The sequence below is a fragment of the Squalius cephalus genome, assembly GCF_949319135.1.
Source record: "Squalius cephalus genome assembly, chromosome: 5".
Classification (NCBI taxonomy): Eukaryota; Metazoa; Chordata; class Actinopteri; order Cypriniformes; family Leuciscidae; genus Squalius; species Squalius cephalus.
Genome location: NC_137126.1, coordinates 33,708,545 through 34,279,640, shown reverse-complemented (window position 1 = coordinate 34,279,640; position 571,096 = coordinate 33,708,545). Strand labels below are relative to the sequence as shown.

General features: G+C 37.5%; 24 protein-coding genes and 1 long non-coding RNA gene across 41 annotated transcripts; 7 read left to right on the top strand and 18 right to left on the bottom strand.

The window, feature by feature from the left end:
• Positions 1-33,758: 33,758 nt before the first annotated feature.
• npdc1b (neural proliferation, differentiation and control, 1b) lies at positions 33,759-55,842 on the bottom strand. 2 transcript variants are annotated; one of them, XM_079873038.1, is made up of 9 exons: positions 55,345-55,842; positions 44,642-44,788; positions 38,828-38,920; positions 37,630-37,839; positions 37,452-37,518; positions 36,768-36,852; positions 36,592-36,668; positions 35,859-35,958; positions 33,759-35,332 (listed from the first exon to the last, which is right to left on the bottom strand). In XM_079873038.1, exons 1-9 carry the CDS (start codon positions 55,427-55,429, stop codon positions 35,255-35,257), a joined length of 942 nt encoding a protein of 313 aa, XP_079729164.1. In that variant the 5' UTR covers positions 55,430-55,842; the 3' UTR covers positions 33,759-35,254. The 2 variants fall into 2 exon arrangements, with proteins under 2 accessions (XP_079729164.1, XP_079729163.1); XM_079873037.1 differs by having other exon boundaries at positions 38,828-38,923; positions 55,345-55,666.
• A 743-nt stretch (positions 55,843-56,585) lies between these two features.
• Positions 56,586-88,486, bottom strand: niban2b (niban apoptosis regulator 2b). Its single transcript, XM_079870394.1, has 14 exons — positions 87,891-88,486; positions 78,702-78,832; positions 78,098-78,226; positions 77,575-77,680; positions 76,860-77,027; positions 66,265-66,380; positions 64,529-64,633; positions 63,876-64,038; positions 62,759-62,946; positions 61,524-61,679; positions 60,553-60,666; positions 60,329-60,436; positions 60,134-60,245; positions 56,586-58,912 (listed from the first exon to the last, which is right to left on the bottom strand). The coding sequence occupies exons 1-14, from the start codon at positions 87,943-87,945 to the stop codon at positions 57,981-57,983; spliced, it is 2,583 nt and encodes an 860-aa protein (XP_079726520.1). The 5' UTR covers positions 87,946-88,486; the 3' UTR covers positions 56,586-57,980.
• A 1,358-nt stretch (positions 88,487-89,844) lies between these two features.
• stxbp1b (syntaxin binding protein 1b) lies at positions 89,845-103,088 on the top strand. The gene is made up of 20 exons (XM_079870395.1): positions 89,845-90,215; positions 93,321-93,370; positions 93,778-93,859; positions 93,941-94,017; positions 94,751-94,829; positions 94,937-95,040; positions 96,547-96,695; positions 97,137-97,221; positions 97,389-97,519; positions 97,715-97,822; positions 98,613-98,673; positions 98,771-98,836; positions 98,928-99,008; positions 99,090-99,228; positions 99,475-99,584; positions 100,548-100,652; positions 100,736-100,824; positions 100,910-101,064; positions 101,931-102,057; positions 102,216-103,088. Exons 1-19 carry the CDS (start codon positions 89,867-89,869, stop codon positions 102,035-102,037), a joined length of 2,127 nt encoding a protein of 708 aa, XP_079726521.1. The 5' UTR covers positions 89,845-89,866; the 3' UTR covers positions 102,038-102,057; positions 102,216-103,088.
• A 1,966-nt stretch (positions 103,089-105,054) lies between these two features.
• Positions 105,055-165,301, bottom strand: whrnb (whirlin b). The gene is made up of 12 exons (XM_079870393.1): positions 164,036-165,301; positions 146,288-146,506; positions 143,409-143,534; positions 131,617-131,825; positions 129,883-129,922; positions 120,306-120,509; positions 119,925-120,134; positions 117,490-117,558; positions 113,877-114,474; positions 110,297-110,478; positions 109,911-110,027; positions 105,055-105,614 (listed from the first exon to the last, which is right to left on the bottom strand). The coding sequence occupies exons 1-12, from the start codon at positions 164,762-164,764 to the stop codon at positions 105,432-105,434; spliced, it is 2,886 nt and encodes a 961-aa protein (XP_079726519.1). The 5' UTR covers positions 164,765-165,301; the 3' UTR covers positions 105,055-105,431.
• A 4,563-nt stretch (positions 165,302-169,864) lies between these two features.
• Positions 169,865-180,481, bottom strand: noxa1 (NADPH oxidase activator 1). The gene is made up of 16 exons (XM_079871730.1): positions 180,325-180,481; positions 179,907-180,086; positions 179,146-179,228; positions 178,812-178,920; positions 176,252-176,386; positions 175,932-176,039; positions 175,755-175,814; positions 175,624-175,661; positions 175,395-175,533; positions 174,808-174,876; positions 174,277-174,355; positions 173,861-173,940; positions 172,875-173,029; positions 172,621-172,726; positions 172,112-172,235; positions 169,865-171,986 (listed from the first exon to the last, which is right to left on the bottom strand). The coding sequence occupies exons 2-16, from the start codon at positions 180,078-180,080 to the stop codon at positions 171,880-171,882; spliced, it is 1,566 nt and encodes a 521-aa protein (XP_079727856.1). The 5' UTR covers positions 180,081-180,086; positions 180,325-180,481; the 3' UTR covers positions 169,865-171,879.
• A 2,036-nt stretch (positions 180,482-182,517) lies between these two features.
• dpp7 (dipeptidyl-peptidase 7) lies at positions 182,518-190,043 on the top strand. Its single transcript, XM_079870407.1, has 13 exons — positions 182,518-182,842; positions 183,001-183,142; positions 183,229-183,368; positions 184,258-184,421; positions 184,655-184,790; positions 184,919-185,000; positions 185,083-185,249; positions 185,520-185,580; positions 185,679-185,797; positions 186,709-186,865; positions 187,039-187,103; positions 187,303-187,373; positions 188,022-190,043. The coding sequence occupies exons 1-13, from the start codon at positions 182,768-182,770 to the stop codon at positions 188,131-188,133; spliced, it is 1,491 nt and encodes a 496-aa protein (XP_079726533.1). The 5' UTR covers positions 182,518-182,767; the 3' UTR covers positions 188,134-190,043.
• On the bottom strand, positions 189,321-200,590 carry man1b1b (mannosidase, alpha, class 1B, member 1b). Its single transcript, XM_079870406.1, has 14 exons — positions 200,284-200,590; positions 199,216-199,362; positions 198,954-199,062; positions 198,318-198,415; positions 198,026-198,174; positions 197,807-197,898; positions 197,444-197,623; positions 194,875-195,023; positions 194,579-194,767; positions 194,284-194,474; positions 192,563-192,683; positions 192,285-192,479; positions 192,043-192,174; positions 189,321-190,727 (listed from the first exon to the last, which is right to left on the bottom strand). Exons 2-14 carry the CDS (start codon positions 199,312-199,314, stop codon positions 190,521-190,523), a joined length of 1,911 nt encoding a protein of 636 aa, XP_079726532.1. The 5' UTR covers positions 199,315-199,362; positions 200,284-200,590; the 3' UTR covers positions 189,321-190,520.
• Positions 200,591-201,172: 582 nt separating this feature from the next.
• LOC307159137 (uncharacterized protein) lies at positions 201,173-253,621 on the bottom strand (the record flags this gene model as incomplete). Its single annotated transcript, XM_079872349.1, has 68 exons — positions 201,173-202,094; positions 202,177-202,359; positions 202,441-202,518; positions 203,341-203,447; positions 203,545-203,710; positions 203,878-203,940; positions 204,040-204,093; positions 204,211-204,228; positions 204,966-205,019; positions 205,099-205,152; positions 205,304-205,357; positions 205,445-205,498; positions 205,590-205,643; positions 205,752-205,805; positions 205,892-205,945; positions 206,100-206,153; positions 206,257-206,310; positions 207,437-207,490; positions 207,576-207,683; positions 207,762-207,815; positions 208,025-208,078; positions 208,189-208,242; positions 208,398-208,451; positions 208,562-208,669; positions 208,787-208,840; positions 213,921-214,028; positions 214,149-214,202; positions 214,488-214,541; positions 214,623-214,676; positions 214,787-214,894; positions 215,278-215,322; positions 215,429-215,473; positions 215,576-215,629; positions 215,722-215,775; positions 215,877-215,930; positions 216,019-216,072; positions 216,851-216,904; positions 217,532-217,576; positions 217,720-217,773; positions 217,854-217,898; positions 218,145-218,198; positions 218,399-218,452; positions 218,628-218,735; positions 218,842-218,895; positions 219,006-219,050; positions 220,605-220,658; positions 220,797-220,841; positions 220,953-221,006; positions 221,108-221,152; positions 221,305-221,358; positions 221,577-221,621; positions 222,544-222,597; positions 222,691-222,735; positions 223,000-223,053; positions 223,168-223,221; positions 223,409-223,516; positions 224,011-224,064; positions 224,256-224,309; positions 224,405-224,443; positions 227,693-227,812; positions 227,895-227,939; positions 229,701-230,333; positions 237,350-237,484; positions 238,310-238,438; positions 238,937-239,129; positions 239,272-239,430; positions 240,005-240,185; positions 253,537-253,621. 68 exons carry the CDS (start codon positions 253,619-253,621, stop codon positions 201,939-201,941), a joined length of 5,487 nt encoding a protein of 1,828 aa, XP_079728475.1. The 3' UTR covers positions 201,173-201,938.
• Positions 253,622-255,018: 1,397 nt separating this feature from the next.
• On the bottom strand, positions 255,019-361,086 carry cacna1ba (calcium channel, voltage-dependent, N type, alpha 1B subunit, a). The gene is made up of 49 exons (XM_079871639.1): positions 360,678-361,086; positions 358,659-358,754; positions 357,679-357,818; positions 336,416-336,507; positions 336,077-336,229; positions 335,758-335,945; positions 321,634-321,737; positions 312,143-312,258; positions 309,563-309,646; positions 309,030-309,113; positions 308,467-308,685; positions 305,383-305,495; positions 304,935-305,047; positions 303,729-303,860; positions 301,543-301,615; positions 301,342-301,459; positions 300,431-300,498; positions 299,924-300,030; positions 298,420-298,482; positions 296,289-296,324; positions 292,627-293,409; positions 291,612-291,796; positions 290,816-290,936; positions 289,430-289,559; positions 289,235-289,294; positions 287,489-287,595; positions 281,894-281,990; positions 279,882-280,042; positions 278,781-278,918; positions 277,699-277,900; positions 276,220-276,384; positions 275,214-275,324; positions 274,880-274,963; positions 273,374-273,490; positions 273,229-273,294; positions 272,987-273,078; positions 271,866-272,016; positions 270,669-270,796; positions 270,249-270,345; positions 266,312-266,417; positions 265,547-265,654; positions 265,186-265,313; positions 264,753-264,892; positions 264,511-264,637; positions 264,309-264,419; positions 262,326-262,364; positions 261,543-261,753; positions 259,115-259,317; positions 255,019-257,519 (listed from the first exon to the last, which is right to left on the bottom strand). The coding sequence occupies exons 1-49, from the start codon at positions 360,951-360,953 to the stop codon at positions 257,022-257,024; spliced, it is 7,041 nt and encodes a 2,346-aa protein (XP_079727765.1). The 5' UTR covers positions 360,954-361,086; the 3' UTR covers positions 255,019-257,021.
• Positions 361,087-364,312: 3,226 nt separating this feature from the next.
• Positions 364,313-377,583, bottom strand: ehmt1a (euchromatic histone-lysine N-methyltransferase 1a). 4 transcript variants are annotated; one of them, XM_079872998.1, is made up of 24 exons: positions 377,451-377,583; positions 376,711-376,777; positions 376,111-376,511; positions 375,486-375,585; positions 375,281-375,387; positions 374,944-375,181; positions 374,383-374,528; positions 373,973-374,116; positions 372,180-372,388; positions 371,949-372,041; positions 371,720-371,802; positions 371,484-371,590; positions 370,615-370,737; positions 370,371-370,472; positions 370,046-370,150; positions 369,544-369,698; positions 367,437-367,604; positions 366,869-367,013; positions 366,686-366,763; positions 366,337-366,452; positions 366,143-366,229; positions 365,526-365,604; positions 365,154-365,329; positions 364,313-365,060 (listed from the first exon to the last, which is right to left on the bottom strand). In XM_079872998.1, exons 2-24 carry the CDS (start codon positions 376,727-376,729, stop codon positions 364,859-364,861), a joined length of 3,183 nt encoding a protein of 1,060 aa, XP_079729124.1. In that variant the 5' UTR covers positions 376,730-376,777; positions 377,451-377,583; the 3' UTR covers positions 364,313-364,858. The 4 variants fall into 4 exon arrangements, with proteins under 4 accessions (XP_079729124.1, XP_079729125.1, XP_079729126.1 ...); XM_079872999.1 differs by having other exon boundaries at positions 371,949-372,038; XM_079873000.1 differs by lacking the exons at positions 375,281-375,387; positions 375,486-375,585.
• Positions 377,584-378,959: 1,376 nt separating this feature from the next.
• Positions 378,960-389,845, bottom strand: arrdc1a (arrestin domain containing 1a). Its single transcript, XM_079871295.1, has 8 exons — positions 389,637-389,845; positions 384,500-384,610; positions 384,361-384,411; positions 382,949-383,103; positions 382,656-382,838; positions 381,069-381,245; positions 380,335-380,842; positions 378,960-380,111 (listed from the first exon to the last, which is right to left on the bottom strand). The coding sequence occupies exons 1-8, from the start codon at positions 389,752-389,754 to the stop codon at positions 380,074-380,076; spliced, it is 1,341 nt and encodes a 446-aa protein (XP_079727421.1). The 5' UTR covers positions 389,755-389,845; the 3' UTR covers positions 378,960-380,073.
• Positions 389,846-390,668: 823 nt separating this feature from the next.
• On the bottom strand, positions 390,669-399,077 carry LOC307159102 (lysophosphatidic acid receptor 6). The gene is made up of 2 exons (XM_079872305.1): positions 399,061-399,077; positions 390,669-392,154 (listed from the first exon to the last, which is right to left on the bottom strand). The coding sequence occupies exons 1-2, from the start codon at positions 399,064-399,066 to the stop codon at positions 391,132-391,134; spliced, it is 1,029 nt and encodes a 342-aa protein (XP_079728431.1). The 5' UTR covers positions 399,067-399,077; the 3' UTR covers positions 390,669-391,131.
• LOC307159103 (P2Y purinoceptor 2) lies at positions 392,557-396,474 on the bottom strand. Its single transcript, XM_079872306.1, has 2 exons — positions 396,406-396,474; positions 392,557-393,900 (listed from the first exon to the last, which is right to left on the bottom strand). The coding sequence occupies exons 1-2, from the start codon at positions 396,415-396,417 to the stop codon at positions 392,920-392,922; spliced, it is 993 nt and encodes a 330-aa protein (XP_079728432.1). The 5' UTR covers positions 396,418-396,474; the 3' UTR covers positions 392,557-392,919.
• Positions 398,485-405,949, bottom strand: nelfb (negative elongation factor complex member B). The gene is made up of 13 exons (XM_079872303.1): positions 405,685-405,949; positions 404,191-404,351; positions 404,008-404,107; positions 403,549-403,779; positions 402,815-403,000; positions 402,538-402,650; positions 402,345-402,447; positions 401,293-401,388; positions 400,521-400,663; positions 400,321-400,427; positions 400,089-400,230; positions 399,840-399,948; positions 398,485-399,269 (listed from the first exon to the last, which is right to left on the bottom strand). The coding sequence occupies exons 1-13, from the start codon at positions 405,784-405,786 to the stop codon at positions 399,111-399,113; spliced, it is 1,752 nt and encodes a 583-aa protein (XP_079728429.1). The 5' UTR covers positions 405,787-405,949; the 3' UTR covers positions 398,485-399,110.
• Positions 405,950-406,116: 167 nt separating this feature from the next.
• Positions 406,117-417,814, bottom strand: LOC307159321 (ectonucleoside triphosphate diphosphohydrolase 2-like). The gene is made up of 9 exons (XM_079872616.1): positions 417,583-417,814; positions 416,835-416,952; positions 415,164-415,314; positions 414,348-414,507; positions 413,999-414,226; positions 413,625-413,888; positions 407,636-407,755; positions 407,208-407,342; positions 406,117-407,115 (listed from the first exon to the last, which is right to left on the bottom strand). Exons 1-9 carry the CDS (start codon positions 417,688-417,690, stop codon positions 406,906-406,908), a joined length of 1,494 nt encoding a protein of 497 aa, XP_079728742.1. The 5' UTR covers positions 417,691-417,814; the 3' UTR covers positions 406,117-406,905.
• Positions 417,815-419,248: 1,434 nt separating this feature from the next.
• entpd2a.1 (ectonucleoside triphosphate diphosphohydrolase 2a, tandem duplicate 1) lies at positions 419,249-429,158 on the bottom strand. The gene is made up of 9 exons (XM_079872243.1): positions 428,886-429,158; positions 425,829-425,946; positions 424,448-424,598; positions 422,955-423,114; positions 422,642-422,869; positions 422,268-422,531; positions 421,838-421,957; positions 421,100-421,234; positions 419,249-420,778 (listed from the first exon to the last, which is right to left on the bottom strand). Exons 1-9 carry the CDS (start codon positions 429,012-429,014, stop codon positions 420,575-420,577), a joined length of 1,509 nt encoding a protein of 502 aa, XP_079728369.1. The 5' UTR covers positions 429,015-429,158; the 3' UTR covers positions 419,249-420,574.
• A 5,314-nt stretch (positions 429,159-434,472) lies between these two features.
• Positions 434,473-459,228, bottom strand: grin1b (glutamate receptor, ionotropic, N-methyl D-aspartate 1b). 4 transcript variants are annotated; one of them, XM_079872238.1, is made up of 21 exons: positions 458,536-459,228; positions 455,524-455,658; positions 454,849-455,025; positions 453,088-453,150; positions 452,250-452,347; positions 451,163-451,284; positions 450,262-450,436; positions 449,583-449,727; positions 448,763-448,849; positions 448,537-448,672; positions 448,323-448,450; positions 447,970-448,134; positions 447,236-447,354; positions 446,655-446,767; positions 446,369-446,517; positions 445,591-445,748; positions 443,158-443,319; positions 442,881-442,990; positions 442,380-442,525; positions 439,086-439,196; positions 434,473-436,611 (listed from the first exon to the last, which is right to left on the bottom strand). In XM_079872238.1, exons 1-21 carry the CDS (start codon positions 458,782-458,784, stop codon positions 436,546-436,548), a joined length of 2,814 nt encoding a protein of 937 aa, XP_079728364.1. In that variant the 5' UTR covers positions 458,785-459,228; the 3' UTR covers positions 434,473-436,545. The 4 variants fall into 4 exon arrangements, with proteins under 4 accessions (XP_079728364.1, XP_079728366.1, XP_079728365.1 ...); XM_079872240.1 differs by lacking the exon at positions 439,086-439,196; XM_079872239.1 differs by lacking the exon at positions 453,088-453,150.
• Positions 459,229-465,342: 6,114 nt separating this feature from the next.
• Positions 465,343-485,236, top strand: tsc1a (TSC complex subunit 1a). Of its 6 annotated transcripts, XM_079872233.1 has the most exons (23): positions 465,360-465,468; positions 465,961-466,045; positions 468,164-468,361; positions 468,619-468,722; positions 468,862-469,014; positions 471,252-471,396; positions 471,531-471,682; positions 471,782-471,855; positions 471,936-472,096; positions 473,650-473,762; positions 475,956-476,118; positions 476,223-476,335; positions 476,437-476,494; positions 476,583-476,666; positions 476,777-477,260; positions 477,351-477,421; positions 479,012-479,184; positions 479,550-479,732; positions 479,897-480,007; positions 480,155-480,277; positions 480,536-480,723; positions 482,646-482,810; positions 482,970-485,236. In XM_079872233.1, exons 3-23 carry the CDS (start codon positions 468,253-468,255, stop codon positions 483,463-483,465), a joined length of 3,423 nt encoding a protein of 1,140 aa, XP_079728359.1. In that variant the 5' UTR covers positions 465,360-465,468; positions 465,961-466,045; positions 468,164-468,252; the 3' UTR covers positions 483,466-485,236. The 6 variants fall into 6 exon arrangements, with proteins under 6 accessions (XP_079728362.1, XP_079728358.1, XP_079728359.1 ...); XM_079872236.1 differs by lacking the exon at positions 465,961-466,045 and having other exon boundaries at positions 465,343-465,468; positions 477,351-477,394; XM_079872232.1 differs by lacking the exon at positions 465,961-466,045 and having other exon boundaries at positions 465,347-465,468.
• Position 485,237: 1 nt separating this feature from the next.
• Positions 485,238-489,808, bottom strand: spaca9 (sperm acrosome associated 9). Its single transcript, XM_079872242.1, has 5 exons — positions 489,740-489,808; positions 489,342-489,504; positions 488,154-488,356; positions 487,610-487,933; positions 485,238-485,286 (listed from the first exon to the last, which is right to left on the bottom strand). The coding sequence occupies exons 2-4, from the start codon at positions 489,483-489,485 to the stop codon at positions 487,648-487,650; spliced, it is 633 nt and encodes a 210-aa protein (XP_079728368.1). The 5' UTR covers positions 489,486-489,504; positions 489,740-489,808; the 3' UTR covers positions 485,238-485,286; positions 487,610-487,647.
• A 43-nt stretch (positions 489,809-489,851) lies between these two features.
• ak8 (adenylate kinase 8) lies at positions 489,852-517,596 on the top strand. 4 transcript variants are annotated; one of them, XM_079872650.1, is made up of 14 exons: positions 489,852-489,950; positions 490,645-490,778; positions 490,860-490,944; positions 491,284-491,333; positions 491,775-491,882; positions 493,017-493,082; positions 496,773-496,854; positions 497,020-497,091; positions 497,525-497,728; positions 500,331-500,462; positions 500,945-501,034; positions 504,384-504,525; positions 516,562-516,642; positions 516,755-517,596. In XM_079872650.1, exons 2-14 carry the CDS (start codon positions 490,695-490,697, stop codon positions 517,011-517,013), a joined length of 1,455 nt encoding a protein of 484 aa, XP_079728776.1. In that variant the 5' UTR covers positions 489,852-489,950; positions 490,645-490,694; the 3' UTR covers positions 517,014-517,596. The 4 variants fall into 4 exon arrangements, with proteins under 4 accessions (XP_079728776.1, XP_079728774.1, XP_079728775.1 ...); XM_079872648.1 differs by having other exon boundaries at positions 489,861-489,950; positions 493,014-493,082; XM_079872649.1 differs by having other exon boundaries at positions 489,878-489,950; positions 490,693-490,778; positions 493,014-493,082.
• Positions 517,597-519,897: 2,301 nt separating this feature from the next.
• Positions 519,898-540,789, top strand: ddx31 (DEAD (Asp-Glu-Ala-Asp) box polypeptide 31). Its single transcript, XM_079873271.1, has 20 exons — positions 519,898-520,255; positions 520,376-520,692; positions 520,780-520,855; positions 520,957-521,000; positions 521,082-521,152; positions 521,432-521,496; positions 523,240-523,284; positions 523,434-523,475; positions 523,575-523,639; positions 524,240-524,359; positions 524,633-524,739; positions 525,098-525,312; positions 526,211-526,375; positions 528,004-528,063; positions 529,074-529,124; positions 529,331-529,470; positions 529,939-530,023; positions 530,542-530,653; positions 531,637-531,832; positions 540,278-540,789. The coding sequence occupies exons 1-20, from the start codon at positions 520,154-520,156 to the stop codon at positions 540,417-540,419; spliced, it is 2,220 nt and encodes a 739-aa protein (XP_079729397.1). The 5' UTR covers positions 519,898-520,153; the 3' UTR covers positions 540,420-540,789.
• A 66-nt stretch (positions 540,790-540,855) lies between these two features.
• barhl1a (BarH-like homeobox 1a) lies at positions 540,856-546,090 on the bottom strand. Of its 2 annotated transcripts, XR_013821435.1 has the most exons (4): positions 545,088-546,090; positions 544,008-544,230; positions 541,215-542,565; positions 540,856-541,071 (listed from the first exon to the last, which is right to left on the bottom strand). XR_013821435.1 is itself a non-coding variant. In XM_079873272.1 (3 exons), exons 1-3 carry the CDS (start codon positions 545,482-545,484, stop codon positions 542,289-542,291), a joined length of 897 nt encoding a protein of 298 aa, XP_079729398.1. In that variant the 5' UTR covers positions 545,485-546,090; the 3' UTR covers positions 540,856-542,288. The 2 variants fall into 2 exon arrangements, 1 of the variants encoding a protein (XP_079729398.1); XM_079873272.1 differs by having other exon boundaries at positions 540,856-542,565.
• A 442-nt stretch (positions 546,091-546,532) lies between these two features.
• cfap77 (cilia and flagella associated protein 77) lies at positions 546,533-562,141 on the bottom strand. The gene is made up of 7 exons (XM_079873273.1): positions 561,964-562,141; positions 561,704-561,784; positions 554,455-554,554; positions 552,714-552,942; positions 549,544-549,649; positions 549,334-549,435; positions 546,533-546,714 (listed from the first exon to the last, which is right to left on the bottom strand). The coding sequence occupies exons 2-7, from the start codon at positions 561,764-561,766 to the stop codon at positions 546,592-546,594; spliced, it is 723 nt and encodes a 240-aa protein (XP_079729399.1). The 5' UTR covers positions 561,767-561,784; positions 561,964-562,141; the 3' UTR covers positions 546,533-546,591.
• On the top strand, positions 546,729-556,594 carry LOC307159727. The gene is made up of 5 exons (XR_013821436.1): positions 546,729-546,767; positions 547,437-547,613; positions 547,722-547,762; positions 549,318-549,429; positions 556,463-556,594. It is a non-coding gene; the product is annotated as an uncharacterized lncRNA (long non-coding RNA).
• A 363-nt stretch (positions 562,142-562,504) lies between the features above and the next one.
• Positions 562,505-570,834, top strand: LOC307159472 (uncharacterized protein). The gene is made up of 4 exons (XM_079872876.1): positions 562,505-564,446; positions 564,867-564,952; positions 568,288-568,707; positions 568,945-570,834. The coding sequence occupies exons 2-4, from the start codon at positions 564,913-564,915 to the stop codon at positions 569,049-569,051; spliced, it is 567 nt and encodes a 188-aa protein (XP_079729002.1). The 5' UTR covers positions 562,505-564,446; positions 564,867-564,912; the 3' UTR covers positions 569,052-570,834.
• The last annotated feature ends 262 nt before the right edge of the window (positions 570,835-571,096 follow it).

The window sequence follows — 571,096 nt, the reverse complement described above, 5'->3', positions numbered from 1 at the left end:
TGTTCCCCCTATGTTTCTTACACAATGAGGTTCTAATATTTATCACATTGCAGCTGCTTGCAAACCCCAATGGCCAAGTGGTCAGTGCCCTCACAATATTTCTTTTTTATCTTTGGGCGACCCGAGTTCAAGTCCCGTTTCGTCAAACTTTCTTGATAATATACTGTCCTATCATAATAAAAGGCAAACAAATATATTCTTTAAACTGATTCAAGTTAAGCTCCATCCACAAACAAAAATAAAATCAGCAATTTTAAGCCATTACATCAACATCTCTCATAATGGGAGTGGGGGAATGGATTTCGACAGCTGAAATTTTTGCCGTCGGATTTTGTTCCCCCTATGTTTATTACACAATAAGGTTCTAAAATTGATCAAATTAAAGTAAATAAGTATCCTCAATGGCCTAGTGGTCAGTGCCCGGGCAATAGTTTTTTTTTTAGCTTTGGGCGACCAGAGTTCAAGTCCCGTTTCGTCAAACTTTCTTGATACTATACTGTCCTATCATAATAAAAGGCAAACAAATATATTCTTTAAACTGATGCAAGTTAAGCTCCATCCACAAACAAAAATAAAATCAGCATTTTTAAGCCATTACATCAACATCTCTCATAATGGGAGTGGGGGAACGGATTTCGACAGCTGAACTTTGTGCCGTCGGATTCTGTTCCCCCATGTTTATTACACAATAAGGTTCTAAGATTTATCAAATAAAAGTAAATAATTATCCTCAATAGCCTAGTAGTCAGTGCCCGGGCAATATATTTTTTATTAGCTTTGGGCGACCAGAGTTCAAGTCCCGGTTCGTCAAACTTTCTTGATACTATACTATCCTATCATAATAAAAGGCAAAAAAATATATTCTTTAAACTGATGCAAGTTAACCTCCATCCACACACAAAAATAAAATCAGCATTTTTTAAGCCATTACATCAACACCTCTCATAATGGGAGTGGGGGAATGGATTTCGACAGCTGAACTATTTGCCGTCGGATTCTGTTCCCCCTATGTTTATTACACAATAAGGTTCTAAGATTTCTCAAATTGATGCTGTTGAAGCTCCATCCACACACATAATAGAATAAGCATATTTTAAGCCGATACATCAACACATCTCATTATTGGGGTGGGGGAACGGATTTCGACAGCTGTTTTTTTATGCTGTCGGATTCTGTTCCCCCCATATTTCTGACACACTGAGATTCTAGGCTAATATTTATCAAACTGAAGCTGTTTAAGCTCCATCCACACACAGAATAGAATAAGCATATTTTAAGCTGATACATCAGCATCTCTCATCATTAGGGTGGGGGAACGGATTTCGACAGCTGAACTATTTGCCGTCGGATTCTGTTCCCCCTATGTTTCTTACACAAATAGGTTGTAATATTTATCACATTGCAGTTACCTACATAACCCAATAGCCTAGTGGTCAGTTCACTCTGCACTGGTATTCATTGTCTTTCAGCTTATTACGACACGAGTTCAAGTCTAGGTTCGTCAAACTTTCTCTCTACTATCCTATCATAATAAAAAGCAAAGATATATATTCTTTAAACTGATGCAAGTTAAGCTCCATCCACACACAAAAATAAAATCAGCATTTTTTAAGCCATTTCATCAACACCTCACATAATGGGAGTGGGGGAACGGATTCCGACAGCTGTTTTTTTTTGCCGTCGGATTCTGTTCCCCCCCATATTTCTGACACACTGAGGTTCTAATATTTATCAAATTGATGCTGTTTAAGCTCTATCCACACACAGAATAAATTAAGCATATTTTAAGCCATTACATCAACATCTCTCATAATGGGAGTGGGGGAACGGATTTCGACAGCTGAACTTTTTGCCGTCGGATTCTGTTCCCCCTATGTTTATTACACAATAAGGTTCTAAGATTTATCAAATTGTAGCAAATAGCTATCCTCAACAGCCTAGTGGTCAGTGCCTTGACAATGTTTTTTTTTTAGCTTTGGGCGACCAGAGTTCAAGTCCCGTTTCGTCAAACTTTCTTGATACTATACTGTCCTATCATAATAAAAGGCAAACAAATATATTCTTTAAACTGATGCAAGTTAAGCTCCATCCACAAACAAAAATAAAATCAGCATTTTTAAGCCATTACATCAACATCTCTCATAATGGGAGTGGGGGAACGGATTTCGACAGCTGAACTTTGTGCCGTCGGATTCTGTTCCCCCATGTTTATTACACAATAAGGTTCTAAGATTTATCAAAGTGATGCTGTTTAATCTCCATCCACACACAGAATAGAATAAGCATATTTTAAGCCGATACATCAACACCTCTCATAATGGGAGTGGGGGAACGGATTCTGACAGCTGTTTTTTTATGCTGTCGGATTCTGTTCCCCCCATATTTCTGACACACTGAGATTCTAGGCTAATATTTATCAAACTGAAGCTGTTTAAGCTCCATTCACACACAGAATAGAATAAGCATATTTTAAGCTGATACATCAGCATCTCTCATCATTAGGGTGGGGGAACGGATTTCGACAGCTGAACTATTTGCCGTCGGATTCTGTTCCCCCTATGTTTCTTACACAATGAGGTTGTAATATTTATCACATTGCAGTTAATTACATAACCCAATAGCCTAGTGGTCAGTACACTCTGCACTGGTATTCATTGTCTTTCAGCTTATTACGACATGAGTTCAAGTCTAGGTTCGTCAAACTTTCTCTATACTATCCTATCATAATAAAAAGCAAAGATATATATTCTTTAAACTGATGCAAGTTAAGCTCCATCCACACACAAAAATAAAATCAGCATTTTTTAAGCCATTTCATCAACACCTCTCATAATGGGAGTGGGGGAACGGATTCCGACAGCTGTTTTTTTTTTTGCCGTCGGATTCTGTTCCCCCTATGTTTATAACACAATGAGGTTCTAATATTTATCAAATTGATGCTGTTTAAGCTCCATCCACACACAGAATAGAATAAGCATATTTTAAGCTGATACATCAACATCTCTCATCATTGGGGTGGGGGAACGGATTTCGACAGCTAAACTATTTGCCGTCGGATTCTGTTCCCCCTATGTTTCTTACACAATGAGGTTCTAATATTTATCACATTGCCGCTGCTTGCAAAGCCCAATGGCCAAGTGGTCAGTGCCCTCACAATATATTTTTTTTTTATCTTTGGGCGACCCGAGTTCAAGTCCCGTTTCGTCAAACTTTCTTGATACTATACTGTCCTATCATAATAAAAGGCAAACAAATATATTCTTTAAACTGATTCAAGTTAAGCTCCATCCACAAACAAAAATAAAATCAGCAATTTTAAGCCATTACATCAACATCTCTCATAATGGGAGTGGGGGAACGGATTTCGACAGCTGAAATTTTTGCCGTCGGATTCTGTTCCCCCTATGTTTATTACACAATAAGGTTCTAAGATTTATCAAATTGTAGCAAATAGCTATCCTCAACAGCCTAGTGGTCAGTGCCTTGACAATGTTTTTTTTTTAGCTTTGGGCGACCAGAGTTCAAGTCCCGGTTCGTCAAACTTTCTTGATACTATACTGTCCTATTATGATAAAAGGCAAACAAATATATTCTTTAAACTGATGCAAGTTAAGCTCCATACACACACAAAAATAAAATCAGCATTTTTTAAGCCATTTCATCAACACCTCTCATAATGGGAGTGGGGGAACGGATTCCGACAGCTGGTTTTTTTTGCCGTCGGATTCTGTTCCCCCCTATATTTCTGACACACTGAGGTTCTAATATTTATCAAATTGATGCTGTTTAAGCTCCATCCACACACAGAATAGAATAAGCATATTTTAAGCCATTACATCACCATCTCTCATAATGGGAGTGGGGGAACGGATTTCGACAGCTGAACTTTTTGCCGTCGGATTCTGTTCCCCCTATGTTTATTACACAATAAGGTTCTAAGATTTATCAAATTGTAGCAAATAGCTATCCTCAACAGCCTAGTGGTCAGTGCCTTGACAATGTTTTTTTTTAGCTTTGGGCGACCAGAGTTCAAGTCCCGTTTCGTCAAACTTTCTTGATACTATACTGTCCTATCATAATAAAAGGCAAACAAATATATTCTTTAAACTGATGCAAGTTAAGCTCCATCCACAAACAAAAATAAAATCAGCATTTTTAAGCCGTTACATCAACATCTCTCATAATGGGAGTGGGGGAACGGATTTCGACAGCTGAACTTTGTGCCGTCGGATTCTGTTCCCCCATGTTTATTACACAATAAGGTTCTAAGATTTATCAAAGTGATGCTGTTTAATCTCCATCCACACACAGAATAGAATAAGCATATTTTAAGCCGATACATCAACACCTCTCATAATGGGAGTGGGGGAACGGATTTCAACAGCTGAACTTTTTGCCGTCGGATTCTGTTCCCCCTATGTTTATTACACAATAAGGTTCTAAGATTTATCAAATAAAAGTAAATAATCATCCTCAATAGCCTAGTAGTCAGTGCCCGGGCAATATATTTTTTTTTAGCTTTGGGCGACCAGAGTTCAAGTCCCGGTTCGTCAAACTTTCTTGATACTATACTATCCTATCATAATAAAAGGCAAAAAAATATATTCTTTAAACTGATGCAAGTTAAGCTCCATGCACACACAAAAATAAAATCAGCATTTTTTAAGCCATTACATCAACACCTCTTATAATGGGAGTGGGGGAACGGATTTCGACAGCTGAACTATTTGCCGTCGGATTCTGTTCCCCCTATGTTTATTACACAATAAGGTTCTAAGATTTCTCAAATTGATGCTGTTTAAGCTCCATCCACACACAGAATAGAATAAGCCTATTTTAAGCTGATTCATCAACATCTCTCATCATTGGGGTGGGGGAACGGATTTCGACAGCTAAACTATTTGCCGTCGGATTCTGTTCCCCCTATGTTTCTTACACAATGAGGTTCTAATATTTATCACATTGCAGCTGCTTGCAAACCCCAATGGCCAAGTGGTCAGTGCCCTCACAATATTTCTTTTTTATCTTTGGGCGACCCGAGTTCAAGTCCCGTTTCGTCAAACTTTTTTGATAATATACTGTCCTATCATAATAAAAGGCAAACAAATATATTATTTAAACTGATTCAAGTTAAGCTCCATCCACAAACAAAAATAAAATCAGCAATTTTAAGCCATTACATCAACATCTCTCATAATGGGAGTGGGGGAACGGATTTCGACAGCTGAAATTGTTGCCGTCGGATGTTGTTCCCCTATCTTTATTACACACTGAGGTTCTAATATTTATCAAATTGATGCTGTTTAAGCTCCATCCACACACAGAATAAAATAAGCATATTTTAAGCCATTACATCAACATCTCTCATAATGGGAGTGGGGGAATGGATTTCGACAGCTGAACTTTTTGCCGTCGGATTCTGTTCCCCCTATGTTTATTACACAATAAGGTTCTAAGATTTATCAAATTGTAGCAAATAGCTATCCTCAACAGCCTAGTGGTCAGTGCCTTGACAATATTTTTTTTTTAGCTTTGGGCGACCAGAGTTCAAGTCCCGTTTCGTCAAACTTTCTTGATACTATACTGTCCTATCATAATAAAAGGCAAACAAATATATTCTTTAAACTGATGCAAGTTAAGCTCCATCCACAAACAAAAATAAAATCAGCATTTTTAAGCCATTACATCAACATCTCTCATAATGGGAGTGGGGGAACGGATTTCGACAGCTGAACTTTGTGCCGTCGGATTCTGTTCCCCCTATGTTTATTACACAATAAGGTTCTAAGATTTATCAAAGTGATGCTGTTTAATCTCCATCCACACACAGAATAGAATAAGCATATTTTAAGCCGATACATCAACACCTCTCATAATGGGAGTGGGGGAACGGATTCCGACAGCTGTTTTTTTATGCTGTCGGATTCTGTTCCCCCCATATTTCTGACACACTGAGATTCTAGGCTAATATTTATCAAACTGAAGCTGTTTAAGCTCCATCCACACACAGAATAGAATAAGCATATTTTAAGCTGATACATCAGCATCTCTCATCATTAGGGTGGGGGAACGGATTTCGACAGCTGAACTATTTGCCGTCGGATTCTGTTCCCCCTATGTTTCTTACACAATGAGGTTGTAATATTTATCACATTGCAGTTAATTACATAACCCAATAGCCTAGTGGTCAGTACACTCTGCACTGGTATTCATTGTCTTTCAGCTTATTACGACATGAGTTCAAGTCTAGGTTCGTCAAACTTTCTCTATACTATCCTATCATAATAAAAAGCAAAGCTATATATTCTTTAAACTGATGCAAGTTAAGCTCCATCCACACACAAAAATAAAATCAGCATTTTTTAAGCCATTTCATCAACACCTCTCATAATGGGAGTGGGGGAACGGATTCCGACAGCTGGTTTTTTTTGCCGTCGGATTCTGTTCCCCCTATGTTTATTACACACTGAGGTTCTAATATTTATCAAATTGATGCTGTTTAAGCTCCATCCACACACAGAATAGAATAAGCATATTTTAAGCTGATACATCAACATCTCTCATCATTGGGGTGGGGGAACGGAATTCGACAGCTAAACTATTTGCCGTCGGATTCTGTTCCCCCTATGTTTCTTACACAATGAGGTTCTAATATTTATCACATTGCAGCTGCTTGGAAAGCCCAATGGCCAAGTGGTCAGTGCCCTCACAATATTTTTTTTTTTATCTTTGGGCGACCCGAGTTCAAGTCCCGTTTCGTCAAACTTTCTTGATACTATACTGTCCTATCATAATAAAAGGCAAACAAATATATTCTTTAAACTGATTCAAGTTAAGCTCCATCCACAAACAAAAATAAAATCAGCAATATTAAGCCATTACATCAACATCTCTCATAATGGGAGTGGGGGAACGGATTTCGACAGCTGAAATTTTTGCCGTCGGATTTTGTTCCCCCTATGTTTATTACACAATAAGGTTCTAAAATTGATCAAATTAAAGTAAATAAGTATCCTCAATGGCCTAGTGGTCAGTGCCCGGGCAATAGTTTTTTTTTTAGCATTGGGCGACCCGAGTTCAAGTCCCGGTTCGTCAAACTTTCTTGATACTATACTATCCTATCATAATAAAAGGCAAAAAAATATATTCTTTAAACTGATGCAAGTTAAGCTCCATCCACACACAAAAATAAAATCAGCATTTTTTAAGCCATTACATCAACACCTCTCATAATAGGAGTGGGGGAACGGATTCCGACAGCTGTTTTTTTTTGCCGTCGGATTCTGTTCCCCCCCATATTTCTGACACACTGAGGTTCTAATATTTATCAAATTGATGCTGTTTAAGCTCCATCCACACACAGAATAGAATAAGCATATTTTAAGCCATTACATCAGCATCTCTCATCATTAGGGTGGGGGAACGGATTTCGACAGCTGAACTATTTGCCGTCGGATTCTGTTCCCCCTATGTTTCTTACACAATGAGGTTGTAATATTTATCACATTGCAGTTAGTTACATAACCCAATAGCCTAGTGGTCAGTACACTCTGCACTGGTACTCATTGTCTTTCAGCTTATTACGACATGAGTTCAAGTCTAGGTTCGTCAAACTTTCTCTATACTATCCTATCATAATAAAAAGCAAAGATATATATTCTTTAAACTGATGCAAGTTAAGCTCCATTCACACACAGAATAGAATAAGCATATTTTAAGCTGATACATCAGCATCTCTCATCATTAGGGTGGGGGAACGGATTCCGACAGCTGAACTATTTGCCGTCGGATTCTGTTCCCCCTATGTTTATTACACACTGAGGTTCTAATATTTATCAAATTGATGCTGTTTAAGCTCCATCCACACACAGAATAGAATAAGCATATTTTAAGCTGATACATCAACATCTCTCATCATTGGGGTGGGGGAACGGATTTCGACAGCTAAACTATTTGCCGTCGGATTCTGTTCCCCCTATGTTTCTTACACAATGAGGTTCTAATATTTATCACATTGCTGCTTTGCTGCTTGCAAAGCCCAATGGCCAAGTGGTCAGTGCCCTCACAATATTTTTTTTTTTATCTTTGGGCGACCCGAGTTCAAGTCCCGTTTCGTCAAACTTTCTTGATACTATACTGTCCTATCATAATAAAAGGCAAACAAATATATTCTTTAAACTGATTCAAGTTAAGCTCCATCCACAAACAAAAATAAAATCAGCAATTTTAAGCCATTACATCAACATCTCTCATAATGGGAGTGGGGGAACGGATTTCGACAGCTGAAATTTTTGCCGTCGGATTCTGTTCCCCCTATGTTTATTACACAATAAGGTTCTAAAATTGATCAAATTAAAGTAAATAAGTCTCCTCAATGGCCTAGTGGTCAGTGCCCGGGCAATATTTTTTTTTTTAGCATTGGGCGACCCGAGTTCAAGTCCCGGTTCGTCAAACTTTCTTGATACTATACTATCCTATCATAATAAAAGGCAAAAAAATATATTCTTTAAACTGATGCAAGTTAAGCTCCATCCACACACAAAAATAAAATCAGCATTTTTTAAGCCATTACATCAACACCTCTCATAATGGGAGTGGGGGAACGGATTCCGACAGCTGTTTTTTTTTGCCGTCGGATTCTGTTCCCCCCCATATTTCTGACACACTGAGGTTCTAATATTTATCAAATTGATGCTGTTTAAGCTCCATCCACACACAGAATAGAATAAGCATATTTTAAGCCATTACATCAGCATCTCTCATCATTAGGGTGGGGGAACGGATTTCGACAGCTGAACTATTTGCCGTCGGATTCTGTTCCCCCTATGTTTCTTACACAATGAGGTTGTAATATGTATCACATTGCAGTTAATTACATAACCCAATAGCCTAGTGGTCAGTACACTCTGCACTGGTATTCATTGTCTTTCAGCTTATTACGACATGAGTTCAAGTCTAGGTTCGTCAAACTTTCTCTATACTATCCTATCATAATAAAAAGCAAAGATATATATTCTTTAAACTGATGCAAGTTAAGCTCCATCCACACACAAAAATAAAATCAGCATTTTTTAAGCCATTTCATCAACACCTCTCATAATGGGAGTGGGGGAACGGATTCCGACAGCTGGTTTTTTTTGCCGTCGGATTCTGTTCCCCCCATATTTATGACACACTGAGTTTCTAATATTTATCAAATTGATGCTGTTTAAGCTCCATCCACACACAGAATAGAATAAGCATATTTTAAGCTGATACATCAACATCTCTCATCATTGGGGTGGGGGAACGGATTTCGACAGCTAAACTATTTGCCGTCGGATTCTGTTCCCCCTATGTTTCTTACACAATGAGGTTCTAATATTTATCACATTGCCGCTGCTTGCAAAGCCCAATGGCCAAGTGGTCAGTGCCCTCACAATATTTTTTTTTTATCTTTGGGCGACCCGAGTTCAAGTCCCGTTTCGTCAAACTTTCTTGATACTATACTGTCCTATCATAATAAAAAGCAAAGATATATATTCTTTAAACTGATGCAAGTTAAGCTCCATCCACACACAAAAATAAAATCAGCATTTTTTAAGCCATTTCATCAACACCTCTCATAATGGGAGTGGGGGAACGGATTCCGACAGCTGGTTTTTTTTGCCGTCGGATTCTGTTCCCCCTATGTTTATTACACACTGAGGTTCTAATATTTATCAAATTGATGCTGTTTAAGCTCCATCCACACACAGAATAGAATAAGCATATTTTAAGCTGATACATCAACATCTCTCATCATTGGGGTGGGGGAACGGATTTCGACAGCTAAACTATTTGCCGTCGGATTCTGTTCCCCCTATGTTTCTTACACAATGAGGTTCTAATATTTATCACATTGCCGTTGCTTGCAAAGCCCAATGGCCAAGTGGTCAGTGCCCTCACAATATTTTTTTTTTATCTTTGGGCGACCCGAGTTCAAGTCCCGTTTTGTCAAACTTTCTTGATACTATACTGTCCTATCATAATAAAAGGCAAACAAATATATTCTTTAAACTGATTCAAGTTAAGCTCCATCCACAAACAAAAATAAAATCAGCAATTTTAAGCCATTACATCAACATCTCTCATAATGGGAGTGGGGGAACGGATTTCGACAGCTGAAATTTTTGCCGTCGGATTCTGTTCCCCCTATGTTTATTACACAATAAGGTTCTAAAATTGATCAAATTAAAGTAAATAAGTCTCCTCAATGGCCTAGTGGTCAGTGCCCGGGCAATATTTTTTTTTTTAGCATTGGGCGACCCGAGTTCAAGTCCCGGTTCGTCAAACTTTCTTGATACTATACTATCCTATCATAATAAAAGGCAAAAAAATATATTCTTTAAACTGATGCAAGTTAAGCTCCATCCACACACACAAATAAAATCAGCATTTTTTAAACCATTACATCAACACCTCTCATAATGGGAGTGGGGGAACGGATTCCGACAGCTGTTTTTTTTGCCGTCGGATTCTGTTCCCCCCCCATATTTCTGACACACTGAGGTTCTAATATTTATCAAATTGATGCTGTTTAAGCTCCATCCACACACAGAATAGAATAAGCATATTTTAAGCCATTACATTAACATCTCTCATAATGGGAGTGGGGGAACGGATTTCGACAGCTGAACTTTTTGCCGTCGGATTCTGTTCCCCCTATGTTTATTACACAATAAGGTTCTAAGATTTATCAAATTGTAGCAAATAGCTATCCTCAACAGCCTAGTGGTCAGTGCCTTGACAATGTTTTTTTTTAGCTTTGGGCGACCAGAGTTCAAGTCCCGTTTCGTCAAACTTTCTTGATACTATACTGTCCTATCATAATAAAAGGCAAACAAATATATTCTTTAAACTGATGCAAGTTAAGCTCCATCCACAAACAAAAATAAAATCAGCATTTTTAAGCCATTACATCAACATCTCTCATAATGGGAGTGGGGGAACGGATTTCGACAGCTGAACTTTGTGCCGTCGGATTCTGTTCCCCCATGTTTATTACACAATAAGGTTCTAAGATTTATCAAATAAAAGTAAATAATTATCCTCAATAGCCTAGTAGTCAGTGCCCGGGCAATATATTTTTTATTAGCTTTGGGCGACCAGAGTTCAAGTCCCGGTTCGTCAAACTTTCTTGATACTATACTATCCTATCATAATAAAAGGCAAAAAAATATATTCTTTAAACTGATGCAAGTTAACCTCCATCCACACACAAAAATAAAATCAGCATTTTTTAAGCCATTACATCAACACCTCTCATAATGGGAGTGGGGGAATGGATTTCGACAGCTGAACTATTTGCCGTCGGATTCTGTTCCCCCTATGTTTATTACACAATAAGGTTCTAAGATTTCTCAAATTGATGCTGTTGAAGCTCCATCCACACACATAATAGAATAAGCATATTTTAAGCCGATACATCAACACATCTCATTATTGGGGTGGGGGAACGGATTTCGACAGCTGTTTTTTTTTGCCGTCGGATTCTGTTCCCCCCCATATTTCTGACACACTGAGGTTGTAATATTTATCACATTGCAGTTAATTACATAACCCAATAGCCTAGTGGTCAGTACACTCTGCACTGGTATTCATTGTCTTTCAGCTTATTACGACATGAGTTCAAGTCTAGGTTCGTCAAACTTTCTCTATACTATCCTATCATAATAAAAAGCAAAGATATATATTCTTTAAACTGATGCAAGTTAAGCTCCATCCACACACAAAAATAAAATCAGCATTTTTTAAGCCATTTCATCAACACCTCTCATAATGGGAGTGGGGGAACGGATTCCGACAGCTGTTTTTTTTTTGCCGTCGGATTCTGTTCCCCCTATGTTTATTACACACTGAGGTTCTAATATTTATCAAATTGATGCTGTTTAAGCTCCATCCACACACAGAATAGAATAAGCATATTTTAAGCTGATACATCAACATCTCTCATCATTGGGGTGGGGGAACGGATTTCGACAGCTAAACTATTTGCCGTCGGATTCTGTTCCCCCTATGTTTCTTACACAATGAGGTTCTAATATTTATCACATTGCCGCTGCTTGCAAAGCCCAATGGCCAAGTGGTCAGTGCCCTCACAATATTTTTTTTTTATCTTTGGGCGACCCGAGTTCAAGTCCCGTTTCGTCAAACTTTCTTGATACTATACTGTCCTATCATAATAAAAAGCAAAGATATATATTCTTTAAACTGATGCAAGTTAAGCTCCATCCACACACAAAAATAAAATCAGCATTTTTTAAGCCATTTCATCAACACCTCTCATAATGGGAGTGGGGGAACGGATTCCGACAGCTGAACTATTTGCCGTCGGATTCTGTTCCCCCTATGTTTATTACACACTGAGGTTCTAATATTTATCAAATTGATGCTGTTTAAGCTCCATCCACACACAGAATAGAATAAGCATATTTTAAGCTGATACATCAACATCTCTCATCATTGGGGTGGGGGAACGGATTTCGACAGCTAAACTATTTGCCGTCGGATTCTGTTCCCCCTATGTTTCTTACACAATGAGGTTCTAATATTTATCACATTGCCGCTGCTTGCAAAGCCCAATGGCCAAGTGGTCAGTGCCCTCACAATATTTTTTTTTTATCTTTGGGCGACCCGAGTTCAAGTCCCGTTTCGTCAAACTTTCTTGATACTATACTGTCCTATCATAATAAAAGGCAAACAAATATATTCTTTAAACTGATTCAAGTTAAGCTCCATCCACAAACAAAAATAAAATCAGCAATTTTAAGCCATTACATCAACATCTCTCATAATGGGAGTGGGGGAACGGATTTCGACAGCTGAAATTTTTGCCGTCGGATTCTGTTCCCCCTATGTTTATTACACAATAAGGTTCTAAATTTGATCAAATTAAAGTAAATAAGTCTCCTCAATGGCCTAGTGGTCAGTGCCCGGGCAATATTTTTTTTTTTAGCATTGGGCGACCCGAGTTCAAGTCCCGGTTCGTCAAACTTTCTTGATACTATACTATCCTATCATAATAAAAGGCAAAAAAATATATTCTTTAAACTGATGCAAGTTAAGCTCCATCCACACACAAAAATAAAATCAGCATTTTTTAAGCCATTACATCAACACCTCTCATAATGGGAGTGGGGGAACGGATTCCGACAGCTGTTTTTTTTGCCGTCGGATTCTGTTCCCCCCCCATATTTCTGACACACTGAGGTTCTAATATTTATCAAATTGATGCTGTTTAAGCTCCATCCACACACAGAATAGAATAAGCATATTTTAAGCCATTACATCAACATCTCTCATAATGGGAGTGGGGGAACGGATTTCGACAGCTGAACTTCTCGCCGTCGGATTCTGTTCCCCCTATGTTTATTACACAATAAGGTTCTAAGATTTATCAAATTGTAGCAAATAGCTATCCTCAACAGCCTAGTGGTCAGTGCCTTGACAATGTTTTTTTTTAGCTTTGGGCGACCAGAGTTCAAGTCCCGTTTCGTCAAACTTTCTTGATACTATACTGTCCTATCATAATAAAAGGCAAACAAATATATTCTTTAAACTGATGCAAGTTAAGCTCCATCCACAAACAAAAATAAAATCAGCATTTTTAAGCCATTACATCAACATCTCTCATAATGGGAGTGGGGGAACGGATTTCGACAGCTGAACTTTGTGCCGTCGGATTCTGTTCCCCCATGTTTATTACACAATAAGGTTCTAAGATTTATCAAATAAAAGTAAATAATTATCCTCAATAGCCTAGTAGTCAGTGCCCGGGCAATATATTTTTTATTAGCTTTGGGCGACCAGAGTTCAAGTCCCGGTTCGTCAAACTTTCTTGATACTATACTATCCTATCATAATAAAAGGCAAAAAAATATATTCTTTAAACTGATGCAAGTTAACCTCCATCCACACACAAAAATAAAATCAGCATTTTTTAAGCCATTACATCAACACCTCTCATAATGGGAGTGGGGGAATGGATTTCGACAGCTGAACTATTTGCCGTCGGATTCTGTTCCCCCTATGTTTATTACACAATAAGGTTCTAAGATTTCTCAAATTGATGCTGTTGAAGCTCCATCCACACACATAATAGAATAAGCATATTTTAAGCCGATACATCAACACATCTCATTATTGGGGTGGGGGAACGGATTTCGACAGCTGTTTTTTTATGCTGTCGGATTCTGTTCCCCCCATATTTCTGACACACTGAGATTCTAGGCTAATATTTATCAAACTGAAGCTGTTTAAGCTCCATCCACACACAGAATAGAATAAGCATATTTTAAGCTGATACATCAGCATCTCTCATCATTAGGGTGGGGGAACGGATTTCGACAGCTGAACTATTTGCCGTCGGATTCTGTTCCCCCTATGTTTCTTACACAAATAGGTTGTAATATTTATCACATTGCAGTTACCTACATAACCCAATAGCCTAGTGGTCAGTTCACTCTGCACTGGTATTCATTGTCTTTCAGCTTATTACGACACAAGTTCAAGTCTAGGTTCGTCAAAATTTCTCTCTACTATCCTATCATAATAAAAAGCAAAGATATATATTCTTTAAACTGATGCAAGTTAAGCTCCATCCACACACAAAAATAAAATCAGCATTTTTTAAGCCATTTCATCAACACCTCTCATAATGGGAGTGGGGGAACGGATTCCGACAGCTGGTTTTTTTTGCCGTCGGATTCTGTTCCCCCCCATATTTCTGACACACTGAGGTTCTAATATTTATCAAATTGATGCTGTTTAAGCTCCATCCACACACAGAATAAATTAAGCATATTTTAAGCCATTACATCAACATCTCTCATAATGGGAGTGGGGGAACGGATTTCGACAGCTGAACTTTTTGCCGTCGGATTCTGTTCCCCCTATGTTTATTACACAATAAGGTTCTAAGATTTATCAAATTGTAGCAAATAGCTATCCTCAACAGCCTAGTGGTCAGTGCCTTGACAATGTTTTTTTTTTAGCTTTGGGCGACCAGAGTTCAAGTCCCGGTTCGTCAAACTTTCTTGATACTATACTGTCCTATTATGATAAAAGGCAAACAAATATATTCTTTAAACTGATGCAAGTTAAGCTCCATACACACACAAAAATAAAATCAGCATTTTTTAAGCCATTTCATCAACACCTCTCATAATGGGAGTGGGGGAACGGATTCCGACAGCTGGTTTTTTTTGCCGTCGGATTCTGTTCCCCCCTATATTTCTGACACACTGAGGTTCTAATATTTATCAAATTGATGCTGTTTAAGCTCCATCCACACACAGAATAGAATAAGCATATTTTAAGCCATTACATCACCATCTCTCATAATGGGAGTGGGGGAACGGATTTCGACAGCTGAACTTTTTGCCGTCGGATTCTGTTCCCCCTATGTTTATTACACAATAAGGTTCTAAGATTTATCAAATTGTAGCAAATAGCTATCCTCAACAGCCTAGTGGTCAGTGCCTTAACAATGTTTTTTTTTTAGCTTTGGGCGACCAGAGTTCAAGTCCCGTTTCGTCAAACTTTCTTGATACTATACTGTCCTATCATAATAAAAGGCAAACAAATATATTCTTTAAACTGATGCAAGTTAAGCTCCATCCACAAACAAAAATAAAATCAGCATTTTTAAGCCGTTACATCAACATCTCTCATAATGGGAGTGGGGGAACGGATTTCGACAGCTGAACTTTGTGCCGTCGGATTCTGTTCCCCCATGTTTATTACACAATAAGGTTCTAAGATTTATCAAAGTGATGCTGTTTAATCTCCATCCACACACAGAATAGAATAAGCATATTTTAAGCCGATACATCAACACCTCTCATAATGGGAGTGGGGGAACGGATTTCAACAGCTGAACTTTTTGCCGTCGGATTCTGTTCCCCCTATGTTTATTACACAATAAGGTTCTAAGATTTATCAAATAAAAGTAAATAATTATCCTCAATAGCCTAGTAGTCAGTGCCCGGGCAATATTTTTTTTTTTAGCTTTGGGCGACCAGAGTTCAAGTCCCGGTTCGTCAAACTTTCTTGATACTATACTATCCTATCATAATAAAAGGCAAAAAAATATATTCTTTAAACTGATGCAAGTTAACCTCCATGCACACACAAAAATAAAATCAGCATTTTTTAAGCCATTACATCAACACCTCTCATAATGGGAGTGGGGGAACGGATTTCGACAGCTGAACTATTTGCCATCGGATTCTGTTCCCCCTATGTTTATTACACAATAAGGTTCTAAGATTTCTCAAATTGATGCTGTTTAAGCTCCATCCACACACAGAATAGAATAAGCATATTTTAAGCCGATACATCAACACATCTCATTATTGGGGTGGGGGAACGGATTTCGACAGCTGGTTTTTTATGCTGTCGGATTCTGTTCCCCCCATATTTCTGACACACTGAGATTCTAGGCTAATATTTATCAAAATGAAGCTGTTTAAGCTCCATCCACACACAGAATAGAATAAGCATATTTTAAGCTGATACTGTACATCAGCATCTCTCATCATTAGGGTGGGGGAACGGATTTCGACAGCTGAACTATTTGCCTTCGGATTCTGTTCCCCCTATGTTTCTTACACAAATAGGTTGTAATATTTATCACATTGCAGTTACCTACATAACCCAATAGCCTAGTGGTCAGTTCACTCTGCACTGGTATTCATTGTCTTTCAGCTTATTACGACACGAGTTCAAGTCTAGGTTCGTCAAACTTTCTCTATACTATCCTATCATAATAAAAAGCAAAGATATATATTCTTTAAACTGATGCAAGTTAAGCTCCATCCACACACAAAAATAAAATCAGCATTTTTTAAGCCACTTCATCAACACCTCTCATAATGGGAGTGGGGGAATGGATTCCGACAGCTGGGTTTTTTTGCCGTCGGATTCTGTTCCCCCTATGTTTATTACACACTGAGGTTCTAATATTTATCAAATTGATGCTGTTTAAGCTCCATCCACACACAGAATAGAATAAGCATATTTTAAGCTGATACATCAACATCTCTCATCATTGGGGTGGGGGAACGGATTTCGACAGCTAAACTATTTGCCGTCGGATTCTGTTCCCCCTATGTTTCTTACACAATGAGGTTCTAATATTTATCACATTGCAGCTGCTTGCACAGCCCAATGGCCAAGTGGTCAGTGCCCTCACAATATTTTTTTTTTATCTTTGGGCGACCCGAGTTCAAGTCCCGTTTCGTCAAACTTTCTTGATACTATACTGTCCTATTATAATAAAAGGCAAACAAATATATTCTTTAAACTGATGCAAGTTAAGCTCCATCCACAAACAAAACTAAAATCAGCATATTTTAAGCCGATACATCAACACCTCTCACGCGGGGGAACGGATTCCGACAGCTGTTTTTTTTTTGCCGTCGGATTCTGTTCCCCCTATGTTTCTTACACAATGAGGTTCTAATATTTATCACATTGCCGTTGCTTGCAAAGCCCAATGGCCAAGTGGTCAGTGCCCGGGCAATATTTTTTTTTTTAGCATTGGGCGACCCGAGTTCAAGTCCCGGTTCGTCAAACTTTCTTGATACTATACTATCCTATCATAATAAAAGGCAAAAAAATATATTCTTTAAACTGATGCAAGTTAAGCTCCATCCACACACAAAAATAAAATCAGCAATTTTAAGCCATTACATCAACATCTCTCATAATGGGAGTGGGGGAACGGATTTCGACAGCTGAAATTTTTGCCGTCGGATTCTGTTCCCCCTATGTTTATTACACAATAAGGTTCTAAATTTGATCAAATTAAAGTAAATAAGTCTCCTCAATGGCCTAGTGGTCAGTGCCCGGGCAATATTTTTTTTTTTTAGCATTGGGCGACCCGAGTTCAAGTCCCGGTTCGTCAAACTTTCTTGATACTATACTATCCTATCATAATAAAAGGCAAAAAAATATATTCTTTAAACTGATGCAAGTTAAGCTCCATCCACACACAAAAATAAAATCAGCATTTTTTAAGCCATTACATCAACACCTCTCATAATGGGAGTGGGGGAACGGATTCCGACAGCTGTTTTTTTTGCCGTCGGATTCTGTTCCCCCCCCATATTTCTGACACACTGAGGTTCTAATATTTATCAAATTGATGCTGTTTAAGCTCCATCCACACACAGAATAGAATAAGCATATTTTAAGCCATTACATCAACATCTCTCATAATGGGAGTGGGGGAACGGATTTCGACAGCTGAACTTCTCGCCGTCGGATTCTGTTCCCCCTATGTTTATTACACAATAAGGTTCTAAGATTTATCAAATTGTAGCAAATAGCTATCCTCAACAGCCTAGTGGTCAGTGCCTTGACAATGTTTTTTTTTAGCTTTGGGCGACCAGAGTTCAAGTCCCGTTTCGTCAAACTTTCTTGATACTATACTGTCCTATCATAATAAAAGGCAAACAAATATATTCTTTAAACTGATGCAAGTTAAGCTCCATCCACAAACAAAAATAAAATCAGCATTTTTAAGCCATTACATCAACATCTCTCATAATGGGAGTGGGGGAACGGATTTCGACAGCTGAACTTTGTGCCGTCGGATTCTGTTCCCCCATGTTTATTACACAATAAGGTTCTAAGATTTATCAAATAAAAGTAAATAATTATCCTCAATAGCCTAGTAGTCAGTGCCCGGGCAATATATTTTTTATTAGCTTTGGGCGACCAGAGTTCAAGTCCCGGTTCGTCAAACTTTCTTGATACTATACTATCCTATCATAATAAAAGGCAAAAAAATATATTCTTTAAACTGATGCAAGTTAACCTCCATCCACACACAAAAATAAAATCAGCATTTTTTAAGCCATTACATCAACACCTCTCATAATGGGAGTGGGGGAATGGATTTCGACAGCTGAACTATTTGCCGTCGGATTCTGTTCCCCCTATGTTTATTACACAATAAGGTTCTAAGATTTCTCAAATTGATGCTGTTGAAGCTCCATCCACACACATAATAGAATAAGCATATTTTAAGCCGATACATCAACACATCTCATTATTGGGGTGGGGGAACGGATTTCGACAGCTGTTTTTTTTTGCCGTCGGATTCTGTTCCCCCCCATATTTCTGACACACTGAGGTTGTAATATTTATCACATTGCAGTTAATTACATAACCCAATAGCCTAGTGGTCAGTACACTCTGCACTGGTATTCATTGTCTTTCAGCTTATTACGACATGAGTTCAAGTCTAGGTTCGTCAAACTTTCTCTATACTATCCTATCATAATAAAAAGCAAAGATATATATTCTTTAAACTGATGCAAGTTAAGCTCCATCCACACACAAAAATAAAATCAGCATTTTTTAAGCCATTTCATCAACACCTCTCATAATGGGAGTGGGGGAACGGATTCCGACAGCTGTTTTTTTTTTGCCGTCGGATTCTGTTCCCCCTATGTTTATTACACACTGAGGTTCTAATATTTATCAAATTGATGCTGTTTAAGCTCCATCCACACACAGAATAGAATAAGCATATTTTAAGCTGATACATCAACATCTCTCATCATTGGGGTGGGGGAACGGATTTCGACAGCTAAACTATTTGCCGTCGGATTCTGTTCCCCCTATGTTTCTTACACAATGAGGTTCTAATATTTATCACATTGCCGCTGCTTGCAAAGCCCAATGGCCAAGTGGTCAGTGCCCTCACAATATTTTTTTTTATCTTTGGGCGACCCGAGTTCAAGTCCCGTTTCGTCAAACTTTCTTGATACTATACTGTCCTATCATAATAAAAAGCAAAGATATATATTCTTTAAACTGATGCAAGTTAAGCTCCATCCACACACAAAAATAAAATCAGCATTTTTTAAGCCATTTCATCAACACCTCTCATAATGGGAGTGGGGGAACGGATTCCGACAGCTGAACTATTTGCCGTCGGATTCTGTTCCCCCTATGTTTATTACACACTGAGGTTCTAATATTTATCAAATTGATGCTGTTTAAGCTCCATCCACACACAGAATAGAATAAGCATATTTTAAGCTGATACATCAACATCTCTCATCATTGGGGTGGGGGAACGGATTTCGACAGCTAAACTATTTGCCGTCGGATTCTGTTCCCCCTATGTTTCTTACACAATGAGGTTCTAATATTTATCACATTGCCGCTGCTTGCAAAGCCCAATGGCCAAGTGGTCAGTGCCCTCACAATGTTTTTTTTTTATCTTTGGGCGACCCGAGTTCAAGTCCCGTTTCGTCAAACTTTCTTGATACTATACTGTCCTATCATAATAAAAGGCAAACAAATATATTCTTTAAACTGATTCAAGTTAAGCTCCATCCACAAACAAAAATAAAATCAGCAATTTTAAGCCATTACATCAACATCTCTCATAATGGGAGTGGGGGAACGGATTTCGACAGCTGAAATTTTTGCCGTCGGATTCTGTTCCCCCTATGTTTATTACACAATAAGGTTCTAAATTTGATCAAATTAAAGTAAATAAGTCTCCTCAATGGCCTAGTGGTCAGTGCCCGGGCAATATTTTTTTTTTTAGCATTGGGCGACCCGAGTTCAAGTCCCGGTTCGTCAAACTTTCTTGATACTATACTATCCTATCATAATAAAAGGCAAAAAAATATATTCTTTAAACTGATGCAAGTTAAGCTCCATCCACACACAAAAATAAAATCAGCATTTTTTAAGCCATTACATCAACACCTCTCATAATGGGAGTGGGGGAACGGATTCCGACAGCTGTTTTTTTTGCCGTCGGATTCTGTTCCCCCCCCATATTTCTGACACACTGAGGTTCTAATATTTATCAAATTGATGCTGTTTAAGCTCCATCCACACACAGAATAGAATAAGCATATTTTAAGCCATTACATCAACATCTCTCATAATGGGAGTGGGGGAACGGATTTCGACAGCTGAACTTCTCGCCGTCGGATTCTGTTCCCCCTATGTTTATTACACAATAAGGTTCTAAGATTTATCAAATTGTAGCAAATAGCTATCCTCAACAGCCTAGTGGTCAGTGCCTTGACAATGTTTTTTTTTAGCTTTGGGCGACCAGAGTTCAAGTCCCGTTTCGTCAAACTTTCTTGATACTATACTGTCCTATCATAATAAAAGGCAAACAAATATATTCTTTAAACTGATGCAAGTTAAGCTCCATCCACAAACAAAAATAAAATCAGCATTTTTAAGCCATTACATCAACATCTCTCATAATGGGAGTGGGGGAATGGATTTCGACAGCTGAACTTTGTGCCGTCGGATTCTGTTCCCCCATGTTTATTACACAATAAGGTTCTAAGATTTATCAAATAAAAGTAAATAATTATCCTCAATAGCCTAGTAGTCAGTGCCCGGGCAATATATTTTTTATTAGCTTTGGGCGACCAGAGTTCAAGTCCCGGTTCGTCAAACTTTCTTGATACTATACTATCCTATCATAATAAAAGGCAAAAAAATATATTCTTTAAACTGATGCAAGTTAACCTCCATCCACACACAAAAATAAAATCAGCATTTTTTAAGCCATTACATCAACACCTCTCATAATGGGAGTGGGGGAATGGATTTCGACAGCTGAACTATTTGCCGTCGGATTCTGTTCCCCCTATGTTTATTACACAATAAGGTTCTAAGATTTCTCAAATTGATGCTGTTGAAGCTCCATCCACACACATAATAGAATAAGCATATTTTAAGCCGATACATCAACACATCTCATTATTGGGGTGGGGGAACGGATTTCGACAGCTGTTTTTTTATGCTGTCGGATTCTGTTCCCCCCATATTTCTGACACACTGAGATTCTAGGCTAATATTTATCAAACTGAAGCTGTTTAAGCTCCATCCACACACAGAATAGAATAAGCATATTTTAAGCTGATACATCAGCATCTCTCATCATTAGGGTGGGGGAACGGATTTCGACAGCTGAACTATTTGCCGTCGGATTCTGTTCCCCCTATGTTTCTTACACAAATAGGTTGTAATATTTATCACATTGCAGTTACCTACATAACCCAATAGCCTAGTGGTCATTTCACTCTGCACTGGTATTCATTGTCTTTCAGCTTATTACGACACAAGTTCAAGTCTAGGTTCGTCAAAATTTCTCTCTACTATCCTATCATAATAAAAAGCAAAGATATATATTCTTTAAACTGATGCAAGTTAAGCTCCATCCACACACAAAAATAAAATCAGCATTTTTTAAGCCATTTCATCAACACCTCTCATAATGGGAGTGGGGGAACGGATTCCGACAGCTGGTTTTTTTTGCCGTCGGATTCTGTTCCCCCCCATATTTCTGACACACTGAGGTTCTAATATTTATCAAATTGATGCTGTTTAAGCTCCATCCACACACAGAATAAATTAAGCATATTTTAAGCCATTACATCAACATCTCTCATAATGGGAGTGGGGGAACGGATTTCGACAGCTGAACTTTTTGCCGTCGGATTCTGTTCCCCCTATGTTTATTACACAATAAGGTTCTAAGATTTATCAAATTGTAGCAAATAGCTATCCTCAACAGCCTAGTGGTCAGTGCCTTGACAATGTTTTTTTTTTAGCTTTGGGCGACCAGAGTTCAAGTCCCGGTTCGTCAAACTTTCTTGATACTATACTGTCCTATTATGATAAAAGGCAAACAAATATATTCTTTAAACTGATGCAAGTTAAGCTCCATACACACACAAAAATAAAATCAGCATTTTTTAAGCCATTTCATCAACACCTCTCATAATGGGAGTGGGGGAACGGATTCCGACAGCTGGTTTTTTTTGCCGTCGGATTCTGTTCCCCCCTATATTTCTGACACACTGAGGTTCTAATATTTATCAAATTGATGCTGTTTAAGCTCCATCCACACACAGAATAGAATAAGCATATTTTAAGCCATTACATCACCATCTCTCATAATGGGAGTGGGGGAACGGATTTCGACAGCTGAACTTTTTGCCGTCGGATTCTGTTCCCCCTATGTTTATTACACAATAAGGTTCTAAGATTTATCAAATTGTAGCAAATAGCTATCCTCAACAGCCTAGTGGTCAGTGCCTTAACAATGTTTTTTTTTTAGCTTTGGGCGACCAGAGTTCAAGTCCCGTTTCGTCAAACTTTCTTGATACTATACTGTCCTATCATAATAAAAGGCAAACAAATATATTCTTTAAACTGATGCAAGTTAAGCTCCATCCACAAACAAAAATAAAATCAGCATTTTTAAGCCGTTACATCAACATCTCTCATAATGGGAGTGGGGGAACGGATTTCGACAGCTGAACTTTGTGCCGTCGGATTCTGTTCCCCCATGTTTATTACACAATAAGGTTCTAAGATTTATCAAAGTGATGCTGTTTAATCTCCATCCACACACAGAATAGAATAAGCATATTTTAAGCCGATACATCAACACCTCTCATAATGGGAGTGGGGGAACGGATTTCAACAGCTGATCTTTTTGCCGTCGGATTCTGTTCCCCCTATGTTTATTACACAATAAGGTTCTAAGATTTATCAAATAAAAGTAAATAATTATCCTCAATAGCCTAGTAGTCAGTGCCCGGGCAATATATTTTTTTTTAGCTTTGGGCGACCAGAGTTCAAGTCCCGGTTCGTCAAACTTTCTTGATACTATACTATCCTATCATAATAAAAGGCAAAAAAATATATTCTTTAAACTGATGCAAGTTAACCTCCATGCACACACAAAAATAAAATCAGCATTTTTTAAGCCATTACATCAACACCTCTCATAATGGGAGTGGGGGAACGGATTTCGACAGCTGAACTATTTGCCATCGGATTCTGTTCCCCCTATGTTTATTACACAATAAGGTTCTAAGATTTCTCAAATTGATGCTGTTTAAGCTCCATCCACACACAGAATAGAATAAGCATATTTTAAGCCGATACATCAACACATCTCATTATTGGGGTGGGGGAACGGATTTCGACAGCTGGTTTTTTATGCTGTCGGATTCTGTTCCCCCCATATTTCTGACACACTGAGATTCTAGGCTAATATTTATCAAACTGAAGCTGTTTAAGCTCCATCCACACACAGAATAGAATAAGCATATTTTAAGCTGATACTGTACATCAGCATCTCTCATCATTAGGGTGGGGGAACGGATTTCGACAGCTGAACTATTTGCCTTCGGATTCTGTTCCCCCTATGTTTCTTACACAAATAGGTTGTAATATTTATCACATTGCAGTTACCTACATAACCCAATAGCCTAGTGGTCAGTTCACTCTGCACTGGTATTCATTGTCTTTCAGCTTATTACGACACGAGTTCAAGTCTAGGTTCGTCAAACTTTCTCTATACTATCCTATCATAATAAAAAGCAAAGATATATATTCTTTAAACTGATGCAAGTTAAGCTCCATCCACACACAAAAATAAAATCAGCATTTTTTAAGCCATTTCATCAACACCTCTCATAATGGGAGTGGGGGAATGGATTCCGACAGCTGGGTTTTTTTGCCGTCGGATTCTGTTCCCCCTATGTTTATTACACACTGAGGTTCTAATATTTATCAAATTGATGCTGTTTAAGCTCCATCCACACACAGAATAGAATAAGCATATTTTAAGCTGATACATCAACATCTCTCATCATTGGGGTGGGGGAACGGATTTCGACAGCTAAACTATTTGCCGTCGGATTCTGTTCCCCCTATGTTTCTTACACAATGAGGTTCTAATATTTATCACATTGCAGCTGCTTGCAAAGCCCAATGGCCAAGTGGTCAGTGCCCTCACAATATTTTTTTTTTATCTTTGGGCGACCCGAGTTCAAGTCCCGTTTCGTCAAACTTTCTTGATACTATACTGTCCTATTATAATAAAAGGCAAACAAATATATTCTTTAAACTGATGCAAGTTAAGCTCCATCCACAAACAAAACTAAAATCAGCATATTTTAAGCCGATACATCAACACCTCTCACGCGGGGGAACGGATTCCGACAGCTGTTTTTTTTTTGCCGTCGGATTCTGTTCCCCCCATATTTATGACACACTGAGGTTCTAATATTTATCAAATTGATTCTGTTTAAGCTCCATCCACACACAGAATAGAATAAGCATATTTTAAGCCGATACATCAACACCTCTCATAATGGGAGTGGGGGAACGGATTCCGACAGCTGTTTTTTTTTGCCGTCTGATTCTGTTCCCCCTATGTTTCTTACACAATAAGGTTCTAAGATTTATCAAATTGGAGCAAATAACTATCCTCAAAAGCCTAGTGGTCAGTGCCTTGACAATTTTTTTTTTAGCTTTGGGCGACCAGAGTTCAAGTCCCGTTTCGTCAAACTTTCTTGATACTATACTGTCCTATCATAATAAAAAGCAAAAAAATATATTCTTTAAACTGATGCAAGTTAAGCTCCATCCACACACAAAAATAATATCAGCATTTTTTAAGCCGTTACATCAACACCTCTCATAATGGGACTGGGGGAACGGATTCCGGCAGCTGTTTTTTTATGCTGTCGGATTCTGTTCCCCCTATATTTCTGACACACTGAGATTCTAGGCTAATATTTATCAAACTGAAGCTGTTTAAGCTCCATCCACACACAGAATAGAATAAGCATATTTTAAGCTGATACATCAGCATCTCTCATCATTAGGGTGGGGGAACGGATTTCGACAGCTGAACTATTTGTTTATTTGAATATTTCATTCTTACACAATGAGGTTGTAATATTTATCACATGCAGTACACTCTGCACTGGTATTAATTGTCTTTCAGCTTATTACGACACGAGTTCAATCTAGGTTCGTCAAACTTTCTCTATACTGTCCTATCATAATAAAAGCAAAAATATATATTCTTTAAACTTATACAATTTAAGCTCCATCCACACACAAAAATAAAAGCAGCATTTTTTAAGCCATTTCATCAACACCTCTCATAATGGGAGTGGGGGAACGGATTCCGACAGCTGTTTTTTTTTTTCGTCAGATCCTATGTTTCTTACACAATGAGGTTCTAATATTTATCACATTGCAGCTACTTGCAAAGCCCAATGGCCAAGTGGTCAGTGCCCTGACAATATTTTTTTTTTAGCTTTGGGCAACCCGAGTTCAAGTCCCGTTTCGTCAAACTTTCTTGATACTATACTGTCCTATCATAATAAAAGGCAAAAAAAATATATTCTTTAAACTGATGCAAGTTAAGCTCCATCCACACACAAAAATAAAATCAGCATTTTTTAAGCCGATACATCAACACCTCTCACGCGGGGGAACGGATTCCGACAGCTGTTTTTTTTTTTGCCGTCGGATTCTGTTCCTCCCATATTTATGACACACTGAGGTTCTAATATTTATCAAATTGATTCTGTTTAAGCTCCATCCACACACAGAATAGAATAAGCATATTTTAAGCCGATACATCAACACCTCTCATAATGGGAGTGGGGGAACGGATTCCGACAGCTGTTTTTTTGCCGTCGGATTCTGTTCCCCCTATGTTTATTACACAATGAGGTTCTAATATTTATCACTTTACAGCTAATTACAAAGCCCAATAGCCAAGTGGTCAGTGCCCTGACAATATGTTTTCTTTTAGCTTTGGGCGACCCGAGTTCAAGTCCCGGTTCGACAAACTTTCTTGATACTATACTGTCCTATCATAATAAAAGGCAAACAAATATATTCTTTAAACTGATGCAAGTTAAGCTCCATCCACAAACAAAAATAAAATCAGCATTTTTAAGCCATTACATCAACATCTCTCATAATGGAAGTGGGGGAACGGATTCCGACAGCTGTTTTTTGCCGTCGGATTGTGTTCCCCCTATGTTTATTACACAATAAGGTTCGAATATTTATCAAATTGATGCTGTTTAATCTCCATCCACACACAGAATAGAATAAGCACATTTTAAGCCGATACAGCAACACCTCTCATCATTGGGGTGGGGGAACCGATTTCAACAGCTGAACTATTTGCCGTCGGATTCTGTTCCCCCTATGTTTCTTGAACAATTAGGTCCTAATATTTATCAAATTGCAGTCATTTACTAAACCCAAATAGCCTATTGGTCAGTACACTCTGCACTAGCATTCATTGCTTTTCAGCTTATTACAACCCGAGTTCAAGTCCCGGTTCGTCAAACTTTCTTGATACTGTACTGTCCTATCATAATAAAAGGTAAAAAAATATATTCTCTAAACTGATGCAAGTTAAGCTCCATCCTCACACAAAAATATAATCTGCATTTTTTTAAGCCATTACATCAACAACTCTCATAATGGGAGTGGGGGAACGGATTTCGACAGCTGAACTATTTGCCGTCGGATTTTGTTCCCCCTATGTTTATTACACAATAAGGTTCTAAGATTTCTCAAATTGATGCTGTTTAATCTCCATCCACACACAGAATAGAATAAGCATATTTTAAGCCGATACATCAACACCTCTCATCATTGGGGTGGGGGAACGGATTTCGACAGCTGAACTATTTGCCGTCGGATTCTGTTCCCCCTATGTTTATTACACAATTAGGTTCTAATATTTCTCAAATTGCCATTAATTTGTACCCTCAGTAGCCAAGTGGTCAGTTCCCTGATGATATATTTTCTTTTAACTTTGGGCGACCCGAGTTCAAGTCCCGGTTCATCAAACTTTCTTGATACTATACTGTTCTATCATAATAAAAGGCAAAAAAATATATTCTCTAAACTGATGCAATTTAAGCTCCATCCTCACACAAAAATAAAATCAGCATTTTTTAAGCCATTACATCAACAACTCTCATAATGGGAGTGGGGGAACGGATTCCGACAGCTGTTTTTTGCCGTCGGATTCTGTTCCCCCTATGTTTATTACACAATAAGGTTCGAATATTTATCAAATTGATGCTGTTTAATCTCCATCCACACACAGAATAGAATAAGCATATTTTAAGCCGATACATCAACACCTCTCATCATTGGAGTGGGGGAACGGATTTCGAAAGCTGAACTATATGCCGTCGGATTCTGTTCCCCCTATGTTTATTACACAATAAGGTTCTAAAATTCCTCAAATTGCCTTTAATTACTACCCTCAGTAGCCAAGTGGTCAGTTCCCTGACGATATTTTTTTTTAACTTTGGGCGACCCGAGTTCAAATCCCTGTTCATCAAACTTTCTTGATACTATACTGTTCTATCATAATAAAAGGCAAAAAAATATATTCTCTAAACTGATGCAAGTTAAGCTCCATCCTCACACAAAAATAAAATCAGCATTTTTTAAGCCATTACATCAACAACTCTCATAATGGGAGTGGGGGAACGGATTCCGACAGCTGTTTTTTGCCGTCGGATTCTGTTCCCCCTATGTTTATTACACAATAAGGTTTGAATATTTATCAAATTGATGCTGTTTAATCTCCATCCACACACAGAATAGAATAAGCATATTTTAAGCTGATACAGCAACACCTCTCATCATTGGGGTGGGGGAACGGATTTCGACAGCTGAACTATTTGCCGTCGGATTCTGTTCCCCCTATGTTTCTTGAACAATTAGGTCCTAATATGTATCAAATTGCAGCTATCTGCTAAACCCAAATAGCCTAGTGGTCAGAACACTCTGCACAAGCATTCATTTTTTTTCAGCTTATTACGACCCGAGTTCAAGTCCCGGTTCGTCAAACTTTCTTGATACTATACTGTCCTAGGCAAAATAATAGGCAAAAAAATATATTCTCTAAACTGATGCAAGTTAAGCTCCATCCACAAACAAAAATAAAATCAGCATTTTTAAGCCATTACATCAACATCTCTCATAATGGGAGTGGGGGAACGGATTCCGACAGCTGTTTTTTTATGCTGTCGGATTATGTTCCCCCCATATTTCTGACACACTGAGATTCTAGGCTAATATTTATCAAATTGAAGCTGTTTAAGCTCCATCCACACACAGAATAGAATAAGCATATTTTAAGCTGATACATCAGCATCTCTCATCATTAGGGTGGGGGAACGGATTTCGACAGCTGAACTATTTGCCGTCGGATTCTGTTCCCCCTATGTTTCTTACACAATGAGGTTGTAATATTTATCACATTGCACTTAACTACATAACCCAATAGCCTAGTGGTCAGTACACTCTGCACTGGTATTCATTGTCTTTCAGCTTATTACGACACGAGTTCAAGTCTAGGTTCGTCAAACTTTCTCTATACTATCCTATCATAATAAAAAGCAAAAATATATATTCTTTAAACTGATGCAAGTTAAGCTCCATCCGCACACAAACATAAAATCAGCATTTTTTAAGCCATTACATCAACACCTCTCATAATGGGAGTGGAGGAACGGATTCCGACAGCTGTTTTTTTTGCCGTCGGATTCTGTTCCCCCTATGTTTATTACACACTGAGGTTCTAATATTTATCAAATTGATGCTGTTTAAGCTCCATCCACACACAGAATAGAATAAGCATATTTTAAGCCGATACATCAACATCTCTCATCATTGGGGTGGGGGAACGGATTTCGACAGCTAAACTATTTGCCGTCGGATTCTGTTCCCCCTATGTTTCTTACACAATGAGGTTCTAATATTTATCACATTGTAGCTACTTGCAAAGCCCAATGGCCAAGTGGTCAGTGCCCTGACAATATTTTTTTTTAGCTTTGGGCGACCCGAGTTCAAGTCCCGTTTCGTCAAACTTTCTTGATGCTATACTGTCCTATCATAATAAAAGGCAAACAAATATATTCTTTAAACTGATGCAAGTTAAGCTCCATCCACAAACAAAAATAAAATCAGCAATTTTAAGCCATTACATCAACATCTCTCATAATGGGAGTGGGGGAACGGATTTCGACAGCTGAAATTTTTGCCGTCGGATTCTGTTCCCCCTATGTTTATTACACAATAAGGTTCTAAAATTGATCAAATTAAAATGAATAAGTATCCTCAGTGGCCTAGTGGTCAGTGCCCGGGCAATTTTTTTTTTTTTTGCATTGGGCGACACGAGTTCAAGTACCGGTTCGTCAAACTTTCTTGATACTATACTATCCTATCATAATAAAAGGCAAAAAAAAAAATTCTTTAAACTGATGCAAGTTAAGCTCCATCCACACACAAAAATAAAATCAGCATTTTTTAAAGGTCCCGTTCTTCGTGATCCCATGTTTCAAACTTTAGTTAGTGTGTAATGTTGCTGTTAGAGCATAAATAATATCTGTAAAATAATAAAGCTCAAAGTTCAATGCCAAGCGAGATATTTTATTTAACAGAAGTCGACTACAGTGAACGGCTCGTTTGGACTACATCCCTCTACTTCCTTCTTTAGTGATGTCACTAGAACCGTTTTTTGACTAACCTCCGCCCACAGGAATGCTCCCTCAACTCTACTGGCTACTTGCGCACTTCTTATAACTTACTGTTTACTCAGCTCTTACGGTGATTTTCTGAAGTAAAACTGACGCTTCATATTTTGTGTGATGTACAATAAACTTTATTAAACTCATCAGTATATGTTTGATCATCATTCAGACAGCAGACTTGTAGGCTATTAATAAATAATGGATACATAGCCTACAAGCAGATGACAAATACGTTATAATAACCGTAATTAAACTACTAAACTATACCTGTTTCATCTCTATACAGCACTCTGACTCTGTAGGCATTATTGTCCGACTCGAAATGAACGCCGTTACTGAGAGTTTCTGATATTATTCATCATTCCGTGAGATGAAATTGTCCTGACAGACTGAGCGCGAGCTCGTGAAGCTCCGCCCCCTGCGTCGTCCAGCAGCAGCTCATTTGCATTTAAAGGGCACACACTAAAACAGTGCGTTTTTCTGTGCCCCAAAAAATGACAATTTAAACATGCTGTAAAAAATGATCTGTTGGGTATTTTGAGCTGAAACTTCACATACACACTCTGGGGACATCAGAGACTTATTTTACATCTTGTGATAAGGGGCATAATACGGGACCTTTAAGCCATTACATCAACACCTCTCATAATGGGAGTGGGGGGACGGATTCCGACAGCTGTTTTTTTTGCCGTCGGATTCTGTTCCCCCCCATATTTCTGACACACTGAGGTTCTAATATTTATCAAATTGATGCTGTTTAAGCTCCATCCACACACAGAATAGAATAAGCATATTTTAAGCCATTACATTAACATCTCTCATAATGGGAGTGGGGGAACGGATTTCAACAGCTGAACTTTTTGCCGTCGGATTCTGTTCCCCCTATGTTTATTACACAATAAGGTTCTAAGATTTATCAAATTGTAGCAAATAACTCTCCTCAACAGCTTAGTGGTCAGTGCCTTGACAATTTTTTTTTTTTTTAGCTTTGGCCGACCAGAGTTCAAGTCCCGGTTCGTCAAACTTTCTTGATACTATACTGTCCTATTATAATAAAAGGCAAACAAATACTGATGCAAGTTAAGCTCCATCCACACACAAAAATAAAATCAGCATATTTTAAGCCGATACATCAACTCCTCTCATAATGGGAGTGGGGGAACGGATTCCGACAGCTGTTTTTTTGCCGTCGGATTCTGTTTCCCCTATGTTTCTTACACAATGAGGTTCTAATACTTATCACTTTACAGCTAATTTCAAAGCCCAGTAGCCAAGTGGTCAGTTCCCTGACAATAGTTTTTCTTTTAGCTTTGGGCGACCCAAGTTCAAGTCCCTGTTCGTCAAACTTTCTTGATACTATACTGTCCTATCATAATAAAAGGCAAACAAATATATTCTTTAAACTGATGCAAGTTAAGCTCCATCCACAAACAAAAATAAAATCAGCATTTTTAAGCCATTACATCAACATCTCTCATAATGGGAGTGGGGGAACGGATTTCAACAGCTGAACTTTTTGCCGTCGGATTCTGTTCCCCCTATGTTTATTACACAATAAGGTTCTAAGATTTATCAAATAAAAGTAACTAATTATCCTCAATAGCCTAGTGGTTAGTGCCAGGGCAATATTTTTTTTTTTTAGCTTTGGGCGACCCGAGTTCAAGTCCCGGTTCATCAAACTTTCTTGATACTATACTATCCTATCATAATAAAAGGCAAAAAAATATATTCTTTAAACTGATGCAAGTTAAGCTCCATCCACACACAAAAATAAAATCAGCATTTTTTAAGCCATTACATCAACACCTCTCATAATGGGAGTGGGGGAACGGATTTCGACAGCTGAACTATTTGCCGTCGGATTCTGTTCCCCCTATGTTTATTACACAATAAGGTTCTAAGATTTCTCAAATTGATGCTGTTTAAGCTCCATCCACACACAGAATAGAATAAGCATATTTTAAGCCGATACATCAACACCTCTCATCATTGGAAAAAATAATATGTAGGCCTATGTGGAAGCAATGCGTCACCGTACGATTGAAAGCAGTATCAATAATGTCAAAAATATGATGTGCAGTCAAGTTCGGGTGTGTGCTGTAAAATGAGTGTTCTCACCGATACGCTTGTGATTCGCGGAGTTTTGACGAGTTGTATTTTGACGACTAGTTATTTCTTATTCAAAAGTGCAAAAAAAAAAAAGAAAAAAAGGCAGGCTTCTTTGGAAATTCTTTCAACCCTGCAGAAAAACAGTGATGAGATTCAAGATGTCATAACAACATTTGCCAGCAGGTGGCCATGATTTAACAACTGTTGCGCCATTATTTTGCTGACTTGATGACAACATTTTATACTATTGTTTGTTCATAATTTATGTTTGTTCACAATCTCTCAGGTATTTTCTGATAAGATCAGACAACAAGGCTCAGCTCGAGGGCAGGCATTGTGAGTGCAAGTAAGTGATTTCTTATTTTGTTCTCATGTAACTGTAATGTGTTTTCAATATAATAAATGAAATAATTTTTTTCACTTTAAGAATTTGCTACAATTTGAAAACTATAATTTGAACAGCAGCTTCTCAGGAGCTTCGGCCATCTTCAACACTGAAGAAGTGCAAAATAGGCTACCTTCAAAAAGAAGGGTGGACATGGAGGTGTATGTAAGCGACAAATCAAAACAAAACCACTTCCTGAGTTCTTTGAGAGGATGGAGCAGCTGAAAGTTGCAGTTGAAAAAAGTGAATTTGTAAATTTAATGTTAAATTCATAGAGCCTATTTTTAAATACATTCACTTTTATTTGAAATACGTTTGATGTAGATGAGGAAGGAATAGAAAGGCTAGACTTTGGAATAGATTTCTCCCGCAGTAAACTACCAGACTGTAAACTTTACAGATTCGATCGTCCATTCATTATCTTTATTGTCGACCCGGTAAATTACAACGTCCTTTTCATGGGAAAAATTGTCACCCCAGTGGAAAAGCAATGACATGACATTCAAAATATCACAAGTGACATGATAACCATTATTTATCAAATTGTTTTGCTGACCTTCTGGAGTTTGTACAAATGATGTACCGGGTATTTTAATAGCTCAGCTATTGCTTAAAAGTTAATGTTAGCATATTACTGTCTACATAAAGTCAGAATATGTAAACACTGTAAATCATTTAATAAAGACTTATGTATACAGGTTGAATTGCCTTATACTGAAATGCCCTTTGAAAAAGGCACATAAAATAAACTCATTTTTATGTTTCAAGTGTCTCATGTTGTTTGTCTGTAAATGTTTTTACATGTACACAAAACATCTGGAAGGTTTGATATCAGTGAAGACGGGACACTATTTGAGCTGATATAAATATTTATTTCCTCTTTATATATTCAATCTTTACATGCATGTCAGGCATCTCAGTAGCTGAAAAAGTTTCAGTAGACCAATGTTTTTTTTGTGTGTGGAAAATTGTAGGTCATGTCAAAGTTAGCATCCCCACAATTACTGTCTCATAGAACAGACAGTTGTTAGAGCAGGTACTAGACCTAAAGCATTTCTAATTTTAAGTGGCTTCGCTTTGCTTCAATGCAACATTGATAGACTGACGACACTGCCGCAGTTTTTGACTAGAAGATTCAAAGGTACAAGATATAGAGGAACCTGAAGGGATCCCCTGCAGAAATGACAGGAAATTCTGTACAGAAACTGGCTACTGTTGGCAGGTTTCCTGAGAAACAACAGCGAGCGACACGCTCTAGAATCAAACTATATCACGTCACCGTTAGTGATTTAGATCAGAGAATCCTGGCCTGTACACAATAGCAGCTATATACAGTGTGTTACGCTGCAAATCAGGTCTTTTTTGGCTGGGTTTGATTTAAAAAATCCAATTACATAAGTGTTTTTGTTCCATAAATGAACCAGAACTACACACTGACTTTCTTCATTTTTACACAGCTTCAAATCATGCATAGTAGGACCATTCTGATTATACAGAGGCTACATAATATCATTTAGGGTTAATCTTGTGAGCACAATTATAAAAAAATAGTAAAATCACCATTGGTATTTTAAAAAATACAGTCACAGACAAATTTGGTAGAAGAAAACATAAAATATGCTAATTGTATCATTTACGTTGCTCCTCAAGGGGCTTCATCTTCCACGTCCATTCTAAATATGACTAGTGTTTGCAGGCAAGATATGTTCAAACAGGTAATTCTATAAACAAGATTCCTTTCCATTGCACAGTATTCACAATATACTACAGAAGACGTCATAACAGAACTCAGCAATGACCTGATATTAAATGAGTCTTGAGCTGGTATCAAGAACACGTTCAAGCTTTTTGAGAGCACAGAGGACGCCCAGTCCCTTGTATTTATAGCGGACATTACTATCAAACAGGTCTAGAAGACTTAAGGAAAGAGACACGAACTGTGCATGATTATATAGGATGGGTGTAACTCTTCGTCAGAAATCCCATGCAATGTTTTACACATCTGCCATTACACTGAAAGGTACTAGAGCGCAGTGTCCTGGTCCGAAGGGGCTGGTCTTTAGAAAGGATGCTTGTGTACGTGTGAATCAATTTAACAAAGCAAATTATTTCTGACAGTGTTTCAATGCATTCTGTTTCAGCTCGCTCACGGATAGAGGCTGCCATCTTGTATTTGACAGCACAAAAAAAAATAAAAACTGCCCTCAAATGTCCATACGAACCACGATGCAAGAGCAAATGGCCTTTGTGACCTTGCCTGAATGGATCAGATGAGGAAAGCACACAATTGTGAATTCATGCGTGTTGTTTTTTTTGTGCGTGACGCGATGCGTCCTCTGAGTTCTCGCGTTTAGTTGTAACTCTTCTGCAGGTGAAGATGAAAGGTGGAGTCATCGAACAGTGGATTCTTCACTTCCATTTCCCCGGTCTGGAAAGAAAAAGAAACGTTCAAACACCACGTCACTATGGGAGACCTCATACTGCAGCACTGTGGGTGACATATAATACCATCCATTACACCTGCAGGAGGCATGATTTATGATCTCTCTCATACGCAAACACAACAAACATAAGCCGCTTTTACACCGTCTGGCCAAACCGTACTCTGCTTAACCGTTCCATTCCGTGCCGATCCGGCCCAGCCGGTATGGATAACGGCCGATCTTTGGAATGTAATTTTGCGTCAAGTGTAATTTTGTGTGTTTACAGACAATATGAGATGTCAATAGCGACTGTTATGGAGGATGATCAGATATTTCTTTTAGTTTCATCATTCATTCAACTACAGAGAAACTGGTAGCCAGGCAACAGACAAGTGACCAAGTTGCGACGTCACTATACGCATTCTACCAGCACGGTGGAAATACAAATGGAACCGTTCGGCCTGAAGGTTGAAAAGCGGCTATAGATGCAATCTGTCACACTTTAAGAATAATTTAGTATTGCTCTCTTACTGGGGCAAGTCCAGGGCACTCATACACAGTGAAGTCTCCATCTTCATTTTCCTCATCCGAAGTGGCTCCCGACTCTGGAATCTTGGAATCACTCCGTTGTCTGCATGAGGATAACAAGACACAGAAGCCATGCCACTAAGTTGTGAATAATATTGTAAATAATACCATTTATTTTATTTTATTTCACCTATTCAGTCCAATCTATTTTTAAAATATACACATAAAATAACTTTGAAAATTGTAAAATACAAAATACGAAAATGTTTGTATTGGTGCTTACATGTTTTTTTATTATTTGTTAAATTATATATATATATTTATTTATTTATTTTTTCCCCATTTTATTTCTCTAAAAGAAAGTTGGGCATGTATTATTTATAATATTACAATGGTTTATAAGCCTACATGTGTTAAATGATTGTGGTATAAGAAGTATTGTTTTCTGCTTTCATATTTAGATGGAGTAGATGAAGAATAACAATTTCTATTTTAAATATATTTTTAATTTTAATTTATTCTTGTGATGGCAAGGATGAATTTTCAGCAGGCATTACTCCAGTCTTCAGTGTCACATGATCATTCAGACATCATTCTTATATGTTGTATTTGGTGCTTAAGTAACATTTCTTATTAACTTTATTATCATCACTGAGTATTGGTGGGAAATGTTGCATCCATGATAGGCAGTTAATGAGAGACAGAAGTTTATTAATGCTATTTGCTGACTACTCACTTGAGTGACATCATTTGCTGCTTCTGAAGCTGAAAGTGGTACATCTGGGCACTCTGGGCAAGTGTTTTATCTCCAGTCTAATATTAGAATAATAGAAGAGCGTGTGAACATAAAAACAATAAGACACATGCCTGGATGTCACTTTGTTTTTGTATGTGTACATATGCTCTACTCACCATGCCACTATCATAAGAATTTGGACCTATCAACCCAAAAGCAGGATAATCGACCTTCTGGGCCAGACGATTGCCTCTCTGCATCCTGAGAAGAAAGATGACAGTGTCAGTTGTTCTTTGAGTTCATCAACTCAACCATTCAAAAGCTTGGGGTCATTTTGTGTTGTTAAAAGACGTGTCTTATATTCACCAAGGCTGCAATTATTTGATTTAAAATACTGTAAACTGTTTGAGATTCACACACTTAACTGTATCTGTTTTCTATTTTAATATATCCTGAATTTGTCTTTTTTCCCCCTTTTTTCCAATGTCACGTGATCCTTCAGAAATAATTTTAATATGCTGATTTAGAGCTCAAGAAACATTTCTTCTTATTATCAAAGTTGAAAACAGTCAAACTGCTTATTTTGTGGATACGTAATACATTGTGGAAGCCGTGAGCATTTATTAGGAATAGAAAACTTTATTAACATTATAAATGTCTTTACTGTAATTTCTGATCAATTTATTGCATCCTTGCTGAATAAAAAAAAAAAAAAAAAAAATTGAACAGTAGTGTATAGGCTAATGTACTAAAATATACATTAGAGCTGTACATTCTTTCTCTTACAGGTTTTTTAAGTTCATTACAGAGAAAGTCCAAAATATAAGTCAGACTGGCATGTAAATCATGCAAAATCTCACCTGACCCAACACACTCCTGTCAAGACCATAGCTACTGAGCCCACCATGAGAAACACACCCAAAAATACTAAAGGAGAAAAAACAAAAAGGAGTATGTCATGAAAAAGGTATAGAAGGAAAAGGAAGGTCCACAAACTCTAATATCTTTATAAACGTCAACAAACAAGATCTAACTCACTGATGAAGGAGTGGTCCTCAGAGGGGTACGGGATGATAAAGGGGGCGCTGTGCACAGGAGTGTGTGAGGCTGGGCTGGTGGTGGAGGAGGCAGTGGTCAGGACACTTGTCAGAGGCTGTTCTGATGTAGCAGAGGTAGAAGATGCTTCTGCTCTGTGATGACTGCTCGGCCAGGAATCTTCAGGGACTTTGGGAGCAGCTGGAGAGGGGGCTGAAGAACATAAGGAAAATACAAAAAAAAAAAAAAACTGTCAAGTCCGAATGGAAAGTACTGAATTAACAATGTTCAAGAAAGTATGGAAGCCTTGTTTCCGCAATAGAAAAATTAAAAAGGTAATTATAATCACGACTTTTTGGCGGAAACAACCGTCCATAAGAAAGACCTAAAATTTAGATAAGTGGGTGTCAAATTATGGCAGCACTCCTTTAAAGGGACAGTTTACCAAAAAAATTCATTTTGTTATTTTCTCACCGTAATTTTGTTGTAAACGGCATGATATTATTTTTCTGTGAGACACAAAAGGTGACATTTTATGTACCTTTTTTCCCATACAAAAGTGACCGCAGCTGTCAAGCTCCAAAATAGAGAATAATAAAGACCATACATGTAGACATGTATATAAATATTGTCTTTTGAAGCCATAAAATACATTTTTGTGAGGAATAAAGCAAAAATGAAGTAATTATTCACTGATAATCTTCACCAAATATTTCTTTTTATTTTATTTATTTATTTGGGACAGTGCACATTAATGAACAATCTTACACTTCTGTACAGACTGTAAATGAGCCAGATTATAGCATAGATGCTAATTTTCATCTGTAGTCCCGAGGATTTAAGATGATTCATGGCAGACCTGACATCATCAGCACCAAACACCATTACTTCTCGTGTGTGTGACGTGAACTGCAGTGTGTCAGTTTGAATATAAAGACTGAAATTTGTTCCTCACAGAAAGCTTTTGTATGGATTCAGAAAATCTGGAATATAGTGCATAGTAATATGGTAATATGGACCTGACAGTCATGTTCACTGTCTGAGCTTGTATGTACTTTGTCCTTATATGTTTCACAGAAGAAAGTAAGTCATACAGGTTTGGAACGGCATGAGGGTGAGTAAATGATAACAGAATTTTCATTTTTGGGTGAACTATCCCACGGATGGATCCCCCTTGAATAGTGGGATCCGCATGTCTTACCTAAGTGCTTCATCTCTGATTCTCTGTGTCTGCTGATGATGGAGGACAGAATGTCTATCTCTTCATCCAGCTCTGGGAGATGGTTGACCTTGGCTGCTTGGGAAAGAAAGAGTGAAAGAGAAACATGAGAGTCACAAAGGGAGAGAGAGGGAGGATGAAGAGAAAGAATAATGGAAAATTTGCAGTACTTACACTAGCATTCAAAAGTTTGGGTCTGTAATCTTCTAATGTTTTTGAAAGAAGTCTCTTATGCTCTCCAAGGCTGTATTTATTTGATCAACAGTGAAAACATTACAATTTTACGGTTTTAAAATATAATATATTTCAGTGAATGCAAAACTCATTCTAATATGTTGATTTACTGCTATCAATGTTGAAAACAGTTGTGCTGATTAATATTTTTATGGAAGGATTTTTTTGTGAAATAGAAATCTTTTGTAACATTAAAAATGTCTTTACTGTCACTTTTTTTCAATTGAATGCAACCTTACTGAATAATAATAAATAAATAAAAATTACAGACCCCAAACTTTCGAACGCCCATTGAACAGTGTCCATATAGCCTACTTCCAAGTTATGTTAGAGTTAAAGCTGTTGCTCTGAGCTAGAAAACAGTAACAGGTCAGTTACAGAACTAACTAAAGTGGCAACTTCTGATAATGTAAGTTTAATAATAATGAATATGACCAAGGAATATGACATATTGGCATAGTTTAAATTCCATTGGGTGGAATGTGTATGCTGTACTCATAGCACACATATTTATGTGCATTTAAAAATGATTCATCGTGACACGAACCAAAAATGTGTGTGCTTAAGTGTTTATGAGCTTGTGTAATATTGTGTTAGCTGCGTGTGAATGTGTGCGAGTGTGTGTGTATACTGCAGTGTGTGTAGGTGGATTTGGTCAGTTGGTTTGTTGTGTGGTGCTGCTATGCGTATGTGGGCAGAAGGGCGTACAGGCAGGGGCAAGGAGAGATAGGGGGAGGGGACTCCACAGATTCATGAATGAAATCCGTCACCACAGCAACCACTGGGGAAGTGCCAAGAGCAAAAACTTCACAAGCAGGATAAGAGAACTGACAGATTGAGTGTTTGAGAGAGAGAGTATGTGTTTGTGTATGTGAGAGAGAAAAAGATGCTTAAGCCAACCATGAATGTTCTATTTTTACCAGAGCGAGATAAATTTACTTAATAGTGTCAGATTATATATTTTCCACTCCAAATAACATGGAAAAAAAACAGCTTTAGTTTGACGTGGACTACACATTTAAGGGATGCATTTTTGTCTAGTGACCTTGAAATTTCATTAATAAGCCTATACAGACTAGATAATCTGCATTTCAAATAGAAAGCTCCAAAAGTGTATACTTGCATAATTAAATGCATTAACAAGCACATAAATTAAAAACCTACACTAATAAAACTGAAATCAGCCACTTGCTTTTTACAGAAAAGCCTCTAAACTGAACTCGATGTTCTATAAATAGTGAATCATACAATTATTTATCGAATGCAACATAACTGAAGAACTATGTGCAATTATTAGCTGGGTTTCCATCCAAACGTAAAGCAAATCTTTTCAAAGTTTGCAAAAACTATATGTAAAAAAAAGGTATTAGTGCATTTCCATCAAGTTGTTCGAGTGGATGACGGTGGTATTGGTAACCTAGTAACCAACAGTAAATAAAACACCATCACCGGAAACAGATGATTAGTCACGTGGGTTTAACCCTCTATTGCATAGCGTTGCCATATGGCAACAATTAATTTATCTTAATTTTTTTTTAAAGCTGTGATATAAAATCTATGTTTTTACAGTTAGTTGTGAAAAGGGGGCTTTAACTTTTAAGAAAATACAATTTATGAGGTCACATGACCAGGATATCCTGTTTGCCAGTCCTTTTTGCTCATGGACATTGACATGCAAACATCACTGTCTGGGGCTCCTGAAGATAGCCTTTTATTCAGAATTTTGGAAAATTTTCATCAAATAAAAAAATTTAATCAGTATCTGGGGTAAGTAAACTTTAATTTTTTAACATTAAATTCAGTTTTGATTTTATAAGTTTTTTGTAATATGCTAAAATACATTTGTTGCCATATGGCAACTATATGCAAATATGGAAACGTCCTGGTGCATTCAACCTAATGGAGTCCCATTGACTTACATAGCATGAAACTACTCTGAGACTATGTTTACAACTTTTGCTTATATTTTAAAGGTAAAAACATTAGACCTTCACAAGCTGTTGTGGTGGGGAAAAATAAAAGAGGGCCCCAAAGCTTTGTCCCGCCAGATCCTGTCCGCAGAGACCGCACAGACCACTGGCCCTTGCATGCATCTGAGAAGGGCAGATGCAAAATGCCAGGATGCAAGGGCATTGTAAGAAGCAAGTGCTCCAAGTGTTTAGTTTTCCTCTGCTTCACTGACTTTCACAAGTCATGAAGAGAATTAAATGAAATGAAACGGCAAAAAAAATGACTAAATGAAATGAAACGAATGAATAGTGTATTTCAGTGAGACAGGTTCCAGGTTCCTGGTTATTATTACCAGACATTTCAGATAACTGTTGAAATTATATAATGTTTTTACTGTATAAATGTTTGTTTAAACATTTCACTAAGTATGAGATGGATTTGTTGAGTCTTGTTTTAAATAAAATTAGTTTTTTTATTTTTATTTTTATTTTATGGTACTTTCCACGATTGCATATTGTTGCCATATGGCAACAATTTACCAACGACCCCCCTTTAAACTTTTTTTTAGATTTTTTTTATATATATCTGTTATTTAGCTCATGTTAAGTAATAAAAACATGCAAAACATTTTTTACAATGTCTAATTAATAATGCGTGCAATAGAGGGTTAATGTTCACTATGTCAGAATTTATTCAGTAAATGCATTTCCATCTCCCATTATTCACATTTACCCTTTTTCGCACAAGTCAAAAACCACCTCAAGCGAGCGTAAAAACTTTTTTGTTAATTAAGCGTTCTAAAGCATTCTAAATTTGGCGTTTCCATACCTCGTTTCTGATGTGACACTTCAAAATGTGCATTAAAACAGGGTGATGGAAACATTGCTATTGGGTCTCATATCTAGCTGTCACCATTATGTTCAGTTTAGCTTTGGTTTCATTTTTATGGACTTTTAGTTTGTCATTTATTGTTACCTCTTTCCTTTGTTCTAGTCTGAGTCTCCCGCCATTTATCAGTTGTCATGGACTTACATTTAATGAGCACATCTGTCTGCATTTGGTTCATCATCACTGTGTATTTAAGTTCCTCATTAGTTCTCAGGCTTTGTCCGCATTTTGTTGTGTTTTACACACTAAGATGACCATTCTCTTCTGTGGATTACTTGTTTCTGTTTTATTTAATAAATACTTTGTTATTGAACTTTTTCGGATCTGTCTTCCTCATCGTTGGACTGTGACACTAGCCATGTGTACTCCTTTATGGCTGTATTTGTATGGAAACCTGTGTGTGGACGTATTGACACAGGAATCATGATTAATCAATAATTGCATATTTATGAGAGTCCTAATTCACTAACTGCGTAAAAGTATTCTCACTTATTTGAAAAGGTTTTTATGTCCCTCATTGTAATGTCAATGACTATTCTGTGAAGGATCACTAACCAGCAGTTAGTAAATTGCATATCACACGCTCTAGTCATCACCAGATAAGGGTTTCCCGCACAACCTCTCTTGTACAGCCATTCGCCACTCACTTCCTAAGATCAAATGTGGCAAAATCTTTGAGTAAGATCAAGTGTGTGAATCTCAAAGCCAGCTGAAACAAAAAAACACTTAACCTTAAATGAGCCTTTAGTGCACCTATCCCAGATCAAGATACAATAGACATCATTTTTGTTATTCTAAACTAAGAATAATTACTTATTTGATTTGTAATAATAATAATAATATTTTTAAAAAAACACATAAATAAAAAAATTTAAAATGTTTAATACATTTAAAATTAACTCTTTCTCTGCCATCGGTTTGTAAAAAAAGTGTTTTTGGCCATTTTCACAAACATTTCATGGCCTCCAGAATATTTTGTTGTATGAATATCTGAACATGCGATATATCACAAGAAAGACCCTCTGCTTTAGATCAGTTTTATTCTTGTTTAATGCATTCTTTTTTTTCAACACTGGAATGTGGGTACGTTTTATATATAAAAAAAAGGCAACATTGAGAATTGAGAAAATCCCGTTTTTGTCAAAGACTGCGTCTGGATTTGGTTCAGTATGATGATCAAAACATAGATGGAGTAGATCGAGTCCATAAACACCGCCAAAGCTTGCACAGTCCTAATAGCACTTCCTGGGTCGGCATTCCTTTTGAGTAACATAAGGCCATTTTGATTTATATGCTGTTTATTGTTAGATCGCTAGTTTTTGCTGCTTTTTTGCCTATGTTTTGATCTGGAGATATTGTACTCGTTCAGGAGATGCATAATAGCGCCCCCTACACCATATAACAGTGATTACAAGGAAAGCAGTAAAAACGTGTCATTGGCTGGGAAGCGTTTTCTCATAAATGACGAGTTAACCTGTCAATGACAGGGAAAGAGTTACGATGCAAACTTATAGATCAATCATCAATTGATGTGAAACCATGCACACAAGTTTTGAAATAATCAAAATGTCTGTGCATAAAACACAATTAGAAAAGGAGACCCAAAGGCTTTGGCATAAGCCAAAGAGCAACACAATAGTAGGAGGGTCTGTGAAAAATATGTGATGCCTCTAAGGTCTTCTGAATAAACTTTAAAAAAGAAAGAGAGTGTTAAAAGAGGGAGAAGGAAAGGGTGCTGTTCATGCTCCTGCCTGTTGAGTGCTATCGATTAGGTGTCAACTGCACTGCCCTCCTACGGCAACACTGGAAAATTACTGATCGATAATCCTCAAGGCTGTAGTCAAAATTAACTTTTTTTTTGCTACAAACTGGAAGCTGAAAACGAAAATGAAACACTTGGTGATATTTACATCTAAAGGCTGCTTGTTGGTATGGTTAAAGCTAAGTGGGTTTACACAAGCATTTGTTAATTCCTACCACTGCAGTGTAGAAAGACACCGGCTGAATTATTTCACTAGCCCCCCTCCTCCCTGTTGCATTCTGCAGCAATGTGTGGGTGGAAAAGGGGGAGAGGGAAGCCAGACTGGAAGGTTGCAAGGAGTGAGAGGTCTTCCACTGCAGTTCAATGCATATGCATATGCAAAAGCTATTGATGAGGAAGCCTAAAAATGCTTCCTTACATTTTGAACCACTACGTATCAGATCAGCACTGTAGCAGTCTTGAAAACAACTTGAGTTTTTTTTTTCAGTCAAAGATATTTTCCAACACAAACTGTAAACCCTGTGCAGTAATACTGTGTACAATGACGAAAGACTGTATAAATACCAATATGGCGGCATAAGTCTCACCTTCTAAAGAAAAAAGCCAATCGCAAATTGGTAAAGTCACTGCATTAGAAGTTCTGGTTTGCATAGAAACCATCAGTGTGCTTAAACATTGTGCTTGGGAATGCACATGCACACGGGCCAACCTGAAGTATACGCATTTTTAACGCTATTTGAACTACATTCACGGGACAGTTAATGTCAGATTTGGTTGCTGATTTGTAATGTTATCTAAATGTGACTTAGGCAAGCAGTTTTTTTCAGATTTCTGTCTTTCCCTATCCATAAAAGTTGGTCTTGCATGCTTCCCGGAGCTGTTGAAAATACGGCTGCCAAGTGAACTGACTTTACTTGAAAGAGACTTTTTGTACGACTCAGTCTGATGTTGACAGTACTCACCAGAGTGATTTCTTCTCCTGACCACACACTTCCCTCGTTTGTTCTCCACGAATGGGTCTAGGCATGGGCCGCAGTGTGAAGAGCCAGGCTGGCAGAAGTGCCGTCGCTCCCGGGCACAGTCCAGACTCCGAGGACAATGTCCCACAACTAAGACAGAAAAGACAAAGACCCATGAATGACCCACTCCGCTTTCCGTTGAGGTTCTGATGACCTTGTATGGTTTTTTTTTTTGGTTTTTTTTATATATTTTGTGATAATTGCCTAACATGAATGACCAATATTTTTCCACTGACCACAGTGACCTGACTGCTGCTTAAATATAAAGTTTATTGAGACATTTATTTATGCGACTTATCCGAGGCAGCAGGAATCTATGACTGCAAAAAAAATAAAAATAAAAAATAATAATAATAATAATTGTAAAAAATATATATATATATATTTTTTTATTATTATTATTATTATTGGTTTTTTGCTTTACTTCATCTTAAAATTATATAATAAAGATGCCAGTGGATGAACAAAATTCTCTTGACTCTCTCAGTTAGTATGTCTATTTTCGCGATACCCCAAAGCAATCCAGCTGCAGCTTAAGTGATCCTCAAATATTAGACACAACATTGTTTGGCATCCACTGATACAACAAGAACATGTCAAGGCTCTTCGTCACACAGAATAATTGGATGAACAACTAACAGTAATCAGCCTGCTCATGTTAGTATATCTTTCTTTGAGCTAGTGTATTGTGTCTTGTTAATGTTATGAAGGAGAGCTTAAGAATAAAACAGCAGTGCTATGTGGGCACTGCAGCTGAGGGCAGAACTGGGGCAGCAGGTTAAAGTGCTGAACACCCACAAGTATCAAATTATGTCAGAGAACAACAAAGTAGTCGTGTCGTGTGTCTCCCACTGTTTGTCAGCAGGGATCCATACTGAACAAATGTTCATTATAACACCACAAGTGTTTTATCATTCTAACAAACAATGTTGGTGGAGCTTGTAATGGTACACACAACTCAGCTGTTCATTCTTTTGTTGGTATTCAGCAGGGAGATATGAATAATAAATAATCATTATATTCATCCTTCATCAAATATTAACAGCAAATCTTTTATTTAAAGTTTCTCATCCACATTTACTGTAGTTCTGACACTGAATTCTGAATGCTTGAGCTGTGTTCAAACCCAAACATGTTCAATGTGAATTGTGAACAGCCCCCAAAACAGGTCTCAAGCGAAAGGGGAAACTGGTCGAAAATATAAACAGATGCGTAAACTTAAACAGATGCAATAACACAAACTGACATTTAAAAACAGCAGCAAGTGTGCAGCACATTTTGATATTTAATCATGTTGAATGTAAACATGGACGGATGGCGATATCTACGGATGTATGATGAGATACACATAGAGAAATGCGACTGCTCCTCAAACTCCCTGAAGTCTATGGGAAGCATAATGCATTTAACTTTAAATGTAGTTGAAAGTTCCATTGACATTTGGATTTCCTAATTGTGAACTGACATAACATAAATCAAATAATAAAAAAAAACAAATGAAACATTTAATTTTCCAGTAAAAATGCATTTTATTGGCAGTTTAAAAATGTTTCCTGATTTCAAACAAATTGCATGCATGCATTTTTGCCCTATTATTTACACAGATAGTGAGAGCCTGACACAATACATCAAGCACAGATGAATTTATATCAAAATCAGCTTGAGAATAGCCCATTATGTTCTGTTTTATGCACGTCAAGGTGTGAAGATACATATTTGAAAAATAAATTTTAAAGATAATTTTTTGCTGTTTTTGCCTTTATTGTGATAGGACAGTGAGTAGACAGGAAGCAGAGAGAGAGAGAGAGAGAGAGAGAGAGAGAGAGGGGGGGGGGGGGGGGCAGGATCGGGAAAGGTCCAAGAGCCGGGACTCAAACTAGGTCACCCAAAGTGCAACAGCAACAGTCTGTGCTCTGCCCACGAGGCTATCGGCGCCAAACAATATTGTAAACATATATTTTTAGGAACCGATTCTGATTTACCAGGCAAACAAATGGAACACATTTTTTTAATCAGCTTTAGCATTTTTGCCATTGTCAGATGAAGACGGACACTTCAGTTATTTTGCTATCCTAACTATTCCTGTTCTTCTTACCATTATATGCAATAAAAGCAATTTACAGATGTGTTACAGTGATTTTAACATTGCATGCATTGCATTGCATGTTGTGCCTATTAGAACACTTTATATCTGTATAGTAAAATCATTGTAATGCACAGCCTCAAGTGGCTTATTTCTTTATTGAGTTCTAATTCTGAAAGCCTTTGCCACTGAAACCTTGGCTGCTGTTTCCATAACAACTGCTATGGCAACAGAGTAAGTGTGACATAATCAGGTGTGAGTCACTGCCAATGCAGTAGCTGAAAAGGGGGCGGAGACAAACTCTTCTGAACCAGAGTGAGTCAGGGGAGAGATTCAAGAAAACTGACCACAACAATTGAGAACATGTTATAAAAATAGTATTATTTAAAAAATAATAATGAAGCTCAAAAGAGTGCAATATTAAAGAACTGTGCATCATGCCTAGATGATATTTATTGACTGTCTCATTAATAGTCATTAATAATAAAAGCATTACTGACCACATCGTTTCCAGACTCATCTACAAATCTGTCTCACATTATTAAACGCTATTGATTACAAATTCTCAAAACAACAGTCATTGCCTTGCAATTTGCTTTTTACTGGAACTGCACATTAAGTGCGTAAATGTGAAGAAGTGACTCATTAAACCTATAAAGCATCAGCAGTGATGGTTTTTACCAGAATCCCACATTGTCACTGTGCTGGAGGTGATGCAGAGATGGACATGAGGGTTTAAAGCCGAGCTTAGTTTGTCAGATCTTAATCTCATTAACAGAGGGGCATCAGGTTTTTTATTCGACAGCCTCTCAATCACACATACAGACACATTTATCTACACTGTTGCACAAACACATTTTACTGCTCTTTATCACTCTTGAACACAACAATCCATTTGTCTAAAAATCCCTAGCTATCAATTAAACATGATAAGAAATCATCACTTCCTCGCATGAGATGGAGATGACTATCAAACATGCATCTGCATGTTACCATCTTAATCAAACCATGTGACTGAAGGATACTATAGATACAAACAAAACTGTCTTGAGTGGTGCAAGTTGCGCTTCAAAAATAAACATGACTTTAAACCAGACTAATTATACAGGGCTTTCATAATACAGATGAGCTAATTAGTCAATTTCAGACAACCAACTGACTAGTTAATATTTAAAATATGTAGATACTAAGTCCAAATAAGAAGTTCTGTTGCAGTTTTGTAAGAATGTGATTAGAAGCGAAGCGAAATAGATCCACAGTAATCTGTGTTGCAAGCAAATCTAATACCTACTTCCAAGCACACACACACACACACACACATCACTGCTATGGAGCACCACTATCATCTCTCACTCTGCTCCTGCCAACAAAGGCCAAAGCGGCTCCGCTGAGGGTGGAAAGTGTCAGCGTCTGGCCATGGTTCAGACATGCCTCAAGGTGACCCAGTCATGCTGGTTTTGCTGTGCAGATTAAAGATTTAACTCATCCAGGACAGACTGAAACAGACCTCAAAATATCTCTGACAGAAGGACAATATGAGGCCGAGCTGTTTGTGGCATACTGATTTTAACACCACATGTACTCTATATTTCCGCTGTATCTTCGCACTGAAGGCTCAAAAGACATAAAACTTCAGCATGACTCTGCAGGGTTGAGACTTTGAGACATTGAAAAGTCATGTGATCGCGGTTGGTGTCCACAGTCGCTTTTCCAATGACGTACGACTCGCATTGACAGTCCGCATCCGATCTGTCCGCTTATATGACAGACGCAAATGCACGTATCCAATTCATATCAGATTTATTTCCACATGTAAATGCTTTTTTTTATCTGCTTACACGCTCGTGGGTCATATCTGATCTGTGCTGCTACATCATGGGAGGAAAAAATTGGGTCACCTGAACCATTTAATGTAAATGTGGCCAAAGAGGTACATCTGGTTTGAGAATGAAGGTAAAGATCTGTCAAGAAAGAATATAACCATATAACCACATGATAAATATTACAATATGTCAAATTAAAATGAAATAAAATGAATGATAGCAGAGTGTTTTTGTGAGCTTCAGCGTGTCACTTGCTATTTATACAGAACTCATTCTCTATGGGTCCTCAGAATAAGTGGACAAACTGAATGAAGTTGCTATCCATCAGTGAACAATAAATAGAGTCCTATGATGCATTGATGCTGCACATTTACATTTCTACTAGTTGCTTGTCATATATGTCTTACTACTTGGCCTGTGGTGTTTTAAAGATACCTTATGCATGTTTGTCTATTTAGGGTGGTCCGACAAATCCATGAATGCTTCATACAGCTGCAACACGTCTACATACATCTCTTTTATATTGCCGCTATTTTTCCAGTGAACTTCAGCTGACATTCTTGTGAATTATCATTCGCCTAGCAACACCATTCAGTAAACAGTGAACACAACAGAAAAAGGAATGATGTTTTTATTCACGCCAGACTAAGCAAGTCTTTCAAAACTCCCTGTACACTTGCTTCTCAATGCGTTTGAAAAACATGGCAAACTATGTTGAGGTACAGTGGACTGCATGCTGTCACTCTCAAGAACTTTGTGTTTTATGTGACATGACAGGCTGACTGAGGAGGGCACAGAGAGAAGAATACAGCTGCGGGGTAGAGTTTCTCTTTTTTGGAAGTGTTGAGCGCCTTGAATTCTCTCAATGTGAAATGTCCCAAAAATAAACTTATTTTTGAAATGTTAAAAATAATATGACAGCGAGTAAATAAACAGTCCGATTTAAAGATGACTCATAAGAGCACTGGGCAAATCTAATCCAGTCACTTCTCATCATTTATGTATTTTCCCTGTTTCCACTTGATGTTTTATGCTAATGTTAATCCTTTTCCCTGCAAACTGTTAAAGAATTTAAATCACATACTGAGGGAATGGATAAAGTACTGTACAGAAAAGTGAAGAAAAAAAACACATGTATAGAGAAAAAAGGATGGGATGCTACACATTACAATTACAAAGGTGGATGGTAAGATGTTTTAATGTTTTTGAAAGATGTTCATCAAGGCAGCATTTATTTGATCAAAAATTAACTGTTTTCTATTTTAAAACATTTTAAAAGGTAATTTATTCCTGTGATGGCAAAGCTGAATTATCAGCATCATTACGCCTGTCTTCAGGTTCACATGATCCTTCAGAAATCATTCTAATATGCTGATTGGTTCTCAAGTAACATTTCTTCTTGAACTGTGGTGCTGCTTAATATATTTGTGGAAACCACAATTTTTGTTGTTGTTGTTGTTCAGGATTCTTTGAATAGAAGGTTCAAAAGAACAAAAAACAGAAATCTTTTGTAACATTATGTCTTTACTGACACTTTTGATCAATTGAATGCATCCTTGCTGAATAAAAAAGTAATTATATTTCTTAAAAAAAAAACTTATGTTTAAATTCCTTATGATATGAAAAGTTGAACTTGAATGTTGCCTGAGCATCAAACATATTTCAAAAATAAGTACTGATTCAAATAAATTTCAAACACTTTTCATGTCATTGGTTGAGCCTGCCCCCTCAGATTGTTCGTACAAAAATAGCATTCTTTCATCAGCTCCTGTCGCAATGAACTGTGAATAACATAAAAAATTTAAATGAAATCTTCCTTTTTAGCCACCTCACATTTTTACATCACCATCTGCTTCCTGACCTCAGATTGGTGCTCATGTATGAATACATTTATCTTGTTCAGGGCAGAATTTAGGTGGCCAGTCTTGTCTCTAAATTAGTAATGAGATGAAATCCATTGTGTCAATTAGAGGGGAAATTAAATTATCCAATGAATCAATAATGTTCATTAAAACATGACATTTGCATCATTGCATGTATTATTGACTCAATAAGAGAGCACCAATATGAGATTAAAGAAAAAAGTGAATTTATGAACAATGCAAAATAACTATCTCTCTCTCTGTCCTTGACTAAGCTTAATATAGAATATGTTCACAAGAAAATATGGACTGCAGAGACCGCTAGGCCACCATGGATCAAACCAGGAGACAGTGTATTCTCAGGTGAGCGTGACCTTACACGACACATGTGCAGCACTTCAGCCTCTCTACAGACACTGTATTGATCCTTCAAAAAGGAGCCAGACAGATTTCACACATGCACTGCACTGTATCAGATCATTTATTTTAAGGGTGTCGGTCGACTGAGAACAGATAGAAAGATGTTTAATAAAATTATAACAATTTTATTCAATGGTGTCAATAGTCAATGACCATGTTTGTGACTTGTGGCATGCTAGGAGAAACCAATTGTAAATATTTTCCTGCCAAGCATGCTTCTTATGGTACGTTTCAGAGCTGCTGTTAACCCATATTTAGCGAAGAATAGGTATTTTTTAAAATACTTAAACGTGTAGCAATTTGGCAAATGGCAATTTTGCTGCATTGGGTCTCTGAAAGTTAAAAGAGTGAGAAAACAGAAAAAGACAAGCAAAAACAAACAATACAGAAAGCAGAGCGCAAAGAAATTTAGGAGTGCAAGAGAGGAGAGAACAGAGAATAATAACATCTGAGATAATAACATCTGAGAGCGAAAGAAAGCAGCGTAAGACGAGATACAGCTTGAAAATATTCATGATTTCTATGTGCAACTCGAGTGGCAGCTGTAACCTTTGTGTTTCAATAACACATCTCTCTATTGTGCCCCTTCATTACATCGAAAGAATGCAGCGAGGGTGACAGAACTACTGAATTATTATGCCAGACATCACTCCTGTTGTTAAAATATACACAAAGATTATAGAGAATGAGAGAAAGACGCTGAACTTGATGACATATCTCCTAACTCTCACAGTTTTGTGGAGTAAATTTTAGGTTTTAGGCATCTGCTTTTAAGTGAGATTAAAATGACAGAACAATCTGAAGTCTCACACGCAAGCACACGAGGATTACAGTCAAGCCGATGCGCTGCTTAAAACATCTCACCCTGTTTCACGGCAGCTTAGGTCTGACGTGACTGTGCTCTGCGGGCATTAAATCAGAGTATTTTGCACAGGAGGCAACATCAACAAAAACCATCAGGAAGACAGACTCAGATAGAAAGAACTGAATTTAATGTCTTAAATAAAGGCCTTGAGTCACGTGTCAATTCTAAAATGCATTTCATACACTGTAAAATTGTGTATGATAGACACATAGTACAGATAAAATGAACCCTAGAACAAAATTAGCCCTTATGCAAATGATTTAGCATGTGACCCTGGATCAAAACCAGTCACAAGTCACACGGGTATATTTGTGGCAATAGCCAACAATACATTGTATGGGTCAAAATTCAAAATGCCAAAAATCATTAGGATATTAAGTAAAGATCATGTTCCATGAAGATATTTTGTAAATTTCCTACCGTAATATATAAAACATTTATTTTTGTGAGTGAATGCAGCAGAATCGCGAACATAAATGTCAACTCTAAAGGCAATTTTCTCAATGTTTCGATTTTTTTGCACCCTCAGATTCCAGATTTTCAAATAGTTATATCTCAGCCAAATATTGCTCTAACAAACCATACATCAATGGAATGTATCAAATTGAATAAAAATCAAATGTATAAAATCTCACATTTCAAAAAAATTGACCCATGTGACTGGTTTTGTGGTCCAGGGTCACATATTAATAATAAAACCTTTTTTTTATATAATTTAGTGAGGTTTACGCGTAAAACAAGAAAAACTATGGGGTAGGAAAATTTAATGTAATGAATTTTCTACAATGGAATTTTGCTTCTCAAGTATATTAATCTTGTTTAAAATATGTTTAGTTTAAATATTTATACTGTGAAAATAGTCAGATATTCTAGCCCTTAAAATCCTTATCTAGAACTGGCAGTCACCTATATATATATATATATATATTCTTTTCATCCCTATCTCTTGCAATAGCAACATCTATACCCTTTCTCTCTGCATACGAACGATCTATATTATCGCTCTGTGGTTGGATAACAGCCTCTATACAAGTTCTCTGAAAGAAGAACCATTTGCAGTGCTCATTTTTGAAGGTTACTTAAACATTCTCATTAGATGGTCAATTATCGACTTCACAGCTCCTATACAGTGAGCAAAGCCCTGGCAACCTCCAAAAGCCTTCATAAAATGGCCTTGCTTCTGGTTAAATATCATCCACCATGGTCAAAATCACTTTATCCAGCTTAAGCTCTCAGCTCTCTTCTTTCATCTTTTTTTGACAGATTATTTTCTGGTGATGTGTTGACTAAGCCTAAATAATGCAACACAAAAAAGATAGTGTCTCCTACTACAGGTTTACATGTATCAGGTAAAAAAAAAAAAAAAAAAAAACTTTAATTTTCTCATAATATGCATTTAATATCACCTAATTTCTCAAAAATTCTCAAATGATTTGTTTGAAGCAATTCTAAGATTCAGTCCCTAACCCCTCCTACTATGCTCTGATTGGTCAGATGGCCTAGTCTGTTGTGATTGGTCTACCGGATAAAAACGTTAGCCAAGCACAAACATTTATCATTACTCCAAGTAAGAAAGACAGACAATCTGCATTATTTGACACAATTGTAGATAATAGTGTCCCACAGCTGATTACTATTTGAGTAAGAGAGTAATACTGTGAGTTAGCCGGTTAGCTGAAGACCTAGCTGCACTGGGTTTACACAACGTAACACACAAAACGTATTTTAAACACTCAATAGAAAATATAAAAATCAATTATTAATCATACTTACAGGTTGTGATTCTGAGAAGCAAGTTGGTTCAAATAAACTTATATGTACAAATAAATCTTTCATGGACAAGCGTTTTGCGAATCCTGCTTTGAACTCAGCGAGATTTACAAAGCAGTCGTCAGTGAAATGACGGGAACAAAACAAAAGGTTGGGATTATAGTGCTGTGGTATCACTGTAAAAATGTATTCTAACCACTGATTATTCACATCCTCATCCTTTGGAAGTGAAAATACATATTTGCTGTCACAGCTCAGAACACAGCATCTTCTCGACACCAGCTACAGTGTTTGAAGGGAGGGTCAAAGTAGACGTTGTTTCGTGGACAGACAATGAAGACCATAGGTGGTATTATGCAAATGTTTTACCACGTTACATATGCAGGCAACGGAAGTAAGACTAGAACTCCTGACGACTCGTTTAGGTGGTTCAGAGTCGATTCTTACTTTTGAGAGACGATAACTTTATTTATCGTGCACTTTTGACTTTACAACTTTGCAGACCGTTTACATTCCCAGATAGCTATATTACACACTGCATGAAAGATAATATTCGAAAAAGAAATGGGGCACTTTAAAAACAAAACACTAAAACCAATCGTTTTATAAGCTACAAGTGAATTTTGGCATCACAACATTGTAATGTACAGATTGAAAAACGGATTCATTTTGAGATTAGCTAGAGATTACCTATACCAATGTTATTAAACTATTAGTTTTGACAATCAATATAAGGGGAAATGAGCATGCACAATTAAACGTATTCAATTGAAATATTCAATATCAACTGATACTAATAAGAAAACAAAACTATTATCAGATGAAAACCAATATATTACATTTATATATTCCTAATAGTACTATGTTACTGCTGAATGATTATTTTATACCATGGTACTCCAATTTTCCGCAAAGAATATCACTGTATTAGTTCAAAACAACATGTAATACAATGGTACTTTTTTGGTGGTGTATTCTGCTGCAAAAAAATAAACATAAAAAAAATACACAAGAATTAAATATGTACAAGTTAATGGTCTTGCAGAGTGAACAAAATACTTTTGTTGTTCAGTTTTTCCTTGAGTTGAAAGTGACTGTCTTTGGCCCAATGGGTTTGGGGGACTCTAGTGACCGTCATGTTCTACATTCTTATTGTTCTTATTTATAGCCCAGACCTGAGTGGCAGAAGAGGTGTCTGGAGTTCCTAACTGCTGATTGCCAGTTTCCATTACACAACAACGAAGTGTTACAGAAGAGCCCCTGGGGTGAGCAGTATGACGCTATCGGGACATTAACACAAAATCTTTGATTGGGACACAAAGAGACACGTCTCAAACTGGAGAGGAAAGACTGTCATTTAGCCAATAGGCATGACATCAAAACTAAAGAGTGCACCCATTTCCCAAAATGGACACAAATGTGGATGACAGGGGGTCCATATCTCTCCCACTTGCGTCAGAGAGCAGATCTGTTGTTCTTTCATCCTGCATCATTAACATTTATTACATTATTGAGTTTTGATTATGTTTTCAAACAGCAGGATATTTTATTCAAATCAAAGACAGATTCAAACAGAATCTAAGTCTGAACTAATTTAAAAGGGTCCTTTAGTCACTGAATGTGAGCGAACACATTCTTGTATAGTCCAATTATGACTTTAACAAACAGTTGCAGTGCACATGTGTACAGAGGAAGCAAAATATACAACATACATCCTCTCTATGTGGCTGTTTTAAGCTATATGAATACCCAGTGACCGTTAACCCAAGACACCGGTCTGGCATCACGACGCACGTCAAAGGCGCGAATGAAACGTGTCTTACCTGCCATTGCAGCGCTGACGGCGACTGTTGTGATGAGGAAAGCCTCGGTGAGTAGCGAGGCCCACGGTCGGCTCAGTGATCGCATCCTTACGAACAGTACAACGGCCCGGGGGATCCGGGGTTTATCATTCCCCCGTCCCACAGTTTTGGGAAACTTGTGCCTGTAATTTCTGTGCAATGACACTCAAAAATGTAGTGGTCAGGAATCAGGATATATTTACGGTGCGCGGGATCATCCAGTGCTGCGCATCCACCGCTGATGCTGATGCTGGTGCCCGCCCGTGCGCTGCGTGACGGTGAAATGATGATGAGATCTCTCTCTGAACGAGCGAGCGAGCGAGCGGGGAAAATACCCGAGCTTGAGCGCTCAGCCTACGCAGAACAATGTCGTCATCACGTCTGGATATTTTTCGGTTCCATCAAAAATAAAGAATCGTCATTAAAACAGGCGCATGTTGGGGATAATAACATTGTGGGGGGATAACGCCAAACAAAGGCGAGAGTTGACGTTCATTTGTGTTAAATAATTAAGGCGAAATGTTAAAACGTTACAGCATTGTCAGGTTATATCAAGCAGCTGATCATTTTCAATATAAAATGTATTTACAAATGTGTGTGTGTGTGTGTGTGTATTAAATGTTTTGGAAAGTTTGGAAACATTACTATTTTTAACTTTTTTGAAAAAAAGTCTCTTATGCTCATCAAGCCTGCATTTATTTGATCAAAAATACAGAAAAAAAGAGCAATATTGTGAAATTTTATTAAAATTTTAAATAATGGTCTTCTATTTGAATATACTTCAAAATATAAGCTCAATGTTCATCAGCCATAGTCTTCATTGTCACATGATCCTTCAGAAATCATCTAATATGCTAATTTGATACTCGGTTATTATTATCAATGGTGGAAACAGTTGTGCTGCTTAATATTTTTTTGGATCCAGTGATACTTTTTCAGGATTCATGAACGAATCGTTTTTTTTTTTGTTTTTTTTTTGAAGTGAATAGTTCTCGTGACATTTTGCGTTCACTCGTTCTCCCTTTGAAGTTGATTGATTCAAATGTATCACTGTTACGTTCATCCCTACGCGCTCAGGTAACAAAACAAGCGCTTGCACTGCCGCCTGCTGGTGTGACACATAGCTACATCATGCCACATCGTATGTTTTATTCATTCTTCTACAAATGTTGCTATATTCAATACTATTCACTTTCAGCAAACAACAACAACAAACATAAACTGTCAGTGATTATGTAATTATTGTTTATTTTCCAAAAGATAACAATGAAACAAACACACACACAAAAAAAGGATTTGTGCAGGATACAAAAAAAGGTTAAGATACAGTATAGTACCACGTGCTGTAACTAATAAATAAAAATATCCAATTGCGTTCATTAAAATTTAAAGCAGTTGACATTTCATAGATAAAACTGTACTTTAAAAACAGCAAGAAAGAAAATAGGAAGCTGTTGTGGCCAGATATATAGAAAACACATTTTGCACATCAATAATTTGCTTGTCATTTCAATTTGAAATACAAATACTTAACATAACTTTCTGGTTCCCTAACAGTGGCGTTGTACTGATGTGAATATGAATTGGATGGTTCTCATTTCCTGGATTCCCCTTTTCAAAAGTGACCTGTACAGAAATATCTCCACTAGGACCCACAACCTTTACGCAGTATCCTCTGCATTATCTAAAAATACTACAGTGCATGTGCGATTCAGAAGATACTGACATGCAATTACCAAAGAAAAAACAAAAATCAGATTGAAAAAAAATAAAAAAATAATAATAATTAAGGAAAAGCACCATAAGGAAATGGCTTATATGGTCAGTTGTACTAGTTTGAACTGGTAAAGAAAAAAAAAAAAGAAAAAAAAAAGAAAAAAAATCAATGCTGCCACTTCTGTAAATAACAACAAATGACAGCAGTGTTTAAGAAAATAATGCTTACTGTACCAGCTGCACCAATGTAAGCAACACTTAAACTAGAAGCAGCTTGTTTGGCATTCCAGCAAGTAGTTGTTCACAAGGTAAAAATCAGACTTCCTTGTGTCATTTTTAACAACAAAAAAAATCTAACTAATTAAGCATAAAACAGACCTCTGCATCAAAATGATGAAGAAAAAAATAAAAATCAGTTTCTTTATAGTTTGAATTCTGGCAAGGCAGGTACTGTATCACAAGCAATAAGCATCAGATGTGACAAATTTAAATAAGGCACCAATGAGGCATCAAAAGCATCATGCTTCTGTAGTCTGTTATTCTGCACCACACAAAAATGAAAAGCTACTAAAATAGCAACTGATATTTCTAATCAAAGTGGATATCATATTTATGAACAGAAAGATGAAGACATTTTGACCAAAGGTGTGTTTATATAACCGAGCCCAGCTCTGAGAGTGACATTTTTTTAAGTGCAAAAACTGTGACAGTGCACACGTAAAAAGACAAGGACGTTAAAATAGACAATAAATGTCTATACAGTCAAGAGTAGTGGGACGTAAGTGTTTACAGACAAAAAAAGCTCCCGTCACTCATTCAAAAGTCTTTTAAGAGCAGTGGGTGATACATTTACTCACTGGTTACAGGCACAAACACAATAATGAATAGAGTTATGAGATATTTCACTGGTCATCCATATGTGCACTTTCTTCCTTCCCAGTGTCCTCAGCCGTTTCGGAGTCACTGCACTCCTCCTTTGCCGTCTGATGCTCCTCCCCTTCTGCTTCATTAGCGGGCAACTGGAATCCGCCGTCATCCTGCTGTGATGAAGCGATGGATTTTTCCATGTGGCAGTCTTGAGTGCTTGCCGTAATGTGATTTTCCTGTTGTTCCGATGCCGACATGACTTCCACTTCCCTTATTGGTGAATCCAAAGGCTTCTGATCTGTGCTTGAAGGTGTATCTTTGTTTGTGTCTGCTTGGTTTAGTCGTGCCCCTTCTTGGCAATTATGGGCGGAATCTACCTCCTCAGCTGCAGATTCCTCTTTTGAGGATGATGACTCTGCAGCTTTCTGTGTCCTGAGCTCATGTTCCTCTTCCTGTACTGCGTTCTTGATTTCCTGAATGGCACAGTCTATGGCTGACTTGCTCTCTGTGTCCAGCAGTGACTTTTCTGTTGTGCTTTCTTCCTCTTTTAGTGTACTTCTGTTTGTTGGTGGTTTCTCCTCAACCGCATTTCTGTTCACATCCTCTTTGGTTCCGTTGGGCACTTGCCCCTCTGACTTTTGGGATAATGAGGCATCTGAACGTACCTCCGTCACCTCCTCTGGAATATTCTCCACGGCGGGCACTTCCAGGCACGACTCATTGGGCAGCATTGAGGGGGTGCCTTCCAACTGGATCATGGAGACCACCTGCTTCATTCTGCGCCTCTTCTGAGCCTCATGATCTCCTGCGCTCTCTCCATCCACCTCCTCTTGGCCTCCTCCGTACTCCTCAGCCCAGTCGATAGGAGGGTTCTCCCCCAGCAGGAGAAGGTTAGGGTCGCTGTTGGTCAAAACGATGCTGTCTCGGTACAGGTTGTGTCTCCTCTGGACGGCTGCTTCCTTCACAGCTGGAAACATAGAAGAAATGTTGATAAGACCACACACACGTTTGCATAAAGGTACTATGTGATAGTTTGTGAGATCTTAGGTAGGAGGATATGATTTGATTCCTTTTATGCATCTTTGATTTGATTATGATTTTTTCTAAATGGATTTTATTGATCTTATTGTGAATGATTCATCTGTGCACATTTTATTTCTTTTTATTAAAATGTCAGAATCGTTCGATGGTGACGTTACAGTATGCTGGACTTTTCCAGAAGGCCTCTAAATTATCACCATGATCAAAACTTTTCTGAAAAACCTGATGTACATCATCTTCTACATGCCTTCTGCACTCAAGTAAAAGCCCTTTTAGTGTAATTCCTTCATGGTACGCGTGTCTTTTTGCTGTGAAATCTCTAAAGATTTTTATGAATTAAACGGAACTTTATAATATAAAATATTTCATTGGTAATATTTCAAGATAAATGTTTACTTGACTGAAGTAACTTAGGTTTACTTGATTATCATATTTTTTAACGATTTGGGGAAATCATGTTAAAATGTAAACATCAAATATGATCCATCAGGTTTATGAGGAACGTTTATTGTATTGCAATGAAAACAACAGAGCTTTGATCATAAAACTAAGCATTTAAATATTAAATATCAAAAAACATCTTACCAAGATATTACAGGGAGTTATAGAGTGACAACTGATATTTATGACTTTATGCAAGCAGTCTGCTATACTTTTCTCATTAATTTACATTATAAGCTATCAGAATTTAATCTTATCTACTGGCCATATAAATAACAACTGCACCAAATTGCACATTTTTGCTCAGTTTGGGTCTGACTAAAATTGAGGTGTTTTTTTCCTTGAGTGTGAGCTCCTTATTCTCACTATGTGTTACAATATTATATAAAACACATTCAAAATATTAAAAAAAATTGTCTAAAGGTTCAATAAACTGTCATTCATCATTTCAAATTTCAGGCTTTACAGGGTTAGTCCCCATCCTTTCTAATAATCGACCGCAAGCTCCCATTAAGATCTTCCTCCATCCAATCAAAAACCAATGGATGGAACCCAGTCCCCGTTTACTTTTTCAATAATCTTACTAGTTTTGCTTGGATGTACGTCACAATATGGAATAAAACATTTGCTGCTACTTCCTTTCCATTGTGACTTTAAACGTTTTAATAGTTTGGGTTGTACGGTCACATTCTTTGAAAAGTCTTACCCATCATTATATCTTTCATTACTGTGTGCAGCACCACTTCCTCAAAGATGTTCTCCACCAGAATGAAACGAGAGAAATCCTCAAAAATTAGCTCCTGGAAACGAGGGAGTTCCTGCGAAAACAACACAATAACTTGTATTATTATGAGTAGTTGTATATTATAAGAATTATTGCATTAACAGAGACAGGACTTACAGCAGAGCATGATGGGGAGAGCTGTTTCAGCATGTAGGGGATGAATATCTGCAGAAGAGCCTCTCTGAAGAACTTCTTACGAACCGTGCTGCTGTCATAGTCATATTTCTAGGGATCGCATTTAAAAAATAAAAATGGTACACATTTATTAATATCAAATAAGGACCTGCTGGTTCAAAAAGATATGATTGTGCAGATCTGTAGATGGACTGTTTCTGTTTCACCTTGATGACACGATCCTGACAGCGCTGGATAGTTTTGCAGAGATCCTCCCCTTCCTGGCCTTCCAAACTCTGGTGCAGGAGCTGCTCAAATGTGTACACCGCATCATCCATTTGCTGCATAAAAAAGATGGACATATGCCTAAGTCTGGGATTCACTACACACATTTTGCCCAGATTTTCCCCCCATATCATTTTCATGCATCTCCTAGAAATTAGGCAATTGTTTTGGAGTCGTTCTTTTCTCAGGTCAGCAAGTGCATGATTTCAAGTCCATGGATTCATGGAAATAAATGGTCATAGACAAATTACTTTTCAAAAAAGACAACAGGGATTTCATAAGCGACTAACATCTGTTAATCCATATTGCCACAAGGGGGCACATTTCACCACACAGAAAGGGTGGATCAACATTATTTTGATAATTCACAATTCAAGTTTAGTCTTGTTTCTCCACTCCCTGTGCTCTGATATTATGCGTCTCTGTAGCAAAACTGTATTTTATATAAAGTGCTAATGAATGGTGTTCTTGTGCTCACAATCAGCAGTCATATGCTAGTCTTTAAAACTGTAACTATGTAATTTAGTGACCAAAATGAGGTTTAACATCTCTACCACAACAGCACATACCTCCTCGGTTTCATACACAACAAAACCGCAAACCAAACTCACGAAGCAGCACATAGACACACACAAACCGCTTGTTTTACCTACAAAAGCACAAAGCCCCCCCCCACCCCCCTTACAGAGACATTTGTATACTTCTTCAAAACTGCTGCAATATAACAAACCATCCTGATTGCATAAATGCATGCAAATAACTAAGATGTGCAGTACTAGCAACAAAGTACAAACATGTACCACACATCTGAGTTATTTGCATGTTTTACAGTATTTGCCAGTATTAGTGTTGGTAGTTTATAGAAGGAAATTCTTCTGAGTTTGCTGCTGTTCTTGGTTCAAAGATGACTGACCTCTCGCATTAGGATTTGAGCTCTCTGGACAAACACGGAGGGGCTGGAAACGTCAAAGCGCTGCTGCAGTCCCTCTAAACTCAGAGTCTCCATTTTCTCATAGCAGCTTTGCATCTTTACAGGATGGAAGGCTAGCATGGAGATCTTCTCCATGTGCTGGACACCAAAGACAAAAGAGTTTTAAGTGATGTTAAAAGTTTTTCATGACTCATGCAACCTATTGGCACTGATAGTACAACCTAGGGCTGTCACCTTTTATTCGATATTCGAATATGCATTCGAACATGACGTGAAGTATCCGTAATCGAATTATAAATAAACTATTCGGTTTTTAAAGTGCAATGTGTGGCGCATTTTTTACAGTCTATGATTAGACCGTTTGTTTTTTATTTTATTGTTTGCCGAATTTGCAAAAAACGGTTTACTTACGCATCCTCGATCCAATCTTCGCGCTCACCTGTCAAGTTACCATCCATTCGTAGATATTCGAATATATTCGAATACATTGCTTGATATTTGATACCCGTTCAAATTAGATTTTTCTCAAAAGTGACAGCCCTAGTACAACCTATGGAAGCTCATTTCCGCCACTAAATAAAAAGTTATTGCGACTTTTTACCTCACAATTCTGCCTTTTTTTGCTGCAATTGCGAGTTTATATCCCGCAATTCTGACTTCTTTTTTTAGAATTGAAATATAAACTCGCAATTGCGAGTTATAAAGTCCAATTCTGAGGGGGAAAAAAGATTTTGACTTTATAACGCGCAATTACGACTTTATATCTTGCAATTCTGACTTTATAACTCGCTATTGCGAGTTTATATCACGCAATTCTGAAAAAAAGGTCAGAATTGCGAGACGTAAACTCGCAATTGCAACAAAAAAAAAAAAGGCAGAATTGTGAGGTAAAAAGTCGCAATTACTTTTTATTTAGTGGCGGAAACGAGCTTCCATAGGTTGTCCTATCAATGCCAATAGGTTGCATGAGTCATGAAAAACTTTTCATGACAAAAGTTTTTTTTTTCAGAACAAAAGTCAGAACAAAAAATTTCTGACTATGTAACTAGCAATTGTGAGTTTATATCTTGTGAGAGAAAAAAGCCAGAATTGTGCGGGAAAAAAAGTCGCAATTATCTTTTAAATTGTTTTATTCCGTGGCGGAAACGAGATTCCATAACAGTGTCAGGAGGGGACAAAAAAATAATAACAATCCAGTTAAACTTTTCATGCGTTACCTCCCCGAGTTTTTCCTTATTGCCATCATTGATGAGGTTCTTGCTCATGTCCACCAGCTCTCTGAAGAACAAGTCTCGCACCTCGAAGAAGCCTCTGCTGGTGGGCTCCATCAGTGCTTCCAGGATTGAGCTGATGTACGGCTGGATGCTCACCTTCAGAAGCTTCTCTGCCTTGGGCAGCACAAGACCTACAGACAAACAGAAAAAAAAAGAAAAAAAAAAATCATTCAATTGCATAATGATTAAAGGTTAGGGATGCACTGATATGCAAAATCTGGCCAATACAATAAGCCGATAATTATTTTCATGTTATGGATGATATTATAAATACTATAACATTAAAGCTACTAAAAAGAGAGAGAGAATAAACAACCAAGTAAAAAAACAATGTAGCGATCCTCTCTCCAAAAAAAAAAAGAAAAAAAAAGAAAAAAGTACAAAAGCTGTACCCTTTCAAAACGGTACAGATTTGTAACTTATTTATCCCGAAATTTTGCATATTAGTATTAAATGTACATATAAGTAAACTTTTCCTTTTTCTGAGAGGAAGAAGTAAAAAGGTTAAAGTGACTTTAGGTATCACAACATTATAGTGTGTAGTTAAATACAGTATAAATATGATTATATTACTTAAAGAAATCTGCTATCCTTTAAGGTGCACAAAAACTAACCTCAAGGCATTGTGTTTTTAAAGGGTTAAATCTTTGCCATAATCTATCGCTATCCCTCTACGTTAGTGCTAGATTATCAAAATATTAAAATAAACAGAAAAAATAAATATACAATATTTATATTGATAAAAAAAAAAAAAAAAAAAAAAAAAAGTAGAAAGGATAAGCAGAAAAAGATGCGTCAGTGATTTCAGAGGAACACTATCATGATGAACGTCATCTTCATTTATCAATAAGCTGTAAAAATGTCAGTTATCGTCTGCCTTCTTTCACAACCCCTTTTAAATAAATTTCCTTGAAAGTGAATCACCAGAAACCTGATATGATCTGATGTCAGTTTTCCTCGGATAAACATCTGTGAGTTTTATTTCCGGGTAAGTCACAAGTGTCCTATTTGTGTCACTTGATAAAGATAAATAAAGGAATAAATCACCAATTAAAGCTACCTCTTATTTTGCTGGTCACATGTTCTTTGGAAGTGATGATCTGGTCCATGTCCGTGCGGATGGTGGTTTCCAGTGGGGGGCGTCCTGCTTCACAGCTCTGCACTACTGCTTCATATTGCGCCTGAGCCTGGCTCTGAACCAGCCCGTACACTGCATCTGATATCTGACCACAAATCAAACATAAGCCATTGTAATACATCCAGGTTGTTGTAGAATAGAAAGTCCAGGGGCCAGTTGCACAAACAGTCTCTATGTTAACCAAGGGGTAACGGTCTTACTTTCGGATTTAAATTAGACCAATCTATCTTTTATGCAACCAGTCTTGAAGAAAAAAATAGATGATTAACTTGTAAGACTAGTCTAAGCAGTTTATGCAACCGGCCATATATCCTCCTAAAAAGACCTTACAGTGCTTCTGGGATACTGCCACAGAGGTACAGTAAAGACCCACATATAATTCTCTATAATGAAATAAAGTTGCATCCCATGCAAAGTCTCCCTATTAGCATTAATAAGTAGTAGAGTAAATAAGTAGAGGTAAATCCTACAGTTATTTTACAGTATCACACTGTAAAATAACATTTATTTACTTGTTTATTAATGAAATATATATATATAAAAAAATTAAAAAAAATCTCAAACGAATGACGTACCAACATCCAATTCCTCTGTCTCTCATGCATCTTGCCCTTCAGTTTGGGGGTGATGAGGTCTCTCATCTCAGCGAGGAGGGTCTCCATGACTAAGTTGGCGAGGATCTGAGAATATGATCGGAAAACAACAGAATGGGTATGAAACACTTTAACGTGCATTTCTTGAAAACCAGCATAAAAATAATTCCTGAAAATTGATAAAGTCAACAGTATGTGTTTGAGTGACAGATCTGGATCATATAGGCCTGGAGGCTACATTAACTCATTGCCATTATATTCTTGTCTGAAGCACAATACAAATTTACTACTGCCAGACTGGTCTGGAGCCTGATCATATACCATTAAACCTTTTATTGTGACTTCCCCCGAAAACCTAGAGGACTTTTGTTACTGCCTTACAAGAAAAATAAACCTGTGTAGGCTTAATCTCTATTATTCAGATAGAAATACTGTGAACATGGCTAATCTGTTCCCTACAAATCTAGAGTCAAGTTACTTGAGGTCACACTCCTGCGTCTTTCACATGATATATCTCTGTTTTTTTTCCTTTCTTTCTTTCTTTCTTTTTTTTTACTTGCTCAAAAGAGAAAACAATGCCGTTTCACAACTCAAGAAAAGAAAAAAAAACAATACTGCTGTGATGCTGCCAGGAGGATCACATGCTAAACAATGACATGCTACATTTTTAGCTTTATACTTTCAATATATTTCTTTATCAGATTATATGATGGAGCTGGCTAATTAGCCAGAGTATAAATAATTAAATTCATGTTACAGAGTTCCAATTCACAATGACAAAAGATCTCCCTGCCAAGCAAGGTCAGATTCCTTTAACACTGTTTATATTCTATTTCTTCACTCATTCGGTCAGTGTTGTCTGTATAAATGTCAATGCAGAATAATTTACTTTTTTTCTTCTTTTAATATGAGTATCTATTTTCAGTATTTATCACATCAATTTCAATATTTTATATATAATAAAGCTGATAGATACTTATAAAGCCCACCCTGCCATCCTCTTTCTCTGATGCTACACAAAAAGTTTTCTACAGGGACACCACGATTTGAAATGGTTCACGTCCTGTGAATCAATTTAGCTCTGACATTCATGCTATTCTATTATGGCCCAAACAATAACTGTGACACATTTTCCACCAACCTAAATGTCTTTTTTCACTCAAAAAAAAAAGAAGAGAAATTTACGGTACTACTGTTCCCAACCTTGATGTAAGATCACTAGATAACTGGATTGATTGTTTTGTTTTTTTAGCACATTGTTTAAAGGAACAAGCCGACTTTTTGGGACTTTAGCTTATTCACCGTATCCCCCAGAGTTCACACATACCCTTCTCATCTCCTTGCGTGCCGTAACTCTGTCTGACACACCCACTGCTAGCCTAGCTTAGCACAAAGACTGGAGGTAAACAGCTCCAGCTAGCATACTGCTCCCAATAAGTGACAAAATAACGCCAACATTTTCCTATTTACATGTTGTGATTTGTATAGTCACAGCGTGTACAAATAACAAGGTCACATGAGACACAGCCATCTTCTAACCGTATACATGATACTGGGAACTATATTCTCAGAAGGCTAAGCACTGCTACTTGGGTGGAGTGACATGTAAAATAAATAAATTCAAATATCTCCAAAGAAAATAGGTTGAGAACTCCTGTTCAAGAACACAAGGGATCTTGCAAGAGCTGTACATACATACAAGCACAAGTGTGTTTTACCTGTGGAGGCGTCCCACACATCATGTCCCAGGTTCCATAATGACCATGGGCCTGCCGATAAAGTCGCACTGCGTCTGTGAATGCCGGGGTCTGAACTTTACATTCTTCAGGCAGTCCTGAGAAGAGAACATCATCATCATCATCAATATATCCCAGAAAATAACAAAAAAAACTTTAACAAATCAAGAATCAAACACCATAAACAATTTCTGAATAGAATGACATAATAGCATAAGCATGGTACAGTTCCTCTCAATTTAGAGAAGTGAAAAGAAGAGGTGACACACAATGAAAGAAGGGTCATATTTATATACACATCTCACAATCAGATTTTCCCATCAAACCACAGACTTCAATCTGCTTTGGTCACCGTGGTCAACAGGAAGCATTGCCTCATCAGTTACCATGGTAGTTCCCTAAACAATGCTATAGTTGCCACAGTAAACTGAAGAGTCATAGGGGACTCATCCAGCTGAAGTATGAATCTGACATGGTTTTTGAGACAGTTTGACAAGCTGCTGCTCAAATCTATAGCCTATGTCAGTTATGATGACACTCTAAAAGTCCACATATGGCAAAAGCCTCCTGTACATACGATGTGTGTGCGAGTGCCTGAACCCTTACAAAGACAGGAAGTTCAAGCAGGCTGGGTGTGGGGGGCTGTGGAGGAGAACAGACAGGAAGTACAGCACTCCACATCAGCACAGCTTGATGCCTTTGTGAGTACATGCACACATGAGCAAGCGTATTTATGAACACGTGGGAAGAGCCGGAGAATTTTTATGAAAAAACGAGAGAATAACAGTTTATTTAGAAGTAATAAAAAGAATATAAGAAAAAACAAAAATGCACACATATTCAAGAATATTTTTGAACGTGGAGAGAGAGTTGTTATGCAAAAATAAAAAGAAAAGCATTACAAGCTGTTTTTTCAAGCAATATATATAATAAAACCTATATAATAATAAAAAAAAAAAAATAGTCCACACATGGGCCAGCATATTTATGAACATGTGGGGAGAACCTGAGAGGTGTTATGAAAAAACAAGAGAACAAGCGTTACGGGTCGCTTATTCTGGCGTGGTCGCCACGAAAACAACTGATCTCAAGTCCAAAAACACCAGATGATCAAAGTACAATGAGAGAAAAATGAGGATCTTTGGTGAAAATAAATTCCTCTTTACGCACCATGGCCTAATGACACCAATGAGCTGGTAAATACCTTACACAACAGGAGACTTGGTTCAGATAACACCAAGTTCAAACTATGAGGTTTCACATTTTTATCCCTTTCAGTCATCAAGTAACTGTGTAAATACTCGTGTTTAAGTGTTCAGAAATTCAAATTATTCTGACTATTTCTTCATATTGGTGTAGTTTCTTTCAGGTTGTCACTAAGGCCTTTACGGTGACATTTAATAGTATTTCAAAGAGCAACTTTGTGTCTGGACACTGGAGAGGTTTTAAACCACCTGGACTCAATTCATTAACATGCCTGTAAACCTGTTAGGTTGGCCAATAAAACCTTTCCAAGATTGACACGTACCATATACAGTGGTGGAAATGGCCGAGATGAACTGAGGGTACCCTAGTTGGGAAACATATTTTTTAAACCATAGATGAAGAAAATCCCATTCTTTAATATGTAAAATTTGCATAGTTTTATAACCCCCACCCCACCCCACCCCCCCTTAAAGCTAAAAGTGGGATGTGAGTCACAGTCTAGCTACTTCATGTAGGCCACCTCATGACCATAAATAACACAATTTACAGCAAAGTATGATTTGTGACCTGCCCAGAGGCTGAATTGCTCCTTTTTAGACATTAAAGCCTCCCTCGCCCAAGCCAAAAATCACACAGGGAAGATCAGAAGAACAAAAAGGACAGAATGGTTCAATTAATTGCTGTCGCATACCAGACTTTACTGGCTCGCCAGTCCAAACAGATTGCTCATGACAGCACAGGCTCACAGAAGTCAACCAGCCAGTATACTTGCAGCAACGTCTAGGGTTGGGTACCGAAACCGTACCTATATAACCGGTATGTACCCGGACCGAATCAGAACGCAGATTTCGGTGCCAGTTTAAATGCCTGAGCTGTCGATTGAAATATTCAGTGCATCAGATCACACGATCAACTGCTAAATACAAACGTGCTTTCGTGCTTTGGCTGGCGCTGAGTCAGAGATGGACGTGCTAAGTCAGCACTTTTCACATATCACAACGATTCAGTGTTTTCAACCACATAATGTTTATTTTAGGTTTCAGGCATTTAAATGCACAGAAGTACTAGCAAAAAAATACATTTATAGTTTGTTAAACACACATTGATGTATGGAAGCGTGAAATAATACTTTCAATTATAATTTGACTGTTTTATTCATATCAGAGACACATTTTATAGTTAACTATATAGTTTAATCTATTGTGATGAATTGATGTGTTGTAAATGCAACAAATTCAATTTTCTGAACTGCGGTGCAAACTAACATGGCGGCGCCCATCGCGCATTATTACTATTGGCTGTGGTGTGTCACGTGAGAAGCATGACCCGTCACCATGGAAATAACAAGGTGATGCGTTCTAAAATAACGGTCACCTTGTGCAGGACATGCAATAAGTCAGGAGAGGTGTTATATTTTGCCAGAGACGGCAATTTTGGTCATATTTCTGCAAAAGAATTGCTGAAACTTGAACTGGTTTATAGCATACCAAGAATACCGACTACTTTGCTGTTATTATTTAGTACTGTAACTTATTTAAGTTAAATTATTGTAGTTGGGTTAGGTGGGTTAGGTGGGTTAGGTTATTGGCTATTATGTGGCTACAATAGTGGCTATTGTGAATTTGTTATATAAATTTGTTTTTAATTATATTAATATATTTAAGTATACTTTAACTTTTTTTATTATTATTGTAATAATTATTACTATTAATATTAGTATTAATAATTAATGTCATTCACCATCGTTTTGTGGTTCTTTTTTTTGGAAGTATCGGTTCAGGCACTGGTACCATTTTAAAAATATCGATTTGCCACCTGTATCGTTTAAAAAACCCAAACGATACCCAACCCTAACGTCTAGTAAAGTACGGTAGAAGGATGGATTGCTTTGACAGCTTTAGGATTAAGCAGTCTAAATGATGCACTTCCAAAAACAAGCTAAGACTTGTCAGGATCCAGCCCTGATCTAACTCTGTTCATGCACGCTTGGGTTTACTCCTCTGGGCATTCATTCACAGAATAACACTGTCCTGTTGGAGCACTGCATGTTCCTGGATCCTAGAGTCCTGCCACCTTTTGGGACACAGATTAGCTGTTACAAGCAACTTAATATATTGAGTTACACATAACATCTAGCTCTTAATAGAGAGCTAATGAAGTGCAATTTGAACCAACACCGATCCAACACAATGCTTACCACGACCATATCGAAGGCATGTGCCTGGCTCCTGTTTTCTGTTTAGATGCTTTAATCCTCAGCAGAAGTTGTGCCAAATAAACTTGCATTACTCAACACACACACAAAAAAAAATCTGTTAGAGCCATCTAATTTCAAATAAATAAAGAGACATTAGTCTACTTAACTACATTTTATTGACTATGTATAATATTTATAGTCAGGGCTTGACATTAACACCCGCCAAATGCGGGTGGATTTCAGCAGTGGCGTGTAGCGCAGTCACTCCTACTGCCACTTTGACGGGTTTAATTTTATATATAATATATACATTTTTCAATTGTAGTCTTTTAAAAAGGCACCTGAAATAATAAACTAAGCGCAATAGTGTTGTCAAAAATATAGATTTTGATACATACTGTATCTACACGGAAATATCTGAAACGCTTCCAATACTCAAGGAGAGATACACAATACCAGCTGCGCTTTCTCGTTCTCTCATCCCTCTGACGGAGTTGACACAAAAACCCGCCTCACCTCACTCACTCATTTCATTTTCTCCGGATGAATATTGTTGCTGTTACAAGGCTTGAATTATGACGTGGGATTGCGCATATTGCCCATAATTTTACTAATTCCCAGCAGATTTTGTGCAGCCTCTCAGTACTAATTGTGTTATTCTTCGCTGCTTATTGTGCTTAAACATTCAAATACACACAAAACACTATAATGTCAAAACGCTGGTCTTGGCGAGTATTCACATTAATACAGTCAGTTATGTTTTAAGTGAACATAAACAGTATTATAGGTCTGTGCTTTAGGTCTTAAAGTGACAGCAGCCCTGCTGCCAAATTATGAGATAATATTAAAAATATCTATATGGCAGTTTTTCCCCATGGTACTGATGTCAAAATTGTGGCCAGTGAAAATGCTGAGTGGCTAGTAACTAGCCACAACCACTAAAAACACTAGCCACAGTGGCTGGTAAGCAAAAAAGTTAATGTAAGCCCTGTTTATAGTCAATGCACAAAAAAAAAAAAAAATTAAAGCAACCTGTGTTTTGATTAATAACCCAAATATTTTAATTTAATGAACAATATATTAATTAAAATATTATTTATTTAAAAAAAAAACGTCTGATCCAAATGCATCTATTAAATCATGGTCATGGTTAATCAGTCAGCAATGATAATGATTTAAGCTTTAACATTTTTGAGAAGGCTACTCAAAGCTTGCTTTGCTTCAAGACAGACATCACTGAAAGTAATAATAATCTACAGTTCAGTGAGTTCATTTAATGAAGGATTTGTCAGACTGATTTAAACTTGATTCAAAGTAACTCATGAGTTTCTGAGTGTTTGTGAATTTAGAGTCATTTGAGTCATGTCTGTGAATCGGACAACACTGTATGCTGTATGTTTTGAATTTATTACAAATAACTGGCTTATACAAGTCATTTTATTGTGAATCAGACCATTTAGAAAGATGATTCTTTCCATCATTTCAAGGTACTGTCTTTTTTATCTCTTAACATTAAATTTGGACTGCAAACTCACATTGGCAACTCAGGTCAACTTAACTGATTACTTTTGCTGTAGCAAAGTAGATTTGAAAAAAGCTGCCACTCACAACAAGCTCACAAAATAATGACTGTACCAGGACAGTACTTAACATAATTACAGTACTTACATAATGAACGTGTGATTTTGACAGGTAAAAGGGAAGGGCAATTACATCAGTGGTCAAATTATGAATTGCAGCCCATTACGTGATTCAAACCTACACTCCTTCTGCAGAGTTTGCCTTAAACTGCAGGGGCCAGGTACATACAAAGAACATTTGTTCTGCAATCAATACTGCTTAAACAGTTCAGTATCTGTGTTTAGATAAATTCCAGAAATTAAGCACAACGGGGTTTATGCATCATCAAAAGCCAAAAAAGAAAACCACTTATCCACTCCTATTAGTATCTGTGATAGAGACAGAGAGAGAGCGCCTGAGAGAAAGAGCGAGAGAGAGAGGAGATTCCTCTTTATTATGTGATGTCAAAATGGTCAATGTCACCACTCTAGAAGCGCAGTCTCTGCTAACATCTAACCTTCTTACCAAACAGTGAGAATAGAACATTACAGAGTCTAACACAATTTAAATATATCAGAGAGCATCAAAAACTGGCTAATGAATAGCAAAGAACTTAACCAGAACTGAACCAGCCCTTATTTGGGAAAAATGGGGCTCTGCAGATGTGCTTGCATTCAGAACATACTACACGCAGCAGGGATTTGGCTAACTCTAACGCACACACACGCACTTTTAGATGGCCGCCTTAATAGCCCAGGGGACATTACTGCCCTCGCCGCAAGTGTGCATTCCCCTCTCGGCAGCCTCCCATCCAAACTGAATTATGGGTTGACAGCCCCAGCTGTGACCACTCTGGAATCTGGACTACAGCAGAGAGAAAACAGCTCTAGTAGACGTAGAAGCTATCATGAGTCGTCTATGAGACACAGAGAACCTCACGACCAAACATTTACAATACAATACATACAACAAGACTGAATTTTCAATGACATCAATTAGTGTCAACACTGTCAGACCCCTTTCCCCCAGGCCCAATGAGTAGGTTATACTATAAGCGGGGCACAGCACCCTATGAAAACTACTATGTATGTATATGTATATGTATATGTATATGTGTATATATATATATATATATATATATATATATATATATATATATATATATATATATATATATTAGTGGTGGGCCGTTATCGGCGTTAACGCGCTGCGTTAACGCGAGACTCTTATCGCGCGATAAAAAAAATATCGCCGTTAATCTATTCCCCAAATTGGGTTGGGAGATGATGACGCAATCTACCCGCGGCCGCGAGGTAAACCTCGCATACGCATATTCGTCGTCATCTTAAGTAAACACGGCTGAAAGTGAAAGCTGCAACATCCATTATTTGGACTTGGTTCGGATTTAAGCCGTCCGACAAACAGCAGCAAACTATAGACAGAGTGTGTGGGGTAACGGTTCGGTAAGTTAACACACGACTAATCCGTTCTACCACCTCAAATTCAAAACGAAACATGATATCACTGAATACCAGCGCGCGCGTATTATTCTCATTCCAATATATCTTAGTGGTGTAACGTTAACACATAATCTCTGTCTATGCCCGATTTTAAGATTCGTTGTTGTGTTTCTTTTTAACTGAAAAGACATCAGTTAGACAATATTATCACTTTAAATTTGGGGTTTCATAAGCTCAAAGCTATAATAAACATTAGACCTACTTAAGTCTCTGCAGCTAGTGTACTTAAATTTTATTTATCTGCAAAATTATGTTGTATACTTACAGTTTTGCACAATATATGTTCTCAAAACTACATACACCCTTTAAAAAAAATACATTTAGCAGTTGTTTAGCAGGGTCTGTGTAACCTGTTCTGAAATGGTTTTATTATAATATACTGTATATCGTTATCGCAAGAGGCTGCAATGTATATCACAGTATAGATTTTAGGCCATATCGCCCATCCCTAATTGATAGCCTATAGTAGTTGATAATAACATAGGCCTACCTAATGTTGCCTACGGACGGTAACAGTACAGTAGTAACCTTTTACAGTCTATGAGTAGAACAGCTTTATCAAGCAGTTTGTGATGCATTTTGGAAACAGGAGATGAGCCCCTGGTCTAATGCGCCACCTGGCTTGAGAAACCCGTTCTCAAAGACTTACTTTTATAGTCATTATTTGGGTAGCACACGTATTCTGAATGCCTTCGGCAGAATTCAAATGAGCCATTTTAATCTAGATTAATCTAGATTAATTTCAAAATTAATCTAGATTAATCTAGATTAAAAAAAATAATCTATGCCCACCTCTAATATATATATATATTAGTGGTGGGCCGTTATCGGCGTTAACGTGCTGCGTTAACGCGAGACTCTTATCGCACGATAAAAAAAATATCGCCGTTAATCTATTCTGAAAATTGGGTTGGGAGCTGCCTCTATACGATGACGCAATCTACCCGCGGCCGCAAGGTAAACCCGGTCGTCATCTTAAGTAAACTGCTGAAAGTGAAAGCTTTGGTTTTGAAAGTGAAAGAAAGGTTTGGATTTAAGCCGTCCAACGAGCAGCAGCAAACTATATAGACAGAGTGTGTGGGGTCACAGTTCGGTAAGTTAACACACGACTAATCCGTTCTACCACCTCAAATTCAAAACGAAACATATCACTGAATACCAGCGTGCGCGTATTATTCCCAATATATCTTAGTGGTGTAGCACATAATCTCTGTCTGCGCCCGATTTTAAGAATCGTTGTTGTGTTTCTTTTTAACTGAAAAGACATCAGTTAGACAATATTCTAATTTTAAATGTGGGGTTTCATAAGCTCCAAGCCATAATAAACATTAGACCTACTTAAGTCTCTGCAGCTAGTGTACTTAAATTTTATTTATCTGCAAAATTATGTTGTATACTTACAGTTTTGCGCAATATATGTTCTCAAAACTACATACACCCTTTAAAAAAAAAAATAATAATACATTTAGCAGTTGTTTAGCAGGGTCTGTGTAACCTGTTCTGAAATGGTTTTATTATCATCACAAGATCACAATATAGGGATCATACATAAACATTTTAAAATTCTATGATTTAGTGGATTACAAGGTTACATTGACAATGTATAAAGCATATTATAAAATGCTGCCTGATAAAATTTTGAGTATGTTAGAGAAACGTTATTGTAAGTATGAGTTAAAAGGAACATGTTTGTTTAAAAAACTGAAGGTACGAACAAATATTAGATGCAGAACTATCTCTGTAAAAGGAGTGAATTTATGGAATTGTTTGCATATAGACCTTAAATTGACACAAACAATAAGTGGATTTAAAAGGCTCCTAAGAAACAAGATGATACTTTCATATAGATAAGTTTCGGGTAATCAATTTCTATGACTTTGTTGTTTCAAATGTTTGCAAGAAGAGAATTGAGCACTGTTTGACTGTTTGTGAAAATTGAGAGGGATAGGCGTTAATAAGCCTTGAGCTTCAGCCTATACCCTTTGGTTTAATCAAAAGTTATGTATATGATGAGTTGAATATTTGTTATTGTATATTTGTTAGTGATAAACCAAATAAACGAAATGAAATGAAAAATTATAATATCGTTATCACAAGAGGCTGCAATGTATATCACAATATGGATTTTAGGCCATATCGCCCATCGCCCAGAAACCCGTTCTCAAAGACTTACTTTTATAGTCATTATTTGGGTAGCACACATATTCTGAATGCCTTCGGCAGAATTCAAATGAGCCATTTTAATCTAGATTAATCTAGATTAATTTCAAAATTAATCTAGATTAAAAAAATTTATCTATGCCCACCTCTATATATATATATTAGGGCTGTCAAACGATTAATCGCGATTAATCGCATCCAAAATAAAAGTTTGTGTTTACATAATATATATGTGTGTATGGAGTATAATTATTTTCTATATATAAATACACACACATGCATATATATTTAAGAAAAATGTGTTATTTATATATAAAATATTTATATATAATATAAATTATATATAATATAAATATATATACACAGTATATACATGCAAATATTTCTTAAATATATACATGCGTGTGTGTATTTATATATAGAAAATAATTATACACCGTACACACACACATATATTATGTAAAAACAAACTTTTATTTTGGATGCGATTAATCGCGATTAATCGTTTGACAGCCCTAATATATATATATTATATTATAATATATTATATTATAAATACACACAGTATGGTGAAATGTGGAAATCACATTACATGTACTTTTACTGCAAAATACTGTTACATTTGTGGATTGTGGAAGTAAAAACTATGAATTACAATACAAAGTGTGTGTGTGTGTGTGTGACATCACATATGATTATATTTTCAATAAATAATTTAGTTTCTTATTTTTGTCATCAGTAATATGTATATGGCATGTTGAGTTTGAGTTCCATTTTCTGCTATTTTAATTCATCATTACTTTAGTGTCATGTGTTTTCCCTGATGGTGGCCAATGTAAACATATTGGTCATGTTTTATGAAAAGACCATTTCCGATGAACTCGTCATCATGTGGCTTTGTACCACCTGTATTATTATGGTGGTTACATTCGAAGATGAAAAGCTGATTTTTGTAGTTCAAGCAGCTTGGTAAATTAACATTATATCAGTAAATTAAATGTATGGCTATAAATGGTAAATTTACAGGCCCAAATATGCCATCCAACAATAACTGAAACGTTGTCATAGAATTTTTAACATTGAATTTAACAGGATATTTTTTATCAGTGCAAAACCATAAGGGCCCACCAACCAGTTGACATAACCTCGATAAGTTTAACAAACAAGTATACACTTGTTTTTAGTGGCTTAACAAACAGGTTATCAAGTAATCTGACAGTGACATCACTGTGAAAGGGAAACTCTCACAGTAACAATGAACCTTCTAGTAGCCTTTAGGCATGGTGTAACTAGATTTACACAAGCAAATTCTTGAGAAAGATTTGTAAACTTAAATGCAAGCATATCGTCTAGAAATATAACCGAAATGTTTGTTTGGGAATTGACTTTGACTAGAATTATACAACAAATAAATGGTCTTTTCAAATCACATTTCATTTAATTGGCATAAACAAAACACAGAAAGAGACAATTTACGATAAAATACTATAGTTTCTGTTAATTATATAAAGTTACATAAGCTCTACAGAATAAACAGTCATAGAGCTCTCACACACAGGGAATGAATGATGGCAGCACATCTCCAGCTTTCCCTATGATCTCATCGGACTCTTTTTACAGCCTTGAGCAGTTAAATTCTTTCTATTATCAAACAGGCCAAATGACTACAGTCAACCGTGCCAAACGTTCCGCTCGAGTTTCCTTTTTGATAAAAGGATGTCTAAAAGAGGTGATTAATGAAATAACACATCAGTTAATCTAGCAAGTTTGAATGCAGCTTATTCTAACAAACAAAAGAATAGCAATAACCCTAATGAAAGAGCCATGCCTTGAATATGTGTCCGGGTGTTAAAGTGACAGAGGGGATGTGGAAACTTGGATGTCTCAAACTTGAAATTAGTATGATCCTTTTTAACAACAGGGTTAAGACTCACCATTGTTGGTGTGTCGGACGCAGTCTTGAAAGACGGCGTTCCACTTCTGCTGCTCCTTCTCGGTCACCACGCAGAAATAGTAGTGGCGAGCATAAGGGTGCCAGAGGATGAGGGGAAACTGCGTCGCACATTTCAGGAATGGAGAACTGCCAACTTTAGCTTTTACACCTGGAAAACGCATGTTGCATGATTCAATAATATTCTATTAAATATGGCCCGATGAGAAGATCTCTACAGCCATCATGATCACAGCTGTACAACATACAAAGATCACAGTGCATTTCTTCACACTCCATTTCATCACTTCTAATCTGGACTCTGGCTCAACATTACTCTCCATTTATTTAAAATACAGGCTGCAGGTTCAATACAATAAATATATATATACTTACAGTGCAAGTACACAGGGCTGGGTAATAAACACATATGGTTTTAAATGTCAGAGCCACATGACTTAAACATTATACGTGTTTACAAGAGTCTTGTGTGACAGAATCGCTTACAGACCTTGTCTATGTAAAGTTATCTAATCTTTCAACTTTATTGTCATGACAATGTGACCCAAGTAAAACCAGTAAGCCAGTGACTTTCGCACAGTTTTACAGAGCTTTCTTTATAGAACTTTCCATTAGGAACATTCCTTTAAGAACTCTCATTCCTCCCTGAGGTTTTCCCATCTTCCTTTCTCATTTTCCACTCTCTCCTTTTGACTGACCTGGTAGGCTGGTGTTAAGGAGCTCGAGATATTCCTCCATAGAGGTCAAGACCCTGTAGCCAGCACAGTTGATGGTGCCTTTAGGATGCAGCCCTCTGTCATGGGCCTAAATCAACCGAAACAGATAAAGTATATAGGACATTTCAGCAGTTTAATTCATTTAAACAAACAAATTAATGAATAATTGTTGTTACTTGACAAAATAAATTAATAATATATGACTTATATAACTCATATATTATTCCTTTTATTTTGTCATTCATTAATCTTATTAAATAAAAACTATTTATTTAATTAGTAAAACTTCTGGAATCATCAAACATGTACTTAACACAAAAATATATTATTTTTATATATATTTATATATTAAAAAAAACGTTAAATGCATGATTATCAGCAAAGGCCTTTTTTAATTATTTGGCCAAAAAGTTGCTTAGGTGACCTGGCAGATAATATTAATCAATTACTACTAAAATGTAGTTAATTTTGTTGAATTTTGTTGAGTTTTCATTAAACTCATTACCTGTTTGTTATCATAATAGTTGATGTTATAGGAGTCAGGAATAAAGAGAAAACGATTCCTCCATTTTTTGTTCTCTTCTAGATACTGAAACAAAGCCCCCGAAAAGATGGACTTATTCTTAAGAGGCACCTATGAAGGAAACACAAGAATTGAAGTGCGGTTCAAACAAGTTGTTTAAGCAGAGAGAGAGAGAATGAGAGATGTCCCTCTATTTTCAGTGAGGACCCAGTACCTAATTATACATTATGTAGAGAGATGTTAAGACTGGAAGTACTTAATTTATGTTTACTTTGCCCACCCAATGTCTCGGTCTACAGACATACACGCACACACACGACACCCCGATTGACGAATAAAAAGCGTGCAAACTGCACATCTTTACAGGATCATACTGTGATAATACTACACTTTTCATTCTGCATTTGTTCAAACAGAGTAATTATCCCCAATTCCACTTTGCTATTTGCCATTACAGACCATCAGTTCTGGGAGAAATTACCCTGATTTAAATAGTTTCACTTGCTCCTCAAAAAAAAAAAAAAAAAAAGAGAAAAAAAAGACAAATACAGCTAAAAAAGAGGAATAGAAAAAGGCAGAGCTTTACCTTCCTGTGCAGGAGCTGAGGCTGAGGGCCTCCTCCACCCTCTACGTCATAGCGCATCTGGTTAAAGAGAGCGACTGCATACTGCTGTTCATATAGCCGACCAAAATCTCCCATCAGCTCCCCTGTCCGTGCTAAAAAAAAAAAGATACACACACACACACAAAAAATGAACATACCCAACAATAACGGACTCACAAATAAACTGGTATATATGCAACTATCAACAAAACAGTTGTAAATATACAACATAATTGCTTAACCAACACTGTTTCTCTACAAAGGCATATCGACATGAAATTTTGTGTCACGAGTAGCTAAAAGTAAACCCTGTTACTTTTTTTTTATAGGAAGGATGCCGGATATGGAGAAGGAACCTTGGAGTGAAGTGACATCAAAAACTTAGAATAAAATGATTGAAAACTTTGTTTTATAAACCGTTTTTGTTCTACTGGTTGAAACTCTCTTCACATCCTAATAGCAATCAATAATAGAAGTGGTCTAAATATTAAACCATGTACATATATCTTCTGTAGAAGTCTCAGAACTAAAAAAAATGTTCGCCCAATCACTGCATTCAGTCCGACCTGTCTGTCTCAACATATGTTTTTCCATACCTCCGCGCATTTCATGAGGCTAGTATGCAGAGTTGTAGACAGACAGTCACCAAGCGCCAAAAACAAACAGCAGCCATCTTTTACAGTTCCTCCTGAACCAAAACAACGAGCTAATGCTGCGTTTACACCATGTCACAATTATGTTGAACTATGAACTATGAATTACGAGATGGCAACCCGTGACGTTCTACCCAGAGCTGTTCACGGCCTCGGATTTATGCGTTTCTATGTCAAAACTATTAACACCGAAATGAACCTTCAACAGTCAGGTGGTACAAGTAAGAGCTCTGTAAGTTGTTTACATTCATTATTATTGTAATTAGGGCTGCCCCCTCATATTCAACTAATCCTTAGTAAAAAAAAAAAAAAAAAGCAGTCCGTGAGGGACAGATTGTTAAAAGTGGGTCCTTGTGGTAATTACAGTATGTTAGGCTGGAAATCCAACTAGCTGGAAATTAGGTCTGGAGAAATACTTGGCCACTCCATCACCTTCAGCTTCAGCTTCTTCAGCAAGGCAGTTGTCATCTTGGCGGTGGGTTTGGGGTCGGTATCATGCCGTTCGGCCCAGTTTCTGAAGGGAGGCCATCATGCAGTTCGCCGGTACCAGCAGCACTCATGAAGCCCCAGACCATGATGCTACCACCACCATGCTTGACTGTAGGCAAGACACAATTTTCTTGGTACTCCTCACCAGGGCATCGGCACACATACCTGACACCATCTGAGCCAAACAAGTTTATCTTAGTCTCATCAGACCACAGGACATGGTTCCAGTAATTCATGCTCTTGGACAGGTTGCTTTCAGCAAACTTTTTGCGGGCTTTCTTGTGAGCCAGCTTCAGAAGGGCTTCCTTCTGGAACGACGGCCATGCAAAGCAACTTGTTGCAGTGTGCGGTGTATGGTCTGACACTGACAAGCTGACCTTCCGCTTCTGCAACCTCTAAAGCAATGCTGGCTGCACTCAAGCGTCTGTTTTTTGAAGCCAGCTTCTGCACCTGACACACAGCACGAGGACTCGACTTCTTTGATTGACCCTTGCAAGGCCTGTTCCGAGTGGAACCCGTCTTGGAAAACCTCTGTATGACCCTGGCCTGTACTGTAGCTCAGTTTCAGGGTGTTACCAATCTTCTTATAGCCTAGGCTATCTTTGTGGAGAGCAAGAATTCTAATTCTCAAATCCTCAGAGAGTTCTTTGCCATGAGGTGCCATGTTTAACATCCAGTGGTCAGTATGAGAGAATTGTACTCAAAGCACAAATTGTAACTGATCTAATACAAGATACACACATTTGTATGGTCCTGTCAAGCAGACAAAAACATGAATATGAAGAATAGGAGATGTGGCTTTGCATGGTTAAACGACGTACAGCTATTATCACTTAGGGTGTACTCACTTTTGTTGGCAGCTATTTTGACAATAATGGCTGTATGTTGAGTTATTTTCAGAGGACAGTAAATATATACTGCTATACAAGCAGCACATTGACTACTCCAAAATATATCCAAGTTTAATTTCTATATTATTATCCCTTGAGAAGATATACTAAAATGTTTGCTGAAATGTTATGGGTGTACTCACTTTTGTGAGATACTGTTTATGGCTTATTAATATACGTGCGATTAGTCCACTTATCGCTTAAATGAACGACTACTAATCGACTAGAAAAACCTTTAAATCGAGGGCAGCCCTAATTGTGTTTTGAAGGAGGCATATATTTGGAGACACTCTGAAGAGGAATCTCATGCTTTTAAAGTTAGCTTGCTATTGTTAGCCTCTCCGAAATTGCCTACCCTACCTTTAATGCGAGGCATTTGACAAAAATACAAACACAGCATTTCTGATTTTAAACACTGTTTTATACTGCATATCTGGTAGTTTTCCATAGAAAGCAATTTACTAAAGCCAAATACGTTGATTCAAATAGTATCAAATGAAAATAAATGTAAAAAACATTTTATAATAATATTAAATAAAACTAAACAATAAACAGAGCAATTCCAAGAGGGTCATCGCACCATTGGTGCTCGGGCCCTAATTTAACAATGATAAAATGTGATGCAATAACAAATCACGTGAAAGACAGTTATATTAAGATTTTAGACGTACTGTAAGCAGCTGCTGCTGTACAACAGACAGTTGTGGTACAATAAGTCAATGGCCATTAAAACATTAACAGCAGTTCACACTGAGCTCCGTGTATCTGATCAGAAGCGGAGATTACAATGTTTGAGCTTTACTGCATTGTCCTTCACATGCATGTAAAAGCAGATAAACACTGCAGTTGGCACAGGAACAAAGGCAACTCCATTATTGACTGCTTTCTGGCGGGATGTTTTCCAAATGACTATGTAGGGCTTGTTGTAAAACTTTGGAGGCATTCAGTCTCTTGGAAAGATTTGAGGAAAGAGAACAGAAAAAACAACAACATTCCTGTCCGTTCGCTTACAATGTAACGATGCCATTAAAGTAGAGAGAGGCATAAAAATAAAGCACTTAGTGATGGTCAAAGAGAAGAGAATAAAGGTAAAACTTAGTTATCTAATGCATATTGAGGTTAGACTTAAGTCAGAGAGATCACCTGCACATTAAAAATAACTCCAGTTCTTAAAATAAAGATGACAATTGGAAATAACAGTAAGACATTTCAATGTTATATTTAATTTGTATGACTCATAATACAAATTATGTTTCATACAGGGAGAGACTGCAACAAATCAGATCCATACAGCTTAACGCTCAAGTTCTGCAGGATCATTAACATCAAAAGTTCCCATCAAAGCAAATTATAAACAGACCTGACGTTTAGCATTTACATACTTCAGTCTGCCAAGTCAAATGCACACAGAAACACCCTAAAATGTTCCCTCTCTGAATGTATATGGTCTACTACACTACACAACACTGCAGAAATGAAAAGTCTCTGGCGCTGAGCTCTGCTTATGATTTCTCCCAACCAACTCTCAATCCATCATATTTGCCCCATAAGCCAGAGAATATAATTAAATGAACTGCTAAAGCCATTAGGCAGTTGTGCAGGCAGTACTTAACAGAGAGGAATGTGAAAAAGGAGACAAGGAGGCTAAGAATAAGGTCACCCTGACCATCTGCATTGTTTTAAAAAGTACAATATTAGAGGCGAAGGGAAATACGTGATGATCTTACATGCCAAGAAAGCTATGAAATATGAATTGTACCTAATGCAGTGTTGTTATAACTGATGAAGACTAAAATTTATTAATTGAAATAAAGCTGAAATTAAATAAAAACTTTATTTTGAAGCAAAAACTTTGGCACAATTCGCGTTTCTACAGTAACAGTGTCTTCTTTGATGGGCAGATTATTAAAGGCACTGAGTGTTTCAGGATTATGGGTAGTGTAGTTCAGCTATTATACAAGTGATGGTGGGAACAGAGCTGACTGTAAAGGCTGGGCAATTTGCGCACTGATCAGTCATCAATCTTAAACAAACATCCTGGGGCAGATCCCCAAATGCTCCGCTGCCATGCCAAATGCACACTCACACAATATTTCACAATCCACGTCTCAACACAAATCCAACAAATGAAGCACGCTTTCCTCAGGCACAGATTTCGACACCAAAACAAACATCTCAGTAATGTGCATGAGTCTGATGGTGGGAATAAAATCTTGCCAAGCTCTGCTTTGGTAATGTGGAGGTTTGGAGACGGACACTTAAAGAGCAGTTCCACTAGTGGAAGATAATTACAATACCATCACGCCGACCACACAGGGGGCAGTTGGTCTTCAGGGGGGTGGGGGGAAAAGGAAAAGGAAGTTTCTTTGGAATGTGTCCATGTCAGAGCAGACAGAGTGAAAGCTCTTCTGAGGGAAATCTGGGAGCTCAGATCCTGGTACTGACTATAGCTATACTATAGACAATGTTGCGAATTTAACATTGAATATGCTGCATTAAACAATTGCGAATAAAGAATTGTTTCCCATCCCACGTGTTCAAGAGAACATCTGTAATAAAAATGGAAGTTGCTGCAATCAGGGAAGCCACTGTGGCTCTTTTTTGTACATCATAAAAGACGTACAGACAAAACGCAATAAACGCTGCCAAGTTATCTTGCGTTCGGATGCCTGATGTTTGGGAATGCGATTGTGTGAGATAGTTCTTCTGGGAGGTCATTACAGCAAATCATTTCGATTACAGACTTTGACCCAGGCATTTCAGAATGACTTAACATTGAAGACGGTGTGCAATGAGATTGGATAACTGCACTAACCAGCGAACCAATCACATCTGTTGAGGCAAATTATTATTTATATTTCTTTCTTTTTTTTGCGCATCAAGGGATTTATTCAGTAAATGTGTTTCCATCATCTTCTGACAAGATAAAGAATTTATGCCCATCTTGGCTTAATCATCCTGTGTTTTTTACGCACTTAAAAATGTGCATAAAAACAGGTGGATGAAAACATAGCTAATGAGAATATGCTCTGAAAGTACTGGGAAGAGGAAAGGTAACATGGAAATAGAAAAGATAAAAACATCTCTTTGGAATCCAGTACCAAGTGTTCCCACATTTTCTGACCAATGAATCTTCCCATTCTCAGCTGTCCATGACCATGGGGAACTTGTAGAACATTCTCTGCTATATGATGTGTGAAAGAATTCACAAATATATGATTTAGAATTAAAAAAGGGTGCTAACAGAGCACATTACTTTGAGAGGTTTAATGAGAGTAACCCAGGGCCCGGGTCTGGAAGAAACCACAAGACAAGGGCATGTGTATGTTCATGTGAATGTCTAAGACTGAGACCTTTTGTGAGTGTGTGTTTGTGTGTGCTGCTTGTTTATGAGTCATTCACTGAATGAGTCTCATGTGATACTTGGTGCCACTCCTTGTTCCTTTTTTAATTTCATTACAAGCTCGAAAGCAAATCAAATTAGCGTTACCGTATAGCAGCCACTTCAAAGAGAAACTCTGAAGCCTCACACTGAAGATGTTGTGCTTGCATTTCATTACCCAATGAAACAAACTATATCACAGAGCAACTCAATTACACTTATATAGTGCAATAAGAAATCTCATTTCAATGATTAATTCTTAACTTTCTTTACGTGTTACAATCATACAAGCTCAGCATAACCTGTCTGGTTTCATTTTCATGCTCTTCTTTTATATATATATATATATATATATATATATATATATATATATATATATATATATATATATATAAAAGAAGAGCATGATAATGAAACCAGAAACATTCAGAAATCATCCTGATATTTGATATTTTTATATATTCTGTGATACACTCTTTCAGGAATCTTTGATGTATAGAAGGTTCAAAATAGAAGTGTTTATTTGAAACAGAAATGTTTGTAACAATGTACTTTTTTACCATCACTTTTGATCAATTTAACGCATCCTTATTGGATAAAAGGATTCATTTCTTTCCAAACTTCTGAAAGGTATTGTGTATACAATATTTTTCATTCAGCATTACATTTTCTTTGGTATATATGTGGACCGCAGAAGCTGAATTATTGAAAATTGAATGCACAGCCTTCTTCGTGTCATGGCCACATTACCATCTCAGATGCATTAAATGTTCAATAATTCAATAGCTTGTCATCAAATACTGCACATATTCAACATAATGTGCTCCTCGTCTAGTTTATAAAACATTCCATCAACATTTTCTAACATATGGGTTTTGCATTTGACAGCTCAAACACTTGAGATAAATGATATTGTTTGATTATACAGTACAAGCAAGGAGTGAGCTTTTTGCATTCATGGAATTTATGGGAAAACTGGGATTAAGTACAGCTGATATAAAATCTGACAAGGGGGAATTTAGCAACTGATACATGCCTTGCTTGAGGACACAGCAGCAAGGCCATAACTATAATAAATAAACTAAAATAAATTACAGCATAATGCACTTTAAAGTTTTATGAGAGTAGATAAAGCAATATGCTGTTTTTCTTTTAGCACAATACACTTGAATTTAGCATGATGAAAAAGATTACAATGGTATACTTTGATCAAATTGCAGTGTTATTCGAGGATCTGTTGCTACAGTAAGTGAAGCATGCTGGGATGTGATTTATAAACATGCTGTGCTCAACATATGTTTTAATTGTCGTGAGAGCCTCATTGGTGCTGAGTCCAACACTAAGCAAGCCTGATGTTCATCATGGAAAATTCCCATTTAAACCTACATTGGCTAATGATGGAGTCACATAAACCCTTGAGCAAAAATCGAATTCTGAGGAATAAGCATACGATACGCCTTAATTCGATTTCAAAATCTATGCTTCTTGTTTCCCACAGTGAAACTGACATTCCAGCTAGATGATTTTTCAGGTCAACTCTGGACTAGCTTCCATTTTTGACTAAATTCCAGGCAGTTCTGTGGATGACATTCTGTGGAGCATTAGCAATATGAGAGGACTAACAGACAAACACACACACTAGGAAGTAAGTGTGGGGTGGATTGTGCACTATGACCTCTCTACAAAGCTCTATTACAAACATGCTCTGTTTAGAAGAATCCCGCTATTAATGTTCCACGACTTCCCCTTCCACGGACATTCCATTAAAGCATTTCCTGCAAGATCCCCCTCATCCCCCCAACTACTCAAAACAGTGTGATTTGCTTCCCAAAATGGCTCCAACGTCACAATCACCTCAAGATGGAATATTTGACCCCAAAACAAGCTTCAACAAACAAAACAATATCATAAGCCTTATGAGATACAATGTAAAATAAACATGTGCAGCACATAAAGCTGTCAGTCATTGTAAACTCAAAGATAAGCAGATTGCTAAAAAAAAAAAAAATTGAGACAGGAAGTGCTGAGGTCATTCTATTCCCAATCCTCACCCACTATTTTGAGAAGATGACTTTATCCATTCTGTAGACTACAGGAAGATGACGTAAGGAAAAAAACGATGTAGGACTTTGCCCTCACCTTTTCCTTGTCAGTAAAGAGGGAGTCATCCAATTGTGAAAAGGGTCTAAAGAAACCACAAACCAGCCTACGGTAGACGTATTATTGTCTGACAGCATCCTCTATGAATTAGCTTCTGAATATTTCATACACTTTAAAAAAAAAATGTAAGCATACATGACCTCCTGAACAAAGGTTATCCAAATGTTGAGCATGACAGATCATCCAGACAGCCTCCTTACTGCTGTTAGGCTCCCCATGCATTCCTGAGATTCCATATCTGATATGTGCTTTCTCTTAAAATGTGCAAAAGCAGGGAAGATGGAAAGTTAACAGTTCTCTCTTGCCCTTCCCAAAGGCGATTTCATCAAATGATATTGAAAGGGATAATCAATAAGTAAAACTTTATTTAAATTATTCTTACATTGTTTAAAAAAAAAATTAAAAAACAAATGATGTGCTTCTGATTTTCCACAGTAAGTGACATTGACATTTCAGTCAGACGATTTTTTTTAACTAAATTAGTAAGTAAAACATTATTTAACTTATTCTTATTATTTTTTTATGAACATTTCTTACAAAAAAAATAATAATAAATGACATTTAAAATGTCCACTTAGTGCATTCCTCTGATTTTTAACATTTTATATAGGCTATTTTATAATATTTGATTTATAGGCCTGGATTCTAGTCTAGGTATGGATTATTTGGGTTCAGTGCCTCTTTAGACAGCACAGTGACCTGTAGCTCTCAAATACCTGTATTTACTGTCCTAGAAAGTATTGCTAATATGAAATGTTTTTTTATTGAAAACAACAGCCAAAAAAAAAACATTAAAAAAAAATCAATCAGCACTGAAAAACATTTCCAACAACACATGAAACTTCACGAATCTCATCTAGGCTGACCATATTGCATTATGTACAACTACATTAGAATTTGATGCAATGTGACTAGTTAATAGTCTTAATTGTCCATGTTGATCTTTTTTTAAATCATTTTTTGTGCATAAATGTAGTACAGTATATACCTTGTTTTATAAGGTTAGAACAAAACTGCACTTTAAAATCAATATGCCCCTAACTTCTGCCACTCCTAGGGAATCAACTAATAATCCACAGTCAGCATTTATTTAAACCTGTTCCACCCTAACCACACCTGACCAGAGAGCTCTGAAGAGATTCAGGCCACCTTTCCACCCATACAAATTCATAAGAGTTCACTTCATTTTATATTTCATGATTTATGAGAGAATAGTTAGGTTGCGCAGCTCACATTCATCTTGTAGATTCTAATAGCAAAGCGATGATTTGAATCCTCTTTTTTTTTTGTTTACACAGTGAAATCACTGTTATTATCTTACTGATTATTTATGCAATATATAATTCAAAACTTGTAAAAAAGTAACAGGAAATGTTGTGCCACGTCGCAGCAAAGTGCATTGAGGGAACAGCACAAAGTTTATTATCCCACAAGTTTTCTTTTTGGGGCGGAATGTAAACCCCTTTCACCCAAAACCCTGGCACTGGCCTTAACTGAAATTACATTGCAACAACACTTTCGCAACACCATATTTTACATGCCGTCACTGATTCTCTCACGTCTTGCGGTTAGCAGACACGTCCATTAGAGCGCTTACCTGTTATAACCTCCCGTTTGCCTTCATCCAGGTGGGTTGAGATCAAATCTCCCATCGCGCCGCTGTTATAAGGCAAATTGGTCTGGATCGAAGAACTTAATTCGCCTCAGAGGAGCAGCTGTGCAGTAGCAGCAGTTGGGCGCTGGTTTCTTATGATAAGATATAAACTGGAGTTGATTCAAGCGGCTCCTCCCTTTTTTACTCGAGTAGTTTGAACGCAGTAAGAGGTGGTTGGAGTTGCATATAGAGTTGACAGGTACCGTGCTGGATTCCTGAAGGCTCAGTTTTCCAAAACTCTTGATTTAAGGCTTCTTTAGTCCCGCGTGAAGCACAGACCCCGTGCTCGGTTTCAGCGTCAAAACACACTTGTCTTTGGGAGACACATGAGCGTGCTGAAGGCGGGGTTACATAAATCTGGACTCTACGTTAATTCTAAGAACGATTTTTGTATTTATTTTTTTATATTTATTATTTATTTTTTTAGAGCAAAGTGAACGAATCGTTCCCATCAACGTCTATGCACTGGTTTAATTTCTTTCTTTTTTTTCACTTTTGGAAGCGCGTGCTTTCAAAGACTGACGAGCAAAACTGAACAAACACGCCCCCGCCACTGATGATATTTCGCAAGTCAACGAACTGAATAAACGAGGAATCTCGTCGTGAATGTGTATGGATAACACATTCATGACACAAAACAATTAAATAATTCTTAATTATTACGTTTATTGTTGTTGTCTTTTTTCAATAGCTTAACTGAAGTCAAGCACTAAGGAGGTGAAAATAGCCTATACTGATCAGATTCAAAATTGCCTAATCGAATCACTGGGATGATCCATAAGAGTCTAATGCAGGTGCCGACAAAATAGACAGGACATAACAAAAATAAAATCTAAAAAAAAACACATGTATAAAGGCATTACAAATGTGTGCAAATCATCCAATATTATTTAACTCATTCTAACAATATGACTATTATTAACCCATTTTTTTACTAATAGAGGAAAGATAAATGAAAACCCCTATTTCTGTTCCTTTCATGTGTAGAATAATAGGCTGTCGTTTTGTAGAGAGTTTTAAAGACATTTTCATTAAAATTGTTTAAAGGGATAGTTCACTTTGAAATTAAATTTTGGTATGTTTTAGCTTACCTCAAGGGCATCCAAGATGTAGGTGTCTTTGTTTCCGCAGTAGTTGCAATTTTGATATTTTTAGGTCAAACCGTTCTTGTCTGTCAGTCATATAATGCAGGTCTATGGTCACTGTCTCAAAGAGCATGCACAGAGAAGTCCAAATTAAACAATTCCCCATCGTCCAAATTAAACAATTCCCCATCGTAAGTACACATTGATGGCCTAAGACACGAAACGAGCGGTTTGTGTGAGAAAACGAACAGTATTTATATAGTTTTTACCTCTTGTACACAACCACGTCCAAGTGATCTGAGGGCGCGCGCGCATCCTGCTGTGTGACGTGTGCGCGCGTTCTGGCTTAGTCTGCGCAAGCACCGGAAAGTGTACAAGAGGTAAAAACGATACTGTTCGTTTTCTCACACAAACCGCTCGTTTCGTGTCTTAGGCCATCAATGTGTACTTACGATGGGGAATTGTTTAATTTGGACTCTGTGCATGATCTTTCAGATAGTAACCATAGACCTGCATTATACGACTGACAGACAAGAACGGTTTGACCTAAAAATATCACAGTTGAAACTACTGCGGAAACAAAGACACCTACGTCTTGGATGCCCTTGAGGTAAGCTAAAACATACCAAAATTTCATTTCAAAGTGAACTATCCCTTTAAATGAGTGAAGCATCTCTGAAACAGCTACTTGTGTTAGGTAGAATAAAACAAGACGAAGTCGCCCTCTAGTGGATACTAGTGGTCTTTTTCTGTAAATATTTCCTTTAGTTCTTAGCCCGACTATAAATACATTGTAAAAATCATTCTCGTGCACATTATTCATGTTAATATTTCATGACGTTAAATTCATATTTTGCTTTCATATTGATTCATAACTATATGCAATACCCCAAAACATTAATAGCTCGAGGCTCACAAAAACAGTCATGGCTTCGTCAAAACATGATAGAAGCTGCTGGAAGGCTAAGCTTAATATGCACACATGCACATGTCAATAGAGAAGCTGCGGAGGCGTGTAGTGGGATTAGGCATCGACGCAAGCAACACATCCCATTTACACCAACTGTAGCTCTGAGCGCGCGCACACTGAGTCCAGACTCCAGACTCCAGACTCCAGTCCAGCAGCAGAGGATAGCAGGACGCACGATGACATCTCTGGGACTCAAAGCGATTGTCGGAGAAAGTAAGAAATGTTTTGCTGAAGTTGTTTTAGGGCAAAAATCACTGACGTTTTTGAATGTAATGTTTCAGATATTTTCTAATTTGTGGAATTATTGACATTTCCATAGAAATGTGTGTGTGTTGAAATGCTTTATTATTATTACAATAGGCTATTCACTAACAGTCTAAACCTCCAACAATAACACTGCTCTTCTTAAATCCTTATTCTTCGAAATTAACACATGCTTTTCTATTATTATTATAAGATTATATCAATCAGTGTCATTTTTTTGTTGCAGTATGCAAATGAATGATTGTAATGTTGCTAAAAGCACACAAGCATTGGAGATACACACTAATCTGTGTAGTCCTGTGGGATTAAGGATCTAGAGGGGCGGTTTGCGTGGAAGCACAAAGAGTGGGAAAAATAGGCCTGAATTATACAAACAATACAGACAAGCAATTGTTCTTTGAAAAGCTATTAAACATGGCTTTGGTGTTAGATGTTAATGTTGAATTTGTTATATGTAGGCTACATCTAAAGGTGTTGCACTATTTTTTTATCTATCTATCTATCTATCTATCTATCTATCTATCTATCTATCCAGCATGATATCCTGAATGCAACTCCTTTGTGATTCCCTACCATATATTATTGACCTGTTGTTTTATCTGTAGGCTCAGTGGATGTTAGGTTTTCCTTACTCCATCTCTTAAAGCTACTTTCTGAAATGCCAGTGTCAGAAATGTACTTTTTCCCAGCCCTGGTTAATTCCTGGTCCTAAATGCAACCATGATGATTAATGAGATTTTCAGATGTTCATAATTCACTCTCATTCTTCTTCTTTTTTTTTTAAATCACCCCCTGTCTTCACTGCTTGTCATGTGTCATTCATTGATGTTGTTTCTGTTGCCATATGCAGTGCTGCTGTTGATTAAATCTTAGAGATTCTGAGAAAAACATCACCAATTATCAGGTGTGAGTGTTTGTTACTTTGGCACATGTGAAGATCAAGCAATGCATGACTGAAGCAATTTATCAGAAATTCTGCTGGAGGGTGTTTTCTAGTCATGTTTTCGGACATATTGGTTTGAACTATCGATATCTGATTCTTAATCTATCAGAAGGTTAAGTTTTCAATCTGTACCTAAAGCTTTCAATCCAGTTCCCACCCTTGAAATATTAATCACACATCTCACCAGCAATGTTTTTTATAGACAGTTATTTTGTCAGACTGGATTCTGGTTTGTTGTTCGACAATTTCAGTAATAGGGTGTGAGATTCATCACAAGTTTATTTAAATGCAACAACACCTCTGGGTGTCAGAACTGACAGATCCAGCGTCAATAGCTGTGAAATGTGTTATATGACTGCTGGAAGCTGTTGCGTTTGGGATCTTGCTATTCAATGGAGATTTTTAGGGGGGCAGTAAAAATGATTAAGGTCCACCGTGCTCACATCCAGTGGAAGAGATGCAAAGAGAGACTGAGTGAGAATAAAAACAGTGACAAAGAGCAAGAGAAAGAGACAGAGGAAGAACAAAAATAGAGAGGATGGTGCTATAAGAGGATTGGGAAGAGATTAGGCCTGTGATTGCTGGGTCTCTCTCACCACTGAATATATATCATTTAAACTAACAAATAAAGTTGATCATTTTCTTTTCTGCTGCCATAAAAGACATGGATAGTAGATTTGATTTTTTCATACAACTTTTTTAAAATCCAAGAAGCTATTTAATTTGGGCAATAAAACAAAGAAACAATAATAACACTCAATATGGGAAAGTAGTCATGAAAATAAATAAGACAATACGCTATTGATAAATAGAAATTAACGAATATGTGTCACGCACAGATGAAGCAAGAGGTGAAAAGCACTGGATCCAAATGCAGGCAGTTGATTTTATTTACAAAACTCAAAAGGTAAAAAAAAAAAAAAAAACTCTGGCAAAACATGACCAGAACAACCAGTACACACAAACAGGATCAGACAATAAACAGAAAAAAACACAGGGATTATATACAAAAGCAAACAAATCAAAGAAACGAGACACAAAGGTGATACAACTCAATCAATCTATGAGAAACCATGGCAACAAGCTAAAGAACCCAGACAAAGGAATCTGATCTAAAAACGAACTAAATGCCTCAAAATCAAAAACAGAACAAACAAGACATAACCCCCCATAAGTATTTATTAATCTTTGTTAATATTAGTTAATAAAAATACAACTGTTCATTGTTAAGTTCATGTTAGTGCAGGTCCATTAAATACTATTAACAGATACAACGTTTGATTTTAATAATGTACTAAATGTTGAAATTAAAATGAACTTGATAATAATTATAATAATTTTGGTAACACTTTATAATAAGGTTCTGTTTGTTAACATTAGTTTATATTATGAAACCTGAATCAAGAATGAAAAAATATGTTATATGTATATATATCCTTCACGAAGGTGATGCTATGCAGTAAACCTTAATATGAATGTACCGTTATAAAATATAATAAATTCAGCCCAGAGCCGTGTTTTTTAGACTCTGCAGAGAGAATAGACGATGTTTAACTGTATAGACGAAAGAAGATTTAGACTTAACAACACCTCTACCTGACACTTCTGGCAAACTCTGCAGTTAGTGGACTGTGTGTGACAACATCTGTTAGAGTCTATGATTATGCACTGCTTTGGCACACACCTTTCAGATATATTTAGATTATGACAGACATCATCACACACCTGTACCAACTATATCGCTTGCTCTTCCAGATTTTAAATGAGCATTTATGATCTGGAGTCTCAATCTGAAAATATCTTTGTTTGGATCTGTCTCAGTCAATGGTATCACTATTTGAGATGAATATCTTGCAGCATTATACAGTTACTTTGGTAAGAACCTAAGCTAGAAAACTTGAGACTTTGTTTTACAGTCTTTATTTATAAGTTCTTCCTTTAATGAAGCCTTTTCTTGCCTTTTTGTGATGCTGAAAGCAAACTTTTGGGAAGGTTCCTGTGAGCTTGGCTTTCTTGCTAAATGTATTTGCTATTCTCCCTGTTCTTTGTCTATTCTGCTATCTCCATTTTGCAGAAATGAATTTAGTTTTTCTTTGTTTTTTGTCTTACAGAGATTATGAATGATGTCATTAAGAAGGTGAAGAAGAAGGGAGAGTGGAAGGTACACATGAATATCACCCTCATTTCTGCTGAAGAACATTAAACATTGTGAACATTATGAAAGATTGATTGATGACAGTTTTTGTAGTCATATACAGCATTTGTTTGTGAAGTCAAAACAATCTTCATTTAGTCTGTGCAGTATAATAATAAAAAATAATCTTGAAATAAACTTCAATTAGATTCAATTAAAAGATGTCAAATTAGACCTTCTTCGCTTAAAAGACCATCTTAAACTAGGATTAAATTGGCACAACAGCATTCCATGTCGGCAACCAACATTCAAAACACAACACGCTGTGTTACACTGGTCTTTAAAGCCTGGTTGTTGTAATGGTAAAAATGATTTGTTGCGTGATCACATGTATGCTGTTCATGGATTATGTACAGTGTGCTGTTCTCCCTCAGGTTTTGGTGGTGGACAAGCTCAGCATGAGAATGATCTCATCATGCTGTAAAATGACAGACATTATGTCTGAGGGAATCACAAGTGAGTTTTATTCCTGTAGAACAAATTCACGTTGCAAGCTCAAATGTACTTTCTTCCATAACCTTTTGTTTTTTTCTCCAGTTGTTGAGGACATAACCAAGCGCCGTGAGCCTCTTCCTACCATGGAAGCCATATATCTCATCACTCCATCTGATGAGGTAACCAGTTGTCTCATTCAGTCTTATATTAAAACAGAGCTTATACAGGAGGTCATATCATCATATTCATCACAATTTTCTTAACCTGCAGAACTGTTTTCAACTTTAATAATAATAATAATAATAATAATAATTGTTTCTTGAGTACCAAATCAGCATTTTAGAATGATTTCTGAAGGATCATGTGACACTGAAGACTGGAGTTATGAGTCCTGAAAATTCAGCTTTGCCATCACAAGAATAAATTACATTTTAAAATATATTAAAATAGAATTTTTTATTATTGTAATAAAATTTCACAATATTACAGTTTTTACAGCCTTGTTGAACATAAAAGACTTCTTTCAAAAATATGAACAAATCTTACGTACCCCAAACATTTGAATGGGAGTGCATATAGGCTTTTTTTTTTTTTATATAAATATAAATAATATAACAACTTAACAAGTCAAGTCATCTTTATTTATATAAGCAGCTTAAAAGTGAAAACAGGAGAATAATGCAACAAAGTTTGTTTCTAGAAGAAAATAGTGTCAGAGTCCAGCTTAAGTAAGTTCAATGATGGTTAATTTTTGTTGTAAAAATGTTAATAATTCAGTTCATTTATATATATAGCCACTCTGGAGAAAACTGTGATGTCATCGTCCAGCTTAGTTTAGTTCTCATATAATGGTGTCAATGCAGGCAGATCAATAATATCAATCAATAATATATATTTGTCTGTTTTCAACAGTCAGTTGAGGGACTCATCAATGACTTCAGAGATCCCCGGAATCCCGTATACAGAGGGGCACACGTGTTCTTCTCAGACAGTGAGTGTTTTTTGGACTGCAGCAACTGTTTTCTACCACGTCTACTAGATATTTATCTAGAATATGTATCTCACTCAGTCTCTGTTTTTATTTTTTTTATTATTCAGCAATCCCAGACACTATGTTCAACTTGATAAGTAAATCCCGTGCCTCTAAATCCATAAAGACACTGACTGAGATTAACATCGCCTTCCTGCCCTATGAATCACAGGTGAGAGCATTTACATGCGACCCTGGGACCTCCTAGGACCTGAGAGAGAACGGATGATGCTTATGAGGAAGTATGGAGGTGTGGGGGAAGGGTGGTAAACTCATGTATCATGCCAGAACATTCAAGAGCAGCTTTAGTCAGGCCGTCCCTGTGCCTCCAATCCTCTGTTGTTGCCATTTATAATTAATCCTGACGAGTGGCTGAATCAGCCCTCCCTATACCAACCCTAATCCCGCTCCCCATTGGCTAACGCCCCATCAATGAGTCACTGGGCAGCCAATGACAGAGAGCGTGGATTTGGAATTTGATTGGATGTCAATGGGGTTATGTTCATGTGACAGATGGGGTAGTATGTTGAGGCTAGTGTGTTAGGATAAGGAGAGAGATACAACGCTGATATGGATTATAGGTCAATCTGAGGGAAGGAAAGAGGATAGTCTACTTTTTATGTGGCTGTAGATAAGTCGGACTACCATGTTTCTGTTCAAACATGCAGAGTGTACAGGACACAGCACATACATACAGGGAAAGGTGAAGCAGGTGACATATCAATGAGTTATTGTTGTGAAAGAGGATTATGGGACAGTAACAGCCATTTACAATGTGTTACTTACTGGCAATATTAACATTCATTCCTGCTTCACTTTTGGCTTAAGTTCTCATGGACAAACATACAGCAGCGAGATGGAGGTTGCCATAGCACATAAAGTACTCCAAAAAAGTGACATGTGGCACTTGAATAAATGGCAAACGGCACAATCCCTCAAAACTGCTGGAAACCGCCACTACTTTTAATAATAATATCACATGGCTGACAACATCCTGTGAAGAGTTGTTTATAAGGACCTTTGAATTTTTATGTATTTATTTATTCCAATTAATTTAATGCAGGGGTTCTCCTCCAGGGGGTCGGGACCCACTAGGGGGCCTCAGCACACTACCAAGAGATATCTGTAAGATATCTTAAATATATTATTATTGATTAATATTTATTTAATTATTTAAACCATGACAAAGTAAGCATTAAAACCAGCTAAAACAGCTAAAAATCACGTTACCCCAACACTGTTAGCAAACATACTGTATATTTGTAACCATGTTTTTTTAGAGAAAGACCCTCCCTGCATCCGGATATGCATACTTCCCTTTTATATATTATGTGACAAGCAGTATGTGAGATGAGTAGTATGTCTGAATTCATAGTATTCATAAAACAGTAGGAGGAATGGCCTACTTATGATGAGATTCTGAAGTGGGCATCTGATGAACACTTTACATCTAATTATTGGTTGTATCATATAGAACATACTTTTTAATAGCCATGAAGTAGGCCTAAGTTTCAAACAAATTATAGTACCTACTAGACAGTATTCGATGCAGCTCCTGAGTCCAGTTGCACCATTAACCATGCATTTGAATCACATTGAACATCTGAGACATTATGAATAAAACTATAAATCTGTATGTTATAGAGGCATTTATCTATTGTTGGTATGTTGTCCTCAGGTGTTCTCAGTGGACAACTCAGAAGCCTTCCAGGATTTCTACAGTCCATTTAAAGCTGATGTAAAGAACCAGGTGTTGGAGCGTTTAGCCGAGCAAATAGCCACCCTGTGCTCCACACTGAAGGAGTACCCAGCTGTTAGATACAGAGTGTGAGAGAGGAAGAGAAAACACACACATAAACATCGCACTGTCAAACTTACTTTCTCATAAACACTATTTGCTTCCACATATCTGTAATGTGACTCCAAACATTATTAGCCTTCTGAAAAGACAGTAATAAACACATGCAAACTGTTATTTAAAAAATCAGATATAACAGATTAGAAAATGTCCTGTGAATAGATTTCATCTACACTGATTATTATTTTTTTTTTTATGTAGGATAAATTATAAATTGCTAGAAAAGGCAAGTAACACATTGAAATTAAATTAATTTTGAAGTAGAAAGACTGAAATAGTATTTTCTTGTAAAACATGCTTCAATAATCTTTTTTATTTACAACTTTAAAAAACAATTTACAATGTACAGTGAGCGTTAATTGCCAGTAGCAGGTAGCATCATGATTGAGTATGTGTTGCTGTGTTTTCAGAGAGTACAAAGACAATGCAGTTCTGGCCCAGATGCTTCAGGATAAACTGGACGGTTTTAAAGCAGATGACCCCACTTTGGGAGAGGTGAGTCTGATAGCTTGTAGCACAATATTTTGTCTCGAATTATAAAAATAAACTGCTTCTGTCTTGCACCAGTGACCTTAATTTCTCACTGTCCAACTTCAATCATTTGCCTTACTGTTTTGTGCTCTGTCTTTGTCTTTTTTTTTTTTTCTCTCTCTCTTTCACAGGGACCTGATAAAGCACGTTCCCAGCTATTGATTCTGGATCGAGGTTTTGACCCTGTCTCACCAATTCTACACGAGCTCACATTTCAGGCCATGGCCTATGACCTCCTGCCCATTGAGAATGATGTCTACAAGTAATATCTCATCTCCAGCTGTTTGTAAATGATCTATATACTGCTCTAAGGTCGCTCAGATCATTTAAACTGACCCTCGGTCAAGTTCAAGTGTTTCACCTTTGATGATGTTAATAACTCCTTCCATCATCACACTGTACATGTGTATGGTAGACAGTTACTGACGTCGATGGTGCATGTTTGTGTGTCTGTCAGGTACGAGACCAGTGGAATGGGTGACACTCGTATGAAAGAGGTGCTGTTGGATGAAGATGACGACCTGTGGATGACTCTGAGACATAAACACATAGCAGAGGTGTCAACGTAAGTCTAATTTTCTGATTTGCTGTTCAAAAAACATTTTTATTATTATCAATGTTGAAAACTAATAGAAATCTTTTGTAACATTATTCTCCGGTTTCACAGAAAAGGCTTAAGTGTAGTCCCAGACTAAAATGCATGTTTGAGCTGTTTTAACTGAAAGCGACTTGCACTGATATATCTTAAAATATGTCTGTGCCTTTGTTTTGTCTCAAGATGCACACCAGTAATGTTGTTTTTTTGTAAGGCACTTTTATAAAAGCAACTTAAATGCACTAATTGAACTAAGCCCTGTCTGTGAAACCGGGCCTTTGAATGTCTTTACTGTTACTTTAGATCAATTTAAAAAAAAAAAAAATCATACTGATCTGAATTATATATATTCCAAACTTAAAATTGGAGTTAATAATTTTGTAAATAATTATGAGAGAGCGGAAGTCATTAAAAGTTGATTTTTTAGTTGAATTTGGGGAAAACACTTGTTATGTTGAGCTATTTCAATTGCTTTGTTTCAAATGTACATTGCAAACAGCTGAAAGTCTGTACATTTTGCCAATAAACCTGATTTTCAATGGGGGTTGAATAATTTTGATTATAAATGTGTATATAAGCTAAAAAATAGAAACAGCATAAAACTAGGTTGATTTTCAAAGAAAGAAATAATTATGAACCAATCAAAATGACAGTATCTGAAAATCAAAATTACAGTAAATGAAAATAATATTTAGTGACATTTTCAAAACTGTATCGCATAACTATAAAATACATTAGTTGATCTGTTTCTCTCTTTTAGGGCTGTGACTAAATCACTTAAGGACTTCTCTGCCAGCAAAAAGATGAACACAGGAGAGAAGGTGTGTTATTTACCAGTGATCAAACCTTAACAGCAGTTTCTTGATTATTGCCAATAACTTTAACAATAACTAACAACCTTTTTTTTTTCTCTTACAGACCACCATGAAAGAGCTCTCCCAAATGCTTAAAAAGATGCCACAGTACCAGAAAGAGTTGAGCAAGGTACTGCAATAATTTACACATTTTATAGGAACTGAATGATAATCAAGCCAATATTGCTCATCTTTCTTATGGTGGCTGTGTAATCTTGCAGTATTCAACTCACCTGCACTTAGCAGAAGACTGTATGAAGCATTACCAGGGCTCAGTGGACAAACTGTGCCGTGTTGAGCAGGTAACGCTTTTCTTTGATCGATCTGTCTGCTTAATTCAACATATTAATGAATGTTAATAGTGTTTATGTGCTCTGTCCTAGGATCTAGCTTTGGGCACAGATGCGGAGGGTGAGAAGATCAAAGACCCCATGAGAGCCATTGTACCCATCCTACTGGATGCCAACGTCACCATCACGGACAAAATCCGTATCATCCTGCTCTACATCTTCCTCAAGAACGGTGAGGGAACCTAAAAACGGCCAATGTTTTGGATTCTCTCTCTGTTTTGTTTTGTTGTGTGTGGGTGAGATGGGGGTGGTACGTTTGACATGTACAGTTTGCACACAGTCATTACAAATATCACACAACAGTGAGCAAAACTGTTATAATGCTGGGCTTCACGGATCTAGAACCAGTTCAAACTCTATAATTGTGTGTATAATTATGTATAATAATTATTCCTGGCTGACTGTGTGTGTCTCATAGGTGTGTCAGAGGAGAATCTGTGTAAGCTCCTCCAGCATGCTCAGATTCCTCCAGAGGACAGTGACGTCATCTCTAATATGGCCCATATGGGGATTCCCATCATTTCAGAGGTCAGCTGATCTACACGAACTGTTCTTTATTCATATGAACTCTCAGTATAGACAGACACCATGGGTGCAGCCAAAGGGGCATTCAGCCCAAAAAAAATAAAAAAATTCAGTCATCATTTACTCACCCTCATGTCGCTTAAACTCAGCATGATTTGTTTTTTACAAACACAAAAGGAACACAAAGGAGGGTTTTTTTTGCAGAATATCTAAGCTTATTTGTTTCCCATACAAATTAAAAATGAAGGTGATTTATACTGATAAGCTCCAAAATCTATGACACTATTAACTGAAAATCCCCCCCTCTGCCATATAGTTTCTATTTGAATATATTTTATAATGTAATGTATTTTTGTGATAGCAAAGCTGAATTTTCAGTAGCCATTACTCCAGTCTTCAGTGTCACATGATCCTTCAGAAATCATTCAAATATGCTGATGGTGCTCAAGAAACATTTCTTATTATTATTAATTTTGAAAACAGTTGTGCTGTTTTCTTTTTTCTTTGATGAATAGAACAGCATTTATTTGGAATAGAAATCATTTGTAACCTTATAAATGTCTTAACTGTCACTTTTAATCGATTTAATGCAACTTTGCTGAATGATAATATTAATTTAGTCAAAAAAAAGGAAAAAATGACAGACCCTTAAAACTTTTAGTATTGCAGTATTGGACATTTAATTGTGGACACTCATTTCCTCCTATTTTTTTTATTTTATTCATATAACACTTTGTACTCTCTTAATCTTTAATAACACTAGTCATTTAATTACACTGTTTCTGTTACATCTTTTCACATAGAAAATTCACTTGTAGACTTCACTTGTTCAACTTCTATTCTGTTTGTAGACAGAATTGAATATATCAGCCATGCAGTTATTGACTTATTCATCCACACTTCGGTGCATCACTAATCATAATGTCTGAGGTCAAAATGCATAATGTTTTAAATATGAATCCAAAGCAAACAACCACACGCAAGGGGAAGAAATCTGACCGCAAGGAAAGAATCAGTGAGCAAACGTACCAGCTCTCCCGATGGACTCCGCTGGTTAAAGACATCATGGAGGTGAGCTAAACCAACAGTACTTGCCTCACTTTGGATATGTCAACATTATTTTAATTTCATTTCTCCTACTTACATTATGATAGGATGCCATTGAAGACAAACTCGACCCAAAACTGTATCCTTACATCTCCACCCGCACAGCATCCTCAAAAACAGCATCCACAGCTTCTAGGTAGGATTAGCTGCACAAACATATGGATTCATATGCAACATCTACTGAAATATCCTGTGATAATACTACTGTTGTACATTTTCAGTGCTCGTTATGGGAACTGGCATAAGAACAAGAGCCCAGGAGAGATACGCAACGGCCCACGCATCATCGTCTTCATCGTTGGGGGTGTGACCTACAGCGAGATGCGCTGCGTCTATGAGGTCACGCAGGCCAACGGCAAATGGGAAGCTCTTATCGGTGGGTTGCAGTGCTAAAGGGTCATTTCACACCTCAAAATTGCCAATGACTCACCATTTCAGAGACAACTATTAGAGCAGACAGCATTACACAATCCTGCTCCTCTTTTTATGGCTGTGTGATTGTGACTTTTAAAATTCCAGGGGATATATTAACTTAATTCACTTCTATCATTCAAAAGTTTGGTGTCAGTGAGTTTTTTTGTTTTTTTTTCAAGAAATTAATATTTCTATTATTTAGCAAGGATGCATTAAAATGACTAAACATGACATTAAAGGCTTTTACATTTTTATAAGATTCTATTTCAAATAATTGCCATTCTTTTGGATTTTTTATTCATAAAAGAATGCAGCAAAAAAAAAAAAAAAACATGTATCATGGTTTCCACAAAATCAGCATATCAGACTGATTTCTGAGGGATCATGTGACACTGAAAACTAGAGTAATGACTGCTGAAAATTCAGCTTTGCCATCACAGGAATAAATAACAATATTACTGTTTTTACTGTATTTTTGTATTTTTCAATAAATGCTGCCTTGGTCAGCATAAGAGAGTTTTTTCAAAAACAATTAAAAACTGTTGTCCATATTTTTTCCTGACCTTAAATATGAATTATTGAGCACTGAAAGCATTCCGCTGTGGGACACATGGGTCATGCCTTGAAATCAATATACAGTGCAGTGAGTGACAGAAAAGATAAAGGTTTACTGATCAGAGTCATCTGTGATGATTAGTAAACTGCATTTAACCACCCCCACAATGTGAGTTAATGGTTTTAATTGTGGTAGTTTAATGATTCAGTCTTTTTTTGTTTGTTTTTTTGTCACAATAAAAGCCCTGATCATGTTTATGACCTCTCACACAGGCTCCACCCACACCATCACTCCCATTAAATACCTAAAGCATCTGCAGCACCCAGACTTCCTAGACCCCAACGCGGCCCCTGAGGACCAGATTCCCGCAGAAGATTAGTGACAAAGACAAGAAACAAGGTCAGATATTTTACTATCTATTAAAAATAACCGTTGACATCTTAAGCATTTCATTTAACACTTTTAATTACGTAGATATCTTTTCATTCACTGTAACATTGACACCTCATATATTTTCATTCACCGCAACAACTCGTTTTCTCTTTCTCTCCTTTTAGAATGTGATGACATTATCGCCCTCCCTCACTATTCTGACATCCTCAGTGACATGATCCAACTAAAACGGAATCTTCCTTAACTCACACACCTATACATTGTTTCTACACTCCGGATAGTTTCAGGCAGTCTGTCTTGTCAGCAATAGGCTATAGTGAAGTATATTATTACATATAAGTAAGTAGCCTCTGTACCATTCATAATCACCTAAATATGAGCCAAAGTATCAAAGTTTGTTAACTAACTGAAATATATAAAGGGAACATGCACAGTCAGTCTGTCATTATCAACAAAAAATGTAGGTGTCATTATGCATTGTTGGTAACATGGGACCAGTCGACTTGAGTGTCACTAAAACAAAAATGCTAGATTATTTAAATACTCTGAATGTTCAGCCACACAAATTGAGTTTGAGAAGTAGTTTGGCCTGCTATGCAGTGGTCTGGTGTGTCTGCCAAGCATGATTGTGTCTGTTGTGTAATGATCATGTTAATGTCGGATGTCCCTTTGTAATTATATCAAACGCTTTTAATCTTGTGGTTAGGAAATTATAGTTACTAGTTTTATATATATATCGAGTTTTTTCATATAGTAAAGCCTCCCTCTTTGATATTCTGTTCTTTTAGACATTGTTTTACATCTTCAGTAAGCACAACATGACTGTTCCTTGTGCAGTAATGTAGTATGATTGCTTTTTATGTTGTAATCCGTTATTTATTTACTCTAAGATTACAAATTCATGCAGTGTAAATATACAATATGTATCCCATATTTAAATTATTTAACATGTTTTACACATCAGAGGTTATGAAGTGCAAAACACTGTCTTGTGCATATAATAAAATAAACTGGCTTCTATTAAACATTTGATTAGCATATTTGAGAGTTTTTATGCCATGCAATCACACATTAGGGTATTTCTCATAATGTTATTGAAAATATACATTATAATATTAAATTCAAATATATTAAATTCAATTATAATATTGATATCATCAATCATTGCTGTTGGTGACCTTCAATGCCAAACAAAATATTCAAGTTAATAGACAGTTTCAAACTTAAATGTTACGTTTCCTAAAAAAAAAAGGGTACATTTAAAATATATAAATAATTAAAATGATATGCAAGACTTTAATGGTGTCAAATTAACTGCAAAAAGTTCACTTAATTAAATCAATGAAAAATATAAGCAGTTAATGTACTGTAGTACTGCCTTGCAATTACTTCAAACCTTAATTTGAACACATGAGGGCACCAACACAACTTCACCAGAGAAGAGAGTCAAATGAACAGACATCAACACTTTTTAAGTAATAAGTAATAACAACATGATTTAACCAAGTAATGAAAATGTGAATAAACTAGAAATATAATTCAGTCTTTAAATATTTATTTAAGTCTCTTTTCCAGTTTGGCATAAATCATAAATATTTCAGGCATAATATTGATACCCTCGGACCGTGTACTGTCTCTATAAGGTATTGCTCTGTAATCAGCCTACGATATTACAGTTCCTGTAAAGTTACAATATTATTTTTTTCACATTGCAATACAACAAATGACAAGCGACAAACAAACAAAAAGAAGATCTTTATAAACTTAAAGACAGACTATCTGCATAACGGTGGTGTGTGAATAAAACAACTGAAGGAAAGACAACATCCTTTGGGGTTGAAAAACTTATATGCTTATATGTTTCTATACTATGTGATGTTTTGGTTTCATACTTAAGGGTTTTTATGTTTTTGATGTAGTCATTGAAAACATTATATCAACAGTATGTGCAAAAAATATATATTACATAAATAAAATATATACAGCTTTACATTATTTTACCTATGTACAATAACTCTCTGTATGTTGCATAATCAGGAGCCATGCATTTACATATAATTGAAACACTGAACATCTGATCTCTTCAAAAAATATTGCTATACACATCTTGATTATACCTCTCTATAACCCATCTCTGAAGTAAGCACACTGACATAAGAGAGGACTAAAAAATCAGTGTGTGTGTGTGTGTGAGAGAGAGAGCGAGAGAGAGAGAGAGAGAGAAAAAGAGGGAAAAAAGCCAAGAATAATTCTGATCGTCCAGTCAGATATGATAGTAGTAGTATATTAATATCACTCCGTAGTGTATATCATTCCGTTTCAGTACTACACTACTAAATTCAGGTCCTCTCATAATAAAATATACGAAAAACCTTCAGAATCAAGAAAGAGTAACAAAGCACCTCCAAAACAATGACTATGCCAATTTATAATATTATCAAAGTGATACGTAATCTTCTTTTGAAAGAAAACCCATTTTTATTATAAAGGAGGGCTGTGTGTGTATATATATATATATATATATACACACACACATGTATAAGAAAACTTAATTATTTAATAGCAATTATGATAGTATTATCAACAATACATATGAATTGGAATTGATGAGTGACTTTGATGATACACACAATTCTATTCAAAAGTTTGGGGTCAGAATTTATTATTTTTTAATTTATATCTGTATTTTCAAAAATATTAAGGAGCACAACATTTTTCAACATCGATTATAATAAGAAATGTTTCTTGAGGACCAAATAAAAAAACAATAAAAACATATTAAAATGATTTCTGAATGATCGATCATGTGACACTGAAGACTGGAGTAATGATTCTGAAAATTCAGACTGATCAGAGGAATAAATTAATTAAAGGAATAAATTACAGGAATAAAATAATTTGATTTTAAAATATATTAAAATATAAAAGTTATTTTAAATTGTAATAATTTCTCACAATATTATGTTTTTTACAGTATTTTTGATCCAATAAATGCATCCTTGGTAAACATTAGAGACTTCTGATGACATCAAAAAATCTTTCTGACCCCAAACTTTAACGGTAGTGTGTGTATAAACTTCATTGAACAGACCACAAGGTGCCACAGATTTGACAGACTTGACATAACCCTGATTTTGTCCTGTCAAACATTTCACCAGATCATCCACTGGAACATACCTTGTTAATACAGTAAATGTGTGATGGCTGGTCGCTGTTGTAGCGAGAACACAGACGTAAGGCGGGTGTGTTGAAGCTTTTGAACTCTAAGCTAATTGTGACTCAGATATGACAAGCATGACTCATTCGGCCCCTCTGTGCGGATGTGACGTAAAGTGCCAGGTCTTTGCAGTGCTGTCGAGTGAAACTCAAAGGGACGACTTCTACAGAGCAGAGTTGAAATCGGCAATCAAAAAGTCGACATGGTCTTTGTCTTTGGTCTTAAAAGCCTCCGCAATGACTCGAGTCGCATCCCGGTGCTCCATTCCTTTAAGTGACACGCCATTCACCTCCAGAATCACCTGACCCACCCGTAACTGCCCACAGATATGCACAGAGCCCCCCTTCTGGAAGACAGAAAGAGAAAGAAAAAGAGAGAGAAATAAGCAAAGAAAGTCGCAAACTTTACGAAAGAGAGAGAACATCTATCAAAAGTGTGAGAGAAAAGACAAGTGGGAAATGGGGGAGAAAATGAGCGCTTGTTCTCTCCGATATGGCACTTTATATTGAGAGGTCATTAGCTGACCTCCTGTCAGTCATAGTATAAAGATAAAGTGCCCAAGGACAGGTAGAAAGAGATAACCAAGATGAGCGTTCTGGTTGTCATCTTTTGTTCAGCTGGAGGGAGACTGGTCTAATAGCCCTGCTACATTTGGGCCAACAATCTCCAGTCCACAATCAGGCATTATAATGGTCACACCATGAAAGCGCTGCTACAGTCATATAATTCTGCTGGGATCTGATTTAATTGAATTTATTTTAATTTTTTATTTAATTTTTTTGACATTTATTAGTATTACAATAACTCAACATGACACATGAGCTGTTAATGTCTATTTAAAGATTGAATAGTGATTGCTCTCATAATGAACATTTGATAAGAATCAAAGTGGATCTTAAGGAGTCCGGAAGAGCGGTAGCCATGGTTACACCAATGACATCGGTTCATTGCGCCATGTGTACTTTCCAGTTGGATTCAGTACATAACAGTGTCAGACAGCATCTGAGATCTCACTCTCACTCTAACATGCTTTAAAAATGCTGCTTTGAAAAACCACAATGAATAGAATTCATGCCTGTTTTGTCTTTGAAATAATCAACAGCACTTTTTCCCCCCAAAACTCTGAATATGTCATGTCACATCAAGATATATTAGCATTACCCTGGTATAGGGTATCAAGGAAAATCAAGGGCTAATCTATTATCAGGATTCTGTCACCTTGTGAGCGTGCGGTTCTGAGTTCGCTAGGGTCGTACGCTCTTCCATGTGAGTTGTGTTGTGTGCGGAGCGTTTGTATCCTGGCACTTCGGTCTAGTTTGGAGTTGGTTCTGTGTCGTGGTTCGGACATTCATGCTCTGTGTGTTTATCTTCTGTTGTGAGTACATGGGATCAGCATTTGCTCATTCCCTGTGCGCTCTGTCTTGTTTTTTGTGAGTGCTTTCGCTCGGGCTGCACACTCTTCTATCCGCATGTGTGTTGTGTTCGCTGTAGCGCGCGGCTCGTGTTGTCATGTTCTTTGTGGACGCAGTCGGTGAGATTGTGTTCACTGGCCATGTGTTGTTTGAGGTGAGCACATGGCTTTTCATGTTTGTTTCTATGTGCCATGTGATCTCCTGTAGATTGTCTAACCTCGCCCATCTTGTTATCTGATTATTGGTTCATTTGCCCCACCTGTCCTCCTTGTGACCTGCTTTGTTTGCTCTCCCTATTTATTCTCCTTGTGTTTTCCTTCCTGTGCCAGTTCGTCGTTTTATGTATACCGTTCCTGCCCTGCCGATCCGATCCGATCCGATCCGATCCAATCCAATCCAATCCGATCACCATAACCAGGACTGCTTTGTCCAGATGCTGGTCTTGTTTCCCCCATGGGAAAGTTTTTATTTTATTTAATGAGTCCTCACCTCATTCCTTCACCCAACCCTGACACCTATTTACTATTCATTAATTCAAAATCAAAGCTATTTCTCTTTCCTTTGAAGGTCAGCCATTTCAAGACAATAAAATCAGCAGAGGAATATTCTGATTGTATCAAACAGCACTTTAAAACAGCACTTTCCCTTCACAGTTGCTGGTAACACTATTTCGATAGTCCATTTTTTATATTCTACAATAGTAGTACATCAAACTACCAGTGATTAGAGTATTAATAAACTGTCTGCTTAAAATCTGCTAACACTTTTCCCCCAACAGACATTCTACTGACTACAATTAACTTTTGCAAGTACATGGCAACTTATTCTACTAACCCTAAAGGCCCTGATATACTCGCTGTGAAGTTCTTTTTCGTTAAAACGAAGTTCGAAATAGGTTAGCAGCGATATACTGTTATCGAACACCTGACGCTGCCCACACAGTTGAGAGTGGCGTTTATATGAATATGTAAATATGTGCTTTCCTCTCAATAACAAAATAAACACACAACAAAACAAAAAAAAAGCAATAAAGGCATCTGATCATAGCAAAGTGGTTATGTTTGCACGAGCTCTACGGCACTCAAGTCACGTTTATTTCTATATCACTTTGTACAATACAAAGCTTAAAATCAATCAGCTTTACCGTATTAAACATGAAAAACTGTGTCAGTGTCTCGTTTCATCATAAATACAATTTAATTTTCTACTATAAAGCATCTCTCCAGTGTGGTCATGTTTTCACTCGCGGACATCTGACCTCGACCGACTTTCCACGGGAAAGAAGGCGGAGCCTCCGCGCACACCTACCTATTACGTGATCACCACGGACCAATATTAGTACAAAGGGGTTTATCAGCCGGAGCGAACCTTTCCAGAAAGTTCGCTTTGTCAAGCTGTTTCTCCCAAAAAGAACTCCAAACGAACTTTGCTTCAGCCTGATTTTGTTCGAAGAGTGAGTTGACAAGTAGTTGCAAATTAATAAGAGTTAGTTAACATGTAGTTGCAAAGTTACTTAGAGTTAGTAGAATGTACAGGTATACAGTTATACTCTCTAAAAGTATAACGCAGTTGCTGTTTCTGCTAGACTAGCCAACAAATTAGGGAGTGTTGTATAGTGTCTTATCGGCTAAAAAAAAGTAGGCTGCTCCCCAAACTCTTAGGGCTGTCAAAAAAAAAAAACCAGGTGTGATGTCTCAGGACATTTTCTGGAGAAAAAATATTCCACATTTTTAATTATGGAACATGTCCAGATGGGTCTGTGACAGGATGTGCTCTTCTGTGACATTTCCAATGGTGAGATTTACACATGCTGGTTATGTAAACTGACATTCTATGCAAATTTCAAGGATACTCCAGCAATCAACAAAGAATAATAATACAGCAACACCGCTAAAGCACTTTGTCCTCATTTATGTATTTGGACATCTCTATAAACGCTATTAGACACAAGTTATGTTAATTTAATCTTTTTTCATCCCCAAAAGCTATAGCAATATCACAAGATGCTTGATCCCCATCAGGTTTAAATATGCAAGCAAACATATTTCTGTGCAAAGCCATTTTGCGCTAAAGGGGAAATCTCTCACCTTCATGTCGAGTGAACACAGCACTGATAGAAGTAAGCACACAGACACATGCACATAAACGTGTCCTGAATATGCTAATGCACTAACAGTTGCTGGAATAAAGGTCATAAAAGAAATGAGAGGAAAACAAACCGGCTCCTTTATATATAAAACTTCCAGTAACGTTATGACTAAAGACTAATCTAGCATCTTAACACTGCTAAATGCACAGGGGTCTATCTGATAGGGAAATATTAACAGTGCCATGAGTAATTTCTAATATGAAAATTGGAGTTGTTTTGTCATGCCGTGCTATTTTAGTCATATGATGAATAAGCAGGTTTTACTGAATGCTTTTCATGTGAAAGAACAGCTTTTAAAAGCTTTCTGAAAACACATTATATAAGTTATAACTGTACATTGCACCTTGATGGGTGTAATATCAGACCTTCACAGTACATTAGCTACCCTTTCCGTTAGTGGAACAAAAGGTACTTTCTGGGAATAGTAATTCTAGTACTTTGTGATACTTTTATGTTAACATTTCATATTTGTTACAGCACACAATTTCTATGTGGCTGAGTTTAAACACTACAGAATGTTTAATCATCATACTTTATAGCTCTGCACCAAAACTTACAGCAGCAAGCTAGCTTTCTAGACTATTAGCTACAGTACATAAGAAGAAAAAAATTTTTTTTTTAATGGAAGCTCATAAGTTACTGATTTGGAATGTTATAGGAAACAAAGCAGATTAGACTCGTACTTGATTTCAACAGAGTATCGTGTTGCTAAGCTAACAATATGATATTCTAATTACATAGCATAACATTCATGCATTTGTAGTAAAATATTTCATTTTTAATTAGAATGAACTATTTTTAATTATACATTTTGATGTATAATACACTACCGTTCAAAAGATTTATATGATATTTTCAATGATCTTGTGTGCTATGCATTCTGGGATTGCCTTCGCCACAATGGATACTGCCTTAGATTTAGGCAAAAAACAATAATTAACTATGCTTCCTTCCTTGTGGAACAGCCATCATGTAATGATGCCACAACATGCTAATTAGACAGCTCATTAAGGTTTGGAACACAGCTATTATTTTCAGCTTTCTTAGCCGTCGTTTTGAACTTTAACCCGTTCTGACCCACCTGTATGGTCGCAATGCGTGGCAGAGGCTGTCTGGTGTTGGCACCCCCTTCAACAGCAATACCCAGTGTACTGGCACATTTGGGCACCCGTACAAATATAGGCTCCATTATTCCCATCTAAAACAATGAACAAAATGGATGCTACTTTAGACATCACACTCAAGAAGACAAAAAAGACAGAGATTTCAAGGAATGTGGAGGAGGAAAACAAGAGAGTTTAACATGAATGAAGAAAAATCAGAGATAAACCAAAACTCTCCTTAAACAGCAGCAGGACAAATGAGACTAAATCCCTACAACGTGACATTAGGACATATACAAATCTGTTTAACAGTTGCTTATATAATATATGATATCAACAACAGAACTTGTCGCTGCTCTCTCACCTGTTTTGCGGAGGCCTGTGCGAGTCCTTCCGCTCTGCGTGTGTCACCTATGACCTGCAGGAAGGGAGGTTTGCCTGGTCGCGGGCTGCTGTCCTTACTCAACCCTCCAGCCTCTGCGATATCCACTCCACTGTCCTCGCTCAGAGTCTGTCCGCTGTCTGACAGCTGGGACAGGGTGGCTCCTGGGAATATAGACAAATGAGCACACAAAGCCATAAATAACCACACAATTTAGCTTTCAGAGATTAGAGGTCTGCATTCAGAATTTATGTGAACCTCACACATTAGCTGAATCCAAAAAGAGTTATACAGCTGGATGAATTCCCTAAGTGCTGAACTTCATCAAAGTTTAGATGTACCTACTATGGCTGTCAATTTAGCATGTTAAATTAGTGTGACTAATTATTTCAAATGAATGAGATGCCACCTGACCCCTATGTGCATTCTGTAATAAGGTATCCTGCCATTTGATAAATTAAAGCCTAGATACCTTCTTTTATCTTTATATTGACATCTAAAGCCATTTTTTGTAATGTGTATTCAACAGGGCTGGGTATCGATAGAGATTCCCTGATTCAGTTCGATTGTGATTAATTTTGGTATATTTCCATTATAATGTACATTTTGCTTGTGTATGAAAGACATTCTCACTCTAACTAATTATGTACATTATACAGGAAAAACTCTAAAATTTTAAAGTTTCAAAAATATTAATCTTAAAATTTAACAGCAGGACCTAAACTGTGCAGTTCATTTTTTCTATTTATTATATAACAGATACAGTAAAATAAGCATCACAACCAAAAATGCTCTGTGGATACCAACCGAACTTTAAATTACATTTCTTGTGAAAAATCTATAATTATAATAATGTGTAAAATTATTGTCATGATTCCTGTCTTGTGTTTCCCTGTCTTGTGTTTAAGGACTTTTAAGTTGAAGTGTTTTCTGTTCCTATTGTTTGTGTTCTCTTCCTGTTTTTAGTTCATGTTTGCTTTGTACCTTGTTTTTTTCCATAGTTACTCTCATTTGTTTCCATTAATCACCTTCACCTGTCCCATGTTAGCCCCTTTTTATCTTGTGTATTTAAACCCTGGTGTTTTCCCATGTTATTTGTCTGGTGTTGTTACAACATGGATCTTATGTTTGGCGTACTCATTCTGTTCCTGGTTCTCTGGTCTTTGTGTTTGATTTGTTTATTTTTGGATCCAGCTCTCTTTTGCTTTTGAACAGCACAACATTACATTACAATGCATTACAATTATTGTAAAATTATAACCTCAGTAAAAAAAAGTTCATAAGAATTTATATATATATATATATATATATATATATATATATATATATATATATATACTCAAGAAGACAAAAAAGATTGGATTTGGATTGGATCTGCCCAGAGTCACTCTGGATCTGCCATAACCAATCGCTAACCTTTGGTCGTGACGTAACCCTACAACTCAAACTAGCGCACGACCTCAACGTCATCATTTTCAGCCACTCCCTCTGTTCGCTGATTGGACCGCCAAAAAAATGATCAGAGAAAACCAATCCCAGACGTAGTACTGAAGGGAAATAAAATTGAGCGGAAGTACGTAGGAGGGCGGAGCCAGGCTAGAGTTTAACATGAATGAAGAAAAATCAGAGATAAACCAAAACTTTCCTTAAACGGCAGCAGGACAAACACATAAAAAACATAAACATACCAACTTGAATAAATCTAACTAAAAGGAATAGTTAGTGAAAATTCTGTCATCATTTACTCACCCTCATGTCATTCCAAACCTGTATGACTGACTGACTTCTGTGGAACATAAAAGAAGATATTTTGTTTATTTAAAGGTGCAGTGTGTGATTTTTAGCGGCATCTAGTGGTGAGGTTACGAATTGCAACCAACAGAAGTAACGGTGGCCGACAGGAAAAGATGTCGTCGTCTGAGACAGCAGAGAGTAGCCAGTTAAGCAATGAGGTTTATTTGGACCCGCAGTGTATGTAGATAGAAATGGCTCATTCTAAGGTAATAAAAACATAACGGTTCATTAAGTAAGGTCTTTATACACCACTGAAAACATAGTTATGTATATTATATTGCATTTCTGTCTACAGATCCTCCTAAATATTACACAATGCACATTTAATGAAAGTTAACCAAAACTGTTTGTTGGCCAACCTTCTTCAAAATGTCTGCTTTTGTGTTCCACAGAAAAAAGTGATTACAGGTTTGAAATGCATTACATGCACACTCATATACTCATAAAATGCTATTATAATGGGTTTTTGGCAATATTGTGATTAAACTTTACCTCATGTAAACACAATACTCCTATTAATAATGGCGGTAAAAATAATCACACTTCTTAGCATGATCAGAATAATGAAATTTGCATGTAAATGGGAGTAAAGAGGTTTGCTCTGTCATGGAAACATCTTACTACGATTAAAGGAGAAGTTCACTTTTAAAATGAAAATTCTGTCATCATATACTCACCCTCATGTTGTTTCAAAGCTGTATGAATTTCTTTCTTATGCTGAACAGAAAGGAAGATATTTAGAAGAATATCAGTAACCAGACAGTTTTTGGGTCCCAATGACTTCCATAGTATATTTTTTTCCTACTATGGAAGTCATTGGGACCCAAAAACTGTCTGGTTACTGATATTCTTCTAAATATCTTCCTTTCTGTTCAGCATAAGAAAGAAATTCATACAGCTTTGAAACAACATGAGGGTGAGTATATGATGACAGAATTTTCATTTTAAAAGTGAACTTCTCCTTTAAGTCCTTACTCTGATAACTGGGAAAAAAAAAATCGCAGTATTGGTGCACATGTAAACGTAGTCAATGATGACAGAATTTTCATTTTTGGGTAAACTATCCCTTTAAGATATAGTGCAATATCATATACTTGGTACAATGTGGCGCCAGGCGCAACTCAAGTGCTTTTTTCTAGTTTCAGCCCGACGCAGTTATAATTTTCACGTCCTGCGCCACGTTGTTTAAATAGCAAATACATTTGTGCCCATTTGTGCGCCCATGGGCGTGCTGGTCTGAAAACGAAGTGTGTTCGGGCGCATTGCTATATTGAGACTACTGAAATAGACTGCGCCATTGCCCAACAAAAACCTGGTCTAAAGTCATAAGTCATTATTATTTTTTCAAAGAGCGCATTAGTAATGTGAGCCTATAGGCGGGTCCACCACGCACGTAAACTTTGTCTCGTAGATGGTCAGCTCGTGTGCTTAAATCTCACGCACAAGCAGATCCGTTTCCTCGCTATAGAAGCGTTCAGCTTTTCCACTTTCCGAATCCGCCATGGCGCGAGCGCAACTGGATTTTAAAGGGAATTGAGAAGAGACTCTGATTGGTTTATTGCACGTTACGCCCAAAACACACCCATTACTCATTAAGAGAATAGGGACAACCCTTTTAGACCATGCACCGGGTGCGCCAAACATTTTTCTCGTTGTTAAACTAGCAAAAAAGTGGATTCAGACACGGCCTAAGTGCACTTGCGCTGTGCGCTGTAGACCATGAGCTTAGATCGTTAAAATAGGGCCAATAATTTCAGAGTGCCTTCACCTCGTAGCTGGGGCTGGAGCCTTTCCTCTGCCGTCTCCGGCTCAGGGTGTAGTGGGCTGTTCTGGGTGGCACCGCAGCTGTGAGATGGGGAGCCCTCGAGCTTCTCTGGGCTACAGGGAGGCGGTGCAGGCATTCGCAGTGAAGGCGAAAGGGACGGAGAGGAGCGGGGAGAGATCATTGGGGTGCCCTCTCGAGAACGATTTGGAGACTCTGGGTGTGGGGAGAGCCCCGCCGCATGCCTGCTCATCAGAAACTGAACCAGATCTCTACACGGCGGTCCGGAGGAAGGGCTAGCGTGATAGGATGATGGCCGTGGAGAGCTGTGATGGTGAGAGCAGGGTGCAGGAGTGTGATGGACAGAGCAGGTGGAAGTGGTGTGGTGGATGGTACACGGGGAGTTGTGAGTAGAGCAGGGCGAGTGCGAGTGATTGTGGGTGTGGTTTTCTTGGTGCCGCCTACAGGGGGCAGTAAAGAGCAGGTTGGTCTGGGACAGCTTAGATGAAGGTCGTTTGGTTTGATTTTTTGGGCTGGCGTGTCGAATAGGTGGAGGGGGAGGCTTGAACGAGGGGGGTGACTCAGATGACGGCTGCACCTTATCCTGAAATAAAACATAAACGTATTGTCCATATTTATCTCCTCACAGTCGCTTGCAAATACTAAGACAGGCAATTAAAGGATCCATTATCATTGAGGGAGGTAATGATAATGCTGAGAGGAAAAAAAACACATTCTGACATTTTAAAGCTTTTAAAGGTGACATTTCCTTCCCAAAAGTCAGCACATTATGAAATTAACAGATAATAGAGTTGTCAATGTACATCAATTTAGCACAAGCAAATGTTTATAACAAGACGGTCAATTATGGATTCATCCAAGATAATCGTTTATGATTACTAGAGTTAATGTTGAGCTACTGATGCTTAATCAAATAAGAACAAGAAAATGTGGAATAAAAAAATCTATTGAACTTGACAAATTCAAACTTGACTTTAGATAAAAGATATCTATCACATGCAAGGGCGAAATTGTCAATCACACATTGGGGGGGACAGCTGTGGGACTTTTTGTGTTGGCGCATGCACACAATTTTTTTTATCAAAATAAAATAAAAGTCAGAGTCCGAACACTTAACAGCATACAACAGTAATGCTGTTAAGTGTACTTGGTACCTCTAGGGGGGTCCGGGGGCATGCTCCCCCGGAAGAAAATTTTGTACATTTTAAAGGTAAATTCATTAATCTGGTGCACTTTGAGTCACCCGAATCCACTGTTAAAAATAAATAATCCACCCGCAAACCGCCCGAACCTATGATATTCTCTGATTTAGATCTGCATCTGATCATCACATTACAATTATTCAAATTCTTAGTGTTAAGCATGATAATATGGTAACATATCACACTGACATAGGCTGATTTAAAATGAACATTTATTTAAAATAAAAGTTCTTCTTTTGGCAAAATTATATTTCCTTAATAGCCTAAACAGAGGCTTTACTCCCTTCAAACTTAAAATTGTCCATTTTTCATTACATCACTGTTTGAAAACATTCAGAATAGTTTTTGTACCTTTATTAAGGGCATTTCCCCCCTAATTTTATTAACTGTATGCTCCATCTTTCATTTCAAATTCTTAAATTTGATAAATATATCCAATTAAAATAATAAGACACTAGGCTGTTACCAATCAAATTAAATAATTTACATTGAAAAATTATAACTGTATTAAATTAGATTATTTTAAATATTTTTATAACCGCAACAGAACCATCACGGTGGGAAAAGTGTATCTGACCATGTGACTGTCTGTCCGAGTTTTGTCGAGAGCCGGAGGCGGCACGAAATTTGACGGAGGCAGCCGCCTCATTATTCTCTATGCAGGAAAAACTCTGGCAATACCCATAAATGGAAACATAAATTTACAACTGTACTTCGGTTTCTTTGGGAGGACACCGCCGTCACCTGCCATATGAGATTTCACCATGTGAGACGACACCGCCGTCACCTGCTCTGTCAGATTTCGCGCTCCTAACTCTTCTTCTGTTTGGTTTTTCCTAACTCACTGACGGTGCACGAGCTACTAAAGGGATAGGGAAAACATGACATGGATTTCAGGAGAAATAGGTTTTGTTAATGTATAGTGTAAGGCCAGTCGAATGGATTTGGCAAATGGACCGGCCGGGATTTTATATTTTCGGAGCTGGAAAGAAAGACGTATTTGCAATCACATCGATATTGCCCGCATAATCATACAGTATGATCAAATATTGGGGGGGACAAATTGTCCTTCTTTGAATATTGGGGGGGACGTGTCCCCCTGTCCCCCCATAGAATTACGCCTATGATCACATGGGTGTGTTCTGATTTAAAAACCTAATGGCACATTTTATGATGTCACCATGCATTTTCTGCTAAATCAAAGTAATTGACATTAATGGTGCAACAAGCTCTTTTGACTAGTAAATGATACCCCATATTTTAGGGCAGTGTAAAATTACATTGAATACAATGTAAAGGTTTGCAATGTTGGGTCAACTACTGAAAGTGAAAGCATATATATATATATATATATATATATATATATATATATATATATATTTTTTTTTTTTTTTTTTTTTTTTTTTTTGTATATTAAATTAATCACACTACCGTTCAAAAGTTTGGGATCAGTCTTTTTTTAAAAAAGAAAAAGAAGAAATGAATACTTTTATTCAGAAAGGATGCAGTAAATGAACCAAAAGTGACACTAAAGACTTTTGTATTGTTACAAAAAATATATATATTTCAATGCTATTCTTTTACATTTCTATTCATCAAAGAATCCCTAAAATTGTATCAGTTTCCACAAATATATTAAAACAGAATAATAGTTCTAAACATTGATAATAAGAAATGTTTCTTTAGCACCAAATCAGCATATTAGAATGATTTCTGAATGATCATGTGACAGTGAAGACTGGAGTAATGATGCTGAAAATTCCGTTTTACATGGGATTTACAGGGATAAATTGCATTGTAAAATATTTTCAAATAGAAAACAGTATTTTAATTGTATTATTTGTTTACTGTATTTTGACTACTTTCACAACCTTTCAAAATCTTACCAAACCCTAACTTTTGAACAGTAGTGTATATGTTGTTTTTAGTATTATTTCTTTGAGTTTTGTGCCTTTTTCAATTTTATTTTTTGGATTAACTCTAATGGGTCGATATGTGCCACATATTCTGCATATGCTGTATATTCTTAATTTACAAAGAGGTCAAGTAGAGGCATACTGTACAGTATATATACACAACCTCTACTAAATTACAAACTATGAGACTGATATATTGATCTTTGAGATAAAAAAAAAATGTTAGATATGTTATATGTTATCCGTATGAGTTAGAAACATTCAAATACATTTTTTGCAATTTTGTTTGTTTTATATGATGTGACAGTCTTTGTATTGCAGGGATAAATGTTTTGTTTTCCTAGCCCTAAATCTTCCTTGTTACACACAAATATAAAATACAAAAACCATTATAACGTTGGCTTATTTTACTCCACAAAACGTTTGTTTAATCCAATCTAACAGCATGTAGACACACAACAAAAAATATAATCAACTCACCAGAGCAACATCAGGAAGAGAATTTAGACTCTCAAGTGGCATCAAACTCCCATCCAACCTGCACTCACTCTAAAAAAGCAAAGCAAAAAGCATAAACAATCACTGAAATGACTTGGTTGTACACAGCAACAATCACTCCAGAACGAAATACAATCAAAAATATGTTTAAGACATTCACGCTCCACTTGAGAGGCAGCTCTTCATTTCTAAGCCTTTCTCATCAGTTCAGCTCAATTGCCAGCTTGCGTCAAGTGAGATTTACAATTCATAATAATGGTTGGAATCAAATCATGAAATTACCAAGACACAACAGATCAGACCATTAAATGCAGGCACAGTAGAAAACAGTCTGAACAAAGTTAGCTCTTGCTTCAAATAGGCATTATGAGCATGAGCATTGAACGCAAATACATGAATGTTATATTATATTACTATAGTTTTTATGCATCACTACTTTTGATGTATTTTGTATTGTACTTTGGCTCTTTCAAAAACATGTAATATCTTACTGATATCTTTAAGATGTATTCATATTCCTGAGAAGAATGTTCTTAAAATTCCTCGTAAATAACTTAAAGTTAGGTTAACCTCCAACCTGTCTTATGAAATTATTGGGTTGTTTCAAATATTAAGCATTACAACATAACACTAGCTACATACACTCACCTAAAGGATTATTAGGAACACCATACAAATACTGTGTTTGACCCCCTTTCGCCTTCAAAACTGCCCTAATTCTACGTGGCATTGATTCAACAAGGTGCTGAAAGCATTCTTTAGAAATGTTGGCCCATATTGATAGGATAGCATCTTGCAGTTGATGGAGATTTGTGGGATGCACATCCAGGGCACGAAGCTCCCGTTCCACCACATCCCAAAGATGCTCTATTGGGTTGAGATCTGGTGACTGTGGGGGCCATTTTAGTACAGTGAACTCAATGTCATGTTCAAGAAACCAATTTGAAATGATTCGAGCTTTGTGACATGGTGCATTATCCTGCTGGAAGTAGCCATCAGAGGATGGGTACACGGTGGTCATAAAGGGATGGACATGGTCAGAAACAATGCTCAGGTAGGCCGTGGCATTTAAAAGATGCCCAATTGGCACTAAGGGGCCTAAAGCGTGCCAAGAAAACATCCCCCACACCATTACACCACCAGCCTGCACAGTGGTAACAAGGCATGATGGATCCATGTTCTCATTCTGTTTACACCAAATTCTGACTCTACCATCTGAATGTCTCAACAGAAATCGAGACTCATCAGACCAGGCAACATTTTTCCAGTCTTCAACTGTCCAATTTTGGTGAGCTCGTGCAAATTGTAGCCTGTTTTTCCTATTTGTAGTGGAGATGAGTGGTACCCGGTGGGGTCTTCTGCTGTTGTAGCCCATCCGCCTCAAGGTTGTGCGTGTTGTGGCATCACAAATGCTTTGCTGCATACCTCGGTTGTAACGAGTGGTTATTTCAGTCAAAGTTGCTCTTCTATCAGCTTGAATCAGTCGGCCCATTCTCCTCTGACCTCTAGCATCAACAAGGCATTTTCGCCCACAGGACTGCCGCATACTGGATGTTTTTCCCTTTTCACACCATTCTTTGTAAACCCTAGAAATGGTTGTGCGTGAAAATCCCAGTAACTGAGCAGATTGTGAAATACTCAGACCGGCCCATCTGGCACCAACAACCATGCCACGCTCAAAATTGCTTAAATCACCTTTCTTTCCCATTCTGACATTCAGTTTGGAGTTCAGGAGATTGTCTTGACCAGGACCACACCCCTAAATGCATTGAAACAACTGCCATGTGATTGGTTGATTAGATAATTGCATTAATGAGAAATTTAACAGGTGTTCCTAATAATCCTTTAGGTGAGTGTATAACACAATACTGCCATGATTATCTGGATGAGTACTCTGACATGACACCAGTCGATCATTTGCACGTACACTTGATGCGTTCACTCTAGCTACAACTAGCGAGGCAGCACACAGATACAGGACACATTCACTTTAGAGAGAGCGTAAGACAGACAGAGCACAAATGAATGGGAAAGACCACTGCATCTTGAGACAGGCTCTTTTAAAACAACTATTTTAACTTGACACGGTGCATTAAAAACATGATACTGAGTGATTAAGTCTAGTCTTACGAAAATAGTCTGCGCACTCATTATGGTACCTACGGTAATCTGCAGGCAGTGCAAAAAGACGGGCTTTGAGGTGTTTCATTTGGAGCAATACCCGCCTTTCAATCAAATAACACAAAGGCCTTTCATTTTCTTCTTAAGAAAAAAATTAAGATGTTCTTAAGAAAATATTTGAGAACTTCACATTCATATAAACTTCAAGATTGTCATAAATCCAGCCCTTGTACTTTAATTTCGTCCACCAGTGCATGCTAATATGCCCAGCACTGCACAAAACCACATCCACGTGCCTTGTTGTAGCCGGAGACTGCAGGGGTCAGCTGGCAAACAGAAGGAACGTGGCCCTCTGGATGGGTGACGGAGATAGAATCAGGGTGCAGCAGGCCCGGGCCGGCGTGCCGAGCTCTCCACGCCTCCATCTCACGATGTAACACCTGCCCGTCGAATCGCTCCAGGTCCTGCGCAGCGATCAGAGTCCGCACCTCAGCCAGCAAGGACAGCTGGGAAGCAGGAACAGCCAAGAGATCATTAAATGAAAAACCTGAAATCATCCAAAATATGATGCATTTTTCATTTGAATACAGTGCTAGCTATCAAACTAAGAGTTTTTTTTAAGCTGGCATAGACAACGGAACTATGGTTTGTTAGCAATTCTTTGCTGTCAGCCTAACCTTGGCATGTGTGTTGAACAGTTCAAACAAGGCCATGGCCAGAGGCTCTACCCCGATGTGTGCGCGCTGGTACTCCTGAATGTAGTAGCCCATGGTCTGTCTCTCTGTCTCTGTTAGAAGCATGTACGCCTGTTCCTCCAGCGAGCTCCACGCTCCTGCGCGTACCACTCCGACCGCTGGCATAACGCCTTTACAACAGACTGACTGCAAATGAGAGAAGATAAAACAGTAGAGGGTGTGTCTACATGAACTGTAATGTTGTACAGGAGTGTGAAACCTCTTATTCAAGTCAAATGTTTGCATCTACAAAGATGCCTTCATTTGTTTGAATTTTTTATCATATCCTTTCAACTGCATCCTTCACTGCATCTCAGAGAAACACACAGTGGTATTTCATTATTAAGTGAATCTGTGTTTATGAAGAAATCATTTGAGCGATTGATTCAACAACATAAAGACAGCCACTTGCTTCATTTCTAAATAAGCCATGTTATTTTAGTATTATTGATATGCTATTATAGTTTTAGTACATCAAGTTAAAAGAATTGACAATGAGAAATGTTGCTCGGTGAAATAAACTAAGATTAAGGACTTTATATGTTATTTTAATTCAGTTAATGTTTATTTTATTTCAAGTAAGAAAAATCTGCACTGTATTTTTTTTAGTTTAAAGGTAGGGTAAGCAATTTGTTTTATAAAAACTTTTTGGTATACTGGTTGAAACTCTCTTCAGATCCTGATAGCAATCAATAATAGAAGTGGTCTAAATATTAAAACATGTACATATATCTTCTGTGGAAGTCTCAGGACTGATATCCTGCCTGTCAACATATGTATTTCCATACCTCAGTGCACCCTGCTCACACAGACATCACACATCATCAGCACGGTTAATACAGTTCCTCCTGAACTAAAACAACGAGCTTATGCTGCGTTCACGGCATGTCGTAACCGTAATTACGAGATGGTGGTAACCCATGACGTTCAGAGCTGTTCACCTACTCAGACTCATGTTGTTGTTGACATGTGTTTCTATGTCAACAACACTGTAAACGCCGAAATTAATCTGCAGCAGTCAGGTGGTACAACTAGAGCTCTGTAAGTTTTTTACGTTCAGTATTATTATGTTATCTGCTTTGAGACGTGACGATTTGCAGGCGCTGCGAGCGTTCATGTTCAATATAAAGAAAGGGTGGGATCTCAAGCTTTTAAAGCTAGCTTGCTATTGCTGGTTGCTACGAAATTGCCTACTCTGTAAGTTTTAGGTAACTATAACAACCCTGTCTAATGACCCACAAATTGTTTCAATGGATGATTCAATGGCTCATTCATTAAAACACGGACTTGCCACCACTTACTGGCAGTTTTAGTTTTATATATATATATTTTTTTATATTTCATATTTCAATATTCAAAATAGTGTTGTTTATAGCATGTCTAACATGTCTAAGCCGATTAAACAGTCTGTGTAAATTCATCTAAATGCCACTTCCTATAGTGTCTTATTATGTAAGGAATAATTGACGACAGGCCGTTGAATTATTAGAAAAATAATGCACACCCGAGGTGGTAATGCGGTCACGACGCGAAGCGGAGTGGCCGTTCACCTCGGGTGTGCATTATTTTTCTAATAATTCAACGGCCTGAAGTCAATTATTCCGCTTATACTACAGTTACCACACCTCGAAACATTGTTCAGATTATGTATTTCAAGACGTTTGTAAAGTTTTTGTCATTAAAACGCTCTTGTATGTAGGTCTAATTTCTTACGCATCTAAACCAATGCCTCCGTTGCTAATTCCAAAACGTCATTTTAGAGTTAGTAACGGAGGTTTGAGCCACTGATAGCAGAATAATGCTGGGACACACGCCTAGCTGACACATTCTCTGACTGTTTTCATCGACTGCAGCAGATTTTAAACACCGACTTTGAACACAGACTGAACGCACTGAACACGCGTTTGGTCATGATCAGTCATAAGTATCAAATTACATTCATAACCGGCCTTAAAGTGTGTCCCCAGCTTTATGCAGTTATTAATGCAGTTATTATAGAGAGATGTTGCAATAATGAGACAGAAAAGCATGTGCGTCAATATTATTATTTATTTATTAATTCAATTCGTTATAATTAATTTGTTCATTCTTTTTTCTATTATTGACAGATGACAGTAGACTAGCCAAATAAATGAAACACAAAGCCCCTTTAACAAGTAGACCTATCAATAATTATTTATTTGTTATATATAAAAATCCGTGCTGCAGGACTATCCATTTATTTAGCCTATTTTCAGTTTAATTTTCTATTGATTATAGATAGCCTAGGACTATATACTTTATTTATTAAAATTAAACTGCATGTTTCCATTGATTGTGAAGCTAGACATTGAAAATTCCAGATCAAGCGCATGGGGCTGCATGTTATTTCTTGTTATGAATTGTATCCTATTTTCCGTTATTACCGTTAACTACGCGAAGTGATATGGAACTGTAATGCGGTCAAGACCCGCCTGGAACTACTTTAGCTGTGCGTTTCCCTGAAAATAATGCACACCTTAGAACGTTCTTCAACCAATCAGATTCAAGCATTCAACAGCCCTGTAGTATAATCTAATTTAATTTATTGATTAAATGCAAGAATTTGACATGATGCATTCATGCATGCATGAAAAAGTGTACATTTACAAATATCCTTTTTTTCAAGTTAACCGATTTCTATTGACAAATTAGCATTGCAGTCACTAAATGTTTGCTCGTTAAGCTCATGATTTTTTTTTATATAATTTGCATGATTTTATGGTGCCTCAGAAGCCTGTCTGAACCCCTTAGGAGGTATCTTATATTAAAACACTGCCTTTGACGTCTGGGAAGGCAGCTGGCTTCTGTTTTGAATACAGCCAAGGTTATTAATTTATTTTCACAACTGAAAACAAGCAAATAGTGACATGTAGTGCTACAGTGATATTAAATAGTTGTGCAATCATTAGTCACTCCATGTAGTTGATATGAACTGATGTAATGTGCATGTTCAGGTCAGGTCAGGTCAGTGTGTGGGTGGCAGGCACTCACGGGAAAGAGAATAGCAGCTGCAGGACTGCATCTCCGAGACCTCACCAGTCAGCCATGTCTAATATGTAATGCTACATCCCCTGGGGTAACAAACTTGCTCTCTATCTGTCTCTCTCTCTCTCTCTCTCTCTCTCTCTTATTGAACTAGTCATGCACCTTTTCTTTGAAAACATGCCTCTCCTCTGATTTCTACTTTTAGACGTTCTCCTTAATCAGACCTACAATCACAGTAACTCCAGTATCTGTCAACCAGCTTCATCTCTCTCACTCTCCCTGCCTCTATATCTGCAGGTGCTATAAAAAAAACAACAAACATTGAAATACCATGCATAGTATATCTATGCCCCCAGGTATCTAGCTAATGACGTACTGTGAGAAAAAAGAATCTTCAGAAAAGAAATATTTTTAAAGACATTCGATACACAAACCTTCAATATAGGTCAGTGTGAGAGAAAATAGGGACACATACGTTCAACAACGCAGCGGAGTGGCTCTCAACTGGTGGGTCGTAATATAAAAAAGGGTCTGATAGACTCAGACAGCAGGAAAAAAACAATACTTATGTGTAAGAGAATATGTGAATACAATATAAATACACTCTATCGTTCAAAGGTTAGATTTTGTTTTTAAAGAAGAAATTAATACTTTTATTCAGTAAGGATGTAAACTGATATAAACACATTTACATTGTTATAAAACAATCATATTTCATATAAATGCTGTTCTCTTTAATTTTCTATAAATCAGAGAATCCCCTTAAATTAAATTACATTTTTAAATATTTTAAATAGAAATGTTATTTTATATTGTAATAATATTTCAAAATGTTACTGTTTTTACTGTACTATATTTGTGATCAAATACATGTAGCCTTGGTGAGCATAAGAAACTTCTTTCAAAAACACGCTAAACCTTTGGAAAGGTAGTGTATGTGGTATTAAAGTGACATCAAATGGGAAAGAAAGAGAAAGATCAGGGAAAGAGAATGAGAATGAGACAGACAGAGAAGAGACAGGTTTGCTCTGACAAGCACTGTGCTTTGCTTGCGAAATCAATATTTTTTGTATTTAGTTGCATCTGTCCTTGAGTGCTTTCATTTGAAGAAAAATAGGAATGTCTTTCCCTTTCTCAAGGATTTCCTATTCTCTTTCTCTACTCACACATGATCAGTGGTACAAACTTCTTCAGACCAATTCATGATCAGACTCAAAATACTCAGTATGAAATATGTATGTCTGTAACACAGACAGCTTAATTATTGAATTATCACGTCTTTTGCCTCTGTTCAGTGTTCTACAAAGTGCTAATTTTCATCCTGCTGCCATCAGAAAGTACATGTCAAACTTTACATTACAAAGTTACTAACCAATGTGATTGCTGTATAGATAACAGAGAAAAGCTGGTTATTAGTTGCAATGTAGAGTGCTTATGCTAACAGTGTATTAAAGCAGCTGACACCTGAGCCCTCAATTTATAAAATGTATGTGCGATCACATTTGAAACCAAATTCAATGGTTTTAATCATACATTTAAGTGAAAAAACAAATCTAAATTTATAAAGAAAAAAACTGGCATGAAAATATGTTAAAGCATGCCAAGTATGTAAACTGAAAAGCATGCAAGCAAATGTTTTTGAAGAAGAGAAGTGGGAAAACATGCTCGTGTATTCAGAACTGATATGTATATAGAAATATTTCAATAGATATATGGAGCCAAAAAGAAAAAAAAAACTGCGCAACCATTTCAACTAATAATAATAATAACCATAAATGTTTCTTAAACACCAATTTGTCATGGGTGGATGCTATAAGTAATCGCACAACAAAGATTTGGTAAATCATCAAACAATCACATTTAGGGGGATTTATGCACATCTTATATATTATGAGGCCGAGTGTCCAGAAATCCAGTTTGAATTGCACTCAAGGGAAATTATATAATTTGCAAAAACCTTATAGCTTGTAGAAATAAATTTTCAAAACCCACATTTTAAACATTCATATTAACCAACAACAGCAAAATTTCATCTTATATGAAGGTTATATTTGGCAAGCTGCTTTGCACTTTATCTCAGAGAGCCTAGACTGATGATGCCAGGAGTCCCATCCATCCCTCATTCCTGCCCTCATTCCTGGATATTGCTGATCCACAGTCCTGATCACTAAAACTGTCCCTTGGCATTCCACTGTGCCTTAATCAATAACTCAGGATAAGATTGCCTCGGCTAAATTACCTCTGTAGTTTCAATGCACATCCATGTACATAAGCACCCTATGACCGACTCATCCCCCACAACAAACACACATTACCAGTCTCAGTTCCACCAAGGACTATTGCTGAACTGAGAAATATCTAGCTATTCTTTAAGCATGAATAGAGATTTACAGGAATTGTACATTGCGATAGCGATGACTATGGATGACTTTGTTGATTAAAATGAGTTATGACTCAGAGCTGGATGCAGGACTAAGGAAGTTGCGTCAAGAACAGGAAAATGATGCAGATACTTTCTGTCATGATAATGTGAAGAATTATGTTAGACAATCAAACAATCTTTAAAAATATGTGGGAGTGACACAAAGAAAGAAAGATATGCTGTAAAACACTGTATTAATTCCTAAAGAAACAGTTCACTCAAATATGTTTGTTACTCACACACACTCACACTGCAGGTCAGTATGATCTTTTTACATTTAAAACAATATTTTGTTTATACTGTATGCTCACCAAGGCACCATTTATTTTGATCAAAACAGTAATATTGTGAAATATGTTATGGACTGTTTTCTATTTTAATGTATTTTAAAAGGTAATTTATTCCTGTGGTGGCAAAGCTGAATTTTCAGCATCATTATTATTATTATCTTAATATTATCAATGTTGAAAACAGTTTTGCTGCTTAATATTTGTTTTGGAAACCACAATATTCTTTTGGATTCTATGATTAATAGAAACATTTATTTGAAATCTTTTGTAACATTATAAAAGTCTTTACTGTCACATTTGATCAATTGCAATTTAAAACAAATCTCACTGACCATTTTAAACAGTAATTTGTTTCCTTTAGTGAAACAAAAGGTACATTTTTGAAGAATATCCATATCTATCTATCTATCTATCTATCTATCTATCTATCTATCTATCTATCTATCTATCTATCTATCTATCTATCTATCTATCTATCTATCTATCTATCTATCTATCTATCTATCTATCGGTTTGTTTTTGAATACTTTTTCTTGTGTTGTAATTTGCAGGATTAGATTAACATGCTCCTCTCCAACACTTTGAATATTGAATAAAGTGGCAAGGATATTCTTTAAAAATTAACCTCTTGTAATCCACTAAAGACAATAAAGTCATTCAGGCTCATATAAACTAGTCATTTTAATTTTAGAGCAAATTCTCTGAAATTTAACACTACACACTGTGCTCTGTGTAGGCTATAGATTTGCTAAAATATAACAAAAGGCAACTCCAATAAATCAATAAATCGTCTTTTTTTCCATAATATGTACATCATAAAAAAAGTAGTCAACAGTAAACCTACTAACGCAGACAAGGAGCCCCACTGGCACGCCGGGTACACAATAGTGTTCAACCAGGTGTATTATGAGTGACCTACTTAAGTCCTATTCGAAGTGGTTTGCTCAGGCTTGTTGAAGCTCTGATTCTTCAGGCTACACATGATGGACAGCTTGTATTGTATCTGTTCCGTGAAGCCTTCAAGAAGGACACGGCCCTCTCGCTTGCCCGCTGAATGATGGAAGACTCGGGTTCATTCCAACAAAATAAAAGCATGCCAGGCCTGAGGCACAGGAGACAGGAGGGGAGGGCAGCGGGCAGCCCAGCCTAAAGCAGTTTGTTTGGGACTGAGAGGGGTTATTTACGTGCGACCAAACAAGCTAAACAAACTGCTTGAGGTTACTGAGTCAAAATACAATTTGAATCCAGAAAACATAGAAAAGATCTGATTGTCTCAGAACCAATCTTTCCTCTTTAGTCCTTTAAGTTAAGTTTTTATGCTCTTGGAAAGGATGTAATGTCACTTCCCTAACTCTACACTTTGAATACAACGAAGGATGACTATGTTGCCTTTTTAGCACAAGGATTAACAACAAATTAGCAAATAAATTATCGCTTAATTTATGTTTCAGCATTGATCGATGCATCTATTTTCCTGTCCTCATTCAAATGTAACTGTGTAAGCCTAAATCAGTTCTGACTGTAATTGTCTGAGTTACAATGAATGCCTCTCCAATCCACAATGATGATCTAGCTAATTACTGTGAGAGGAAACATAGTGGCTGCTCTGAATAAATCAATGGCTTCATTTGAAAAAAAGCTTTAAATCTACATTTATCTGCAAAACACCATGTTATGGTGTACATGTACAAAACACCATGTACAAAACACTATGTAAAACATAGTTATAAGTGTGTATACGATTCAGAGTTGTGGCTCAAGCCTCGTTCAGACTGTCAGTTCAAATTCGATTTTTGCGCCTATTCGATTGGAATCCAATCATATTAAGCAACTGTGAATGGCAAAAAAAATCACATGAAACGCGCTTTTTACAAATCAGTTTTGAGCTACATTTATATGTGGTTTGAAATCCTATTAAATCCTATCAGCATTTCTGGAAATCCGCTTCAGTCTGACCGTTCTAATCGGATTTTGCGTGGTTTATGTCACCTTATCACGCCACGTAAAATGTAAACATGTGAGACGTTTTGTAGGAAACATGCTGAAAGTCACTGCAGAAACAAGGTTGTGTGGTTGAGTCAGTTGAGCAGAAAATTACAATACAATGGAGACATGTTTTGAGACCGGCGGGGATGATACCAAGGAAAAAAGCAGCGCATACCAGCTTCCTAAGTTTCTGCCGCTGTGTCAGAAGACGTAGTAGTCCAGTGTGGCGGTTACTATTGTCATGATGTAAATAAGACAATATCTGAATATCTTCAAACTCCTCCAAGTTGCTGTTGTTGTAAGTGCAGGTGCTCGGGATTAGACTTCTGATCTGGTTTGGTTGGTAATGAACAGTGTCCCCATAACCAAGGTATTTTCATGAGGATTATAAAAAAAATCACTGCACAAACCACAAATTCTAGCCAATTAAATAATTTACATCTGAGCACAGATTGAACAATTCTCTATTTTCCTTGATTTCTTCCAACATTTTATTAATTGATTTAATTTACTTATCGTATTAATTTATTAATAACTTTACATTTATTAAGAAAGCCTGTAGCCTAGTAATGCTAGTTTAAGATTTCCCTGATATTTCAGGCTTTCCATGACCATGGGATCCCCAAAAAAGACAACAAAGTTTGAGAAATCACTTTCCTCCACAGCATAAATATACAAATATAAGCTTAATATGACTGTGAAAAAACTATTTCTTTGTTTATCACTGTTAAACTGTGTGAGTGGGGCTGTATTTCGAGGTCTCTTGACTGACACTTCTATTTCTCTGCTACTGATAATGGCTCAATCCTCTATATATTTATAATACTACTTCAGTGAAGATCCTTCTCAATCCTGTAGGTCACCTTGCACATAAATGGATCTCAGAATTCCTGCACTTGTGCCAAAGTCCACTGACAGGACTTGGAATGTGCGGAATGGGAAATAGAATTGAAAAGTGTTACAAGAGAAGGTAAGGACACACAAGCTCCTGCCATCAACCTCCATAATCATTTCCAGTAAAGGAAGACATTCACTTCAAAAGCTCATTTTTGGGATGGAAGGTTGAACTAAATAAGTGACAATCATTCAAAAAATGGCAGATGCTGTAATTTCCCTGTCGCCTTCTCTTCCACGGGGTCCTCTAACCATTCTTTAGTCACCCTATATGTAAAATATTCCATGTAGATAAACATCACGCCTGCTCCACAGCTCAGGGAAGGCCACTCAAACCCTAAGAGAGCTTTGCCCAGCAGGATGCAAGTGTTCCTCCCTGTCTTCAGCAGATGAGACAGGTCCTTCACACAATGAGAGCAGTCTGATGTCTCCCAGCTCAGAGCTGTCCTTTGCACTCAGTAATGGAGTGATGTGTATGCGTTAGACAGAGATCGCAGCCTTCCAGCTGTGCAAAGACAATCCATTAACAACCATCAGATAAAATCTCAAAAAGACAATAAACCATGTGTTGTGATGGGACACACTGTTAGCATAGACACAAAGTACACATACTTTTTTTGCTATAGTGTGTTTGCTCTGAGATAGCAGTGTTTATTCAATTTTCACACTAAAAATGCTTGATTGCTCTGATCTCTGGATAGACTGCAAAAGAATATGATGTCAAGCCAATACATTCATATTTTCAATATCACACTGACCTTAATATTAGATTTTTGTATTCCTATTTCTTAGACTCATTACTTGGAAATAAAACCATAAAATGGCATGCGGTTAGACATATTAAAGAGAAAATTAACCCTGGACGTTCAAATGAAATCTAAACAGTTAGAATTAAAAAATGTTAGTGCATTTTGTACCTCACCTTTCCTGAACTTCCTGCTCCGACATCAACAGATAGAACACTGTGAGAAGAGAGAGATTTTGAGTATGGAATGAATACATTTGAAAGTGCATAAACAGACATATTTTGTTATTTCAAAGCTTTCTGCAATACTTGATTCTAATTAGGAAATCTCATTGAGTAATTAAGTAGTCAAAATGTAACTGTTGTCCATTGCACCACCATTTCATATCTCTCGTATCACTCCATGATTTCTCTTTTCTTAATTGGAACCATATTGTGAATCAACAAGATTAGTGAGCAGAAAAAAAGTAACTTGGATTGCAGATTAATAATTAATATTGTAATATTGCTACATTGTCATCTTGTTGCTAAGCAGGTTGCTTTTCTATTATAATGAACTATTTGTATTAGCTTTATGACCAGTAAGATAATAAAATCATTTCAAATCAATATTTAATGTAAAAGAATTTACATTTATTTGGCAAGTATCGTAAAACAAGTGGGATACTTCACATTAAGGTACTGATCACCATGAATGGGTTTATTTTGTGATGACCGACGGGCTATACATTGTAATATTTGAGTTTCATATCATGCAGTGCCCTTATCATGAGCAGACACGAAGGAAAATCCGGACACCAGTGATCAAAATGCAGTTTTACTCAGATTTTAGAAGACAAGACTAATGAAGCGTGGAACTAAAAGGCACCTTGCCAGATTTCCAGGGGAGCACTTTAGAAATGAGCACACCCTCCAGAGATCCCAATCAGCCCATTTCCATTTGGGCCATTGAGAGAGCAAGAGAGACGAGATCCCTGCTGTGAGTCATAGTGCTACTGTCATCCCACTAGCATACATACACTTCAACCATCACTGCCTAGGGCACGTCATCTAACAATAGCATCTATATCTAGCTTTAAAATCATCTTACTGCTATATTTAGATTCCCTCTTTCAATCCAACAATCTGTATGACTGGACTCACTGACCTGAGTATAATTTAGTAAAGGAGCGAGATCACATGCCGAATTTCAGAGGAAAGCTGAATATTGCATAAAGTGGAGCTATTACAGTAATGGAAAGAAATTAAATAATTTCCACATAATTGTCTAAATTAGGTAAAAGATCATTAAGTGGTGTTAGCTCAAATAATTGTATTTAATAGTCTCCATCCTAGTTAGACTCCATCCAAGTCATGGGAGGAAATGGGTACAATCCCGAGAAAACTCTAGTAATCTCTAATGTGTTTCTTCAAGAGTTTCAGAAGATCTTTCAACAATCTCTGTACACTCTTACAGAGACTTTATTTTAGACTGAATCAAACATTTCTATTAAAATTCCTCCAAAACTGCATTACAGTGTCTGGTCTATGCCATCTATGGCATCCAATTTTATAGCTGTATACTCTCACTGTAGGTCAACAATTGTCTCATTTATGTCTCTTGAGGAATCTTGGGAGACACATCTGAGGCAAAGTTTATACTATAAGTAAGCGAGTGGCTCTGTGGCTCTATCAAAGCACTGCACTTTTTTTTCAGCCCAAACAGCCCGACACAGCAACACTAGCCAATGGTTTGAGTTAGCAATTCCATTTGATGATACAATTCCATTTTGGTGGCATATTAAATGATGTACTTCAGCTTTAAATGAATCAAAAATAAACCTCAATTAAGTCTCTTAAGCTCCAAAGATGAGCTATGGAAGAGAAAAACATTTTTTTTTCCCTATTGGAAAAAATAAAATGAAGCTTCACCTCTGGGTGTTGCTATTGGCCGAGCTCTCAGCAATCTGTGCACTAGGGATCCATTTGGTCTCATCCACCACAGTGCGTGCATGAGGCAGCCGTCCCACGTCCTTTATGGTCATCAGCATGTGGCTGGAATTCTTCAAAATCTGCACGGCCTCATCATGACAAATGCTCCGGAAACTACGTCCATTGACCTCCAGAATCTGATCCCCTACCTACAAAGGTGGAAAAAGAGAGAGACTTCAGAGATCTAACACTCCAGATGAGACAAAATGAAATGAATGCAACAATGCCTGGCACACCAGTGCAGAGCCCACGCACCACAGGAACCATAAGAGCTGACAGCAAAATCACACATAGAAATTTCAATTAAGCCTTATAAATGATAAACAAGCCATCCTTTCAGCATGATTTGTACATGAAATAATTTAATCTGTATCGCCATAGCAATTGTTGTTGTAAAATGTGGCAGGTAGACAGTCATTTATGAATATCCTCTGTCTCTTTGCCAAATTCCCTCAGTAACAGACTGACAGAGGAAGTGAGGCAGTGGACAATGGAGATAAAGAGAAGACGCATTGACTGGAAATTATTCAGTTACAAGCCACAGATAAGAGCTCAATATGCTCTCATTAAACCTACTTGGCCATAGCAGAATATTAGTGATGTTCTGCAAATCAATGTAATGAACATCATTCATGAAAAACTCTCTGAGCAGTTCAGCACAGTGGGACAACAATCAATGACTATACACTATTGTTTTACTGTGCTGGCATAACTCTAGATACCTTCCTTGCTCTAAATCTTTTCACATTACAATGCCTCACTTCATAAATTCATTAGTTTACCAAAAAGTTGAAATTCTTTCTTGAAATTATTTACTCTCCATCATATCTTTCCAAACCTATTTGCTGTTATTTTTGTAGTTTTTTGGAGATTGACAGATATGGTCAATAAATGATTGCTGTATGGGGGGGGGGGGGGGGGAAGCTCAATAAACATTCTTGAAAAATAAATCATGTAAATAATGATAACATAGGTGAACTATTTCTTATAGCGTGACAGACTTCTGCACTGATATACTGTACAGGAGAGGCTGGAATACATTGGGTGTATGTAGGCTAGAATATATACACCTCCACCCTCTGCAACATTACACCACTCTGCTGTCCTTGCATCCCATTTCAGGGATAAAACAAGCAATAAACAGTAATTTTGTAACCATTTAGTGAAAATTTTGTTTTTCTGGAGTCTGTTGATTTGTGCTGCATACTCTACTAAACTTAGACTTTTACTTTTTTCATGAGGCGTATGTAAAAAAAAAAGAGAGAGAGAGAGAGAGAGAGAGAGAGAGAGAGAGAGAGAGAGAGAGAGAGAGAGAGAGAGAGAGAAAGAGAGAGAGAACAGAAAAATCCAGGATATTTCCAGTTTCTGGAATGCAAACCAGTGTTTAAACTGGGGAGTAGGTTGTCTTCTTCTGACATTTTAGGTACACTCCATAAGAAGAAAAAATGACCTTGGAGAGTCTTGTTCCTTTTACTGTAAAAATAATAATAATTCTAATTATTGACTAACATGATTTTTGTTTGCCCAACATGTCTTCAATAACTGGTCCAAACCACTTAATTTCCTCCTTTTGTTCTCCTCAGCAAAGGAGAAATAATAAAGAGAAATTAGTTATCGATGTGTGTCTGTTTCTTCCTCTCGGTGCAAACGTTCTTCATGCAGTGGAGTCAGCAGCTAGAACGCACCATAACTCACTGGAGTAGAAAGAGAGAGAGAGTGTGTGTGTGTGTGTGTGTGTGTGTGTGAGAGAGAGAGAGAGAGAGAGAGAGAGAGAGAGAGAGAGAGAGAGAGAGAGAATGGGGGGGGCTCCAGGAACTCAAGGATCATTCATTTATTCCCAGAAGGGAAACCACTGGCATTCTTCTACCAACCTTTCTTTCCCTTTATCACAATCTCCAACGCTCCACTGCACCCTGCATCCCTCTATTCTACTCCTCCACCCTCTGCACCATTACACCACTTTCTCTGCCACTCTGCTGTCCCTCCATCCCACTCTCCTCTAATAGCCCTCTACTGCTCTACATAACTACTGTATATACTTTATTAATCCTTTGGGGACAATCACTAACATCAAACATGTAGCACACAAATGTGCAAAAGCATATGCTGTATGGTTAAACAGCTGACAGGGCAAAACATTAAAATAACACAATGAGACATGCATTACATGTTCATATGCATTACCAGAATGAACCTAGACACTTAAGCAGCTTAAGTGCAGCTTAAGCTCTGTTCTGGGTACTTTCAACTTTTTTAGAGACTGAATCAATAATCAAATAATAAAAGTGGCATTTATTTAAAACATTTTTTTAAAAACTGCACAAAAATACCAGGTCCGCTCACGTATCATTGACATTCACCTGCTGAGATGTGTGTTTCTTCCCGTATCAACTCACGTAGACTTGAGGGATGATGCTGTTTTTACACGGCGGGGATTTTATACGTTCCCCAAAATGTCAGCTATCCCGCAGTGTCGAGAAACCAACTCGAAAGGGAACGTATCGGGTTACTTGACGTAACCTTGGTGCCCTGAGAGGAGGAAATGAGACACTGTGTAGATCGCCGTGTAAAAACATGAAAGTCAGTGACTGTAGTTGTTTAGTCAAAATATTCTGAGATTTCACGGCGCTAGGCACAGTCACTGCTTACATAGCGGTTGAGTCGGCCCACTGTGCCAGCATTCAAGTGACATTGGCTAGTGCAATAGCGCGATTCAATCAGGCTTCAGGATTTCGAAGAAAATTTTTTTCCCCAAACCGTGAGCTATCACTTTCCCTCCTCTCAGGGAACCAAGGTTACATCAAGTAATCCGAGACGTTCTCCGACAAATATGATTAAATGGTGGATAACATCATATCTATAAGAAAAATTTAAAAAAAAAAACATTCTGAAACATCCTGTTAAATCCGTGCTTGCAAATTCTGTGCATGAAATCTATAATGCACGATCCTCTTGTTTGTTAACATTGTCAGGGTCTGAATCAGGCTTGAATTGGTTTGTAATTAACGCCAAAAAACGCGTTTTTGAGACTGTCTTTGGTTCACTGCAGTTTTAAGGAGAAAATAATCAGCAATGGTGCTGTTGTGTTGACTTTTGAATTTGCACATGGTTTATCTTAAAGCATATTAAAAACACCAAATAGACATATAAACAACATTAAAAGCTTGATTTCCGTCAGGACCACTATCGTCAAATATGATTGACAATTAGCATATAGTTTGGATTGGCGATATGGTTCTGTTCAGGGCAAGAACTCCCTGTGCATCCATGCAGCCTAGCATGATAAGAGCAGGGAGAGCAGCAATAAACCCCTTAGGGTAAACAGAACAGAACAGAACCAACATGAATGTATTGCAGATATCATTAATTCAATATTTTGATGTACAACATAATTCGAGAATTTAGTCTGATTCAAAGGGGAATCAGAATGACAAATCCTGACTGATGAGAGGAGGAGCTGGGGATGGAGGAGGGTAATTAGCTCCTGAGTAATGCGATTGCTGTTGAAATAGTGAAGGAGCTTATATATGGATGCTGCGATAGACGTCATATTCCTATAGGTAGACTTGGATCAGCTGAGAGTCTGCTGATGCAAGCTTGACTAACGTGACCTGCCAGAACTAATGCTACGCTTGATTTTCAAGATTTCTCTCTGTTCCTTAGTAAAAGTTGGTCTCAGCAGCTTTGTGAATAGGTTTTAAGTGGAAACTCTTACCTAAGAACTTTTACTGCTATTTAGGAGAACTCTTAGTGGTAAGATAAAATGTTTTGTACAGCCCCTGACATTTTGGGGCCAGTATATGTGTTATTTAAAGCAAATGTGTCCATGCAGAGAAAGCAAGCTTAATCTTGCCTCATTCTACTTTATGAACACTTTAACACATTAAGGAGCAATAACTGTGCAAAACTATAGACATGTCTGATATAAGTTCTTGTGAGGCTTCTCACTAGGCAATTTTTTAAGCTTTTTTTCCATCATCGGTTGCCTCTGGCAGTTTTCTCCTGGTGGATCTAAATGAAACAACCATAAAAGACTAAAAACAAAGCTATTATACAGGCTTTAGAGTCCCTTTAGAGCTCCTCCTCAAATATAAAAACACATTGTGCGGGCCTCACACATCCATCTGTCAGCTACAGATGCACTGGGCACCATCAGCAGTGAGGTATAGATAAATGTGTCTGACGAACGTCCGCCACAGATCCAGGTGAGCCCAGCTCATCTCCAAGGGGAACGGACATTAATTAGGCCCAGTGTTGAGCTACACTGTAAAAAGTAATACCTAGATCTAACTTATAAAAAGTGAGGCAAGCGGCTGCATTGGATGTTTTATGTTGATTCAACTTGCAGCCTTTTTTAAGTATATTGAACACATTAACATTACTTAATACAAACACAACAAAATCGAGTTGAGTTAACTAATAGTACTAGTATTACTCAGTTGGATAAACCTACTTTTATTGGTACAGGTAACTTATTTATGGGTTGCTACAAGTAACCTGTACTCATTTTAATTAGGTTTTATGAACTTTATTTTATTAGTAAAATTAACTTAATCATATGTGAATAAACATTTTAATTGAGTCCTGGCTATAACCTCAGAAAATAAATCTAAATGTCTATATCCTGCACTACAGTTATTAACTTTACATAAACAGACTTTGTCAATAACAATTACAAATTCAGTTGAAGAAGAAAAAGATGAGAAGGTAGATTGAAGACAATCATTTATTCAATATATTCAATGTCAAGTGTCAACCAGTGTCACTTTTACCAGTGATTACAAAACAGCAAATAAATGTGCCCGCACATGTACACTCTAATATAAAACAAACACTGTAGAAGTGTATTTTCAACCTGTTCTGAACAGTACATTGAAATATCCAAACTGCCCAAGTCATAACATCACATTGTATCATACTTTAACTGCAATGTCAAAAATTACATGATGATGGCTTAGGATGCACGGGGTCCAATCCCACAAAAAGCCTCTGATATATCTCAAGTATACACCAGTTATGAAGGGTACTTGCGGTCGAGAGCATAGTTAAGTCCAAACAGGTTGCAGCATGCTTTCGACAGGTTTGGCACACCTCTGACCACGGGCTGTCCTTCTATGATAATCCCAATCGTTTCGGGATGATGGCACATGTAAATTTTCAGTGGGCAACTCGTGTTTCAGCCCGACTCTATTGGTGGAGACAAAAAAGAATCAAGAGTTTGGTCAGACAAATAGGAAATAAGATGAATATAACTCACAAATTCAAAATTGTACTTTTGTTGCTAAAGGTGGTGGATACAACACGGATACGTGACTAGAACATGTGACCAGAGTGAAGTCTACCATGACAATGCCATATAGAGTGTGGGTACTAAACTATCATGATCTACTCTAGCATGAGTGTTGTCTTTTTCTAAAGGATGCATTACAATAAAACAAATGCAATTGTCCTTGCCTGTACCTGATTGGTCATCACATTACTGTTAATTAAGCTACAGTTTAAATATCTTTCAAGAGCAAACATAATCACCCCATATCATCACGATATTAATACACCCACTAAGCAAAATTATGTCCAAAAGACGTCATTTCAACGTCTTTGTCACAAAGACGTACGTTGAAAAGACGTCCACTGATGAGCCAGAATGAAGGTTTTTACGTCTTTTTTTGAGGTGTTCTGTAATGAACGTTCATGGAACCTCCATACAAGGTTGAAAACTAGTTCAGATGTGGACATACTTTCAATGTCATTTAAGGTCTCATTTGGACAATTTATACTTATTCTAGACCAAATAAACACTCAGGATATATTAAATTAAAACTCACATATATTTCAATGTAATTTCTATGTGTAATTGCAAAGCAATTCACAGACAGTGAAGTTTCTTTTCATGATTTTTGGACAAACACACACTGACACCTTTAGACAGCTTAGCATCTGTAATTCACACATATTTGGATCGTGAGAGAAATCAGATTCGAACCAGGGACTTTAAGCTGCCTGAAGTAGACAGTAAAGATTTCATGATTTTTGGACAAACACACGCTGTCTGGGAGTTGCTTTGTAATTAGAAATTACGTTGAAATAAACATGAGTTTAATTTAATGCATCCTGAAAGTGTTTATTTGGTCCAGAAACAGTTTAAATTGTCTAAAAGAGACATTAAATTACATAAAATATGTCCACATCTGAACTGGTTTTTAACCTTGTATGGAGGTTCCATGAACGTCTATATTGGACTTACAGAACATGTCAAAAAAGACGTCATAACATTCATTCTGGCTCCTCAGTGGACGTCTCTTCAACATACGACTTTTTTTGACAAAGATGTTGAAAAGACGTCTTTTGGACATACCTGTGCTCAATGGGACAGACATAAAAATAGACAAGTAGCTTTAAGCCCAATACATACGTGGTGGACACTGATGAGGTCTTCCTGTCTCTTCCCCTTGTACTCAATCAGGCATCTCAGGACCACTTCTCTCCTTTTCTCCACAGAGGCAGATGAATCCTGTCAAAAAGTATAATCTGATCAAATTGTAATTTAATTATTATCATATTTTATATTGAATTGAATTTTAATTATATTCTGAAGTTTTTCCTACCTGGATGTGAAGCTCGAATACCCCAGGCAACAAAAGTGCTTGGGTATCTAAAGACCAGGAAAATGCATGTTAGAAATAAGATTAAAAATCAGTTGTAAATGTAACTTCTTTAGGTAATAGGTTAGAAATAGTTTAAGGGTTTTTTCAACCAAACATCTATCATTAATTGACTATGCAGCATTAAAATAGCGTGGATCAAATCTCTAAAATCAGACAGACTACTAAGAATACATCTCGAACTTACAGTCTAATCTGTGCATCTGCTTTAGTAATGCAAAAGTATACTAAAATAATCTCTGAGTCCTGTCAAAGACACACAACACACAAAACAAAGTGTTGTCCATAAAACACCATGATCTTACTTTCCCTTATTTGCCCGCACAACTATTGCCTGAAGGCTCGAAATTGCGACCGTTTCGATCGCATATGATCCCGAAATTTAATCTGTGCAATATGTAAGGGATAATGTATAGAGAGGCGGTTGTTATAGCGAATAACAAGCCCGACAGGCTGAAGGGCTTGTTATTCGCTATAACGACCGCCTCTCTATACATTATCCCGCTTATTACATGGCTACCTACAAAATAAATAAATAATTTGACACGAATTATTGATTTAAAAAGGAGTTTATTGATTTAAAAACGATTGTATTGCTTCCGCCAAAGAAAATAGTCCGTTCCGCGTCCATAGCAACGCGCTGTTTTTCATGGCAACGGTCTGTTATACTCCGCAGCGGTCTGTTATAAAGAAATAACAGACCGCATTCTACATTGGAATTCAGCCAAGCCATGTAATAAAAAAATATAACTGAGGGCATTTGTGCAACTAATTATTACCTACGTAACGTTATAACTTCTATGTGTTTTTAAACACTGATAACACGAGCACCCCACGGACAGCTGCATCCCCCACCGTGTTGTTAAAATTAATTTAAGTGATATACTCATGCCTACTTTGTGTTTTAAGGATACTTTGACTTTAATTGTACCAATAATATCACTTTTATCCTTAACTTAAACTAATATTTGACATTAAACGGTAAGCTAAAAGTCCTAAGTTAGATAAAACACGTTAACTAGTACTATGCTAGTTTAAGTTTACGCTAACTAACGATTAAAAGTTATATTATTGGCAAAATTCAAACCCAAGCCTTAAAACACATAGTAGGCATGACTAGAGCACTAATTTCATATTAACAGCACGGTCTCAACCGCTGTTGTCTGCCAATCGACCACACTGTGCAGCCATCTTAGCTTATAGCTAAGTTAGCAGTAATTTGCAAACCTAACCTCAGCTCCCTAGTGGAGAGTAAACGATTTCGCGTGACTTTACGTCACCAGTCATTCGGCTAAATTTGCTCAACTTACCGTGTTAATCAGACCCTGAAATTCAGATCCGCTGCAGCGACCAAACAGTTGAAGTGCCGAGGAAGATACTGCATCTGCCTGGAAGGTCCCCGCCAGTGAAAAAGGGATAATGCCAACTTATAAAATTTAAAATATTTACGTTTGATGAACACACCTGCCACATCGACAGCTGCTCAAATAAATTGTGCATTGCCAACTCACTTTTATAGCATTTGTTGTACACAATGACCACAAACAAATAACTACCCAAATAAATTGCATGGGTTTTATTTAAAATATATTGTTATATAAAAACTGATATATTTTAAGTAAAGATGAAGTATTTTGATAATTTTTTGTATAAAACCAATAAAATAAACTAGATTACAAATATTTAAAATATATAAAACATACTTTGTGGGTGTAGCACTTTTTACAGTGTATGCAGATGGGACAGATGCCGAGCCATCAGTCAGTTTTACCTCCAGCGCAGCTGAAGTTTAATCTACGTGGCTCTGAGTTAAACTGACAGAGAAAAGGCTTTTGGGGTGAGGGTGGCTGCTTGAAGTGAAATGCGGTTCGAAAAGCAGTTATGGAATGAGTTCAAAGGCCATAGTTTTGCCAGAAGCCCTATCTGAAAAAATAAATAATAATAATTAGCAGGAGGATCCAAAATTTTGTGGAAAATGTCTATGTAACAACGTTCGTTGTTATGGGAAGAAGGAGGCAGGAACTGACGAACATTCAAACAAACTTTAATAAATAAGTAAACCAATACAAAATGAAGACAGCAGCTCCTCACACAAATCCAGGCCTGGCCTCTCTCGTTCTTCACTGTCGTCGCTCCTCCTTTTATGCTTCCACTCCTCCGTGAGAGATCCGAGACCGGTGCGTCGCGCAGGTGTCGCTCATCACATCAGTAATCACGCCACCGGCCTCGCGCCGTTCTCTCACGGCCCTCGGCCTCGTCCTGCTCGCCACAGTCTACATTGAGGCAGACTGTTTTGTACTATATTACATACACATTATCTTTCAGAAATGGGGTCAGTACGAAAAAAAAAAGAAATACTTTAATTGAATAAATGTATCAATAATAATAAATAAATAAATACATATATATATAAATACACATATAATAAATATATTCTATTTCAAATAAATGCTTTTGAATTCATCATAGAAGCATGAAAAATATGTACCATGATTTCTACAAAAAAAGCAACACAATTGTTTTTCAACATTGATAACAAAAATAAATCAGCATATTAGAATGATTTCTGAAGGATCATGTGACACTGAAGACTGGAGTAATGATGCTGAAAACGCTGTTTTGCCATCAGAAAATACATTAAAATATAGAACAGATATTTTCAAAATGAAATTGAACATTTTATTCTTACTTGTGCAATAAATATTTTGATTAAGACACAACAAAACCTTTACCTCTGATTCTCACAGCTCTTTAAACTTTAATCAAGCACTTCATTCATGGTAAGTGTGTCTAGATTCCTTTCATCTCCGGGCTTATTTAGCTCTGCTTCTAACAGCTATTAGAAGGAGAGTTTTTTTTAGTTATTTCTTATTGAAGAGGAGACTGGGGTTTAGAGGGGTTCATTGTGGAGTAGAACCTCTGGTCCACTGATGAGAGGTACAAATGAAGAAGCACACTTTCACTAAAACCCAAACAATTATAGAGAAAGCAAAATGAAAAGCCTCTCCAAAAAATAAGCAGTCAATCTTTCATCTCCTGATCTCAACCACCACTTTCCATTAGAGCAGTACATCAACAGTTGCGCACCACACAGAACACTGTTGAGCCCAGTGGGAGATTTATGTGTTCATGCAATACAAAAAGGTCCAAATCCACCTCAAGGAAAAACTCATAATTATTGGGGCCGATAATTGCATTATGCAATTAAATAAAAAAAATCTCCCACCTTCTGGGATCTTCTGGGAAAGCTGCTGTACGGAGGTAGACATTTCGGTGACATTCATAGCATGTGCTATAAGTGATATATCAAAATATCAGCAGACAAAAATGGTTTTCACCTTTCATAATTTAATAGTCATATAATAGTAATTATATATTTAATAGTCATAATATAATAGTTACCACGTGTGCTCAGGATGCAGATCTGAATAAACTCACAAAAAAATGTATGTAACAATATGTAATCAATGGTCCAGATCACTAGTAGTTCCTGCAGAGTGACAAGACAACACTTGAGTATCTAGTGATGCATTTTATGACTATATTCAGGGTAAAAAGGATGACTGATTATGTCTCAGACACACAATAATGTTGTGATCAGTAATTAATTGGTAATAGATAGTTATTAATTAGGCCAATTCAATAATTATTGATTACCTAATATTGAACTATCTCAGTCCTAAATTTGATATTACTTACTGATTAGTAAAGTTTTTTTCCATATTATTTATTCATAGTAGCTGAAGTGTTAGTGTAATACTACTAATTTTTCCTGCATTAGTTCCTGCATACTATTAATGACGAACCATTATTCTAAAGTGTTACCAACAGCCATGCTAACACAACATTGACACTGTTGGTTTATATATGTTCTAGTTTTACCTAGGCTAACCACCTGTCATACCTGTCTAAAATCTTCACATTTACATCTTCAGACTAGTGATCCTCGTCATTTCCGTTCACTATATCACCATTCTGATGTTGAATAAATTCAACAAGACAGTCTTAATGTTATGTTGTCTCACTATCCTGCCAAATTATAAGAAATGTGTAACTCATTATCACCAGCAAAAGTAAACACCAGCCCTGACATGAGACGATTACAAATAAACCCTTCTGTTAATATTTTTGCCATGAAACAAAGCAGCGAGAATACAAATGAACGGTTGTGGACATGCAGACTCACAGAGCTGCATTATCAATGTAAAATATTTATCTGTCTCTGAGGCAGCGGTAGTTGCTGAAGCCCAATCACTGAATAACTCAAGCACATAAGGATACAAAGAGAGACAAAGATTTATGCAAGAAGTCTGGACTAAAAAAAAAATAAAAAATAAAAAAACACAACATTATGAGCAAAACAATTCATCTCAACAGATTAAAGCTAAACTGATGCTATGATGAAGACTCAGGCATTTCATATTTTCCAAAAAGCCTGGCCGGCCCATTCTCCAGCTGACTGGAGAAAGAAGAAGCATCTTTCATCTTTCTGTCCATGTACTGGTGCCAAAATGTTAAGAGCCCGCTCAATCTTTTATGAGGCCAGCTTTGGATTTAGTGCCGCTTTGTTTCCACATTTTCCAGTTTGGCACGGGCCGCCTCAACCAATATACTCACACCACAGATTGAATTAGACACAGTAAATGCGGACATGCCGAACCCCAGCAACACTTTTGGCTGGTAGCAGCCTTTCAAAAAACTAAAAATCAGATGTCAACATGTCTGAAACAATGTGTTCGTTTTAAGCAAGTAGGTGAAGAATATTTCCAGTCAAAACACAATGACTTGCAGTTTCAAACATTAACTTTCCTGTCAGATGTCAGGTGGCTTGTAAATTTTGCACTCAGTAAATGAGTTGTTTTCCACTTTATTCCCTCGCAACCTTAGTAACAAATCACTGCACACTGCTCCCACCCAAAAGAGAAGCTATGCTGTGATTTAGAGTGAAAAAAAGGACTCAGCTCACGTCCGAGTCAAGGGACAAAGGATTGCGATAAAGCCAAAGTGGGCTCTAAAATAGTCTAAGATTTGCAAAGCCAAGTTCTCAAATTGTGACTCGGGACATTTTACCTTTAGTCCACTGTACTCTGCAGCAGACCCTCGGTCCACTCCAGTGATATAGATGCCCAGAGAATACTCAGCACCCCCACGGATCATCAGACCCAAAGATCGCCCGTCATCCAGTGAGATGTTCACCTGGGGAGCACACACACACACACACACACACACATATATTATTTTGTTCATTTCACTTGTTTATGCATACACTAACAAGTCCTCACAATTGCAAAGCTCCTAAAGCAACCTAACATGTCCAATTCATTCTCAACAGGAGCTGAGCACTATGGCTCCCACGGGATATTGCGAAATTTACAGCGGAGAAAGGGTTGAGAGTGTCAAAAAGTTCAACTTTATACAAATGAGGTGAAAAACAGCAGTGATGTCTGTCATAAACATTTCAAAACTTACAGATAATGCTAGAGTTTCTGTTGGATTCAATGCTTAAATCACAGCTACAAATTGTTATTTCTAAATAAACAGATTTATTTCAGATTCCAAACTCCGATTTGCACACTTTCATTGTGGCTATACTGTGGCTGCATTAACAAAACTGTATTATATTTATTCTGTATGTATGTATATATTTTTTTCCCATCTGTAATCTACTGTAATTGGACACAAATATGGGTGTTTCTTTAACTTTGGGCACTTTTTTTCACTAACAATATCCAACAGTGAATATAGATGCATCACTGAAAATAGTGATTTATTTATTTATTTACTTATTTACTATTCTGAAGGTAATGAAAATAGCCACAGTTTCCCAATCCCAAATGAGGCATTGTGCTTAAAAGAATTATTTGGTCAAAATGACAGTGATGAACATTTTATTTTCATTATTTATGAAATAAAACAGCCAACTCATTTTATAGTTGGCACCTTAATAAATAGATACAATTAAATCAGATTTTCACACATTTGAAGTTATAGAAGCTTAATGTGACCTTCATAAAACAAAAAGAAAAGTTCAAATCTGGAACATGAAGTGCCTAAAATGAAGAAACACCCATACAGTGACTATATTGCACATGTATTGAAAGAAATGAAAGACCACACTGAAATTAGCCCCAAGCAGCAGGTATCTAGCGCTTGAAACAGACACATAGGACACAGTGGATTATTAAGTTAGTGGGTGGGATATTTACCCTTGAGTTGAGAATGTGACTGCATTATGGATGCCCCAATGTGACTTCATTATGGATGCCCCATTACTAAAGGTAAATGCTGAGGCAATGAAGAGGACTATAAACTGACTCACCCACCCATCAGAATTCTAGTGATGTTCGAGCTGAATGAAATACCAATAAGATTCAAGTCTGGGATTCAGCACAACCAACCACTGCGGCATCCAAACCCCAATGAACAATTATCAACAAATCAAATAAAGCTTTGTTTATTACCCCTCTGTGAACTTGACTGCAGGTTTAATCTTTGTGGTGATTATGTTTTATTAGTTCTCATTTGTCTTGCATCGTTTAGTGCTAAAACAATCAACAGATTCCCAAAATCCAGATATAATTGTCCTCAGCTTTATTCAGACTAACTATGCGGGTAGATTCTTTGTGAATCTGTAGCAAAATGAAAAGTTTCAGATGAAGCAGCCAGTTTCTGACCTTTTCTGCCTTTATATATGTGTCTGATGTAGCCTAATGGACTGCTTACTGGAAGGTTCTAGTTTGAATTCATAGTGTCTCTCATGACATTAAAGGTCAGCTCTGCAGACAGTGCTACATATATTATTAAACATACAGTACATATATTATAAACGGGATTAGATTAGGAAACAAACATCCTTATTTATACCTCATGCATTAAACGTAGTGTGATAAATGGGTAATGGATTTGGCTAGTTCATCTGAACCCATGATAATTCAGATGGGTCATATCAATCACACTGACATAAAGATCATTTCAGGTGAGTCTGGCCTAAAATATTCCCGAAATACTCTTATCAGCAGCCTCAAAGCCAAGTCACAACAGCACCGACTCCCGCTAAAGAATCACTGCAGCTAACATGCTCCACTGCCTCCATCCAAAACATATAGATCACTGTCAGTGCTTGTAATTAGGGCTCGAATCTCGAATCATCCATAATTAAATCTCAAGAAACAAACAGTTTTTGTTGTTGAATTAACCATTGTCTGGAGTTTAGACAGTTATTATGAGTGAAAATCTCTGTGTATAAGTTTATGGCTTTATAGGTTTTGCAGTTTTATAGGCTGTTAAGGTACAAAATTAACTTTGCCACATCTGCCAGCTATTTTTATCTTGTTTCTTTACAGAGACAGTACAAAAATCTGGCACATATTTGTGATTTTTCTATGCATACTTTTATTAGAATATAGTATTTCACATATATAATGCCACATGGTCAAAAAACATTTAGGATTATGAGGGGAAAAACTATTAGATATGCAATAAAAACCTCTGATACATTTTTCACTAGGATAAAAGTTGTTAGTCACTTGAGTCATGACAGACTTGTGTTTCGTACTGTAACTTGCATCTGGTGGCAACGATTTTGGACCTTGTCGGCAGTGTTGTGATGGGTGACTGCTGTCCTTTGGGTGTTTTTAGCTGAAGAGGCAGAATTTGGGATGAAGGTGTGAGAGGGCTTAGTGAGCAAAGTTGATGAATGTGTGTGTGTGTTAATGCACCTATAGAGAAAAAACCTGCAGAGCTGGTTTGCAGTTAGCAGAGAGGAATCACTGAAGCATTACACTCATTTCTACACTTGTTAGAGCTGTCATTTCTAATATGAATAAACTGAGTAGAATAGAACGTAGAGGGAAAAGCCGCAGATGTTTAACACTTACAACTTCGCTCTTGAATTTTAAATTGCCTTAAGTTCCAATTAATCTGTCATCATGAACTCTCTTTAAACTCACCTTCTTCTCAGCATCCTCGTGGCGTATGTGTGAGTGTCCAAGTTGCTGGATGTCCGAGTGTCTTCCTCCTGAGCCACACTGGTCCACCAGGTCTGGGGGCGGGGACACACTGCGGCCCTGAGGGTCCACCCATGTGTACACGTGATTGGTAACATAACCACCTGGGATCCGTCCCATAGAACAGACTGACATGGAGAGCTTCTTAGAACCTTTCAACACCTGTGAACAGAAAACCGATAGATGAGGACAATAAATGAAGCGACAAAAAGAGGACTGAAGAGGATATGAATAAATAAATAGTTAGTCCTGCCTCCAAATTAGTCATTAATAGGAATGCACAATATTAGAGATTTTTAATTCATTTAAAAAAAAAAAAATAGATTACCTTTGCTGTCATCTAACAATCACTTAAAGCTCATCTTTAAAAACAATAATAATGTAATAACATTGTATAGGTTATCCATTTTACATAGCATTTTATTTTTTATTTATTTAGATAAAATAGTATAGAATTTTAACAGAATTTTTGCCATTATTGTCTGCATTTTCAGTATCTGTCACATGTAGATGAACATGCACAAATCAGAATGAACTCCAAAAGTCTTTTTAAAAACACAAAACAATAGAGAACACCGAACTGAGAAAACCAAGGGTTAATAAATGCAATAATCAATGTAACAGTGAACAGGTGTGGAACTCAAATCAGCAACCAAGGTAACTACAGTAATAATGACAGGGAACGCTGACAATCAGGAATAGAATGAAAACGAAACCAAAACAGAACAAAATAGATAAATACGATTTTTAATTAATAATTTGAAATATAATAAAATAAAAATATAAATACACAAATAACTATAATAAAACTAAAATATAAAAGTCATTCATAGATTGGGTTCATTGAATACTGTGAACACTTTACCAATATTCAGTCATAGTGGCCGATCAATGAAAATGAAATGACCCATTGATAAACGCTTACATTACGAGCCGAAATTACACACTGCAGCTTTAAAACAAAAGCTGGGTTATATCTCAGCAGTAATATTCTTCTCCTAAAGACTCCATAGTGATTTGACCTGCTGGAGAGTTAATTCTCCATTCATGGCATGTACGAGCCAAACAAGTCCAAAAAAAGATCTCACTGACTCTAGTGCAGGTCTCTTGTGGGTTGGCTCCAGCCATGTAAATCAGTCCCACCACCTCCCTGAACTGCTCTCATCTCTGAAAATGTCCACAGACATCCATCTCTGACATTTAATATGCTTTATAGGGACAGAGCTGGATGTCTCATTGGGGTAGGGAGGTAAAAAAATTCAGTGCGACTGCAGATACAGATACCACTTTGTTTTTGTGCTTTCTCAAAGCAGAAAGAGAAGAAAAAGGAGAATAAAGAGAAATACAGGCATTGAGAGGCAGGCTTGCTGGAGTCAGTGCACAGAACATGAACAATAGCAACTGATTCTCTTTGGAGTTTGTTCCTCAAGCTTGGTGACACTGACATCAAATGATCCAGACAAAGAAGAAGTATAACATCTGTATAAAAACTACAAAGATTACAAGTAAGGACATTTATAGCAAATACAGACATCTGCAGAACATTTCGATCTACAGAAGGCTTCTCAAAATCTAGACAAAAAGCATTCATTGGCATAAATTTATGAGCAGACAGAGCCATGCTAGTGAATGAAATCCCTCTGGCTCGCTCACAGAGAAGCACCTGGATCTACATAGATTAACATAAATGTTTAATTGGAGCGGAACAACACATTCAGTGTTGCTTTTTCTAACCGCTGCTGCATGAATTATGAACAATGGCATGTGTGCCCTGGTTTAAAACCGCTCACACAAACACTTTTGAGCAAAACACGTATTTTTAGCAGGGGGCTAAAAATACAAGCACCAAACCTGTAAAGCCGTGTGGAGCGTTTCATCTGCAGCCTCTGAATGGAGCACTTGACCAAATGTGGTCAGCTACATAACAACACCTCAGTGTGCTAAAACAACAACACGGACAGCTACCAGAGCTACCGAGCAGATCTTTTACGTAACAGGCAGAATGTGGGGAGTTTAGAGCCATTGAGTGAGAGAGGCAGAATAAGAGAGAGACTCAGTGCTGTGTGGATGTACAGTACAGCGGATGAGTCACATTATTCTATCTTGAGAAAGAGTAAGAGGGTTCAAAATGTATTTTCTAAAATAACAGGTTTTTCAGATGTCCCACAGATTTATCATTTCATCAAACTTCAAACAAGTTAACCATACCAGAAACATTATACAGGGAGGATACTTGGTAGCACTAAAAATGGCAGCTATTCCCGACTTAGAGCTTAAAAGAGCAAAACACAGCTCGATATAGCGACTATAGGAATGGAATTCCCTCAGCTAAAAGAGCCAATCACCTGTTTGTTTACTCTAGAACCAACCTGATTTTTTGAGTGATTTGAGCTAAAGCAGCACACTATACAATACCAAGTTGTGTCTGATTTTATTCCTGATTTAAAACATGTTATTGGAATGTGATCTTAACAAACAATTGTGAAAATGTTAGTATTACCCATTCAAGTAGATTAGAGCTGTATTGGCATGACTGCATATAATTATCAAGATGACTGCATAATGAATATTTTTGAACTTTCTGTTCATAAAAGAATCCTGAAAAAAAACCCACACAATTCAACAACTCCTTTTTACCCCTAAGCAAGTGTATATTGGGGCCTACAGCCTCCCAGAGCCAATATACCAGTCTGAGCTAATTCTTCAAACTTCAGCAAGAGAGTAACAAACACAAAAGGTGAGAAACAGAGAGATGTAGGCAGATAGGAGAGGGAGAGTGAGAACGAAAATGTCTGACAGGGCTTTAGTGAATAAACCAAAAGCCAGTGTCTCTTTATCACAAAGGTAGAGGACACATCTGACATTTCTGTGCTGAGCCTCAGCAGACGCAGCCTTCTTCTGATAAGAATGTATAACAATCCTATTCCACGCTCCTTTCCAGCCACCTGAACAGACACCAACTGAGACCTGTGGTGGCCTGGATATAATGAGTGGTGACACAGCCGGCGATGATTAGACAATGACCTCACCGCTTTTAACATAGACAGGTCTGCTTCCTCATTATAAGCAATGCAAATCTGCTTCCACGGTCGCAAACATTAAAAACTGACAGTAAAAGGATTTTTAAAATTATGGTGATAAGTTTACAACCAAAATGGACAAGGTTTGGCAAGTTAGCATATGTTTGCCCCTCCTGGTAGATGCTGTATATAGGGTTGCCAACTTCAGAAAAGAAAAAAAGGGGACAATTGTGGTTCTTTACAGGAAAATAAGGGACACTCAAAATTTGTGTACTGTATCACACAGTATATGTCATTTCAGGGTCACCTGATGGAGTTTTAGGTCACCGTCAGGTCACTTGATGGAGTTTTTCGGTTCCTTGCCACTGTTGCCTTTGGCTTGCTCAGTTGGGGATATTTTGGGAATATTAATTTATTTTTATCAATCAATAAATTCCACTAGAAACAAACCTTGTTGTATTATTTTAATTTAATACTGTGAAGCTGCTTTGATACAATTTGTATTGTGAAAAGCGCTATACAAATATACTTGACTTGACTTGACGTATGTGTTTAAAAGGTTCTCAGACATAAACACATTCGTTTTGCTTAACCTATTTATGAACAATTTAATTCTAAAACGAATTTTAAGGTCATACAAAAAAAGTCACATTACACACAAACCATAGTTCAAAACAATAGCATTTATCTGAATAAGCTTTTGTAACATTATACACTACAATTGAAAGAAATGAAAGAAAGTAATAGCCTACTTTTATTCAGCAAGGATGCATTAAATGAATCAAAAGTGACAGTAAAGACATTTATAATGTTACAAAAGCTTTTTTTTTCAGATAAATCTCCTTTGAACTTCCTATTCATCAAAGAATCCTGACTTTTTTTTTAAACATTAATAATAATCAGAAATGTTTCTTGAGCAGCAAATCACATCAGCATATTATTCCCACAGGTAGATTTCATGTTTTCTTGTGTGGCTGGATGGATGTTGGACTCATGAACAATAATCACGTTGTTTGAATTCGCCAAAACTGATTTGCCGAAATCAAAACGCGGACAGTGAAAGGGATTTGTCGTTGGCGTGAGTCCGGATCGAACCGGAAGCGACCAGACAGCAGAGGATTCTCTTCGCAAATCAAACAATGATTTGTCCCAAAAGAATGATTCATTCTCAATTTAGAGTTTGTTATTCGTATGGTCTGATGCGCGTGAGTGTGGGCTGTGATTGGATGATGACCGGTGTCGTGATCGTTCTCAAGTGTCGTGTTGCTGTTGTATCAGCCAGTGGTTAGATCAGCGTAGCAGTCAATAAACGGGACAAGGGAGGTCACATACGGGACAAATAAATTAGGCCCAATATACGGGACGTCCCGGCTAATACGGGACAGTTGGCAACCCTAGCTGTATATACACCATCATGGAAGCAAAAGGTATTTTTCTCCATGGACGTTCATTCACAATTTGGTGTATTCTGATGAAACACAATTTATTGCAAGCAATGGCATGGTTTCACAGACAGGGCTTAGTTTAAGCCAGGATTAGACCTTAGTTCAATTAGGACATTTAAGTAGCTTTTATAAACGTGCTTTAGAAAAACAAAACAATGTCAGTGACATATTTTAAGATATGTCAGTGCAAGTTGCTTTCAGTTAAATAAGCTCAGACATGCCGCTTTTTTAGTCTGTAAAAAGGCTTAAGCCTTGTTTGTGAAACCGGGGGTAAATGTAATACTGACATGAATTGCATTTATATTTTTCTCGGTCTGCCACCTTTGATTCACAGTTCAGGATAGTCACTAGTAAAAGGTTTGGGACTGTGCAGGTCTTGGGCATATGTTATTACGACATGTCACTGAAGTCGGAAACATAACTTTGGAAAAAGCCTTAAAAAAAGAATATGTACATTCTGAACAATAAATCCAAATATCTACATACGAATTCAAAATCATACATTTTTATAACTTATTTGGCTACATGGTATTAAAACTAAATATTTATGTAACATAGAGCAAACCGTGAAAGTCAAGTCAAGTCACCTTTATTTATATAGCGCTTTTTACATTATAGATTGTTTCAAAGCAGCTTCACAGTGATAAAAGGAAATTAATGCACCAAAGATTGTTTTAGCTGTACGGCAGATCTAGAAGAAAGTCATTGTCCAGTTTAAGTAAGTTCAGAATTGATTAATTTCCGTTGTAAAAATCATTGGTTATTAATTTATGGGCGTTTACACAACACCGGTTTCATCTGAAACCAGAAAACTTTTTGTTCTTTCTGGACAGTCATTTACACAACAAAGGCGTTTTGGTTGCCGTAGAAACACAAACTTTGAAATAAGTTTTTGAAAACGGGTTTTGAAACGATTAGCCAACAATTATCATCTCCGTGCAAACTTCAAAACCGTGAACCTGTGAAAACGGTTACGCATGCACATGGGCAAAGACGAGTGATTACATTAACAGCTGTCATTTATCAGTTATACATCACACTTTTAAATAATTGAAATATACAGCATGTACATTTAAAATAAGTTGCAAAATATGATTCACTAATAAAATGTAATTGCTTTCTGTTCAGTGATCTCTGTATAGAGATTATATTTATTATAGTGATTATGATATCATCTACATTACAGATCAGTGTTTAATGTTTAGGGTTAATGTTTAAATAACCTTCCAACTTCACAACTTGGCAACTCTGCATAATTCAGTTTTCCACTTGTAAATATGATTTCGCTCAGCCATTCATGTGATCAGAACTCGTAATTACAATATTTCCAACCTTACATGAAGGGCACTATTAGTCACATGCAGTTTATGGTTCAGAAGACTGGCTCAAAATGTCCAGCCAAAAATGGCAGTTTTCATGTCGTTATGTGTGGGGAGCAGGATAAAGCAGGCAGAGTCGAGGACCTAAAAAAAACTTATCAAAGTAAACAAATAACAATGAACGCAAGGACCAAAGGAACATAACCATGAGAAGAATGGCAACCATTACATTCAACAACTGACAAAGCAACAGGAGAAACACAAGGGCTATTATACTGTATACACAGGGCTAAACAAGCTTAACAAGATAATGAGTTAACAAAACAGGCCTGGGGAAGACAATCAAGTGAAAAAAACTACAAAATGACTACAAAAAGGCACATGGGACGGAAAAAAGGAAGTAAAACAAAAGTCCACAAACACAGAGGACATATTTATATGAAGGGAGGAAGGTTTTTTTTTTTTTTTTACACAATCCCTGAAGGTTGCATACATTTAAAGAAAATCATGATGATATTAAGCTACTGCAGGGGTATTCAATTAAAGTTTCAAGAGGTCCGGTCTATTTCCTTCGCAGCGGAGGATCGTGACAGAAAAGATGTATGGGGGTTCAGGGTTTTCCTTTTGAAGTCTGGATTTTTATATTTTTCTTAAAATAAGCATCTACTAAAAACAAAAAACAAAAATGTACATAATAATCAAAACGCCCTCATCATGAAAACAAAGTTAACTAGTAATTTCAGTTAAATTTTAGTTATCTTTCCTTGCCATCTATAAATAATTTCCCCCATAATAACATTGTTTATTATGAAATGCTCTTAACATGCTTGATGTAGATGAAAACATTTCTTGCCAAAAAAAATTGTTTATTTGTACAGTCTGAGTCATATGTGTATGACATAAAAATAAAACAATTGTATTTTTTTCTGCAATGTTTTAGCAAAAATATCAATCTATTTTGCTGCTCACTGTGTTTCTGCTACTGGAGCGCTTGAGCGGGAAAGAGAAGCAATGCGCACAGAACGGAAAGTGCTTGAACGAAGCACGTTTGGCGCTTAGATATATTAGAAGATATATGTGACCCTGGACTACAAAACCAGTCACATGGGTCAATTTTTGGACATTGAGATTTATACATAATCTGAAAGCTGAATAAATAAGATTTCCATTGATGTATGGTTTGTTAGGATAGGACAATATTTGGCCGAGATACAACTATTGAAAATCTGGAATCTGAGGGTGCAAAAAATCGACATATTGAGAAAATTGCCTTTAAAGTTGTCCATTTATGTTCGCGATTGTGCTGCATTCACTCACAAAAACACTGTACACTTGTGGTGTACAACTCTGTTGTTCTGACACGCTGCTCACTTTAATCTGTAGAAACCATAAAATGGTGTTACCGTTGCCATTACGCCTCGCGGTCCGGTTGGAACCAAGCCAGGGTATAAACAGCACTGTAATTCAGTTTTACAGGGGATTAATAATTAATCACAATATTTTCTATCGCAGTTTCAGTGTCCTAAACCACAGGGATCCGTGGACAGTTTCAGAACAGTCCGTGAAAGCTTTGCAATATGTGCACTACCCCCTGAAGACATCAGACCTAGAAACACCATTAAACAGTAAAAAACTAGGTCTGAAGCACAACATTGAAAAATGTCAAGAAAAGACAACCTTCACTCTTTAACATGTGGAACTTTTTGAACATACTTTTCAGCCATTCTTCTGTCAGATTAGTTTATCACTAAAACGCTCTGATGGAACTAAATGTCTTATATAAAGATATTTAGGGACATTGAAGCACTAAACCTGCCATTAAAAGAGCAATTCTTTCCTCTCAGTTTAATTTCTGTTCTCATTTGCCAAGCACTCACTACTTCATATGTCATTCATTCTCTGTAAATCTGGTTGGTGAGCTATTATTGTGTTGAAGGAAAGGCAGAGAACTTTTCAAATTTCAAGACCCAGAATGTAAAAGGTCAAGAGAAGACCGTATGCCTCCAAGGAGGCACAAAAATATCTCACTTGAAAAGTATGAAGGCAGCAAAGGTTGGTGAGATAAATATAAACATGTTATGTTCACAGGGAAGGCATACCACATACTGTATGTTCAATTTTAGCAGCTGAAAAAACATGACAAACCTCCCCAACAGGAGCTAATAACACAAAGGTTATTCACTATGAAGCCTGAAGAACAAGAGAGATTTATTTATTTCCAACTCTCCTCATACTTTAAAAGAGGAGATTTGAGAATCACAGAGCGTATTTGAGTCACCTAGGTTGCCAATATTTTAATTTGCTTGTTTATTGTTTCATTAACTGTGGCAACGCAGTGAGAAGACAAGCAAATAAAAGGTGCACACTCCATTAAAACACTGATAGCAGCTATTACCATCAGTATAAATTATGATTATGGATGTGTTCAGTAGACCATCACTCAACAGCACTGGAGAAATATGGTATGGCCTCAAAAAAAATAATAGAAAAAAAAAACAGTAGATGACTTTTTCCTAGATGAAAAGTTCATCACTCTTCACTGCTTTCTTCAGGGCTTTCTCCCTTTAGCTGCTAAAATATAAACTTTATACATATGTGTGTGTGTGTGTGTGTGTGTGTGTGTGTGTGTGTGTGTGTGTGTGTGTGTGTGTGTGTGTGTGTGTGTGTGTGTGTGTGTGTGTGTGTGTGTGTGTGTGTATGTGTGTAATCATAAACCCCTGGTAATAAAATAATTTTACCATTTACCACACTTTGTTATTCTATTGTATATTATGTTAGCAAAAAGCATAATTCCCAATTGACAGCCATCAACCAGCCTTCAAACCATATATTCTGACATAATTTTCCAAAACAATTGCCACTGAGACAAATGGAAATGCTAATGCATAACTCCCTCTCCCTCTCCTTTGTAAGACCTCCTTGGTTAGAAAGAAATAAAAACTGTTCTATATTCATTCAGGTAGATGCCTGAGAGCTTTTTCTGCTCTAAAAAGTATTGGGTTAAAAGTTAGATTAAAGGGCCCCTATTATGGATTTTTGAAAATGACCTTTCATGTAGTGTGTAACATAGCTCTAAGTGAATGAAAACATCCTGCAAAGTTTTAAATCTGAAAGTGCACCGTAAATAAATTATTGTCTTTCAAAAGTAAGAGTCAACTCTGAGTCAATGAAATGAATGAGTCATAAGCCGTTTCGTTGTGACGTCAAGACGAAACATTAGCATATTGCGCGCACAGACACCAGGGAAAACTTGAACCAACAGCTGATTCCTGTGGATACTGGATAGCATCATGTCGAGAAGACACTGTGCTCTACAACTTGAAGGTAAAGCCAGTTTTTTTCACTGCCCAAGGACAAGCATGTGAAGAATCAGTGGTTAAAATTCATCTTTACCACAATATCACAGCAGTATCATCCTAAACTTTTGCTGTGTTCCCTTTATTTCACTGATGACTGCTTCTCAAATCTCATAGGCTAGTTCAATACAGGATTCACAAATTGCTTGCTCTTTAAAGATGGTGTTCAAAATACTTAGTTTTTAGTTTTATATTGTGTAACTTAGGTCTCCTGCTAACTGGCTAACTCACGTTAGTCACACTGTCTTACTGAAATACTTCTGCTAATCAGTTGTGGGACACGATTACCTATAACTGTCTATTAATGCAGATCGTCTATAGTTCTCACTACTTTGAGGAAATATTTGTTTTACCAACGTTTATGTTACATCAGATCATTCACTCTAGAGCTCGGCTAATGTACTGTATATTGTATACATGCACTGTTATTTTTACAGTTTCCACATGTTCACTGCAATATATTAGAAAAATACTCTGTAAATAAATGAGTACAAGTAAAATAATCAGTTTGTTGATGGACATGCACTTGTTAATGCTGATGGTGAGGAATTACAGTTGCAACATCTCATATAATGTACCTCAAACTGAGTAGTGTATCACTGAGAAACACTGAGTCCTGCTCTCGAGTCGTCCTTGCGATGGAGGTTCGGGTTGAATAACTAGTTCTTCCAATGTTTCATCATCGGACTCGCTCGTATTGATATGGTAAAATCAACGTCATTGTTCATTACTGTGTTTAGTTTACAGTGTAGGAAGCCTCAGGACAAGCAGTGCTGATGTTGTTATGGCAATGGGCGGTTTTGTTTTCGACGCGCTGTACACGGTAGGCCTATCACAACAGACTGAGCTGTCTGGCCAATCAGAGCAGAGTATACGTGGAAAGACGGGATTTAGAGAGATTGATTCATTTGACGAGCCGTTCGTGATTATTGACAATGTGATGATGTGCAAATGTATATTATGAGGAAATTAAACAGTTTTTTTACCTTTGATGCATGTAAACATGTTGTAGGAGACTCCACAACAACATTAGGAAACTTTAAAATAACAGAATAGGGGCCCTTTAAAAAAAACTAGTTTAGCACATAGAACTGGCTAGGTAATATGGTAAATAAGAGACCAGATAAATTTGCTGTCACCTTCAATATGCATGGAGAATTACCTTTGTCCACCATTTGCAATTGCTCTTGGTCACTCTTATGGGTTCTTGGCTTAAAATCTGTCTTTTCAATTCAATTTCAATAAAAACAGGGCTACTGTGTATCCTCGCAAGCAAACCGTCATCGCATAAAGAAATGTGCTCTACTGTTGATTCACTGACATGATTCAGTGCAGCAAATGCAGCATATACAGCATATGCACAGACAGGCACTTAGTACAGATGGAGTATATGTCATCTCCAAGGGCAGCAGTGAGACACGTTCTGATACCTTGAATCAGACGTCTGCATGCTGCGAGATTGATCTAATATCTGTCAAGGCCAGCGGGTAGCAACAATAGTAGACAACTTTACCAACTCATCAGTACGAAACTGCTGTCCTCACTGTGGTAATTGCTGTTTTTGGGGCTTGAATAGAGAGAGATCAAAGTGAAGCAAACATAAACAGAAAGAAATTTAAACGGGCAGCAAGTGTCACGACAGAGGTCGAATGGTATAGCTGGTTGCAGTGCTTCATTTCAGACAATGAAAAATTGTTCTGTTAGATAGAGCTTTAGAAAAAACAGCTCATCAGTGAGGCTACAGATGAGTAATGCCTCTCAGTCTGTTATTATAAAACTCCCACAGTTTTAATTATACAACTTTGGACAGCAATAATTAAATAAACTACATTTACACTACCAGACAAAAGTTTGGACACACCTTTTCATTTTGCATTATAACTAGTTTCCACTAATTGCACAAATTGTAGTTTGGGAATTATGTAGCGACTAAAATTATTAAACAAGATCAAAATGATATTTTCTATAGTAGATGTCAGCTTAAACCCCTGAAACACTCCTGTCTCATTCATGCTAAATTAATTAATTCAATGAATTAAAACAATGTTTTTTTAATAAGCATATGCACTATAGAAAATAGAAAAAGCCACCGCTCATCCGTCAATAAAGTCTTGTAGTGAGGTGCTGCTAAACTAAATCATCATTGAAAATTGTACAAATACAGCAGCCGCACACTCAAAAACTGTGCAAAATCAATTTTTTAGCAAGCTTTCGGTTTTGCGACCTTCTTCAGGCCTGTGCGGCTGCTGTATTTGTACAATTTTCAATAAGCATATGCACTAAAACTATTTCAGAGCAGATTGGGAAAAAGATTATCAGTGAATAAAAGCTTACATTTTGGCCTGCTTGTCACACAAAGCTATAGAAACACTGGTCACTGTATGATTTCATTTATTCATAAAAACATGAGCAGAACAAATATTTTGTGTAAATTTATAAATGGTTTTATAAATTAGGCCCATTGTATGGAAAAGAGCGGCTCAGAGATTTTGGAAAATGTCTTATATTAATATTTTTTGTTCTAATAGATAAATAGATAATAAAGAAAATAATTCTCAATTACATAAAGGTGAGTAAATGATGACAGAATTTTGACTTTTGGGTGACTATGTCTTCAAGGTTAGTAGTGTTACAGCAAGGTTTTAACAGCAGTTCTACCAATATTCTCTATCGCACAAATAGTTCCTAAGGACATTTGTAACTCCATAAGTTTGTAACAGCAAAGCGCAATATTAGCCAAATTCATTAACAAGTGAACAGTGGAATTTGTATTCTAAATGAGTGCAGAGTGAGATGGGGTGAGATGTAGTCATTCTCCAGGGATAACAAGAGGCAGAAGGAGAAACAGGGCATACACAAGCGTGCAAACAAGAAAGAAAGACAGAGCGATGATCAACTATTTAATCCAAACCCAGCAGGAAGGCCGAAGGTGCATACACAGGCAATCTATGACTACAAACTCCAAACGTTCATGCTCCACAAGAAGGTAATTGTAACAAACAAGTTAAATTCCCATGGTGCAGACTCACTGTGATTTCAACATGGTTCCAATCCTAACCAAAAGTCTTTGACATTCCCATTGCCCCATGAGATGTGCTTGTGGTGGTGAATAATGTAGAATTACCACATTGTCAAGCTTTAACGTTCATACAAGTTCTCGATTTAGAAATAAGTTATTTATTCATGCTTACAGTCTACTCTATACAAGTCTCCTTCTTGAAGCCTCTCAGCTAAAACTGAGGGAGGAAGAAGTCTCTAATTGACTCTACATCTATCGGCCCTCCGGCATCCGTTTGGCCTTTTAAAATCTCCATGACAGTGCAGCAGATGGACTGTGTAAAACTCCATTCCCATCACCATCTGCCCCTCCCCTCTCAATATCTCTCACTCTCCCTCTCTTCCTTGAAGCTATGACAAAAAAAACAAAAAAACATCTCTCTTGCCTAGATAAATTGAACCATCTTATCTTTCACCGACCCATTCACCACTTCTGTCTTTGATGATCCTCAGTGGTTGGTAAAGCAAATCAGCTTTTCATTATTCTGACATTTACATAACCACAAACTCTCTCTCATTGCATTATCTCTGACTTTCCCTCTTATAAAATGCCCAATGTGCAACAGTGCAGTTGAGTATTTGTTCCAGAGCCTTCAGATATGAAGTGCACATTGTTCTGGGCTCATGTACTATGTGTTAGAAGTGGGATGAGGGGTTGTTAGCTATTCACAAGACACGGAAAGTCTCAGTGCTTACTGGTAATTCTATTGACAGAGATCGAGAGAAAGAGATAAATAAAGGCAATCAAGATAAGGCTTGATATACAGAGGACTACAAGCAGCTGTGTCGCCATTATTTGCATTGCCGGCACAATTTGTCATTGAGAATAATTGCTTAAGACTGGCAGGTCAATAGGGGTGAGACTCCAACAGAGAGAGCAGACAATGTGACTTTGCCAGCTGTAGGCTACTTCTTTGTCAAATCCTGTTATTCAGAAGATCACTTTAAAACAAATGATCAATCTCTAGTTATTCAGATTTGAATGCTAGGCTGTGATCCTTCTACTGAGTCTAAGCGTAATCATACTAAACTGGAGTATAGGCTATGGAAAGTCAATTCAAGCAGCGATTAAATGAAATAAACTAATCCCTGGAGCCGATTTAATCCTTTGATTTATTGTTTCCCACCCATTGACGCACCTCACCACATGCCAAACTCTCTGTCAGAACTAATCAAGGCTCACAGATGAGGCAGCTATGAGTGTGTTCTCCAGCTTAAACACTGTCTGTTTAATTAAACGATTTTATGAATTATTCAGCTCCTAATGGGAAGCAAAATGGATCCAATTAATAAATGAGAGCAGGTATCCCAACAGGATTGGCTCTGAACACCCCTATTAGCTTGGCACGAAAACCGGAACTACGGCAATTAGCGTGGAAAGATGGCACTGGAAGAACTGCTGGAATTCAGGCACAACATCAACATTTACTATTTAGAAAAGTGTAATCAGTCTTGTTTCCAGAGTTATGTTCATAAAATCATAATTTATTACTTTTGGACCAATGGATGAGCACATTTGCAACTAAACCAACTAACTATCGCTTTAAAAATTATAATTATTTTGAAAAGCTAGGGCTGCACGATTAACCAAAATAAAATAAATGTTAAATGGTTCTCCGCAAGATCTCAATCTCTGGAGTTAATAGCTTGATGGTTCAACATTTAAAAATGAAGACATTAAGTCAGCCATAAATATTATTGTATGGAGCCCCTAAACGGACATTTGCAAATATAAAAAAACACAGACTTTCACATGAGCACAAGAAACATTTTGCGTGCTCAGAAAAACTATTGTCTATGGTGCTGCTTGCAAAAAGAACTGTTAATTTAGAATTGAATGAAAAAATTCAGCATTTCTCAGACACCTGTGAGGATGTGTTAAACCCAAAAAGGTGGTTTAATAAAGGGTGTATTGATCTTTTATATGGGATAATATAAATATACTGCCCTAAAGAAAGTCAAATCTGAGCACTCTTTGCTGGATCTAGGCATGGGAAGGGGTGAGCCCACTCAAATGTCTGCCTTGCCCACCCAATCCTAATTTAGACACAGATCTGTTTTTCTATGATTTAGGAATTGATTAAAAACAATCTGAGGCAGACTGTGAGTTGAGATGTTTGATGAAGGGCTGTGGAATACCCAAACAATCAAAAAAAATAACACCATAAAATTACAGTATTTTTCTTTTATTAGCTGAAAGTAACAGCGCATCGCATTATACACTCACGAGATGGCTTTCAGTCTGTAGCAGAAAAGCAGAGGCTGATGATCACACAAGCGAAAATAGGCAGCTTATCAAGGTGTGAATAATGGGGAGTTTAATGTATCTTCATGAATATGTGTCTTCTTATTTATTTGTAAATATAATTTTTTTTATCTGACTGACTTTAAGTCTAATTTGCCCACCATTAAAATGGGTCATACCATGAGCAGTTGAAATACGCTGCTCATTTAAGAACGTGTACTTATTGCATCGACGGAGCAAAAACATAATGTGAGTGAATAAAATGCATATGCATAGTTCAGTTGAAATGTTGCCCTCTTTGGCTTGCTGTTAAACTGAATGTACGATGCAAACTGTCAACAGTGAAATAAGAATGGTTCTCTTTCGATCAGTTATGGGCCATTCACACAGAATGTGTTTTGTGGTTAAAAACGTGAGGCGCATGTCAGTGTTTTTTAAAAGTTTTCTTAGAAAGTTTTAAAAGTTGAACTTATTTTGACTTAAGCACCACATTTTTAGAACCCTATGGCATGCACGAGACGCTGCAAACACCAGACGTGTACTCGGGCTCAGTTGCTACATCTTGTGCTGGCTCACAGGATGGTTTCAGGCTGGACTCTGAGTCGGGAGAGGGGATGGTGTCCTCCTCTGGGTCGACAGTGAAATCCAGTCCATTCATCACCAGCACCCACTCCACGTATGCGGCGAAATCCCCCGGGGACCATTCGCTGGCAGATGTGCCTTTACCAGTGTGGTAAAATACGCTGAGCGAGTCATCTGTATAGTGCGTCAGGCACACCAGGTCGAGGAAATCCTGGGTGTGATCCATAAGCGAACGGTTCCTCTGCTCCAGGCATAACAGTTTGACCGCTGGCAGATCCAAGGGGGAAAAGAAACCCCCCAAAAAATTAAAAAAAATACACACCAAAAAGACCCCTGCAGCTTCTTTTGGTCCGGTCTTCTGTCACCAACGGTTACATTACTCAACTTAATCTATTAATCATATAGAATATTCATTAGTTGCTGATGCAGTAATCATTAATAAATGGTTTAGTTCTTCATGAGTCATGAATTACATTAACACGTGATTATCTGTGCATTATTTAAGCATGAATTAATCCATATTAATGCACCCATATTGTAAAATGTTACCAATGTTATTATTATTGTTGTTTTTTCTTAAATCCAATGTTTGTATTTTATTTGTATAATAATAATTGTAGTACAATTTTTGTATAATTTATTGTTTTCTTAAATGCATTTTTTTAACTGTATATGTATGTGTATTATATAACAATTATTGTGTTAACACATATTTTTGTATTTACATGGCTCATATTGTGACAATCCATCTGGTTGGTCAGTTAACATGTTGGTCAGACCAATTAGTGGTTCTTGCCCAGAATAAGAGCAATGTGGGCAAGCTTGCCTTAAAGCCGAAGGCCATGTTATCTTCCATAAGATATTATGTTAACAACTCTGATAATGTCAAATCAACTCAATTCACACCTCAGCCTTACGGTAAACTATACAGCCAATGCGATTAATTTCTTTCAGGCTGACACTTTGAGTAAACATGGTCAATCACTTTTAATCCATCCATATGGAACTGGCAATCAAGACAGACTGACTCACAAAATAAAGCTTCACAAACAGGCGTCAGGCCCTTAGCTTCCATACAACTAGCCTATTTGACTCACATTGTTTTTTTGCTGTGTGCTTTTTTTAGCTTGTGGATTCAATTCTGACAGGCAAACAAGATTGCGACAGGCAGTACAACAAAGCAAGGATGATACAAAAGAACGCCACACTTCCCTCAGCAGTCTAACGTGAATGCTCAAAAGATTACAAAAAAAACATAGAATGAGCTGCCCACACAAATAGTCAAAAAGAGAGAGAGAATGAGCGAGCAAAGAGGAGAGGAAAGTAAGTGTGAGTTGGCTGCCTGTCATTGCTCTTCATCTGTACAAGCATCAATTGTTATGTAACCTATGATTTAACTCTCAAATCTAGAACTAAAATTAGAGATGATAAGAGATTCAACCACAGGCAAATTTCAGCATATGTCTAACTGAACATTACAGTTGTTCGAACACCAATACCTCCAATTATTTTCACAAAGCCTGAGACCAGCACCAGTGTTTTGAGTCAGTTATCCAATGTTCCGATATTACACGTGGACACATGGGGAATGAGAGCAAATGTGTTAAAAGAAAAGGTCAAGATTAAGACCATGTGAAGAGAAGAGAGCAAATGAAATTTAGTCACATTGCGAGTGGCCAGTTTGGGGTTGAGGCCAAAAGTTAGTGCTCAGCTCTGTGTAATTAAGTGGGCAAAATAAAATAAAAATTGATTTTAGTCCTGCTAAAGCCAGTGACTCTGACTGGGACTGCGGCCAAAGATTTTTCTGCAGGGCTATGACACTGGTTAAGGACTTTACAGGATGAGGTAAGGGGAAGCAAATTGGACTGTTTGGTACAAAAAAGGATACTTATAACATACTTGAAGCACCAACTGAGGTTCCACAGACTGCCGATCCCTCTAGAGCAGTGATTACCAACCAGGGGTATGCATACACAGGGATATATTTTGCATTGTTAAACTGAAATTATAATTTCTTTAATAATTTCAATAGGATTATGTCAGGGTTGTTAAACCATCTGTACACAATGTATTAGTCACTGTCATTTTTGCATACCTGCTCATATTGCTCTTTTACTTTATTTTCTTTTATGTCCTTTTTTTTATTACTGAGAGTGACTCTTTTTAATTGTGTACACATCTTTATTTAATATGCAGGGTTTTTTTGTAGATCAGTATTCTGTTTTAAATGTTGGTACTCTATCTATCTATATATCTATATATCTATAGATAGATAGATAGATAGATAGATATATTCATGGTTTTCATTGAGAATCTTTCTCCATGATTACCAGAAGTTGAAACCTGTGAATGACCAAAAATCTCAAGTGCAAGTGCATTAAAAACCCTTCCCTTATAATGGGTTTACTGGAGGAATCATTGACAGTTTTTAGAGTTTTTGCAGTAACTTATCAGAGAACTGCCCTTTTTGAAAAGGTTCCTATAAGTTTTCTAGAAGTTTCCAGTAGTGTGGCAGTCTGATAAACACAAAATGGTGCATCAAGTGTCTTTTTATTTTTACAGTGAAAGAATTTCCGACAACAGATCCACGTAAGATGTAAGTTATGGGAAATGTTTAAATACAGTGCCCAATCAAACACACACAAAAACATAGAGAACACACATCACCTTGACTGCCTCTCCGTGAGTGACTCGGTCAAACACCATGTTATTGACTTTCATGATCTGGTCTCCAACTCTCAGCCCCTCTCTCTCAGCGGATGATCCCGGCTCCACCAAAGATACATAGATGCCAACTCCATGCTCTGACCCACCCCGTATGCTGAATCCCAGGCCTTCGTGGCTCTTGCTCCTTTTCAGCGTAACTTGGCGGATTTCATCAGGCGCTTCCTGCATCAGCGCCGGCGCTGTCCCCTCAACTGTGGAGCTGAAAACAGGAGCCGCGCGCACAGATCCATGACTGGGACCGGCCTGCTCGTACTCGCGCAGAAAGTGCACCGGGGATGCTCCTGCATGCGCGTTTGTGCTGCTGATGTCTTCCGAGCACTCGTGCTTGATACTGCCTGTCAGCAGATCCGTTTTCAGATAAAGCCCTTCCGACGTGTACTGGTCGAACAGCAGCTGGTCCGACCGGGGTATGACCAGGCGCAGCATGGGTAAAAGTTGGCGCTTGTTGGATGTGTTGAGAATGACTTTGAGAGTCTGCACGAGATCGAATACATTGCGCTTGGCGTGGTAAATGTTGAGGCAGTGGATGAACTGCTCCCTTTCGAAGTCGTTGAGCAGCACGTTGAGCGCGTTGTGCAACTTCTTGACGTTAACGGAGAGCGCGCGGCCACCGGAGCCCAGCGAGTTCGCGCCCGACTTGAGAGAAGCGCGCTCCAGATCCGTGCTCATTCTCAGACACCTCAAAACCACAGGGAGATTTCACATCAGGCATTAGGAACGGAGCACGGTCAGTGTCTCTTGTTAAAAACAGAAATGCAGCGCGATTCGTGCGTTAAACCTGTGGAGAGACGTGTCATGCTGAGTTAAGTCCTCGTTTGAGAGCGCGCGCTCACAAAATAACAACGATACAGTAAAATGGCAGAATAATTAGTGCAATACAGTTTCGAAACTTTTGATCATGAATGAAATTTGTTTAATGGGCACTTTAAATGCTATAGTGGAAAAAGTCCACTGTTCTTCCAGAGAAAAACAACAAACCCTAATTAAGTCCCGCGAGGATTTGACGTCCGTAATAGTGACTTTAATCCTTTTGGTAACACATTATGCGAAAAGAAACTGGCGGTGAGACGTCCTGCAACGAGAAAGAAAAGAAAAAACAGCACGAACGTTTCAAGTTTGGCAGCCGCGCTAAAAAGAGGAGCGCGCGTGTTCAGTGTGGCTCGCTCGGATTTCTTGTCGCTACTACTCTGTCCGTTGTGAGATACCGACACAGGCGCTCCGGAGGAAATGACGCAAGCGCGATGCGCCTCTGTTGCTTAGGAACAAACAACTAGGAACGCATTTGGACAAACAAAACCACATCTTTCCTGCGCGTGAGCTATTTTTAATGTTCAAGGTCCGCCGGGCTATTGACGTTTATCAATTGAAAAGTCGTTTCCAAAGAGCATTGCGCACTTAGGGCCATAACGTAAAGGTTCGTAATGGCAAGTGTTTCTTACAAGGGAAACAGTCGAACTTGATCTTAACTTTACAGATAGATATGTGCTATAGGCAGATCATAAATAACTAAATAAATAAAGCATGCTGATTTCAGCTGTGATGAATCCATTATCTTGTAGATTAGCCTTGAGTTTCTGCTCAGAAAGATAGTCCTTTGCTACGCAACAAGTAATACAATTTAATATGCATTACATATTATTAATGTATGCATTATAATCAATCTGCAATTAAACCTGAAAGTTGTGCCAGTATGCTAAGAGCAATGGTGGAACATCCCATTTAGAGATCAGAAATATATTCCGCAATCAAAATAAATCAGAATCAAGTATTTCAGAGAGCCATTAAATCAAGAAAAACATATTGACCTAAATACATTTTTCAGTAGTAATCAGTGAAAATAAATTTGATTCTGATTGACGTTTTCCTTTGGAACGCTTAAAAAAACACATCTCAGATCAGACGAAATTTTAAAGCCCCTTACATTTCAATCTTTCAGTTGATGTCTTATCTCAAGTTAAGAGGAGCTGTTTTGAACAGATTTACAAAACGAGGGCATGTGTTTGGATATGTGTGTGCTTAATTTGGGATTGCTCCATTTATACAAGGTCTCTAATCCTTTGTGTCTGCTGAGAGTAATATCACATCTTAAATTGCAGCTCTGCTCGGTGTTGTGAATACCCAACTCTCACAGATGCTGTGTCAGATAATGCATCTGCTGAGAAAAGCTGCATAATCCATACTGTACATTCATGGCAGTCCATGAATTGTTTTGTATAAACAATAACAATTATCCTCATTATATTGGTTCAGTCTATGCTGTCTGATGTGCTAAAAAGGCAACCAGCAAGGTTTTAGGCCAGACTTTGGATTTCAGCTGCTGTGGAAGCTCAGTTCAAACACACGTGTCATCCTCTAAGCTCATAAAGAGGAATTAGAAAGGCCTGTCAGCAGACATCCACTACCTTCAGTACACAAACCAGAGCTGTTAATAATCTTATATGGACAAACTGTTGCTCCCTTTAAAGCTTTATTTAACCTCATCCTTTTCAAGTCTATGTCTGCATTGACCCAATTCATTTTCAATGTAACTAAGTAAAGCTTCATTTATATAGCACCTTTTAAAAACAGTGTTTTATGGAAGTAAAATAATGTCAAATGTTTTTGAAACAAAAAGCCTGTTGAATTGCACTACTTGAAAAAAAATAGGCATTGCATTAACCATGCTTGCATTTTAATGCATTGTATTTTAGGGCTTGCATTTTTATGGGCTGAAATTCAACATGGTTGAATATTTAAGCTGTGAATATTTCAATTAAAAACATTTCAAACACATTTTTATTATTAAAAATTCAATAATCCATATTCACCTTTCATATTTCACTTCCAAAATATTCAAACTGTTTAAAAATACAACCTATAATATTCAACAGGCAATTTTCGGTCCATTTTATTTCACTTTGAAAATTCGCTTCCACAAATTCGGTGGTTCAAATTCGACAGAAAATATTACGTTGACATCCATGAACTGCAGGAAGAGCAGTAGATTACCGAGATACTCCTCATCTGCTGTTACTCGACCTCACCAGCAGGTGGTGCAAAAGCGCGTGTTGTTGACGAAGACCAGCAACAGTTAGAGCAAGCCATTCATTCATAAAATGAAAATGATTATCTGTGTCAGTATATATGCGGAAAAGATGATAAAGACACAAAAGCTGTGTTTATGTTTCATTCAATAACTTCATTGTCACTTTCCCTGTGTAGCCTACATGTCATCAGCTTTCTCAACCTATGAACAGGATTATAATCGGTTTCCCTCAATACCTCACACTCGAGGATTCCCCTTCTGTCGGGACAAAACGCTTAACGTAGTTTATGGACTAATACAGTGATATAAAAGACCAAACTCGCACCTTATTGGGGATGTAGGCTGTAGGCTACTATATAGGCTCGATGGACTAAGAATATGAACGTAACGCGCAAAGTTTCATGCAGAGCGTTTCGTGATACTGGCATAAAATCAACACTTTCTCTCTTCTCTTCTCTTCTCTTCTCTTCTCTTCTCTTCTCTTCTCTTCTCTTCTCTTCTCTTCTCTTCTCTCTCTACAGTAGGCTATAGTATAGTATAGTAGGCTATGCCTACGTGTATTGCATTAGCTTAAACTGGGAAGAGATAGCACTTGCATATTGTTGTCCTCCTATTGTTAGTTTAACTGTAAATCGCTTTGGATAAAAGCGTCTGCTAAATAAATGACTAAATGTAGCCTAATAAATGTAAAATTGGCTTGACATTGGACATTCGCACATTTAGGGACCGTCTCAAAAGTTGCATAAAACACTGGCATACACGTTTCTAACTTCAATAGCAAACTTTAATTGAATAAATATAAAAAATCCAAAGGGTGCGCATTATGCCTGACACTACATGAACACTTTATAGTTGGTTTTTGACTGTAAGTCGTTCTATTCAAATGCTATTGAAGTTAGAAACGTGTAAAGTCGTATACACTTTAGAGACGGTCCCTAAATGTGCGAATGTCCAACGTCAAGCCAACTTTATGCCAGTCGATCACTGGGAAACGCTCAGCATTAAACGAGTTTGGTCTTTTATATCACTGTAATTAGTCCATTAAGCTATACGTTAAGCGTTTTATATGTCCAGCTGGTGAATCCTTAAGTATTGAGGGAAACCCTAATAGCTTGCATGCAGCACATCGCCACAATATAAAGTTAAGGCAACTAAACAACCAAGAGAAATATATGTCAACCTCAAAAATGTAATATTGGATCTGTATCCGCATCGGGGAATAACATTATAATCTTGTTCACGGTAGAGAAAGATGCTTGTAGGCTACACAGGGAAAGTAACTGTGAAGACACTGAATTTAACATAAAACCGCCGTCATAATAATCACAAATACACTTGCATTGCTGTTAAATGAGTTTTATGAATGAATGGCTTGCTCTAACTGTTGCTCTGTCTTCGTCAACAACACGAGCTTTTGCACCCCCTGCTGGTGAGGTTGACTAACAGCAGATGGAGAGTACGCTCGGTAATCTACTGCTCTTCCTGCAGTTCATGGATGTCAACGTAATATTTTCTGTCGAATTTGAACCACCGAATTTGTGGAAGCGAATTTTCAAAGCGAAATAAAATGGACCGAAAATTGCCTGTTGAATATTATAGGTTGTATTTTTAAACAGTTTGAATAATTTGGAAGTGAAATATGAAAGGTGAATATAGATTATTGAATTTTTAATAATGAAAATGTGTTTGAAATGTTTTTAATTGAAATATTCACAGCTTAAATATTCAACCATGTTGAATTTCAGCCCATAAAAATGCAAGCCCTAAAAATACAATGCATTAAAATGCAAGCATGGTTAATGCAATGCCTATTTTTTTTCAAGTAGTGCAATTCAACAGGCTTTTTGTTTCAAAAACATTTGACATTATTTTACTTCCATAGTGTTTACTTGAGATACTTTTAAAAAGTGCATAGCGAGTCGATTTACTGGCACAACAGCAACAAAGTGTATTAGTTTTGGCAAAGTATTTACAACATGGCTGTACATTAAAATTAGCATGAAACGGAAGTCGCAATCATCTTTTTTTCCCCTATTGTTACATATATCCAAGTGAAACGCTTCTGGAACAAGAAAAAAATGTAGGGCGGGACTTGAAGGGAATTGATTGGACGGTTGTGGTTTGCTATTACTGTGATCTCATGTGAGTGACAGGTTGTCCCGCCCTCGCGTCGGTAAACACGTCATCAGAAAAGAGAACAGATTTCTTTACAAGGGCACGTTCATTTTTTTTCATATAATGACACACATGATATTCCATAAAAAGAGAACTGACCATTTTGATTTCATGTTGACTTTAATAAATAAAACAAGAATTCAAATGAAACAAAGAGTGCAGCATAATAAAATTAGAGAATAAGAACTAATAATTAAAATAAAATAAATTAGTGATTTAAAAAGGTACATTTAAGATCGAAATGAGACTAAACACATTTATAAACTCTCAACTAAACTTTCTTCATCATTCTGGATCTCCAGCCCACTAATTTACAGCCATTTACGATGATGGCATTGGAGCAAAGGAGTCAAATTCATTGTTAATTTGCAATTACAGCTCTTGGCATCAGAGCATGGTGGCAGAAATTAATGAGCAATTAATGGGCCTAAATGAGACAATAGAGATGCTCACTGATCTTTATGCATTGCAGAAGAGAGTGTATTACACCTCAGCTGTAAATCACACATAATCCAGACTCACCAACCAAACATACATGCTCAAAAGTAATCCAATTAGGTGCTGAAATACTAAATATCTTTCCCTTTCCTTTCTTTCTCTCGACATGTACACACGTTTGAGAGAGTGATCTAATAAAACTGTGTGGTTAGGATGGTTTAACCTAATTTCAGTAATTCCTGTACTCTTGACTTAAATCCGAGAATCCAGATTTCTCCATGCACCACCATAGTTGGTCGGTTTATGCTCTCCACTTTCTGGATAAAGAGTCCCACATAATCTTTTGAGTACCGAGCGAGCGATGCACTGAATAAACAAGTAACTTTTACGACAGGTTATGCTGTCAAGTCCATTAAGTTACCGCCGTTGGCTGCACTACATAAAGACCAAAATACAGTTCACATACATCCCCTATAAAAAACAGACAGACAAACGACCGTCACACTGAAACATGTTAAACTTAACAACTCCCTGACACTTATTCAATGTCTTTTATAACAGCTCATAAATGCAACACAAATTTTCACTCTTCAAAAAATATAAACCAGGTACAGAAGGTAGAAGGGGAATAACTGATCGGTTAACGTTGAGTCAGAATGCGGTACGGCTTTGATTAATAGCAGAATGTTTAATGGGAATTGAGGGAAATGTGCGTCACGCTGGGCTCTGCCAAACCCATAATTACAGCAATATAAAAGAGCAGAGGGATCGTGTGCTGCAGTGTCATGCCTCAGTGCCCAGTCTGACAGAGCACACCACGCCATTAAACACTGCATTACGGATACCTTGCTGAGGTGTATTCAGCTCTCACTACAGGACAGGGGGATTTAAGAGCCACTTTATGACATATGACCAAGTTTGAACAGCAGTGTATATTGTATAGGTGTGATGCAAGTTAAATCCTTCTGCTGCATTGCTGTTCAGTTTGTATATAGATACCGTTTCAGCTGCAGGTTAAATTTATTTCACCGCTGGAAAGATGTGTATTTACAAATTGGGTCATTTATGTAGTAGAAATGTGAAATTATTTTAGAAGTTGGTGCCTTCTAGACTGAGAAAAGCCAGAAAATGTATTTTTGGCTCATGTGGATGAAAGACAACAACTCCCAGAATGCACTTGCTTCACTGCCCTACGAGGACACTCCCAAGCCACGCCTACCGGTTACAGAGGGCAGTATCGGAAGAAATGATACAACTAGGCTACTAGTTGACTCGAAACTGAAAAGACGCCGTTTTATCATGAGATTCCACCCCCTATGGGCGGGTTGAAAACATGCGGAACTAGCTCCTACTACTGGCTATAGTCTCTAGCCAGAAAAGGCCTCCGATGAAGCAAAATGACGATTTTTGTGTCATCTGAGGTTTTTTTCCAGACACACAATACAGAAATCTCTCGTCTCAGGGGGACATGAGGGAGGGAAGCACGGTCATTCGAAAATACTACCAGGTTTCTACTGATACAAAGTTGAATGCTAATCGGTGAAGTAAGAGGTGGGTGCTAATGATGTAAACTGAAACTGACACCCTATGGACCACTGTTTTAAACTCTGGATTTGGCCTCTAGCCACCCTGTTTTGTGATCTTAAAAAGTACCAGAAATTCTCTCTTTTCTATTAATATTAAATGAACTCACTCTGTAAAGAAAGCCAAGAGTTTCCAGTTTGGCGTCAAATTCACACAGGCGTTCCAGTACCAATATACATATATTTTAAACAGCTTAAATTCCCAAATGACATTATTTTCCTGTTAAAAGCACGCTGTAATTTCATTAAGTAAATGGAAAAATAAATCATGGAAAATGTTCTAATGGAAAATTCTTTTTTAAATACCTTTAGATCATAAACAATTATGCAGAGGATAAATTAATTTGATATCATCTTTCAAAATCTATGCTCAAAAGTTATTATGATCATGTTCATAGAAACAGCAGTAAAGAGAAGGCACAATTTGGTATAAAGAAAACAAAACTTCTGATAAATACTGTCATTAATTTTGGCAGATGGATGCCTATATACTGTCGCTGCACATAAGAAAGTTCTTAATGATTGAACGCTAATATGGCCACTGTAGATGTTTAGAGGCTGTTTCAATCTGTTGATGCCCCACTGATGCTCTCTGTATCCCGATGAGCAAAACTTCTAGGGAAGATGCCGATTTTTCCAGCAATGTGCCCTTCTAGCCACTCCTCATTCACTGCAAAATGGAGAGAGAGAAAAAGAAAAATACTTTTAATACCCCAACACTGGTGTGCAAAACACACCACATATAAACATAAAATTCTCTAATAATAAAGAAAAGACACCCCTGTGTTTACATACCTTCACTGAGGATGTCAATTGTGTCGCCTTCACTGAATTCCAAATCCTCTGGGCCTTGTGAATTGTAGTCATATAGTGCCACCATCTGATAAAGAATGGTCCTGTTGGCCAGAGGGTCCTCATTCTTGGGACGAAATGGGGAAAAAAAAAAGAAAGTTGCAAAATATTAAAATTTCATTTGTAATAGAACAAATTTTAAGGTAATGGAATGGTGAGGAAATGAATTCCTAATAAACAATGATACCATTCATAGGCTGATTTCCTAAAATAGTGCAAATACTATTTGGTGCTATCAAAATCTGCTCTGTTTAAACATACAGACACTAGCTCAACCATTTGTGTGAATTTGGGTGACACAATATGACCAATTGCAGACAGCGGTGAGCATGGGGAACCTTTTAGAAAACAATTCCATTTGGTGACAGTAGTAGTAGTAGTGCACACAATTAATATCCTTTAACAGGCTGTATTGAGAGCTGTCAATCAAAAATGGTAATTTGTAAGGTTACCTGACACCAGATTTGGGCACGTCCTGATTCAGCCACGCCCTCTAAGCTATCCAGTCCATCGTCACCATTTAGTGGTGTTAGTACTCTGGTGCCATGCCTTCTGTGTCTGTGAGAGGAAGTATAATATTATGTGTTAAGGATGGTGTGGGGGTTTTTCAATGAAAAAAATGTGACCAGAGTTCTAACATACTTAAATGCTGGGAATTTATGGCAACTAAAAGCAGATCAGCCAGACTGCAGGTTTGCAATATTACCTGAGGCGAATGTTCGTCACAGGCTGTCCTAATTTCTGTGCGATTTTCTCTTGCAGATCCCGGAAAGGAGTTTCTAAAGGGACTCTCAGAGCGATGGTGCACGTATAGTGCACCTTGACTACGACTGATCCAGAGTCCTGGGGTGAAGTTTGGGCCTGAAAAATGGGGGTCACATCTGAGGTTACAGAGATACATCAGATTTTTGCTTTTAACCGATCAGAAGTATAAGCCAAGCGATTAAAGTTATAATACAAGACCATGAAAATGATAGAAAAAGGAAAGTTTTTCTTTCCTCCCCCACCTCCCAGAGTTCCCTTTTTCCATTACAAGATTCGATCATGTGCACAAGGTATTGGGAAATTCAAAGTTTTGTCGCAAGGTAATTGGGTTTCTCTAGCAGGCAGTGGCCTTAAATAGTCTCCTCTTCAAATTTCCAGCGTTCTTTTGCTCCCTTGGGTGTATTTCTGACTGAATCAGGCCAAATCAAAGGCCTGCTGCCGCAACACTCCACTCCACTTCTTGTCTGAGTCACAAAACTCATTCAAAAGATCTCATCTCACACAAAAGATCAACTATGACGGCCACTGCATTAATCATGCTCTGCTTCTATTTCCATCTACAGTACATGATACTGTCAGAAATGTTGGCTTTCAGGCTTGACAAATTGGACAGGGAGATAAAATGAATTTTCAGAAGTACTGTATATAAGATATATAAGCACTAAGAATCAAGTATTCAAGATTAGGGGGCACCAAATGTTAAAGTATGGAAAACCCATGTTTATAGACCACAAATCTGTTCATTTTTAATGAATGCAAATCATTTAAATTAGCTTCTAATTATCGGTGGAAAATTAGAAAGATAATTCCTGGCAAAAACTTTTTTGTGGTTGAAATAAGTTACTATATTTACTAAAGGGATCGCTGATTTGTCCTGCTAAAAGGTGAGCATTCTTTCATCTTTTTCAAGTGTGTTTTCTTACTCACCTGCTGCGTAGGGACGTGGGTGGAGTTGCTGGTCGTTGGAGGAGATGTGTGGGAAGCACAGGCACAGGAGGGCTGCAACTCTACAGAAGAGAGGATGAAACTTGCATTCTTCAGAATACTGGTACAATCATTTTATTTATTTTTAGGACAGTTGAAGGAGAGACAGGAAATGGTAACTGCATCACGCAACATTACACAGCATTTTTTTATTAGAACATTTTTATTATATTTTATTATTTTATCACAACCTTTTTCTAGATATTGAAAAAGATAAAGTTTGGAAAATTATATTTTCTTTATTTTGTATAATGATATACATTTTATAATAATTCTATAATAATAAAAACAACTTTAGTTATTAACTAACAGTTTCAGTTTCAATGTGTTTGCTTTATCTGAAAACATATTTTCTGTACCTAGTGAACGTTGAGATGGAAATTGGGGTCGATTTGGGGGTTTTAGGGCTGGTGGATGTGGGATGCCACTGGCGAGTTCCTTCCAAGTAATATGCAGAGAAAAGCACTCAGTATGTTACTGCCTATAACAACTTTGATTCAGATATTGTACATCAGAGCCTGAAGAACAAGGTCACTGCTCCTACAGCATGCAAAACAAGGGAATGTAGATCCCTTGCACAATTAAACATCACATCTCTGGAAGAAGAGGCTATAAACTTTTAAATCATTTTTATTTTCATGAATGCTATTTTCCTTTAGAACGATACTGAAAGTAACAAAGAGTGATGAGGCAAAGCAAAGTGTGTAAACACATTTTTAACTAGAATTAAACAGCTGCCTGCATTCATAAAGTTCAGCATTTTACCACCAAGCTCAACACCTCTATGAGAAAGGCTGGATGAGCCTCGGCAAATAACAGAACCCTATTAAAACCCATAAAGCACAAACTGAGAGAAATGAAAGAGGGGGTTAAAAAAGTAGGACACTTACAATTCGCTTGAATTTACCCTTGTTTTTCTTGCCCATCGGTTCAAGCAGGAAATTAGGAACCAGACCTCTCTGACATTTAAAAGTAAAAAAAAGAAGAAGAAATAGCCCAGGTGTTATTCTATATTTTGTTATCAGTTTTAAATCACACATTGATGTTGCCACTTTGTGAATGTCAGAAACATAGTTAGAAAGCAAGAATATCCGCTTGATAAGTCTGATCCGTTTTCAGGTGACCATGTGCTGTAATACTACTGAAAAAAATGATCCTAACCTTTACTTCTAAACAGAAATCTCTGATGATTCATCTTTTATAAATCGTTAAAATATACGTGTCCAGGACGTCGTGAGCCCGGAGATTGTAGTGTACACCATTTTAAACAGTTTTAAAACGCTTTTCTTAAATATGATATGAATAAATAGTGATTATAAATGGGTGTTGAGATAAGATTCCCAACTTAAACAAGTAAGCTTGGACCTGGAAACAGTTATCCTTATGTCATAATAGAGGACAAACATTCAATGTGCCTCCATATCAATACAAATCCTCAGTAATCAATCTTCACGTCTAGAATGAAAGAGTATCCCACCTTTCCATCATAAATGACTACCGCCAGCCCGTCCTTGTCGTCATCACTGTACACAAACACTTCTGCTCCAGCAGGCACTGTTAGCTCCCCTGCCCCTTTTGCCACATAAGCACTCTTCATTACCATGTAACGAGAGTCCCTTTGCAGGAATTACACATCGTATATTATCTCAGTGGATTAAGCCGGTCATGTAACAGTCTTTAATATGTTCTGAATATTGAATACTTACTGGCCGTCGACTACCTTTGGCTCATAGTACCCTGGTTTCTGCAGGAACATGCATAATCAGTGGAGTTTAGTTTAGAAACAAAAAGACAGGACAAAATGTTGAGGTTGTAGCATCACAGGCGGTAACTTTACCTGTGGTCTGAGAGGATCAAAGCCCCTGAAGTCATCGTTTGGAATCAAAGAAGTGATGACCTGAGAGAAGAAGAGTTTAGTTTCAGTGAACATTTGTCACATTTATTGTATATGTAATGTATAGTTAATTTGCAAGCAGCTATTAAAGCAGCAGTACAGCGTGAAGATGTGAGTTACCTTTGCTTCACCCAAGAAGTTCCTCGGTTTAAGCTGATCTACCTCCTGTTTCCTGGGACGGAACACTTCACCCTCGGGCACCAGGATAGGCTCTAAAACCTCTCTCCTCTGAGAATAAATTGGACAGAAACATTACATTACATTTAGTGGAGGGTTGTTCTCTGAAAACAGACTTCAGAGATCGTTACAAACCACTGTGTCCAGTGATAAATTATCAGTAAAAGGGCAATAAAAATGTAGTGGTGGATGTCATGCACTATGAAAATGCTTTTCAGCCTTCTCTTTGGATTTTCTTATTATAAGTATCACATAGATCTTACAGAAATGGCCTCTAGAGCTGTGTCTATTAGGTTGCTTCGGCCCGCTCCTCTCTCCTGTGAGGCCGCCTGTAAAATGTCCCTGGCTTTGTCCCATTGTTGCAGTCTGGAGTGAATGGCTGCTGCATTATAAAGGACCTATAAGTGAACAAACCCACACAAGTTGTACACACTCTGCATTATATCATATCAGCAGGACAACAAAAGAATATACACTACTGTTCAAAATTTGGGGTCAGTAAGGCTATTTTTAAACAGTTTTATTCAGCAAGGATGCATTAAATTAATTCGTCAAAAGACACTAAAGACATTTCTAATGTTACAAAAAAAAATTATTTCAAATATATGCTGAACTTTCTATTTAGCAAAGAATCCTACAAAAAATATATCATGGTTTCCAAAAAAAACAAAAAATGAAGTAGCTCAACCGTTTTTAACTGTGATAATGAGAAATGTTTCTTGAGCACCAGGTCATCATATTAGAATGATTTCTGAAGGATCATGTGACACTAAAGACTGGAGTAATGCCATCACTGGAATAAAATTCATTTGAAAATATATTAAAATAGAAGTTATTTTAAATTGTAATAATGTTTCAAAATATTGCTGATTTTATTTTGTTTTTATATACACTACCAGTCAAAAGTTTTGGATCGGTAATTTTTTTTGTTTTTAAAAGAAGTCTCTTATGTTCACCAATACTGCATTTATTTGATTAAAAATAAAGTAATATTGTTAAAGATTATGAAAATTTTAAATAACTGTTTTCTATTTAAATATATTTGAAAATGTAATTTATTCCTGTGATCAAAGCTGAATTTTCAGCATCATTACTCCAGTCTGTTTCTTTAGAAATCATTATAATATGCAGATTTGCTGCTCAAAAAAACATTCATTATTATTATCAATGTTGAAAACAGTTGTGTACATTTTTTTTTTCTTTGATGAATGGAAAGTTCAAAAGAACAGCATTTATTTGAAACAGAATCTTTTGTAACATTATAAATGTCTTTACTGTAACTTTTGATCAATTTAATTCATCCTTGATGAATAAAAGTATTGATTTATTCTATTTCTTTCCCCCAAAAAATAAAATAAACATTCTTACTGACCCCAAACTTTTGAACGGTAGCGTTTAATGTTACAAAAGCTTTCCATTTCAGATAAATGCTGTTCTTTTGAACTTTCTATTCATCAAAGAATCCTGAAATAAAAATGTACACAACTGTTTTCAACATTGATAATAATAATGAATGTTTTTTGAGCATCAAATCATCATATTAGAATGATTTCTGAAGGATCATGTGACACTGAAGACTGGAGTAATGATGCTAAAAATTCAGCTTTGATCACAGGAATAAATTACACTTATACTATATTCACATAAAAAAAGCTGTTTTAATAATATTTCACAATATTACTGTTTTAGTCAATATTACTGTATTTTTTTTATTATTTTTTTAATGCCACAGATAAATGCAGCCTTGGTGAGCAGAAGAATCTTCTTTTAAAAACATAAAAAATGTACTGATCCAAAACTTTTGACTGGCAGTGTAGTTTGTATAATACATATATATCCATAAAATAAGGTCTTTTATGTTACTACACTCAAAAAAATGTAAGCCTTTTTTCAAGATTTACGCATTTCAATTAAAAGTAAAAAAATCATTACATATTATTCATATTATGAATTAAGTAAAAAAAATTTAAATAAATAGTGCTTAAAACATCTTGTATAAATCTTAAATTTAAATATAGTTTCATTTTTTAAAATTTATGAATATGAATCACATAAACTAAATGGTTCATTCCCTTGATCCATTAAGACTGTTTCCATAAAAAATTATTTATTAAGCTCTAGTTTTCTTACTCTTAGTAAATAAAAAATAAAAAAACTTCATTCATAATATGAATATTATTTAAAGGTTATTCAGTTCAATTTGATGGAATTTTAAATCTTGAAAAAAGGCTTAAAAATATTTTTGAGTGTACCCTCTTAAGAATCTGTAAAATTAATCATTTCTTTGAGCAGGACCTTCCATTCCATCACCAAGTGAATAATGAGGCGTTATTTCTATTATTCTGCTATTAAATCGCATAAACCATAACTATAATACATAAGATGTGCACTTATGCCTAAAGACGGACAACTGGTAAACATTTTGCATGTGGTGGTGGTCATACATAGCCTCTATGAAACTCTTCTGTTTTTCAACCAATATGCATTTGAGGAACAGAAAGGTTGCTTCATCTGTTCAGGCTAACCTGAGGAATGCTGAATGTCTTATCATTTTTCAGCCTGGCATTTGACATTGCATAATATGGAGCTTTTTCACTCAGCCCTCAAAGAGGCCTTGTGATAGCTATCTGTGCAGGTGAACTCCACCAAAGTTCATGTTTAATGGCAGAGTTGACATAAGGCAAGACAGAAAATGTCAACAATTTCCCGAATTGAAACGCTACCAAATAAAACATGCACACTAAACACAGACAATCATACTTTTATAGATTTTATGTCTTACTTCCCCCCCACAATCAGACAGAAATATGCTTATGTTCTGACCTGCCAGCTGTACAGTTTAAAGCGAAGACCCAGCTGTTTGTAGTCAATAACAGGGTTTTCCCTCATGTATTTCTGAGCCCATATACAATCGGACAATGCCTCCTCCAGTCTGGCGTTAGAAAAGGTGACATAGATAAAGAAAAATGAGAGAAAGACAATGAGAAATGGAGAGAGCAAGAGAACAAAGAGGCAGTGTTAGATGAAAGTGCATCAACTGTCCAGAACATCAACTTTAAACAGTCAGTGTTTGTGTTGCATCACGCTGTGGATTTCCAGACAGACCAGTCAGACAGATTCATAGAGATCTACAATATGAAAACAAAATATTTCTCACCTGTTTGCCATCATATGAACAGCAGACCTCTGAAAAAATCCCACAGCAAGACAGCAATCCTTTGCGATTGCCTGATCGAGAGCCTAAAAGGTATCATATGACATTGGATAAGACATCTCAAAATGTCCACCTTTTTATCTAACTAAAACATCATAATCACTCCCTTTACCGTTCATATTTCCTCATTATATCTTTTTGCGAACTTGAAAAGACCCAATTTATTAACTAATGTGTTTTTAAACAGGGGTCTGAGGACCCCCAGGGGGCGCAAGCAAGTACTAGGGGAAAAGGAGCTGAAGAAAACTGTGAATTTTAAAAAAAATAAATAAATAATAAAAAATAAAATGTAACTAAATAATTAAATAAATAAATTTGATTAAAATAAATAAAAAGTAATAAATACTGTACTATTTTTATACTGTACTATAGTGAGTAGAACAAAAAAGTAATACAAACTAAATATTTTCCAAATAATATTTTACACATTTATATTATTGATTTTCACAGTATCAACTGGGTCTTTATAAGACATAGTAATACATAGTTTTTATACAGTACATCCTTAATATATTTTAGGATGAGGGTCCCTTGCACAAGGATAATTATATTTGGGGATCAGTGGCATCTAAAAGAATGAAAACCCCTGAACTAAAGCTATAGCAAATGCTATTTAACAACTTAAGACAACTGTAATGGAGTATACCGATATCCTGCATTTCTATCATTTCTTATATGTTTAAGTACCAAGACTGTGGTTGTACCTTGATGGCCAAATCCACTTGACCCAGGGCGATGTGTGTCGAAGCGACCACAAACATAGTGCGACAGTTGTGTTCTGTGATCTGGTTGAGTTTAGTGAGAGCGCCCAGCCAGTCCCGGCTGTCTATTGCCTGTACGGCCTCATCCCACAGCCTGATCAACTCTATGTACAGCATGGCCCTCTAGAACAAAACAAATAGGATCAAATGTTATTTTTTATAATCGCTATATTAATTAAAATAGAGATTAATGGATTAATACCAAGTTGTACTGAGAAAACAGCCAATCTTGATCACTAATAGCTTGGAACAAAAAGAATCTGACAGCTGCCTACAAGTACAGGTGAGACTTAACAGGTTGTTTTAAGGCAATACAATCATAAAAGCAAAACCTAATAATAGTACAATGGCCGATACTTACCACTGTAAAGAAACCAACAAGAGATAAGTCTGGAACTTGAATTGTTTTCTAGAAGTGAATAACTGTGCTGCTCCTGAACAGGTGTAAGCCAGAACTCATAGTTGACTCACAAGGAAGTGATATTTGTAGTGTGACACACAGTTGTGGTTCCGCCCTCTTTCCATGCCATCAGGAAGTCCTGCATTCCCAAGAGAGAGAGAGAGAGAGACTTGTTGAGCAGCAGGTAGGGCACGTACACAATGGTTCAATTAAACAATAAGCTGTTGAGTAAGTCAAGGAAATAGAAGACACTTACACTAAAATTTGCACCCTGTTGACTTAAATGGGGCAAGTTTTAAACCTGCTTTTAGCCTCTTAACATCCTTGATGTGTCATTACAAGTGCCCAGCCATGTTGAGTGATTCCTTCAGAGTTAACACGGGTGAATCTGACTGCAGTAGATGTGAAAGATATGAATAAAAGTGATGTTAATTCAGCCAGCGCACATACCTGTATTTACTTCCTGTTTTCGGTCGAAGTCCACAGTAGTCGATTGTTGAGTTCACGCGCGTGATCTCAGACTGTCAGCTGTCACTCAGGTGCAAATTTTAAAAACCGATTTTTGTCGTTGTTCTCTGTACTGACAGCACTCCAAATTTACCAAAAAAATGAGCTCAATGTTAAAATTGACCGGAGTTCTCCTTTAAGGTTATAATTACATTTAATTACGCAGTATCTTCAGAAATAAATAAAATAAAATAAACATTTGCTTTCTACAAAATGGAGACACATTACGTGGATTAATTGGGGACACATTATGTGGTTTTGAGTTTATTATTTCCACATATAAATTTAAGATAGCCTATATGTAACACCATAAAAAGTATTATCTGAGATACAAGTGAAATATCTAGGAATGTGCAAATCTACTTTCATTTAACCTCCAGTGTTATATTATTTACAGTAAATATAATACTTTTACTTTACGCTATAATACTTTTGTAAATAATCCATCAAGGGCTCCTCCAACGCTCTGTATTTAAAACAACATCTGTTGTCAGACTTGTTACAGACTTGTAACCCGAAGGTTGCCGGTTCGATTCTCAATACCGGCAGGGAAAATGTAGAGAATGAACTGCGTTCTCTTCCACCCTCAATACCACCCTCAATTCCCATGACTGAGGTGCCCTTGAGCAAAGCTCCTAACCCCCAAATCTCTACCCAGGTGCCGCACTGCCCACGGTTTGCAGTGTGTGTGTCTTTACTACTCACTGCTCCTAGGCCTATGTGATGCAGAGGACAAATTCCGAGTCACTGTCACTATTGAGCTGTTCAGTTTGTAGTCCTAAAACCCAGAAGACAATTACTTGTACATATGTCTAAAAAGTTACTTTTTACAATACTTTTTACATGTGCATTATCCTGTGTTTTAGGCTACTACATGAATTGCATGTAGGCCTAATTAGAACTACAGTAGAATTACATATTTCTTCCTGTTCTTGTTTATGGCTTAGGAGTGAGTGTGAGTGTTAGAAAAGTTGGTAAGGTTAGTGAACGATTTGGGGTTTGTGAACGAATCCTTTTTATTTTAAATGCTAATTTGAATGATTCAAAAACTCACTCATAAAATATAATAGACACGTGTTTCCACCTACTGGCGTAGCGATGTAAACTGCAGAAAATGCTCACTGAACAAACCTAATCCCAGTGAACTGATTCAAAATAATTAAATCACTTGGATGAATCAAAGTCCCCACATACAACCACGAACAGCCTTCAGGTTTGGACTAACTGATGTAATGATTGAGCTGTTTGTTCCACAATGGGCCACATTTGCAATTTACAGTTTTTCTGCTCATATACTGTATATTATTGTGAATTAGGGCTGTAACAGTTAGCAATAAGTTTGGTATTTTTTTGGATAACATGATTTAGAGGTTGTTATTAATATATTGCTGTTATTTGGATTTTTTTATACATTAGTGCACATCCTCTTGTGTAACCATTGAAACATTAAAGGCAAGAAAGCCATTATGTATTCCACAAGATGTATTTATTTATGTATCCTTCTATATAGGTCCCGTTTTTACGCATTTTATAATACAAATAATAATAATATTATTAATAATAGGCTAATCCGCTCATTTTGACCGTCACTTATTTAAATGCATGAAGACTTTTACTTTGAAATGGTTCCTGACTTTTACTCTGACTGAAACTATTATTGTGTCAATTATTGTTAAACTGCGAAATTGCTCGGTTTATTGCTAAGACAACCTTTAACTTGAAAACGGTGTAAATCATGTACTTTTAATCCAACAGAGATAAGCGAGTGTCAGCGTTTATTTAGATGACACAAAAGTCACATGACAGTTGTGTGATCACATGATAATCAATACAAGGCTGTAAAGAGTTCTTTAAACTCCACTGGATTTCTGACTTGGTCTATGGGGTCTTTGTGAGAATGGCTGCACGGTTACTTTTCCTTGGATTCATGTTGCTGATCCTCGGTGGAAAGGCTGAGACACGTTTATCCGTGGTAAGTTCTGATCTGCAGTGAGTTGTACTGTATGTATTTTGAAGTTGTATTGTTAATGATAGGCTGTTCCAGTTGTTTCCATACAGTTTCTACCATTCTTTGCTTTGTTATTCCTTACTGTTCTTTGGATTTTTCTTTATTTCTTTCTTTCTTTTAAGGAAAAGCTCAATAATGAGGTCATCCCATCTCACAGAGACCTTGCTGCTGATTTCAAGGAAATGTATTTTAAACAGATTTTAGACCACTTCAATTACAACAGCCTTGGCAATGGCACATATGATCAGCGTTACCTTATTACAGGTAATCTGCCACACTGTCATACTCTTAGTCTCAATTTTATCTTTTTCAATTATTTTCATACTGAGTGCAATATGTGTTTATTCTAGATCAGTACTGGAAGAAAGGCTATGGACCCATTTTTTTCTACACTGGCAATGAGGGGGACATATGGGAGTTTGCACGGAATTCAGGCTTCATCACGGAGCTGGCAGCAGTGCAGGGAGCCCTGGTGATATTTGCTGAGCACGTAAGATTTCATGTTCAATCATATGACCATGGAGGAAGTTAGACATTAGAAAAGCATAGATGTCCACTTTATGCAGTAAAACAATCTACACTACTGGTCAGAAGTTTGAAATAATTCAGATTAAGATGTTTTTGAAAGAAGTCCCTTATGCTCAAAGAGACTGCATTTATTTGATAAAAAAAAAAAAAAACATTTATTGTGAAATATTATTACAATTTCAAATTATAAGTTTTATATTTGAATATATTTTAAAATGTAATTTATTCTACTGATGGCATAGGTGAATTTTTCAGCCGCCATGACTTCATTATGTCATTGTCACATGATCCTTCAGAAATCATTGCTGATTTGGTGCTTAATTATTGGCAATTATTATCTGTGCTCAATTTTGTGGTAACCATGATAAAAAGAAATTCAGGATTCTTTGATGAAAAGAAAGTTCAATGAACAGCATTTATTTGAAACATGAATCTTTTGTAAAATTATAAATGTCTTTACTGTCACTTTTGATCAAAATAATGTGTCCTAGCTCTATTCATTTAAGTAAAAAATTATTTACCACAAACCTTTGAATGGGAGTGTATCATGGTTTCCACAAAAAAAAAAAAAAAAAAAAAAAAACCACAACTGTTTTCAACTAATAATAATAATAGTTTCTTAAGGACCTTATCAGCATACTAAAAGGATTTCTGAAGGATCATGTGACACTGAAGACTGGAGTAATGATGCTTAAAAGTAACGTTCAGCTTTGCTATCACAGGAATAAATTAAAGTATAAAATGTATGCAGTTATTTAAAATTGTAATATTTTTTACACAACATTGCTGTTTTCACTGTGTTTTTGAGTGTATACATGTCCATTAATGTTTACCTTTTATTTAAACACTAGAGATATTATGGAGAATCTCTTCCGTTTGGGAAGGATTCTTTTAATATCCCTGAGGTGGGGCTGTTGACAGTGGAGCAGGCCCTGGCTGACTATGCGGTCATGATCACAGAGCTAAAGAAGGAACTGGGAGCTCAGACATGTCCTGTCATCGTCTTTGGTGGAAGGTAGGGGGTCTCAGTCAGCTTTATATTTACCCATCATCCCCTGACACACACACACACACACACACACACACACACACACACACACACACACACACACGTATACATATAAATATCCATATCCCAACTGGCTACATAATATGAATTTTTTTTATATAATGCAAAAATAATTGCTAATAAAAACATTTAGATATTATTTGCTATATTATTATTATTATGTCTGTTTTTTATGTCAGCTATGGAGGAATGTTGAGCGTTTACATGAGAATCAGGTACCCGAATATTGTTGCTGGTGCGTTAGCCGCTAGCGCTCCCATCCTGTCCACCGCAGGTCTTGGAGACTCTGCACAGTTTTTCCGGGATGTCACTGCTGTAAGTTCATATTAAATTCCTTTCAGACACTTTAGCTTTAAAACATGCCTTTAAAACTATAAAACAATTTCTAAATAAAAGAAGATTTTGTATGGAGTAATATTGATGTGTTCTGTTTGCTTGTTCAGGATTTCCAGAAGATTAACCCTGCCTGCAGTGATGCAGTGAAAGGAGCTTTCCAGAAGCTAAAGGCTTTGGCACAGCAGAAAGGTATCCGTAGCCATTCGCTCAGGATGCTTAACCATTACACAGCGTTTGCTTCATTCTCATGCTCTTTGTTCATAATCCATAGACTACAGCCGCATCCAGTCTGCTTTCTCGCTGTGTAAAACTCCCTCCACCCCAAAGGACATTCATCAGCTGAACGGACTCTTACGCAACGCCTTCACCATGTTGGCCATGTTGGATTATCCCTACAGCACTCATTTCATGGGCAGCATGCCAGCCTTCCCTGTGAAGGTACTGGACTTATCACTAGCGTGAATTTTGAAAACTCCGTCACCAAATGGGAAGGGGATAGCTTGAAAAATGAAAGCTTGCCACTGAAAGGCTTTAATGCAGAAAGCAAAACCTAATGGTGTTAAACAAATGTTTCCCTGATGCTTATAGCAAATGAAACCATTCCACCCCATCTGGTTCCATTTAAAATGGCTTACTAGTGCAGTTCCTGCAGTTGGACACACTGATGTGTGTCTTAAAGATAAAGTTCAGTACTTTTTACTTTGACAGATGGCGTGTGAAATCATGCTGAATGGCACTGATCTTATGTTGGCACTCAGAGATACTGTTGGTAAATGACCGCATCTTTGCACAGATTTCGATTTCATTTTCTTTTTCTTTTTGTTGTAATCCTGACAAGGCATTAATTTTGTTCTTACCCCCTCACAGGCATTGTGTATAATTCCACTGGACAGCTCACATGTTATGACCTGTACAGTCTCTATGTGGAGTGTGCCGACCCCACCGGCTGTGGCCTTGGCTTTAACAGCGACGCGTGGGATTACCAGGTACCTAGATTAGTTCTCACTAAACCCTGAATACTAGTTTTTGGTTATTGCTGAAGGTTCACTGTAATATTAGAGCCTTGATTAATGATTAGAGAATATCATAAACGTAATTTCAGTTTATGCTAATAATTATAATAGTTTATGCTAATAAAAATTTATGCTAATAATTTAATCACACAAGTCATAAGGAAAACATTTATTTTGAGGCTATAGAGTGCCTGCAGGTATGACATAATTTTGTAGGCCAACATAGAAGTTAGCATCATCACCCTGGTTTCCTTGCTAAAAAGCCAATAGGATTTTTTTTTCTTCTGCATAACACAAACAAGTTTGATTCTTACATGTTTTGTTCATCAAGATAACCTTCACAAATTAACATAACTTTTAATGAATTTTGAAGTTTAAACAAAGTTCGACCATAAACAAATGTCACATGACTTTGTCAACACCACTAAGCTATCGGCAGTGCTTTCAATCTTTATTTAAATGCTGCGATGACGTTTAATGCTCCACACAACACGTTTTCCTTTAGTTCTTTTCAAGACATTTAAAACCACAAAAATATCACGAGTGGTGGGTATTATTGATATATTTTGTCGTAGAATAAAACATGAAAATATATTGTGTTAATAACCACAGACCTCATTTCCGGCATTTAAACGCATTCAAAAAACCCATTGACTTCAGGACAATGGAACTGGAAGTTCAAAATGCTAACTCATTTCCAGATTTTAGGACTCATTTTTGCAGCACTCTATTCAGTCCAAATACTCGACTGTGACTTTTAAAAAACTTTTTAAAGAACTTTAAAAAAAAAAGAAGTTTGCAGTTCTCTCTGATGTATTAGGTTTCATTGGAATATTCAATTGTAATTGTATATAACAATGTCTTTATATAAAAATCTTTTTTAGGCCTGCACTGAGATCGAGATGTGCTATGAGAGTAACAATGTGACAGACATGTTCCCAGCGATGACATTCACCGAGCAGCAGAGGGAACAGTACTGCTCAAAGAGATGGGGGGTGCTGCCACGGCCAGGGTGGCTCAAGACCCAGTTCTGGGGACAAGGTAAGCTAGAACTACCAAACTGTGGATAAGTTTGTGTTTTTCTTTAAAAAAAAAAAAAACAACTCATGATTATGCATCAGGATCCACTTGTCTTTGCTATCCTTTTAATATTCATTGATGTTTGCAGTGAACTGGGAGCTAAATGTTGCATCCATTTGAATTATCTCTTCTAGATCTCTCCACTGCAAGCAATATCATATTTTCCAATGGGGATCTTGATCCTTGGGCAAATGGAGGGGTAAGTTTCACTTTTAAAACTTTGTAAATGTATTATTTAAATATAAAGGTGCACTGTTTTTTTCCCTACTATTAAAAATGATCAGAATACAGAATACTACACTGAGTGCACTTTTTTAATTCTTTGTTCTGTTTACAAGTAAAGGGTATTTTGTTGCTCTTCTCTGTAAAACATTTAATGGAATTATTTTCGCCTGTAGATCAGGAAGACACTCAGCCCATCATTGATTGCTATCAACATACCAGAGGGAGCTCATCATCTGGATTTAAGGTGCGAGTTAAACTGAAGCTATTTTCAGACTGCAGGCAAATTGGAATTTTTTTTTTTTTTTTTTTTCTCAAATCAGATCTTTTCAGGCAGAATGTCTGCACTGTTAATTGCAAGCAATCAACTGATATTTGTGTGTCCAGACATAACCAACCTATCTGAATAGTTATACAACCTATAGTTGCTTTGGTAATGACGTAGGCGTACACACGTATGGAGGTGCATCATCTCGCCCTATTTAGTCACAGTGCAGAACCCAAAGATTTCGGCCATGACTATAGCACGGAACATCACAATATATACCAGTCTCCTCCCTCGCACATGAAAAAAATCAGCGACAGAGAAGAATGGTATATAATGTACCGGCCAAAATCTTTGGACATACCGTTTGAATACTTCCGGCATTTCCGTCACCGGTTTTGACGTTATCATAAGAGTGATGCAAAAGACCATTTGAAATCTGATTTGAGCAGCCAGAGCATCCCGACACATCTGTTGAAAATCGCAATTAACCACCTCCAAATGTGGTCTGAATTTTTTCAGATCTGAATATGCAAAAAAAAAAAAAAAAAAATCAGATTTATGCTACTATTGAAATGTTAGATTTGGCTATGTCACCTGACCATGCTTCCTACTTTTTTTTTCCCCCAGGGAGTCCAACCCTGCTGATCCCGAGTCTGTGATTGTGGCTCGTAAGGAGGAGTCTGAAATCATTGCTCAATGGGTGAAGGCAGCAAGGAAGGAGCCATCATGTGTTATTTAATGTACAATTTATTTCAACATTTGTGAACTTGTAAAATATGGAATAAATCCATTTATTTTCCACAGAAATGGACATTAAAAAGATATATTCCAGAAATATTAATTTGTCAATAAAAAGAAAACAAAAACATTTTCATTATGTACAAGCTCGCTCTTGTGTCTAAAATCATCATTTACAAATAGCCAGATTGAGTTGTGGTAATTCAAAGGAATATGTACAGCTGTACCACATTATTATTGCCCCCGTTTTAGAATATTCTTTGAAATTCATGGCATGTCTTTGGTGAATGAATGATTCAGAACTATGTTGATTTGTCAATATGCATGAGGCAGATGATAATTTAAGACATTTGCACAACAATTGAGAGTGAGGCATGAAAAGCCCTTCATTTTAATCTGAGATACACAAGCAAGCTTTCTTCAATTTCTCACACAATGAGAGAGAAAAAATACCCAGAAATGGCATACAGATAGCAAGTTAATTTATCGCTTACACACTGTTTTATAAATAATCACAAGTATTTATTCACAAGAAAAAAGAATCATAAATAGCTTCACAACAGGAATGAGATGATTAAAATAGATTGATTTCTCATAAAAACTTGATTCTCAGGACTGAAAATAGTCATTTGTCATCATTGCTCTGTATGTAAAGGCACACGCGGAACAGAACACCAGTCAATGCTCAGCCCTTGATGAACAGCTGTAATGTATAATATTAATATTACTGTAAGATTCTGCACAGTGAGACCAGCTTTTTGAATACAATGACATGATACATTTGTGATCGGTGTAAACAGCAGGTCTATTCTTTGATGGTCAAAACGTTGGTAGCCCTGCATGTTATCAGTAACCTTAAGACATCCTGTACATTCTATTCTATTTAAACTTAGGCCACAAACTGATCTGCAATCAGCAGAGAAGAATGAATAACTTAAACATTCCATTTGTCTTCCTGCATAACAACATTTGGAATTTTGAAGATTCTACAAAAAACAACCCCAAAAAACTAAATCCAATTGTTCACATTTCACAAAATATTCTACCAATACCGTATGTTAAAAGTTCATCATACACGTGAAAATAATACAGACACATTCTCATCTGATGTAGGTCCCGCGAAAGAGTGAGATAACTACATGTGCCATAATATATTATAGACCCTTTTTTTTTTTTTTGGGGGAAAAAAACAACAACATTGTGCTTGATTAATGCTCCATTAAAAGACTTATAATCCTGCAACCACAAACAAATGGGACGAAACGGAATAAAAATCTAATGACAATAATAATGGTTCATATGACCGTCACCTGCTAGTGAGTTTTAACATCAAAAGGAGATTTTTAATATATAAAATAATAATCCCTCTAACTAACACCAAACTCAACACAAACATGTACATTTCTCCTATTCACAGGAATGGCAATAACATCCTTCACAGCAAGAATGGGGTTTTAGGCTCAAAACAAAAGAGAAATATTCAAATTAATTAATTAATAACACAAATTTTAAGAAAATTATACAATGCTGTCTGATAACTCTATACTTTACAATAAGGTTTCATTTGTTAACATTAGTTAACTACATTAGTAAGCCAGAACTAACAATGTACAATACTTCTAAAGCATTTACTGATCTTAATGTTAATCTTAACATACATTTTTTAAGATCGAAAGTTGTATCTATTAATATATTAGTTAATGCACAGTGAACTAACATGAACATGTACATTTTTATGAACTAACTAACAAAAGTTAATAAATGCTGCAAGAATGTATTTTTCATTGTTAGTTCATGTTTATGCTTTAACTAATGTTAACAAATGAGACCTTATTGTAAAGTGTAACCACATATTCCAAATGCTCTGGAAAACAAATTAAACCATGGAAATAATTATGATGCAAAGAAAAACTAATTTACAAAGCTAAATAGACTCCCTAAGAAAGACTCCCCACAACAAAAACAGCAGTGGTTCTTTCATTAAAAGAAAATACACACACACTAAAACCCCAAAAACACACCATAAAGTGCTTGCAGTCCCCATAAGGTTTCACAGTATGAACGTTTTTTTTGTTTGTCTGTGTGCTTGGGCTGAGAGACTGCACATACTGATTCAGTGGGCTAACTTAGCAGCCCAGCTGATCAAAGTATCATAGAAGCATAAATAGAGAAACTCTATTAATAGAAACATACAGATCACTAGTACACTCAGAAACTACGCACCTACAAACAGATTGTTGTCATGGCTCTAATTATTTCACCAGAAAGTGACTTTCAATTACAAAAAAAAGAGTTCCTAGTGTAGAAAAAGACGGCAGTTTGGATATCAAATGTGTTCACGGCCCTGAGAGAGGTGTGTTTGGTTACGCACGTGTGCTTGTGGGTCCATCACTCTGCTTGTGGCCATATGGGCAGAGGATGGGCCTCAGTGTTGAAGACGTACTTGTCTAAGCTGATAAGGTCGGGGTCCTCGGAAAACAGCAGGTAGAAGTATTTGAGCGTCTCACCCAGGAAGAAGCTCTCCATCTTGTCTCGAGGGCTGGGATAGGACGGGTCACAGACGTTGTTTATGGATGTATAACCTCCAGTGGGAACCTGTGGGGAGAGGGACACATGAGTCAGAACAGAGTTGTTTGCTAACACCCTTGTAAACTGTTGTAACTGAATGCTGAATGTGAAGTTCAGAAATGCAGAGAGAGAAAGTGTAAGTGCATTTGGAAAAGGAGCAAGGCAATGTTTGTATAAACCAAGCCAAATATGAGAAGCCAAGTAACAATATATCTGACATATGAAAGTCAGAACTGAACCAATAATATCACACTTTCATTCTGACAGAGCACCAAGGTTTGGCTTTGAGCCAGTATGAAAATAATCTTAAGGCATTTTCTAACCAATAACTTTCCATGGTTTTTCAAGACGAATGGATAAGGATGTTTAAGTAAATTTTCTATGACCTTTTGAGATTTTATTTAAATGAATTTTCCTGAAAGAAAACAAAAACAAAAAAAAGAACACTTGTAAAATTCCCTGATATTTTTTCTACAGTTCTGTTACTCACTAGAATTATGCACTTTTCTGATAACGTGCATACTAAGTACAGGGACAAATCATAAAACTGCATCTTTATACTAAAAACCCCTGTTGCGTTTGCATATACACTACACTTTAAAAGTATAGCGTTGGTACGTTTAAAAAAAAAAAAAAAACATTTTTTTTTTTTCCAAACAAGTCTTTTATTCACACCAAGGCTGCACGTATTTATTATTGCAATTAAAAAAATAACACAAAATGATGGCAGCCATTACTTAAGTCTTCAGTGTCACTCGATCCTTCAGAAATCATTCTAATATGCTGATCTGCTGTTTAAGAAACATTTCTTATTATCAATGTTGAAAACAGTCGTGCTGCTCAATATTTTTGTGGAAACAGTTTTTTTCATGATTCTATGACCAGCAATTTGTTTTTTAATATTATAAAATGTTTTTACTGTAACTTTTGATCAATTTAATGCATCCTTGCTGAATAAAAGTATTCATTTCTTTTTAAAAAACAACTTGACTTTTGAACAGTAAACAATTAACATGTAACTACTTTTATTAACATTTACATTAAAAAACCTGCTGTAATAGTTGAAAAACTTCAACTGAGCGATGGGTTGTGGGCAATATTATCTGAAAAGAATTCACAGAGGCACACACTTCAAAAATCCAACAGAAACAGTACACCGTCTGGACACCTTTGGCAAACTATTTTCTATGAATTCATTTACATTATTTTTGAATCTTGCATACTATTTTGAATCTCGCATACTATTTAGATTGGAAAATGTAAATTTGGTCGCATCTTCCTTCCACTATTTTGCATGTTCTAAAAACACCTCAAGGTAACAGTTTCTCACTCTCTCACATACCCTTGTGTACTTATTGAAGTTCTGTAGGATCTCCCAGCCCCACTGCTGGTACTTCTTATCCTGGGTGAATCTGTACAAGTAGAAGAGGCTTTCCACGGTCTCTGGCCGCAGAAGGTTGTGCCGGTCAGCCATCTGCAAGATATTACAAAATCATAAAGACAGTTTCATTTCACATACTCAAACAAACATATGTTTCACAACTGCTGAGAGTAGTGAAAACTTAAAGCTCTTCGTCAGCTCACCTTTACATTTACATCCTTTGTGCTCTCCTCATGCATGTTGAAATGAACTATCTCCGGGCTCAGACCCGTCTCCATCTGGGCATACATCTGGTAGCAGGTCTCCATCAGCTGTTTTGCCAGCTCCATATGATCAGCAGGAAGGCCGTAATGTGCCCCCAGTGCCAGAGTGCCAGGCAAGAAACATACCAAATGGTCCTAAAAGAAAGGAGAAAAAAGGGGCTAGATGAGCTATTTGACTCTTCTGAACCTGAAGGTCTTGTTATTCTTCGAGAACATACCATTTTGGGACTGAAGTGTCCATGGGACAACTCTCCCACAAATGTAAGGCCTTTAGGAATAGACTTGTTCAGCAGGTTCTTTTTCACCCCTTCCACAGCCAGCAGGTAGTCATCTAACAATCTGAACACATGGGAACCCCAAATAATTTTAATAAATAAAAAAGCTACAGCGATACATACATACATATATATATAAAAATATATAGCCATATATATATATATATATATATATATATATATATATATATATATATATATATATATATATATATATATATATATATATAGCCAAAGGATGACAGAAAAAACAGATGCTGCGTTAAATATTTTTTACGCGTTAAACTGGAAAAAATTAATTGCATGCGATAAAGCATATATATATATATACACTCACCTAAAGGATTATTAGGAACACCTGTTCAATTTCTCATTAATGCAATTATCTAATCAACCAATCACATGGCAGTTGCTTCAATGCTTTTATGGGTGTGGTCCTGGTCAAGACAATCTCCTGAACTCCAAACTGAATGTCAGAATGGGAAAGAAAGGTGATTTAAGCAATTTTGAGCGTGGCATGGTTGTTGGTGCCAGAAGGGCCGGTTTTCACGCACAACCATTTCTAGGGTTTACAAAGAATGGTGTGAAAAGGGAAAAACATCCAGTATGCGGCAGTCCTGTGGGCGAAAATGCCTTGTTGATGCTAGAGGTCAGAGGAGAATGGGCCGACTGATTCAAGCTGATAGAAGAGCAACTTTGACTGAAATAACCACTCGTTACAACCGAGGTATGCAGCAAAGGATTTGTGAAGCCACAACATGCACAACCTTGAGGCGGATGGGCTACAACAGCAGAAGACCCCACCGGGTACCACTCATCTCCACTACAAATAGGAAAAAGAGGCTACGAGCTCACCAAAGAGGCACGAGCTCACCAAAATTGGACAGTTGAAGACTGGAAAAATGTTGCCTGGTCTGATGAGTCTCGATTTCTGTTGAGACATTCAGATGGTAGAGTCAGAATTTGGCGTAAACAGAATGAGAACATGGATCCATCATGCCTTGTTACCACTGTGCAGGCTGGTGGTGGTGGTGTAATGGTGTGGGGGATGTTTTCTTGGCACACTTTAGGCCCCTTAGTGCCAATTGGGCATCGTTTAAATGCCACAGCCTACCTGAGCATTGTTTCTGACCATGTCCATCCCTTTATGACCACCATGTACCCATCCTCTGATGGCTACTTCCAGCAGGATAATGCACCATGTCACAAAGCTCGAATCATTTCAAATTGGTTTCTTGAACATGACAATGAGTTCACTGTACTGTACTGGAACGGGAGCTTCGTGCCCTGGATGTGCATCCCACAAATCTCCATCAACTGCAAGATGCTATCCTATCAATATGGGCCAACATTTCTAAAGAATGCTTTCAGCATCTTGTTGACTCAATGCCACGTAGAATTAAGGCAGTTCTGAAGGCGAAAGGGGGTCAAACACAGTATTAGTATGGTGTTCCTAATAATCCTTTAGGTGAGTGTATATATATATATATATATATATATATATATATATATATATATATATATATATATATATATATATATTATATGTGTGTGTGTGTGTTAATAACACAGGCTGTCATCATTCCAAAGCCAAAATTCTGGTATTGACCCAACCCCATGAGGAATAAACTATAACGTCCAAACACACATGATCCTCGACTCACTCGTTCTCTGTCTTGCCTCCCTGTATCCACTGCTTCAGCAGATACTCATAGTAGCTGTCAGCCCTGGCGCCCAGCGTGTAAATGCCCTGATGGGTGAACAGCCCGTTGTTGGTATTTATAAACATCGGCACCAGCCCATCTTTCTTTCCGTCCAGTTTATGCACCTGCTGCATCACCTCCATCACAGCAAGCTACAGAAAGAAAGCCATGGATGATAAGAAACCACTTGTTCTAATGAGAACAGAATTGTTTAAATTAGTGTTTGGGCCTTAATTGTGAAAGATTATCCATCCACCTTGTATTTGGTGTCTCCAGTGAGTCGGCTGAGCTCTCTGAACTCCAGCTGAATGCTAGTGACCTCAGCTACGGTGCTGTCTGAAGTCCATCGCGGAGGATGAGCCGTTCCCTTCCCAATATTCACATCAGAATAGGGGATTTTAGAGGCAGTGTTGAAGGCGGGCATCAGCCTGGAGCCAATATCTTTCTGAAAAATTATTAACGAGATAAAAATAGCATCCAATCACCAGGACATAGTAACAGGGAGAAGAGATGTTTTGAGCTACCGGGGGTGGGGGTTTACTTCTTACTCACAGCTTTATCCAGGAACATGAGGTCTCCGGTCAGATGGTAAGTACTTAGAAGGCCCCCCAGGATACGAATGGTGCTCTCGAAAAGATTAACATCCACATTTTTATCGAAGGAGAGCTCTTTGGCCACCCACTCCCTGGCCTCTGCAAACTCTGTCAAAAACATTTATGTAAATTAAGTAAGCCACATCACATACACAGTAAACAACTTCAGGTTACATCATAAAATGAGTAGGTGAAGTTGAAGTGTATTTTTTTTCCGATGTATGTCAATGTCTTCATTTTAAGATGGGATAAGAAAAAAAATGCATTCACATATAGCTATTATTAAAGCTAAAATATGTAATTGTTTTCACCGCTAGGGGGTCGCTAACCTCTTAAAATAACAAAGGCGTAGATTGATGACGCAGTGATAAGTGGAATCATGGAACTACTTGTGATGCCGAAGGATCTAATAATGTTTATGGATGAGTGAAAACATTCATGTTTTTTAACATGACTGTGGTATGAATCTGGGCGCAACTGCTAATGAGAGACAGATATCATCGCCACACACGATTCTACCGAACTAGCCACAAGTGCTGAATTACAACTCACAAAGGTCAGTTTATTTGACGAATTAAACTTGTGAGGTAACGCAGCGCTGATTCACTTGGTCTAACGTTACACTATCATACTAAACTGCACTTGAGTGTGTTGAAAGTTATGTTATTCTATGTGTCAGTTTGTTGGCTATATGAGACTTGCAGTAAGCTAGATCAACATTAGAATAACATACTGATCATTTCATCATGTTGAGCTATATAACATTGATTCGTTTTATGTACATTTGCTCACCTGTCTAATAAAGTACATGCAAGAGAGGCGTCTCTCTGTCAAGTCGTGAAGCTCTGTCCAAGTTTGTTGCGGAGCTCTCGGCTTTGCGAAAATGCCACGCCGATATTGATCCTTGTTTTATTTCTACTTCTGTCCCAAAGTCTGCTTGCCATGGTCCATAATGTTTGAACGAAACAACAACAGCGTGAGCGTGCCGCTAGACGTAACGCAGTTGTCCACGTCTGTCGCCATGGTTACTATGGCAGTACAAGCGGAAACCAGGGATAACGCGGATATTACGTCAGTGACAGGAGACAAGTGACAAGGGACGGGCACTATTTAAAATTGTAAATTTCTCTGAATTTACTAATTCTTGGAAACATTTAGGATAATGTAAGTACACAATTGAAAGTACATTACATATTGTACCTTTAAGTCAGTTGGTTGATTTCCCCAAAAAAGTGTAAAAACTGTGACTCTGTTACACTATCAGAGAATCACTTTACATATTATCACTTTCACATTACAGACATACATGTACAGTGCAAGAGCTTGTTTATATTTTAGACAAGTCAATACCAAACAGGACCACATGGAGATGCCCCCCAAAAAAACCAAACACCTTGACCTGACTGCATATATTACCTACTACAGAACACGGATCCATTCATAATTAATAAACACATCAACATACACATGACATGATGACAAATCAAAGCATTATCCTGAATGTGTGTGGAAACAACATTAATGTACTGAAATGTGTCTGTGCATAAATACATTGTGCTATCAGCGCATCAAGAGTGCACATGCACGGTTTGTCTGCGCATAAATATAACGGACTCACGTCACGAGTACTTACTGTACGACTCCTGTATGTCACTGCAATCCTCATCCATCAAAACGTTACTAGCGAGACGCTGGTTTGCTTTATCCAATCGAGAAACGTAGTTTACGCATCATCTGGCCATACAGCAGTGGGATATTTTGACGTTCCGTCTGTATTTCACACAGCGCGATGTGTGAGGGCTCGCGCTCTTTAGAAACAATCACAGAATTTGACAGAGCTCATGTTTTAAAGTGAAACAACCTGGAATGAATAATTCACTGAAAACGCAAAGTGAGTCTCTATTCCAGGGTTCACCAATCTCGGTCCTGGAGGGCCGCTGTCCTGCAGAGTTTAGCTCCAATTAAACACACCTGAACCAGCTAATCAAGGTCTCACTAGGCATACTAGAAACTTTCAAACAGGTGTGTTGGAGCTGGTTGGAGCTAAACTCTGCAGGACAGCGGCCCTCCAGGACCGAGATTGGTGAACCCTGCTCTATTCTATCTGCCATCTCTGATGTATTCAGCCTGGTTTTCTTTACATTAGCGCTGTTTTGGACTGATTGTTTTTTGAATGAATTCGCTTACTGGATTACTCTGATAAACTCCTGACTTCTAAGATCATCATCTAACCGTGTGACGTAAATTACGTTAATGATGCAATTTCACGTGCTTAAGTAATTTATTTGCCTTAAATTATTTTAAAACATTAAGAAATATTAAATTAATCGCATAAGTTAACGCGTTAGGGCTGACAGTCCTAATATATACTGTATAAGATTTATTTATTTATTTAATGCCTTTTGACTCGGACTGGATTTTTCAAGTCCATGCCACAAGGCATTTTGGATCTTGAGAAAAGGAGACAGAAAAAAAAAATTGTTCTGTGTAGGCTTCTGTAATGTATTTTCTCTAGCAAGCTAAATTACCCTCTTTGAGACCCAAGATCCACATGGTGTCCAGAGCATCAATTAGGGTCAGACCAAGTCCAAACCACTCTCCATATGATTTAGAGATTGGTTTGAGCTCATCATGACCCCAAGCAAAGTCTTTGTAGCCCTTCCAGGCATGTCTAAAAGCTTCTCTCACAGCCTCCAGCCTGCTCTCAGCTAAAAGCAACAAAAACACAGGAAACAGCTGCTTCAGTGCAATCCAGAAAAAGAAACAAATTCATTCAGGCAGATCAGCTACATAAAATGTGTTTATATTTAGAAAGTATTAATAGATTTAGCAACTGACTCTTTTCCTGTTCAATATCAAAGGAAAAAAATGTAGTTGGCAAAATAACAAACCACGTGCTAATGATGCTGGGCCATCTTGGTTTTCTGTGTCTTTGGTGTCAGTATCAGAGGCCTGCTCTTCTTCTATCACTGCTCCACGCCAACTACAATCATGTAAGAAATAAATAATAATGATAATAATAAACAAACCACAGGAATATCTAGTCCTCTATACTCAGACAAAATGCACATGCTGTTGTGTTTCAGCACAGATGACATTTGAAATCAAACCTAATGATCGGCTTTCCTCCCTCCGATCCTTTATCTGCATTCTTAAGGTCCGGTCCATGATTTTCTTCTCCCAACAGACCTGAAACATTCGTTTTCAATTGCAAACGGTTCTGCAAGATAGGAGGTCCACGTCTACGGTAGTCCTTTCTCTGTGTTTCAGGAGGAAAACATAGGTTACTGCCACAAACTGCAAAAAGCAGCACAAAGCACAGCCTGTAACCTTGAGTTATCAGGTTACTCATAAAACGAGGGCATCCAAAAAGCAAGCAAGAAACAAATGGGTCACACTAACCTCAGAGGGCGGCTCAGGAAGAACGGACTTGTACTCATTTTTCAGGTCAACAACAAATTGCAGTTTCCCATCGTTCCTGTTCCCTCCAACTTTATCACCTGAGAAACATGAACACAGATGAGGTATAATAAGCTTCTCAATCAAACCTTAATAGAGATATTAGGTTAAAGTTGCCATTTTGCAAATGCATGTTATAGATCTTATTGTGAACGATTCATCCATGCATGTTTATGTCAAATGTCAAAACTGGATCTGGCTTCTCTCTGGTGAAATATTCCGGTTTCCTCCAATCATTTAGTTCACTTAAGCCCCATCCCTTTCTTACTGCAAAGCTTTCTTACTGCAAAGCATCCCTTTCTTACTGCAAAGCTTGCATTCAGATTGGCCTCCATTCAATCAACAACTGATGGATAGAAAAAAATCCCTGCCCTAAATCTTTTTTCTTTCCCATAATCTGTTGTTTTGCTTGGATGTACATCACAATATGAAAGAAAAGATCGGTCTCTACTTCTATTACATTGCAAATTTAAAGGGTTCATAGCATATTTTTTTTGTGCATTATTCAAAAAAAATTTCAAAAAGACAATTTTTCAGTTTCGATAGGTTTTTTTTGGGTGGGGTGGTATAGTGGCTCACCTCTCCAGTGTTCTATGAGAGTGGGAGATGTGGCGATTCCACAAACCAGCAACAGCATCAATGTAAACAGAATCAGGCTGCGCTGCAATCTGGACAGCTGTTTCCATTTCTGTACAAAAAAAACGAGGTGATCGTAGAATCATCAGATCTTTGCAATCAAATGCTACTAAGCAAAGACATTACACTACACACATGGACCTCAAAGCTACTAATAGATAAAACCATCATGTAAATAAATAAATGACTTGAATGTTGAACTCACCCTCCAGCAGGACTGCCGGCGCCACTGCTTGCTGTTGGTGTAGCTGCCGCTTTCACTGAGAGTCAGAGATACAAAATCCCTTCTTGATGGTGAAAGCATGATTCCCTGTCTCTCTCCAGACTGTTCATAAACTCAGTGACCAGGTCTCTGTGTACAGATAGAGAAAACAAGCTTTCTCAAACCCAAGAAAGCTGCCTACCTGTACAATATCTCTGGGTTGACTATAACGTTTAAAAGTGCTGTCTACATAGGCAGTTCACTAGGTGTTGAGACACAGTCCGTGCTGACAGTAGCTGCGTGGGCAGCAGACTGGCACATACAGTACTGATGACACAGAAAAACGTGTATAACGTTTACATTTGACACTTTACAGACGTCGATGGCATAAATAAATTATATAGTATTTTAATTAACATAAAATATTTATATTTCATTTACGGAGCAAGTCTAAAACTGCTTCAATATACCATCAGCTGATGAGACCCTGTTAATAATTGACATCAAAAGACACATATTGTTGTCCAACCAATCTAATTATCTAACTACACATTATAATACAAATATCTAACTATATTATAATAAAAATACAAAACAAACAGAAACGGGTAGCATAACGTTATTTCAATCGTTGACTGATTGATTCTATTCAGCAACCACTTCGAGAATGTTTGATTCGTTCAAAAGAACCGAGTTAAAAGAGTCATTCGTTCTCATATCATTGTCGAGCGAATAAATAGTTCAGAAAACAAAGTCAGAGTAACTTATTTCAGTACGGTATTCCACCACAGAGACAGAATATCATAAATATAAATTAGTTTGAATCGAGGAACTGTTATTTAGAACCGGTTCTCGGCAGCCAGATGAGCCAACTGTCAGACAACGCTTTCTCACTGACTAAAACCTGACTTAAAATTATGTCTGGTCTAAATAACCCTTAAAACTATTTATATTTTATGTAGAACAAAAACAGTCCAGTTTCTTGATTTAGTGACACAATAAATCTCACACTTGGCTACATTTCTCTGACTTATGTGGGCTTAAGCGCAGACATCAGACAAACTCGTTCACCTCTCTTCCTGAAGTATGTCGAGGCTCCAGCTGTGTGGAGCGGAGCTCTGGTCGGCTCAGGATCTCACGACGGTCCGAGGCATCACTGAAGGGCCTAGAGCTCACCGGCGATCAGTCACACTCACAAAAACCTGTGGCGAATACCATGCGACTTTCGAAAGACACGTTTGAAAACCGTGAAGGATTAACTGGATCATATTGCAGCCATTTTCTTAGCTGATGTTTCAAGTGATTTCCTGGAGACGAATACACATCCAGCTGTAAGGAGGCGTGTTGAACTGTACACTACACTTACACTAGTAGCAGCAACTTGTGGCTTTTCCAAATAATCCTCCAGAGGGCGACAAACAGAAACCTAAAAACTCATTTTGGGATTATTTATTATTTACCACACAAGCCTACAGGTTTACACTACACTGAAATGGTCACTGGAGTTTAGGTGAATGAACATAAATTGATGTATTTTGATCAAATAAATGCAGCCTTGCATTTAAAAAAATCTTAAAGATAACAAAAAATAATAATTTAATTGGTAGTGTATAATAATTAACTCATATTTTTATATTTAGCCGTCTATATATTTATGTTTTTATCTTAGTTTTAATTACTAAAGTTGTATTTGCAAAACATTTTACATTAGCAGTCTAATTCAGTAAATGCATGTACAAATCAGTACATTTGAATGAGCCAGACCAGTCCTGCAGAAATTGATATGCACTTCCCTTCTGTATATGTTCAAAAATACAGTTATTATAATTCAAGCTGAATGCACCCTAAATTCATAAAGTAATCCGGAGAAAAAATCCTCCAGGACGTGTTTATCCTTTTTTTTTTTTTTTTTTTTTGGCATAGGCTACTCAACAATAATAATAAAAAAACACACTCATTTGAATAAAATCAGTTTGTTATTAAAACAGATTGCAATGTGTTACTTTACAATGACCTAAATTGTCATTTTTAATGGGACTGTTTTTGTATTTTGCACACAAAAACAACTGACACTTATTTAATAATGGTCATCATAATTTGTTGATTGAGATATAACAAATTCCACCATAAACAATGGGCTCACAGCAACTGTCTGACAGCTTTGTAAGTAATTCATGTTATTAGACTTCACAAGCAGTGCCTGATATACGTTTGAGGCGCATTGTTTAAATAGTACCAGATTTGGGTGCCACATACACCACATGACCAATAGTGACAACACAGCTTGGCGTTAAAAGTGTCAAACAAACTTTTGGCCATGCAGTGTATATCACAGTGATCTTTGTCATAAGGTGCAACAAAACCTGAATTAAAGTTTTTTTTTAAGAAATCATGGTTTGTGGAAGTGAATGTGACAAGAGTAACATCAAGACATCATATAAATAATCAGTTATTTAAAAGAAAAAAAAAACATTGCAAACAATATACAACAATATTTTACAACTCCTCATGAGAAGCTGTGCACCAGATTACTGTTGCCAACAGACAACAAACCAGTTCATTGTACTGAAGGTACACTGTAAACTGAAGGTGAAAACTTCATTAGGAACCTCCATTCCCACAGCAGATGGAGAACAGTAGAGTAAAGAACGTCCTGATTTCCTCAGCAGAGAGCTACTCAGTAAGAGCTCTGCAGAACAGCCCTCAAATGAGAGATTGTTTATGTTTTAGCTGAAGCAGACGTGTCCTACAGTAAACTGAAACTCTTCTGTTGTGTCGCTCTGGCCAAATAAAGCCACATCTCTAATTGGTAAAAGCTCCAGGTCTTCGGTCTCAAACTGGAACACAGACTCCCGAGGGCCTGTATCCAGCGCCTCTGTATGCTAAACACAGACAGAAAGGGGACATAATAAATTTAAGTGACCAGCAATGCAATCCATTATAACTTAGTTACAGTTGTCTTACTTCACAATCCAGTAATGTTCCCAAGAAGCTCTGTCTTCTTGAGTCGGCAAGGAACTTAATCTCTCTTTCATTGGAGCCCTGGTGGGTGTTTGGCTGGCATGAAAATGTGATGTTCTGCTTGGCAAACTTGCTGTTCAGTCGTAGGAATCTCATTTGTACCGCACCGGTTTCAGTGTAATCAAACTATAAAGTAAAGATTTACTCAGGGGCGGGACATGATGGCAGGAGGATATTCTGGTTATTGGTTCTGATCAAATAACATACCTGAAAGCCGCCATCTATAGTGCTCAACCAAGTAAATGAGTCTGACATGGCATCTTTGAGCCAGGATCTCATGGGTATCTAAAGCAGAGAGGTGTCTCATTATCAGCCAGATATGAATTAAACTAAATTAAACTGGTCATATAAGATTAAATGGTAGGGTAGGCAACCCCAAAATTAATACATTTTGTTATACTGGTTGAAACTCTCTTCACATCCTGATAGCAATCAATAATACATATACATATACTGTAGCTTCTGAAGAAGTCACAGGACCATGATATGATGTCCTACCAGCCTGTCAACATATGTATTTCAATACCTCGCAGACATCACACGTCACTAGTGCGTTCCGCAAGGCTATGCAGAGTTGTAGACACAGAGCGCCACAAACAAACAGCAGCCACCTTTTACAGTTCCTCCTGAGCCAAAACAACGAACTTATGCTGCGTTCACACCATGTCGTAACCATAATTACGAGATGGACTCGGATTTATGCGTTTCTATGTCAACGCTGAAATGAATCTGCAGCAGTCAGGTGGTACAAGTAAGAGCTCTGTTTACGTTCATTATTATTGTAATGTTATGTGCTTTGAGACATGAGGTAATTTAACACCGTCTCTCGTCTCATGCAATCTGCAGGCGCTGTGTTCATGTGTTTTGAAGGAGGAGAGGCTTTGGAGAGCGATCTTAAGTGAGGGTGGGATCTTATGCTTTGAAGGCTAGCTTGCTATTGCTAGCCTGTCCGAAATTGCCTACCCTACCTTTAATGTGGGATCAGTAAGATTTAAAAAAAAATAAAAAAAATAATAATAGTTTTAATCAGCAAGGATGCATTAAATTGATCAAAAGTGACAAGACATTTTATATTCATCAAAATGCTGATGAAAATTTGAACTTTACCTGTGGCTGCAGGGGTGACAAACATGTTTGTCCACCTGCACTGAAGTTACAATATACCAGCAAAGCATCAGCAGAACTGCCCTGATTTGGGTCGATATAATACATTCCTGAGACAAGAACAGTCAAATAAAAATCATTAACAATAAGTACCATAAGTATCCATGTCTACAGACTAGCAATAACATTCGTGAGAATGACCCTGACCACTTGTTAAGTTAGGATGACTGAGCATCAGCTCCAAGCAGGTGGTGGCCGGATGTTGCTTAGTGCCGTCCGGAGGATCTATGAAGAATCGCAGGTCTTGCTGAAGGGAGTCCAGCAAGGTCCTAATAAGTGGATAGTTGTGCTTGTCGGAGAGGTACATGAGGTCCTGATTTGTGAGAACCAAAAAATATTGTCACATTACAATTAAGTTTAAACCTGTGTAATTATGTTAAATGTTAATTATGTTAGGTTTAAATACATGTGATATGATGAATGGATCCTGAAAAAAAAACAATAATAATTAAAATGTAAAATCAATCATCAGCTACTTACTTTTATCTGAGTCAGTGTAAGGTTTAGAGATAAGCCCGGTGGACCTGGAGGACCTGGTGGGCCCTAAAATAAAGAGTATACAGTAGTTACTACATCACAGGCATTAATGAAATGTTTTACATATATCGCTCAGGTAATGTAAATGAGTACTGTCAAACTCACAGGAGTTCCTTTCTCTCCTTTTGGACCAGTAAGTCCTAGATATCCTTTTAAACCCTGAATAAGTTGAACAAAACACATTTCATCATCAACAAATATTAATTGCAAAAGTGAACTAGATAAGAGAACAATTTGTATTAAATGAATGTCTGTATTTAAATGTTTGTTCCAAACCTTTACTCCAAACAGGCCCTGTAGAGGGAGCAAATGGACATAGTGAAATCTTAGTGCATGAAATGCACTTTTTTGAATTTTTTTTGTCATTTTTCAAATATTTACTTTGTTCTAAATGTACACTACCGTTCAAAAGCTTGGGATTAGTAAGATTTTTTTATATACATTTATTTGGTAAGGACACATTAAATTGATTTTGATTCTTGACATTTACATTCTTACAAAAACTTTTCATTTCAAATAAATGTTTTTCTTTTGAACTTTATATTCATCAAAGAATTCTGAAAAAATGTTTCCTGTTGTAACAAAAATATTAAGCAGCACAACTGTTTTCAACATTTATAAAAATAATAATAAAAAAAACTAAAAAAAAAAAACTTTTCTTGATCAGCAAATCAACATATTAGAATGTTTTCTGAAAGATCATGTGACACTAAAGACTGGAATAATGGCAACTGAAAATTCAGCTTTGCCATTACAGGAATATATTACAATTTAAAATAGAAAACAATTATGTTAATATTTCACAATGTTACCGCTTTTACTGATTTTTTGATCTTGTGAGCATTAGATACTTTTTTTCAAAAACATTAAAAAAACCTTACTCCAAACTTTTGAACAGTAAAAAATATGATATTTTAAAAGACCAATGCAATATTTTGGAATTTAGCCAATTATTTGAGAATAATATTTTGTGCAAACCTGTGCAGCATTTAAAAAATCTAAATCAAAACCTGAAAGAGATGATAACTTACAGGCAGCCCTGGTAGACCTGGGGTTCCTCGTTGACCTGTTGGGCCAATATCCCCCTAAAAGTGACACAGATTACTCTATTTTCTACATGCCAACAGTCTCATTGTATGATTACATGCTTATCTAAAATGTCACCTGCTCTCCCTTTGGCCCATGTCTCCCTTTCTCCCCATGCAGGCCCTGCTCCCCCTGAAATAAATTAACAGACATTCAGCCACTGCAAACAAGGAACATTTACAGTATGTACACAAAATACTATTAGGTGCCTTGAGTCTGTTTCCCCTCCCTTCTGAAATGATTTAAATTTCTTCTAGTGTTTGATTGAGAATAATGAAGGTACCTTCAGCCCATCTCCCCCTGGAGGACCAAGTGGTCCAATTTCCCCCTTCTCTCCCTTTGAACAGAAAGAAGAGTAAGCCTCAAGGTTCTCAGTTTTGACTCTCTACCAGTTCTAATATGACATTTCCATTAATGCCCAAACCTCAAAGCCCTTTTCACCACTCTCTCCTTTCTCGCCTCGAATTCCAGGTAAACCCTGAAACAATACATGTAGACCACTAATAATTATTCACATTATCTTTATGAATTTATAAAACCCGATGAGGGAAATTTGTGTATTCATTTACATATTGTCCTGGTCTGCCAGGAGGTCCAGTCTTTCCCAGTGCTCCCTTATGACCCTGTTACACATAAAACAAAAGCTGGTAAAACGTATTATAAATTGTGGCAAGCATTATGCCTTTACAGGTTACATAACATCTAAAAATGAGCAATGAATAAATAAGTACCTTCTCGCCTATAGGTCCTCTGAGACCCCTCTGACCAGCTTTTCCTTTTTTCCCCTGAGAGTGAAAGAATGACTCAAATTGTACTTTAAATCCTGAAAATGTTTCCTTCAAACCCTAACAAACCTTTTCACTGTACTTACGCTTTTCCCAGCATGTCCAATCTTTCCAGGAGGTCCATCTTGACCATTATTTCCCTGAAAAATTAGAAAAGTATATAAGACTTTAGAAATTAATAGAGCACCTGAAGAATTAATAGAGCAGCTGAAAAAAAAACAGAGTGAATGTAATGGTATTAGATTACAAATTCAATCATAACATATGGTGAAAATAGATTTAGACTACACTGACCTTCTGACCTTTTGGTCCCTCCCTTCCTTGAGGCCCAGATTTGCCCTTTGGACCCTAAAGCATTTAAACATAAATAATGCATAATACCTGATCTTCAGGCAGTGAAAGAATATTACCATTTAGTTACTGATAGAGATATTTTCACACAAATACTAACTTGTGGTCCAGCTGGGCCAACAGGGCCATCAACACCCATTTCTCCTGGAAGTCCCTGAAATTAACAGTGAAAAGCTTTTAAATGCAAAAAAAAAAAAAAAAAAAAAACACATTAAATAAATACTATACACATACATACATACATATACATTTAGTGTATTGCTGAATTGTGATAATATGCAAAAATAAATAAATACTGATATATTTTATATTTAACATAATATTAAACTAACTTAATTAACTTAAAGTTACCTGGTTTCCTTAACATTTTTGAGTTCATTGAAATAAAAAAATTGAGTTAATACAATGAAGGAGATTGGCTCAATAAATATAAAGTCAAAATATTATGTTATCTGAACCACACTAATTGTCTAAGTTGAAGATAAAAAGTTGTGATAACAAATCATTAAAAAAACTTTTTTACAGTGTGAGAAACACTGTTAAAAATTTTAATAAACGCCTAAACAAACAATTTTGTGAATATTTGCTAGATGTCTGTTCTGTGTGTGAGTGCTGAAAAAAATGTTTTGTGTTTGTACATAGTCTTGGCTGTGTAAACAGGAGAAAAAACAGTGGATCTCCAATCCATGGAGCACCAAAAACACTCTTGTAGCCCATCAGCAGTAGGGGGCGTATATACTCATGATGGGGGCGGAGAGAGAGTGAGAAAGCAGGAAATTTGTAGAAAGTCTGTAGAAAGAGAGATGGCTGAGATATTGCCAAAGAGGAAAAGGTCAGAGGAATATATTTGGAAGAAGAAGGGTTACGATCAGGCAAGAGCTATAACCTGTGTTAATATTGGAAAAGCTTTTTAGCGCTGGAGAGACATTAGAGAGCAGGAAGACCTGAAAACCGAAGTCACGGTTTCTGCTCGATACGTGAGTATGAGTGACATTGTTATTTTGCTGTTGCACAGAACCAAGATATGCTGTTGTATGCTGCTGTTGTTGCTGTTGAATCACAGCTGATTCTTTCATATTGTGCGAGCTGTCTGATACAGCAGCTTTATGTGGTTGCCCGTGTTGCAGAGCGTGTTTGTTATTTTGGGGGGCGGAGCAATGATGGGAGAGGTGTGTTTGTTTGAGTGTGCATTTCAAATGGCTCACTGCACCTTTAATATAACTACAGGCCAGTTTCTGTATTTAAATAACAATTTGGACCATTTTATTTAGAAATTCTACCTCCTTTCCTGGTGATGCAGAGGGTCCTTTAGTACCAGGGAGACCCGGTGGTCCCTGTACAAAAGAGAGAGTCATCAGTTGACACCAAACATAATTCAGTCACTCATTATAAAAGTTTTCATTTAATTCAGAGCCTCACCATCTGCCCGGGAGGTCCTTGTCTTCCTGGTTCACCTTTAGGTCCTACTTGTCCCGGCGTACCCTTTGGACCCAATAAGCCTACGGGGCCTTTGGGACCCATGGTTCCCTGCAATTAGAGTATTATTTATCCCCTGAAAAAAGCAATGTAACCGGAATTTACCTTGAAACGGTTAGCTGTACTAACCTGAGGTCCTGTCTTTCCCATAACCCCTTGTAAGCCTTTCTGCCCAGCCATCCCCTGTAGATGAAAAATAAAACGTAATGACTTTAATTTAACATTGGGGGTTGCCCTCAGTCCCTGTAATCTTGGATAGCAGCTAATATGTATGCAAAAAGGGGCATTGAAACTATTGTGGTGTATCTGGCGTTCACAGTTCACTTGTATATGCATTTGAGAGGTTATTTGACCCAAATGGTTTTAATATGGAAAACAGCCATTGATTTTACCCGGCTGCCTTGATCTCCTGTATAGCCAGTTGGCCCAGGTGATCCAGTTTCTCCCTTTTGAAACAAAGAGCAAGTCTGTTACATTAGGAAATGTATAAGGGTAATACTGATCTATTACAAGGAACATTGATGAAAGAAACTTAAGGAAGAATAGGAAGTAATACCTTTAGGCCTGGTGAACCATTTGCTCCTGGTGGTCCCCGAAGACCCATCAAACCCTGCATTTAAAGACAACTTATAGACTCAATCATCCAACAGCACACATCAAAATTTAAAAAAATCACGTCCATCAAAAACTGCAATCACATTGTTTTTTTGCAATCACACAACCCAAGTTGAATTAGGTTGTATGCATCTTAAATAAAATGCATACCTCTAGACCCATCAAACCAGACGGACCAGACTTTCCCATCAAACCATTCTGACCCTGGTGAAGAGATGATTATTATTCAAAAGGACTTTACACTATGAATTACAACTAATACATATTAGCAGTGTGTAATAGCTAGGCAGACGAAGGGTTACTAAATTACTAACTAGTGGTCCAATGTAGCCTTTATTCCCCTTCACTCCTCTCTCTCCTCTATCCCCCAAAAATCCAGGTGGGCCTTGTTGTCCAGAGAATCCTCGATGTCCAGGGTCACCCTGAGTGAATAAAAATGTAGCTACTTTACTTTTTGTAGAAACTGGTCAGTATACAGACCTCTACAGTACATTTAATGACATTTTACTTAAAATAACCATATACTGAAATTATTTTACCTTTTTTCCTTTAGGTCCCGGGTCTCCAATATCACCTGGATGTCCGATACCTCCCTGGATATGAAATATCATACTCATAATTTATTGCAATGCATTTTAAATTAATGAGGACTTTTATGATACACACACTACCGTTAAGAATTTGGGGTCGATACGATTTTTTGAAAAGAAGTTTTTTTATGTTCACCAAAACGTCCTGGTTGCGTATGCAACCCACCGTTCCCTGAAGGAGGGAACGGAGGACGTAGTCGACGTCGACTGAATGGGATCACGCTAGGGAGCCAATTGTCTTCGAGCATGCGAGCACGAGCAAATGAAATTTTGCGTGCGTGATTGGCATCACACACTCCGCCCCGCGGAGCGGGTATAAATACGGAAGTGGATGCACGCACTAGTTGCTTTACTAGTTGACTATGTCCTCCGTTACCTCCTTCAGGGAATTTCGCATACGCAACCAGGACGTTCCCTTTCAGTCGAGAACGTCCGACGTAGGCGACGTCGACTGAATGGGATCTTCAACCCTGGAAAACTCCACCTTCCAGGCCAGGGAAGTCGACTGCTGTTCCACAGGACCACTGGGAAAGCGTACCCTTACAAGGAAGGAATTAAACTAGAACCAGACCTGGAACTTTCCAAGGTCTAGACGCGGATGCCATCATGCCCCATCCTTGAGAATGTGCTCAGAGGAAGGTGTCAGGAAGGCTGTCAAGAGGAGGTTGGTTGGCCAATGAGGAGCAACTTAACAAAACCTGTTCCATCTCTTCCTGATTTTAGCACCATAGTGCAAGAAGGCTCACTGGGGAACGCATTTCTGCGGGCCCAGGGCCAGCTGTGGCCAGAGTCTTTGTCGAGGGATACTCAGACAAGAGAAGAAACAACTGGCGTAGGACGAGTCCGGAGGGGCAACAGACGTGGCTGTGCGGCCCCGAAGTGGTCCGAAACAGCTGGCCAGCTGGGGATGGAGTCTCCACTGTATCTGGACTGGAGGCTGTCATAAGGCTTGTGAGTGGCACGATTGAGCAGGCCAGAAAAAAATAGGTGGAATGAAGCAATCTTAGAATCTAGCTTCTGACTCCAAGGAGGAGGTGGCGGGCGAGTTGCAACATGCAAGGGGAGCGCAGCTCGACGTTCGCAATGTTGTCAGAACAGTACAAGCTCGTTGAGCAGCGGTGTCTCGAAGTGAGGGACTGTAAGCAACTCGAGGCAACGAATGCCAATGCAGTCAGAGGGCGCCCAGAGCTCTGTTACTGAATGCCATTTATACATGGCCCCTCAGCCAACATTTGGAAGACACTTGTGCCAGGAGCCACTAGCCCGGTGAAACAAAGGTCTGCTTATGGGCTGCAACTGGGGTGTTTGTTTTCCTACACGGAGCGCGTCGCTCTGCCACAGCCACCTCGGGACTCGGTCATCAAGCCAGTGCTGAAGTGGTCTCCATATGGAGGAAGCCGTGTGGCTGCGTCTGCCATATGCCCCAGGAGCCTCTGAAAGTTTCAGTGGAACCCTTTCTCACTTCTGAATAGCACTGAGCTGGCACACCTCACTTGAGAGATGCGCTAGACTGAGACCACCTCCATACTAGAAAAGAGATACTCGGCATTTGGGCGAGATTACTCTTTCCCAGTTGACCTGAAGACCCAACTGGCTATGGAGCACTCGAAGGGTAGGACCATGTACTGATACTTCGTATCTTCGAACGCAAGAACACAGTAAGCCTATGGAGCGGAAGGATAGAGATCTGAAGTACACGTCTTTCAGGTCGAACGCTGCAGACCAAGCTTGGGGACGGGGCATTGAAAAATGCAAGTCTGTGTTTACAAGTGAACAGAGGCTTTCGAAAAAGGGCCCATATCAGTTGGCACAGAACCAAGATGGTCGTAACCCACCACATAATAAGGGTACAATGAAGTACGGACTCTGAAGCCAAACTCCATACCGGCTGGAGGGAATGGCTAGCACGCGTCCTTCACCAGTAGGACTGCGGCGCACACACACAGGACAGGAGCTCTCCTCAACACCTAGGTGTGATGGTACTCACTAAAAAATTATTTTAGGAGCATTTCTGCTCAACACCTAGGTATGATGAATATCACTGAGCCTGGCGGAAGCCGAGCGAAATGAATCGCAAGCCGGGTCTGAAGGTACCGAATTGGGCCAGGCTGGGCATCGGTTGGAAGCGTGTTAGACTTCGAGAAAACCGGACCAGGGGCCAGGGAACCACAGACGTACACAAGGTGGGGCAGCAAGGTGGAGGACAGGATCCGGCTCGAGAGGCCCAAAGGCGGCCCGAAGTGGGATCTGAGTGTGCATTGCAACACTTACCTGACTCCACTGGGTGGCAGGGGATGCGTGAGAAGGCGTGAGAAGGCGGATGACCGGGTCCTCGAATGCACCTAGCTGCCGGCTGGCGAACAAGAGGGGGCTGAAGGGTGTAAGGCTTTACAGGGTCACACCGTCAGACTAGCCCTCTTGGGGCCCAGGAATAGAGAAATTGCTCTTTCTTTGAATATGTGGGTACCGCTGGCTCCACTTTTTTGGGAGCCAGCGGCGGAACAGACACACACATAAAACAAAAAAAGCTTCACCAGGCCCTCCACCAGATGAAGGGAGTGGATCGGTGACCATCTCCCAGAGCAACCCTCCATCCCTGGGTGGTCCGCTCAGGTCAGCGTTTTCTGTGGTGGTCCAGCGGGAGCGGAGGCGGCTGCAGACGGACGCCCTCGGGCGAAGAGCAGGCAGAGGAACTGCCTCCGACGACCGGGTGGAGGCAGCAGCAGGCCGTCGGGGCAGGATGTGCCAGATGGCCTCCGTCTGCTTTTGGGCGGCAGAGAACTGCTGGGTAAAGCTCTCTACCGTGTCACTGAACAACCCAACCTGCAAAATGGGAGAGTCCAGGAACCGAACCTTGTCCGCTTCTCTCATGTCCGCCAGGTTGAGCCAGAGATGGCGCTCCTGGACAACAAGGGTGGACATCGCCAGACCGGCCGCGTGAGCTGCAACCTTCGTACCCCGGAGGGCAAGATCGCTAGCAGTGCGGAGCTCACCCATGAGTTCACGGTCTGGACTACCCTCGTGCATATTCATGAGCGCCTGGGCCTGATGGACCTGCAGAAGTGCCATGGCATGCAGAGAAGAAGCAGCTTGCCCACAGGCTTTGTAAGCCTTGCCCGTCAGAGCGGACGAGAACTTACAGGCCTTAGAGGGGAGACGAGGATTCCCCCTCCAAGAGGCAGCGGTCGCCGGACACAGCTGCATCGCGACTGACCGCTCCACCGGAGGATCACCTCATATCCCTTAGCCGCTCCTCCTTCAATGGTAGTGAGGGGGGAGGAGCTACTCAGACGGTTTCTGGCAGAGAAAGGTGCCATCCATGCCTTCGTCAACTCCTCATGCACTTAAGGAAAGAATGGCACTGGAGCGGAGGGCTGAGAACCAGACCGGCCCGCTCCGATGAACCAATCATCCAACCAAGACAGCTCGGGACACGGTGGTTCGTTCCACACGAGCCCTACCACCTCGGCGGCCTTTTTCAGCATAGCTGACATCTCTGGATCCGGCTCGGGCAATGCTGGTCTCCCAGAGGGAGGCAGCGCAGTCGAGTCGTCATCTCCAGAGCCCAGCTCCCCTTCCAATGCTGCGACAGACATCCTGTCCTCTGGAGGGGCACCGAAAGAGACGGCTGGTCGGTCCACTACAGAGGGACCAGCACACTCATCTGAGGCCTCCACCGGCTGGAATTATCCATGAATCATCCACAAAAGCTGCCTCAGCGTGCTGTAAGCCCAGACACATGATGCAGCTTTCATGACCGTCAGAGGGGGACAGAGCCTTACCGCACCCAGAAACGCACGGATGGAATGGCATCTTGAAAAAGACGCTCTCACACCCATGTTGCTCTTTCAGAAAATGGGACCCGTCACCAGTGCCGGAGCATACAGGGAATGAACTGAAACAGTGAAGCACTCACTTTTTCGCCCTCAACCACCAACAACCCAAACAAACAATGACTTTGTTGCTGTTAGAACAGCAGTTGAGAGCTCAAAGCTCGCAACCACCGCTGCACCGCGCTGTAGAAACCACCAGCACTGGGAGACTCTTTTCCAGAAGAACACCAACACGCTCGTTGAAACACTCAACACACTCTTCAGACACCATCGAACGGCTCCGAAGCAAAAACCAACTAGTGCGTGCATCCACTTCCGTATTTATACTCGCTCCGCGGGGTGGAGTGTGTGATGCAAATCACACACACAAAATTTAATTTGCTCGTGCTCGCATGCTCGAAGACAATTGGCTCCCTAGCGTGATCCCATTCAGTCGACGTCGACTACGTCTGACGTTCTCGACTGAAAGGGAACTGCATTTATTTGATAAAAAAAAAATTACAGTAATACTGTGAAAAGTTATTACAATTTAAAATCACAATTTCTATTTGAATATGTTTTAAAGTGTAATTAATTAATGTAATGGCAAAGCTATATTTCCATCGGTCTTTATTTCAGTCCTCAGTGTCACATGATCCTTTAGAAATCATTCTAGTATGCTGATTTGGTGCTCAAGAAACATTTCTTATCATCAATGTTGAAAACGGTTGAGCTGCTTATTATATTGGTAACACTTTGTTCTGCTTTAGAGTATTAGTAGATTGTCTGTTTAATATCTGCTAACCCTTTATTTTGATGGTTCCCCAACAGACATTCTACTGACTATGAGTAACCATGCAAGTACGTCAACTTATTCTACTAACCTGAACCCTAAAACTACAGCCTGTTACAGTCTACTAATACTCTAATGTCAGTTAGTTGACATGTAGTTGCAAAGTTACTTATAGGTAGTAGAATGTCTAAAGTGGACTATCAAAATAAAGTGTAACCATTATTTTTGTGGAAAGTGTGATACATTTGTACAAAATTCTTTGATGAATAGAACATTAAAAAAATAGCATTTATTTGAAATAGAAATCTTTAATAATCTTATACATGTCTTTACTCTCACTTTTGAATAAACACGTTGCATTCTTTTTAAATAAAATTATTAATTTCTGTTAAAAATAAACAAAATAAACAACTTTTCAATGGTAGTGTAGCTTACTAACAGGACTTGAAGCCTCAGGTAATCAATGTATGACACTGACCTCTTTGCCACGTGGTCCTGGTGCACCCTGCACCCCCTGAGAGCCCTGAGGCCCGTGTTCTCCCGGAGATCCATTTGGACCAGGCTTTCCAATGGCTCCAGGTGATCCCTTAAATCAAATACCCTAGTAAAATCATCTGACTTGAAAAAGCTTGGAGAGGAAGCTGATAGACTCCATAATAAAGTTTTGTTGGATGTAAATGAACCAGCATCAATATTTGGCACTTACACATCCCCCCTTTGGCCCTGATGAACCCTCAAAACCAACTGGACCAGGATGTCCCTATGAAGATAGAAGTGTGTTAAAACTTTAATTCATTATGAATTTTACTAAAACAAGAAGGGGTACAGTGTAGCTGATGTATAGCATTTCAACAAAGATCTCCAGCACTTATGCTATGTAAATGTTCCCTATATCAAAACATTCCCCTATCTTTGTTAAAAACATACTGAACCAGAGATCAAGTTGCTTGCATTTTTGGAAATCTGCCCAAGAAGTTGATACAGGGAACACAAACAAGACATCTCATATCAGCAGATAATCCTGCATATATTGAAATGAACTGACCTGTGGTCCATCTAATCCAAAAGATCCAGGGTCACCAGGAGGTCCTGGTAATCCCTAAAGGAGAGCATTATAAAGTAAATGCTTAATCATATGTGTTATGCAACTTGTTTTTAGAAACTGAAATGCTTACAATACCTGCTCTCCTTTTTCTCCTACTCGACCAACCATTCCACTTGTTCCCGGTGAGCCCTGAAGAATAGCAGAATGTGATCAGAATCTCAGATACAAGCTCAGAATTGCTACATCCTTTTTTAAAACCTAGCCTAAAAATGCAATCAAAATGAGAGGTACCCACTCACTGGTAATCCAATTGGTCCTTGTTTTCCCTGTGGCCCTTGAGGCCCCTGGTTCCCTGGGGGGCCTTGCTTTCCAGTTACACCTTCAGGCCCAGGCAGTCCTGAGTGTCCCTGAATTGGCAAATATATACACACATTAATTAATGTACAACATTATATATAAAAACAGAAATATTGTGAAATATTACAATTGTACCAAACTGTATTCTATTTTAATGTATTTATATATTTTATTCCTGTAATGGCAATGCTAAATTATCAATTTTAATGTATTTATATATTTTAAAATGTAATTTATTCCTGTGATGGCAATGCTGAATTTTCATTAGTCCGGTCTTCACTTTCACATAATCCTTCAGAAATCATTCTAATATGCTGATTTGGGGCTTATAAAACATATATACATTTTATTTACTGTTTTTTTTTTTTTTTTTTTTTTTTACTTCTGCTTCTTAAAAAAACTAAATGTATGCTTCAAACTGAGGGCTACATACAGGCAAGCCTTGCAAACCAGCAGGTCCTGTTTCTCCTTGGCGACCCTAAAAAAAATGTTGGAAACATTAAGGAAAACCTCTCTGAATATAAAAACAGTGCTATTAAAGTTTCAAAATACATCTAGTCTCTGTGATGGGGAAGTCACTTTACCAGTGGTCCACGTGGGCCCCTCTCACCAGGCGGGCCTGGTAAACCCTTAGAAGGTTAACATTGTAACAATTGTTTTAGAGAAGAAGAGAAGAAGTGACCAAGATGTCGTAACATTAATGATATAAGTTGACATAAAATTTTACTTACAGATGGCCCTCTCTGCCCTGGTGGACCAAGAGGTCCCCTGATGCCAGGTTCACCCTGCAGTTGCACATTCACACAATACATGATACAACATCCAGAATGATCAGAGAAATATTCATTGTAAAATATTTACAGCGGAGAGTTCTAACCCTCTCTCCTATGTGACCTGGCCGCCCACGAAGGCCGATGGCTCCCGGATAACCCTGAGAGCAAGAAGAGCATATCATCAAATCCATGCCTCAACTAACAGATCATGATTTTTTATGTCAGTCCAGACTGGTTTATGCGGGATAGTGCCACTTACATACATGCCTACAGACCCCTGAGCACCTGCAATGCCAGGTTTTCCAGTGAAGCCCTGATAACAAACACACACAGTAATGATACATGTGTATTATTTACATTATTAATGTTCTGACAGCAATATAAAGCTCTGTGAGGCTTACCTTCTCCCCGGGTGGGCCTTGGATGCCATCTTGGCCTGGTCGTCCAGGTGGACCCTAATGAGAGGAGAAACCTTGAGCTACTGCAGTAATGAAAAGCATAACTTGTGTTTTCAGCAGTGATGTGTTTAAGAATAAAAATAGTTCTGAATTTCAAATTATGTGATGGTAAGGAATATGAAACATGAACAATATTTTACATTCCATTTTAAGAGTTTGTCTACTATGGAAGCTTGTTTCCTCAACAGAATAAAACATTTGAAAAGATAATTGCGACTTTTTTATCTCACAATAGTGAGTTTTATTTCTAAGAATTATGAGATATAAAGTCAGAATTGCATGATATAAAGTCTCAATTGCGTGTTATAAAGTCAGTATTACGAGATATAAACTCACAATTGAAAGAAATAAACTCGCAATCCGGACTTTTTCTCGCAATTACAAGTGTATATCTCGCAATTCTGACTTTATAACATGCAATTGTGAGTTTATATCTTGCAATTCTGACTTTATAACATGCAATTGCGACTTTATATGATACAATTGTGAATTTATATCTCCCAGTTGCGTGTTATAAAGTCAGAATTGCGAGATATAAACATGCAATTCTGAGAAAAAAAGCAATTCTGACTTTATAACACGCAATTGAGACTTTATATCACGCAATTTTGACTATAAATCGCAACTGTGAGAAAAAAAAAAAGAGTCAGAATTCTGAGATAAAAAGTTGCAATTACCTTTTTTATTTTTTATTCTGTGGCGGAAACAAACTTCCATAGTCTACTTGCAATAACCTTTTTAAAATTTGATCAGTTTGTACTGTTGTTATGCTTACCTGTGAGCCTGGAGGGCCTTGTTTTCCTGGCTCTCCAATCATGCCCCTCAGGCCCTTCAGATGACAAAGATTACAGAAAATATCATGTATGACATTAAATAAAAAGATTTTGTGAAACAGTCCACAGTGAATATCGTTTGATGTAAAATTGATATTTAGGATTCTGCACTATTTCTAGGTTACTAATCAAATTTGTGACATTGACCCTGTTTCTTCTTCTTTGGATCATTCTAAAATCATGCAGGATCACATGATCATCACATTTTACACAAAGTTGTAGAGTTCATGCAGCTTAAGAGAGATTAAATTAATGCTGAAATTCACGCAACTTATTCAATTAAACTTTTCACTTAAATTGTTATGCAGATTATATAATTTGTAATAATATATAAAATTTAAGTCTGACGTATACCAGTTTAACACTATATCTGACTACAAACTCTGTTTCCAACGCTTGCTGTCATGCTGAAACAAAGATCAACCCAACAGACTTGTTAACGACCTTTTTAAGTTTAATAGTCTATGATCTTCTAACCTTTTTCAGGCCAGTCTGATCTTGACATGCCTGTATCAACCATCTGCTATTATTATTAACCAGGTTTTACAAGCTTTTATTATAGCAGCAGTTTTCTATATTGTCTAAAATTCATAGAATATTTTAGTTGATGCTAAGAAACATACATCAGGTCCTTTATCACCTGGGTCTCCAACAGAACCAGAAACACCCTGCAAGGCACATAAAGAAAATCAGCACAGAACAAAAAAACATTTATAACTCAAAAATGTGATGTCTTACTTTGCAGTAATGGTAAAGCACTATAACTGATATATATAAAAAAAACTTGATATTAAATGTATGAAATGGGAACCTGTGTACCAGGCTTTCCTTCTGGCCCCTCAGCTCCAACTTGACCTTGTAAACCCTGCAAAAATAGCAAAAGTATATATGATATATATTTAAAAGTATAAATCTTGACTGCTTTTACTCATTCAATTCTCTTACCACTATTCCAGGTATACCAGGGGGACCATGTTGGCCAGCTCGACCCTGAAAATAATAAAATAGGTGAATGTGATCAAATGACACAGAAATCAAATTTAGCTTATTCATAATACACGGTGTTTAATATCTAACTTAACCATAAAATAAAACATATGAATAAATCAGAGACCAAAACTGTACATTTATTTAATAAAATAAAAATATATATATATATTTACATTTTAATTATTCAAATTCAAAAAAAAAATTACAATTTGATGCATCTTTATATGAAACAAATAGTAAATTTACTCTGGATCCTATGGGTCCTGTTCTTCCAATACCACCATGTTCACCCCTACTGCCCTATGTTTAAAAAAGTAAGGAAGAAAGAAAGAAGAATAGTTATTGAATTAGGTGCATGTTTTAATAGGACACAATGAAAGGACCTTTGGTCAAGATTGTTTTTTAAGAGTAGCTCTCATTTTGAAAGTGATGTAAAAGAGTGAGCTATAAGAATGTTTTTGGTGCGATATCTCCACCTGAAAGTCATAAACCACTCTGACCTTTTGACCCTCTTTTCCAAGCATTCCCTGAGGACCCACTTCACCATCTATACCCTTTAGGGGAAAAGTGTGAGAGAAAAACGATGTAATTTGCCATGAAATCTTCTTTTGAACCTCAATTGTCAAATACTATGCCTGTAATGCTTTAGTTCTGCCTAGGAGTCTATCTGCTTGTTTCACCATTGCATGAAGTAAGGCATGTTATAGGGAAGTCTCTCTGCCATTGTACCTGGATACCTGGAGCACCTGGCTGACCTCTGACACCAGGTAAGCCAAGAAGGCCTGATTGGCCCCTCACTCCCTGAGGACCCATGATCCCTGGTGCTCCTTGTGGTCCCTAAAGACATACAGTACAATCCTAAATTGAACATTTTATGAATCCTTCAAGTATGCATTTAAATCTTCATAACTTTTGAATGTATTGTGTTGCTGCCAGAGATTACTTTTTTCCCCTTGGGTCCTCCGTCACCCTTCTCTCCATACGGGCCCTGATAGCCCTGAATCAGAGGCACTAATTAGTGAGGTAATACATGATAAATAACATATTTTACTAAATTGACTCTAATGTCAAAGAAACATACAGTGAGATTTGAATCAGATATCTTACTGTGACACCTGGAAAGCCTTTTGGACCTGGATGTCCAGTCATACCCTAAAAAAAAAAGAAAATTAATAAAAAAAATTAGGAACATGACAAATGAATAAAAATGAATGAATAGATAGATAGTAATCATTGACTCCTAACTGAAAGATTTTTTTTTCTTTGCATTCTAGGCTATTTTTCGAAATATAATCAGTAGCATAATTGCCTAAGTCATTTTTTGTTTCTTCTTGTTTTCCAAAGACATTGAAATATGACTTAGGCAATTATGCTATGAGGCTAACATTATGTATTCCCAAAAAAATGGTTTCAGTTTTTCTTTTTCAAGGCATCTGTATAGAAAGCATGTTTCTAGCCAGCCAGAGAACAACACAGCAGCTAGGATTGCAATATGGCTGTGTGAAATTTAATTCCGTTTTAAAGGGGTTCTATTATGCCCCTTTTTACAAGATGTAATATAAGTGTCTTGTGTCCCCAGAATGTGTCTGTGATGTTTTAGCCACAAATTTCCCACAGATCATTTATTATAGCATGGCTAGTTTGCTCTTATTGAGTGTGAGCAAAAATACGCTGTTTCCTTGTGTGTACCTTTAAATGGAAATGAGCTGCTGCTCCCCGCCCCCTTTCTAGAAGAGGGTGGAGCCTTTACAGTTCGTGCTTCAGATAATCCAGCAACTCACACAGCCAAAATGTTCGGCCTTGTATGTTCAAACCAGAGTCGGACACAGATGGAGAGACTCGGGAAGAAGTTACAAATTTTAGAATGCAACAGGATGTTTCTGAATGGTTAGTTGAGGAATTTATGTAGTTGATGTGGAGTTAACTTTAATCAACTTATTGATTAGCATGTTCCATTATCACCATCTATAAATTGTTGTACAGGTGCTCATGTGGGAACTATAGTAGGATGTTGGTATCGACCCATCTTTCAGAATCAACTTTTGTGCAAATCCAGCACTGAACTGACCCTCATTTGTGATGCAGTCTGATGACTAATGATTTGCACAGACATATAAGACTTTACCTAATTTCTTCAGCACATTTCCTTCATAAATAAAATAAATCTACGGTGTCCTTAGTGGCTCAGATGCCGGGAATCTATGGAGACGCTTATGTTCATTGGTACATCCAAAAACAGAACATTTGTTATGTTTATGTGGCGCAGACATTATATCAATAGGTGCCACAGGCGAGGACATAAACATGGCGGAATATGGGCAGGATCTATGCTAATAGGACAGATCGTCACTATTCACGGGAGGGCTTGTCTCGACTGTGAGGTCACAGTAGGGGGAAATCTGGAACAGCGGATTTTCAGACACTGCTTCTGATTTGTGGGAGGATTTTTACCATTATAGGCTGGTTGTTTACACACACTGTGGAGACAAGTCAGTGTTCAAACACCATATAAAAGTTAATTTTGCATAATAGACCCCTTTTAAAGACAAAGTGACTTGAATCAATGTACATCTCTAGCATGTGTTATAATGTATACAATACATATACAGTGCATAAAATGTGTTATATTGGTTGCTGAAGGTCTGCCGTATGAGTTTATAAATGTTCTCCTATAGATTACATTCAGTATATGAGAAACGGACTCACCATGGGCCCTTCAATGCCTTGTAGCCCTCTGATACCCACTGGACCAACTGGTCCCTGTCCACAAACAAAAACCATCTCTAGAGCATCCATTTCATAAACACAACATGTTACTGTACATGAAAGATTATGTTAATGACAGATAATGAGTTCCCATTTTGTACATGCACACATGTACATGGTTTCATAACTTACTTGGTCACCTTTGAGACCCTGTGGACCACCCTGACCTAGAAGTCCCTGTGAAAAAATAAGCAAACACCCATGAACAATGTTAAATGTCACAAAAGACCCCTATTTGTATGTTTTTTCTACTTTAATAGCATTGCTAGTCTACATGGTGAAATTGACCTGTGACCCTGGATGACCAGGTGGACCTCTATTTCCCTCGATCCCTCTAGGCCCCTAAGAGGAACGGTCAGAACAGGTTTCATATTATTTCAGCCTCTGATCATTCTGTAAGAACAGGCTTCAAGAAGCCATGACACAGTAAAATGTCAGTATACCTGAGGGCCCTTCCGCCCCACAGGGCCAGCAGGTCCAACGTCCCCCTGTAACAGCAAAAGTGTTTTGGTTAATCAACAGCTTCCAATCAGATTTCAATATTTGTAGGTGACATAGTCAGATAATATTGCCATACTTTAATGGTTTGTACAAGATTTCACTACAAATTCAGCAAGCAAGTCTCATCTCAATCACTTACTTCTGAGCCATTGACACCTTGAGCGCCAACGAATCCTGTAGCACCTGGTGCTCCCTGGCAAGACACATAAATGCATAACTGAGCATTCTTAAGTAGTATCCATAAATAGCTGAATAAGGGGGATTCCTCTGTTAAAGCACTTTTGACTATTTGAAATCTCGAAAAATGTAATTTCTTTGAATCATGTTTCATTTGGGAGCAGTTATTCTTTCTTATTAAAGTTGAACAGATTACTTATGTCTAAATAGATAAACAGATTATTTGTGACTCACCACTGTCCCTGGAGGACCACGTTTTCCATCATTTCCTGGATCACCCTAAGAAAATAAAATGGTTTATACTGTCAATATCAATATAAAAATAAATTGTGAGTTATTATTGTTATTATTATTCAATATTCATTTTAAAGGAGAACTCCGGTCAATTTTAACATTGAGCTAATTTTTTTGTACATTTGGAGTGCTGTCAATACAGAGAACAACGACAAAAATCGGTGTTGCCTACACCGTGTTATCCTCTTTTTAAAATTTGCACCCTGTTGACTTCAATGGGGCAAGTTTTAAACCTGCTTTTAGCCTCTTAACATCCTTGATGTGTCATTACAAGTGCACAGGTCATGTGAGTGATTCCTTCAGAGTGAACACGGGTCAATCTGACTGCAGTAGATGTGAAAGATATGAATAAAAATGATATTTATTTAGCCAGCGCTCATACCTGTATTTACATACCTGTATCCTGTTTTCGGTCAAAGTCCATTGTAATCAATTGTCGAGTTCACGCGCATTGGTTTAGTACCTATGATCATGCGCGTGAACTCGACAATCGATTACTATGGACTTCGACCGAAAACAGGATGTAAATACAGGTATGTGCGCTGGCTGAAATAACATAATTTTTATTCATATCTTTTACATCTACTGCAGTCAGATTGACCCGCGTTCACTCTGAAGGAATCACTCACATGACCTGTGCACTTGTAATGACACATCAAGGATGTTAAGAGGCTAAAAGCAGGTTTAGTACTTGCCCCATTGAAGTCAACAGGGTGCAAATTTTAAAAAGAGGATAACACGGTGTAGGCAACACCGATTTTTGTCGTTGTTCTCTGTATTGACAGCACTCCAAATGTACAAAAAAATTAGCTCAATGTTAAAATTGACCGGAGTTCTCCTTTAATAAATGATTTATTGAAGCATGATGACATGATGATTATTACAAAAGATAATTCAATTAACTCACCTTTGGACCAGGTGGTCCAGGGATCCCCTCAACACCTTGTAAACCAACAGATCCCTAAACAAACAAAAAAAACAACAACAAAAAAATTAGCAGTACAAGAATAATGTATGTGTGTGGGGTGGTGGTGGGGGTGTATAATTTACTTACTGGAGGACCAGAAAATCCAGTAAACCCAATTTCTCCTTTTGAGCCCTTTAAAAATAATAATAATAAAAAATCAACACCCAAAAATGAAAATAACAAAAGCGTAACCATTCTCACATTTGTCAATAACAAGACATGTCTTTTAGTGGTAGTTTCCCGTCCTGATCCACTAGGGGGCAGAATGTGTGTTGAATTTGTACACACACACACACACACACACACACACACACACACACACACACACACACACACACACACAGAAACACACAAATTAAAAATATTATAAATACTTCAGGCGCAGGCTTTTCTTACCTTTTGGCCAGCCTGTCCTTTGTCTCCTCTGGGGCCAGGAGCACCAGGAAAACCCTACTCATGAAGGGAGGAAAACTGCTTTATGTACTTATGTATATTAAAAAAATATCTGTATGAGACAGTTACAGGGGAGTGTATTTCAGAATATTATGCATTCTCATGTTGTACCTCATCTCCTTTGTCACCAGGGGGCGCTGTGTCACCTTTGTAACCACGAGGACCCTTGAACCACAACCAGAAATATACTGCATATGGTTTTCCGCAATTTAAGGTCATATGTTACACAGCCACAATTTATAGCTTTACAGAATCTATCCAAAAGCACTAACATACCCACACTTGTGTCCCAACTCAAACTTTTACAACTACAAAAGCTATACTATTGACATCCCATGCACTCAAGTCTCACCTGTAGGCCAGGAACCCCTGGAGATCCAGCCACCCCATCCGGCCCGTTCTTTCCATCTTTTCCTTGAGTCCCTGCTCGGCCTCGAACACCCTTTGGTCCCATGTCACCCTGTTAGAAAGTGCTTGCTTGTAACTCAACTCTGTAGACGCTTTGCATAAATCTACACTAATGTTCAATAGTTTCTTTTTTTTTTTTTTAAGAAATTACATCACTATTCATCAAAGAAGATTGTTACAAACAAATTATATTTCAAATAAATGCTGTTCTTTTGAACTTTCTATTTATAAAATCATTTTGAAAAAACAAAATTTTTGAAGACTGCTGAAAATTCAGCTTTGCCATCACAGGATTAATTACATTTTTTAAAATATTTAAATAAAAAACTGTCATCTTAAATTGCAATAACATTTCACAATATTACTTTTTTTTTTACTGTATTTTTGCCTTAGAGATTTCTTTCAAAAACTTTTGAACAGTAGTGTGCCTCAGTAACATTTAACTGCTGTTGAAGATACCATAGAACTCTCATTGCTATTCTGAACATATACATTCATACATACACGCACACAAGCGAAGATATTGTACTAGTTAGGAATAATTACCATATCGCCTCTACGTCCTGGTGGTCCTATCTGGCCTGGGTCTCCGGGTAATCCCTTCAGAAATACAACAATTAACCACAGAACTCGATATTCCAACATGTAATATTCTTACCATAGTCAAAGATGCACAATGACCCTCAATATAGTTGGTGGTCATTGTAATATCCTTTCATACTCTGTAATGTGTACTGTAACAGTTCAGTCTTCATTAACTGTGTTCTGTGTGTTTGATTATGTTTACTCACAGGTAAACCAGGTCTCCCTGTCTCACCCATTGGTCCAGGGTGTCCCCTCTCTCTCTGCGGGACATCCGAAGGAAACAGTTTAGTAAGAGAGACCATGTGCCTATTATATAATTATGTTTTACTAATTGATTCCAATTTAAAATACTTACAGGCCATCCAGCTGCTAGCAACTGATAATAAGATGTTCGCTAAAAAACAAACAGATGAATGAATGTCACATACTTTATCAGAGCTTCGGTTGACAGGCAGTTTGAACAGTCAAATAATATATACACTACCAGTCAAAAGTTTTGGATCGGTAAGATTTTTAATGTTTTTAAAAGAAGTCTCTTCTGCTTACCATGACTGCATTTATTTGATTAAAAATATGAAAAAACAGTAATATTGTGAAATATTATTACAATTTTAAAAAGCTGTTTTCTATTAGCCTGGGAAAACCCAGACAACTTCCGGCAAATTCAGATTTGCTCGAGAAGTAGTCTGGCAAAGAGCTCATTCAAGCCCATTTCCATGGCCTAGAAATCACGGCACCAATCAGAAACGTTGAGGCGGGCTTTATACACAATGACGATCGCTCTGATTGGTTTTAGGTCTATCCAATTGCGCCCAGAGGCATTTGAGCGACGTCCGTTCAACTTTTAAATGCATTATTATATTCAAATTGCAAACACATGAGGACAGTCTCCATGAAAGACCCACTGGCAGATGAACGTGCCACTACATTTCTCTCCGAAACGGTAGGAAATTAAATTAGATTTAATAGAGGATTTTAACTGTGATACGATGATTGACAAGGGCAGTTTAAGTGACAGGATGCACGCGACAGATCTGTCCGATAAAGATGATGAAGTAGTATGTCCCAAAGCTTGCCTACTTTTTTGCTACACATTCAAAAGTAAATACCTTTTCTTCACAAAAAGAGTACATACTTTTATGGCGTAGTGTAACTTAGGCGAATTGGGACGCAGCTTTACACGATGACGATCGCTCTTGACGAGGCATTTGAGCGACGTCCGTTGGCGACGCCCCTTTGGAAATGATTTGTCTATGGAGCTTTGCCAGACCATAACTCAGTTACTACTGAGAATGGTCTGGTTTTAACCAGGCTAGTTTTCAATGTGAATATAGAGTAAAGTGTCATTTATTCCTGTGATGGCAAAGCTGAATTTTCAGCATCATTACTCCAGTCTTCAATAAGTTATAAGTTCCTAAAAGTTCTTTTGAACTTTCTATTCATCAAAGAATCCTGAAAAAAAGTTGTACACAACTGTTTTCAACATTTATAATAATAATGAATGTTTTTTGAGCATCAAATCCGCATTTCAATTCTGAAATGCTTTTCGGATCATGTGACACTGAAGACTGGAGTAATGATGCAGAAAATTCAGGTTGAGGATCACAGGAATAAATGTCATTTTAAAATATATTAAAATAGAAAACAGCTATTTTAAATTGTCATAATATTTAACAATATTACTGTTTTTTTGTATTTTTAATCAAATAAATACAGCCATGGTAAGCAGAAGAGACTTCTTTTTAAAACATTAAAAATCTTACCGATCCAAAACTTTTGACTGGTAGTGTATTATATATGTGACCCTGGACCACAAAACATTTAAACATTATGTTGTTATTGTTAAATAGTAAAGTAAAAGTAAAACTATAAAATTGTTTTAGTTCATTTTAAATAAAGATTAAACAAAATAAAAACTGAAATAAAGATAAATTAAAGCTAATAAAATTATAAAGGCACATAAAAAATACTAAAATTAAAATGAACACTGAAAAACCAAACAAATATAATGTTTCAAATATAATTTATTTTATTTTATTTGACTCTATTTGACTGTTTAAGCTGTCTCAATTCACTCATTTTGGCATTCACTATGTAGTAAATATTAAATGAGCAAACAGTTTTGGACCCAGCCTCTGCACGAATGCATAAATACAATTCAGACTGCATTCGCAAGGTGATGAGGAACACTGTACCTGACTAGTATTAAGAGGGAGAAAACTCTTCTAAACAACAAATCTTTAATCTGAGCTCTAATAACACTTAATGCCTGTATGTTTCAATTCATCTCAATAAGAAAACAAACCAGGGAGTGTTGAAAGGCATCTCTCCTGTTCAAATAGAGGAGAAGAACTGAAGGACAGTGTACGCTGTCTCTACAGTGTGGGCTGGAAAAGCAAAGGCCTCGAACCCACATAGACACACAGTCTCTGTCACACTGTTATTAAATCACCCTGGCCGCCTTTATACAACATTTGTCTTGGCACATGCTCAATTGGCACCAGGGCAGGGGTTCGGCTCACTCCTGGTCCAGAGAAGGTGAGTTTAAGAGAAGCTGGGGAATCGGACCTCCCAGTGCACTTGCCTAGATGACCATCAAAAACCTTAGTGTACACTGAACATTTAGACATTGTAATAAATGTAATGATCTAAACTAACTAACTAAATAATCTTTAAATATGTTTTGGCCTTTTTCCAAAGAATTTTTATCACTGATCATGGTGACAAAAATCTGAGGAAAAAAGGCAACAAAATATTTAAACATTATTTATTTATTTATTAAACCATGACAATGTAGTGAAGATTTATATGGAAAATTGGGCCAATATTTTCTGCCAAAAATACGTACAAAAGAAATTGACATCATTTTCCGAAACAATAGCCAAATTATACATTACACCATAGGAAATGATCATCCATATTGAAGCACTTATATAACTTCCACAATTATCTAAGCTAAAAGAAATTCACATACAGTAAATATTTTTTCATTTAAATAATTAAATTGAATGTAAAAATATTTTTTTTTATTAAAAATAAAACACCCCAAATCACAAATCAAAAAAGATGGTCTAAAGCATCTTAGAATGTACATAAAGTCTCACTCTTTCAGAAAGGTACAACTCCCTCTCCTACCATCCATGGCTCAATTTATACACACGACTCCTCTTTGGAGGACTAAGCTCATCAATCATAATCCAGGATTGTGCCAAATGACGAGGAACAACATTTGGACATGCTCCACAAAAAAAAAAAAAAAAAACATTACATAATGCCAAGTTGCCGCTGCACAATCACAAGCAGATATTCACAACTGTTTCGAGTTATGAGAATCTACAGGGAGGTCAAACCTGTGGTTTTACAATTACATTTAATTATATGCTCAAAAATAGAGAGTCACAAATAGATAGAATACAAGGTCTGGCAGGAACACAGAAAGACTGGGTCTTCCAACAGCTTTGAAAGACACAGGGCGGTGGCTCACTGGACCATGTTCAACTCTGGTAAGGATGGGCAGTATAATCGACTAATACCTAGACTCATCTAATTTATGCTAATTCATCTTCAATCTTTTTGTACCAGGCATTTAAACTGTGGTACATATAATTTTTGTTATAAGGCTAGTCAGACTGTTGAGGCCTACCCTGAATGCAGCCCAATCCTCCTCTGTGTTCCTCCAAAGGTAGAGGGCTGGGAGTCCCGGTGGACCTGGGGGTCCTGGTATGCCTCTCGACCCATCTGCTCCTCTGAGTCCTGGAGAACCCTGTCGAGACATACAGGTCAAATCAGTGTCATCTTCACAGAACACTGCAATATGTAGTATTTAAAAACGTGTTTTTCCTCACCTGATCGCCTTTGTATCCAATAAAGCCGCTTTTACCTGTACACCCCTGTGCAAACAAAAACAGCAATCTTAGAGTCCTAAATATGAAGCAGAGTTAACTTCATGGGACTTTGGCATTTATCAAAGCGTTTCACCACAGAAAAGTGTGAGGTTACTGTCATCAACCATCATGCTAAGTTTATAGAGGATTGCTTTTCATTTTCAAACATAAGCATGGAAATCACGAAACAGCAGAAGCAAAAGACTTTGTGAAACCATAAGACTCATGAGTTAATTAATATTTATAGGTCCATGCCCTTTTTAATCTTATGTATATTACGTAATGTGACACTCTTAGACATGCCAATTCGTAGTTCTGCCAGACCTCAAACCTTAAGCAAAGAGCAGCTTTAGAACTGAAAGAACTACAGGCCTGATATTTTGGTTTCATGCAAGGTTACAATTCAGAAAAGGGCAGCTGTAGTAATGTAATGTTACTGATGTGAAGGATGATCAAATGAATGTTCCGTTAAACTCCATTAAGAGAGGGAATGATTATATAACATTCAGCTTTCGGCAATGAAGTATTTCAAAATAGTTCCTAGCTCAAACAACAAAGCTATTGTAAATTCCAAAATATACTTTTTGTTAACTTTTTTGTAATACACACTAAAGGCCCTTGCACACTGAGTGCGAAATTCGCGTCCGAAATTTTCGCACGTTAAAAAATAAATACAACCTCACGTTATGTCAATCACACTTGCACACTGCCTCCGAAACTTTCGTCCGTCAAAAAAAAAAATGGATCGGGTTCGATTTTCTGCGTTTTTCGCATCCGTAACAAGCATTTGAATGGTGTTTTGACAGTTTAGAGCCACAGAATGACGGATTCGAAAAAACGCATGCGAAAATTTCGGATTCAGTGTGCAAGGACCTTAAGGCCCGGTTTCACAGACAGGGCTTAGATTAAGCCAGGATTAGGCCTTAGTTTAATTAAGGCATTTAAGTAGCTTTTATAAACGTGGATTAAAAAAAAACATTACTGGTGTGAATCTTGAGACAAAACAATGACATATTTGATGAGTTCATGCATTTTAGTCTAGGCTTAACCCTTTTCTGTGAAACTGGGTGAATATGTCTTAGCAACTACTTATTTTAGCCGACATTTTACTGGCAATACTATTGTCCATACTGAAATACTTGATTCTGATTGGTCAATCACAGCAAGGTACAATCATATTTAGTGCAGAAATCGTAATCCAGTCATTTCAATAGGAATCGGCACAATCGGGAATTTCACGCAGGGGTGAAACATTTCGCCACGCAGATTGACGCAAATGGTGCCATCTTCTGTCTCATTTATCAATTATAGTGAAAATGATCTCAGAGGACTTCAGTATTGATATTAGTGTACTGTATTTGTGTTGCAGTGTTTATCTTATATTGCTCAACCAATTGTTTTGTACATTCTAATGGACTATTTTCAAGATTATACTTGTAAAATTATTAAATAATTTCAACTCTTAAATTAACTCATCTAATTAATTTAAACTTGATTGTTTCTATATATTATCCCTTTAATATTTACATCTGAAAAGAGATTCACCAATATAATAAACATAAGATTGTTTCTGTTACATAAATACAAATGATACTCTTCATATAAACAAGTTTAATCTATTTAGTCACCATGAGGGGGACGTTTTTTTGGATTCAGATTTTCAATTTGGCACATTTTACAGAAAGAATATCACTTAAGTATTATCAGCTGCCCTGAGAGCATGTGATTTCACCTCATTTCATCAGGATTTTAGCTGTGGTAACTCACTCTTTTCCCTGGTGGTCCAACAGGCCCTGGAGGTCCACTGAGAAGCCTGTATCTCCTTCCATCCATGCCTAATATAACATCACCATGTTTAAGTGCAACTTGTTTCTTGCCTGTGTGCTTGTAGTCAGCTTGTCCACTGCCTACTAGCATTTTATTCCCTTTTTTTGAGTGAACATCAACCAAAGGCTGTTTAACTACTTTACGGGAGTACCCAGAGAAGCTCTTTGAAGGAAGTAAGAAACCTTCTTCAGTCAGCTGGTTTAACTCAGGATGGACTGTCGGCCTGACAAGATCCTTTTGACTGGCTGATGTCTTCACATTCAAAACAGACTCCAGGTCAGCTGTGTCCCCAGAGGGCTTCAAAGGGAGCCGCTCCAGACGGCCTTCTCCCAAATCTGTTTTCATTTTTTGAGAGGTGAAGTTCTCATCTGATGATTTGAAGGTGGTGGACTGAATCTTTTTGTCAATAGTGTCCTTATACCTGCTATGTGTGCTGATGGTGGGAGACTTGAGTCGGTCAGACTCATCCACCACTACAAAGCCACGAACTGAATGCTTTGAAGTTTTGTTCGGATAAGACGAAATGTCCCATTTACTATGAAGATCTTCATTCTGGGAAGAGACGCTGGAGTTCTGGAAGAGAACAAAATAATACAAGAGATAGACTGTGAGGACATTTTTGCATGGCATACAAGATACATTAGCAAAACACTAAGGGGCTATTCCATTAAACATTTCAGCACAAAAACCCATTGTCCTCATTAATCATCTGCAATCTAGTTTAACCGGGTACAATGTTGCACTGTGGGTATTTAAATAAATTCATTATCATTCCTTTCAGCACAAAGACGCTTGCACCTTATTCACTAAAGTCAGAGCTACTTAGCTGTTGCAAATAATGATTGCTATATTACTGTCAAGATAAAAGCAGAAGGAAAACCAAATTCCATTTAAAAGAGATATCTGTGTACCTTTTCAATTAATTATGGCAGCAGTTATTCATCAAATTATGGAGAACAGCATTTTAACTGGGCATACAACCAGACACGGTCCAGTTGAGCATCCTTTCTGTATTTTCTTTTCAAACCAGGACACAAGCGCCAGATGATCACTAAATGAGGTACCATGAAAATTAAGTGAATAATGCACTGAATGAAAAGATTATCAATTACGATAAGGGAAATGGCCTACATGTGATTCTGAGCTCAGAGACCCAGAGGCTCCATCCCACTGTCCTCCTCTCTTCCTCTAACAATAAGCTACAGAGAAAGAGCAGTCAGGCACTTAACACTGTAAGGCGGCTGCCTCAGATGAGAGGGACACTTGATCCTCTCAAGGGTGACACAGCTCCCCAAATAATTGTTTTACCCTCCTCAGTGCTACAGGTTACATCTTTGGCTGGAACTGTACCGAACACTGGAACAACTCCTGTGAGAGAAGCTGGAGCAGAACCACAAGCTACAAGACACAATTACACTTTGTTCAGAAGATACGCCAGTGGGATGTTTGAGAGGAAGTGAGCTACTAGATATTTCAAATGGTAACGGAGGAGCATATTACATGTTAAAGATTTTCATTAGTTTCTAGAATAACACACCAAAAGGTGCTACCCCCTTCTAAAACTTTCCATTCTTCAAAGAATCAGAGTTTTCACAAAAATATATAGCAGCACAAGTGTTTTCAACATTGATAATAATAACTTAAGAAATGTTTCTTGAGCAGCAAATTTGCATTTACATAACAAAATATCAACCCAAGGGACATTTATTTTAATATTTATACACACACACACACACACAATATAGTAAAAACTCACTTTCCAAGCAAAACATTTGAATGCTTGTAAAAAAAAAAAAAAAAAGATGCATTGTTTAAAATTAAGATAAAAGTTATTTTGGTTATCAAACTAAGCAATGAAATATACCATTGGACAGGTATAAACCAGGACACCTGTGTAAACTTGAGGGGAACTTTTTCTGCGGTACAATGACCATTTGCACTACTCTATCATTTGTACTTTACCATAATTTATTTATATGCTATCTAACTATGACACTTCTGGTTATATGTGATTTCATTGACTCTGTACAGTACTTGACAATGACCGTTAAACTGAATCAAACCAATAGTCTATGGTGCAAAAGACCTAAATCTGAAGTGAAGTCATAACTACTAATTCATTCTGGAGGTTTGCAGAGACTGGAAAATGATGATATACAATGTCAGAGCTTGGAACCCAAGGCCCCGAGCAGGATATTATCAGTGTTCACCACGGTTGACCCAACAGTGAATGAGAAGAGATGCCATAAATCAAAAGTTAAGACACAGGTATGAGGGAAATCCTTGCAAGTCATGTGTTGAAGGACCCAGCTGGTCTAACCAGACACTCCCATCAAGAAAATCAATCAGAACGTTATTGTGGATCATCAGAAAGGAAATCATGGTGGAATTGGTAAAGAAGAAAACAACTCTAGAGTATACAGTTTAGTTGGCTACCAATGACCTCAGCACCTCAGGTCAATCAAATTATCTGGACAAAAACAATAAACACTCACTTAACAAGTTGTTGACCTCCAATTTTATTGGTCTCTTACAATCTCCTTAAATTTCCACTCAACGTGTAGTTTCCAGCCCATTTACCCTCTTAGTTTACCTCTGTTCAGCAAGTGAACATGTTCATGGGAAAGTCTCCATTGTTGATTCATGTAGCAACTGGGCAAAGAGATCTAAATCCAATCTTACAAAAGTTATGTGTAGATACATCAGCTCATAAGAGCCATACAAGCTCAAACAATACAGTCTGATTTATACATTTGCACTTTCTGTCTTTAGAATTAAAGAAGACAGATGTATAATTAGATAAAAACAGTTCAGAAAAAATTGTTAACACTTTATTTAAAGTCTTTATATATAATGCATTATAAAAGTATTTTTAATATTTTAATTATGCCTTGCAATGCACCACATAATGCATTGTATGGTCACATGAATAATTGTAACCAGTTATAATACATTATAATACTTATGTTACACCTTTAGAAAGTAAAATGCATTCAAACACACACATAAAAAAAAAACAATTTCAGATGTAACAAGGAATCTGCAAATATTATAATGCATTTTAACTTTGGTTACAATTATTTATGAAAAAATATAATTTGTTATAATGTACATTATGAATACCTTTATAATGCATATACATAAAAACTTTAAGTAAACTGCTTCCAAAAACATCATGTTGGTTTAGGTGATACTTGCACTAAAATATCCAAATAAAATCTGACCATCTAATAATGAATAATGAAATGAAGCACAATTCAAAAGGAAAGACATGTATTTGTTTCATACCATGGCTTTCCATTTGCCCTCCACATGCAATTCCACATGCAATCCAAGCAGAAGGAGATCTAGTACAAGGTAACATCCCATACAGGCACAGCACACCATGATTGCTGGAGATACACACTGCACCACAGTCGCTGTATCCCTGCTAAAGCTCCCAGACAGTGCAGGCTTTCTCCAAGTGCCCTCCCAGAGAGAGAACCTCCCAGACACAGGAGCTGTGCCCACGCTTCACACACTCAAGCCAACTAAACCTTCAGGCAGCCATTAAGATGAACAGCACCCCAAATAAAATGTACAATAGCCACTTGTAGTGTCCTATTTGAATTATGTGTGCAAAAGAAAATGGGCTATTAGGTCGTTTTGAAGGAGATTGAGGACATTTGTCCAATTGTTTGGGGTTATTAAGATTTTTAAAATGCTTTTGAAAGTCTTTTTTTTTTTTTGGATTCTTTGATAAATAGAATGTTAAATCAATTTAATGCATCCTTGCTGAAAAAAATAATTTCTTTTTTAAAAATCCCGCTGGCTTTTTAACGGTAGTCTACGTTCTTTGCAATATTGGCTTAAATTAATAGAAATTGGGATAAAACTGATGGCTTTTAAGGAGGGAGTGCTCAAAGATGACTTAAAGTGAAAGAAACTTTCTTAAAATTTTCATTCAAGAATGAAAATTCTATAATTCATGTCTTTTCTTATGACTTGTTTCTTCCATGGAACACAAAAGAAGATATTTAGCAGAATGTTTGCTAGTCAAAAATGACAGAAACACACCATAAAAGTATTATAAAATTGCTCCATATGACCCATGTGCAATATAAGTCTTCTGTTACTAACAGAAAGCTAAAATTCCCTCCGCTGTAGCTGTCAAATCTAAGTTAACCAATTTTAAATACACAAATTGGTTATAAGACACAAGAACCAATGCCGTTTGGCATTAGCCTATTGAGGTCAAGCCTTTGACATGCCATATTGTGAACATGAATGACATTTGAGAGCTATGTTGGAGAAGATTACCAAATACCAATGGACAAATTTCAGTGTTTTTCCTCAAACAAAGACTTGGAATATGAGCATATGAGTCAAATATGGCACTACATTCATGGCACTCTTTGTCATTTTTATAGCTTGATAGATAAGAAAGGCAAAGAGGACATGCATGGAAACTTCAGATCAGACAAAGCCAGTTTTAGAACCAAATTAGAAGCTACTTTAGATTTTCCATAAACACAAATGATTTCTCCATCACTGCTGAACAGTGACAAATAAAAAACACATTCAGACAACTGAGAAAGCAGCAGAGAAGAGACAGATTTATGAAAGCACTGATGAACCATCCATCAGAAATGACAATTTGTTCCAGAAATACACTTGATGGGGTTAGTTTGATTCAAAGCAAGTTTTTAAGCAGACCTCCAGCTCTCAGAATCAAAGAAGTGGGATGCTGCGTGACCACAAGGTCATTAAAACAGAGATGATTAGTGGTAATGGCTGCCATGGTTACAGAGGTAACTCAAGGAGATCAATCACAGATGAAAACTCTGTTGCCTGACTTTCCTGTGGGACCCTGACTCTGAGGTTTTCACAATTTCACTGGTAGTGGGTGTTGGAAGCCATGATTCCACATAGCCTAATTAATCAAGCAGCAGTAACCACAAGAAATGATGGGAGATGGTCTCTTCACCAAACATATTCAGTGTGCACGTATATATTGTGGTTCACACTAGTGAAAAAGCTTTTTAGCATTTATTTCTTATCAATTACAAATTACATTACTTTATTTGAAATTGTATATTATTTGATTGACAATTAAGGATGTGAGGAAATATTCTTTTATAACTAAATCCAACGGGCACAAGAAAACTCAGGAGAAAAGATTATGCAACCAATAATAACACAAACAATACCAGACAATGAACTGAAGAAACTAAGGGCTTAAAGTCCCTCTGTAGTCAATAATTGTATCCCTTAAAACTAAGGGATAGTTTTTGATCACCAAAATGACATTTTTTCTTTTATTAAGAATTTTTTTATTTTTTTATTAGGATAGGACAGTAGCTAGACAGGAAGTGAGGTGGGAGAGAGAGAGGTGGGACGGGATTGGTAAAGGTTCACAAGCCGGGACTTGAACTCAGGTCACCCGAAGCACAACGGCGCTACATGTCGGCACACTTGCCCACGAGGCTATTGGCGCCAACCAAAATTACATATTTAAATTCTTCATGCCTTAAAATAGCTTGAATGCAACTCTACACCCTTGCTTCATTTAGTATATGCAGATCAATGAATATGCTAATTAGCCCCACCTCCACTCACGCTAGCTCACAGATTCACTCGGCCAACCTACTGAGGTAACGCAATGGTATCACTCTTTACAACGTCGGACACATAACAGTAATTAATATTAGTCTTTTGCTTGACTATGTTATCAAACAGCTAATAATGTGTTGCTAATGTTACACAAAATTGTTCCCGTTCGCCATCTCAGCCTTCTAACAATCATCAGAAACGCTTTGAACAACTCAGAACGTCAGGCATATAAAAGGAGAAAGGCATATAGTTCATCATAAGATTGTAATATACATCATACACCCACTATATTGCGAAATCTACCCGATTTTTCATATCAACAAAAAAATATACCGGGATAACCTGGCATTTCTCGAGACTCCCTTGCTAGTTCGCTGTTAATGATATGCTAAAGCCCAGTGGCATGTTGATGTGATTGGTTACAAGGTAGTTTGTGTCGTCAGAAACACCAGCGATTTCAAACCGCGTTTTTGACACTGTCTTTTTTTTAGTGCAATTTTAAGGAGAAAATACTCAGCAATGGTGCTGTATTGTGAATTTGCACATGGTTTGTCTTAAAGCACATTAAAAACACCACATAGTCAACATATAAACAACATTAAAAACTTGATTTTTACCACAGGGGGGACTTTAAATACACAGACAGGGTAATGAAGGTCAAACAGAACAGGTAAAGAGCTAATTAATAACTAAATAATAAGGAAACTAACTAGGGAACAGAACTCAGGAAAAGCAGATCAGGGAACATAACAAAAAAACAATTAAACTAAACAGACAAGAACTGCATGTTACAATATGAATCTATCTGATCATCTTATTTTTAGGTTTATTTATATTATGGATCTCAGAATTTACTGTGAACTTTTGGACCTCACTGTATACGTGTTTATGTCATTTTTTGAATGAAACCATGAGAATATCTCAGGCTGTATATTAAAAAATAAACTTAGAAAAAGTGTGAAGTTTTATCTACTTTATGACTTATTTTAGCTTCAGAAGGGTGCACTAAATTACAGTGCAGATATAGTAATAATATGTCTAACATTTATGAGGCCAGAATAAATGGATGACAGACAAACATTTCCAGGAACATTTCCATGCTGTGCTGATGGACATGTGCAGAACAGAACTCCCACAGTTCCTCTGTCTCATCTATAATTACTCCATACAGGAATGATCAAGTAAAAAAAAAAAAGATCTAGGATTATATCGACCACAATACAGCACATTGCCTGGTGTTTAGGGGAGGTATTTTGTCAAGTGTGGCAGTATTGTCCTCCAGTACTGTATTAAACTCTATTCAGCTGATAACAGACAACATTATGTAAACTAAGTGGCCGCACACCCACAGCCAGTTAATATGCAGGCAGTGTCTAGCAAAATACTGTAGGTTGAATATTAAACATAAGCTTTTGAGGTGCAGACTGCAGTCTTTAACAATCAAATCATAATGTACAGTATGTGAAACATAAGCCTGGTAAACTTCTAAAAGGATGTCCAGCAGTGCACAGTGCAAAAGCAAATAAGGTGTCTAATGACTTTCCAGACGCTTTGCAAGCTTTGGAGCTGTTCCTGAAGTACACTAGCGATCTCACAGGCTACCCGGTCTTACTCTCCCAGACGGGGCGTTTATCAAAAATGTCCCACCATCTCAGCACAGCTCCTCTCTGTTACAGCACCGTGCTGAAAAAAAGACCGTTCCCATGATGATAATTCATCATCACCCTCACCGTGTAGGAAAATACAGCAACAGCTTTATGAGGACAAATGAGAAGTCAGAGTGATCCTTTCTTTCTCATTTATTCAATTTATTGACCTTTAAAGTCATCCATCTCCTCCAGCTGAGGTTCATTCTTCCCATATTGTACTCAGGCTTTGTCTATTCATAGCTGCACACTGTGGCTGTGTTTATCTGATGTTTTATGCTATAATTCATACACATATTGCTTGTAAACTGACTATTTGGAATCTCTAATTAACATGGAGATGTCTCTTACCAAGCCATGTGATTCTCTGGGATCAGGCCTGAACCCTAGAACGGAACGAATATTGGCAGTATTGTCAGTGCCAGTGGAGGGATCTGATGAGAAGGTTCTGTCTACTGTTGAGCCAGCTGAGGACGACAAAGGGCTCTGTAGGTAAACAGAGGAAAACAAGATGTCACTAAAACACATTACTTTCAGTGGTCAAGATTTTACCAGAATTAAAGGTGAAGCGAGTAATTACTGTTCCAACAGCATCATCAAATTCAATCCCAAAAAAGAAGCCTTCCCAAACACTCCCCCCATTTGCCATTGGTCAGCAAACACAGATTGTCCTGCCCCAAACTCCAGAGCAATGAAAGCCCAACAGAGCATCAGTTCACACATTTTTCAGGCAAAGTTGTGTATTTCCAGTTATATTTGGATAGGAGCAGTTTTTTCCCCATTTTAGTCATATATTTTGTCTTTAGACAAAAATATCCTTTAAATTTAGTATATATATATATATATATATATATATATATATATATATATATATATATATATATATATATATATATATATATAGTCATGTCAAGTTCAATATTTTTGTCATCTTAGAATGCATTTTAGAAAAGAACTGACTAGTTTTTTTTGCAATTATGCTAAGGGCAAAATTAAACCAAAGGTTCAAACATTTTACATCTATTTCTAACATTGCTGACTATGACTGACCATTTTAAATGATCAAAATCTTTCTAGATTTTTCTCCTTAACACATTGTTAGTGCATTGTTAATATCTTGGTGCTGTTTTTTTCTTGTCGTATTTTAGTTAACAGTATGTTTTAATAACAATTGTTTAATTGTCTATGACGCATTGTAGTAATTTCATTGACAAGATTAGCACTTTAAAGAAAAAAGACATCAACTTAAAGAACATTACAAAAATCCAGTTCATGTAACTGCTTTCAAGTACAGCAAGTCCACAACTCTACCTCAGTGCTACTTTCTGTCTTAAGAAAGCTGCGTCCTTTCAAAGGTTCACACATATACTGATGAAGAGCACAATGGTCCTTGGCAGCATTAGCATCTCCCATTATGAAGGTCATTTGTCTCAGCTCTCCCTGTGAAGACAGACACAGACTTCACAGACAAATCTGGGCTATGACATCATCCACATAACAACCCATTAGCTGAGCATTGATTTCACAAGAGTGTTGGTCAAACGTTCACTCACATGCCTCATTGATTTAGGATGAATTGTGAACTTGATTCCACAGTCACCATGATAAAAAACTCCTGGCATGCTGTTTGACCATTCATTTTTAAGTTAAAGCCATTGAGATGATGGTTTTCACAGCTGTGAAGCAAAGTGGTGTGGCAGGCAGACATGTTTCCCATGACGCATTGCTAGTCCTACATTAGCAGGATAGCTCTAGTTTCTTTAATAAACATTCTTCTAAACCACTGTGTTGTAGTACGACATATTTAGAGTCTTTAATCAATGACATTAGGAAAGGCTGGTTGCCCAAGCATGATGGATTCTTGACATTGACATACAGTTATGTGTACCTGTCTATCCTCTTTCCATACTCTTCTTGCATATGCCAAATGAACAATACCTCAAAGGGTGTCTCAAACCCCTCCAGGATGCCGCCCACCATCAGCAGGCCATCTGTAGTGATGCCCATGTAAGGGTACATCCAGCTCACTTTCTCCACCAGCACACAGTCCACATACACAGCCAGCCATTCAAATGCAACCCCAACTGAGATCCAGTGCCACTGCGAGTCAGACAGTCCTGACACTGAAAACCTGATGCCAGAGGAAAACACCTGATGTTCAAAAGACAGCTGACAACATAATGGGGTTTCAAGTACACCATTATAAGATCAATGTTATTTCAGTAGTGGGGAAAGCTTAGTGATTAGCGCCATGTGTTAAATGGTGTTTGTACTCATAGTCACGCTGCTGGGTGGTGATGAAGGTGATGCTGTGTGGGCCTGTACGGATCTGGAGTAAAATGTGATTATAGAAGTTCAGCAAAGTCAACACACTTCGGTCCACATCCTGAGAGCTCCGCATTTGAATCAGCACGCTGAATTCATCTGCAAAGCTATGAAAACACATGGACACTTTAAGTATCAAGACAAAAACGATTTCATTATAATTGAGAGAACTTAAAAACCATAGACTTCTGTTAAAACGTTTGGGATCGGTACGATTGTTTAAAGTTTTTGTCTTATGCTCACCAAGGCTGCATTTATTTGATCAAAAATACAGTAAAAACAGTAATATTGTGAAATATTACTACAATTTAAAATAACTGTTTTCTATTTTAATATATTTTAAAATGAAATGTATTCCAAGAGATTTCAGCAGCCATTACTCCAGTCTTCAGTCACATGATCCTTCAGCAATCGTTCTAATATTCTGATTTGGTGCTCAAGAAACATGTAGTATTATTATTATTATCACAGTTTTTTCACATCATTGCTGAAAGTATTGATTTCTAACAAAATAAATAAATAAATAAAAAATACTGACAATTGAACAGAAGTGTAAATGTATTTAAGATCATTTAATTGAACCTTTTAATCTAATTTAAATGAAAAATTGTCATGAAAATTGACAATTCATTTTTAAATAAATACATTTTAAACAAATAAACAAACAAATAAATGTCAAACCTTGATCCAAATGCTTTCTGGGTGGGCATAGTGAGTGTGGAATATAGGCCAATGTCCAGCACTGGACATCCCTGTTCCTCCTCATAAAGGGTCACGTTCCTGCTGGCTGGTACTAGGCCTGAGAACTGCTCAAGTAAATCCACCCTTTGTGTAAAGAGACTCAGGTGTGTGTTGACCCCCCCTGCAAAAACACAAGAAACAACATGGATACGTTTTTCTGTTCTTGAAACAGAAAAGGAAAAAGGCCTTTAAAGACATTTTAATAAATTCAGCAAGTGACCTGCACAGAAACAAATTACTTAAATCAAGTGGCACACTTCATTCATGTTCGTGATACTGCATTTATTAGTGAAAAACAATGACAGAACATTGGGACAAATGTTGCATCATCGCTTTATTCACATTCTAGCTGACTTGTTTTAGCCTATTATGGGAAAAAGGGCAAGTCTCAAACTGTCCAAATCTCTAGGGCTTACGTAAAGTGACTTTCCGCTTCGAAACTCTATCCACAAATGACCCTACTACACCATAGTGCACAAACGCAGTCAGGGCCATTGCTGATGGATGATTCTGGGGTGAAGCATTCCCGTGGAGGGCTGCATTTTCCCCACCTGATCCCCATAGGACATCGAGGGTGAAGAGAGCAAGTCCTTGATTAACTTTCCATACCTCGCCTGCACAACATGTTCAAGGAAACCCTAAAGAGTCTTCATTTTCCCTTCCACCTTAAGTACATCTAACAATGGAAGGTCATCCTTCCAAACCAAATAATAAAAGGTCTTGGATAGACAAAATACACATCAACTATAAAAGCAAGAGGTTCATTTTATGACGCAATGTTTCTGTTTTCATTGGAAATCAGACTCAAAGTTGTTCCCGCTATTCAAAGAGACAAAAAAAAAATCTATTTAAAAAAAATGACGGCTCATTTCCATGAATGTTGAAAAGAATTCAGAAATAACTCACTGTATATTTAACCTCTACATAAAAACAAATCTCAATAGCCATATATGGCAAAGCACTGTATGATTTGTTCTTCACAAGACAGATTTCAAGACATGATACATTGACCTTACAACCGGATTAGAGATTTCCGTTAAGAGTATTTCCTCTTTAGCTGTGGCCGACTTCTCTTGTTTCATTCATGGTGAAAAGGGCTTTTTAACGCTCACTGCATTCAGGCTTCAGTCATCACTCATAGTCCTGCAAGCAGCGTGACCATAAGTAGCAGACTCCACTCACACATGAGCTGATAACCTGATGAAAGCTGCACATGCCACCATTCTCTACATACCACAAGCACACTAAACCAGAATACACGTCTTGCCACTCACACCACAAGAGTCACGCAACTTATTTTATTTTACACTGCAAAGGTGTTTCAGAAGCTACATCTAATGTGGCCTATGCACAGTGACCCTGAAAGTATTTAAACAGTTTGTAGGATCTAAGGATTACATTATCAATAACTGATATTATTGAATTCAATAACAACATGTGTGTGTTACTCTAGTAACGCATACATCCGTGCTGTGTTTTATTTTTTATATGATTTCATTTTATAATCATTAGTCATTTATTATTTAATCCTTTATTCATATTTTTATTTGATTCACCATTTAAACATTTTATCATTTATTTTTGTCATTTTATGTTTTTTTTATTACTAATTTTATTTATTTCCTGGCTCTTGCAATGCTATCGTTGTTTAATCTTATGATTGGGTGGTCTGAGGAGGTGTTTGTCTTCATGAGTAAGAGATTAGAGAATGTCATACATTTAAAGTAAAAAAGTTTTTTGAAAATGTAATGATGCAAAAAGCTTTCTGTGATCGGTAGGGGATAGAATATACAGTTTATACACTATAAAACATTACACCTCTGGAAAGTCCCCATAAAACATGAAAACCCAACAAGTGCGTGCGTGTGTGTGTGTGTGGAGGTTGGTTTTGAGGTCCAAAATATCCTCACTATTAAAAAAATTACGTTGAAATTGAAATTACGAAACCTGTTGACCACCAACTAGTTAGCCGGACCTAACTAGTTAAAAATAAACCAATGTTTAGGTTAGATTTATGTTTAGGGGTAGGGGGTCAGGTTAGGTGACCTTACATACTGAAAAAACAATGGAAGTCTATGAGTGAGATGTCCTCACTAATATAGTCAAACAAATGTTTGTGTTACTCGTATCATAACATTTTTGCATTTTATTGAGTAAAATATGAATTGATTGTACTGATATAATGGAAAAAGATACTTAAAAAGTTGAGTTTAGGATTATGCAAACATTGATTAACGTTTTTTTTTTTTTTTCAGTGACAGTTTTGCAGGACTTCAAAGAGATACGTGCAACACCCCATAACATACAGACCACATGGCTTTAACACAAGACTTTAAACAGCTCAATATGATTTCTGTGGGGTTAGATCAGAAGAGTGCATCACTTTCAAAGAAAATGGAGTGACTTGAGCAGGTTAAAGGAGAGAAATCATCTAACATCTTGAGACCATGTGCAAAACTGACATTCTCTTTCCCACCTTGGCTTGTGGTAATTGTGTTTTTCAGGTATTCATTGTCGACATATGCTGATCTATGACTAACTCACCCCAAACCATGTCTCTAATGTTTAGAAAAGCCACAAAATGGTCTAAGATGAAGTCTGTAAAGGGTCAGTGCCTCATCCTAGAGCACAGCTGAACAAGCATTCATCAGACACAGTCATTAATATCATGTACATATCAGTGTTCTGTTTTGCTTACACAAAGGATGAAATGTGACATCCGTGGGAGATTTCATCCAGGCATTTTTGTAAAAAAAAAAAAAATTAAATTCGGAAGTATTTACAATTGTTTGTACAATCATTGCATTAGTGAGAATTCTAATAAGAATAATGAGAATTATTTTAAAAATCTGGACAGTAATGAGAATTGTCACAGGGCAAATTACGCTTGACTGTCATAACATCAAAAATTTAAATATCTTAAAGATTATAATCTCAATATCAAATATTTGACCTCTTTGTAAAATTATATATTGTTTGTTATATAGTCATGAAACATACGAAATGTTTCATTTCACTTGTGTGCAATGTTCAACAAGTTAAAAGTCTCTTAAAAATCCCATAAAACAATTGAATGCAACATAGATCGATTTTTATATCAAATATACTATTTAATTCCACTAACATATTTTATTATTATATTATATATTTTATTATGATTTCACTTATGACATTGACATTAGTCAACAAAAAGATGCAAAGATTTCTTTGAGACAAAACTGGAAAATCTTTACTAATGTCTGAAGATTTAAAGTTGCTGGTAAATGCCACAAACACCCCTCAAAATAATTAGCTTTTAAAAGTTGCACATACACACATACAATAAGATATGTTTACATTGTATGACAACAAAAACACATTTACTGTACGAGTCAGCAAAACATCACTTGGCTTACTGAAACTAACTGTAGTTGCATTAGTGTTCAAAAAATATATGAAACACTTAAAAATAAGAAACACTATTTTAAACTTTTTCCCCTTCCTTCTCAAATTACCTCTCTGTTGTTTCTACAGGAACTGGATGTTGAATGTCAATCTGTAATTTCCAAAAGACCATTCATAGTGTGCACCCAGATTCAGGTCTGTTGTTTGGCTACATTTATTTCCCATTTATGTCCAATTAGCCCCCCTTGTGCGGGTTTGTGTTTCATTTACATGGACGGTTCGCTTAACAAAAGTCTTGCGGTAGCAATTATGGAATAAAGAGGGATGAGACTCCATTTCCTAAGCGGTTTCCTTTCTTCCAATTGTACTGTGAAGTAATCAGACTTCACAGTACAATCAGAAGTGTAATCAGAGAAGGACTGAGAGTTTTTATCCCATTCATTACGAGGTTGAAGATGGGACACCGCCTGACACCCAAACTGAGGGAAAAGAATTAAAAAAAGAAGTAAACGATTTACTATAGTGGTGATTTCTTAGAAAATGGCCTCTGCATTACCGAATCCACATGACTAACTTAAACCCATTGCGAAATCTGTGAGGGGAAATCTTTCACCCTTATGCGAAATTCCAGATCATGTGGATTCCTATTGAAATAACTGGATTTCGCCTATGAAAGCTCACCGAACAATGGTAAATGTAACAGCATCCTAACCCACATTGGCATCTTCAGGACATTCTGTCTCCTTCACCTAAAACTAACCTCTTAAAGCACTTTTCATTTCCATCTCGAAGGTGGAAAAATATTTTAATATTGCAGGGTGACCCTGGGTAATCAAAATCTTACATGAAGAGCAACCATATAAGTACCAGTAATTACTTAATATTCCAATATGTCAACCAAATTTATCAGAAAGACTGCAGTTCGCTCAACACCAAAACAGCAAAAACCAGTCTGGGCCAGCAGAAAAATTATTTCAGCAGGGATAATGGCTAAACCCATACATAAAAGAAATATATTTTTGGAATATATGCAAATATTCGAAATTGGCCCAATAAATATATTTTAGTTAAATATATGTAGGCTAAATATATATATATATATATATTTTAGTTAAATATGTGAATATATTTATATGTCAATATATTTACTAACAACATATATGTTCATATATGTTTTAACTTTTGCAAATTGTTTCATTTGAAATATATTTTGAAATTTAAAAATGTATATATTGTATATAAATGTACAAAAAATTTATATATTGTATATGAAATACTATTATTTGAATTATTTTACAGAACTGAATACAGTTATTTAATAGTGTGTATGCAGTGTTAGACACTGAGTTCTATATATTGTTTAAGTGTACTTCACTGTTGGAGTGTCACTGTTATACTTGCATCATAAATATTGTGCATATTTTCAATATTTAAATGACTTCAGGAAAGATGTCAATAAAACACAACAATAAATCTAATAATTCCACTTAGTATTAGGTACGTGCCACCTAATATGGCCTAGTCCTAGGAAAGCAACTATCTGTCATTTTACATTGCAGTCATTTAAATTAGTACAGTATTTATTATATCTGTGTGTCATAATACAGTAATGAAATATGGTAGCCTACTGTTGTGTATAGGGGAAAAGGTAGAGGAATTACTATGATCAAAATACATTTTCGACCCTTCTTTAGCAAGCTAAACATTTTATGACCATATATTTTGTCATATATTTTACATTACATGTTATAAATGTAAATATATTTCACACTTAACATCATATATTTTTGTTAGATTTCAGAATATATTTCAAAATGATAAATATAAGTGAACAACAATGCAAATATTCAGTGTATATGCCACATATATATTTGACACTTTAAAATATATTTCAAAAAAAATTTTTTCAGTATGGGAATGTTCTTGTTAATCAGAAATGCTGTTTGTCATGTGCACACTTCTGAATGAGTGAAGATTGGCAAATCACCAGCATGAACTTCTAAAAACATGAACTGGCCTGCATAATATTAAATGGGGTCTGGCTGGACAGAGAGTGAGGAAGGCTCATTAAAGCCTGTGAAGCATTGTTCCGTAAACACACTTAAGCTCTATCCTGTTAAGGCAATTAGGAAACACATTAAGGAATTAGGAATGGCTCCATGATCAAGATTCACAGAGTTTCAGGATGTTTTGAAAGGCATTCAATCTTTCCTTTTTCCATGCTGGTCTGTGCTGATAACATGATGTTCCTCTGGGGCGCCTAAATCAGAGAAATGTCTTTGCCTCAGTTTTTCACTCAGTTCGTCTGTGGCTGTTTCTTCAACAATGGGAACTTTGGTATTGTGGACTTTATAGAAATGTCAGTTCAATATATATTGTGTTTAATAGCATTATGTGGTGGAAATGATGCTACATGAAACTTAGGCTACATGTTCCTGGGAATCTCAATGTCAGATTTGTAATGACAGTTTGAGTCTGAATTAAGAAAATAATAGGAGCAATTATGGTCATGTCTGAGCTCTGAGGGTTCGAATGAGTATTTTCACAGGTGGCATTACACACAGATTGTTTCCCTTTTCATATTTCAGTTTTTCCAAACAATCATTTATTTCTGAATTATTAATTAATCAAGTTGTCACAAACGTCTTGATATCAGCCTACTTTAATAGCAGCTCCGAGTTCATGTTAAACTGTGAAAATGTTGGTCAAACATAAAATAGTGAGACTCTGCATAAGTCACTGGAGCCATGAAATAGCCTACACATTATATATTTTAGACACAAGCCAAACAACCTGGTTATAGCAATGGTTGAAAAATCAAGGTGATAAATTGTTTACTCTAGTCTCTTTCCCAAACTCCTCAGGGATTCATGTCAGAACACACAGAATGGAAGAGAATTCAAGATGTTGCACGGCAGGAAGCCGAGGTGAAAATACTTACTGACATCAGGCAGTAAATTCACAATTCATTATCACTCTTACACAGTATTTACCTTGTCTCCTAGTATTTCTCCAGATTTCTATGCATTCCATTGTCAAGGAAAGTTCAAATCTGTCCTCATCCACACAACCTCATTGCATTCCCATATGATTTTCTCTTATTTCACAGAAATATCAGAATACTAAGGCTCCTCTTTTTCCATACAACTAACAGGAGTAGGAACTTGGACTGTCAAGCTTTGCAAAGGACAAAACAACAACAACAAACACCATAAACCATACACATTTGCTATATTTCATTTTCTTGAAACCAAAGTGGGATCAAAAGACCAAAGATGTTCCAGCAAAACTTTTAAATCATCTTATTTCACAAAAAGAGGGCGGGATCACAAACATTTCAAAAAGACAAAAGGGTTAGTGAATGATGACAGAACTTTTATTATTTTGGTAAACTATCCCTAACATTTTGTGTCATTTGATTCATTTCTCCACACAGACAACGCACTCATTACAGAAAACACTGATGGCTATAAAAAAAAGAAGTACTACTGGATGATATTGAAATAAGGAAATAGTGTCCTTTCATACATGGTTCCCCTTGACCAGTAACCCCAGAGCTCTGCTGCGCTGCAGTGGTGACAGCTCTGGCTGTAGGTTAGTCTGGGCACATTCTGTGATGAAGGACAAGGTATCAGCTCTCTATAGGATGTGGTACAGTTACAGTAAGGTACACATTCCAGCTCCTAATGAACACACAGGATGCATACAGGCTGATAGAAGTTTATCAAAGAGACTCCTGGCCACTTGCCCAACATCAATCCCAAACCCCTTTTGGATTGGTATCTTGTTGGATTCAATTCAACAATGCATCGACCCTGACGATGAATAAAAGAGCAAAGGATAGAAGTGAAGAACTGAAGGGGTTTTCATAAATGTCTCATAGTACAGGACATCGTACGGTACGTTACACATATCATCATCTGGCCTAATTTACAAGAACAGAATTACAATGGAAAAGCAGATTTTAAGAAAATGTAATGTGCATTCATTTGAAAAATGGCTAAACTTCACAGAATAATCTTTAAAATATACAATAAATCATAATTATTTAAAAAGCATAAAATGCTAACTAAATATGTATTGCCCGGTTTGACAGACCAGGCATAAAATATTCCCAGACAGCTGTTTTAACTGAAAGCAACGTGTACTGATATACGTTAAAAAATGTCAGTGCTATTGTTTTTTGTCAAGATTCATACCAGTAATATTTTTAAAGGCACATTTATAAAAGTAACTTAAATGTCCTAATTTAACTAAAGCCTATAATCCTGGCTTAATCTAAGGTCCGTCTGTGAAACCAGGCCTTTATGTTCACCATGGCAATATTAAACACAAAGAGACATTTTAAAATCATCTGTTTTATTCATTTGTTAACTGAAGCTTCGCATCATACTGTATCTGGACCCAATATCTTGATAATATTGATAAATAGTTCCTCTTAGCGCCTTTCGGACAAAAATGTCTGCATTGAAACCCATTATAACTGCAATTTTTAATCCCAGGGCCATTTAACTATAAAATTACTTGCTCCTGTTTTTTGCTTTGGCATATTATAGAGCCAATTGGATAAATTATGCAACGATAATTGTGTGGGTGTGTTGGTATGGATGTCAGAGTGTGGCTTGTATGTGAAAAAAAATGTGTGTGTGTGCGTGTTTGTAATATTTGAGAGAGAAAAACTCAACTGCAAATAACAAATCCAACCACTGTGTGCACCAGTGGAGTTTTGCTGGTCTCTAACGGGGAAAATCTGTTACTGCGCCCAAACAAAATCTTACCGAAAGATATCAACCTCAAATTTGGAACACAACATGTTTAGATTTAAGGCTTTGATTTTCTGGCCGTTTTAGAGTTCAACATGTTTCATAAAATATACATTTTATATAAAATAATGTTCATAAATCATTTTCATAAACTTAAACCTATATAACTTTTTTTTGGTTTTACTTAAAAAAATTGCCACGGGTCTTCTTTAAAATGAGACAAAAGTCTGTGCTCCCAAGCTTAAAATGTTTATGACAGTTTTTTTAACACAGAATTTTTTTTTTGTCCACTATGGACCTAACTTTTTTTAATTGATGCACAAGGGTCAAAATGATCCAGGATGTTATATGAGAAAAGATTTCACAATACTTACAGGTGCTGCAAGAGATTGCAAGCATTTTGCTGCCAAATGTAATGTCTCTGATGTGTCACATAGTGGGATATTTTAAGTAAATAAATAAATTGCTTACAGCATCTTTAACACCTGTTGCCCTAAGCCCTTCTATGAATCTCTCATTCTCGCTGTTCTCAAAACAAACGCAATAACTCTCCAACTGCCAGACAAGTCATGACAAAACAACTGGAATTGATGGAAAAAGCTCAAAATGTCATTCTTTTAAGGTGAGAGCATTTGCTTTCCGTCAACTATCGCACCATCTCAAAATGTTCCAAGACAAGATCTTTAGTCGACTTGAAGCAGGTATCAGAGAAATGGATTGTCCAGAATACAAATCTACAGTAACTAACCTATCTCAAACTGTGATATACACAGACTACAAAAATGTTACATCACATGAAACAGACTTGACTTAACTTGACAGGTCTGATAGGCATATGTCTCAATGGATTCATGTAATAGAGAAATCTCAAAGCAGCATGGAAGACAGGACTTCAAGGCTTCCCTGAAGGAAAGACAGTGCCAAGAAACCCCAAAGAGCGTCATTATCCACTCTGACTTTCCTTACAGAGTTAACAGGCCTGTTCCTGTCCACCAGCCACAAATCAACCGCACACTGAAATTCTGCCAAATGTTGCTTTAAGAGTGAATTTCTCACTAATCAAATCAGTGTTTTGAGAGCCGAATGACTGGCGTCAGAAACGTCCAGGGGCGCCCACAGGATTCCGATCCATGGTAAGTGGAAGGAAAAAAATAAGCGGGACCCACACAATTTTGACATTTACATTAATAGGGATGTTGGCAACATATCGCAACACTTACCGTAACATATCAAATGATCTTAGTGAAATGTGACATCATCGCTATACAGACCTGTGAGCCATCAAAGCACCGCTGAGGCTACAGAAGTTGGTATGAAATGAAATTAATTCATTTTCTGTTATAGATCTTATTGTGAACAATTCATCCATGTATGTTTTTTATTTTAAATTCTTAATTTTGAATCAAAATGTCATATCTTCCAGTGAAAATGCCAGACTTCTCTCTGGTGAGGTAAGCAGGATTTCTCCAATCATTTAGTCAGCTTAAAGCTCATGTTCATCTGTCTCCATTTTTGAATGCAATCTCAAAATCCAATCAACAACCAATGCATAGAAGCAACCAAGGCCACGTCCTACATTTTTTCCTTTTTTGATAATACCCTACACTTAGATATACAATTTAAATCGATAGATCACTTCTTCAGTTTCATCGCGACTTTATTCGTCAAAGATGATTGACAATTAGCATACAGTTTGGATTGGCGATATGGTTCTGTTTTGGGCAAAAACTTTTTTAGAAAAAGTCCTTATTCTGTATCTTTATTCATTAAATCACAAACAACAGGAAAAGTCATGGGACCCTCAAATACTGTTGTGGGCAACTGGGGGCTTTGGAGTAAAAAAGTTTGACCTAGACCCTAGTACTGCAACAGCAACAAACATTTTCTCCATTGAGAGATTGATTTTTTAGCAATAACGTATAGTCCTTCCAGAACAAACATACTATAAACTCTGTTAAATGATGGTAGAGTACATGATTCTGCATAAGACATCATGGTCAATTTCATTTATTTTATTTTTAATCGTATTTAATTTCCAAATTACTAGACAAGCACTACACTACCCACAATCCTGGAGAACTGGAGAAGTCACTGTTTCCATGGGAAAGGAAATAGCAAAGGTTACTGCACACTCCCACATACTCAATGTCTTTGCAATCCCGTGCTTTCACCATGAGAGAGAGAGTTCAAGGCTCTTTATTTAAGATTTGTTCATGCCTCTGAAGGAAATTAATAGAAACAAAATACTTCCTAATGATTTTAGAAACAAATATTTAGCGAAATACTGGTGTGGATAACGTAACAGTTGTGGGTCAGAGCACATAATGTTAGCTGTCTTTAATGTAGATATTTCATATAAAGCAGGTTAAAATTCTGAGAGGAAAGATCTTAAAATCACACTGTTTTGTGTAGAAAGAAAGAAAGAAAGAAAGAAAGAAAGAAAGAAAGAAAGAAAGAAAGAAAGAAAGAAAGAAAGAAAGAAAGAAAGAAAGAAAGAAAGAAAGAAAGAAAGAAAGAAAGAAAGAAAAAGAAAGAAAGAAAGAAAGAAAGAAAGAAAGAAAGAAAGAAAGAAAGAAAGAAAGAAAGAAAGAAAGAAAGAAAGAAAAAGAAAGAAAGAAAGAAACTTAATATGAGCAACTCAGAGTGCTGCAAATCTATACAAATCCGAACCTCTAATTCCATATAATGGAATCTTTTCTTAGCTTTTACAGTGATAAAATCCAGAAATCTCTCATAGTTTAAAACCATAGCTAAGTGAAATCATGTGCTATTTTACTAAGGCACAGATTCAGCTCTCTACTTCTTGGCTACTGATGTGATGTGATAAGAGTAACACTTGTCCAGATTAGGTCTAGTCTGCATGGCTGCAGCCCAGACTGCCAGCCTGCAATGTCCTTACTGTACAGTAACGCTACGGCCTGGTTTAGGCGGCTTGTTTCAGCCTGGCTACTCACCAAAAGCCTTGGTTATCAATCAGGGACAACATTAATTATATATGCCACTATGGCTCCCTGCCTGAAGCCACCTCACAGAGACAGACGTACCAGAGCTTTGATTTACAGTCAAAATGAAAAGAAAGAAAGCACTGTGTTCAGAGCAAACAGACCATAACCTCGCATTTGACAGGCAATCCGTCTATTAACACTGTGACATCATGCACACAGCTGATGTTCTCACTGTAATGATGGAGTAGGGACATGCTTGGATAATACTGGCTGAGAGATATTAGAATACAGTAAAATATGTTACACGTGTTTGAGGAAAAATATGTTTAGAACAATATTATGACCTTTTTCTTTACCCTGCGGTTCTTTGTCTAATCATTTTCAATGGGAGTATAACCTACCATCCAACATTTGGGGTCAGACAGATTTTTTTTAAAAAGAAATGTATACTTTTATTCAGCAAGAATTAGTTAAATTGATTAACTAGTGGCAGTAAATACATTACATACATTACATAATGTTACATTCAAAAAAGTATATTCTTGAACATTCTATTTAAAGAATCCTGAAAAAAAAAAAAAAAAAAAAAATCACATTTTCCACAAAAATATTAAGCAGCACAACCGTTTTCAACATTGATAATAACAAGAAATGTTTCTTGAGCTCCAAAATCAGGATTATAATGATTTCTAAGGATCATGTGACTGAAGACTGGCGTAATGAAAATTCAGCTTTGCCATAACAGGATTACATTTTAAAATCTATTAAAATAGAACATAGTTATTTTAAATTGTAATAATATTTCACAATATTACTATTTCTAACTGTATAGGCTATTTGATTAAATAAATGCAGCCTTGGTGAGCAGAAGAGACTTAAACATTAAACATTTTTATTTTAACATGAGAGGGAATTAAATATTTATCTGAACTTATTCAGCTTTGGTAGAAGTTCAACATATTGTACAAATTGAACATATAGTATTTTTTTTACTTTTCAATTTTCATTGTTTGAGATCAAACAGTAATTGACCTCCTGTTGAAGATCCTTGCCAAAAAGTCATAAAATGTCAAGATAAATGATTCTGCCTATAGACAAGACAGTTCTGCGATCAGATGGGGCTTTTAAAAAGACATCTGCACATTCTGAAAGTTAGACATGATCAAAGTGGTACACATGACCAAATAAAAGCAAAATGTGTTCCAAATTTCAAGTAAAACTAAAACATGTCCCAAAAACAATAATACAGAGCCCTGACCATTCTCAATCATCTCTGAACTCTTCAATTATGTAACGCAGGGCTTAAAAAACAAAAGCATCTCCTGTCTCTGTATGAATCTAATGCATCTCTCTGCATTTTAAAATGTTGCAGGTGTTGATGGTGATAGAGCTGACTACATTTTTTTGATGAGACCTAGTGATTGAAAAGCAACCAATTCATTATATAAACACAGTATACACAGACTAATGAATGGCACATCTCATTGAATGTTGTAAAACATGTTACGGGGCACTGATCACATAATAGATTGTGCAGACCCGCTCTAATAATCCCCAGATTATCTGTAACGTTCTCCCACCATTGAGAAGACAGGTGGCTGAAATAGGGCCCATGAGAAACAGTTGTAACACAAGTTAATTTGGAAAAACCAAATCAGATTCCTTTCACATATGGACGTTTTTAAGCACAAATTGTGACATAGGACTGTGGAACGGATTTCTGGAAAAATTTAAAGAACTTGTGGTTCTTTGAAATGTGAAATTATAGAAATGTGGTTATGGCTTTCACTAAGAAATATGTTCAACAGCTGTTGACAGGACAATCGTGCCTTGAGCTTTACCAACAACAGAGTGTACAAACTGCAAAAATATTATTTTTGTTTGAAATAGTCTAGTGTGTAATAGTTTTTATCTTTTAATACCAAGTGATTTAGCTTCAACACGACAATAAAAAAGTTAATGTACAATTATAGAGAATAGCAACATTTATAAGCGTTACTACATCGCCCCCTCGGGATAATGTGGATAGTACTACACGACAAAACTGCACTGGAGAATGCAAACAGTTAAAATGTTATATTGAAATTATCAAAAATGTCCATAAACTATGCAAAGACCAATTGTGCATAGAGCATCTTTTGCATTATGAGCGAATTTCAGACCTAAATCACCACGATTTAACAGAAGTCTGGTTCTTCATCACCTGTATGTTCAAGTTTGTCAGTTAGTTAATAAAAAGTAAAGTGTGTCAGTTAGTAAGGTGAATGCCCCTTAATTTAATTTTAAATTACATTAAAACACCGTCAACTAATTATGAGAATGCTAAATGTTTTGTTTACACTACGCAACGGCAGGTGAAGTGTTTCCGTTCTGTTCTTACCTGAGTCCGGAACACCAGATCCTGTTTCAGAGAAGTCTGCATGTAGAGCTTTAACCAGAGCAAAAATTGATAAAATGAACCACATCTTTGAAAACCAGTGTTCTTCCAATGCAGTTAACTCTCAAATAGCAGTAAGATGTTGAAAATACTGAGGGGGAAAAAAAACATTAAATAAATGATAGCCTAAAATCTTATGTGTAAGGTGTTGTAAAGTTTACAGAAGTACTGAGCGTGATATCTGTTATCAGTCTACTTCTAGAAGTCTTGCTCTCGCTCAAGTGCACTCTTCCCAATCATCCTATTAAACTCCGCCCACATTACACGAACCAGTCAATCAGATCCCAGAAATCCTGCAGACAGGTGGAACCCTGATTCACCTTGCCTCTCCTGTAGTTTCATGCTTTGATCAAGACTGTAACATCATCAGTCAAAAGGAAAACACATATGCTACTGTAGATATCATCATCTTTAAGGAGATTGTTGATATGTGTGTAGTCAAAACGTAACATGCTGATTTCCTGGACAATCGAAATATCTAATAAACCACAAATCTGTATCATTTGAGTTCATTTTTTATTTAAGGACTTAAACTCATACAAAATGTTATAGTAGAAACGACTGCAGATTTCAAAGTCTGGCCATGGAACAGAAATCAGGCAACAAACTAGTCAACAGCGAAATTCAAATCAAGGATGTCCAAGCTCTTATGCATGGATGGAGCTGTCAACATAGTTCAATACTGTTTCCTTTATTTATAAATGTTTCAACAATTATTATTTTTTTTATTTCAACAAATCCCCTACTTTCATATCAAAGGTCATTTAAAAAATCAAACCAAAAATGAATACATTGTATCAAAAAGTACGAAGATAAACCTTGGGTATTTCAACATGCACATACATTTTAAGACCATGCAAACATTAACCTTTCTGGAAACAGCCATATTTAAGCTTGGTTGATGTACAGGGGAAAATAGCATTTCAGATTTTGGCAATACACTATGAAAGGTTTGGTAGATGGTACATGTATGATGTTTTTCCAAATCATAGAGAAGCTGAAGAACTGTTGAAGCACAGTCTGGATCCACTCTGGCAACATGCCGAAGGACATCAATGGAGTGCAAAGATTTGTTCAATAGTTACACATGAACAATGCAACAACTCATAACAATATCAGCAAAATATCAGCACATCCTTTAACCCTTTAGTCTCACAGAGTATGTAGAAAAATAGCAGTTGTTTAGATTGTAGATTTGAAACAACATTTTTCTTGTTTCCCCTGACAAACTGGACATCTCTGATGCATGCACATACTGATTTTTTTGTTTCTATATATATATATATATATATATATATATATATATAATTTTCTTTAATCTTTAATTTTCTTTAATCATTGTGCCTTTATGCATTCTAAAATATACTTTTTCATACATTTTTGCTGTTTATTTTTATAAAAAAAAAAAAAAAAAAAGGAGGAAGATTTGGTCACTATCATGCTAAAGCCTGAATCTGGATTTCCCAGCAGGTAAAGCTACAAAATGAATGAAGTATATTTTTCAAAGTGTCATCTCGTTGCATAGCCCTACGTAAAGAAAATATATGTTTAAAAAAATGAATAAGGAAAGAACATTCACTGTCAGCAAAAGTCCCGACACATCGGTGGCCAAGAATCACCTGATTAGTCAAACAATTCTCCAAGCATCTAATGTACTCATGTGTGTTAATGTGGAACACATTAAATGATCCTAGACAGTATAGTGTCCCAATACAGAGTTGTGGTTTTTTTTTTTTCTGTTCTTTTAGACTGCCACACCCTCGGCATTCAGGTGGCTAAATATTCCTCTCATGTTACCAGCGTGATAAAAGGAGTCGGCCATATTTCTATAGAGCAAGCAGCTGGGGAACGGCGGCAGAATGAAAGCTGTGAGTGTGTATGTGTGTCTGGGGGTGCTTGGAGGAGTGCCATGAGGGGGAAAGTTTAAACTTAACACAGATCAGACTACTGTACCGGTGCCAGGACCCCGACTCAACGCAACACAACACGCGCTCACATCGGGAAATCTGCTACATGAGCAAAGCTCACTCTTTTGTGACAGTTCATTGGTTCTCAGTCCTCGCATTTAACCGTAAAAGACCAAACAGAGAAGGCAAATAGCAATGCAGTCTGAGCATCTTCATCAGGACAGGAAATATACACCGTAAATATTAAAATATATTGGTTTCGTAACCATGATCAATCAAGAATTGAACTTTTTTTTTTTTAACATGCAATTTTATAACTGTGGTTATAAAGTCCCTGTCAGGACAAATACACAACTACTGCGGTTTTTTAATAGTTACTCCATACTAATATATGCGTTTGGTAATGGAATTTTCAATATTCCATTTAGTACTAAAATTATACAAAAAAAGGAGACAACAATAAAAACAAACAACCAATCATACTGTAATTTCCATTCAAAAACCTATTGTGAATTCAAAGGTATGTGTCTTTGCTTCTGAATTAAGGCCTGCGATCGTAACACCTTGTAGTTCCTTTTAACCCTTAGAGCTTGTTCAGTTCACTCTATCAAGTGTTGATGCATTAAAAAAGCTGAGGTTGCATCACTACTACAATATATTCAAAAGGTTAGGCACTTTGTAAATAACATCTGGAGCAGTCAAGAAGAATCAGTAGACCTGACAGTATGGTGAAGCCGTAAGCGATTTAAGTAAAACCGTTCGTCTTTACAATACAAAAAGCACATAATGTACAGATAAAATATGTACAACAATTTGATATAAAACAAAGTACATTATGGTTGTCAAAGGTTTCACATATGTGCAAGGAATGGTCATCAGCAGCCTAACGAACAATCTGCTTTTTGCAACAGTGTGAAATGACATGTAATTCTCTTAAATGGCGATAGGGGGCACTGCTATTGTGCGTTTTGTAAAGGAAGAAAAAAATAATTGTTGCTTGCATTTCCAGCCACTTCTGTAAAGGTTTCGCTCCATAAAAGTTACACCTATAACGGCAAGGTAACATTTTCATGGGGATATTTGCATTTAGAGTGTGTCTCAGAGGCTTGCTTTGAAGAAAACTGGCTAGAGGCCCATTGTGGTCTACATTCGTAGCAGTGGGTCACTCTTTTCCCAAGTTACACAAGCACGTTTTGGCATCTGTTGCCCTTAGAAAGGCAAAGATTAAGAAAAAGACCATGTGTTTTCACATCAACTGTCAATCTCATGTGTTTGTAAAGAGACCACACCCACAAACTAGTTAGCCTGACTAGAATACATCAAAGTCGGTTGGGTTGGCGCCTTTTTATCTAACATCTGCTGCTTTGTAAGCGTACATGTATGTTTTATCCCCTGGATATTGAAAAACAAATACATGTATTACTGCATTTAACACCACCCGCAAAACAAGAGATGATAAAACTCATCTTGGATCGAAAAACAAAAACATCATCTGTATGTGTTGTGTAAATAAAAGCCATGCTAGCACCAGTCGTCCACCTCTGCCATTGGGTAGTACTGCCGTGCCCGTGCTCTGCTGGCTCCGGGGCCCGTGGTGAAGTGGTATCCGTTGGGAACCCCGCGGAACTGCTGTTGGGGCGGTGGGGGAATCGCCACGATCCGGGCAGAAAGGCCCGTCTGAGGGCTCGGATCCTCTTGGAAGACAGCGTAGGCAGGGTGGTCCGGGGGGCCCAAGAAGGGTTCTGAGTTAATGCGACTGACGGGGGCCGGCGAGCTGGAGATGGAGCCGCTGTATAATAGGGCGTTGTGCTCGGACAGACCGCGGCTCAGCCTGCCGGGACTAGGGGGAAGCAAGCCGGCCTGCGTGCCCAGAAAGTGCACAGGGGAAGAGTTGGCAGTCCTGTAGGCCACGGAGGGACGAGGAGTAAGGGGGACCTGGGGCAGCTGTCTGCGCCCACGGCTTGGAGTGCTCGCCCCTGAGGTCAACAACACCGGGCTCCCCTTAGCCCACCCACTGCCCTAGATGAAAATTAAACAGGCAAAATCAAAACAATAAAATAATGAGGGGGAAAATGCCCAAAAGGTTAGACAGGGACCAGGAGCCAAAGAAAGAAGGAAGGGAAGGAAGGAAAAGTAATATGTTGGACAAGACAGCAGAGAAAGATGGAAGATGAATTGGACAAAAATGAAAGACAAAAACAAAGGAGGAAGTGAAGATGACAGTCAAGACAAAGAAAGAAAAGACAGACAAATGCACAGAGAAATGGTGTGAAGGAAAAGTGGAAAGAGAAGTGAAAGCCTATGAGTGGTTGCACTACAGCCGAAGAGAAGAGAAATTTTTCATTTATGAGGTTTATATCACAAATTGTAAAACTTTATAAGTAAATAATATCTTGTTATCTTCATGGCTTGAGTAGGAATGGTTAGTGTTTCACAGAAGCTCTTCTAAAAACAATGCAAAGTTGTTTTTTTTTCAATTAAAAAGGTATAAAAGCTAATTCACCTATGTAACTGACTAGCTGATGTATCAGTCCAATTCTCACTATCCACCTTATTTTTAATAAGAGTGGGCGTGGCTATGTGTGAGTCTTCTGGTGTCAGCCATTTCCAGTTATTTTAGCTGCACAAAAACAGCATGTTCTCCTGCTTGATGTTGCAGACTGGTATTTGTTATCAAATCATTTAGAATTATTATCATAATCATAAACACACTGGTTTGTGGTGCAAACAGTTTCACAGCTTACGGCACTTTGTTGCTCTTCTAGCTATGGCAGCTAATAAATTGGTTAGGTTCAATATAAGGTTCAAATACAAGTTGAGCTCTACTTCTACAGACAATAATTAAACTGGTCCCTCAGTCTGTAAAACAATGAACACTTTCACATTAATGCAATTGAAAGGCATGATAAAAGTTTACTATAATTAATAATATACTATATTATTCTATAATATAATTAGTTGAGATCAACCATAATTAACATGTCAAAAAGAGTTTGCTACTACCACGTTTGAGAGAATCCTAAACTGGAAACTCACGTACTGTAACACTGATATTTTAGCGGAAATACATAGTAGTTGTAGAGAAAAAAATGAACGGATCTTCTACTTTAAAAGTTATGTCACCTTCTTTTCTGGTCTCCTTGCACACATCATGTGAAAAATACCAGGTTATAAGGTCATAACACCAGTTACAGACACGTTTGGTTAGCCAGTTCATCATATTAGTTCCATGTTATTGTGTACAAGTTTTACAAATGTGTTTCAAAACAGTGTTATTTTAAAAATCTCTTGCTCATTGGCTTCCATTGTAAGTGTACAGCTGTACAATTGTTTTTTGTTTGTTGAGGGACACAGACGCTATCCATAGAGCTTAACTTGTGTTTGAATTGGTACATTATCTTCATTACTTTCTAATGCATCTCGGCACTTACCACAGATTTCAGCCTTCATCATTATTTATTTTGTACCTTGTCTCAAATCCTAAGATGTCTTTAATCTGATCGCACTCATCAGATACTTTCATTACGTCCTGATCATTCTCCAGTCTCTAACCCCTGACCCAACCTTTCCTTTTAACACATGTCCCTGTCCTGTCTCGACACACCCCGTCCCACCTGCTTGTTGAGATTGCCCTCCTCGGCCTCACTGGGCGAGGTGGCACAGCTTGCCACGGCACACTTGCTGGGACAGTGTTCCCGACTGCCATAGCGATCACATGAGTAATACCGCTGCTTTTCTGCCGAAGACGAATGGTGCTTCCTCTCGTGGGAACGACCCCGGTCATGTGCCCTCTCCTCTACGGGGTCAGCTCTTGTGTCTGAGAACCAAACAAAAATATGAGGGAAAGAAAGGCAATCCATTAAAACTTGCACTGCAACAAAATTTTTTTTTTAATCAGTACTTTTATCTAAACAATAGAAATTTAGGCAAAAGTGTGTAGGATTTTTTTTAAAAACATTTAATTAGTATTTATTTTTTGTTTTTACTATAAAATTCACTATAAAATAGTATTTACCAAATTAAGTTAGAAAAACAAAATTAATTCAAACATATATTCTCTGGAAAAAAGTGTTAATACCATAATTTTGCTTTTCCTGTTAGATATTTTTATATATTTTTACTGGGGGAAAAAAGTCAAAATAATTATTCATCATCATCATCATTGGTCGGGTCCCCTGGTATGGAGCTCGACAATATGTTTCCACAATTCTCTATTCTTGGCGATGCTGATGATCACTTTTGTTTCCTCTTCCCTTTCGACATGGGTGAGTGACTGACTGCTATTCGCTGCGGGGAGAGCTATTTGATTCCGGGCTTTTTGGTTTTTGTTGTACTCGTCAATGTATTGTAGCTCCGGATTTTGTGTCTGAAGGTTAGGCGAGGTGCTCCTCGCTTGTTCTTATCACTGACTTCTGAGTGATAGATGGCGTAGATGTGGGCTGGTTCGTTTTCTTCCATGTGAAGACAGTGGCCCACGAACTCTAGCTGTCGCTTGCGGATGGTCGTGCTGACTGGTCGTTGATTGGTCAGTCTGTAGAGTTCCTCGTTTGTCATATGGGCGTCTGTTTGTCTAATTCCCAGCATGGTTCGGTAGCACTTTCTCGCAATCACATCCAGTTCTTCCTCTTGAGCTTTCGTTAGAACCCATGTCTCGCAGCCATAAAGCAACACAGATAGACAAGTTACATTACAGAGCCGAGTCCTGAATTCTATATTTGGCTTGGGTGGTGGAGCGGTGAGCAGCTTCTTTAACTTAGTAAAGGCCACCCATGCAAGAGAGATATGATTTTTGACATCTCTCTCCATCGATATGATGTAGGATCCAAGAAACTTGAATTCGTCTACGATTTCAACGTCCTTTCCGTTAATTAGTAGATGCTGTTCACTGTCACTGGAAGCATTCATTTGGACTTAGACGGTCTTCTCCGCGTTTAATTCTAGTCCGACGGCACCAGCTTTTTGTTGTAGTTGGGTGAGCTGTTGTTGTGCCCTGGTGAGATCATTTGAAATATCGTCTGCAAATGCTAAATCGTTAAGCTTGCGTTCAGCTCTAGATTCTTTGGCTAAAATAATTATTAAAATCTTAATATCTTACACAATTTAGCTTTGGGGGTAAATTCCTCTTCTTTTGAAGTTTTTTTAGATAGAGTAAAAATACTGTTTAAAAAAAATGCAATAAAATTTTCTAAATCAGTATTTTAATCTAAACATATATATATATATATATATTGCTTTTATTTAAACCATCAAATTCACTAACATTTATGCTTAAATATTGTTTTTGCCAAGTGAGGTAAGAAAAACATTTCTTTCTCTGAAAATGTGTTTTAATATCATCATTTTGCTTCTCAGGCTAGATATTTAGATATATTTAACAAATCAAATCAAAATAATAATTAATAAAATGTTTTGTGTGGAAAGCAGAACACACTGCAATATCTGCTAAAAATACTTCTTTTTTTAACAACTGAGAAAAAGGTGCTCTTATTTTCAATTCAAGTAGAAATATCATCGCTGAACTTAAAAGATCAGGATTTTTGACCCCTGCTGATTTTTTTTAAAGAAAATTAAAGGAAAAAATTAAACAAAACAACAGGATTTCTTGAACTATTGAGCCCTGCTGTGGCAGATCCATCTCTCACAGTCTCCCCTCTCCTCTGGATTTCACATTCTTGCAACAGACTCTGGTCAAAAACCTGTCTCCGAATTTTTCTTCCCTGTTCTCGATTGGCCTGCTGAGAGGTAACCATAAATTAGCAGGTCATGGGCCTGCACGTCTGTCAGCCCCTTTTATCTGGCTAATAGAGGCCAGCTGCGGCCGACGCTCTCACACCAGGCTCTGCTTCTGCACTTAATCGATCCTCAACACAACCGAGTCCCGTCTGGATTCAGGATCAACTGAACCAACGCAACAAAAAATCTCCAGAGAGATCTGTAGATGAACATATTGTGCAGCTTTGCTTCATGCAGCTAGTTTTTATTTTTTTACTACTACTACTACTACTAGTACTTTTTATCTAATGGCAATGAAAGTGTATTTACCTGTAGCTTTGTGCTGGCCTGTAGGCGACCTGTCGAGAGATCTCTGTTTCTTGTCTCTTTCCCTGCGATGATGGCACCGATGATGATGGTGATGGTGATGATGTCGTTCTTGAACAGGTTTCTCCAAAGTGTAGTCATTCAGATTCACCTCCTGAGGGCGCTGCGGTGCAAAAGTGGATGCAGAGCGTCTCATTGGGGAATCGGGAATGGGCTGAGAAAGAAAACAAGGTGGTGGTTGGATGAAGTGAGATGAATGCTTTTGGACATTGTCATCTTGGAATATTACAAGGAATGCTGTACTGAAATTGCCTATAATAACATTGTCTTGTACGCTAAACCTCCATTTTTATCTCAGATGCATCAAAACAAGGATGAACTCCAAACCGCAGCATGGATCTAAGGGATCATTATGGTATCAACGTATCAGAGGCAGTGTAACATCTGTAGCAGCTGAGCTAATACCATTTGAGGAAACACTCATTTTGGGATTATACCCTGAATTTATGCTCCCATCCATCCACAGGTGCGTTTTTACCCTGTGCCTCTTAATCTGTCTGAAATGATCAAAGGTCACTGACTCTTGAGCCAGTACTAGGCTTCCTTTGATTTCATGTTTTGCAGTACAATAGGCTGCTAATCTTCATATTCCTACTGACACTGAGGACAAACAGACATGTGACTTTACTAAAACATTACAAAGTTCACCTTGGATTCTTATCTCAAAACTTGCTCAAGTCAAGAATATATTCCTATGAAACCGAATATTTTAAAAGTTGATCATACTTCCAGTAAAGTCCCAGGAGAATGACGGGAATGACTCCTCTGATGAAGCACGTCAGAGGACAAAATGAAGCCCGATGGCAGAGAAGACATGAAAAAAAGATAATAGAAAATAGATTGTAAAGAAACACAATAAGTCAAGCCCATTTTCTTAGTTCTATTCTAATGAGTCACTTAAAGGTGAAGTGTGTCATTTTTGCACCAGTAGCGGAATTGCATGTAAACATATTTATGTTTGGAAATAATCCATATTTGTGCAATACTTAGTGACACTAGTAGCACATCATTTTTAAGGCCGACCCAGAAGTTGGTATCTTCCAACAAAAAAACATTAGGATTTTTCTATTAGCTTTTGGATTATTGCAGAAAATGAGCTCTGAAACCAACAAAAGTTTAAGATTCTTCCATGTTTTTTTAATCTTAACAAATGAACACAGCTTGAATTTGAAGTCTAAATACAATTGTCAGAAGTCAAAAGTTAGGCTATAAACAAACTACAACATTCTGAATTCAGCGTCACCACCACTAAGCAACTGTCTATTTCAAGACACGTAAAAGCTTTAAAAAAATCAATAGTGAGGTATTACTGATGTATTTTATGTTGTAGAATAAAACATGAAAATACCTTGAGCTCAAAAAACCCATTGACTTTGCAACACTGTAAACTGAAGTGCAAAAATGCTAACTCATTTGAGAGTTTTAGATCTCTGTTACACACTTCACCTTTAACGCTTTGAATAAAACAACACTGAAAACCCACATTTGTAAATGGACAGTCAAAATATTGTTCTAAATGCTTAAAAAATGGTTTGTGTTATTTTGATGCACTGATTTATTTGATTTGAAGCAACCTAAGCTTAACTTCCCTTTGGAAGACAAAGGGAACACACTTGTCAATCATAAAGTCTTTGCAGATCTTACACACATCATAGTTTTGCAGAGTTTCTGGGTTGTGGTCTAAATGAATCTGTGTTTGAGGCTGTTATTTTGTCTCTTTACATCGGTCGAGCAGAAGGACTGGACATGGCCAGGTGCCAGTGGAGAAGGGATTTCCTCCACAGAAATCAGAGGGATTTGGCCATATTAGCAGGTGCTGAAACATTACATTCAGCATCTAATGTCTTTTATCGGTTAGTCCAGCACTTTAAAGAGATTTGGTTCTGGATAGGAATCAAATTTGGAAGTGAAACAGAGGCACTCAGTGAGCCTGAGCAGCCCATTAGCACTGGAGAGGTGTGGGATAGGTGTGATTTGATAGCAGGAATATCCTAATGAGTCTTAATGGATGGATTGTCTTTTTCAGTCCAAATGGAATGTGAATTTCATACTTGGATGATTTTAGATTTATTTTTCCAATGATGCTGTTGTTCTGACATACTATAACATTAAGCAAACTGAATGTTGAGATCTTAAAACAACACAATCCATTAGTAAAACCAATAAGCCTTTTATCCAGTTCTGTGCAAATTACATTTCAAATAAAAACAAAGAAATGCCATCCAGTGTTCAAATCAAGATGGATTTTTAAATCCATCTCAAAGTAGCCAAAAAGTCATCTCAACCTCTTTCTTGAGAGTATACTTATACTTATTCTGACAGTTCACTTCCTCTTAGCCAGAACAAGCCAAAAAACAAAATGATCCAGGGCGCAGATCTGGCAACCAATCAATGACTAATTGTATTGTTTTACTTCCTCGGAGCCCTGAAATAGGACAAATGTCGAATTTTCATTAGACTTGGGATGAAACAATATATCAACATGTGTTTGTTCTAAAAAACAGGAGTAAGATTATGTATTAAACTATAAGAGGAGTAAAGGATGTGTATACGTATATGTATAATTCTTGCGGCATGAGTTTCTCTAAACCATATACAAGAACCATATTCCATTTAATGACACATTATTAAACAATTATTTGCATATGTACAGGATTTTAAGCAAGTCAGGGAGAGGTTTGACTACAAAACCTTCACCTAATAGAATACCTGCATCTCTGCATTGAGTTTTGGCATGGATACCGCACGTCCTTGGCCCTCAAGGCCGCCAGAGGTCGCAGTGGTGGCACTGTTCTCCATCTTCCTCATTTCTACTGACTCCTATTACATGCACACACACAATAAGGGATTGAATATGCATCAAAGAAAGACACTCTGTGTCAGAGAGAGTCAATGTTGTTATTTACGGCACCTGGGCAGTGTTTGCATTTGAGGCTTCCTCTGATTGACCTCTGGACATTGGTCGTCGTTTAGACCGTTGGACCTCTTTGGACTTCTCTGAGGCCCAGGATGAAGATCCTTTAATAGGGTTGTCATGACTGGGCATGGAATTTGACAGAGGAAAGAACATATTAGAGTAGAAACACTTGTCATGGCAAACAGGCTAATCCAAGTGTGTACTGTATGTGTATGCAGGAGGGATGGTATGCTCACTGTGTGCGTCCGTTATTGAGCGTGGTGGAGCTGGGTCTGGTCTGAGCTTGAAACTCTGAGACCAAATCTACACTGTTTGTGGCCTGATCTTGAATGTGAGTTAGTGGGAGAATGGGCTCTAAGAGAGCACTGACTTTATTCTTCAAACAGAGAGAATAAAAAAAAACATTGTTATAAATACAAAGAGCTTATTTTTGTAACTGATAATAAACTCACTACCAGTTGAAAGATTAGACAGTCTTGAATTTATGTTTCTCAGGATCTTTAAAAAAAAAAGTTTGATGTAAAGGCTTACGCTTGGAATTTTAGACACTATATGATCGAGATAAACACTATATTACTTTCAATATAATGTTTTTTATTATAGTTTTATGACTTTAATATTGTTTTAAAATGTACAAAACCTTTGATTAGTAGTGTAAATATGTTTCACCTGAGATCCATGACCTGCCTGTTCCTTCTGCTGCTGTTGCTGCATCTGAAGTCTTTTGGCTCTGTTCTGCTTGTAATAGTCAAAGATCATAAGAGCCGCATACACCTTCCCCACTGTAAGCTCATTGGCTGCAAAAGAGACAAATGCATCTTTTAGAAGTTCTACTGGTGACCACTAGAGGTCCCTGTGTATTACTGGTGTTTGGAGATGTGTGCAGAATTACTGTGCCTGCGTTCATTCATAACAAGTGTGTGCCTGTACTTCAGAGTTAGTCTTGTGATATGTGGATACAAATGTGAAGAGCATTTTCATTGTAAAAGTAAGAAAGAATCTCCTGGGTGATGATTCATAATGTGTTTACGTTTGTGTGGAGTGACCAGCAGGTCCATAGTCTTCTGAGACAGGTTTGGCCAGACTGTAGAGAGCTCCTTCTTCAGTTCAGCGTCTGACAGACGTTGGGCCACCATGCCTGTGGAGAGATTCATGAACACAAGAGGCTAATAAGACTACATATCCATTACGCTACTCTGTTCTGTCTAATTATTGTGGTGTTGACCATTGTTTTCAAAAATATTCTCTTCACCCCTCAACATTTTTTTCTCCTGTAATATTATCATAATTATGATTAATCATTCATTAAGTTCAGTTAATTTAGAGCAATGCTTTGAGTTGCTTTGGGAGAATTTTACCCCTTCTAGAATTTAGTGTAGCTAGAAAAACTCTTTTCATCTCATGTAGGAAGAAGAAGAAGGAATTATTTAAGTTCAGTGAATTTAGATCAATGTACTGTAAGACAAAACAGCTTTGCTGAGGAGTTGCTTTGAAAGAATGTAGTGAAGCATCCCATCCAGTGCCAAACATTCAAAGAGACACAACAGATGCTACACACACCATCCCACACACATTGCTCTGATAAGTGGAAATGGCACTAGCAGAAGCAATGGAACAGATCACACTGAAGAAGTGAGTACATTTCTCCATCAGGCACTAAATCACATTTGTAGTTATATGGAAAAGAGAAAGACAGACTCTTTCAAAGGAGAAGGAAGGTGGAACAGTTATCTGGATACTAATTTCTACAATAATTACACAATTATTTAGACAATAAGATGGGTACCAGACTGACCTGATGCCAGTTTGATCTCCAGAGCAGTGCGGATCAGAGCCATCAGGGTAGAGGTGAAGTGCACACTGTTGTCATCTGCAATGGGCATGTTCATTTTCACCAGCCGCTACGAGGAGCCATGAGGTTCATTAGTGGGGTAAAACACTTCTCAAAATCAGCATCCCAACACCCCAACAACTCCAACAAAACAGTTTGTGTGTGTCTGAGATTAGACTCTTCATATTTCATATCCTTTTTTTTTTTTAATTCAGTTCATATATTCTATGAATCGAGCAACAAATATACTGGATCCTTTTCTAATCTTAGCATTTCAAGCACACAAACAGTTTTGTTCACAAAGAGAATAAGAACGTACAGAATCGAACATTCACATTCACTGCTATAGGCTACAATCTGCAACCAAAGTGCACTGGTGATAAACCGACACCAACTCGAGAGTGAAGAAAAGCATGTACACATAACCATGAGGGGTTTCAGAGGACATGGGAGCTCGACTCTGGGAGTTACTAATCAATAAAAGTTCAGCAAATAGTTGCTTTTCAGCTGTGGCTTTTTGGAGTTTAAATAATGCTAAACACACCAGCAACTTTCAACTGGATCATTCTGACAATACCCTTTTGGTTTAGTGCCTTTAGTTTAGAGTCTCAAAAAAATACACACTTTATCTTTAAAGGTGCACTCAATTGTTTGCTTATATTGCACAGGAAAATGTGGCAGTTTTCTTGGACTTATTGTATACTGACACCTAGAGGTGTGGATGAAGCATCACTAAAATTTGTATTTGTAGAAATGCTTTATTAGCACTCAGTCTTTAATCATTTATTCTGTGAGCAAAAGTATCCAATAATTGGGGATTTATAAAGATAAAATAAGTAGTATTTGGCTGATCATCTGACTCAAAATGGCCGACCTCGAGGCAACTCCTCCCATGTAAACTAAAACAGCTTTTTATAAGAGTGAGTGCACATGGTTTTAAACATAATTTTCAAAAGTACCATTACTTTCTGTATGCTTAACTTTTTAAAGAGGAAAATATCTGAGTGCACCTTTAAACATGACATCTCTTTTGTATCATGGGATGTAAGTGTACAATATGGTTTAGAGTGATTCATTGTGAAGAGTTGAGCTCCCCTGAGCAAATAGAACATACATCTACTAGCAGTAGCAGTGCAAAAAGAAAAAGATCAGAATGAAAAAAAAAGATGGACAGTCTCACACACAGACATACATTCTCACATACTGCAGAGAAAGAAAAAAGAGAGAAGGCTATAAGAGAAAGAAAAGAGAGAGAGGAAATGGTCAAGTGGATGAGACATAGACAGCACAAGCAAGACAGGGAGAATATAAGTGAACGACCGCCAAGAGAAAAAGAAAGAGGTCAAGTGCATAGTTCTCATGACTGAAAGCAACTTAGGTTCCACACACACTGCTCCATGAAAACAAGGGTGAGAGGGGGGTCCTTTCCTATTCTAACACAACATAAGGGCTCTAAAAGAGTTTTTTCAGCTAAATTTGGGGCCCTTAAGTGAATCCCAAAGACACAGAAACCCGCAAAAAGAGCAATTGGCCACATAGTTTTTATGTAAATTGAGTTTACATAAAATAATTTGCATTTATAATGCATTTGATTATTACAGAAAATATTTTTTTGTAATGTCGTGCACAAACCCTTACACAATGCAACTTTTGGGGTAAATGTTATACATATGAAGTATGACCATAGATAAAATTGAGATTTAAGTTTCTCTTATTATTATTATAATTAAACAACCTAGGCTGATTGGAAATACGTGCCTCTACCAACATTTTTGCAAAATTCAAAACATGCAATTACACAGCAGTTTCCAGCTGAAATGACCACTATAGGCAGTAAAACATCATCAAATTTGATTCCTTTTCACATAGATTATGATTATGGTGCAGATTGTTGATTAATAAAGAATTTTTTTTTTCATTTTTTCATGAGGTTCCTTGCACAATACTGTTATGACCTCAAAACACTTTTATCATAGCACATGATTTGTATAATAATACATTTTGACATGTATCAAATAACCAGCTCTTGTATGGCTTTTTTGACACAGTAAACTTGCTCGGTAGGTCACCTGGTGGTACAGCATTGAACTTGCAGGTTTAGTGTAGGTGGTGCATTATTTTCAAAAGCGACAGAGCATTAACCTTTTAGCGCCACTCATCAGACTTTTAATCCCCTAACTGCTGCGATACGTACAGCAAGCAATGCAATAAAACGTTTCCATATCCATGTTCATTTGTTAAAAACTGAATGTACTTTTAGTGGCACTACTGGATATTCCACTTTAAAAGTGTCGCGGAACATGCAAGAAGTGCAGAAATGGACACGTATTTCCAATGAGCCTGGGTTGTAATTAAACATTATTGACCCTGGATCACAAAACCAGTCACAAGTAGCAAGAGTATATTTGTGGCAGTAGCCAAAAATACATTGTACGGGTCAAAATTATCGATTTTTCTTTTATGCCACAAATCAATAGGATATTAAGTACAGATCATGTTCCATGAAGATATTTTGTAGACTTCCTACCGTAAATATATAAAACATTTATTTTTGTGAGTGAATGCAGCAGAATCGTGAGCATAAATGGACAAATTTAAAGGCGATTTTCTCAATGTTTAGATTTTTTTGGACCCTCAGATTCCAGATTTTCAAATAGTTGCATCTCGGCCAAATATTGCCATATCCTAACAAACCATACATCAATGGAAAGCTTATTTATTCAGCATTCAGATGATGTATAAATCTCAATTTCAGAAAATTTACCCATGTGACTGGTTTCCAGGGTCACAAATGGACTAAAGTTCTGCAGTCATACTCATAATTAGTCTGTGACCATCCCTAAATCACACAGGAAGTGGAGGGGAACTCTTGAATAAATAGAGAGAGGGGGAGGGAGGAACTACACCAAAAAGATTAGAGCGTGGGGAGAAAAAATAAACAGTTAAACAAAAAACGAGGGGAAACACTGCAAGAGCACAGAGATTGGCTGAAGAATAAGCCAATGGGAAGACAGTACGAGCAGGGGGGAGTGGGGGGGCATGTGAAGTTGAGCTACCTTGTAGGCGATTCGTGGAGGGCATTGCTTTCCCAAACCTAAAGGTGGGGACATGTGGAGCAGCATCTCATACATATCGAGGTACTTGATACGGCCACTTCACAGTGCAGACAACGGGGGAAAAAAACAAAAATAAAGAAAAGAATGGGGAGTTAGAGAGACGGGAAGAGAAACAAGAGGGGCAGAAAGTAAACCAAACAAGACAAAATGAAAAAAGACAAAACAAACAACAGAGGACAAAAAAACAGAAATCTTTTGTTAATTAGATTTCCAAGAGTGTCATGGACAGGGATGCCATCCTGGCCTGGCAGGGTCAGAGATGGATCCCAAAGGTTAGAGGTCAGAGGTGAGAGAGTTGATCCCTGATAAGGAGAGATGGAAGAGGTGAGTGAGATGACACGAGGAGTGGATGGTGACAGAATGGCTGCATTGTTTGTAAGATGTCTGCATCTGCATGCTGAGACATCAGGGGGAGTTTCCACTTTCAGTGCACAGAAACAAAGGTTTCAACGCCAGTTTCTTTTCTGTTCTAGTTCATTTGAATGATTAAGATAGAAATGTAAAAATTTAAATGGCTTGATATTGTAACATTAGTTTAGTGACAAAACCTTGAATTGCCAATATGAAAACTACTCAATTATACCCAATTAAAGGAGGTGTCCAATTTATACGTGACCTTGAAATCTTTGTTTCCCATCCAGCATCATTAACCAAAGCCAGTCAAATCTGGTGGGGCAAGTGCTTGTGTGTAGGCAAGTCATCTGAGCACAGCCATTCAAGTTTGGGTCTCTGGGCGTTTGCACACAGAGGCCACACGAGTGGAAGAAGTTGCTTGGGTTGCAAACCTTGTATGCTACCCTATTAGGGCAGTTCTTCCCTAAGCCAAGGGGGGGCGAGATAATTCGCAACAAATTGTACATATCCTTATAGGAAATCCGTCCGCTGCGGAAAGAACAAGCAAAACATGACACATACATGAAGAAAGCTTGGAGAGCATATTTGTGTTGTGGACAAGATGCGGATAGGAGTACAAGATCCCATTCACATCCAGAGCACAATTCTTATAGGCATTGCGTGGGAGGTCTTCAATCACACATAAAGAATAAGGGGGAACATTCTCTCTTTTATTTATGTGGTCTAACCTGAGAAGGCCTTTGAGCCCTAACAGAATGATTCTCCTTCTCTCAACTGTTGCCAAACTCAGTTACTATATTTATCACAAGAGTAGGTCTCCATCTGGCGGGGGAGTGCAGGCTGAAACATACCATGCGGCTGGGTCATACTCCGCCCATACTCGAATAAACTCATCCAGGTGGTGAGGGCCCAGGATGGAGGAGTCACGTGTCAAATATTCAAAGTTGTCCATAATGACAGCCACAAACAGGTTCAGCATCTGGAGAAAGTGTCAGGAGAAAAGACTCTGAAGGTCACGGAGCAGGAAAAACAATCTGAAAATATCTGGGAGTATGAGGTTAATTGTAAATTAGGGCTGGGTAAAAACATTGATTTTCCGATTAATCATAGTCTGAAAAATAGACCCTGGCTGCTATGTCTTCAGTGCCATGACAAAATAACAAATTACAATCAATAAAATATTTTTACCTTTGCTGTGAATGTGAGTTTTTAGTCTGCATTCAAAAACAACATACAACATGACCAGTGCAGTCCGATTCACAAAAAAATTACTCTCATGAACTTTTATGTTTTTAAAAATATGCAGTAGAGCACATATCATGACATTTTGCATGCTCAAAATCTAGTGTGACCACCACATAACTCTAAACTATTAAATAAAAAAACAATTTAAGGACTATTGGGCTACAATGGTCACTTTCTATGTTGTTGATTCACTAAAAAAGAACACTAAAATTTGACATATAAACAAACAATAATAAATCCAAAATGTAAAAATATACAATCTGTAACGAACCTGCAGCTTCAAAGTTTGTTCTTTTAATTCAGCTAAGAGGCCACACTGTATCAACGTATCAATCTTATATTGGCCCACGAATGAATATATGAATTCGCAGGTCAAAGTTCAGCATACTTGAAATGCAAAGTTCAGCATACTGAAATGCAAAACTTCATATGAGATGTTTCCGATCTGAATGGAATGTGAATGGAAGTAAATGGAGCGAAGAGTGTAGTGTGACTGGTTTGAATCAGTATGAAACATTACTCTGATCATTTACACCACTAAAAATACCCAAATAGATCACAATTGAATTAAAGCATATTGAAATCAGAGTAAAATCGAGAGCTTGTAAATCAGAATCAAATCAAATCAGGAAATCAGCATCGATTCCCAGCCCTATTCTAAACACAGTGGAATATTTCAGTCATGTTCAAAGGCTTTTCTTCTTTTTTTTTAGATAAACAATCAAGCTTTGTGGCAGTAGGATGTGATGACATGCTACAATAATGATGAGCCTGTTTTGGCTGGTACGACTCTGAGCACTGACCAGGAAGGAGCAGAGGAAAATAAAGGAGACAAAGTAGAAGTAGGCAAAGTCACTCCCGCACTCCTTTCCAAGTGTGCCCGAAAATTTGTCACAGGTGCGCTCACTCAGACAGGACAGCATGATCTCGTGCCAGGCTTCGCCAGTGGCACTCCTGCAAGAGACACGATGAAGAGCTGATTGAATAAATGCTGCATCCTCTATTAAACCCAGGAATGTCTGTCAGAGAATATGACACAGACTGCAGATGATGGGAGAAGTGCTGATATTTAAATTACAGTTGAGACAGATTTCATGTTTTCACAGTGTTATTGTCAGACTGATGTGCTGTCTGCTCTTGGCTCTCAGCTCAGAGGAAGCGTCAAGGTAATGAACATAAGGGAAAGATGGAAATTTATTTATGAATTTCATTAGGATATGTTGTTTTTCTAGCATTATGGCTGATACTCCAGATGATACTTTAAAATTCAATCTGATCAAAAGGGGAGACCAGAGAGAGAAAAAGCATGACAGCAAGATGTAAACACAGTGATACAAAGTACTATATCTATCTATCTATCTGAGGATGGATGGATGGATGGGCAGACAGACAGGCAGATGGATCCTTTGATTCTTTATGGTAACACTCAGACATGTAAAAGGATCAAAATATGGTGTGCAAAAAGAAAATTGCCCTAAATAGATCTCAGAGTTCTCAGATGATACATGAAATGAAATCTCTTTTTAATATAAAGGTAATCTTACAAAACACAGCAGAGATCTTTAGCAGATCTATAACTTGAGATCAGACTAGGTTGGCTGTAGTTAGGCCTTTATTTTAGTAATTTATACATGAATATTTTCTGAGTATGAAAGACCTTGATCAATTATAAATACAGCTCTCCACAAAATTCCTAATTGCATTAGACAAATGCGCGCTATTAATGTTGATATCAATCAAAGGTTAAATATAGTGTTCAGAAGCAGGACAGTAGAAACATTCTAAATCTATAATTCTATCTGAACTTTGTTGGAATTTGTCAGACCTTGATTCTGTTATACAGCCCCAGAAGCCTCTCTAAGATTTCCTGCATTCTCAGGTGGATTTGATTGCAGTAGGTAAAGAATGACAGGTGTGTGCAGACCTGAACAACAGCATAAGTGCTTGGAGGAAAGTGCGGAAGTTGTTGTGACGATTGATGGCAGTATCGTCATTCAATTCAATGTTCCCAAACACCTGCAATCACAATGTTACCTTAAATGAATTTATGTTTTGAAACAGTTACATTGAGCATCCTTCAGACTCAATACAGTTTCTATATTTTAATTAATAAATGACCTTTTTAATTACAAACACTGAAGCACTGAAATAATTTTAGATAGCTACCTGCATTCCAATGATGGCGTAGATGAAAAACAGCATGGCGATTAGAAGGCATACATAAGGCAGTGCCTGGAAACAAAAATGAAGAAATTGGTACTTTTAAAAAAGTCTCCACCAATGAATGTCAAATCAGTTTATTTCGAGTTACCTTAAATGATTGGACGAATGTCCAGAGCAGGATGCGAATGGTGTATCCCTGCCGGAGGAGCTTGATTAGTCTGGCTGCTCTGAAGAGTCTCAGGAAACTGAAATTCAGCAGACGGTCCTGTGGGAATGCAGGGTTTGTCAATTTGAAAATTCATTTCACCTAATTTTCTGAAGTCAGAGAAGGTCAGGTTTGGAATGACATGAGGGTGAGTAAATGATGACAGAATTTTCATTTTTTGTTGGACTATCCTTTGATCTAAAAGTTCTCAAATCTCTTCACACTGAACCTGATTTTAATCTGAGATTGAGTTGAATTTTTTATTGTTCGAATGCCATAAATTAAGTCATGGTTTCTCAAACTGTGGTTTGCAAACCCCTGGGGGTTCATAAGGGAAGAGTTTGAGAGTTGATGAATACTACTGTAGCTAATAATTAAATCATACAATTTGTAAAAATATGGAATATTTTATTTATTTATCTGTGAACACTAACCAACCATGAATATGTGAATATATTATACATTTATTCAAATTTTAATTTAAAATCTCAGGAGGTTCTTCAAGTAAATATTTTAGATCAATAGGGGTTCTAGCAAACAAAAAAGTCTGGAAATCCCTGCATTAACGCATCCAGACCTTTTCAGAAAATTGACTCTGGATTCAGTGTATTGCGGATTCCTGGGTAATATTTTAGTGATTTTGTCAAGTATGGTGTGTTCTTGGATCAATAACTTTTGTTGGTCCTAAAACAACAATGCTGACAATCCAGACAAAAATATATTGGACCACCATGGATGTCGATCCACGGTAAGCAGTAGTGAACCCTGATGACTTCAAATAAGACCTATTTACTACATGTTCAACTGACAACCATGGGGTGATGATGTTGCATTATCTTCAGTAAATGTGAACCTTTAATAAGGGAGAACCTTATGATGTGCCATATATGTCTGCAATAGGAAGTTTTTTCATTCCATGCAGGAAGGAATAGACCTAAGATCAAAGACAAGAGAGCAACTCACCGTTGTCTATACATGAAGATGTTAAATCGTGGCAGGAGCAAGCCAAGATTTGAGTGAAGACATTTAAGGAACACAGGAGAACAAGAACAGCCATCACGCACAAATATAGTTACAGAACAAACACAATTACCATCAGTAGCAGCTTTTGACAATGACAAGGACGTCAAGACATAAAGCATAATACAACATAAAACTTCATAACATCATAAAACACAAATCAAAGCCACAAACTAGCGATTTGGTCAAAGTGAGCATTACCAAATGGATTTAGTTACTCTATTACTGTCATTTTATCTGGAAAATAACAACACAGAGCTGAGCTCTCTCTCCCTTCTGTTCCTGAGCTGTGATGTTATCCAGCTCATCATCATCTATGTTTGGGCATTTCTTCTCAGCCTATCTCTGCTGTCTGGTATTTCACATGGTCTAGCTCTGAGACCTTTCTCTAACAGAGCTCAAACACAGAGCTCAGTGCCGCCCACTTGCCTTAATCTCAGAGACTAAGATGTCAGTGATGCTGCCCAGCACAGTCACAAAGTCAAACACATTCCAGGCGTCTTTCAGGTAATTCTGTGAGGAAGAGAATTAGAGAGATAATTCAGGGACAGGTTGGAGAGGCTTACAATTTCACACTCTAGCATAGGAACGTTTTACACTGAATTAAAGGATTAGTTCACCATGATTCACCCAGCTACCATGATATTCAGTTCCTCAAAAGCTATCAAATGGCTTTGACAGAAGTTTTGTATTTGCTTTTAGGTTCAGCTCTTTTTGGACCAAGGTGCATAATGTTGTTGAGGGTATCAGTGATGATACTTACCAAGGGTCCGAAAGCAATAATCTTGAGAACACACTCCATTGAAAAGAGAGCAGTGAAGACAATGTTGAGATACTTGAGCATTGCTTCGTAAGACTCATTCGCCCCATGGAACTGCAGGTATAAGAAGACAAAGGGAAATCTTTTATTTATTTTAGTATTATTTTGTTAAAACAAAAAGTTAGCAGCAAAACCAACGGTGATAAACAGGTTAGATTTTGTCCATAAAGTTGTGTTAAATGTATTGATAAAAGTATTGGGGAGAATCTGTGCTCATTTGATCAAGTGAGTTTAGTAAAGAACACTGAAAAAGTAGGAAATTACCCACAAAAGTGCCCACAATTTTACCCACCATTTAAACCATAATTTACCTAGATTGTTTTACTTTTGAGTTTTTTGTAATTTTTATTCTCAATGGTGTTTATCTATAGATTTGCCTTACTGTGATGCAGACATTTCTTTTCTACTGTAATATGTTACAGTAGAAAAGATTATTTAAATGAATACAAAAACATGATGTATAGTACCACTGTTCAAAAGTCTAAGGTCAGTAAAAAAATTATGCTCTTATGCTCACCAAGGCTGCATTTATTTTATCAAATGGAGTAAAAAGAGTAATAATGACATATTACAAATTAAAATTTTCAGCAGCCATTACTCCAGTGTTCAGTGTCGCTGATTTGGTGCTCAAGAAATATTTCTTACTATTATCAATGTTTTAAAAACAGCTGTGCTGCTTACTGTTTTTGTGGAAACAGTGATTTTTTCAGGATTCTTTGGTGAATAGAATGTTTAAAAGAATGCCTTGCAAAAAAAAGATATATTCCATTCAATATTAATGATAATAACAATCTTACTGATCTCAAACTTCTGACTGGTACTGTAAATACTTTTTATGAATCACCAAATGGTTAGAAAAAGGAAATGTGCAAAATTAATGAAAATTTCATAGCTGTCAAGTAACTCTCCAAGGACTCTAGTGTTACTGAAAGAAAAATGACCAAATGACCTTCATCATGAGCACCACAGTGTTGAGAGCAATCATGATCATGATGGAGTACTCAAATGGTGGAGAGACCACGAACTTCCACAAGCGGTACTGAAAGGAGTGCTGGTTCTGTGGCATATAACGGGTCAGCGGTTTGGCATTGATAGCAAAGTCGATGCAGGCTCTCTGAGAAGAGAAACAGCAACAAAGGAATTAATTTGCAATACAGACACACAGACAACTACTGTTTTCCATCTTAATCTTTCAGAAACAGGCTAAAGTCACATTTTCCTTCTCATAATCACAACTAATCAGAAATGCCATAAAAAGAGCAGCGACAACAACTGTGGTAGATATACAGTAGTCTGACCTGTTGAAGAACAAGAAAATAGACTCGTAATTGAGCTGATATTTTCTGGCTGCGCTGCTGTGAACGTTGATGATAAATGACTTCTCTTGAGGTCTGGGTTTTTACCACAGTTTGTGAGTCATGTTAGGCTGGCATATGGAGAGGGAGAGAGTGAAACAGCACAGGCTCTGCAGACGACTGGGCCCGTCTAATGGGGCCTCAGAGGAAATGGGGCAGGAACATCTTGCTGACTGCTCTTCCATGGGGCTGGCTGTCTCTGTGTGTGTCTTTAGACACTGTGCGTCACTGTATGAATGTATACCTGTTTCTGAACATGTGTTTAGGTGTGTGTGTGTGGTCCGCCGCAGGCACATGCATTAATTCTGTCAAAATTCCCTACCTGGCCATCTGCAAATGTTTCCATGGCTGGCTTGACTGTAGGTACCGTATCACATCATTAAACACTATAAAACTCCTCCAGTGTTTGTAAGAGGAAAATTAATGTTTGTCTTAATTTTTTTGTCTTACGTCAGCCTAAAAGCAACTTTCTTTATGGTGATAAATTGTTCAAATCTAAACTAAAACTAATTTTTTTTTTACTTTCCAAAAAACATTATTTTCTATAATAAGTTAATTGTACTAATAATAATTAATTAATAAAAAACACACATTTTATAAATAATATATTTTCAGTAAAATTATATTATATTATATTATATTAAAATATAATTTGTCCTTATTACAATTTTATTTTTTATTAGGTATAACTGCAAAATAGTAATATTGTCCATCATATTTTTAATGATGTCAAATACCAAATGCATACATATTTTTATGATGCCAAATAACAAATACAAATAATTTTACCACACCTGCCAATTGCAAGTGAAATTAGGAAATATTATATTATATTATATTATATTATATTATATTATATTATATTATATTATATTATATTATATTATATTATATTATATTGCATGATATTATAGAAAAATAGTATTTGTCCTAATTAAAAAAAAAAAAATCTCTTTTTGGATTTTGTACCAGTTCATAGCTATATTTTGTCTACAGGGTAGGATTTCAAGACTGAGTTGGTTACATAAAGTGGATTTGTGGGGCGACCATGTCTGAACGTTATTCAGTCATACCTCATTCTTCTCCAGACTGCACTCTGACAAGGCCTTATCACCCTGTTCCTGGAATGTGATGATTATCAAGGCCACAAAAATGTTGACGAAGAAGAAGGGGAAGACTACAAAGTAGACCACATAGAAAATGGACATCTCAATGCGGTAGCCTGGACTGGGACCCAGGTCCTCAAAAGTGGCGTCTACAGAGTGCTTCAAAACCCTGTGCGAAGGCAAAATGACATCATTACACCCTAACGTTTAAGATGATAAAGTGCCTTGTGGAAGACAGACATACATAGTTTTACTCTACCCTCAAATTGTAGATCTAAGACAATAAAATCACAGCATAATCACACAGATAACAGTTTTAACTGGTTAGGTTTGATTCATTTAACAGATTTTTTTTTCATTAGCAGTGCGGCCAAAGTAATAAACGTAAAAAAAAAAATAATAAAAAAAAAAAATTTTAAGCAAGCGAGTTCCTCCAGATTGTAACAATGGGTCTTAACCTGAGGCATTTTTACAAATCATGCATCATTAAATTACTAATACACTGACATGATCTAATTAAACGATTAAAACCTGAGAGGGCAGGGAAGAAAACAGACTTGCACACCAGGGGAAGAAGAACACTGACCCCAACAAGCTTGTGAACAACTCAATAAATCACAGTCAATTACAATGGCTTGTCCAGCACATTCATGAGTTTGGCAGTGAGTTTGGGCTGATGCTGATTCATGAACGGCTGCCTACTCGCCCTCCTGAGAGCTGTGCTCTACCAGTATCACAGAGCCTCAAAGAGCACTTCAAACTGATTATGGCCTTTAAAGTGAGAGAATAAAAGGCCACTGAGGGGGTCAGAGGACACAAGGGAAGTGTTTGAAGAGGACAGAAGCTTTTATGGGTTTCTAATCCCAGCAAAACATACTGAATAGCAAATGGTTGTACTATATATACCAATACCAATATACCAAAATATACCATCAAATCAGTGATATGAACAGATATGAGTGATATGAGTAGTTAGGGACCGTGACATGTCTGACCGTGACATGCTGTGATATGAGTAGTTAGGGACCGTGACATGTCTGCTGACTTACGTGGGCCACCCCTCTCCAGTAGAAACGGTGAAAAGAGTGAGAAACGCCCACAGCACATTGTCGTAGTGGAACTCATATTTCTTCCACTCCCTAGGCTGGGCCGCCACGTCATCCTTATCATAATCCAGAAACACCCCTCTAATAAGCACAAAGACAATAACAACAGAGACAGAATATAAAAAGAAATATCTATTTGTCAATTTTCAAAGCACTGCTTAATTGAACATAGTGCTATCAGCACACTTGGAAGATGGATTAAAATGTTTATTTGTTAAAGATTTTAAAGAATATTTTTATATAAATTATTCACAAAATGCAAATGGGGAAGTATTTTAGAGCTGAACATAATTAGAGAAATGTACAATCACTACAGAAATGTCCATGATTTTATTTTACAGGGCTTGTTTTAAAAATTCCTTGATAGTTTTGAAAACATCAAAACTATTTCCAAAGGTTCCATAGTTGTGGGACCCAACACATTTACTCCACTCACTTCTGCATGGGTTTGGACAGTACTGCTGTATGCCTGCAGGGAGAGCTGCAGGTGTGAGATCTGCTCCTGTATACGATCACACAGATCCGCGAAAAATGACTAAAAACGATGTATTATGCATGCCAGGCCAGTAGTTGGCAATGTCACTTTATAAAGAAATACTACCAGCCTATAGATTAAACACGATAAACGTTTGCACAAATTCGCGTTTTTTAGTTTACACAGAGAGACGGTAACGGTATCGTTTCAAAAACTTGCACTTTCCCGAATCCCGTTTTCAAAAGTTAGCATTTTCAGGCCCCCAAAACACTGTTGTGTAAATGAAGGACCAAAACGCATATAAAGTTTTCTGATTTTAGTTGAAAATGGTGTTGTGGTCGGCGCCAATAGCCTCGTGGTTAGCACGCCGACATATAGCGCAACTGCGCCTCTAGCGACCCGAGTTCGATTCCCAGCTCGAGGTCCTTTGCCGATCCTCTCTCTCTACTCCACGCTTTCCTGTCAAAATCTCTACTGTCCTATCTGATAAAGGCACAAAAAGGCAAAAAAAAAAAAGAAAAAAGAAAAGAAGATGGTGTAGTGCAAGCGGCCCCTCAATCCCACTCTACCTGCAGTCTTTCTCCAGGACCTTGGACTCGTCTGTGCAGTAGAAAAACTTGCCCTTGAAGAGCTGCACAGCAATGACAGCGAAGATGAACATGAACAGGATGTAGACAATGAGGATATTCAACACGTTCTTCAGGGAGTTCACCACACAGTCGAACACGGCCTGAGAGAGAGCAGACACATAAAAATACACTCTTGTTCATCACCATTCAACTCAGGTCATAAAGCTGAATGCAGACTCATGAGAATCTGGCTGTGTCCGAAATCACCCTCTATACCCTTAAATAGGGCACTAGTGGTGTAGTGGTGTCCGAAACCATAGTGGACACTATCGAGTGCACTCATTCAATCACAATGCACCGCAATAACGAGTGTACATCTGATGTATGCTCAACAACTATAGAATACCCATAATGCCCTGTGAGAGTCGCATGATGAATGAATTCCCGCGTCTCGCCAGAAGATGGCGCACGCAGCTGAATCTTCCATCCATTCATTTTCCAAACCGCTGGTCCAATGTGGCTACAGCGTAATATCATACAGGAATAAAAAAATATTTTTTACTTGATTATTAATAGTTTAATAAGGGTTTATACATGCTAGTTTCCATGACAGAGTTCAAGATAAATTCATTACTACTGAAACTGCCAGTTTTCTAAGTTTCTGAATGTTGTGTTCATAATCTGATTTAATCTGCTTGCCTGTACAAAAGTATGCTTTATTAATAAGGTATACAGATATATAGTCTTGCCGAGTTTGGTCTTTTAATGTTAGTCTACTGTCTTGATGCATTTTGTTAAGCGTTTTCTTTATAACGAGGAAACATTCAATGTGAAACTTTGCGTGTTTTGAGTTCATATTTTTCTGCTTGTCTGTAAAAGGTAAGGCTATGTTTTATTAATAAATTGTGTACTAAATGTGGTGCTTCAATATCACTTTCTTAAGCCACATTAAGCATCTTGGGGAAGAACGCTTGATTACGGTGCCGTTGTCTGTTTTAGCAGGCTACTGCCATCTAGTGGTAGCAGGTTTTCTTAGACTTGATTGACTCAGAAATTAATGTGCGCATGTTCCCTGATCCACAAATGTACATCTAACTTGTTACATGCACAAAATCTGACCTACATTAATAAAAAAATCAAAGTTTTGTATTTACAACTATGTCTCTATTTGTACATAATGCTGCACATTCATGTATTTCAGGATTTTGCACACACAAGCTGTAAAGTATTAGCTTAAATGTAGTAACACACATTTGTGAATTTGTCAAATAGATGGGTAGTTGTGCACACGTTAATAATTAGCACAAGGCCTATTCATTTGTAGTTTTTTGTGAGTGGGTTGTGAAATGCTTGAAAACCATGAAAAGAAAGTCTCAAAATCCAAATGATCCAAATCTACTCAGAAAAGACGTCAATGAATGCATGCGTCACCTGATCCACATATGCACTTCTTTGTTGCATGCGTAAATTATGATACACTAATACAAAAGTAAACATATGTATTTACAAAAATGTCTCTATTTGTACAAATTGCAACACATTCTGAATTTTGCACATGTAAGTTCAAAGGCATTTTGTTGTGGATAGTAAAACATATCTGCAACATTTATCAAGTTCATGGATAACTGTGTATGCATGTGGTAATCATTTTGAGACTAAATTCATCCCATACAGAACTGTAGTCAACATTGATAATAATAAGAAATGTTACTTGAGAACCAAATCAGCATTAGAATGATTTCTGAAGGATCATGTGACACTGAAGCCTGAAGTAATGGCTGCTGAAAATTCTGAAAATTTGTCATCACAGGAATAAATTACATTTTAAACTATATTCAAATAGAATACAGTCATTTAAATTGTAATTTTTACAGTTTTTATTGTATTTTAAATCAAATCAAATACAGCCTATAGCACATAAGATACTTCTTTAAAAAAATTATTTAAAGAAAAATGTATAGATATTCATGTTAGGATTGATCTTCCCTTGACAGTGACAACAAAATATGTACCTTCAGTTTTGGTAGACGTTTAATGGTCTTCAGAGGTCGCAAGACTCGCAACACCCTCAGGGACTTGATCGTGTTGATGTCTTTGCCCTTGGTTCCTCTACACGAGTCAAAACAAGCAAAGGCTCAGTAAACTCAGGATCAAACACAACACATGCTGTAGTCAAACTTCAAGGCATTCATACATATCCAGACAAAACACATGAGAATGCGAATAAACATGATGTAAATGTTTCCTTCGGTTAAAATATCAATAATGCAGCATTAGCTGACACTAGACTAAACATACTCACCTTCCTATCCTGACAAACACAACAGCGGAATCTCTAACAAATGAGCATCTTTTAGAGTCATAGCTTTAGATCACTCCACTAATGGATTGGTGTTATTTCACAAAAGCACATGCTTTGGTGACAGAGTATGAAATACATTGCATGCACGTAAAATAGTTAATATTTGCATTAAATGCCCTCTATAAGAAATGTTAGCCTGTTATTGAATGATACCTTCCTATTAGCACTATTCATGCATAAAATAAGAAAGGCAACATGGATTCAATCCAAATGCTGCTGTGCATCAGATTCTAACACAACAACACACCACCAATGATAACAAAGAAACCGCACCCTGAAAAAAAGGGCATTGTTTCTTTTCAGGAACCAATGCTGTTTTGAGGTTATATCAAGCTGACATGCTTCAAATGTGTCAACTTGATAAACTGACTGCATAGATTTGAATACAGTGTACGTATTCAATCAAATGGAGCTTACAGCAAGAAAAGAAAGCAGAAGGCTAAATAAAATGTAATTCAAGTTATTTCACCCTTAATGAAAAGAGCAGTCATGCTTTAGCTCCTAAATACTCAAATCATAACCGCCAAGCTTACAATGTCATTTAATGAAGTAACTGCAAGGACAAGCATAGTCGATAACTGAATCATGAGGAAATACTCAATGGTCATATGAAATAACTGAAGCCCTTCGCATTATATCGAATGCAGGCAAAGAGCACTCTGAATCATATATTATTTGTGAGACATCACATTCATTCAAATAACCTTTACTAAGCCCCTATTTTGATGCAGGGCATGTGTTTTGTTGGATGTCTGACAAAAATAAACTGCAGATAAATTACTATTTCTGTACCGATTCATTTTCCCAATTATCTTAATTTACAATACAACTAATTATTACACGGCTCTCTGTATTACTTGATATGTATTACTTGGTTAATTGTGACATTCTGCAGCCAGATATTTCCTACCGTCGCTCATGGCAACGCTGTATATCAATCCGCTCAAACTGACACAACTTTCATGTCTCTTGTATCCCACCACAGACTCGCTGTCTCTACAAATGCAACTGGCAGCATCTTGCGTCTAAGTTATTGACTGAAGTGAAAATTACATTGGACTTTTAATATTGGTAAAGTGTTTGTATTTTTTCGTGGCTGATTGTTTTGGACTATTTTTTTTTTTTTAGCCAACATTTTAAATTGATAAAATACAGGCAAAATAAAATAATTTTTAACTCAAATAAATACTTAATATCCACACATTTATTTATTTGATGAGTAGCCGTGTAATAAGAAATATAATGTACAGTAAGTCGTCATTATAATTTGTATTAGTTTGCAGGTACCGTTTAGTTCTTCCAGTGCAGCAATGGAAGAGAGAACAACAGAATATCTGAGAGGTCATATCGCATCTCATTTATTCACGGTCTCTTACTTCGATAAAGCGTTGATATAAGCAAGGCTTTGGCAGGTGTATGATTGGTGCTGACAGATGAATCAGCAGAAAATAACTTCAAGAAATTATTGTGAAAATGCTTACAATAGAAAAATCCCCAAGCAGTGATTCCCCTTCATAGCACAAAGACATATCTCAAAACAAATGATCTTCAACTACAACAGACCGTTCCATGTGCAAGAGCAAGTGGTAGTACATTTGCAGATTTCTAGCATTTACAATAATGAACAGTTACATCTTCACCCTTAGAAAGTGCCAAGGTCTACTCACACATGCACAGTTCTTACATTCTTCTAAAAGTCCAGTGAACACCAATCTAACAGCCAATCAGCAGAGACCTTACAGCATGGTCACCAATCAGCATGGTGAAGTTACTCCTTTGGCCCAATCAGGGCTCAGCAAGGTCATGCAACTCCACCCATGCTCCCTGATGCATATTAGTCTAGCATGCAATTACTGTACAGGGCCTGATGTTTATCCCCAAAACCCACTACAAACTATAAAGAGCCTCAATAACGTCCCACTGGACACCCTGGTAACTTTCACAGGACCCCAGATAACAATTATGGAGAAGAAATGCTGTTTCACATCAATACATAATTCCCTACGAGGTTCTGATGAAAGCTATCAGTGTTATTGTAGAGGCTCCAACCCTGTACAGACACTCTCGCTCTACTAATATGTAGTGACAGTAAAGAACATTATCCCAGTCAGCCCCGGGACAATGAAGAATAGAGGAGATGTATCAAGGAGAAAAGAGAATATTGGGGGTTCCCCACCTGTTAACGCTTTGATGTGATCTAATAAATGAGAAGAACACAAAGCAAAAGGCAAAACATTATGACATACTGAGAACAGTAAGTACCTCTGCACTAACAGTAAACCACATCATCCTTTCAGAACATTGCCCATGATATTTCAATGAGAATGAAAGAGACTATCATGAGCGCCATCACATTCCTTTGTGAGACTAAAATATGAGGCATAATGGCTGTATGCTGGAGAAACATTTGTGGCAGTGTTTCTAGGCAAATGTTTTGGAAACTGGCAAAAAGGAGGAAGAGGCTTTGTATGGTGGGAGAAACAAGACACTTCCAACTGCCGTTCATTTCTTTTAAGGATGTAACAGAATGACAGCTTCTTTTGCTGGAGTCTGCAGAGACAGTTGTAGGAGAGATGAAGGGGACACTTGACACAGAGGGAACATCTGAGGGTGGATCTGAAAACCAACACAAACAAGATCTTGTGCGAATACCAAGACATGCCCGACTATAAGAAATGGTGGAGCCATAGATCTGATTCATATCACGCTCATGAATCCTGAGCATGGTTGAAAGATGCCAGCAAATGGTTATAAACCTAAAATGTATAGCATTATTGTTATACTTTATTGTACAACTGCTAGTTTTGGTCAGTTGGCACATGGGCAAAATGTTATATCTAGGGATGCATGATATCTTGGTATCATATCGTTTACAGGCTTGTAATATTTGAGATTTTTAATTTATCAGTTGATATTGGAAATTTAATTGTTAATGCTTTTTTCCCCCATTTTAACATTTGGATCACGTTTTCTGTCCGTCATCTAACACTGACAAAGTTGATTCTTAAAAACACAAGTTATTTAATAACACAGTTTTATTCCATTTTAAGCTAAATTGAGCTTTTCAAAATGAATAACCATTATACCTAAAAAAACTAAAACAATTTCATACATTATAGTGTTGTATTTTAGTGTTTTAATTTAACATGTATTTAGTCAAAGCAGTATTGACTTGTAATCAGTGCATCCCTAGTTATAACTTCACGCTTTAACTGTTAAAGATCTGGCCAGTCACAGCAGCCACATTTGCAGTACCACATCTGAAAACATGCAGAAAGATGAGCATGAAAATGTTTGTATTCTCATGCCCGCCAATTCAATGGAGTTCCGATGTGATGTTTGAAGTGAACGATGTTTCAATCGTTGGCCTAAAAAGCCAGACCTGCCCTGATATACCACTTCAACACAAGTGAACAGGTCTTCTTTGATATGATATGACACATGCACTGATCATCCTGTCTGAGGTCACTGTGGGTATCGTCCAGGATGCTCCATATTCAGTAAGTACTGTAGACCTACTGAAAATGGTAGGAATCTTTAACAGTAACATATCAGTAGTGTCTGCCCTCAATGACAACGGAGGATTAAATGACATGGAGAAGAATCAAGCTCGTTTGCTGAGAATGGGCGAGTGATGCTAAATTATGGATTATGGAGAGGCTGAAACACTTCCCATGCTTCAACACTTGCCTATGGGGTAAGTATTATTTGACTCATACAATGACAGGCAAGAAGACGAACAGTGAAAAGGAGAGACAGAGACAGAAACAGAGACACAGAGAGAGTTAAGGCGTTACCCCATGAAGCTCCTTCAAGCGATTCCAGGCAGAGAGAAACAGAGGAAGAGAGGAAAGTCAGTGACAGCACATCAATTCACTCACATTTAACACGCCTTTGACATGACAACACAGCAACAAACATAAAAACGAACAGGAAGAAGGACAGATTAGTCAGTACAGCTCTGAGACCCCTTTATTCTGAAGCAATATTCTAGGTATTGCACCCAATCTTTTCTCCGGTTGTCTTACTCATTGAAAATAAACTGACGTGGCGGGAAACAATTTCTGAGCTCTGAGCTCTGATCTCACTCTCACGCTGACCAAGAAAGTCTTGCTGGTTCAATTAGTTAATAAGCTTGGTGGGGACACCACCAAACCAGTATCCCATTCAAATCACAAAGTCTTGCTGATTCAATTAGTTAATAAGCTTGGTGGGGACACCACCAAACCAGTATCCCATTCCAATCACAAAGTCTTGCTGGTTAAATTAGTTAAGAAGCTTGGTGGGGACACCACCAAACTAGTATCCCATACCAATAAATGAAATGCACCCAGATCTAAATAAATACACGAATATGATACAAATAAAGTAAGAAGTACATTCCTTGAGACCTTTTATCACAGAGCTGATTGATATCATCAACCATTTCTAGTCTTTATAACTAAATTAGGTGTCACAGGCAGTGGAGGGGTTTGGGCATCATGTGAAGTCAAACACCCACTGATTTCATAAAACAATACAGCACCAGCAAATCATAACATTACAGCTCTTTTCTATTTCTGTTGAACTGGTAAGTTTCTTATAGCAGCTAATAGCATTTCCTTAAAACTAATGAACTAACATTTCATTGGCCCTTCCATAACTGTACAGGACATGAGCGAACAGATGATCGTATTAGACAACTCCTTTATTAGCTCCCTCACACACTCACACACACACACACACACACACACACACACACACACACACACACACACACACACACACACACACACACACACACACACACACACACACACACACACACACACACACACACACACACACACACACACACACACACACATTCTTTTTGAGACTGCATTCTCAAAAATGCAATAAAATGATGTCAACTGACCCACACCTCTGAGAGAAAAACAGGAAGGTCAGTGGATCAGTGGGAGTTGGCAAACACCTTAATCAAAGCTTAGTTTTCTTGAGGAATAATGAATGAGAGGAATTTAACACATAATAAATGTCCAATACAAAGATAGGCAAAGACACTCTTGTCACGCTGTGGGAATAAGTGTAGAGTAAAACCTTTAAAACAAAGAGAAAATAGTATTCTAATAGGTGACTCAAATTACAAAGTATTTTAGTCAAGATCAATTATAAAAATTCAAACATGCTTAAGTAAAGTTTTTAGTTAAAAGTGCTCTAACTTATAGGGATTTGTGTAGGTTTTTGTAAATAAAAGGCAACTTACGAGAATGTGAATGCCACCAGTGCACCACTGACCACAATAAAGTCCAGAATATTCCACAGATCTCTGAAGTAGGAACCAGGATGCAGCAATAAACCCAAATCCACCATCTTTTCAAAGGAGAAGCATAAATATAAAAGATTATTGAGGGTAAAACCTCGACACCATCACTACAGCCATCAAAGCACTATTTCTGTAACAAATTGCCTATAACAATACATTTCAAGACAATTACTGACAGACTTCATATTGCTCGCCGTGAGCAACGTTCCCATTATTATACAGAGTCCTAGTAAGTCTTTTATTGTCAAGAATATGACTGTTTGGTACAAAAAAATGTTATAGATATTTGACCGATTTATTTGTTAAAAGTCTGTAAGTTACTAGCCAAGAAATCTAGACGCACCCTAGCGGCAGCAAAATGTATTTTGCAGCCAGGGTAGTCTAGCAACTCTCCGTTGACTTTCGGAGCTGTAAAAACCTAAATTGGGTCAGGCCAATCACATCGCGTATAGAGTAGGCGGGGCGGGCTTAACATAATGACGACAGAGTTGCGACGGTTCCCTGCTACTTGAAAACAAAGAAGAGTTGCTGCTTCTGGCGAACAGTCTTTCAAATCGGCTTTGGCCGCGACTCTGGAGGACTTGGAGTTAAGTTTTTCTTTGAGAAAAGAGCAAAGAACGGCACTTAAGTCATTCTTAAAAAAGGAAGAAATTTTGCCGGCCAGATTCAAAAGTTGAACCTATCAACTAACGTAAGCTCCGCTGTTGGGAAAACGCTCTGGTTGGTTGAAGGGCTGTCCTATTGCGTGCAGAGGGAATTTGAAAGACAGCGGTTTATCCCGCCCCTCGGATTGAGCTGTGTCTATGGTGAGTTGCCAGACCTAACATCTTGATGTAGGTCTGGCTTGCCAGGCTAGTAAGTTACTGTACTAAAGAGCGAAAAAATAACTTTTCAAACTTTGTCTGAAATACAAGTTATTTGATATTAACTTCTTGTTTATGTCTTGCGCCATTAGTGTTGCATTTTTTAAATATGTAAGTTCAGCTTTTAAAAATGTGTCTCAAGATGCATCTCAAGAGCCCTGTTGCACTCCATCTAACTGTTTATGAACACAAGAACATGTCCTATGTGAACTATGTGTAATTAGACCAACTAGTTGACCAGTCGATCAGGCAAACCACTGACTAATAATTTATGAAAATATAGAGTTTGCCACATGCCTGATATAAAAATGGGTCAATGTGCTTCACAATGTGCTTGCTTAGTTGGGGACACTTAAAATTCAACAATATTATTGATCTGCCTGCATTGACACCATTATATAAGAACTGAACTGAGCTGGATGATGACATCACTGTTTTCTCCAGAGTGGCTATATATATATATATATATATATATATATATATATATATATATATATATATATATATATAAATGAACTCAATTAATAACTTTTTTACAACAAAAATTAACCATCACTGACTGAACTTACTTAAGATGGACTCTGGCACTATTTTCTTTTAGATCTGCTGTACAGCAGCAACAAACTTTGTTTCATTATTTTCCTGTTATCACTGTAAAGCTGCTTTGAAACAATTTGTATTGTAAAAAGCGCTATATAAATAAAGGTGTCTTGACTTGACTTGACATAGAGAGACTGGCAACAAATATCCACATCTCAGGTCATAAAAGGACTTTTGGATCACGTGATATCCAATTAAACACTGTAATGTACCATAAAATTACCTTAATGACCATCTCAAATGTGAAAACACCAGTGAAGACATAGTCCAAATACTTTAGGACCTATGAAGCGAAGAGTAAAATGATCATCAGATTATCATCAGTCATTTGGGACATTTAGGAAAATGAGGTCAAACACTGATAAAATCTGACTTTAAACAGCAAGGCCAGCACAGACGAAACATATGAGCAACTCACATTATTCCGAGGAGCATTGGCTAGGACTGGGTCTTCCGCAGCCAGGGCTATACTGCTCATGGCAATGACCACCAGGATACACATCTCAAAGTAGCGCAGACTCACAATATAATGGCACAGACGCCTCACCCTGCACAAAAAAAACACACACAATGAGAGTGAGGCTGAAGGCAATTACATAATGAAGTCTGACACCTAAACATTACTTTAAATCTACAGACAGATACATTTAATTAACCACCGATAATTAATATTTTCATGCAGGCCAAGGCAATGTCTGAGATTTCAATGATTAATTCAGTAATAATAATAGTAGACACGGTCAGATCAACACTCTTGTGGCATTAATATATAGTAAAATAAATCTAATCCCATATTGTTACACCAACAGGGCCATGGCAGACAGCTGCATTTGGCAATTGCCCATTAAAAACACAGATTTACGTGGAGGTTTATGGGGTTGGATGCCTTTTAGACTCAAAAGATCTTAAATAGTTCATCTTAAACTCACACAATCAAACTTTACAATCATTCTTAGGGATGTTCAAGACAAGTAATAAGCAAAAACGTTTGCAGATATAAATCTATTAGTGGTTTGCCAGATGCCATCAACAAACGCTGTATGTGAAAGTTTAAGAATCCACTCACCAGTGTTAAGGAAGCTAATTTGCTACTCATAATTTACAGTAGGAGCAACAATCAATGTCGGCATGAAATGAAAAGTCACTGTATTTTCTGTTTTCAATATATTTTCTAAATGCATGTTATTTATCTTATTGTGAATGACTTATCCATACATGTTTCATTTTTTTTTTATCTAATAACTTTTAACCAAAATACTATAATTTAATCTTAATGAAACTACATACTTCTCTCTGGTGACGTATGCTGGACTTCTCCAATCATTTAGCCTGCTGAAACCCCGCCCCTTTCTTACAATTGACTATAAGATCTGCTTCCATCCAATCATCAACAGATGGATAGAAATCCCAGCCTCATATATTTTTCTTTTTTGAAGTATTCTGTTTCACAATATGGAAAATGTCTGTTGCTACTTCCATTTCATTGTGACTTTAAAATAAGCTACAAATCTGAGGCTACTGTTTGATGTCTGAACATTACTTGAAGGCAAGCATATTATCTGAGTGTGTACTTGATATCCTCACTGACTGCTGCTTGTTGAAAAAAAATAGCTTGTTGTTACTAGAAAGCCTTTTTTGAATGTAAGCTACTGTCAAGCAACCAAAAAAAAATTGTTGAAGGGATATTTCTGGTTCAATGCTCTAACAACAGTATTTGTGACATTGCACTGGAATAAATGTTTAAATACACATGGTTTTGAAAGTTTATTCAGACATGTTCCCTAGAACTACCACACAGACTCACGGATTGTTTGGGCTGAAGATGAACATGGAGCTGAAAGGGAGGATGGGGCGAGTGCTGCTCTGGTTAAGATCCTCCAGATTCTTCTCAGTCATGGGCATCGTCTCGCTGTCTATACTGTTCACTGAGAAGACAAGCAAATGTCACTTTTGTTAGACCAACATTGGCTTCCAATGTTAAAGGGTTAGTTCACCCAAAAATGAAAATTCTGTCATTAATTACTCACCCTCATGTCGTTCCTCACCCGCGCGTTCACGAGAGCACCACGACACATGCGTGACCTCGCGTGCGTCTTCCTCTGCTTGTAAACACAGCCCTGCGTTTATGGGTCATATGTCAGAACGCCTGCTCCTGGTCATCACCACAAGCATGCGTCATGGTGCTCTTGTGAACGTGCGTCGGAGACTGATACGGAAGAGAAAAGTTTGTTGAATAAAGTCGTTATTTTGTTTTTTTTGGTGCACAAAAATTATTCTCGTCGCTTCATAAAATCAAGGTTGAACCACTGTAGTCACATGGACTATTTTAATGATGTCTTTCCTACCTTTCTGGGCCTTCAAAGTGTTAATTAAATAGCTGTCAATGGAGCCCCCCCTGAGCCATCGGATTTCATCAAAAATATCTTAATTTGTGCTACGAAGATGAACGAAGGTCTTACGGGTTACGACATGAGGGTGAGTAATTAATGACAGAATTTTCATTTATGGCTGAAACTTGAAAAAGTGGCACACAAATGTGAGTGAAAAATGAGTTAAAATTAGCCATCATGACCTGATATGACTAAATGAGAAATACTAACTGGGAATAAGGGTCGTTTCTCCTGGGGGAGATGTGATGGTCACAGGTATATGTGTGCCCATTCCTCCAGTCTGACCAATATTTCGCTTGTTGTCCGAGTCTTCTGGTTTCTCAAGACACCATCGGTTCCCACCTGAAGGCTGATGGGGATTTATAGCCAATGAATCTCCTCCCATGTCCATGTGCCTGGAGCAGGGAGTCAAACCAAATTTACACTTTGATTTTTGGTCATGAAAGACTCTGAACTGAAAAGACTGTTCAGTATTTCTGAACTAATCTTTTAAGTGAATAAATCATTCTCATTCAAATACATTCATTGACTTGTATTTCAGAGTATATTATTGGTTGGACAAACTCAATACATAGAACTTTCAATGAATGAGTTGGTGTTTTCAGTGTGGATTGGCTCAGTGAGGCATCAAACTAATTGGGATTTATAAACAAACTAAATGCACAAATCATCTCATGTGAATGAGGATGTGCTGACTGACAAATCACTTACCATGATTATGAAACACTCTTCTTTGAATCTTAGATATATACAAAAGCACATTTTTAGAAACAATAAGATTTGTTTCTGGCTCAAAATATTTCTGAACTAATCTGTTTATTACATGAATTTGCTTATAGTCCACAAAATGTCACTCACTGGTCAACAAAAAGAAAGTCACTGAAAGAATCAATGAACAAATATGAATGAATCTTTTTGCTAAAAGAAATTTAAAAGAGTCATTGGAATGAATCAAAATCCCCACCACTAGAGGCATTATTTCTCATATACGAATAAGATCACTGGTTCAGCTCATGGTTCAGTTTTCTTTGTACAACTTGGGAACAAATGTGCTGTTCAAGCTAAGAAATAATTTAAAAATATACGAATATGTTCACTAGTGTCGTAGCTAATGGTACATGGTTCAGTTTTCTTTGAAAACTTTAGAACAAATGTGCTAATCAAACTAAGAGATAATAAAAACAAATGTACATCTTTTAAAAACTATTTGAGAAGAAAGTTTTACCTGTGACTGGCAGACTTGCCCTCCTCCTTCTCTCCATTCTCTTGTTGCTCCTCTCCTTCCAGCGTGGACTGAGCTTTACTGGTTCGCGGCCTGTGCCGCCTCCGCCCTCCATTACCTCCGTTTTCCCCCCTGGAGCACCTCTCTCCCTCTCTTGTTCCTGATCGTGAGCCTTCCTTCTGCCTGGACCGCCGTTCGCTCTTCCCCCCAGCACTGACCACCCCATTGCCCTCCCTGTTATGCCTGTGGGAGTGATGGTGACGGTGTTCTCTCTCCCCACCTCCCACTCCCTCGTCCACTGAGCTCTGGTGGTGATGTCTGCGGCCCCCCTCGCCCTTCCCCTCCTTACAGCGTGTCCCATCATGCTCCTTACTGCGGCTGTGATGGACGTGATGCCGGACTTCTTTGCCATGCCCGGTGTCACCGTTTTCATTGGTCTCATTGGAGGGACGCTCCCTGTGACGGTGGTGCTTGCGCGGTGCATGCGACTGCAGGGGCTCCATCCCAGGGGGGACTCGTTCCTCCGGCATGCCACCCTCCCCTTGCAAATTCTGGGGTTTGTCCCAGCTTCTGTTAGGGCTAATGCGGCCGTCACAGTTAGGTTCCACCACCAGAGGCCGGTCGAGGTGGGTTTTGATGTCAGGGCGGAGGTGGAGGTTGGAAGTCAGCCTGGGGTTGAGCTCCTCTTGGTACAATGCCTCGCTGCTGGCCAGCATGTGCTTCCGAATCTGGGTGGTGCGCTGCTCCCACACGGACATCATCTTTAGAGAACGTTGCTGTTCTTTACTAGTGAAGATTTAAGGAAACAAATCTATTAGCCTCAGACAGACAAATTTAAATAAAACAATTAGGCATGGTGTTGACGTTAGTCCCCATCCATATCGAGACCCCCTTTCATGGTGGTGATTTTGTGTTTGCTTTCACTTAAAAATCCTAATTGATTTGAAAATTGGGCTTAATTTTGGATGGCTGCAACTTACACAAGCTAACAGTGTTGTAGTCGAGACAAGTTCAAGCTCCCGAGTCCATGAAAAGACCAAGACCATGAAAATATGGTCTTGGACTAAGACTTGAGGACCAAGACCATTAAAATATGGTCCCCGAGTCCATGACAAGAACATGAAAATATAGTCTTGGATTTAGACATGAGGACGAGGACCAAGACCATGAAAATACGGGAGCATGTGCATTCTGTCTTGACTCTGACTGGTACCTTTTCTGGGTCTTGACTCAAACTCAAATGAGCTGGTTTCAGCTACGACAGAAATGCGGAGTGATACAAATAGTGAAAAGTTCCAGTGCTGCTGGACTAAATATTAGTGTTCTTGGAACAGTGTTTGTCCAAGCAGATTCTAAGCAGGATAAATACTGTTGAATAAATAAAAAGAAGGTCTTTATGGATGCCAGATTACAAAGATTAGTCATGGTCATGCTTTACTCATCCTGCAAATGTTTGTGAACAATGATTTGGGTAATGAAGTTTAATCATGCATTCTACACCTGTGTTACACAACAAGTGTAGAATATTTAGAGGGGTTTGCCAGGTTTAATGACCTAATATCTATCCCTTCCTTATGAGGAATAGTTTACCCTCAAAATAACTTTTGCCATTGTTTAATCATCCCCATCTCATTCCAAATCTGTTCTTCCATGGAATACCAATGGAGAAATAAAAAAAAAAGGAAATTCACTGAGATTCGACTTAAAAGAATGATTCACTCATGAATCTGACTTCTTTTCTTTTTTTCTCTCTAATGAACTTGCCAAAAATATACTAAGGTTTAAAAGTTTGGGGTCAGTACTTTTTTTTTTTTATTAATACTTTTCTTCTACAATGACACATTAAATTGATCAAAAGTGACAGTAAATACATTTATAATGTTACAAAACATTTCTTTTTCAAATTGTTCAAATGAAAAATAAATCTATTCATTAAAGAATCCTGAAAAAAGCAACACGGTTTCCACAAAAACATTAAGCAGCACAGCTGTTTATAACATTGATAATAAGGAGAAATATTACTTGATCACCAAATCAGCATATTAGAATATAGAATGTTACTGTTACAATATTATTATAATATTTTATATTATAATATTTCACAGTATTTTTGATCAAACAAATGCAGCCTTGGTGAGTAACAACATTCAGTTCAAAAACATTTTAAAATCTTGCCAACCCCAAACTTTTGAACTGTGTGTGTATGTGTGTGTGTGTGTGTGTGTTTGATCCTGGTATTCACTACATTATGGGGACCAAATCTCACCACAAGTATAGTAATACAAGTAAATTTTGACCTTGTGGGGACATTTTTTTTTTTTTTGGTCCACATGAGGAAACAAGCTTATAAATTATACAGAATGATCTTTTAAAAAAATCTAAAATAGCAGAAAGTTTTCTGTGATGGATATGTTTAGGGGTACGGTTAGTGTAGGGGATAGATTATACAGTTTGCACAGTATAAAAATCATTACGCCTATGGAATGTCACCATAAAACAAGTGTGTGTGTGTGTGTGTGTGTGTGTGTGTGTGTGTGTGTGTGTGTGTGTGTGTGTGTGTGTGTGTGTGTGTGTGTGTGTGCGCATTTTTTCCTTGGAACAAAGCCAGTCATGTGGATTTGAAACGACGTGAGAGAGAACAAATGATGACAGAAGTCTTCTATATTTCATCTTATTTCTTATCCAGTTAGTTAGCATGAAAAAATATGAATCAAGACAAGTAAAGAAAAGTAAAGGAAAAGATTGAGCTGGGGAAAAGTAACACATCTACAATTCTCTCTTCTCCACATCACTTTATTCTGAGCACACCTCTAGCAGGCAGGCCGTGTACCAGGGATCAGGCGTGAGGAGTGAACTACAGCAATGTGTAGACAGGTGATGGGAAACAGAAAGCTCTCTGAGGCTGGGAGAGAGTGGAGAGACTGATTATCAGACATTATTCACTGCTTAAGTGCTAACAGGGCTTTGCAGTGTGAATCAGTCCTGAGGTCAGACTGTACCTCTTGTGGACTAGCTCATGGTGTGATAATCATTTCCCTTTTCTTTTTATTTTACTTTTGGCCATGTTATTTATAATAGGTAGCAGAGAGACTAAAAAACAAAACAAAAAAATGTCTCTAAGGCTCATGTGTCAGAGCATGTGAACTACTCACTACACCACAGTTCTGATATTTCCCCTTTTCTATCAAATATTAACATACTTAGCAAAAATAAGGACTGAGATGTTCTCAACGTGCAACAACATAGTACTTTAAAGCTGCTGTAAACAATGTTAGCTATCTTGCTAACTTCTGGCTAATCGCTCTAGCTTTGCTAACTCGCCAAGTCTCTGGCTAATAAAAACCATTCACAGCTTCATCAAACTCTGAATTTTAAGTGTGGTATTGACTAAAAATGCTTACAACAGCTTTAAAGTGCAAAGAGTGAAATGTTATCGATGAATGATTTTTTACGGCTATCCAAGGGTTAAAAATGAAATCATAGGTTAACACTGACATACTGAATATGTATGAATGTGGGGCAAGATTCTGGAATGTCCCATATAGTCCACATTGCCAAACACTATGAGATGCGTTGTGAATGAGTATTAGTCTTTTGTCATACAGATGATCAAAATATGTCCATTCATGTACTGTAGAAGTAATCATGCCCTGCTGTACCATTACCTCAAGTAGTGATGTGCAGGGGAGCAGACATAACTCCTAAAACACATACAGCACACATTGAAATACACAGATACACACAGACACGCTAAGAGTCCCCACAGTGCCACAGAAAACACGTCAGAAGACAAACATTTGACAAGAAAATCAGAAAGGAATAAAGATGTATCAAAGACAGACAGTAGTAAACGAATGGTGGAAAAATTAAAGAATGTACGAAACAGTGGAGAGAAGTGAGATGATGGCAGACTTTTCCAGACTCTACAACGCTAAAATCTTCAGTACTGCTCAAACTGAACCATTACTGGAATAGCTAAAAAAAACAAATCTGTCATCATTCACTCACCCTCATTTAGTTACAAAGCCATAGGACTTTTTATTCGGTGGAACACAAATGTTTAATGTTCTAGTCACTCTTTTAAATATAATGAAAATCAACGAGGACTGGGGCTGACAAGTCCCAAAATGAACCATAAAAGCATAATAATGGTATTTCAAATTACTTTTGTGCTATATTTCAAATCATCTGAAGCCATACGGCAGCTTTTGTGCCCGAAACAGACAGACTTTGAATTGTTACTGACATAAATCTTGACATTATAAGTTTGAGTACATCAGAGAAGTATTAATGTCCAATTCATGAATGAATCATTCAGACCTGTTTTGTGAACTAGATCAATCGATTCATTGAAAAGAATGATTCATTCATGGGCATGATGGCTGAATCTGAAATCGCCCCCTAAACCCTCATTCACTTTTGCCTACGTTAGTCCACTAATACTGTTCACTTGAAGGAGTGAATGATTCGGACAGCCGTTGAGTATACATCGGTTTTACACTCGTTGTTGCAGTGCAATGTGGGATTGAATAAGTGCACTCAATAACGTCCACTATGACACCACTACAAATGGCTGTCCCCTCAAATAACGCCCTTTTTGAGGGTATAGGGGCTGATTTCGTATTCAGCCGATGACTGATCGGTTCTCAGAATCAACTCACTGAATCAATGATTTTGCAGTAAACAATCCACTGGAGGGGAAATGTATCCCCTCCAGTGAATAATCATGATAATTCATGATAAAATCATGAAACACACCTTAATTTGTCTGTGTCTCACATAAAGTTAGTGTTATAACTTTAATTATATTTCTGTCTTGTAACAGCGACAGTCCTCATCCACTTTTATTATGTGAAAAAAATCACTTTTTTTGCTCCATGGAAGAACATAAGTCATACAGGTTCGGAATGATATGAGGGTCAGTAAATGATGAACGACTTTTCATTTTAGGGTAAACTGTTCCTTTAAAGCATCAAAGACTAATTAAATAAACTAATTAATCTATCACTAGCTTGAACACGAATATCTTTAAAATTTTAGCTTCTTAAAAGATTGATGAGCCAACTTCTGTGATTCTAATTCCAAATATTCTATTTAATTGTATGTGTAACGTGTGTGTGCGTGTGTGTGTGTGTCTGTGTGTGCGTGTGTGTGTGTGCACACACACACACACACAAAGATATTCGTGTGTGTGTGTGTATGCTCTCACAGTAGGTTTGTCTGACAGGAGTGCTGACTCATTAGGCACTAGCAGTAGCAGAAGCTCTAGTAGTGATGCTCACTGGGAAACAGACGGCCACTTCTCAGAACAGGGCTCAATGCCAACAGCAGCCAATGAACCCAGCGAACAGTTAATCTAGTATCCAGAAACTTGTCTGACCCGCTAGCTAAAGAAATACGGCAAACATAACGTTACAAAAGAAAGTAATTAATCCACTGATGAAGTTGCAGTAAACTTAAGCAGATTAACACTGATAGTTTACTTAAAGTTCACACTTGTACTTTTTTAGAGCAACACTTTACAATAGCTTTCATTAACAAGACATTTTATCATTTAAAATGGTTTTCAGTAAAGAAAGAAAAGAAAGCCATTTTAAATGTTACCCTTCATTCATTGTATTCTTAATGACTTCTTATGACCCATACACAATATTTCCTCAGTCATCTGTTAAACTATGAGCTACACTGTAAACGACTCTGGTCAACGAGACTAGTTCGGCTGTCTGGCATCAAATAAGAGCAGTGTGCTGGGACAGAGGAGGAGAGGAGATTTGAACAGAGAGTAAATGAACTCACGGTGAATGAGAGCTGGAGTTGGAGGAGCTGCATGAAACAGCACCGGGAATTGGCCTTATAAAACTGCATATGCCAAAAACAAAAACCATCAGAGGGGAAAGAAATAGTTTGGTGGGGTAGGAGTCAGTGTACAGGGACTACAGCTGTCAATCACTCTGACTCTAACTCCACCCAACTCAATGGGAAGTACATATCAACAATAGTGTGACTTCAAAACAGAATGAAAAACAAAACAGGCGAGAAGGCATTACAGTATTAAGAAAGACATTCAAATTCCAGGTGCATTAAAACTGATTAAATTAATTCATTATATTACATTCAATTAATTAATTATTATATTACTCTATTCAATAATATAATAAATTTACTTTTTAACACCGGAAAAAAAAATGTCTTTCATAATTAAGATATAATATATAAATGTTAACTAAAACAAAATATTACAAAAATCAGTAAGAATTTCTACAAGATCCTGAAAAAATCATATTCAGGGCCATAACTTCAATTGATATTGGAAATGATATATGTGACCCTGGACCACAAAACTAGACACATGGGTAAAAAAATGTAAATTGAGTAAATGTAAATGTAAATGTAGAGTAAAAATGAATAAATAAGCTTTCCATTGATGTATGTTAGGATAGGACAATATTTGTCCGAGAAAATCTGGAATCTGAGGGTGCAAAAAAATCGAAACATTGAGAAAGTCGCCTTTAAAATTGTCCAATTTTGTTTGCGATTCTGCTGCATTCACTCACAAAAATGAATGTTTTATATATTTACGGTAGGAAATTTATAAAATATCTTCATGGACCATGATCTTTACTTAATATCCTAATGATTTTTGGCATAAAAGAAAAATCGATCATTTTGACCCATACAATGTATTTTTGGCTATTGCCACAAATATACCCGTACTACTTGTGACTGGTTTTGTGATCCAGGATCACATATGTTACCCCAATATTCCGAATTGTGGTTGATCAAAGTTTTTAACACTTAATTTACATCGGATTGCCAGTACGATCTTTAGCAACAGTGAAACAACCAATTTAGGTTAAATTGCAAAGAACTAAATCAGATTTTGATGGCATGATTAATTTGAGCTAAATATATTTTTCACTGTACATTAATTGGTGTCTAACAACAAGTCTAATCAAACACAGTTAGTAAGGGAACATCAAAAAAAATCTTTAGATTTCCACACAGGCTGGTTGAATCAAGTTATACGTGCCATTTCTGTCTAAAGACAACCCACTATGGGTGCAGGACCAACTGCACAGAGAACATGGAGTCCTACAGAGACATAAATAAAAGTGACAACAGAAAAATAACAAAAATAACTAACACTCAGAAATCTGCTTATACACAGACAAACAGGATTCTTGGGACACATAAAAAAAAGCAATGAGAGGACATGATGGGGTGATGAACAGGTTTTACAAAGGGTTAGTGAAAGGGGAGGGCAGTACCCTCACTTCAGGTTTAATGCCCTCTGACTTACGCTGTGATGGAAATGTTAGCGGCCGAAATGGGGCTGACCTCCTTTACCTCCTTGGCTTTCTGCAGAGCCAGTTTCTTATTGATGGCCTCCTCCTGCTCCTCCTCATCCTGAGAGAGGAGTAAGACAGAGAAACACAGAATGACAGACGAGTATAAATTTGCATCCCATGTCAAAGCACCGTGTAGGTCCCAGGAGCCTTACGACCCTATACTGTAGATGCCATCTTTAGTTGAGGCTGTAAATCCCATAATGGGCTGAAAGCTTCATTACCTTGAGTTATTGACCAGGGCAAACATCAGTCAGATCAATAGAGACCCTTACAGAGTCTTATGAAACTAATAAAACTATCAGTCCATAGCGATAGGATCACACACTCTGTGTACACAACATGTGAGACTCATGTGGTGGGTGTGGAGGTACGGATGTGTGTGTGACAGTGCCAGAAGTTAAGTATTGCCATTGTATGTACATATGCTCATATGCAGGACCTAAATATGCAAAACCAACCTTGGTGAGTTCTTGTGCATTGGCAAGGTTATCAACAGCAATGGCCAAAAATACATTTAGGAGAGTGTCTGATCAAATGTGCTTTAAGGAATTGGGGTGAAAGTGGGCATCTAATAAAATAGTAAAACATTCAGGTTGTCCTTATACTATCGTTCAAAAGTTTGGGGTGAGTATGATTTTTATTTTTATTTTTGAGAAATTAATGCTTTTATTCAGCAAGGATTACTTAATATGATAACATTTAGAATGTATAAAAAGTATTAAAGGAATTATTATATTTAAACAGTTATTTTAAATTATTATAATATTTTACATTATAACTGATATTACTGTATTTGATCAAATAAATGCATGCAGCCTTGGTGAGTATAAGAAACTTCTTTCAAAAACATTAAAAAATCTCACCAACCCCAAACTTTTAAATTCAATCTGACATTACAAGTGCTTCATTCTGTTCTGTGATTTATAAAATACTAAATACACACATAAAATGTATATAGCTGTATGTAGCACCCATTTAACAGTAAATGGAGAAACACTTTCATATGAAAATATTATTTACAAATCAGTAGCAAAAACAACTCTACACACATAATTTCAATCCTGAATATGGGCGAAGTTATTTATTACTTATTTACTTACTTATTTAATTAATTAATTTAATGTAATAACTTTGCATTCTAAAATAAACAGAGTAATATAGTTTTTTTGGGACATTAATAAAGAGCACTGTTGCAGAAATCTACCTCTGTATGGTGTCTTTAGTTTATACATACAATACGAAGGGCTTTATATTTTACGATGAGTGTCATTTGTACATATTAAGTAGTTTCCTTTACTCAATAAAATTAGGCCATTAAAAAGTATTCAATTCAATGACAGTCCTATGTTGTACAGTATATAAAGGATACAGTTTCCAAACAGTGTGAGCACAATGAAGTACACAGAGCAGAACATTCCCCGGTGCACTCCTCCCTGGGATTCGATACCATGATACATCACTGCATTCCAGTCCTCTCCTGTCAGAATCTGACAAGATAAAATACATTATGGAAATACAAATATCAAACGAGAGCCTTCAGACACATATCACCAGACGAGACGGTCAATACCTGAAACACTGTCAGGATAGCAGCTGGGAATGTGTCAAAGTTGGTCGTCGGGGTCTCATCTTCAAAATTAAACCTAGAAGAGAGATGATGAGCTGTGAATCATTTTCTTGGATGAGTCTCATGTGGATGCTTACAGTAAGAGCCAGTTTTGCTCTTATTTCAAAATCTTTCATTTTTTTTCAATTTGTTTGCTCTCAAAGACAGCAAAAAACGGGATTGATATGTTCCAATAATAATGTTTCATCTGCATATAAAAGCTGAGCTGAGTTCTCCTCTCTGTATCTCTGGAGTTAATAACAAAAACATAATAAATATGCTTTCTTCTTCACCATTCTCTTCCATGTACACTCTCAGGGGCTCTGCAGGGGCCTCATTACTACAGAATGTAGAGAAATGCATAAAAAGAGAGAAGAAACATTTCAAAACCAAGGGCTTGTTTATGTTATTTTGGAAAATAAAAGTTATTTCTTTTTGTTTCTTTCTCTTCTTTTTTCTTTTTTGCCCAACCACCGTTCCTAATTTTATTGCAATAAAATAGTACAATAACAATATAATGAAGCAAACAGAAGTTAATAATGATTATAAACAAGTGATTTCTATATTCAGTGACATATCAATGGTATACTGTCATGTCTAAACTTATCATGATTTCATATAACTTTCATACTCCATTTGTTTGTATAACTTTCATAATGGTGATAAAAGCGATCTTTTGGTTTTATTTATGCTGTGATGTGCTAGAAAGCCTCGCACACATTGAAATCTCATCGGTTCAAAATCCTCATAGCTGCATATTAATTATCAAATGTGTTTTGGTTGGCTGTGATAGTGTCATTGCTCAGCATTTTCACCTTAAGTGAGGACGAAAACATTACTTTTTACGTAGGGTTCAACCTGGTTAGCAAACAGTGTTTCTTCGTCTAACTTTAGTATTCAAGTTACGGTAATTTAGTATTCATATATATACAGTATATATATTAAACATTCTAAAAGTGAGAATATTTTATCTGGTCTCATTGTTTTCAGCAGCTCTGCTCTCTGATGTGTTTCACAACTGAACATATGACACTGTCTATTTCATCCAGACCAGATAATGACTTCATGGATCAGACAGTCAGTTTATCATGTCCAGCTACAGTCTTAAATATTAATGCTCTATGGAGCTGAAATTGAGTATCAGAGAGGCACAAAAGCAATTTCTCATTTCACTAAGCACAGATCTGGAAAGACTTCACATCTTCGCCATCAGGGGGAATAGTCTCTCCTGCAGCTATCCTCACATTGTTATGTTTCAATAACATTTTCTCATTCCGCACCACCCATTTGTTTATCTAGCACTCTTCTCATTGAAGTAGATCACATGACAGCATGTTTGCGCATCTAAGCTGATATTTACCTCATGGGAAGCGTGCGTAGAGGCAATTCCTCTGCTGTAGCATACGATTAATAATTCATGGAACAGAGAAATGAAAACTTGCGCCGTCTGGATCAACTCAGTCATGTTTGTTAACATGTGGCTGAGGGGTAAATGAAACGGCAGGGCTTGGATGAGTCACAGATGCTTATGCAGAGAGGAACGTAAACAATGGGCAGTTTTTTTCCACGTCAATGGATGATTTATCAATTTTGGTGAAAAGTACATCACACAAGTGCTCTGAAAATTAAAGGGCCTAGATCAGCTGTTCTCAACTGGTGGGTCGCAACCCAAAAGTGGGGCACGTCACAGGTCTGTTCTGATTTCAGAGAGGCGGGAAAAAAAAAAACATAATAAAATGCAACTAACCATATAATTGTGTATAATAAAGACAACCAATTAAATAGGAATATTTAAGGAGGAGAAATACTTCCATATCTTTTGTTGACAGTATTTTGGCACAAATTCCTCTGTCTCTCGGTAGATTCTAGTCTGTCAATAGCCATTAAACACATATTCACGTACAACCATGGTTTGTGCCATCCACAATTTGTTTGTGCAGTAAATTATTGGCTGCTGAGAGCATGAAATCAATTAGAATTAGAAACTAACCACTAAAACTTTCAAATACAAGCCCCTGTTATCCAAACTTTTTGTTTACTTTTGCATGATAAGCTATTCTGGGACTGTGTTGGCTTGTAAAAGTTGGCAGTGTAAAACCTAAAGCAAAAACAAAAGCGAGAACATGGACTAGATGATCTGCAGTACTCACTGTCCTCCAAAGAGCTGCATCCCCAACAAAGCAAACACCACGATGAAGAGGAACAGCAGGAACAGGAGACTGATGATGGACTTCATTGAGTTGAGTAGAGACACCACCAGATTACGCAACGAGTTCCAATACCTACAGAAACATTCCATAATAACTACAGCATTAATACAGCCACATAAGGAATTGGAAGGCTTGTTACTCCCCAGGTATATTAATTATGCTTTTTCCACCCTAATTCAGAGACAGTTATTCCACTTTAATCAGAAAATTTTATCCAGTTTCCTTGACTAGTGTCTTTCGAAACTTAAAGGATTAGTTAACTTTAAAATGAAAATTAGCCCATGATTTACTCGCCTTCAAGCCATCCTAAGTGTATATGACTTTCTTCTTTTAGATGAGCACAATCAGAGTTATATAAAAAAATATCTTGGCACTTCCAAGTTTTATAATGGCAGTGGATTGCAACCAACAGATTGAAGCTCAAAAACGTGCATTCATCCATCATAAACGAACTCCAAACAGCTCCTGTGGGTTAATAAAGGCCCCCGGAAGCAAAACGATGAGTTTGTGTAGGTAAAATATTAATATTTAAAACTTTATAAAGTAAAATAACTAGCTTCTGGCCAAACAAACATACGGATTCCACTTAAGTCTAAAGCGCAACTTATGCCATGACGCACTACGCTACTTCCGACGTCATAAATTTCGTATGTTGCGCATTAGGGGCAAGTAGACTGTGTATGGCCACTTGGCCGAAAGCTAGAATTTTACTTTGTAACGTGTTAAATATGAATATTTTCTCATGAATATACTGTATGAATATAAACTCATCGTTTTGCTTCAGGGGGCCTTTATTAACCCCCCGGAGCCGTTTGGAGTTTGTTACGATGGATGGATGCACGTTTTTGAGCTTCGATCAGTTGGTTGCAATACACTGCCATTATAAAACTTGGAAGAGCCCAAGTATTTTTTTAATATAACTCTGATTGCATTTGTCTGAGAGAAGAAAGTCATATACACCTAGGATGGCTTGAGGGTGAGTAAATCATGGGCTAATTTTCATTTTAAAGTGAACTAATCCTTTAATTTGAAACTGTGAACCAATCAGAATCAAGCATTCAACCATGTCTTGGTTTAAATATGATCAATTTAGGCCATTGATCTGCAGAGCACCACAGATTAACACAGGGAATTATGATCTCTTACTTGGTAACCTTGAATATCCTCAGCAAACGCAGTGCTCGCAACACACTAATGCCAAAAGAGGCTCCTGGTTTTACGGCTGCCCAGATCACCTCGAAAATGCTACCCACAATCACCTAAAAAAATAACAAAGACAGCATTTAAAGCATTTAAGCAATACTATCCATTTATCCATCCATTCTCCAAACCGCTTGTCCTATTTAGGGTCATGTGGATGCTGGAGCCTATGCCAGAATAACGCACTGTAGGCAGAGACCCAGGCCGGATGGCCAGTAGAAATAATTTGATTAATTATAATTATAAATGTGATCATATATATATCATATTTAATCAGCATTTGTTTTATCCTACAAAAAAAACACAAGAATTGTCTTGGTGCCAGAACCCCTGGCACTGACTGAACATGTAGTTGGTCCCACATATCATTTGTATTTGATGGCACGTTACTCACCCCAAAGTCAAAGCAGTTAAATGAGGAGTGAAAGTAGGTCCTGGGCCCAAGGCCATACATCTTCAGACTCATCTCTATTAGAAACAGACCAAGGAACACAAACTCCGCCAAATCTATATAAACAAAGAAAACATTTAACAAAGGACTTTGTCAGTCACATCACTTATCATTCATATAAGATCATTAAGGGGCCGTTCACACAGAACGCGTCTTTGCGTCTAAAATGCTAAGACGCAGCACTCAGAAATATATCTTTTTAAAAGCACAGCGCATAAGTCAGGGGTCTCGAGACGTGCTTTTGAGATGTGATGCTCTGGCTGAAATAACCAAACAGCAGAATAGATAGCTACAATTTTTGACATGGAAAAAAAAAAGAAAAGAATCTCACTGGCTAGATAGGCGCAATGCAATGGAGGCAAGCGCATTTGGAGGAGAAGTGAGAGCAATGGTCATACACATCCTTCTAGTGTGTGTTTGCATAGAAAACAATGGAAAAGAAGCGCATTGTAATGGAAAAACACGTTCTGTGTGAGCAGCCCCTAAGTCATGCCAATAGTGAAAGATGCAATAACCTACTGACACTTTTTTACCTCATACTTTGTTGCTTCTATAACAGGTTTCAAAGTAACATAATCTGAAGAATAATCATCCCGGCCATCATAGTGGTCTGACAATGATAAGTCACAATAGTGTGGCCTCATGGGTAAAGAACTGGGCATGTAAATGTAAGGTTGCACATTTAAACCTTAAAAGGGGCCAATCATAAACTCCATCACATAGTGACCCTTAAATCTCTTGGGGGAGCTGTCACTGCAATAACTTTACTGTTTGTGGCCTTGGATTAAAGCATCAGCTAAATGCCAATTAATGATAAGTAGCAGCTGGCATGCAAGCAGAGGTAAATGTAGGAGGTGGGGCAATGCTCTTTTGTCATTTTTGGCACCAATCTGGCACAGGGGACTCTATGCTGTGTGGACTAGAAACTAATGAATTGAACTTGTGAGAACAGATTGCACCCCTGATGTGGATCCCAACAAGCCGACACACACTTTTTTGTTTTAATTATTTAGGGCTGTTTTAACAAGAAAAATACCATGATACCAATATACTTATACTTATTTTCTATTGTAACAATGAGCTAAATAAGCAATCCAACAGATGATGCATGACACAGAATGAATAATCAGGAATAACTTTAATAAACACAGAAAATGACACAACTACCATAACTTTACCATTCACTTTACCGTGAGGCCATGAGCTGAGGAAAACTGTGGGCTTAGATATATTAGGAAAGATTACAGGAAACAGTGACAGGGAAAACGAAACAGAACATAATTGTGACTTCTATATACACTACTGTTCTAAATTTTGTTGTTGTTGTTTGTTTGTTTGTTTTAGAAGGAAGTCTCTTATGCTCACCAAGGCTTCATTTATTTGATCAAAAACACAGTAAAATGGTAATATTGTTTAAATATTATTACAATTTAAAATAATTGTTTTTAATTTTAACATATTTTAAAATACAATTTATTCTTGTGATGGCAAAGCTGAATTTTCAGCAGTCTTCAGTGTCACATGATCCTTCAGAAATCATTCTAATAAGTTGACAGTTGAAAACTGTTGTGCTGCTTTATATATTTGTAAAAACTGTGATTTTCATTCAGGATTCTCCAATGAAAATAAAAATCACAAGAACAACATTTATTTGAAATATCATTTTTGTTTGTCCAATTTCCAAAAAGTCTGTCACTTTTGATCAGTTTAATACAGCCTTGATTATATGAAATTTAATTAATTACATTTTTAATGGAATGAATCTTCTTTTTAACTTAAAGGGATAGTTCACCCAAAAATGAAAATTAGCCCATGATTTACTCACCCTGAAGCCATCCTAGGTGTATATGACATTCTTCCTTCAGACGAATACAATCTGAGTTATATTAAAAAAATGTCCTGGCTCTTCCAAGCTAAATAATGGGAGTGAATGGGCACTATTTTTTGAAGTCCATACAAGTGCATCATATCCATCATAAAATTGTCTCAAATGGCTCCGAGGGGTTAATGAAGTGAAGCGATGCGTTAATGTAAGAAAAAAATCTGCATTTAATACTTTATCGACTAAAATAACTAGCTTCTGGTAGACGGCCGTACACATTGATATACGGCAAAAGAGTAACCCTTGAACTTGACGCACAACGTAATGACGAACGCGGTTGCCCAGCCCTGTTTGTTTGAACCCCCAGAGGTGTCACCTACATCCTACGTCATACATCGTCAAGTGTAAAGTGTTACTCTTTAGTCTATAAAGTTTTAAATATGGATATTTTTCTTACACCAACGCATCGCTTCGCTACAGAAGGCCTTCATTAACCCCTCGGAGCCATTTGGGACACTATTATTATCATGGATATGATGCACTTGTATGGAGTTCAAAAATAATGCCCATTCACTCCCATTACAAAGCTTGGAAGAGCCAGGACATTTTAATATAACTCCGATTGTATTCGTCTGAAAAGAAGAATGTCATATACACCAAGCATGGTGTATCAGGGTGAATAAATCATGGGCTAATTTAAAATTTCTGGGTGAACTTTCCCTTTAAAGTCCCCATGAATTCAAAATTGAAGTTGCGGCAAATGCGGCTTTACCGAGTTCAATGGCTGAGCTGTGATATAAACGAAACGCTATTGGATATTTTAAAAAGGGGAGGAGCTGCTTGATATGTTTGCCTGTTTCAGTGTAAATTAAATCAGCATATTGATAACGCTGCATGTTTCAAGGCTTCAACTTCACTTCAGTTGTGCTTTAAGAAACATAGCTCAGTCACAACAACAGGGTCAGTTTTATGTCAAATTCAAAGGCTAAAAACGAAAGCTAATTTGAGTCAAATCGTAAAATAAGTTGAACAATTAATAATGCAAAGACAAGTAGCATAGTACTTAAAAGCCCCTGTTTTGCATTGATTTTTCAAGGTTTTTTAAATCGCTCCCAATGCGCCTAAGCCATGTTCAAATATTGTTCACATAAACCTGTGATTCTCCAGAGAGCTGCAGTGATGTTTAAAAGATGCGGTTCACTTACACAGTGCATATGTGAGCCATTCGGGCTGGTCGTAGTGGACTATAGCCACACACAGTGTGTTCAGTCCCACTATACACAGAACGGTCCAGTAGAAGCTCTGGGCCTTCACCATACGTCGGATGAAGAAGCGAAACCTCTTCTCTTTTCTGCGAAAGTACGAAGAGCTCTCGTTCTTGCTGCTCTTCACACTTGTACGGGTGAATGGAGAGCCTTGGGGAGCTGCGGAGAGAGGGATAGAGGGATATGTAGAGAGAGAGAGAGAGAGAGAGAGAGAGAGAGAGAGAGAGACTGTTTTAGATGTTCACAACAGCTCACAGATGATGGAGAGGAGAGGGTTTCTATCTATCTATCTATCTATCTATCTATCCATCCATCCATCCATCCATCCATCCACTATCCCTTCATTATCCCCTCTCTTTTTTATGAAAACATCACTGATATGAGATTTACGATACATTGATTTGAATCTGTTGAATCTGCTTTTTTTCCCCATTTTCTGCGCTGATTTTGGGAGAACGTCCACCGAGAGTTCAAAGGACACAGGCATCGGGCCTGGAACTTACCAACCGATGAGATGTCAGTGAAGTGGTCTTCTCCTTCTTCTGCATTAATGAGGTCATTTTTGCTCTTCTTGGCTCTTTTCAATACTAAAAAATGTTGGAAAGCAAGTGAATAAACAGTAGTAGTATAAATTATAATCATATATTTAGACATTCTACTAACTATATGTAATTTTGCAACTGCATGTCAAGTACCAGTCATTAGAGTATTAGTAGACTGCCTGCTTACTATCTGCTAAGACTTTATTTTAATGGTTCCCCAACAGATATTCGACTGACTATAAGTAAATTTGCAAGTATATGTCAATTTATTCTGACCCTAATCTTAATCCAAACAGTCAACTAATACTCTATTAATAATTAATTGACATGTAAGTTACTTATACTACTTATACTTATTCTAGATAATATCTAGAGTGGACTATAGAAATAAAGTGTAACCATATTGTTAATTATTATTTATTAGTAGTATTTAAAACTTAAGCTATTCTGCTCATGTAATTTATATATATATATAATTCATTTTCAATGATTACCTGGGTTGTTGCATTTCCTCTTGTACCAGGCACCATCCTCCTTCTCCTCTGCATTTTTATCTTCTTCAGCAAGCATGACTTCCTCTGAGACAAAGAATATATTTTACTACTCTCACACACTATACTTTAAGTGGTTGTTGCTGTTCTGTGTTGTGGTTGGTTTACAGGTGGATAAACAGGATAAAAGGTAGACAAAAGCGACCACTAAAAGACTTTTTGTAACCTGGTGCCACACACAGTAATCACTGCTGTCACTGCAGATCTAACTAACATCCAGCAGGAGGCAGGGACAGCAGTGAGCACTGTATCGCCCAACACATTAACGTTTTAAACAATGCAGTGAAGATCTAACTGACTATAATGGCTGTAGATAGATACACGACGAAGTCAAAGCACATGCAAGCAGTTAATTCCATTATGATTTTATGGTGTTAAAACATTACAGCCAGGGCCACCATGGAGGAGTTTGGGAAATCACCTCTCTAAATCAATGAAATCCCCAAGGAAGAGCTCTAGTGGGCTTCTGGGAAACAAAAGGGAGGATACCACATGCTGTGACAGAGCTTATTAACTCCTGAGCTGGTGGAAGATCAGAAGTTTAACAAGAAACTGTGCCATCCTAAACTAGGAACTACAGTATTAGATAATGGATGAGGCAGAACTATATAAGACCAACAACATCAACATTTACAGAGCTAAAACTTTCTAAACTTGAGAAAAATCCTGTCATCCATTTTTTTCTGATTCATTTTTGTTATGATCATTTGTCGTAATGCCACATGCTGAGGCCTGTTTCACACATCCTGCATGTGCATCTACATGGAAACAGAGTGTTCACTCTCACATCATTCCTATTGAAACAGACACATAATGCCCATAAAACAGACTTCTCTCCATTAATTCATAGACAAACCTTTCTACAGTATGAATGAACATGCATTTCCCCAGGACATACTGTTTTATGCATGCCTTAACTAGATAATGTAACCTTATCATGTTTCATGTCAAAATGATCCTCGTTTAACTCTCTACACATCGGTGTATATCACCTCCTCATAACATTCATTGTATGCTTTTTATATTAATCAGAGTAACAATTAATCAGAGACAAAAATACTGCCAATCCACAATGATCATGTAGATGAGTCAGCTTCCAAACAAAGGAACTTTTCCCACTTGAACTTACAACCTTTTCATTGGTCAAGCCAAACTTGAGAGGTGTGACCTCTGCAGAAGCTAAAAGGGCATTCTGTAAGGACCACTAACGTCAAAGATGATTGACAATTAGCATAAAGTTTGGATTGGCGGTATGGTTCTGTTCTGGGCAAGAACTTCCTGCCCATCCATGTAGCCTAGCATGATAAGAGCAGGGAGAGCAGATAAACCTCCTTTAGGGTAAACAGAACCAACATGAATGTATTGCAGATATATTTAATGTTCAATAATTTAATGTACAACATAATTCGAGAAAAATTAGGAATATCAGAAGGCCAAGTCCTGACTGGACGAGAGGAGGAGCTGGGGATGGAGGAGGGTAATTAGCTCCTGAGTAACACGATAAATCTGCTTATTATACTGAATGGACCTTATATATAGGGATGCTGTGATTGCCGTTGTATTCCTATAGGTAGACGTGAACCAGATGAAAGTCAGCTGATGCGAGCTTGACTGATATAACCTGCCAGAACTAACTAGCCTTAATTTATCTCAGTGACCCGGTCTCTTCTTGTTGCTGGTCATATGGAAAAGACTAGAGACATCCGGTCTGACCGCGACGTTGCAGGACCTCCCCATGCCGGCAGGGCCTCACAGTTACAACAAACCATGTTGTAACTTTCCACCTGGGTGAGAGGACTCTCCAACCACAACCGAGTCAGAACGAAGTTCGTCATTCTTCACTCAACCCGGAAGAACCTGTTTGCAATTTCACCACCATTGAACTATTGAACTATTGGCCCATCAAGATATAGATACATTTATACAGCAAATGTATTTTCTGCTGATTTCAGCAAGAGAGACCCAATAAAACTCTACTGCAGTTTCAGGGATGCAGCATCACGCAGTAAAAATTGTGAAATTGTGTACTCAGAATGTGTGAAACACGTTAAAATCCTATGATGAGTAGAACTTGAGAAGACCATTACTAAACTGGCCCCAGATCAGTGTAAATCTACAGACAAAGAAATCTCCGAGACATTGACTGTTGAGGTGAAGCAGCTGATGAAAGAGCTGTTACATGCAGTCATGGGAAGACTGAGGGGATGAACCAGCTGGTGAAGTGAGAGGAAGGCTATTTGGTTGCCATGGAGAGAGGAAGTGATGAGCAATAGACAGGCACAGATACATCAGCTCCCATTGCGGCTGAACAGAGATCCGGGAAGTGAGTGAGATAAACAGTCAAGGGAGGAAAAACACAAGGGAACAAAATGCTCTCTAGGGAACTGACCGAGGCCTTCTGGTGATTGCGATGTACTGTAGAACATTCTCAGGTTCAGGTCTTGAAAAACGCATGAATGTCTTTGGTCCTGTGGCGATTACTATAAGTGTTAATGGAGATATTGTTAATTTTTAGAGACTGACCTGCCTTGCAGATCCACTCCAAGTAACCGGTCAGTTCCCTCTCTATCTGCTGTTGTCTGCGGAGCTTCAGGAACTCCTGCCTTTTCTCCACACGCTCTCGCTCCTTTGCAAACTCCCTGTGGGGAAAAATGCACATACTGTACATACACATCCATGAACACACTGTACTGCACAGAGGTATCAGGGGAGCCCTGCTCTACGGCACAGGTTATGTGGGTAAGAGTATGAGTGTGTGTGCTTATTAAAGTGTGAAGTCTCATAGTGATTTATCCACATAAACAAAAGACCCTATTGATCTTCATAAGGCTCATGGTTGAGAAATACACCAAAATGAAACATTACAAACATTTGCAAGAACAAATGTGAAGTTAAAATTCTTTCTCTTATGCCAACTTAATATACAAAGTCAGATGAGTAAGCCATTTTTATAATAATTGTCAAAATACAATTTCAGGGAAATTAATTAAATAAGCTACCTATTGATGTCTACAAATCTAGATCAATAGGTTTGTAGACTTCAATAGATCTACTTAAAAAAAACGTATTACACGGCTTTGTGGAATACTTGATTCTGATTGGTCAATCGCGCCATTCAGCGGTATATTATTCCTCGATAACAACCGCTGAAAACTTGCTAGGAACGTTTTTTCTTCGTGCTCTCTCTTGTTTCATACAAATGCAGCTGCTGCCATTTTGTGACTATTGTTTTGTACACTGTTGGATTAAAAGATACAAACTGGTACGATTTTAAAACAGTTTAATCTGAAATCAATATCTCTTATCTCCATAATTATGGATGTGGCGAAATGCTGTGTAACAAGTGGTATGACTGTATACTGTATCTCTTAAATGTCCCTCTAACGTTAGTTTGAACTTGCCATGCTTGTAACTGCTCTCTCTGCGGAAGCTTTGTGTTTAAAGACCTAATAAAATATTTCAACTCAGATCAATATTTCGTGTCTAATTATTTACTTATGTGGCAAGTAGCCGTGTAATAAGCGGGATAATGTACATACAGCCGGTTGTTCTCTCAGAATAAACCCTCTTCAGGCTGATGGAAGTCCTCATCACCCTAAATAAAACCCTAAGTAATAAAAGTATACATTTTTTTCACCCAAAAAAACCTTATTGACCTCAAACTTTGAGCAGTACTGCAATTATATACATAACTTTAAATAAATAATTATTTATATAAATTAATATAAAATCATCATCACCAGTTAAAACCAGGTGTTCAAACTAATCGAAAATTCATTATTTTTGCATTTCTAATTAATGATGGCTGCACTTCATCCTTAAGGAAACAGAGGTCAATCATTTTTTCTCTGTAATGCACCTACATGCCTAGACAGTTTTTCTCATCTCTCTGTCTATTCTCTAACTTTCATTCCACAGTATGACAAAACTGTGTAGTGATAACTTTTTAACATTAGATATAGCTCACAAAAAGTGGTATTTACTGTACTGAGAAATGCCCATGCATTGCCAGTGAGAGGCATAATTTACCATGACTTGGTTATTAAACGAGTCCTATTTCATTTTCAGAAACATTATAGCTTTCTCTGCAACATGATTATGGAGAAGCACTAAGGGATAAAAAAAAAACTGTTTGTGCCCCCTCACAACCTTCCATCTGTTATCATGATAATTAGAGGAGGGTGGCGATGATGGACCACCATTACTCTTTAACAGGTGTTAACAGTGTACAGAGAGAGGAGGTTAAAAAGCTATACATGCAAAGAAAAAAGAAAAAAAGAAAACAAACGTAGGGTGGACCGAATGTGAGGGATTTGATGCTTCTGGGATCAAGATTTTACTTCATGCTCGAGAATGTGATCGGAACACGGAATGTGAATGTGAAAGAAAAAAAAACGAAGGGAGAAAATAAAATAGGAAATCTGTGAAAATCTGTGAATCAAGAAAGAAAGAGAAGAAATATTATATACAACAATCATATAATGTGATAGGGACCACAAGGAGAATCACAGCAAGTAAAAACGGGGCGATGTTAGCATCCAAAAATATGTTTAATACAAGCAGATGTGCAAAAATGTGCAAACAAATATGGTTAAGAGAAATAAAACAGGTTATAAATAAAACATTTTAAAAACTTCATCTATTGAGGCCAGAGTTTCAGTGCGCTCAAGCAGCGCTACAATAACCTTGTTCAAATTCCCTCAAAAAACATGATCCATCCTCCAATCCTCCCTTCCTCTATTGATTTAAAACACACTGGTGTCTTTCTCCAGTAGAAATGAAAGCACATTGGCTTAAATACACACATATGCCTCACCATATGATTAATAAATAGATACACAAGATGATTAGGAACAAGAGTTAAAACAAGTTAATAAATAGGATGGATAAAACCTACACCTACATTTGCACAACATTTAGTTAAAATGAGTGCTCCCATCCAGTTCTCACTCTCTTTAAGGCAATCCCCACTTAGCCAAAGCAGGAAATATAAAACAGCGAACCCCACGTAAATATTATAAAATGCATAGGAACAGTAAGAACACTGTACTGTAAAAACAGTAATAGAAGACAACTTCAAGGTCTCTCCATCACAGATAATAGCAGAAAATAATAATTGTTTTGCCCTGAACTTTCATACTGGCAAATGCTGTTTTTAGTGGATAAGTGGATTAGCATAACCATACACCAAAACTTGCTGGTAAAAGTGGCTGACTACGACTAGTATGGTCTATCTGACGCAGCTGGCTGACCAAGTAAATCTCACTGGTTAAAGGAACAGTTCACCCAAAACTATGAAACACAAAAGAGGATATTTTGAAAAATGTTTCACTGTTCAATTCAATTTTACTTCATGAAAGTCAATGGGGTCCAAAAACAACATCCCATTTTATAAAAAAAGACAAATATATATATTTTTCTAAATATCTTTTTTTGTGTTTCATACAGGTTTTAAGCAACATTAAGTGGATGAGTACATTTTTTGAGGGGAGGGGACCTATCCCTTTAAGAACCTGATGCTGGTCACTAGCACACTAGCACTAGCACATTTATTAACAGTACGTTTTTAGTAGGATTCCCATACTACAATGTGGAGATATTCTTTTCTTCTCCCCTCCCTGCATTGCAGTGGCTGTGTGACGTGACAGTGAGTGTGTGTGTGTGTGTGTGTATTTGTTTGTGAGTGTGTGACAGACAAGGGGGAATACTAACCCTGCAGCAACATCTACAGTATATCGCTCTCTCTTTCTCTTTGACACACTCACACAAATGCTAATACTCACACGAGTCCATAATGCATAAACAGACTCCAATCCATTGTACTTCTGTTTCGACAGGAAAGCAACATCTTCCTCGTGGAAGAAACTCGACTAGTTTGAACACACACGCAAATAATAAGGACACACAAAGTGGCAGATGCACAGAAATGGCTAGCGATGCTACTGTACATCTTAGCATGTGTTTATTTGGTTAGAAATACTAATTTAAAAGTGTTACACAACTAATCTCCACAAAAGATTCTCTAAAGAAGCTTTTAAACATATCCTGCACTGATAACAATGATTATGTGGTGAGAAACACTAACAAATATAATGTCTACATTGAATAAGTTAGTTAAGGCAAGAATAAAAAAAAGTAATTTCTATATTAGTACCCAATTCAAGCTTGTAGAAATTAAAGCATGAACTTATAAGTATATTTTACTTGGAATTGTTTATGTTTTCAATAATGTTTTCCATCATGCACCCCATGGGGTATGAGTAATTAATAAGGTTGCATTGTTTCACTGTTCTCCAGTTGTATTTACACTGTTTATCGTTGCTTTTGATGTTATGTTTAGTAACTTGCTGTTTTGTGACATCTGGAGTTAATTTTTTACTCAAAATGACCCATTCATACTCAAAAACTATCCACTGATTGTTAGCGTTATTGTGTATTGTGTACCCAGCATTGAGGTCTCTGAATGCCGGGTACACAATACACAAAGTAGAAATTACTCAACAAACTCTAACTGGCCAAGTTTAATTGACTTATTCTCTTTGTTAACTTAGTTAAGTACATTTTACTTAATTCCATACATGTGAAATTTACGTAAAAATCTGTGAGCAAAAACTTGCAAAAGAAAAAAAAATGGAATGGTGGATGGTGCTTTTCAAATGAGTGGATAAACAGATCTCAGGTCTAATTCATTATTTTGGTGTATAATAGATGAATGATATCTCCGTACCATAATATACGTTTTTTTTTTTTTATCAATATTGATCAATATTTCATATTTAATTTTGCATCGTCACTTCTCTCATTTTTACATTTAGATTACCTTTGCTGTCATCTCACACTCACTTAAAATTAATCTTTAAAAACAAAATTATAATCTTTATACATTTTTCATGCTGTAAATTATAAATCGGTGATGCCTAATTTCACTTGTTGCATTTAAAATCAGGCAAAAAATAATTTTAATATCAACAATTTATCGGTAAGCTACAGGTGAAGCTGTACTTTCACTGGTACTTACAATCTGCTCAAAGAGTTAAGATCAAAAAGCCATTGTGAGGTGAAAGAGATCTAGATGAAATGGCTATGAATTGGTTTCTTGCAGGATCCCTGTGGCCCAACTACCCACTGAGAAGATGACCCAGCTGCCCACCTCTCCTTAAACTACCACCCCAGGGCAGTCCTCTCATCTCTCCATGAGGCCTCAGAACGGCCTTTTGCTTTGAAAGCAGCGCGGTCAGACAGGTGAACTGACCTCCCGGGCCTCGCACACATACACACAACCTTGAGAGACACAGTATGCACCATGGCAACCAGAGCATCAAATGAGGACTTACACTGCCCCAACAAACACCAATATTTCAAACACACTAAACGTTTGGGGTCAGTTAGATTTGATTGTTTTTTTTTTTTTATTCAGCAAGAGTGCGTTAAATTGATCAAAAGTGACAGTATAGAGACATGTAAAGATTTCTATTTAAAATAAATGCTGTTCTTTTAAACTTCCAAATTCATTAAACAACCCTTTCCACAAAAATATTAACCAGTACACCTGTTTTCAGCATTGTTAATAACAAGAAATGTGTCTTGAGCACCAAATCAGCATCTTAGAATGATTTCTGAAGGTGACACTGAAGACTGGAGTAATGATGCTGACAATTCAGCTTTAACATCACAGGAATAAATTACAATTTTAAATAGATTAAAATGAAAAACTATTGTTTTAAATGTAATAATATTTTATAATATTACTGTTTTACCATATTTTTGATCAAATAAATGCAGCCTTGGACAGCGTGAAATACCTATATCAAAAAACATTAAAGGGGTCCTATTATGCCCTTTTATGAAGTCTTGATTTTGTTTTTGGGGTGTACTAGAATGCTTTCAAGCTTGATTGTTCAAAAAACACATTATTTTTCACATAATTTACATCATTAAAGCACCTCTCTCCCAAGTCTGTCTCGAACGCATTTAGAGTTCATGTTTCGATGAAGCCCCCCCTTCCGAAATATGCTGTGATTGGTTAGCTGGCCCAGTGTGTTGTGATTGGCAAACAGGCCTCGCACCTTTTTTGCATATTCCGTGGGCGGGGATAATTTAAACGAGTATCATTGTGACTTCACAAGATCCGCAAAACACTTGTAGTCCAAACAAGTCGTTCGTTGTAGGTGGATTCTGTTAAATAAAATATCTCCCTTTGGAGTGGACTTTGAGCTTTGTAACCTTGCAGATCTTTTTTATGCTCAAATACCAACATTACACACTAACTAAAGTTGAAAAAGTGAAAAAGCATAATATGACCCCTTAAAAATCTTATCAACTCCAAACTTTAAATGATAGTGTATTTTATACTTATTATGAATGCAGGCAGCTTTATGATCTCCTATTAAAGAGTACATGCAATATTTGTCATTTAAAATGTAATTTTAATTTTTTTCACACTACAGCAACTAATAAAGGCAAAAATGGAGGAGTTAATGGTAAAAAAGCAAACAAACTGACCAACTTTCCATAATATAATATAATATAATATAATATAATATAATATAATATAATATAATATAATAGACAACTAGACTTATATATTATTTACACAACTTCACATAATAACTGCTGCAAAGTCTTCTGGGTCAATCCAGCAATGTGAAAAAATTCCCAAAAATCTTAAACATCTCCTCTAATACCTTCATTTTGAAAGCACAAGGAGAATGACGTAGCTAGAGAATCCTTTATGTAACGCTTTATTTTAGCCTAATTAAATCTGCTCCCATCATCCTTTGCGGCCGGTGGTGCGTAGACATTTTACACTTCAGAAGGAGTTTGTAGAAAGCCTTTGGAAGTGTGATAATTTGGGGGCTGCACAGCACTCTTGAACGCACTGGATTACCATGAGGACAAATACACCATTAGAGAGCTCTCACTACACAAAAGCAAAAACTGCATAAATATTCGGTCACTTCCATACACACAGACATGCACGTCCTTGAATGTGCTGTGCACAGGAACATTTTCTGGCAGTGGTAACTATAAAAACTTGAGCAAATCCTCTCAAGAATGTGTGTCTTTGGGGGTCTGTTTCACCTTTAAAGCTAAAAACAGCTTTAAATGAATAAATTTCACACTGAGAGTGGTGACTGATAAGATTACTTGAAGGACATGAGAGAAAATTAAGAGAGGGAGAAAGACAAAGAGAGAGAGGATGTGGGGAGTGAATGAGCATTGAGGGAAACAGTGGCAAGTTCATCAGCTCTATAACCACTAAAGGTGATGATACACAGGGCAACTTTTTGAGCAATGTTGCTGGGCAATGTTGCCGTCAACGGGCAACCAGATGAGACACAGGGCCCACGACCCATCTAAATTATCCAGATAGAAATTGAATGCCCATTTTCAATGGAAAAGTGCCCAAGCAACAATCAAGCTGTACAAGCTGTACAAGCTGTACAAACAAATATAAAACAGGTTTTTTTTTTCAATCTCATATGTGTCTCCTCAAGAATTTCAGAAGAGATCTGAATAATGTCTCAAACTATGGTCAGATACAAAAGTCTGCAATTAAATTTGTCATAATTTCATACTAAAATCTTACTGTGTGTAAACGCTTGATACATACAGTACTGTACACTACCATCAAAAGTCGGTAAGATTTTGTAATGTTTTTTTTTTTGGTGCTTAATAAACATTTCTTATCATTGTCAATGTTGAAAATCGTTGTGCTGCATAACAATTGTTTAAGAATAATTCTTTGATGAATAAAAAAGAACAACATTTAGTTGGAATATAAATATCTTATAAATATAAATATCTTTTGTAACATTATAAATGTCTTTACTGTCACTAATAAATTGAATGCATTATGGCATGGTAGTATATGTACAGTTTTTGTACATCCAAAACTGTTATCCACTAAAGTTATCCACTAAAGCCATTGTAAGTTCAGGAGTGACTCCTATATTCTGTACACACATGGAACAAAAACAGGAGATTCACGCAAAAAGAGAGAGAGAGAGAGAGAGAGAGAGAGAGAGAGAGAGAGAGAGAGAGAGGCAGCATCACCACATGAGAATGAATCTGTCAACTAAGGGTATGTTTACACAACAACGATATGCTTAAAGCGGAGACATTTTTCCTTTGAGTTTTCCGGGTACAGGCGACACCATTGTCAAAATGATCCCCATTCACACAGATCCGCGTAACGACTAAAACGCTGTATTCTGCAGGCCACTAGATGCAATGAAACACTATAGACTGACCATACGCATGTGCACGACGTCATCGTTTTCAGGGATATGCGTTTTTGTGTTTTTAAACAGCCCCTAAAGCCTAAAAAACATGAGCAACACAGACATGAAGAGCCATTCAGTGAAATACAGTAAACATTAGATTGAGGATTTGCAGGAAATCATCAATTCTAATCCCACCAGCAGCTACAGTTCACCACACAAAGCATTCATCCAAAGACCTTCCATTAAAACAATGGGTTTAAGTGTGTGAGTGAGAGAGAAAGAGGCAAAAAGAAAGTGAGAGAGAGAGCAAGAGAGGTAAAGCATGAGGGGAAAATAAAGATGCTTAAGTGTGAGCATGTGTTATTTGTTTTATAGAGAGTGTATGTGGCTTTTGGCTCGATCACAATTGATGGAGGAAAAACCTAATTGTGACCAACATTACATTGGCAAAATAGAGCTGCCTAATCAAATAAGAAGCAGGGCTCTACTGCACTTAACATTGCATCTACTCTGTACATGCATAAGCTATAGGTGAATAGATTCCAAACTGTAGGACAGATATTATTTTATGGGGCTTTCAATGGTTTAGGAAAGCCCATTTATTTCAAAAGAACAATAAGCCCACCAAATATCTATAACAGGCATCCCTTTAAGAGGGCATCATTTTTAAGGAACACCGTTTGTTTGCTTCCAATATAAAGGTTTAAATGGTTACTGCATACTTTGTATTTGTAAAATTTTAGATGTATGTTTGCAGCCAATCAAGAGAATGCATTCTGATAGCAGATGATTAGTTAAGCAGGTTATGTGAAGTTTGCATCCCTCTCCATTGAGACAAGTGTCGAACGGATAATCATATAATAAAACCGCAAGCCGGGGTCCTTTCAACTCATGAACTGAAATCTGAATTGAATTGAAGTGCAAATGGAAAAAGACTTTAATAACTGCCATTCAAAGAAATTCAACACAACAGAAGAATTTCACTAGTTGAATACAGGTCTTGTGATTTATTTTAAAGTAATTCATTCTGATTCTGATTATTTTAAAATAGCTATGCTGTACCACCTAGGGCCCTATCATACACCCGTTGCAATGCAACGCGACGCAAGTGTTTTTTGCTAGTTTCAGCCCGACACGGTTATCATTTCCATGTCCTGCGCCACACTGTTTAAAAATTAATGATTAATTTGCGGCCATTTGTGCGCCATGAAAACGAGGTATGTTCGGGCGCATTGTTGGTGCGTTGCTATTTTGAGGCAGCTGAAATAAACTGAAATAGAATTTTTTTTTGCTATTTAAAGAGCGCGTAAGTAATGTGAGCCTATAGGCGGGTCCACAACGCACGTACACTTTGTCCCGTAGATGGGCAGCTCGCACGCTTTAGACCATGATCGGTAAAATAGGGCCCATTAGATCGGTAAAATAGGGCCCATCAGGAAATAACCCATATGTTGTATAATATGTTTATGGGCAGTTCATGCTGGAAAATAAAATACATATTATTACAAACTTAAAAAACCACTTACAGCAGTTGAATTCCTTTGAAATTCAATTAATTCAATTTGAACTAAATTCAAATTAGAATTTTGTGAATAATTCTACAAATTAAGTTACTGAATTTAAGATAGATAGATAGACTATAATATCATCTTTATAGCAACCTCAGGCAAGGCATTTATTTTCAAGTAACACTGAATATTTAAAGATGCTTTTTAAGAATCCCGAATGAGGTTAAATTCCAGGGAATTCCCACGCAGTTTGGACTAATGACTCTGATTTCAGACTCACCCTGACAGCACCCCCAGAACCAAGTTGAGCATGAAGAAAGAGCCAATGATGATGAGTGGGATGAAGTAGAGCCAGTTCCAGAGGTTCCCTGAAGCATCGTTGGCCTGCAATGAGACAGAAGTAATGAAAGTAGAAACTGAGAAGAAGCACAGGTACAGAGAGAATAAAACATCAGTGCGAGAACTCAGAAGAACCTGCAGGAGTTCTCACGGCCTCTAAATCCTTCACTAACAACCCCTGTAATAATCTCTTCAACAAATTTCACGATAGCACATCCATATCTATACAGCTGTAATCCTTTTTATTGTCCAGATAATTGGTTTTTTGGTGAGATCCCATAGTCTTTTTCAGTGTAAAAAAAGGAAATGAAAAGCAATCTACTCTACTGGTCATCGCTCTGTGAAGAAAATCCTTCTAGACTAGTGAGTGACACTGACAGAGTTTCACTATGCAGCAATGGGCTGTTCACAAAGCGTTTATGAGGCATGCAAAGACAAGATTTCTCCTAGTGGTCATTTATTTGCAAATTGCTCTCACATATTGTCTTGTAATTGTTAGGGGATCAAGGAGAATGCTGATTCAGCACACACATACTGTACAGATCCTTAAACCCCCTCTACTCACTTACACAGCTGTTTCTACGGCAACCAGCTCATAGTGCCTACCTCTGTCCCTTTATCTCTCTTGCTTTAGCTTTAAAATTGCATTTTTGGCAAGAGCAGTAAAGCATTCGGGGCCAAATTTCACTGCTGCATCTCCACTCCTCGGAGTATTGAATTTATTACAGCGCTGTAGGGAATTTGTCTGACCTACTTTTTCATAATTATAATTTATTTATTACTGCTAAAAAGTCTGTATCGGTTACTGTTGCATGCATCTGAATGAAAGATGACAGCACAAAAGTATCTCTTTAAAGTAGTAGCTGTACTGGAAGCACTGCATAATTGGTGCAGGTTAAATTGCTTAACCGTTATACTGTCTCTCATGTCTGGTTATCAGATGCTCTTGTCATTACTGTGGTAATCTGGTGAAGTCTGTATTCAGCATTTCTCCGCTATTACCCGAGGGAACACATACCTGTGATCCAATGCCTACAGAAAACATCTAACCCTCCAAACCACTGAGACAATGTCAAGCATTTCTGCTATACATCCATTTAGTATGTCAAAACGGTTTTCAGGCTGTAAAGGAAGTGTAGGCGATTCAACATTGTTCCATGCACCCTCAGAATGAGATGAAATAGTTTCAGTGGGATCTCCACCCCCCCCCCCCCACCCCCCCCCCCCCCGTTTTTAAAAAAAACGCTACCAAACCACAAGGATGGCAATATTTGGCCACTTACCCTGCTCTGGACTTGGTTTAGAGTCAGTTCATTTAAAAAAACTTTTGCATTCCCCCAAGAAACTTTGCGATCCCTCGCAAAGATATTTGCGTTCCCGCACAAAACTTTTGCGTTCACCTGTTGTGAGCTCGGACAGACACCTCCTGTTGAATATCCCCTGACCGCATTTCTTTATATTTGAGTCCAACTTCAAACACTATGAAACGCTCCATTAACTTACAGAGCTGTTTGAAAACTGCCACTGCCAGCTGGACATTAAACAGGAGGTGTCTGTCCGAGCTCACAACAGGTTTTGCATGGGAACGTAAATATCTTTGCAAGGGAACGCAAAAGTTTTGTGTGGGAACGCAAATAACTTTGCGAGGGAACGCAAAGTTTCTCGGGGAACGCAAAAGTTTTGCGAGGGAACGCAAAAGATTTGAAAAAAATAAAGAATTCTCCCATCCCAATTTTTTTTCACCACCACGTCCCTTTAGGGGCTCCATAGTAAGGCAACCAGGTTACTTACTTTTTTATGTAAATAAAGCAACTATTTTTTACAGCAAGAAGTTGAGAGAATGCCAAGAGTATTAGAGACTACAGCTGTAGTCCATAAATAAATATATAAGCCAAAAATGTAACAATATATTTATTTTTAAATATAAAACAAATAGTTTTAAATGAGAAAGCACTAAAAATAAGCACACTGTACATGCGTAGATGAATAATGCCCATGATTTCTTTCTTAATTTTTTTTTTTTACTAATCGGCCCTGTTATGAGACAGTTTTTTTGTTGTTGTTCATTTGTTAGTTTATTTACCTTTTAAAAAAATATATATATCTATTTTAAAATATTTTATACAAATATTCCATGTAGTTTCTCAATTAACATTTTAGATGGAATATAAATTTCATGTTACTGTACGTTCACACCGCCGCCGACTTGAGCTGCAAAGAAGCTCTGGCCGCCCAGTCAAGGACGCTTGTCAAAAAGTACGGGGAAGCTTGTTGACACTTTGGCCGCTCTGACGTAGCAGCATTCTGTGTTCGATCATGGGAGAAGAGAAGTGTCACACCATGAAATGTAAACAGAAAAAACAAGCAATACATTCGGCAATTTAGGATATCGCACAAGATTTGTCAACACAGAAAACATTTCATCCCTGGAGAGTTTTTTTTTTTCGACACCATCGTATCAATTGATTTTGATTAATATGCGCGAGGGAGAGAGAGAGCAAGAGTCTTGCATTCAAGACAGCGCTCTGGTGAGTGCGCGCGCGCGGCCGGGGCTCTCTCTCTCTCTCTGCTCGTTCTTATGCCCTGTCAAGCTGACAGGACTTAAAAACACATGCAAATGATACACTTTCACTCTATGATGGTTAAACTCTGCAATTAATATTTTTTTCTCGGAACTAATGTTTTGGTAGGAACGAAAGTTTATATCGTATGTTTCACCGGAATCAGCCATCAGCCAAGGACGTCTATATAGAGCTGGTAAGTCCCGCCCCTTCCGCTAATCCCCCTGGACCTCTAGGTTGAAAAATCGTCAATGCAAGTGAATGGGAGAAAATAATTATTTTCTAGTCCCGTTTCAATTTTGCCATGAATGTAAACATATGTTGTCTGTGAATTTTTTATATAACTTTTCGTGTAAAGAATGCTACAATTTAGCGGGTAGAAGTTTGATACGGTTAGACTTTGTGTGATAGCACTTTGTGGACTACAACTCCTCGCTGCTTCGACGTGTTTGAAACGTCACCACCACTCGCACACGGACACTAGCTCACGGATCCCGCTAAACATGGCTGTGTCTTTGGTGCACTTCACCGCCTTCTTTCAGGGAGAGGACAAAATCGTTGAGGTTGGCGAAAACCACGGGTAAGTCAACTTTATGGGGTGACGTCACATAGGCGACATGTAGTCTTTCTCGTTATGTCTTTTCCACAACTGCTAGCCGAAGAATCATACCATATACTGTCAAACTTGTAACATGAAAAGTTATATAAAAAATGTACAGACAACATATGTTCACATTCATGGCACAATTCAAACGGGACCAGAAAATAATTATTTTCTCCCATTCACTTGCATTGACGATTTTTCAACCTTGAGGTCCAGCGGGGTTTTACGGAGGGGGCGGGACTTACCAGCTCTATTCCGATTGGTTGCTGGCGTTTGCCGCTGCTTGCGGTCTATGGTGAAATACCCCTCAAAATCCACTTTTCTCAGGATAAATTTTTTGTCTAGTAATTTGAATGTTGTATTCGAAAGGAGATGCAAAGAAATTACACATTGCTGGGTGTTAGATTTTTTAGAGTCACTTATTTTCTTTAAAAAGTCTTTTAAAATGTCAATGACGTCAGAATGCTGACGTCATTAGCAGAATGCTAGCGTGTTATGGGCAACAACAACTCAACCTGTAAGAAATCGAAAAGAAATAAGTACTCGTTCATTCAACTTTCGACCTATAACCCATGTTGAACTTGCAAAACCTACAATAAAATCTGAGATTTCTCAACGGCAATCAGGTGAAAGAGACACATTTAGCCGTCTAGCCCCATAGACTCCCATTCAGTCTGCACTCGCCCGCGATCACCTCCAGTGGAATTCTAATGGAACTGCAACCAAGATCGATACAATGGGGCTAATAGGAAGTGCCAAGGCTCTCCATAGACGGGCTCTGATAAAGTTGAGCTACTTTCAACTTTCTGATTGACGCTCAAAACGCCCAAAACGCGACGCCGATGGATTTGACGCTCCTTGCAGCTGAGAGAAGCCAGCTTCCATTGAAAATGAATGACTTCCGGTAACTTTGGAAGCTCAAGTCGGCGGCGGTGTGAACGTACAGTTAGCAACTCACATACTATGTGCATAAATATTTATTTATTGCAACTGATAATAATGGGGGCAGAACAAATGTATTGTGTGCAGTCTGAGGAAATCAGGCACTGTAATGTTTGGGGGAAAAATACATACTAAAAATACATACTAAAAATACATTTGAATAGGCATTGCCAATAAACTAAAATCTCACACAAAAAAGTTGTGTGTGTGTCTTTTTTGTATGTCTGTGAGCATTTCTAAACAAGATGTGTAAACTGTGAATAATAATAGTGTGATAAATATGGTAATCGAGCAATGCACTGCTGGGGCATGAATAAATAAAGCTGTGTTACTATTTTTGTTTTGCTGCTAGCATTTATGCTGTTGTTCTTGTGTTTGTTGACATCTTCAACTATTTGTCATGTGGTGAGATCACAATACTCTTTTTTTCTCAGTTCACTTATGAAACACATCTGCAAAACGGCTAGTAGCTATACTGTGACTCCTCTATCCTTTAGACACTTATTATTTATATGTAAATGAAACAAAAATGAATGAGAATGGCCTGAAATAAATTCAGAGACACCATACAGTATGAACATAGAGGCTGTAATCAAACTCCCACAAAAGAGAGTTGGAGATTTGATTCATTTCCTATTGCACTGTCATTAATGAGACATAACAGACTCTAAAGGGACATATATTCTCTTAGCTGAGGATAACTGTGCTTAATTATTAATATTTAAGTGGGATTATTATTGTTTCTATTAATGCCTTTTCCTTACCATTAACATTGATTAGTGAGACTAGATTGGGTAACTACTGGAATGACCAGGTGACTGACTAGAACTGAAAAAAAAGGTGCAGCTACATTTAGTGTTACTCTGCAAATTTTCACAAGGGAATCCAGTAATTTCGAAAGGAATCCATGCAATCAGGAATTACCTTCAACATTCTTGAAACCATAGTGCAGTGTTTAACACATATTCATAATGTGTTGCATTAAGCCCAACCCTCTGTAATTTCTCAATTCTAATTCCATTTCACAATTCCAATTACATGACCCCGTTTGTCATCCAATATTTTCCTGTTGTTATCCACTGTGTTATTCAGTAAAAAGCCAACTAAAGAAATGAGAAAATAAAGACTGTACATTGTTAAGAAAATCTTTTGAAAATCTTTTGGAAATGCTCCCAAGAAAAAGTGTCTGAAACACTAGAAAAATGTTTTTCGGGGGTGAAAAATGTTTTTACAAATTGGGTGAACGTAAAACATTACTGCTCTGTTCCAAACCTATTGAGCTTAAGACATCATAAGCTAACATGAAAGTAAGAAACTAAACTAAAAAAATAAATTCAAGCAAATGAAACAACAAAAATGTCATAAACATAAATTTACATAAAAACATAAGTTTTTGAAAGTCTCTTGTGCACAACACGGCTGCATTTATTTGATCTAAAATACAGTAAAAGCAATAATTTTGTGAAATATTATTATAATTTCAAATATTTTTTTCTATGGTAATACAGTATATTTAAAATAAGAAAAGTATACAGTTCTTTAAAAGAAAATCTTCCTGACCCCAAAATTTAAACGATATAGGGCCCTATTTTAACGATCTGAAACGCAATTATCAAACGCGAAACGCAAGTAACTGTGGGCGGATCTCGGGCGGTGTTGCTATCATACCGGCGGGATAAATAACTCTTGCGCCCGACGCAAATTTAAAATGGGTTGGTCTGAAGTAGCTACATTACTCATAGGTGTGGTTTGGCCGTAACGTGCAATAAACCAATCAGAGCATCATCTCACATTCCCTTTAAGAGCAGCCGCGTTTGTTCCATAGCAGATTGCTATAATAACGGCGGATTTGCCAGGCGCACGCCAGGAGCGGATCACAGCCGAGGAGACCGACGTTCTCAGAAGTTCTCAGACAGAAAATTTACATTGTATGGGGATGGGAGAAACCCACCCAAATTAGCTTCAGTTAAACAGGCGTATAATAATTTTGGTAAATGTGTAAGCTAGATTTATGCCTATTTTTTCACATCTTCATGGACACCACAATGATTTCCCTCATGTGGAATATTTTTCCTTGGCAACTGCTGCGTCTGTGTGTAGATGAGAGAAGCAAAGTGTATGCGCGTTGTGCACACGCTACATTATGGCCAAGCATGCGCCCTTAAAATAGCATCTGAACGCACCACTGAAATGGCGCCACTGACTTTAGACTAGGTTTTTCCTGGTCTGAAGTGGAATTGTTTTCTGGAACTGCAAAATAGCACCAGGGAACGTTTCCGCCAGAACACGCCTCCTCTTTTCGCTGAACCGCCCCCGGGAGTGCAAGTTCATTCCCTAATTTACAGACGTGCGTCTGTCGAGGGAAAAGTCCGCTGTGCGTCGGGTGCAAAATAGGAATGATACTGTACATGCGTCGGTGTACAAAGTAAATTGCGCTGGGTGCAAGATAGAGCCCATAGTGTATATGTCATTCAACACTGAAAAGAATCAATAAGTACAATAGTTCAGAGTATGTCAATATGGATCATTTTACCCAATAATTGAGCATACTATGCTTTTTTTATGCGTCTTAGAGTAATCACATCATGAAAACTCCATTGAAATCAATTGAAAATCAATTCTCCAGCATGGAGTGAAATTGGTGGGGTGCACTTACTTCAGCCTACAGTATGTAGATTGTTTTAAATCAGTCATTTATGAGGTTGAGTATTTAGGATGCTCCTTTAGAAGCATGTAGGCAGTAGGAAGTAAGGCAGATCACCAGGTTTTGGAACAAAGCTGCTTATGTGTCTACAGATAATTGGAGAACACAGAGGATGAGGAAAAACGGATACCAGCTTCTAATTTTCCACTGATGTAAAGTTCTAGTGTCCGGGATAATCAGATTATCTCTATGAGAGCCAAGGTCTGGATGCTAAGATCTAGGAACATTCATCTGTCATTAAACCTCTCATCAAGGACCCCAGAGGACCGAAAGGCTAGTTTGCAGAAGGACACTTAAGGAGGAGAGAAACAGAGAAACAGTGTGCTATTGCTCAAGAGTGCAGTCATCCAGCGGTCACTCCACTCATAATTGCAGCGGACTGTAAAAACAATCTGCACCCTGTCTGATGTCAACTACAAACTACCAAAGAAAATGTTTATTTTCCAAACTTGTGTCTTATTAAATCATGTCATCCACAAAGGACACCCGCAAAGAACAAAAAAACAACAACAGTATGAATTTCACTTCCAACCTCACACATACTAGGAGATTGAGTGCAGTACGAATGAAAGAGTTTATTTTATAGGTGTCTGGTCTTCCAGTAAAACACATGAACAGACAGGACTTGGCACACAACTGTGGTAGATCCAAACACAATCCATCTTTAACAGCAGATTGATCAATAGGGCTATCATACTAACAATGCTGAATGCCAGGGAACATGGTTGCCATATAGCACACAGATCACCCTGTCAGCTGAGTGACTGCACAGCATCACATGGCCACCTGGTAGACGCTACTGTTTAGAGTGCTACAGAGATACGCATTCAGCACAATCTGACATAAATAATACAATTACACACAAACACAAGTCTAACACAAGTCAAAGTCTTGGGTTAAACCAGAAAAACATTACTGTGCTTGGATTCAAACCTGGGGCCAGATTCATAAACATATGGGGGGGGGGGGTATTTTTTATAAATTTAATTAATATTAAGTCTGTAAGAAAGAAAGTACAATTCTTAATTAAAACTCTCTATATTATACTCAGCCGGACTGAGTGGCAAAACATCCTACAGCATGACTGGCTTTAGTAGAAGAAACTGCAAAAACTGGAGTAAAACAAACGATCATTTGATTAAATTAAAGGCAGTTTGATTCGACATTTTGCTCGCACGTTGCGCTTTAGGCTTATGTCAAATCCGTATGTTTGTTTGGCTGGAAGCTAGTTATTTTAATTTATAAAGGTTTTAAATATGAATATTTTTCTCACAAGACAACTGAAAGAAGAATGTCATATACACCTAGGATGACTTGAGGGTGAGTAAATCATGGGCTAATTTTTGGGTGAACTATCCCTTTAAGAATATTTCATGAATCTTGTCCCTGGTCTAAAACTGTAGTGAGTAAAATTAACATAAGTTGTTATGAAATAACCAGAGAGTTCTGAAAAATTCATTGCACATGCCCCAAAAATAACTGGATGTCAGAGTTGAATATTTCAGAGATATTACGCCATTTCTCTGGCTACTCTTGCAAATGAGCTGCGCACTGATTGAAGCCTATCAGAGCTATTAGAAATGAGAAAATGAGGAACCGAGAGGAAGCATATTGATATCCGGAGAGAAGCCACTGATTTGATACATATACCCTGCTTTTCAGCCTGGAATCTTTAGTGAGGAGACCTAATTAGAGAGGAGACAGCTGACGTTAACACACAAAAAAAGCACAGTAGTATTTTTAATGAAATATTTGCTTAGCAAAATGAGGGTACTGTATGTGATTGGGTGGATTGTCTGTTTAGGGATTTGATGTTGCGGAAATATGAATTGATGTGATTGTTGCATTAAGAGGAAAGCACAAGTATTAACTCAAGTGGTGTGCTCATTATATTCTTTTTCATATTCTTTCTGAGCTCTCTCTCTCTCTCTCTCTCTCTCTCTCTACTAAGGTTAAAGCGCTGTCAGGGAATTGTCCCTGGTAAAGATGTGAACAGGGAGATGAGATATATGGTGACTGGTGAGTATATCATAAGAACACTCCAGAGACTCATCACAACCTCATCTAGCACAAGTCATAAATTCATCCAAATGGAAGCTCTTCTGCACAGTCAGAGAGGAATACCATGCTTTGTCACTGTTTTACAACAGCACATATTTGTGTTCACTTATCACTATTTTTAGACTTGTATAAATGCACAGTTTACATAATACTTCATATTTTATGTATCCTTCTAGGAAACATGACAAGAGCATACAGTTCAACCGTTTTGGATTGTTTAAAGGTGCAGTGTGTAATTTTTAGCAGCATCTAGTGGTGAGGTTGCGAATTGCAACCAACATAAGTTACGGTGGCCGACAGGAAAAGATGTCGTTGTCTGAGACAGCAGAGAGTAGCTAGTTAAGCAATGAGGTTTCTTTACAAAGGTAAACGTCCATTCAGGGCTACTGTAGAAACATGTCAGCGCAAAATGGCGACTTAACGTGTAAGGGGGCCTGCGGTGTATGTAGATAGAAATAAAATGGCTCATTCTAAGGGAATAAAAACATAACGGTTCATTAAGTAAGGTCTTTATACACCACAGAAAACATGTATATGATATTGCATTTCTGTCAACAGATCCTCCTAAATATTACACAATGCACCTTTAACGGAATAGTTCAGCCAAATATTATAATTCTGTCACTACTCACCTTCATGTCGTTCCACACCTGTATGACTGTATATCTTTTCTCTGTGGAACGCAACAAAATATCCCTTTAAATTCTGTCCTTCAAACAATAATGCATGGCTTGAATATAGCACACACGTTTTATGGACTACACTACCCTATGGGGATTAGTTTTTTTGGCATTTTTCAAACTTTTCCACTTTCCATATGTGCAAAAAAATGTGGACAATTCCCCAAATATCTGTTTTGTTTTATTTTACAGAAATAAAACAAAACACAAAGTACAGATACTGAACACCATGAATATGAGTTTAGTGAACCTTAAGAAAGGTTTGTTCTTGTGTCTCTTCAGAATACTTTAATTAAACCACTTGATTCATATGGATTACATTCATGATCCCTTAATGAATACACATTCAATAGAGGGACAGAAATCTGTCAGATTTCATGAAAAATATCTTCATTTGCATTTTGAAGATGAAGGATAGAGGTTGGAACGACATGAAGGTGAGTAAATGAAGACAGAATTTTCATTTTGAGGTGAGCTATCCCTTCAACAAAACCTTCATTTCTGACTGCTGTTATTTGTATAAAAACATTTTTATAAGCTCCATTAAATAATGAAGCAGTCAGCTCAGTGCAGTTCTGCATAGTCATAGTATCACAGGAAAACACATTGAACTGAGCAATGAGGAAATATATAAAAGGTCAGTAAAAAGAAAAGCATTATCTAAATTAAGAACAGAAAAGGTAGCAGCTTAGTCATATTTGCCCCTCCCTCAATAAACTGTATTAAAATACCCCCTTACTCCACTAAACCATCAAAAGGCAACACACAGCCCCAGCAGACCAGCCTCCTCCATTAGCCTAGTGCAGTATCATGTTGCAATAGCCCTTAGCTAACCACAGGACCATTAGCCTCTATCCGTCTATCTTATCCCTGTCATTCCGAATGCTGCTTACCACTTCAAGGACCAGATGTCTGCTTTATCATTCAATTAAACCACTATATACACTGTCCATACCATCTGAGGACAAACCTAACAGCAAAATGAATGAACAAAGCGGATTTTGTCAAACATACTTACCTTTTTAAAAGTGCTTTTTTTGCAGTCATCATGAGGAAAAATAAATAAATAAACAAAATAAAAAAATTATATTATAACACAAACTAATCACACAAACTAAGTTTTTTTGTTTGATCCTGCACACACATTCAGTCCCACTCACAAACTAAAAATGTTTTTACAGTGTGAGATATCTTGCCTAGGGTACTAGAATCACCAGCAGATTTTAGGATTCCTACACTAATCATGAGAATGAGTCTTGTGCCGCAACCATACGGATGTGTTTAATCACCCCACATACAGATTCCTGTCAGAGGGGTTTTCCTTAATATTGCTCTTCCAGAACCATCAGAGGCCTTTAACAACAGGATTTCAAAGTAATGGCAGGAAACGAGACAAGCCACCATAAGGACCAGCTTCTTCTCCTTCTCAACATCTCAATCAAATATAATCCACATTAGCATTTCGGACACATTCTAAATATATTTTATTCATATTTCCTTGCTTTCAGACACACTCACATTCTCTCTCTCCATGATGGATAGCAGACCACCCGCAGATTTTATATATCCTCCAGAACCGCTGGGCTAAATTCAACACTAATAGCTTCATAGGACACTGTGATTAATCATGATATTTTTGGTCTTAGTGAGAGGAAGGAAAGACACTAGGTAATTAAAAAACCAGACATAAAGATTATTCATGCTGGTGTATGGAAAGTGAACCAGAGCCCCCTAGATCAGAAATGAAGTGAGCATAATTCACTGCTTAACTGGCAGCACCAACTCTAAACACCCTACAAAAAGAAACATGATAATGCTCAAAGACACATCCACAGATGGAGCCATCCTTTCATTAAACTACACTTAGGGACCGTTCTGTATTTATGGAATGGACCACCGGAGGAAAATAGGGGAGGGTCATGTCTTTTTATTCTTTGTTGAGGGAAGGGTTATCCAACTTTTTTTAGTCAAGGGGGAGGGTCAATGAAATGTTTTCCCGGCAAAGCTTTAAAGCACGAGCAAATAATGAACTTTTGTGATTGCGAATAAGTGCAGTGTCCTGTGAGTGTAACTCTACCGCTGCATTAACATGCGATGTGAATGTGCGTCGAGTTTCACAGTATTAGGCGCCAGAACTGCAGCCGACAGAATGTGCCCTGTAGCACGATACTACCATATTTTAGTTTCCATGCTTATTGTGTTTCCACAATAATGTTAGTGAGTAAATCTACTGAAATGGCCACTATAACAGTGGAGTGTGATGTGTAAGATGAGAAAGCAAAGGTTAAGTCGTTTGGCTATCTGAACATCTTTGCCAAGCGCAAACCAGTACAGAAGTAATCAATAAATTATCGGGGAGGGTCATGCCTTTTTTCACAATCATTTTGGAGGGTCATAGAAAAATTTATTGCTGGCGAAGGGAGGGTCAAGTCTGTTTTGACTATAGATCTCAAAACTCCTCCGGTAGCCCCTTAAATAAAAAAACAAACAGTCCCTTACAGTAATAAAATAAATGCTAAATTGTTGCAAAGATGTTGATACATCATTGATGCGTCATTGACTCAATGGGAGCATTTAAAAGGAGACTGCAGCTCTGAACTATTTTGATTGATACAAAAATTAACTATCATGAAAACTTAGTGAGAAAGACAAGGTAAAAAATATTTTGTGCTTTACTAAAAATATTCAGCCCATCCCTAATACCACCCATAGGTTGAGGCACTGAACCAAGTACATGAGATGTTTTGAGTATTTTCTGCTTTGTTTTCAGGGATCAGTTCAAGAAACAAATATTACTGAACTATACAACCTTTCTCGGATCTGCTGAGCCATTATTTCCAAGAGCTACCACTTTGTTTCCCATCAGTCTTTTGTTGTGGTATCATCGATTTCAGATTTACCCGCCACTAAACATCTTATCTAAAAAAGCAAACTAGTCATACAGATGTCACTCAGATGGACTCTTACTGTCTAAGCAAAATATGAAGCGGACCGGACTTTAACTGCGAATTAATCATATCTCCGTGGCACAGTGTTCAGACCAAAGTCCCTTTCAAGGAATGTCTGTTCACTCGACGGCGATTCTAATGGCAGCTGCAGTGATTCAATGACTTTACCAATCAGCGATTGGTTCTTTTATTTAGTATTCCGCCATGTTGCGCATTGCAGTTTCTCCCATTCATAAGTAATAGGAGTGAACCATCTTTGTCTTTGTTTAGACTCAGTAGTGTGTAGCCTAGGTTGCAGGAGTCTATTGATCGTGGAATAACTGCAGCTACTTCTGAGAGCACAGGGTTCAAAGAAGGTCAGCATCACTAGACATCAGAGACAATTGTACAGCATGGTGCTTCATTTGACATTCAGCCGATGATTCGAGAAAAGCAGTAGAGATACCATGCTGAAACTTAAAGAGATGACAGCGGCTAGAAGGCTAGCAGCTTATTTATGACTGTTCATTGTCTTAAAGTACTAAATGGTTTCAGGGACACAATAACTAAGATTTTTCAGTTGGTCACATAAATACAACTCAGGCTATTAACTCCAATTTTAAGCATTTGGACATAATACCCACCGCTACTGGTTCAGTGTTATTTTAAAAAGAAGCCAATGAAATGAGAGCACTGTAATGTATTATTTTGCTATTTTGACTTGTTTGGCTCATCTCTGCAACCGTTCTCGGATCTGCTTTATTTGAATGAGCTACCAATTTGTTACCCATCAGTCTATTAATGTGGCATCATCAATGTCAGATTTATCTGCCACTAAACATCTCATAAAAAAATCAGACTGAACTTTCAGATGTCACTCACATAGTCTCTACCTGTCTAAGTTGGAGACATTAACTGGCTGTAACAAACTGTTTTCTGTCCTTTGTTGACATATTTCCTTTTGAAAAAGTTCTCCCCGAAGATACAATCTGTGCATTTTCAAAATTTTGCAAACGTTTGAGGCTGGTAAGATATTTTTTTTTTTTAAGAAGTCTCATGCACACCCAGGCTCCATTTATTTGAACAAAAATACAGTCAAAACATTAATATTGTGAAATACTATTAAACTTCATGCTAACTTTTTACAATTTTAATATATTTTCAAATGTAATTCATTGGTAAAGCTGAATTCAGCATCATTACTCCAGTCTTCAGTGTCACACGATCCTTCAGAAATCATTCTATTATGCTGATTCGATGCTCAAGAAACATTTCTAATTATTTCATAATATTTTTGTAGAAACCGTGATACATTTTTTTCTCAGGATTCTGTGATGACGTAAAATAACGTAATTATGTAAAATTTAAATATTTTGTTACATTATTAATATCTTTACTGAACGTTCTGTTAAATAAAAGTATTACTTCATTTAAAAAAAAATCTTACTGACCCCAAACTTTTGAATGATAGTGTATCCACATGATCTAAAATGATCATCCATCTCTCTCTTTCACGAGGGAAGTCAACAATTTATGTCAGTAATCACGCAAAAAGCAACAGGTAACAGCGAGAGTATTAGACTCACATTGTAAAGGATATCCACCCATCCTTCCATAGTGATGCACTGAAAGACGGTGAGCACAGCAAACAGGATGTTGTCAAAGTTTGTTATGCCAAAGTTTGGACCGGTCCAGTATTCCCTACATACAGTGCCGTTTTCACACGTCCGGGCTGGTTCTTCGAACCCACATGGAAAGTCAGCCGCCTGTTCCCCTGATTGAACAACATTACTGTCAGCAGTAAACTATCTCAGCATTCTTTACAGCAACTTAATAGTGTATGATTGATTATAAACACAATAAACTGATACCACAAGGTCCATTAGCATGCTAAAGCTCACATACCGTTATCGACTCTGAAGCAGGTGCGGTGGAACTTGCCCATATAGAAGTCTAGACCAATGATGGCAAACATGAGAATAGCAAAGAAGAGCAGAAGGCCAATCTGAAGCAGAGGAACCATCGCTTTCATGATGGACTTCAGAACCACTTGGAGACCTTATCACACACAGAGGAAATACTGTAAATTATATACAGCAAAATATGTCTAAAAACATCTAAATGCAAAGACTAGCAAGATGTGCAACAGTGTATGAACAACAATTTCTCAATTTATCTTTTTATCTAAAAAAAAGAAGAGGAAATCAAAAGCTTGTGGTGCATTTTATTTTTAATATGACTTACTTGGAATTCCAGACACTAGTTTGAGGGGCCGCAAGACTCTCACTGCCCTGAGTGTTCGCAAGTCAAAGTCTGGCCCCACTATGGTCAGAATCCTGTTGAGAAAACACCAATAATACAGTTTATTGCAATATACAGCCCATGCAATGGGTTTCCAAGCATTTTAATACCAAGGACCCCCAAATATAATGATCCACTTGTGAGAAAAACCCTCTTTATAATATATGGGCAGCAATCATTTTTCATTTATAAAGATCTACTTATATAATAATGTGATAATAGACAACATTTTGTTTCTAAAATGAAATATTTGGGTTTTATAATATCAATTTACTAAAGGCAGAGGAAAAAATGTATATTAGCTAGAAAATATTTATATTTATTCATATTCACATATTTTGAATATTATATAATATCATGTAATATTAACAAAGTTTGTAATTAAATAAAAATATTTGTAAAGTGTTTTCACTATATTTTTTAAAATATTTTTTAAATGTAATAAATAATAAATATGATGTAAATAAATAAATAAAGTAAATGTATATTTAACATATACTTTATTTAAAAAAAAATAGTCATAATCAACAGAACCAGATAACTGAAGACCTTATCAGGCGTGCAACACAGTGCTGAGTGACGATCTTTGGAATCATGATAGATCACTCCTGAGAGTGTCCTGTACATGTATATTTTACAGAGACATTTAAAATGTATTTCCCCCATGCTGACCTGCCTTCCCTGATGGCAGCTCACAGCTGAATTGTGGGAAAAATCCTCCCCATTCTCTAGGGTACAGCCACACAATCACAGTACTCCTGTCTGATTCTCTCACACACAGCGTCTGGACTAGTGAGAACTCTGACCATTCTCCTTTCTCAGGCTTTCACATGGTGAAAGGGAGAGGCAAAGACCGTCTGCATTAATATATTAATAGTGTTCACTCTATCCTCAGTTCCTTTTCATTCTCTCATATCTTAGTGTGCTCTGCTATGAGTGTTAAGTCTAAAAACACCATACGGAAAAGCCTGACCTCACTGAGAGGGACAGCCCAACAAATTATGGCCCAAAGCACAGCTTGGATTCACAGCTGGTATGGGGACATGGTGACAGTTAACTAAATGGGTCTGGATGATGCCGAAGGCAGATGGATGTTTGCTTGAAGACAGGAAGAAAGATGGTGTGGTAACTAATACTTGCAGTCAATGGCTTCAGATATAAAGAGAGAAAACTCTGCTCATTGTATATACTGTAACCTCATTTGCACTGTTCAAGATGCACTACTTCTTTTTTTTTTTTTTGTCTCCTCGGGTGAAGAAAATATGAAAGGAAAAGGCTTATTGGAACAGTTCACACAAAAATGAAAAATCTTTCATCATCCTCATGTTGTTTTGCAAAATATGAGCAGGCTTCTCTTTTCCGTATGAAATCAAACAGTGATCAGGCGCTGTCAAGTTTCATAATGACACTATAAATCTATTCAATATGTTTTGTGAGCTACAATATAGTTAAAAAGATTGGGGTTGTTACTATTTTTGTTTTTAAGAATCTCTTATGCTTACCAAAGTGGCATTTATTTTGATCAAAAATACAGTATAAACAGTAACATTGGGAAATATTATTACAATTAAGATAACTGTTTTCTATTTTAATATATATTTTAATTAGTAATTTATTTCTGTGATAGAAAAGCTGCATTTTCAATAGCCATTACTCAAGTCTTTAGTGTCACATGATTTTTCAGTAATCATTCTAGATGCATTTATTATTATTCTCAATAAAAGGAAACAGTAAATGTTTTCAGGATTTTGGTGAAAGTTTCATCAGGACAGCATTTATTGGAAATAGATTATTTTTTTAACAATATAAAAGTATTTGCTGCAGTTTTGATCAATTTAATTCAAATAAAAGTATGAATAAAAACAAAACCTAATCAGAAAAGAGTATGTATTTTGATAAATTATGTGAGGAACAGATGATGAAAGTCTGTTTCTCTATATTCAAAGTTGGAGAGTCATAATTAGTTATGAAACATGCAAAAATCAATAGCATTTGGCACTTTTACACAACGTATTTAAATGTATGTAAACATGAATGAATGAAATATGAATGTGAATACGTATTAGTGAATAACAAAGAGATAGTCCAACTAAAAATGAAAATTCTGTCATTATATGCTCACCCTCAATTTGTTCTAAACGTACATGAAACTCTTTCTCCTGTTCAACATAAAGGAAGATATAAAGAATGTTGGTATAAACAGTTGCTGGTCCCGATTGACTTCCATAGTACAGAAAAAAAAATACTATGGAAATCAGTGGGGGCCAGAAACTGTTTGGTTAACAACATTCTTCAAAATATCTTCCTTTATGTTCAACAGAAGAAAGAACTCCATGTAGGTTTAGAGCAAATTGAGGATGAGGAAATAATGTATTTTCCTTTTTGGGTGAACTATCTCATATCCCAATTTTGACTTCTAAAGATTATGAATATGCCACCAAACCGTATGGAATACTTATATGGTGCTTTTTTGTCATTGTCAGTACTTGACAGGACTTGGTTAGTGTTCACTACATGCTATTGTTGTATAAACAGAGCAGTTGGGAAATTGTCCAATTCATCTACTTTTGTGCTCAACCAAAGAAAGTAAGTCATATGAGAACTAGATTGGAGTACCAACTTTTGACTGTTCAACAGACTACAGTTAACTCCTACATATATATCAGATCAAACCTCAAAGCAGAAAGATGCATTTCTGCTCTCACATCTTCGAGTGTCTTTTTTCTTCTTTTCAGCCAAGAAGTCTGACTCAACAGTAGTGAAAAATGCTGGCTTTTATATACAGCATAGTATCAATTCGCCTCAATGTTTTCCCTGCAATTCTGTTGATTTACAAGCTGTCTCACTGAGGCTCTGAAAGAACCTGAGGATGGCTCAACCTGTATCAACACTGAGACATGAGACCACTCTAGACATCCACCAGGGAAATTCAACACTCAGGCAAACACAATCCTTTGAAAAATAATACTCTGCGAAAGTAAAGCACTGCACGCTGCTCTTTACGAGCTCTGGGAGTGTAGAACATGCTAGAACTTGCTTAGCCGCTTGAATGAAAGACTCAGTATTTATTTACTACCCATCATAAAGAGGTCACAAGCAAACATTGTCTAATTTCAGATTGTTTCCTAGGTTTGCAATGGAATAATTTTGTATAAAATCTGAATTATAGTTATAAATCAGAATATTTAGTTATAAACGATAAATAACAGTTGAGTCTTGAGTTATTCATCAAAATATGAGCATACAAAATGTTGACTGTATTATCTGTTCCATGTGTCTGTATTAAGACACTCTGAGAGAAGAATTGCTTACACCGTTTGTATTTGGCCTCATTTGTGTTTTAAAAAGTTTATTATTTTCTTAATTTTTCAGCTAGAAATCTCTAAGAACTAGCCGTGTCAGTCAGACCCTGTTGCTCGAATCTTGAGCAAGGTCAAATCATTATAAGAGCTGCACCCAAAACACATTAAAGATTCATACATTGCCTTTAGGGCACTGTTCAATCTTCAGAAGATCTGAGAGGCTACTGCACTAATTATAGGCCGAAGGACGTCACCCAGATGGTACTACGTACTATTTTAAAGTTAGTGCTGTATCTCCAATACTTCAGTGGATTTTACATGGTCAGACACTCTGCCCCACATTAGGTAGTGTGCAGACAGAGAGCCACACAAAACAGAGAAGCTGTGCGAATAAAAGAGCCTGCCTGAGAATTAAACAAAGACCCTCTCAATGTACTTAAGGTAAACAACACCTACAGTATAATAAACATTTGACAAGACGTACATCTGAACATTTACAGCTGTTTCTTCAACTATGGGCACTTTTGGACTGTGAGACCTCCCTAACAGACTTCCAATTGCTTCATTTGTCTAACAATCTTCAATTAGTGTAATACTAATGCAGTGTATAGTTCTGCCACATTTCTGAATGTTATGAATATTTCAACCACAGCGTAATCTCCATCACATCCCAAATTGTATGGTTTACAGACATCCCAAGTCTCCCGGAAGTTCCGGGAGTCTCCCGCATATTGATAGCGGCTCCCTGATACCCGCAAATGAGTTAAAATCTCCCGGAATCTAGAGAGAGCGAGCCAGAGCGCGCGTGCACAGCAGAGAGAGAGCGAGAGACCTTGCGTGTGTGCGTGTGTGCGCACGTAAGATAGAGAGCATCTGATTGGCCTGTTTCGGTAAATCAACCAATCAATTGTCAGTGTGGGCGGGTTTTATCTCTTCTCCCGAACCGAATGAATCAGTTCAGTGTATCTAGAAACAGGAGCGCCGTGGCAAAGGGAGAGTGCCACAAAAAAACATGCAAAAAACGAAAGTATAAGAATAAGATACATTTTACGGCAGACTACATGAAAGTGTACCCCTGCCCTGTCTTATAACAGTAAAACATAATCATAGTCTTGCACGCTGTACAGTTTGTAACAGTGACTTCAGCATTGCCCATGGTGGGTTAAATGATTGTAAAAGACATGTTGAGGTGAGTTCAACCAGTTTCATTTCATTCATGTGCATATTATTCCTTAGACCTGTTTAAAGCTGCAATGGAATATCAATAAAAGCAGTTTACATCATGAATAGTATAAGCAGCTTATAAATAGTAAAAGTAATCTACATATTGTAACATTATGAACAAATAATTGCATAGGCCTATAGCCTATAGAAATTATGTATTATGCTTTTATATATTTTAGGGACAACAACTCTGTGGTGAAATGTCATATCCTTGTCCTCCTTCCTTTTTGGGGGGGGGGGGGGGGGGGGGGGGGGTGTTTGTCTTCGGGATACCTCCCTGAAATGAACTTTTGTAGGTTGGGATGTCTGGGTTTATGTAAGCTTAATAGCATTCTGTGATGGAAGCGACGCTGATTCTTGCTATGGCTAATTTCTGATATTCTAAGTGCACACAAATTATTTTACCTTGATTTTCTTTACATATTGTTTTAAGTTCTTTACTGATAATGTTGTCTCAAAACAACCAACTTACTAGTAAACTAACTGAAAAAAATATTAGGGAGAAAACTGAGAAAAATGAGTCTAAAAACCTTCAAATAAAAAAAAGTGCAATTTTGGTGAAATACTGGTTTATTTTACTTTACCAGGGTTAGTGTATTTATTGTAGATTATCATGTTTTGAAAAATTAATCTGGTACGAGGGCAAAGCAATAAAATCTATACATAAAAGGAATTTAAAAGAAGCAAAAATAACAAATAATATCACAAGCCGAAAAAATGCAAGAGCTGCATATTTTACAATTGATCTAATGCATTTGACTGCACGGTTTTAGAAAATTGGCATGAGTGCTTTATAATTCACCAGGCTTCATAAAGGAATAAATAATGCATTTGCTACTTCACCGCAATCAGCGTAAACAGATGAAATCTAGGTAGCTGCTATAGAGGTGAAGAGATAATTTTTCAATTTTGTGACAATTTTTGAGAGCAGTACAGAACAAACACTTATCTGTGTTTTTCATTGAGCTGTTGTACAAAGTCTGTAGCTGGGATGTATTATTGCTTTCTCACACAAATTATTAAGTCATTTGAGGGAGACGGGGCACAGAAAAACAATGCTTGAAGAATGCTTATGAAGAAATTATTATAAAGATGGAAATTTACAATGATATGATTGTAATATTAGAAAAAGAGTTTTCATTTGTTGAATGCTGATCTGAGAGGTATTTGTTCATGCCACTGAATGTCTCTCTGTAATGCAATATGAAATCTCTAATTCTCCGTGGTCGGACAGAGATGCAAGCAGACCTCTCAGCATCACAACAATAATAAAAACATATGGCACATCTGTAAATGGATTCCATAACCCCTCGGTAATGACCCTTCAGAACCCGCTGCGCAGATGAGCTATCAATTCCCCTGCGAGGCAGATTAGATAAGGAAGAGATCACTGGAATCATTATGTACTGGTGGCTGAATCTATAGAGGAATTCAGTTGCATTCTTAAAGGGACAGTTCACCCAAAAATGAAAATTCACAAATTTAATTATGACAAATGCTGCACTTTATGCCAGAGCCAGCTGTGCGGAACACACTGGGAAAAAAAAGTCGTCTGGCACTCAAAAACTTGTTGTTGGTGTGTCCCTGGAACAGCGCTAAATGATTATTCTCAGCTCAGGCATGTACACAGAAGTGCTAGCTGTGTATTTTTCATTTTACCAGCTAGCCAAACAGTTCATTAAACATTTTGGCTCTATTATTCTGGGCTGGCACAGGGCACTCTACTCTGTAATTGTAGAGCACGGCTCACAGCGGAGCAGATTCGAATATAGCTGCATCTTCTCGGTCCTTTTCTTTTCCTTGTCCAAATCCAGAGACATGAATGAAACATGCATGACAGACAGAGGTAAACAATGAAGCATCACTAATGTAAACTTATCCTGGAGCTAACATGCGCTTTCTAGACAGGAGGGAGTGACTGCATTGCATTTGTCTACCAAAGGGCATCTGTGTGTCTTCTTTTCCTGTAATTACTACTTTATCACAATGTCTAGCAGCTGCTTTAAGCCTCAGTAGAAGCCATAAGATTCATTCTTATAAAACTGGCCACTCAAGATTAAATAAGTGTTGTTTTAGAAGCTGTATTGACCTATCAGGGGAGAGAGTGTAGGGCTTTTCCAGACACTGAGCAAGAAGGAAACGCACACTGGAGACCAGTCTCATCACCATAGAGACAAAGGTCTCCACTGCTCTCATTAGAACACTATGACAGACAGAGTGAGAGAAAGAAAGGAAATAAAGAGAAACAGAGATGAGTTGTGGAGCTGGGGACACGCATGCTCAACAGCTCAACAGAGCAACCAGTATCATTTAACACGTCACTATATGAAGACACCACTGACAGACTTACAAATCATATAAAGCAGAAGGACTTAAAAGAAATTCATCTGACAATACATGGATATAACTGTACTCCTGGACACTAAATTACAGTATGCAACTGCAACAGTTATATCTAATATGACTGGCCGAGCTGCATGCCAAAAATGCACATATTTAGTACTTGCATTTGTTCATTTGGTAAATGCTTTTTCAGAGAATCAAAACATGAACACGGCATTACCAGCACTAGGCTGTACAAGACTGTGCGCCATTCAGAATTACATTCTAATTCAATTCCGGAATTTGAAGTGAGGGAATGAACAGGAAGCAAAATTGACATTTGAATTAGAATATAAAGAAAGTGGAATCATTTCTAACAAGAAAAACTGGAAAGTTTTGGAAAATAAAAAAAAGACAGACAGAGGATGGATGGATGGATGGATGGATGGATGGAACGATAGATAGATAGATAGATAGATAGACAGATAGATAGATAGATAGATAGATAGATAGATAGATAGATAGATAGATAGATAGATAGATAGATAGATAGATAGATAGATAGATAGATAGATAGATAGATAGATAGATCTGGTGTACCATGGAAATTAAATATTAAGAACTTATGAGAGCAAATAGGTCACAGGACCCTAGTTGCCATATCAAAAAGATGAATCAGTCAAAGATCTCAGTGCTCTTGTAGCTTAGTAGGCCATATAAATATTAGATATGGTGACTGCAAAACTGAACAGTGTCAATGAAGGCTTCCTTATCTTCACGAACAAATTAAAACGTGGAGGGAAAACTCATTTAACCTAGAGGCCACGGTCAGATTTTTTTTTAAAAAGTACAAAATGGAAGCCCTTAAAATAAAACTCACTGAAATCTAACAAGCGACTAAAAGGCTAATCATTTGTGAGCTTTGCGTAATGTGAGTGCATACAAGCTCTTTAGACAATAACCACAGATCAATGCTTTATGTGGAGATAATGCGAGGAGTGCCAGACACAATGCATCATGTGTCTCTTGTTACGGATAACAGCTTTTCTGTGTGAGCACCACTCAGCTCAACACATCTCTAATCATGACTTCAGGTCATCTTATCATTAAGGAGTGATTGAGCATTTAACACTTTTCACTGGATGATCTATCGAGAAGCCACATAATTTGTCCCCTTTGGAGGTCTTTGATCAGTCATTTTAAAATGCAGATCCCTTCAGCAGTGTACCAAAGCTTACAAGATGATTCTGTGGTGATAACAATAGAAAAAAAGACTTTAAGCATCAGAATAAAAACAAGAAAATATTTCAACATTAAAATACAAATTCAGACCAAAATGGATAGAAAGATGCAGCGACCCCATTTTCTTTGATATACCATTTCTATATTATGCATATTAAAATATAAATATTAATTAGTAATAATACATTTCAGTTTGAAAACCCAATTAAATATTTAGCTTTGACCCAACGCTGAATATGTGCAATTGACAGACACGTATTACACAAAGCACCGAAATCTCCCAACTCTTTCTGTCAACGAGAGAAATGGATGCCCATGGAAAGCATGCTAGTAACAAAATAAGGTAATCGATGCTGACTGCACTCGCTGTCAGTTCTTATATTCAGTGACTAATGAGTGTCTCTCTCTCAACACGGCCAGCTAATAGCATTAAAACATCAACGCTTCCTCTCGTCAACTCGACTTCCTGCTAACTGTCTGAGCATGGGAACGTGTGGAGTGAGACATGCGAAAGAAACAGACACTTTTGCGAAATGGATGATAAGAGGGAAAGTAAATGAATCGGGGAAGATGAAAGAAAGAAGTGACTGTGGGGAAAAGCAGAAATATTCCAGGAGGCAAAGGAGAGGAGAGTGATGTAAGATTGGGAGAGAAGTAAGCAAGAGGACCCCAGAGAAAAGGAGAGATTATGGGATGCTATCAGGGGACAAACATCAGCCCTTGTCACCCACCCAATTAAGTACTATAGGATTCACACTTAAAGCTATTTTTATTTGTTTGTTTGCTTGGCGATCTGCTTAAAATACCCACTGCAATAACACTGACATCTGGCTACTGGACGTGCACGGCATGCTGAATAATGCATCCGCAGGGACCACGTCATCAGCGTCCACCGTCTTCAACATTTACACAGCTTGATGTGTGTATAGATGTGTTTAGCGAACAGAGGCGCTGTGGTTTGTGATGAAAGGTGACACGCTGTCGCCGCAGAGGTACTCCACCCAGCAGGGTTACCTCACACACCTGTCCGAATGTCACAGCATTTCATAACAAAACTCTGCCTGACCCCAGTAGCTGTCGCATCAGACACCACGGGTCTCCAGGGAAGAGCGAATAAGCCTCATCTATAGTTCATGATGTGTACAGGAAGTGTACAGTGACTTTCATACACATTTGAGGTTATCTGATAACCATCCACATACACTACTGTTCAAAAGTTTGGGGTCAGTAAGTGCTTTTACTCAGCAAGGACGCATTAAATTGATCGAACGTAACAATAAATACATTTATAATATTACAAAAGTTTTCTATTTCACATGAATGCTGTTCTTTTGAACTTTCTATTCATGAATACTGAAAAAAAGTATCATGGTTTTCATGCAAAAATATTAAGCAGCACAGATGTTTTCAACATTGATAATAATAAGAAATGTTTCTTGAGAAGAACTTATTAAAATGATTTCTGAAGGGTCATGTGACACTGAAGACTGGAGTAGAGACTGATGAAATTCAGCTTTGCTGTCACAGGAATAAATTACATTTTAAAATATATTGACATAGACACCTTTTAATTTAAACTGTAATAATATTACTGTTTTTACTGTATTTTAGATCAAATAAATGAATTGTAATTGAATTGTAATTTATTAATAAATAAATTTTGCATTAAAAATGCAAAAGATACATAATCTCATGGAAAATAACATGGGGGGGGGGGTCCAAAATGTACATTAAATAGAACATAAATATCCTAAATTGTATATAGTCTGATAATATGTAAATAGTCAGGTGACTGAATAATTTGCTGTCAGACAAAAAATCATGAGACTTCTGTTTCACCATTTTGCACCAATTTCCCCAGATCTGTCCCCAGATTTTGTTCTCCTGAACACATGGGATGGAATGGCAGATTTATTATGAATACATTTAGCCAAATATTCAGATTTTCCACTTAAATTAAATATGCAGCTCAGAACAGAAACAATTTCAGCTCTAACTTAAATCACTTGGTGCTGGAAACTTGTCGCAATGTGTCTGGTTAGGACATGGTGTTACACTGAAATATGATGCCCTGCGTCTCATTTCAGGGAAAAAAAATTATTGGATACTGAGCAGGTAATAAATCGTAACTTCTAATAAAAGCCATTTTCATGATGGCTATCTGTGCTTGTAGTACGAATTCTAATGACCAATAAAAAAGGAAAAAGGCAGTCAATTGCTGATCCTGCTTTCTTTAAAATGACGTTTTCACAGCCAGGCCATCCAACCTAAAGCTAAAGAGAATATGATTCATGTCTCTTTACTGATTTTTATATCAGTGTATTTGTTTGTTTCACTGTAAGGAAGAGCTGAGTCACAAAGGTCATACGACTCTAATGGCTCTATCTAAAGCAAAGAGCAGTCCTGTTACTACAGTACATCCCTGTGTGTAAACAGACAATGCCTCTATTAGAGACCCATGTGACTCGGGAGAGAATGTGATGAAATAGACCTCATGAAATAGACAAATTATAGCCTGTTCAAAGAGACTGACAGGCTCTGAAATATTGTTTGCGTTTCTTTATGAGACAGAGCCGCTTTCAAATATTTGACTGGGTCATTCACTGCTCACTGTTTAGAATTAAATGACAGCTGATATCTCCAACTGCTCCCCCAAAACAACAGATTTCACAGCGATATCAGAATAAATGCAGCAGTAGAATAGAGTCTGGAAGTTCATTTTACATGCACACACACACATACTGTTACACAAGAGCAAACAGACACAGTGAGGTGAGCCGAGGACAACTGAATACAGAAGAGACTACAGAAATAATTCTTCCCTGGCTTTATGTCTCAGGTCACAGAGTTATGTGTAAAGAGGTCAGCCTACCCTGATAAAACATCACTGCTGAAGTATTGCTGTAAAAAAAAGTCTTATCTTAGCTGTCTGTGTGATCTTACAGGCCAAGGACTTGCCTCAAAGAATAAGTAATGGGTCTTCATCATTAACAATAAATATTCCCCACCTGCAACAACAGCTCAAAAGTTCAGCACAATAACAATCTTAAAGATCCATGAAATCACTTATTTCCTGGGTTAATGCATTTCCTTTTATAAAAGGGAAGTTATATCTGCTAAAAAGTCAATTTTGTCAACTTTTAGAAGGATGCTAACTTATGTCTTCAAAGCTAATAGATAAGGAGGCATGAAACCCCAATTTTGATTTCATGGAGCTTACTGAAATAATTAAAATAATTAATAAAAATCAGATCTGCATTAAAAATCTGTACAGAAATATGAGGTGGTCAGAGTTGTTAATGCATGTGCTTCAGACACATTGAGCCTTGTATCCCAAATCAATTCCATGTCTCTCAACCAATAATTTCCTGTCACTTTTCACTGTTCGTCAATAAAAATAGGCAACAGGTCCAAAAAATAAATATGAGACTGAACTTACAATAAAAAAACAAACATGAGCCCTCTAAACCAACATACATCTTAACAAACGCAAATTCCTGATATAATAGCCCTTATTTACAGGAGATTTCCTAAATCTTACGGGTTCAATCTTTACATTAATAGGAGAATTTATAGGCTTAACTAATTATCTTAAACAGCCAATTCTAAAGATTTCATTGGTCATGTCAATCACAGTGCTGATTGCCTACACAATGCTACAGCAAACACTAACCCCTAACCCAACACCCTAACCTTAAACAATGAAATTAGCTGCAGGGTGGGATTTGCGCTGAACTGGTTTGGGACATGATATAACATGATATATTTGTCATTATTGACTTTCAAAAAGCCAAAACAGGCTAAAAGTGATTTATACTTGTTCAGATGTTCTGAAATACCCTACAGACCAGCAAAAATCTTGATAAACAGAAAAACAATCATTTCTTTATGGAAAGTGCCTTAGTGGCAGGTTTTGTTAAAGTAAACAAAAACCCATGCTTGGCGATTCCTTCAAGAGAAAAAATTGCATGTGCTCCTGCGAATGAGGAGTTAGCTGTGAAAATAACAAAGGGAAACCTGCCTGAGATGCTAGTAGCAGTGCAGGTGCTATGGAGAGAGTGAGAGAGAAAGAGCTCTGCTAATTGGTAGATATTTAATCTAAACCCCTCCCTGCAAACCTAACGCCCTGCTCTCACTCAAAACACACCGACACTTGTCAGACTGAAGCCCCCCACAGTGTCTCAGTGATGTGCCTCAACAGGAGGCAGCGATAGAATGTCTATAAGCCTCTTCAACTGCTCTCAGCTTAAACCTCAAAGGTTTTTCACAGGCAAACCCCTCCGAACAAAACATTGTGTTGTGCACGGCTGCTGAATCACACCGGTAAAGATGCATTTATTGATATCTTTTTTCACAAAGGACTGAATGCACATAAACTGAAGCTGCCGTATCTACTGCGGATATTTGATATTTAAAAATGAAAATTCTGTCATCATTTTTTCACCCTTCTGCAGAGAATTCAAGATGTTTTGTAATTTCTTGTATTGACTATATGCAAGTCAATAGGCTCCAAAGAAGTGTTTATGTTCCTTAGAAGAAAGACAGTCCATTAAAATGTTAATTTATTAATTTTGATATTAATTTTTGATATTGAATATTTACTATATCAAATATTTAATATTATAATTAATTGCAACTATTTAAATAAGAACATGTTTCTTAGCATAATAGTATGCTGCGGTATTAAAAATTAAGGAGCCCCACACGACACGCAGGAAAAAATTATGTATATCATGGCCACAAATTAACAAGTCATTTCCATGACTTCCTAATATGTCAGCATGTTTTACTAACGTAATTCGTATGCTCAGTTATGTTCTGTTTTGGTTTCGTTTCTATGTGTTCTGTTCCTGTTTTGCCTTTGCTAGTTTGTCCCCTTGGTTTTTGATTGCGTCCTCATGTGTTCCTTACATTACGTTAAGTTATGTTAATTATCCCCGTATGTATTTAAGGTCTGAGTTTCCTTCATTCTAATGTCCGGTATCGTCAGTATTAACTATTCCGGTATCATCGAAATTAACAATCTCCTATGTTTTTCAGTTGTGGATTTAAAAAAGACTGTTTCCTTACTTCTTTGTCGTACACTTCTCTACAACCCACCGTGACAGAATACCGGACCGAGAATAAATTGTTTTAGCTGCGTTTTTTTCTTTTCCCCCTTACAATGGATTTACCTGTGGTTCAGTTGTTCTGCCTCAAGCAGAAGAACCACTCACTGGAGGACCACACAAGGGACTTTTTAGATATGGTGTGCCTAACCCACCACCCGGTCCAGGGCACGCCTCCAAGTGAACGGTCCTTGGGGGAATTTCGCCGCACATGTGGAGTGGGTGCTGGTGAATAAGGGATCGGCATTTACCATCTGCTCCGCTGAGGATGACATCACCAGCCCCAGAGGCCATCCAGCCACCGCCCACACACTGCACGGACATGATGCCAGAGCCCACCATAGACGGAAAGCCTGAGTCAGCCATGATGCACGAGCCAGTGCCAGAGAAGAGGACTGAGCCAACCATCGCCCAGAAGCCCGAGCCCCACAAAGAGTCTGGCAAGGTGCGTGAGCCGGCAACACTGTGCGTCGTCGTGGGACAGCTCGTGGAGTACGAGGGCATGGAAGGAACTCTTTGCTAAGGGTGAGCTGCAGCTGGTCTCTACTAATTTTTGTTATGATTTGGAAGAGGATGTTTCTCTGATCATCCCGTCCCCGCTGGTCCTGCCCAGCTCCAAGTATCCTGTGTCTCTGCTGGTTCCACCCAGCTTCAAGTCTTCTGGGTCTTCAGTTTCTTGCCCATCTCAAAGTCTCCTGTTTCTCCAGAGATCCCTCCCTCTCCCGCCTCCTCTTCCAAAGCCAGCCAGCCCGTCGGCCCCGCCTCCGCTGGTTCACGTCAGCTCCTCCCTGGTATAATGCATCTGGCTCCGTCTTACCTACGGGTCGACCTGGGTCCTCAGTCACACCAGCTCCACCTCAGTCCTCTGGCACCCTGGCTCCACCTTGGACGCTCATCACTGCGGCTCAGCCTCCAGGACCATCGATGTTGCCCAGCCTCATCAGCTCTCCATCTGCACCCTGGTCTCCTCTTCCATTGGCTCCATCGTCCATCGTTCCATTGTCAGCCAAGTCTCCACCATGGCTTCTCCCTCCCTCAACTCTACCATGGGCCATTATTCTGGCTGCTCTCTGAGTCCCTGCCAGGCTACTCCTGCTCAAGGATCGTCCCACCATCATCGCCCTGGTCTCTCCATCTGTGTTCCCTTTGCTAGTTTCTCTCCTTGTTTTTTGATTGAGTTCTCACAAGTTCCTAGTTATGTTAATTATGCCTGTATGTATGGAGTTTCCTTCGTTCTAATGTCTGTTATCGTCAGTATTAACGTCAGTGCTTATGTGGTTGTGTTTATATTACTCCTATGACCTCCTGTGTTTTAACGTTGTGGATTTAATAGAGACCGTTTTGTTCCTTACTCCTTTGTTGTGCGCTTCATTACAACCAGAATGTGACAACTAATTTGTTCTATCGTTTTAGTAAAATCAAAACGAGGTAACTAATAAGTTCAATGTGGCCACGATTTACTAAAACAAGGGAATAAATTAAGTTGTGTGAACAAATTCTTAATTCGTGGCCATGATATAAAAAACAAATGAATGAATTAGTAAATAGTGGTCACAATTTACTAAAAGGAGAGAACCAATTCATAATGCATGGCCACAATATACATATCAAAACATATAAAATCAACATTCTTATTGAGGATAAAGGAATTTCACTGGCATTGAAATCTGAAAAATGGTATCATGACAACACTAATCTCTAGTTTAAACATTACCAGAGATGAAGGAAATATAGCAACAGTGGGAGACTTGATTCAATATGCTCAGCTTCAATGAAAAGTTCACAATCGTTTGATCCCACACCTCTTGACCTGGTCGATGTGCTAAAATATGCACAGAACTCACTTTCCTCTATGCCATCAAATAGATCACAACATGATACATACATAGAGCAGAGAGAATCCACACAGAGATCACTCACAAATGAGCTCATCACCTTGTTTTAGACACTGACAAACTCAAAGCATTTGACACTGTCCTCATCAATTAATGATATCCACGTGTATAGGCCAACATCAAGGGAGGATTGCAACACCTTGAATGTCTAAAATACTGCATCTCCCTCCAAGCAAATTACTTCAGTCACTCACAGGAACACACCAATATTGACAGGTAAAGGTCCTTTGTGGCAACCACAGACACCCAATCTGCTCTCAGAGAATCAAGAGAGAGCGAATCAGGATATTGCTTTAAGAGGTGCAACTGCAAAATCTAAATTTCTTTAACAGGAAGGTGGAATAGACACAGTGAAGACGGTTACTCAATGCAGTAAAAGGGATCAATACATATACAACATCTTTACAACATACAGTTGGGTACACATAGGGAGTTAGAACTAGATTATAGAACGAAAAAAGAAGACAGAGCTCCAGTAATAGGAATATTAACATTTTTCGAGGGAACATGACTCAATTACTCCTCAGACTGCAGTGATCAAATAGGACGAAGCAAAAGCAAAAGCTCTGGAAAGATGGTGTTTAAAACTTCAGCTTGTTTCTTGACGTTGTGTTAGAAGCAGCAGAATATTCCATACCACCTACACAACCCTTAACAGATGGAGGAGTAAAATATAAAGTAAACACATATATTTCAAGAAAAAAAGACATTAAACTACCAGCTAGTTTCGGACTCTCAAGCTTTCATAGTCCATCCTTAAATGCAGCGTTTTCATTTTCTGCATTTCGGTTTGACCTTTAATGTTATCTTATACTGTTCTTACATTTTTCCTAAACGGCAGCCCATTATATTAATATAATATAAATTGTTCAATATGGCTTATTAAAGGCCTAGTTGACAACAACAAACTGTGCTCACATTGTTCCAAATAAATGTGGGTAACCGTGCAGCAATTGTATAACCAAGCCAATAACAGCATAATGAAAAAATTAATGTTGTGTAAACATTTGCATTTGTCACTAATGTTCATCTGGCGACTCAAATTTGAGTTTGAGCATCAAATTTATCCAAATGCAATACATTTCCTCTACATAATATTCAAAGCCCTCCTCAGGATCCTTTTCTATGGGAGCCCAGAGAAACACAAGGCTGCGAACATAATGGTCCTCCAGGGAACCCATGCAGCTCATTAAGAGCGACTGATCTAAGCAGGGAACCCCAGCGGCCATTCGGTTCATCGCAGCATCAACAGCAGCATGATCCCTGGCCATCACCACACCCCTCACCCACTAAAGCTGGTTGGAACGAGGAGAGAGGGAGAGAAGGAGTGCGCCGCTCGAACACACAGCCATAAAGAAGAGTGGTGTAGCAAAGCCATTCCCTTACTGTTTGGTTCAATACAGTATTGATCGAGATGTGAACCCAGAGAGTCAGATATATTCTCTTATTAGCAAGTCCAAAGATCTTACTGGAGGCACATTAGAGCTGTGAGACTGGATTAAGGGGGGAAATACTACTCATTTTATTATCATTATTATTAAAATTAATGTATTACATAATTTTTATTTTTTTATTATAAACTGTACTGATAGGACCCTATTAATTCCTGTGAAACAATCCTGAGTGTAACAAAAAACTGACACCAAGTCCTATCCAGATGATATATGCTCCATGATAATGTGCAATATATTTACATGAAACTGTCAAGTTTCTGTATTGTAGTGTGTAACATTTATGGTGTCTTCATTATTGTTGTTGTGTTGTTATGTGCGGATGCACTGTAAGGTTTGCTAATTAATTTCATTGTATAATATATGCAATGACAATAAAAGGAATTGAATTGAATTAAATCCACAACAAACGCAACATTTTGTCAGTCGTTTCTATTTCTCTAGTGTCGCACAGGACAGCCCCGCCCACAATCCAAGCTCATTGAGCCTAAAAAGCAAAAATTGACAAAGAGTGATTGATTGTGGAGGCTAAAAAACATTTAATACTATACGACAAATCCCTGAAGTTCAATCAGGAAAACCATACAAAGGATGCCATCTGAAGAAGCATCTCATAATATATACAATCTCATACATACGTGATTTATAGCATACTCTGATAATCGAACAGCAGTCTGGGATTGAAACATGGATCAATAAGTCTTGACTGAGACTGATCATACTCCTGAACCACTAAACTGCAGACCCTTTTAGGGAATGCTCTGATTGTGATTATTACCATATTATACCATCTTGCCCCCCTTTAATGAAGCAAATCCATTTCTTGCCAGACATATTATGATCTGGATGATGGACCCTCCTGTACTAAAGGTGACAGAGACTGCTTAATCAACTGACTTCCACCAATAAAATACTAAGGAAATAGGTGAACAGAGTGAATATTATATATATCATTTTTATATATTAGTAAAAACAACACTAAGTATAATATAAATATATATTTGTGGATACTGGTATACGTTTTAGATGTATAATAAATGTATAGATGTATATAAAATAAAGCCACCATATTATATACATGGTTTTATTTGATAATATGATTGATATATACAGTATATATATATATAAAGCAAGTTATTTATTTATATATTTTATACACATGGAAATACATATTCACCTTTTGCAAATATCAAATTCACACATATACTGTAAATATTAAGGGATATTAATGTCTAGTTTAAGAGACACGCTGTTATAATGTGACTTCTGTATGTCTGTTATAAATAAACTCCACTGGCTGCCTCAGATGTCCAGAGGCAAATAGACAGCTCTATATCCCGGGGCTTTCTGCACAGCCTCTTCCGCTGCAGGAACAGAACTGCTTCCACTAAATCTGTTTATTGCAGAGAGGTGATGGGCTGACGTAAGCCTCTGTGGATGGACAAAACAAATCTCCCTGCCATTAGGCAGAGAAAGGCAGGACACTCCCTAGTGGTGCCAGTAACTATACAGGGACCAGCATCAGTGTAACACCATGCCCGTCACGGCACAGTGCCCCAGGATGAGCGCACATCCCTGAGGCCTGTCAACCAGTGCAGTGGAGCCAGTCATGTTGTCCATTTTAAATGACATCACCTCTTCCTTCAATATAAAATGAGTCTGCTGGTGGTCCTCCATTGAGATACTATTACAGTTTTTATTCATATTTTCCATTTTCATTTTGATTTGAAAGTTTTAGTAATTTTGCTGTGTGTTTTTGTCATTTTATTCGTTTTTTTGTTGTTGTTGTTATTTCAGTTTTAGTTACTTTAGCAGATCAAGTTAAAGAGGCCATATTATGTTCTTTTACAAGGTCTTGTAAAGGTCCACTAGAATAAGTTTTCATGCTTAAATGTTCAAAAAAATTATTTCTCATATATTATACATTTTTGCAGAGCACAATGTGCTCTGATTGGGTGGCTGGACCAGTGTGTTGTGATTGGTCAACCGCTACAATCATGTTTCGGAAATGTCACACCCCTTTTACCATAAATGTGAGTTTCAACACACTGCTCAAGCAACTCAACCAGGCTTTTTTTTTTTTTTTTTTTTACAAATGCCTTGGGCGGTAATTAATGAGGAATACTGTGAAGGTACGTTCCCGGAAGAAAACTCAAGACTACAATCGAGGCGTTTCAAGGAGTTCAGAAACAGAGCTTACTGATATAGAGAATAACTCCATTTAAAGCGGACTTTGTAACTTTGCAGACATTTTTCATGTTTAAACATCACACACACTTGAAAATGTAAAAAAGAAAAAGAAAAACATAATAGGTCCCCTTTAACCTAAATGAAAATGAGAATTGTTGCCTTGCCAATTAGCTGAAATAAAATGTTTTTTATATTTTTATTTTATTTCAGTTAACATGTATTTCATTTCAGGTAATGGAACTGTTTTTATGGTTTTAGTTCTAGTTTACTATAATAGGCTTTCTAAACAAGAAAACAGGTCTCACTGCATCCGCTTGTCGGAGAAAGTGTTAATGGCAGTACGAACCGACGGCGACTACACTTTTAAGGTAATCAGCTAACCAAGCTAGGTCTTTTTATTGTTGCCGTTCTGTTTAATTTAAATATCTAAATGTTAGCGAGAAGAATAAAAAAAAACTGTTAGATATCAATTTGCTTATGCAATGGACTTCGTTTATGCTCATCTTTGCTCACTCCTTCGAAGGCATATTGAGTAAAACGGCTCTAAAGAAGCACATAAAAAGCACGTCGGTGTATGAATGAGTGAGTGAATGGGTGAATGTGAGGCTATATGTAAAGCGCTTTGGTGGCCATAGGTCTGTGAAAGCGCTATATAAATGCAGTCCATTTACCATAAAAAAGACCTGAACCGGAAGCTATTCGACCTGTTTTACAGAATACAGAAGTTTATGCGCATAACCCCCATAAACCTGCTACTAACCAATAATTTAACTAATACCTAGTGAAAATAGCACTGCACTATCCCTGTATTAGAAAATACCTTGTGATCTGACTTTTCTTCAAATATTTGAAATGCAAATGCACTGCAACTAAATAACTGTAATGCAATAATCACCATGTAAGTTCAATAGTACCAGGAACAAATAAAGCTGGATCCTGGTATTGAAATTCCTATGTTGCCTCTCACAAAACCATCTAACAATGCAAATCCATTTCAGAAACACTTCAAAAACAACCAAAACGAATAGAGCCATATCTCTAGGCAAATACGATGCAGACAGTAGCAATCATCTACACCAGAGTATAACTGCTATAAATAAGGATCAGAATGTCCCCGCTGTATTCCTTGCTGGATATGAAGTAGCTCCCTCTACACCCCATTACACCTCTAAAGTACCAGCCCGGTTGTAATATTGGAGCGCAAGCCAGACCCCGTGCATACAGACCCCTGGTCTGACTGCAGGCTAGATTCCCAAACATAATTTATCTATGTACAGGACCTCCGCTACACTGCCTGTGCTAGGGCCAAGCAGTCCAATTTGCTTCTCCACTCAGTTCCACTGTGGTTTTTGTCAACGACAGCATTAAAACCAGAGCCGATCCTGACCTCCCTGGGGCCCTAAGCAAAATTCTGTCAAGGAGCCCCCATACCTGACCCATGAGCCATGTAAACCATTTGCCATTGCCACACAGTCACACCTGACACCCCAGTGCTCCCACTCCTTTAACTAGTACTAATGAAAATGTAATGTATATCAAAAATAGACATTGTTACTAGAAAATGTCATTCTTAATATCAAGAATTCACAATTTAAATAGTACAAATTTAATTATTGATATCAAAAATGCATCCTGTGGATGAATAAAAGCTAAAATGGCTTGCCATAGCATGTCACTGTGTTTTAATTGATAAAAGCAATACTTGATACTTATCACAAATCACGCCCTTATTGTACTGGTCCCCACAGATGTTTCTGCTGGAAAGTGCGAGATTCATTTCGTGCACGCGCATATATGTACACGTTAACGCGCGACGCGGTTATCTTTCCGAGCGGCAGTTTATAAACAAACACCATTGCCCTTTGTCGTTTATCAAACGTAAAAAATAGTTGTATTTCACTCTCACTTTTTTTTGTCAGGCACAAAGTCACAGAACAGCCCTGGAAGTGGCTGGCATTAGCAAGCAAGACACAGAAAGAGCAAAAGATGCACTGCCCAGAAGGGTTAGATAGTCAGACAGACTAAAGAGAGATGCACATCAACTTAACTTTACTGTTCTTTGCTGACATCAAACGTGGAGAGGAGATAACACAAGTCTGCCTGATTGCAGTTCCCGCAATTTACTCTCATGGTGTGTTTTTTTCTCTCTCTCGCTCTCTTTCATGACCAGAAGGATAGTTCCGCTTAATTTTCTCATCGATGTTGTAAACTTTGATTGACGCGCTTTGACACGAGGGGGAGGCGGGGCCATGAGTAATTTGCGGGGTCCAACGCAACTTGCGTAGTGTGCGTATAGGGCTGATCGGCTCTGATTAAAACTACAAAACAATTGCCTATTTTCTTTTTCATGTCACAGACCATGGCCATATGCTTTATAAATACTGCTTTCCTTTGGTTTAAGGTTTGTCATTTATATAAAAACCATTCAGTAACCATTCAGTGAGTCGCAATTTGAAGAATATTTGAACTTACCCCGTCAACACAACAACAAAATCCATAACATTCCACCCATTGCGGAGGTAGGAGCCTTTATGAAAAGCAAAGCCTAGAGCGATAATCTTGATCCCGGCCTCGAAGCAAAATATTCCGATGAAGTAGGGTTCAGTGTCATCCTGTCATGATTGAGGAGAGACACAAGCAGTTATTCATACAAATTAAGACACAAGATGCAAGTTTACAATAAAACGAAGTATAAAGAGGAACATAAATCTCTCAGTGGCAAGCGCACTGAATATTTTACAACTTTCATTAAACTGTTGTTCTTCCACAGAACACTGAAGCAGTGTTACTGAATACAGTAAAATATAGCAAATTAAAGTTGGAGAATGGGGAGCCATTTACTATTTCTCAGTATATTCTATATTCTCAGTATAACTATTCAAAGCAAACCTATAATAACAGAGCATCTAAAAATTGCAGTTCATAAGTGAAGCACATATTCAATACCCTGACTATATGGAAGTAAATGACAAATGTTGAGACAAAAACAAATCAAATGTTGAGAAATAAAGAAATATACATGAAAAGAATAACACAGAATGTTCAAGAAGAGTTTTAGCAGACAAGACAGTTCATTTTTAAGTTTACTGTCCTCTTTTATTATATACACTGATCAAAGCAAATCAAATCTCAAGCACCAACAAAGAAGATCTGTGGATCAATTTAGGAGGACGGTTAAAGTATTGACCGTTGAATGACTGACAGCAACTCACAAAGGATCGATGTGTCTGCTAAATGAATCACATAAATGAGGGCAACGCAAAATGTTGACCTACAGTAACAACTGCTACTTACAAAACCTTTGGTGAAACAATTAAAAGTTTCTAAAGTAAAAGCTTTCTGCACCTGAACAGAATCATTCTGATTTTATATGGTAATGCTGCAAAAGAGACTAATACATAAACAGCTATTATAAAATTGCAGTGTGATTAATGAGGGAAAGTCCAACTCACCAGCCGCTTTGACATGGGTGTCTTGTCTAAAGCTGGTAAATGCTGCTCTAAGCCCAGTACAATGCAGTTTGCTATGATGGTGGCGAGAATCAAGTACTCAAATGGAGTGATGGTGTTAAGGAAAGAGTCCATGGGATACAAATAGTTTGAATTCATTCACAGCAATAACATGATCATCGAGCAATTTTGGAAGCTACGGCAAAAATCAATAAAGGGCAGTATAAAGAACAAATAACGTAAATCTATTCACTTCATAGTGTGAACCACTGAGACTTAAAATGCACCATACTTTAACTCCAATATAATTTTTTTATTAACAAGAATTACTGATGAAAATGACCTCACTTCATCTCAGGTACCGTATGGCTCAGTCAGGAGCTGTGTGAACAGCATCTTTCCTCGCAAAGCTGCTGGTTAGTGGGGAGGAGGATAATTATTTCCTGTGGCACGTCAGACTAGTAGACTCATTGTAGCCTGAGCATAAAGACATTCATTTCATGAATTATCCTCCCTTAGTGCTGATACATGAGAACTGGGACAAAACAGGCAGCAAAATTGGAAAAAAAAGGTTTATGTATCAAAAAAAGTACTTTGGATTCATTTTGTTTAGAGGTATTCATACGTTTGGGTACAATTTCCATTTCTCACAAAATGTGTTTTAGCCACCATTATGGTTCTAACTGATTTTCAGCTCAATCTGATTGAAATTTAATTGGATTCATTCACAGGTGAGGTTGGCAGGTGAAGTTGCGAGATACGTTTTGATATCTCAATAGTCAATGATTAACAGTGGTTTGTTTAATGAAAAAACTCATTACTTAACTGTCTATGACTACAAAGAGAAATTGATCACATATTTAACATTTGATTTTTTTTTTCAGTCTATGTTGGACTTAACAATACAGCAAAGTTGGACAGCAAATGTGAAGCCTGCTGCAAATAGAAACATTTTGCCAGTAAATAAGCATTTAAAATTTCGCCTTATTTGTTCATTAAGTTTTAAGTTAACAAAATCGAAATGTTCATTCTAATATTTATTCTAGGGTGGTAAACTATTCAGGCTCCATCACTTAGGCTTTTCCCTGGACGAGTTTTAAACACGTATGCGTTTCAGCACCTTGGAGAGCGACTAAAACAGCCCCCGAGCAAACTCCTCCACGTCAAAGGGAAATGCTCAATTTCGCCAAATCATTCAGATTCGGAACAATCAAAATTTGAGGACCGTCGGCTGGGCCTCGGAATGATTATTAGCGCCCATAACGTTTAAGCACTAAACTGTTCCGCTTAAATTGGCTAGACTATCAACTTTATTGCTTTTGGACTGTTTCCTGCGACATAAGCTGCGAATGCTCAGACTAGCAGCAGGTATATCTCAGTTACTTTATGACTGGCTGGTATTCCCAGAGGCAATTCTCCTGAGACTGCACAGCAATTTAGGCAGCCCAATGCAAGAGCTGTTCTGGTTGCCATGAGCGACAGAGACCGAGTCTCGTTTCCTGACTGAAAAGAATCAATACCGCAGTGACTGGATGAGAAAAGGACAAAAACAATAAAAAGTCTAAATGGCATTTCACGTCACGAGACTTATCCTACAGATATTATACATCAAATTTACATTCCGCATGCTAATCGCAAATATAAAGTAGGCTACTTAAAGCCAATCTGAGCTATTTTCCGGGGACACGTATATCGAAACCAACTGACCCCTCTTGTAATGTTTGCTTCATCAGCGAGACACCACCCTGCATAGCCTACTGCATGTCATTTCAATCCAATAAGAGTAAACGTAACCGAAACAACTTTTACATAACTTATGTTGGATAAAACGATACCTATATTTCCGCCAAACTTTTGCGAGCTTAACTAGCATATTAATAAATGTAAAAAAAAATAATAATAAAAAAAAAACACTGATAGGTGAACCCGAATTACTGCTGATTACAAAGTCTACAAACTGTTTTTTTTTTTTTTTTACAGTCACATTAGGCTATTTTACCCTCTTACAAGTGCCTGTGATTTGTGTAAAGGATATGGCCACTCTGTTATTTTCTTTGCATATTTCCGAATGATATTATCTTCGCTGAAGATGAAAAGGGATCTGTTGACTGTTAAGCAGTTCTGTTTGACCGGTATTGGGTTGTATATGGCCATTGTCCGGGCTCTTTGGGCCATTGTTTGCTTATAGACCCTCGGTCCGGGCGGGGGGCCTGGCTGCCGGATGGTCCCTCTGACTGGACCCGCTGGAGAGCCACCGCCTCCATACCGGGTCGGGAGATCGTCTTCGAAGCGAGCCATTCTAGAAACGCGCAGGTTTGACTATAGAAATCCAAATTCACATCAGACAGAGTGTAAGTTAGAAGCATCACAACGCGCGATGTAGTCCCAGCCACGAGTTCTTCTCATCCGTACAGGTCTGGCACCCACAAGAGCTTGTTCAGCCAGAGTTGCTTAAAGTATTCCAGCCATTCAGAGCACATCTAAACGCATCTCTGTTATGAACCGAACGCCAGTTAAAGTTTGTCGCTCCACGTTACACAATCCATCAAAAAGCGACCGGTCATTTCCAATAAAGATCCTTTTCACGCCTCACTCGAAGGATTTAGATAATAAGCCATTTCATGAAATAAGTCCTATCAGAAAAGGTGCCTTTACAAACTGTGTCGCGATTGAATGGAGTCAAGCCCACAGATTGTAAGATCCCGCTCCCTCTGCGCGCGATGCTGATGCAGATGCTTCGATGTTTTCCTCCGATCTTGCCTGCACTCTTCGCTCTAACAGATGATGACACGCGCAGTCCGTCGCCCTCGTGCTTTTATCGTTGAAATGAAAACGAGCGAAGGACATTAACACCTTTTTTTTCCACTAGACCGTAGCCTGGCGATGAAATTTTAACCAATTTCTGCAGCCGCTGGTTCTTCTGAATCAGATCACGTGACTGTGTGGCAGCCTGTCAGTGGCTCCACCTGTACCGCTACAGTCTCCATGGCACTGGGGCAAGAGGGGGAAATACAGCGTGTCCTCTTCTTCCACACCCCAGCAGTTCATTAAACAGTTACTTAAATGGGTTTAATGGCTACTTTAAAGCAAGTTAACAAGAATCCGGCACATTATGTGCATCTGCAGCTGCACTTCCCACAACTGTAAACAGATCGTTGATTTATAAAGGGTGGAACCGGTGTTGGGTGGGGTAAATCAGGACATTATCTCGTGACGGACGCCTTTCGGAGGCTCTTCGATCTCTTTCAGATTTACATTAACCCTTCAGTAGAGCTGAAGCCTACTCTGTTTGTACCCTAAACCCCGGTTTTTGAGACATTGTATCCCACGGGAATTTCTAATGGGTTTTCGATTTGACTACATTTTGCTCTATAGGCTACATGCCGTAGGCATATTTATGTGCTTGATCAATCACCTTTGTAGCCTACTCGTTTTTAAAGCACACATGCAGTGGATTTGAGTTTCAGATATGGCTGCATGACATTTATGTGGTAGAACAAAACGTTAAATTTACTTTAAAAAATACTTTGCTAAAAAAAAGTGCATTTTTTAAGTTTCTTGTGCTTTGTTTAATCAAATTAAAAATACAGTAAAACAGATATGTTGTAAAATATAATTACAATTTTAAAAAATCTATTTCAATGTTTTAAAATGTAATTTATTCCTGTGATGGTAAAGGCAGCAAATACTCTACATTAGTCTGCTTAACCCTCTGGGGTCCTTCGGGTCCAAATGGACCCGAAGCGTTTAAATTAAAAAATGTAAAAAATCATAGCTTCATCGGAATGATCCGAAATTTGGTGACTTTGTTGGTACTTGGTATATGAACACCCAAAAAAATTGGGGACAGGATTTGAATAGTCTAAGTGGTTGTAAAAAAAATAGTCACACTCAGGACCTTCGGGTCCAAATGGACCCGCCATAGGAAATGAATGGGAAATTGGCAAAAATGTGACAATACAGAGTTTTTTTGTGCGTACAATCTACAAATCAGCCACGATCCAGAAAAAAAGCACACAACAGTGAAGGGGTGAATCTATAAAACATCAAGAGTGCAAAACAGACACATCCACACACACACACACACACACAAACACACTTTTATACACATACACACTAATAAATTCAGATTACAAAAATCTGTTTTGAATTTTTAAAAATCACAGCTTCATCGGAATGTTACGAAACTAGGTGACTTTTATGGTATTAGGTATGTGAACACACAAAAAATATTGAGGTCATGATCCAAGCATGCTAAGTGGTCATCACACTTCTGCTCTTTGGTCAAAAATGGCCCCCATAGGAAATGAATGGGAAATTGTCAAAAATATGAAAACACAGAGGTTTTTTTGCGCATACAATCTACAAATCAGCCAGGATGCAGAAAAAAGGACTCAACAGTGAAGGGGTGAATCTCTAAAACATCAAGAGTGCAAAACAGACACATCCACACACACACACACACACACACAAACACACTTTTATACACATACACACTAATAAATTCAGATTACAAAAATCTGTTTTGAATTTTTAAAAATCACAGCTTCATCGGAATGTTACGAAACTAGGTGACTTTTATGGTATTAGGTATGTGAACACACAAAAAATATTGAGGTCATGATCCAAGCATGCTAAGTGGTCATCACACTTCTGCTCTTTGGTCAAAAATGACCCCCATAGGAAATGAATGGGAAATTGTCAAAAATATGAAAAAACAGAGTTTTTTTTGTGCATACAATCTACAAATCAGCCAGGATGCAGAAAAAAAGGACTCAACAGTGAAGGGGTGAATCTCTAAAACATCAAGAGTGCAAAACAGACTAAATCTGTTCAGGCAAAAATCACTAGAATTCGCAAGCCTTTCTACATAGAGCTGTAAATCCACTAGTGGTAAAAATGTGCTATTGCGTGATAAAAATGCTCAGTGTGTCCACCAGTTGGCGCCCATCTCATTTCAAAAATTGCTTTCATGAGGCCTAGGCTTGACTCTAAAATGAAATACAGCTTTAATAAAAATAAAATAAAAATTATATATATATAAAAAAATTATATTATATTCAATGGGAAAAAATGGGTCATAATTATTGCATAAATATTAATTATAAATCATAAAATTATCTCAAAACACCAAAAAAGAAAAGAAAAAATATTATAAAAAACAAGTAAAAAAAAAAATATTAAGATTTTTTTATATATATATTAATCCCGCCCTCCGGGTCCATTTGGACCCGAAGGTCCCAAGTGTGACTGTTAAACGAAGGACCCCAGAGGGTTAAGAAACATTTCTTTTTAGCAATATTGAAAACAGTTGTGCTGCTGTATTTTTATTTTAACCATATGCATTTTCTTTTATGATTCAGTTCAAAAGAACATTTGTTTGAAATAGAAAACTTTTGTGACATTATAAATGTCTTTATTGTCAAAATTTGTATACATTTAATGTGTCCTTGTTTAAAAAAAAATTATTGACAAAACGTGTGTATATATATACATATATATATGTGTGTGTGTGTGTGTAATTTTATTATTATAATTATTTATGTTTGATGGAGTGATAGATGAAACACTGAATTTGTTACATATACCTGTAATTCATAATGTGCTTTAGTGAAATTGTGTGTGGGCCACAGCTAAATTACAAATGACCAAATTAATAATTAAAAACACTGAAAGCTTTATTTCTCACAGATAGGACATTCAAATTCTGTGAAATTAAAATTCATAGTGAAATTTCAATAAAAACAGATTAGAAAAAAGCCCTGATCTCTGCTCCTGAGAAGACACAGAGTTACAAAAAAATAATTAAATGGCTAAAAAAATTAGCCAGTAGAACTTGTTCATCTGTTCTACTTACGATTTCACTTTACTCATGGTATTCGGCTAAAAACCCTTTGTTTTTAATACCAAGTATATAAAAATGTACACTTAAAAATGTATATTATGCTAATGTATATATCTTGTACAATTAAGGAGCCTCTTCATCATCCTAATAAGAAAAAACCTTGTGAGACATGCATTCAGATACAAAAGGCCACTGATTAAATGTCTTATTACAAAATGTCCTCAATGGCATGGTGATAAAATGATGCTGTATCTCTGCACAAATTGTCCTCACTTGGAGCTGAGATTCAGGAAATTATGCGTTGCACTCCTGACCATATTTATTCGTTAAAGGCCACAGCACATCCCGAGTGGAGGCCTCAGGGTTGAGTAATTGATATAGCCGTGTTAGCTGACTGAATTTGTTCCACCTGAGCAACGGTCTGATCACCTAGCATTTGGACTGTGCTGTCTGTGTGGTTCTGGCCCGGAACGGTCTCAGAGTATCTACATTTCATAGAGCCGCACTGACAATGGAAGTACTTTTTCTTAATTTGCCAATAGGGATCACCATAGTCAAACCTGATGAAAGAGAAAAGAATGGATAAATACGACAGATAATAAGGGATAAAAAAGTGCTAGAGGTTTAAAAAAAAAAAAGTTATAAAGGTTTACCCAAGCTCGTTTCCAGCTTGAATAGGCTTGCTTGCATAGAGTGCAATTCGAGGAAAGCGCATGTCCTGGTGTTTGGTGAACACGCGGACAGGGAACAGATTGGGTTCGCAAAGATGATTCATAAACCTACTAACATTACCATAGAACTGGGCATCAATGCAGTAGACCTCTCCAACCTAGAAAAAAAAAAAAAGTCACCATTAAATACACACAAATATGAAGCAATTCAAAGTGTGCTTAAGCTCCATACACATTTGAATATACTTTAGCGCCCCCTGGAAGTCACATGTATGAAATGCATTTTCTAATAATTTCTAAATCATTTTTGATTTCTAAACGCAAAGTTTTGACAAGACAAACCTATAAACTTGCCTTATTGTCTAGGTTGAACATGTATGAGTCATTTTCCCGAACATTAGCTTCTCCATCTGAAATGATTTCACCTGCAAACCTGCACACAGAGCAAAATCCGTAGGGCAAAAGTATTGAACCAAAACAGCATGAGATTAATCATGTGTGAATAATTAATAATTCCCCTAATGGCTTTAATTTTTGTAGAAAATGTCACATTAAATTAATATGGTTGACACTAGAGTCAGTAGGAGGGTTTTTCAGAACACAGGCTGTGCTGTGTCTCATTTTTTCACAGTAAAACACTTATATACCAGGTTAAAGGGATAGTTCACCCAAAAATAAACATTTTGTCATCGCTTACTCATCCTCAAGTTGTTCCAAACCTGTATGAGTTTCTTTCTTCAGTTAAACACAAAAGAAGATATATTTTTAAGAATGTTGAAAATCAAACAGTTGACTGTAGCCATTGACTTCTATAGTAGGGAAAAAATACTATGGAAGTCAATGGCTACTGTTAACTGTCTGGTTACCAACATAAAATAAAATATCTTCTATTTTATAATATGTAGAGACAACTATAATAAAAGTGGTATCCAAACAGGTGTAAAGCAACTGATCAGAAGAGAGGGTCATACTCGCATACAAAGGTTCCCTCTGGAATATCCTGCAGTGCTCTGACACCCCAGCCCATCCTCTCAGTCCTAAACACCTGCAGTCTCACCCTGAGGATTAGAAAATTATGAAGTTGTGAAAAATATTCTCTGAATGTGTTGTAAACTCTGAATCTATGCACTCATATGCAACAATACATATATATTAGTTATATTACCGAAGGCCATTCTGTATCACTCTATTCCGGCATGTTCTCCAACAGGAACAGGCGTGGTTACACTCAAACAGGAATGGTGGATCATTCCTGCAGAACTCTTTCAGCAAGCGGCCATCCTGGTTACCAAGAAATCATAATTTAAGAATCATTAATAATAAGCATTATTCATATCCACCTAAAATCACAAGGCCAAGATGACATCACAGTATAGTCATGGTTAGTGACTGACTAGTAACGTTGTAAAACAGCAGCAAAAAAACGGGACTGGTATCAATTGTTTATGTCACTGTATTATTACCATGTGATTTATTCCACTTAAATGAATAATTTAGCACTAGCAGCATCTTACCGTGTCATACCAACAGCGCATGCTGAGCTGGCTACAGATACAGCCGCTGGACGCACAGTCATCTTTACAACTGCAGTGCTATTCCAGTGAGAGAGAGAGAGAGAGAGAGAGATGAGCATTTCATATAGCTGTAATAACAGCATTTACCTTGTTATGGCTTTTGACACTATAACATCCTCTTACCTGTAAGTGAGTTATGTTTTCGTCTATATTTACTTGAGATGTAAAACAGTTCTCTGGAACATATTTGAAGTTGCTGGGGAAGGGCTCAAGGTCCACCCCATTCACGCAGGGCACAGGGACGTCCTCATAGCCACGGGATACATCTCTGAAACACCACACACAACAGTAACGTAAGATTTACCCACATTCTGTGTCAAATATTTTTGGGGCCAATCTTCCTTCTAAGCTGCACGTGTTCAGAAATGTGTGGAAACTATAGATTTATTGAAGTCAAGCTAAATGAATGGGATAGTGATTCAGCTGTAGCCAGTTTTCATAGATTTTTAGTATGGATCTGAAGCTACAAAGAATCTTGTTTGGAAATATGCAGCACTGATTAATTAAATTCCAAGCACTTTCAATTGCACTATCAATAGAGAGTAGCAAAAATAATAGTTACCAAAGCATGGAAGCAAAGTTGAGACAAACTAAATCCATAAGATGCTTGGAGAAAGGACAGAACTTCTAAAATGCTGAATGTGGTCAAACCCTGATCTGATCCAAGATTGAATCTGTGTTCTTGCATTACCTGCAGAGGAGTCTTTCTCTGAGGCCGTCTCTGCCTCTCCTAGCATCTGTCAGCTTCTTATTGGTGTTCAGGATTGTCCACATCTTAGAATTTATAATACAGCAGTCCAAAGGAGTCTCGCCGTCCCTGTTCTTCAGATTTACATCTGCTCCTCGAGACAGAAACAGCCTATAGACAATGCTTCAGATTATTCCTGTACAACCGACAGATTCAACTACAAACCTTTGTAAATTCTTTGATGATACAAACATAAGGGCTGTGACACACCAAGCCAACGGTCAGCTGACGGTCAACGTCAGGCCATCGGTGAGCGTCTTTTGGACTAGTTTTTGCAGTATGGCAGTTCTTTATTTAATATTTGTATATCTGCAGTTCTAGTTTTGGCTTCTCTTTTTGAATGAGAAATATACTAGACTATTGATACCTACTGATATAGACAATTATTTCCTTACAAGCAGAGCTAGTTCAAGCGCAGCTTTATGTCACAAATGCAAACGCAGTTGGCTTTTGTCGCCGCTAGTTCTTTGATGTCAGCTTGGTGTGTCACGGCCTTAAGATTCATTCAGGGATTCCCAAACTGGGGTTAGTGAGGGAACTGCAGGAGGTTAGTGAGTTGAAAAAAAAAAAAAAAAGCCATTACAGAATTAAATCATAAACACGTAAAATTTAAATATTGACCATTAAAAACAATCTAAATGAAATGATAACCCTTAAATGCATGAATGTTTCACCATTCATTATTACATATTCGGGACTTTAGCGACCCACATCTATATCTAACACGGATGGATCTCTACATGTCGCAAGAATATACAAGTTTAAACTCTCCTGATATTAGAGAAACAATTACAGAAGAATATAATAAAGCATTTTTTTTTGTTAAATCTTGGAAGGGTTCACTTTGAGCAAATGTTTTAAACCATCATCACAGTCCTTGTCAGAGGTCATTTCCCAGTACATTCAGCATCTGTCTCATACTCCTATAAAACTATAGTTTTCAACATCTTCAAAATTAATATTTTGACAGCTTCTTCACCAGATCGACCATCAAGTGACAGTGACACTAATATCTGATTGCGTTCAGTAGTTGCTCTGCAGTAAATCGCCATTTGAAGCTTTTCTGATGATACTTCCTATTCTTTTGTTTTCTGCAGCCGTAACTACTAGTGAAACATCAGTTCATCATTGTTTCAGACATTGCCACCTTGTGGAATAAAGGTGAATTTATTTCATTTAATTTAATTTATTTACGCTTATTCAGTCATCAAACATTCAATTATTGTTGTGCAGGAAAAAATATATATACTTACACTGGTACACACTTTGGTCGTTAGCGACCCTATACAATTTATTTTTACAAAAAACGAATGGGAAAACAGACATTCCTCTATAATTTTTTCTTGTTATACTGTTTATAATGAATTGATTGAGGAATACTAAAAAGGTTGATGTCTAACTTTTAAAAATTAATGAGGAGGGTAGTGAATTATGTCCTGGGTCACTAAAGATCTGAGGTATGTGTTTTAAGAGTTAAAAATATTTGATTTGATTTATTTTTTATTATTTGTTTGTTTACCTGCATGTCATGTGAACATTAACCAACATCAGAGGTTGTGAACATACAAATTAAATAATTAAAATGTTAACTTAAAATATCGGGGAGTAATTCAAGCAAATATATGTTCGGCTGACAAAAAAGTTTGGGAATCCCTGGATTAATCTATTTATTCTGTATAAGTTGTTTAGATATATGTTAATAGGGAGCATAGCACAGAGACACTGTAAATAGGAGGTGGACCACTACTAAAAAAATTAATGGAAAAAAATACAATAACGCTCAAAATTAAGGTCAATATGTTTTGGAAATTTCAGTTATCCAATACATCCAAAAGTCATTTATTCAAGCAGATATGAAATGTACTTGTATGCCTATTGCCTACAGAGAAATCTGGAGTGTTTCCTTTAGTGTTACTCAGTTCCCCTCGAGTAAAATGACTTCCCTTAAAGTGGGAATAACATTAATAGTTCCTTTATATTTCAGAGCTCGTATCATAAAAATGCTTTTGTTTCCAGTTATCTAGGTATACTCTCTCTGTTCTACACTTACATTACACAGTCCAGCTGGTTCTGTCTGACAGCGATGTGGAGAGGTGAGTCTCCATGGATGTTCACAGCGTGTAGGTCAGATCTCTTGTCAAGCAGCAGCTGAGCGATCTCATCACAGCCAGAGAACGCTGCCCAGTGGAGGCAGACATTCTCCTCCTAGAAATCAGACCACATGCAACATTCATCTCTGGTGGATATATTCTCAAATCCATCGGTATACTCTACCGTTCAAAGGTTTGAGTTCAGTAAGATTTTACTTGATTTTAAAAGAAGTCTCTTATGCTCACTACGGTAGCATTTATTTGTTAAAAAATACTGTCAAAACAGTAATATTGTGCAATATTACAATTTACGGTTTTATTTGAATATATTTCAAAAGGTAATTCAATCCTGTGATAGAAAAGTTGAACGCAGTGATGCATTTGTGCAGTCTCATTTTAAAGATCATCAAACAAGGTGAGATAAATAAGTGCATTAAAAAGCTGAAATACGCAGACACATACCTTATCTCTTATTTGGACATCAGCTCCTGCTGAGATAAGCATCTTCATCTGCTCCAAACGCATATTCTCAGTTGCCCAGGTAAGAGGAGCCCACCCACCATCATCCTGACCAGAGGAACCCATAAACCCATTATTATTACAATCCCTTTAATAACAGCACCTAAGCACTCCAGTATCCATACAGCATCTAACAGTGGGTAATTCTGCAGTTGAGTACTCTACATCCTCACAAATAAAAAACTGAATTTACTGGTAAATAATAAATATGGCATGTACACAAAATGTATATTTTATATGCCAATAACAAACTTGTGCACAGTGTTACCTTACAGTTGACGTCTATGGAGGCCATGGAAAGGAGATACTGCAGCACACCTGTGTGTCCTCTTCTGGCTGCCAAATGAAGACATGTGGAGCCTCTCATATCCTGTAAGTTGAAGGCATGAATTACTAGATTTTAGACAAGCAAAAGCCTTGGCATACAAGTCTCAGCATGTAGTATAAGATAACCATACCAAAAAAAAAATTTATTTCAAAGTTGAATGGGAGATAAAGGGCTGCCATCGTACCTTATGACCAGTAGAAGCACCAGCTTTCAGCAAGTATTTCACTGTTTCAAGATGATTGTTCTCACAGGCGTACATTAGAGGAGTTCTCTGCTCCACATCACACATGTCCAGGTTTGCACCAGCCTATAGAAAGATAAAGAGATCATTCGCATTCCTAAAAATTCAGCATTCATTAGAACACATCATATTAGATGTAAATATAAATATATAAAAGTAATTTAAGTTCATAAACATGTTATATAAAGCAATGGCATCAAATACTCCACACAATACCATTCAAAAGTTTGTGGGTCAGTACAATTATTTTGTTTTGTTTTTTTAAAGAAGGAAATTAAAACTTTCATTCAGCATTTAAGGTTACATTTCTCAAAAGTGACAATAATTAATTTTAATATAGTTATAAATAAATTATTTTTCAAATAAATGCTGAAATTTTTATTCATCAAAGAATCCTGAAAAAAAATGTATCACCATTATGTGAAGAATGTGAATGTGAGAATATCAAGAAGCACAACTGTTTTAAATTGTGACCAAATCAGCATATTGGAATAATTTCTGAAGGATAACGTGACACTGAAGACTGGAGTAACGGCTGCTAAAAATTCAGCTGTGCCATCTCAGGAATAAATTTCATTATAAAATGTATTAAAATAGAAAATTATTTTAACTTATAAAAAATATTTAACAATATTACTGTTTTGACTGTATTTTAGATCAAATAAAAGCATATGCTCATGGTGAGCATAAGAGGCTTCTTTCAAAAACACACAAAAAAACCTTGCCAACCCCAACTGGCATTTTTTAAAGGTGTATTTAAAGGAACATACTGTAAACAATCCTTGAATGTGCATTGTTAGCATATGCAGTACCTGCACTAGTATATGGCAGATCTCTTTATGGCCCTCCTCAGCAGCACAATGCAGGGGAGTCTTTCTCTTCTCGCTGTCCATCCGCAAGTTTGGGTCCACACCTTCTACTGATTACCACCAAAACAACCACACATATCAATCACAAAGCTGTTTGTACTATCATGCATATATATATATATATATATATATATATATATATATATATATATATACTGATTGCCTGAAAAAGGTCTTACCCAGCATATGCAAGATCCTCTGGAGCTCTCCTCTCTTAGCAGAGAAATAAAGCTGCTTTGGGGGCAGCTTGAATTTCTTATACCTTTAAAAAATATGCAATAATTTTTTTAAGTTTAGGTAACAAAGCAAGACTACAAATTGTGTCCAGTCAAATAAATAATAATAAATAATGCACTTATTTAATGATACAGGACCAAGATCGTAGTGATGATAGACAGGGATACTTACTTCCCATCCTCCAGTGCATTTAAAACGCTTTCCATTGATTCTTTAGCAGGGTCAACAGCTCCACCAACAGTTACAGAGTCCAGTTTAGCCCTGCTGTGAGAAACAATCATAACGTGTCGTATATAGAACAAAGTAACCAGGGTGAGCAAACACATCACAACATTAGACAAGTGAAATAAGCTGGGAACAAGTCCAGTTAAACACAATCAAACACCAGGATCGAAAACTTACTCCATTAAGGCGGTGTCTCTTTTGTGTGCGGGCACAGCAGCTGTTGGCACTGCAGTTACACAGTCAGGTTTGGGGATCGTGACCTCTTTAGCATGGCTAGCCTCCTCGCCGCAGTGGGGGCAGAAGACCTGACCTCTGATCAGAGACGCACAGCTCCGGTGAAAGCGGTGAGAGATGTTCCCATCTGGCTGACATTCCATAAATGTCCCCTGGATTAAACAGACCGCTATGATATTACTTTTGCCATTTCAGTGTCCATGACTGAACTATTAAAGGTGCACTCAGTAATATTTCATCATTAAAAAGTGCAGCCCCTAAAGGATTTAATAGTACTTTTAAAATCATGCACACCCACAAGACTGTAGTCATATCAGTATGCTAAAAACACTTATTAGTCATGGCTGAGTGCTAATAGCTGATAAAATGTGATAACTGCACATTTCTATAACGGCATTCCAAGGCCAACACAGAAATTATTCCCCTAATTGCTTAGGAGTGCACTATTAAAAAAAATAAAACATTCATAATGTTGCGTTACTTCTCAAAAAAACCACTTCATTCACCACTGATTTCTTTAGAATAAAATGACTACTTTCATTTAGCAAGGATGCATTAAATTGATCAAAAAGTCACAGTTAAGACTTTTACACTGTTACAAAAATCCATTTAAAATAAATGCTGTTCTTTTGAACTTTCTAGTTATCAAAGGAAGGATCCTAAAACAATGTCACATTTCCACAAAAAAATGTAAACAACATTGTTAACAAGAAACATTTCTTAAGCCCCAAACTAGCATATTAAAGGCCCCAATATACTTCAAGCAAAACCGAAGAACCAACTGATGTGACGTAATTTCGAGAAAAAATCTTTCCGGAAAAGTTCACTCCGGGTGGTAAACACCTTTGTACTACCATTGGTCCATTGCGATTACATAATAAGTAGGTGTAGAAGGTGTAGAAAATGAAGTTGTACTTCTGATGAAACAAGACTCTGACACTGTTTTATATGTTTCATGTTTAATACGGTAAAGCTGCTTGATTTTAAGCAATCTATTGTATAAAGTGTTGTGTAAATAAATGGCCCAGCTCAATATAAATAACTAGAGTGCCGAATTGCAGAGCTCAGACAGACATATCCACGTTGCTATGATCAGATGCCTTTCTAATGCTTTATTAAAAACTCCTTGCTGTTTTCTCAATTTTGTTATGTGTTTATTTTGTTATTGATAAGAAAGCACACAGTACATATTTACATATTCATATAAGCGCCGTTCTCAGCTGTGTCGGCGGTGTCAGATGTTCGATAACAGTATATTGCCGCTCACATATTTCAAACTTCGTTTTACCCCCTCAACAAATAACGAAAAAGAGCATCACCATGAGTATATCGGGGCTTTAAGGCTAAATCACACCGCACGACAAACGCCGAAAGATGACAATTCATCTCTCCCTTGGCATTTGCCAGGTCATGGAATGTCTGAGAAGTGATGTACTGTAATCTAGTGATTGTCGGCATCTGTCGGTGCGCTGTGAATTGGCCGTTAGAATGATTTCTGAAGGATCATGTGACACTGAAGACTGGCTGCTAAAAATTCAGCTTTGCCATCACAGGAGTAAATTACCTTTTGACATATATTTAAAAGTTAACGTCATTTGAAACTGTAATAATATTTACTGTTATATACTGTTTTTATTGTATTTTTTTAAATGCAGACATTGTGACAGTAAGAGGCATCTTTCAAAAACATAACTTTTGACTCCAAACTTTTGAACGGTAGTGTATTTTTTACTCACAGCCCTGCAGTAGAAACCACAGCCTGGGCAGCTCTGGTGTTTCACCATTCCCGCACGATGATCCTCGCACAGCACGAGCAATGGAATCCTCAGAGAGGGACGCATCATTTCCTGCTTCAGAATCACCTTCCGACATAAACTCAGCTAGAGAGAGAGAGAGAGAGAAAATCATATTCACTCAAAAATTCAGTTAATGTCCACTTTCTTGAAATCTATTGAACATTCAGTCAATCAAACACATTAGTATAATGCTATCACAAAGACATTGCAATATGCTACAGTTATTTTCACACAAGTGTGTGAACGCAACTATATTTAGCATCCACCGTTGCAGCAGTGTGAATGTAGCCAATTAGTTCATTTTGCAACCTTTCACAGATGGAAAATAAAAGAGATGAAGCATGTTCTACCTTTCCATCCACACTCTCTACAGCCATGCACTTGCCCTCAGCCAGAGTTACTACATCCGGGTTCTTCGGTGTCTCCATTCGACAGCTACACAGTGGAGGTTCCAACGTGTCATCAGCCTCCATGTTCTCTTTATCCTCCGGCAAACCTGATAAACACAAAAACCACCTGCACTGTTCAATTTAAGTATAAATAACTGGGTTTAAGAACTTGAAAGTAGATCTTTTACTGTTTGGCTACTAGAACATCCTATGCACTAAACTCTTCCTTCTCACACTGATCTAATATTAGATTAAGCGAATGTACAACAAAGGGTTGTTTATTTTTACACAAGGGTCTGCATGTATGTTGCCATGTGGTCTTACTGCCTCACAAAGTCAGAATGTTCTGTCTGAAACCTGTCTCTGCTCATTCTGAGAACAACCTATCAGATGAAAACAAACAGACAGGAGGTATACGCATTTCATGAGGTGGCAGCATGAGATACATAAAAAACAAGCAAGCAGTGGACCACAAGGTCCACAAGCAAGCAGTGGATTCAACAAGGTGCAGATATGCTCTACCTGTGGGAATTGGCGTGAACATGCTATCATGAGCAAGAGCATGTAGAGGCAGCTCTGTGTATTCTTCAGCGTGGCCTTGTGGAAAGCCCTCCGATTCCTTGTTCTTGTGCAGTTCTGCTGCATTTTCTTTCTCATCCCTTGAAGTTTGCTTCTCTGGTTTATCAGGACTGACTTTATTTTTGAATGCCTCCTCAATGGACATCTGCCCACCTTTGGATCCAGCTATATGTGAGGACTCCTGCAGGGAAACAAAGATCTTAAATGTTCAGATTTAACTGAGATGGATGACTGAATTTCACACACATGGAAGTAGTCTCTAATGTGCCAGATATCAGACCTGCGCATTTGAGGAGGACAACGAGACATTCGGTTTCTTGGACACTTTCGGTTTCTTTTTGGGAACAAAATTATATAAGCCCATTTTTCTTTTCCTCTTCTTGGAGGCTGCAGAAGGATACAAACAAAGGAGCATGCCATTTGTTTTACTCTTGTGTGTTCTAAATTTAATTCAGCTTAGCTTTTTAGCTAAAAAAAAACCCTACCTGTTTGTGTTGAGTCTTTGAGTTCCTGAGGTAAAAGGAGATGATGTGTGGGTGAAGACTCCACGTCTCTCTCATTCACGCTTTTCACTCTGTTCATTGTCTTTGAATGTTGTTGCATTAACAAAAACAGACATACATATAATATGTATATGTATTTTATTCATAACTTTGGGGGCAGAAAGGTTTTTTTTTAAAGAAATGAATACTTTTATCCAGTTAAGATGCATTAGATTGGTCCAAAGTGACAGTACAGATATTTATGTCACAAAAGAGTTCCATTTTAAATAAATTCTGTTCTTTTGAACTTTCTATTCATGAAAGAATCCTGAAAAAAATGTGTTTTGGGTTTTGTTTTCATTACTATCAGGGGTTGATGAGGGGGGGCTCACTTAACCTATTCATTCGGATCAGAGGGTCCACCCATTCATTTTTTCTTGTCCCGGACCCCATTCATTTTACAACCCACCAGTACAAATCTTCAACCACATTCCGAAATGTCTGTTCGTCCCCCACACTTTTTGGAGATAATCAATAATCAAGTTTTAATGCATTTTCCACATTTATAACTATGATGCCTTCATGCAACTAAAAAGTAAATAATATAAGCAAGCAAACAGCAGGCTACCTTCAGAGCAGATGGAGCTGGTGCTGGTCTAACCATCGTTTTCCAAGCCAAACGTGGAGGAGCAGGATTCACAGCTTTAAACTCCTCCGGCTCTCTCTGAGCATCCCCTTCGTGTCTGGCTGCAGGTAAGAACAAAGTAGGGATGCTCTTGGCAGCATTACCAGACTCAGAACTCTGTGTTTCTGGAGCATCTTGTTTATCTTGCTGGATAGAGTCATGATTTCCTGACATGATGTTTTCAGCTGGTGGCTTATGGGGTGTCTGACCAGAATGAAGCAGAAAGCTGGGCCCTGCGCTCTTCCTGTTGCCTGGAGAGCTCTGTTGTTTACCAGCTTTTGGAGCAGCTCCGAGGGATTTAGGCTTCCTGCCTCTTTTTGGAGGATTCGCAGGGTTTTCCATACCTAAAACCATACCGTAATGAAATATAAAAAACTACGGCATGTAAACAATGTGTTTTTTTTTTTTTTTTTACTTGATAAGTGAATCAAATCTGAAGAAAAATACCAGACACTGTTGTGTTATGGAATACATTAACTGAGGCATAATGACGGGAATGTAATTATTTAGAAGCATGAATAACTTTGAAATCAATTAACTCACCTTTCTTGGACTTGGCCATGGCAGAGGGAACCTGGAGCAATCCAAGACCACCTCCAAGTTCCTTCCTCTATATGAGAATTTACAGTGTTATAATTTAAAATAGAACAAAAATTGATCTGATAAATATTTTTTATGGATTTTCACAATGTCTATATTAATCAGTTATTTAATATATTAAAAAAAGTATAAATATATCAATTATATTGTATGTTTGCAGTCTAATGGTTATTTCTTTTTACGTAAAAATGCATAAATAGAGCGATTACGGTTCAAGATATTAGTTATAATATATTTAAACAAAAAATATATATATTTATTGGTAATTATCGATCTCTGAAGGGCTGCGTTTCAAATTTTCAAGTTAATTTTGGCCATCAACTGCTGTCTGATTACATCTCACCAGATTTTGGGACAGACAACAAATCTGTATCTTTGGCCCTCTAAATTAAAACGCTAAATCTTACTTTCTTTGCATTGCTGAAGAGACATGACAGCCCACTATCATCCTCGTGATTTAATCTTAATGCGTCTTATTAACTGAGAAATATAACAACATTTGTTAATGTTTATGTCGGATGTAGCGCGCTCACAGTGGGATGAAACAATGTAGCTAACATAACACGCGCATGACATCAGCCACAACAGCACAATTCTATACGAAAACATGCATGCACCTATAAATACAACAACGTCGGTCTTGGGACATTTATCCACAAAATAACAGCTTTGCTTATCCTTACCCGTTAACTTATGATGGTTTGCATTTTTGTGAAATAAGGTTCATTCCGAAAGTTTAGAGGTTTGCCTTCCTCTCTTTACTTCCCTGCTACATGCGCCCTGCGACTGTCATGTGACCACACAGCGCCCTCTATTGGTAAGGGGAGAGGTTGAGGATTTGGTTGGGGAGTACAAAAACAGATTTAACCCAACATGTTACACTCGAGGAACAACTTCTCAGTTACAAAAACGATAGCATTTTCTGTCAATATTTATCACTTTATTTAATTTTCACGTATCACACGTATATCACAAAAAAATATATAATAATACATTCATTTTTTTGAAGATTAACGTATCACACGTATATCACAAAAAAATGAAGACATTATTGTTTGTGTGTGGGGAACCTCAACAAATTGAGTCCAAAGAATTCCCTACCTATAGAAATTCATTAGAGTAAAACACCCTGAAAGTTATTGTATACTAACACAGGGCTCTCAAGTGTCACGCATTGAGCGTGACAGTCACTCATTTCGGTCTTTTGTCACGCACTCCCGCCACACATTGTATTTCTCACGCGGAAAAACTATTTATGCCGCAGCGCCCAAAATTTCTCTGGCCGTGCCGATCTCACTATGGAACCGGCAGCCAGGAATCAAGCGCTTCTCCCCTAGGCGAGCCTGCCACTTATCAGCCAATCAAAAAAAAAGAAAGGGGCTACACAATAGCCAATCAGAAAATAGCACTATTGTATCTGGGTAAGATTTAACGCAACGACCAATGAAAAAAACCACATCCTGCAATTGTTAACTGCTACAGCTTCTTCGTTCAAAGTTTCGTTCACCCATAGAGGAAACCACTGGAGCTCCGAGCATCACTTTGAGCACAGAGTAAGTCATGATGATCTCTGTTGTAATGTTACAACAAATTCACAACTTGTTTGACACAAACAGTGACAACTTGACTGCTGTTAGAGAATGTTTCCCAGATAATTAGCATCAGTTTTTCGTGAGTGTCTGTAACTTAGCAAACAGTTTTACAGCCTGTTCACTGACAAAACCTGCTCAGAACAAGTAGTCTAGGCCTTGTCATATTTTCGTTATCACACGATGACTGATATATTGTCACATTATAAACATCTCTCTCTCTCTCCAAATAGGCTTAATAATTTTATTAGCACTAATAAATTAAAGTGGATTGCATAGTCGATGTTATAGGTCACTTTTAAAATCATGTCATATTTTATAATTATATCCTGGCCATGGATGCATTAATCATTGCATCTGTCTTTCACCGATGTCGGCAGGTAAAAAGTAATTAAGCATCCTCTCATTCGCCCTGAGAGGAAAGTCCCCTAAAAAGGCCAGGTTAGAGGATGCTGTCCCAGAGAAGGTGGCGAAAAGGGTAGATCCATTAGAGGAGGAGACAGTGCAGGTGGAAGGCAACAAGTCCAAAAAGGCAACAAACACTTTCAATAAACAACACCAGTCATAATTTATCTCTCTCTCACACACACACACGCGGAAATTGAATAAATACTTTGTATTTGGTATTTGAGCAATTATTAATAACAACAGCAAAAACACTAATAATATTATTATTAATGAAACACCCCATTCCCGTGACCCGTCCAACCGGGGGAGGAGGGGGGATGTCACTCTTGCCTGTCTTCAAAACTTGAGAGCCCTGCTAACAAGCACATCTCCAATGCACAGCAGTAGTCACCTTAAGGCTGAACTGTATCATTTCTCCTATTTGCTTTATGGTAGCCTACACCTGACAGCTTAAAACAGTATTATTGTTACTTAGCAAGATCTACCATCCTGTTGCTTTACCTCTGTCACTGATCTTCAATCATAACCTTTAGAAGGCTTAAATGAAGCCTATCAAAGATTTATATCAATGTCACAAGAAACGTCATTGATTCATTCCCATTGATTCATTTCTTTCTTCAGTTATTGCAATTCAACTCAAAATTGCATGACATTGATTTTCAAAAGAATTTTATTAATCTGTACATACTACATATAAATGCAAATCACTGCTTAAATACAAAAAACTTTAAAATCAAGTAGTGTGCAATAAAATTGTCTTGAGGGGAAAATACTATCAAAGTCAGAAAAGAATAATTAAATAGCACAGAACTTTAATGTATTCAGTAGTCTCATATAATGAGGATGATTAGTGTATCCAAACATGGTCTATATATGAAGTTACAATTTCAATTAGAACTGGATCCTTCTGTAGCTTATCAGGAACAAAGAAAATTAAAGCCTGAACATACCAATAAAAGCAAATATACCTTGGAGGTTGTGTGATTGCAAGCATGTCCAAAACAAGGGATAGTCTAATAGTAAAAGAGTACTTAATACTCTTCCATGATAAAACTTTTTGTAAAATAACTTTTGCAAGAGGCAGATCTAATTTCCAATGACAAAAATGAAAAGATTTTCCAACTGTTTGGCATTATAGCTGCCAAACCACATCTGAAGTATTACACCAGGTCTAATATCAGAACTCAGAATTTGTATATTTACACATTTGGTTCAAAAGTGCTTGAGGTCTGCATTTATTATGAAGTCACAGGAGTGTTATGAATGTTTTCAATGTTTTTCTCCCTTCTTCCTTTGGTTGGGTAACATCCTATGTATTGAAGCTATCTTCATAAGAAGGTGGAGGCTCTGTCAAAAAAAAAAAAATCAAATCAAATTAATCATCAGGTAACATTGAATGATCAATGAAATATAATAATAAAATTAATTCTACATTTTAAATATTAAAATGCAAAACTAAGACCTGTTTCACAATGAGATTTTATATGACGTGATCCACAGACTGAATCACATCATAGAACTAATAAACATACAACTTTTCAAATGTTTCAATGGAATGATTTTCCCATACCAGGTGGATATGCTGAACTCCTATAGTTTGGAGGCAAGCTTGCTGAAGAGGACATTTGATTCCTGTCTGTGTCTTGAGGGCTGGAGGATGAACTCAATGGCAGTGCTGATAGGCCGTTCTGTCTCTTTCTGAAGCTGAGTCCAGGAGCGTAGCTGAATGCATTAGGGGACACTGCAGCCTGGGAACCTGACTCAATCTGTGGACTCCTTGTCTTTTCCCCGTTGTAGTTAGCCACACCCGGAAGTTCAGGGTACAGATCCGCTGGAGGCGCACTGGGGGACGCTGCATGGCAGCTACGAGGCCTAGGCTTGGGTGCAGGTTTTGGTGGCAGACTGGGAAGGGCTGTTTCAGCGGGAGCAGCAGCAGGAGAAGGGGCAGGGGTGGGGTTGTTGCGTGGGGCTGGCATGGGTGGAACCGGCCGGGAGGAGGAAGGCAGAGTGGGATCCACTGCGACATTTCCAATGTAAATGGGCAGAGTTAATGACACCTCTGGGTATTTCAAATAGACCTGAAAAAGCAGAAGCAAACATGCAAATGACATTCATTGAGAGGAAGGAAACAGGAAATACCAAATGTATTTTGCATGAACATCTGATAAGATGCATCTCTCTGATATGCATGTCGCCAGTGATTATGTACAGCCACCTATTAAATGCTCACCAATGGAGCAAAACACTTACAGGACTCACCGTACACTACATTATGTTAACGTAATAAGCATAACAAAAACTCACCTGAATGTAGTAGCAGATATGGATGAGGTTTCCATCAGTCAGGGAGGACTGATGAAGAGTTGGCACTATTATCTGCTCTTTCCATACAGTTTTATTCCCACCCTTAACTCCAGGTCCTTCAACCTCCGCTACTGCCCTCAAGTCATATGTCGGCTTCTTGGTATTATACGTCACTTTCTGAAATGAAAAGGTGAGCAATATACTATCATATCATGATACTGACCATAGATGTATCTTCATATTCAACCACAACCATTGATAAACCCATATCAGTCAACAACTAATCTGTGGCGGCACGTCAGAGGAGGCAACTCCCTTGCCTCCTCTGACGTGCCGCCACAGATTAGTTGTTGCACAGCCTACCCAAAATTTTGAAGGAGAAAAAGAAGGACGATTTAATGTTCATTTAAAATTCCCAGTCATTCATATAACTTCATGTCTCAGAATGCAAATGTCTTGTTTGCAATTTCACCATTACAACACCATAAAATATCACTGAAGTCAGAACCACCACTGCTCTTCACTGATCGGAAAACTGCTAAGGTGAGTCTGAGGGGGTAGAGAAGGGGATGGGAGGCAAATCCATAGCCAATCACCATTTCACTTTCAGCAGTTAGAGTGTTGAGAAAGAAAAAAGAAAATACACAGCAGAGGAAGCTAGCCTCCCTTGGTTTATCAACCAATCATTGTAGAAACAAAAATTACGTGACTTTAGTTTGCTAATGTACCAACTACCTTATTTATGTACAGAAGAGATACTAAATATTTGATCGCCAACAAATTTACCAAGATACCAATCGAGCAGCAGCTACAAATTAATTATTTTATGTCTAAAAGTGACCAAAAAAGCCATTTTAAAGCAGCTAATAATAATAATAATATAAGAAATCCTCAAAGGTGGATCCCCAGACTTCAATTAGTGTGCCTCCTCCATTTTAAAATCCACGAGCCACCACTAATATTAATAATGGGCGGACATACAGTACACTACCGGTCAAAAGTTTGGGATACGATTTTTTTAATGTTTCTGAATCACTTGTACTACTCAACAAGACTGCACATATGTTATCAAAAATACAGAACAAGAATTCTTTTTATTGAGTAATTTATTTTTGCGATGGCAAAGCTTCATTTTTAGCAGCCATAACTCCAGTCTTCAGTGTCACATGATCCTTCAGAAATCATTCTAATATGATTCCAATATCAAGAAACATTTATTATTATCAATGTTGAAAATCAAGAGAATGTTCAAAATAACAGCATGGGTTTTTTTAAACATTGCAAAAAAATGTTAGTTACTTTAATACATTTAATGCATCTATGTTGAATAAAAGCTTTTTAAAAAACTGACCCCAAACTTTTGAACAATATTTATCCCCCTGTAATAATACTGAGCACTGCTTTTACACACTACATTGAATTATTGAGCTCATTGAAAACATTTAGTTTGAAATATAATCTAATGCAGAAGAGAGTTGAAATATTTTTTGCCTTGTTTATTGTTATAATAGGATTCATAATCCAGATCACTTGCAGTCTACGACAGCACAACACAATCAACAAGTAGGCTAGTTAGTGTCATCTTACCTGCATTAGACTGGCAACCACATGGCCTGTTGACTTCTCAGATTTGTTTTCAATCTCAGCGGACACTTTAATGACCTGTCCAGCGATATACCCTCGCATGTCACTCTCAGCACTTAGCACCACTGTCCCATTCTTCACAAGCATGTATGAGAAATTCTTGGTTACAGAAGATGAGCTAGGTTCCTGCACAAAGCAAATGGTAATGTAAATCACTGGCACTAAATAACAGAGCATGAATCATGTAGCATCAAATTTGTGGTTGTTTTCTTTGGAGGTCTGTGTTGCACACATACCTGTATACCAGGTACTTCATTCAGGTTGACTGTGTACAACATAGAGAATGGCTTCTCTGTCTTGTAGTCTTTTGCAAAACGAGGAGTCTCTATGAAAGCCCGAACTCTGTATATAATCCGTCCGTAAGGCCCTTCAAATGAAGCTGGAGCAGCAGCTACAAAAGAACAATGAATTCATTTGGTGACTTCTCACAACTAAAGTTTGGGCTTTTCACATTACCATAATGTTCTTTTCAAGCAAAAGATTTAAAAGGGTGCATTATGCTTTAAGCTCAAATATTTTTAGCAAAAGGCTAATCCCACAGAAGCCAACGCTACAGCATGACAAGGCACGTTTCTCTAAGAATGCTATTGTTCTTTTAGGTGGAGCTGAAAAGTCTCAGATAAAAGAGGAACCGCAGATGGAGGACTCAAATAGCAGCCGAGCAGTTCCAGACACTAGATGGGCTAGCGGGTGTCTTAGCTTCACATTGTGAAAAGAGTGAATAAAATGAACAAATATTAAGGAATCCAATTTAACCTCTAGCTCTGTAACAATTGACTGGCATTATCAGAAATTCCAGCTCTTAGCTAGAAAGGGTGGGACTGCACTGGAAATACTTGAAAAAAAAACTCATGAAAACATCATGGATAAAAAGTCTCTTCCTGCTTTAGTGATTTTACTGATCACAAACAAAATCAGCTTATTTAATTTGTTTTTTGAAAGAAATGTAATACAACTAACCTAAACATCGGGTTGATATTTAATATTCAATACTATTAAATGTTTGCCCTTTTCACGGATACATTAAATTGTGCAATAGTGACAGTAAAGACATTTATAGTGTTACAAAAGATTTATACTTCAAATAAAAATGCAGTTATTCTATTCATCAAAGAATCCTAAAATACATTATCAGTTTTCACAAAAATAATAAGCAGCACAACTGTTATCGACTTTAATAATAAGAAATGTTTCTTGAGCAGCAAATCAGCATTAGAATGATTTCTGAAGGACCATGTGACACTGAAGACTGGAATAATGGCTGCTGAAAATTCAGACTTGCGATCACAGAAATAAATTACATTTTAAAATATATTAACAGTTATGTAAAATTAAAATTTTACTGTATTTCTTTTTTACAGTATTTCTACTGTATTTCTTTCAAAAACATTAAAAACATTTTAAATGGTTCATCCACGTATAGAACAAAAACTATATTGGAACTGAAAACTTATTCCTATATCCGTAAATTCCTATATAGGGTGACTCACATTTATTAGGTCATGATTTTTTAGTTATACAAAGTTTAGGGGTTTTTTTTAGGCTTTGTTGTTCTGTTGCCGAGGATAAACAAACAGTGGTTAAACTGACGAATCTTGAAGGAATGCAGGGCGACAGGTCAGTTCAATTACATAAAAGTGTGTCATACCTGGCAAGAGAAACTTGAAGGGAAAACTGTGCTCGCCCTCTTTCAGAGTGCCTGGGAAACAGAAGGGGGAGAATCAGTAAGGAACTTGAACAAGCATCCTGCCATTTAATGTGCGAGTAAGACCAAGCCCCCTGTGTACCTTTATCTGCTATTGAGACTGAGCTGCTGAAGTACTGCTCCTCCTCTGTCCAGTCAGTGTCATTTGATTTGCTGGTCACTCCACAGAAGCCCTGGCAGTTCACTTTGATTGCTGATTAGGAAATAAAGACATAGGTCAGTCAAAAGAAACATGCCTACATCGATTCTAATTCTAATACTGTATGCTGAAAATGACATTTCAATTGACAAGAAATGATCAGTGCATGAGGATATGCTGAATTCTTGGTAACAGCTATTTAAAGGAATATGTCATGGTGGGTGTCAGCAAAATGATGACTGGGATTGTCTGGCACCAAGATGAGAGACTTGTTCCTTGACTTTTGACAGCAGGATGTTGCATTAACACATTCAGATTGCCATGGTAATGGACAAAAACACATTAAGCATACACAGTCAACAGGGGAGGTCTACAACATACATAGCAATGACGTTAGCAAATTTATTTACTTCTCATTTCTCAAGAAATGTTATGCAACCTTCATTCAAATAATTTCTACATACATTTTACAAGGCTAGCAACCCTTCAATTGCTACAAAATACATCTTACATGACGAAATTAGCAGCAGGGCAAAGTAGACAGGTATTGCAATTGAATTTCTTTTGTACATGGAAAAATTGACCATGTAATTTATTTTATTTTTTATTATTTTTATAAAAACACATAAGTAAATGCAGATAAATATAATTCATATTTTTCCATAATAGCCTCTATAAAAACACCACAAGCATTTAATTTTTTACAGATTGTGATATCATTATATTATCAGATTATGATAATATGAAAAATATCAATGTGCAAAAAAAACCACCAATATGTAATCATGTATATTTATAGTAATATACTATATATATATATATACAGTGAGGAAAATAAGTATTTGAACACCCTGCTATTTTGCAAGTTCTCCCACTTGGAAATCATGGAGGGGTCTGAAATTGTCATCGTAGGTGCATGTCCACTGTGAGAGACATAATCTAAAAAAAAATCCAGAAATCACAATATATGATTTAACTATTTACTTGTATGATACAGCTGCAAATAAGTATTTGAACACCTGTCTATCAGCTAGAATTCTGACCCTCAAGGACATTACTGGACACCTGTCCACCCCGTACAATCAGTAAGAATCCAACTACTAACATGGCCAAGACCAAAGAGCTGTCCAAAGACACTAGAGACAAAATTGTACACCTCCACAAGGCTGGAAAGGGCTACGGGCAAATTGCCAAGCAGCTTGATGAAAAAAGGTCCACTGTTGGAGCAATCATTAGAAAATGGAATAAGCTAAACATGACTCTCAATCTCCCTCGGACTGGGGCTCCATGCAAGATCTCACCTCGTGGGGTCTCAATGATCCTAAGAAAGGTGAGAAATCAGCCCAGAACTACACGGGAGGAGCTGGTCAATGACCTGAAAAGAGCTGGGACCACCGTTTCCAAGGTTACTGTTGGTAATACACTAAGACGTCATGGTTTGAAATCATGTAAGGCATGGAAGGTTCCCCTGCTTAAACCAGCACATGTCAAGGCCCGTCTTAAGTTTGCCAATGACCATTTGGATGATCCAGAGGAGTCATGGGAAAAAGTCATGTGGTCAGATGAGACCAAAATAGAACTTTTTGGTCATAATTCCACTAAACGTGTTTGGAGGAAGAAGAATGATGAGTACCATCCCAAGAACACCATCCCTACTGTGAAGCATGGGGGTGGTAGCATCATGCTTTGGGGGTGTTTTTCTGCACATGGGACAGGGCGACTGCACTGTATTAAGGAGAGGATGACCGGGGCCATGTATTGCGAGATTTTGGGGAACAACCTCCTTCCCTCAGTTAGAGCATTGAAGATGGGTCGAGGCTGGGTCTTCCAACATGACAATGACCCGAAGCACACAGCCAGGATAACTAAGGAGTGGCTCTGTAAGAAGCATATCAAGGTTCTGGCGTGGCCTTGCCAGTCTCCAGACCTAAACCCAATAGAGAATCTTTGGAGGGAGCTCAAACTCCGTGTTTCTCAGCGACAGCCCAGAAACCTGACTGATCTAGAGAAGATCTGTGTGGAGGAGTGGGCCAAAATCCCTCCTGCAGTGTGTGCAAACCTGGTGAAAAACTACAGGAAACGTTTGACCTCTGTAATTGCAAACAAAGGCTACTGTACCAAATATTAACATTGATTTTCTCAGGTGTTCAAATACTTATCTGCAGCTGTATCATACAAATAAATAGTTAAAAAATCATACATTGTGATTTCTGGATTTCTTTTTTAGATTATGTCTCTCACAGTGGACATGCACCTACGATGACAATTTCAGACCCCTCCATGATTTCTAAGTGGGAGAACTTGCAAAATAGCAGGGTGTTCAAATACTTATTTTCCTCACTGTATATATATATATATATATAGTAATATAATATAATATAATTATATATATATATATATATATATAGTATGTGTGTGTGTGTGTGTGTGTGTGTGTGTGTGTGTGTGTGTGTGTGTGTGTGTGTGTGTGTGTGTGTGTGTGTGTGTGTGTGTGTGTGTATACATACATATAAAGTGTCTGTATTAATATGCATGTTCATCTCTATACTAATTTCTGCCAGAGGTTGGGGACTAGATTAGCTCTTTGTTGAAAATTGTTTTTTGTACATTGATAATTTTCAGATTAGGTATGTTTTCTCACCATGTTTTTTCTCTGTCTCTCTCACTGTCTCTCTCTCTACCCCCCAGACGCACACTGAGTGCTAGTAAGCAGAGTTGTTACCACAGATACACAAGCAACCATGGGAAATATGTCAGAAGAGACTCTAGAAAGAAACTGGGTGAACAACAACATTTGGAATCTTGAGATTTCAATCGGACTTTCTTTAAAAAAGAAAGAGTAGTACTAAACTGACATTCAAGAACTGATGTGGGTGGAAAAAAATTTTCCAACCATAAAAAGAGCATCTTTAATACACCTGAAAAGAGGGCAAAAAAGGGCATTGCTCGGGTCAAAAAAAAAATCTAAACAATGAACACTCAAACAGTTATCGTTTCAAATACTGTCGGCTGACTTCACTTCTCCAAGAAGTTGTAATGGAGACTGTGTGCGATTGTTATTCTTGTCGTCCTTGATCCGGAATGTGAGCGAACCAGTCCGGTGAGTATTCTTTATCAACATCTCAGCTCAAACAACAGACCAGCCCCAAACCACTGACAAAACCACATTACTTCTAGCTCAACATAACTGATACTGTTACTTTACGTGTGAATTTATATTTGTCATTGTTATTATATTTGAATGATCATCTGATCTGACGCATTTTCAGTCTTATCACATTTGCCTAGTCCACAACAGTTCTCAAAAACAATGCACTTTTAATCATACTTCCTTGTTCACATTGATTTGTTATTTATTTACACAGGAAGAAATTATGTCAGCCTACTGGCCTTCAATTTTATATATATATATATATATATTCAGAGATATTTCAGCTTGATCCAATAGCCAAGGCCCAAAGCACAAGTCAAACAGTAGCTGCATTTTCTTTATTGACAACAGATTTCGTTGGTTAGCCTACTTTCATATTAGTTTTATGGGTGTATAAACAAGTCAGTGCTGTACTGTATCTGCATAATACATATGAAAAAAACATTCAATATATGCGCACTATGCTTTTGGAACTGAACAGCAAGTAACAAAGCCTTATACTTTATCAGATAGCTATATTTATTTATACTACGTGCTATTCTGCACATATAGCCTACTACATAGCCTAGTAATTCTTCTGTAGTGTAATTATGTATGCGTGTTATTTTTTATTATTCACTGTTTTGTCAATGCAATTCTAACAGTAGAGACATGCCAGTATAGTATACTATAAAGTCTTCAGTACTTTTAATGCAGAGCTAAATGTGGTGTGCAATTATCAATACAATACAATTATCAATATTGTACAAACACTTACAGGACAGGACAGGACAGGGTTTGGTGGGTCCTGTAAGTGTTTTTATAAATGGAAACCTACAATCGAATTTGTAATTTCTCTTAATGACAACAACAATGATATTTTGATAATTTTTTAATAATAAAGACTCCATAAAATGGCTTGACAAGTGCAAAAAATGCAAAAGTCTGGGCAGAACATATCTTTTCCAAACTTCAGTTTTGATTTAGCATAGTCTAGTGGGATCTTTAAAGCTTATTTTACATCAAAATCTTACATTTCTTCACATATATCAGGAAATCAGAGCAGATTTATACTCTCCTAATAAAATATCATATTTAAAAAGCAATATTGAATATGTTAGGCTTAGCCATGTCAGGATATCAGACATGAACATGAACAGGTGTAGGCCTACTTAAAACAGGTGGTGGGTGAAAAGATGCATTATTTACCAGTCTGACCAGTACTGCAGCAAACTGCATTTATATATGGTAGCCTACTGAGTCCAGATTGACAATCTGATTTGTTGAACAATCTAAAGGATGTTTAAATGTCTGAATGATTTGACGCGCTTTAAAAGGCCTATGCAAATGGCTTGTTCGGAAAAACAATAAACATCGCAAAGTAGCTGCCCATGCGTTACAACCATTTGTTTCTTTACACTATTTTAATTCCTATAGTGCCTAACTTTTACTTAAATACAGGTCTTCATGTGTTATTTTCTCAGTCACGGTTTCAAAATACTGAACCTGATAACCGAAACTGCGATTTGTTCACATGGCACGTTATCGAGTAGATCGAGATTACACATTTAAAGCGTGTTTATAAACATTTATTATTGCCAATGTCCTTAAGTAGTTTACACTCGGTTTCTGTTTTTACGGGAATTTAGGAGAACTAATCCAACAGAAACGAAAGCGCTTAGAGATTTAGCCACCATGTTGGTATGTCAATAAAATATCCGCAACAAGTTTCGCTCGAGTCGACGCCAGTTTCAGTCCTCGATGCGCGAAGACAAAATACCAACTATAAACGTCCGAGCGTCTATGAAAACAACCAGTGGGCTAACATTTACGTCTGATACACAAGTAGGGTACTTTAAAGTGTAAACATGTTAAGAAACTTTTTTTATTTTTTTAAATCCAGTAAAAACACAAAGGGTGGTTGCGGTGTGCGATCATTGCTTTACCTACCTTTACATGGTATGGGCTGTGCAGTTGAGATTTTCAGAGTTCCAGAGAGGGATTCGCCGGGACTATAAGCCGTTTTGTTGTTATTAAGAGTTATTTCGAATTCCTGAAGCTTTCCCATTCTGTTCTCTATCCACCGTGAACAGGTGGGTGAGCGATTCACAATGAATAAAGGAAATGCTTTACCTGTTGCCGTCGACGTCACGCACCTGATGTAGTGACGTCACTCGGAGTCATGCGGTTCTCAACAAAAACATAAAAAAAGCCATATAAAAAAACAAAAACAAACTAACAAAAAACACTGAGCCATGCAATGGCACTGAATGTTTCTGTGGAGATTTCTAGAACACTGGGCAAAATTATAGTAGGCCTAGGCTATACTTTGTTTGGAATTCTAAAACTCAATAAAAAAAAAAAAAAGATTATGATCGTCCATGGGGGTTTTAAAGACTTTTCCACTCTTAAACTTTCAGTCAAGTCTAGCCCTAAATGCCATTTATGCTCTCCTCCTATTTTTGTTGACCAATGTTTTTCCAGTAGCATGTGAAAAAAAAAAAAAAAAATCTGTAAACAGATCTCAGATTTCTTTACATGCTTGTGTACGTTTTTGGAATAATGTTTAGTGAGAATGGGAAGATTTTCTCAAAAATTTTTCCATTTTATTTGAAATAATTAATCCGCTAACTTGGGAGACCGGGGATGGTTGTTACACTTTTTGCTTCAGCACCTATAACTCGCTGAATTTTTTAGCTTGAGTTCTCAAACTTTTATGCAAATTAGCCACATTTGTTTACTACAAATGGAATCAATTCAGCCCTCTACAAGAATATCACGTGTTCCTTTGTTACAACCTACCCCACTATCGGGGTAGGTTGTAACACATGCTAGGGTAGTTGTAACAAAAGACAAAATAAGTAAAAATGTATGCCATACCATATGGAATTGATAGTGTTACAACTCTCCCCATGTTACAACTAACCCAGGTCTCCATTATAAGCAAAACAATTGTTTACAGTCACTCATGAGTATAAATTTTCGAAGAAAATTCCTTCCCTTTTTTATTTTCAAGAAAGATCTTTAAATATCTTGCATCAGTCATCAACACTGAGACAAACAGCTTCACTGTGTAAAATATTGGATTTTATACTCATTTAGTTTCAGTCACATGCTCTACAAGTCAAAATATTACTTGATCAATTTTACTAATACTCAGTTTCAGTTCAGTGCAGTTCAGCAGTAGCAGAAAAGTCCGTGCAGTGATAAAGATTTATCCATACACATCATTATTTGTTTTAAATTCATGTGCTCTCATAATCTTTAATCAAAATAATTTCCTCTCCTCCTTGCAGTAACTTCTCTTCTCTGTTAACTGGCGCACGGGTGGGGCAACCTGTTACTCACATCGCAGTAATAACAACCATCCAATCAATTCAGATGGACAAAAGCCTTTCACTTGGATTAACGTCACAAATCTGTTCAATTCCAACTTTAAAATGCCCTAAGGGACAGTCAAAATTACATTTCTGTTTACAATTTGATCTAATGTTTCTGATTCATTTTTGTTTTCAGCACTGCGTTTAACCCCTAATACCCTAAGAGAACTCCTGAATGCTTTAATAAAATTACGTGATCCAAAAAAGTATATGAGGGGGTCCAAGCAGCAGTTGATTCCTGCCAATATATAGCATGCATAATAAGCTGTTTCCACCTGCAACAGAACTCTGCATCTCTCAGGGTGATACTTTTTCATGACTACTCCAAGGGTCCGAACAACATTGAGAGGAAGAAAGCAAAGGCCAAATATGACCAGGCATATCCCTATCATCCTCAAGGATTTAGTCTTGGCCGATTGGCCCTGAGTAGAATTTATGTTGATGCGGGATACTGAGCTCGCAATGCGACTGTAGCAAAACACTGATATAGTTAAGGGTAAAATACACCAAAAGAAAAGAGTCACAAAGTTAATAACAAAGTAAGCATCTGTCAATGTTCCCTGATGAATGCTAAGACACTGCTTATGATTTTCCTCAGTGGTTACAGGAAGCAACCATCCATAGACAATGCCAATTATTATCAGAAAACACCAAATCCCAGCACATAGCTTCTTCACGAAAGTCTTCCTTTTCATCAACGAGGAGCGGTTGAAGTGAACCACGGTCATATAGCGATGAATGCTAATGAGTGTGAGGAAGATCACACTGCCATTGAAGTGGACGCTGAGCACCGCAATCTTCAGCTGGCAGACGAAAGGCCCAAAACTCCAGTTGCTATCCATGATGAAGTATGCTGCCATCAGTGGGGTTAGTGGAGTAATGATGGCGTCAGATAGAGCTAGATTGAACTGCAGAACGGCTCCAGAGTCCCATTTGTGAATGCGACAAGTGAAAACCCACAGGCTGAATCCGTTGAGCAGGAGGCCCAGCAGATAGACGAGACAGAGGATCACAGCCAGAGACGTGTGCTGAGCCTCAGGAGAACATGTGTTACTGCAGTTTGAGGTGTTCATCTTAGAAGAATGCCACTGTGTAGAAAATAATTACTGTGTTATTTTGATCAAATTTTGTGTTAGGTATATTGCAAATAAATAAACTTGGAGAATTTCACACATGCAAATGTCCTGGCCATGTCATTACCAAAGCACATTAACATTTTGTTAAATGTGTTAAAAAACACACAACACTCTCTAAATATTATATTTTGCTGTCATGTAATAATGTTGAATGATTATATAAATGATTATGTAAATATAAACAATTTTATTAGGCTACATATATGTGAGCACACTAACTAACTATATGTATATTCTCTGAAATGAATATCAAGCTACACAAAGAACTTACCAGATCATGCAACACTCCCCACACAACTTATTTGGAATATGGCAATTGAACAGAGAGTTTTCTAAATGATTAAGGCATCAGTGTTCGTGACAAAAAGGAACCAAAACAGGATTTCCTTTTATTGGTCAGCAGTCATTAACCCAAAACTCCACCCTTGTCATTCTGAGCTAAAAATTAACACTTTAAATATCGAACATGTCAATGAAGAAAAAAATAAACTGGTAATCAAAATCTTATAAGCGTTACTCATCATTGGCCATCACAATTATTCACTTCATAAAACTAAGCAAAAATACAAATATAAGCAATTTTTTAAATATCTGATTTTCAAAACATATTGCACACATATTTCATATTATTTAGTATCATCAATGTTTGTAATAAAGAGCAAGAACAGCAGTTTCCTTGCTATCTGAGGTGCTGTTCTTGCTAACATGAGGTCAGTCTTACAAAGATGAATCATGCCTTGTTCCAAGTCTCACACCTATTCTGCTAAGAGAGATATGAACATTTCTTGTGAATTTCTGAGAACTGAAACAATATAAAATTGGATCTAGGCAGCAGTTGACTCCAGCCACAATCCATGACACATAATATGCAGTCTCCAATTCTAAAAGTAGACTGCATTTGTGGGGGGAAAATTTCTTGACCACAATACCCACACTGCGGACCACATTCATAGGCATGAAATAAGCAACGAATATTGCCAAACAAACAGCCACCATTTTACGTGATTTGTTCTTAATAGCTTGTACATTGTCATGGCTAGTGTTGAGAAGGGACATCGAGCGCACCAGAAGACAGTAGCAGATTGCAGAAACAATGAATGCTAGAAGTAATACAGGAACGAGGAAAGTGAAGTTTACGATGAAATAAATGTCAATATATTGTCCTTGGTGAATGCTGAGGCATAAAGTGTGATTGTTCACTGTGCTCGTGTCTACAATAGTGGCGAATGAAGCTCCCGTAATCAATACAAAAATCCAAACTCCAACACAGAGTTTCTGGACAAAGTCCTTTCGCTTCATGTAAGAGTCTCGATTGTAGCGCACCACAACCACGTAGCGGTGAATGCTAATTAGAGTGAGAAACAGAATACTGCTGTAAATGTGAAAGGTTATTAAAGCTATTTTAAGCTGGCAGAGAGCTTTCCCAAAAAGCCAATTAGCAGAATGATAATATACTGCCATAAATGGTCCCATAGGACATATTATGACATCACTGACAGCTAGATGAAACTGAAGAACTGTGCTGGGCTTCCACACTGGTGTCCTGCATGTGAACACCCACAGACTGAAGACATTGAGCAGGAGTCCCACCAAGAAGGTCAGACAAATGAGCACAGGGATGGAGATATGCTGGGACTTTATGGGACAATGGCTGCTGATGTCACCACTGGTGATGGAGGAGAACTCTGTGCTGTTCATCTGTAAGAAACAGATGACGAAAATACAAATGGCATTATTAATATCATTATTATTTATTATGGTTGCAATAAAGAAATATAACAGATGAAATGTAGGTTAGATGGGGTAAGACGACTTGAATTAGTTGAACATAATATGACCACATGCTATCTTGACTTTTCATTCATTTGAATATCAACATTTGTGTGATTTATTTTTTTATTTATGTCCATTTCTATGTCTATTTTTTTATTTATTTAATTATTACAATTAATGCAGTCACTGTTCATCATAACCTTTAACCATATGAGTGGAATTATTCTATTTAAATACGTAATCTATTGCTATTATAACAATTTACAATTTAGGTCTGCATATAATTAATTTAAATCAGAATTCAGTTATTCCACAAAATTGTCAAAAAGCATAAATTTGCATAGAATATTTGATTTAGTTTTTACATTAATGACAACTTTAAAAAAGTTTAAATTCCTAAATAGTAAAATAGCAAATAGCACCGAAATAGCACTATAAGATAGATATAGAAGATACAGATCCCTGGTCTTCATCATAACATTTATTTCATCAAAAAAAAGTTCAGATTATCTGAGGTTAAATGATGCTTTGATTATTTAAAATTTTAAATGGCTCCTCAATAGATCACTAATTATTGAACAAAAACATCTGCACATAACCTAGAATACTGTCTAACACTTAATGGACGTTCTGCCATGTCTTTGTCATCAGTTAGGAACCTGGGTGTGCTCTTTGATACCAATCTTTCATTTAAAATCCACGTTTCTAGCATCTGTAAAACCGCATTCTTCCATCTTAAAAAATATCTAAATTACAACATATTCTCTCAATGCCAAATGCAGGACAGTTCATACGTTCATGACCTCAAGGCTAGATTACTGTAATGCTCTTATGGGTGGTTGCCCTGCACGCTTAATAAACACACTCCAGCTGGTCAAAAACGCAGCAGCTCGAGTTCTTACTAGAACCAGGAAGAGTGACCATATTTAGCCCCGTTCTGTCAACACTGCATTGGCTCCCTATTAAACATCGTATACATTTTAAAATCTTGCTGATTACTTACAAAGCACTATATGGTTTAGCTCCCCATACTTGAGCGAGCTCTTAACGCATTATAGTCCTTCACGTCTATTGAGATATCAAAATTCTGGCCAGTTGATAATACCTAGAATATCAAAATCAACTGCTTTTTACATTTAGATTTCCTTTGCTGCCATCACACACTCACTTAAAATTAATGTTTAAAAACAAAACTATAATTCTTTATCCATTTTTCATGCTGTAAATTATAACTTGGTGATGCCTATTTCACTTGTTGCATGGCAGTAGATCCTTTTCCTATTTAGCACCTAAACTTTGAAACAGTCTTCCTAGCATTGTTCGAGAAGCTAAAAACACATCTCTTTAACCTGGCAAGATTATCAAGTTCTATTATTCAGATCAGTTAAATGACTGTTAGACTGCATAAACTAGGTCAGCCGGAACCGGGAACACTTCCTATAGCACCCAATGTACTCGCTACTTCATAAGAAGAACATCTACGCTAATGTTAGTCTCTCTGTTTAGCTGGATCCTGGCAGTATCCAGATGGTGAACCTGCACCTAGACACGACCACAACGCATCCCTGAAGTGTCAGCAGAGATTGTGTCAACTAGACTCTCCTCTGTGAAGGTCTCATTGACCAGGGGCACTGATCCTCTACAAACCCTGTCTCCATACCGGCATGATGACTCTGATCTTCAACCAGATGAAACTGGATAAATATTCTGAATGTTCTGATCCAATCTGACTTCAGACCTATAATGCTGCCAGAGTCATAATCATACACTGTTCTCTCGTTGGCCAGAGGAGAACTGGCCCCGACTGAGCCTGGTTTCTCACAAGGTTTTTTTCTCCATTCTGTCACCTGAAGGAGTTTTGGTTCGCCTTTGGCTTTTGGCTTGCTATGTTGGGGACACTTAATATTCAAAAAAATTATTGATCTGCCTGCATTGACACCATTATATGAGAACTGAGCTGGACGATGACATCACTGTTTTCTCCAGAGCGGCTATATAGATAAATGAATTAAATTAATAACTTTTTTGCTTACTAATACTTAATAACTTACTTAATCTGGACTAAGACACTATTTTCTTCTAGATCTGCTGTACAGCCGAAACAAACTTTGTTGCATTATTTATTTTCCTGTTATCACTGTAAAGCTGCTTTGAAACAATCTGTATTGTAAAAAGCGCTATGTAAATAAAGGTGACGACTTGACTTGATTACTATTGGCGAACCAAATTAATATCTGTTTTTGTAACTTATTCACAAAACATTCACATTGTAGGACTTTTTTTTAAACATCAAGATAGCATCTATCTCTATCTATCTCTCTATCTCTCTATATATCCCATACCAAAATGTTATCTTGATGTTACAAAAAAAGTCTTACAATGTCATATACATTTGCAATAATTAAAGAACACATTATCAAATTGTGTTACCTTTGAGTCCATCAGAGAGAAGCCTGGATATCTTGATGGCTACAATAATAGTTCAGACTTCTGCAAGGCATTATATATGCTAAGTGAAGACTTCCTGTAAAAATGTGATCATAGTGACCAAAGTGTTTTGATACTATCTTTAATTTTGGTGTCACAGCTTGCAAGGTAGGTGTATGCAAACTTGACTTGTCAACTGTAAAACCATAACTTTTTGAGAGCATGCAGTGGGGTTTCATCTTGTCACTTTGTATTTGTCTGCAGTAAAAAAAAGAGACAGAAGATATGTAATATATAATTAGATCATCTAATTATGATTAGATGGTTTTCTTCTTGATTTCCCCTTGATTATCTACCCCAGGTGTTCCTTGTTAAGCTTGTTAATCTCTGTGCATATATATATATATATATATATTTCAGTCATGACAACTCTCAGAGTGTTTGGCATGGTAATGGATATGACAATTTTTATTTATTTGGTCTAGGTGGAATAGATCTGTTACGCTGCTGCTGCAGAGCAAGTACAGGACTTTACTGCCAATACATACACAACACGCTGCTGAGAGCAAGACAGACATGCTGCTGCTGTACAATATAGCGTACATGAATTACCCGTAGCAGATCTATACAGGTGGAGCTGGGGAAAGCGTGCTGCAACTGCTACAGCAAATGCTGACCGAGTATTTGAAGGTTGAGCAGCGAGCTCATTGGCTACTGATACAGCAGGAACCAATCAGCTGTGCCCTAGAGAATGATGAGATTGCAAACAGGTTGAGTTAAGGACCTATCAGCCTGCGCTATCTAGACTTTCATAACAAAACTTTGTGTATATAAGTCAGTGTTTCCCACGTTCATTGTTTGTTTTGTTAATAAATGTACACCTTGCGCAGAAATCCTTCTCTCCCTGGTTTTCTGTGCTCACAGCGCATTACAGATAACAGCATATGAAGACATTGAGCGGAACACTGTCAGACTCAGAGTCCACGTAACATGCCTTGAGCAGCTGTAACATTTGATGAATAATGAAATGAGGCAGCATTGGTGCTGCGAGGCAAGTACGATGTTGTCTGAACTGACAGAACAGGGACGTGCAACTGCACCACCAGGATGTGATTCTGCCCATCTGAGACTTGTAAACTACACTCAGTAACAGCAACTGCTTAAAATATATATATATATTTTCAAACGTCTGAAACCACATTGAAAGCATCTTTCTTTCTTTTTTGACTTTTAAATCTGGAGATTAATTAAATTAATTATTAAAATAAAATAAAAAACATTAAGATGAGCTTCTGTTAAAGATTAAATGCTTACTGGTCTTCTATTGAAGAGCCATTGCTTTGACAGTAAATCAGTGAAAAAAAAGAGGAAGAGTTCGTCATCTCTGTGGGTGCTTGGTGTCTTCTCGGTTTCAAATGTGGGCAGGCCTTCCTTTTATATAATTTCTCAATTCCTTTTTACCCAGTGTACAAGTAAACATTGTAGTGGTTCAGGAAGATTTTAAATATTACTGCGGTTATGTTCTTCCCAATGGGGAAACACCATACACTTATTTCCACCAGCTGATGAGCAGGGAAATCAGATTGCATGCCATCATGATCTTTTTTGACATGATACACAATTGACAGCAACTGACAATGGAATGAATGAATCAGAAGCCCAAGTATGACAGCATGAGGGGGATTGAAGAGATTACAGCGGTACATCGGTCAGTATAAACCGAAACATAAACTGGACCATCACAAGACAGAAGACCATTCACTGAGCCGAGCTCTGACGGCAAGACACTAGGTGGAGACAGCAGCACAGAACACTGGATAAAGCCAGGTTCCTGGTTCATTTTGTTGACAAAAATGTTTTACCGTTTTTAGGAACAAAATGTTAAATAAATCAGGAGACTGTTATATGAACAAACCCCTCTACAAAAACCTTTAGAATATATATAGGAATAAAACGTTTGGTATATGTAAGTGCTATTGAAAAGGAGACGTTTCTGCCTCAGAAAAAAAACTCATTTTGAGAAAACAGCCTTTAAAGATAAGATATAAGACTGTATAAACCTCCATGACACTTCCAGGTCTTGAAATGACATTTTTCCATATTATCTGGTTTTAATAGCCATGATAAAAGTGACAATGGGAAATTTACCTGACCTTAGAAAATAAATTAAAGCTAACAAGAACATTCAAACTGTGAGCTCTACGTAAACAAACTAGTGTATTGCGTGCATGACAACGATTGTATATAAGTCATTACATACAAGTCATTGAGGGTTCTTTTATTCACTTGATTATGCGCTTATTTAGTTATGAGTGCGAGACAGCAGTGGGTCTCCAAAGAGAAAGCATCAAATATAAAAAAAGTCTAAAATTGTAAATTTGTCTAACCAATTATTTTATTTACACAAGGGTTTGTCACACTGACTCAATCCAAAGCAAACAATATTCAACCATGAGATGCTTTACATAAGACAAGACAAAATTTTCTTAAAAGAAGCGTAGATATCGAAACACACAAAATTGCAAATTGGACAATGCTTTAAAATGACCTTTATAAAAGCGGGAAACAAGAAAAACAACGAAACTTAGTCATATAACCAGCACAGTTCCATTTTACACATGTTTAGATCAGTCTTTTGCCATTAGATGAGTCATCTACCTCCATTGCTGCTGTTGCTGCTCTCTAGTGGCTGGAGCGTCCAGTCTCTGTCAGACAGGGGTCGTGGGGGTGGAAGGGGTGGGAGGCACAGTAACAGGGTGAAGGCCTAAATCCAGAGAGGGGGCTTCCTCTGGTTCAGGGGGGCTTTTCTTAGAAGCCTCAAGCTTCTCCTTCAACAGGGTGTACAGTTCTTTCACTGACTCGCTGCTCTGTAATAACATGAATTAAGATTCAGTTACTATAAGATTTCTGCACAAGAGAATCAGTACAGCTGAAGTCCTACATTTACTAAAATTAAAATTATAAAATAAAATTATTTTAAAGCTAAATAGAAATATTTAAATAAACAAAAAAATACAAAAAGCACATAACAACATTACTAAAATAAACAAAAATTAAAATGAAAACTGAAAATATAAAAACAAAAGCTAATTCAAGATATTAATCAATACTATAATAATATTTAAATACAAAAATCATCCTGTGAACAAAAGTGGATGAGGTGCCACCTAGTGACCTTTAAACATTAAAACAAACTTGGCCTCATTTACTTTCTAACGCATGCTCCTAGTCTTATGAATGATTCATCAGTGCATGTTGTTCCAAAGGGTTAGACAAAAAGTTGTTGTAATCTTTAATCAAAATGAAATTACTTTCCTTTTCTGCTGATGTGACTAAATCCATGCAGAGCAGAAGAATATTGGGAAATGTTAACCAACAGCCCATTAGCTATTTATTGATTTAGCAAATTCACATTCAGTCTGTTTCCTTTAAAATACCTGTTTTGGTGGTTCCAGTGTCTTCATTAAGGTTTCCATGTAGGACGCCAGCACCTTCTGATGGAGATGGTTCAGCAAGCGAAGACTGTGTCTGTGAACGTTCTCCTTACTGCAAATGAGATTGATAAGCTCAAATATACTAGAACTGTTGTGAACTGAGCCACAACATAATTTTTTTCAACTAATGAATATTTTACATTCAAACCCTGAAGAAGTTGCACTATAATGTGATTAAAAAAGATAATAGACCTAGAGAAAGATGTGAGGAGGAAGTTGTCAAAGACAGCAGTGCAGAACTCCTCTGATCCAAATTCATCAGAGAGCAGAGTTAGATGACCAGTGAGAAGATGGAGGAAGATATCTCCAAACGCCATGTCATTATAGGTATCCACTGCAAAAACACACACACACAGAGTGATCAGTCTTTGTGCAGCATTGCCATGATTATCCATTAATCCAATGTATCTGACAGGAGTCTCACCCAGTCCAGGCAGAAGCCGTTGTAAAGCATTTTTGTTCCTCTGCTTAGCGATAAGAAGCGCATAATAAAGACCGATCTCACATGCTACCCTGTTTTCCTGTATATACCTAGACAAAGCAAAAAGACCATCCATTTTTAGAAAGAATTAAGCACTTGCTGAATATGCTGTGTTGAGGAGTGGCATAAGATGGTACAGATACCTGGAGAAGGTTTCAGGCAGGGTGGTGGGGTACGTGAGAGAGGTCTTCTCCTCACTTGGTAGTTTCTGCTCCACAGTGAAAGTGTAGTCATCCACCACTATTAACATCATGGCAGGCAGAAAGCGTGTTACCACCTCCAAATCCTGATGGTGAACAAGACCAACCTTGTTTAATTGTGCAAACCCATTTGTACAAATTGTACAAATCCACAAACATTAGACTTGGGTTTATTGAAGAATGCAGAGAGTTGACTAGACACAACCACAACGCATCCCTGAAGTGTCAGCAGAGATTGTGTCAACTAGACTCTCCTCTGTGAAGGTCTCATTGACCAGGGGCACTGATCCTCTACAAACCCGTCTCCATACCGGCGTGATGACTCTGATCTTCAACCAGATGAAACTGGATAAATATTCCGAATGTTCTGATCCAATCTGACTTCTGACCTATAATGCTGCCCGAGTCATAATCATACACTGTTCTCTCGTTGGCCAGAGGAGAACTGGCCCCGACTGAGCCTGGTTTCTCCCAAGGTTTTTTTCTCCATTCTGTCACCTGAAGGATTTTGGTTCGCCTTTGGCTTTTGGCTTGCTAAGTTGGGGACACTTAATATTCAAAAAAATTATTGATCTGCCTGCATTGACACCATTATCTGAGAACTGAACTGAGCTGGACGATGACATCACTGTTTTCTCCAGAGCGGCTATATAGATAAATTAACTCTGTTTGTAAAAAGCGCTATGTAAATAAAGGTGACTTGACTTGATCATACCATTCGGGGCTCTTTGAAAACCTGGCTGTCAATCATGTCCCAGGCGCCCTGGCCAAGAGAAAGCATCCGCAGCAGGAGGAGAAGTTCAGGGCTGTCCTGTACATAAACACAGATTGTTTGGTTATGTGCTTTTCTCAATTTTGTTATTTTTTTATATATTTCTATTAATTTATTTTTATTTCAGTTTTGGCAACTTTAACTTATTTTAGTTAGTTGACAAGGCAACATTTCCAAACTTAAATATGTACATTTTATTTTATTCCAAATACCAAAAATGATTTTTAATTGGTTTAGTTAAAGGTAGGGTAGGCAATTTCACGGAGGCTAGCAATAGCAAGCTAGCTTTGAATGCATGAGATCCCACCCTCCCCAGATCGTCTCTAAACCCATGCCTCCTTCAAAACATATGAACGTACACAGCAGAGTCTGCAAAGCGTCACGAGAGACGGCGTTAAATTACCAATTTAAAGAGCTCTTAAATGTCTCTGCATATCCTCATGAAATGTGCAGAGGTATGGAAATACGAAATGTTGAGAGGCAGGTAGGACCAAAATTTAGTCCAAATGCAATGATTGGACAAACATTTTTTAGTCCTGAGAATTCCACAGAAGATACAGTGTACAGTTTTTAATATTTAGACCACTTTTCTATTATTGCTATCAGGATGTAAAGAGTTTCAACCAGTAAAACAAAAAGTGTTTATAAAAAACATTGCCTACCCTACCTTTAACAAAAACAACACTGTAGTACACTATTAGTGATGAAAAGGCATAGACAGTTATTTTTGCAGCTGAACTTGTTGCATATGCATTTGTAGGAGTTTCCCTTTTCAGTTTAAATAAATCACGCAGCTTGATTTACAAAGATTTGAGGTAGTCAATTTACTGGTATTTGTACCACTATTAATGCCCCAAAAAAGTCTGTCTTAACCTTTTTTGCACTTCACAATGCTGCAATTGTTGCGAATGTTTACACTAGCCATGTTTAGTATAAATCAGTACAAACAAAAGATGCCTGTAGACCTAAAATCAGGTCGGAGTTGGAGTTCTTACTCTGGGCAGGGCGTCCTGGCTCAAAAGCTCCTGAAGGTTCCTCACGGTGCTCAACACTAGAGTGTTACAGGCAAACGGGTCACAGAGGATCATCGACAGGTCACTGTGAGAAACAGAGACAGAGAGTGTCACATTTTTATGGTTTTATGGCTTTAATGTATGCTGTATCTGAATGAATATTTGAATCTCGTACCCTAACACTTGTTCCTGCCCTTTCTTCACACCATCCAGGAAGCCTTGCAACTCACGAGCCCGTTTAGCATCCACAAACTTTTCCCTGATGCAGGCATCCAAACACCAAGAAAACTGCAAAAGGATAAGAGCAAACATAAATATAGGTTGAAACAGATATTTAGGTAATTTTGTACAACCTTGTGAAATGGAAGGACCCTACAAATGGTGCTCAATAATCATGATGTTGCAGTTGAAAGGGTGCGTTGTAAATTACAGATGGGAAACTGGCTCCACACCTTGTGACAGGGGTCGACTGAACAGATCTCACTGATGTCGAGGTCATGAAGGGACATGAGCAGCTCAGCACGTAGGGTGCAGTAGTGCACGTTTCGTGTGCGCAGGAACAGCGTCCGCAGGAACTGTAGTACCATATCGTAGAGCTTCACGTTCTTCCCAATCATCTGAGTCAGCTTCAGCACCACCTAATGAACAATCACAGTTTCATTTTTGACATAAAGATGCAACAAGTGGACAGTGTTTGCTTGTTGTTCCACTGCAAATGTAATCACCAAAACCCAAGTTTAAAAAAAAATGTTTAAATATATAAAAATAAAGATAAAATAATATAAAGAATAAATAAATAAATAAATAAACATCTTAAAATAACATTGACACAACATCGCATTACCATCAAATGAACACTAAATTACCATTATACTAAACTATGTTAGAATTATCAGAACACAAGATTAATATTAAAGAAATGCTATGATAACATTGATACAACATTATATAAACATTAAAGTAACACTATTTTATAACTTATATTCACATTCAAAATTAACCTTAAAATGTCTTAAATGTTTAATTTTTATTTTTTGGAATGCATAGTACTGTCATATTTTAATGTTTTAGAATTTCAGAAAAAGAAACATTACATTAATGCTAACACCATTTTCAAATTAAATAAGATTCACTATCCAAATGGTCAAAATTAATTCTAAAATGTAAACAAACACCTGGCACTTACCTCACCCTGTCGCCGTGTTTTGGGTGAAGGACTAAAAAAGTTGTGAAGGATGGAGAGGTCGTTGCTAAAAAGAGCCGTCTCCTTCTCCACAATATACTGTTTCAAGAGCGGAGACACCTCGTCCCCGAAAAGAGCCTGATTGTCCTGCCAAATCTGCCGTTTCACCTCCACAGCACAGACTTTGTACAGCTCTTTATCGGCCATAACCTGCTTCAGCTTCTTCTCAGGCACCTGCATGAGCATTCAAACAGAAACTTGATTGTCAAATTAAAAATTGTTATAAAATTATAAACTTTACACAAACAATTGAAAAAAAAAACAAAAAAAAACTGCACACCTAAGGCTGAAAAGATCTGCAAAATAAGCTTTGAAATGTGTCTGTATTCTGAGATATCTTGAAATGTATCTGTCACTTGAGTACCAGAGAGTAATAGGTCAGAGCACAGAACACATGTATACCTTTGGCAGATGTTTTAGCACTTGCATGACTACGGGCTGTATGGACGGCATCTTCACCAGCGGGAAGCTTTTCTCAAGAAGTTCTTCCAGCTTTACGTATCTGTGTGAATTTAGGGGATGAATTAGTATGATTTAAGATCTGCTGCGCAAAGGAATGGATTGAAATCAAAACGTTCCATTCACCTGTCCTCCTCCTTGCCCTCGGCAATGGTGGCAACGCGCTCCATCAGCTTATCTCGAAGCTCATCAAACACTGACTGATGAAACTCCAGCCGCGGAGTCCCGTGAAGATCCAGGAAAGGCAATGCAGACTGTAGGGTTGGCAACAATATGCCATTTTCCGCCTGTAAATGATAATACAGTTATAATAAAACACAGTAAAATAAACTAATATCGTTTTTATAGATAAATAAGTGTTACTAGTACTTGTTTTTTTATTACTAGTAAGGAACCAAATAGTGAGTAGTATCAGTTTCAAAGTCACTATTAACTATTCATGAAATACTACTTATTGTTTTCAGTAGTGACCAGTATCTATTCAATTCTGATATATTACATAGATACTAGTACTTGTTTTTTTTGCAGCTAGTCACTATCCCAACAGCGACAGGTAAGTATTTTATTGTTACTGGTTTCAAATTCAAATGTTTGCCAATGTAAACTTGTATTTATGTAATGTACTGTTACAATGTAAAGAATACTTAAAAAAAAAAAAAAAAGAGTACTTAATATGTACGTATTTATATAGCCTATTTTTAAGTATAATAGGCTATACTTAAAATAATATATTTAAGTGCAAAATGAAGATATTTTTGGACACTTAATTGCAATGAAATAGCAATTTGTTGAAACTTGTTGTACTTTTTTTTTTACCCACTTAAGTAGGACTTGTACGTTCATATTTACCTTTATTGTCTTTGAAATATGGTTAAAATGTTATATGTTATATTGTCATGTATTTAAATATATTTGTAATTGCACATTTGTAATGATGAATTACATTTAAAATATATTAACTTAAAATGTAATATTAAATAACATACTAAGTTAAAATTGTAATCTCTTTAAATGTGCTTTAGTATGTTAGTCAACACATCAAAAAAGAGTACTCCTTTAAAACAGAACAAAAACTTTAAAACATAATGATTTAGAATGTACTTTAAAGTAAAACGTGTAATGTGACATTATTAGAAAGCGCTAGCACACGTTTTAAAAGTGTACTCAAGTGTGTTAGAAGCAGTCATTAAAGTGTGCTCTTTTAAGATACACTTAAGTGACTTTTTATTTCATTAATATTATATTATCTGCACATTTTATGTACTTTTAAGATTTAAGAACACTAAGTGCGCATTCAATTTTAATTATGTGCCCTTCTTTTTCACAAGGGTGTTCACTAGGTTGTGGTACTTATTCCATACTTGGAATACATGGATTACTTACTAGTAATTAAAAGTAATACTACTATAATAGATAGTAGCTAATCAGCGCAACTGGATAACTGTTAAATCGGCTTGTCACAGGCTGTCTGTCATATGACAATTCAAACTGAAAGCGACGCCAGAAACTAGATCCCTCCCATTATAATCAATGAAGATGACTGTTGCATGCGAGCGAAGTGCTTATGTGTAATGCAATAGATTTGAACACTGTGAATATTTTAGAGACACAGAACCTGACCTGAAACTGATCGATGGCTTTCAGAGGTTCTGTACAGTTAGTGAGAGTTTCTTTCAGATCTTCTCCGTTAGATATTCCCAGCTCAGGTAACCCTGCGAACATTTTGAGACGCTATCTCTAGTTTAACTCTCCACTATGAAAAAAAGAAAGAAATTCATTGACAACAGAAATACGACTAATGTTGGCTAAATTTGCATTGTTCGTTGTTTTCTGTATTCGCACACTTCCTAATTGTGCAACGTCAACAGACTCTTGTTCCTGATACATCGTAAAAGGTTCCGCCTCAGAAAGGTTCCTAGCTGGGCTTTAGGTGTCACATTTCTCCATTATTGCCCTTACTAAAAAAATCGTATCATTGAAACCCCGTATTAAAAGACTCTTAATTTTAAAAGATTAAAATGTTCTTCGTGAAAAAAGGTAAACATAATCTTTGCAATGATATAATTTTAATGAACAGTAAAAGTGCAATGCGATTGGTAAAAATCCGATTTTTTGCATAAAATAAAATATTAAATAAAAATTCATACAACCTTTCATAATCTTTGGACGCTCCTCTGTTCAGCTAATTGAGGATCAGAAACTAAGATGTTTACACAACAGTGCACGGCTATACAAAATAAATATTTCACATTTCCACACTCCCAAAAGGCATTAATAAGTTAAGCAAAGCAGTTTAAAGACCAGCGGCCAGTTGCATAAACAAATCTAATATAATCTAATCTAATTATTTTCTTCAAGTAATTATTAACTTTTAATTTGGGGGGTGCTGGATGGCAGAGGCAAGCTAAATACACATTATTATGCAGATATTAACATAAATAAATACATAATATTCAATGAAAATAAACATGAATAAGACTTATTTATGTCTTTTATTTATTTTGATCAATTGCAAAAAATGAATTAGATTAATCACACATTTTTTTCTGATTAATCACAATTAAAAAATTGCAAATAAAAATAGGTACTGCTCTAATTTTTTTCTTGTTCAAGAAGCCGCTTCACTCAGATAGGTCACAAGGGTATATCGCAACTATCGCAACTTTAACAGTAGACATATTTAATTAATCTCATAATTCAGAACTTCACATAATCTTCATGAATTTTACAGCAAATTGCATAACAAATCATTCTGACTTTTTTAAAAGGTCATAGGTCTACAAATGTTTACACTTGGTGTCTTATTTCTTAAGGACAGAAAAACTCTTTAGAGCATAATGTTCAAGGGTAACAACATAATTTAGTAGTATTCCTTTGGTAGGATCGAATCAGAAAAAATATAGCAGCTATAAGAAGGGCTGAAAAGAGGACAATAGCAGCACGCCAGGCATCTGGGCGCAGTGCTTTTCTCAGTAACACATTTTCAGCAGGCAGCAAGTTGCTTAAAATTAGCATGTAGCCAAGGGACCAGCCAACAGAGTTGTCTTCAGCCTGCAAAACAAAGTAACATGTTGACATTAGCTTGACAGCATATGATAACTTAGCCTAAAACTGCATATAGAGCTGTCTTCCTGAGGGCTTACTTTCCCCTGAAAGGAGATGTGTGGGAAGGAGAGATCACTGAAGCCATATCCATTGATCAGTAGAACCCGCAGAAGAATGGAATCTGCACAGTAATCCCTCAAATGGTTCCCCTCATCAGGAAACAATTTTTGCATCTGACAGAGAGGGAGTTAGAAAGAGATAATGCCTGGGGGAATACTTCAAATGTAATCACATTTAAGTTTAATTAAAAACTAGGCTTAGGAATTATGAGCTCTGACCAGTCTGGTAAAATACTTGACAGTGTTGGATTGAATTCCATGAACACCTAAAACAGCTTATATTGCAGCAATTTGTTAATGATTCAAACAATGTAAAATAAACATAGGCTACTAAATATGCTTTTTTATAGAGGAAAAATGCAAGTTCTCTTAAAATGTAATGTTATTTGAACTCAACAGGGTGGTACCTCCTGAAAGCTCATGTTGCAGACGACACGGACAGCGTCCTCTAAATCTGCTGGAGATGTGATGGTGATGCCTGCAGCTCTTTGGAGGAACAAATGAGTGTAGAAAAATGCAGAAAATGCCTGTGCCAAATGAAGAGAGATGGGAATCGTAAAGCATTTAACACTTTGCAGTGTTTGATATACACATAAAAAAACGGCTCATAAGAGACATTCATTCGGTAGTCGGACCACATTGATTGCCCTGTGATTTTGATTCAATAAAAAATGTATTATTACTTATTAGAGTCATTCATTAAGGAATTATACTACACTGGTTGCGCTCTGTTTTTGATTCAATAAAAAGAACTGACTCATTTGCTGGAGAATCAGTTTACAGTGGTTGTATGTTTTTGATACACTAATAAGAACCGGCTCATAAGAGTCATTCATTTGGGAGACAACCCACACTGATTGAGCTGTATGTTTTTGATTCACTAAAAATAATTGATTCATTAGATTAATTCGTTAGTGAATCAGACTACATTGATTGCACTCTGTTATTTCTGAAAAACGAACCTGACTAAGAATCAATCATTCAGGTGTCAGACCACACTGATTGCACTGAATGTTTTTGATTCACTAAAAAGCTTTATGTTACATAAACCTGGTTTTCTGATAACATGAGTGAGGTATCTCACTATGGGAAACACCTTCAAGTGTGACCGATCCTGAAAGCACCAATTACAACACACCTGTCATTGACAGAACAATCACAACAGTGATGTAGGAGTCCCACCTCCACAATATATATCGCTGCTATCCTTCATTCTCAGTATATCTCTTCTCCGTGCAACTGCAAGGAGGGAAGTGTGGTTAGATACCTCACGTAAGTAAGCTAAAATTCTCTTTTAAACATTGACTTTGTATCTCACTATGGGATATAAACACATATTGCAGATATGCTGTCTGAAGCAGGCATGTCAACCAACGCAGTGATGTAGACTACTCACATTTATGCATTTGGCAGATGCTTTTATCCAAAGCAACTTACATTGCATTTCAAGGTAGGCCTACACATTTACATTCTTATCAGTTCTTGATTCCCCTGGGAATCGAACCCAAGACCTTGACATTGCAAGCGCCAATGCTCTACTGGATGTGCTAACAGGAAAACTTAACAAACACAAAACCCATTCTCTGAATAGAATGGGTATATATGTGAACGAGGGTTTTTGTTTTACACAATTAAGATGGAATGAGCCAGTCTATAAAATCAGACAAATTTGTGAGGCGGAAGTCAAACTTGCTGCCGCACATTATGTCCTGAAATGACATGGCCTTAAATAGTGCCCATGAGGTAGCCAAACAAGCCTTAAAGCCGTTCATTCTCCAATGGGGAAAAGGCTGCGGATGGAAAGCCAGTAAATCCACCTCTTTGCAGGCGCAAGCTGACTGTCTTACTTTAGGCACAAGCGCTGGAATAGTTTTGAGAGTAAAGGCCCGTTCACACCAAGGACGATAACTATAAAGATAACGATAAAGATATAATTCTAAAAATCGTTCTCCATATTAAAGAATAACAGAGTTCACACCACAATTATAACGATAAAGATATGAGGAACGATATCGTTGGGATCACTTTCAGAACGATTTTTTTCCAGCTGTCGAACGATAAAACACTGACAGCCAATCAGAATCCATTCTAATTTAAAGGTCTCGCGCATTTAAAATGGATCTGGATCATCCGGGCGCGCGCGTGCTTAGAATAAAAAGACCGTTATCGGTCGTTGGTGTGGACGCATATATAGTTATCTTTATCGTTATCTTTATAGTTATCGTGCTTGGTGTGAACGGCCTTTACTCTCGAGAAATCCATAGCGAACTGCATACAGGTGTTATGAATCAACAAAGCGTGAAGTTCACTAACCCGCTTCACAATCGAACGGAGCTTTAAATCACTACTATCTATAGGCTGAAAAGGGGGCCGAGATAGTGCATTAGGGACCACATACAGATTCCACAGCAGAATCAGTGACTTTGAAACCCTGTTCAAACACCACGCACCTCTCATAAACCTGCATATGAGCGGGTTTTGACCCATGGTATTCCTGTCAATCCCCACATGGCTCACAGATAAACCTTAACAATGCAGAAAACAGAGGAAAAGGACGCTCAAACACATTCCATTTCCGATCATATGCAGAGCGCACTGAAGCCGCTCTCGCATTCTGAATAGTCTCAATCACCCTCCCAGGCAAACCCATAGTACTCAAATTAAACCTCTCATGGGCCAGCTTTTCGTCTCGTTTACAGTAAATGAGACACAAGCATTTTTTCTATCTGTCTCCGCCTGCTGCCGTGACGGAGCACAGAGGAGCAGATCGTCCAAATAAGCTGACACTCTGAGAGCCGCTATTCTCAGGGGAGTCAGAGCTGCTTCGACACATTTGCTGAACACTCTCAGGGCTAATGAGAGCCTGAAGGGAACTGTCAAAAATTCGTAGGCTGTACCCCGATAGGCAAACCTGAAGAATTTTCTTTGCGCCTACTGCCTGGATGCACATGGGACATTTTTATTTGTTTCACACACTGTTAACTATGCCATCCCTCCTCCTCTTTCTTGCGTAGCCCCGTGGGATGAGAGGGGAGAAACAACATGGGGGGCACTGGGTGAACGGATGGGGATGGTGGGGGATGGAGGTAACCCAGCACAGGCAAGCAGCCATCCGGTCCTGCAGCCATTCTCGGCGCTGGTCACAGACCCGCCTGTCAGACTGGTGGTACAAATCGGTCAAGACGAGGGATGGGGGGTGGGGGGTGGGGGGGGGGGGGGGGGGGGTGATTGCATATCTGTATGTAAGAGTGCGTGTATGTGTAGGCCTGGAGAGTCGCTATGCCTGGCATCATAATATAGGTGCCTCAGTCCGCAGGATTGTCATAGCGATACACAGCAAGTTGCCATGGAGACAACCTTGATCAGGTCCCAGACAGAGTCAACAATCAGCAGGTGTCTGTGGGGAGTGGGGGAAGGAACGCAAGAGCGTCAACAGAGGCCTTGGCCAAGGCCAGTGCTGGTTGAGGGGGGCCGAAAGCAGATAAGATTGGGATTGTTTGGTCTTGGGGCGAGTAGCCGCATTCCAATTTACATGGCTATTCTCCTGGTCCATTTTGGTCTCTGTAACGATGCATTTGCCTTTGCAAAGCTGTGAGCTTCTCCATGATGTTATCCATATTGTGGTTCATACACCCAGTCTGAGTGCTGACAGCTCTGCCCACTGCTTCAATCATGACGGGCAGCCTTGTGGGGCTTTGGACAGCTGTCACCGTCTTCTTAATTCCTCGATAAACCAGGGCAATGCCTAATCCAATCAGCAGAAGACCTGTTATCATGGTTCCAAATAGGTAGATATCTTCGATGTCCTCCACGGAAAGAGCCGCCAGACACACAACCCGCCACCTCTCCCACGCGTCCATTATGTAGCCAGCTGCGAACGTTCCGGCAGGGCAGTCAGGTTCCCCCGAACCCAAGCTTCTCGTCTAGAAGATGGTGTCAATTGTGTTGAGAGACCAGTTGATCAAATCCATAATTTCTTAGTTTGGAGAGCAGTGCGGAGAGAGTCTCTCAAAGTACAAGACAGTAGACTAGACGAGACGAGAGGAGCAAAGCAGGGGAGGTAAGGGAGAGGAGGGGAAGAAAATGCGACCGCCTTCGTTGAGAGCCAAAGAGAAAATCTGCAGCCGCAAACAAGGCCTTACCTCTTGGCTGTGGCTGTCTTGTTCACCTCTTCCCGTTTTAGGATTTTTAAGTTCTGGACATATATCGTCCATGTAAGGCCTGCCCAATCGGTCCAATGACAGTTTCCGATAAGGGGTGAAGGTTTCTGCGCTTTACTGTCTTTTCAGTGTGATTAAGTAATTTAGTTCCAATTAAACTTTTATGTGACTCCATTTTATTACGACCTCGAATTTAGGTTGGAATGCCAATAGGTTATTGGTAATTTTTATAATAGCTTAGCTACACACTATTCTATTTAACTCTTTACTTTATATTTTACCCGTTCATTAGGAATCTATGTTGCTTTGAGGTCCTCGTGCCGGCCGTTTAACGCGGGTCTCAACTCGTCAGTTTTTGGTCACTAAACAGAGGTAATTGGCTAATATCTTAGATGGTCACATTCACGCCTACTCTATCTAAGATATTTTGTATAGCTCCCATGGATCTGTATACACTTGAATTAAAACAACATTCTCTCTTAGTCAGAGGTCATGACCACAACTACAGATATAAGCTGACCAATATTACTTCTCTGCTGTAGCTTTGGTTTGGTCACATGCCATGGTTTCCCACATACACTTAGCTAGAGTAACATTACATTAAAATAGAGAAGACTCACCTTATTTAGGTTGGTCGAGCAACATTTTGCTTTCGTAAACGGAAATTTCCTTTTTAGTTAATACAGTCCAAGTAGGCTAAACTTGAATTAGGCGAAATTCTAAAATCGTAGTTGGTGTGCCCTATGCTCGACTCAAAACTGGATGTTAGTCAGTTACTAATCTGATGCAGATTTGCAGTAGGCTACACATTCGCTTAATCTAGGCTACTTTGGGAAAATAATTTCAGAGTAAGTCAGAATAAAATCAAATGCAACAATTTATTATGTCAGGTAAATGTATCCTGCCAATTACATAATCAATTCAAAGGTAATCAATACAAAACATCAAATGCTCAGAGAAAAAGAGTAAAAGATGTATACCTGACTCAGGAAAATATTATATATAATGCTGTATGACACTGATCTCATTACAAATTGCGCCGAGCCTCTTGGGACATTTCTTTATATACTCAGACCAAGATAAAATATTTGAGAGTTCAAATGTTCATTTCCTGAAACGTCCTTTGTCTTCTCTGGTAGTGGTCCTCAACCAGACGGCCCGGTATCTAATTTCTAAAGACTTACATCCATTACCTCTCACTAGATATAGGCTACTGGGTTTGCTGAGCAGCCCCATCTTTCTCCACGGGTGGTAGCCTAAAGAAAAAACTTGTATCCTCCTTATTCGGGGCCACGACTCGCATTCTGCGTCTCTAATAACGGGAAAAGAGAGCAGTGGGGGCAGCAGTGGGGGCAGCACTCGGGATTCGCGACCACGGCACGGCCTGTGTGCGTCTAAATCCCAGACAAGCAATGCATAGAGGATGAGAGTCTTTGGATGAAATCATAGACCAGCAAGCGCATGGGCGAGAAGGATCTTCACCCTTTGCTGAGATGCTGGGTGGGTTCACAGTCACCATAACGCCATCACACCACTCAACGTGGGAAAAGGAAAAATTAGCTGTACCGGCTCGAGATATGAAAAATGAGAATCCGCCTTGTTCCCACCAGCAAAAAGACAGCAGAAGAAAAATATTAACTTTGACACTTTGAATATTCGGAAGAATAAGGAAAAATAGCTGTGTTTCGGAGACATACCCAAAAACACCAGCTCGTCAAGTGAACTGTTTAGTGGCCACTCTCTGCGATGATCTGCTGACGATACAGTAGCTTCCCTATAAGGATCTTCATGGGGAAGAGAACGAGAATTAAGTGGGGACCACTAACAGCTATTCATAGGAGGGAGGCAATCCGGCATCCCTGTCGTGATTGGTCTGTGAACTGACAGACGTGGTGTAATTGGTGCTTCCAGGATCGGTCATGCCCGAGGCGTTTCCCATAGTGAAATACCAAGCAAATGTTTTAACGAGAACCCAATTTAGTAGCCAATTATCTGTAATCGGACTACAATGGTCGCGCTGGCTTTGTTGCGAGATATAGATTCAGTACCGGTGTTGCAATGTCACTGAGTCTTATAGAGAACAGAGTATTTAAGTAGGCTACAATGTTCTATCTGTATAAGAGGAAGAATGCAAGAGAAAAAACCATTGACCATCATTTGTTCTGGAACTGTGAATTTTACAAGTCAGTAGAACATAATTATTTAAAACAATATAATGCAAGAAAACCATACTTACCATGAAGTTTCCAGTTATGTTTGGCTGGAAGACTCCATCAAAGGAGCATTTGGAATAAGAACAGCGGTCAAAGGAGAAGAGATGAGAAACGTTTCCCATGCATTGATTGTAGTTTCCAGTGCCCTTTATTTGCAGGTTGTCATCAGGTTTATAGGGAGTTTGTCTTTTATTGCATGGAGTGTCAAACACACTGCCCAGCTTCATGGAGTGATTGTAATCTGCGGGATAGCAGGGATGGACTATGGAGCTGTCTGAACCCTGAGTCTATAAGACACATAAAGAAAGAGTAAACATTAGATATTATACTCTAAATACTATCAAATCACCTTGTCTAATGGTAATTTAAACAACTAGTTTAAACGTTTGCACTTAACCGTGATCAGATGTGCCAGTAGTCTGAGTAAGACCTGTTCTCGGCCATAACACAGAAAACTCTGAGTGTAAATCTGATAGTCTTGTCCGTACAGCCTCAGTTTCATCAGATTGTCTTTGTTCTCCACTGTTTGTTTAGTCACAAATGTGATCTGAGTAGAAGCTCCACCTAAGTCCAGCGCACCAACAGTGTCTCTGCCTGGAGACAGCCACTGACCCACAAAACCATACTAGAGAAATTAAGGATTAGAAAGAAAATGTACATATACAATTATACAGTGGAATTATCAATAAATAGTCTCTGAAATATTTCTTGATTTTTGTATTTTAGAACAAAACTTAAGTCTATACCTTGATAAATTTTTCAAGCAGGTAGTTGACTGTGACCCATCCATAAGCTCCCTCCTCTTGTCCACTTAAAATAGTGGCACCTTTGAAGCTGAATGGGTAGGTCTTCAGTTTGTCTCCCACTTCCTTCAAAACCTCATCTGACTCTTTGGGTTTAGAAATACTGTGTGATACGACAAACAAGTATATTAGTTATTTGTGATCCCTTAAGGAGCATTCCACTCTATTTAGATTTTTTTTTTTCCAGTGTATGAACATATGATGTGAAACAGCATTGCTTTGTTGTTTTTGTAAAATGCAGAGTGGACATTAAGAAAAGCTATACAATAATTAATTCATAAGAGTATATTCATCAATTGAGCTATACCCCTAAACTAAAAGGGCTGGCAAAATCACTATGGACCCAGGACCCCTCACATCCAGGCCATTTCTTCTTTGAACTGTTGCTATCGGGTCGGTGCTTCAGAGCACTGAGCACCAGAACAGCCAGGCACAAGAACATTTTCTTTCCTCAGGCCTCTTATTTTCCTCATCTTCCTCATGAACAATTAAATGCCTCCATTGGGCAATAAACATGTGCAATACAGAACACTATTTTACTTATTAGTTTCTTATTTACATTCCCTTACATTTGATTATAATGTAGGCCTACCTGTACATACACATTTTGTCTATTTTGCATATTGTGTATTTTAATATTTTTTATTATGTCTTGTCGCTGTCATTCTGTCTGTGCACTGGAAGCTTCTGTCACCCCAGTAAAATTCCTTGTATGCATAAGCAAACTTGGCTATAAAGCTCTTTTTGATTCTGACTCACTTCAGTAGTCTCATGCCTGCTGTGGCCCCGAGATACACAGGAGTGAGTTTGTGTCTCGACTTTGGGATCTCCTGCATAGCCTTTTCCATGCATTCCTCAAGGCTACGGGCTGCTCCTCCTCTGACACCTGCATAACTGGAGATCCCGCCTCCTGATAGGAGAAATCAAAAGCAAACTAATGAAATTGAGCCAAATCATTTTATTCTGGAAGGGTTTTCCTGCTTTTATAGATGGGACAGAGGAAAGGTGACAGGAAATAAGAAGAGAGGGAAAATGGGACAAGGACTTAAAGGGTAGTTCACCCAAAAATGAAAATTATCCCATTATTTATTCACCCTCAAGCCATAGGTGTGTGTGACTTTCTTCTTTCAGCCAAACACAATCACAGTCATATATAAAAAAAAAGATCCTGGTTCATCCAAGTTGTATAATAGGCGTGAATGGTACTGTACCATGGATTTTGAAGGCCAAAAAGCGCAACCATCCATCATAAAAGTAATCCATACAGCTCCAGGGGGTTAATAAGGCCTTCTGAAGCGCAGCGATGCTAGCCTGGTAATACCAGACTCTGCTACTTCACTTTGCTTCGTAGAGAGAGTCTGGAATAGCATAATAGAGAAGTGTTTTCTCTCTCGCGGGGGGGCGCTTGTCTGAAGTTTAAAATCATTGGTTACCCGTAAGCCAATCACATAACGTTTGGTTATGGCGTGTGTTATGCGCATGCTCAGCCGCATCTAACTTCCACTGTAAACATGTATGATGCAAAAACTAAACCATCGAGCGAAATACCGGAGTGAACATGGCTGTGAACGACTTTTGCAGATTATGTGAAGTAAATCTACGCAAGTACGCATCCACCACGGTACAATCAGCGTCTACGTCACGGCTCTCAGCCCGCCCTCTGTTCTTTGATTGGCCCGGCTGTTTTCAGGCCGGTGGAAAACTGAAAGATACGCTGCTATCTCAGACTGACTACAGGAGCGAAATTAAATTAGCGGAAGTAGGAAGTCTGACGTAGTCAGGCTACAGCGATGCACTTTTGATGGAAAAATATCCATATTTATAACTTTACAATCTATCATCACTGCATGCTTCCTGTAACAGCAGTACGCAAGTCAAGTTCCGCCGGAACCTATAACCCTGCAAGCCGGTATATTATAAAAAGGCTTTGTCTGTTGTCTCATTTACATTTACTACATCCTTTTTACTTTATCCATAAATTGTTTAATTAAGGTATATACATGCTAGTTTCCATGACAGAGTTCAGGAATAATCTTTTCATTACTATTCGAGCTGCCAGTTTGCTAATTTTCAAATAATTATAGTAAGCACAAACACTCAGTGTCCGAATTCACTACTGGACTATTTTAGTGGAGTAATGTAGGGAATAGGAGTATAGGGGACGATTTCTAACATGTGGCCAGTTTCCTAGTGTGTGCCAGTTTGTTCCCATGATTAATGATTCCATTCACCTGTCATTCAATTAATAACTAATTTATTCTGTATATAGGCTATATACTCCCCGTTTTTTTTGTCTGGTATCGCCTTTGGGAAGTATATATTATTGGATTAAAGGCTGTTTCCAATGAACTAATCATATTTTTACTATATATCTCTTGACAACAATACTCTTTCCTTCTTTTTCCTCTATACTTTTTATTGTCCACTCACCCTTTACATGACACTCGCTGTGTTGACTGACTATGCCGGTACCGTTCTGCTTGTCTGCAGGCCATTTGTAGATGAACATGGAAGTGTGAGTAGATCCAGCATCCAGGACTATTCCATACTGGGGGGGAAAAAACCCAACATAAGCTAAAATTGCCAAGTGTGGGTATCTACAGGTCGGAGTAATATGCGTGCCAAAAGGTCTTTACAATTGTAAACGGCCCATCTGGCTTCCCATATTATAAGATACTGTTGTAACATTATGCACCTTTGTGCACAACATATACCTTTGGCATGCCCATACAACCTTCAACTATTTCTGTCTCAAAATTGGAGCTAAGGCTAAAAACTATTTGTAACTATTCACAAATGAATGATGGCACTCATATTTTATTTGTTGTATGCATTTATTATAACTACAAAAATAAAACAGTTGTTTTCAAACCAATTAATTTATTTTTATTAAATAAGAGCATTCACAAGAATCTATTTAATGTTTCTGCTCTGTTTTTGGCTGGAGCAACAGCAATCATGATTCAAAAGCAGAAATTCAGACTGTCATAAAAGCTGCCAGCTGCGATTCAATGGCTGTCTACCACGTGCTAGAAGATTAATCTTCCTCTTGGAAGATAGCAACTTCTTTTCTAAAATTAAATCAGATAGCTCAAACATTCTTTGCCTGGACTGCCTTGTGTCGGTATTTGTCAAATTTGTAGCCTATTTCACTAATGAACAGCAAAAATATTATTACCATGAGCTGAGCTGGTTCTTTGACGTCTTCAGGGTTGATGGCTAGCAGAAGGATGCCTATAAATGAAATAAATAGAATTGCAATAGCAGTACATGTTTGCAACTGCATTATAACCTATTGTAAACAAGAATAAAGTGACATTTGCTGATCAACTGAAGTCAGACTGTAGCCAGGACGTTTTAGAAACTTTTAACTTTTGACATGGTAACACTAAAGTAAACCAACCTGTCAGACCTGTTTAGGCGTGTCATATCATCTGTATCAAGAACAAAAGTTCATTTATATGAAAAGTCCGACAGGTGAAGTGTGCACTTTTATGGCAATGACTTTATGATGAATGTTTTTTTGATAGATTAATCTGCAGTCTGTGTGCTGGAAAACGGTTCTTGGTTCGCTCCTCCAAAACACCCCATAGTGACTCAATAATATTAAGATCTGGTGACTGTGCAGGCCATGGGAGATTTTCAACTTCACTTTCATGTTCAAACCACTCTCTGACCAGTTTTGCTGTGTGTATTGGAGCATTATTATCCTGATACACAGCAGCACCTTCAGGGTACAAACCATTAGGTGCACATGGTCCACCAGAATGATTCGGTAGTCCTTGGCAGTGACACACCCATCCAGCACAAGTAGTGGGCCTAGGGATTGCCATGATATTGCAGCCCTAACGATCATTCATTCATTCCAGTGCAACAGTCCGGGGGGTTCTTTGGGGCTTGTCCACATAACTCTCCCGGATGTGGGAATAAATTGTTTGAAATTGGACTCATCAGAGAACAACACACGTTTATCATTGTCCACAGCCCAAGAGTTTCTGCTGCTGGTACCTTTGAAACGGTTTGGCATTGGCACGAATAACCAAATGTTACAGGCCATAGCAGCCCAGCCATGAATTTTGATATATATTTTTTTATATTTTCTATCCCTTAACCCCAACCCTACCCCTAAACACAACCCGCACATAACACTTTATGCATTTTTATAACTATATATATATATATACATATAGTGACAACAAGAGAAATTTCACTACTTTGTGCCCTAAAAGTGACTGGATGTCAGAGGCCGTAAACTACAGAAACGCAAAACTTCTATTCAGGCATGCAAACAGACATCAATCTGACACTAGGTGGCGCTAGAGCAAACACAGTTATGTTTTGTCTATTATTTTATAATCAGGAGCCATAGAAACAACATACATTGTGAAAAGAAATTGAATTCAGAATCCTCAGTGATTTTTTTTTTTTTTACACACAAGACATTCTATAAGATTCCATCATTGGGCCAATGAGGTGAAGAACTTGAACAAAGAAGTGTCTTGGCTTTTGAGATAGAGATTTATTGCGTTTCATCACCATTTCTTTGAGGATGAATGTTTTTTTGATAGATTAATCTGCAGTCTGTGTGCTGGAAAACGGTTCTTGGTTCACTCCTCCAAAACACCCCATAGTGACTCAATAATATTAAGATCTGGTAACTGTGCAGGCCATGGGAGATTTTCAACTTCACTTTCATGTTCAAACCACTCTCTGACCAGTTTTGCTGTGTGTATTGGAGCATTATTATCCTGATACACAGCAACCCTACCCCTAGCCATAGAAACAACATACATTGTGAAAAGAAATTGAATTCAGAATCCTCAGTGATTTTTTTTTTTTTTTTTACACACAAGACATTCTATAAGATTCCATCATTGGGCCAATGAGGTGAAGAACTTGAACAAAGAAGTGTCTTGGCTTTTGAGATAGAGATTTATTGCGTTTCATCACCATTTCTTTTAGGATGTCTGTCTATTGTATAGGATTATTAAGGCTTCCATAATTCCATTCGATTTATCCAGGAGTGTAATGATTTAAAAGTACAGGGGAACATTAAAGAATTTAACTATAATCCAAAAAGTGTGTGGATAAACAAAGAATTTTCGGTTTTCTTGTAAAGTTATATTTTTGGCCTTTTATTCCTTAATTAGATAGCACAGTGTAGATGATACAGGAAACACTGGGGAGGAGAGGGGAAGAGGAGGACAGGCAATGTGCCTCAAGGCGGGAGCTGTGCTACTGTATATGTCAGAGAGCTGGACACAAGGCTATTGCTCCGACAAGGAAATATATATACAGATTCTGTCCTGTGTTGACATCTCTTTGAAATTGATAATTTAGGCAGGATTTATCAAAGGACCCATCTTTTTTAATAGCCAGTAGTCTTTAGTTTTGTCACAGTCTCACAGACATGAACATGATTTGCTACTTGCAATTTGGTAGCAGGTATTGTTGCACAAGATGAGTCATACATTTTTGCTAAAAGTGAATTTTGTTAATATTGAGGACTAGGAGTACACTAGCATATGTTTTGAAGCTAACAGATACGGACTAAAATCCAAAAACATTTAGCGTTCTGTTTTTCTTACCTGTATGTTATTATCTACTGAATCTCTCACAGAAAAATTAGTAAACACAAACCTATTTAATATTACAAAAGCATTGATTCTGCAGTAATAGAAGCAGACAATAGTACAGTTTTCTAATTCATTCTTGTATCTGCAAAGCTACATTTTCAAGATTTTCCATTTTTGAATGTTTTCAGTGCCTTTGACTTTGTATTACACAAACATAGCAAAAAAGCATAGCTCACAACTAAATCTAAAAGGTTTTATACAAAATAACATATGATTAATTATATGCTGTTAAGCCACAACACACAATCTTACCTAAAAAACATACATTCAACATTATGAAAAGACAGTGATTAAGTTCAGTAACAAAATTAGTAAGCCGTAATAACATCATGCACGTTTCATGTTTTACGCAAAATGTCTCTTCTAAAATATAATTTATATCAAATATGCTTGATAACAAATAGGTTATTGAAATGTTGATTGAATGTAATACTTTGTGCACCATTATTGTTTTCAGTGTACTGTAAACAGAAGTATCTCTGCTAGGGGAATTGCATAATGATGTACACAGGGAGCAATATAACTCATTCATTATTAAATGACATTATCATTTTCTTTCTTACGGATGGCTCGCAACAGAAAAAATAGCGCCATAATAAGAAGGACCGAAAAGAGGAGGATCAGAACACTCCAGGTGCCTGAGCTCAGTGCTTTTCTCAGTAACACATTTTCAGCAGGCAGCAGGTTGCTCAAGCTTAGCATGTAGCCAAGGGACCAGCCGACAGATGTGTCTCCTGCCTGCAAACCAAAGAAACACGTTGACATTTTTTTGATCTAGAGGGGGCCATCTATTCATGAAGCTTGAATGAAATGAAACAGCTTTTGCATTTTACTTCTGTAATGTGATAAATATAGTTTTAGAATAAAAAAAATACAATAATATGTAGTACTTGATTTTGACTGGACAATCAAAAGTGCTCTTTATATAACATGTTTGGAGGGAATAAGTTTAAAAATTAGGGCTTGGTGATGTCAAAAAAAAATGTTGTGCACCTAAAAATGGGGAACGTGCATTAAGTAAGTCAATAGAGTACATTTTTTACAAATATGTCTTGTTACCTTCTTCTGGAAGAAGATGTGTGGGAAGGAGAGATCATCAAAACCATATCTATTGACCAGGAGCACCTGTACAAAGACAGAGACTGCGCAGTAGTCCTTCAGACGGTTTCCCTGATCCCGATCCATATTTGACATCTAGGACACAGAGAGTGAGAGAGAAAGTTAAGTGGAAGATGTCAAATACTTTAAAGAGGACCTATTATGCCCTCTTACAAAGAATACTCTACTAGAATAGGTTTTCATGCTCGAATGTAAAAAAAACAACATTTCGGATATGCCACGATCCCTTGAACTGTGTTTCAACAGACTACTAACGCAACTCAACCAGGCCTCGTCTTTTTCTTTTCTTTTCGCACATGCCTTGGGCAGGAATTATTTAAATGAGGAATACTGTGAGTGTACGTTCCAAGATGAAAACTCAAGACTGCAATCGAGGCGTTTCAAGGACTTTGGAGTTGATTTTGTGCTTTGTAACTTTACAGACCTTTTCCAAGGGAAATATCTGAAAGTCATTTAATAAACTAGGCTAAATAGATCAACATATCAGGAAGTTCAATATTGCTTCATTTGCTAATAAGTATTTAACTGAACAAAAAACTGTGTACATATTATCATCAAGGATAAAGCAAGTTCTCTTATTCTGAGAACCTGAGACTCTCAATCATTGGTCGATTGCTGAGATAAGGGGAAAGTCATCTAAGAATAGCAGGGCTCAAAATGAACTCAACAGGGTGGTACCTCCTGAAAGCTCATGTTGCAGACGGCACGGACAGCGTCCTCTAAATCTGCTGGAGATGTGATGGTGATGCCTGCAGCTTTCTGAAGAAAGGAATGGGTGTAAAAAAATGCAGAAAATGCCTGTGCAAGAAAAAGAAAGAGAGAGAATGGTGATGGAGAGACAGAGAGATTGCGTAATCATAATAATGACACATGCAATAATGATATTCGAGTGCCCAGAAGATGAATTTATGATTTATTTTAATGCTTTGAACTGTCCCACTTAATAGCTGCTTACATGTCACCACAACCATCCCCCACCAGTAAAGACATTAATGTTGCCTAAGGCAGATGAAGGAACAAATTTCATATTATGCCGGTTGATAAAATATTGAAAAAAAAAAAAAATTCAACTGAATGCATTTAAATTATCCACTCTAGAAACTCTTACCATAAAGTTCCCAGTTATGTTTGGCTGGAAGACTCCATCAAAGGAGCATTTGGAATAAGAACAGCGGTCAAAGGAGAAGAGATGAGAAACGTTTCCCATGCATTGATTGTAGTTTCCAGTGCCCTTTATTTGCAGGTTGTCATCAGGTTTATAGGGAGTTTGTCTTTTATTGCATGGAGTGTCAAACACACTGCCCAGCTTCATGGAGTGATTGTAATCTGCGGGATAGCAGGGATGGACTATGGAGCTGTCTGAACCCTGAGTCTATAAGACACATAAAGAAAGAGTAAACATCAGATATTATACTCTAAATACTATCAAATCACCTTGTCTAATGGTAATTTAAACAACTAGTCTAAACGTTTGCACTTAACCGTGATCAGATGTGCCAGCAGTTTGAGTAAGACCTGGTCTCGGCCATAACACAGAAAACTCTGAGTGTAAATCTGATAGTCTCGTCCGTACAGCCTCAGTTTCATCAGATTGTCTTTGTTCTCCACTGTTTGTTTAGTCACAAATGTGATCTGAGTAGAAGCTCCACCAAAGTCCAGCGCACCAACAGTGTCTCTGCCTGGAGACAGCCACTGACCCACAAAACCATACTAGAGAAATGAAAGAGAAAACAGATCTTTATTAAAGAACATTCAGATGTTGTGAGATTCACAATATGTCTAAGTAACCATATACCTTTATGTAGTTCTCAAGCAGGTAGTTGACTGTGACCCATCCATAAGCTCCCTCCTCTTGTCCACTTAAAATAGTGGCACCTTTGAAGCTGAATGGGTAGGTCTTCAGTTTGTCTCCCACTTCCTTCAAAACATCATCTGACTCTTTGGGTTTAGAAATACTGTGTGATAAGACAGAAATATATGAATTTTTCACTTTCAATACAATTTATTCTATACCTGCATATCAAAATCAGAACTTATCCAGCAGTGTTAAACTGAACAATGTAGACTTTGTATACATACAAAAGTTTGGGGGCGGTAAGATTGTTTTAATGTGTTTGAAAGAAGTGTCTTATGCTCACCAAGGCTGAATTTATTTATTAAAAATAAATAAACCAATAATATTGTAAAATATTATTAGAGTTTAAAATCCATGTTTTTATATTTATATATTTTAAATTGTAATCTATTCCTGTGATGGCAAAGCTGAATTTTCAGCTGCCATTACTTCAGTCTTCAGATTCACATGATCCTTCAGAAATCATTATGATATGCTGATTGGTGCTCAAGAGACACTTCTTATTATTAAAGGTGCTCTAAGCGATGTCACGCGTTTTTTAGGCCAATACATTTTTTGTCACATCCAGCAAACATCTCCTCACTATCCACTAGCTGCCTGTCCCCTGAACACATTGTAAAAAAACGTGGTCTCTGTAGACAGCCCAGGCTCCACAAATGGCAAGAAAAACAAACTGGCCCAGCCTTGGCCACGAAACATAACAAACAGTGTTCCAGCCAATAACCGGTGTGTGGGGAGTGGAGGAGAGAGAAGCATGAAGAGGGAAGTTAAATAGAGGAGAGATGTCCTAACAATGACTAACGTTAAAATGGTATATTCGTGAGAATTTTGATATGGCCGACACACGACCAAAAGAGACGACGTTCCGATAAACAAATAACAAAGATTAGGGAAAAGGAGAAGGAGCGCAAAGTCCCGACTTTGAAATGCGTTCAAAAGGTGGCGAGAACTCCGCCGACATTCAGGTGGCCCTGTTTTTGCTGGACGGGGGGTAAATCCAGTTTGTTTTTTCTAAATGGTTTCAGGAAGCACAGAAGGGAGAAGGAGGGGATGGGATGAGGAGGAGGGAGGGTCGAGCTAGCCTCCGTTTTGTTTGACAATACTGTTTGTCAACAAGAAGTGACGTCACCCAACATCCCTTAGAGCACCTTTAATGTTGAAAAAAGTTGTGCTGCTTTACATGATACGTGTTTTTTTTTTCAAGATTCTTTGATGAATTTAAAATAAAAAAAACAATATCTTTTCTGTCACTTTTTGATCAATTGTGTCCTTGCTGAACAAAAGTATTAATGTCTTTAAAAATGGAAGCATATATAAGGCAAGATATATGAGGTAAGTTATAAAGGATCTAGATACTGTCCCTATATAATGATCATTTTGTCATTAGTGATTAAAAAAGCTTTTGGCACAAAGCTGTGAGCTTTCTGACTCACTTCAGTAGTCTCATGCCTGCTGTGGCCCCGAGATACACAGGAGTGAGTTTGTGTCTCGACTTTGGGATCTCCTTCAAGGCTTTTTCCATGCATTCCTCAAGGCTACGGGCTGCTCCTCCTCTGACACCTGCATAACTGGAGATCCCGCCTCCTGATAGGAGAAAGTGATAGAGGAAGAGAGGGGTCATGTCACTGGATATCTGAAATGAGTCATAGATTATCTTAAGAAGTATGTCCACGCAGAGTTCATAAGAAATTAAAGCTTTAGCGTAAGTTCTGCAGGGAAGACTAAATTATTACGTCACTTATTACCTTCTCATCTATCCAATCTTGTTCTAATACTTGTAGTATAAAAGATCGGTACTTGCACATGTCTGAGTTCGCAGATGCTGACGCCTACATTCACCTCAATCCTCCCCACCACCACCAGGATGGTCCCTCCCTTCCCATTCCTCCCAGGGAGTCGGCTGCGCCCCTGTCTTCGTCTTCAGGCAGGAAATGCAGATTCCGTACCCTTGGATTACGAGCTACGGACAGGGCCTACGCCAAAGAACTTTATATCATAATATTTGCTTGCTGGGCTGTTAATAAATATATACTTGTTTGAAACAAGTATATATTTATTAACAGCCCAGCAAGCAAATATTGTTTCAGTTGTTTGAAACAAGTTGTTTCAGTATTTTGCCTCCTGAGTCTTTCTGGTAGAACTATCGGTTCCTATTTCACTGCCTGATATGCCACTATCCTTGACAACCATAAATGCAACCAGATATTTTTTGTGTGTCTATTCCAGATGTTTCCATAGAACATTGCTGATCAGCAATATTTTCAGGGTACTAAGAGTTTAACATCCTGATTCTGTGATTGTCAGATCCTTAGAGTTGAGTTGGAGACTCAAAAGTGATGAAATTGTAAAGGGGCAACTTTTACTTTTAAAAGGGCACAACCACAAAACAGGAAGTGAGCAACAATGTGTGCATATTCAGCACTCTCGGGTATGTCCTATTTCGGTCCAAATTCTCTTTCTCTCAAAAACAAAATCAAGAACTTCATTACAAAACATTCATAAATGAAGTAAAACTTCTGACTTTGTCGTTTGGATTTTGTAATATCTGTCTGGTAAGTGAATTTTGAGAAGTGTGATGTATTTTGAAACCAATGTGAGTAAACTGATTCTAAAAAAGAATAAAATGAAGACGAAACCCTGTAGTTCAAGGCATTACACATGGTTTTAGTAGTCTCACATCCCTATTGTGCTGTTCTTTTCCTTATCTAATGTCCTCAACTTTATCTGCTGACGTTAAGTCTCATAACAGACGTTTTTATACAAAAGGACTTTCAAATGAGGAACATCACAAGCCATTTATCAGTGTCTACTCACCCTTTGCATGACACTCGCTGTGTTGACTAACAATGCCGGTACCATTCTGCTTGTCTGCAGGCCATTTGTAGATGAACACGGCCGTATGAGAGGATCCAGCATCCAGGACTATTCCATACTGAAAACAAACACAACAGCAAAAAAATAAAGCTATAACTAAACACCTGTGACACCAGAGATAATGGTTTGATTTTCCAGGGAACACAAGCACACACAGACACAATGCCGAAATGCATACATTGAATTCACAAGTCACTTGAAAAAAAAAAAGAAAAGCCTGACAAATAAATGTATTGTAAAGATGATATGGGACAATTGTTCTTAGTTTTTTTATTTTTTTTTATTTATAAAAACTCAACTTTTTATTACACATTCAATTGATTAAGTGACAGTAAAGACATGCATAGTATTACAAAAGGTATCTATTTCAAATAAATGTTGTTCTTTAACTTTCTATTCATCAAAGAATCCTGAAAAAACAACACGGTTTCCACAAAAATCTTAAGCAGCACAACTGTATTCAACACTAAGGATTAATCAACTGCATTCAAGACCTAGGCCTAAGTATTAATCAACTGTATTCAAGACTAAGTATTAATCAGCTGCATTCAAGACCTAAGTATTAATCAACTGTATTCAACACTAAGCATATAACTGTATTCAACACATTTCAATAATAAGAAATGTTCCAAGAATTGTGCACCAAATCAGCATATTAGAATGATTTCTGATGGATCATGTGAGACTGAAGACTGGAGTAATGATGCTGATAATTCAGCATAGCCATCCCAGGCCAGGAATAAATTACATTTTTATTTAAACATTATTTAAACAACATAGAAAACAGCTATTTTTAATTGTAATAATATAATACTACTGTCTTATATTTGATCAAATAAATGCAGCCTTGGTGAGCGTAAGATAGGCTACTTTCAAAAACATTCAAATTAATGTTACAGACCCCAAACTTTTGAACAGTACATAAATTAGGCTACATTAAAGTCTATATAGTATAATTCAATGTGTAAATAATAAATATTCTGGAATTGTTTCTACGATTAATGAGTGTGAATAAACAAATACTAATACAACAAAACATTTACAATTATTGAGACCTGGACTGAACAGCATGACTAAAGTCTGACATGAGTTCATTTATCATTGATTAATCAGTCTGCCATTTTATTCTGCATTACTCCTGGATAGAGGCTTCAATTAATAGTTTGCTTATAGGCAGGGTTACATTTTAGATAAGTGTGTAATTGTAATCTAGCACTCATTTACGCAACAACTGGACTAAGTTATAACTTGCACATAACTGGCGCAACCAGCCCCAGGTAATTTGGATTTTGTGTTGCTAAAACAGGGAGTGAATGTTAGCATTAGCAACGCTTGTGGGAACTGCATTACACATAGTTTTCACTGCGGCGCAGATATAATTGTAAAATAATTATCCTACACTCTCTGTGGTTAGCTTATTATAACATCATAAGTTAAATAAATTAAAACATAATAAACACTTCAGGTTTTCTGACAAATTAACTTTATACCTCTACTAGCTGCATCTTGTTGCTTTAAAAGCTCAGTTATTTTGGTCAGGCCTTTTTCTTCCTTATTCACAATGCTCATTATTATTCAAGATAACATGACTCACTTCTGTAGCTGCCTTTCAAATACTCTCTCTTTTTCCCTCAATCCTTCATCCCTTTCTTTGATCACACACCTGTGCAACAGGCTTCCCAATGGATTGTGTATTTTGGACAAGACACTGACTTAACTCTGTTCATTCATGCAAAACATGATAATCTCTTCCAATTACATATCTTGCTCTCCAGACTTTGCCTACAGTTTGCATCCAGCCATTTTAGCTTAGTATAATAGCACTGTCTAGCAGCTCTTAGTTCAATGGGTGACTCAAAACATGTTTAAGCTTGCATTTCTATGCCATTTTGACTCCATAACGCTCAGTTTCTGCCATCAGTCAAATGTTCAGCATGTCGAAATTACGTTACCCTGCTAAACGGAATTGTCAAAATATGCTGTAGGCCTATTAAGCAATTTAACAGTAGGTGTGTATGAGGTTCCAGTGTACATGTGGTTCCAGATAATTAACACCACAATGGCTCACTGTCCTGTTTTGAATCAAAACGGCTGGGAAACACAAACAATGGGATCCAGCCAATATGAACTGTGTAGAGAAACTGGGGTCATAAATCAAATAAAGAGCATAGCTGGAGAAATATTTATAGCTCACCCTCTAGGATACTATCAAATAGATAATAAAAATGTTGTTCGGCAAAGATGGGACATAAGGTAAAAATACATCGTGATCACTTTTAGTATCATTTCCGTAAGAGTTCTTGTCATTCTGAAAATGTTATTTTTTGTCAACATAGAGATAAACTAACTCAGCAAGAACATGGAAAATCCACCGGCTAATGTGAACTTAACTTTTATTGTTGTTTTTAAATGATGACTGGATGGTTAATATAAAAAGAAAAATCATTTTAAAGATGCATTTCATTATCTTTAAGCGCTTAGACACTTACAAACAGGACACTTTTTAAAATCCGGCAAGGCGGCATTTAGTTTAGAAACCCGTTACCTCCTCGATTCCACACACAATGGCTTGACCAAAATTCACTCCGTTGTCTTTATTTAATATCATATAATTAAAGCATATATTGTTCGGTGAACAGCAGCATAACAAAATACCCCACATAGGCTACTGAGAGAGAAGGATTATATTTGAGCTCCATCATGAGTCTACCAAGCACGTGTGCAGTGTTCAACCTGCGAGAGAATCTCTCTGAGCACACCCTTCAAACACTCTCCTATATGAGCAACACAAACCCAGGTGAAACATAGAGGAAGCGCTCTGTATCGTTTGCACAACCGGAAAACGTTCGAAAGGGTTCTATACAGATAAGCAGCTCATTCTTTTTCTTGATCTTATACGTGATCATCGAAACGTCGCGGGAATTTTAAGTGTTCCCTTTTCATCTTTTGGATTTGTAGCCTGTGTGTGCGTGTCACGAATAATAAAAATGTTATTACCATAAACTCTGGCGGCTCTTTGATGTCACTGTTGGGTACGACGAGCAGAAGAATGCCAATGACTGCCAGAAACAGAGCAGCAGTAGCAGTAATGATCTGGCATTGCTGTTGGTTACCCATAGATACCATCCACGCGACGCGATCCACACAGGACAAATGACAGCGACGACATTCGTTGGCAAGTCAGGCACTATTGTGAAGCCGTGTGTTAAATACAGGCTATAGACCGGCACCTCACAAGTGGGCATGGCAATTGTTTCTCGTCATGTGCCCGTGGTGCAACAGGTGTTCGCTGTGGGATAAAGTACACGAGTCTATTCAAACGTGAAACGAGACTCTGTGGAGTTTATTTGATTCCTGTTAAATGCTTATTTTTTTATATTCTTATCTTAAGTGCTTTTCCAAACTTTAAAGAACCTTTCATGGATGGTTCTACAAAGATCCTAATAAAGTGACATGGCGAAAATACGGAATAGCTGGTTTGCCATTAGGCTGTGATCTCATGTTATTGACAGGTTGTCCCGCCCTCGCGTCGTTAAACACGTCATCATAGAAGAGTTGTCGGGGAAGCTATTTTGATTGGTCGTTTTGATTTGGAGGGCACATGAATAAAAAATAATGATGTTATTTTGTGTTTTCATGTTTTATGGGGACTTTACATAGGCTATACATGATTAGTACTGTACAAACTGTAGGCTATTCTATCCCCTACCCCTATCCCCACCTATCACAGAAAACTGTCTGCATTTTTACATTTTTTTTTTTTTTTTTTTACAAAATCATCACTTATAATGTATAAGCTGTTTTCCTCAAAAGAATGTCCCCACAAGGATTTCGCTCACAAGGACAAGGATTTCGGATATTGCCATCTTTGTGTGGACATTTTGTCCCCATAATGTAGGGTTTACCAGGCAGGCCACACGCACAAGACACACTCACACTTGTGTAATTGGATTTTTTAAAATCCAAATCTATTGCTGAGATAGATCTATAACCCTTGTGAAAACATTCCTGTGTGACAACTAGCCCCGCAATAGGCTATTTTATCAAAAAACAGCACATTTTGTGTAAGGTGTTCCAGACACAATGTCTGAGAGTCATTTGCTCTTTTGCAGGAAGTTATGCATCTTGAGATGGTTCATGCTGAGGTGTAAAGCCTTTTGTTTTTTGACTTTGTGGTTAACGCTGATGTTAAATGCAGATGTGTGAAGAGTTTTAAACCGATCAAAATGTTGGGTTGTCACACAGGAAAAGATGATCTTGAGGTATTTAGACAAGGTTTAGCTCTAAATGTTGCATGCATTATGAATGTCAACAGGATGTTAACACTTTTAGCTCATAGTGCAGCGGATGTAGCATATTGGAAGCTATGAGCAGATTCATCACAGAAAATGCTGTGCTTGTGTTCCAAGAAGATTTATTTAATATTTATTTAAACAGGGCCTGCATTTTACAAAATGAACACAAATTATAATCACAGATGCAATATTACACATTGAACAGAACTATTACAATATAACAACTATTAATATTCTCTAATATCCATATGGCAGATGTAAATTTACTGTACGCTAAGAAGGCGTACATCAATAGACTTTACATTACAGTATTTTTTCCTCTTTCTGTTAGGTTAATGATGAAAGTAATAATTCAGAAGGAGACTTCTGAATTATTGTGCATGACACAGACCTTTTCTTATATATTAATTTCCCCTCTCTCTCCCTCATATGTGCCCTTTGGAAGAGAATGTCTATGTAAGCAGCTGTCACAGCTTTATTCAGCCTCGTAGCTTCAGGCTGGTCCATATGAAGAAAGCCTCTGCTCATCCATATCAAACAGCACATACTCTGAACTGCGCTCCGGGTCCTGGCACATGTGGTTAACAATGAAACACTGGTAGTTCCACATTAGAAGCAGGACCATGCCAGACAATGCCAGCAGTACCATGCTGACCAGCAGGAGGCGCTGTTTGTCCAGGCAGCAACCGTTCTGACAGCGCTCATCAGTGAGATGTGTGTACTTCCATAGAGATTTCTTCAGCAGCACACATCCCGAGCCCTGATGTGGATACAGACACACGGCGAGGTCTTTTGTTTGCGCTGTACTCATTGTACGGGAAGTGCTCAGAGATTCATGCAAGATGCTTGCTGTGGGAAAAACAAGCGGTAGGGCCTCAGAGATTAAATTCATATTGCAGTTCATGTTGCACAGGCCTGACTAGGGCTTTTGTTATGTTTATCATTTGTGCAAACATAATCTTTTTAGATATAGAATTAATCCGTGGTTGGAAGAAAATAACTAAAAACAGCGACGCTACTACATATAGCCTAATATTGTTTTTCCCAGTAAGCTAGCTACTTAATGCGAGAAGAGGTCAATATAATGTTCTCTTAAATGTAGCCTTGCAACGCCTGATTAAATGTAGTGAATTAGTTCTTCCAACATGTTCTCTCTCTCTCATGTACTGGTTAGGGTACCAATTCAGAGGCTGCATCCTTTAAACGCTGCATTTGAAGGCCCAATGCACAACAGCAGTGCAACGAAGGCTTCTTTGAATGCGGCCTATAAATGCATCCTTCGTTTGCAGGCCGAAAAGGATAGAATGGATGGATCCTTCATAGCCATTAGCCAATCCCAAGAATCACTGCTCTCTGGTAACTACTGGATTTTTATTTATTTTTTCAAGAAAATGCCGGATTACCCTTTTAAATGTAAGTATTGGGTTTCAACTTACTCAAATATATACAAATGTAAAACAAAACAAAAAATTGAAGAGATTTTGTAGATAGCTAATACAAAAACCCTGTTTTGTTTTCAGACAGTTGAATTTAACTTTCAAAAAAGTCTAGTACAAATGTTACTGACAGCTGTCACAGTTGCTAGACCGTCCCATTTAACAATGCTTGGTTCAACCTCCGTGGACTTTAAAGGCGCTAACTTTGAAGTCTGTGTCCTTTGAAGGATGCAGCCTCTGAATTAGGACACAGCTCGGTTCGCCTAATGGTCCTCCTCTCTCATATTTAGCCTAATTTTAAAGTGCAATTCATTCCTGTAAATCGGTTTGTCCAAATGTTCCTCTCACATTTAGGGTGCTTCTCAAAAGGAAGGCTGAATCCTAGCAAGGCTGCATATCTCAGCTGCCATGTCATCAAGCGCCACCGAAGGCTGTCTCAATTAGGAGCCTTGGAAGGCAGCCTTCATTCAGCTCATTTTGATGGCTGCATCTAGTGCAGGGGTGTTCAATCCTGCTCCTGGAGGACCACTGTCCTGCAGAGTTTAGCTCCAAGTCCATTTAAACACACCTGAACCAGCTAATCAAGGTATTATGCATACTAGAAACTTCCAGGTAGGTGTGTTGAGGCAAGATGGAGCTAAACTCTGCAAAACAGTGGTCCTCTAGGACCGAGTTTGGACAACCCTGTATTAGACTGTCTCATTAGCGTTAAGCCTCAGAAGGACACAGCCTCACTAGGATGCAGCTTTGAGAAGCACCCATTACATTGGAACGTCCGATTCATTATATCGAACAGATTCACAAAAATGAATCACTGATTTGACACTCTGCGCTATGTAGATATTTTCAACTTGGTTATGTAAATAAATTAGGTTGTTTTTGTTTAGCTATTTAGTATGAATTTACTTGTTTTATTTTCTTTATGGCTCTGATTAAATTATAATTGACATAAGTGTATAAGTTATACATATATATATTTATATTTATTAAAAAAACACATATTGCAACCCTGCTAACTTCAGTGCTAACTTTAGTTGTAGCTTGTAGTGTTTCAAAACTGTACTTTAACAACTTAAAAATATGATTTACTTTCAAATTAGCTTCCTCAACTCTGGAATTAATTGTTCTTATATTGAATTGGTGCTAAATCCAACCCTCATAAGCAAACTATATTTTGATCAAGTTTTTGATAAACTAGAAAAACTTGTTGTACTCCAAATGGATAAAAAATAATTTTGCTTCAGTTGCGTAGAGCCAAAGGAGTAATTACAAATTAAATTTTCTAACCACACACTGAATTCAATCCAGACTAAAAAATTCGGTTACACTTTAGTTTAGAGTCCAATTCTCACTATCAACTAGTTGCTTATTAGATATTGGCTGTTTTTATTAGTACTTATAAAGCATTTTTTTATTGCCTTATTCTGCATGATCATATTCTACATCCCTTAATCCTACCCAATACCTAAACTTAACTATTAATAAGAAGTAATTAGGAGTTTGAGGCAATAGTCGTAATTAATAGTTTGTTAATAGTGAGAATTGGACCCTAATCTAAAGTGTGACCAAACTTTCTAGCAAATTATTTTTTATCATTTTATTTTATAAAATGCATAGTGCAAAATGTTTAAAAAAGCTATCAAGCTTTTGATCAATGATTTAAAATAGACTCCAAATAGAAGTTATATTGAAAGAAAAAACATTATTTTAAGGATAAAAAATATTATTAATATCAGGAACACCTGCCTCGCCTACCATGGTTATATAAAATAGCACAAACGCAATATAAACACCATTATAAACGCCTACCTTTTGAGTTGATGTAGAAGCTGTAGGACTGCTAGCTTACAAAGAAAAACAAGCATCAGGTTGCAAGATGCCAGAGGGTTTGTCCATTCACTGACCTGTGTGCCTGTTCGGATTACTTCTGCTCAAAATGTCAAAACAAACAGATTCAGAGCGCCGCCTCCTCTCCGGTCTTGGCACAACACCTTCTCCACACCAGATTGTGACCATGTCTGTTTAATGTGAGAGGCGGATTGCGCAATGATAATTCATTTTATGTCATTTTTAAAATGATAACTCCCATGAGACTAAATATGGGTGAATTCAGGGTGATTGGGACACTTTTTTTGCCATTCACTCTGATGAAAGTATACTCCCTACATTATTTTTACCTATTGTAAGAAAACGGATAAACTGCATCCATATATTTCAGAAAACCCTGAAAGATTCAAATAGATTTAGTCAGTTGTTCTCTACTTTGATCTTGACACTGAAACAAATGGCTTTGCTTGCTCTCACGCTGTGCAATGTCCCCATGAGAGCAAGAGCATGAGTGGTGCCAAGATACTGATGATAAACATTGTGGCATATTTCATATGTTTTTGAATAATGAATGTGGGCACTACGTTAATGCACTGAATTTTGTTCCTCGTGGTAAACCCATTAAGTATTATAGGCTACGGGTAAACTAAGTATATGTAATAGCACATACAATCACGCTCTGTAGAAAATATAAACATGTTATGAATATTAATGTAAATATGACATCCGCACGGTATTTATCCATATATTCAGTAGTGTATTCAGTGTGAAAGTTCATGTATAGAAGCATGGTTAATTATAGAGGAGAGAAGGCCGACCTTTGCTCTTAATCTTGTAGTGAATCCTCGTATCTGATTTTCTGTTTCTAAGACATTCAACTACTACTTCTAGTACTCCTTTATGAAATAGATATGAAGATATTGATTTGCTGAAACCTTAGTCTTTCTAACAAATATAAGGTAAGGGTAGAGAGAGAATGGTGAGTTTCTCTCAAAGTAAAGTTATTCAATCCAGGTTTAGTTTTTTCATTTGATACATATTTTATTGGCACACTGGAGTATAGCAGTTGTACATTTTTAAACATATCTTTGTTTGAATTCAATTCCGAGTTTTTTTTCACAAACAGTATTGGAATAGTCATCAAAAGCACATTTGGTGGTCGAAAAATATGGTAAAAGCAGATTCAAATGGCCTTGCAATATCTTAAAGCTATAGAAACAATGCATGTTTGCACACAACAGTGAATTGGACAGATTACATTGCTTTTGTTTGTCAAAGATGTCTTTCCTATTGAGCCTCACAAGTACTTCAAGCCACACACTTTAATTCATTCCTGTCAACGTCGTGGGTTTTCACCACACTGATTCCAATTAAATGATCAAATATTATCTTGATGGTCATCTGCATACATTTTTCTAAGTAGGTCATATTTAATATCCATGAATCTACAGAGAATTTGCGTATCTGCTTAACACATTATTCGCTTCAAAACGAATTTCACTTTGACATAAAGAAGCTCACAGTCATGTTCACAGTAATACTGGACTTTAGACACTTTGCTGAACCCAACCCAACAAACAGAGTAATATTGTCAAGCAAAGACCACCAGACCCTGAACTATGAATCAAACTGTTTTTCTATAAAAAAAACTCAATTTTAATCTAAAACATATTACTAATGTTCATCTTATAAAATAGCTCCATAACTTACTGTTACAGTACGCATAGTTCACAGTCTAAACTTCTCACAATAGTTAGCAAAGCCCTCAGATTGATTGTTTGCGACAAACGATCTATACAGTGATCTAATACTTTAGCTCGCCTATAATTGGTCAGCATACTTTAAAAAGAAGACTGACTCAGATTATAAATTACCACTTTTGCTGGTAACCGTTTCACTAGTCCACAGAGCAAAAGCTTGACAACAAACAATGGAATTAGCATCTAGTGTTATTATTACACACAGACAAAATATAGTACTGCTCATATATTATAATGACATAATGAAATATGTATAATGCGAGGAAAGGTCCCTATGTGGTAGCAAAAAGATGCACGCTACCAGCTCACACAATGATACAGAAATTATTACAGGGAATTTCAAGCAGGGTTCAACATGAAGCTCAAAAGATCCTGTAATAAAACCTGCTTCATTACATCTACGCCACTCTTTATCATTAACAGGTTCCTTTCGTTTGTTTGACGTTTTGCCATTAAACCTTTATGATAAACAAGGTCAGATCTGCTACATTAAGCCCCTGGCTGAATAGACCCCATATTATACGCTGATATTCAGATCATTCTCAGCCAAAAATAAACATATAAAAAAACATAAATAAATTAATTAATAAAGTAGAGAAACAAGGTAGTCAAAAATCCACAGTATGTGTCCAAAGCAACTTGGGCAACTTCAAGAGAGTGTGTTTTGAAAAAGGCAGTGAAGAGAGAATCAAATATTAAGAAACGCAGTGCAACGATGATCAAAATGTGCCAAACGTTCACCCACAGTATTATTTATAGTACTGCATTTTCTACTACGATCCACTTTTTCAAAGAGATGTTCTGTGTTTGCTCTTTTCAGATGGGAAAACATCAAAACACTACCAAAGTGTTGAGATAAGCTACATGTATCTTAGGTGGAGGTAGAAAGATGTACTGTATGAAACATAATTATGTCCGTATCATAAAAGTGAAAAACTACTTCGCTATTACTTTCTCTTATTAAGACTGAACGATGACCTACTGTGGAGAAACACAAGTCTGAATATATATTTACATAATTCACCAAAAACTCTTTAGATATGTGCAAAAAAATTGTAAAAAGTGAAGCACTTTGTGTATCTATGAGTGTGTCGGTCTGGTGTGATATGTGTGGCAGTGTGGATTTGCTCCAGTGTGGTTGAATTTGGCACAGTGTGTCCATAAGTTTCATATCCAGTGTGCATATGCTGAGACAGGGTGGATTTTACTCAAATGACGGTGCTGAAGGTGTTGTCTCAAGCGGTCTGATTCAGAGCCCACCGCCTCCTGCTTTTCCAGTCTTTCTCTCTCTCTCTCTCTCTTTCTTTCTGCCTGTCAAATTCTCCTTCTCTCTCCACTTTCACACCACTGTGCTCACAGAGGGGTCTGACAGGTTGAGCTGGCCGGTAATGTCCGTGGGATATGGCTATAAATGAGGAGGAAACAGAAAAAGGGAAAGTAAGAGCAAACATATTTGCATACTGTACCTCCCGGTATTTAGTTCACGTTTGTTATGACGGAGGCAATCTCTCCACCCACTGCAGGCCATGTTTATCTGTCATCCAGAATAATTTGGCTGCGTTTTAAAAACAGACAGGCCTCCTTGGACTGTGGCTTAAGATAAGTGAACGAGGTAATGGATTCATTACCGTACAATTGCTTCCTTAAAGGATCATTGCTCACGCTTACAGTCCCAAATGAATATGCTTCCTTAAAACGGGTACCGTATATCAACACACGAAAATGTCTGTACGAGAAACCTGTAATGGCACAAACGAGAGCACTCTGTCTCCTGGCCCACGGCTAATAATTTACCTGACCTAGAAGTACTGTCACCATAGTAACTGTCCTAATGAAATATGACAGCCGGACCTGATATGCAGCACAAGGTGCAGTTCATTCCAGTCTGCCTTCAGTGTCTCTCAATTTCTGAATGATTCTATAGTATTATTGTACTGAAAGTTTTATTTTGATACTCTCCGCATACGAAAATATTATTTGTGCAAAAAGGTTGACATTTAATTAAGGGAATAGGTCATCATTCACTCAGGCTTATCGTTGTTCCCAACCAATTTTCTTTCTTCTGTGAACCACAAAAGAAGATTTTTTGAAAATGTTTTTTAAGTCAATGGGGTCCAGTGTTGTTTCGAAGCCCAAGTTTGTATTCCGCAGAATAAAGAATACATACAGGGCTGGAACGACGATGATGCGAGTAAATGATAACAGGATTTTCAATTGGGTGAACTATCCCTTTAATCATGACAACTTTGAGAGTTTATTATCAGAAGGGATATAGTTTTGGCTAGAAGGCTTTAGTGGGTGTTGTGATACCCTCACTCATAACAACGTTGTTTATGGTGTTCCGAGTCAATTCTGAGTCATAACCACAGCGCCCCCTGTCTACAAACAGGGGGAAAGCATAAGAGATCTATTCTACAACAACCAGAAGGGTCATGCTGGTAGAGGAAGAGAGAGGCAGTGTGGCATGTGGTGTGGACACCGACAATAAAAACACCATTCAAATCCATTTATAAAAAACACTGATAGAAAAGAAAAGGATGGTTAGGACTGTGATGGGTAAACATCAGTTCAAAAAGACATTTTGTCACTGTTTAGGTTGTAGACTTTGTATCTTTTATCTGATCCTATTCTACCTTCATCTTTGAAAAATATTTGATAATATCACATCAGGTTTTGTTAAGAATGCATTCTGTGAGCACCCTCACCTCTGATTTAAACCATCTTACTGAGGGAGAAATCAGCTGAAATGTGAGCTACATGGATTTGGATGTTTCTTTGTAAACTCGAACAAATGAGCTGCCAATCAGAAATAATTTTGGAAGTTGAGGGTGTATGCAACAAAGCCCCAGGTCAATCATTGTCATACCCGGAAAATGTCTTGCGAGCAATTGAAAAACAACCCAGTCTAAACCCATTAAAGTAATGCAATGAAATAGTCTGTGTTTGTGCTTGCACATTTGTTTGTATTGAATCCTCAGAGGCAGTCGCTGTTTAGTTTGAGAGCTACGTCTTATTAAACCTGTGGGACCAAGGAAACACAGTGAGGAGGCGGTTTGTGTGAACAAACTCGTGTGGGAATCTAGCTCTGAGAGTTCAATACATTGTAAACGTAGACACAAAACCCATCTGAGCAGCATTTCCTGAAAATGAAAGTTTTTTTTATTCATAGAACTGCAAAGAAAACATTGAATGGTTAAAAATAAACGCAGAGATCTTGGTAGTGCATGCCTGTCGGGGGAACAGCCTAGGTTATTTTAGCGTCGCTCGTCTTTGGCTGTTAATGGTAATACCGTGCATCGCGGGAGGCATACAGGGTGACTTTGTTAGAGCAACCACATTAAATGGGACAATAAAAGGAGAATGAGGTACATGGAAATAACCGTTACAGGACCGAGCGATGAGAGGAGAGACACACGAGTACACATAAGAAAGGAGAAAGGAGAAAAAAAAACATGAAAACAGAGCTTAAAGTCACATCCAGGTTAGGCACGGGAGAAAGACCAGCACAGGCGCTAAGACGGAGAAGCTACCTCGCCCCCCTCTTGCAAGGTAAACCCACAAGCCCCCCAAAAAATCTGCTCCTCTGTTCCCTCTCCACACTTTCCCTGGCAGCTAGATTCCTGATTGGGCTTTCCCAACAGATGTCTGGATGGAGTATAGATGGCTGACTGACAGACATGTGGCCATGACTGTAACTCCATGTGTGAGGGTGAAGATATTCTGAGATGAGACGTTTGTTTTGGAGAGGAGAGATGAGATGACAGGAGAAAGGAAGAGAGCGAAAGAAACAGGGCAGGCCAAGGAGGAGAAGGAAGAGAAAGAGGAAAAGAGCGAGAAGATAGAAGTACAGGCAGGGCGTCATTTTCTTAATCTTCTTACCGTGTCTTTGGACGACCTACGTCTCTTGATGTTGGAGGCCAGGTTGGTACTGATGGACCTAAAAGAGGCTTTCTTTTTGGGGTCGGGCTCTGCTCTACCATTTTTCCTATCCTAAAATAAATATACAGTATATGTAGAACAATTATTCGTGCTCTCTGGAAGAGCGTGTTTGGTTTCCAACCATCACCACCCACCTCGACTACGAAAGCTACTGAATGGCACTACCCTGCTAATTTTAGTGCTAATCACAATTAACATTGAGTTTCCTGTCCATCCTGGCTGTGAGTCAGAATGGTGCATTCGCGCACCCACAGCGTTCTACAAGGAAAGAGGACACTGGCATAGACTGGATGAGAATGTGTACAGAAAGTCTTACTTCGAATCTTTTACAATCCTGACATTCTAGAGAGGGGAAGAGGAGGACTCCTGTGGATTGTGTGATCAGACCACACTCATCCACAGTTCTGCAACTCCGTAAATGGAAAGCCAAAGCATTAGCAAAGGAAAAAAGCAAAAGAAACGTAATCGGATGGGGTGGGGGGGGACAGGCTCCATTTTGAAAGGGCGAAGATGTTCTTGTGTTGTCAGGGAAAATGAACAACTCATCAATAAACAACCGAAACTTAACACAGTCCCTTGCCATTATACCCCAGTGAGAGTATAATGGGCATATGAAGGAAGGAGGAAGGGGTGTGCAGGCTCATAAGAGGAGACAAGAGCGTCTGGAGGGGGGTGGTGAATTCAACCAGAAGACATGCAATAGATGGAACCAAAAGGGGAATGCAAAATGAATGACATGACAGTTGACCTTGGCTGGCACCGTCACTCCCTCATTTACTAGCACATTTGGACCATGTGTCTGATCCCCTACAGTGAGCGACTCTAAATGTGACCATCTGCAACTGCACTTTACTTTACAGCAATACAATATATGAATAATTATACCACAAACAGGTTAGTGAACCAGTTTATATTGTTTAAAACAAATGTTCCAGGTTCCAGGTCTTTGTATTTATGTTTGTTTCACATGGTTTTGAAAAACTTCTACACCATTTAAAAAAAATTTTTTTAACTTGTTGACTCGAAAATGTTGTGTAACCGAAAATGCATTATGCATTATATAACTGAAATAACTTGCCTTGTCATTAAAACAAAATAGTCATCAAATTATCTAATATTTAATTGATTTGTGAAACACAGACATAATGATCTGCAGAGTTCCCCTCTAAATGAATTTTAATCCAATGTCCAAAGCCAAACAGAATGCTTCTGTAAAGTAAAGTGCATTTTTTGTGAGATATTTTAAATTCTTTTAGCATTTGTGAATCATTAGTTACTGTCTGGCTCTCTCAAACAACATTGCAAAAGACACAAGACACAAAAAATGCCCACAATAAGGTTTTCATCTGTTTTCACATAATGCATTATGGTTTTTCTAGAAAGGGTGACCGTACAAGCGCCTTTAACCGTCAGTGCTTTCATCCATTGCATTTCAAAGCCCTGTGATGACAGAGGCAGTGCCTCTGGAGTGGGCAGCTAGCCCACATCACACGGGCGCCTGATCTGCTCCTGGCTCGCTCTGGTTTGAAATGCAAATGCATCCAGGGCAGATCTGCCTGTTCATGCATTCAGGAAGCAGTTGTGTGTACAGCTTTTGCATATGTTGCATGTGCACCTGGAATGAGCGTGGCGGTTTTAATGTGTAATAATTGATTTTAGCTTTCAGGAAAGAATTATTCATTGGCACACTCGGTCGCCATTAGCGCTGGTTAAACATCCATATTTGCCCATTCAGATGGGGATTACATGGAGGCTCATTTGCAATTTAAATATATAAGCATTATTTTTCTTTTATTCGATAAACAGTGGGAGGAAAATCATCAAAAAGACCTTGTCCGTGGTCAAATAATATTTTTTTGTTCATCTCAAATTATGAGCCTTCAACAATTCTGGACCTCTGACTGGACGTGGGAGGCATGTGTGGGCGTATTAACCATGCAACATTGTCTTGTTACTCAAGTAGGCGGTAAAGCCCGAAGGTTAAAACGCTTAACTCCCTATAACATGAATCTCTGATGTGTGAAGTCAATCAGCTAGCTTTCGGCTTTGATACTGCACTGACACTTGATCCAATAGTTAGATTTCGTGTTTTGCCTTGTGGTGAAATATGTGCCTGCTAATAATGAGTCTAAAGTAACAAGGCTACGCTCAATGACTTGAATCCCATTAGGAAAAGTAATCTCGCTTCAACAACGCACTAACTTTCACAGAAGTTCATAGATATGGTCATGTGTTGTGTAAGCCAGCCAGTTCTCAAGTCTCAAAAGGGCTGACCTTGTTACTTTTGCCAACATCCGGACATCATGTTGGCCTGTGACCCATTGTGTATGGATACAGCTGGAGGCCAGCAGCGGACAAACACTGATCTGTATAGGGCGTGAGGACGCTTTGATCTGCTGGAGCCCAGCAGGGACAGTTAGACGGCCTGCTCAGCATGCGTCTTCCTGACTCCACAGCAGCCTCACAGGCTCCTTTAATGTATGTGTGTGTATTTGTCAAGCTGCTCAATAAAAGCAATGCCAGTGGCAGTAGTAAGGCTGCAGGAGCTACTTTATCATGCTGAGCATTTCGATTGGATGGTAAGAAATGTGTCTTTGCATGGATCTGTTGAGAACCACTCTTATCATTACTATAAAGGATTTATTTTAGACACTTGTGTGCTGTTGCTTGGCCAAATGTCCAAATTTATGAATTGGCCTCTTTTCTTTTTTCACCTCGAGGCATTGTTGTAAAGTTGTGAGGTTCTATATATTTATCAGAAATTCACAATCGCACTGTATTATAAACAGTATGTAACTATGGATTATTCGTTGCTTTATTTGAGTATTTGTGCTTTGTTGTATTTTTTGTGGTCTTTACATATGAAAGCTTAGTTGCTTTATATTTTAGGAAGTGTATCAAGTTAAGCTCATTGTAAGCTCACCCTTTTATACTCCCTTGTACACAAATTCATTAAAAGAGTTTAGCATGCATTCATATATTGACAAATGCTTTAGTTCACTGTAACATTCACTGCTCAGTTTGACTGCCTTATTTGGCTGTTCTCATTGAGTTCACTCTTTTGGTGATGTGTTATTTTCTGCCTCATTATGACGTTTAAGTCACATCATGAATGGATAACAGACTATGAGATTTCTTCATTCTGTGGCAGAAACCAGTGGTTAGCTGCAGATTGGCCTTTTGTTGGCTCTAATAACTTCCAGCAAGAGTTTGGGGGTTGGGAGGCGGCTGTACCTGTAGGTTCTTCCTCCAGACATTAACTGCTGCAAAAGCCAGCTGCATTTGCTTCCTGCGTGCATCCTTGTGCCGTTTGTACGCAATCTCAATGAAGATGAGGAAGATCCCGGCAACGATGCCACCAGCAACCAACATAAACACGCCTGTGTGATGAAAAATACATTTGATTTTTTCTAAACAGTCTTCAATGTGGCAAAGAGGGCAATATGATGCATATTCATACTGACAGATTTGCGTTAATAAAAAAAAATAAAAAAATTGGTAACATGAGCTTCAGTGACCATTGGTGATATGACAAAGTTGCTTTTAATTTAATGCAAATGAGCAGAGACATGATGTGGCAATCTTCTAACTCATACAGCTGGATACCACGGTCGAGTAAAAAAGCCTACTAGCAACCAACGGCACAGAGACTCAACGAACTTGAGGGATTTGATCACTGTCAGTGTCAACAAACCTTTAAAAAGCAAAAGAGATCCTGTGAGAGGTGGATCATACCTGCCATATTCTCAAAAGTGAGTGTGGCTGGTGCATTGCTTCTGGAGTCACACTCCTGATAACGGACCCAGGTTTTATCCAAGTCCTCCATGAAGCCATTCTCATGGGAACTATTAATTCAAAGACCCAACACATCACAGTCAAACAATCCGTTATTCCAGAAATAGAAACAGTTGACGTGATTGCGGTAAGCCTAGGGATTAGCTGAAAGGAACAGAAAAAAAACAAACAAAAGTATAGCAGCGTACTGTGGATGATTAGTCTAGACTGAGATTACCTGAGGATGGCCAGTGAGACGTTTTGCTTCCATGGGCTGTCTTTGCGCATGCCAATACCGAATCCAGAGCGGAAGAACAGCTCGCCTGTGGTGACCAGGTCACATTTCTGCGAGGCCTCAAACTCCAACACTGCTGAATCCCATATAAATGCGTGGAGTTTGCTATGAGAAGAAAAAATTGTAATGAAAATATGATAAATCTTAGCCTGGGTTTCCCCATACTGCCTTGAGCAGCGCGATTTTATTCACGCTGCAAGGTAGTCTGGACACCATGGACTAATTTTTCCCCTGAAATAGGGAACCAATCACAGAACGGGGAGGGAGCAGGAAGACGATGACGAAGTATATGCGACACACCGAAGCAGTTTGTTTATCTATGGATCCAACATGACAGACGTAAAAATATATGCATATTTTTAGGAACACATCTACAAAAATATGCCTGTATTTCAAGTTGATAAAATAATTTAAAATCCACATCAGTTTATTTGTGCCGACGCGCCACGCCCTCCCAGGATCTATAACGTTACCAAGGCTACTTCCACTTTTAAAAATGCATCACAACCGCGCGCGCGCGTTCTGCTTGCAGTCGTCGAGATAGATGCTGAGGAGTTGAAGAAAAGAATAGCTAGTGGAGATTGTAAAGTTGTCGACAATACGTCATCAAAAATCAAGTCTAGTGTGTGGGAGAAATTTGGAGTTATCTGAAGAAAATATTGTGAAAGGCTTTGCTGCAAACATTTTCGTGTTGGATAGCCGCAAATGTGGAACTTCATCCCTGAGGAAGCACGCAACTGGTAACAAAGCAGCTCTATCGAACGGTATTTTTCATATTTAACACTGTTAAGTATGTGTGGTGTGCAGGGTGTGTTTGAACCCAAAATTGTCAGATGTAGGCTAGACGAAATTGTGTGGCATATAAGTTAGGCCTAGTGTTGTAGCCGCGTCTGTTCGATTTGTGTGGTAACGTTAGCCATGTTCTTCATGTATCGGCCTTTTGACAGCTTCGGCTATAATGGTCGTGTAATAACTTCTGTATGACCTGGCAATAAAAATGTTTGTAAGTGTGTCTATAATGTGATAGTCTAAACTGATTTTATTTCGGGTGCGGGTCGGGTGTCGGTTCTATTTTAAGCGGGTCGGTGCAGATTTTTATTAGTGCTGCTGTTGGAAAACGGGTCGGGTGCGGATTTACAAAATCGGACCCGTGCAGGACTCTCTGGTGTACACATAAATCTGACCCATCGTCGTCTTCTTTGAATATCTGTCGCTCTACATACGTCATCTGGTATAATTTGAAATGATTGGCTATGAGCTGCGTACAGGCGCATTTGATAGACATTCGTAGCGCCCAATAAACGGCTCTGGGCATTCGTAAACCACGCCTCAAATACGACAAAAAGTACATGTGGTTTCCAGACCACGTCTCAAAGAGAAAGTGGTCTGACGTTAGCCAGGCTAGATAAATCTTGCATTTTTCCTATAAAAAATTCTTTATCTTTACAATTTACAATACCATTCAAAGATTTTTTTTAATAATTTTGAAAGAAGTCTTATGCTCACCAAGGCTGCATCTAATTGGTCAAAAATACAGTAAAAATGGCAATATTGTGAAATATTATTACAATTTCAAATAACTGCATTCTATTTGAATAATTTTAAAATGTAGTTTATTCCTGTGATGACAAAGCTGAATTTTCAGCATCATTATTCCAGTATTCAGTGTCACATGATCCCTCAGAAATCATTCTAATATGCTGATTTGGTGGTCAAGAAACATTTCTAATTATTAATAATGTTGAAAACTGCTGCTTAAGATTTTTGTTGAAACCATGATACATCCCCCCCCCCCCCCCCCAGGATTCTTTGATAAATAGAAAGTTCAAAAGAAATTAGATCCCAGATTTTTATAGTCTTAGACGTCTGCTCACCACTGTATTTAATAATTCATTTGCACCTCTACTACACTTTACACAAACAGCTTGAAGAACTTGCATCTTCTAAATGGAGATAAGTGGAAGTAATTCCTGGTGATTACAGAACTCCAGATGTAAAAAAAAATGTAAAGGAAATGTATTAAACACTGGCAGTCTATCATTTGTTTCTGTCTTAGCCTTGTAGTGAAGGTCTTTCTTTAAAATACAACTCCCTACCCTGCTTTGTATTCAGCAACAATACTGTACTGAATCACACTAACAGGAGTTTAGCCTCTCTCTGCTCTTCACAGACTCACTGAGGAGAAAGGAATATGTGTCATCCTTTATACTTAATGGAAATTTATCTCTCTGCAGCCCACTTCCTGGCACTGATATCTATGCCCGGCTCCTAAAGGGAGCTTTAAAACAACAGCTTCAAATAAACCTGTTCTGGCATAAAAAATAACAATGCTTTAATTATATATATAATTAGGGGAAACTCTTATTGCTGACTGACCTGTCTCGCACAGCCTGGATGGCTTCAGCGGCGCTCTCATAGTTGTGCTTTTCCATGTGGCGGTACATGGTGCTAAGCTCAACTTGGCGCCGGAAGTAAATGTCCACAGAACTCTGCTTCACTGTGGCGTAGATGAACTTGTCTGATGGGTTTCGCAGCTGGAATACAAGGTAACAGTGGGACGGTCTGGATGAACTGTAATAAATGGGTGCTACGCAAGATAATTTATTTGTTTATTCAAAACATGCTGAATAATTAAAGTAAACCGGTGTTTGGTGCCTGCAAATCCAACATTTTGACTTTTTTGTCTGCAATTACATGAAATATTTCTGAGGAAAATAGCTGTGGGAATAGAGGCAAACCAAGGTAAGTATGACCTAAAAATGTTTAGTGAAGTCATACTGTGCATCTACAACTGTAAGTATAAACCTGTAAATTTCTCATATTAGAAAATACCATTCAGAATATACTTATACCCCTTTGATTTTAATATATTATGTATTACTATTTAATTTACTTTTATTCAAATGTTTACATTCAGTCCTTTGCTAATTTTCAGCCCACATGGCAGAATTGACATGGATTGTTATGATGAAACATGGCAAATAAAAATAACCTTTGATAACAAATGACCCATAATTATGTGTCCTTGGCAAGCTTAATTATACGTGGTGTTTTTATGCCGTGTGAAATGTGAAATCTCTGTGCCCAGTAATTTAGAGTCCTATTTGATATTCTGTTGTATAACATGCAAAGCTGCTTCATATTTAGTGCTCACCCTAGGGTCGTTGATGCCGGTAATGCGCTCCTCAGGCCGATCCAGCACTAGGAAGGCTGCCAAATTGGCAGTATAAGATGCAACTATTATCATAGCAAAACCAGCCCACACCATACCTAAAATCCTTGCTGAAAAGCTCCGAGGGGCACCTGCGAATGTAAGCGGGGAGGTGAGAGCGATAAAGAAAATTATGCTTACTGCAAAATCAATCAAACACGGAGTCAGCAATATTTGCAGCTCACAGGAGCGATAGACTGAATAATAATCTCTCGTTGCTGATGTCTACCTTCTCCAATTCCGGAGTTCAGAAGTACACCCCAGGAGAACCACATAGCAGAGGATAAAGTGAGGGCATCTTCTTCTTCCTCTTCACTATTTACTTTAAACCTTCCAAACGGGCTGCAGGGCAGAGCGCATATCAGTCAGAGGCAGATGCTTTTAGGCTGCATCCATAAAATGTTGTTAGTATTCAGCCAAACTTCTGAGATATTCTGCAAACTTTCGTGATATCAAGCTACATTCTCACATCTGTGTGTTCAGCCATTTCTATATCTATCCAAGGATGAGTTTTAAAGGGATAGTTCACTGAGAAATGAAAATCCTGTCATCATTTACTCACCCTTGTTGTTGCAAACCTGTTTTAATTTCTTTCTACTGCAGAACACAAAAGAAGATACTTCAAGGAACGCTGGGATCCAAACAACTTTGGACCCCACTGACTTTCATAGTATGGAAGGAAAAAAAAACAACAACACTGAGACATTTTTCAAAATATCATCCATTGTGTTCCACAGAAGAATGAATGACAAACAAGATTGGATAAACTATCCCTTTAAGGTGTCATGCATGTAACAAGTCTTCCTTTACCTGAAACGGTCTAATAGGTAGAGCATCACCGCCACAACATGGACCGATAGACCCACCAGTAACCACAGAGTGCTCTGAAAAGGCTGCATGAACGAGTCCAGTGTACTGCGTGGTATTTCCTGCAAAACAACACAGCTTTATCCAATCCAACAAACACCACCCACATTGCCACATGCATCGCCATATGGAGCATCAAATGGAGTCTACATCTACGCTGGTTAGAGGTGTATTAATAGATTTCACTGTACTCCAGAGTCAATTGATTTATCACAGCATTTTCTCAGTACAGATAAGCCCACTTTAGGGAATTCAATTTAATCAAGAAACTGTAATGCTATTTCCGTCCCAGAAAGTCATGTTCTCAGAGGATTTTTCCAAAAATTAATTACATTTTATATACTTTATTTGAAACTTAGCAGCCATGAAACTGAAATTAAACTGACCCCAGATCTTCATCTATTATTTTCTTATTGCCCATAGGAAATAATGCCGTTTTAAATGGATAGTTCACCCAAAATGTACCAATTTTATGTTGTTCTAAAGCTGTTTAACTTTTTGTCTTTAGTGGAACAGAAAAGGAAGATATTTTAAAGAATTGTTTTTGCCCATACATTGAAAGTCAGTGTGGTGACGGTCCAGAAGAAAATTTGTCGATTTGTCAAAATCTTTTGGGTGAACTGTCACTTTGAAGTCTGTACTTTAAAATAATGATCTGTTGGTCATCTGAGACTCACCTTTTTGACAAGTATTGTGAGCCCCTGGTACTTGAACGGTTTCGAGAACTCTATGTACTGGGCTCGTTCATTGTTGATAGTAAGTGGAGCCACGATCATGTCTGCCAAGCCACTCAGGAGCTCTCCCATCATGCCATTCCACTCCTTCTTGTTGCTGTTATTTACCTGGTATCAGGAAGATAACGTTAAGAAATTTGTCATGCCTAAATGCGCTTCTTCTAAATTTCTAAATGCTTAATGGCATCTGTGAAGAAAGGCTTGAAAATACACAGACAAGCCTAGATGCATGACCTTTGAAAGACATGCAAGGCAACAGGCAGGTGAAGAATCAATAAAGTTATCATATTACTCACACGCTCCTGAGTGCCAAATTTGCCATCAGCCACTAGATGCACTTCATAGGTAAAGTTCATTGTCATTGCAAGTTTGATCAAAAGATCAATGCAGAACCCATAGCAGCACTGAGGCACTATGGGGCGACCTATAGAGATACACAAACCAGTCAAATCTGGACAAAGCACAACTTTGGTCCAAAAATATACATGCATAATAATACATAATGCCTACCTGGAATGGTCTCATTGGGGCCAGTGCAGATTACTTTTTTGATCAGGACTCCATTTACAGTGTACTCTTCCTTGCATGTTCCATCTTGTAACGTCGGTTTGACATAGACAAAGGGCTCTTGATGAATGGTGACAATCTACCAAAGAAACAAGAAAACTGAATGTAAATGCAAGGGGTTTTTAAGAAGAAGAAAAAATGATGCATCAAAACCCCTGCAATGAAGTACCTTTAATCTTGTTGACATCTGATAGCCTTTCGGCTTTTCAGTTTCTCCTCCTGGCCAAATAATCTTCCTCTGAGTGTTCATTACGACCTGGAACAAAATATATTTCTGTCATTCACCTTCATTAATTTCCATTACTATACATTTGTCTAACTTAACTGCATTTTTAAATAATGTAAATGTTTTTTTTTTGTTTTTTGTTTTTTTATTTACATTTTTTTCGATAGTCAATCACTTTTAAAACATTAATTTTGTTTAATGTTAAATTCTACACACTAATACCATGTCAGTTTGTATTAAGTCAATTGATAGCTACTTCAAATTAATGATGAATTATAGTATATTTATAAATTAACATTTATCTAGATAAATAAATGCTGTAAAAAGTGTTGTAAGCTGACCCCAGACTACATTGCAGTAGAACCCACTTCACAAACTACATTGTGAAGTGATGCTCACTGCAGAGCCAAATGAAGTCCAGCTCCCCACTCTGGACGTCATGAGTGGAACTTGATCTAGTCCAGTTCTGTTGATCTAATAGGTGGATGGGTATGATTATGGGTAGAGTTAGGGTGTTGGACTTTTTAGCTCCACCCATTATGCCCAGATTACATTCAGAGAGGGGGAGCTGGACATCACGCTCCACCCATTGGCTCTGCAATGAGCCGCCTCTCTTCATTATTGGTTCATGAAACTTAATGTTGTGAACTTACTGTAAAGTGTTACAATAAAATTAGTGTGCTAACTGTCCCAACTGTTAAAATAGCAATGTTTGTGTGAAGCAGAAGGACAGCTCATTAAAAAGACTGAGCCAATTTCATACTTGCGAGCCATTGTAGACGCCCACTTGCACCAGCCGGGTTTTCTGGTAGTTCAGAATGCTGTAGTGGGCGAACCTCCTGTCTCCGTCATCATTAAACTCCACGCGGCCTGTTAGGCCATCTGGATACTTGGATGACATCAGCACTCTAGTACACCAGAGGGGGGTTTTTAGAAAAGGCACAAAATGCTCATTTAAACACAAAGGAAGACATTGACGATGACTGGAAGTAATGGAAGTTTACCAGGAATTCAGAGATGGGAGATGCAGGCATATCTTAGGAAAAGACATTAAAACTAACTAGGGAGGATTTAGGGGGTGTCATGTGGGGTGGAGACGGATGGCACGTAATGTGCAGGCACAGACATAGGAGAACAGAAATGACACCTGTAAGGGTCTCAAATTGGGTCTCAAATGCAAATTGGTACCACCAGATTTCACAAGGCCAATGTAATCAACAACTTAACAGGCTTGATGTGTCCTTGCACTCGATTATTACTCCTTTTGAGGAGTGAAGGCATGGTTTTAGAAGCAAAATGCTTGCGATTTCAATCTTTGTGGTGTGAAAGCTTCCACTCTTGTCAGTGCCAGACCAGTGGTAATGTATGATAATGCATGACAGCAAATGGATGGTTGGTTGGAAAGCTAGCAAATGCTAGCCAGCGCTCATCCCTGGCCTCACCGTTTGAAGAGTGGGCCAGTCTTCCAGATGTTTGTATTGCCAACACAGCCTCGAGGAGGCTCTGTGATATTCTCCTTCTCAAAGAGCTCCTGAATGGACTGGGCCACCACAGCCACGGCATCGTAGATGTGCGCAGACTCGTTCTTGCCATTGATAAGCTGAAGGCCGAGCAAGCCTGCCCAGTTGACAACATTACATGGTGTTGGCCAATGCCTCACAACACGACTCTCACTTCAAGAGCACGTCAAGGCATACTCATAATAAAGAAATGCACACATTGCCAGAGAGAGAAACAAACGTGCATTGCATATGAGCGACGAATTGTCTCAAGACAGACAGAAGGGCTGTGAAAGTCATGGGGGGATTAGGACAGGGTCAGCACTGAGCAGAATGATGTGAAGTTGAACACGGATGTGTATATAAAGAAGCCGGGAACAAAGAAATGCGGTTGTCGCTTACCATCGTATCCACACCTCAATGTGGAGGTAGCAAAGCACCACTTATAAATAAACTCATGACAGCCAAACCTTAAAAATGTATGCACATTCAAACCAACATGGATTACCACAACTCTCTATTGCATCATTTGTTGTCTACTGAAAGAAAGGACAAACACTCAAAAATGAAACAAATTAAACATTAGACATAAAGCACAGTACAATGAGTAAAGAATCACTGTGTTTAAAACCTTTAAACATGCAGATGTTTAAACGTTTAAACACGCAAGTACAGCACAGACACTGATTTCGTCGGTGGGGATTGCAAATTGTAATCGTATAAAAAGCTTAAAAGGCAAACATGTTCAGTTTGTTAAACGGCATAGGAGAGAGAGAGAGAGAGAGAGAGAGAGAGAGAGAGAGAGAGAGAGAGGATGAAAATGGAGAGGATGAAAAGTACATACCATCTGGGGCTTCACTCAGTGCTTTACCAGACATCTCCCTTTCTCCAACAAGCCACACGTAACCAGAGCCTGTCATATTGAGCTGGCGTGCCGCTTTATAAATGGCTGCGGCTTCGTCTTCACTGTGATTGGACAAATATTGGTTATAACGGATTGGAGTAAACACCTACAATTTTAATGTTATAAGCAAGCCCACATGAAATCTGGGAGTGCAGAAAATCAGGTCATTCACTATTGAGAAAGTTCTTTTTTAAATATTTTGGCGAATTTGACCATGCTTTTATTCACCAACGAGAGTGTAAAACACATTTTGCCATGTTTAAATCCATTACGCAGAATGCCTAAAATTTCCCTCCCAAGTCAGTCTGCATATTCTGTGTGGGCCTGATTATGAGTGAGTCAAGAAGGGCAGAAAAATGGTTTGACATCTTGAGGCAATCTCTTGTTAACAAATTAGATGTTGGTTCATTTAACCAGAAAACGGATTATGAAGTGTTTGTACTGAGGCTGGACATCATTTTAGCTTCATTTGCTGTATTTTTTTTATATTTGAATGTATAAACTCACTGAAATTGTTAGCACAATGAATTGAGAATGTCTAAATTCCAATTCAATTCTTGAATCTAAACTGAACTTTGAGATAGCGAACAAGACTTTGGACTTAATTTAAATAAACTGAAATTCGAAGAAATCTATATACTTGTAATTTACTGGAAAAGCAAAGTTTGCCATATTATATGATATTATATTATATTACATTATAGCTTTTGGACCAGGGTAGAAGAACACTTCTTCATTATCTGAATTTCTTTGACTTGCAATTCAGTAAATTTATCGTCCCCTCATTCCAATTCAAATTCCAATTCAACTTCCTGTGAGAAGTGGCCAATTCAATTAAAATTCCAACTGAATCGAATAGAAGCCAATTCTCTACTGAAAAATTCACCAAACATCTTTTTTAGAATCCTCAAACCAAAGCTTCGCCATATTTGCCAGCACCACTTTAGCTTCGTGACTGGCAACATGTACTATTCAGCAACATTAGCGATTAGCAGTCTGATGGGTTAAGCAGCGGAGATGAACTCACCTTGCGGACAGGATGATAACTCTGGCCTCTAGCTCTTTGGCTTCCTGGAGCAGAGCCGTCAGATTTGTGTCTTGGCTGAACAGGAGCACTTTCTCTGCCTGGGATTAGGACACAACATTAGTCAAGTAGTTGACTCATTTCCACCATGAACCATGCTCTTTGAGCGCTTGCGTTTTTTTCCCTCTCCTTTTTTTTTGGGGGGGGGGGGGGGGGGGGGAGGAGGGGATATTCAAAAAATGAAGTAAAAAAAGTTTCTGAGATAAACTGCTTAAATGAAAAAAACGTAAGTAAGCTTGGAGCAGGTAAAAAAAATTTTTTTTTTGCATTTTCGCATGCAAACTCAAGGGAATCAAGATTCCAAGGAAAAACGTGCATGTAACAGGAAAAGGGAGAAGAAGATTGATGCAACCAGAAAGAAAAAAACAGGTGAAGGAAGATGGTGGTGGTGGCTTCTTTCCCAACAAAAAATAAAAAAACAACAAAAAAGAAGAAATGCTGCAGAAAGGTGGGAGTAACATCTGGATAGTGCCTGTCCCACACGACCAGATCTCCACGCACTGTGTCAAAAAGAATAGACTTGCAATCTTGCTGGCTTCAATACATGCATTCCTTTACACAAAAATAAAAAAGTGACAGGTGGGGGAGCGAGTTTTTGTATACGCTTTAACAGAAAAAATAACCCATTCTCGATTGAAATCATAAAAGGAATCCAAACAAATAAATAGACGTGCTGGCAGGATAAGGATCCCTGGAATCGGTTTGTTGATTGTTTGACTGTTTTCTAGTGGCTACTTTCATATAACGTTTGGGGCGGCGTGCATTGACCATGCAAATATACCTTGGGTCCTCGCTTGTTGTCAAAGGACAGTTGGTCGAGGTTTTCATAGTTCCTGTTTTTACTCTGATGAATAATGTGCACAGAGAAAATATGCAGACACAGAATATTATAAACAGTTATATATGGTGCGCAGTAAAGCATTCCAACAAATCTCCACTTTTCTGCTTCAAATTGGGAAACTCTAATCCTGGGGCTTGCAAAAACTTCAACAAACCTTATCTCTCCTTGCAAATGGTCTAAACCTGTTCACTCTTATTTCAATGAGCTCACCTCCTTTCATTTTATTTCTCAATATTTCACTTTAATTGAACCTTTTCACCTGGATTTAATTAAAACACCTGCCCTGAGTGGGCTCCTTGCTTTACCACAATTAATAATAAATGCTAATGTCTTCTGAACTCTATTTCGTTATAATGCACAATCTAATCCAGTTCACGCCATCCCATCCATCAATTTAAATTTCTCTGTCAATCTACTGTAAAAGAACATCAGCTACAGCGCATGAAGCACAGCAAGTTGCTACCACAAGACATGCCTGTCTAGACGTATGACCCGAAATAACATATTTTAGGCACTCTATCAAGATAATACACATTCTTCAGAGCCACAGAATCTGATATAAAGACAGTTGCTTTTGCAGAGCAGAAGTAAAATTAAAGAGTACAATTCTGCTACATTAAATTGATAGACATGGATTATTTGAGATACTTTTTTATGCATTTAATATTTGTATTTTTCAAAGAATTTTTTGTGCAGTCAGAATATGCACTAACTGTATCAGGCTTCAGTAGCTGAACATATTCTTATATATATATTTAGAGAGTCAGACTGGTAACCCGAAGGTTATATCTTATATATACAGTATATATCAGCGAAAAACTGTTCAAAACTATATCACGAAAAGCTTTAATATGCAGTGATCCAACCCTGCAGACAATGTGCAGGCAAAGTTTTGCTGTAATAAAAGACACAACTGAAAGACTTTCATGAACCCTTCTGGTGATTCCCAAAACAGTCTGGCCATGTGCATATAAAAACAGCTGGCCTTGGGGCTGCCATTACTGAACATGACATTGCAACGACATTGCAGGTGTCCTAAAAATACAGCGCCATGCTAATGGATTCAGATCCTGAAGAAATGTCTCTTTTTACTAAATTACAATTTTTTATTTATTTATTTAGACTCTGCATATGAAATTTTGAATTATACACATGATATGTGTATAATTGCAAACATTAAAGAGGTTTAATGTTCACACAGTGTGTAACTACCCTTACCTTCAAATATACTGTGAAATACTTTCTTATATAATGTGAAATGTTTAACAGTGCAAAGCTGCACACAAAGAAAACCTATAAATCAGGCACAGTCTGTTGCTGGGAAGAAATTCTCACAGAATCACACAAACTCAAAGCAACCAAATCCCCTGCCCGAATTTTTTTTTTTTGGTTGATTTTTTGCACAGCCCCAGGCTAAGTCCCTCATTTTGCTCCTGTTGTGGATAGACAAATAGGAGAATCTGACTATGGTAAAAAAGCAATGTGAGATGAGTAGAAAAGTACAAAGTTTTGCAGATAAACTTAAGACGCTGCTGATGCCTCTGGCATAAATAATGTTAGCCAATGGAAAGAAATGTGTTTACACAACAGAAAAAAGGAAACATTTAACATATATAGAGGACATCTGAGATATTGATTACAGGAACACACGCTGACTTACACACGCACACTCATTTAAATGCTGGACCGTGTGAGTCTCACCTTCGTCTCCCTCTCCTCCAGCAGGGTTTCCAGTCTTTTCTGTGCCGCTCTGCCCTCATGGTCATCACTCACAATCAGGATGATGTGATTCCACTGAAACTCACGCATCATGTCAAACCACACCTGGGCTTGGTGGGAATAGGGCGGTACCGTGCGCAGGAAGGAGAGGTGGATGCTCTAAATGGACGGTCGGGAAAAAGAACTGGTGAATCTCAAAGGCCCGAGGCAATTTCAGTTCATTAGGATTTAATCACTTTAACTGTAATTAATTTAGAGATGGATCCCAACATTACTTCTTTAGCACGCCAAGATGCCATAAGGCAAAAAGTTTAAGTGAATCTAGAAGAGTCAATCGATCATAACGCTATGTATTTATGAGAGTTTTTAATTAAATGTCTAAAAAAAGGTCCACACTAGAACTGAAACAGAGTAAACATATATCACATTGTCCTGATGCAGAAATAGAAAACCATCATGGAGGAGGAGCGTCATGCAAAAATACATTTTTATTTGTATTTTATCCTCCAAAAAAGGTTTCAAAGCTACAAACAAAGCATATTTAAAAAAGAAAGTTGACTGAACAAAAGGACAGATGACAATCTACATTGAAACGCAGGTAGAATTTGAATCTGTCTGAACTATACTGAGCTGCATCTGGTGGTCTCCTACACTCACCTTATCGGAGTAGATGGACATGCGGGTGGTGAGGCCCACAACCGGGATACGGTAAAAACCAGCCGTGTAGGACACCGGAGTGGGAGTCAGATGGTCGTTGGACTGGGGTGGGTGGCTCACCAAGATCGCATACACCTGAGGATCATAGTGAGGAGAGAAATCTGAGAAAGCTTTGACACAAACACTTCTAAAATAAAATAAAAAACCTTTAATTCTGGTATGTTGATACCTATATATTTTACAATGCATATAATATGTATATATAATTATTAAATGATACAATTTATATACAAACATACTTGACCTAATAAAACCTGCTGTGTAGGCTACTAGAAAAATAGCCTATTGATAACCACCATAAAACAGGTGGTAAACTGGAAGACCATATTAATAAAGATTGGATTTGTCACCAAACAAAGACCACTAGGCTAACAAACATGAAAATAGGATAATGGCATAAACATTAACTAAACAAGGTGAATATAATTTATTTTTACGTTTCATGTTATCACGTGACTTACTACTAGATTCAGATTGGTCAATCAGGACGTGTTGCGGTCAAAAAATTTCATAGGCTGTGTTATAATTCACAGTGTGATACGCAGTGTTCACTTCTAAAACTAAATACCTGTTCAAATTCAGCTGACTTGATAAAATGCTCATTCGGAACGTCCAGCAGCGTCATCGAGCACACTCAGCACAGACGAAATTGTAGTTGCGCAGATTTGGAACGCGATGAATGGTTGGTAAATTTGGGACATTCTAAAACGCTTAACGTGAAAAACGCTTAATGTAGGCTACCAAGACAGTGATATTAAAAGACCATACTCAGTAAATGTATACTATGTACAGAAACATTTCCTCAATTGCTTCCTGATAAGTGATAGCCTAACGTTACGTTATATCCATGTACCCTTGTTCCCTACACAGTTTGCAGTGTCCTTTGGACAGAACAGAAATGCTTCTTCGATCTGGAATCTCAATTGGGAGTGAAGTGAAGTAAAGTCCACTTCGCAGGAGGGCACTGGGGTAATATTCTCTATTGTTAATGGACGCTGTGCATCATTCCGCTCATCCGGGTAACTGAAACTGGCGCGACGCTATTTTCAATGTTAATTAAACAATGTTTCGTTTAATTTTGCACGCTTTCTTATTACAAAAGCATCTGGCGCCATCTTGCGTTTCAGTTATCGTTTGTAGCGAATATGACTTCATATGACTCGAGTAATATTGTTGCAGAGAGTGTTCGTCTTGTTCGTAAACCGATAGTTTTGTAGCCTACATTCTTTTATAGCCTACATTCATTCTTTTGTAGCCTACAAAATATCTTAAACTCAAATCATTATTTCCACGTATTTATTTATTTGGTGTGATAGGCTAAGCGGGAAAGCGGCATTATCATTTATCACTAATGTGAACTGATTATTTTAAAATGATAAGAAGCATAAATGTTTAGCTTAAATAAAAACAAAATCTAGTGTCTACGTCAGAATGGAACATCTTGTTTTTCATTGAAAATTATTAGAGCTACTTACAAAAAAAAAAGTTTACAGTAATTTTACATTATGCAATGTCCCGTTAAATATAGGCTAATTAATTTGTTTCACCTTACATGTTAAGGTAACTTGCAGTTAACCTTTTTTCTTGTAGCATTTTTACATTTCTTTTCCATTAAAATGAGCAAAAAATATTTAGCAATATGGAGGAGTTGTAATCATGCACACACACAACACATGACTGTTTTAGTTAGTTGCCTGTATTTGTTATTGACGCATTTCTAAAACGTGAAGCAATTATTTAAACTTGCCAGACGAGCCAGTTGACAGTAAAATGTCAAAGTGTTGATCTAACATCAGCAGTTTGCAGGTTGGTTGTCATGAACTGCATGCATGCACTTGTGTCTGCGCGCGTGCGAGCGTATGTTAGGCGGGTGGGTGTGACTTGGATGGTAATCCGTGTTACAGCGTTTTAGTCTATAATCTCTGCCTCCGTCGCTGTGTAATATTCTGATAGAGCTTTCCTCGCAGAACAAAGCAGCTGTTATCTGAGTCTGGCGCCATGTTGGCCTCGTTTTTCATTAAAATAGAGGCGGAGGGCCAGCGGTGAAGCCGGCGCCTCGTAGAGGGGTTAAACATGCTACCTTAAAAGCTTTACTTATGCTTGGATTTGTATTATTTATATGACACCACATGAATCACAGGATGTCACATGTCCTATATACTTCAATCTCAGTTCATGTAACCTCTGAGCAGTCTTCTTATGCTCACTCATTGGTATGTCAAAATGGACCCCCGGATCCTGTTGAATGTTTTCACATGCAACAAATAAAAATCGAGATTCGCGACAGCGCTTGACCTTGGAGAAAACAAAGTTAGTAACTAAATCTGGCTGAAAATGACTGTCCTTGAATTAATGCATGTGTATGATTCATGATTTTGACGATTTTGTATTTGTAGGCTATATGAATATTCTTTTTTTCTCGCGTTTAACAGAAACAATTAGCTTAGTACAAGCTGAAAAACTAACAAAGAACACAATACAAATATTTAAAAAATAAATGAATAAAATGAAAGCTTGATTTAAGTCTCTGATATAAAGTATAGCATAAATTCACAGGAGTCACCCGAAACGGTAACATGTTTAACATATTAGATAGATAGATAGATAGATTGATTGATTCTGAGCTTGGTTGACCGCACTTTAAAATAAGCAGTTATTAGAAATTGTGCAAGTAACAATACTATGTCAGTATACTTCAAAATGTCTCGTTTAATTCAGTATGATACTGTGATATTTAGCAATTAAGTGAAATATAACTATATAGTCCTATAACAAAAATATAATACTATAGCATTATTTAGCCTAGGTAGATTGGTATAGATGTTTCTAAACGGGTTTTCTTAATTTATTATTCATATTTTTAGTATTAATATTATTTTCAAAAAATGAGAGCACTATATGACATGACACTTTCAAATATTTTATTCGGATGTTTTGAAAATGCGTGTTTACCTGGTTAGAGATGAGGTCCTCACATACGGAGAGTGCCATCTGGATGGCGTTTGGCTTATGGGTGACTGAAATAGCGTTCATCTTGAACTTATCTTTGCCGTATATATTGTTGGCTTGAGTGACAGCGTCTTTGAACACTTGCTCATATCTCTTCTGGCTCAGGACAGCCCCGATATTCACAGTCTTTGGTTCGCATCCTCCTCTCGCACAGGAGCACGAGATGAGGAAGGCGAACAGAACCAGACGCATTTTGCCCTGGATGGCAGAGGAGTCAAGCTGAGTGGCCCGTGGAGGATGCGTGTCGATGTCCGTTGATTAGACAGATCCGCTCTCACTGCGTCCTCTCCAGCAGCACTGGAATGCGATCGCCTCAGTCTAGTCCGCTGAGGAATGGGCTTCACTCATTGAGCCCACTCATGAAACCCGTTCATGTTCAAGAAAACCATGTCAACACGCCTTTTTAGAAAATGATGCTCGCTCCTGTTGCTCTCTCTTGCGAAAAGGTGGAGCACTCAGTTTTGCAGTAATGTTGTAGTCATCACCTGCGTTCACTTCTCCCGCTCCTGCCGTGAGTGAATCGCAGTCAAGGTTTTGTCAAGGGTGACCTGATGCTCTGTGAGAGACGCTGTCCTTGGTGCTGAGAACTGTGCTCGCGCACTGATGCGCGCGCACTCGCAGATTACCCCTGATATCACCGAGCTGTCACGTTTGAATAGACTTCAAAACATTTGCGTTAATGCGCGGAAAATCTCAGGTCATCACAGTAACGTGTGATTGAACTGATTGGACAACGTTGATGTGTAAGTCACATGAGACCAGTAAGATATTAGTTTTGTGTGAATCTTTAGATAAAAAGAGAAAATTTTTAAAAAGATGATCTTTTTCATATTTTGTAACCTATTTGTTTTGTTCATCTATCGTCCAGAATTTTCTAACACGGAGGCAACCAATTGCCTATTTAACTACACTGACAAACTGCATGGTTTATTATGGAATATTGTCATTTCACATTAATCTGTTGGTGACATTTAGATGTGTATTATATCGTTAGTTTCCTTTAATATGGAAGCCCTGCTTGCGTCAAAAAATCAATTTATGGCAACCTGAATGTCATTCTTATTCATTAAATGATCATCGTTTACATACCGAACTGTCGATAACTTGTTTTCCATTCATTTAAAACAGAGAGGGATGCAACATTTTCTAAAAAAGAATCAATGAGAGCTTGTCTCCATATATCACCCGTAGATGTAGCTCCAGAACAGGCGCGTTCAAGTGCCATGCATGGAGACCCCCGTTACCAAGGAAACAAGCATCTACGGCTTGAGGTGCAAGTGTTTTTTTCCCAGACACAGTAACTTGCAATTATGAAAACTGCTTTTTACAAAACAAATCTAACATACAGTATGAATGCTTCTACTAAAAAAAAAGTGTATAAGAAAAATGAAATCTAGAAATCAAATATGCATTAGTGTCACAGGAAAGAAATGCTTCATTTGGATGTTGCACTTGGAATACCTCATTACTGGTCCTGTCTAAGAGGACATCTCTCATTATCACAGTTAGAAAAACTGCAACTTAAGTCAGACATGGATGGAATTTTGATTTTAAAGCTCTTGTTTGGGTACAGCAAGTGCCGTACCTGCTGTTATTCTTTATCAATATTGGCGACCTTTACAACCATGCAAGTGCATGTGTTGACATACAAACACACTCAATTAAAACATTTACAGGCTGTTTTTTAAATGCAGAGATTGAAATATATGTCTCTTATTTCAATGACTTTTCACAATCCAATCATGTGGAGCAGCAAAACCGAGAGTGAACGACCATAAACACTTTTCTTTCTGGGATAATCTAAAGAATACGATTAGATGATCTGGTTGTATACGTACTATGTTGTAGCAACCCTTGAAGATAATTATGTAACAAACCTAACAAATATAATATGTAATGACATCCAATTTAAAAGGGAATACAATTCACAATGATGCGTTCTGTAAGGTGCATTATACACTGAAAAAAATAATTCATTGGATTTACTCAATTGAATAGTGGACATTGGTTGCACACAAATTGTTTGCTTTGGTAGCCACTTACACAATTGTGTTCCATCAACACAGATTATTCACGTTTAAACAACACAGACGAACACAGACTATTCATGTTCAATCAACAAAGTAAATTATACTAAATATAATTTTTTTTATTTTTTTTATATAATTTTTTTTAAAACATAAATCTTTTCAGTGCATGAACCAATCTTAAATGCTAAGTTTACACACTCTTTCAGCCAAAGCAATGGTAACCCTCTGTAATTTAAATGGTTCTAATAATTTGAATGTAATTGAACATTAAACACAAAAAATAACACTTAATTTCAACATTTATTCACTCTTAATTCAGCCATATGCAAAGCATGCTGGGAACTAACAAGCACCGCCCAGTTTCAGTTAATGCAACACAAATCATTCATGTAATCCAACACAAATGGATTAAGTAAACTTAAATTTTACCTATATTTAAGCAGATTGAACACAATCAAATTAAGTTTGGACACAATGTATAGCAATTGTGTTGCTTAAGGTCATTTTAATCAAGCAATTTGAACAAGCAGCAAAAATAATTTTTTTCAGTGACATATAATTGTTCTAGTACATCTTCACGTGCATTCCTATTCATGTTGTCTCAAAGCCAACCATAATATATGACTCTGGAAACAATGACTAAATTAGTATATCTTCACAATCCAATGGATAGGATTTACAATGAGAAATTGGTTGTATGCTATGCACCAAAAATATAAATACCAAGCCTACGTCACATTCACATATGGCATGCATACTGTGCTTTGCATATTAGTCACAAACACACGCAGAGGGGGATTATGACATGACATCACTCGAGTGCAGGCGCAAACAACAGCAGGGCAGGAAATACACGGATCAAATAATCGCCAGCCTCTTTTCAGATATCTGTTACTTTCACGACACAATGAAGCTATGTGATCCGTGGACTCATTAAAAAGTTAGACAGCAATACACAGAGCACTGAAGTGTGGATCTCTGCAAGACAAGGGAACGTGAATAAGAGGAGATGGCAGCCGAACCATTACTGAGATGCTTCAGGCTCTCAATAAATGATACCAGCAGAGTTAGTCTCAAACTGGCTCTCAGCTCCCAAAGTGTCAGTTTGGATCATGCAGTGCTGATGTACTGTATAATAAATGCCGCTCTGCTTGCTTGTTAGCGTGATTTCAGTGAGGGGTAACTCTGATATGTACCTCGGATGCAAACAACACAAACCATATATGCAGATCCATTGGAGATATAAGCAAAACACTGTGCAGCTTTGCTACATTATTTGATTTTCAAGCAGATTTAGATTTTTTCATTTCCTTCTGAGACTCTTGGAAATTTAATGTAGTTGAAACCAAGCTTCAGCCATGTTTCATTGGCTGTGTGCTTTATCAACTTTTTTTGGAACATGCAATCCTTTCCATACATAATTAAAATCATTCTACAACACGCACACACACACACACACACAAAAAACCTTTCCAAAAATGTCTGTTTAATTATTCTCAGCCGTGCCTAATGAAGAGGCTTTTGCGCGTAATTATCCAGGACAACAAAAACAGACACAGCCTTGTAATGGTGCTATTAATGCAGAGGGAAATGGGATTGAGCTGAATGTTTTATCTCTTCTGACAGACACATTTTGATAAATCTAAAGGAGGTTACTTGGAATTAAACCGTGAAGTATAAACGCTGTGCAGGGGGGGGGGGGGGGGAATACATTGCACCTGCATGCAACATTTAAAACCTTCTGGTTTTCTGTTTCACTCAGAATTTAGCAGAGCTTTAGGGCAGAGGCATTTGCAACACAATGGATAAGCTGTTTAATTCTGAGTAAATATATCCAGTGTCTTCTCTTAGGTGTGTATATGTATGCATGTATGGGGATATTAAAGGTAAGCAGGGTTGGCATTATTTATTTATTTATTTATAATTAAAGAGAAAAATCCTTTTATAGGGACCAGAGATGCAAATTAGCATATGCTATATTCTCTATGCACAATGTATTTTTTAAAATTGTATTGCTTTTCTTTTTTTTTTTTTTTTTTTTTGTATTGTCCCTATTCAAGTATTAATTTCATTAATAAATAAATATTTTGAGAATGCCTGCAAGAAAATTGCAGAAGCAGGATTTATTGGGACGCTGGAATAAAGAAAATCAGCTCTCCTTCTGATCCAGACTCAAGATATTATTTACACACTGATGTTTGATTCATGCCAGATGTGTTAAAATCATTGTGGTGTTGTGTAGTCTAAGAGCAGGGGAGTGCTCCAGACCTATCTCTAGTGCAAACTGCAAAGCTGTGTGGAAGGAAAATAGCTCCACCTAATGGTGTAATAGTAGACCTTCAAGTCTGTTTCGAGGATGCAAGGCAATCATCCGAGAAATTTGAAATGATATCTGAAGTCCCAGGAGGGCATATTTACCACATATTTTAACTATTGCTTTTTAATTGTATTTTATCTTATTGGTAATACTTTACAATAAGGTTTCATTGGTTCATAAGTTGTTTCAGTTAACATTAAATGCACTGTGAACTAACACAAACAATATTTTTTAACAGGTTAATAAATGCTGTAAAAAATGTATTGCTTAACCCTTGTGCATCCTTATGGACATATTTGTCTTTTTTAGTGTTTTTTTATTTATTTATCATTTTGCCTGTGTTAATGCCAACTGCATAAATGTTTGGCACAGTTGTGTATTTTTATTAGAATTTTACTATTCCACCCACATTTCCTTTAAAAAATCTATTTTGCACTATAGTTCCTCTCAGCGCCTTTTGGACAAAAATGTCTGCATTGAAACCCATTAAAACTGCAATTTTTAATCCCAGGGCCATTTAACTATAAAATGATGCAATCAATAAGGCTTGTTGGCAAGACTTCAAAATTTAAATTCTTACTATTATTTTTACTATCAATAATTGTGTGGGTGTGTTGGTATGGATGTCAGATGTGCTTTGCATGTGTGTAATAAAATAAATGTGCGTGTGTGTGCTTGTAACATTTGAGAGAGAAAAACTCAATTGCAAATCACAAATCCAACCACTTTGTGCACCAGTGGAGTTTTGCTGGTATCTAATGGGGAAAATGTTGTACTGCGCCTAATCTTCCTGAAAGCAAATTTTTTGAGATATCAACCTCAAATTTGGAACACAACTTGTTTAGATATATGGCTCTGGTTTTCTATCAGTTTTAGAGTTCAACATGTTTCATAAAATATACATTTTATATAAATCATTTTCATAAACTTAAACCTAACTTTTTTTTTGGTTTTACTTCAGCAATAATCTGCCAATGGACTTCTTTAAAATGAGACCAGACTTAAGTCTGTGCTCCCAAGCGTGACATTTTTATGACAGTTTTTTTGACACGGCTATGTGTAACTTTTTTTAATTGATGCACAAGGGATAAGTTAACTAATGTTAACAAAGAGACATTATTGTATTTCTTTTTAATGTTTAATATTTTTATTGTTTTTCTATTTAACATTCACAATGGAATGAAGGTCATATGCTATATATATATTTTTTTTTTTTCTTGACAATGCATTCATTAAATAAAGAGCATGTATGGTATACATATGTACACTAAATTATCAAGTGCTAATACTAATTATGAATCATACTTGTCTGAAGTCATTCCAAGGGATCGTTTGAGAGGGCATGTTGAATAAGTGAGATCAAAACCCAAAAAAGCTGCAGAGATTTCTGCTGGTTTCACAGCACTCACGTCATCACATAAGTATTTTAGGCATATCCGCATGAAGCTGGAGTGTTATCTGTGTTTGCACCTGGTCAATCTCATGTCCATCCCTTTTTTCTTATTGGTCTTTTGCTGCAGGATCGAGTCCCCAGTGCTTGTTGTAAATCTTGTAAAGGTGTTATCTGATTGCTAATCTTTCTGGCAAGTTTTGCCAATAGCTCTTTGATATTCTCCCTTGAGCAATGAATACATCAGATATGCATTAGCAACCTCATTCATTAACGCCTCTTAACAGACTATAATTACACCGCACTTTATTAGGAGAAGAGCTCAGTGAGATGCAGAGTTGCAGACTGGTTTGTTTGCACTTTGTTGATGAAAGAGATAATCACAGCAGCTGTTAAATTTACTGTTTTGGTATTTTGGTTTGGTTTAATATTTTGCTGTATTTTGCTATGACAATTGTTTTCTGGTGTGGCTTAAGTGTCCTTACACATTTGGGGACACTTTACTTATTGAAGTAAAACAAGGTCAACATTTTTTTGTCCATAAGGGGACATTTTCTTTGCTTTCATCTACGAAACCAGAGAATGAAAATCTGAGCACACATTGCAAATAGTGTATGGGAACACCCAGCGGAGTATAATAGTCCTTACAGCAGGTCATTATAAGATTTGTTTGCACGAGAAACAACATTCTGCTTTTTCTGTTATCATTTATTATCAGTGGCAGTAACTGTTTGCACACTGCAAGACAACAAGCCAAACTCTTAAACAAAGTTGTTTATTATTATTATTATTATTAATAATTGTTGTTAAATAATAATAGTTGTAATAATATATATATATATATTTTTTTTTTTGCCATGTTCACTGTCATATGCACTATATGATGAAATACGTTTTAATATCATGAACTGCAAACTACTATCTGACAGTATTTTTAGTTATAGGATATATTTTAATACTCAGTACGCTGGCTCTTTTGCAAATAAACATGTTTGTCCTTTAAATCCCCGCGCATGCGCTGTGAGCTTCTGTCACTCTGAAGCCGCTACATGCTTAGCTAGCTCTCATATTGCACAGCAGCACTTCACACCTTTCTGTTACTCATGCCGTGATCTTGTGACAGCGAGACAGAAGAGTCGGTCAGTATCCTTTCTATAATTAAACATAAACCCTTTAACCCTCACCACTGGATTGCACTTACACTGGCATCGTCACAGATCTTAAGTTTTTCATCTGCGCAAACAGCTCTGTAGTGTAAAAGGTCGTGAGGCGTTCAAGATGGCGACTGTTTGAAGTTCGCTCTCTGTACGGTAATACATTGTTTTTGAGTCGCCTGGTATATGTTTAATGTGTCACATTTGTCTTAGAGTAAGTCAGGTTTTAGTAAAAATAAATGGTGAAAGCTGTCATAGACGTGAGGTAGAGTTAAAGCCCTCGCTTGCCAGCAGTGATGAATGCGCTGCTGTCACGTAACGTTAGTAGCCTACATGGCGTTTTCAATAGCTACTTTGCTTTACTCGTTGAGATTAACACTTACTGTAAGACTGAGGGTAACAGTTAAATGTCTTAGATTAATATTAGGTTTAGTATTCGTGAAGTCAAAAGTCTAATTTCCTTTATTTTGTATTCAGTCTTTATGGACACTCGCAGCTCAACTTTCTTCGCTGGAGAATCTGACTACAGTTGATTTTCATAATGGCTGCGTCTCAACACTTAGTAAGCTGACTAAGTTACCTAGACAGCATTTTTGGGCATCATGGACGAGTGGGTTGTTGAGATTACACACTCACAAAATACTAGGCTACTGTTTTGTGATGGTCTTAGATCGTTACACCAGGGTGCTGAGTGAATACCATGTTCATGTACTATGGTATTTACGTGGTGGTACTTCAAAGAATCGTACTACTAACCCCAGACATTTTAAAAAGATTGTGTACAGTATGCATGTACAGGCGTTGGACAAAATAATGTGAACACCCATTATCATGGGGGTTAATATCATTTGTGTAAGATACAGTAAAAAATAAACACTGCGATTATCTTTTATTTATCCTTTTGTTGTTTATATTCTCTAATTTGTATATCAGTGCAATATAAGTGGTTTTCAGCAGTGTTTAGTACAAACTGTGTGTGAAATGGGCAAAGAGTATTTGTAACCTTAACCGCTTAGTTGTGTAGAACAACCGTCATCATGATTATAGATGTGTACACAAAGCATGGCAAGACTTTATCAGCAAAGAAGAATAGAGGGCAAAAACCGAAAGTAAATAAAAGGGACAGTCGAACACTAAGAAGGATTGTGTCCAAACAACACAGAACAACTGCAGCAAAGTGACCGCAAACCTCAATATTCACCCTGAAGACCATGATTCCACAAAAACTGACCACAGAAAACTTAGCAAAGTCAACATAAATGAAAGAGCTGCAATTGCTAAAAATGTAATCTCAGACACCACTGCTAATGTGAAAAAGATGGTGTTATGATCATAAAACCTCGACAGTTGGAGTGCCAAGATGATCTTTATCTGCCCTGGTCAGCTTAATCACCTGACTTTTGAACCTGATTGACCTGATTTTTGAACTACTATGGGCAGTTTTGGAGAGAAGAGTGTGAAGCAGATTCCCTCGTTTATCCTCTCTGAAGCAACTGGCAGATGTTCTGATAGACGACATTCAACTGGAGACTATTCAAAAGTTGTATTGATCTATTTTAATAAGTTTGGAAGCTGTATTAAAGGCACATTTTGGTATACACCTTAGTAAAGCAATATTGTGTATTTCCCCAGTGTTCACATTATTTTGTCCAACTCCTGTGCATGTGTATATACAATACCATTCAAAAGTTTGGGATCTGTCAGATTTCTAATACTCAGCAAGACTAGTTATTTGATCAAAACTACAGTAAAAACAATAATATGAAATATGTTTATAATTTAAAATAGCTGTTTTCTATGTGAATATATTGTAAAATATAATTTATTCCTGTGATCAAAGCTGAATTTTCAGCATCATTACTCCAGTCTTCAGTATTACATGATCCTTCAGAAATCATTCTAATATGCTGATTTGCTGCTCAAGAAGCATTTCTGATTATTAACAATGTTAAAAAACAGCTGTGCTGATTTAATATTTTTGTGTAAACTGTTTTAACAGTGTAAACCATTTTGCAGGTTTAATTTTTAAATAGACTCCAAACCTTTGAACGATAATGTACACTACTGTTCAAAGGTTTGGGGTCAATCTTTTTTTTTTTGTTGTTGAAAGAAATTCATATTTCTATTCAGCGAGGATGCATTAAATTGATTAAAAGTTAGAATAAAGATTTCTGTTTCAAACTAATGTTGTTCTTTTGAACTTTCTATTCATCAAAGAATCCTGAAAATAAAATGTATCATATATTCCACAAAAAAATGATGTTTTCAAATATTAATAATAATCAGAAATGTTTCTTGATCTGCAAATCATCATATTAGAATGATTTCTGAAGGATTATGTAACACTGAAGACTGGAGTAATGATGCTGAAAATTCAGCTTTGCCATCACAGGAATAAATTACATTTTACAATATATTCACATAGAAAACAGCTATTTTAAATTGTAAAAATATTTCACAATATTACAGTTTTTACTGTATTTTTGAACAAATAAATACAGTCTTGCTGAGCATAAGTCTTATTTCTACAGCATAAAAAATCTCACCAATCCCAAACCTTTGAACACACATGCATGTATTATGTGTGTATGTACAGTATATGTATACATACATGTAGATTTAGTAGCAAGTTTGTCGTCATACAAATTATTGTCTTTGTTTTGCCATTTTTTGTCTCTAGTTCATGCATAGACACCCCATGCTGACACAACAGGGCATCGGTTTATGCTGTGACAAAGGCATCAGTCCTGCCCACTGTCCTGCACAGCTATGGCCAAAGACCAGCCAAATGTGTTTGACCTTGTCCCTCTTCTGGGGTCCACTGACCTGCACGAGCTGGAGCAGGTCAAAAACCTGCTACAGGAATCACTTAGCGCAGGTTAGTCTTGTCTTGAGCTTACGTCATTACTCGAGTACATTGGTCAAATTGAGAAAATTGTATCACTACACCTGTTCAACTTGAATTTCACTACTTTATATGTTTGTAATTAGTTGTCCGTATCAGTGGATACATACATACACACACACATATATATATACATATATATATATATATATATATATATATATATATATATATATATATATATATATATATATATTTTTTTTTTTTTTTGTTAACAATTTGATCTGTAGAAAAAGGGACCATGTTGCTGAATAGCCTCGTGGACTATTTCCTGGATACAAGCTCATCTCAAGTTTTGGACATCCTGTCTTCTGTCCGGGAGCCCCATGATAAGGTGAGGGAAAATAGCCACCATCTTCATTTGTCCTCTGTATACAGTATACACATTGATGAATACTGTTTGATGTCATCATGGATTACAGAATATCAGCGATATATGAATAACAGCCTTATCTGGATTCTTTTCTCTGTAGTATCTTTTAGATAAGATGAATGAATGCATGGGCAAGCAGAGCTGCCGTCTGTCCACTATCACTCTCCTTGGCCATGTTGTTCGCAAGCAGCCACCATGGATCCACAAGATCGCACGCTTCCCTCTTCTTGCCTCACTGCTCAAATGCCTCAAGGTACCAAACTAAAGGCCAGTCAGATGTAATGGGGGTTACAAATGGGTTGTTCTGACCTGAGATATTTGAGGAATGGAATACAACAGTAGAAAATGACTTGAAGGGATATTTCACCCAAAGAGGAAGATTGTTCTTTATTCACCTTTATGTTGTTCTTTTGTTTTCTAAATGAATATATATATGTGTATATATGTATGTATGTCTACATACACTACAATTTAAAAGTTTAAGAAGTATCCTATGCTCACTAAGGCTGCAGTTATTTGACCAGTAAAAAAGTTTTCTATTTTGCTTTAATGTAACTTTTCCTGTGATTCCAGTCTTCAGTCACATGGTCCTTCAGAAATCATTCTAATATGCTGATTTAGTGCTTCTTATTATCAGTTGAAAACAGTTGTGCTGCTTAATATTTTGTGGAAACCGCAATATTTTTTTCAGGATTCTTTGATAAATAGAAAGTTCAAAAGAACAGCATTTATTTGAAATAAAAATATTTTGTAACATTAATGTTACAAATAGTCTTCACCAGGGCTGGGTAAAAAAATATAGATTTCTCGATTTTAATCGATTCTCATTTTTACGAATCCGATATCGATTCTTAAATCCCAAGAATCGTTTAGGCTAGTCATCCTGTTTTCAGTGGATGAATGAATGGAATATTGTAGCGTGCATCCCATCCAATAAATCGCAATAATCTTTGTGCTTTGTTACTATTCATATGAAACACAGTCTCAGATTTCAAATTACGTCCATTTTCTTACGAAATTCAAAAACATAAATAACGTTTTGGCACTGTGGCGTGAGATCGCTCTGACGCAGCTTTTATGACAGCCACCATTTAAATATTTATATTTCATATAACTTTATTATTATAAAAATAAATAAAAGTGTAATTTAAAGGGATACTTCACCTCTGGGAAGATGAATGTGTATTTAAAATAGGTCATTTAAGTAGAAGAAATGTGAAGAAATTTTTGAATTTGGAGCTTTCTAGACTGAGAAAAGCCAGAAAATGTATTTTTGTCTTATGTGGATGAAAGACAACAACTCCCAGAATGCACTTGCTTCGCTGCCTTAGGAGGCCACGCCTACCGGTAAGAGTGCGCAGATGAAAACAACAAAGCTAGCCTACGTGATGAGTTTGCGAGGGATTTAGAGATCGTCCAAAATGTCCGGGATTCGGCTTTTGCGTTCTACAGTCGCCATTCATCATGTTTACTGTGGCGAGCAGGACGAGGCTGACGGCCGCGGGAGAACAGCGCGAGGCCGGTGGCGTGATTACTGAGACGCGCCGGGTCTCGCATCTCTCACGGAGGAGCGGGAATTTTTCTTAGCAATGGTAAAACGCACATCAACCGATCACTTGTTTAGCGTTCATGTAAACACTACATTCAGATTCACCAATCGGAATGAATTCAGTTAGATTGAAATGTGTGCATGTAAACAATGAATGGCGACCGCAGAAAGCAAAAGCTGAATCCCGGACATTTTGAACGATCTCGCCCGCCGGACAAGTCCGGGAAAAAGAGGATGGTTACTTACTCAGCTTTCTCCTACTATTCAGCTTTCTCCACAGAACAAGAGCCTGCTAGCTTAGCTTCCAAAGAAAGACGGCTGACACTGTGTACATTCTGAGTGAGATCCCACCCTGTATGGGCGGGCTGAAAACATGCGGAACAACGCCATCTACTGGCTGTAGTCTTTAGCCTCTGGACAGAAAATCCTCCGATGACGCAAAATGACGATTTTTGCGTCATCGGAGGATTTTTTCCAGACAAAAAATACATAAATCTCTTGTCTCAGGGGGATATGAGGGTGGAAAGCATGGTAATTCGAAAATACTACAGGTCTTCTACTAATACAAAGCTTAATGCTAAATCCTGAAGTAACCCTTTAAGTGTTTGTATACAAATCAGTTAATTTTTACCTTCAATAATAGTAGGCTAATGAAGCCTAGTAGGCTACAACTGACTCCCATAGTTTACAGATTAGTTAAGAGATTTGTTTTCCTTGAGAAAATTTGCCATGTATTGTACCTGATATCCAAAATAATCAATATTGAATCAAATCGAATCGGAATCGAATTGCAAGCTTGTGAATCAAAATCGATTCGAATTGTGACATTTGTGTCAATACCCAGCCCTAGTCTTTACTGCAAAATAAAATAAATAAAAATCTTGAGGCCATACTTTTAAATGGTAGTGGTTAAATTTTTTTTTTTAATTTTCTACTTCCAGACTGACTCAGATGTAGTAATTCTCATAACTGGTGTGCTGGTGTTGATCACTTTACTACCCATGATTCCTCAAACCAACAAACAACTTCTGTGCGAGTACTTTGATATCTTTGGACGGCTTGCTGCATGGAACCAACGTCACCCAGGTACTCTGGCATAAACATTGCAAACAAATGTGTCTTTTGTAATTCTTTTAGCTATAGATCTTTGAAGTGTTATGTTTAGATGGTAGAAACATAACTTGGTGTAAAGGTACTCTTTCTATGGATGTGTCCTGTAGGTGCTCATGGTGTGTTTGCAGTCCATCTACATGCCAGCGTGTACTCACTTTTTCATCGTTTATATGGGATGTATCCTTGTAACTTTGTTTCATATTTACGTGCCCACTATAGTATGAAAGAAAATGTTGACACATTTGAGGAAGTGGTGAAGGTAAGCTCACAATTTTTAAGAATTGTCACTTAAAATTACACACAATTATTTTTACTATTCCCATAACCGTTCTATAATTTCCTTCTGTTTTTATGTCAGCCCATGTTGGAGCATGTACGGATACATCCTGAGCTCATCACTGGAACCAAAGACTACGAGGTTGATCCAATTAGGTATGTAAAATTAAATAATATGATTTTTTGTTAGATTATAATGTGAATGTTCATACTTCACTGTTTTTAATTTTCTGTAGATGGAAGAGATTTGAGCCACATGATATTGTGATTGAATGTGCCAAAATTTCGCTGGATTCTAAGGAGGCATCATCTGAAGAGGGATACTCCTCTCTGTCAGATCACATACCACGGCGCCCTGTAGACAATAGCCGATCATCCTCAGAGCTCAGTATCCATGGTAAAATGACATATAATGTGCTGTGAACTTTTCTGTTATTAATTCAGTGATGTCCTGTTTTGTTCTTTCCTGTAAATCTTACTAATGGAAAATTGGAAATTGTATTTAAAAAAAGGCTTTTCCGCACACAGGCCCTCAACACAAATAAAGATCAACAAATATAATTATCAAAACAAATACATACACCTATGAGACAAAACATTATGACCACCTGCCTAATATGCTGTTGGTGCACCGTGTGCCATCAAAACAGTAGACCCACCGAACCATGGATTCTACTGGACCTGAAGGTGTCCTGTGGTATCTGGCACCAAGACATTACCAGCAGATCCTTCAAGTCCTGTAAGTTGCGAGGTGGAGTGGATTGGATTTGTTGGTCCAGCACATCCCACAAATGCTCAGTCAGATTGAGATCTGGGGAATTTGGAGGCCAGGGCAACACCTTGAACGCTTCACCATGTTCCTCAAACCATTCCTGAACAATGTGTGCAGTGTGAAAGGGTGCATTATGCTGCGGAAAGAGGCCACTCCACCAGTGAACACTATTGTCATGAAGGGGTGTACCTAGTTTGCAACCTTTAGGTAAGTGGGAGTTGTCAAATTTACATGAATGGCTGGACCCAGGGTTTCCAGCAGAACATTGCCCGGAGCATCACACTCCCTCCACCGGCTTGTCGTTGTCCCACAGTGCATCCTGGTGCCATCACTTCCCCACGTACACAGCTGTCCATATAATGAAAAAAAAAGATGGGACTGATAGAACCAGGCTACTTTCTTCCACTGCTCAATGGTCCAGTTGTAGGTTACCCCTGATGACCCCTGACAGTGGACAAGGGTCATCATGGGCACACTGACCGATCTGTGGCTACGCAGCCTTATACGCTTGCACTGTGTTGTGACATTCCTCCCATAACCATCATTTAAAACATTTCTGTGACTTGTGCCACAGTAGACCTTGGTTGCCCACTTGCATCAATGAGTCTTGGATGCCCAACATCCTGTCGCCGGTTTGTGGTTTGTCCCTCCTTGGACCACTTTCGTTATGTTCTCACCACTGGTGACCAGGAGCCACCGACATGCCTTGCCGTTTCAGAGATACTCTGACCCATTTGTCTGGCCATAACAATTTGGCCCTTGTCGAAGATGCTCAGATCTTTATTCCTCCTGCCCATTTCTCCTGCATCCAACATGTTGACTACGAGAACTGATTGTTCGCTTACCATCTAATTAAGCCAGACCTTGTCATGTGACCTTGTTAGGAGATCAACATTTTTCACTTCACCTGTGAGTGGCCATAATGTTTTAGACCATCTGTGTGTGTGTAAGTAAATAAATAAATAAATAAATACATCAACTAAACAACAATAATATAAATTATTTTATTACCAACTCTTCATCTCTAAAGGAGATCAACTTCAAAGTTTTACATATAAATATGATTAAAACTTTTTCTTACAATGACTTTTTTTTTATGTATTTAATAGTTAATACAATCTTCACATTTTTCCTGTGAGAATACTGATTGTGAATCTTACCTACTTTTCTCCTAACAGAAATCACATCTGTCACACCAATGGCTGCTGTTCATCAGTCTCTTTCTCTGTCACTACCTTATCTCACTGTAACCCAAGACTCAGGTTCCAGCGCACAGGCCTCCAACCATCAAGTAAGCATTTTCCAATTATTGATCCAATAATGTATAAAAATTTTACTATGGTGTGGAAACGATTCTGTACATAGTAGGGTTGGACAATATGACCAATTTCTTATATTACCTACAGCTCTTTTCTGATCATAATCCTTTTTTTCCCAGTGATATTCCAGGGGTGGGCGATATGGCAAAAATGTCATATCACAATCTTTTTCAGGAAATTCACGATTTTATCACGATTCTTTTTCATGTTGGTTTTACTATTTTGCAAACTAATGTCCCTATTTTAAAAACAAAGCCTTAGGTAACAAATGACAGACGTTTAGGCCAAAGTGGTGAAGATAAAAATCTTATCTTCTTATGTTCTTATTTTTTTAATAACAAAGAAAATAATGACAAAGATACACATAATCAGTGCTTTATTTTTTCAGTTACAGTAAGTGTATTTAACAGTAACATTGAAGAAAGTAATTAAATGAACAAATATGAAAATAAAACACTACGTAGACCTCACTGTATAATTATACATTGATTCTTATTAAAGCTACTATTAAAGTTCTCAGAGCAGTGAGTGATTTTCGCTTTGTGTTTTGTTGTTTTATTGACATTAAAGGGATAGTTCCCCCCTAAAATTAAAATTGTCATCATTTACTCTTTCAAGTTGTTTTAAAGCCGCATAAGTTTCTTTCTTCTGTTGAAAATAAAAGTTATTTTGAAGAATGTGGGTAACCAAACAGTTGCTGGTCCTCAGTGACTTCCATAGTATATTTATTCCTCCCATGTAAGTCAGTGGAGACCAGCAACTGTTTGATTACCCACATTCTTCAAAATATCTTCTTTTGTGTTCAGCACAAGAAAGAAATTAAGACAGGTTTAGAACAACATTTGAGTGAGTAAATAATGACAGAATTTTCATTTTTGGGTGAACTATCCCTTGTATCACAAATGGCAGCATGTTTACTATTAGGCTTCTGTCACTTTAAGAGCTGCACACGCCGCGCCTAATATACATGCATGTGACACACCAGATTTTCTCTCAAATGTTTGCTTTTACTTTAGACATAACCAATTGTGTTTATGTAAACCTTGTGTGTTTGACAGTTTTTGCACAATAATACTCTAAAGAAACCTTAGTTCAGGGGCTTTTTGACAGGTTTTTAGTGCCTGTGCGCTTCGGGTGTACGCGTTCATAAAAAAGCACATGTTAGAACAGCGCATCAGTATGTGAATGAAATGCTTAACCGGCAAGGCTTTATAGCACATGCAAATAATAAACTTTTGTGAATTGCAGTGTCCCGTACCTCTGCGTTAACATGTGATGTGAATGTACGTCGCGTTGTACCATATGTTGAGATGGAGGCGCCAGAACTGAACTGATATAATGCACTGTTGCACGATACTTCGATATTTCTTCTAAAGCAGATAGTGGAGACATTTTAATCGTCCACGATCAAAATCGTGATATCGCACACCCCTACTCTGCTCTAGCATTTTCTCTTTTGTAATGACTCTCAGCCATCTCTCTTTCGACAGTCTTTCTTCAAATCTCCCTCTTGCTCACTCTCTCTTCCCCCATCATGAGTGTATACACCCCCTACTGCTGATTGGCTTAAAGTTTGTTGCGGTGCTCAGTCCAATCCACTTTCAACAGCGTTTTTCAGAAATCGCTTATTGCACCTTTAAATTATTCAGGTAGATCTCGGCTGTTTCACAGAAGTAAGAAATAATGCAGAAATTAAATGGTGAAATGTAAAAATAAAACTCTGCATTGTCTTCACTGTATGAATTAGATATACTGTTTGCTGATTCTTATTAAAGCTTCTAAAGTTATTCAGTCAAGAGCAGTGAGTGATTTTTCTCTTTTTCTTTTGTTGTTTGATTAAAATTAAGGACACAGACAAGTATATCAGGCTGCTGTCACTTTAAGACCTAATGCACAGATTAGATATACTGATATAGTACATCCAATTTGATCTGCATATGATATGAATTGATGTACATCCAATTTCTTTCTCAACTTACTTTGTTCACTTAAGACATAGCTGACTGTTTTTATGTAAATACTCAGCAAGGAGGGCATTTTGACAGAACGGTATATTGCTTACCCCTAGTAAATAGTTATCCAAAGTCAAAACAAGCCTCTAAAAATAGATTTGCACTTATATGATCCGTTACTGCATGAGTGTACTATGTTTGGTCCATCAACAGAATGATGAGATGAACTCCTCAGGGACGAAGGAGGAGATGTGGAGCCCTTCCTCAATGTGTGGGATGACCACCCCTCCCAGCTCTAGAGGAATGTCCCCCACCACAGTTTCTGACATCTCACATAGTGCCTCCCACCTCTCAGGACGGAACCCCAGCACTCCAGGTCAGCCAAATGCATATCTATAAAGCAGAATGGTTCTTATTGTTTGTTTGGTCTCTCGGATGGCTTCAGGTTTTATTTTTATTTTAATTTTATTTTTTTAACAGGGGATGGAAAATGGGCCCCATCTCCCTCCACGCCTTCAGGGTCATCTCCTCTCCCATCACTTTCAGAGGACATAGGGCAACCTGCCCAAAATACCAGCAGTACTCAGGCTAAGGTACATTGACGTATAAAGCATTTGCTTTGTTACTTATTAAACTCATTAAACTCAAGTGTTCATGTTTTCATGAAAATGCTTTACTGTCTAAAACTGCTCAGGTGATTCAGACGGGCAAAGAGCTGAAAAAATTAACACCCAGAAGTATTAATAACAACGGTGAGAATATTTGCTGAGATTTATAGAGAATCATTTCACTGAGTAAGTGACACACATATTAATATGCTTTGCTTTTGCCAACTTTTAGGAGGTGTAGTTGATGCCAAGACACCAGCGTCATTGGCACAGCTCTCTGACATTGTCAAAAGGACAGACGGGGAGAGAGAGGATGGTGAGGGTGGTGACATCATGCATAACAATCAGCTTTTCAAGTGTTTTCAATCATCCCTTGTTTTTCAATGAGCTCTGCTCTCATCAACATCTCTAACATTTTCTTTCTAGACACCATCAATGAGGAGATTTTGAGTCTGACCCACAGGAAACTGGACTTCGGAATGACTCCAGGCCTGGATTGCTCTTTTTCCGGCTCCTTGGACACACTTCTCTCATCTCACCCCAGCCATGAGCAGAATTTAGTGTCCACACCAGACAGGGTTGAATGCTCTGCCAAAGGTGGAGAGCAGCAACCTTCCTGGTCCCACTGGCCCGCTTTCACCCCAATCGAGAACGGGAAGAGCAGTAAAGTCTCTCTGTCTGATCTGACGAAGGAATCCATGCCTTATGAGCCGCTCTTCGACCTTGCCCTGCCTAAGGTGGCATCTTTGTTTTTGGAGAGGAAGACCGCAGAGGCCTTTCAAAGGGCTGAAGGAGAAAAGGAGGACCGAGAGGAGCTGGAGGGGGAGGATCTTTCTGCCACCTCCCCTCTGGAGGTATTGGACCGTATTATTCAGCAGGGTCATGACACTCATGAGAAAGTGCTGAAGAGGTATGCTTCTGTTCTTCTGACTTCTAATATGATCAGTGAAAGCGTTTTAGAGGAAATGTGACGGAACGGTGTCCGTTTGCTCTCTCACAGAACCCTGTCCTCTCCAAGCCAATCAGCAGACCCACACTCTGGAGGTAAACAGCATAGCAATAAAGGAAAAGGTATTTAGAAATTTTACTAATTTATAGGCTCTCCGTGCTCAAGACGATTGTGTCCTCCAACTTTTCTCCTACAACCGTTTGTGTTTGTTTTCCTGCCACTTTCCTTTAAAAACTTTTTTTTCATTCTTCTACTGTCTTCTATGTAGTTCACTATCAAATACTTAGAAACAGCTTTGTGGTGGTCCTGTTCAGCTATAATCTGAATTCCTGTAGATTCTTAGTAGAGCTGCATGATATATTAAAATAAAAAATGTGATATACTGTGTGTATATATATATATATATATATATATATATATATATATATATATATATATATATATATATATATATATATATATATATTATTGCTTGATTTTGTGATTTGATTCCAATTTTGATTCAGTATCGATTCATTTGGATAAATATTAGGTACAGTAGATGCATGTTAATTTTTCTCAAGAAAAAAAAAAATCTCACCTAATGCTGTAAACATACAGAGAGCCCTGTCAGCTGGTATTATTATTAAAGGTTAAAAATAACTTAATTTGGTTTTTACTAGGCTATAATAACAACGTTATAATATTTTAATGATATAAGTAAAAATATAATAAATAATTAATATAGTGCACATATTTAGCAAAATACTCCTCTCTATATATAATTTGTCTAGCCACCTAACGTGCTATCAAATGGCTTTCCTGAGGTAAATGTAACGTCATGTGACACAGCCTTTGTTGAAAAACACTGATTGATCGATATTACGTATGAGGCATAAACATTTCAGTAAGTTGTATTGTATCTTTCAACACACCTATTGTTCATTCGTGTTTATTTACTATTAACTGGTATAGAGTAAGAGAGGTTCGGTTCACGACCACGATCTGTCACGTCACATTTACAGGCCCCAAAATGCTATTGTTTAAATCTTGTAATAAAATTGACAGAATCTGAGAGCTGATGATTTGTTTCATATCAAAAGTAACCTGCTCTGTCTTGTCTGTGTCCTCTTTGCTTCGCGATTTTTCTCTGCGTGAGAAAATGGGTGTGTGGCGTGAGAGCGTGTGAAAATTGTCAATTGCGTGAATCTCACGCTGAATGAGTGAGATTTGGCAGCCCTACTCTCTCTGTTATATGGCAATATTTTGGCTATAAGATAACCAACACTGAGCAGAGGTAGATTTTTTTCTGGCCACCAGTTCAGTGTCCGTCTGCGTTCTCCGTGCTGCACACCGGAAAAAGTCATGACGTGAGGATGAGCGCCACACGTGCCACTGCCTAAACTGAAACTGACTGGTCTTCTTTTTGTTAGCTGTGTAGAAAATGGGCAAACAGCTCTCAGAGAGAATGGGTTGTCATGTCCACACATGCATTTATTTATTTCATAAAATCGCAGCATTTTGCATCATATAATTGCATAGGCTTGACATCGCGATTACGATATGATTAATCGTGCAGCACTTATATATATATATATGCTGTGTATATTGCTTTTTGTTTGTATTGCAGTATACATCGTAGAAAATCAAAATATTGAAATGTCAGTTTGTTATATGCAGCCCTAATGCACTTTTTATGTTGTTTTTTAACCGAGTGCAATGTATTTTTACAGGTCCTGTGTCTGCAGCATCAGATGAGCTGGGGATGTTGCGCAGTCAGCTGCTATTGCTGCATAACCAGCTGCTGTATGAGAGACATAAGAGAGAGCAACACGCGCTTCGTAATCGCCGTCTGTTTGGCCGTATCGTCAACACTACTGCACTGGAAGAGCAAAACAACTCTATGGTAATACATGAAACTGGAAGTATTACCCAGGCCTGTGCAAAATTCTGCATAAAATTCAAAAGCCTCAGTCATTAATTTGCATACTAATTAAATAATACTTTTAGCTCCATTTATCACATTTTACCTAATCTATTCGGATAAATTATGTAAATGTTTCTCTATAATCAGTGCAGAAAATGTGAGAGTGTTCAGATCTTGGCATAACTAGTGACATTACCATGATAAAACCCCTCAAAAGTTAATGAGGACGGTGATGCACAGATGCTATGAAGTTGTTGTTTTTTGCAGGTTGTTACTTAGAATTTTTTCTGTTAAAATCAGTGATTTTCCAGTGGTGGTGTTTTTTGTGTGTGTATCTGTTGCAGAAAACACAACTCAAACTTCAGGAAGTTGAGATCAAGACTGTGCAGGTAAGCCTGCAGGAGGAGCAGCGGCGCTCCAGACGGGTGCAGGAAGACAGGGAGGCTCTTGTGAACCAATTGCAGACTCAAATCCAGCAGCTACAGAAAGAGCGGAATGACTACTACTCAAAGATGCAGGAGCTAAAGGTGATCATAGGGTTATAGGACATGAATAATTGCATGGTTACTCTTATTCACTCATAATACAGCAACAATAATTGTCCATGTTTGCCATTTTGTTGCTGGAATGTAGAAAATAATGTGTGACATCTGTGTTAAAGGCTAATTGTTTTATCTGGTATCATTTACAGAGTGATTTGCAGGAGAATCAGAAGAAGGTTGGAGAAATGGAAGCAGGGTTGCAGAAAGCCAATAACAAAGTGTGTAATATGGGACACATGCTCACCCAGCTGTCCATCAAGGTTAGACATGTTTGTGACAAAAATACTGGATATAAACACTATCCATTACAGTGGAAGAATATTTCAATTTTTAAAAGCAAATTTTAAAAGCCCATATTTATTGATTTGGTTGGTTTAATTTTGATTTGTGTTCCTGATCAACATCAGCTAAACAATAGTGAAAACATGGAGCAGCAGATGGCTTTCCTGAACAAGCAGCTGCTGCTTTTGGGTGAAGCCAACAAGTTATGTGCAGAGGAAATTGAACGCTTGGGGCCTGAGGCTAGCAAGGTAGTCATGATTATTAACTTCTGATGACTTAAATCACATCATTGCTTAAACTCAGCAGATCTCTATTTTGCTTTTTTTTTTTTTTTTAAACCAGAAAGAAAGTTATACAGCAATCCATGAAATAGTGGCTAATGTGGTCAATTGTTCCATTGATATCAAGACATTAGCACCCAATCATAAGAGCTTTAAACCATTGAACTTGAAAATGACTTTGGTCTGCTCAGATCAACTCAGACTTGATCTTTTTGTGACTTTTAGGAGCTGAATATGCTGCAGGCATCTTCACTGCGTGAGGTTGAGCGTTTGAGGCAAAGCTCTCTCCAGCAGAGTCAAAGACTTGATGCCGCCCAACAGCGCATCACAGACCTGGAGACCCAACTCACCAAGAAAGAGCAAGTCATCCGAGAACAAAAGAAACTGCTGGAGAATGTCAAAAGCCAAGCCACGTATGTGGTTATCCCTGCTTTCGTAGTCCTGAATCTTATTGAGAATCCTATTGAATCTGAATCATATTTCTATGCCCAAACACATGGTATTATATATATTTTATAATATAATATAGTGTATTATATTATCACAGGGATCCCCAAACTTTTTATCAGCCGAACCCCTATAACCTAAAATATTTACTTAAAGTCCCCCATGAGATTTAAAGTTAGTATTTCAATCATTTTAAGTGCCCCTATTATGCTTTTTCAAATATTCACTTTCATGCAGTGTGTAATATAGCTGTCTGTGAATGTAAACGGTCTGCAAAGTAATAGTCAAAAAGTGCACGATAAATAGTTATTGTCTCCCAAAATAAATAATCGACTCCTTACCGTGTAAACAAGCCGTCAGGAATTCTAGTCTCACTTCCGTGACCTGCATACGTAACATGGTAAAACATTTGCACAATGCCCACCTATGGTCTTCATTGTCTGTCCACGAACAACATCTGGTTCATGTTGTGTACATGTTAAGAAAACGCAGTTTTCTGCTCTGCAAAAGCAAATTCACTTTGCAAACACTTCCAAAGGATGAGGATGTGAAGGGTCAGTGGTTACAATTACCACAGTAATACAACAGCAGTATAACCTTTTGACAATTGCTTTTTTTTAAATCTCTGTGAGGTCTAAATAGGATTTACAAAATGCTTATCCATCAAAGATTGGACAGTATCCACTTTATTTGGACCAAGTTACTCCTCAGAATCACAACCTGTAAGTATGATTAATTATTTATGTATATATTTTCTACCGGATGTTCAAAATACATAGTTTTGTGTTTTATATTGTGTAGGTCTCCGGCTAACCTGCTAACTCTTGTCATTACTGTCTCACCAAAACACTTCTGCTAAACAGCTGTGGGCCCACTATTACCTAAAGTTGTCTATTAAATGTCTGTTGTTCTTACTACTTTGATTAATGATAAAGTAGATTTGTTTTACAAACAGTCATTCACGTTAGTGCTCGGCTGATGTATGCGCTGTAATGTGCACCGCAATAAATTAGATGGACATACTTGTTAATGCTGATGGTGAGGAATTACAGTTGCAACATCTCATAATGTACGTCAAACTGAGTTGCGTATCACTGAGAAATGTCCTGCTCAAGTCATTCTTGCGATGGAGGTTTGGATTGAATGACTAGTTCTTCCAATGTTTCATCATCAGACTCGAGCTCGGATTGATAGGTTAAAATCGACGCCATTGTTAATGTAAGGTTTATAAAATGGTAATGTAATGTCTGTAAGAATAATGTATTTACAGTGTGTACAGTCGTTAAGCTGTAGGAAGCCTCCGGAGCTGAAGTTCAGTTATGGTAATGGCCGTTTTGTTTCCGACACGCTATGTAAGCGGTTGACCAATCACAACAGACTGGGCTTTCTGACCAATCAGAGCAGAATAGGCTCGCGGAAAGGTGGTATTTAGTGAGACTGAATCATCAGATGAGTCGTTTGAGAGTCATTGAAAAATTTATATTATGAGAAAATGAAAGGGTTTTTTGACCTTTGATGCATGTAAACCTGTTGTTGGAGACCTCCAAAACAAACTTAGGAACCTTTAAAATAGCATAATAGGGGCACTTTAACAACACAATCACATGTTCACAGTTTTCTGATCTTTATTAATGGTCACATGACATGTAAGTAAATAATATATATTTAAAATGTATTTTAGTTTTATTTATTTACAAATTTTTATGATTTAAATTATTAGCTTTTCATCAGCGCATGAACCTGTAATGTTTGCTAATGAGTAGTTGTTGATAGATCTTTTTGCTTTATTGATCATGAGGTTCTGTTCATCTCTTCAACCAATTCTTAATGTAAAATTTACTAATTTAATCCTTGTCTGCATTGTTTTTTTGTTTTTGTTTTTCTGTAGGGACCAGCTGCAGGCTTCAGAAAACAGATATTTGGCCCAGAAGCACATCACTCAGGCATTACAATCTGAGCTGCTTGAGCTCTATAGCCAGATAGAGCTCAACAACCTGAATACTAAAGCACCAGCAAAGCCCACTTCTGAGCCCAGCAGTCCCACCAACCAGAGGTGTGGTCCATATTATTGTCATGCACTGATGTTTTTCCTCCACGTACTGATTTACAAATGCAAACAATGTGTTCTGTAATGTGTTTTAGACTTTTCAAGACAGAAAGATGATGGGTTGTGGAATTTTGTAGAAGAATTATATTTTCATTTGTGTTTCAGGCCAAATGGAAACAGTACAGGCCCATCTGCTACATCTCTATCAGCTGACCCAATGAAAAAAGAGGAAGGCACGCACATGTGCATCAATGGTGAAATATCTGACGGGCCTCCACAAACACCCACGACACTCAATAATGGCAGCCAGGAAGAAGATCTTTCCGCCCTTACCCGTTCATTTCCTGCCCTCCCCTGTGACTCCCCGCTGGCAGTTGGCTCTTACCCCAGTACCGGAAGCTTTTTGGGTAAGAGAGCCAGAGAGATGTTTCGCAATAAGAGCGAGAGCCACTATGATGGCGAGCCGGCTGCCCTCACCTGCCTTTCCAAGGATCTCAAGGTTCAGCCAATCACAGACCCCACAGAGAGCATAGAGCTTGAAGGGGCTACTGACCAGGCTGACCTGCAGCCCATGGACAGACCTCGATCGTATAATATTCAGCGGCGGAGGCAGCAGGATTTGCGGATCATGGACTACAACGAGACCCTCCATGAGCATTGATTGTACACTGCTGACATGATTGTCCGCAGTTAGAAGAGGATAATTTTGGACCCAGTATTAGAACGCAACGCTCTTTTTGTTAGAGTGGTTTGCAATGTTTTAGTTCATTTTAAAAGCTCTTGTATTATGAAATGGCCAAAAAAAGGTTGTCGCTTGGCAGTTGCCATATAGTTACCACAGTGGCAAGAGAACATCTTGTCTTCAAAAAAAAAAAAAATGGTTCACTTATCTCCTAATATGAATTCATTGTAATTCAGTACATTTTTGTTTTGTTTTTTATAATTGGCATTCAGTAAGCGACCGTGGTGATTTATATTTAGTGGTGGCTGGATGTTATTTGGGCCTCTTTACTGTACTTTCCAGCAAATGTATTGACTTAATCACTGTATTTGCTCTTGTAATAGTACCGTTCAGTTTCCAATCCTCTTCAATTTGTCCACGCAAAATGCCCCTTTGAGTCACTGTGAGATGAACATCGTTAATTTCCACTGATGTGACTCAGAAATTGCACAATACAGAGTTTGATCACTGCAAACGAAGCACTGTAAATAGATCATGCCTCTGAAAAAACAAACAAAAACAATCGATCAGTCTGATAAAAATGTGAAAAACTAAAAAGCTATGTGGCGTAGGTGAGGTAGAATGAGAAATCACATTTCATTGCTGAGGCAAGTCGTGTGTATATGCCATAGCAGTGCTTTGTGCACTTCGCCTATAGAGAATAAGCAAGTCTTGTGTTGTATTTCTAGTAATAGATTTTATTTTTATGCATTAATGTTCTCCACTGGGATTGTAGCGCCCAGTCACCAGTGCAATACTTAGCTAATACTTCATGCCAGCTCAAAGGTATGAGTGATGATGGGAAAAAGAAACCGATTTAGATTGCTGCTTTGCAGGACCGTCAGAGCCTTATAGAACACAGGCCAGGCTGCTGTAGGTGCATATGTCCAGTTGAGACCTATTGAGAAATGAAAATATCTTTGTGGTCTAAGATATGTCTGACGGGTGAATGTTCTTGTGTTAATATAGCGTACAAAACACGGCCACTGCAATACTTCGACACACTAAACTCTGAAAGGAAGCTGCTCGCTGTAAGCCAGAAGGCTTATGTCCCTCTATTATTTTCTTTCATTTCTGTTTTACGCAGGTCAGACCCCATCTGCAACAAAAAGGCTTCATATAATAGGCTGCAGCTGGCTGAAGCAAAAGCACTTCTTTTTTAATTCAGGCCCTCTTAAGATTGCTGAACCCTAGCAGAGCAATATACTCGTCTCTTTCTAAAAAAACTTGCCCCAGGGCTTTGTGTTCAGTGCGAGATATAAATGGAATATGTGAAGTGTTGTTGCAAAGAAAGTAAAATGCTGGCTTTGGCCTGCCAGCTGGGGAAATGGCTCTGAGAGTTTACAGTGAGAATTGAAATCTATGGAAATCACTGCTGTTTTTCTTTCTTTTCAAACTGTTATCACAGTTCACCATGAGTGTGATCTTACAGCTTGTGCTTTGTTTCCCTGTCACACTGACTTTACGTTGTTTTTATACCAAAAGCCCTCTCAAACATTTTGTTGTTTCACAAAATGCCTTACTTAAAAAAAAAAAAAAAGTAGGAAACCTGTCCGTCACCTGAAGTCGTTTGTCAAAAGTTATCTGAACCAATGGTACAATCAGACGGTGATGGGTGTAACGGGTAACCAGGGACTCTATTTTGAATTTGAGAAAACAGATTTGTGTTCAACTTGCTATGATCAACAAAAAATAAAATATATGTTTTGCATATTTTTTTGTCATAGTCATCTATTTTAAAATTATAATTGTATATTAAAGCTGCAAGCAGCGATGAAAAGGGCCCTCGCACCCCTGCCACCGCCACCCGGCACCTTTAGGAAAGGCCTTAAGATTACACTCACCAAATTTGAAGAGGATCAGATCAAAACTGTAGGAGGAGTTTGTTAAAGTACAACATCAGGAAATGGCAAAAACTGCCCAAAATCTGACAGGAAGTTCAAAATAACTGACTTCCTGTTGTGTTTAGGGCTATGCTCCAAGAGACTTTTTTGTAGGTATTGGGTCTTTACATGTGTGTACCAAATTTCATACCTGTACGTGAAACGTCGAGCCGGGGCAAAATGTAGGGGCAATAAGTAAGCCATTTTGCCCCACCCAATTTTTAAAACCACATCACACGTAAATTGTCACCACTTCTGAAGCGTGTGCAAAGTTTCATGATTTTTCGAGCACGTTTTGTATTTGCCACACTTCCTGCTACCAGCAGGTGGTGCTATTGCTATAATCATAATGAGCATTGGCATGTGTTCAGGACAGGACTCTTATCAAACATGTGAAGTTTGTGGCAGATTGAAAATTGTATGCCTGAGTTACTGCAGGCTGTCTGTGGTTGCCTAGCAACATCAGAACTGCAAGCAACATTAATATTGAACTTATCTGATCATGCATATATCACCAAAAGGCCGAAATTGGGTGAACTAGTGCAAAAAATGCCCGTGCAAAATCAGTTTTTGTGTGTGTTTTTAGTAATTGTTGGTTTGGTGTGTGCTCATTGTTACAATTACACAGCAAAAGTTCAGTGACATTTTTATTTGTGCATGGTAAAAAGCACACAGTGAACTCCGAGAAAACGCTATGCTTGAGCAAACAGTTTGTGAATAGGCAACTACAAATGATGCCCGTGAAAGAGACTGTGAACGCATTGAATAGGATATGTTTAGTTGGTGAATAGCATAGGCTACTATTACACAGTAGCGACAACGTTAAGCGCACCAGAATGAAATATAATATTCAGAAGTAAACACTAACAGCATAGCTGACTTACAGATTCAGTTTACATCCACAAATGAATAAGCACCTCGATTCAGGGAGCAGTGCAAAGTGCCCGTGCAAAATCAGTTTTTGTGAGCTGATCGCCGTCAAAAAAGTTCAGGAGATATTTCTTGCGATGGCAATATGATCAAAAATAACTTTATATTGATTCAATGGATTAATAGCATTTAAAAAAAAAAAAAAAAGTCATGAATTTATTGCATTTTTGGGAAAAAATAATCCGTTTTTATAATAAATCTTAAAAAATTCAAATCCAGATTTTGATTTTCAATGTTGTTATAACCTAAAGATGCTATGTGAAAGTTTGAAACAGAAAATAGTGGTTTTCACACATTTAGTGGTTATCTCACATTCGAGAGATATGCGAATAACACACAGACAGACAGACGGACGTTTCTGTAATTTATAGATAGATGGATTTATCACGTTCGGGAACCAAACTATAATATTCAGAAGTAAACAGTGTAGCTGACTGAGTGTTTATGTCAGAATGTTTATTTTTAAACCACAGCCTTCTTGGGGCTTCTTTGACCGATACAACTCTCTAATGTCAGAATGTTTATTTTTAAACCACAACCTTCTAAAAATGATATATTTAACGATATCTTTTGCATTTCTCATCCAAACAATGTCAAACTTGGCACTGCACTTACTCGTGCCCGTGGCAAGACACCTGTTGAGTTTGAAATCAATCGGACTAACGGTTCGAGAGATATGCGAGGAACAGACACACACACACACAGACAGACAGACAGACAGACGTTCCTGTAATTTATAGATAGATGTTTGTCAGGCCGCCGAGGGCACACCCTTCGACGAAAACTCTAGATCTTCGCAATTTAACGTCACAAAGGCCTTAAGATTACACTCACCAAATTTGAAGAGTATCAGATCAAATCTGTAGGAGGAGTTCGTTAAAGTACAACATCAGGAAATTACGAAAAATGCCCAAAATCCAGGAGGAAGTTCAAAATAGCTCACTTCCTGTTGTGTTTAGGGCTATGCTCCAAGAGACTTTTCTGTAGGTATTGGGTCATTACATGTATGTACCAAATTTCATACCTGTACGTGAAACCAGGAGCCGGGGCAAAATGTGGGGGCAATAATTTACCGAATTTGCCCCCCACAATTCTGAAAACCATATCACACGTAAATTTTCACCACTTCTGAAGCGTGTGCAAAGTTTCATGAGTTTTCGAGCATGTTTAGGCCCTCTAAAAAGCGATTCACTTTGGAGAAGAAGAATAATAATAAACGGAGCAAAAACAATAGGGTCCTCTCACCATCGGTGCTCGGGCCCTAATAATACTTTTGTGAAAACGTGTGCAAGTATTGAAAAAGTATTATTTATCTCTTTGAATTTCCTGGTGGCTTCCAAGCTGGTTTTCCAGCATGCCAGCCTCCTGTGCCTTTTTTATATCTCCTCAGGTTCTCACTGGCGTCTTTATCAACCATCCCCACATTCTTTGCCACTGTTGGTTGAGATGTTTCTGTAGCTGTTGGAGTGAGATGTTGAACACCTTTACTGTAGGTGGTGAGGAAGTCTAGAGCCAGTGGAATCACGCTAACAATCCCACCATAGAAATTCCTTGCTTCATCACAGCTCAGCCGATTGATATCATTGTGTGGGTAGCTGTGAATAAAAAATAAAATAAGAAAAAAAAGTAGTAATGAATGGTGTTGCATTGTGGCTATTCTTCGTGTTAAAATGACTCTTGAGCATCATGTTACCATGTGATTTCAATCAATGAAAAGAAAAAGAAGCATCCTTATCCTGCATCTAAATTTGAAACTTTAATAATTAAGATAGCAATTTAATTGTTGTAAATGGTGTAATTTTTCTGTCACTTAACTGTGCCCTTAGCTGGCTGATGTTGCTGTTGGGGCCGAGGAGCTCCCAGCAAGTATCCAGGCTCTCACAGGAAGTGTTTTGGCCAGACAGTGAGGACTCGAGATGTTTTAAAACACCTCCAAGATCAGCAATAATTTCCAAAAAAAGCAAAAAGATGCGTCTGTCTGTGGAATTGCTGCAGTGGTGAGTCATGTACCTTTGGACCTACAGAGGAACATCATTTAATGATTAGGTCAAACTTCACATTATGCTGTAACTATATATGTATTGAGTACAAATGATAAAAAATATTTAATATTATGTGAGGAACTGATTATAATTACACATACCCTACCATTCAAAAGTTTGGGGTCATTTTTTAAATGAATAAATCTATTCAGCAAGGATGCATTAAATTGATCAAAAGTGAGAGTAAAGACTTTTAAAAAATCTAATTCAAATAAATGCTGTTCTTTTTAACTTTCTATTCATCAGAGAATCCTGAAAAAAATGTGCCACGGTTTCCACCCAAAAAATATTAAACAGCATAACTGTGTAACTTCCAACATGAATGATAAAAGGAAATGTTTCTTGAGCACCAAATAATGTTACGAATGAATGCAGCCTAAACAAGGCTGGAATACACAAGGCCAGTGTAAGAGATTTCTTTTCAAAACATAAAGTCTTACAGAGTCTACCGACCCCAATCTTTTGAACAGTAGTGTAATTATTGCTAATAATACTATTTGAAGTAATACTATTTTTTCATCATACACTGTAAAGTGTAGCCTAATTAACTTAGGTTAATTTATTTTTGGCACTGCCCTTGTGTCTTTTTTGTTTGTTTTTTGCAACATGTATAATTGGAAATGTTGATGAAAATTTTACATTACAGTGGAAAGATGTTCTTTTAGGTATTATTGAAAACTCCAAATATGATCCAACTTTATTTTTTATTTTAATAGCTAAATTTCCCATACATAAATGTAAACATGTTTTATATTATTGAAACCATTATATTGAGTCAATACTGCCCTCGAAGGAAAAAAAGCTATTCAAATTTTACAAGCATGTAACTTACACTCTTTAAAGTATTCTTATAATATTGCTTAACTTAAACCTCCCCCAAGCATTTGAAATTTTGTATTGTAATTGTATTGTTTTGTTATTTTCTTCAATAAAAAAAAGGAAACTATGAATGCATCATAACCTGTGCGACGGTGGAGACAGGCTCAGTTTTGTCCCTGGCGTGCTCTCTCGACCTCTCGAGAGCTGTTATAAATATAAATTGCTGTTGTTTGAAACGTTTAAACTTCTCCTCAATGGAAAGTAACTGCTCCCTGACGTCAGCCATCTCAGTTGAAGTGCTAAACCTGTTTAAAATGGATACAGTAAAGTTAGAGTGCATAAGAACAGTACTGTTTAGAGGTAGATTGTTGTTAGCACAAAACTGTGTAAAGTTAGAGACTACAGCTTGAAAACTGAGATGTTTGGACTTGAGAAAATGGTATTTTACTCAATATGGAAAAAATAGCGATTTTAATGGAATATAAACAGAAATGGTATTCATCATAATAAATGACACAATTCCCATGTACTAGAACTTACCTGTATTACTGCGTACTGCGTACTGTAGAGGTCTAGTATCATTAGAAGTGTTTCTGTTGCATTGAATTTGCGCTGCTTAGTAACAAGAGTATAGGAAACTCATGCGCCCTCTGGTGGCGGAGATGGCGATTGGCTGACCAAGTCACCAATGGCAACAAACATTAACAAACGCGCGCGCACAGCGAACTATCAACAACAACTACATTTCAAGGTAACATCAAATGTTTTTAGCGATCAGAGCAGTAAACTGCATCTTGTTCTTTTAAATCAAGTTTAAAACGTTACCTACGTAGTTTCCGTAACATTCCTTAATTTCCATTTTGTTAAAGCAAAGAGCAATGCTCCATTAGAAAACCTATATTCAGTCATTTGTTGTGTGACTTTGAAAGGTCAATCCGAAAACCTACAGTTTGTTTGTTTAACGCTAACGTTACTTAATCAATTTAATGAGAGTCTCTCAGCCCAGATCAGTGGTTTAACCTCATAAAACACTCTTGATGTGTTTTATTGATTTTAAAGGGTTACGTTAACAGTTAGGCTAGTTCACCCAAAAATGAAAATTCTGTCATCATTTACTCACCCTCAAGTTGTTCCAAACCTGTATGAATTTCTTTCTTCTGCTGAACATAAAAGATATTTTGAAACAGACAGTTGATGTACCCCATTGACTTCCATATAATTGATTTTCCATTTTATGTAAGTCAGTGGAGTCCATCAACTGTTTGGTTAACTTACCCATATTCTTCAAACTATCTTTTTCTGTGTTCAGCAGAAGAAAGAAATTCATACAGGTTTGGAACAACTTGAGGGTGACTTAAGTGATGACAAAATGTTTGGGTGAACTACCCCTTCAATGTTATCTTTTTGTGAACCAAGGGACTTTTTAAAAAAACAGTTATTTACAGATTTTCAAGCCTTTGGTGCGTTTCTGTGTCGTGTGGTGTATACTGCAGTGATGGATGCAACTGTAAGACCCCTCAGAATCCCTCCTGAGATGGCCATTTATGCAGAGAAACATGACATATTTCATCTGGTCCAGGTATAGACATTTTACTAGACAATATTTAACAAGTTTATGATCACTTAGGCAATTTCACTCAAATAAATGACTCATTTGCAGACACTACTGAGAAATTTGATGGTGGACAAGCCAGAGGACCCCATTCAATACCTCATTAACTTGCTGAAAAGGGACAGTGTTGATGGTAAGATTTTTGTAATTATACGTGTGATAAATCCTTAAAAAAAAAGTATTGTTTTAATTATCTTCTAAAAGCAAGTCATTTTTACAAAAATATATTCCATACCACAAGATGGCGCAGTCATATATAATATCATATTTTATAAGAAGTTGAAGGAGCAGCAGATATCCAACTTGTTAATATTGTTTAGATAAAAAGACAGTTATCATAATTATAGAATGACTGCCTGCGTTTTTAAACGCATAGAAATACATTATTAGACTTAGCTAACTATCAATGCCATCATGCATCAATAATGTATTGAGGACAGGTTATTGATTTTAACAAATAAACTTGTTTCAGTGCCAAGAATCATATTATTGGGTCCTCCTGCGTCCGGGAAAAGAACCATAGTAAGTCATTTTAAGTACAAAATGATTGAGTAGCTAAATTAATTGAACTTTGTTTTAAGCTACAATTAAACAATTCAAGTGTAGCCTATATTTTTCTTGTTTATATCTTAAGGTGATATACAGTAAGTGTTGTGCTCACTGTAAATAACTCAGCATATAGGCCTATTTGTTTTTTATCTGTCATTTTATGCTTGTGCTTTCTTCAGTCTTGAAATTAATTTCTAAATAGGCCTGTCATGTCAGAGTTTCATCAGAGTTAAATGAAATAAGATATTCATCATAGTTTCACCGTCAGGCCTCAGAGATTCCAATACTGCTTCACTCATCTTTACAGAATCACCTGTTCTGGAGCACATCATGCACTTCCGAATATTTTCATTTTTGTCAGTGTTTCTACATTTTATATCCTGCTACAGATTGTACTCTTTTGTCTTGCCGCAGGCTAAAAAGTTGTGTGAGCACACACAGGCTATTCACTTAACTTTTAGTGATATCTTAAAGGATGACAGTGACCTGACCAGAACTGCACAGTATCAAGACAAAAAACAGGTGGGGTCTCTCTTTCGCAGTCCTTTCTCTTGAAAACACATATAGCCTACTTCTATTAGGTTTCCCATAGAGTTTTATGACTAAATTAGCCTTTTTAGCAGGCCTAGAACACGGAAGTCTGCATGTATTTGTGTGTATTACTACTTAATTGCAAAGTATATTTAAGCAAAAGTAGTCTGGAATGCCTTGATCATTATATTCATTTTAGATGTAGGAAGTAGGAAAGGTAATGTTGTCAGCATTAGCTACACTCTCTGGATGCCGGTAATTGCGGTCTCTGTGGTATTGTAAAGACATAGAACTGATTTTGTCTGAAGTCTGATCATGCAAATGCAATGCAGGCTAGTTAGTCGATAAATCAGGAGTTGAATAGAATTAAAAGAAAAGAGAGATGTGCTTAGGAAAAGTGCCTCCCAATGGTTTAATTATTCTAATTATCCTCTCACTTAAACTCGCCGTGGCCTTGAGTTTAAAATAGAACGATCCAAAAGATTCCAATTATTATCATTTTCACAAAATTCACAAAGGAGAGGGAGATGAAAGCAGCAGAGGATGTCATAAATAATTAGAGATTCAACAGCATATTTGAATGTGTTTGTTTAATAATAATTGGATTGTTTTGGTGGACAGTCATTTAGTAGAGAACTGATATATCTCAGGTAGGTTTAGAAGATAATGTTAGAGACACAAATGAGAGTCAGTTGTTCTAAATTTCTCTTCTATTATATTATATTTATTTAAATATTTTTTTAAATGATTAAATTTGATTAAAACATTTATCCTCTGTGATTTATTGTTAATGCTGGTCTGATCAAAATACAAATGACGGAAGTCAGTTGTTTATTATCATTTGATGATCTGACTGGACAGCCATCATCTTTATTATTATATTATATTAATATACAGGTTTGTCCTTCATTTAATTCATATTTATTTATTTTATATATATATATATATATATATATATATATATATATATATATATATATATATATATATATATATATATATATATATATATGTGTATATGTGTATATATGTTTATATGTTTGTTTTTGTTTTGTTTAATAATTGAATTTGATTAAATCATTTACTCAATGCGATTTATTGTCGGTAATGTTGGTCTGATAGAAGATCCCCAAAGACGTCTGGAGCCAGTTGATTCAGCAACGCCTTTCAAAACCCGACTGTGTTCGACGGGTAAGGACTTGCTTTTTCTTTTTCTTTACTTTTATTTCTTTTGTAATTCATTTAGAAAAATGAACACTGCGCGTTTTACTCAACCTGTCTAAAACGTGAAAAATGAAACAAGCCAGTGAGAGAAACATATTTTCATCCTGAACTTGCACGTAACCTCCACGTTTTGAACTGCGTGTAATGTTTACAAGCGCGATGCCCAAATAATTTGTCATATTTTTTTCTTTATCTACACTCAACCTTCTACGATAAACAATTAGACGTGTGTTTCTCCGCCTCCCTTGAGGACTGCTGGGATGGGTCTCGGTGAATGCAAGACTGCTGGTGAGAGTTCTCGGAGAAAACCTTTCATCACCAGCAGGCCCCTCACCGGCTGCCAGTTACATGTGATCTCAGCACTAATGCCACTTAAGAACCTCACCGCTGAGGTGTCCGTTCACGTTTACTCTCAGATCTCACACCTTTTGATTCCTCCTTTCATCTTTCAGTCAAATCACACAATCAATCACGGACTCCCTGATCGTGTGTTTTTCTGAAGTGTCAGTTTCTTCTGTGCAGCCGCACGGAGGAATATGTAAATCACCCGACTCCAAAAAAGCATCTCCTTTTATGCCTCGCTAAACTCCGCAAATGGCTTTGCTCAGCCAAGAATCCCATCGCGAAACTTTTTCCGTTTGGCATCCTTTAACTTTCACCTTTTAATCTCAGTAGTTTGTGATTAGCAACTCCTTTGAATCTAGTAATGGATGTTTATCCCTTCAGGCAAACTGTCTGATAGTATTTATCAGGTTATTTAATTATTTTCCATCCTGACTGATCTGCATATGAGCAGAGGATTGAGGTAGAGTTTTTCCTCTGTAGATTTAGACACCTGACAAAGCATCTCTGGCTCACCATGTGGAGCCTTCATCTCATGGTCTTTTGCTTCGCACACACTTAAATGGGCCAAAGAATGGAATGATTGACATGTCACATAACCACTGGAGCCTAGACAGCTAAGCTTAATTGCTCTGCCACTGATGCCTGCGTTGTGTGTGTGTGTGTGTGTGTGCTTGTCTACCTGTTTTTCCAAATTAAGCAACAATGAATGTTAATCATGCCTAATCTAGGTCATCTAGTTCATCTCCGCCTGTCACTGCTTCTCAAGCTGTCTTAATTCTTTCTCTCTCGTTCTCTCATGAGGCTGCTGTTTGTAAAACTTTAGACTTGTACTCTTGTGGAAAATCAGGGGAGGGAGCATAGGTAATGAATAGCGATTTATAGTAAAATGTCAATTTAATGAGTGCCTTTCAGTCCTTGGAAAAAAAAGAAGATGGACCCTAAAGTAAATGAGAAAAAAAGAAGGAAGGAAAGAAAGAAAGATCATGGGGTGCATGTCACAGTCATCCGGATCCCTAATGAGGCTTCCAAATAAAGTTATGCTGTTTGAATTTGCATAGTGTCTGTAATTCTATTTTGAGGGAGAAAGAAGGAATCTAAAGGAAAGTTTGGAAATCAAATATTCATAACTTTTTGAGAGCACACAATGCAAAAAATTGCTTTACGGAGTTGTTTTATAATCATATGGTTCAATTGAACAGCAATAAAAGATTTAAAGCAATTGTACACTATGATTCAAAAGTTTGGGGTGGGTATTTGGAAATATTTGGAAAGAAGTATCTTATGCTCAGCAAAAATATTATTACAATTTAAAATAACTGTTTTCTATTTTAATATATTTTAAAATGTAATTTAATAAAAGTTGAACAGCATTTGTTTGCAATAGAAATCATTTGTAACATAGCTTTACTGTCGCTTTTGGTCAGTTTATTGCACCCTTCCTGACCCTAAACTTAAACTGTAGCGTATATAATATTGTACTAGTTTTTTAATTGCTTTTCCATATAGACACACACTCGATTTTGTCGCTTTGACTGTTGTGACATGTCTAACTGTTTCTTCAGTGTTTTGCATTATGAGTGCTGTGTTAAAGATATCATATCAAGTTAAAAGAATTTCTCGACCCGGGTTCAGCTCCATTTATAATTTGTTCATTTTATTTTATTTTAAAACTAGAGCAACATTAAAGCGAATCAGTGGTTAACAGATACGTGTGGACAGCTAATTGAGATCTGATTGTTAAAGTCAAGTGGAGTGTTTTGCAGCCGCCACTGCTGCCATATTGTCTGTCTGTTGTGTGTTGGGGTCTGTGAGTGACATGTCGGGGCGCTGCTTCTGCTCCCCTGCCTTGCCTGCTGTTGGGCTGGCTGGTGACATCTGCTCCACGCATGTCCCTCCTGTGATAGCTGGCCTCACTGCAGATGTTTCAGTCCTGGGGTCTCTGTCTGAGCCCTCTGCTACTGCACCACGGCCCCTTTTGATGTGGGGATGAAACGGAATGGAGCAAGTCGCAGTGGGGCTGTGTTCAGATGTATGTGTGGGAGTTAATGTGTGCATAGAGCGTATGTGTGTACTGTAGTTTGACCGAAGCAAGTTTGGACTCTACCTAGGTTTCCTTGTCTAGCCTCTGAACATACAGATGCATATTGGTATATAATCTTTCTGTAATAACTATTATCTCATCATGCTCTTCTAGAAATGCTGCACATCAACAAACTGAACAGACACCACACTACTGACATTTGTCGTTCAAGAGGCTGGAGTTTGCTCAACATCCACCCTGTATTTTCCCTATATTCATGGCAGTTAGATTGTGTAGGCCTTTCATGCATTCTGTGCGTCAGGCCCTGCTCATGGGCTTCCCAGCCACAGAGGCAATCAAATGCTTAATGGGAAAGTAAGTGGGAGGAAACTTGCGCGCTGAGTTCAGGTGAAGCAAAGGATAGGTTTGCCGTTAAAGATCAAAGCCTGAAAAAACAAAGGCTGATATCAAACAGACACTCGAAACTCAGCAGCAAAAACCCACAGCTCCTCTGATAATACTTAGATCTATAAATGTTTGTTGCATATATTTATTTATTTTAAGATTATTCACTGCAGTAATAAGTTGGCCCCTAACAAGCACTTTTGGGAGATGGTTTCTTTGACTGTTCTTTATTTTACCGCACCATTGCACAGCAAGCCTTGGGATTTAGGAGACTATTAGAGAGGAGGATTTTTTTTATGGATTTGTAGCTAATGAATGATATGCATGCGTTTCCTTTCTTCTTATGTTATTTTTATTGCTAAGTGAGAAGTGTGGAGAGGAGCTGGAGAATTAGGCACATTTTCAAGGTTTTTATGGATTTAACCCTCCATTTGCCTCCCTGCATGAGACCCCATATGGGCCAGTTTTACTCCTTATTCATACAACAATTTATACATTCATTATTTACACTGGTACAGGGCAGCAATTTAAATGAATTATGCATATAAAATTATTCATTCAAAGCCTATTACTGATTTTTAAAGTATTTTTTCCAGGCAGGATATTGTTTTGTTTATATGAAAACTATTTTAAACAACAATTTAAGCACAGTAGCTGACCGTGGGGAAAAGCAAGTGCATTTATAGAAATGTAAACAGGAGAATTGTGTGTGTGTTTATTTAAGACAAAATGCAAGGTTTCAGCTGTGTTAATGGCAGAATGTGTCGGCATTGTCTATCACTAGCAAAGTTGGACTCTATGTGTTGTGTCATCAGAGAGTTTTATTATTGTTTAAAGCAAATTGTTTGTACCTTTTCAAGTGTGCATAACATGCATTGTATTTCCAGGGCTGGGTTTTGGAAGCCATTCCCAAGACGCAAGAAGAGGCACTATGTCTACAAGAAGCAGGCATCACCCCAGATCATGTTGGTTAGTGGCATGTTGTCCAAACACTGTGTTGTTACCAACTGAAAAAACAAGAGATTTGAATCAGGACTCGATAATGAGACCGACCAAATATCTCTCTGGGACTCACTATCACTCCCCAGAGAATGTGTCAAACTCTAGTGCTTTCTTTTAACTCTTTCCTCGCAGTGATGCTGGAAGCTCCTGATGTCGTTCTGATTGAAAGGAGCTCGGGCAAGAGGGTAGACCCTGTCTCAGGAGGTAATGTCTGTATGATCATTACACATTTCTTAGTTCAGAGAGTGGGACTGCGAGACAGGCAGCTAACATGCACAATTGTTAGAATGCATATCTGTGGACCTTGACAGCGCTCCGCTTGTTTGCCGAATCCAAATCGGGCCCGTGTGTCCTCAGGGTTTCAGAAAGCCCAGCTGTAATGAACAAAAGCCAGAGCTCCCTGCAGATTTATGATGGAGCGGATGCACCATTTCCACATAATTGCCATTTTCCCTTTTGTTTATTTATGATCCATATTTATGAATCTTTTTCAGGACATTTGCTGTCAAAATAAATGCTTTGGAAAACGTTTAAAATATATATATTTTACCCTCAATACTTTTACCTCAGCACATATATCCTGGAGTATAAATCATATCTGATGACCGTTCCCACATGTTTTCTTTCCACGTCTTAGATGTATATCACGTCACCTTCATGCGGCCTGAAAGTGAAGAGGTTGCACAGCGTTTAGAAACACCCATGACACTGATGCCAGCTGATCTTATAGCCAAAAAGCTGCAGAAATACCACACAGAAGCTCATGCTCTGAGGCGCACCTACCACAGCTGCCTGAAGACCATCAATGCTGACCAGCCCCATGTAGACGTTTACTCTCAAGGTAAACTTCACCATCTTCACCCGCTCAGGTACCAGTGCCGTCCATCTGCATTAAAGGGATTCTTCTACCAAAAATGAAAATTCTGTCATTTACTCACCCTTCATGTTGTTCCAAAACTGCATGTTTTTCTTTTACGGAACACAAAAGAAGATATTTTGAAGAATTTTGTATTTTGTTAGCCAAACTGTCTTAGTGACCATTGACTGCCATGTTCTAAATGTTTTATGTTCTAAAAAAGTCATACAGGTTTGGAACGACATATAAGTGAATAAATGATGACATCATTTTCATTTTTGGCTGAACTATCACTTTAAATGAGTGTTTACAAATCTTGTCAAGCTACTGACTTTGTATGAGGTATAAAACTGATCTTAGCTGGTATTTTCCATTGGGTGCTCATTTAATCAAGCCATTTGAATTCAAAACATAGGCTGCATTTCTAAAATTGTGTGCAGGTTAGACTTAGGTAGGTCACTGAGTTACATTTAGAGCTTTTCAAACATTTCTACTAATTTCACCTACTGCGCTGAACAGACATCTACCGCCCCTATTGGTCGGAGGTCAGTAGTGAAGCGGCTGCATTCAGAGGCTGTGATTGACCTGCTTGTCAGGCACTCTTCCAGTTGAGGAGGTTGCCTCAGGCAGCTCTGCAGGCACAGACTATCCCATGAGAACCTGGGCAGGGATGCGCGGTCCTCGCCAATTACATTAAAACCATCTGAATCCAACCTGTCTAAATATTATATCGCTCAACTTGACAAAATAATTTTGTCACTTCCCTTCCTTTAGTCATGAGGTAGAGCTAGGCAGTGAATATTTAAACCACTCTTTGCATACATCACTTTGACTGTAGCATTAGGCAGGTTAGCAGCATTTTGTGAAATTCATACCACAGTTTTTTATTATAAAGATGCATATTTATCATAGGAATGAGTATACATGGAACTGATTGCCAGTCATTGTGAATTATGGGCAGCATTTTTAGAGATGTTATAAACTTACCTCTGTCTATCACTTTTAGAATATTTTGCCAGCTCAAGCTACATAAACATGAGCTGGGAGAAATTCAGATCCAGTTTTGGACTGGTTTCTTTCCATTTCTCGATTTCTTATAGAAATTTGGCTTATCTGGGGAGAAATAAAGGCTGATTTAGTCTCATGGCACATTAGTATTAAAGCCTAAATGCTCTGTTGAATTACCTATCAAGGAAGCGATCCTCCAGCCTAATGGTTTTGCGCTGTGAGCTTGATTTGTAAATTGTACACCGCAGGACAGTGTGCCATTATGTCTAATAACTTAACTGCACCTGATTTTCTTGATATGCTTAAATGGAGGACATTAAATAAATATTTGAGATAAACTCTGCCATAAAACATTCATAAACCCATACTGAGGAGCAAACAGCAATAAGGCTGTCATCTTAAATCTGTTTAGTGCTAATTCAGCATGCGGTTTGATTGCAACGTTGCTAGTTTCCCCCTGACTTAGCCTTTTAGCGCATTAACATGTTTCGCATATTAAGCATTTATCATGTTGTTGTATAACAATTAGCAGCATAAAGGGCTTGATGAGAGGAACTCATTAGTTATGATTAGGCTGTTGTTAATCATTGCACATTAGAATGGCGGCTCAGCGCAGGTTCCAGACAAACAGCATTGTTGTGAGTGAAACCCAACTGCAAACAGATGGCTTCGATGTGGATGTCACACTACAAGCAAATGCCCCCGTGGACATGAAAGGAAGCCTCTGATGATTAATTAATCAAGTGGCTTTATATTCAGTTTAGTGGCAATCTCTGTTTATGATCTGAGCGAATAGGCTGTCACCAGCCTCACAAATGTGCTCTATTATCTTACTCCATTAAACATTCAATATAGTCTACCCGTGCCTGCATTGTGTTGTTTTGTATTAAAGTATGGTACGGTGTGAACATAGGGTTGAAGAAAATTACATTTAATCTGTGTTGTTTGATTGCACAAACAGAAATGTTTTGTAATGCATATGCTACAAAAAGTTTTTTGGGTCATTTCAAATGCTGTTCGTTTTAACTTTCTATTCTTCAAAGAGTCCTGAAAAAAAGATTTCCACAATATTAAGCAGCACAATATTAATAATGATAGTATTAATAAATGTTTCTTGAGCACCAAATCAGCATATTATAATAATTATTGAAGGATCATGTGACACTGGAGTAATGGCTGATGAAAATTCAGAATTGCCATAATGCCATCACAGGAAAAAATCTAATTTTTAATTATGTTCAAATAGAAAAATGTAATTTAATAATTGTTTATAATATTGCTGTTTTTGCTGTATTTTGGTTAAATAAATGCAGCCTTGTTGAGAGGCTTATCATTAAAAACAGAAACATTAAAAAACATTAAAAAAAAACTTACTGACTCCACATTTTTAACTATAGTGTATCTTTAATGCATTTGTAGTGGCACTGATTGCTACATTTAAATTTCAGCTTGAACAATAGATTTTTATAGGTTTCATTTATTCACTGAAAATGTATTTATCTAAGCATTGCTGCACTTTGTTACATATCACATAAATTTCTCATTCATTCTATATGGTTATTTTGTATTTATACTGCAGTGCTGAACTATGTCCATACTCCACGTCACTCTGCCTCACCCTACACTCCCAGAATCCTGCTGTTTGGACCCCCAGGTTCAGGAAAGAGTCTTCAGGCAAAAATAATTGCTCAGAAATATGGAATTGTCAACAGTAAGCTCCTCCTCAACTCTACATCTTCTGTTAATTCGTATTAAAATCTGTCACTTTTCACCTGTACTCTTTCTCATCTGCAAGGTTCAACATAGTTAAAAATGGTAGTTTAGCCGAAATGTAAAATGTATTATCCTATTATGTAAAAGTCACCCTCTTGATGAGTCAAACCTCTATGCTCTTTATTTTTTTTCTGTAGAACACAAAAGTTGACATTTTTAAAGAATCATTACGCAGCTTTTTCCATAAATTGACAGTTTATAGTGATCAAGCTCCAAAAAGGACACAAAACCACCAAAAATAATGCACCATTTTTTAAAAAAATAACAGTGCAAGGGTTTAGAACAACTTGAGAGTGAGTAAATCATTTTTTATATATACTTTTTGAGTGAACCATTGTCATAGTAGTGTGTTGTTCATTCAAAAGTAGTATTATTATTGTTTACTTTCTTCTGTTCTTTCCCATATCTCTGTTGCTGTAGTTTGTTGTGGTGAGTTTCTGAAGGCTGTGTCAGCTGATGAGAACCATATGGGGGAGCTCATTAAACCCTACCTGGAGTCAGAACAGCAAGGTATGTCTCCTTACCTCCTCTATACCTACTGCCAAATGGGTCAATCACACAGAACAAGTCAAACCCCAGTCTGTAAGATGCAGAGTTCTGTTTCCTGCTTTTGACCAGATAATTGGACCCCCCCCACACACACACCTCATATTCAGAATAGTCCGCTCAGTGAACATGTTGTGATATTTTCACATATTCACATATATGATATTGGTTTATGATAATTGTAGTGCAAATGATTATCATATAAATGTTTGGTTTCTTTCCGGATGTCTAAACAAAATCACAGTACTTGCTGGCTTCTTACCCTATAGGTTTTGCATCCACTGTAAGACAACCATTTTTTTGATATAGTTATACACCATAATGCTCTAGTTGTCTTGACTTTCTGTGACCTTTCATTCATCCTCATCATTGTTATTCCCTTCTCATCTCACACGCTCTGTGTCTGCCCAACACCTCTCTGTTCTAAATCCCTCAGAGACCATAAGTAAATATATATATATATATATATAGAAATATAGTCCCACCCCTCAGAGAATGCATTCAGCCATTGGGGCTGCCAATCACTGCCTTTATCACCGCTCTGGCCCAAGTCACTCGCCTTGAGCAAGTTTTCATTAATTTAATAAAGATTCTCAAGGGATGCAAAGCACAGAATGTAAGCATGCATTTGTGTGTGTGTGTGTGTGTGTGTGTGTGTGTGTGTGTGTGTGTGTGTGTGTGTGTGTGTGTGTGTGTGTGTGTGTGTGTGTGTGTGTGTGTGTGTGTGTGTGTGTGTGTGTGTGTGTGTGCGTGTGCGCGTGTGTGTGTTTTATTAAAAAAAAAATATTATAAATCCTTAGCCTTTTCATTGATAGGGATAGTACAGAGAAGACATTAAAAAATGGGGAGAAGATGGAGACTGGGAATGACGAAAGCCCGATTCAAACTTGTATCGCCTAGATAAGCACCATGTCATGTCTTTATTTCACATCCTTAGCCTTAAATCAATAGTTCACCCAAAAATGAACTTTCTGTCATCATTTACTCGCCTTAAGCTCATGGTGGTCCAAACCTGACTTTTTTCCTTCTGTGTAACACAAAAGAAGTCAGTGGGGTCCATACAGAATTAGACTTTATTGAAAGAAAATTAATATTCAGTTTTGGGTGGGTTTGAGAATTGAATCTGAATTCAGCCAGATGTTGTTTTACCAGTTGCGTCACAGTTACAAAAACATGTAAGAATATCTTGACATGAATTAAAAGCTTGCATAACACTCTGGGAAACCTTTCATTATCAATGTGATGTAATGTAATGTAATAATATAATATAAAAGTATATTTATATTGCGCATTATAGAAAACATTGTTTCAAAGCAGATTTATTATAAACAGGAAGGAAACAGCAACAATGATTTCATAATTTATGGATAACCGTAACTAACATTATTAAAACAGATCCTTAGTTCATGTACATTGAAACACATTTCAACATTACATTACAACTTTGAAACATATTTCTTTAACATTCACAGTAGAGCAAATATTTGTACATGAATTCTCTATTAAGCGTGATACAATGTTTGTGATTTATTAATGAAAGTTATTATAAAGTGCCATCAATTCATACTTAATCGTATATGGAACTGTGTAAATAAAACCTATTATGGCTCATGCTGAAGTCTTGAGAGTTGACTCAACTTTTATTGTTTTTTTTTTTAATGATCCATCTACCTCCGATAAATACACATGCACACCCAATGTGATTGTCATATCTGTCAGAGCATGTTAAGTATCTTTTCAGCTCTAGCAGTATCTGTCACGTGCAACTTGTGTTTGTAAATTCATGTTGCGTGTTTGTTGAAGTAGCAATGTGTGCATAAGAAATGCTATGTAAATGTTTTGTTAGCTCGTATTTCATTGCCTTGTTGAACAGGGCTCCGGTATCCTGGGAGAGGGGGATTTTTGTGCCTTCCCTTTGCTTTTCTCCCCCCTTTTCCTGCGACTGAGTATTTGAGGCAGAGAGCTTGCCTAAATAATTTACAAGTTGATTAATGGCCTCACAGGGGTATAATTAGGTGATGGAGAGATGGTGGCTAGTGTAACCAGTTCAGTGCTTCTGGGATTTGAGAAGCCAGATTATTAAGCAAACCAAAAAAAAAAAAAAAAAAAATCTTAGCAGAAGTGAAGAAGAGGAAAGAAAGAAAGAAAGAAGAGGAAGCCTCTCCAGGCTGCCTGATGTTTGAAGCAGGGCTGCAGAGATAGGCAAGAGGCTGTGCGTGTTTGATGTGGAAATTGGACAGTTTGAAACCGTCGACTTTAATTTTTCACCAGCTGCAGGGACCCCCCTGGGTGCCAGCTTGCGTTCCTTAAAGAATGCTGTTCTATTTTCTCTTTACCCTCATTATTTGTTTGTCCTCCGCCACTCTCATTAGTTTTCCCGCTGCATTACAAACGCTACCCTTCTCTACCGCACTGTCCATCAGTTTTAAGAGGTGCCATCATCCCCTTAAACAATTCGCTCGTGTTGCCTGTCAGCCAGCAGTTGACTGCTTTTGTACTCTGAGAGGGACCCGTGAAATATCTTCAAAAGACAAAATGTACATACATGAATTTAAATGACACCGTGTCTGCTAATTATTTATCACCTCACATCTGAATAAACCGCCTTGATTTGATACAGATGCAAACAAAAGGCACGTCCTTGACAATAGCGCTTGATGATGAGATCGCTGATGCTTTGTATGGAGATGATGTTGTTTCAGTTCTGCTCAGACCATCTCCTTTAATTTAATCCTCTTAATGGGGCGCTCCAGCGCTCTAGATGGCCTCCACACAGTTTAAGTGAAATATTCATTTCCTTTTCTGTCCGCCTCTGCCCATGTGTTTTCGAATCAGATCAACTTTACTGTTTATTTGGGGTTTTAAACCCTTAAAACGGCATCCTATATCAACAACTTTCATATTTCAAAAAGTTCTCGTCTTCTTCATAGTACTTGGAAAAAAGTAAACAAATGAAAGGCCTTTCTCACGTCCGTTAGATCTATAACACTGTGATCTCACATCCTACAGGGAGGAACGTATGCAGTATTTCAAACAAAATGCTAAGCAGGTGTGTTTGTGTGCGTGTCTCGTGGGGTAACCCCATCTGAACACCGTGTTTACAGTATATAGGACGAGTGTCATTCAAAGGACATAGCAAGTTGATTTTCAGGAGTCTGAACCTCTTGGTTCTCGAAGTTTGCCTTAATGAGATTTCTCTTCTACTGTTTGCATTGTTGTATTTCTGTCATGTAATTAGGAAAAAACAGAGCAAATGTATAAATAGATGATAACTGTATTGTAATATCGCTGTATTTATGTTTAATCCATACAGTGCCATCCAGTATAGTCCTGCAGATCCTTAAAGGGAGACTGAGCAGGATGGACTGTACCACACGAGGCTGGGTGCTCCATGGATTTCCTCAAGATGTGGAGCAGGCAGAAAAACTCCAAGAGTCTAATTTCCTACCAAACAGGTATATCAGTCACTATAAACTGATTTAAATGTCTATAAATGTTGAAACTCAGCATGTTAACTGCCATGCCATAAAAGGCATATGACTGCACAGGGATCTAAACTATTGTTACAATGATTTGTTCCAGTGGTTGTCTTTTTTTTCTTGTGGATCCTTCGATGAATATCTTTTGAAATAGAACGGCCAAAAGAACGGCATTTATTTGAAATATAACTTTTTCATAACAATGTAATTATTGTTACAATTACAATGATCAGTCCTTGCTGAATAAAAGTTTTAATTTTTTTTTTTTTTTTTTTTTTTTTTTTTTAAATCTTACCAACTTTTTAATGGAAGTATATATCACAATGGGCATGCATGGCATATTTGAAATTAAGGAAGTGCACTATATTTGAGAGCAAGGGGGTGTGCCATACTTTGAGAACCACTTTTTTACATTCAATTCATCTTTCCACTCCTGTATCGATTTCAACCTACGCATCATCTATCCGCTGGATTCCCAGTCACTGACCTGTCAAACACTTTAGACCAGTGGCAGACATAGATGTAAACATTGGTGTTTAGCTAATGAAAACAAAACACTAGAGAATTTTAGAAACTGCACTGTGAATTTTCTGGTTATTATTTGTGATTTGCATCTCCTCAGCTATCCTAAATAGTGAGTGTAACTGCAGGGCTCAGATTGCCCTCTCAGATTACCCTTAACTCAACTGCCCTGGAGGATCTGATGGCAGTTAGATTATGCAACCTGTCCTCTGTGTGTGTCCCCTCATTAGAGAGCTCACTTTGAGGGTTAGGTCATCAGTGAAAATAACGTGTCCCAATTCTGTCTCCTTTGACTCAGAAACAAGAGCAGGAGCACAAATCTGTGCAGTAACCAGTGTTGGGGAAAGTTACTTTGAAAAGTAATGCATTACAATATTGCGTTACTCCCTTAAAAAGTAACTAATTGCTTTACTTAGAAAATTGCTTTCTTTTAAAGAAAAGTAATGCGTTACATTACTTTTGCGTTACTTTTTATCACCTGGGATAGGCTTGTTTGTTTGTTTTTTTAATAACAAAATTTTTTTATATTTTTGGGCATATTTTCTTTATTTTAAGTCCTATATTTTGGTCAAAATGTAAATAATAAGGCTGAAGGAAATGCAAATTCACGTGTGTACAGTAGAGGGCGCAGCTCAAACAATCCTCTCTGTTTAACTGAATCATCGTAGGTCAGCAGCAAGTACATTGGTCAATAAAGTGAGATTAAATGCATAAAATATTTGTTTTATTTGACATATTTAATTATTGGTGGTTTGCGTAGTATTCTGATTTAGCATTTCACTGATTTTATTCATTTTGAGGATTTCTGAATCGTTTTTTTTTTTTTTTTGCCAGTGAGATGAGTAAATACTGACATTTAGTCTAGAACTACAAATTACCATCAATTTACTTAAGATTTCTCAACTTGAGGACAGAAGGGTTGTCAGTCAATAAATGGGAAAACAAAGTTACTTGCTTTACTTATTTGAAAAAGTAAATCAGATATTTTGTTTTAAATTTAAATCCCCCTGTAGTCAATAATTGTATCCCTTAAAACTATCTTTGATCACCATATTTAAAAGTTTTTTCCTTGAAAAAAAAAAAAAGTCATGCCTTAAAATAGCTTGAATGTAACTCTACACCCTTGCCTCGTTTGTATACGCGGTTCTATGAATATGCAAATTAGCCCAGCCTTCACTCACTCAAACCAGCTCAAAGATCCACTCGTTGACGATCACACTTTGCCGTGATTGGTTACAAGGTAGTTTGTGACGTCAGAAACACCAGCGATTTCAAACCGCATTTTTTGAGAGGGTCTTGACTTTAGATCACTGCATTTTTAAGGAGAAAATAGTCAGCAATGGTGTTGACTTTTAAATTTGCACATGGTTTGTCTTAAAGCACATTAAAAACACCATATAGACATAAACAACATTAAAAGCTTGATTTTCACCACAGGGGGACTTTAAAAGTAATCTGTTATTTTACCAGTTACTTGAAAAAAAGTAATCTGATTACATAAGTAACAAGTTACTTCTAATGCGTTACACCCAACACTGGCAGTAACATTAGTAAAAATCTACTTGTTCACTGCAGGACCCCCTTTTCAATCTGTTCTCCTGTCCTGCTGTTTCTAATCATGATTTCTCATCATATTTACTAAGTTTTTATAAGCTCTCTGCTATAAAGATTTGATCCCAGATGTCAGCAAGCAGACATGGTGTCCACTTCCCTTGCCGCTTCAGCATAGCAAGGCCTTATTTCCTCCATTAACAGCCCCTGTTGTTTGGGCTAATGGCAGGAGACCTCATTTACATAGCATTAGCGTAATTGATTCGAAGGGCCGCGGTTAGCCTGGCCCTGAAACAATGAGGAGATAATGTTTCAGATGGGCCAATGATGGCCCGATGGCGGCGCTGTACCTGACAGCTTTATTAATTAACAGCTCTCTGGTTACCAGGCTTTAGTGAGGATGAATAAGTCAGCTCCTCCTGGAGCAGTGCCAGGGCATGGGCATTTAATAGGTGTCACTGGCAGAAGAGAGAGGGGACAGAGTGGATCCCTTTACCCATTTCCTGAAAGGGCTCCATTAACAGAGAGTCGCTGCCTGCGATAAGTGCCAAGACAATGTTGTTTGTGTGACTCCAGAGGCCTGTTGCATGAAGTAGCAGTTTCAGAGTAGGTTTAGAGTTGACAATACCATTCAAATCCAACCTGGTTTAGATCAAGTTCAGTGGGCTCACAACGCTCGATATAAACATTCTCTGTCAACTCAGGGTTTGATCCAGAGTTTGTGATTAATTGTGGAGCGCGAGCACCTGAAAGTGTGACGTGCAGCGAACAGCCAATCACACGGAACATGGAGAGCATCAGTTTGATTGACTTCTCAAGAGAGAGCCGGTGCAATTCACTTCTCTGATGAAGATTAAAGGTCCCGTATTATGCCCCTTTTCACAAGATGTAAAATAAGTCTCTGATGTCCCCAGAGTGTGTATGTGAAGTTTCAGCTCAAAATACCCAACAGATCATTTTTTACAGCATGTTTAAATTGTCATTTTTTGGGGCACAGAAAAACGCGCTGTTTTAGTGTGTGCCCTTTAAATGCAAATGAGGTGCTGCTGGACGACGCAGGGGGCGGAGCTTCGTGAGCTCGCGCTCAGTCTGTCAGGACAATTTCATCTCACGGAATGATGATAATATCAGAAACTCTCAGTAACGGTGTTCAGTTCGAGTCAGACAATAATGCCTACAGAGTCAGAGTGCCGTATAGAGATGAAACAGGTATAGTTTAGTAGTTTAATTACGGTTATTATAACGTATTTGTCATCTGCTTGTAGGCTATGTAGGCTATCCATTATTTATTAATAGCCTACAAGTCTGCTGTCTGAATGATGATCAAACATATACTGATGAGTTTAATAAAGTTTATTGTACATCACACAAAAGATGAAGCGTCAGTTTTACTTCAGAAAATCACCGTAAGAGCTGAGTAAACAGTAAGTTATAAGAAGTGCGCAAGTAGCCAGTAGAGTTGAGGGAGCATTCCTGTGGGCGGAGGTTAGTCAAAAAACGGTTCTAGTGACATCATTAAAGAAGGAAGTAGAGGGATGTAGTCCAAACGAGCCGTTCACTGTAGTCGACTTCTGTTAAATAAAATATCTCGCTTGGCATTGAACTTTGAGCTTTATAATTTTACAGATATTATTTATGCTCTAACAGCAACATTACACACTAACTAAAGTTTGAAACATGGGATCACGAAGAACGGGACCTTTAAGAGATCGTTATGAAATATATTATGAATTTTAAATGCATTTACAAGGAAGGAATAAACACTGCTGCTGCAGCGGAAGTTTGATAAGGTAGCTGAAAGAATATATCTGGCTCTAGTGAATCAACTGAATTTAAATAATAAGAGTTTATATAGACTCAAAAAGAGCTAAAAAGGAAACACGTAAGCTTAATCAGTTTAAAAGCTTTATATTTGCAGTTTTGAAGCTTGTAATTATATAATTATATTCATTTAAATGCAAAGTTCAATATTATTTGTCAATTCATATAAATATATGTATATAAATAATTAGCAGCAAAAGATAGGTAATTTTGTCACCATGTACTGCTATAATTTGAAGCAAGAGATACAGGGGTAGTGGCTTTATTGCATCAGACATGTACTGTATCACTTTGCCAACAACTGACTGGTCCAGTTTTGGTTTGCAAGCTCTAACCCAGAATAAAACCTTCTCTGGTTTTATTGTATTTTGTTTTTGTGTTGTTTAAATATACATACAGTAATGACCTGTTTGCCTTGCTGAAGTTGTAGTTGCAGGCGATCCAGAGTAGTGGCTGACTGTCTGTTCCAGTTAGTGGCATAGTCTTTTGTCATGTAAAGGAAGTTACTTGATCCATGAAAGACGAAAGAGGAAGAAAAGGAAAAAGGACGCTCGCTAATGAAGTTACCTCATCAGATAAATGAAGATGCCTTTGCTCTGGTTTCTCATGCCGCAATCATCCGATCCTCTTTCAAAAGCTGATCAGTCACAGTTAGCCATGGATGTATGACACTTTGTTAAGAAGGAAATCTAAAATAATGATCTATTGTTATGTACAGCAAAGTTTGAGGCAGTGGTATTCAACCTTTTGACAATTTTTTAAGGCCTTTTTTGAAGATTTTTCCTGAAGATTTGTTATTTACTGGATAAGGATTTAATTTTACTCCCAATTTTTAACGATAAAATATTTTAGATCTTGAAAATAACTATACAAATGTATATTCATCATTAAAAATGCCCATGGAGTTAAGATTTTGTTCATTTCCAGGTCTAGAAATTACAATTTTGAAATTAGGCTAATTGCAGTAATTAAGCTATTTAAAATTAGCATATTTTAATGCTTGTTTTCTCTTATTTAAAATAATTATAATTCATTTAATTCTTGAGGCCCCCTTGGAAGTTTGCTGAGGCCTGGTTGAGAACCACTGGTTCACTGGATACAGATTAATTTCGAAAGATTAAAATTCTGTCATCATTCCAAACTTATATGACTTTTTAGGTAAATATCTTGGCCACTTTTTTCATATAAGGAAATTGAAATGACAAAAAGTATCATAAAAGTATTATAAATGGGTCTTTACAGCTATATTTCAAAACTTCTGAAGCTGCGCAGTAGATTTCCGTGAGGAAAAAAAAAAAGTATCCTTTGACAATCATGACAATCTTCCCTAGTCATGAGTGAATACGAATGTCTGATTCATCATCTATCTATAAATTACAGAAACGTCTGTCTGTCTGTCTGTCTGTCTGTCTGTCTGTCTGTGTGTGTGTCTGTTCCTCGCATATCTCTCGAACCGTTAGTCCGATTGATTTCAAACTCGACGGGTGTCTCGCCACGGGCACGAGTAAGTGCAGTGCCAAGTTTGACGTTGTTTGGATGAGAAATGCAAAAGATATCGTTAAATATATCATTTTTAAAAGGTTGTGGTTTAAAAATAAACATTCTGACATTAGAGAGTTGTATCGGTCAAAGAAGCCCCAAGAAGGTTGTGGTTTAAAAATAAACATTCTGACAATCTGTCAGCTACACTGTTTACTTCTGAATATTATAGTTTGGTTCCAAAATGTGATAAATCCATTTTGATTAATTTGAGTAAAAATGTGTTTTCTTTACCAAGAAACCAACAATTACTAAAAACACACACAAAAACTGATTTTGCACGGGCACTTTGCACTGCTCCCTGAATCGACACGGTTAACTGAATCTATGTCAGCTATGCTGTTTACTTCTGAATATTATATTTCATTCTGGTGCGCTTAACGTTATCGCTACTGTGTAATAGTAGCCTATGCTATTCACCAACTAAACATATCCTATTCAATGCGTTCACAGTCTCTTTCACGGGCATCATTTGTAGTAGCCTATTCACAAACTGTTTGCTCAAGCATAGCTTGAGCGTTAAATATCGTTAAATATATCATTTTTAGAAGGTTGTGGTTTAAAAATAAACATTCTGACATTAGAGAGTTGTATCGGTCAAAGAAGCCCCAAGAAGGTTGTGGTTTAAAAATAAACATTCTGACATAAACACTCAGTCAGCTACTCTGTTTACTTCTGAATATTATAGTTTGGTTCCCGAACGTGATAAATCCATCTATCTATAAATTACAGAAACGTCCGTCTGTCTGTCTGTGTGCTATTCGCATATCTCTCGAATGTGAGATAACCACTAAATGTGTGAAAACCACTATTTTCTGTTTCAAACTTTCACATAGCATCTTTAGGTTATAACAACATTGAAAATCAAAATCTGGATTTGAATTTTTTAAGATTTATTATAAAAACGGATTATTTTTTCCCAAAAATGCAATAAATTCATGACTTCTTTTTTTTTTCAAAATGCAATTAATCCATTGAATCAATATAAAGTTATTTTTGATCATATTGCCATCGCAAGAAATATCTCCTGAACTTTTTTGACGGCGATCAGCTCACAAAAACTGATTTTGCACGGGCACTTTGCACTGCTCCCTGAATCGACGTGCTTATTCATTTGTGGATGTAAACTGAATCTGTAAGTCAGCTATGCTGTTTACTTCTGAATATTATATTTCATTCTGGTGCGCTCAATGCTATCGCTACTGTGTAATAGTAGCCTATGCTATTCACCAACTAAACATATCCTATTCAATGCGTTCACAGTCTCTTTCACGGGCATCATTTGTAGTTGCCCATTCACAAACTGTTTGCTCAAGCATAGCGTTTTCTCGGAGTTCACTGTGTGCTTTTTACCATGCACAAATAAAAATGTCACTGAACTTTTGCTGTGTAATTGTAACAATGAGCACACACCAAACCAACAATTACTAAAAACACACACAAAAACTGATATTGCACGGGCATTTTTTGCACTAGTCTATCTATAAATTACAGAAACGTCTGTCTGTCTGTCTGTCTGTCTGTCTGTCTGTGTGTGTGTCTGTTCCTCGCATATCTCTCGAACCGTTTGTCCGATTGATTTCAAACTCGACAGGTGTCTCGCCACGGGCACGAGTAAGTGCAGTGCCAAGTTTGACATTGTTTGGATGAGAAATGCAAAAGATATCGTTAAATATATCATTTTTAGAAGGTTGTGGTTTAAAAATAAACATTCTGACATTAGAGAGTTGTATCGGTCAAAGAAGCCCCAAGAAGGTTGTGGTTTAAAAATAAATACTCAGTCAGCTACACTGTTTACTTCTGAATATTATAGTTTGGTTCCAGAACGTGATAAATCCATCTATCTATAAATTACAGAAACGTCTGTCTGTCTGTGTGTTATTCACATGTCTCTCGAATGTGAGATAACCACTAAATGTGTGAAAACCACTATTTTCTGTTTCAAACTTTCACATAGCATCTTTAGGTTATAATAACATAAAAAATTCAAATCCAGATTTTGATTTTCAAAGATTTATTATAAAAACGGATTATTTTTTATTATAAAAACTTTTTTTTTTTTCAAAATGCAATTAATCCATTGAATCAATATAAAGTTATTTTTGATCATATTGCCATCGTAAGAAATATCTCCTGAACTTTTTTGACGGCGATCAGCTCACAAAAACTGATTTTGCACGGGCACTTTGCACTGCTCCCTGAATCGACGCGCTTATTCATTTGTGGATGTAAACTGAATCTGTAAGTCAGCTATGCTGTTTACTTCTGAATATTATATTTCATTCTGGTGCGCTTAACGTTATCGCCACTGTGTAATAGTAGCCTATGCTATTCACCAACTAAACATATCCTTTTCAATGCGTTCACAGTCTTTTTCACGGGCATCATTTGTAGTTGCCTATTCACAAACTGTATTTGCTCAAGCATAGCGTTTTCTCGGAGTTCACTGTGTGCTTTTTACCATGCACAAATAAAAATGTCACTGAACTTTTGCTGTGTAATTGTAATACTGAGCACACACCAAACCAACAATTACTAAAAACACACACAAAAACTGATTTTGCACGGGCATTTTTTGCACTAGTCTATCTATAAATTACAGAAACGTCTGTCTGTCTGTCTGTCTGTCTGTCTGTGTGTGTGTGTGTGTGTGTGTGTGTCTGTTCCTCGCATATCTCTCGAACCGTTAGTCCGATTGATTTCAAACTCGACAGGTGTCTCGCCACGGGCACGAGTAAGTGCAGTGCCAAGTTTGACGTTGTTTGGATGAGAAATGCTAAAGATATCGTTAAAATATATCATTTTTAGAAGGTTGTGGTTTAAAAATAAACATTCTGACATTAGAGAGTTGTATCGGTCAAAGAAGCCCCAAGAAGGTTGTGGTTTAAAAATAAACATTCTGACATAAACACTCAGTCAGCTACACTGTTTACTTCTGAATATTATAGTTTGGTTCCCGAACGTGATAAATCCATCCATCTATAAATTACAGAAACGTCTGTCTGTCTGTCTGTGTGTTATTCGCATATCTCTCGAATGTGAGATAACCACTAAATGTGTGAAAACCACTATTTTCTGTTTCAAACTTTCACATAGCATCTTTAGGTTATAACAACATTGAAAATCAAAATCTGGATTTGAATTTTTAAAGATTTATTATAAAAACGGATTATTTTTTCCCAAAAATGCAATAAATTCATGACTTTTTTTTTTTTCAAAATGCAATTAATCCATTGAATCAATATAAAGTTATTTTTGATCATATTGCCATCGCAAGAAATATCTCCTGAACTTTTTTGACGGCGATCAGCTCACAAAAACTGATTTTGCACGGGCACTTTGCACTGCTCCCTGAATCGAGGTGCTTATTCATTTGTGGATGTTAACTGAATCTGTAAGTCAGCTACACTGTTTACTTCTGAATATTATATTTCATTCTGGTGCGCTTAACGCTATCGCTACTGTGTAATAGTAGCCTATGCTATTCACCAACTAAACATATCCTATTCAATGCGTTCACAGTTTCTTTCACGGGCATCATTTGTAGTTGCCTATTCACAAACTGTTTGCTCAAGCATAGCGTTTTCTCGGAGTTCACTGTGTGCTTTTTACCATGCACAAATAAAAATGTCCCTGAACTTTTGCTGTGTAATTGTAACAATGAGCACACACCAAACCAACAATTACTAAAAACACACACAAAAACTGATTTTGCACGGGCATTTTTTGCACTAGTTCTTTTAATTCAGATCCTTTCAGTGAATCATTTGATCCAGTTCACTGAACATGTCTCAATGATTCATTCATGAATCAAACTGATCCGGTTCTTGAATTCAACTCTTTGGTCTGTTTCACAAAATTATTGTTTGACTTCAAAAGACCTGAAAAGTAGAACACAGGCCATATGGATCAATTTTATGGGGCTTATTTTGTCATAAAGTTTGACCGCCCTTATTCATTTTCACTTTCAAGGAAAGGTGGCATAATACTTGAGCTTCTCTTTGGACCCATGTCCAAACCCCTCATACATGATCATTCTCAGACTGTACAGCAGGTCATTTTTACTTCGTTTGTTTCGCTGGTCTCACTCCCACCCCTCCTACCAGTCTTTAACTACTCTCCAGTTTGGCTAGTCATCAGCCTCTTACAGCCTTGACACACTTGCAAACAATCAGAGTCTTTGGAAGCTCTGAAATATGCATGGCTACCTGTGACAGGTAGATAAAGAAGAGCAATTAGCCATGTAATCTAAGAGTCTGGCCCATTTAACTGCTCTCGTCCCATCCTTGCCTTGCCTTGCCTTGCCCTTCTCTCTCTCTCTCTCTCTCTCTCTCTCTCTCTCTCTCTCTCTCTCTCTCGTTCTCTCTCTTTCCACTTGCACCGAGCTCTAGCTCTCTATTAGTAAAGCGTATTTCATGTGTCCGCTCCCCATCAAATCAAGCAACACTTCCTCTGATTGGCTTATCAATTATACAGCAGGGGCAGCATTACAATTTAATCAGTGGTAAACATTGCCGTGGCCACCTGTAAAGAATCTTTCCCTCATTAATTTCTTAATTTGGAGAGATAGAAAGGCAGGCAGAGGGGCCGACGGGAGCGGCAGCGCTCCGAGAGATCGGATAGACAGAGACCTTCTTGGATCACTTCAGCTCAGCGAGTAAACTGAAGAACAAAAGGGTCAAAGGTTACCACCATCTACTTAATGTATACCGTATACCAGTGGAAGAATAGAAACCGCATTCGCGCACACACACGTACTGACGGTAGGATATGCTAAGACTAGATTCAGGATCATTTGTAGCAGCTGAGGACTGTCAGGCTCTTGTTATCTGCCTTGTTTTAGTCAGTCATTTGTTAGAGGATCTCAAGATGTCATCTAAGAAACATCTAATGTAAATCAATTCATCTTGTACAGCTCCCCCCACATAAAAAGTAGGGGGAATGAGAAGAAAGACGAACACAAGCCCCCACCCTCCCATCCTCCAGCCCCAGACACAACGCACCATCCTTTTGCTCCTCCAGATTTATAAATATTTCATGAGGAAGCATAAATATTAATTCTAATAGCTTTGCAGAGTAGTTATTATTTCTTTTTTAAGACAAATATTCATTAAAAATTGAGAGAAACCTTTTTCTGAAATGATTAAACCTACACACACACACACACACATTATTATGGCTCTTAAACACTTCAAGTATCTAGCATTTTCAGTCCAGACTAATAGTCAGTTAAAGCACCATGTCTCCTTTGTCCATTTCAGATGGCCCCGTGGTTCACAGTGGTACTGAGAGCCAGGATCACAAAGACATTTAAATATTTTATCAAAAGCACCAACTTAGATCTCTTTCTCCCTTTTTCCTTAGTTTCTCAACCCCTTTTGGTTGAAAAGGAGGCCTTATGATGTACAATTCCTATTTGTCTTTATATATAGCTTGAATTGGTCCAAAATCGCATCTCACCACAATCTCAGTCTGTGTAAAATGTTTAGGTGGCTAAAGATTAAATAATGTGGACGAGGCTGTGAGGTTCCTGTCCTCTGGAGGCTTGGATTAAATCATTTGGGATAAGACTGGCATGTAAACCCCCCCCACCTGACCACACCATTAGGCCCACTTTGTGTCTGGACAATGTCAAAACACAATGACCCCTGGGTAGAAACCCTAACATTCCTCTGTTGAAGTCCTCTCATGACCCAGGAGAGTATCCCTGTTTTCCATTATTTTCTTCATCATTTATTTAGCTCTAATACTAGCACATTATGATGATTTCTCTTTGAATGCTAGATGGAGTCTATATGTAATAGAATAATGGATTGATTTATGTGATTAAAATATATTGTGAAATATTACAATACAAACTTTTCTTATTATTATTAGTAGTGCTGCTTATTATTTTGTGGAAATCGTGGTTCGCTTTTTCCGGATTCTTTGATGAATTAGATGTATTAATTTCTTACAAAGAAATAAGTCTTAATAATGCCAGTCCTTTGAAAAATAGTGTATGTTTACACAGACATTTAATTATCACTCTTTTGGCTGTTTTTGTAGAATATTGCATTCATTTATTTTATAAAATACCACTGACAAAATGCATAATGCTTATCTTTAACTATATGACTGGTCTCACGGTTAGTTAAGCTAAGATTGGTTGATTTTCTAAAAACAAAAAGTCAGATTATACTGATTAAATTCTTTTTTGATTCATTATAAATCATTGTTCTATTATTGGACTACACTGATCGCACCCCCCCCCCCCCCCTTCTCTTTCTCTTTCTCTTTCTCTTTCTCTTTCTCTTTCTCTTTCTCTTTCTCTTTCTCTTTCTCTCTCTCTCTCTCTCTCTCTCTCTCTCTCTCTTTCTCTCTCTCTCTCTTTAATGGATCCAGTTCCCAAGCTTATTTGTGGGTTTTTGTCTTTCATTATATTTGAATGAAATTGTATCAATCTTTATTAGACCATGGTGACTTTTGTGTGTGTGGTATATAATATTTTTACCAAGCAATATCTTTACTCAAGCAATTTGAGAGAATAACAGATCTCATGACAGACTTCCACATGATCTCTGCCTCTGTCCCCTCTAGGGTCTTCTTCCTGGAGATGACTGATGGCATTGCTATCGAGAGGGTAACACTTAGGAGAGTGGATCCTGTGACTGGAGAATGGTGAGAAAGACCTTCTGCTTAGCAAATTGTAAATGTGTATGCAAAGAAACCATTCCTTCAGGTTCAACTAAAAACATAAATGCGTTCTGAATGTTGCGTTTGAACACTGCAGGTATCACACCGTGTATAAACCCGCCCCTGGTCCAGAAGTGCAGGCCCGGCTTCGGTTTGACCCGAGGAATTCAGAGGCACGGCTGCTAAAAAGGCTTAAGGATTACAGGAGCCATGCAGTGGACCTGCAGGCCTTTTACCCACAGGCAGTGTATATCAATGCTGACCAGGACCCACACACCGTGTTTGAGTCACTGGAGAGTAGGCTAGTGGGCGGACTACCCAAAGTCCTGTCTAATCGAGAAACATATGAGGGCTAATCCTCTTTAAACACTGTTAGAGGGATACTCCACCTAAAAATTTTAATTCTCTCACAATTTACGCACCCTCATGCCTTCCCAAATGACTTTCTTCTGTGGACCAAATATGGAGATTTTTAGAAAATAATCAATCTCTCTGAGGCCATATAATGCAAGTGAATGGGTCCCTCAAAGTTGACGCTTCAAAACCTACACAAAACAAACACGACTGTAATCCATACGACCCCAGTGGATAAATCAATATCTTCTGAAATGATTAAAAAAGTTGTTTTTTTTACACACACATTTATCGTTTTGCTTCAGAAGACATCGATCCATCCTCTGCCATTGTATGGATTAGTTAGTTTTGCATGGTTTTTGAGCCATCAACTTTGAGGGACTCATCAGCTTGCATTTAAATCTCTGTTTGTGTTCCACAGAAGAAAGTTAGTCATATACATCTAAGAATTTTTATTTTTGGATGGAATATCCCTTTAAGCATACACCACTTTAATGCAAATTCTAGATCTGTTTGTTGTGCTTTTATTTCTCTCCTGTCATTTGTACATCTGAAAGGCTACTTAATAAATTTCTTTTAAATTTGACTTTAGTTCTCTTTTCTTGGTCATAGTTATATCTTATATTTTAATGAACACTGACATGTCTCCAAAAATACATCATGGAAAAATGCATCACTCAACTGATGTAGTCATTCTTTCCGTCTGACTGTGTGTGAGTTCATGAGAGTGCATTGCACATGCTAATTCGACATATGATTAATTAACATAACGGGAAAAAGCAGACCGGCCAGAGCCTTTGTGGTGGGCAGTATTAGTCCCACTTCAGTGGTCTCATGCTCAAGAAACCAGTCGATGCTGCTTTGATTATTAAATTCCCTCTCCTTCTCTCTTCCTTTCTTTGAGGTCACTTGATGTTTCCCACAGGGAGGAAAGGAGTTAAGTACACTGGTTAGTGAAACATGTTAACAGGCTGATTTTCAAATTCCCCTCAGATAGTATGCTATGACAGGCAGACACTGACTTAATTATAGCAGATGAGGTCCAGAATATGCATCTCCTCTGAATATGTAAACAGAGGGCCAGTGTATATCCAAAGGGAGAGGAGGCTACAAAAATGAAATGCGTCTAAATGAGAAAGTATTCCCTGAGCTCTCTCTGGTTCTGTAGCACCCTAATCTTTTTATACTCTAAACAAAGACTGATTTTTAACAAAGATTTTGTTATTTTGTTATTGTTGGATGGGAAGCGTTATGTAGAAAAAATGTCATACGATTGCTAGAAAGATTCACATTTTAGCTTTACATAATGTGCAGATAAAACACACTTAACAGCACATCTTTACATTGTAAAATTTACACAGGCATACACTATAACACATCTTATCTTTTGCAAATAGCACATAGTTCACAATTGTGACCCTGGATCACAAAACCAGTCAAGTCGCACGGGTATATTTGTGGCAACAGCCAACAATACATTGTATGGGTCAAAATTATCGATTTTTCTTTTATGCCAAAAATCATTAGGATATTAAGTAAAGTTCATATTCTGTGAATATATTTTGTAAATTTCCTACTGTAAATATATAAAAAATATTTATTTTTTTGTGAGTGGATGCAGCGAAATCGTGAACATAAATGGACAACTTTAAAGGTGATTTTTTTTTTTCAATTTTCACTTTTTTTTTTGCACCCTCAGATTCCAGATTTTCACATGGTTGTATCTCGACCAAATATTCTATCCTAACAAACCATACATCAATGGAAAGCTTATTTATTCAGATTTCAGATAATGTATTAATCTCAATTTTAAGAAATTGACCCTTGTGACTGGTTTTGTGGTCCAGGGTCAATTCATTAAAATCAAAATGAGAGTTTTAACAGGAAACAGGCAAGCATTTTCCTAACACTCTATATTAATTAAAAGTAAGCTACAGTAATAGAAGAAAGTAACTATGAAGAAAAGTAGAGAAAAGAGAAAACAATACGATAATTTTAACAAGCTTAAAGGGATAGTTCACCCAAAAATGAAAATTCTGTCATCATTTACTCACCCTCAAATTGTTTCAAACCTGTAAGAATTTCTTTTTTCTGCTGAACACAAAAGAAGATATTTTGAAAAATGTCTGTAACCAAACAGTTGATGGACCCCATTGACTTCCATAGTATTTTTTTTTCCTACTATGGAAGTCAATGGGGTCCATCAACTGTTGTTACAGATATTTTTCAAAATATCTTCTTTTGTGTTCAGCAGAAAAAAGAAATTCTTACAGGTTTGAAACAACTTGAGGGTGAGTAAATGATGACAGAATTTTCATTTTTGGGTGAACTATCCCTTTAATTATGGTAGAGGTTTAAGATAGGAGGTGTATCTTATAATATTTTAAACAGTGGTTTCAAATGGGAGTCCTCAGGATTTAAATTAAGTTATATAATGAATTAAAAGGCTAAAATACACAATGTGTAAACAGAATATATATATATATATATATATATATATATATATATATATATATATATATATATATATATATATATATATATATATATATATATATATATAAATTAATTGTTCCTAAACAACCTTTATTTAAAAAAAAAAAAAAAGGTTTTCTGATATTTTTATTAATCAAAACAAATTTAACAAAATTTTAGTTTAAGAAAACAGCTCTTGTGGTTAATCATTTAATATATTGACCGTTTATATTAATAAAAAACGTTTGAAAACCAGCAGCTTTGTCATTTTTTCAGCAGAACATACTGGACGAAATATTATATCATATATGAAAAGGCATCAAATATTGTGATGGACAAATCAATAGTTGAAAACCATTACTTTAACCTGCGTAATGCAGCGGGACTTTTATTTTGGTAACGTCACTACCCGGAAATCTCCTCACGTTGAAGTGAACGGGTGAAAACACGTGTGAAACTTTACTCTGTAGACGTACAACTGTTTATGTTCTGTTTTTTACTGCTCACAAGTTAACTTCACTCGCATTTAGCTGGAACTGACATCTCTGCTATTCAAACAAAGGATAATACGCCATTTAGCATTTTGTAATTAGTCGGGTATCTGTGAGAGTTTAGAATAGTTATTTAGGTACTACGTCACGTCTTAAAAAGCCTCCTGCTTACTGACATGGCTGAGGACATGCTAATGCTCAACATCTCCTCAGATCCCGTAACGTTTCACAGAAAGACAGACCGAAGTCATCTGACATCAGCAGAGAAATGGGCACAGGTGAGTCAGTCCTGCACCTTCTGTTTTCATTTTCATCACACACTGATGTACTCCGCTTTACACACAAGTTTCTTTTCAGCCTGATTGTGAAGTGCTGTACTGTCTGTATTGATGTTACAGAAAAAGCTACAATCAAAGAGGAAGGCTGTCTTTGAGCCCCAAGAGAGCAGCGCCTCCAAACAGAGGAAGATTAATCAAACTGGTCAACAGCACACACATAAGCAAAAGCTGCAAACCCCCAAAAGCCCCTCTCGGAGGAGTAATAATAGAGACACAGAGGAGAACGGAGACCAGAGTGAAATCACTGCAGCAAAGTCGCCATCAAAGGTGAAAACATTTCCAAAGAAAGCTCCCGAAGAGCATGGAGACCATGGCAGACCATTTATCAAGACATCGTCTCTCTTCAGAAACAACCCAGAGATCCCTGATGTCCTCAGGTAGATGCAACACATTTGAGCTTGTGTGAATGGACTCAGGTCTTTCTCAAAACTGACCTTTCCATGCCTTTTTTTTCCTCATTTCAGTCCTGCTGTAAATCTAGTAAAGGAGAAAGTCTTCACCAGCAACACATTTGAAGAACTAAATCTTCATCCTCATCTGGTAAGAACAAACCTCAATATCTCTTAACAAATGTCTCAGCTGAAATGCTTATCCTATATTTAGTCTTATACATTATTCTTCTCATCTAAACAACTTCACAGGTGGCAACGCTCCATAAGGTGTTGAATGTGACCAGTATGACGAGGTACTGAGGCTTCATCTCATCGTTGTATTGTCCTCCTCCTTTGTCTCTTGTCATTTTTCTAATTTTCATCTGTGTGTCCAGTGTCCAGAAACAAACCATACCAGTGCTGATATCTGGTAAAGATGCAGTAGTGCGCTCACAGACTGGATCAGGTGGGATTTCTGGCCTCTTTCGTGTTAATGAGTTTTTTTATATTAAAATGACTAAATTAAATGTAATAAATACACCAAGAAGGTCATAAATGTATTGTTGAATGATCAGTTCATGATTCATGCCATTTACAACAATCCCACATGCAGTATGAACTCGACAGTTGTGTTATTTCTTGGCGCTGTAAAAAATAGTAATCACAAAAGTGTTTAAGTTAGATGATACAGAGAAAAAACAGAAAATAATTTTCAAAGATCTGATTATTTATATGCCTTGTACAGGAAAAACATTGGCATATGGAATTCCAGTGGTTCAGTTCTTACAAGCGATGCAACCTAAAGTGAAGGCGAGTCAACGAATGTCTAAAACAGCACACTCAACATCAGGGGCCTCATTTATAAAACTTTGCGTAGGATTTGCGTCATAAGTGGCGTACGGATGAAACATAGGACGTGCGTACGCACAGAAATATTCGGATTTATAAAACCGTGCGCACGCACATCCTACGCAGTTTTCCCTTAATAAATCACAATCAATTCTAAATGTAGCGCAGCTTTTGCGGCTTCATGTCACGCCCATAGTTGCCCATAAATAGTCCGTGAAACGCCCACAAATTAATATTCATCGATTGCGAAATCATGGCAAACACAGAGAGGAAATCAAAAAACATAACTTCACTCAATGTGAAGTAGAAGTTTATCGTTGGCGAGGTGGAAAAGAGGAGAAAAAATGTTGTTTGAAGGGCACAGTGTGGGCATTACTAATGCCAAAAAGGCACTTGAGTGGCAAAAGTTGCAGACGCCGTAAATGCTGTAGCCTCACAACCTCGGACTGTGGCTGAAATAAAAAAGAAATGGTCGGACATCAAAGTCGAGGCAAAAAAGAGTTTATAGCGCTCCATCGCCAGAGTGTGACAAGCTAGGCACTGATGTCGGTTATAATCTACGTGGAAATGGGAAATAGTTCAGCGCAAATGTAATTTCTTGCAGCTTTCTGAATGGTTGAGACATAGCCTACGTCATACATTATTTTATCAAAATAAAACAAACTAAAGGCATATAGGCTTTGCATGAATACCATGATTCCGTAGCTGATGAAGAAATTTTTACTATGAAAATAACTTTCCCCAGTGGACAATTAATACATCTATTTATCTATCTATATATCTCCCTAATTATCTATCTATCTGTCTATCTTGCATCTATCTGCTCCGCCAGACGGACACATTGACGAGAATATCAGTTTTGTACATTATTTCGTTCTGTTTACCATATTATTCATAAGGATGAATTGCATAACATGCCAATATTATTGCAGAACATATTTCACTTTTCTTTTCGCAAATATGTGTTCATTTGCATTTCTGTTGTAGCCTAATTTCGTTGGATTTTGTTTGTTTTACACTGCAAATCGATCAAACGGCTGTTCGTGTAGGCTGTTAATAAGACTTGCTTTGTGAAGTCTTCATGTTAGGCTATTTATGAGAGGCAGTATTGCCATTTCTTTTACACAACGGTCTACAGTTTCACACACTTTCACGTGTTTCTTCCATCTGCCGACGGTGTCGCCATTTCTCATTTCACCCGTTTTTGTGCGTACGCCTGGGTGAGAGCTTGCGTGAAGGACCGCACATTTTCCCGTCAAGTTTGCTTTTTATAAATACCAATTATTGCGTAGAGAGCGGCGTACGCCTTCTTTTGTGCGTACGCAGCGTTTATAAATGAGGCCCCAGGACTTTACTGACTGATCACATAATCATTCTTAATTTATGTTTTAATATAGTTGGCTATAATTAATACATTTGTTTGTTTTGAAAAAGACATGTGATTTATTGATCCTGTGTGGAGAAATTGGGGTCATTAGCAGTCATACATTCAACATTGTACATTACACACATCATAACGTACAATACTAGAAATACATGAATGTTAGAAAAGTACACAATATACATTCAAATAAATTGGCAAAATTAGTTTTGAGTCAGACTGAACATGTTACCAATAAAATAGCTAATGCACCATTAATAATGTATTTGCAGTCATGTACAACAACTTTTAGATTATAAATTAAACTTAATGTACTTTTTCAGAGATCAGATGGGCCTTTAGCTGTTGTGATTGTTCCAACCAGAGAGGTATTGTATTCATTAATATAAAACCACCAACATTTTCTGATTTATCTTGTGGATGAACGCATATATATTTCCTTTTGCTATATACTCTTTTTTTTTTTATTATTTTTTTTTTTTCTTCCAACATGAATCTGTCTCTGGTTGTCCCTCAGCTTGCCCTGCAGAGCTTTCAGATGTTTCAGAAGCTTCTAAAAGTGAGAATTTGCAATTTTGCTAAATTAATATGCTGTATTGACATAATTGAGTTGACGTAAATCAAATCAATCTTCGCTCAATGTACTTATTCCTTTCAGCCTTTCACCTGGATCGTGCCAGGAGTTCTGATGGGAGGAGAAAAAAGGAAAGCAGAAAAAGCCAGGTTAAAAAAAAAAACACAACCACACACTAAATGCATTGTCTGCAAGAGTTCATTATATCTATATTCATTATATGCATTTTCAATAGATTTCAACTTTGCTGCAAATACACTTCTGTTCAAAAGTTAGTATGATTTTTTTTAAAGAAATTAATAATTTTATTCAGCAAATATGCAGTGAATTGATCAGAATTGACCGCAAAAACATTTATAATGTTACAAAATATTTATATTTCTCATAAAAGCTGTTCTTATGAAGATTCTATTCATAAAAGAATCATGAAAACAAATGTATCACAGCAGCACAACTGTTTTCAACATTGATAATAATAAATGTTTCTTGAGCAGCAAATCATATTAGAATGATTTCTGAAGGATCATGTGACACTGAAGACTGGAGTTATGATGCTGAAATTTCAGCTTTGCCATTTCAGCCGCCATTACTCCAGCCTTCAGTGTCACATGATTCTTAAATTAATAAATTACATTTTTAAATATATTAAAATAGAAAACCAAACCTAACCAAACTTTTGAACGGTAGTGTGTATTTCATTCTGCAATGTCACTTCAGTCTGCGCTTGTCTGTCTTTGTCTTGACTTCAGACTGAGGAAGGGCATTAATGTTCTGATCTCGACCCCAGGCCGACTGGTGGACCACATCAAGAACACTCTTAGTATAGCTTTCAGTGCTGTGCACTGGCTCATTCTGGATGAAGCCGACAGGTCAGTGTGTTTGCTGATTTGAACCGAGAATGACATTATGTGCTTTAAAAAAAGTTAACTGGTCCGCTCCCCGCTACTGTGTGCTTACATGCTCTGATAGTAATAGCTTTGTTGGACTATACTTTATTTGGATAATTGGCTATACATTTTCGATTTCGGCTCAGAATTTTCATTTTCATGCAGCCCTAATTTTATCGATTAGTTCTTGCAGCCTATTTTGCAGGTGTATCAGTGTGATGTGGATTTTACCATTATATGTGTTCTGTACTGAAGGACTCTGGATTTGGGCTTTGAGAAAGATCTGACTCTGATTCTGAATGCTCTGAACGCCACTGGACTTGCCAGACAGAATGTGCTGCTTTCGGCCACACTCACCGAGGGTAAGCTCAGCGTCCGCTCACTATCACTGTCACATAATGAGAGAGTGTGTCTGGCTGTAAAGTGAGACAGTGGCGTAAGCGCTCACTTTAGACTGGGAGGTACCATACTTACTTTACTCTAGTGGAAGCAGACTGGGATGCTCTGACAGGAGTTGTTGTCTCTCAAGTCCAGTCTGTCTCTGCTCTGCGTGAGAAAACAGGTTCTTTATCCCAATGAAAACTGAAAGTTTTTGAGCCTGTTATAGCACCCTTCAGTTTTAAGCAGCACTACGTCACAAAAACGTCTTACTCTTACAACATTTTTGATCACAAAAGACTATCTGTGGATGTACTTTGACCATGTTCTCTGCATTTCCAGGACTGTCCCGATTAGCCAGTATCAGTATGAAGGAGCCTGTGAGTATCCATGTGTCAGAGGGGAGTGGGGAGACAGTTGAAGCGTGTCCCCAGGCGGCCCCTCAGGCTCTGTCAGACAGTTACGCGGTTCCTGAGAGACTGCAGCAGCATGTGGTGGTGGTGCCCAGCAAACTCCACCTGGTCTGTTTGGCTGCCTTTATTCTGACCAAATGCAAGGTAGAGCACACCATATGTTAAAACCCAGTTATTAACACTCAGTGGTATTGTGTGTTATGCTGTAGATCACCTCGTGTCATTTCAGTTTGACTAATGTGAATCATTCAAACGTTTTATAATCTGCCAAAGTTGTGAAGAAAGCTGGAGCTGTTTTAGATGATCCCTTTATATATAGTTATTTTTCCTTCTAATATACACTACATATGTCAAAGTGAAACATCTGTATAATTTTAATTATTTTTTTTTTTTTTTGTATTTATGCAACTTTTGTATTTTTTTAACTCCGCTTTTGCCTCAGATACTGACAAGACGCACAAAAAAACTATACTACCTACTAATATACAATACTGTTTATGTTTTTGAAAGAAGTATCTTATGATAAACAAGGCTGCATTTATCTGATCAAAAATACAGAATACTCCAGTTTTCAGTGTCACATGATCCTTCAGAAATTATTCTAATATGCTGATTTGATGCTCAAGAATCATTTCTTATTAATATAAAAAAAATATTGATATTACTTAAAATGTTTTTGGAAATTTTTACAGGATTCTTTGATGAATAGAAAGTTAAAAAGAACAGCATTTAGTTGAAATACAAATCTTTTTAACATTATAAATATCTTTACTCTCACTTTTGATCAATTTAATGCATCTTTGCTCAATGAAAGTATTCTTTTTTTTTTTCTTTTAATCTTACTGACCCCAGACGTTTGAACATTAGTGTTTGTGTAATTACCAAAATGTATTTTAATTCTCAGCTAATTTAACTGATAACCAACTATGTTATTACTGCTAATTTACAGTAACCAAGAAAGTCATTTGCTCGTAACATTGCACATTAGATGCATACCTTGCTGACACTGGACTTATGTATGTTGCTGTGTTTTTGTACATAGTTTGAGCAGCGGCAGAAACTGATCGTTTTCATATCCAGCTGTGAGGCTGTAGAGTTCCTGCTCACTCTCTTCACTGCAGTCCTCTGTGAGAATCCCAACACCACATCAACCAAACGTACCTCAGACCTCAACTTCTACAGGCTCCACGGCAACATGAGACAGGAGGTGAGACATTATGTGCCAATCCAGAAATGAGCTATGGGTTTTAAAGAGGCTAATTCTCACACAAGTGTATTAGACCATTAACTCCCGCATACGACACTTACAGTTATACTAGTTGTTTTTTGCTGCTGTGTCTTTAACTCTTGACTTTACGTATATAAATAATTGGTTATAAGTGACTAACCGCTTTGGATGTGAAATGATGAACACCTTTAAATTGGTTCTGATTTAATGTATTTTTGGCCACTACATAATTTCTGTTCTTCCATTTCAGTTATTTTTTTAAATTTCTTCACTGTTCTTCAGAAATCATTCTGATATGCTGATTTGCCGATCAAGAAACATTTCTTCTTATTATTAATAATGCTGAAAACAGTTGTGCTGCTTAATATTTTTGTGGAAATCTACATCTTTTATCAGGATTCTTTGATGAGTAGAAAGTTTAAAGGAACAGCATTTGTTTGAAATAGAAATTTTGAACGGTAGTGTAGATACTATTTTTCATGATATATTCTCTTTAATGTATATCAGTAGAAAGTATTTTTAGTTTTCTGTGAATATATCAGGGTCCCCACGGTCATGAAAATCTTAAAAATATCAGTGAATTTTGTGATATTTATAAAAGTGTGATATTTAAGCCTGCAAAGTAATAAAATCTTAAATGAATATACATTTTTATAATGAATATACATGTTTCCAGTTATGCAAAGCTCCAAAATATGTTATTGGGTAGAAATTGTTTTTTGTGAGTGCAATCACTTTAAGAATATTTTTTTTAAATCAACCATGAATCAAGAACAACTGGAAGAGTCTGGGTCATTCTGGAAAGGCATTGACCTCCAAACATAGTTCTATATTTAATGTTTAAATACAAAACAAATTATTTTGAATTTTTATACATTGAAGGCTAGTATGTCTATGCATCTATCATGCTTGGACAGTATATTGCCTCAGTTTTGTTATTCAGTTAGCAATTAAATATTCCGATTTTACTTTCTTTTTCTTTTAAATGACAATGTCTCTTAAGCATCCAGAAGCACTAGCAGCATATGACACTGGGTTAAACCATCATGGTCTGGTTGAATAGTGGGGTCTGCTGGCACTCTGCCAGCTGGCGTTCAGGCAACAGCCACAGTCGGTGCCCTGTGGCAGTGTCAGGGGAACTGCATCCTGCCACTGTCCAGCCTGCACCCTCACCCCCACACAAATGGAGCTGCCGTAGGTCGCCCATATGGCACTGGTAGGGCAGGGGACTCAGGAGTCTCTTGGTCAGATGTATGGGAGAGCAGGTCTGGATGTGGTGCTGGGCTATAGAGTGTTATGGATGGGTTTGGTAATGGGACAGCACAGGCTGAGCTCTGGACGTCTCCTCCGATGAGACGAACCGCAGGAGATGGGCAGCTGTTCCAGCACACAACAGATTGTGCTCCATGCTGAAAAAGAGAGTGGGTCTGTAGGACATCCCATTTTAAGTTGGGCTCTTATATGTGTTTCCACCTCATCTTTTGTTCTGATACAAGTGCAGATACTTATTTTGCTGTGATAATGTCTCATACAACAAATTAAGCTCAAGTGTTTCTCTTTTATACAATTATTATTATTTTTTAACTTGCCTGTTTCTCTCCCTTCAGGAGCGCACTGAGATGTTCCAGGAGTTCTCTCAGTGTAAAACTGGAGTTCTACTGTGTACAGTAAGTCATTTAGTTTCATGCAATTTGTATGGTAACTGACAATGACTGCAATCTAAAGCAGTGATTCCCAACCAGGTGTGTGCATACTTGAGGGCCAACCTGCACAGTTTCTAGGAATACTTTATTTAATTATTTAATTATATTATTATTATTATCCCCTCCACACATCTAACTGCCCTTCTTTCTTTGTGACATCAGCAATCCCACATTTATCCCTCATTGATGCATTGATATAATGTAGATATAATCAGTTATTTGATATACAAAGGTTTTAGGTGCAGGTGTGTGCATCTCCCTCCGTCCACCTCCTTTTCCTCCATCTTGTCACTTTGCAGAAGGGCTCCTGAAGTAAATGACTGCTTCTATTCCTGCTGACAGCCTGGCATGGCATTGTGTTGGCTCCATCTGTATCAGCTCTAAAGCTACAGACTCCAGACACCCCAACTTAGGGTTTAGGCTAGTTGAGGTTGAGTGTTGGAGATAAGATTGAGAAATGTTCAAATGAGGTGTCTCTTTCAGTTCAAATTACATCTTCAGTTACTTTTTACTATAAAGCAGCTCTCCAGTGTGTTCATGTTTTTACTACGACGGGCTGAACAGAAGAAATTAACCGGATAAGATTACCACATCAAAGACGGCAGAGCCCCAGAGCGCACCTACCTACTGTACTACATAATCACCACAGACCAATGGTAGTTTGAAGGTGTTTACCAACGAGAGCGAACTTTTGCGGAAAGTTCGCTTTGGCAAGGTGTTTCAAACTCTTGAAATGAACACCAAACTAACTTCGTTTTTGTCTGATTTTCTAAATGACATCAAAGTATAGGGGCCTTAATACAGTAAATTCAGTAGAGTTAATCACAATTTTTGTATACGTTTTTTTTTTTCATCTAATATTTGTTTTTTAACTTCAACTTTTTCAATTAAGTGATTTTTATTCAATAGTTTAGTTAATAACACTGGTTCCACATTTCCCTATTGAGTTTTTTTGTTGTTTACTTTCCCCCTAGGATGTGGCTGCACGTGGATTGGATCTGCCTCAGGTTACGTGGATTATACAGGTTAGATTTCTCTATGTAAAATCTCGTCATTTGCATAATCACCAGTGTACAACAAACAATTTAGCCAGTTTTGTTACTAGAATTTCTCACCATGAAAATAGCCACAGAAGCTGGCATGGGGTTAAAAACAAACAAACATTACTAGAATTGAACTTGATTCAAATTTCCAGTTCTTGTTTTTAAAATTAATTTTTTTTTTTTTGCAGTACAACCCTCCCATTTCCGCTGCGGAGTATGTTCATCGCGTGGGCCGGACGGCACGAATTGGAGCCCAGGGCAGCAGCCTGCTCTTCCTCACCCCCTCTGAGACGGCTTTTGTGGATGTGCTGGCCAATCACAACATCAGGTGTGCTGACTGGCATCTCATCCATATCAGATTTACTGATCATTTTCGATGAACTCCGACACAGCAGTAGGGGACTGTTATTGTGATTAAAGATGGTCAAACATGGTCTTGTCTCTGTTCCAAAGCCCACAATATAACAGTCAAGAGCTGGACTGATGACTCTATGCTGATCTCGGCACTGGAAGCCAGTGTGAAGAGAAAACACACTCTCAGTCTCTCTGCATGAGAGCAGAATGAATCTGTTCTGCTGGCACAAGCACTATCATATTTGGCTCACGTTACAGTTTACAGTAATAAAGGATGAGCGGAAGGAGTTTGGTAGCATTAGCAAAGCTCAATATGTTGAGCTGAACAATCTAAACCAGGAAACTCACAGTCTGGAATATGTTGGTGCAATTCTTTCCCCCCATTGATACATATTTTCTTTAATAATATGCATCTAAAACTTTTGGCTTCTCTCTCCCTCAGTTTGTCAGAGATGAAGATGGTGGACATCTTGGCCACTTTGATAAAGGACGAGCGCTTCAAAGGCAGAGGGAAATGGGACAGTAAGGTAACTTCTGACATCTAAACCTTAAAAACAGTGATCCTGACCCAAAGAATCAATGTTGACTTGTTTGACTGCAAAACTAGTATTACTTTCTTAACTTGGTTGAAGATCACATGTTGTTGAAAATGCATGTCTAGAGAACAGCTGTGGGAGAAGAATGGCTTTCTCTTTATCTCTTTTTTACCCCTCTCTCGACAATGAGAGCCGTCTGACAACAATGAGCGAATGTTTCTGCCAGCGCTCAGTCAGTCCTAATCCTGATTTAATGTCCTTTTCCCTCCCAGCACCAATCAGCTAGTTGTAATCCTCACCCATGCCACCCCCCTTGTTAGCAGCCTCATTTGAGGGTCAAAGGTCATTGATGGGGAGGGGCGATGTCATTAGTGTGTATAACCAAACACATTTATGTTGCTCTTGTTTTTTTATTGGCTTTTAATGTAATAAAATGTGATTTTTTTTTTTTTTTCTCACTAATTTCTGTTGTTTATCTTTGATGTGTGCCTCTTTGTACGTGCCTGCAGAGATCAGCCGCTGCTTTTGAGCAGGAGGTGCGAGAGAGAGCCACCGTTTTACAGACTGACTTTGAGAATTATGTTCATGCCAATAATGAGTCTCTGCAAACAGCGAAGAGCGGTAAGATGAAAAACTAATTATCATGCAGGGTTACTGTGTTAAACTGATATTTTGTTCTACAGCTTTGCAGCCCAGCTACATTTCATTACCTAGAAGAAATGTAACATTTTTGACAATGATTTAACCTCTGTATCATAATTATTCATTTATAATTTTCCTTTAATGCAATTGTGATTTGTATTTAATAAAATAAACAATTAAATGTTTTAATAATACAACAACAATAAAATATTAAATAAAATGTTTTATTTATGAACAAAATGTAAAAAAAATAAAAATAATGTAATTAATAATTCATTATAATTAAGGAATATCATTAGCCTTAAGGCCCTGTTTACACCTGGTTTTAAGATGTGTTTTGGTCGATCGGATCACAAGTTACTATATATGGTGTTTTTTTCCCTGGACGAAATAAAATCATGGAATTTACATATAATTGCAACCGGAGACACTACTGAAAAACATACAGAGATCAGCAGCTTTAGTTTCTGCTCTGACAACCACAAGACCACGCCGAGTGTGTGTTAGAAATCAGGAATGGTGAGAGAACATTGTGCTTGATACATTTTTTGTCTTCAAACCAGACTTGGGTCTTCAGCTGACAAAGTTTAAATCCTGTCTGGCTAGAGCACTTCCCATAATGTTTACGCATTAGGTCAGTAGGAGGAGAGTAGGTGGTCTTTTGTTTCTGTTTCGACCACATGAGCGTTTACACTATGAAAGCAATCTGATCAAATGCTTTTTCGACTGCCTATGGAAGTGGTCAAAACTAAGTGGACAAAAAGTTATAGACCTCGTTTACACCTGGGTTTAGCATCATCCACTTGCCACTTGCAATGACCAAAACTTATCTTAATACCAGGTGTACACAGGGTCTAAACTGGTGTTAAAATGAATCCTTTATTGCAAGTAAAACCATTTAAGTGCTTGGAAATGTCTGCTACCTGTGCTCTAAATGCCCCTTTTTTATTTGGGTCCTGTAGCACTGCAGTCTTTCCTAAGAGCATACACCACATACCCCTCCAGTCTGAAACACGTCTTCCACATCCGCAACCTGCACCTGGGCCACGCCGCTAAGAGCTTTGGCCTGAGGGACGCACCCCAGGGCCTGGGCAGCTCCATAACCACTAATCCTAACAACAGCAAAGACTCCAAGAAGGGCAAAGACAAAGCAAAGAGGTACTGCAAGGTTTTAGAAATTGGACAGTAATTTATGAATCTGTCAAACAGTTTGCGGTGCCCCATAATATGATCTAGTTCTTCTTTTAGATAAATTTAGCAGTGTTCTGTTTGATGGTGCATTTTCCTTTGTGGCTTCCGTAACATTTTCATATTTTTCCCACATAATATTTCATATTTGTGAGCTCTTCAACAGTCATTGTTTTCACTGTTTTATTTCACTTATACATTTACATGGATTATAAATTAAAGGGAGGTGTTCTGTTTAACTCAAATCTCATGTACACTACAGTTCGAAAGTTAGGGGTCAGTACAAAAAGATATACTTTTATCAAAATGAATACTTTCACCAAGGATGCATTACATTGATCAAAGGTTACAGTAAATACACATTTAATGTTACAACAGATTTCTTTTTTAAATGCATGCTGTTCTTTTGAACTTTGTTCATCAAAGAATCCTGGGAGAAAAAAACTTGTATCACGGTTTCTACAAAAACATTAAGCAGTTCAACTGTTTTCAACATTGATAATAATAAATGTTTCCTGAACACCAAATCATCATATTAGAATGATTTCTGAAGGATCATGTGAGACAGAAGTAATGATGCTGAAAATTCAGCTTTGCCATCACAGGAATAAATGACATTTTAAAAGTTATTAAAATAGAAAACAAATATTTAAATTTTTTAATTGTAATATATATATATATATATATATATATATATATATTTTTTTTTTTACAATATTACTATTTTAAGCTGTATTTTTGATCAAATTAATGCAGCCTTGGTGAACATGATTTAAAAAAAAAAATCTTGCTGACCTCAAACTTTTGAACATTAGTGTATCCTGTTTTAGGCCAAAAGTGCATAATTATATATAGAATTGGGAATATAGCTCATTATTTAACTTATGACTGTCATGAAAGCTAAATGCATATATTAAGTACTAACAACATTGAATTAAAGCAATGGCATGAAGTCTAAGTATTAGGTAAACTTTTTCCAAGTAATGTCCATGTAACGAGGTTAGATGTGGTGAGAAGGAGGAGGCGGGAACCGGCAAACAACTTGAATAAATAAAATAAACAAACAACAAAACGAAAGTAAAAGACAGCAGCCCCTCACGGGCGCCTTGCCTGAAAAATCCGAAAGATTAAGGGTCTGGCATTGAGTAATGAAAATCGCCCAACTCGAGGGGCCGCACCCGTCTATGGCAGCACAAAGCATGCATTTGAAAATCTCACTGCACGCAATTGGATAACACTACGACCAATCACAACAATACACGGGGTGACGGATCCAGAGCCCCATACGCTTAGCTACCAGCGGAGCTAACTGGTAGATTAGACTCTTGCCGTATCCGGTCGGCAAAACAGCAAAAACGTCCTTCTTGCAAAAGAATGATTCGAGCGCTCTCTTCTGTTCCTCTTTTAGATAAAAAGCCAAGTCTAACTCGTTAATTGTAGCGGCCAAAGCCGTTTCAAACAACTGGTGGTCATCCATAGCCATCTTGCAATGTTTACTAATGACTTCGACATTGCAGCGCTGTCATCATCTGTTTAGCTCGCCTCTGGTCCGCCTATATCAGATAAGCCGATGTGATTGGTGCACCTCGGATACAAGGGCATAGTTAATGAGCATCATTACTCAATGCCAGAGTGACTCGCTGAGCAAATTCAAATTTTGCTCTCGCGAGAACTCTGGATTTCCAGGGTAACAGATGCCTGCTGTCACATATAATAAAACAAACAAAACACAAGTCCAGGCCTGTTCCTCTCTCGATCTTCACTGTCGTCGCTCCTTCTTTATGCTTCCGCTCCTCCGCGAGAGATACGAGACCAGTGCGTTGCGCATTATCAATCACGCCACCGGCATCGCGCCGTTCTCTCACGGCCCTCGGCCTCGTCCTGCTCGCCACATTCCTTTTAAATGAATAAACAACAAAGAAACAAATGCTTGATCTGCTTCTCTCAAATCAAAATAAGAACTCAAAACACAGCCACTGCAAAACTCAATTGAGTTTGTAGACCTGGTACTCTTTATGCTGTAGAGAGTGAATAGGAATTGTTGCATTTTTTTTATTTTAATATCGACAAGGCTTCGAAGTACCAGTGCTTGTGACTTTTTTTTTTTTTTTTTGCAAAACTATAAAGCTTGTGTTAAGCAAAACACAGCCCATGTGAAACCACCAATATCCTTTTTGGCTATAACATTCACCCACTTATCTAGTGTCACTTCTTAAAGAAAAGAGAAGAGAAATGCCTTTGAGCCATTTTTTAGGATGATGTTTTACTGTAAGTGTCCTGTAAAGGCTGCTCTGAAAATTGCCAGCATGGCTGTGCTGGAGAAAAGCCCACAGCTCTCTCTCACACACACACTCTTGGCAGCTGCAAGTCTTTCACTGTAGCAGAGCTCTTCAGGGTCAAAGAGGACTAGTCAAGTCCTGCCTTTACCAGCTGTACGTTTTACCTTTCACCTTAGATACTAGCCCCTCTCGTTTTCCCTCGATTTCCTTTATGCTGTGATGCCCTTGCAGTGTTGTTCCCAAAACGTATTGAATATGACATCCTTTATAAAGAGCTGTTTTTGTTGCTTTCAATGCATACTATATTCAGGTCTGATTTACTTAAAGGGATACTTCACCGATTCGCATTAAGCTTTGTATCAGTAGAAAAAAAACGTTTTTTTTTTTTTTTTCGCCCGCCACCACCCCCCCTCTTCGGAGGACATCTTTATTTTTTAATAAAGCAAAATATATACACAATATGTTACAATACAGACAATAGATTTATATACAGTGCGTAACCATTCACCCAGTTTAGTGAGACCCTGGGTACATAAGGGGAGGGGGGATTAAAGCACCACGTACAGATTGTAACACGTGTAACATATAAGACACGACAAGGTGACAGACAGACAACAGAGGGACAAGACAGTTGACAAACACAAGAACGTATTACATGTCCCTCTGAGACTTCTGTATTGTGTGTCTAGAAAAAAAACCCTCAGATGACGCAAAAATCGTCATTGGAGGCTTTTTCTGGCTAGAGACTATAGCCAGTAGTAGGAGCTAGTTCCGCATGTTTTCAGCCCGCCCATAGGGGGTGGGATCTCACAATAAAACGGCGTCTTTTCAGTTTCGAGTCAACTAGTAGCCTAGTTGTATCATTTCTTCCGATACTGCCCTCTGTAACCGGTAGGCGTGGCTTGAGAGTGGCCTCGTAGGGCAGCGAAGCAAGTGCATTCTGGGAGTTGTCTTTCATCCACATGAGCCAAAAATACATTTTCTGGCTTTTCTCAGTCTAGAAGGCACCAACTTCTAAAATGATTTCACATTTCTACTACAAAAATGACCCAATTTAAATACACATTCATCTTTCCAGCGGTGAAATATCCCTTTAATCTGATAGCAGTCTTTGGTGTAAGTAGGTGTAATTTGTGAATGTAATGTTGAGGATTATGGTGAGGTGAGGACTATGTACCGATGATATGGCCAGTACATCACAGTATGGTTGTTAGGCATTAATATGAGGTTTGGCTAGTGCTTGACACTGCAGGGTTATTAGTGGTCATTTCCCATAGGATTGAATGTGGTACTGCAAGCTTGGGGTCTGGTTAGCAAAGGCCATGTCCGGACTAGCCCTCGAGCGTGTATGTGTCAGATTCTCTGCAGGACACTTAATTAAACTGAGTTAGAGCCAAACTTGAACGTCATTACTGTCACATATAGTGAGGTGGAGCTCTATCTATATCCGTGTGCATTTGTGTATGTTTAAAGTCCCCCTGTAGTCAATAATTGTATCCCTTAAAACTCCTCTTTGATCTCCAAAATTACATATTTAAACGTTTTTTACTGGAAAAAAATTCTTTATGCCTTAAAATAGCTGGAATGTAACTCTTGCCTCATTTAGTATACGAGGTTCTATGAATATGTAAATTAGCCCTGCCTCCCCACACCAGCTCAAAGATCTTATGCTTTCAGACAAACCATGTACAAATTCATATTAAAAACACCATATAGACATATAAACAACATTTAAAAACTTGATTTTCACCACAGGGGGACTTTAAATAAAGAATATTCACATACAGGCCTCTCCTATAGGGTATAGCATGTGTTTCATAGCTGACCCGCAACGCATGCAATGATCACAGTTCTCTTGTCAGACCAAAACTGTCATTTGAAAATTTCTGTTATTGTCAGTGTATTCTGCTGTATTTTACTTCCCTGTCTTTCATCCCACCTTCTGTTCTTCGGTGTGCCTTTGAGATAAAGGCTCAAAAGCCCCTGCGTGCCGTCTCTGTGCTGTGAAGGGGGTGTCAGGTACAGTTTGGTAAAACTGATGTTAAAGTTGCTTAACTCAAAGGTTAGTGACACATTTAATTTAATTGAGTAGCGTCCTTTTATTTCAGTGGAAAACAGAGTCCCAATAGTCGTTCTTTACAAAATAACTTATTCCGTTGCGGAAGGGCACTGTGAACATTCTCAACATGTAAAACTATTAGGGTAAAAATTCTTTCAGGGCTTTAGGCTGTTGTTTTAGGCGGTCAGCGTGAGTTGCAATGTCCGAATCATGAAGAAATTATTTAAAATTCACAAAATGGCTCCAAACTCGCTTGCTCCACTCGTGGGCCGTTTGAAGTCAGACTCACTCCATCAGTGTCAGTGAATCATTCAGAGCCGTTACTGATTTCACAGCTGGCTCCCTCACTGAACCACAAGTCATTTATCAGGTATGTTCAATTAAAAAAAAAAAAAAACTGGCAACTCTTTCTGTGATGTACTTTACTTTAGAATCTTCAGACTTATATAAGCCAGGTTATTGACAGGTTGTTCGTATGACACATCGACTGTGTGTAAAATAAGTATACATACTCCCAATAACCAATAATAATAAAATACCTTTATTTCATTTATACAACTAAATCTGATTGTTAAAATTGTTTTTGCTTGCTTGTTTGTTTTTTTGTAATTAGAATTGATACTGATGAATAATTTTTTTTTTATTCAACATTTATAAATTTAAATATGGTTTATAGTGTATAAACAATGGGAAATATGGTTTATAAATATGTACTTAAATATTATAAAAAAACAAATATTATTGGTTATTGTTTAATGTATGAGGTCCAAGCATGGCACAAATTTATATTCAATCAGCTACAAAAACTACCTAGTTTAATTAACTTGAATCGTTGTGGTCTATAAACTAAAACACCCTGTAATTACAATAAACAGCAGTGATTAGGGGAACTGGAGCGCTGCTGGTATCCCTTGTATCCTCTGGTACTCTTGGAAGGGTTAAATGTTAAAAAAATTGAAAAAGATCCAAGTCCAGGTACTCAGTAGGTTACAAAAAAGTAAAAAAAGCCTTTATTGAAACAGCAGTGATTGTTAAAAACATAAAAAACATCTTTATCAAGCGATTCTTTAATTTGTCAAAAAAAAAAACTTGACTAGGTGCCAGTTGCTCCCTCAATTAAGCCCTGCTTATTTCATCCATTTTGTAATTTCGCGATTTTATATGAAGTCGTTTTATGGCTTCATTTGTACATGTGCACTTCTTTATGGTAGTGCTGAGTTTTGACTTGTGCCACATGCTGGCTCAGACACTATAGGGAGAAGCTTGTGTCTAACCACTAGTAATTGGCAGGGTGACCTGCAGCAGGACCTGTGAATGAAACCCATGGAGCGGGACAATAGGTCAGTCCCACAGGAGCTGCCCCCAGAGCAGCCCAAACGCATCTCACACTCTCTCTCCACTGCCCAGACAACAGACAACACCCGTAATGAACTTATCAGCCGTCATAGCTGACAGCTGACATCTATATTAACCAGTCATCACTCCATATAGAATATTCATGCTGCACTATGTCGATGCAACTTAACTGGTCAGTGCTTTGGCCCTATTAACATTTACCATTCCCAGCCTAATTGTGTGCGTGTGTGTGACATTGCTGTGTTGTGCTGTGCTGTGCCTTACGGTCTCAGTCGAGTCTAGCCGTCCTGTCAGGAGAGACTTCATTACAGCTGGCTGTGGTATACACTGTCCATGTCCAGGCAAGATTTCTCTAATGAGCAGATCACACCAATATAAACACACACACACTTATGGACCCGTGACTGAACAACAAAGACCTCTGGTACACAGAAGAGAGGCCATTACAGGCAACCAAAAATACACACGCATCAATCCTTCTGAGGGTTTAATTCTATTTTTTGTTTTTGCAGGATTTTGTGTGTATGTGTGTATATATATATATATATATATATATATATATATATATATATATATATATATATATATATATATATATATATATATATATATATATATATATATATATATATATATATATATAATATATTATATTTTAATATATATAATATATATATATATTAGGGCTGTCAAGCGATTAATCGCATCCAAAATAAAAGTTTGTGTTTACATAATATATGTGTGTGTATGGAGTATAATTATTTTCTATATATAAATACACACACATGCATATATATTTAAGAAAAATGTGTTATTTATATATAAAATTTATATATAATATAAATTATATATAATATAAATATATATACACAGTATATACATGCAAATATTTCTTAAATATATACATGCATGTGTGTGTATTTATATATAGAAAATAATTATACACCGTACACACACATATATTATGTAAAAACTTTTATTTTGGATGCGATTAATCGCGATTAATCGTTTGACAGCCCTCATATATATATGTCTATGTTAATATTTTATTTGCTCATATATTTTATGTAATATGGTGCATCTCTCCAAGGCTGCTATTATTTGATATAAAACAGTAATATTGTGAAATATTATTACAATTAAAAATAACCATTTTAATAACTTTTAAAATGTAATTTATTCCTGCTGAATTTTCAGCATCATTACTCCAGTCTTCAGTGTCACATGATCCTTCAGAAATCATTCTAGAGTATGATGATTTGTTGCTCAAGAAACATTTCTTATCAATGATGAAAGCGGTTGTGCTCCTTGAATTAACTTGATTTTTTATAGTCTTTGCTGTCGTTTTTGATCAATTTAATGCATCATTGTTGAAAAAAAAAAATTCTTACTGGCCCGGACTTTTGAACAGTAGTGCATATATATGCTTTTTTGGGGGGGGGGGGGCTAAAATTACAATTAGTAAATACAAAAGTGGAAAATATCTATAAATTAGAGATAATAAATGGCTGATAAAGTCATGGGCAAATCATAGAGGCTCATTGGTCTGAATGAATGGGAACCCTGTGTCTAGATCTGGATGTCCCACAGGATTGTCTTTTTGTTGTTATTTGGTCCATCTTAGTCTGGCTGTGAATAGTTTTGAGGGTGTTAGTTATGGACATATAATTGTATTTGTAATGAAGTTTGTTGTTATATGAAGGAGGAGGCGGGAACTGGCAAACATTCAAAGACTTTAATAACGTAAAATAACCAAACAACAAAATGAAAATATAAGTCCCTCACGGACGACTGCTGCCACGCATTAATAAAACAAAAACACAAATCCAGGCCTGTTCCTCTCTCCTCCTTCACTGTCGTCGCTCCTCCTTTAATGCTTCCGCTCGTCCGTGAGAGATACGAGACCGGTGTGTCGCGCAGGTGTCGCTCATTATTAATCACGCCACCGGCCTCGCGCCGTTCTCCCACGGCCCTCGGCCTCGTCCTGCTCGCCACAGTATTCATTTTGTGGCCAGGTGCTTTTGTTAATTTCACTCCATTTTGTTGCTCAGCCTGCTTGCAGATCTCCCTCTATACGTTCTTTGTTTCTGAGAACTTTGATGGGTTTCTGATTTTGTTATACCTAGCTGATGGAGCACTGCTGCTGAGGCATATATTTATGACACGTCTTTCTGTAAGTTTAAATACTGAATAGTGACGTTCTATATATAATATACACCATTGTGTATGTCTGCATACATCCTGCTTATCGCCTGTAGGGGTCCCTGTAGAGCGCTCAGGGACCAAAAGAACAATAACTGCTGTCTCATAGCTGCTCTAAGCCCTGGGGGTAGAGTGTGTCGTGTGTCACCATGAGGTAGGTGTGTGTGTATTGGATCCTTAAGCAGCCCCATGGGGGCAAAGCGCCGCTTCATTCTCCAGAGTTATTGATTAGATAAACAGTCACTAGTTTTACATCAGGCCCCCGCTGCTGTCTACGAGCCTTTTATTGACGACGGTGGGAAATTTGTTCAGCCAGATTCTTATCTACCTCCACTCTTTACAGGATGAATCTCAGATTCTGTGCTTCAGAATGCTTTTGAAATGTTTAGAGCGATTCACACGCTTCCTGTTCATCATGAGCTGTTTATTGTGCTGTTGTTAGTTTCTTTTTGTTTTGATTTTGAGAGGAAAGGCTTTTTAATAAGAGTGATAGTAGCTCTTCATTTAAATGTTTTTCAGGCCTCCCAAGAAACTCACATCAAAGGAGCGGGTGTCAAACCTAATGCGCTCAGAGTATCTCAGTGGGATAGAGGGAGAATCCAAGTCTATGAAGAAGAGGAAAAAGAAGAAAGGTCAAGCAGAGGAAGAGGAATCTGCATGAGGTGGAAGATATAGGAGCGAGATCCGAGATGCTCTTTCCGGCCGAAAAGTGCTGAGGTCGGAGCCTTCGTGGCAGGTGGATTCTCATGGTTGAACTCACAGGTGTTTTTACACAGTGACATTTTTACCTGGAACAAAGCGCGACTGGTCAGCAGCAGCAGTCTGAAAACCTGCTCCATGCAGAAGCTTTGATGCAGATGGTAAAATACGCCTATTGGAGTGAAATGCATCTGGGATGTTTTAATACTCAGTGAATTTTATTAGTGCCAAAAATATGACTATTTGAGCAATGTGATGTACACCAACTTAAGCTGTTTTATTAAAATGTTGTAAAACAGACGGAATTTTACATAAAAATTTGTTGTATTTGATGCGTGTTTGTTATTTAATTTTGGGCTCTACATTGAATTGAATCCAATGTGTTTTCAAAATCATGCCTTTTTCATGTTGTCTACACAATGTTACGAGAACACCGCGCAAAAATAGTCTTTGTTAAAAGCTTTTTAGCTCGTTTCCCTGGCTTGAATTTCGGCTTGGTCAGGTAAATAGGGCTGGATATGTATGGAGGCTTACGCTGACCAGCTGTCCAAGCGTTGAGTCTGTCTCGCCCGGTCACCAGCTGCTGTCTTTTGGCCGAGTCTTCACTGCAAGCCCTAAAAGAAATTTGACTGGAATATTACGTTTCACGGTCGCTTTATTACGGTAAAGGCCTATTGTAAAAAAAAAAAAGATTGGTTTGTAATAATGAAACGCCTATTATGATTGGTCAATTAAACCCACACAACAAACCACTTACCCAGTTACTCTCGTTTCGGTGTGGGTGAACTGCTCTTTACGAAGCGCCTGAAGAGGGCTCACAAAAGGTTTCCATTGGCAGTAGTTTATATGGTTGTGTTAATTAAAAACGTAAATGTTGATGCAAATGCAGATTGTTGTGAGAAAGTGGTATTCGCGTTTCGCAATATGAGCCCAGGAAACAGGACATTTTTATTGCGTTCACGGGCTGTCGGGTGTTCTGTTCCGTTGCAGCTCTAATGCACTTTTTCGTGTGTATAAACATATTTGCTAATTTTTAAAGCCCACTTTATGCATCATATATTCACAAAAAAATATACAATAATTGCTTGACCAAGAGGATATCGAAGAATAAATTACTCCCGTCATATGTGACAAATTCAGTCTTTTATTTAGAAAAGTATTTTGGCGTCTGTTGAACTGGGGTTGAAAAGTACCCATAACCACAACACTATTTCCACAAAAACAGTTTAAGTGTCTAAACAGGTTGCAGAGCCATGTTTTGCGCTGATCTGACTTTCATTGAGGAATTTCTTTTTTTTTTTTTTTTTTTTTTGTAAAACAGCCGCACAGCAATACAACCACCATCACAATAATCGGTGACAAATTACATTTCAGTTATACAACATTTGTTAATCAGTCATTTTAGTTTTATTATTTTTGTTCGTAAAATGCATTTTTAACATTAGGCAGAATAATAAAAAAAATCCACAGTTTTTCAGTATTGCCTATGGTTCCACTTAAGTTGACTACAATTATTTTATGATGTTTATTTTGGTTAGTTTGCGTCATAATTTTGTGCAAATAAACCACGCCATTTCTTAGGGGAAAAGCGAGTTCATATCAGAAAACAGTCACGAGGTTCATGGGGGGGGATGGAACCTCAACAAATAATTTTCTGATAACTTCTTTCGCACGTTAAAGTTTAATAAATAGTTAGCATTCGCCTTTTGGTCAGAGTCATTTGGAAAGTCTATTATTGCGCGTTTCTATTTTCAGTTACACGGGTAGCTATTGTCCAAGCGCAACCCTTCTGTCGTTCCTGAGGTTGGAGCTGCTGTCAGGTTGGATCAGTTCATCGCGACGTGTGTCTCGGTATCACTCCAGAGAGAGACGCTGGATCTCCGGCGCCCTGAAGACCGTGCAGGAGGATCCTCGGGACCAGAGGCCGCTGAACCGGTGGAGGCACGGACGGCCCTCTGTAGAGGTACAACCCTGGTCCCGGGTCGAGGTTAGAGACCAAACTTTGTGGGTAGAAATAGGGTGATGGGAACATTCTCTGTAGAGCTGAGTAATTCCCTGCTTCCGCGAGCAGCTCCAGCCCAACTGCTGTCTGTCGTTTCCACTTCGTTCTGTTTGAAACAAACAAACATAGCTAGGCCTCATTGATTTAGGCTACATTATTATAGTGTTCGTGTTTTCTTAAAATATTCTCACCAAATGGCTGAAATTCTTGGGGAGAAAATGAATTGTTCTCGTAGTTTAGCACAATAATAATAATAAAATATTTTTGGGGGAAAAACATGTAACGTTAAGCCAGATCAAAGTGTGGAGTAGCCTAACATGCAGGAAGCCATTTTGTCATGTGACACTAAAACCATAAAACAAAGCCTTTAGGTGCCTGTATTTTAGGTCTTTACTTTTTCACATTAATTGACATTATGAAAACGAACGTTTTGTTTAGGTCATGCAAAGTAGCCTACCATAAGAAAAGTTGGTGATTTGAAAATGTCTAAAAATGAAGGTGCAGGTATATAATAGGCATATTTAGTAGTTGCTATGCACTTTATTTACAGTGTCCTTGTTACACATTACATGTAGGCCTAGTTACTGTAGTAATAACTATAAATTATGCATAATTACATGCAACTAACCCTAAATCAAACCCTAACCTTAGTAAGTAACATGTAGCTAGTTAATTATTATTACTAAAAAATTGTTGGTTTAACTTAAAAAAGTGACCTGGTTGCTTTAAAATTTTGAGTCCATTGAAATTAAAATTTTGAGTTAATACAACAAAGGAGATTGGTTTAATAAATAGAAACTACCACATTAATTGGTAAAGTTGATTTAAAAAAAGATAAAAAGTCGTGATACCAAATCATGAAAATATTTTTTTACAGTGACGGACACCTTAAAATAAGGTGTAGCCTAACCAAAATGTCTTAAACCAACATTATTAAAAATATTAGGCTATTTACTTGGCCTATTCCAACATCGCCTTAATGCAGTTGGTGTTCTGAATGTTAATTGGTAAACTGTGAACAAGTATTTGCCGATTCATGGAAAGTTTTGTTCGTCGAGGATGAATCCGTGTAATATCCTGTTGAACACTCATCCGTCAAATTGTCACTCAGCAAAGAGCCATTTCAGATAAATAATTCATAATTTTGGCAATTGTTTAATTACTACTCGGAAGTTAAATTATTGATACACGATGCAGTAATTTATTATTTATAACTAAATGTGTTGGACTCATGGTGTGCGAGGTTGTAGTTGTGCACAACTTTTTCCCCGTTGTGGTTTAATTTGACAGCATGCAGCAACCGCAACAAACAATTATTTTACAGTATAATATTGATATAAATAATATTCCAAAAATATAAAACCTTTCGTGTTTTTTATATATATATATATATATATATATATATATATATATATAACTTTTAGGCCAATAGTTATAGCTACCTTTTAAAATGTTTCAGTCCACATTATGACTCAGCTTCTTTAATAAGCTATCATTGACTGTAAAAATAAAATAGGCTACGATGTTTCACAAGATGTTTGTATTCACCTGCGGTTCTGGTACCATGTTTTGACCTGTGTGTCAGTGAGGTTGAGAGATGCTGCCAGCTCCATCCTGTCCTGCACGCTCAGATACTTCTGACGCTCGAAGCTGCGCTCGAGCTGCGCCAGCTGGTGATCAGTGAACGCAGTGCGGGCTTTACGAGGCTTCTTCAGCCTGGAGCTGGGGCTGTCTCTACTGCTGGAGATTTCGCGATCAGCCTCGTCTTTCACTGAAAACAAATACACCATCAACATTTGCCATTTTGACAGAAACACTTTTTTTTGTTTGTTTTACTGCCTTTCTCCCATTTCTTCAATTCCACATGTTTAATTATTTTAAATGTCTGTGGTTTAGACAGCACTAAAACTTTTTTTTTGTTTTTGATAAAATTAGGCCTATATTGTTTGTAATGTTGCATTAAAATAATTTAAAAAGCAGCTTAATCGAGCTGCAATGAGAACTTGAGACTCTCTCAAATGCGGATTGATATGAGACGCTTTAGGATACACATTTTATCATCAGATGGCCAAATCCAAAATTATTTAATGAAACACCTTTATTGCTAATCAGAGCACACAGATCCTCTCGATTGTATCTGTATCACCAGTTTGCTTTTGAAACCATTAGAAATTTTGACTAAAGTGACCTCCAAAACAGAGATTAAATTTAAATACCTTACCTTGACAATTAATTACATTGAACTGCGTTAGAGGAACAAAGTGAAACAAAAACGAAAGTATGATCATAAAAATCTAAATTTGATATATTTTTCTTTACGGGTGTAAGCAATGTTGCCTATTTATTCGTACTTTTTTTAATAGAAAAACCTCTTTCTTATTTTAGATCTTGATTTTAAACATAACAATTTAGCTATATGACTTTTTTTTTTTGCCTGATTTCTTAGAAATGTTTTACCTGATTTCTTAGAAATGTAAAAGCCCGCAATTAATTTGAACAGAATTAGAATATAAAATGTTAAAACAAAAATGTAATTGTTTCTATTAGAAATCTTTTGAGTATATATTTAGCTTCAATATTTCTTTGCGAGATGTGTTTATAAAAAAAAACAAGCTTAGAGTGTCTCACCCCTGTATTCACTGTCCGAGGACGAATTGCTGTGAAGTTTGTCCATACAGTCTTCAGCATCTTGTGCTAACTGTCCAGTGCTGGAATAAGGAGCACAGGCTGCCAGAGGTTTGCAGTCCGCTAGTATGTCTCTGATCAAGAACGAGGACGTGACTGTTCTCGGCTGCTGGGATATTTGTAAAGGAGAGTCCAGTCCGAGAGCGCGAGCGTGTCTTTGCACTGCGTCCTCTACTGAGGTCCGTCTCGGGGAGGGAGGCGACGAGCAGCCGCTGTCCAGGTCCGACCGCGGGCTCAACTCCGCTGGAGACCCGCAGTCCCCTTTGGACACACACGGACTGCTAGGTCTGTGAGAAAGAATAGACTCGATCCCAAAGCTCGACCCGTTTGATACCTCCATTGCGAGTCTAATTAATATCAAATGTGCATTTGTCCTTTCAGACACTTGTTTTGGTGATGCAGCTGAGAAAAATTGCAGATTCAAAACGGCAAAATCAGATCATAATTCTGGAAAAAAAAGACTTCCAAACTCCTTTTGATACTGTCCCAGAAAAAAAAGGTCCAATGTTAATGAGTGATTTTTACCAGATCCTTCTTCTGTCTTTGATTGCAGCTCAGTTTTGTTGAAATTGCTCTCGTACAGTCCCTCAAAAGCGAATCCGTGAAGTGCACAGGTCAGTTTCAGCACCAAGGACAGGTACAACTACTCACCCGCACATAAGAGCACGGTAAGCACTCGTTATAACTATTCATTAGCTTGAAAACTTATCTGGCTTTCTTGAGGCACAACTACAACCATAACCCCCTAATGCTCTGACCTAAACCCGATGCTGATGTGTAATGTTCTAGTCCAGGTCTGCGAGGACTAAACCTGTGTAACAGAGTATAAACACAGGCAGTGATCTCCACGACCTGAAAATGACACCCTCAAGGAAACAGCCAATACCGGAGGAGGAACACGCTTTTAAAGGTGTCCATTCCGCGTTTGTCCTGAGCGCCACGTCGTTATTGGTTAAAGGGTGTTTTTGGGGGGGTGATGATCACGTACGTGTTGCGGGAGGGGGAGAAACATAGTCAACCCTCCCTTTTTTTTTTTCTTTTTTTTTTTTTTTGTCCTAAATAAATCGCAGACACGCAATACGTGACGTGGATCCAGCACAAGATGCTGTATTTTACATTTAGCACTTTGCCACTGTTTCCTATTTTTTCTTCTTCTTCAGAACAACATCTAAACCAGTTTTTTTTTTTTTTTTTTTTTTTTTGATGTACAGACCCAGAGACCCCCATCCGAACCCTCAGATATCCCAGGTCCAGATTTAAAAAAGGTCTAGATCCATTAGGTTTATTTAATATTCAAATAATGTGTGTGTGTGTGTGTTTGTTTTACTATACATACATACATACTAAACAACAGGAGAACAAATTTTGTCAATTTTATTATTGGGAGATTATTACTTCAAGAAGAATCCTTATAAACAGAGGCTGAGATGTAATAATCTTAGCTCTATTAATCCACTGTGTAAGTGCCTTGACCCAGAATCCCTCTCCTGCTTGCAGACTCTGAGTAGTGGGCATTCATGGCTTTCTTCCGGGCTTCAGGATCTCGAAAGGTGTCCAGAGCTGGTCCCACCTACAGAATACAAAACAGAATTTCACACTGATATTCAGTGGACTGCTGTCTGGGTAAAAACACAAGTGTGCGTTCTATATATCATAAATGTTATGCTATATATATATATTCACACATTTATTTTATTTATTGCAAAAGATAATGCAATATCATCTGATCTGATAAATCGTCCTAGAGATTTAGATTGATAGATCCTTGATTGAGGCCTATTGCAGTTCAACATTGAAAACAAAACAAATATGAATGACAGAGGAAAGTAACACGGATGGCACTACTGGAACATGGAAGACATTCTGTTTTGATACACAAAAGTGTAGTCAGAATATTAAAAAACATAGCCCTGTAAAAAGCAGCAGAGACGCTTTGCCCACGTTTTACTTCAGTAGCATCTAAGCTGGTACGTAAAAATGTATACTGACAGCTATTAAATAATAGAACTTGTTGGCACAGCACATTTATGATTTGAACAATGGCTCAAAACTGCAGATATGTAAGCCAGGGGGTTTCAAATATGTATTTCATACGTTTAAAATCTTCCAAACGCTAGTTCATGTTTATGGCATGATTCACAACGGCAAAAACGCACTGAAACTTTACCGGTGTGTCACATCATGTTTTAAATATATTTACTTGTTTATCTTTTTTCCCTTTTTCTACCCTAAAAAAATCAGTTGCCTCCCACAAACACTTCTGACACCTCCAAACCTTTTTGAATTAAATAGGAGGAACACACGTCTCAGGAAAGGTGGAATGAAAGAGATGTAAGAGAAGGTGACAATACAAACAAACAAACAACAGGAATGAAGAAAATGAGTGTAGAATGAAGAAGAGAGTCAAGGATGCAAATGTCGAACCTGGCGCTATCAGGACAGCTACTTGACAGGCTGTAATGAGCAGAGGTAAATCTTTTATAAGGTTAACGCTCCTCTCTCTCTCCATCAGCTGTCATACAAGAGAGAATTTAGCGCAGGCGTGCAACCAAAATAACACTCTCCCTCCCTCATTAGAGCCGACTGAGGGTGGACGACAGGACAGGCAGCCACGGGAAGTGTGTGTGTGTGGTTGGGGAGGGGGTTGTAATTTGCAGAGGATATATTCAGACAGAGAGGAAAAACAGGATGGACGAGCAGTGCATGAAAAGAGTTAAAAAGGAAAACTAGCAGTATGAGATACCAATGTACAGTACAAGCATAATATGCATGCATTTTTATCCAAAAATGACATGGTAGCCATTGGATCCTAAAATGAAATATTTATTTCTTTTAGTTTGCTAAAATTGCTTTCAACTTCTCAAAGCTTTTAAATTTAGCTTTTAACAACAGTTACTTCTCTGTGCTATGATGAAGGAACATTTTAGTGGTTTTAAATACAGTATAAATTTGATAATATTCAATAATACCAATAATATTTGTTAGAAAATATTTAACGTTTTTTAGAATAGCATTATTCATTTATCCAACAAAACTCTGTTGTGAATATATATCTTTATTTCCACGCATTAACGACATCAATAACAAATCTCACAAACGTAAAGAAAATGACTTCACCGGTTTCCAGTTCATTTCAAATCAGAACTAAATGACTCATTAAAAAAGAGTCATTTTTTCCATGAATTGCATACGAAGGCCTTGCGCTGTGTTCGTTGTTTTGCGCGAGAAACACCAGCACACACTCTAACAAGATGATATCTAGAGGAAACTTCATATAGACAAAACACAAAGCTTTATCGGCTGGGTTTAAAATAATTTTACAAAAAATACAAAATTATGATTTTTGTTGTATTTATTGCAACTATTTTAATCGTGGTCTGGAGCCCTGTGTAAATAAATACTGTGGCTAGTGCATTATATGTACTGTGGTGTTCTGTCAGTGCTTGTAAAGGTGTGTTAGGATGTGTGTAAGGGCCATCATTAGCTCAGCGGGAGTCTGATTCCTTCATAATTGGAAGCATTGGGGATTGTCAATGGAGAATTTGTATGCACCGCTGACAGGTAGAGCTGTCAGGTTGGTAGTGTGCTTGTCAACGCAAAAGACCAATAAAAACAAAGCACTTTTGATTTACTAGGTGCTTTTGCGTTAAGGCTAGCAGAGGGACCAAAACTGAAGGGGTTAGTGTACATGTGAACATTTGTAAGGGCTTGAGGCAGATATTGTTACTTTTAGCATGGATTTTTTCAGAAAGGAATTTTTCTTATACGACACTGTCACAACACACACACTCACACATGTTGGGTCTTCATGATTTATGGGGACTTTCCACAGACATAATGATTCTTCTACTGTACAAAATGTATATTCTTTACCCTACCCCTACCCCTCACAGAAAACTTTATGCATTTTTACATTTTCAAAAAACATCACTTAGTATGATTTATAAGCTGTTTTCCTCATGGGGACCAAAACAAATCCCAACATGGATTTTGGATATTGCCATCTGTGTGGGGACATTTTGTCCCCATAAGGTAGGGTTTACCAGGACCACACACACACAGTACACTTATCCTGGTTATCCTTTCAGTGTGAGTCAACTAAACCACTGAATGAAAAAATACAACAAATAATGCATATAGTTTTGAAAAGTTGTCACAGATATGATTTTACAGAGTGTTAAGTTTTCACCTGCTGGAAACGAGGTAGTTTCCACGTGGATGGGGCCTCAGGCAAGGGCCGACTCTTGCGGAGCAAGCTGGTTCGTGTGTCCTGTATACGTCCAAGGTGAGCCTGTGAAGAAAAGGGGCAGCTTCTGTAGATGCTTGCTTACAGCTTAATCATTTTTCTCTTTGCAGCAAAGGTTAATATTAAAGTGATTTTGTGAGATCCTCCACAGACCTTCTTATGCTGATGGGCCTGTAGGGCTCTGTCCTTGGCCTGCTGCTCCTCCAGCCATCTCTGAGCGTACTTATTCTCCATGAGCTCAGAGATTGGGGTAGATGGTCTGAAAAAGAACAAAACAGTTTTCTCAGGTTGCCCATATCTGAATTTGCAGAATTTGCAGAACTGATTTTTTATACTCGTTTTTGTACTTAAAAGCATAATCAAATTATTAGACAATATATTTAAAGGGATAGTTCACATAAAAATGAAAATTCTGTCATCATTTCCTCAACCTCATGTTGGTCTGTATGACTTTTCTTTTTCTGTAGAACATAAAAGAAGATATTTTGAGAAATGTTTCAGTATATATATATTTTCTTCTTGTCCATACAGTGGAAGTAAATGGTAACCAAAATTGTTTGGCTACTAACATTCTTTAAATATCTTTTGTGTTCTGCAGAAAAAAAGAAAGTCATACAGATTTGGAAGGAAATGATGACAGGAATTTTCATTTTTTAGATAGCAATCCCTTTAATCTATAAAGGCAAGGGGGGAAAAGGCATTTACTTAAGATAATTTAGACGCAGATGTTACATTTGGCAGATGCAGACGTCATATTTAGTGAGACAAGTGCTTAAAGCGAAGTCTTATTTTTGGGTCTTTTTCGAACGCCATAACAGACAACTCCAGTATTGCAGTACAGTTCCATTCACACAGAATGAGCCCACCGAAAAGGTGTTTGTGAGCCCTGAAAATGTATGTGTGTCAGTTCAGTTATAGAATGCGGTTGTCACTCTCGTAAATAAACATAACTATATTAAGCCCTCAAAAATAGGACTTAAAACTATACATGCTGTGAACATGGCCTCTATATAATAATAATAATGTGCACTATGTTAGTAAGCCTGTGATTTACAAGAATCATAATCTTCAGTAATATGTATACCATGCTGTTAGTGTTAATTCTTCATAAAACATTTTTTAAAAATTGGATGTATATTCTATCTGAGCCTTGTGATCATTGGCTCAACATCCTAATGATTTTAAATAGACTGCTACGAGAGCTTCCCAATCCAATTATCCTAACACTAGGTGGAGTTCCGGACACTTTCCTTTCACTGGCATTTGATACTGGATTGCCAGGTGTAAAGTTGAGAAAAAAGCAACATTCTTATTTCTCGAGGAGACATCTCTAGATGTAGTAGTGTTGCTCTGATATGTAAGTGTGTGCTGTATTTCATGTGTGTGTGTGTATTGGGATGGTGACATTTTGTGCAAGGATCCTAGCACACCCTCATTAGGGCTGACCGTGGCATTGGCAAACAGCATTTGATGGATATAGTGCAGGGCCAAACAAGTCCCTGTGGACCCCTGATCTTACCTCTCATTGCTCCAGACATCCTTCCCCCTGACTGGCTCTTGAAACACACTCTCACCCAACACTTCTCACACTGGATGTATCAACATCAAGTGTGTGTGTGCGCGAGTGTGAGTGAAAAAGAGAGTCTGGACACAAAGCTGTGTTTTCAGTTAAATAATTCAGCTCCATTTCAACAGTATCAAGGCCCAAGAGAAGGAGAACAAAAAAGAAAGCAGGTGGAAGGAGTGAAGGGAGCTTGTGGTGCTGCGAACCAATGTAATAATCATACCTCTGCTCTCAGCAGAGTGCTTGTGTCATACCTCAGTGGGCACAGAGCTCAAAGATGAGTACTCTCTTCTTTCCTTCTCCCTCTTTCTCTGTTTCTTACAGATATAGACATTTCTATACCTCTTTTACTTTCCTGCTCTTTCCTTTTTGCCTCATCCAGTAAAATAAGACAGCCCAAATCACTTTCTAAACTGATCAACACTCACCCACGTCTTATTCCCACACAAAAATGATGTAAGAGAGGGTCCTGTTCTTACTCCTATTTTACAGATTTGCTCCCTCAGGAAAGTAAGAACGATATGAGAAGTGAGGGGGACACATTATAAGCCTTATCATACTGGCTCATGAATATTAATTAAGAGACATAATATTCACCCAAGACTCCTAAATGACTTGTTGGGTGATGGCCATATTAAGATTTATTTAGTTTAATAACGCTAAGAAAAAAATATTGGTGTACGATTTACTTTGAAACCATTTTCACAAAATAATTACAAAGATACGCCAAAAGTAACACTTTGAATTGAAGTCAACATGAAACTAAAGTTGTGATAGTCTTTACTTCCCTATTCTGATGTATATCTGAGAGAGATGGCTTCGCAAACAAGAAAAAATGTAGTACGAGACGGTTGGTTGTGATTTGCTATTGCTGTGATCTCATGTGAGTGACAGGTTTTAAACACGTCATCAGAAGAGAAGAGATGTCGCTGCAAGAGGGAAGGGAAGTTATTTTGATTTAAGATTATGAGGGCACATGAATTAATGGTGAAAATAATAATAACGATGTGCACGGATACATTATTTATAATAAATACTGCAATATTCCATTTTTAAAAAAAAGTGTCAATAAGTGTCAATTTTGATTTCATGTTTGATATCTTTAAGTAGAAAGACTGAAATTGTATTTTCTTGTAAAACATACGCCAATAATCTTGCTTCTTCAGACATTTATTAACATGGCCTGGCTACAATTTGCAGCTAAGCAAAACAACATTCTTAAAATATAATGATTATTTTCTAAATAATCTTCCACAAATTACAATAATTGTTAATGTAAGAAAAGGTATTAAGTATTAATAATAGACCATTAAAATATAATGGTTTATAATGCCTGCAATGCTCCTGAATGTATCCCAACTTGTATTGAAATTTAATAGACAGGGCTTTGTGGCTGACAATAAATTCTTACTGTTCGGAGCCAAGTGTTTTTGAATGTTCTGATTCACTGCCTATTTCTGAAGCGAGGGTGTGTATATGTGGGTGGCAGATGTGAACAGACAGTGGGAAAGAGACAAAGACAGAAGACAGATGGAGGTGTCATTAAGATGTATATCAATAAATAGAGATGCTGTTAATGCGCTCTATTCATCTTTATAAAAAATGATTATTGAGATTTCAAATTACATAGTAACTTATAGGAATATTAGTATTAATATTTTAAGGATTGTTTTTATTATGACTTCTTTCCGATTCTTCCAAGCACAGCTTTGGATTGATTAAGACTAGTGAATGAGGCTGAGACCATTATTACACTCACCTGTTAGAAATACCAAATGAAGCATCTTGTGGTATGCGAGGTGGGGCAGACCTGCGAAACCCTTCTCTGGTCAATGGCTGGCGCCGAATGTCATGGGTGGCACGGTACTGCTGCAGCTCTTTAGCAGTAACCAATCCTGACTTGACCCCTTCTCGATTAAGGCCAATAAAATCCCTCTCAGCCACCCTGTTTCTGGTAGACATAGTGTGAGTGTGCCAGTTGGAGATAGCTAAAAGAGAGAGAAATCACAGTGGGAAAATACTATGAAATCATGTAAGACTCCAATGATACATACAGCTCAGCACACACAATTCCTTTGAAGAGGATTGCACTACCAATTTTTATAATTACTATTTTTGTCTTGTTTTTCCTTAATATCATACTTACATTTACATGAGGAGCAAAAATGCAGAAGATGCAAAGACTTGTTTTCAAAGGATATATCTTGAATATTAAGCATATTATGTGGAAAACAAGAAAACAAGAAAAACTATTTTCCAACAGGGTTAAAAAAACGGAATTCAAGACATATTCTCTGAAAACAAGTCTTTTATCTTTAACAAATACATTTATCTTGTTTTAACCTGTTAACTGTCACCCCCTTTTTGAGCATTTAGATCTGAACTTAAATGGTTGCAATTCATGAATGCTTTGGAATACAAAAACTTTTGAAAGAATACTCAGCAGATTATTGCAGATGTGAAAACACTTCACAGATGAAAGTGTAAAAAAGTTATATAAGTTTATGTATTAAACTAAACATTTTTTTATTTTTACAGAATATGTATTTTACAAAAAAATTTGCACTTCAAGAAAATCAAAACCATATGTCTAACCAAGTTGTGTTCCAAATTTGAAGTTGATAACACAAAAATGTAAGCCTTTTCCATAGTCATTTCAAAACAGTTTTTAAAGAGTGAATTTTGAGTGCTTGGGTGGGGTGGGTGCTTCAATTCACTGTTTTCATGTGCATTTTTAGATGTATCCTCACTTATCTAGCAGCAGACGTAGCAGATCTAGTCCGCAAGACCAAGCCTATGAAGGCTACGTTCCATGTTTATTAAGAAATGCTGGTTAAATTCATTCAGAGAGTTGTCATGATTCTTCGGAACACTTCAGTTAGAAATATTAGCATTAATCAAACTATTAGACACGGTCATAGATAGATCAGCAAGAGAAAACACAGAAAGCCTTCTTTTGGCACCAGGTAAATAACAGTAGGCATAGGCTCCAGCAAGGCTCTGATTGACATGTTCAAAACCAAGCAGAGATCAGTTTTGGGTGTTTTCTGAAATAATAGTTACATTAGGATTTGTGATGAGTAAGCTTAGATAAGCATGACAGGTTAACTTCATCATAGTTCATGGGACTGTATAAGGGCTTGACACTTGCAGTCACTGCCTGTCGTCTGTTGGAAGTGCATAATTAAAGTGTGAGACGGGAGCCAGTGCAGAAGCCAGCCACAGTTTAGTATGCTAACAGGAGCGCACTGACAGCACAGGCTAAGTGCCTGAGGGGACACTTACTCAAGAAAACACACTGTGACATCATCCTGTGACAAGAGTTGATGGGGAACGGGTGTGGTGTCTCATAAACAAAGGGTTTTGAGTTAGTGTATATGTAGCTTCATAGTGATTGTATCATAATGATGTTTTCAATATACAGCCAATAGTGTTAAGGTTTTAAAGGCAAATATAGAACTACTCCAGTGGCAATTTTACAAAATTGTTTTGCCACTTACCCTCTGGCACTCCTCCATCCTGAACTGTGGTCACCGTCCCAAAAACAAAGTCAGGTCCTGGACAGGACAAACCTCTCAACTTGGCCTTTCCAAGAGCTGGCTATAGAGAACAAACAGGACTGAGATCAATACAACTATTTCATGAATAGTGTCCTAATGTTTTTTAAAGGCATGTATTTTAATACATAAAATGTATTAAAGGCATCAGGAAAAGTTTCTTCCCCTAGGCCATCTACCTCATGAACAGTTAAAATGCCCCCAAGTTCTCCCCACTGTGCAATAATGATAAAAAAAACATGCATTACCCAACACACTATTTATACTTATATTTATTTGACATTCAACCACTTTTCTTATTCACATTCCCTCGCATAACTGTATCTATAGATATTTCATCTATCTTTTCGCTTGTGTACATGTGTTTTTTTGTCTAGTTTGTATTTTCACCTATTTTATTTTTTAATCTGTCTTGATATATAGGCTATTACATTTTTTTCACTGTGCTGGAAGCTTCATCATGGCTAATTCCTTTTGTGTGTAAGCATGCTAAAATAAATAGGCAATGAATTCTCTGATTCTGATTCTAAATGTAAATTAAAATGAAATCATTTTTTAAATACATTTAATTACATCTATTTTTGTCTCCAAAGTCCATTTTATGTGTATATTTTCTGACAGAGAACAGTAGCTGTTTTTTGTTTTCAGAACAATGTTTTTCTGAACCTATAAACTGTCAATCAAACTGTCAATCAGCATCAATTACATCACCACAGTAAAAGTGCTGTTAAACTGAAGCATTTAACGGCACAAGACAATGCATGCATCACGATGCCAAAGTTTTATGGACCTCTAGAGTGGCAGCTGATTTTGTGATTGACAGGCAGTTTTTCGACCCATACCTTCAAATTCTAGCACACCAAAAGCATCTGATTGTGGCTATTAATAAAATCATAATTATGCACAAACTTATTACCATAAAACATGCCGCAAAAGAAGCCCAAATGACTGCGGTGTCTGGCAGCTCAGTAAAAACAAATTCCCATTGAACGTTGATGCGAGTGATCTTGATGGTTGATTTCTTCAGTCAGGTCTCAGTCTGAATCACTAGCACAATGTAGTCCAGTCAGTTCATGTAAAGTATGATTTATGTCTCCAGAGTCATAACTGTAAGATGATTGACAGCTAAAGAGTTGAAAAAGGCAACACTTATCCTGCCATGTGTGTGTTGGGGGGGTTGGGTAGGGGGATTTACCCCCTATCATCATCTACTCAAAAAGACTCTCTCGTGGGGCAAAAGAAAAGCCCAGTATTTTTCTCTGAGCTCTGTTAAACAGCTCAAAGCCTAGTTTTAAGAGCAGCTTAGCTTCGAAAAGGTGGAAAATTGAGAATCAAACCACGGCAAAGGTGACAACCGGATGTATCAAAAGTGATCTGTGGAATATGGTGCCTGAGCTTTCCAGAAGCACGTATCTTTGATCTTTGATGGAACATGAGGGAGGTGTGCTCATGTGTCAGTCACAGAGTTACATTAATGTCGGCGCTTCTCCTCATGCTGCCGTATGCGATTTTTGGAAGGAGAAACGAATTAGCATGGTGAGTCTGTCATCATCTCTGGAGATCTCTGTGTGTTTGCTGTGTTCTAAAGACTTAATTCTTGCTTAAAAACCCCAATCCTTCATTCTGAGCTTTGAATAGTCTACATTGAAAAATGGATTTAAAAGATATTTGTCACTGGACCCCCACCAACCATGCTGGGCAAGTAAAGCCCTCCAGAAAGCGAATACAACTGCCAAACTCGGCTCTCTTTTTTTAATGGCGAATCCCTAAGTACGACCAAATTGAGAGATCCTAAATCTTTTTGGGCCTTTTTAACTCCCAGACACCCAACCTCTAGTTAACATATCAGCTGAAACGTATCAAACGTTTCTTAAAAGCGCCAGTCTTTTGAGCAAGTGCCACCAGGCTTCTCGGCCAGCCCTTTAATCCCCTTCGCAATTTTAATCTGCAGATTGTTTTGAGGAGATCACTTAGAGATGCCTGAAGGAACGTGTTGACCGCTGGCGTAAAACGGCTAATCAGACCCCTCAAAACATTACTGGGCCTTTCATTCACAATAAAAGGGCTGAAAGAGAAGGGGACAACAGAAAAGGCAAGTCGGGCGAAGGATTATGTTAAGCAAAAGCTCCTTTTATATTGTCATTTACTGGTGATCTGTCTCTATATTGTGTTTTCATTAACCAGGCATGGACCTGCTGAATGAACCAGAGGCCGGCATGAGAATAGGGCGGCTTCAGGAGAGGCTACACGAGGGTCAGCGGGAGCAGATTATTCGCACAGGCTAAAAGAGACAGAGAACAGGGGGACATAATCATCTCTTACTAAGGAGACCCCTTCAGTCCATTCAGGCACCCGTGCTTTAATTTCACCGTGCTTTTGTGTCTCTCTTGCTCATGTGTGCTTTTAGGATTTCGCTTGAGCTGCTGAGATTAGCTTAGCGCTGACCCTGAGAGTCTATCACTGCACTGAACAAGTTGCTTTTTCTCAGATGTTGTCTCTCTGAGCGAATACCATGTGGTATTTGTGTTTTTTTTCTCCCGAATCTCACCCAGACATCATTCCCGACAGCCTCGCTACTAGATTTACACACATTTCAGAGAGGAAGCTTCTGGATAAAACTGGTCTGCACCTCCTGTCCAAGACCTACTAGGTTTGCGCTGTCCCAGTGGAACCAGTTTAATCTTCTCAGGCAGCGGCATGGAGAATTGTGAGCCAGGCCTGATCATCTCATCTCATCGGCGCTGACAGACAGCTTTGCCATGAGTTCCTCTGTCAGACTTACAAATAAATGTGCCCATGATGATGATTAGAGGATAACGGCACTAATGCTCACCGAACTATCTCCCGCTCTTCCAGCTCGGTTCAGCGCCATCTGGTGCCTGATTACGGGACAGCGGGCACATTGGCTTAAAATTAATCTCTTCATCTCAACTAAGCTAAATTGAGGAAATGCATGGCAGAGAGAAAGTGAAAGTGGGAAAGCGCTAGAGAGAATGTGTATCTTTGTTGCTGTGTGATCTGATACAATTCATGGGGAGAGAATTCAAAGATAGTCGCTGTCATCAAGAAGGAAACATGGTCAAAATGTACTAGAAGGGAATCTGGGAAATGTCAAGATGTTTAAGTCAGCTAAAAATACATTTATTTATAAGGATTAGGTCAAAAATGCTGAGAGGAGAGGAAGTGGAATCATAACCCTAACTTTCTCATCAGATCACAGCTTTTCTCTTCTCCAGCTAAATCCGTCAACTCTAAATTAATATCAGCCCACTTCTAAAATCCCCAGAATGTCAATGCGCGCATATGTGCAACGCAAACATACACACACATTCATCTCCTCTATAGTCTGGCTGGTTATTAAGATGCTAACTCTCTTTATGTGTGGCAAATCCTGAAGCTTTGGGTATAATTGATGAGGCATTTCCATAAAGAGGCCCAGCTAATTGGGAGCATGTGTCTGGGCAAGCTTGTGCTACCCTTTTCCAATACAGATGAGTGTTATCCTACCTCTTTAAATGTATGTATGCTTAAGTATGGACGTGTGGGTGTGTTTAATGAAAAATGGATCACAAACTGTGTTTAAACTATGTGAATAAGCAATACAGTAATTAGACATGTCCAAGAATTCAAGCTGTCCTCAACCTGGACTAAAATTGTACATAGACAATTAAACATATGCAACTGGGTCAGTAACATAAATTTTTTTTAAGTATGAAGTCAGTAACATTTTGTTTTGAAGAAATTAATATTACCAATTGATCAAAAAAGCAGTAAAGACATTTACAATGTTACAAAATATGTCTATTTCAAATGAATGCTGTTCTTTAGAACTTTCTGTTCATCAAAGAATCCTGAAAAAAATATTAAGCACCACAACTGTTTTCAACATTGATAATAATAATAATAATAATAATAATAAATGTTTCCTGAGCAGCAGATCAGCATATTAGAATGATTTCTGATGATTTTGATGGATCATGTGACACCGAAGATTGGAGTAATGACTGCTGACAATTCATTTATTAAATTTAATCTCTTTTAAAAATGGCATAAAAGTTTTTTAAACCCATTTGAAACCAACATAATGACATTACTAAAGACCCTTTCACACCAAGAACAAAAAAGATAACTATATCGATAACTATATAAGCTATATATTGGTTCTGTTTATTCTAAGCGCGCACTGCAGTTATGTTGTCTGCTGCTTTAAATGCTCAAGCTCTTAAAGCAGGATGGATTCTGATTGGCTGTCAATGCTTTTATCATTCAACAAGGGAAGAATCGTTCTGAAACTGATTCCAAGGATATCGTTTCTCTGCTATTATCGTTATAGTTGTGGTGTGGGCTGCTATTCTTTATATTTATCGATATCGTTCATCGTTATAGACATCATCCTTGTAAATGGGCCTTAAGAACTTGGATTTTTCCTTATTTGTCTTTGACCTAGCTGTTAGTACATATAGATAACATAAACACTACAACTGAACATGGACAAGAATGATATATGCATTTTCATTCTCTTAATCCATAAATGAATGTATACAGCCCCTGATTTGACAGACTACATATGCCAAAGGTTTCTTTACATATCTCATTTACATTTATCTAATATGCAAGCACTTTACAGTTATGTATTGGGTTCATGGTTATGTATCTGTCTCTCTGTGCTTGTGTCTACAGTGGTCCCAGCTGGATCACATTAATAATAAGGGCCTGTGTTGCAACCGTGAGGGCTTATGAGGCACTGTATTCGTAGGCCTAACTGTAGATGCCTATGAACAGCTGAGGTGGGTGAAGGTCAAGGTCCGGGCCAGTTCCTTTGCAATTCAAATAAATTCCAGAGGCCAATTAAAGTCAGTAGGCAACTGTATACAATTTTTAGCTTCTTTTGCCAAATCTCACACTCTGATAATGCTTTTTAAAGCACCCTGAGCCTTCAAAAGATATTTTTTTAATTTTTTATGTCAAAGTTTAATTCAGGCAAAAACAGCTTTAGACCAGACCACATATACATAATATATTTGCGCTGCAGGCATATATCAGCTACAGTACAGAATTGCTTAAGAATGAACCGCAGATTGCCGTGTCTAACATTAGCTACATAGGCTGAATGAAGTGAATGGTAATGAGTGGGAAGAGGGGACTGTGAATAGGGCCCAGCCAGCCTGCTGCACAGCAGGTCTCTCTCAGACACCAGAGAACAACAAAAGCCCCAAATCTGCTCCCCTGATCTCTAATTTACTGGTCATCAGGGAATACAGGCATGAAAACAGGATTTATTGGCCATGCCTCATCAAAAAGGAATTAACAAGAGGAGAGGAGAGGCCTTTTTTGTACTTTTCTCACCATCAACTTTTTGGTCACAAACACAGAAAATGGGTTTCTGGGTGCTCGGTTCTACACTCTCGAAAATAAAAGTTCCAAAAGGTTTTTAGCAGCGATGCCATAAGAATGATTCTGGGTTACCCAAAGAACCGTTAAGTGAATAGTTCTTAAACAAACCTTTGTGTGTGTGTGTGTGTGTGTGTGTGTGTGTGTGTGTGTGTGTGTGTGTGTGTGTGTGTGAAGAACATTTTAATAATCTGAATAACCTTTTTCCACTTTTCCAAGGTTTCTATGGATGTTAAAAGTTTCATGGAACCATCGATGCCAGTACAGAACCTTTATTTTTAAGAGTGTAGATGCAGACTAATTCATCTGCTTTTCACTTTGAGGCCCATTAGCACATTACTACGATATATGTCCCTTTTCCCCACGGGACAGCCATACATCAGCCCTGCATAAGCAGAGAAAACTCCAGCGATGATGAACTGCTGTGCAGGCCGACAAGAGATGCTCTCAGCACAAGGGACTTGCTGCAGTTGGCCTATTTCTTAATGAACATGAGCCTTTCACGGGTCTCCCGTTACATAGCAAGCAAGCAAAGACAGCCTCCGCTGATTGAAGGAGGATGAGGGTGAACGTTCCGACCTACAGCTCACAAAACTAGATGCACGAGAGGGAAGAAATAGAGCAACATCAGGCAACGCCACAAGAACAAAAGCTTAAATCCTCACAGATGACTCTGTCATTGTTCCAGCACATTGCCAAAACCTGTAGCTATGACTGCTCACAATGAAAAAGAATGAGAAATCCTTGATCTCGTGGGACTATGGGAACATGCACGCAGTTCATTATCATAGTCATTTAAATACAGTAATCCTATTTTCTGCATCAGTCAAAAGGGGCATATCAAATAACCCTAGAGAACATTAGAAAGAAAGGAGGGGTGAGAGCAAGCAAAGGTCTAACGGAGGCCTCTTATCCCAGCAGGGATGGACAGGATGATTGGATGAGTGTGAAAAGAGAGAAAGGCCATGGGAGCGAGGGGAAAGGAGAAACATTGAGGATTGTGCAGGTTCATTTCATTCTCCCTTCTGCTTCAGTGGAAGACTTGATGAAGTTGAAATGAAGCAGAATTAGATGAAAGATACGCTGGAAGTACTTAGTTAAAGATTCGAGACTTGCGCTGAGGCTAACAAAGAGGGTTAACTAGAGGAGAAAGCAGAGAAAAACACTGTCTTGCATATTAACACCATTCCTCAAATCTCAGTACAGCACACTCTTAAAAATAAAGGTTCTATGTTGGCATCTATGGTTCTTGGAAGGAAGAACTTTTAACATCCGTGGAACATTTCCCTTGCACTAAAGGTTCTTTGCAGTGGAAAAAAGGTTCAAAGAAATTAATTAATTGAAAGTTCTTCTGTGGTATCACTGAGAAACCCCTTTTATGGAACTTGCATGGTTTATTTTTAGCTTATTAGTATTAGTGCAAAGTGACCTGAAATAAAGCAGACACCCGAAATGTGCAGTCCTGCTGGGGTTTTCCAGGAACATTGCGTTGAAACGCTGAACTAAATCACACAAGCATGACTGTCATTTATTCTGAGACTAACTCTGCCACCTAGTGGTCATTTTAGTTATGGCGTTGTTGTTTTCTTGTGTTTGCAAACAATAAATGATGCCCCCCATTCATTTGTGGAACACATAAAGACTAATTATTTGTTTGGGAGACTATTAATTATTTATTAAATATATATATATATATGTTAGAAAAAATAATTAATATATGGTGCTATGTAGAGAAATAAGTTTACAGAGTTAGTTCACTGTAGTCAAATCCATCAACATCAGTCCTGAGACTCCTCCTGACCTTAATTAATAGAGGACGGTGCAGCATAGACTCTCTCACCACACCAATACGAGGACTTTCCATCTCTGATTCGTTGAATCCCTGGTAAAATAGAAATATTATAGACAATTTCACTAAATGATGATTTGTCGGAAAATAATAATAAATGAAAATTACTACAGTACAAATTGATTATATTATCGCAAACAACGTCGCAAAGTTATCAGCTATGACATATTTTGGCAAGCGTTAGGGTTATTATTTGAAAGAAGATCTCCAACCTGTTGGGCAAGATGACACCTTGAGAAACACGGTTCCCAGATGGTTTTGTGGATAAACAAACCTTGCTGGACCTTTTTGTCGTAATTGCAGTTCAAAAGCACTAAAATACATCAGTATGTTACATACAGTTTCAGCGATTTCATAGGCCGTGAGGGAAACCTTCCTTTTAGTTGTCTTGCGTTGTCATGGAGATGGGACGCTTCTGGCAAGCACGAGTATGGCAGTGTTGTCATTGACGATAGTTGTTCATTAAAAAAAAAAAAAAATTATATATATATATATATATATATATATATATATATATATATATATATATATATATATATATATATATATATATATATATATATATATTTGTTTTTATAGTGATATATACTTGTTTTGAAAGTCGAAAACTCCATATAACCAAACATTCCAAGCTCATACTTAGCTATCGTACTTAGCTATCGCCTCCCGTACGATAGAGGGCAGCATGCAAAGACTGAGACCACTCCAACATGTTAGAATAACCTGGGCTGTATTGTTAATCGCACTATTTGAGGGGACAGTCGTTTGTAGTTGTTTCCGAAACCATGGTGGGCGTAATCGAGTGCACTCATTCAATCCTACAATGCACAATATAACGAGTGTACAACCGATGTACGCTCAACAATAGATAAGTAGATACCAGTGCCACTCCAAACACGTCGGCGCACCCGCCATCTTGGAACAGTCAAGTATGTCGTCACCCACAGTAAGAATCAATGATGCTACAACATTGCGCAGCTTCTGGTTGTGAATCTGCCGAAATTTAAATTCCCGAAGGAAGACGCGTGATAAACTTTAACAGTTGAGAAAGTGCCGGTTTGTGTTTTATATGTATTAACGCAATATTACAGGTTTTATACTATGGTAACTTTTTAATGTGTCAGCTGACGCCTTCGATTAGCAAAATCATCAGATATAGATATGCATGCATGCCTCTTAACTACGGTTGCAGACGCACAGTCAACTTGCACTCCAATGTTCTGTTCAAGGACCGATCTTTGACCCTTCCAATATGGCGGACAGCTTAGACTGCCACTAATGAGAAATCTATGTATACTGTATATATCTATGTCGCACGCCGAATGAATTAGGCCTACCGTGTTTGACCAGAAGATGGCGCACGCAGCTGAATCATATCCATCCATTTTCCAACAGCATACAGGTATAAATTCCTTTTTAATTGATAATTGAATTGTTTAGTTAAGGGTTATACATAGTTTACATGATCGAGTTCAATATAAATCTTTATATCTTATGGAGCTGCCTGTTTGCTAAGTTTCAAATGATTATTAATAAACAGCAAGCATTTAAAACTCACTCCAGCGCACCCAGTGTCCGAATTCACTCACTCGTTTTCATTCATTCACTCCTTCAAGTGAACTATATTAGTGGAGTAATGTAGGGAATAGTGAATGAGGGTATAGCCTAGTGAGTGATTTCGAACACAAATATGAATCTCTTCATTTGAATTGTTATTAGCAGGATACACATTCATTTATTTATGAACATTTGATCCTAAAGTTAACAAATTAAGCGTAGCCTACTATCTGCAATTAAAGTGAACAAAAAATAAATTGTGCATTAAACAAGCAAGCCATCCCTAGATTTAAAGGATTAGTTCACTTCACTCCATAATTAAATTTCCTGACAATTTACTCACCGCCATCCAAGACATGTCTTTCTTTCTTCAGTCAAAAAGAAATTAAGTTTTTTTGGACCTTCAACCCGTTGGTCCCCGTTGAAGTCCCCTATATGGAGAAAGATCCTGGAATGTTTTCCTCAAAAGCCTCAATTTCTTTTCGACTGAAGAAAGAAAGACATGAACATCTTGAAGGACATGGGGGTGAGTAAATGATCCGGAAATTTGAATTCTGGAGTGAACAAATCCTTTAAGCAAACAAAATTCACAGCATCTCCTGATATGGTCTGAGAGTTGGTGACTAAAAAAAACTGCCATAAAAGACTCGCAAAGGGAGCTCTTAATTTCTTGTTTACAGCGACATCTGCTGGTAGACATTTGATTTGAACATTGGCAAGCGCGCAATTTCTTAAATCTGCTGCGTCATCATTTGCGCGCTCTCATCTACGACTGACTAAATTCCCACGGACCAAATATAGCATACGAGCATTGCGGGATTCTTTTAGGTCTTACCACATCCTTATTAATGTCTGAAAATGTGTTTACAATAATAGCCAAGACATAGCCTGCATGCCAGTTTAAAGCGATGTAAGAGGGTCCCCACTTATTTTAACACAGGGGAAAATATCGAACAAGACAATCACAGCTTTAGTCAGAGTCAAGGTTAATCGCCCCAAGGAGAGTTTTCGGTTGACCGTCATTCGTGCATGCGGCTTCCTCAGCAGCATCAGCATCTCCATCGACTCTCATCTTTTAGGAGACTAGAGTGCTTTGACTTGCAAGACGAGGAAACGGCCAGAAAATATCGGCTTGGAGGTAACATTGTCCTTTAGCTATATGACAGTCTGCATTTGCCTGTGTTTTCAGATGCCCTATCGATTATTTCAGTAAATAAAAAAATCTGACCTAAACTGTCCTTGAACAGATATGGGTTGGGTCGGTATGCTATGCGGTATTCGGTAATTCATCACCTGCGATTTAACCCGACGTAATTTGTTACTTGTGTAGGCCTAGGCTACTCATAATTTGAATAGACCAAATCTCTTTGAAAGCTGTATGGGTGATATATATATATATATATATATATATATATATATATATCCTAATATTGAAATATCAGTCTGTCACCTAAAACTGTGGGCCACATAATGACCTTTAAATCTCTCTCGGGTTCTTTATTTAATGTCTCGTAAGTAGCCTAAGATATATGTCCAACATGTTTTTTTTTTTCTACAGTTATTCGGAGACGGAAATTGAATTTGGTCCCTGCATAGAAGAGGCAATGACGTCGTATCCATCACTAGCAGCTTGTTTTGTTTCATGTAAGTAACATGTTTTAATTGTAGCGAGATAATTAAGACAATAAAGACAGGTGGAAGGACACTTATTCTTCCTAAGACTTTACAAGTATTCTTAAAAGAACAGAACGTTTATTTACTTATATGAGATGGTTTGAGCTTCTCAAAAAAAAACAAAAAAAAACTGGCACACTGCATGGCCATTTATATTTAAATAAATTAAATTTATATAGATTATTACTTGTGATGTTAATCCTTTAAAGGCAGCATGAAAAGAAAATTCCCCCTATCTATTTTCTAAATGCATGGTATTGGTCTTATTGTGAATGATTCATCCATGTCCTTTTAATTTTTTAATAACTTAAGTTATTTTTATTTTTTATAATTTAATTTTTTTTTATTTAAATTTATAATAACTTCTCTCAGGTAACGTATTCTGGACTTGTCCAATCATTTAGCCTGGTTATACTCTGCCCCTTTCTTAGAAATGCCTGCAAGCTTACATTCAGATCTGCCTCCACGTCCCCATCTTACATTTTTTAAAATCCGTTTCACTTAGATATAGGCTACCCGAAAATACAAGAAAAGAAAAAAAAATCTGTTTCTACTTCTGTTTCATTGTGACTAACAATTTTAAAAACTACATTTAAAAGTATTCATACTCAATATTGCCATCATCATTTTATTTTCCCAGGCATGGACACAAATAACTCTAGCAGCCTTTTTTTTTTTTTTTAGAAGAAAAAATCAACATGTAGTAGGAAATCAAGATAGGCTACCTGAGCCAAACATCCCAAGGTCAGAGAGTGCAGTACAATACTGAGCAAACGAACCAGGTCCAATTTCCCTTCCTGACATGTGCTTCTCCAAAAATATTTTGCATGTAAAAGACAGTCGGTGCGGTTCACAATTCTGAATTGTGCTCATAACACTTTTTATGTCTGCACTGTATATAGTAAAAATGCATTTACAATAGGCTGCATATATATATCAGGGTTATGTTTAGGAGGGAGGGAATCAATGAAGGTAGGCAGAGATGAGGATCCAAGAGCAGGGGAGTTTAATCAAACAAACAAACAAACAATAATGAACATAAAGCTGGAACAAAATAAAACTGGGAGACAAAGACCACGAGGAACAGCAAACATCTAACAACTGACAGAGAACAAGTGAAACACACTTAAGGATCTATTTATACACGGGGCAAATAAGCATAACAAGTAAAAAGGCACACCTGGGGAAGCCCCCGATTATACTTCAAGCGAACGAACTGATGTGACATAATTTCGAACAAAATCAGGCCAAAACTAACTTCGTTTGGATTTCGTTTTGAGAGTTCTAAAACAGCGTGTCAAAGCGGACTTCCCGAAAAGTTTGATCTGGTAAACACCTCTGTACTCCAATTGGTCCATTGCGATTACGTAATATGTAGGTGTGCGTGGAGGCTCTGCCTTCTTTCACGTGGAAATCTTCTCCAGTTCATTTCTCTTCACAGGTCCGTTGAGATCAGACGTGAGCCGCGAATGAAAACACTAGAGAGCTGCTCTATAGTAGAAAATGAAGCTGTACTTCTGATGAAACGAGACACTGACACTGTTTTTCATGTTTTAAGTAAAGCATGGTAAAGCTGCTAGATTTTAAGTAACTACTAGACTTTGCTGAATTGCAGAGCTCGTGCGAACATATCCACATTGCTATGACCAGATGCTTTTCTTATGCTTTATTAAAAAAATGCTTGCTATTCTCTTAATTTTGTTTTGTGTTAATTTTGTTATTGAGAGGAAAGCGCGCAGCACATATTTACATTCAAATAAACGCCGCTCTCAGCTGTGTGGGCAGCTTCAGATGTTTGATAACAGTATATCGCTGCTCACGTATTTCGAAGAACTTCGCCGTGAGTATATTGGGGCCTTAAAGGTCCCGTTATATGCCCCTTTTCACAAGATGTAAAATAAGTCTCTGATGTCCCCAGAGTGTGTATGTGAAGTTTGAGCTCAAAATACCCAACAGATCATTTTTTACAGCATGTTTAAATTGACATTTTTTGGGGCTCAGAAAAACGAGCTGTTTCAGTGTGTGCCCTTTAAATGCAAATGAGCTGCTGCTGGACGACACAGGGGGCGGAGCTTCATGAGCTCGCGCTCAGTCTGTCAGGAAAAATTCATCTCACGGAATGATGATAATATCAGAAACTCTCAGTAAGGGCGTTCATTTCGAGTCGGACAATAATGCCTACAGAGTCAGAGTGCTGTATAGAGATGAAACAGGTATGGTTTAGTAGTTTAATTACGGTTATTATAACGTATTTGTCATCTGCTTGTAGGCTATGTAGGCTATCCATTATTTATTAATAGCCTACAAGTCTGCTGTCTGAATGATGATCAAACATGTACTGATGAGTTTAATAAAGTTTATTGTACATCACACAAAAGATGAAGCGTCAGTTTTACTTCAGAAAATCACCGTAAGAGCTGAGTAAACAGTAAGTTATAAGAAGTGCGCAAGTAGCCAGTAGAGTTGAGGGAGCATTCCTGTGGGCGGAGGTTAGTCAAGAAACGGTTCTAGTGACATCATTAAAGAAGGAAGTAGAGGGATGTAGTCCAATCGAGCCGTTTTTTGTAGTCAACTTCTGTTAAATAAAATATCTCACTTGGCATTGAACTTTGAGCTTTATAATTTTACAGATATTATTTGTGCTCTAACAGCAACATTACACACTAACTAAAGTTTGAAACATGGGATCACGCAGAACGGGACCTTTAATCAACAGGGAAAACTACGAAACTACAAACATGGCCACAGGAAGGAACACAAAAACACTTCAACATAAAAGTCCATAAAAAACAGGCACACCGGAATCGTGACACTGTCGTTGTTCATTGTTTGAGTTGTTATCCTGGTAGTTGGTTTGCACTGTTTCTAGATAATTTTCCTTTGTCTGTGTTCATTAGTTACCATGGTTTTAGATTTCCTTCACGTGTCACACCTGTTTAAATAGTTACCAAATTTTTTGTCTGGTGTTTTCCATGTAGCCCTCAGTTTGTTCAGTTTTTCCCTTTTGTGGTCTACGCTGCCACGTGTTGTTCCTCTAATCTTCTCAGTTGTGGATCATATTCTTTCTTTTTATTTAAAAATAAAAGTGCTGGAATTAGATCCCCTTCTCGTTTTTGCCTGACCTGCTGTGACACATAGACACATCTGAAATATATGTCTATAGGTATGCAGGGGCAGATAATTATTCTAATAAAACAACAAAATGCTCAAAATGCTTATTTTTGAAAAGGTCAACTGCTCCATGAACATTAGCAAAAGCCAAAATGACATTTTCTTATTTTAAAGTGGTTGTGCTTTTCTCCCAGTGGCATGTCTGTTATGTATGATGGGTGTGGCAGCTGCAACAGACCCATACCAGAAACCTGGCTTCTTGGACTTTGACTCCTGGTTTTGGAACACCCCTCGAGGGCCACAGATGTACTCCTGCCTTACCTACATAGAGAGAAACCTCAGAGTTGACTGTGAATTCCCAGAGACCCACAAGATCCCCGGGCCATTCTGCGAATTCAAACAGGATGGCCGACTCATGGGATCCACCTACCCAAACAACCCGGTCCACCTGATCCCAAATATTGAGACCCGACGCCGAGCCAATGTCTCCCTGGTGCCACCTAACATTTGTCGCCTCACCTGGATGCCTATGTCCGATGACCGTGCGTACACCTACACCTGCAGGGTTTATCAGGGCAACACCTGGAAGGAGAACAGCATGGCATTCCATCAAAGTGAGTTTATAACATGTCTTAGCAAGACCTCCTTAACATATGCTGCAAGACAACATTACCTGGGAGTTAGGCAAAGCCTGTTGAAGTTTAAATTAAAGGTGTTGTCCCAATGTCCCTGCTTGTGAGATTTTCTTCTTTCAAAATCTGGGGGCTTTCACAATCTATATGCTTTCATAATTTGTGTGTTCTTAAATCTTTGCTCTGTTGCTTAATTATCTGTCTCTCTCTTTCAAACAGGAAATCTTCTGGTGTGCTCTGGATTAAGCACATTTTTCCACACTGGACCATGGATTCTTGCAGTTGTGATATCACTACCTGTTTCTCTTGGGTTTCTGTCAGCATGACCAGCCCTACATCGAGCAACCGAAACCTCAAAGCCATTCTCACATTTAACTGCCTTTCACATTTTTATTTAAATTTTAGTTTTTTCTTACATGGTTACATTGATTTATTTATTTATTTGTTTTTGCTTTACAGTCCCATTTAAAGTTTCTGTGGAGATCACCGTCATTAGAATCCTGAATCTTCAGGATTCACTGAGAAAAGCATACGGACATGATCCACGTGACCCGTTCTAGTATATATGGCCAAAAGTTTGTTCAAAATTAAGATGCTACACTACCGTTCAAAGGTTTAGGGTCAGTAAGATCCTGAAAGAAATTAAAATTTGTATTCAGCAACAATTGATCATTAAACGGGATTAAAAGTGACAGTAAAGACATTTATGTTATAATGTAAAAAGATTTCGATTTTAAATAAATGCTGTTCTTTTGAAGACACTTTTTTGTGTCTTATTTTGTCTTCTTTTCCTAAGACACCTGCAAAAAAAAAAAAAAAAAAATGTTTTATCTCAGTTTCCATAAAAGTATGAAGCATCACAACTGTTTTCAACAATGATAATTATTAGAATGATTCCTGAAGGACAGTTGGAAATTCAGCTTTGCCATCACAAGAATAAATTAAATTGTAATATATTAAACCAGAAAACAGTTGTTTTAAATTCGAATAATATTTTACAATAGTACTGTTTTACTGCATTTTTTAATCAAATAAATGCAGAGACAAGAGACTTATTTAAGAAACATTTTAAAAATCCTTACGATTCAGAACATTTGAACAGTAGTGTACACTGTTTTAAAATACTTCAAACAAGACGTTTGTAACAGCAATTATTGCAACTGTTTAATGAAATGATCGTTTACAGTAAGATTAGTAATATTGATTGCTGAAGCCTGAGTTTATCAGGCATCCAAAATATGTATCACCTAAAGGATTCTCTGTTATATATTATTGTTTTGACACATGGCTAGGACCTTTATACAGTCTCCAAATATGTGCTTCCTTTAAGTCAAGTCATACAATAGCTCAAAAAGACACTTTTTATTGCTGACATTTTTGTAATATTTATAGAAATAATTGAGTGAAATCATTGTAAGAGTAAACTATAATCTCATTGATCGGTTGGCTGGTTAATCGATCCTTGCAATTTTTCCAATGCAAAATGCGTTATACTACTTTTTCATTGTCTTCGCACCTCTGTTTATCACCTGTATAAGGACAGCTCTGTCTGAAGGACATCACCACTGTTGACATATTATATTGCAGCACTCACACATGATGCAACTAAATATCCTGTACAACTCAAGGACTTTTTTCATTAACGTTTCAAGGGAAAGAATGATACAGGCTTGGTACAGAACACAAGTGCATAAGAATGAGACTATCAAGATTATATGACTAAGCATTTTGATGCACTCTTACAAGTATTTATGTCTTCCATTGCGCTAACCTGCACAGTGCAGCTGCTGTATGCACACGTTTAATTTGCTTTCACATGTTTAGCTGCTTTTCGCACATGCTTCCTTGCACTACCTTAAGTGCCTTAGGTTGACTTAAGGTATAATCTGATCTTTTGCAATGTAGTGCTTTTGTCTGTTTCATTTGGACCATAATGACTCCCAAAGGCTGAATAGCAAAATGATCAAGCAACATGCACATTTCACGCACTTATATTTGTGAGGAAAACCTTTGTCTTCCCTTCTTTCACTGTATCTCTTTCCAATGCTTTGTCTTATTTTTTGAAGGATCTATACTGAGAAATATCACAGAAAACAATAAAGGAATGCAGAGCGTAACCTGTGCAGATCTTTTTATTTATGTTGCATTCAAAACACTTTTTAGAATGTAAAAGTGCTGTTTTTTTTTTTTTTTTTTTTTTTTTTTATGAACGATTTCAATTATTCTGATAGCTTTTTCAGAAATGTAACAATATTTTGGAAGAAACAGAGATGCTGTAGATCAGAAACCCATTTTAGACCAGTTTTCAAACTTTTAATGCTGAGGACCCTGAAATATGGAGATACCCTTAAGAGGGATCACCTAACTACAA

Coding starts and splice junctions, on each gene's coding strand:
- npdc1b (XM_079873037.1), bottom strand. CDS start 55,429: ATGCGATCACTGAGCCGACCGTGGGCCTCGCTACTCACCGAGGCTTTC. Junction 35,959..36,591: donor CAGCAAATGATGTCACTCAA/GTGAGTAGTCAG, acceptor ATCCTCATGCAG/ACAACGGAGTGATTCCAAGA. Junction 35,333..35,858: donor AGTGCCCTGGACTTGCCCCA/GTAAGAGAGCAA, acceptor TTTTCTTTCCAG/ACCGGGGAAATGGAAGTGAA.
- niban2b (XM_079870394.1), bottom strand. CDS start 87,945: ATGGGAGATTTGATCTCAACCCACCTGGATGAAGGCAAACGGGAGGTT. Junction 78,227..78,701: donor CTCAGCTCCTGCACAGGAAG/GTAAAGCTCTGC, acceptor TTTCCTTCATAG/GTGCCTCTTAAGAATAAGTC. Junction 61,680..62,758: donor ATAAGGAAAAACTCGGGGAG/GTAACGCATGAA, acceptor TTTGGTGTCCAG/CACATGGAGAAGATCTCCAT.
- stxbp1b (XM_079870395.1), top strand. CDS start 89,867: ATGACGTTAAATTCATATTTTGCTTTCATATTGATTCATAACTATATG. Junction 94,830..94,936: donor ACACGTGTTCTTCTCAGACA/GTGAGTGTTTTT, acceptor TTTATTATTCAG/CAATCCCAGACACTATGTTC. Junction 97,823..98,612: donor CACATAGCAGAGGTGTCAAC/GTAAGTCTAATT, acceptor TCTCTCTTTTAG/GGCTGTGACTAAATCACTTA.
- whrnb (XM_079870393.1), bottom strand. CDS start 164,764: ATGAGCACGGATCTGGAGCGCGCTTCTCTCAAGTCGGGCGCGAACTCG. Junction 146,507..164,035: donor CTCACGGAGAGGCAGTCAAG/GTGATGTGTGTT, acceptor TTCTGTTCACAG/GTGTTGAAAGGTTCTAAGAA. Junction 117,559..119,924: donor CAGTCTCCGGCTACAACAAG/GCACGTGGATGT, acceptor TTGCTTTTTTAG/AGTGAGTGCAGGTTGGATGG.
- noxa1 (XM_079871730.1), bottom strand. CDS start 180,080: ATGCTGTACATAGAGTTGATCAGGCTGTGGGATGAGGCCGTACAGGCA. Junction 175,662..175,754: donor TTGATCCTCTCAGACCACAG/GTAAAGTTACCG, acceptor ATGTTCCTGCAG/AAACCAGGGTACTATGAGCC. Junction 173,030..173,860: donor CCCACGTCCCTACGCAGCAG/GTGAGTAAGAAA, acceptor CCCATTTTTCAG/GCCCAAACTTCACCCCAGGA.
- dpp7 (XM_079870407.1), top strand. CDS start 182,768: ATGGCTGCACGGTTACTTTTCCTTGGATTCATGTTGCTGATCCTCGGT. Junction 183,143..183,228: donor TCAGCGTTACCTTATTACAG/GTAATCTGCCAC, acceptor TGTTTATTCTAG/ATCAGTACTGGAAGAAAGGC. Junction 187,104..187,302: donor ATCCTTGGGCAAATGGAGGG/GTAAGTTTCACT, acceptor TTTCGCCTGTAG/ATCAGGAAGACACTCAGCCC.
- man1b1b (XM_079870406.1), bottom strand. CDS start 199,314: ATGCTTTCACCATCAAGAAGGGATTTTGTATCTCTGACTCTCAGTGAA. Junction 199,063..199,215: donor GCCGGCAGTCCTGCTGGAGG/GTGAGTTCAACA, acceptor TTTTTTGTACAG/AAATGGAAACAGCTGTCCAG. Junction 195,024..197,443: donor GATCTTGGGTCTCAAAGAGG/GTAATTTAGCTT, acceptor TGTTTTTGACAG/AGTTTGCAGAGGCCAGGGAG.
- cacna1ba (XM_079871639.1), bottom strand. CDS start 360,953: ATGGCTCGCTTCGAAGACGATCTCCCGACCCGGTATGGAGGCGGTGGC. Junction 276,385..277,698: donor GCAGTCTGGAGAAGAATGAG/GTATGACTGAAT, acceptor TTCTCTTCTCAG/AGAGCCTGCATCGACTTTGC. Junction 266,418..270,248: donor CTAATAGGGTAGCATACAAG/GTTTGCAACCCA, acceptor GGCTCCTCGTAG/CGGCTGGTGAAAATGAACAT.
- ehmt1a (XM_079872998.1), bottom strand. Junction 370,738..371,483: donor TCTGCCATATACTAGTGCAG/GTACTGCATATG, acceptor ATCTTTCTATAG/GCTGGTGCAAACCTGGACAT. Junction 365,330..365,525: donor TGTTCAACCTAGACAATAAG/GCAAGTTTATAG, acceptor TTTTTTTTCTAG/GTTGGAGAGGTCTACTGCAT.
- arrdc1a (XM_079871295.1), bottom strand. CDS start 389,754: ATGGGAAAGCTTCAGGAATTCGAAATAACTCTTAATAACAACAAAACG. Junction 384,412..384,499: donor AGTCTCAATAGCAGATAAAG/GTACACAGGGGG, acceptor TCTGTTTCCCAG/GCACTCTGAAAGAGGGCGAG. Junction 382,839..382,948: donor ATGAAGTACCTGGTATACAG/GTATGTGTGCAA, acceptor TGCTTTGTGCAG/GAACCTAGCTCATCTTCTGT.
- nelfb (XM_079872303.1), bottom strand. CDS start 405,786: ATGTTCGCAGGGTTACCTGAGCTGGGAATATCTAACGGAGAAGATCTG. Junction 403,780..404,007: donor TGCTAAAACATCTGCCAAAG/GTATACATGTGT, acceptor ATGCTCATGCAG/GTGCCTGAGAAGAAGCTGAA. Junction 400,664..401,292: donor TTTTCAAAGAGCCCCGAATG/GTATGATCAAGT, acceptor GTTCACCATCAG/GATTTGGAGGTGGTAACACG.
- LOC307159321 (XM_079872616.1), bottom strand. CDS start 417,690: ATGCAGTTGCAAACATGTACTGCTATTGCAATTCTATTTATTTCATTT. Junction 415,315..416,834: donor CAGCGAGTGTCATGTAAAGG/GTGAGTGGACAA, acceptor TTCTCCTATCAG/GAGGCGGGATCTCCAGTTAT. Junction 407,116..407,207: donor ACATCTCCTTTCAGGGGAAA/GTAAGCCCTCAG, acceptor TTTGTTTTGCAG/GCTGAAGACAACTCTGTTGG.
- entpd2a.1 (XM_079872243.1), bottom strand. CDS start 429,014: ATGGTATCTATGGGTAACCAACAGCAATGCCAGATCATTACTGCTACT. Junction 423,115..424,447: donor GCAGGCATGAGACTACTGAA/GTGAGTCAGAAA, acceptor CTTATCACACAG/TATTTCTAAACCCAAAGAGT. Junction 420,779..421,099: donor ACATCTTCTTCCAGAAGAAG/GTAACAAGACAT, acceptor TTTGGTTTGCAG/GCAGGAGACACATCTGTCGG.
- grin1b (XM_079872238.1), bottom strand. CDS start 458,784: ATGCGTCTGGTTCTGTTCGCCTTCCTCATCTCGTGCTCCTGTGCGAGA. Junction 455,659..458,535: donor AGGACCTCATCTCTAACCAG/GTAAACACGCAT, acceptor TATGATCCTCAG/GTGTATGCGATCTTGGTGAG. Junction 445,749..446,368: donor CCGGCATCAACGACCCTAGG/GTGAGCACTAAA, acceptor CTTGTATTCCAG/CTGCGAAACCCATCAGACAA.
- tsc1a (XM_079872232.1), top strand. CDS start 468,253: ATGGCCAAAGACCAGCCAAATGTGTTTGACCTTGTCCCTCTTCTGGGG. Junction 468,723..468,861: donor TCCGGGAGCCCCATGATAAG/GTGAGGGAAAAT, acceptor TTTTCTCTGTAG/TATCTTTTAGATAAGATGAA. Junction 477,261..477,350: donor CATGAGAAAGTGCTGAAGAG/GTATGCTTCTGT, acceptor GCTCTCTCACAG/AACCCTGTCCTCTCCAAGCC.
- spaca9 (XM_079872242.1), bottom strand. CDS start 489,485: ATGGCTGACGTCAGGGAGCAGTTACTTTCCATTGAGGAGAAGTTTAAA. Junction 488,357..489,341: donor CTGTCTCCACCGTCGCACAG/GTTATGATGCAT, acceptor GTTCCTCTGTAG/GTCCAAAGGTACATGACTCA. Junction 487,934..488,153: donor ATCAGCCAGCTAAGGGCACA/GTTAAGTGACAG, acceptor TTTTATTCACAG/CTACCCACACAATGATATCA.
- ak8 (XM_079872648.1), top strand. CDS start 490,695: ATGGATGCAACTGTAAGACCCCTCAGAATCCCTCCTGAGATGGCCATT. Junction 500,463..500,944: donor GAAATATGGAATTGTCAACA/GTAAGCTCCTCC, acceptor CTGTTGCTGTAG/TTTGTTGTGGTGAGTTTCTG. Junction 504,526..516,561: donor TCTAATTTCCTACCAAACAG/GTATATCAGTCA, acceptor TGTCCCCTCTAG/GGTCTTCTTCCTGGAGATGA.
- ddx31 (XM_079873271.1), top strand. CDS start 520,154: ATGGCTGAGGACATGCTAATGCTCAACATCTCCTCAGATCCCGTAACG. Junction 520,256..520,375: donor CAGCAGAGAAATGGGCACAG/GTGAGTCAGTCC, acceptor TTGATGTTACAG/AAAAAGCTACAATCAAAGAG. Junction 524,360..524,632: donor ATTCTGGATGAAGCCGACAG/GTCAGTGTGTTT, acceptor TCTGTACTGAAG/GACTCTGGATTTGGGCTTTG.
- barhl1a (XM_079873272.1), bottom strand. CDS start 545,484: ATGGAGGTATCAAACGGGTCGAGCTTTGGGATCGAGTCTATTCTTTCT. Junction 544,231..545,087: donor CTCGGACAGTGAATACAGGG/GTGAGACACTCT, acceptor ATTTGTTTTCAG/TGAAAGACGAGGCTGATCGC. Junction 542,566..544,007: donor ACATGGTACCAGAACCGCAG/GTGAATACAAAC, acceptor TGTTTCAAACAG/AACGAAGTGGAAACGACAGA.
- cfap77 (XM_079873273.1), bottom strand. CDS start 561,766: ATGGAAAGTCCTCGTATTGGTGTGGTGAGAGAGTCTATGCTGCACCGT. Junction 552,943..554,454: donor GGATGGAGGAGTGCCAGAGG/GTAAGTGGCAAA, acceptor TCTCTCTTTTAG/CTATCTCCAACTGGCACACT. Junction 549,436..549,543: donor AGGCCCATCAGCATAAGAAG/GTCTGTGGAGGA, acceptor TTTTCTTCACAG/GCTCACCTTGGACGTATACA.
- LOC307159472 (XM_079872876.1), top strand. CDS start 564,913: ATGACGTCGTATCCATCACTAGCAGCTTGTTTTGTTTCAT. Junction 564,953..568,287: donor AGCAGCTTGTTTTGTTTCAT/GTAAGTAACATG, acceptor CTTTTCTCCCAG/TGGCATGTCTGTTATGTATG. Junction 568,708..568,944: donor CAGCATGGCATTCCATCAAA/GTGAGTTTATAA, acceptor TCTTTCAAACAG/GAAATCTTCTGGTGTGCTCT.